Source organism: Lutjanus erythropterus, chromosome 17 (assembly GCF_056507025.1).
Source record: "Lutjanus erythropterus isolate fLutEry1 chromosome 17, fLutEry1.hap2, whole genome shotgun sequence".
In the NCBI taxonomy this organism is placed as follows: domain Eukaryota; kingdom Metazoa; phylum Chordata; class Actinopteri; order Lutjaniformes; family Lutjanidae; genus Lutjanus; species Lutjanus erythropterus.
In genome coordinates, this window is record NC_139333.1 from 9,252,628 (window position 1) to 9,824,884 (window position 572,257).

The following is a 572,257-nucleotide window of genomic DNA, read 5'->3' on the forward strand; positions in this document are numbered from 1 at the left end:
TATCAAGATGATTTTCACTGTGAATTAATCTGGCAACTTGTCAAGTGAGCATAACATGTCAAACTTTTCATACGTACAAAGTCATACAAAGTGGAACAAATTGATTAATGGCTGTCAATATATGAAGCAGAAGGCGGACGCTCTGTCAAAACACGTCGGTCACATTTTAGTCCAGATGATTAACAGTGTGACGTCATTTTATCTTTGTGTGTACATACACACTCATTCAACTATACACACACACACACAAGCTGGTAATTAATGCCCAGCCCACTGTAGTAATTAGTGACTTAATCTGTCGCCTTGCTCTGGTATTAGCTGATATTATTTGTGTGTTGGAGAGGTCACCAAACTCTTCTTTCATCTGGTATCTGACATGACATATTAATTGTCAGATTCATGTAATTGCATGTTAATTTGACCCACGTCTCAGACTGAGATTATTCTAGTTATATTTGAAAAGATGAGTGTTCTCTAAAAGCTTCTGTCCAGTCATGGCTGGAGGATAATGACATGTGCTGGTCTCGTCAGTGTGTTCTGGAGGTCAGCGATGAGAGGAGAAAATGAAGGATGCAGCGACAGGAAGGATCTTTGGTTCAGGACCCCAATTTCTACTATTGAGAAGTCAAACTGGAGGTGTCGACTGTGCCTTCAAAAGCTGGCAATATTCACGCTGATATTATGAACGCTTTCCCTGCCAGAGTTTTATTTTGAAATTGCAAACCAGTAAATTCACAAATATTTCAAAAACTCGAGAATATTTTGTTCGATGAAAATATAGACAGTGAAGATCAGACATCAGTGAGTATCAAAGTTTCTTTCATTTGTTTTCTGTCAACACCTGCTGGTCATTTTCATCAAAAACACAGCATTATGAACAAAAATAAGATAATAAAAATGCATTTGTGTGACAGCAATTTTCAAGCAAAACCTTTTTTCTCGTTTCCATATGGCAACTTCAACTGTATTAAAATAAAAACATTCAGGATGTCATAAGTGAAAGAAATGTTTGTCAATGGAGGGGAAAGAATGAAAAGAAGAAATACATTCTTCTAACAAATTTAAACAAACATCCCAACATTTTGGAAAATAGATTGCTTTACTTCATTTGTCTCAAACAGAGATGGATTTGGACATGTTTCATCAGCTTAGCACAGAGTCCCACAGCTGTCTTTGAGAAATTCTTGATGCCAAAGAATTCACCCATCCCAGTGGAAACCTTTGACAATGAAGATATCCTGCTTTTTGTTTGTTAGCCAAATGTACACAAAATTCTGCCACTGGGAGTCTCACACATTAACAATAGATGTCTGATTGCGTCGTGAAGTTGTGTGGGATCATGGAAGTTTTTTTCTTCACTTTAAAACAACCATCATAGCTCAAGAAAATCTATTTGACTTGAGTAGAAACATATAATATATATAACATAGAGGTAATATTAAAGTATTATTCACTTTACACTTAATCACATTCAGACTCCCTTCCTCACTCTCTGGGGTATCCCTTTTTCCCATAAGTTATAGGAACTAGCTTGCGACAGCTAGCAGGAAATGCATTGTTAATGGATTTTTGGAGGTTTGAACATTGTTGGAAACATTTGGAATGATCTAAGCACACAACTCAACAAAATATATAAAAAGTGTAGCATTGTTAGACAGTTTAATGTGGAAATGTTAGACATTATAGCTTTAAAGATTCAAGTCCACTCTGCAAGACTGTTGATTTGCTCCCAATATTAAGTCTCATCATTGTTTGAAATATAGTCCACTCCACGCTGGGGGCTGCAGGTGTGGGTGTACAGCGTGAACAGGAGGGAGCTGAGCATACAGCCCTGGGGAGCTCCAGGGTTCAACATTGGAGTGGAGCGGCTGAGACCGCAAATCTGAACTGTCTGGGATCTGTTTATGAGGAAGTCCAGTATCCTACTACAGAGTGTTGGACTAAATCAGCTTCATGGGGGAGACTGTTTTGAACGCTGGGCTGAAATCAACAAACAGCATTCAGATGTAGGTGTTGTTTTCCTCAAGGTGAGCGAGGTCTGAATGGAGGGCAGCAGAGATGGTTTCCACTGTGGATTTGTTGGTTTTTAAATAAAACTTAATGCTAATATTCTGTTCTCCACATCAGTGTGACTTGCCAATTTAAAAATTTTTGTTGGCATATGTTGACAGGGCAACTTTCAAAAGAAAAGTCCTCGCTTGACAGTTGCTTCAGGGTGTTTATAAAGGTCTTCCCAGGTGAACATTCTTTGTTGTACCAAGCAGTGTAAATTCACCTCATGTAACATCCTCCACATCCATGGCAATCACGTCCCCTTAACCGCCTCATTATGGACCACCATGCACTGACGCAACATTTTCTGATGCAGCTTTCCTGATGACATGTTGCTGATAGCTGTGTTAATGTGTTTTCATTATTTTGATTATAAAAAATACTGACATTTACAATAGATTTGTCATGTTTTCACTTGGGAATATCAGACAGCGGACTTAAAAATCCAGTGCAGAATTAGTTTTTGTTTTTTGTTTTTTTGTGAATTAACAATTCACTACAACTGGAGCAGAACATGTAGCCCTCTGTAGCAAACTGGGAGTGTATATTATACAAATGACCTTATCCTGCAGACATGAACCTCCTCATGCATGAGTGGTATTCATCATGCTGAGACAAGCAATTTTACAAGTTTGTCCAGTTAAGAGAATCTGAATTGGAACATTCATACAAACAAGTCCCTAAAAAAAAAGTTTAGAGTAAGATAACAAAAAAGTTTTTCAGTGTTTTGAGCTACAGGAATTAAAATAAATGAAAACTTCCATTGTGCTGGAGTAATGGTAACTTTAACTGACAGTCTATTGTTTTTTTGGATCTCTATGGAGTGATTAAAATAATTCTTCCAAAAGATATTCCCTCATTTGGTGTCCTGATTATGAACAGCCTAGAGCACTGTCTTAACATATTGCTCTTTCATGGGTTTTCAACTGGGCTGACATCTGGTGATGATGAAGGCTAAAGCATATGATTCACATCATTTTCACCAGCAACCATTTAATGACCCCCTCTATCATTTATTCAGCTTTTCTGCCTAATTCTGTCACCTGTCTGTATCCACTTGGCTCGGTGCCTCTGCCAGTACAAAGGAAAACACCTCTTCTCATTTGGGTGAACTGACCATAAATTGTTGGCACAGTTGCAGCTTGTTCCATCAAGATAACAAAATATTTTACACCTATGCTGTGCTGCCCAGTCGTAATGCGTGTTTAGTTTAACAACGCTATGCTCATTACAGCTAATGTTACCGATTTGATTTTGGCAATAATGAAATATAAAATTGTATTTCTACTCATGGCTGCATTCAGGATTGCACTGAGCTGTCTGGTGATGAAATCTCATTTACTATGCTTGTTAATGACACTGCTGATTATATAATACATTAGTGCTGAGCAATATCACCCTTTTTGTGCCCCTCATGACTTTAACATGGGAGATCTGTTGGTGTCCTTTGGAACACAGCCGTGCTTGCAATAATTATTTAAAGTGTTAAGAGTTAATTATTTTATTATCTTGAGATAACAGGTTTCCTTGTGGTGATGGATTAATTTATCTTGTTATCTCAAGAAAAATACAGGCAGATTTCTTGAGATAGCAAGATAATTTATCAAAGAAGAAACGACTTTTGTTTTCTCCACAGGTTTTTATGCACAGGTACTAAAATGCAAGTTGCAGAGTAGTAGATTGATATGTGACCTAAGAGGCAAAAAATAGTCAAACATTTAGACAAGTTCTGGTTTTGTACCAGCAGCCTTGTGTTGTATTAGGGTTCACTGAGAAGCACTATGAAACCATATGAACTTTTTATGAAGTCAAGTCAGTGTGAATTATATAGAGCTAAATCATAAGAGAATTTATGAGGGCATTTTATATCTACAGCAGGTCTAGACAGTACTGTTCGTCATATTTTTGACAGAGACCTCACAATCCCTACCATGAGCAAGCACTTGGCAACAGTAGTGAGGAAAAACTCCCTTTGAACAGGCAGAAACTTCAGGTAGAACTGGGGAGAGCACTCCTGTTTCAAATGAACAACAACAAAAAAAAAAAACACCACCCAAAAACATGCAACCACACCCTTTTCATTTCAGCTGCTTCCCATTGCTCAGATTGCCTGAAATGTCTTGTGCCACTACAGTGGGTGATGTCCTCCACAGCTGTCAACGGCAGCACTTTTAGGTAAGACTAAAGTAACAAGCCTGAGCAATGAGCCCATTTACATCTCAGTGATTGCAACTGATTTTTTCATTTGACACAGTAATTAGTTACATGTCTACTTGTTGCCAAAAGTGGCGAAATTACAGTAAGGTGTTAATTGGTAGCAACACCAGGTATAGGGCAGAGGTTCCCAAACAGTGTGGTGTGAGCCATGTCCAGGTGCACCATGGGATTTTGTGACAACCACACATTATTATTGCAATATACAACCAGTTGAGACTGAATTTTTAAGTTATTATATCATTCCTTTGCATGCATTAATTTCCCAATAGAGGCAAATGCTATACCCTAAAATAGATCCTTTAAAGTTTCTGGATGGTTGGAATTATTACTCGTATGAATCAAAGGCTGTGATTGATCACCTTTTTGTTTCCCACCTACGCTCTAAGAACTCTCCCTCTGAAATGATCACAGTTGTGTCTTGAGATTCTGACTTGTCCTTTGGTGTTCCTTGGACACAGAACAGACACAGACAATACATTTGGAGGACCTGGTGGTGGATAGTTAATTAGTTCATCATACCTGTGCAAAGTTACTTCATCATGAGTACAGAGTTGTTGCTTAGTTTGCTTATTATTAATTTACAATTGTTATAATGTCTGCAAGTCAGGAAAAATGCAGACATGCATGAAAGCCCTAAATCAGCACCTTCAAACACTGACCCACATATTCCAAGGAAAAAGCCCACCGCTGTGTCTCATTAAAATGTCCTGGCAGCAATTACAGCAAATTACTGTAATATTGTTTCCTACATTTATGTCAAATCAGAGCCATAAAATGTTGGGCTGTCAGATTTTATTGGCTTTCTGATGTGTTAAATACCACGTACTGATAAAACGGAGCCTCAGGAGGATTAATAAGCTGTAAATCTGTCAGAGAATCATCTTATCTCATACTATGTATCCGTATATCAGCAGTTTAGCTGACCATGACAGAGGCTTCCTCATGTTAATGTGTGTTACCACATTAACTGTGACAGATTGTGCAGATTTACAAGAAAGTAGATCCAGTTCTGTCAGAAACTATTACATGGAGATACGAAAATAGAGTTTGCACAACAGCGGGTCATCTTAATTGTTTTGGACAAGTTCAGCTGGCATGGTTTATTATTGCACGGCCTCACCAACAGTTTAAAGATAAGCATGCTGACACAAAGTTGGGATTATGGCTCCTCTTCGTTAATACTTGGTCATTTCCTGCTGTCAGGAGTGATTCCAGCAGAAGGACCCGTTTCACCACAACATACTTTGACCTCCAATTACCTGCTTCATCACCCACTCAGCAGATGCACTCTGGAACAGGAAATTGAGAGAGGACTGAGGGAAAATGGCCGAGCTATTTTTGGCCACAGTCGCACAAAAACACTGGTTTCTGGTTTCTTACGCCGAACACAACGTCCGTCGGCCCTGAGGAGCAGATAAAGAAGGTGGGGTAGTCATAGAATTTTATTTAGATACGTAACGGCCTACATTTTCTGACCTCATTCTCTCAAAATGTGATTGAACTGAATACACAAATATGCCTGATTATGTCATGTTTGAGGTAAGATGTTCTGTTTTTACATGTGCATATTTAGCTTTTTATGGGCACACAATCACAATCTTGTTTTTTTTTTAAACAAGGCAAGAAAGTGTTCTGCTTTGCACTCATTTTGGCCTGTGCCGTTCACCCAAACAGGGTTTTAAAGCCTCCATTGTAATTTAAAGTTTTTTATTATGCATAAGATGGCATTATGTATTATTTACACCTCTAATTTCAAAGAATATTGGTCATTAAGATCTGAATGTATTTATAAAAAACTGCTGTGAGTTGCAGTTGCTAATATAAGCACTTCTGATGTGCCCCTTGGTAGCAATTTTGAAAATTAGTTTTCCATAAGTAAGGTGTTAGAGGATAGAGTGGGGTTCAGCTTCTTTATGTTTGTCTTACCAACTGTAAATTGTACCACATTAATAATAATTAATCTAATCCAATTGTTTATTGTATTCCCCTGCAGTATTTGCCCATTATTTCTTGCATTAACTGTCATTAGTAATGTACTGCAGACCTCACATTACTGCACTTCAATATTTTCCTGTTTCTGCCTCTTTATTATGACTTTTTATTCTGGAGCGAGGCCTGGCTCACTCTATTGTTCTAAATTATTTACATGTGAGGTATAAATTAACTGTTGTCGGCAGCAAAGAAAGAGTACATTTATTTACAGATCCTGCAGGTATACACCGCAAATGTTCCAGTCTGATATGGAGTCACGTTTTGGCCATCAAATCTGATTTGGCAGGTGTCAAAGCTGGCAGTATTTCTTCACTGAAACAATTAATGAGCTCTGTGTATGCACAGTGGAGTTCTACGTGTATCGGGTAAAAGGCAGCCTTTTAAGAACTATCAAGCGTTTATCTCAATGCGAGTGCACTGATATTACAGCATATTATAGTGACAAAGTGACAGACACCATCTTAGAAGCTATTTTTGTCTATTTTTATTTGCATCTTCGTTTCAAAGTTTGTGGAACTGTAACATTACGTCATGAGCTCAAGAGTGTCCCTCCGTGAACACGTTAAGCTCAGTTCAGCTCTATGCTCAGTTTCCACAAATTTGACAACGGACAATTAATTTCAGAGGAGCTGAATATTTCATATTAGCAGAGAAAGTGTCTGTTTCAGCAATGATGTAACATTTTAGACAAGCTAAAGAGTTTGAAGTTAAGATGAAATGAAAAATGCATGCTTATTCACTCTGTGAAAGTGGTATCTGTAACAGCATGCATTTTTCAGTGGACTGCTACAACAACTAACGTTAGCTACATAGAGCAAACGAGGGAGCTGGGGGCCGGGTCTAACTGAATAATGTCACTTTACAAAAGCACAACTTTATAACTCTTCACTAATTTGAGTGAAACTGGATCATATTTATGGAGAAAATGCGACCTATTGCTTCAGCTTTTTCTCTTTTCTGCTAACTTAGCTGCTGTTAGCAAACAATGGAATCAGTCTCAGTGAACGCTCATTCAGCCATATTGGCTATTGTGACATATCCCTCCCTAGCTGCCTGTTTTTACAGGAAACAGTAAATATGCAGAAGCAGATGGCAGATTAAAATAAACTCAACTAAAGTCATTTCACCATGCCACCATGCACAGAAACCTGAAAGAAGATGCAGGTGATTATTATTCACTTGTGGAAGCAGAAGTACAGAAGAGATTGTCTGGAATATTGGCAGTTAACTTACAATAAGACTTACAACTTTCTTTCAAGTTCTTTTATAAGCTTTGCCCACTATCCTGTATAACAAAACATTGCTGGCTGGCTAGCTAAATATTTGACATAATGATACACTGTTTGCAAGCTAGCTAAAAAAGTTAGTTTTCCTGATCATGATGACTTAACACAGAAACTCTAATTACTCTTCTGAGAAAAACTTACTGGCTGAATTATCAACTGGAGTGAAAAAAAAGAAGAGACACATCATAAAACTCAGTTGGGTTGAGTCTGTCCCTTAACTCTTTTTGAGGAATTTGATTAATTTTATCAGTACATCTAAAAAAAAAAAAAAGGCAGCCATTCTAAAAGTTAAACCTCCTCTAGGAGAAGATTATGGTTAATACTGGATCACAGACTAAATTAGAGTTTAAACTTTTGGTGCAACAAAATTAAACCGAAACTAGGTCGGGAGTAAAATCAAACAGGTTTAAAAAGAGGTTGAAATTTAATCTTTCTTAATTGTAAACTAGTTTAAAAGTTTGATGCAACATAAATTACAGTTAAATGATGATTTAATTGGGTTTAAAATGTTGTCCTTGTTGGTGAAAAATTTGCCTTTTGTGGCTTCCAGATGTTTGCACAGGTGCGACTTATATCACCCAACTATGTGAGCATGCAGTTACTCTTCCCTGTTCATTGCAAGAGGGTTGCCAACATTACGCAGTCCAGTGAATTCTAAGTGAGCCATCTTTGAAAAGAAAGTTCAGAAAAGTAAAAGTAGAGCCTGAGGCAGCAGAAAGTTTGGGCAAGGCTTGATTGAAGGAAAATGCCAGCTCCCTAAAACCCTGCAAGAACAAAAACTCAAGTTAATCACATAAAAAACAAATTCAAAGACTCGATCAGCATTTAAAGGTTGCAAGACAGATTGGGCAGGGAACTTGGCACAATTATTCGATTTCAGTTCTGCTGCTTGTTTCCAACAGGCACACAAAAATATGGTGTGTTGTGAGTTATAATTAAAGAAAATGACCACAGCTAGCTAAATTAAAGAATAAAAGGAAAAACTGTTAGATTTCTCAAGATAATACGAGTTCATTAGGTTAAAAAAATAATTTTCTCATAATGTCTTTTGATTTTTTCAGATAAGGACATGATTAACTCATAGTTTCAGGATAACAGGGTTTGAAGTGGGGCCAAATGAGTTATCCATAGTCAATGTATTACCTACAGCAGATGGTGATCAACATGCCCCGTTTGGAGAAGCAGCAAGAGTATCAGTGTAGGAAGCTAAGCAATGGTGCTGCCCAGGTCAGCAGCAAAATGTATTTTGGATTCAAAAAAGGTCCACCTTTAAAAAAATTGTATAATTTTAAGTGTACACTATATTTAGAATACCGTCATCACTTTATTTTGCCATCAGTAAGGCTTTTCGGATGGAAAACCACCATTATATCAGTCAAAAATAGCTCTTTTAAGCTCAACCAAACTCCCTTGGAAAAAGCAGTAATTTTACCTTGCAGAACATGGGACTTGCTGGTCTACCGCTGCCTCAATTGGTTAGTTTGTTTGTGTCATTGTGTGATTTCTGTGTTTTAAAAGCATACTTCGGATTCACCAAAGTCACACAATGATACAAACAAATTCACTGATCGAGGCAGGAGTAGACAAGGAACTGCAAGGTAAAATTGCTTATGCTGCCAAAGGAGTTTGGTTGTTTTGGAGAAGGTTATATTTGGTTTATTTAAAGGCAGTTTCAAGGTGGAAAAGGCCATCTGACGGCAAGGTAAAACTGTAAAAACACTGTAAATACATTTTGCTGCTGACACTGTCCACAGCAGTACATTGCTGCTCACCAGTACTCCTGCTACTTCTCCAAACTGGGGACGTCTCGACCGCCATCTACTGCAGGTAACAGGTTACTGACTGTGTCAAGTTCCTCATACAACCCCATTTCAAAAGTTCAAAACTATCTCTGTAAGTAAAAGGGCCCCCCTAAAGACTATCATGTCACACACAGGTGTGTGAGTTGTCTGTGTACTTCATTTTATATGCAGCTGACAGGGTTGTGGTCACCAGCAAGGCCACAGTTAATCAGTCTTTATGGAGGCATCTCATTAGAAGCAGTTTTCCCTTCATCAGACACGTAAATCTTTAACTTACTCCACAAGTACACAAGGATCATGAGCAACCTTGGTGAATAATGACAGCAATTCATCTTTAGCTGCTGTACTGCCTCTGCCTAGACCTGAGTATGTCTGATTCTCAGGTTGACTCTGGAAACACAGTGTTGAAAGGTCACATCCCTCAATGGCAGACCCCCCCGTCAGTCAGTTAATTGGTCCCTGATCAATTAAACAGCTTCCGTCTGCTGTGAGTCAAGCCCAGAGGATCACCTTGATATATCAGACTGCAGGCAGTCAGCCCCAGGCAGAGAGGGATACAACTGCGCGAGGAAAGGCCTACAAACAAAACATCTGCTGCGTACAGCCTCCACTGCCATCACAGGGTGAAAGCACATTTGCATATGCACATACCTGAGCACTTCAGGGCCAGAAATGCAATTCCCCCCACCCTCAGTCAAACTCATTAGAGATGATTGTGTTTATAGCATCAACAGTTGCTTAAAGGCCCCATGATAAGGCATTTTAACCTCCCTGATGTGAAACACATTGTTGGAGAGTGACATAACAAGCTGAATCATTCTAATTTGCAGGCCCATTAAACTGAAGTTACACACACAGGGAAAGAGTGGGATTACTTACTTACTAGTGCAGGATTAGGTCACGATCAAAGATGGTGTTTCAGAGCACTCAGACATGAGCAACTAAGTTGCAGGGGTGGAGTTTGCAATTAAACCAGTGACATACAGAAAATTACACAGCCAAATTTCATTTCACATAAGCTAAAAAATATACTACGACAGAAATCCTTAATCAAGCATCCACAGTAGGGGCAACATAATCCCAAGATATTTAATTTAAATTTCAGGACACTTGTCTTTCTTCAGCTGCTATTTTTGAACAGCTAGCAGCATGGCTTTGGGGAATGTCGGTTTATCTCTGTAAATTAGTCCACTATTTGGTCCAGACTGAAATATCTCAACAACTGTCGGAGAGAATACCATGAAACTTGGTACAAACTATCATGATGTCTAGAGGATAAATTCTACTGACTCTAATGACCATCCAGTCAAATTTCTATTTAGTTAATATGTCCCATCAGTCTCATTTTACTTTGTGTTTAGTTCTAATCAGTGAAAGTTAGTGTGCTGGCACATTAAAATAAGATGGTAAATATGGTAAACAATAGACATGCTATGCATCAGCACAGAGTCCTGCCAGCAATTTGTTAACTGGTGCCGGACATTACAGCAGTATGTGAATGTGACCATGTTAGCATGCTGACATTAGCAATTAGCTCAGACCATCATTCATGAATATGTTTTACATGATGTGACAGTTATCCAGGAAGCCATATACAATAAACCGATACCAGGTGAAAAGTCAACAATTAATAAATTTTACTACACTTGCCAGATTCTTTAATTAACAACATTTCACCTTAAGTGCTAATAAGGCCTTTATTTGTTTGGAGGAAGATTAAAAAAAAAAAAAAAAAAGGATAACACTAAATTTTTGCAACATGTTTTCACATAAATGTGTGTTTTTCAAGGAAACCACTGAGGTAAGATTTTAATCTGATTTTCTTTTATAATTTTCAAAGTTCGGGGTCCTTTTTGAGCCCATTTCTCACCCGTATTTTACATATTGAGTCAACTGGCAGACAAGAAGCAACACCAAATCTACTTTAACAACTAGTGCTGCTTTTAGATGAAACAATGCTACAATAGATATTAACAGATAACGGTCCAAACATGGGAGTACTTTTACTGTGAAATGTAAAAGGTTCAACACTGAGCCAGTCTGACAAAATTATGTGGCATAATCCTGTGACATAGTGAGGTTTTCGTTTTCTGACAAAAATAAAGTCTGGGATATTCTGTGCATGATCCCCCATGTTTTTTTCAGTGATTGCACTGAAGAAATCTGTGCATCATACTACAGCATGTCCAGATCTCTGCCTAATCCACACTGATTTGCTTGTACTCACAAGCCATGTATTTAGTTTTCATTGCACGTCCATATTTCGCAAGCTTATCCTCGCTGTCTTTCTCTGATGCACACATGCACATATATGTACATGAGCATGAACAACATGGAGCCTGTCGGCAAAGAAAATAATTAATTACAGTCTGCCATCCATGGATCTGATCATACACACTTGGACAGAGACAGCATACATCAATCAAATGTGCATCAGTCATTGCACTTTATTTAAAGAAAAGAAACAAGTGCACATTTTAATTGCAGTGTGAGGGGCTGAGATTGTAGTGCCTGAGGAGCTGCGAGCAGATGTTACATTTGTCTGAAATTAACTGAAACAGCGGAGGGAAGGCAGAGGGGACGGTGCAGTAGGTTGACAATGAGTTGATGATATGCATGAGTTCTCAAGTAGTCTGTCAGTATTAGCACACATCATCACATTGCACGCACACACCTGTACGTCATGTAAAACAGCAGAGGCATCATACAACCCCTCAAGGGCATTATTTACATTTCATGTTTGGGGGAGCCGTACGGGAAGCACTTGTCATCTGCACCGTGACGTCTGCTGTGTCCTTAATGCCATACTGTTCATGTGCCTCATACGCCACTGTAACCCTAAGGCACTTAACTTGACATTCTGAGCTGAACAGTACATACGGTAGAGAAAAAGGGCCCGATAGCTGTAATTATGATTTACACAGTAGGAGCGGTCATAAGTTAATGTGCGCCATTTATTTCAATAAGCACATATCACAAAGCGCAGTGTAATTCAGCAGCAGAACAGCCTCCAAAATGAAAAACTCTGGATAAGCACCTCTCTAAAACCAACTGAACATTATAACCTTCATGGACAAACGATTTATTGTACACTCTTAGTACTAAGGATTCCAAAAGGGTTCTTGCTAAAGGGCCAAGCTTTTACTCAGAACCATTTGCTTCAAAAGAACCATTTTTTGAGGAAAGGGTTCATCAAAGTTTCTTTGTAAGACTAAGTTATTAAGTTGTACTATAATATAAAAGAGTAGAGCCCACTGGTAAGAGTCTATAGATACAAAAGGGCTCTCTATACAGTCAGGGTGGTACAAAACCTGGCAAATTCACTGTTATGAATAGGGATCAGCTGAACTGATACTCGGTATCGATCCAAAACTGACCACAATCACTGGAACAGATATTGGGGAGGAAAGAAAAGTATAATCTGCTGCAATCCATTAGTCTTAACTGTCATATAAATTGCAAAGCTAAACTTTGAGCAACATGCTGCATCCAGCTGTTTTTACATTTCTGTTTGTCCATGAGTTAAAGAAACCAGAAACAACAAGTTAATTAAAGCTGCAAACAGCATTGGACGGGCTCTCAAATCCCCCGTGCCCGTCAGAGCATGCTGCAGCCACAACCCCATCGTAGATTTGCCCAGGCCGGGACTCTGATCAATCGTGTGCAGTTTGCTGCAGGTTGGACCATTTACAGCAAAGCTATAGCAATTTCATGTTTCATGGCAAGACATCAAAATTTGACACAGTGCCACAGCCATCCCCTTCAACAAGCGCTAAATCTTTTAATAACTTTGAAGTCATTATGTTGAATTCTGTAAGAGGAGTTTGTTAAAACACAATGCATGAAAAATGCCAACATTAACCACGGAATTCAAAATGGCTGACTTCCTGTTGGGTTTGGGCGATGGGCCCAGAAACTTTTTTGTGCAGCTGTGCATGATACGTGTGTACTGTTTTTTGTGCATATGAGTGAAACATGCCGCAGGGACCAAAAACTATACCTGACAAATTTTTTTACCACAACTCGATGATTAGCCCCTCAAAAATGCGACTGAAGAGGACAAAGAAAAAGAATAAAATAATAATCCAAGCATATCCAATAGGGTCCTCACACCAAGGTCGGTGCTTGCTGGAGATTGGTCAGGCTCCACACATGATCATTCTGCTGCAGGGGGGAAAATGCTCTGGCTTGCTTGTAATTCTCTAAATCAGTCACAGTCACCTTTGGTGACTAAGCCCAGGGTGCAGTGACGGTGCCCCTGCAAAAAAACAAGGTGTGCCATGAAAACTCTTTTTGCACAAAATGTAAATGTAATGTGGTTTGATTGACTGAATGACATTGCACACATAAATTGGTTTAGCAAGATAATCACATAATAGAATCACTATGAAACAGGCAGCAGATAATTAACAAGTCTATGTCTTAATTACAACAATGTCCTCTGAATTTAATTATTTCCAATTATCTTTTTGTAGTGTTAATGAAGTTTTAAAAAGGCTTGTAAATTGACTACTACTACTAGTGTATAATATCTTTATACAAGACCCTCCATGCAGTTGCATCGTCCTCCTTAGACCCCATTATGCTGCAGTGGGAAGACAAACTGTGCTCACAAACATCTAAACTGTCTCTGTCTTCTGATGCCAAGGTGCAAATTGGCCAAACTTTGCAGGGGTACAGTAGATGAGAAAGGCCTAAGATTCATCCACAGCCATATGTTTCTTGCCATGGTCATTTGTCCTAACCTTTTGACAGCCATATTTATGGTGGCCGGCAGAATACTGATCAGCGTTCGAGCCGCTGCATCGAGTTCCTGCTCATGCAGCCGTCAGAATGACTCTCAGGTAGAACTCAGGTGTAAATCATGTCTCAAAACCCACTTTTTATTGCATCAAAAAGCTAATAAAATCAAACTGAAAAGAAAAATGAACACTTGAAAACAAACATCAGTGTGATCAGAACTACCTAAAATGACAGAAATGATGTTAAAGAAACATTTATTTAAAATGTTTGGCCCATGTGTTATCACATTAACACTGGGGAGGCAGGATTTATCATCTATACTGCAGCCAGCCACCAGGGGGCGATCGAGATGTTCTGGGTTTAATTTTGGGGAGCTCTTTCTATTTCTATATATGTCAATGAATGAAACAGACAATCCATGAAAAGGTTACATTTTACTTGTATACTTTGAGTGCTACCGTACTTTTTTACTTTTACTGAAGTAAAGAAGTTGAATCAGCACTTATAATTTCACTTGAGTCTTTTTCACATAAGCATCTGTGATTCTACTTAAGTAAAGAATGTGTGTATTTGTGCCACCTCTGAATACAAAGCTACAGAGGTTAGCTTATCATACTGTTTAAAAAAAAAAAAAAAAACAGACTGAGGAAACAGATGGAGATGGAACTTTGCAATGCAATGCTGGCCAGAGTGACTGATGGACAGCAAACAGTGTTTTTGCCGAAGTTTGTGTGGAGAAAAAAAATTCTGTCACTGTGTGAAAATGTGTGAAAAGTCCAAATGCTGACAGGAGTGTTAGTGAAGCAGCAATTAACTGTGGCTGCTAAGAAATATCTGGGCAGTTTGAAAGGATGATAGCAAGAATATGAAGAGGAATTTTCTTGCTCAAAGGAAAATGAGTGAAAACAGTAACTTCTAGAGGCTGTTTTCAACCCTCAACTTTTGTTACAAAGAGCAGGTTTGTCCACTTTTCTTGTTCTTCTCTCACTGTTTGCATGCTGCTTGTCAATACAAACACAAACGGCCCTTTAAACTTGTAGGTCCAACATTCTGGTCCCCACAAAGCTGGTCGGACCCCACATGTAGAGTGGATTGTCAGGTCCCAATTTTAATTCCTAAACAAGTTCACTCACATTCACAATCTCTCACAGGGACTTCTTCAACTTGCTTCTCCCTCACTAAAACATTGAGTATTACGATCCTCTAGTACCATACCATAACTGATTCAGGATTTTAAAAAAGAAAATCACATTGAAAAAGAAGTAATTACTGTGGTTTCTGGCTTCCCAATCGTCCGGGAAGGGTGGCAAGTTGCATGCATACATCTTATTTGCATGGTTTTTAAGATTCATGAGGTTTCCTTTGAGGCATGAAATTCAGGCACAGAGTCTGAGAATTATGTAAAGTGCATGTTATTATAATTTTAGTAATTCTGCATTCATAAGAAAGAGTGTGCTTCTCGTAACAGTACGGATTAAGGAGGAATTATCATAACACTAGATCATCACAGCTGTTGCACCACTGCAGAATAATTACATAGTTGGCTCAATAATTACCTTAATGTCAAGGTCATTAGGAAGCAAGCAGCCAATATCTGTCTCCCTAAAGAACAGACTTGATTAGGATAATTACATAGCATAGTCATGCTACTGTGATTTGCGAGATTAATTACTGCTTCCCATATAGGCAATCACTGATGGATGAATATTTATTGAATATGAAGCCTGGTGACAGTAAATTGATGGTTATGGACAAGGTCTAAGTTGTTCAGGACCCAGGCTTTTGTCAATCATTGTGCCATCCATTGTAATGAAAGTAATGAGATGTAAAATTGAGTCTAAATGGAGTTTGAGATTTATGTACTTCGCCATCAGATGTTGATTACTTGAGAGGAAGAAGTGGTTTATTATAAAGTCCTGTCATGTGTAGTAATTACTGGACTGGTCTTTGTCTGTCCTTTTCACACAAACACAAAGCCTTAAATTAACAACCTTATGAGCAAATGCACACACACACACACACACACACACACACACACACACACACACACACACACACACACACACACACACACACACACACACACACACTTGGTCTCTTCTCATAATACCGTTCCTTGTGTTTTTTGAAATTATAATTGTGCCTCTGGTCTGAAGACACGCTGGGACATTCTGAGCACAGATTACATTCAGCAATAAATTATGTTCTGTAGAGAAGATATTATCATGCCAAGAATAGTTTAATTTGTGCAAACAATCTATTATCAGTAAACTGATATGCCTGTATGCTATTATCCACATAAATGCACAATATACCTCTCAGACTCCATTATAGTGCCCACATAAATTACCACAAAAGAACTAAAAGGGAAGAGGCTATCACTTCTAATGTGCTGTCCCCTCTAATAAAGGGGAAAAAATCCCCAAAAATAAAAAATAAAAAAAACAAGAGAGGCAAAAGTACCACCACTTTCTGCTAGCAATCCCACAGTGCAGTGTGCCACATCTTATGCAGATGATTTTAAGGTGAGATGTAGAACATGTTTGACTTTTTTGACTGCAGTGGCCCAAGTTGGGCCATGTACATCAGAATAGCATTAATTTACCATTTCTCATACCTATTGTAATTACTAAACGTACAGTATTTTACAGTTTCTTATATTCCTGTGTTTTGTTTTGTTTTTATTTAATAGATAAATAGTCCTATCAATCACAACAAAACAGCATGGCACCACACAAATACAATACAGTCTCCACACTTTAATCTTGGAATAGCCTCCAAATCATGTGAAGCAAAGTGAACTGGCCTCTGCACCTCAGTTTAAAGTTCTTATAAGTACAATTGTGAAAGAATCAGTTGGTACCTGTCACTGTGTATGGACATTTTAACTATGTTGACATATCAGTAATTATATTATATGTTTTTATAATGGTTGTCGTTGTCTTTGCACTTTTTCTATGCTGCTTCTTGGCCAGGTCTTAAATATGGGTTAGATATATTAAAAAATAATAATAATAATACTAATTTTAAACTCTTTATGTTCCTCACTGTGTTGCCCTAGGCTTAACTAAAGGTCATAACATTTAAAAATGACAAATCCTTGTTATCTGTACTAGCTCAATGAACAGTAACAAATCAGACGTTTTTGATCTATTTGTTCCTTTTGTTAGCTAAAGCAAACATCAGTAAACACACTCACATGAATGTAGTATTGTAAATGTAAAGCCCCTCCACGAACACACACGCACAGAGAATTCACATCAGTGATCTGGCCTCACTTAGCTGCTCCAAATCTGAACAATCTGTACTATTTTCTGTCCAGGCAATTAAGCTCATAACCTCCCTTTCACCTCATCACTGAGTCATCACTGGGTATGATTGTTCCCTATAGAGCCATACCTGCACGCTGACTGACTGCACCTGATTACTGCAGATGCTGTTGCCATGTTCATGCCTTTTTGATCATGCCTAACCATCCGTGTCCTCCTCTGAATGGCAGATAAGCTGTCTGAATAGGTAAATATATTACTTAAGCCTCATTGCAGGACTTATCCAACTATTTTTATGTTTCATAAAGTCAAATTAAATTATGAAACTCAATGTTTCTACATATGTCCTGATGAATACTGCTATCATAAAACAGACAGCATGCACTGTAACTGTGACAGCATAATGACAGAGTAATACATAATACACAGTGTCTCATTTCAGTCCAGACTATTGATCCTATGCACTGCTAGGACATTATGCTAATGATAATGTCACATGAATGACGAGGTAATTGGACGATATGAAGAAATGGGGAAGGGAAACATTCATTATAAAACTCTCAGGATTCTCACTGCGCTTTGCTGATTATAGTAATAATCATTTCAGAAACATACAGATGATACACACGATGCAAACTCACTTATCCTCCAACACTTACATTATATATTTTTTTCTACAATGTGAAGAACAGAGGGGTAATAATAGGATTTGCTCAAAGTGTTTTTCCAGGTCCGGTGAAATAGAATTATAACTGAAAACTGAGGGAAAATGCTGTCACATCTTTTTCAATCAACGTGTAATTACTTGAAAGGTGCGTGAGTGTGAAATTATAGATCTGGATATTCTGGTAACCAAAAAATGAGTTTGCACCTGAGGAGGAGAGAACAACACTCGTAACCATGGTAACTGTACTTAACAAAAAGGGTGACAGCTACGGCTTCAAAAAGACATCCAACCATCCATTATTCTTTAACCTCTTATCTTTTGCAGGGTGACTGCAGCTGATCCAAGCTGCCGACCAACCATTCGTGCCCAGATTTAGCGTCACCAATTGACTCTTCCTTAGTCCCGCCCCTTTTCACTCTGGGCTCAAATGACAGTTGATCAAACTTGGTATCCCTGTCAGCCTTCTCCTTTCTTGTTTCCTGTACTTGCAATGCAAAGTGCTAGGCTCATCTATGTTGGACAGAAAATATCACACATTAGCGAGTTAGTTAGCTCACATTTTGTTAACATTAGCTAACTTAAGAAGTGACCCAGTATGTCAATTAACCAGGAAAAGGAGAAGGTTGAATGTTTGCTCAACTGTTACTACTGAACAAGATAGGGCGGGACTTTGGAAGGGTCAGTTAACCTGTGACTGACTGTTTGAGAAGGCTGGCTGTCAGGTTCAAACCCAAGACATAAAAACCCAAAATTTCTGACAAAAGAGACTTCTAAGCAAAAGATTTCGAAGATTAACGAGACAAAAATTACTTTAGATTTGTTGAGTAAACCTACCAAATTAATATGACAAGAATTTAACTAAAACTTTCAGAAGAAGACTAAATCTGAATCTAAATCAGGTGCCAGTACTAACACTGTGGGTGTGGACATACATGTGCTACCTATGTGACACCTGACTTATGTCTCAAATCACTCCTTTGTTGACTCATGCTGGACTCTACTAAAATTCAGCCTAAGAAGTTAGATCCTCAAATATGTTAGAGGGTAAATATAGCACGCTCTGGATAGTAGCATGTGATTATGCTTCTTCTTTTCACCTGCCAATGATGAGCTTCACCACCTGTCCCCCTGCAGGCACACCTAGCCTGCATGAGTCACTACTGGAGTGAAAAGATGAGAATCAATCCTGACTTACACTCACAAACATACAACTGTGTTCGTTGAACCACACGTTTAAGTCAGAGGTGTCACTTCTGAGACCCTGGATATCTACAGTTGAGGGTGGGACCTCTACCCTTGCAACACCTGCTTGAGATTTCCAGAGCAAACTAAATAAATCTACACTAAATAAACCTTCATGGGCTGATACCTAGGAGACTTGGATTACACCAGACAAGCAGTATGGAGGCATTTTTTTTCCAGTTGTTTTTTCCTTTTGAAAACTTTTGAAAACTTCCATTGTTTGGGAGATTCTGCAAGGCTGTTTTTCCGTGAAACTCCAGCAGTGTTTTGACAACTGAAAAACTAAACCCGAGCTTCAATCGGCACAAAGGTGAGGAGATAATACTTGGATTTTCATTTTTGGGTAAACTGTCCCTTTAAAGGACGCACTAGTCAGATAATAAAACGCACCTACAGAGGTGGGTTCATATCGCATTACTCTGCTTCAAGGGCACTTCAGTTAATCCACAGGTCATAAAAAATAATATTCTGAAACAAACAGGGTAAAGTTGTGTGCGCAATTACACTCAAAGCACAGCAGCTGAATCTTTATTGTTTAAATCAACTACATTTACATTTGGATAGTGATTTAAGTTGTCTTCTTTTGCCACTTTATGTGTATTTAACTACTAAAAGTACAAACAACTTTGGGCCATAAAAAGAAAAGAATTTTATTTTTATTTTACGATTGTTTCTCTCCTGACTGATGGACATTGCTTGTAAAAACCAAAGCTGACATTTTGCCGTTTTCACATGAATAGTGGAGTTCATGCTTTTTTTTAACTAAACTATTTTTTCTAAGTAGTTTTAGCTCACCAAACTAGATTTCTCCCTTGAGTAACTTTGTGTAATTCAACTTCTTCCAGTGTGAAGTAACTGACAGCTTGCAAAAGTAGCTTCGCCAACACTGCTTTTCTGTATTTGGTGAGCCATTTTTCATCTGCCAGTCATAATGTCTGTGCACAGTCTGCACATTATCTTTTCATACTTTCTAGACTTACATTTGCAATCTTCCTCCACAGTGAGTGACTGAGAAAATCTGCTTTTTTATCCAGATCCTGCTGCTCAGCTGATAAATCTCTGATATGTTGTACATTAAGGGGGGAAATGACTTAGACAGACTACAGAACATGATATGTACGGTTAAGTATTCCAAACACCACCATGTCAGCTTGATGACAGATCACAGAGACTCTGGAAGAAGTGTCTAAACTTTCCTGCTGAGACGCAGGTATTCTGTCAGAGGCGTCCTGAATCCTGGATGGCCTGACCGCCAGTCTCCCTGTCCTTCAGACGAGCTAACCACAAGGAGTCAAAATATATGAATAACAGACATAAAGAGAAAAGAATATTAAAGGGATAACTTTGATTATTTGAGGTGGTGTTGTATGATGACTGATCAATGTGCAGTGCATTACCAACAGTATATGGCGGTTGGCATGCTAACAGTTTAGAGCGGCAGAGAGGAACACCAACACAGAAGCTAACCAATGATTCCTCCTAAAAAACGTCATATCAGATAGGCCTCTTTTAAGTGGCTAAAATAGCTTTTGTTGCTGACTCTGTCCACTGCAATTCATTACTTAGCCTCTGTGTCGTTGCCCCTCTCTGTAAGTACCTCATCCAGTCCCACATCAAATCATCTATCAGTAACTATCAATTTAAAATATTAATATATGTTTATTTAGCTTGAAAAGTGAGAGAGACTCACCTCTTATTTATGGCTGCTTCAAAAAGAAAAGTGCATGACCAGACCAAAATAAAGAGAAAATCTTTGAAGTGAACATAATCCAAAACAAAAGTATCAGGCAGCAAAAAAAAAAAAAAAAGGTTTATCTAAAGTTCACCAACTTTGCAAAAAGTACTTGCTAGTTTTCCAACAGTCTGAGCCATGCATGATTTACTGAAAATGTATAAGCATCTTAATTTATCAAAACATAGTCTATAATTATACTTCATAAATATTCTCTTTGTAAAAATTTACTTTATATGTGGAGAAAGGAGCAGACAACCCTCACTTTCTATTTGCATTTACGGTAAGAGTTGGCTGTTTCCCCAGTTGACCCCAAATAAACCTTGTATTAGAATTTTAAAGTAGGCATGATTTTAACAGAGCTCCTGATACAAGGACGAAAATATTGAAGTCCATTTCCACAGAAACTTTGTTGAAAGAATTACTTGGTATCTCAAAATAATGACTTAGTATGTCAAAATAATGAGAAACTTTATTGAAATTAGAAAAGTACACTCAGTAGAGTGCAGATCCTTGCCAGGCAACAGATGGTGAAGCACCTACTGCAATACCACCAGAAGTGCCCGATGCAACCAGCTGAGATTTGTAAAGTTCCACCGACATGACCTTCACATATATTGACCCTAATTTAAGAGATTTCAAAACTGAAGCAACAAGTTAAGAAGAGTGACAGTCAGCTGTTAATGGTCGTATAAAACAGAGCAGTCAAAAAATAGAATTACTGCCTTGCAGGTTTTTTTGTATCCACCAACCAGTCAAGGTACAGTTCAGACTAGACTAGATATTTGTGTCTAATTTTGTCATAATTAGCATATGAATTATTGTGTTATAGTCAAAAATGTGTTTAGTTGGGTCAACTTGACCGTAACCTTTGACCACCAGAATCAGTCAATTATTGAGTCCAAATGGTCGCTTGAAACAAGTTTGAAGAAATTCCATTCAGGCACTCCTGAGATAATGCCTTCACGAGAATGGAACAGGCATGAGGTCAAAGTGACCTTTGACCACCAAAATCTAATCAGTTAATCTTTGAGTTCAAGTGAACATTCGTGCCAAGTTTGAAGAAATTCCCTCATGGTGTTCTTGAATCATCATTTTCAAAAGAACGGGACGACCTGAAAACACAATGCCTGCGGCAACAGCTCTCACCAGCGTAGGAGCCATGAAACAGGTGTTTCAAGGTTTTCTAGAATTCAGAATCACAGAGGTCCTTCAGCATATGGTCATAAGTGTATACAAACAAATTTAGGCTGATCTGTCTAGTAGTACGCAAGAATAGCTCCGGAAAATATGCAGATCTGTTGATCACACACGCAAACACACTCACACACACACGTGAGAAAGCGATCGCATGATCCCCTGGCAGAGTTGGTATCTCAAGATAATGACTAAGTATTTCACTTAGTGTTTCATCAGAAACGTTTTCAAAATAATGATTGAAAAAATTCTCAACTTATTTTGAGAAAGTTTCTCATTGACTTAAAGGATCGTTTTTGCCCCATCAAACTGGCTGACATGGGCTTCCATACAACTTAAAGACACCTTTAAAATTATTTGTATCCCAAAGGAATACTTTGACATTTGGGTAAATATGCTTGTGAAATGTTTCCTAACTGAGGGTTGGATGAGAATTGATACTACTCTCATTTCTGTACACTAAGTATGAATTTACAACTAATGCACAGTTAGCTTAGTTTAGCATAAAAACTGGGAGACGGCAGCTATCACCAAATGGGGGGCAGAATTTTCTACCAAAAAAGTGATGAAATTGATGAGAAAGTTTATAAGGAGATTCATGAGAACAGAAGGGCAGAGTATACCTCCCACTCATGCTGGTCATTAAAGTTGAGATGAAATGAAAAATGCCTTTTCAACCCTTTAGATCATCCTCAGTCGTATTGTGATCAAGCTAACAATATATGCAAAAAATGTATTTGCATTTTTATGTCAAAATCCAATCATGATTCTCCCTGGAAAACAAAATAAGATGTGTGTTCATGTAGGGTGGAACCAACCAAATGCAACTAAATATTATCAATAATATCATGGCATCTACCTATCAATCAATCAATCAATCAATCTTCAACTTTTAGCGATATTTCTCTTTCTTCTTGTCACAGATTGGAAGCCTGATGCTCTCAAAAAACTTGTTTCCTCCAGACTTAAAGCCTCAAAGAAAAATAAGACCAAACAGAAAACACCCTTCCTCCTTTATATCAAACTTTTTCAACTCATTACTTTTTTCCAGCAATGATTCTGTGTCCTCTTGTGCACCATGTGACAAATATCATTTAAACATGAGGCTCTTTCCATAAATTTGCTGTCATGTCTGAATGAAGCTGTAAAGAACATTTATGTAAGACGCCTACAGTTCAGTATGTCTGACTGAAAAAAGAAAAGCCATCACTAACAGCTCGATGAAGCCAACAATGTGACCTATTGTATGTCTGAATAGGGCTTGATTTGCACAGTACATCTCATTTGTTTAATCCGAACAAAAAGTTAAATGTCAAAAGGACAATTTGTGGTTTCACAGGGAGTCACTGTTCTTTGCCAAGAAAAAGTTCCAGCTCTGCCTGTATAACCACATTTATATCATAGTTTTAACATTTCAGCTTTTGTACAGATTAAACAAACCAGATGCTGATATTGAGCTTTAGGTGCTGGCCAGCATGATCTCTTTTTCCTTTGGATGGAGCCAGGTCAGCTGTTTCCCCATTTCCAGCCTTTATGCTAAGCTAAGATATCTGGCTGCAGGCTGTAGCTTCATATTTAGCGTACAGACATGAAAGTCGTATTAATCCTTTCACTTAATCCCAAACTAGGTAAAATCTGCCACTAGGGGTCTCACTCACATTAAAATAAGAATAAAGGATGTATTTGATGACCTTGTGAAGTAGCATGGGATCTTGGGAGCTGTTAGCTTAACTTTTAAACAACCACCATGGCTAATTCAGTTCAGTTTTATTCACATTACATTAAGTCACGTTCACCAACTTCCTTCCTCTCTCCCTGATGTATTCGACATATCCCACGTTGTCCTGGAAGAACTAGCAACTAGCTAGCAACAGCTAACAGGAAAAACACTATTACCTTGAATAAGTTATGAATTTCTCCATTTCTCTGCATTGTTGGAAACATTTGGGATAATGTAAGTATACAGTTCAACTATGTCTAGCTTTTAGACATTTTACATCTGAAATGTTACATATTATAGCTTTAACTGACAGAAAGCAAATAGATACATTTCCAGTGTGTGTTCCCAAAGGTTAATTTCCGAAGCTAACTCCTTAATAAGATGACATTATAGCCCACATTTGTAACTTTAATTGAGTCTCTAAATAAAGGCTAGATGAGTGTACAATGTGCAGTCATTAGACATGGTCTGCTGTGAAAGGATGTGAATGAGCGGTCATGGAGCTTAAAAAACTTCAGTACGCTGCAATAAAATGTGTCAGCAGAGCACGGCTTTGTGTCGTCAGCACAGACTCTTTGGCTACAAATTAACACAGGAAATGGAAACTAAAAGGTAACAGAGGCAACAATGAAGATAAAAGATTGTTTTTTCCTAAACTAAATAAAATTATTTGTTGTGTTTGCAATCACAGTGAAACAGCTATTTGCGATCTAAACAGACTAATTAAAGCCAGGAGTGAGCTGATATCATACTGACATTACAGATTGTGCCTTCAGATAATTGCTGTCACACAGAGGTGGACCAACAGAGCATCAGATTCAGTTACGGTCCTCTGGGTGGCAACTGATGACGTACATTTACAGAAATATAACTAAATGGAAGGATTATTAGCAATGTAAGAAGGGGTGTGAGAACAGTGATGTAGTGATGGGCGTTTGATAAAAACATCAGAATTCATGCTGTGATGCCAGTTACTTATTCGACCTAATGTGACCTCATTTAAATCACATAAAATCATTTCCAAACATACCCCAATGTCTCAGCAGCTCAATCCAGAGACCTATGCATCCGCAGCAAAGTACTGAAAACATGTACAATTAGATAAACAACTGTGTGAGGCTGGTAGCAATGTAATTGCAGACTGAGACATTTAACTCTATCTATCAGGTAGATGAGGTGAGGTGATGAGGTCTTAGTCGACCATGTTTTCATTGATTTGTTAGTTGCAGGGAAAAAAAACAGACCTTAAATTCCATTCAGGAGCTGTGCCTTGTAGTTAGGCCCATAGATTTTTTGCCGGCACACTGCTGCTAACTGTGCTGTAGTTGCAAATAGCAAGCTAGCTCAGTTAGTTGTGTCCTTTGGGTTACAGCCTTCTGGACCAATGGAGGCCAGTTTGACAGGGAATACAGCACCTGAAATGATTTAACATTACAGTGGCTCTGACTGGACTCTGACACCGGGGAAGATGAAGACACAGTGGGTTCAGGCGAGGACAGGAAGCGTGAGGCAGTCGAGGAGCAATTTTTTAACCTGCCTGTTTGGTGGAGCTTAAACAGCAAGCTTGGTATCTAATTATATTAATTGATTTTCCATGTTTTTAGGATAGTTTATAAAAAATCTTAGCCCTTGGACAATTGATTACCCCTGATTACCATGCCAGTAGCGTGGCTAAAAAGATTTAATTTGTTTTAATGAAAAAAACATTTCTCCCTTCTGCTTTATTTCATCTTATATTTGAATACAGTGTTACACATAATGTAAGTCACTTATTCAGACACAATCACTAAGTATAAAGCAAGTTTCACGTGCACTCAGAGGACGAATGTGAAGACATTCAGGGGGAATCTATTTCAAAGGTGATTTGACAATTCAGTGTGAGTTGACAAACCACTAAACTGAATCCCTGGCCTACATGGAGGGATAATACACCCTGTTCCTGATTGACCTGAGGGGTGTCTACATCATTCAGACTGGATGACAGGTTCACTGACACTCTCAATCAAACCGAGCTTCAAGCAACTGTTCAAAAAAATCAGTTGTGCTCTATAATGTATTCCACGTCTCACTGTTCACAACAGACAGCCTGAAGAGGACTGATAGTGTTTTTTGCTTCAAATTGAAAAGTTCTCAGCCCAAACATTTTTTTCAGTGTTTATGGGAGTTTGAGTTGCTGAGCTCAGTCACTGAGTGTGTTGACTCCAGCTGAAGGCTCTATCGCTGTTACCGCATTGATTTTATGGCAAGACGGACATGTGTACCAACCAGGGAGGCTGAGGAAATGCTTCACTTGTCCTCACTGAGACAGAAATTAAGAGAGAGGGAGTCTAGCAGCTTTCTCAAGTCAACAACAGAGTTCAGGAATGGAGGAAAATTCATGTTTATCATGTAGATGAGGCTGAGGTAGATGTACTGATCGGACAGAGAAAGCAACGAGGGCTTTGTTCAGATTTGCGTTTCAAATCAGATCTTTAAGACAGACTGACCTTACAATTACATGCAAGTGATCAGATCAGATTTGTGTGTTCAGACCATTGACAGAAATAAAGATGGATGCTGCAGCTCCACTTCCTCCTACTGTGCAAAACCGAAGCCAAAATATCCCGAATGTGAGCTGCCATCTTGCCCTGGTCACGTCATTTGGAGGCATTTGGAGTCTTCACAGTAGTGATTAGAGTTGGAGACCCCCGGAGTTCCCACACAAACACAAACCCCCTTTTTTTTAAGAACTGAATAACTAATTAAAACCAAACTGCGCAGAAAACATGCAAACAAATATACATCGGTGTGATGAGAACTTCCTAATATGACAGAAACCATCTCTGTAACACTGGGGCTATTTATGACTTAGTACTGTAGTGTATCCAGCCAACCACTAGGGGGCGATCAAGAGGCTTTGGCTTAATTTTTGGGGAGCTCTTATGTCGTCTAAATCTGTATGGGATGCTGTGGTAATAACGTAGGCATCAGTAGCTACATACCCTGGTCACACAGCTTTCCAGCGCAGAAGAACAGACCCGTTTACAGTTTGTGAACAATGAGAAAACTGTGCGTACATTTTGCCAATGGAAGTACAGAGGACCACAACAGCTTGTCAATAGGCCGCTGCAGACACAAGCAGTTTTGACGTTTGCAGCTTGTCTGAATGACTGGGGGAGACCAATACTTCTGTTGCCGAAAGGCACACACAGCTTTTCGATGACATCAGCTGTAAAGGGGTCTATGAGAAATAGAGATCACCATCAAGCCCTCAAAACGACGTTGCTGTCAAGTCGAGGTGCAGAACTCCTCTGTCACATCAGATGAACTCAGAGATAACACAAAGGACACATTGACATCCGATTTAAGCGGCCAGAGCAGCCGGACTGAGATACATCTGAAGAAATCCAATTGGATCACATTTCAGACCAACTCCAAATGTGGTTTGGCTTCAGTTCACAAAAATCATTTATTGAGAACAGCATTAGCAATCAGTCAGACACAATAGATTATCTGCTCGATGTTTTATGCTGTCATTGCAACAACTGACTGAGCAACTGACTGGCTGAATGTTGTACAGATTTCTCAAGAGGTCCAAGAATGACAAGGTCTTCTGAGCACAACATCAGCATGGTGATGAGCAATTTTTGATGAATCAATAGTCCTGACAAACATTTAAAGGCTTGTTTTCTTCAAAACACAGCCTGCTATTGGTTTTTTAAAGGGCCGGGCACGCATTCATTTCCCATTTGCATGGAGCACAGCGGTCACCTCTCTCGTTTCAGTAAACGGTGGTGATTCCTTTGAGAGGTCTGGCCAGTGACATGAACCAGCTCACAAATAAAACATAAAGACGAATTCTTTAGAGGCAGACTCGCTGTCAGTCTGATCCGTATAGGCTGAAAGTGACTGGGACACTTAAAGTTTGAGGACAGAGTGTATCTCATCCAATAGCTTAACATGCAGACCTTCACAGCATGGATCGTCTCACAATGCCAGACTCCATCTGGTAAACTGAGATCTCACTGTGAGATTAAAGACTAGAAAGCATCTACTGAGAATCAATCAAATAAAGAACTACAGATGTTAGTGTCATCGTCTGGGCGAAGCACACAATTGTTTGTCCTCCACTGTACGAGTTGTCTGTCGAGTTTATCTAAGGCTTTGCCAGACTGTAATACAGAGTACAAGTACTCTAGAGATCTTACTGTGCTCATATTGTATTTATTTATTGATTTATTATTATAGGACTGCTCCCTAAAAGTCAATGATATGAATCATCAAGGGCACAAATCTCATTACAATTTGGAGGGGGGCAGTGGTAAAATTCAGCCCTGGACTTAATGCAATGTGCTTATTATGTGAACTTTTAGTATGAGCTGAGAGAAGTAGAAACCAGGCTGATGCAAATTTTATGTGAATTATTCACATTTAAAAACTTGCTGCTCTCAGCGGGAGAGGACTAACTAATTTTTTCCACTGTTAAAACTTAAGTTACCATCGCTGAGACTCTTTTCTGATTCACTTCGATGTACAGGTAAACTCGGGTTTGCCACAGACACACACTACACATATGGACTGCTTCTATCTATCCTGTAATAAGTAACTACTGTACCTGAAAACTGAAAAACAAAATCTTCAAAAAGCGTGAATGTGTGAATTATTTAAAAATGGATTCTGCTTCTATCAAATCTATATTTCCAATTACAGAATTTATTTTGGGGGGATAACTTCATGTTGTTTTAATGTTGGGGGTTGGGATGCCCCCTGAGGGAACTTTAGCTGTGTCATTGTAACACAAGATAACAGCATGGCAGGATACAAACTTTTAAATACTGAGTCTTGTCAAACTCTGATGAAAATGGAGGGTAGCACAGCGCAGGACAGCGAGACGAAGAACAGCACGGCTCGTCTCTGTTCGCTGCTTTGAAGCTCTCGGCTCTGTGAATGTTAGAAAACTTGGCTAAACTACTTTATAACCTCCTCCACTGCTGTCCTGCGTGGTGACTCTTCAGCTGGTAGCGCTGTCAGCAGCTCAGTAAGAGAGATGCTCTGTGAAGCGCTATGATTTTATGAACTGAACTGTGACCAGGACACACACTATTTCATCTTGCTGACTGTGTGGAAATCTGATTTTTTTTCACATCACAGACGGTGAACAAAAGCATTAAAATGTGAGTGTAAAACAGGAAGGATGTGATGTGAGGATGTGAGGACAGGAGGTGAGTTCATTTCTCATAATTATTGGTATTGGGAAACTCTGTCTACAAAGGTTACATTTATATAATGCATTGTATGCATTTCTAAGTGTCTAACCATGTATGATAACATGGTTTATAAAGTATTATAAGTGGTGGACATAACTTTAGCATTCATAATACTACTACATAACTCCAAGCCAACATGACAACAGTCAAAGAAGAATCTGAGTCCTGGGTTATAGAGCAACTGCCATAACTGCCATGACTTTAGCCATCTTCATCTGAATCAAGTACATCGCTTGCATAAATATTCACTCTGTTCAGGTCAATATTAAGGGCAGGTACCTTTGGCAGCAGTTACAGCTTTGAATTTATGTGAATTGATCCATATCAGATTTGACATCTGGATTTTCTCCATTACAGAATGCTTTAGTGAGTTGACCGCTGTCACCCACCCCTGTTTTGAGTATAATTTTATTTGATTTTCTTCAAAGAAAAGTTTTCAGAAAATAGAAAAATTCTATTGTTGGACTGCCTGACTGAGACACTGTCAGTATCAGTTTCAGTTGTACATGACTTATAAATGCAAAAACACAAGAGTCCAGTCCCTGGGTCTTCAACAGGGGGTCTGGGGCCCCTAGGGTGTCCTCACAGTTATTCCCCCATATTATTGTTTGATAATTTTTAAATTTTGTTTTCCTCCACAAATTAAAATATGTCTGTAAGTACACATCAGCATGATAAGATAATTTAGTTTATTCATTTAGCATTTAAAGCATTTAATTTACATGACATTTACAAAAGACAACCCACAAATCCTTGTGCAATCATGTAAATCACTGTGTGGCCAATCCATAATGACAAACTAGTTAGCTACATATTACTGAAATAAACTGGCCAATTAGCTGTATCATTTTCTCATGTGTACAGACACTCTTATGAGCCACAGCGGATCAGTTTGTAACTTCTCAAGCAAGAGACTCTGACAAACACTCAAACACCTCAAAAACCAGCAGTGAAAGTGCAGAGGGTGAAGCTAACTCAGTTAACATTAGCCTTGCTACAAATGCTGCCGACTGAGCAGCACAAACAGGAGAAGACCTGAAAATATCCAATGCAATACATGTAGCAGGAGGTCCCTGCTCTGTCTCTCTGTCAGCTAACAGGGACATGGAAAGACGCCTGGTCTAATCCACCCTGACATATGAGACATGCACCAGCAGTCAGTGAAAGTTGCACATGGTGTTAGAGTCCCACAGGTAGATCAGCGGTTGATAAAATATAGAAAAGTTATTTTCAACTCCAGCCACAATTTCTGAAGTTGACTCTAGTCTAGCTTGGTCACATTAATATTGATTTTTTTTAAAGTACTTCATGTGCAGCTGTAGCTTTATGTGCAGGGTTGTGGTCCTGCTCAAAGACAAATCTTCTCCCAAGTGGCAGTTACAGATTGCAAACAAACATCCCCACAGCTTGGTGCTGCCACCTCCACTCATCATGGGGACGGCGAGTTATGATGACTTTGTTCTCAGGATAAAACTCTCCTACACTTTGTCTCGAAGTCTCCCTCATGCCCTCCAGCAAACTCTAGCCCAGACGTTTTGTGAATTATTTTGCCCGAGTGGTTTTCCATTTTGCTGCTTCTCCGAAAAGCTGCTGTTGGACTTATTCCACTAGTTACTAAAAGTTCCTGTGAGACCTGTTGGCGCTGGCATTGTTGTTGCTTGTGGATTATCCTGAGCAACCACAGGGGCACTGTTTATAGAAAGAGCAATTGCTGCTTTAAAGTTTTTGTAAAAGTCACTTTTTCAATGATGTGAGCAGCATTAATAAGAGGCAGACATCTGAAAACCTTGGTTTATACAACTTAAACCTTTCCTGTGGTTAGATATCACGAGAGGTGAGTCAGAAACTCATGTGATTTGGGTGAACTGTCCCTTTGATTAAATTCATTTTCAGACCTTGATCACGTTCAGGTGATCTTCCATTCATTGTCTACTTAAAAGGCTAAAATTCCCCCTCCACTCAAAAATATGTTGGCTTATTGTCACTTTACTTGGATGTCTGAGCTGCACTGTGCAGAATGACGCATGTGCAGAATTTGTTTTCACATTAATTTGCTGAAGGGTGTAAGTTAAAGTACTCAACTTAAAGGGTAACTTCAGTATTTTTCATCCTGGATCATATTTTTGTGTCTAAGTGACTAATGGGAAGAACAGTTTTTGAAACTGGTCCAGTATTTAGTGAGACCACTTCAGCCTGCAGCTGCAAAACGGGCTGCAATGTAAAATGCACTGACAAGATTGTTATTCCAAGTGTCTGACAACTTTATGAAAAGGATTCCTCCAGAGATAGAACACTGTGTTAAAGAAATAGCCGTTTTATTTCTCTCATTAGAGCCACCAGACTACATTTACAGAAACGGTAATTTTAACTTCGTAAAACGCACTTCATTCAGATTCAACAGGAACAAAATAAAATTCATCAAAACCATCTTAGAGCGTTTTTCCACTGCACCAACAATCACCAACTCTGGTTTACTCAAAATTAACCCCTAATCCACCACATTAGATGTCTGAAAATTCTCTGATCCAGGCCATGGTATCTCTAGGAGCTACATGAAGGCAACTGGACTTGCTTGAGGTTCTTGGAGACGTTTCATCTTTCTTTAGAGAAATTGTCTCTCGGATAACTCTGCCCTCTCAGATGTGAGGTGAAACATCTTCAAGAACCTCAAGCAAGTCCAGCTGCCCTCGGATAGCTCCTAGATGCCCCACGTTAGATATGATTGCTATCATAATTTAAACTGTTGTGGACCTGCTGATAAGTGATTGGTGCCCCTTTTCAGAATGCACAAATGGTGAGGTGTCTTCTGAGCTGGATGTGTTTGTCGTCCCTGAATTTAGCTTCAGTGTCTGTCAATATTTTCTGTTTGATGGTGCCAGATTAGAATGAGGCCCAAATTATGCTCATAGCATAGTGACAGACAAACAGGGGGCGGTGGATCTGTTTAGACAGGTTTTCTGTGCGTCTCTATTTTCCAGGAGATGGCACGGTCTAGCAGCGCCCAGTATTTGTGAAGCTTGGGTTTGGATTTGTATCAGTAATTCTCAACCAGTGGCCTCAACTTACCGAACTTTAGACTTTAGACTAAAATTCTTACGGAGCACAGTAATGGACACACGCTGAGCAGTTGTGTTGCTCAGTTAGCAGAAAGCACCTGCTATGAGAAAAAAAAGTACATCAAGGAATGAAGAGGTCAGCAGTTACATTAACTGTGCACTGATCTGCAGTTTTTGTCCGGGGAAACAATCTAAATTCTACAGATTAAGTCCAGCAGCAAGAAACAAACCAACCACACAACCACTGAAATGGTGTGTCGAGAGGGTGGTCAGTCCAGAAGCTGACGAAGCAAAAAGTTAGAATGAAACTAAAGCAATGAAAAGAACCACAGAGAAGGCTGATGGACAGACGAAATACACCAGCATAACAAGTAAAAGAAAGAATTAACTTATATACAAAGGATAGGGTACGTATTTCAGTAGACAGACGTGTACAACTCTCTGACTCTGTCGGTTGCAAAAAGAAGTCAGATTGCATGTAAGCTTATGGCAAAATAACTCTAATTCTCACTTGATTTTTTTTTTACCTCAGAAAACAGTTTCATAATGAATTCATGGTCCCAATCGATTAAGTTCATTTTGTGAATTATGATCCCATTTAGAGTAAAATAAAAGATAAAGGGACAGTTCACCCCAAAATCAAAAATATATGCATAGAATATACAAAATACAATACCTGTAGTGCTATTTATCCATCTAGACGGTTTCAGTTTGAGTTTCTGAGTTTTAGAGATATCTAACATAGAGATGTTTGCTTTCTCTGGAATATAATTGGACTAGATGGCACTCAGCTTGGGTTGCTCAAAGTCTCCCAGATATGTTTCAGATGATCGATCAAATTTTCTCTTGAGATTTTTTCCACTGCGGCAAAGAAAATCTCAGTGACTTGTAGCTGCTAACCAGCTAACTTTGAGCTCAGAGGAGCAGATACAGTCGCTCTACAGCGTTGTACATCTGCAGCTTCATGACATTTCATAAAAGTCTGAGGCAGTGACGGCAATAAATGTAATTTTATATAACAGAAACACTGGATGGTTTCAGGTGGCTGGAGGAACATTGTCAGCCAGAAAGAAGCACAGGGTATTTGAGATCAGAGCTGCCACACAGCCAGAAACACAGGGAAACAGATTAAAAAACATCACACATTAAGTGCATGAGACATTCCACTTGCCTTGCCTTGAGTTAATGTCACACCAAGTCAGATAGATTAATAAAGTGAAAAGAAATTGCAGTCTGTTTATCAGGCTAGTCAAAAACTCCTCAAGGTACCTTTAATTTATTCACTGCTTATCCTAAGGAAATGGTTTCTCCAAAAACATTTGCAGAGTTTTTTTTGTTCAGTTTAGTTTTAAAATTACTAACTCAGTTAAGTTAACTTACTTTTTTGGTGAGGGTGACATATTCCTAACACTTTACCCACATTTTCCCATTGAAGCTCCTACAGGCTGAGCTGTAATGCTGATGAGATCGTTTCGTGATAAAAGCAGCCACAGACCCTGCAGCGCAGGAAGTCGGCAGAAATTAAAATACTGTAGGTCCCACGGCCTCGCAAATATGGGACAAGTACTGTACGTTACACAGTATGTCACTGCAGCTATCACAGAGGGATAATGTGTTTGTGTGTTTTTTTCCCATGTATGGACTTTATGAGGAGGTCTGAATCCACATTAAGGAGGATTTGAATGGAATGGAGGCACACAAATCATGGGAATCAGGGTGACAGGTCAAAACAAGAAAGGGAGGGAAAAGAGGAGTGGGAAGTGATGAGAGAATATGGGAGTATCAGCCAAGAAGGAGGGTATTTTTCTGGTAAAGAAAAAGAAAAATGTCATTTCTGTGGACGAATGAGAAGTGTGAGGAGACGTGTCTGTCTCCGAGCAGAGATGGCTTTGTGCCGTAAAGGCCACACAGGCTCTATTTACAGGCTCTGAGCTTGAGAAGTCTTATGTAAAAGGCGAAACATTCTCAGAACATACTCAGAAGCAAGCGGGGGAGGGGGCATAATTCATGGTTGTGTAAATATGGAAAAAAAAAGTTTTACTGTAGAATAAGAAAATGAGGTTTCTCCTCAGAATTAGCATCATTAGCATCATCAGCTGACTACCAGTGTTGAAAAAAGCAGCAAAAATGACATCACATCTGCTTGTGAATTGGCGAGTGAAACAACATCTGTTGTTTGATCATGCAAGACACACTCTGCGTTTAGCAGCAACTGCCACAGATGGAGATTAGACGAGGTGTTTGATACATTATTTACAAGGTGCTTTATATCCAGATTGTTGAACAACACGGGAGTGTAGATGTAGAAAGGTCAGATTCATTAGCTGAATGCCACTTTTTTTTCCCACTGAGCTCTTTTTTTTTTTTTTTCTGTGATTGCTTGGCCACTTTTGCAGAGTGTGTCATGACGTGATGGGCTGAAGAGGTCTGGAAGAGACTGAAGAGGTCTTATGTGTATGTAAATGAGCGTGTACATCCAGTTTTTCACCTCACTTTGCATACAAATATATGTAGTCATGTGAGATCAAAACTGTCAGCATCTTAATGAGCTCTCCTCTTGTTTTTTTCATTCTGAACTGATACACAGGCATGTGTGTACCAGAGGTGGGACCAAGTCATTGTTTTGCAAGTCACAAGTAAGTCACAAGTCTTTGCGCTAAAGTCCCAAGTCAACACAGGCAAGTCCCGAGTCAACTCCAAAGTCCTGAACTTTGAAATGTGGCTCAGAAATGTACTCAAAGTATAAAAGTAAAAACAGTGAGAAGTATTTGTCCTTTTCATTTTTTTTTCTCTGGTCTTGTTATGTCTTTTACATTGTTTGTTTACGTCTTTTCCGTTGTTTTTTGTCTTGTCTTCTTTTTAATTTGGTTACTTCTCTTTCATCTTGTTACACCTTTTTATGTCTTTTTCATTGTTTATTGTCTTGTTACATTGTTTTTAGTCATAATACATCATTTTCACCTTGTTATGTCTTTTGTGACATTTTTCTACTCGTTACTTTTTTCTTCTCTATGTATTATTGTCCCATCCAGTTAGGAAGAAATCAGTCTTGATCTTGGCAAGGCAAAATAAAAAAAATATATCTATAATTCTCCTCAAATACATAAAAGTAATGAGCCTGCTTTGAAAACGTAAGCAGTAGAAAATACAGGTATTTGTGTTAAAATGTAGGGAGCAAAAAGTCAATTTGCCTAAAAAAATCTTACTAAGTACAGTAGCAAAGTATTTGTACTTAGTTACTTCCCACCTCTGGCTTCAAGGCCTAAACAAGTCATAATGCACTCTTCACTAAATGTATTGCCATTTTAACAACAGAGCTTGAACTTAACATTCTTTAGCAGCTTCACATGTTGAGTGAAATTGTAAGTTGTTGCTTCTCCACCTGTAATTTTCTACCCCCCTGTTTTGCAAACTGCAATTTGTTTTTTTGTTGAACACCTTGTCAGCATTGAATTCTGTTTAGAAAGGAGGAGGCACTGTATATTTTTGGATCATAAAAACCTGCATTGCACAAACTGTGATTGGAGTGCTCATGTTACATAACCTCAGATTTACAGAATCCCTGATAAAGTACATGTGTACATATCTTCCTGTTTATTCCTGGTTCATGTGGACTCTGCATGCTTAGTTTCCATAGTGACATTCAGTATATTTTTGTTGTATTGTGTACATATATGGACGCATGTGAACAGCTTATCTTCTCCCAAAAAACAAAAGCCTCAGCTGATGACTGAACTGTAAGGGACTGACAGAACGAGGTAGAGGGGTGTGAGCGTGCGACATGTCGATGGGGGTGGCAGCTGAATTTGGCAGGTGTGGGTTTACACCATGGTGGTGTCAGCTTTCTCATTTAGCTGACTGGAGTTATACACAAATCAGTGCTCATCTTCTGCAGGCGTTAAACTCAGTAATTCTGCTCCTTGACCTGATTTTAAAGCTACCACAAGGAGATTTAACTGGTTATGAATCAGTTTATTACTGATGTCTCTATATGAACTACATTAGTAAACAAGACAATCTGGCTATTTCTGTTGTTATTCTTAATGGTGGCCATCAGGTCGGAGTCTCCTTGAAACCAAATGAAACGAGCCTGTGTTTATATTTTCGCAGACAAAGGTACAGTGAGTTGTACATTAGCTAGTTAAAAGGAAGCAGGAGGAGATTTTTATTTAGATACATTTATTGTTGACATTAAATTTTGTGGTTATTACAGTGGATAAACAATATGAAAGTCCCTTGTAGTAGCTTTAAATCAACTTGAAGTTTTTCAGATAGTTTGTCACTTTCTGTGTTAGTTCATAAAACAACTGGAAGGTGACAGTCTAGTTTAAAAAACCACATGGTTCAACAGCTGCTTAAGTTTAATAGCTATTTTTACTAGAATTTGGTGTTTATTGTTCTTTTTGTTCTTTAAAAGTCAAGGATAAGTAGCAGCATCCTTTGCAGCTAAATGAAAGAGGACTTAGAGGAAATGTGGCTTTAATTTTCACCGTAAAGTGCTTAAATAATTTGATGGGAGTGATTTGTGTATATTCCCTTTTGTAATTACAGGCCCACATTTATCCATTGATTTTTCTACACCTGCTTATCCTATTCAGAGGCCTGGAGTCTATCCAAGCATCAGTCTTGTCAGAGAGAGCTATTTTCTACCCAGTTGGGCTGGTTGGTGGTTGCACTGTGCAGGTTAAAATGGGCTTAGGAGGGTGGACAGGACTTGGACTAGTTTGCCAGTCCAAATCTTACACACTGAACCTTCAAGTTTAATTATTTTGTGCACATGATCATTGCTTTATTTGATGACCTTGCTGCCCTGGAATTTGGCCCTCATGCCCTCAATAAATTGACACACCCAAAGCCAGGTGGCCTTGCCCCTAAAGTGATGAAATTGCAGCCCTGCTGATAGTTCACAGGAAATCTCCAGGGTGCCTTTGAAGTCAGTTACATAACAGAACTAAATAACAGAAAACGTGTATTACATCGTGTTTGTCACGGCGTCCCTGCTCATCTGCAGCCTGCACCTCTCATGTCGTCAGCAGCATTTGGAGGACGGACAGACAACAGTGTGATGCAACATAATCAGTCTGACTTTTCTTTCTCCTTTTCACAGAAACAAAGTACATTCTTCACTGTACTTGAGCATTTTTTAATAAACTTATCACTTTTATTCAACTACATTTGAAAGACAATTCAGCTTAAGTGAATTTTATGTAAATAACGCAAAATAATAACAGACGTTATCTATGGGCACTTTTAATAAAGAGCAGGTCTACACAGATTGTTTATAATATTATATACCAAGACCTAATAGTTCCCACGAAGAGAAAGTACTGAGGTGACAGTGGAAAGGAAACACTTTCTTAAAAACCTGAAGCAGAACCAGACTCTTTTGGAGGTGGCCATCTGCCACCACTGCTTTAATATTGTATTAACTTAATCAAAACATACATATATGACTAAAATTTGAATGCTTGAATTTGAATACACATGGAACACTACTCAGAAGCTGTGGAAGAACATAAAAGCTTAATAAAAACAGAAAATAATGCACCTCTCCTTTAAAATAAGTATGTTACTTGTCATATACATAACTCAGTGCTCACAAAGTTATGAATGGGATGCAAACTCTGGTCTCCAGGGTAAAAGTCTTGTATAACCCATCCCGACCTCTCAACTATGTGGACTTTCTTGCACTTTATACTTCTCCTGTCATTATTACAACAGCCAATAGACAATCAATCCATCCATCCATCCATACAATACATGTAATTATGGGTTATAATAAGCTGCTTGCACAGACAACCTTCTTCTGGTGAGGATGGACTGTAGGGATGGGATTAGGGATTAAAGATCATAGCATTGATAAACTCCCACATTGCTGGTTCTTTTATACTTTTTACATTTTTATGTAATTTATTATCATGCTGTAGCCTCTCCCCTGCTTTCTACATCGAGACTGAGCTCTTCCACATAGAGACACACACAATATTGACACTCAGCCAGAGCTGTGTCACAACAGTGCCATGCTGTTTTGTGGAGGTGGCGTTGGGGGTGCTAAAAAAAAAAAAAAGAAAAAGAAAAAGAAAAGAAAACAACAATGACTGTCCTGACAATTCAAATGTGTTTCTGTAGGGACTTTTATAGGCTTTGTGGTATACTGTATAAGCTTTTTATTCCACAAGCATGTCAGTGCTTTCAATAGGTTGTTTCAGAGTCATTAGGATCTGCAAATGTATTGTGGCAACAACACAATACAACAATGCGTTGGCATTAAAATGACAATGTTCTTTTGAACACAGTGGCATGAGGTAGTTATGATGGGCCCTTGTGCTATCATCACTAGATATGAAACACACGTTGTTATCCTAATCCTACCTGTTGCATGGTTTTTGACACACCATATTTGTTTATGACAAAAAATACCAATCAATCTGAGTTGCATGTTCTCTGACTAACACATTGTTGGGGGGGCCACCTTCTCTATAACTCAGAGGTGAGATCAAGTCATTATTTGCCAAGTCATGAGGAAGAAGTAGTACCCAAGTCCCAAGTCAAATCCAATGTCTTACTTTGAGCTTTGAGTCCTCAACATAGGCATAGTTTGGCATAGTTTCTGTCCAAAGGGAGCTCAGTAACATAATGTTAGCTCTTCATGGTTCTGCAAATTGATTGGACACTGCTGGACTGATTCAAAAAAAGTGGATCTAGAGTGTTATGAATGGTGTTAATGTTAGTTTAGTCGGGAAATTAAGGCAAATGAATTGATTCCTAGCACACTTTTTAAATGACTGACTGAGAAGGTGTCCAGTATTTTCAATCAAAAGGCTAAAGTCCAAGTGAAGTCACGAGTCACCAGTGTTTTTGATTTTGTCAAGGTGAGTCTAAATTCATCGAATTTGTGATTCAAGTCTGACTCAAATCCATGTCATGTGACTCAAGTCCACACTTCTGGTTTGACTCGAGTCAAAATTTGACTGAACAGCTTTCACTTGTCATTGTCTGTTTCGATTCTCTGTGTCGCTTAGCCGTTCAGTCACGCCCAGTTGCTTGCTCTGTTCAAGGTGGATTTCGAGAGCGGCAACCTGATCCTCCACGGTGGAGACCAGCTGTTCTGCTTCAGTGATGCGCTTGGACTGACCCTCCGGGCGGCTGGCAATTTTGTCCAAGGCGTCGGTGAGTTTCGACCATTTCTGTTCCATGACTTCAGTAATGTTTTGGGTTTCTTCCCACACCAGCTCAGACACATCCATAGCACTGACTGCCATGATGGTTGTGTCAGCCAGCGGTGAAGGTGCCAATGTGGCGTGTGGCATGTGGTCCGTGATCTTCGACTGAGTTGTTTGCCTCTGTTAAGCACATTTTTCTCTCTGAAACTGTCCAGATTTTGATGCCATGTTATTACGTCATCATTGTAACTTCAGGCAGGAAAAAAACACTTTAAAGCTGATGACAGTAGGACAAGAGGAGTGGGATTTCTGCAAACTTTCACTTTGCACTTTGTACTATGTCCACCTCTGCATGTATCTGATTCTTATTGTGTGTAAGAATGAGCCTGACAAGTGCAGAGCCACATGAGATCAAAGGAAGTACAAGTGTTCCTGTGAGGTACCTGCTGTACCAGTTTTATCCTGGAAGTCATGTCCTGTGGCATTTGATTCAATTATTCATCTGCCAGGAGGAGTTGTGTGTGAGTATGTGTGTGTACAGACTATGTGGGAGGGAGGATGAAGAATGTGACAACCAAAAACAGACACAGACTTCAGTGGGTGCCGTTGTGTTAGCTGCCACCTCGCCTCTTCCACTGCACTCTCAGTCTAACATGACCAAACTAATGATGGATATATTTCTGGCTCCAAGTGCTGCTCTGCAAATGAGCTGAAACTAAAAGTGTGACTGATGCACACAAAATCGGCACAGAGCACCAGAGAGTCTCTTTTAGCTTGGAGGATGGATGGTACAGTATCGTAGTCTGTCTCGGAGATCAATCACCCATGCATGGATGAGTCTGAGGACGTCTACGCTGTCTGGGGGAAGATCATCGGCTCATGATTGCTGGCTCACAACATACCAATCAATTTAGGAAGACAAGAGGGGCTGCAAGAGAGCAAAGTCCACCACAGGAATGGAAAAATGACAATAAATCGACAGCTTTATGCAGAATATAGGGGGACATACTGTAGTTGTTCTCTGTTTGGAAATACTAAAAGTACATGTGCTTACATTTTTTCTTCCTAATAGGCCCAGTGGGTGTAGTGATGATCAAATTAATTGTAGCAACAAATAATTAATCTAATGTCAACCTATCTGCTTTATTTCTTCTACAAATGAAAAGAAAAGAAAACTGAGCTTTCTGCACCAAGAAGACAACAATAGTTGATGTGACTTTCTGAGCTGAAGCTCAGTTCCCATGAAATCAAAATTAGTGTTAAAGTGTTTTATCACGTATGTATTGTGCTATACTGTATATGCTGGTACCGGTAAAACAATTTTTTTTCAATTTGTCTTTTCCTAGAAAATGATTAAAAAATGTTGATGTCTCACCCAGCCCTCAGGGGTATTACTAAATTAGTGTCCAGTGAATCCCAGACAATACATCTGTTCTGCAATGTTCCTGGGAGCTGGGTTTCACTGTGCAAAAGCACAACTTTATAACTTTATTCATTGATTTGGATAAATTTGGCAGATATTTGATGGAGAAAGTACTTTCTGTTTTCTCCTCTAATGTCCTCTGGCTGCACTGCTTCAGTTCTCAGTTATTTAATTACAGAGTTTCCTGATGGACAGATAGCATTAGCAGCTTATTTGCTGCTTAAGTAGCTAACTATGACTGCCATTAGGGGACAACAGAATCAGGCTCAGCAGCCTCCCAGTGACTGTCACCAGGATGCTAATTTTTCCACCCCCACGAGTGCAAAGTCATGACTAGCCCTATTCTGACTCTGATTGGCTTTTACTCATTGCCATCTTTAGTTTGGGTCATTTCAGATGGGAACATCTATGAAAGAGATGATTGGTAGGTTTGGGGTAAGAATATTACTGCAAGCCAAACAGAAGCGGAGTGGGATGGGTCATGCCTTTGCCATCCTGGGGCAAAAAATATCACAACCAGGATGAACACAGCTTCCAAGACCAGCTCGACTAAATGCTAACTGCTGTTAGCTTGGTTAGGCGTGACTCAACCCCGGGCTGCCAGGAGCCAAACCTAGCAAGAAAACCACCTTTGTTCCTTTTACTGGTTATTCCCTGTCATCAAACTGGCTTCTCTTGGTGACGGAGGCTGTTTTGGTCCTACACCCACCAACTGTATCACCACAGAGAAGGAAATGTGGATGAACTGTCCCTTTAACAGATATTTCTACATCTGTAAAAAAAAATAAAATAAAATAAAAAAAATAACTAATTTGAGATTCTCTTCCCAGCATGTAGTTTTAAATTATTCAATGACACTTCAAAATCTCTGCATCAAATGATTATCATTTTTAATCACAACTCCATGACATTCAGTGGACCGTTCATTAATGTAACGATAATGTTGAAGTGAGGGACATTAATTGGATCTGTGGTACAGAATCAGAAGCTTGACTCGGTGTGTGAGAGAACATGTGGTCACTGCAAGACAGAAAAGATTAATTATCTATCCTGCTTCAACTCGTCGTTATCAGTCTCTTTTGCAGCGAGGGAATAGCACACTGGAGATTAATTGGGAGATATAAAAGCGATTTTCAAAATAAATTAATGCTATAAATAAATGATAAATTAGGAGTGAGGACTTTTCTAGTTTGATTCTGTTTTCAAAGACCAAGTGTTCATGAGTAGAACACAGAATACCTTATTTAGTGGAATCAACTAATCTTTTCTCATCAAGTTAATGTAAATATATTTTTCTCATTCAAGATAATTAAACTTAACTTCTAATATTTATTTTCAGAACACTTCAGAATTTCAGAACCACCGGTTATTACTGGTGGTGACTGGAATCTTGTTTTAAGCTCTTATGATATGTTGAATGGCAATTTAATTTTCAAGAACCCAAATGATGAAAAACCAGATTTGCTGTGAACAGATTTCTGGGGGGCTTCTAACACTGAAGAATTCAAATTTATTAAAAAAAAAAGAGAGAGAGAGAGAGAAAAGAAAAGTAAATTATTGCAACAAAAAACTACAGGTTGTTTAGTTTATTTCAAAACTTAAAAGGCTGAGTTTGATTCAAAACTTAACAATCCAGTGAAGGCTGTTCCCTTGAAATTATGAGTTTTCTCAATAGCATTTTTTTTTCAGTGCAGTCCAATAGAAGAGATTGAGGATTTTAAATTGAATGAGTCTTGAGAGCTTTCTTTGATTTGGGCATATCCTTTTCCATGCTTGCTCATTAAGCGAACTGTTTAGATCTCTCTCACAGATAGCCTTGGCAGAAAATTATAGAATGGTATTGAAAGACCTCGTGTCTCAGTCCAAAAAAAACACTGGATCATATCAGAGAGCAGTTCAGATAGCTGAAGGGGTGTTCTCGGATATAAAGGCGATTTTTAAAATAATTAATACCACCAAGTCTGTGCATAAAATGGACTCTTTTGTGGCTTTGAAGTGAATTTGAATAGGCTTGATCCTGCTGTGGCATCATGTGTACACTCTGTGCTGACCAAACCTTTAATGAAACATATTTACTTCATCCCATCTATCAGTGTCTTTTTCCCTTACACTCATATTTCATTCCTGTAGACACAGCTGACAAGGATTTAGTGTTGAATATGTGACCTTTTTGATATGAGATCTTCTCTGAGTGCTTTGTGAAACGAATAACTGACTTTTTAAACTGAGAAAACATAAAAGGAACAAGTACAACAAATTTAATGTAAAGGTTTATTTGTTTTGAATCATTACAAATCTACTTTAACTTGCCTTTTCAAATTCAGTCAATTTAAATTTTTAAGGCAGCCTGGCACTAACATTTTTCAGTTAAAACAAAGTTTATTTTTTTACAGTCTATAAAAAAAAATCACTTATCATTTCAGAGGATAAGTGGTAAGGCAAGAGGGTTTGTTTAGCTGATGGGCAGAATACAGAAACAAAATAACTCTTTTAAAAATGTATTACCCACCAGATGAGAACACTGAATTTATGAACCAAATAAGAAAAAGAAAAGTAACTCAAGGAGAAGGAACAATTATTATTGGTGGTGAGTGGAATACTATCTTAAATCCTAAGTTGGACTCAACATCAGGACTGCAAATATCTTAAGGAGAACATTTTAGAGCTGGACTTAACATCAGGACTTACACATAAATCTGAGAAAAATCCAAACATTTTAAGGAGAGCATTAGAGAGCTGTGAATTATAGGTGTATGGAGAACAATTCATCCAAGAATAAATAAACTATATATGCTATTCCAATGCATCCACGCTATAAAATGAAAAAGAAAGAGAAAACTCAGAATTTCAAGGCAGTTTACTTAAATAGATTGAGTTTGTAACCAAGTCAAATGCTGAAGTTTGGAAGAAGTTTCCTCAACTAATAATGTTTTGTTTTGATAATTTACTTTTCTTCTTTAGATAAACTTATATTTTTGAGTTTGAGAAACCAAAAAAATGTGTGTCAGAAACTGTTCAGTAAACTTATGGATGTGAAAATGAATAATGATTAATATTTTAATATTTTCAGTTGCAGCCAAGTTTATCAAGGTGATCTAAAGAAGAAATATAAATTATCTCAACAAAAGATGATAGGCTAGTAAAACTGTTACTTTCTTTCAAAACTTAAGTTTGACTCAAAAATCGAGTGAAGACAGTTGCCTTGAAATCGTGAGTTTTCTCAACTTTTTTTTTTTTTTTACAGCGCAAGTCTGTGCGTAAAATTGACTCTTGACGCTTTGACTGCTCTAAGTTCATTTGAATAGCCTTGGTGCTGCTGTGTCATCAGGTGCACGCGCAGTGCTGACCAAACTTTTAATGAAACATTTTATCATCATCACATCTCCGCATCCTCTCCTCTTTTCTCCCTTACGCTCAGATTTGTCCCATTTTAACGGAGCTGACAAGCGTTTAGTTTTGAAGATGTGACAATTTTTTGATATGAGATCTTCAGTGTGAGCGTTAACAACGGTGACGTCAGGAGCAAAGAGCAGCAGGCACTCAGAGGAGAGGCGGATAACGAGACACAACCTGCGCCGTGCGCATCTTTCCAAACTTCTCCAGCGCTGTCCAGGAGCGCGGAGCAAAAACAAACCGACCAGCGGAGGAGAGGAAAGGACAGCATCAAGGCGAGAGATGAGCAACAATTCTGTGAATTTAAACACGAGTCCTCCGCGGGTCGGCGGCTCCGGGACCGTGGATCATGAACTCGTCATCACTTCTACTTTCGGGACGCTGCTATCTGTCGTCTACATCATCGGAGTGTCGGGGAATGTGTACACCCTGGTGGTGATGTGCCACTCGATCCGCTTCGCCACCTCCATGTACATCTCCATCATTAACCTGGCGCTTGCGGACCTGCTCTACCTCTCCACCATCCCCTTCGTGGTGTCCACCTACTTCCTGAAGGACTGGTACTTCGGGGACGTGGGCTGCCGCATCCTGCTCAGCCTGGACCTGCTCACCATGCACGCCAGCATCTTCACGCTCACCGTCATGTGCACGGAGCGCTACCTGGCCGTCACCAAGCCACTGGACACGGTCAGGCGCTCCAAGAGTTACCGCAAAGCTCTGGCGTGGGGGGTCTGGCTGCTGTCTCTGGTGCTCACGGTGCCCATGATGATCATGGTGGCTCAGACCACTAAGAACACGCCGGACGGGGGGGTGAAGAGAATGTGCGCACCCACCTGGGCGCCCTTGGCTTATAAAGTGTACGTGACCGTCCTATTTGGCACCAGCATCATGGCACCGGGGCTCATCATTGGCTACCTGTATGTCAAGTTAGCCCGCACTTATCTGGAGTCCCAGAGGAACTCAGTGATCAGCAGAGGCGGGAAGCGCTCCCCCAAACAAAAGGTGCTCATCATGATCTTCACCATAGTGCTCGTGTTCTGGGCGTGTTTCCTGCCCTTCTGGATCTGGCAGCTGCTGCCCCTCTACCACACCAAGCCCCTGAGCCTGGCCTCGCACACACACACCTGCATCAACTACCTGGTGGCGAGCCTCACCTACAGCAACAGCTGCATTAACCCTTTCCTCTACACGCTGCTCACCAAGAACTACAGGGAGTACCTGAAGAACCGGCACCGGAGCTTCTACAGGTACACGTCGTCCTTCAAGCAGCGGCCGCCCAGCCTTTACTCGTGGGGGAAGTCCGCGTCCTCCAGCAACCAGTTCGAGTTCAACTCCGAGACGCTCGTCATGGGGACCCTGAAGTGACTTATGAGTCCTGTGGAAGAGAAGAGAAAGCGTTTGGAAGCGCTGTAGGTAGGTGATGACCGCGCCATTACGCACAGACCCGTGCGCACTGGTGACCAAAGTCAGACTCAAAGGGGCAGTTCGGATTGTTCGAAGTGGGGTTGTCAACAACTTATCAACTGTGTTGGACAAGTTACTCCCAAGTTACTTTTTTACGTATTACTGCTTTAAAAGGAAATAATATTTACTTCTCGTACCTTGTTGGTATCCTTGTTGCAAGCTGCTGATCCAGCGAACTGTTAATACCCAGAAAGCTTTTGTTGTTTGCTTTCAGCTGTAGTAGGGTTGCAGATTTTGTGCATTTTCCTTAATCAGTATTGAAAACGCTAACAGTGAATTAATTCACTAATCTTTAACAATCACAAAATGCAGGAAAAAAAATACTAATTTTCATTTTTCTCCTGTTTCTCCTTTTTTTTTTTAATTTCAAGCTGAAGAGCCCTTATTTACCAGATGCCTCCACCAGAAAAACTGTGTCAGATGAGGTGCAATTACTGTCATGTCCAGACTACTGAATAATTTTCCATGAATACATTTTTAATTAATTGAATTCTTAACAGTGATTAGCTGATTAATGATTAATCATGAACAGCACTCAAACAAAGTCCACTTCTTTGAGTGTGGCCTTCAAATTAGACTCCATCTCAGCTTATTCTCGCTGGAGGACCCAAACATTTTATTAAACTGAATTTTTAAGGTGGGCCTATTTTAGGTGGCTAAAATATGTTTTGTCTGTCCACAGCAGTTTATTGCTTCCTGTGTTGGTGCCCCTCTTCACTTCACTTAACTAGCAGTGTGCCAACTGCCATCTACTGTAGGTGATTCACTGGCTATTGATAAGTACCTCACACAGCCCTGCATCAGATAATCCGAACTACCCCTTTATTACTTTCTCACTGTTCATTTCTTTATATGGATTATTTTACTGCATCGCTGTTCCCTGGACACTGTATAATCCATTCTAGTCAGAGAAAACCCATTTATTCCATCCACGCGTGGCCATTTTTGGCCCCACTGAGCCCCATTAGCACTCTGACTCTCCGACGTGCTTCTTCACCTCCTCATCCTCAAAGGAGGAGTTACACTGGTGGCTATGGTTTCATTTTAAATACAACAATTCAATGCAGCAAATGACTTGGTTTATGGAAAAGTAATTCATGTTCTGTTGAGTATGAGCATGGCCAGACTAATCTGTTAGGGGGGCCTTTACTGACCCTCCACCTACTGCCAAGGCTGCTGGATGACCAACCAGGCAAAGCGGGCAACTGCACAGAGGCACCAAACAGCTCCACAGACTTTCTGTGGTAATTGTTGTGTGGTGATTTGATTTGGTAAAACACACAACTAAAGAACAGTTTCAAATTTAACTGGTAAATGCCTTCAAGCTTTCTTTAGGCCCTGCCTTGAAAACGTTTCCAAATTAAGTCTTAATACTTTTAAGCTGTAGTTAATATTATGCTTACGTAGTCCATGTTCATAAACAAGTTTCTTACTCAAATGATCACAAATTTCAATGACAGACATGTCTTTTCTTAAAGGACCGGTTTGTAGGATTTAGTGGCATCCAAGGATGTAACTTAATTTAAGAAAAACTGCCCTGGTGTAAAGAACAAACCTCCATATGCAGAACATTTTTAAAGGTTTACTTTTTTATGTAGATAACAACATTATTATCTAGCAGTCGAGGTTTTAAACACAACACAAAATGAACCACAACCACGAATCTTTGCAGGTGTTATGATAAGACAAAACAGTGTTTGTGAGAACTGATAAAGTATCACAAAACATAACATCAGTGTTTTCTTACAAACCTAATGGCATCTAGCAGTGAGCTTGCAGATTGCAACCACCTCGTCTGAGAAAGTCAGTCAGAGTAAAACTTTACCTTTACCTCCTTGAAAATAATTTCGTATAGTTAAGTTCAGTGGACGTCCTTATGAACCGATCTAATTCAATGCACTTTAAAGAAAGTCTCCTTTCTTGTTCTTAGATATTTTATGCTATGTGCTCGGCTCATTTATGCTGAAAAGAAAACCAAATTTTGAAGATGGTTAAGAGATGTTGCCGGGGATCTGTAAAAGCAACACATATTAGTTAGCTAATGATTGATGTAGCTAAGCTATCTATTTTGCTACTGTTTTGCTGAAATTAGCTGTCAGATGCAAATAGCTACTTTAGTTAATGATTGATGTAGATTAACTGGCTATAATTAGCAAGAGTTTTCCTACAGAGCAAAACACTAGCTAACTATCTAGCTAACAATTGATGTAGATTACCTTGCTAATTATCTAGCTTTTTTAAGATTAGATATGTTGCTTTTACAAGCAGCACCTTTTAACGATCCTCAAAATTTGGTTCTGTTTTCAACGTAGACAAGCCAGAAAAGGAAACAGGAAATGAGAAATCTGACTGAGGTTCCAAAAGGGGTGGGGCTTATGTAGGTTCAATTGCAACAAAAATGCAAAAGATAGGCTATAGTTCAATGCATGTGTCGAAAACAGCAGTTTCTAGATCCACAATAGTCAAAAACAACTAAGACTTTGTCTCGAAACAAAAAAAATAATTCCAAAATACAAGTCTTGGCATCCTCATGTCACACACCTGTGTTTGTTTCATGATGATGGACATGCGGTGAACAACAAAGCAACATCAAAAAATGCCTCCCATAATACCTATTATGTAAAATCTTCATCTTAAAAGTAACTAAAGTTGCCAAATAAATAAAGTGGAGTAGTAGTAGCACTTCAAAATTGCACAGTTCTTGAGTAAATGTACTAAGTTACTTTCCTCCATTGCCAGTCACATGCAAAGTAAAGCCAGACAAGTGTCTTACTTTGTGACTGAATTTAGCTCAGAGGAGCCGATGTGAGCCCACATGTGTACCTCAAAGACGCTCTCTGGCAGGACATGAAAAAAAAACTCCACCTGCATGGCCAATTACTTTCACTGAATTTGCTCGCATCCTCCCACACACACATTTGAAGCCAAAAATCATCTGCTGTTGAGACAGAGCACTTCCAACGAGGCTTTGTACGCTCCGTTAACTAGTCTGAAGTGTGGCCCACTTACATGAATGAGGATGATGACACTTTTGCAATGCTGGAAATTTATCATAGTGTTGTGTTTATTATGTAGTGGCCTATTCATGCTTTTATTTCAATGACTGATCACCCAGTTGGATCAACATCCAAAAAGACTTGAGAAGTACAGACCGAAGTGGATGACAGTTCATTCTGTTCAAGATGTTACTTTTGGCAGGTATCTTAATGAGTGATGCATAAACACACCTCATGTTTTATGGAGAGATCATAATTCATTAATTAAGATAGCTCCTAGCATTGACTTATTCTAATCTGACTTATTAACGTCTGCTCAGCTCACGCACCCATCTGCCATAAAGCTACTCAGTCCCCTTTAGGCCGGGACTGAAAAACAAACTGTTCACACATGTTTGCTGTGTTCCACAGACGTACACTCTGACAGATAAAAAGCATCCCTAGTACCAGATTTCTTACAATCATCTGAATGATACCCAGAGCTGTGACATTTTCAGACTAATGTCCCAGATGGGATTGTACACTTTGGTAGTCTTTGACTTTTGTGTGTGTTTGCATGTCAAATGTCAAAAAACTCATGCATAAATTCATCGCAGACCAATCCCTTGGTGCTTTCAAACATTGTCACAGCACAGATGATAGGAAAATAGCCTCTCCTTCTTTCTCTCTTCTCCCCACAGTGTTTGACAAGTCTTTGCAGCATTTCCTCTGCACAAATTCCAGATACGATCGGGTCTGTGCAGGACTTATCAGCTTATGGCTGCATACATTCAAGATTCATGAGAAATCTAGGAGGGATTTGTTGATTTATCTCCTGGGCCTGCAAAATCTGTTCATCCCTGAGCTGGAGAGAGGCACTTTTACTTTTGCTGCAGTACATCACTGTATTCCCTGAGGAGAGATATTAGACACATTTAATAATTCTTAATATACAGTATAGCGCAAAAGTCACAATAGATAAGCTAGTTTGAGATGGATTCTTTGCTAGTTGAATCAAAACTAGACTAATTTCTCAGTTTGTAATTTCAAGGTACACTGAAGTCATAAGAATTACTGTAACACAACTACATTGTGTTAGCTAACCCTAACTACTACTATAGTAAGTACCATTACAACAACCTGCTTGAAAGTGTCTTTTAACTGATGATGCAAATGGGCGATAAACATGTGACTTTCATTCCCTATAAATTCCTCACAATAAAAGTCCCCCATTATTTTATTTAAAGGCTTTTATTATGAAACACCAAAAATCAGGTTGGTTTTTCATCAGCAGTAACTTAACATGATTCCTATACAGCTGAAAGTGAATATGAAACAGTAAAATAAAGCAGATACCTGGAAGTACAAACAACAACGCAGGAGAGAAACTAAACTTCAAACCGCAGGGTTTCAGATAGAAGCTATAAAAATACAGAAGCTGCAACAAGTTGCAGTACCTCTTGTTTGAGATCAAGAAGGGAGGTCATCACGGGCTGGCTGTGGTCACCGGGATGACATCACAACCTGCTTGAAAGTGGGTTAGCATTCTTTGGACCCCCTCTGGGTCCATGCCTTCAGGCACGACTCAGCACAGCTTGGAATATTATAACTAGAACGCAACATGTCATGGTTTGATTTGGCACAGCCAAAACTGACAAGGTAAAAGCCCTATAAAAGATGTTTTTCCTCCTGGGGGCACTGCAACAAGCTCTAAAAATAGCATGGACATACTATCACCTCATAAAGTTGATACAGTGGGAGTGTTAGCAGATAATTATCTATTTTCACACCTAGCAGACACAGAGCAACATTATCATTCAATTGGAGAAATATAAATAAATGTAGGGACTATATTTACAGTGTTTTTGCTGTCTATTAACTCTTGAGAGAAATATGTGGCTCTTTAGCTGCTAAATGCTCCACTGTGCTCACAAGCTATTTGTTAAGTTTGTCTGAGCAGGTACTGTACAGTGAGTTTTAAGAGATTTGATGCTGATAACAGTTATCTGTTGTGTTTACAAATGAACCAAAACAATGAGCTGAAAGATGCTAAAACACTTCAGATGGCTAAGGAGAATAGGAATGGGAATCCAGAACTGGATCCGTTGAGGACCAGTTACAAATTGTTCGATCCACTGCTGTGATTTACTGACAGTTGCACAGTGCAAAACAGTGATGTCAAACTCAGGCATCTATACTGCTGGAAAGTTGAAACAAGAATGAGCCTTGGCGGAGAGGAAGAAAGATGACAACAGTGGTAGAAAGGGTAGAAAGACCAGCAATACGCTGAAACACTGTTTCATGCTACATGGCTTAAATCCAAGGAATGCCATGTATTTGACACTTTATGCACAAGTGCCACTGCTTCCTAACTGAGCAGTGCATGTATTTTAGATGATGACAGCTAGCTGTCAGGCTAAATCCAGCTCAACTAAAACTGATCAGGAATCAATAAGGGAATCATTAAAGAATCAGACCAATAAGCATTGATAATGACATTGGTATCAATATCCTATCAATTCCCATCCCTAGGAGTTGGTGATAATTATTCTCTGTGAGTTTGAACTTTCAAGCACTTGTTATTTGATCAATTGTTTAACAGAAAAATATTGATTATAGAAGCTTAAACAGCTCAGCTTTGGCCCCAACTCATGTTGCTGATGAATCCTATCAAATGATTCATTAACATAATCAATCCCATCTCCATCATCACATCTTAATGCTTTAATCCAATGTCTGTCTCATGCTTCTCAGCTTTGGCAAAATGTTAAAAAAAAAAAGTGGCACTTGCATTTTTGCAGCGTATAGAGCATATTTTATTTTACTTTCAGCTCAGTATACATCAGCAGTGTTTTAGTATTACAAAGTTTAGTATTCCTAAGAGACATATATTAAAAAGTATTGCCAAAATCGAAGCAGCAGGGGCAGAGATGTCCTGACTTTTAGAATCTAGTATGGTCCGAGCCTCAAAATGCTGAAACCTACACTTCCTTTGATCCTCCCTGTCTGGTAAATGGCCATATCTTTTAAATGTCATGCCCCCAGTTTGCAATGCAGACTTTCTGCCAAACATATGAAGTCTGCTAGCCCAAGCTGAGATATCCTAAATGTCCCTGAAGTAATTCCTTAGATTTAACAAAGCTCCCCAGAGCCACAGAAGACATGATATAATTATAATTGTATAATTGAAAGGCTGAGTAATAATCCTCATGATTAATATACTGATTTTAGTGCCATAAGAACCTGCCACTGAATACAGTTTGTGCTTCGGAAGGACAATAAGAGGTGTACAAATACGAACCCCAATTCCATAGAAGTTGGGACAATGATTTGCAAAAGAAACTTTCAGACCAGTATTCAATTGAATATAGTATGAAAGATATGATATTTAATGTTCAAACTGATTAACTTATTGTTTGTCTTTTAATATACACTCATGCCCCTGTCCAAATTTTGTGTGGAACATATTGCAGACATATTGTAGTTATTAAATTCAGAGTGTTTACTACTGTTACATCAGCTTTTCTTTGAACAACATTCATTAAGCGTTTGGGAAATGAAGACACTAATTGTTGAAGTTTTGAAGGAAATTCTTTGCCGTTCTTGCTTGATACGTGACTTCAGGTGCTCAACAGTACAGGGTCTTTATTGTCATATTTTGTGCTTCATAATGCACGACACGATTCCAGTGGTTTACACGTCTCGACTGCAGGCAGGTCAGTCTGCTACCTGCACTCCTCTACTGTGAAGTCACGCTGTTGGAACACGTGCACATTGTATCTTAGCTTTGTCTTGTTGAAATGAGCAGGGACGTTCCTGAAAAAGACGTCGTCTGGATTGGCAGCACATGTTGCCCCAAAACCTGTATGTACCTTTCAGTGTTAATGTTGGCTGTTAATGGGCACTAACACACCCCCATGCCATCACAGATACTGGCTTTTAAAGTTAGTTCCAGTAACAATCTAGATGGTCCTTTTCTACTTTAGAAGAAAGGAGGACACGACATCCATAACTTCTGAAAACAATCTGAAATGTGGACTCGTCAGGCCACAGCTCACTTTTCCACTTTGCTTCACTCCATCTCAGATGAGCTCAGGCCCAGAGAAGTCTGCAGCGTTTCTGGATGTCGTTGATATATGGCTTTCTCTTTGCATTATAGAGTCTTAACATGCATTTGTAGATGCAGTGACAAACTGCGATTAAAGACAACGGTTCTCCAAAGTGTTCCTGAGCTCATGTAGTATCCAGTTAAGTTGCTTTCTAATGCAGTGTCACGTGAGGAGTCAAAGGTCATAGGCATTCAATGTTAGTTTTCAGACTTGCCCCTTACGTGCAGATATTTCTCCAGACTCTCTGAATCTTTTAATGGTTGATTGTAGATGGTAACATTTTACAGTTTTGTGTTGAGCGACGTTGTTCTTAAGCTGTTGGACTATTTGCCGAGGCAGAGGTGAACCTCACCCCGTCCATGCTTGTGACTGACTGATGACACGATACTGTCACCTGCTACCGATTCACCTGTTTACCTGTGGAATCTTCCAAACAGGTGTTTTTTGAGTTTCCGCAACTTTCCCAGTCTTTTGTTTCCCTTGTCCCAACTTTTTTTGAAACATGTTGCAAGCATCAGTTAGAATGAGTGTCTATTTACAAAAAACAAAGTTTATCTGTCTGAACATTAAATATCTTGCACTGTACTCAATTGAATTTGAAAAGTATTGAGAAATCATTGCATTCTGTTTTTATTTATGTTTTACATAATGTCCCAACTTTTTGGATTTGGGGTCGTAGATAAAAATACATTTTATTCAATTAAACATCATTTATTCACTCAGGACACATTTGAAGGCTGGGACTTTTAAATGATAGCGTACGCTCACAGTGTGTCTCATCTCTTCAGCTGCTGAATTAATATCCAACCAGAGGAGTCTGTCATCATTACCTTTGTTGGACAGAAACTTTTCATCTTTACAACTAATAGCACCTTTGTGCTTTGAGATCCAGGTCTTAACATCAATCAAGCCATAACTGTGCGCTTGATGTCCAGCTAAAACTGCGCAGGGCTTTGAGCTTGTGACCTGAATAAAAACTAGTCTGTGATTTCCCTGTTATTTCCAGACTGTTTTGGAGAAAATAACTTTCTCATAAAGAAACGCAAAAGTAACCTTACAGTTCAAGGTGTGATCAAGGCCACACACAATCACTTTTGCATACAGATTATACTGCTGTAATATGACGTTTAATACTTGTATCATTTTGCCTTAGATTGACACTTTGGACACTAGATACATTAACTTCCCAAGCTGTCTAAAGCCAAGGTTTTACAGCTGTGTGTGGACTGCTTACACTGGCAGACTCTTCCAAGAGTTTCATTAAATAGAGCTCAGTCAAGTCAGCAGAGTCTGACTCCTCAGTGATAATAACGCCGGTAATCAGACACGCAGTGCAATTAATTACAGAGCTCATATCATGATAGAAGCCTGTTGAGAGTGAGACAGCGTTTCATGAGGGGAGTATTTGTTCAGATTACCTTAATATTGCCCTAATTGATTCTTTATTATTGCCTTTGGCTGCCAGAGGTTTAGTAATGATACTGTAAGCAGGTTATTAAAGTTTAAGGCAAATATGCTGGCATCACCATACATTCAAGACAGTTTACCAGTTAATGAGTTTCAATTACACCGATCTCTCCAGAGTTTTGTCCAGACATACACATGAAAAAAAGAGTTGTTGGGCAGAACTATTTACTGTGTTTATTTAAAGCTACTACAAGGAGTTTTTGACTGATCATGAAACATTCTCAATTTAATATTGATGCCTGTAAATGATCTATGTAGCAAACAAGACCAGAATAGATTTTTATTTAGGTCATTTTATTTTTGACATTGGTTATTATGGTGGAAACAAAACTGCTTTTGTCCACAAGGGCCTCCAAAATCAACAAAATATGAAAGTTCCCTGTAGTAGCTTTAAAGGGATAGTTCACCCAAAGATAAGGAAAACAGCGTTGCAGAATATCCCAAACAATGGAAGTGAATGGTGACCAGTTTTCAAATGTAAAAAACAACTGGAAAAAATCTATATTAAATGCCTCCATACTGCTCGTCTGGTGTAATCCAAGTTTCCTAAAGTCCCGACAAGCCACTTGCACACCATCACAACACACACACACACACAGTCCAGACATTGTGCATGTGCACAGGAATGTGGCTCCAAGCTAAGAAATAGTGAAATAGTTTTAAAAAAGTATGTGCCTCGCGCTACTGGAAATCTTGACAAGTGTAGCAACAGGTAACTAAGAGGAGCAGGGCTTAGTGAACAGTCAATTATTTTCCTTTTTAAATGACTTAAAGGATCTTCAGGAGATTAGAGAGGTTATAGGGTCGACACAATTTTCTAGATAGTGTGAAAAGTTTACTGTCTTCTCTAAAAGAAAGAGAAATCGTTAACTAATCTTGACAGCACTAAAGGGATGATAAGCGAACAGGGTAAAAGATGTCCTTTGAGGTTTAGACTTTTAAAGAATCCCTTAACCTGGCAGATCCATATGTCACCCGAGCTGTTCAACATGACTGAGTCCTTAATAACAGTGACAGCGCATTTACCTTGAGGATTAAGAGAGATCAATGAGTCCTTTGATGTGAAAACTACAAAACAACTTCGCGTTTCTGCTCATTATCTGAGGAGGAAAACTTTGAACGAGGTGCTTAAACATGTGCGACAGGTGTGAATGATCTTTTCATAGTGAAGCCCATACACTCTCCGTGTTGCTGCTTTACCATAATACATCCAAGACCGTGTCCTCATTTCACAAAAGCTGGCTTTCCTCCCACACAGCCCTCCTCCACATGCATGCCTACCGCTATGCTTCTCTCAACACTAATGAATGTGATAATAGGTCCCTCAGGACCTGAGTAGAGCAATATTGTGCTATAGGCACAGTAGCTGTCAGTGTATTTGCAGTGAATGCAAAGTTGCAAGTTGAAGTAAATGAGGAAATCAGCACAGCAGGAAGCTGTACACTAATGTGATAACTATAAATGCACACTTTACCTTTTTGAACCGATTTTGCATCCGTTCGCAATCTGTTTTAAATTTCTTAAAGGAGTTGCTAAAGAGAGATATTGTCAGGTGCTGGTGGATATTACTCTAGACCTAAAAGAAGAGTGAATATTTGACTTATATTCATCAGATAGTCAGCGACACAACTCCAAATGAATGCTTATGTTCTTCTTTGATCTGTAAATAAGCAAGCTTCTTAATACATTTACATTATCAACCATAAGATGATGGCATGCCGTGTTTTCAGCTACTTCCACTGCCTCCAGTGATACTCCAACGCCCACTGCGATTACCCAGCTCTGACGTGTTTTGTAAAAGATTGTTAAGACATGTAGAGCGATAAATGGATGCCAAATGTAGTATTAAGGGTTTGCATGTAAAGTATGTGTGGATGTGGGTGCCTCAATGGTTTTATTTGGTCAGGTTGTCATCCAGAGACTCCTAACTCTTCAACAGTAATTCAAACTGTGACTACAATGTCATCACCTTTTCATCACAGATAAAGAGAACATAGGCCTAACTGAGGTGATGTAAGAAGCTGCAGACATCAGAACTGTCACAGGTTTTCTTAAAAGCTACGTAGCAGATCAGTGTGTCAGTCAGACGGCACAGATCGTCGCCTTCGGGTAGAGCGACAGGTGGGTGGCAAAGGCGGGAGAAAAGTAGGTCAGAAACTGACAAGGTTATCAACAGAATGTAAATGACGGTGGTGATGGACAAATAATACTATACTATTCCATAATTATTATGGAGGATTTGTTTTATTTTACAGAAAGATTTTATTGTCATCAGCTGTTCACCACCAACGGCTGACCAATATTATCAGCCCGTCTATATCTATGTCTTTAAAAAAAATTTAAAAACAGAATATCATGCAGTGTTTTTTGTTAGCTTTGGAGGCAGTATCATTTTGAACAATAAAGGTCATTGTTAAACTGTAAAGTGCCTCCATTCCAGTTTCAACTGCTTTTGAGGGATCGCTGGAAAAATTGTGTTCATGTATAAATTCTATATTCTGTATATTATGTTTTGTATAAAGAATATTGGTTGATATATTAATATTGGATTTTTTTTTACTCCCAAATACTGGTATTGGCATTGGCCCCAACAATACAGAATCTCTGTTGGCCCCTTAAAACAACTTATTATATTTTATTTATAGTTTGTCAAATGATATCAATCAGATTTTGTAGTGTATGCACACACACATCTGCAGCCATGGTAAACCTGAAACCACAGAGCCCTCTCACATAATTGCAAATTTAACCCCTGATTCGGATTTAAGTAATCAAAATGTGCAAAACCAACAGCATGGTCTTAAAATCTTAACAGCTGTTGACATGTTTAACTGACTTTCAAGAGGGAGCTGCCTGCATAAACAAAATGTTTTCAGGACAAAGTCAAAGCTCAGAGCCAAAGTAAATAAAAAAATATGTGGATTCAAGAAAAGATTAGTTGCCTCTAATCAACGTGGAGCCCACAGTGACTTAGGATAAACAAGTGATTTAGTTTTATTATTACTGGAAAATGGCTGCATGTCATCAAAAGTAATCAAAATCCCATGATGCAACAAGGGTAAACAGCATTTTGATTACTGGAAGCCAAATTGCTTCTGACTTAAGACACATTTCATTTATGATCCAAAGAAGTACGAGAAACTTCACTTCAAATCAGGTGGTCGTGCAACAAGGAAACTGCCATTAACATTTAATCATGTTATAAGGTAAGGATTGAAATAGGTTTCTTTGGCATATATAACATACACACAAAGATGTATTCGAGGCTCGAACTCCATAATTTATAAAGCAGAAAAGAGAACAGAGATGGTGGATTGTTCTGAGCAGTTGTGCGGAAAATAAAGGCAAGCATGATGAATTCCTCAAGCGTCTCGCTCACAAAGGAAGCCCAGATAAGACTGTAGTAGCAATCAATAGAGGTATACACAGGAATGATATTGGTTTATTTAATGAAAACTGAATATTTATCTCCTTTACTCAAGTGTGCTGTTTTTTTTGATAATCGTGTTTTTGCAGAGAGAAGAGACCAAAGACTTCTCAATGCTAAAAATACAGAAAGAAACAAGGACTTCTCTGGTTCTGTCAGTATTTTATTCCAAACTGTCCTCACAGACCACACTGAAGTAAATGGTAACATAGCAGAAAGAGCAATCACTCTTGAACAAGTGGAGGGTTCTTCTTGGAAGAAAACACCTCCTGCGTCAGGGGCGGGGGTGAGTATGAGCAGGGGTTTTGTGATGAAAGGTCGATTCAGCAGGTGATTCACCAGATTTATCTCTCTTCTTCAAGGCATCGACGCCTCTCTTTAAAATGAAGAACAAACCCGAGGCGCCCAGAAAACACACAATCCCACTTTAGTCTCTTTGAAACAGTTTCAGTTGAGAGGCGATCTCTGCTCAAGCCATCCGCCCTGATTGTCAAGAGGACCAGATTGCAGAAACATGTGGAAAACCCAAAAACTAGCAATTATAATGGTGCAATAAAAGAAGCAACAGCTGTAGAAAAATTGCATAAAAATACGGGGCCAGAGTGGGGCCGGAAGTCAATATCTGAGAATAAAAGAAAATTACAGATATTGACTGTTCAGGAACAGCATAATGATGTAAGGAGTAAATTCTCCATATAAAATTCTTCATTCTCTTTCCCCTCTTTACTGCAGGGCTTGTCCAAGCCAGTGGGCAGCGCTGTCACCCGTGGGTGTGTCAAGGCAGGGCGGGGTCAGAGATGGCGTGTGCAGGGTCGCAGGTGAAAGACACCGTGATGGCATAGCGTGTCCCCCACGTCACCTTCTCCACGCGGTGGAGGTTCTCTGAACCGGAAGAGAAGAAAGAGACCCGTCCTGGGCAAGGAAGGAATGAGAGGGACAGAGAAGAGAAAATGGTTTAAAGGAATAGTTCAACATTTGGGAATTATGCTTATTTGGTTTTTGTCTAAGACGAAGAAACCGCCTCTACAGCCCTAATTTACACAGCGTCTCTTTTTTTTTTTTTAAGGGCAGGGTCTTAAAATCATTCTGTAGGTTCCCAGTAATGTTCCCTATATATTCAAATCTATACAATAAAATTTTTGTTGAAGTACATATTAAAATGCTATTTTTTATAGCCTTTCTAAAATTGTTTTGTTGTGTGACTGACAGGTTTCTGCATGTTGCTACAAACCCCAGTTCCAAAAAACCCAGGGATGCTGCGTGAAATGTAAACAGAAGCAGAATGAAATGGTTTGCAAATCTTTTTCAACTTGTATTCAACATTTAATGTTCAAAAGGATTAACTTTATTGTTCTTTTGTAAATATACTCTTATTCTGAATTTGATGCCTGTAAAATGATTCAAAAAAGTTGGGACAGGGGCAGCGAAGACTGAGAAACAAGCCTGAGTTCATCTGAGACGGACATGAGTGGACAAGTGTCCTGTAGTCTGACGAGTCCATAAGATTGAGCATTAATGGGGCTTCTACAGATGTGACCGTTACCCATGATGCCATGGGAACTAACAAACCCCCATACCATCATAGATGCTGGCTTTTGAAGTTAGCAATCTGAATGGCCCTCCTCCTCTTTTAGCCTGGGGGACACAACACGCATGATTTCCAAAAACGCCATCTAGACAACCTGTTTTTCAGAGACGTCCCTGCTTATACACATTCTGCATTTGTTACAACAGTGTGGCTTCGGAAATACAAAGTTTTGGTACTAAACTGGCCCTCCTGCAGTCCAGACCCATCTCCCATTGAAACTGTGGTGCAGTATGAAGCACAAAATTCAACAACAGAGACCCCGAACCGTTGAGTACTTGAAGTCATTTATCGAGCAAGGATGGGGATTATTAGTTCCCAAACACCAAAAGAAAATGTGATTTAACACAGTGGTAAACAAGCCTGTTCCAAACTTTTCTGGAACATGCTGCAGGCATCAAATTCATGAGTGTATATTTACAAAAAAAGCAATAACATGAATCAGTTTAACATTAAATATCTTGTCTTTATACTGTATTCAGCTGAGGGTTTTTGCAAATCATTGCGTTCTGTCGATGTTCACGTTTTACAAAACATGTTGCCCTTTAAAGAGATAAAGAGAGATAGCTACAAAAAAGCTACACCACCAAAAACAAATCACAACCCTAATTTTCAGTTTTACATTTCTAAAACCATCATTGTCATCTAGTGGAGACTTTGCAGAATGCAACCAACCAAAGAAAACCAAAAACGAACAAAAACCAAAACCTCTCCTCACACTCCATTCTCTGTAGGACGACATATGGTGGCTGTGACAGTTGCTAAAAACGCAAAAGGCCGTATCTAGAGTTGATGTTTGGTTTGTCTGTTCTGGACTAGTATAGAAACATGGCAGTACAACACGAAGGCCTCCGTGGAATAGGACCTGTGGCCTCTGTAGATATAAATGACTCACTCACTAAAGTAACAAAAACACGACAATTCTTATTTTCAGGTGATTTTACACTAATGAAAACATGCTTTGAATGTTATATCAATCTCTGCCATGTTCTGCCAATAAATCCACCTAAATGTTACACACTGGTCATTTAAAACTTTAAGCTAAGCTAACCCACACTCTGTATTTAAAGAGACAGTTCACCCCCAAAATCAAAAATGCATATTTTTCCTCTTGCCTGTAGTGCTAGTTAGCCATCTAGATTTTTTGAGTGTGAGTCGCAGAGTTTCGGAGACATCAATCATAGAGCGTAATGGGACCAAATTGCACTTTGCTTGTGGTGCTCAAAGTGCCAAAAAACACATCTGACTCAACAGCAACCTCTCTCTCCAGAAATCATGACCCAGTTGCTCAAAATAATCCGCAGACCTTGTTGGGAGCAGCTTCATATAGGAACTACTTTCTTTCCGCAGTAGAATTTACTGGAACGATGAAACTGCTCACAACAAGGTCTGTGGATTATCTTGAGTAACTCAGTCATAATTTTTTGAAAGAGACACATTTTTGGGGGGCTTTGAGCGCCACATACTGAGAGCCATGTAGTCCCATTACACTGGAGAGCAGGCAGACATCTTTACGGCTAATATTTCCAAAATTTAGCAACTCACACCAAATAAATCTAAATGGATGAATAACAATACAGGCCAGAAGAAACAAATATATATTTGATCTAGGAAACCTAAGCCTATTCCCCAAAATGTTGAACTGATTATTGTAAGAAGACATATGCATACTTTGCAGTATTGAGGGGAGAGGACACGACACGAAGAGACAAAGGAAGAAGCCTGAACCCTGAGGAGATAAGGTGGCCGTAAGGACAGGCTCAGCTTATTCCAGGATTATACTTAAGTGAATGCTGAAATGCATTCTTCTGACTGTATGAAAAACTTTTTTTTTTTTCTTGGACCGACACACAGTGAGAGTTTGGGGAGGTTGCCTCGGGATAATTCTCTTTATTTATCTGAGGCTTTGCTTCGCTGGGCCAGCTAATGAGCTATTGCGATTTATCAGCCAGTCTGGTTCTTTCTAAACACAACCTGTTCCCTTTTAGATCAACATTTGCATTAATGTTTACATTATCTCGTCTGCAGTTATATCCTATAATTAAGAGATTTATATTTCAAAAGTTTCCAGGCTCTTGCTTTGTTACAAAACTTCCAGTTTCTTTGCCTTTTGAAGAGGTTATCTCATTATGTGAATGTGAATAAAAAGCTGGAATCAGTGTGTCCCAATTTGTTTGCTCTACTTTCCCTCCAAGGAATACTGATGACTTGTGTTTGTGTGTTTGTCCATGTGTGTGTGTGAGGCTAAATCCCCCTGGCATGGCATTAGCTGAGGACGTCAGGGGAAATCAGTGCTCAGTTAAACAATGGAATTTACACTGAAAAGCCAGAGAATGGGAAATAAAAAAGAAAGGAAATTAATGAACAATAAACAGTGTGAGCAGCAAGACAATGAGTGGTGGTCTGCTTGTTTCGTGTCATTGAAATCGAGGGCATTTCCAAGTGCTCAAATTAGCCACACAGCTTTAGACAGCTGCACAATGAAATAATCTTTGAAAATAATCCCTTGCACTTGTCAATATAACATTCCCAGTGTTTACTGTGAAGGGCCTGGAGGATTCAGTACAGTCAGCAGAGCAGATTAGAGGCAACACAATGGAGGGATATTCACTGAGAAACTCAACAGGGTTCCCTCTTCCAGAAATCACTTTCCAGGGCATTTACAGGACATTATTCAAAAGCCTAGAGATACTTTTTTGTGCAGAAGTCTCAAGTTTGGACCTGTAAGGACCCCTTACAAGACAGAAAATACACCACCTCAAATCTCATCCTCTGGAATCATTTAACCTTTTTTTTTCTTTTTACACAAGAGCAATGTATTAGAAATATTTTAGACATGTATTAAAAATATTTGCACCATGACTATACAGAATACCCATGTAAAGAAAGACAGTTTTCACCATTAATGGTTGATATATGGGTGATGCATGCTTGACTGGTGAGAGGAAGATCTATAGATATATTTATAAAGAGTTATAGATTGTTAAATTAGAACATGAATTATTTAAATTTGATTTAATAAAATAAAATACAATTTGTTGAACAAAGAAATGTGATATATGTGAATAATATTTGAGAACCACTGGTTTACACTAACAATGAGATCTCTCTTTAGTTTACAAACATTTAGTTTGACTTTCTTTTGAACACAATCATGTAAAATCTAATATTGATTCTTGATAGCAGAGCTGTCATATTTGAGAGTTGTGCTCATATTGTTGTGTATTTCCTAACACTGAGTGAAATTACGCAAATACTTTACCCCACATATAGAGAACTGAAGTGAAAGTGAAACTTCATCTCCATCATCACACTAAGTTGTTACTATAAATGCAAATTCTTTAAATCAGTGTATATTGTTACTTTATTTTATCAGCTGTTCATATTAACTGTGATTGCATGTTTTTATCACGATTATTTAATGTTTGCTAATTTGAGGAGTAAAGGAATCAGCAGATGACTTATGACAAATATGATGACAAGATTGTGTCATTTCAAACATAAAAAGATTTTTGGTTTACACGAGTTTACAGTAGGTCGATAAATAAACTGAGTGAAAATTATAGTTTTATAATTAAAATAATGTGGCTGGTTAGGGCTGATAAGACCTAGGCTACTATTTTTAGGAGCAGATGGTAGAGTTCACCCATTGTTCTTACTGTTTTTCACAGGACATTTTTATTTGACGGCAAAATACAGACACAACAAAACATCTAATTTCATGAACAGCTCAAAAGCTATTTGTGATTGTTTCTGCTCTCTTATTCCAACAACTGTTGCTGTTCTCAGCTGTATACGCACCAGGAGGTTTTCAAGGACTCTCACAAAACGAATTACTCATATGATTACAAATTTCCCTCTGCCTAAATTTAGCCAACTGTTGTGGAACATCAGAATATAATAAATCTCAGGAGGCACAAGACTCCTATGACAGCCTGGAAGTTTTTATTTTTTATTTTTTATTTTTTTAGGACATCCGATTGTAATCCGAGACATTCATTTTGACAAGAAGGAAGCATTAAAGGGGAATTTCATCTATTTAAAGTCTAATAACCTCCTCACCTCAGTCTATGTCGGCTGGGGCTGAAGACTACACGTCAGAAAATGAAATCAAACTGGGAGTTTGGAATTAGAAAGAAGTGAGTTTAACAGACTTCTGCAGGCTGCTCCTCAGCTACGCTCGAGGCCAGAGACTCCAGGCCACATTAGCTACTAACACAACATGCCAAGACTGTGGGCATAATGTGAGTAATTTAGGTGGCAGGTTTTAACAAGGAAGAAGAGTGTGTGGAATAAAAGAAGGAGACAATTGTTCTGCTGCATCAATATACATATATTTTTTTTAACAATCCATCACTAGTCAACAAACTTATAATCATGTAATGTTATACTGATGTAGCATTCTGCTCTTCCCTTCACAGAAGCTTAAACTGGCAATAAAGTCAATAAAATCAACCTGTTTTTTATCGTCACTGCATTTATGTCAGTTAGTCAACGAAATGTCACAAAACAGCAAAATAATCTTGTTTTCTCCAACCAAAAGTCCAAAACCCAAACATTTTTTCCACTGATATAAAAAAGAAAAACTGAAAATTCATGATGGAGAATGTTTTGAGTTTTTCCACAGATTAATTATCTGTCAATGAACAAATGAATTAATAGACTAATCATATCAGCTCTGCAGGTATATTTAGATAAGGCTCTTTAACCTTTAACCTAATAACATTCACAGCATGTAAGGCTATGACCCGTTCCTTAAAAAACTTTTGGACATGCAGTTCTTAGCTAGAGGAATTGATCATAAATGTAAATAGATAAAAGAAAAAACTTCCGTCCTTAAATTCCTTCCTCTGACTAGCTTGCTCTTTAAACTGTCTGCTGTGCAATTTATCGTTCACAAACACTGACAGGGGACATAATTGCGTAATTTACATTTGACAGGTAAGATGAGACATAATAATCAATTCTGGGAATGTAATGGAAAGAAAAGTAATGACTATGGTAATCTGTCTGCAATCACTGTCAACAGGGAGAGCCAAAGTGATTATTATTATTCTTCAAATTTAGACTGAAGGGTACATGGGGCATTACTTTTTACGATGTTAAAATGAATTTATCATATAAAAATGTTTGTTAATGTATTTCTAAGCATGCCTTGTACAGCACCATTGATTTTTACATTAGGTTTACATTACATTTTATTTCTATGTCACAGCTAATACGGAATATTTTACATTTTCAGTTTGTTTCAGAGTGAACAGGAGAGCTAGGTAGCAACAATATCTAAACAAACAGAGAACGAGAGAGAACAGGAAAATCACCTAATGAAATTCAAACTCTATTAACAGGAAGTTAATGAAAAATAAATGAGTACTAACAATTTTACACACTAACACTGGAACTTGAAACACAAAACCATGGACCTTATCTCACACCCATTGTGTACACATTTCCTGCTTTTCACTCATTTCACACAATTCTCTACATTTGGCACAATCTTCATTGATCAGATCTCTTGTTTTCACATGGAAAACACAACTCATGCTGTGTTCCAGACAACTCAGAACTCAAATATTTCCAACCTTCTACTAGAAAAAGCTCAATGCGACACCGCTCATGGTACTTCTGAAACCGGGGCACATCCATCAACCCCGACTTCACAAAAAAGTTGTTGTCTGATCACGCAACAATGGCAGCACACTTGGAGGCCTAAAATAATACATACTAATATACAATAAAACCTGCCCTGCATGTAAATTGATTTCAAAATGTGTCACCAATGTTCTAAGTGCCCTAAAATAAAATGCATCTGTTACCTCATTCAGTTTTTCCTCCTCTGTGTGGTTTATAGCCTGCATGGACGCAGGCTACACTCCTGAGGTTGCATTTGTGTGTGAACTTGACCAAAAAATTCATTAACTTGCCACGGTCAGTTTTCTGGCTTCATTCACCCTGAGGGGGGTGAATGTGCAACACTAACAAGACGCTAAATGGTGTGTGACTCATCTGTTCCTGGTACCAGGGTTTGCTTCAAGAGGGACGTGCCCATACACACAAGCAACAGAGTCAAGAGGCGCACAGCACATTGACACGCTGTCCAGTCAACGTATCGATTGCTCCCACTTCTCCCAGCCTCATAATTAATTAGCGGAGGAAGGATCACACAGGCTGTGCGTCGTCTCTGGGGAGGCTGAGATCAAAGTTAAAGGTAGATGACGCATGGTGACGTTGAATTAAAAAGCAGCTTGAATATTCCCGATAGATCTCAGGTGGAAAATACGTTCCCAAACGCAATTAGCAGGATTACTTTGTGACTCAGCCCGGGGCAATGATTTAAAACCCTGAGAGGGCTGGAAGTAAAATGAGCATTTCCATTTGTTTCCCACGGCGCCATGCATCAGCCATTCCTCTCAGCGTTTACTTCACTTGTTTCAAATATTGGTACACAATTTCTGGGTTTTATACCATGGTGGTGGTGAAACAAAGACGTCCTCCATTTACATCATAAAAAACAAATATAGTTTTATGAAATAAAACATTTACACAAGAAGTTCCATATGACCATCATTTGACTAGTGCTAGAAGTATTAATTAATTAATTAGACTCAATCAAAGTTTTGATAATAGATAATCAACTCTGGTTCCAGCTTCTCAAACAGAGAGATATGGGACTAAGCCTCTGTGTTAAATCATTGCAAACGGAATATATATTTGGGACTGACGGTCAGGCAAAACACAGGAGAGAAGTTATCGTCAACTGAATTGTAAGTCAAACGCAGAAACAAACTGTCTGTTCACTTCTCTGGTTGGCAGATACATACTGTTGCAAGGCAGTAATTCTATTTTTTTTTTAAATAGCTTTTTTTAATTTCAGTAGCATAAATAAGGAATATTCTATTGTTTTAAATGTGGGATTGAAAAAGTATCAATACTTTTGACAACTTTACTGAAGACTTTAACTGAGGATATCTTGGCCTTTGATGGCTCAACTTTGATCAACACAACTATTAAGTCACTTTTGAGTCCCCCAGTTTAATACAGGTGCAACAGTAAATTGTTTGAGTATGCAACCCTATTATTAATAATACGTACACATACAGCATCAGGAATAAGCCCTATTGTGTGCCAAGAATCAGTCCAGGCATTTTCATTGTACTCAGTGTCTGTATGTTTGCAGAAGCGCAGCCATCAAGGTCAAGCCGGTTGGTGTAAGGCGGCAGCCCAGCTGAGGTTATCTAATTCCCCTGTGGTTGTCTAAGCCGGCAGGTTAACCTCTATTGGCTCCTCTGACTGGCAGACGTGCCTTTTTCATTCTGTCCTTCAATTGCTCCGTTTGTATCTGCCATTCCCAGGCAAACACCTTATCTCTCTATCTATCTACTTTTTATCTATCTCCCAGCCATTTTCTGTCCACCTTCCATACTGTCTCCGTCCTTGCCCAGCAGGGTATGTTTTCACATTCAGCAAATCTACCAGCCATCTCTCTCCCCTCCTCTCTAACCCTCAACTCTTTTCCTTCCTCCTCCGCAACTTGAACAACACTTTCGCGAACAACCTCCACCTCCATCCTCCTGTTGCTCACCGTCATCACATGTTTGACTTTTGCTCTCTCTGACAGCCAAGTCCTGATTGTCTTCCTGGTGTTATAATTACACCTTGTTCGTCGCTGTCATCTCAATGAGCCGTGATTATCTCAGTAAACTAATCATCTGTCCAGATATGAGGATCAAACTCTCACAGAGTCAAAACCTGTCAGTCAGCTGCCCAGCATGTCACCCAAAGAATTTCTCAATCAGGTGATGCGCATTTTAGCAGAGACAAATAAAGGATCTGGGCTATTGATGCATTATGCATGGGGTTGTGTTGTGTCTCCTACTTGATGCACCTGTCTGACAGGCATCAGTGACAGTGGTTAGGTTTCATCAGTGGCTTTGACTGGTCCATCATATTTAGATTCTCGAGCATGCACCATTTCCACTGGGAATAAGAAATCTACCGAGGAGGACCTTAGAGAGATAGCAGACGTCCTGCTTTTCTCTTGTTCCATCCGTTCCCCCTCCTCTTCTTCACCCAGCAGGTTTCATTGGGTTTAAGATCACCTTTCTCTCTGTTATCTGTAAGGTATTCTCACTTCACTGATGGCTGTGCTGTTCACCAAAACAAGTCACAGGAGACGAGGCAGCAGGCAAGCTGCAGTCGCTCCTCATTACCATATGTCCTTCAGTCAACGTCCCTCACCGCTCCATCATAGGACACCATCAGTGGCCCAGGATGCTTCACTGTTGCTCACTGACGGGGTAAGAGGATTGTGTCTGACTGAGGAGTTCAATGGAGCAGAGTCGAGATGGATGGCACGGAGAGGCAGGAAACAGGGGGAAAAGTGAAAAATTATAGGCAAGGAAAGAGGGAAGACTGCCTTTTTGAAATGCTGTTGATAAAAAATGGCAGATGAGTTGGATTAGAGGGCAGGTGATGATGGAGAATTGGGCGAGATTAAAGGGAATGTGGGAAGAGCAGCAAAGGAAAGAGTGAAAGAAGGGACAAGGTGAACGCAGACAGCAGGGGATGGTCTGCTGTCAGATATGAGAGAGTGGAAGTAATGCTGTCAAGAAGAGGAAACAGCCTCAGAAGATGTTTTCCATATTGAACAGATTCACTAAGCCTTCACTCATTCAGGTGCAGCACTATTTACAGAGGCCAAAAGAGCAAAGCAGGGAAATATGATTCAAGAGGGATGCTGACTTTATTGCAAATTACACTTCACATTTTGCGTGGAACTCTTTAAAGGATCTTCAAAGTCACACCCCAAGCAGACCGCAACATTCTGGAGCAAAATCAATTTATTTCAATGAAATGGCTGCAATCAGCACATCAACTAAATCTGCAGAAGGTCTGCAGCATGTTTTCCTGAACTCATCCAAGGTTTAGACGTTTTAAAGTCAGCTTGACTTGAGTACTCACCATTTAATCCATTCTGTTGTTTACATCTCAGTATCTCCATAATGGCCACGCATCTGGCTTACTGCCTGAACCATGACATCAGTACAAAAACTTTTATAATTCAAAAATATACTCTTTTTTTTCCCCACATAGTTTTTTTCTGTTATAAAGACTGCAAAGCCCCTTGAGACACAGTTATAATCTTGGTCTATAATATACAAATGACATTTACTTGACTGATACAAAAGTTTCCCACCTTGGCCCTCATGTAAGAACCCACATATTTTTTGACTTTCCATAAGTAAACAGATTGCTTCCATAACCTTTCAATGCTGCTTCTGAGCTCCGAAACATTGCGGTGTGTTTGTTTTGCGTTTGCCTTGAGGGAAATGAAGTTGAAACAGAAGATAAAGTCAAAACGTCACAGCAAAAGTAGAGCAAGGGGGCAGAACATTCACCATTCAATTTAATGACTGTCTGGTTGAGTTGGTAAACTCATTGTGGCACATTCCTTTTAAGTGACCAGCTCGGAAACCTCCCTGATTTTCCACAAGCTCTCCTGAGAACAGATTCTATTCCCCTGTCTTTTTAAATGCCAAGCATTTGCCTCTGACGTCTCACGGTACTCCATAACATTATTATATGCTTCTTGCACATAATATTAATTTAATCACAGCCTTACCCATATTTTCTTTATGTTCTACACATATACAGACTGAATTAACTGACAGACCACTGTATTTCCTATAAGATCAAGATGTTGTGTCTAACCCTCCAGGTACCATAAGAAAAGTAATGCCAAATCCCCTGCACATTAAATGTGCAGCAGTCTGTGCTGCGGATTACCCACTTACAGAGGATTACGCCCACTTTGCTACACATTTAAGTGCTAAAACCACCTCCAGATTCCCTAATGCAGCTGAGTACAGCACCTATAATGGAAAGCACGGCTGTGATAATGAAATCCTTTATCTATCTTGCATCGCTTCCTTTAAGTGTCAATTAATAGGCTTATATAGACAAAGCCAGTGGTTACCAGGTGTTGCTGCCGATAGTCTGGATTCACAATGTCCTGCATTAGAGCAGATCGAGCATCACAGCCTTTGAAGCTAAAGATGGAAAAATGTCTTTCTGGATGATAGTTACCTGCCCGTGGTTCCACTGTCCGGTTGCCATTTTGGTCCATGAAGATAAATCTTCCCCCAGTGAAGTCAGAGCCATAGTCAGACAGGTATAATAGTGAGGTATAGTCAAAAGAGCCATAAGTCACCTGATGGAGAAGAGAAGAAGACAATATCTATAACTATAATAACACTGCATGATAGGATATCATACTAAGGACTAAAAGACAGAATCTCTAAATGTAACCCATGTTACAATGACTCGTATAACTTGTGCACATCACTGCTGTGAATCAGATTCACTTCTGCCATTTCCCAAATGTCTTTTGTGAAATCTTACCCCAGCACCGATTTCAAAACCTGCTTTTCAGCGCTGCATCGTGATCATTTCATCCGACGTGACCCTGAAGATTTTATTCTTTACACCGCCATGTTTCTGTCTTTTATTCTGTATACCGTCATGTGTACTATGTGAAGCACTAGCTGTTTGACCACACCGAGAACACAACACAGCCTACAATACGTGGATTTCCTCTCACTGCAGTATCTCAGCAACTGTGTGTAAGCCATTCTTGATGGAAAACCTTCTCTCGTGGGATCACTCCCCGCTGACTGGCTGATCTGAACTGCTTTCCTCATAACACCTTTGGAATGGATTAGATGCAGCTTGTGAGTTTTTATTTGAAAAAAATCAACAGTTTGCACAAACAAGGACCTTATAATATCCCAAAGTAACATATAAAATCTGGGCATACTTGCAAGCCGCACTGGTGCAACTATTTATGCACCTAACAGGATTGTAGTCTTAAGGCAGGCATGTAATCCGGAGCCCCACCTTAAGATGTAGCAAAATTCATTCATACCAAATGAACTGTGCTGTGGGCTGTTTATGCTGTATATATTCCAGCAGTACTAATAAGAGATGCTCAGATCCATGAGAGCCCACTGAGCTCAAACAGTGTGTAGCCTTAATGAAACATCAAAGAGTGAGCTGAAGAGAACAGGAGACGCTGTCTTTTCAAAGAGTCAAACAGTAATTTTAGACTGAAAGTGCCTGCACTTGATCGTACCTCAAAGAAAGAAAAACAAAGTGAACTGCTGAGAGTTTCGTGAATCGCTGAAACTTCAAACCACTCTGGCTCAGAGAACAGCAGTGCTCTCAACAAAGTTCTATAATTTTACAAGCAGACTGCATAACAGTTAATTTCATATAAATTACAACTGTGCATCTGTCTGGAGGACGGTCACTCTCTGGGAGTGCTTGATTAGCCAACAGTGTGCAACATGATCACTTCAATGCAGCATTAACAAGTGGCAGCCGGCCAACCAGGGGCACAGGTGCTGCACCTCAACAGCAACAATACTTAGTTCAGGGTCAGCAAGATTAATACGTTCTTACAATTCTTTTAAAGGAGCAAATAATTTTACTTTTAAAGGTCCAGCATGTAAGATTTTTGGGGATCTATTGGTAGAATAAAGCAGAAATGGAACATAATAATCATAAGAATGAGCCGAGCCATGAGAATGAGCCCTTTATACCAACAGAGGAAGCAGCAATTTTGAGCCACTCTTTTCATCTTTAAAAAAATGAAGTTTGAAATTAGGTCTAGCATGTGTGTTATTAATACAGACAGGGACACAACGCTGTACTTGAGCTCCATAGTCCAGTAGCCTCATAGGACAAACCAATCTATTAGCATAATATTAGCCACTGTCAGCTCCACTGGTCCAGTCCAGCAGATGGCAACAAGGCAATAAAACATTAGCCACACAGGAAGATAGCATGGTAGACTAAACTTTGCTGGCACTTTAATGTCTACACCAGTGTCTCGTGAATTTGTCTCATTTTCCAAAGCAAATCTGAAAGTAAATTGTTAAATAACATTTGGGGTTTTGACCATTTTAGCCGTGCTAAGATTATCTTTGCATAAAGGAAATGGAACAATAGGGGTTAACGTTAAGGTTAAGTCGGCATTTTCGCTCAGGAGCTCAATTTATGTTGGAATCAAGAGCAAAATGGTGACATAAACAACATTAAACAAGTAAACTCGGCACCCTTGCATCAGTAACACTTTCAACAAGCATGCTAGCTAACATTAGACTCTATGAAAATAAAGTTAACACCTAATACTACATACAAATTTTGACAGCTAGTGTTTGCTAAATCAACTCAACAACACATTTTGTTAGGCTAATTAACAGTCTCCAAGCTAGACATATCTCTGGATCTTATATGGATCATATGTCATATTTATTCAAGTTCTGTAGTTCCAAATCAACCAGGTCTGTAAGCTATTTTACCGGGATGATTGCTTTATTAATAAGCAGGTGTACTTTCTTACTTCCAGAGCAAGACAAGCCAAGGTCATGACGGAAAATTCTACATTTGATATGTCAGCACATTATACAATTCAGTTTCATTATGAATGAGATAAAACACACTTTCCGTGCAGCCATATTACAACTGGTGCTTTGACACCGTATCAGGGATATGATCGATGGAGAGAAAATCCACCACCAAAAGACGTCAGGGGCCATTTACATTTAAATGAGGGTTGGGTTAGCCAATTAGTCCCAAAATGGCGGCAGAGACAGATGGAGAAGAGAAGTGGCTCCTTTCAGATTACAGATTTCCAGCTGTCGAGGGGCAGTGGGAGGCGATAGGGTAACAAATATTAATATGGAGGTAACAGCACACGCTATGCTCCAAGAAATACAACAAGCAAAGTAAACGTGTATTGTTAGTGTATTTTCCTCTCTCCTTTTTCTCATTTAGCAAGAGAGGAATACAGATCAATATTGAGACGCATGCTTCAACAGTTTTATGAGCGATGGCAATAAATAACACCCACATACTAAAAAAAAATCTTTTCCCATAAACAGCATTCAGGGATGTCAGCTGCATTACACTAAACTGTAATGATTTTGATTTGCAATATGGCAAAACAAACATTAAAACAGCATAAAATATACTCACAATTTATTTTAATGAAAAAATTCATATAAATTAGAGAGTTATCTAGCTTATTTTTCCATTTTTCAACTAAATAAGCTGTAAAGCATTCAAACTTTTTTTCCCCAGAGTCACCCCATTTGTTTAAAACTTGCCTTGAAGTTTTCTTTCAATCCCAGAGCAACATCTTACAACGATGAACAAAGTGTAAAGTGAAAGACTAAGACTAAAGCAGAGACAAACAAGCTGCACTACATGAATATTCATAAAGACTGTATGGCATATAATGTGAACCGGCTACAGGAAAATGATGAAGCTGCCTTAAAGGAAAATACCACTTATTTTTTTAAAAATATTTCAGGATAACTACGATCTAAAACTTGCAGCAGTTCAATGTCTGAACTGATGATTAAAGTGAATGGGAGAGAACTCATGGGGATTTTCTGGGCACAGATAAACTGACTGTACTTCCTATTTTCTAAAAGATCTGTATTTAGGCAAAACATCAAACATCTTTCATTTTTATGGTGATGAAAATGCATCCATCCATTTTCTGTTGCTAATCTGACTTTGGGTCTAATTGGCAGCAGGCTCACAGTAGGGTTGGGTTATATGTTAAAAGCTTCAAACCAGCAGCCGTCAGCCCATCAAATGGCAATTTTCAGTATGTGTGCATGCATCTGCTGCTCCAACAATTACCAACCCTGGTTTGGTCTAAATAAAACCTTCCTACACTGTTGTCACCTCACTCCTCCAGCTCAGTGGGTGTGTGCTGTGCAAAAAAGCCAACGGGCTACAGGCAGCAATTCACTTATTGTCTAAACAGCTGTGAGCCCAGGTTGGGCGACTGGACAACTCACAAGGTGTTCCCAGGCCAAATGCATAGAGTAATTCCACAAAAATTTGTGGTCTTCCGCAGTCATCTCCAAGTTGGACAGACCTGGAACACCTCCACAGGAAGGTGCCCAGAGAGCATCCCAGATACCCAAACCATATCAATTACATTTCAATACAAAGGACTACTGACTCTACTCAAAGCCCCTTCTGGAGGTCTGAGGTCTGCAACCTTTTTCTGTAAATCTTGACCGGCTTGTTAAAGTTTTGCTAAGGCAACGGCTGCACATGTAGCTGCAGTGGCTTGTAGCTCCTTCAGACTTCACTATGTTTCTCCATTAATCTGTTATTTGTTTGGCCTTAAAGCGGAAACATATAAAACGTATGACAGAGATATGAAAAGGGAAGTGTGGGGTTTTGATTTAAGAGCAGCTGACCCTGAGACGATCAACAAATGCATTTGGCATCTTTCAAACGTGTTGTCAGATCAGCTGGACACACCACCTTAGGAGGAGAGGAGGAGATTGGAGAGAGAAGCCATGCTACAGCTGAGATTTGAGGCTGCTCCTGGATAATATCCAGTCAGTACAATAAAACGGATGAAACAGGATTCAGGCTGGTTCAACGGGAAAACAGAGAATGTTGTGCCTGCAATGAGACATGCACCAGTGCACCCTGGACTGGACTGCTGCACCGGAGACATGCAAGAGTCCATCAGGATGACAGGATGACAGTCAAAACTGATGGACAATGTTTCCCAAATGTCAAACTTTCAACGTGAAGATGTCAACCACATTATCTTAACCATTATGTTGCTGCTGTTTACATTCAACCTGATGTAAATAAAAAAAAAAAAAAAACAAGCACTGCAGATTTATTTCCTGGGTGAATGTGTGTATGTATGTATTTATTTTGTTTTCTATTTTCATCCAGTTCCATTCTGCATTTAATTATCTGTACATGTGTTGTATTTTGTGTGCATTATGAAGGAACTACCATTATAAAATCATTGTAGAACTCTGTTGTATAATGATATTAATGATCTTGAATCCTTGAAAATAATTAATGTCACCAAGAACCTCTGGAATAAGTCAGGACACAAAATCCATGGAGCCTTCCGAAGTCCATTACCTATCTTAAGTTCATTGACGCATAGCCCTTGACAGTGTAATTGGGTTTTTCCACACCACCTCATCCAAGTACACATTTGGTGCTCAGTGGCTGCAATCGTTCTTTCACAAAGACATAACACACAACAGTAGGAATGGTGCAAAATGTAAAAAGAGAACTATCACAGATGTTTTGAGTGAAATCTAGACAGAACCATTACTCTGCTGCAGTGCACAAGCAGCCATTATCAGTGGGCCCAGCCGCTCTGTGAAGACTCATTTCGGCAGCTTTGTGCATGAAACTGAATTCTTTCAGTCACAACCCAAACCTCATGAACATAGGGGACAGTTGGGAGGCAGATTAAATGATAAGTCAATAGCATTGCTTTCAAGTTCAGCCAATCTATTCAAGACATCGAGATGACTTCCATCAGCCCGTTTACTGGGAGCAGATGACATCTTAGCCATGTCATTAGGAACGCATCAATCCCAATATTTTGCTGTTGGTACCAATCTTAATACTTAGACACAGGGTGACATCTCGCCCATACATTATCAGTTTGATGAAGTCAGTATCACCCCCTATGCAACCCAGTGGTCCAGGTCGATGCTTCTCTACAAGTTATCCAAGGCAGAAGAAGTCTCGTGCTATTTTTGTGCGTTACCTTGTCTATGTGCGGGTGCCAGTACTCGTCGTGTTGGGTCTTGGCTGCCGTGCTGTTGATTCTGGAGAAGAAGGTGGGCTTAGTGAGGTACATCAGAGCTGGGTCCAAACCAAACGTCTCGGCAATAACCGCCTGGATTCGCCCACGTACATTTCTGATGGTAAAAAACAGACACAACATGTCAGATTGAAAGATTTGACTTAACAACTTTAGCAAATATGATTTATGACCATTTAAGTTTGTGCAACACTTGTCAACAGAACGTGCCAACTGCAGTTTAGTAGACTGCAAATAAAGAGTTTTGGACTTCACCTGCTGCCAGCAAACAATGTGTAACAATATTCAATATCTTTTTATTCAGGTGATGATGTTTTTTGCCATATCTAACATTCCAGGAGGTGTGCATAAAAATCCATACACACATTTGCAGACTAACAACATCATTGCACTCTTTTGATCACGCAACACCTCTTGAAATAGAAGCACAGGTGTCATTTATGCCCAGGACACACACATACCCATCACTTATTAAATAGTAATTTGTTAAAATGCTCTCAATGATACTTTGCACTAAGCCATGTTAACTAACATAAAAAACACTTTAAGAATTATTATTTTTTGCACTTTTGAACTTTACCTAGGAACTCTTGTAAACCTTGTTTTTCTACTGTTTTAGCTAACACGTTAACACTATGCCTTCAGTTACTCTATTTTGTCTTATTTCCAGGCAGTAAAATTGGATATTGTTATCGCTGGGCTGACAAACATGCACTGGTGCTTTATGGTGCTTTAACATGGTGTTGCAGCTGTGGATGTGATGGATGACTGTTACTTGGGCTGTCGACGTTGTGCATTTTATGCTGTGTGTTTTCAGATTGTCCACTCTGTAGTAGCTGAGGCTATGTGCATGTGCCATTATGCTTTTTTGACCCCAACCTGCTGTAATTATCAACTTTAACTTGACTGCTTATGTTTAAGACGGCTGGAAAATGTTTTTTGATGTGAGCCCTTATGTTCAACATTTTTCAACACCCTGGAATATACGAGAACGCTATCATAATAAGGTATCGTTTGCCACTGTTGTGTACAAAGTACCATCATTTGAGCGGATGTCACTTTTAAAATAATTTCTCATTTTTGAGCAAAACTCAAAGAGTGAGCAGTAAATGCATGGCTGACTTTTAATTAAGGTTTCTTAGTCACCTGTAAAGCTGGAAATCCTCTTGTGTGAACACATCCCCGATCTGATCCCCAAAATACCTGCAGCCACATCGTGCCACACAATCACAGACAGACAGTTTGGGACGCAGACAAAGCCAATCAGAGACACATGAGCAGACACAAACACGGGCACAGACACGACAGAGGGGGGAGAGAGAGAGCAGAGGAGACGGGATCTGTGAGCATAAATTAATGTTTGGCAGTACGGTACAGTGCACCATTACCCAGACGGGTGTGCCACCCAGCCATCCAAAGAACAGCAGATAGTAAACGTCCCCAATGGGGGGGGGGGGTGAAAGAGTGGAAGCACTGTCGTCATCACTTCCTGATTAAAATCGGGGACCTGGTCCCTGAGGATCCTGTGTCAGCCACCTGCCCAGTGGGACGAGAGAGACTGGAGGGAGAAATGAATGAGGGGAGGAGAAGGATAGAGAGGAGCAGATGATCCAAATAAAACTGGGTTCTGCTGGCAGTGATGAATGAGGGCCGTACGGGTCATTGGACCTAGAGAAAACAGCTCAAGAGGACTGGCAACGGTAAGATTGATGAGTAAGTCCATATTTTGGTGAATATATTTCTGCAGATTTTACAGATTATGCAGCGAGTCGTTCCTGAGGACACAAAACAGTGTAAACACAGCACAGAACAAATAAAGACAAGGTGCTCTTTCCCACCTGTAGATGTTGACAAACTGTTTTCCCATCGATAACGCCCCAGAGTGGAGGTCCAGTATGGAAGCCTGCAGAGGTCAAAGGAAAACAGGAATTAATGCAAAATGACATGTCAGTAGTACAAACAAATGCTGGCTGTTGATGTACAACCATGACAAGTGTTGTTCCCTATGTGGACTTTTCGCAGCGTTCTCACTCTACCCTTTACTTGTTTATTGCTTGTCAACTCCTTTGGGACGCTCCTCTGTTTTTGTCAAGCCAGAAAAGAAGTCATTTTCTCAGAAGTTCCCCTGTTGCTTCCCCTCCCTTCACGTAAGTGTTTTAACACTCCATAAACAGTTTCTGTATTGGCTGAGGACAAGGCCTGCTGAGACGGAGAGCAGGGGGTAGGGCATGCTGGGGACATTCAGATGTCTCCGGACAAGGATATGACTCCACGTTTTTATCTGCCAGAGCGGCTCGTCGTGCTGGAGGTCAGCTTATTGTGCCAGGCTGCCCTCTACTGTCAGGAGAGGTCCTTTACAGCAGAGAGTCTGAGTAAAGTCGGAGCGTGTGGCATCTAAAATCTGGACAAATATGGATGTTCTAGGCTGATACTGGTGGCAAAATTTCTAAACTGAAAGTGCTTATTTTTATATGAAGAATGTAGATTTGAATTTGAATTATGTAGTAAACTCAGATAGATTAACAGACTGGGAAATGGCTTGTTTAAAGCACAAAAACACTCAATTAAAACAAGATGAAAATGAATTCCATATAAGTGGTTAATGAGAGTCTACATAACCCCTGTAAAGCTTCTTCACATTTCCCCCCAGAATTGCCAATATTTGTGCTGAATCAAAAAGGACAGGGTTTAGCGCTTTCACTTTCAGGGTCAGAAACCTATTTTCCCAAAGTCAATTTTCACTTCTCCTGTATAAATTGTTTAATTTATTAGTGGTTATCAAACAACAACAAAGACTAAAGGTAACCGTGATGTTTAATCTAGGGCTGCAATGTCTAGATAAAACGTTAGAAAATGTCCATCCTAAGTTCAAGGTGATGTCTTTAAATGTTTTGTTTTTTCAGTTCAAAACCCAAAGCTATTCAGTTTAATATTATAATAAATGAAGACACTAAACACGTATTACCCACTGAAAATAAAATGCCATATAAATAACAGGAGAGTTTTGTTTTGTTTCATATTATTTACAGTTTTTTTCCTATTCAGTTCATTCCACTTGTTTTGTTTGTGAATGTATGACACTGTGAAAGGGGACATACATTTGTACATTGATGTTTCTTTTGGTATTATGATTAAAATCTCAATAAAATGTTTTCCAACACTTTTGGATTAGAGACAGAACATACTTTGTGTTTAAAGAACTGTACCAGTTAGGGCTGTAACAGTTCAGTGCATGCAGCCACTCAGATACTATAGAGTAAGCAGACTGAACCATGCAGAACCATGTAGAACCATGCAGAACCAAAGTTCACAAGTACTTTGTGAAGAGTTCCACTCATGTTAAAAATTCTACCTCTGGAGAAACGGACCCACACTTTCCATTACAATATCAGTGGATTCATGGACAGAGTCATATGCCAGATTCAGACAACACAATATTTTGTCTGTGACAGTGGTCACTCTGTCAGATCAAGCAAATACTGTACAGATTAATCAATTATTAATCAATTGCTAAATTAGTTGCTAACTATTTTGATAATGCAAAACCGTGTTCATAATGCACAGCGCCACATATTTCAGTGGTGTTTATTTTATGATTTGGTTGCTGATGAATCTGATTAACAGCTTCAAACTGCTCATATATCAATATTTTTTCATATTTTTTTTCTTTCTCAACTATGATACACTACATGGGATACAATAATCAATTCGCAACCGAGCAGCAGATACTGTGGACCCCTCTGAGCTGGACTTCCCTCGGTCAAACTAACAACAACGGATAAATATTAATGTCTTCAGTAGGAACGAAGTGGACTGCACCACAGTGGAGACTAAACTGCAGTAAAAATGGATTAACTACGTATTGCAGGACAGTTGATTTAAATGAAGTACTAAAATGGATAAAAACTAATGGCTGCACGAAAGGTCATTCTAAAATTTATATTATGCTTTGGAAAATGGCCAGCAAAAAGGTTTAATGGGCAAAACATGCAAAACCACCAACACTAGAGAAAACAAGTAGGGGGAAATTGCTTTTGATTAAATAAACACCACTGAGAAATCACTAATCGGGTGTGTATTCATCACTGCCTCCCTGTTAATTTATTCCAACAATTTAATTTAACAATATACTCACTCCTCCCTCTGACCCGGCCAACGCCAGCCCTCTTTCAGCCAGCCTGTGTGTCAGGGACAGATAGCACTTTAAAAAAAAATCATTTAGCTGCACTGCAGAAATAGAAGAGAAACAATCAGAGAAGAAGAAGAAGACTGCACTTTGTATGACAGTGTTGTTTACCTCTTGAGGACTTGAGCTTCCTCCCTCGTCACCACGCTGTCTATGACTGCGCGGCCGCACTTCTGAGGGGTGCATCCTGGGAGACAGACATGTGAGAGAGGATGTGAGGAGTATCTTGGTGCTGCACGTTCTGGCTTAAGCTTTGGACCCCATAGCAGAGACAGAAAGTACTAGGTAAGGAATTTATTTCAGTTCTGCTCATTAACGCCACAAAGTTCAGTGCTTTCCTCCAACCTCTGATGATGATTATTTATAGCTCGAAGCCTGAGCCTCCCGCTGTCTTTCCTGTGGATACTGGAGATGAGCTTGAATTGAGTTTGAACACCAGGCAGCCCACATGTTTTATAAGACAAATTTCCAATTTGTGTTCTTCTTCACAGCAAGGATAGTTTAAAAACTGATTCAGATTTCAAAGGAGATCAATCAGACAGCTTTATGCAGCACATTTGGAAATGTTACATTAAAATAAGTTGTGTTTGGCACTTCAGCTTTGATTCCAATAAGATAATAAATATTTGAGCAGAATATTTTTTTATTAGTCATTTCCTGTTTCTATTAATTTCCAGCACATTGGAATAGGCTGTGAATAACTGCAAGTTTTATTGGCCAAATGGAAATCTGCCTCTGTCCCCCTTCAGCTACCAGAGCGAGGCCCGCTCACAAGCTGGAAGTCAGTTGGCTGAAAGGGAATTAACTATTTTGCAACTATTGTAATAATGATTAAATGGTTAAGTCAACTCAAGTCTGCAAAACATTCCCTGGTTCTAGTTCCTCAGTATCTACTGCTGTTTAGTCTTAATTAAAAGTTAAGTGGATATGTTCTGGTTTTGGACTGTTGGTTGGACAAATCATCTGAAGACGTCGTCTTGGATTTAAAGAAACTGTATTGGACATTTTTCACTATTTTCTCAGACTTAATAGAGCAAAAGATTCATCTGATTGAGAGTGGGAGGACACTGCTCATGTGGCGACCGGCAGCAGATGTTCCACGCTGAAGGGGACTGAAATTGACCTGGTGGAAAATCCCAAGTATTTGGGTAACTGACAACAATTTAATTTAATCACTGAGTCTGATTGATTTCCTCACTTGAGTAATGTGCAGGTAAGATAATGACTGGCAAATGAATTTTTGTATCAGTGTGGGGAAAAGCAAACAACTGAAACAAATGACCCGACTGTAACAACAGTAATGTTACTTTAAGCCATTTGTCACTTAGAGATGGCTGTTCAAGTAAACAGAAACTATAAAACAGCCAAAGAACAACGCCCGATGATGGATGGTAAAAAGCTAAATTCACAGCAGCAGTGCAGGGATTACGTGACTGCAATGAAGAAACGTTTAGAAAAGTGAGCTTATGTGACTTCTACTAACAGAAACACAAACCACATGTTGATAATACTGATGTAGCACCTTCTGCAAATCAACCTTTTGATTTGATGATGTTGATGGACCCTAATGTATAATCACCTGAATATAAGAAGTGTGTTTTTGTTACCTTGGCTGAGCCCTTTATATCTACTGAGGGTGTGGGTCCTCCACCACAGAGGACACCATGTTGAACTGCACTGGGTCTAGATGGGGTATTTAGCTTTTTGCACAAATTTTTACAGCCAGTGTACGTTCTCCTACATGCTTGGTAGGGGAGAGTGAGATAAGGTGTTTACAACATGCAAGTTCACCCCACTAGATACCACTAAATCCTACAAACTGGTCCTTTAAGTCATAAACACAGGAGAGAAAACAATTTAGATTGGACTTGGAAAATGGATCAGCAGACATTTTGCTCACTTGTCTCTCTACATGTCAGATCAGTCTGTAGAAATAAATATTTCCTCTTGTGGAGTGAGGAAAAGCTTTTTTTTAACTTGTACAGCTGAAGTAATCATTAATCAGACCAGCCACTTCCCTAATTAGATCAATGTATACACATATATTCATGCCAACTAACCAAATGAAGAAATGAATATCCACCTATGGCAGGTGAGCAAACAGGAATGAAATACTTCACTGCACCGTCTTTTTCAGAATTAATAGATGTGTCTCAATGACAAATGTATATTACACATATATATGTATTTCATGTCTGGAAAGAATAAACGTTCATTCTTAACTTTTATCTCAATTCAGTTTTGTCTTAATTTTAACTCAATTTGGAGAAAAAAACTGTGCTTTTCACTTTCCAGTCAAGCATTCATCACTTCATCAAATGATGTCATCTGTGCTGCTGCTCTCCTCTTGAACTCTACTCTGACCACAGTGATTTTACATGAGTGTGAACACTTCTATGTAGGAAGCTGCTGTATGCATAAGATGTCTTGGCTTTAAGTGCACAAACAGACGGGTTAGTATTTGTACTGCTCTCTTGGATGAAACCGTTATTTCAGCTGGTCCACAAATCAATTCAACATCCTGCAGCACCAACAGTAACGTTATGGCCAAGTAGGCTTGTGCTATACTGCCATCCAGTGGATTAAAAAACAAATTAAACTACTCTGATAACCAATTTTAAGTTTAAAGCAATCTCTCATACAAAAATTGTTTAAAAAAATGCTTTTTAACTGTCTCAAATATGGAGCTTTCCTGCTGTCCTCTATTTATTTTCATAATTGACTGAATATCCGTGGGTTTTGTGATTGGCAAGACATTTAAAAACATTACTGTGGACTTGGGATGGAAACTTCTCACTGTTTTCTGACATTTTACAGAAATTATAGCCGTAGATTAAACATGAAAATTAACTTTAATCTTTGTTGTGATGCGATAACTGCTAATAAATTAAAGAGTTTTTACAGGACTAAGTAAAAAGTAACTTTTCAGGAAGATATAATGAAAATATGAATGCTCTTGCCCCTGTCATGTGAAACTACTAAAGCCAGAGAAGAATCCAATGCCAGGAACATGCCACTGGATTAACCTGGTATTCATCAAGTATACTTGGCTTTATCCTCTCCCAGTCATGTTTACACAGCAGACAGGTGTCAGCTGATTGCCTGACACAGCACAGCACACGGAGCAGAGCCTCACCTGGATAGCGTTTGTAGTTCTCGTAGTCTTCGGAGCACTGCACGGAGTAGACCCTGGGCTGAGGAGACACCAGCTCACCTTGGCTGACAAGTGTTTCTGTGATCTCGCTGTCCAAAGAGGTCATGTACAGCCACACAGCCGCCACGCACAGGGACAGAGCAACCAGCAGGATGGCCACAGGCCCTCGGGATCCTCTCCACGCAGATCCCTGACGCAAGGCATTACCTCTGAGAAAGACAGAAAAGAGGTCAGATGATGGACTGAATTTGAATGATTGTTGTCTGCTTGTCGCAGTGTTGCCTATTCCACACTCCTAAATAAAATTAAGCATTGATGAAGACATTCCCCTTAGTGCATTCTTCCTATTCTCATTTCTCAACATTTGCAAGACCATCAGTCCAGGGAGACTTGCACCCTACGGGGTACTTCTGCAGCTGTCAAGAGGTACATGGAAAGACTGAGGAATAGCTTGACTAATTTGAGAAAAATATAGCTACAGATTTGATGATGATCAAAAAGATAAAGGTAAAGTTATTTTATCTACAGATTATTGTGAATAATCTGGTGTTAACTGATTAAAGCAATAGTTGTGTTAGTAGTATCACCAATTTTATTAATATACAGACAGAGAAATTAGTGGTAGACTGATTAATCGGGCAGAATATGCCTACTGTCCCTGGTCGCCTTTTCTAAATGATAACATGTTTTTCCCATCCTAAATGACATATAATGTGCATGTAAAACAGTAATAGAATTATGTACACATATCTTTTCTTTATTTTATTATCAGCATTATATAAAAACCCATATCAGTCAACCCCAAACAGAAATATAGAAAAACATGCATGAAGAAATGTAGATATACTGAATTAAAGAAAAGTAGAAGTGAATAAAAAACATACAGGAATACATAAAAATGAACAAGTACAAAGAAATTAATAAATGTAAATGTGCAGAATTATGTAAATAAATCAAAGGCATTGCAAGATCGATTTAAACCCTGTATAATAACCAGGATGTATTTACTTATTAATTTATTACATCAATAAACTAGTTTGTACTTATTTCAGCATTCATTTGATGTTACACTTATTTTATTTATCAATTCTCGTTTCTTTGTTTCAGCATTAATTTTTAAATTGTGGTTACGCCATTTTTCGTCCTCCATAACACTAACGGGGCAATGTTATATGAAAGTAGCAGCGATAAAAAAATAAAAATAAAATAAAGAAAAACCTTTTCACGGCAGCCATTTTGATATGAAGTAGTTGGGTAAACAAAGGTGTTATCCATGATAATAATTAAGGTTCAGTTCCATTCAATGTAAAACAGAGTCAGGGTGCTGCTATTGTGCATGTGGGTTCACTGGAAAGGCTCTGCTACACTAAATGGAACGGGACATTCATGTGTATCATTAGTAACACCTGTGTTTACTCTGCTTTTCATGACAATATGACCGGCACACACATCTCCTTTCACCCTGTTCAGCTCCACACAGGCGCAACACACATGTAATTTCACCCACTTACCTTTTAATTTTCTTCTCTATCTCAGTGGCATTGGAGCCCTGCGCATTTCTCTGTCGCAGCAGCACCATTTCGACTGAAAACGTCCGCCACGTCGCATTTACAAACTACCGTCACATACAGCTATTCTCCCTTTGACTAGCCATACTGCACAAGCACAAACGCCCCGCCAGTGGCTCGTATCGCCACCTGAATCCCTCGCCTCTTCCTGGTTGCCGCGTATCGGCCGTCTCATTGGCTCCCGAGAAGAGAAAGCTGCGGTTTCATTGGACCACGTCCGGGTCAAGCCCGACTAGGACACTCAGCTGCGAAAACATACAATGTGGGCTTCACTAATGCTGTTTCCCAATCCTGTATTTTGTGCTCTGGTGTAGCTTCACAAACGTTTATCTCTATCATCCCGGCGCGTGCGTTCTTCTATCCATTGCTCTGCCCGCCCAGACTGAACTAATCAATTACCTACACTACTTCAGAAAAAAAAAAAAAAGAAGTGATCTGCGTCACAATAACAACATCCTCTTCGCAGCGTCACTCCCATCGTCGGTTCGTGCTCGGTGTGCACTGTCAGGTGAGTTATACAAATGATCTAATGTTCATTCACAAACATAAACACACATCTGTGACTTCTGTTCTCAATGCGCAGCTCTTTAATTAATTCCTGTGGTCTGATCCAGGCAGAATGACTTGTCCACCTTGGCCTAAAGGAAAGAAGCTGGTTCACCTGGATTTGAAAGGTGCTCCACCAAGAGTAGACTACCTTCACAGGGTAAGAGGAGCAAGCTTCCTCTGTGATCTGCTGCAGGACATATTTAACTCTTATCTCACTGTTTAATGGTATAATCAGTAGGATATGTCCAAACTGTTGAGAAACGCACCAGGAAGATAGTTGATTGTTGAGTCTCGTTGTCAAATACTGATGTTTTTGGTTGCTGAAGTGTCTCGAACACAGCAAAATAATGAGAAAATAAGGCAGAGGGCAGGGTCACTGCAGATACAGCCACCATGACACCACACACTTCTAGTGGGTCACAAGTGATGATTAAAAGGGATTATATACATTGATTTTTAGACAATTGTTGCATACTATGCCTTTAAATATCATGTTTACTTCCCACTGATGTGTGCCTCATATCCGCAGCTGATCGAGCTGTTCTCTCAGCTGGGCGTGGATGGCCTGCTGGTGGAGTACGAGGATATGTTTCCCTATGAGGGGGAGCTGAAGCTGCTGCAGGCCACAACACAGCCTGCTTACAGGTGCAGTTTGGGACTTAACACCTGACATTATCATTATTCCGTTCCTGATTTATGAGCAGGGTTCGATGTCTGTTGTTGTTGTTTTTTAGTTGCCTTATCATGCTGTAAGGTCCTGTCTGTCATAAAATTATATTTCTTCCTGTGTGGGATAGAGATAAAAAGCTAATGTTCAAGTACGTTGTGCCATAAAATGCTTTGGTTCAGTAAGTTATGTGTTTATTGCATGCTGTGTTTGCAGCCGGGAGGAGGTGCTATCCATGCAGGAACTTGCCAGATGTAAGGGCATGGAGGTCATCCCACTCGTGCAGACGTTTGGTCACATGGAGGTGAGGTGAATGTCCTGCTCTCCTGCACAACATTTACATGGTGTTTAGTATTGGTGTTTATATTTTCACTCCTGTTTACACCTGGTTTTAACATGCGTCTTGGGTGATCCGAAGTGGACAGCTCACACCTGGCATTACAATGAATCTCCACACGTGTCTCAGGTGTCTCACTTGTGATTGGATCTCATTCCCTGTTCTATGTGCAAATAAACATGTAGTTATATCTGCTGGGTTTGGGACAAAGAGACACATGTTTTTTTCAAAAAAAGAACATACAAGAAAGAAATAAAAGCCCTGAAATGGCTGTATTTTTTAAGGGAAACTTAAGAATGCAAAATTCCCATAAAGAACTCGCTTTATCTTTAACAGAAGAGCAATAGAAAGCATCCTAACCCTGCTGCCATCTGGCAAGAGGAACAGAAGTATCCACTGTCGTATCGATAGACTACAGCACAGCTTCTTCCATCAGGCTGTGAGACTGTTCAGTTCATCCTCAGCACACCTTCATTTAAATTTTTTATGAGTAGGAAAGAGAAACCTACATATACAGCATTTCATGCCTGGACTTAATCCATGGGTGACAAAGAATTTATTTATTTTTTAAATTTGACACGTTTAAAGAAATGTTGTCCTCTTTGGACTCCTCTTCTCCTGCAATGCCGTGCTGACAGTGTTTTTACATGGAAAGAAATAACTAAATGTATTGCATTTAATGCTGAAGTTACAAGAAGAAGCCACAAATGATGAAGAATTTGGCAAAGTTTATGCAAATGATGATGTTAGTTGAGTAGGCGGTCTTTCACTGTGGCCCAGTACACAGGGGGCACACATTTCCGAAAGAATGGTCCCACATGCGGCCAAGACCACTGTCAAATGTGGCCTGATAAATCTCACCTCAGTGAGTCTTGGGTGCATTTACGATTGTGATCTGATCAGCCAGAACGCATGTTAATCCCTGATGTAAACAGTCTCAGTCTCAATGACCTGACGCCGCCCCTTCTCTATCATAGTTTGTGTTGAAGCATCGGCCCATGTGGAGCCTCAGGGAGGTGCCGTATTGCGTGGGTACCCTGAACCCCCACAAAGAGGAGGGGGTGAAGCTGGTGATGGAGATGCTGAGGCAGGTGGTGAAGCTGCATCCGGGCCTGAAGACGCTGCACATTGGAGCTGATGAGGTAAGAACCAGTCTTTTATTAAGGGCGACAGCTGTTTATCTTGTTTATTTTGGCCAAGCAACCAAAATTGGTGATTGCTGGAACAGAAAGATGAATTCGAATTCAAAAGTTCCTATTAGTCACTTAGACACAAAACCATGAAAAAATAGGATCCAGGTTGAAAAATACATAAGTTTCCCTTTAATAATTAAATCATTATGGTAGAAAGTATAATCAGTTCTCTTGTGTCTTGTGTCTCCATTGTCTCAAGGTGTACATCCTTGGTGAGGGGGAGGAGTCCAAACAGTGGCTGGCCTCGCCTGGACATACAGTGGAGCAGCTTTTCCTTAGTCATGTGACCAAACTCGCCAAAGCCATCAAGGTGGAGTGGCCTCACATGAACATTATAATGTGGGATGATATGATGAGAGGCATGAGCGAGGACGTACTGAAAGGTGAGGAGACAGAGTTGGCTCCCATTAAACCAGGGGATCACTGATATTTAACATACATAGGAGTTATTCCAAAAACATTTTTGTAGTTTGAAGCTTTCAGAATTGTTTTAAAACTATCACTGGGGAGATGTAAAGGTGTCAGGAAACAGTGGCTAACAAAGACAGTTCCTTGGATTAATTTGTACTCACAAATCTGTCTCTTGATTTGACCATTTTGAGTCATTCTTTCTTCTTTTTGACAGCTAGTGGTCTAGTGGGACTCGTCCAGCCCATGTTGTGGGACTACACCCCTAATCTGGATGTGGACAAAACTGGTAGGAAGTGTGTTTTGTGGAAATTAGTATTCAAACACTGGACTCTTCTACATTGTCACAGAGTGTGCAACATGCAAAATGATGTATATTCTTGTACTGTGTTGTCCAGTGTCTCTGCTGGAGAAGTACTGCAGTGCTGGTATGTCAGACCTGTGGGTGGCCAGCTCCTTTAAAGGCTCCACCAGTGTTTACACCTGTGTGCCCACGACACAGAGACATGTGGACAACCATCTGCAGTGGCTGAAGGTGGCTGCTTCTTTATCTGCTGGTGTAAATCTGCAGGGCATCGCCCTCACAGGCTGGCAAAGGTAAGTGTTAGAGAAAGTTCTCTTTGCTGCTTTGTTGGTGCTAGTTTGGAGGTGGTGGAAGGTAGGTGATTGGATGATCACCAGTTTGAATCCAGGACTGTTAATGTAGTTGGCAGAAATGAGTGTGTAATACTTTATGTTGAGCATAAAGCACGGTGCTAAATTGGATGAAGTGGCAGATTATTTTCATACATTTCTGCACTTCACAGTGTGTGCCAGTTTGGAGCAGGCTGATTGCTTGATTCCTGGTATTGCTGCTTGTAGTGTTGTCAGGGGTCGCAATCATTTGGTGTTTGGTGTAGTTTGGAATGCATGCCCGTTGCAAATGGGTCGATGGTTCGACCCCTGCTTGCAGTGTTCTCGAGATATGCAAAGACCAGTCATACGTTCATGCTTACAGACAGAGAAAGAGGGATTCCCTCATTTATAGTTTGATGATGCTGTTACAGTGTAGGCCAAATGGCATAAAATTCGTCATGGTCACTCAGACATCATGGCTATGCATGTCCACCAAATGTGGTTGCAATAGCACAAATCATTTAGGAGATAGGAGAAATTACAGTTTTTGTAATTTAAGCCCCCCAACAGCATTCAAGCAGATTTTGAGGGCTAGCTGTAGCAAAACTATGCAGAATATTAAAAATCCAAAAAAGTAACTCTCTTTTATTGTGGACCAGAGATGTTTTGTGCAAAATTTAGTGTTGATTGTTCAAAATTTGTAGCAGAATTTGTCCAGATTTGGAAGGAAGTTTGATCTAGATACAAATGACAATGGCTTATATGGATAGATTCATCTGGACCCACTGAATCCAGGAAAGAAAATGTTTCTGACACTTTAGTTTAAAAAGTTGTAGGCCGCAAAGTTCATTGTTACAGTACAATCATCTGGTGAAAATTTGACACTGTGCTCCCTTGAGATTCTTTCCTTTATACTTACATTATACTGCTGCTGCAGTCTCACCTGTAGGCCAAATGGCACCAACCTTGTCATGGTCACTCTTATCTACAGATGCTCATCGAATGTGGTTGCAGTAGCACAAAGTGTTCAGGAGATTTGACAGTTTTTGTAATATAAGCCCCCTACAACATCCAGGGCCAGCTATACAAAAACTGCAGAAACATCCAACATGCATATGTAATTAACGCAGCGTTTTTCACATGGTCCATTATTTTCCCTCTGTCAGGTACGACCACCTGTCGGTGCTGTGTGAGCTCATGCCTGTGGCTCTTCCATCACTGGCAGCCTGTCTCCAGACACTCAAACATGGTCAGTTCAGTGCTGAGGCCCAACACAAAGTAACTGAGGAACTAGGTATTGCCTCAGTGGAGGTCGAGGCCATGGGGAGGTGAGCTCCAACACTGTTTTATGAACTCCATTACACCGTCACAGTATAGTATTTACACTATGTATCCTCAGGTTAACAGGATTTTGTTCCATGTGGCCTTCAGGTTTTCTGAAGGAGACTCGCTGTTCCCAGGACGCAGGCTGGCTGAGTTAATTGTGGAGCTCAATTCACTGCTGAACTCAGAGGACATACGATCGTTTGATAATGACATGTGAGTTATGGACTGTGTCAGTGTCTCATCTACCTTAAAAGAGTAGTTTTGGCAGCTACACTTTCTTGCAGTGAGTCAGATGAGAAGATTGATACCACATGCATGTCTGTGCAGTAGTGGCCTGAATGTACTCCCAAAAGGAATCGTATACGGACAACTGTGGACACCACGGATGCGTAGTAGTTCTGTTACTTTCTGGAGACAGTATTCTGTAGTTTGTTGTAGCGTAGTGGCAGATGTGGCAGGAAAGTACGCAGATGTGTACGTGCTCCTAAGGTGCAGCAGCCCAATCCATGATGCTATGGAGCAGGTCTCTCTGTGTTGCCACAACAGTCTCTGGTTTCCCGTTGCTTGGCCAACTTGTGTCTCATTTTGTCGGTTTCATTTTCCTGGCTGGCCATTATCCAGGAGCAGCCTTGAGTCCCGGCTGCAGCATGGCTCTTAGCTGCTCACCTCCCTTCGTCCAGGGGTGGTCACCCACAGCAGTGCATCCAGCTGATCTGACTGCATGTGCATGAGACGCCGACTGCATTTACTGATTATCCACTGCTCTTTAATCCAAACCCCACATCTTCATTTTCCAATGCCTTCAGGTATATTTCTTACAAGGTGGTTTGGCTTGTTTTGGCAATAAAGCAGGAAAAAATAAGAGAAAATAAGAGATTCAAAGGAGCAAATAGCAAAGTTTGAAGGAGCTATCAATCACTGCATCTTACATGTACAGCTGTTTCTATAGCAACTTTTTAAATCACAATGTTTCTTGGAGACTTCAAATGGAGACTTTTGGAAATCTTTGTGACCCCATTAGTTTTAAAACTAAAAGAAACAGTTGTGATTGCCCTGACTGGATCCAAGACAGGTGGAATTCTGACTGAATGGAAGGCTGTAGCTTCATATTCAGCGCACAGACATGAAAGTGGTGTCAACTTTCTCAACTTTTTCTTTAACTTTTGCAGAAGAAGACAAGATGTTTACTTCTGTACTTACTCACGTGTATAAAGCTGAATAATTGTGTACCTGCATTACTGTAGGTTTGTAAGAGGATGGTTCAGCCCTTACCACCGACAGAGGAAGATGGTAACCCCTCTCATCACCATGCAAATTCACAGCCAGGCATCAACGTGAGAATTGTGTTTTTTGACTCTCTGTACACTGCCTTACCTTTCTGAAAATTAAGAACTCTTCAGTCTTTAACAGAAGCCCTATCTGATCTCATCTGCTCAGATTTTTAGCTACATTGCAGCAGAAGGTGGAGGCCGTGAGAGAGGAGATGGTGCGTCTTTACCCAGATTCAACAGCCCAGGAGTGGATAGAGGAACACGTCAGCCCTGTAGCAGCCCCTTTACAGAGGATAACAGAGGATATCAGGGCCTGTGTGAAGGAGATGGTGCCGTAGCTCAGAATCAAGCTGCTTTTTTGAATAATTTTTAATCCTGGTGTCTTAATTTTTTGCACTGAAATAAAGAGGAGGAATGATTTAATGTATAATTTTGCACTTATGCAAGAGTAAACTAGTATCTGTACAGTAAATTGCAACAATTATAGCAAAAAAAGGAAATAATATTCAAGGAGGACTTTTGGTTTACATATAAAACAACTTTATATAATTCCTGCAAATGTATCAAAAAGTAAACAATGACAATAAAAATCAACAAACAAAAAAAATGTTTTGTTTTCTATCAAGCAGAATAGAACACAGTGACATTCACCCTGATTCCATACACAGAAAAAAGAAACAGTTTGATCCAAGCACCAAAACGTTTGCCTGAGATTCAGTCTTTGGTTCACCAAAAGTACAGAAATGTTACAGAACAGCAACAGGCCAAAGGATTTCACACACAATTAACTCTTGATTGAGCCATGAAAATCCTTCATGCTTAATTACAGTTTGCACATGCATCCATCTGGGTTGTGATTGGGTATGAATAAGCATGCAAGAGGTGATTATCAACTGGGTGGTTCAGAAAAGTACTTGTGGGAAAAGGACTTTCCATTGACTTTCACATAAACACTTATTAAAGTTCAGTAGGAAGGCACAGTAAATCTGTCATCTGGAGTATATTCTCAAACAGTAATTAGGCCAAAAAGGGTAAGGCATAATACTCATTTACAAGGAGCAACATTTACAGTACAATCAAAGAAAAAGTTTTCTTCCATATTTGCTTGAACAGTTTTAGAAAACTTTGACTATGAAACATTTGCATGTAAAAAACTTTGATTTTCCCATCTCAATGGAAGCCCGTTTCCACCGACGTGAATTAAAAAAAAGATCCTGTAAGAAATTATTTGAAACTTTCTCAAAATAATGACCTAATATTGCAAAATTACTTAGTTACTAAATCATTATTTTGAAAGTTTCTCATTATTTTGTGATTCTATGCCATTACTTTTTTAAATAACTCATTATTTTAAGAAACATAGAAAGACTAAGTCATTATTTAGATTATGTTTTTCATATATTATGATGCTAAGTCATTATTTTGGAAGGAGACACTGAAAGAGAACAAATCCTCAGTGTGACATGCACATGCTAAGTAAAACTGCACTGAACTGTAATGCCTCAATAATGCCACGATGCCCACAAATTCAATCCGTCCAAAGTCACAGGAAGGTTGCCAGTCACAGAGATCAGCGTTCGTCTTCTTCAACATCTGAACCACTGCTGTTGTCCAAAGAATCTTCCTCCTCCTCCTCCTCTCCGTACTCTGCCTCTTCCTCCTGCTGCCTGCGTTGCTGCAGCTCCTCCAGCCCCAAGAAGCGCTTCAGCAATTCAGCCACTGCCTCCACATCACTGAACAGAAGGAGGACAGGGATATACCGTGTTATCTTGTGTTAGTTCTACCAAGCATGTTTGTTTAGCTTTCTTCTTCCAACTATTGTTTTGTGTAAAGGTAGAATCAGTAGGATTTGTCCAAGCTGTTCCTAAACACATCAGGACATCAAATACCAGTGTTTTGGTTCAGTAAAACATGCCGTGTGCAGCGGAACAAGGACATACAGGGAACTTAACTATAACTTTAACTTGCTGGAACTGTCAGCAGCAGATACCAACCTGCGTCCCCCAAGTGTGGCACTCTGTGTCAGGGGGTAGGAAAAGCCTGCAGCCAGTCGCAGCATCAGCAGATAGCCCTTCCCCAAATAGCGAACCCTCTCTTCCTGGACGCACACATCACACAGCTGCGTCAGATCCAACACAACTGAGAGACAGAAATGAATAACATTTAAGATCTGATGTTCTCAAAGAACTGGTGAAGACGACTGTACTGAGAAAAAAACACTGGTGTCACTGACCTTTCTCATGGCCCTTCCTCCATAACGTCAGGACATAAGCGTACAAGCTAAAGCTCTTGAGCTCAATCAGGTTCTTGGTTTTGTCAAACACGGCCTCCTCCCACTCCTCCATGTTCTGCATAGCTACAAACAGGCAGCCAGTCACGTAGAAAAGCTTCCACAAGATGCTGTCTATATGATCCACACAAAAAGTAAACGGATGAGTTGCGGTATTGACCGAATGTGAAATTCAATCAAAAGTTTCAAATTGATTAACAGATTATCTAAATTCAGTTTGTGCACCTGAGCTGTAGTATGCAGCTGCCAACCCAACAGATGCTATACCTGCAATTAAAATGAGATGTTGATTATTTTGGAGGCAAAACAGGAAGAGAACAGATGAGATGTTTTAATTACAGAGTGTGAAAGTATTGAGGGAATAGCAGATGGCTTAGCTTGGGATATTTATTTCATATTTGAAGAGCCTGACTAGATTAATGTTGAGAAAACCCAGAATTTCAAGGCAACTGCCTTCTCTAGATTTAGTTTTTTGTTTTTTTAAATAAAACTACATTTTCAAATAAACTAAACAAAATTTTGCCAACCTTTAATGACTTTTAGAAACCCCAAAAAACTGCATTTCAAAAAAAAAATGTTCACAGTGAACTGAGAACCTAATTTGTCATTATTTGGGTGTTTGAAAATTAAAGGGGGTCTATGACTCAACGGTTCAAGTTTATCAAAAGAAGAAAAGTATATTATCTGAAAAAAACATGTTTTCTTAACTCTCCCTTTTTTTACGTGTATTGGGGAGTAATTAATCATTTAAAATGTTTTCAAATAAATAAAAATAGTCTTTTTTTATGCATACAAAATCCAAAATTACCGGGCCAATATCCAGCTGACCAATATATTTGTCTAATTTGAATGTACAGATTGTATGAACATCTGTGAACGAACACACTTACCAACAAGAAGAGACCAGGATCGAATGCCCGGGGATCTCTTCAGGTGGAGCAGGTTGAAGCTGTGCTCCTCTACTCTCATGTATCCCATCTGAACAGAGGCAACAATATGAATCTAGTTCTTAATACCTACTAAAACCATTGGGCAATCACTAATTTTATAATTGATTTTAGACCATATTTCACCATTCTAAATGAGACATGTCACAATGTCTCCCATATAAAAGGCCTATTGAAACTCTGCTCAGGAACATGCAGTCTAAAAGCATAATACATTATTTCCTATAATGTCATAACCAGTGAGTCTTGAAGAGACACTTAAAAGACAGAGCCTTGCTGATCGAAACAATTTCAGTTTTGAGCTTGTATGTTGCACGATTGCATGTTAATCAAATTGCAACAGCAATCATGGGCCCAGACATAAAAAGTGAATACAAGTCACAGAAACTGGCAGTGACAATTTGCTCCCTAACAGTTTAATGCAGCCATGGTCTGCCCCGAGACAACATCCCAGTTACTCTGGAAAATCCAGATACATCGCTGACAGAGAGTAGCCAGACAAAACAACTTGGTTTTTAAACATTATTCAGTCTTTTAAGCAGCACAAATGAAAGTCCATTCACCTCCACTGTATTAGGGTGGGGGCAGAAGTCTCAGAGGTGGATATCTCAACCCCTCAGCAAATAAAACAAGGACTATCTGCATGGTTTCATTCAGATTAGGTAAGAGAGAAAAATGTACAGATTTGGGGGGGGTTAAATAATTATTAATTTAATTTGGTTTTCAATCCCGAAAAGACAAGAAAGATGCTCGTGCTGATGATATGAGTTATTGGATGTGATGGATAAGAACTGCCCACTCATCACTCTCACCACCAGAACTGCATAAAATATGAGATTTTGTATAGCTTACCTTAAACTTTGCTTTCTTTCTCTAAATCGCCTGTAAAATTTAGCAAAAGAGCATTTGTACAAGGAAACACATGCACTGAATTATAAGGAAGTTCTTTTCATGTTATTGCAGCAACAACAACTGCCCTGAATGGGTGACACTTCCTTCCTGGATCCGCCTGACCTGATTGGACGGGTTCACATTCGCGCCGCCTTCAAAATAAAAGCTTGAGATGTGCAAATGCAAGAGAAAAGATGTGTTGTGTTGCTGTTTACTACGCAAACCGTTCTATTTTATACAACACAGTGGCATCCTTTTTGTATTTAACTAGGCTTAACTTTTCACTTATTTTTAAAAGAGCCGCTTTTCCAACTTATTTTGTCACACAAAATCAAAACCTGGCTATCTACTCGATCGTGCCTAGAAGGGATCCCCAGACACTCAAAAGATCTCGCGAGAGTAAATTTATAACAAACATGGTCTTTCTCTCAATCTTTCGCTCACATTAGTATTTGTTGTTAATCTCGCGAGATTTTCACAAATCTAGAGTTCCTATCTCGACACAACCCTTAGGAAAGCTTGCTGTATCTGATAAAGCTGACACTTCCATACTTTTTAACCTTTGACACATTTTGTTTATTTTGTGCCACGAAAAAGTAAATGAGGCATCTTTTTTATACTCCCACCTGGCACTTTAACTTAAGTCAAAGCTTCCGTTCCGGAGCAGACCACTCTGCGCATGCGTCCTGCACTGTGTGGAGTCGCCGGGGTACACAATGGAGTCCGACGTCCATAGACATGACTGGCTTGAAAACTAGAAGCCCCGACGCCTTCAGAAGCACTAGTTTGAATGTTGTGACATATCCGCCGTGGTTTAAGCCAGCCGTGACCCACAGACGCCTTGACTTGAAGCCGAAAGCGTCCTGTGTACCGTTAGCTAACTGCTGAGTTCACCTGCTGTGCTGTATATCAGTGCTGCTGTCTTCTGGATGACTGTCCTCTGCAGTTTTTTTTTTCATGCCACTGTTGTGAAAGAGAAGTGAAATAGAAACCGTCCGGTGAGTTACCTTTTAAAGGCGACTTTGTAATATTAACACGGGGCCTGTCTCATTGTTAAACCAGCACACACATTGACTAAATTACTCCCGTCATCAGAAAAAAAGGCCTGTATCGCTGTATTTTGTTTTTAAATCGCGTAGTTAGCCTAAATAAAATTCTACGTAGCTAATTCACTTAACACATTGTGTCATAAATTACAGATTATTATATGTGGGTTTTTACAGGCTGATACTCATGCGAACATAATGTGATGTAATGATGGCCTTTGTGGTTGTGTTTGTTGGCGCTGTGTATATAATTAATGTTATCCATTACAATTTTAATGACAGGATACCAGTTTGTGTTCATTGCCACTTTCCCACCATTATAAAGCTGTTGTGTTGATGATAAGCAGGCTGCTTGTGATAGGACAGAGGGGACAGTCAGAGGAGGGTGGAGCTGACATAACAGCAGCAGGCAGCAGGCAGCACAGTCATCCTGCCAGGGCTTCACAGGCAGCATGCTGTGAGGATATGAGCAGCAGTGGGAAGCATATGATGCTCTTATCTGTATATATTTATAGCAACATTCAATTTACAGATCACAGCCAAGGAAAATGTCAGAGGTCAACATAGCAAAGCGCAAGGAAAAGTGTGAGAACTGCACCAAACAGGTGAGTTTTTGGTCTTACAGATCAATCAACTCTCTCATACATGCAAAATTTGAAAAAGTTTGTCTCACTGTCAATCATAAACCTAATAATTCATATGTCACAGTGCAACAAGAGACAGAGTGATGATGGCGCCAACTCACACCAGCTGAGAGATGAAGTCAATGGACAGGTAATGTCTGTTTACTCACTAGTTTAATTTAATATCATTTGATCTGGCAAAGTCAGTCATCATAAAATCGCGTGTTAAAGGTGGAGTAAGCAATTCCAGCAGAGGTGAAGCATGTGCAGAAAGCACATATGCGAAAAAAAAAAAAAAAAAAAAACGTCTGAAAGTGTTATGTGCACTCACAAAGCTGGCCAACCAGGAGGTTTTTATTTGTCTGCTGCACTAGAAAGGCTCTTAAGGGTAAGTGCATAGCCTAGTTAGTACATTTGTGCACAGTAATGATCAGGGGAAAGCATTTATGATGGTTCGTCAAGGCGATCCTATCTAGGGCTGGGTATTGTTTCTCAAATTACAGTACCTGTATGAATACCAGTACCCTTTAAATAATCCTGATACCAATGGATTACTTCTTTCGATACCCATTATGTGAATGGAAGCATTGCTGAAGTAATCTCTCCAGATTTTATGCATTTATTTTTTTATCAGATGTCACAGGCATGTGGTATAGTAATACTATACACGTTTTACAATGCATCTCAGCAGGCTGAACTGCTAACTCTGTCAAATACACCCTGCTGAACTTCACCACACCACAGGTAGTATGGGCTGTAGTTGATGCAGTAGTCAAATGTCACATTAAATCCAAGAATGCTTACAGCCAGCAAAACCATACAAATTAATTGTTTTTAAGATCTGGGTACAAAAAGGATTAGTTGGAGGTTTTGTTTTACTGGAGAAATTTTGACTTACTACATAGCACTGAGTTATTTCATTCAATACTTTAAAAGTATTCAGTCCCGATACCCAGCCCTAATCCTATCCAAGTATTGTAGTGACATCAGGTAAGCACCAAATGGCGGTCATATTTTAGCAGCAGCGCGCCACCACTTCTATTGCGTGTAGGAGGAAACACTGGATTCTGGAGAAACATAGTTGATTGTTGAGTCTCATTCCCAGGTCAATCTGAGCCACCAACCCAAAACGTTGGGATTTTACAACTTGGGAATGTGGGAATGAAAATGATGCCATCAAGTTGCATTACGGGAAGTATACAAGGGCTGCGACTTGTGATTATTTATAGTATTGATCAGTCTTTTGATCATTTTCTCAATTAATCAATTAGGTATTCAGTCCACAAAATGTCTGAAAAAGTCCTAAGGTGACGTCCTCAAATTTCTTGTTTTGTCCACATACCAAAGATATTCAGTTTGCTGTCATAGAGGAGTGAAGAATATAGAAAATATTCTCTTTTTTCCTGAAAGAATGACTCAGAAAAGGTATTAAATCATTGGAGCTCTTAAAGGACATGATCCAGTGACTAAAAGTCAGGATGTCTCAACATCTGCTGCTTCGATTTTGACAACTGTTATTAAAATCTGTCTCCTGTGAGTAGTGGAAATCTGCTTAACACACTCCTCTTTTTCCCCTCAGGTGCATGAAGGATCCCAGTTGCTGCTGAGCGCCTGTCTGTCCTGTGATGGCTGTCTGTCAGAGGAGGAGAACCTGAAGATCTCTCAGCAGAGCCTGGAGGAAGTGCAGCGGGTTCTGGCTCTTAATAAGGTAACCACGCTGCCTCTGAAACCTGAGAAAGTCAGGGAACTTTCTTGTTTCACACTGAGCTATACCTTACATTGTCCACATTGTTCCTCTGTCCCTGTCAGAAGTGTGACATATCGAAGCACAAGGTGCTGGTGGCGTCTGTGTGTCCACAGTCTCTGCCTTTCTTTGCTGTCAAGTTTGGTGTGGACATCACAGAGGCTGCCTCCAAGCTCTGTGGCCTCCTCAAGAGCTTAGGTGAGGAAGTCATACAACAACGTCTTGTAAAATCTTTACGGTATTAAAGTGCTCTTTTATGTCGTAATTTGATGTCTTGTTTTATTTTGTTTCCCCTGTAAAGTGAGAGATTTATTTGTCTGTATGTGTCCACTTTAATAAAGAAGATGTAATTGCCACTTTGCATTAACAAAAGTAGTAAAAAGTCAGACATTTAGCTTCCTGAACCTAAGACATTTCTTTATTACTGGTGTGTAGAAACTTCCACCTAGTCATCGGTATCTATCATGAACGCTCGACATTCTCCCGCACCTCCTCTGTCTCTGTTCTCACGTCTCTGGCCTCTGTCCTTCAGGAGTGCAGTATGTGTTCGACACCACTCTGGCGGCAGGCTTCAGCATCTTAGAGAGTCAGAAGGAGTTTATTCAGAGGTATCGCAAGAGGCACCACGACTCCCACGCCTTGCCCATGTTCACCTCCTCCTGCCCAGGTAAAGCCGCCTTCCTTCTCCTACCATGTTCTCCTCTCCTTCTTCACTTTATTCTTCTCCTGTCAGACCGATTTGCTCAATTTTCATCATTCATTTTTGCATCGTTCTGCTGCTCCTCCTCAGGCCTTGACTGTATACGTAGTTCATTTGCATGTCGGGTGCTCTATATGGGGAGATGGAGCTCGTTTTAGAACTAGAGATAGCAGTGGTGTGCTGGTAGGGAAAGATAGAAAGCTTGCCACTCCCTTCATCAGAGATAGGAACAGCAATTGCTGGAGAAGTACGATCTGCCAAAATGTTTTAATAATAAATCATTTTTCAAGGAAATGATTAATCATTTAGTCTTAACAGTATCAGAAAACTGTTCATCACATTATTTTTTAGAGCCAACAATGACGTATTAAAATGTTTTATTTTGCCAATATTACATTTTTAATGATAGAAACAGAAAAAATCTTCACAATTGAGAAGCTGGAAGCTGTTTTTGAGTAACAAATGATTTGACAGTTAATTCATTTTCTACATTGATATGATATGATACAATATGATACAATAGGTTATACTTTATTGTCCCCCATAGAGAAAATTGGACTGAGATAGTGCACATGTATAAATGATTTTATAGTAATACTATGAAAAACAAAACAAACACATACATGAAAACACAAATTAGCAATCACAATCCTAAAATCAAGCTACATGATATAAAGCTTAATTGATGTGGGCACAAAAACTTTGTTACTAGTGTTTCTGTAGATTGACTAATCAATTAATTGACCAATCGATTCAGCTCTAAATGATCACTTGTTGACGGTGATTTTCAGCCCGACTGTGGAAACCAGACTGTTCCTCTATTCGTAATATTAGCCAATCAGGAGGGAATAAAATATCTGTCATGGCTTTGGTTTTAATTTTACACCAGGAACAGCTCTATGAGCATTTAAAAATGTATTGTGCTATACTGTAAGCTTTATACTACATTATTTTTGACTTTCATCTCTTGGTATGTTTTTATACCGTAAATAAAAAAATTTAATTCTGGCGTGCAGAGGTTTATTTGTGTGTGTATTTACAGGCTGGATCCGATATGCGGAGCGTGTCCTGGGCAGTTTGGTCACCCCTCACATCTGCACAGCCAGGTCTCCTCAGCAGATCATGGGCTGTCTGGTCAAAGACTACTTCTCTAAGCAGCAGGTGAGCGTTTACTGTCCGAACAGTCGAGTTTGTTGGTGGTACCGCTGCATATTATTGACAGCGCTAACATTTGTTGGTACAGTGGCAGAATCTGTGAAAGGTGGAGGTAACAGATTAAGAAGGTGGAGTGAATTTTTAAAAAATAATGAGTTGTGTAAGTGGTCTGTGTCTGTGTACTGTTCTGAGACCCCCATATTGTCAGTATACGTAGGAAAGCCATCCATCCTTTGAATGTTCCAGGCTTCTAGTTTGTAGTTGTAAAGTTTCATGAGTCTGTGATTAGCACTGTAGGTCATTATATGCAGTGAGGTCAAGTTAAAAAAAATGGTCTCACTACAATGAAATGGCTACTATAGGCAGTAATATCTTTACACAGTGAAAACAGCTGAGTTCTCTGAATCCACAAGAGTCTCAACTTTCCTGTAGGACCCAATTTATGATATTCTAATATTATTTATGGGCTGCAGTATGCAGAAATATTCAGGCACAGGCATAAATACCATATTTGTATTGCGCGTTTTGTGGGCCAAACCTCATGGGATTAACATAAAGTGGGCATGTCTGTAAAGGGGAGACCCTTGGGTGCCGATAGAACCCATTCAACTCATCAAATCCTGAGTACGGTCAGTGGATTATTCATGTCACACCACACCCAGTGCAGCTGTATGAATGTGTAACTGTGATCTGGTATAACATATGTTCTGTTATTCAGCTCAAAAACCAAAATAAAAGGCTCTGCACAAGACAGAATCTGCCTTCTTATGTTTTTTTGTTTTTTTTACTCTGCCACATCTCCCAGCAGAAGTTGAGTCCAGAGAAAGTTTACCACGTGTTGGTAGCTCCCTGCTTTGATAAGAAGCTGGAGGCCGTCAGAGAGGAGTTTTACAACAGCCTGCTAGAGACCAGAGACGTGGACTGTGTCCTCACCTCAGGTTTGCTCCTCTGTATTTAATGCACATAGTATTTGCAAATGTGTATTAGAGGTTGTTGTGACCCTCAGGTCTATATTATGTTAATACAGATTTTATATTATAGCTGCGGTTTGGTGTCGCTGACACTCCAGTAGTGAATATACAGCAATAACATAGTGATTATATTTCTTTTTAAGCAAGTCTTAGCATCAAATATGTTTTGCATTATACATTTTTAAATGACCAGTCATCACAGCCTTTACAGTATCTTTTCCTCACATAGTAACACAAACATTACACATACAGGCTCTCACTAGATGCATACATTATTCACAGGACTCACATCCCTTTTATTCTGTCCTGCTGAGACCCATCTGTTTGTGTCAAGATGCTTTTGAGATAGGCAGCAGCTCACAGCTGGTATCACAGTGCACCTCAAAGTGAGCGTTTGCGATCAGGGTTTGCCTCGTCCGCATGTGTGATTTCACCTGTGGGGAAGCTATCTGCTGCAAAACAAAGAAACAAAGACAAATATGTTTTTATTTCAGTACCTCCTGTCACAGTCTTAGTAGTAACAGTGATGTTGTTGTTGTTGTTTCAGGGGAGATCTATTACCTGATGGAGCAGAGGAAGGTTTCAGTGGAGGAGCTGGACTCAGTTCCACTGGACCATGTGTGAGTAGTTGTCATCCTGTCACTCATCTGTAGTGACGAAAAGATAATACATTTTCAAACTACATGGACTTATGAAGTATTCAAAGTAGTGCATTTAATAGAATTTAATGAATAATAATTAATTTTGTTGAAGAAAACTATGAAGAAATACATTTTTTTTTTTCCATGACTAAGATGAGACAGCACAGACGCCATTAAACAATTACTGTGACTGTATCAACATGAAATATTGAAATATGAATATGAAGTATTTTTTCAGTGCACCAGTTTCGTGTCCTGTGCTGTACACAGGTAGCTCACAACCTGTTTTTCATCAGATAATGACAGGATAAAATGTTGTGTAAATTATATTTGACTAAAATTACTTTTTTTTTTATGGCTAAACTGAAATGTTCAATGATGACTAAAAAAGAAATGTCAGCAGTAGTCATTGAGTAGTTTCAGTTTTCTTTGAGTGCTCAGACTTTTAGTCAAATAAAACCTGACTGAAAACAGGATGAGGTTAACTCAATATAATAAAACAAAAACATTTGACACAGGACTCAGACTAAATAAAAAAAAAATAGCTGACATAATTAACACTATCGGTCGGACTTGTTTAAAGATAATATCCAACTTGAAATGTAATATTTTCACTGAGGTGCTTTGGAAGTTGTTGTCAGAGTTGCATCTCTTGTTGCAGGCTGGGAGAGGCTGGAGACGTGGCGCTGGTGAGACACGAGGGCCGAGGTTCTGAAGGCTTCCTGGAACACATCTTCAAACACGCTGCCAAAGAACTCTTTGGTCTGGACGTCCATGAGATCACATACAAGAACCTCAGGTGAGACACACTTAAACCTTTACTTCAAAGTTCTGACTACCCTGTTGTATAATTCAACTATTTTAAGCCAGAGTTCTTATTCCTTAAGGCCTTTACACACTGGGAATGTGATGAAAAAGTGACACAAAAAAGTAAAATACTCACCTGCAAATATTTTGCATCAATATGCATCATATTGTCGTATCTTCTGATTTGGACATTGAGTACAATTTCTTTGTCTAAAAACTCTCCTCCTGTGCACTATATTGTGTTTTTAGGAACCGTGACTTTCAGGAAGTGACTCTGGAGCGGGACGGGGAAACTCTGCTGCAGTTTGCTGCCGTCTATGGCTTTAGGAACATCCAAACCCTGGTTCACCGGATGAGAAAGGGACGCGTGCCTTACCAGCTGGTGGAGGTGCTGTCCTGCCCAGGAGGTAACACTACTGCCAGTCCCAGAAGCATTACATTAGAAATTTCAAAGGAGGACACTGCAGCTTTCGCATTGTTGTCAGAGTAACGGGTTTTTGAAAGTACTGCCCACCTCTACTGCTGGTGTAAGCCCTTCTTGTGTCTCCTCCCATGTGTCCACGCAGGCTGCTTGAGCGGCCGTGGCCAGGCAGAGAGCGAGGCTGGAGGCCGGGTGGATAAAGCCCTGATCCAGCAGATGGAGGAGGCCTACAGCAGCCTGCCCGTCCGTCTCCCGGAGGTCAACCCCGTCCTACACACCCTCTATCAAGACTGGCTGCAGGGACAGGACTCCCCGCAGGCCAGCGCGCTCCTGCACACCCAGTACAGAGACCAGAGTCAGAGCCACACACAGCCGCCACACATGCAGTGGTGATGAAGAAGGTGAAGAAGAAGACATGATAGACGCTGCATTGGGGCTTGGACCATCTCATCGTTCATGCTGCGACCATGTAGGTCAAGCCAAGGATCATGCCGCACAATGGACAAGTGCAGCAGGTCTTTCGTTTAGCCACAAGGGGGTGATGTCTGTATTTAAAACTAGTCCTGTGCCAAGGCTGAGCCTGAGGACAAATGAAGGGTCCAGAGTCCAGAACAACACACAGTTACATTTAATGCACACTGAAGATTGAAGCAGTGATGTCATTCAGCTGTAGATAAGGGCTGACAAAAAAACATTAGGCACAAAGTCTCCTGATTTGTCAGCTGATGAAGTCTGTAGCAACTATTTATGTCAATTTGCAGAGCAATAAGCCACTGAGAAAACAACTGGAGCTAATGAACTGAACTCATGGATGCTGAATGTTCATCTAAGGAGTCCAAATGTAACCGTCCAATATGAAACCTGCTGTTTTAGTTTAAAGTTGTCTCCACTGTTCCACTAAAAGACAAGGCGATGTGTTTTCAAACACACTGACAACTATGCAACAGTGTGATCGTCTAATCTGAAGTCAGAGAAAATAAAGCTGCTGCTGTGTGATTCAAGAGGATAAAGGTCCTTTAATAACACGTAATAACCCGACAGTGAGTGTTTGCTTCTGTGTAACCACCAGCCCAGTGTTTGCTTTATCCGTCCCCGTGAAGACTGATCAGTCATTAATTTTTAATGGTACAAGACGATTTCCTCTCTTCATTTTCATCTCTTTGTTTCCATTCCACAAACTAGCAATTTTTAAGTTATGCGTTTGTTTTGTTCTTTGTTTTACAAGATCAAACATACACATTCAGCACTAAAATATTCTGACAAATCAAGTGTTGTTGAGTCTCTGGATGATTTCATGTTTCACTTAGTTAAAACGTGTCATGGTTTTTGAAATGTGAGTTGCTGCTTATCCACAAAACACACTAACAACAGCTTTTAATGGTAAAGGTAGAATCAGCAGGATTCTGCAAACACACTGGATAAACACTTGACTGTTTAGTCTCATTCCCAGGACTCCAAATACTGACGTTTTGGGTTGGCGAAGCGTCCTGAGCACAGCAAAATAATGAGAAAATAAGGAAATACAGACAGAGGGCAAAGTCTCTACAGATACAGGCACCACCACACACTTCTATGGTCATAAGTGATGACTGAAAGGAATTCTGTTTATATCAATCTATGCATAGTGTTTTTTTGGAAAATGTTGTTTATTATAAGGTCTAACATACGCGTCTTAAATTCAGGTCCATGGTTTACCAAATGTTTCTTCCAACACTGTGATCTCAACAAATTAAATTCCATTCAATTTAACTGACAACTAATTGTACAGTAAAAATAGGCATTAATAAATTTGTTTACAAACTAATTTAGATTTTTAAATTCAGTTCATTCATTCATTATTTAAATGATGACTCCATGGAAGAGGGCCCACTCCTTCTGTCTAGATATTAATGTCACATTCCAACACAATTCTTGTTATCAGGTGATTATTGATTTCTGCCATATTCTGCCAATAGATCCCTGAAAGTCTTACACTCTGGATTAGTATTTCATCTGAAAATTCTGTTCAGAATTACCCTTTTTACTTCCTAATACAACATCAAATAATAAATTACAGTGTAATTCCTGGATAAATACTACAAATAATATTTGTTTTTATTGTACGAGTAGTTAATAATTAATGAAATACTGTTTTTAAGTTTCTGTGACACTGTGATCCTCCATACAAGGCTTATTTATGCACAACACAAAATTAAAATCAAATTTAATCAGCAATAATAATCAGATAATCATCTTGCAAAGTTAGCTTCTCTAATGTCAGCACTTGCTGCTTTTCTCTTTTTATTTATGTCATTGGTAGTTGAATGCATTTTAGAATTATTGGTAAAGTGGGCATTCACAGACCAGACAGAGTTGTTACTAGTTGCTCTAATTTAAGAGAACAGACAGGATACATCAAAGGGTGAGGAAGAAAGCCGGCGAATGTGATGAAACATAACGTGAATAAAGCTTAAATACATTACCTCATCACTACACATAATTTCTGATTGAGTCACGTCAAATAGATTTTCATCAGCTATGGTGGTTGTCAAAATGAAAACAAACATGATCTTGTGCTACTTCACAGCATCATCAGACTACACATTTTGCAGGAGCAGATTTTACATGTTGTGTGTTTACAGAAATACACCACGGTTTTGAAAAATATCTTTGCTATGCTAAGTGTAATAATGTCTGTGTGATGAGCACAGAGATGGAGCCAGGTATTGATTAGCTTAGTGTAGCATAAAAACTGCTGGCCTGACTCTGACCACAGTTCAGAAAAGTACCTAACATCTCCAGTGCTTACAAACACGTTCTATCAGGTTTGTTTAGTCTGTTTACAAGAAGGCATGTCGAAACAACTTGTTGTTATTTTTGGCAGACAGAAGCAGGTTCTTGCGACTTCCTCCAGTCTTGTCACGTAGTCTTCAATTATCACCTTGAGACTGGCAGACAACCAGCACAGACTCTGTGAAACATTACTTTCATTCAACTTTTTTTTTTTCTTCTTGGGAATACATTGAGCGTGGCCCTCTTTGCAGTGATGCTGAGATGACTGATTACCGATTAGGCAACAGAGCAGAAATACAATAAAAACAAAGCAAGAAAAAATGGAAAGATAATTAAATAAAACAGCCAATAAGAATTCAAAAACAGCTGATTAAGATAATTCCTAGCTAAAACGTGTACATGTAAGAACGTTAAGATTTCTAAATGTGTTTTTAAAATCTCCCAAAGTTATCAGAGACTCAAAATTTAAAGTGCATTGCAACTCATATCATGTGTCAGGAGCACAGAACCACAGAATGTGGTGTAATCCAGTCCTGCAGCGGGTTTGTCAAGCTCCTGTCCTGAAGTGTAACAGTGATGTAAGGTAAGTTGGAGATTTCTTAAGGAGCGCTTTGTAGATAAATAAATATCAACGTCGGTCTCGTCTCACAGAGAGAGGCAGCCAGCAAACTTTACAGTGACAGGTGCTGTAGGTATCACCTGTGATGAACCTAAGTGCAGAGTGGTAAACTGCATCCAGGGGTTTAAGGGTGGTAACAGCAGCATGTCTATAAATTACATCACCATAATCAAGAACAAGGAGTAATATAGATCCAACAATTATTTTTTTACTGAAAACTGGGAAGCAAGATTTGTTTCTGCAGAGAAGCCAAGTTTCATCCGCAGCTATTTTACCAGATTGTTAACATGAACTTCATAAGTGAGTTTATCGTCAATCCAGATGCTCTTGTGAATACCAGGTATTTTGTTTTGTCTGCATTTAACATGAGTTTGAAATAAATGAGTGCCCCCTGAAGAATATTAGATAAAAATTGCAGAATGTCACAATATAAAATAGTATTGTCAGCATACAAATGAACAGTACAAGTATTTAGAGCCTGGACGACATCATTAATATAGATTGGGAAAAGGACAGGCCCTAAAATTAAACCTTGAGGGACACTTTTGTCCCTCCCCACTTTTGTTAACCATAAAAGTGCAGATTGGACTTATTTGATGCATTTGCAGATAGTTAAGAGCAAGTAGCATGTGCCATGCAGAATCTGTGCAAGATGTTCATGGCCAAGTGTAATGAATGAGAGGTGGAGTAATTATTTTATTCTGCATTTTGAGATTAAAGTCCAAATTTTGGGAATAAAGTTGAAATGATGAAGATTAAGTCAAAATGTCAGCAATAAAGTCAAAATAAAGAATGAAGTAAATGTTTTGTGAATATAGCTGAATCTTGAGAATAAATCTGAATGTCTAAAATAAAGACGAACTGTCAAGAATTAAGTCAAAATGTCAAAAATAAAGTTGAAATTTTGAGAATGAAGTCACAAAAACAAAAAAAAAAAGCTTTTCTCATGCCTTTCAACATTTCATCTTTATTCTCATGGTGCAAAAAAGAAAAGGATAATCTTCCCTCCTTTCTTTTCTCCCCTTAAGAGTCCTTAAGAAGCAGCTCCACAGAGGACAGAACTCAATGTACATTTAGTCTGTTGACATGTATTATATACCTATGACAAAACCCAGGTTATAAACATTTTTCACAAAAGAACTGTATTATATCAAAGGATATTTTATTCAGCCTCCACAGTCAGCCATGATAGTCTCATAAGCATCTAAAAAGAACAAAGAAGAACTAATCTGGCTGCTCTGTTCTGTCTGACAATTAAATGCACAAAATGCACCAGGATACAATTTGCTGATTTGATTCTAATTTTCTCATTCTCCTATTTGATGGAAACACAGCACCAACCGTCACTTTGCAAAAAGCAAAATGTCGATGCTGCAGTGCCAATGCATCAAAGGTAAACATGTTTGTCCTCTCTCTATTCTATTGTCACCTTCCACTCTCTCTCTCTTTCTCTCCTTTGTTGTATCTTAAATCTCTGCAGGCATTTTTCCAGTTTCACAATGCCTGCAGTAAGATTCCCACAGGTGTGGCGTGTGGTTTGGAAGCTGGATCACGCTATTAACTGTCATAGATTTTTCAGAATCCATCACATTTGATAGAAGCACATGAGGTGAGTACTTCTCTTTCTGTGTATCAAAGTGTGAGCAAGTGCATGTTTAGTTGCTTATCTGCACTCGAAGCAGTGAGTGTCTCTCAGTTCATTCATGGTTTTGTCAGAGTAATGGAGGCTGTTGATCCAAATCAGGTGATATGCAGAGATCATCTGTAAAAGTTTTAATACAACTCAGTATTATTAGTAAAATGTATCAAGGCTGGGTTGCATCAACAATCATTCATTTTTAAATTACTTTAAATGGTTTATAATTAAATCGTGGTACAGGTAAACTCACCTGTTGTAAAAAAAAAAAAAACTATAAGCAGCTGAGTGTCTGTGCACCTGACAGGTTTGTTTGATCCACTGTTTGAATTGTGTTGTGTTTTTAAAGACGGTGTTTTCAAAGTGCCAAGAAGTGACATGATATTATATTTCTGTGTCTAATATAGAGAAGTGTGTTTAGTGATTTGAAAAACATTGTGTTTAGTATTTTGCAAAAGGTGTGGGGCTGAAAATGTTCTTATAGTTGTGCAGATCTGGGCTGAGGTTTTGCTCATTGAGTGTCAGGTTTCACTAACTGTGTGTTATCTTTGATTTTAGTGCACAAGCAATTGTAAAAAAAAAAAAAAATTAAAAAAATTAAAAAATTCAAATTATGTTGCACCAGACTTTCAACTTAAACTGTGGTCCAGTGTTATCAAATTTTGTTTAGGAGGTTTAACTTTTAAATTAACCAGCTGCCTTTTTTAAATGGATTGAGCAAAATAATTAAGTGGCTCAAAGTTAAAGGACAGACTCAACCCAGTTCAAGTTTATGACTCATCTCTTCTGTCTTTCACTTCAGCTGATCTGTTTAAACAGTCTGCCATATCCTGAAAAGAAAAGTGGATCGTGTTACAATATTTCTTTTCATACAATTAAATTGACAATGTTTAGGTCAGTTTTGCCAATTTTTTATGCTTTAGAGAGCTACGGTTTTATTATCATTTTTAAAGATGCTACATATAGAGTCCTCAGTGTAGACACCAACACAGTACAGAGACAAAACAATACATAAACAGTGCAAAACAACCCCTTTAAAGTATTATGGATTAAATAAACTTGTATCTAATAAAAAGGGAGGCATGCATGCCTTCCCCTCTCTCTACTGCTTTTCCTGTCATATCTTCAGCTGTCCTATCACAATAAAGGCAAAAGCCCAGAAAATATCTAATCTTTAAAAAGAAAAGTGAAGGAATTTTTTCAGTTGTTTCTGTGCAAAGCAAACTGAACCTTACCTTTTCTTTTTGATTGAGTCTCCCTGGCTTTTCATGTTTGTCTTGTCATGTCTTTTTCATTGTTTTTGTCTTGTTACAGCTTTTACAGTTTTTTTTTGTTTGTTTGTTCGTTTGTTTGTTTTGTGTCTTTTATGTTATTTTCATCTTGTTACATTGTTTACAATACTTGTGTTATAATGTGGGGGGTCAAAGTAAAAAAGTAAAGTAAAAAAGAATAATAAATATTCAAATAACGTACAGATACCTGAAAATTCTACTTAAACATATAATCTGCAGCATTTTCCTTAACAAAATAATGTATAGATTCATATGACATAATTCCTTTCAATCATCACTTACAACCTAGTAAAAGTGTGTCTGTATTTTCTTATTTTTTCTCATTGTTTTGCTGAGCTCAGGATGTTTCACCAACCCAAAACACTGTTATGTGAATATGTCCCAACATGTCAAGGTATACTTGTAATAATTTTGGTCAGAAGGGCACAAGGAAGCAGGAGGACATAACTTCATAAACTTGTTTGAATAAGAACATGAAGAACTTGAACTGACTTTTAGGTCATTTGAACAAACATTATACTAAAAACAAATGACAGATTAAAATATCTGCCCTAAAAATTACCCCAATCTTTAACACAATATGACCAGGACAGTACAGTCTCTCCAATCTTAATGTATTTCTTTGTTTCTTACAGTTTCTGACAACAGTGAATCTCCAGCATGTCCTTCCTGTGGATGTGTTTGAGTCTGCTCTATGCTGCTTCTTTTCTCCAAAGTGGTGCATCATCAAAGGAAGGTATTGTAATATATTACTCATACTGGAAATAAATATACTGCACACAATGAATACATAATGAATACATTATGAAGAAAGAAAAAAGGAAATCCTATAATTTACTGATTCTTTTTCTCATCCAGCTGTGTCACTGAGGTGCAACCCAACAGTGGAAGTTGCAGTTGGAGAAACAGCGATACTGAACTGCTCTATATCGTTTGCATCATGGGTAGAGGACTGCAGGGTTCTCTATTATTTCTGGCATAAAACAAGTAGCACAAATGGCCCCATTATATGCAACAGTGACTCAAAGGAATACAAGTGTGAATGGGATCATATGACTTACGTGTCACTGACCATCTCAAACGTCACAACAGAAGAAAATTACATCATTGAAATAGTGACAGACTGTGGTATGGATGATTCATCTGTCAAAGTACAGATTAAACAGTCCTCCAAACCCACCCCTGGTGAGTAGAACCCATGATCTTAAAGTCATATAACAAATGCATCTGATTGTATGTGTTCATCATTATTATCCAGTGTTATAAAGTCTTGTTTGGAATAAGTTTATTCTTTCTGTTTTCTTTTATATCTTCTATATTCTTGTTTTTTTTACAGACATGTCAAAACAGAAGTCCATCAGTCCTCGTTTGCAACTCGCCATGTTGAGTATTTTCGCCACCCTCCTTGTTTCTGGCATTTTATATTTCCTGTTTAGAAATGGCAGAGGCAGGAAAATGATCGAGTGCATCAAGAAGAAGACAAAGACTCCTGGACACTCCTGTTGCATGGACACTGCAGGGGAAGGGCAAACTGAGTGTCTGACAAATTCTGAAATTTCTGTTTAAAGGGAAAATTCACCAATTCTTATATGGATGTCCAGTCAGTATTGATGGTAAATGTGGTCAATTGTAGCAATAAATTCCTCAGTATACACCATGTTGACCAAGAAAACTGAGTTCTGCCATGTATCAGCACCTTAACTATTACTTTGCTGGCCAAAACATAGTATCAGGTGAAACAGAAATACTCATCTAGCATGATCCCAGGCAACCCAGAGGCGGAGACTAGAAGTCCAGGCTGAAATAACTTGTAGTTCTTCCTGAAAGGAGCAAAATGTAGGACTCTAGATGATACATTAAATATGCTGAATCCCTATTTAATGTTCCATGAATGGTTGAAGTGAGTTGTTTCCCTCCGTCCTCTCCTCCCCAGACTGGAGTCTTACACTGTCAGTTGATCAGCTGTTAATAACTGTCAGTTGATCAGCTGCTCCTTCTACAAGATTATTAATCATTTCTTACAACTCATAAACAGACACTCGGTCAGCAAGCATTCAGCATTAATTTTATGATTTAATGCAGTAAAAATATCGCAGATTTCTCCTTTAATTACAACTGCATCACTGTGACATCATTGGATGCAGAACACCAACAGATTTTGCAGCCTGAGAACTCAGCTTTCTCGGTCAATATAGCACACACTTTATTATTTGAGCTGACTACATCCTGCACATCCACATGAAGAGGGGTGAATTTTCTCCATAATCATCTGTGTGTGTTCTTCACAGCTGGCTGTTTATCTTTTTGCATCTGAAACATCATACTGTTGATTTAATTATGTATTTTTATCCAGATTTTTTACGTGTTTGTACAGATTGATCCATGTGAATATGATCATTTTATCTGACTGAACTGCTACTTTGTAAGAAAGTTTTATAATGTTTTCTGTGGTTTTAAAGGGAGTTTTCTTAAACATGTATTCAACCTATTTAGCTTTATACTCCTATAACACTATCACACTGACAGTAGACAGTGTAAAATATGCAGCAGAATCAGAGAGATCATCTTGTTTATTCCACGTATACTTTTCAAAGGAATTTAAGTGACCTGCTTTCCCACAATGCATCTTGACCGCCAGCAGTTCAGTCAGAGATTTGTTGTTCTTGTAGTAACGTAGCCTGGAACCTCTAGTCCGCAGCAGAGACGAGGAGCAGCTACAGAGGTCTGCTAAGTTCACTTCTTTCTACCTCCACACCTCCATGTTTTTCATTTTCTAACTTGTAGTTTGATGATGTCCTAAGGGACGTCTCTTGAGGACATTTATCAGACTTAACACAGCTCTGTCTGGGGCTACAAAAAACTTAATGTCTGTGTAAAGGAAAAATGTTTTTTATTCTGTATTTTGTGAATAAAGTTGAAATTATCTGAAGTGTAAATGTGTGTAAATCAGTAAAGTCGATATTTGTAGAATAAGGTTGAAATATTGAGAATTAAGTTGAAATGTCAAGAATAAAGTTTTGATTTTGAGAATACAGTTGAATCTTGAGAAAAATGTTGAGAGTAAAGATGAATTTTGAGAATAAAATTGAAATGCAGAGAATAAAGTCATAATGTTGAAAATAAAGTTCTCTCTCAGCTCTACTTAAGATTCATTGTTGATTTTTTTTATGGGATCACCTGCTGCTGATCACACCTGAACTGCTGATGTTTACTGCTGTATTATCATGAATGGAAATCTCAGCACCAACCGTCACCTGGCAAGAAACAAAAGACTGTTTTACAGAGTAGATGCTGAGGTGCCAACAGAAGTGTTAACATACCATAGTGTTTGTTCATGGCTGATGGTTTACATTCAGGAACTTTTTTTTTTTTTTAGAAATATTTATGTATTCATATATTATATTTGTCTCATTTGGAACAACAGTTTTTCTCCATTCTACCCTCGCCTTCCACTCTCTCGTTCTCTCTTCTTTGTCCTCTCTTAAATATCTGCAGGCATAATGTCAGTTTCACAATGCCTGAAGTAAAATTCCCACAGGTGTGGAGTGTGGGGTAGAAGGTGTATCACACTATTATCTGTCATAGATTTTTCAGAATCCCTCACATTTGACAGAAGCCCTCCATGAGGTGAGTACCTCTCTTTCTGTGTATCAAAGTGTGTTTTTAGTTGCTTATCTGCACTCAAAGCAGTGAACGTCTCTCAAAACTCATTCATAGTTTTGTCAAAGTGATGGAGGCTGTTAATCCCAATCAGGTGATATGCAGAGAGTCTTAATATAACTCAGTATTATCAGTAAAATGTACCAAGTCTTGGTTGCACCAACAATCATCATTTTTAAACTAGATTAAATCATGGTTTAAGTTTAAATTCTGTGGCACTAAACTTTAAACTCCCATTTAAAATATGATCCAGTATTATCTTTAAACTTACACTTGATGAGGCTTAACTTCTAAATTAACCAGCTGACCTTTTTTAAATGGATTAAGAAAAATAATGAAGTCACTCAAAAAAGTTAAAGGACAGACTCAGCCCAATTTAAGTTTATGATGCCTCTCTTCTTTCTTTCACTCCAGCTGATCTGTTTAAACAGTCTGACAGATGTTGAAAAGAAGAGTGGATAGTGTTAAAATATTTCTTTTGATACAACTGAATTGACAATGTTTAGGTTATTTATGTACATTTTCATTTGTGTTGCTATCAGTTGGAGTGGTAAAATTATTGTTCCATTAATTTTAGCTTACTATTTCATGAATTTCAGTCATTATTTCCAGGTAACAGCTACTCACATCATTATAATTAAGTCCTTCCTTCCGTCCCTCCTTTCCTTCCTGTGTGTGTGTGTGTGTGTGTGTGTGTGTGTGTGTGTGTGTGTGTGTGTGTGTGTTTAGTAGTGGTACTTTTTGTGTACTTTTCTTTTTCAAGTCTGTAGGTCTCTTTCTTAAGTATGCATTTCACTATGTAACCTACTTCACTACTTTTTAAAACATGATTCACAACTGAGTAGGCCTACAAACTGAATTCATATCCAAACCGTTGGACTGCATTTTGGACACTAAAAGGCATGACATGACATGACATGACATTATGACTTTAAAAAAAAAAAAAAAAAACACTCTGCAGCAGGTACAGGTTTGGAGACCTGAGCAGAGCAGAGTGTTTTATTACAGCTGTTACGTCATTTTTGTCTTGTTACAGCTTTTATGTCATTTTTGTCTCCTTATGGCTTTTACAGTGTTTCTGTTTTGTTCTTTGTCAGAGCAGTACAGTCTCTCTGATCTTAATTTTTTTTTTTTTTTCTTCCAGTTTCTGACAACAGTGAATCTCCAGCATGTCCTTCCTGTGGATGTGTTTGAGTCTGCTCTATGCTGCTTCTTTTCTCCAAAGTGGTGCATCATCAGACGAAAGTATTGTATTATGTTGCTGGAAATAATTATACTGTACATGATCAATTCAGTATGAAGTGTAAAAAGAAAAACATATCATTTAATTCCTTCTTTTTCTCATCCAGATGTGTCACTGAGCTGCAACCAAACGGTGGAAGTTGCAGTTGGAGAAACAGCGAAACTGAACTGCTCAATAAATTTTGAGGAGGAAAACTGCACGGGTAAAAAATATTCCTGGAATAACACAAATGGCCCCATTACATGCAACAGTGGCTCGAAGGAATACAACTGTGAATGGGATAATAAGACTTATGTGTCACTGACCATCTCAAATGTCGTGAAAGAGGAAAATTACATCATTGAAATAGTGACAGACTGTGGTATGGATGAATCATCTATCAAAGTACAGATTAAACGTGGTGAGTATTATCCTTTGTTATTAAGTTTTGTTCGGAACAAGTTGGATTTAATCCACATGAGTTAAGATGAGTATATTTCTTCTTGCCAGGTACAGAACGGGCCACCAGCCCTCATGTGACACCTGCCATGTTGAGCATTTTTGCCGCCCTTGTTGTCTCTGGCATTTTTGTATTTCCTGTTTGAAACTGCAGCAGAGACGAAGAACAGCTACAGTGGTCTACTAAGTTCACTTAGTTTTTTTTTTCATTTTCTAACTTTCTTAAGGGATATTTCTTGAGGACATTTATCAGACTTCACACAGATCCGTCCTAATAAAGCTTTTGCTGTATTGATTCTTTTTTTAAAATTTGTCACCTGCAAGTCTACAACTCTACGTGCAACACAAAGCCTTTACAAAGTCACTTGATACAATCTACAATAACAACAAGCAAAGCAGGAATATAAAGTAAATGTGATATTATACACTGAAAGGACTGATTGATGCTGAATATTGAGTGAATAGATTATGATGCAACTGCTGTACATGCAACAGTTACAGGTGATGGAAAATCTCTTCAAATAAAGTTTCATCAGAAACAACCTCTGCCACGTCTTTGATCTGATACAGTCAACAAACACTCACCCACACACAGCTGATTAACACGCAATAAGAACCAGAGTCACATTTCCTTTGTTCACCACATCTCCTTTTAAGCATTTGTGTAACAGTCATCTTGTCAGTCAGGCGGCTGCGTCTCGTGCTGAGTGTGTGGCGGCCGGCCTGCAGCCCAGCTTGTAGGATGAGGGTCTGTTGGTGGAGCTGTGTGTTGGGATTACTCTGCATGTCTGCTGAGGTAACACTCAGCACCTGGACAGGTGAGTGTGTGTGTGTGTGTGTGTGTGTGTGTGACAGAGAGAGAAATAAGTGCATAGAATGCATAGGTTTGGGGTTTAGGACCCAAAATAATGTATTTGCCTTCAATGGTGAGTCACCCTTTCCTGTTTGTTTGTAGCTTCATCCTGTTTTGCCCTCTGAGCAGTGTCTTTAAAAGCAGTGGTAAAAAAAATCTTTATTTATTCTCTTCTGTAAAAATGCAAAAAAAAAAAAAAAAAAAAGTAAAAGCACATTCAAATATTCTTATACTACATAATATGCAATTGCACATTCCTGCAAAAAATATACAACTCTTTCATTTAAAATATACATTCTGAGCCTATATTATATTTTATTGTTAATTTGCTTTTTATACTTCTTGGTTTTCAGTTAGGCCTACCTGCTTTTTATCCTTCTTCATATTTTTCCATTTAATATATTGGTTGTTATGCACCAGAACACCAAGGTTTATATGCATAACCCTACATGACAATAAACCAGTTTTTGATTCTTGTACTAAATGTACCGATAGAACAATCATTCAAAACTTACTTAAAAGTAATTCACTGCAAAATGTTCTGCCTCTCACTCTCTCTCTCTCTCTGCTGCCTTGCATCACTCCGCTAAGCCCCTGTAATGACATACAAAACATGCACGTAATTAGCTTCTGTTCTTCTCAGCCTAGTTTGGTCTGACTCAGCGGTAAGACAGACATGAAGACGTGTAAAACACAGATGACTCTTATACAGAGTTGCTGTGTTTGGCTTCTTACGTGGTAGCTAACCCCGACTGGTTGTTTGATTCAGAGCTGTCCAGTTTTTAAAAATAGACAGCTCACAGACACATATTTAAAGGAACCCTTCAATTAAATATTGTTAGTGACATGCAATGGTCAAAATGAGTTATTTCAACCTAAATTATAATGAAATAATCTTGCCTACTGCTTTAATATACCTTATTACTTTCCAACATTGTCTGAAATCATCTATTAGCTGTTTTTAGGAATGATCCTTAAAGGGACAGTTAAGTTTCAAACCATTTTCTTACCTGTCATGCTTTCTATCCATTTAGATTGTTTTGGGGCGACTTGCAGAATTTTTGAAACATCGTCCTAGAAATGTCTGCCTACTCTCAAACATAATGGAGCTAGATGGCACATGGCTTGTGGTGCTCAAAGAACAAAAATCTATTTAAAAACTCAACAACAGTGTCTCTTTCCAGAATTCATGGCCTGGTTACTCAAGATAATCCACAGACCTTGCTGTAAGCAGTTTCATGTAGGAACTATTTTCTGTCTGCCGAACTACACCTGCCAACCGCGTCACCCTGCAGAAGGAAGTGTGCGTCTTGTCTTGGACCAGAGGCTCGTGTTTGCAACAGCACGGGATGTAAACATTAATTGCGTCCCCCTCTGCTTGGCTATTTAGCGAGTGTGTGATGTGGTTGGCAGGTGTAGTTTGGTAGGAGGAAAGTAGTAGCAGTAGTTCCCACAGTCAACTGCTCACAACATGATCAGCTGATTATCTTGAGTAGCCAGGTCCTAACTTCTAGAATGACACATTGCTGTTGATTTTTTTTTTTTTTTTTGGTGCTCTCTCATATTCAACTGAACTGTCCCTTTAACAGTGGCATTATGACCTGCTGATGGTTACCTCCATACATGGAGACTTCAGGGGACGCAGTCAGTAACAATCCATCTCTCCCTGACAGTTTCTCAACATCCCTTGTCCGTCACTACTATTAAAGTCAACTCATCTGCTGAGATCAGATGCTCCACAACATTGCCTGACCCACTGGGCGTCTACCTGCACAGGACATTCCACAGCAACAAGGTCACCGTGTACCTTTCCTTGGACAAAGGAGTAATCATCGAGGATACTATATCTTCAGAATTTGCGGGCCGAATTAATGTAGCTCCAGACGAGCAGATCGGAAAATGCTGCGGGTTCATCTTTCAGCTGTCTCTGCTGCAGGTGGCGGACACAGACCATTATTACTGCAGCTGGGAAGACTTCAACACAGATAGGATGGAGGGCAAAACCTTGTCCAGCCCTGGCACCATCATCATTGTCAAAGGTAGCAAGACCCAAACCCATTATTTGAATTCAAACATATCCTGTCCTTTCATATGAAGAAGTTATTTATTTATTTGAAGGGGTGTGCATTAGACTGTCATAACTATGTCATGACACCTGTCACAAACATGAAGGAGTTTTAATGAATGTTTATAATTACTGTCATTTAGTGTCATTTGGTGAATTCAGTCATTCAGTCAAAGCTGACATTGTTTGAGATGTCTTTGTTATGACAACTTGACAATCAAGCCAATAATTTCTTAGTTATGATAACATGGCATTAACCAAGTCATAATGCCTATTATGATAACTTGACATTAATGAAGACAACATAATCTGTCAGTGTCTTTATGACATTTTAACATTATCAAATGTACATAAACTGTTAATAGCATATGTTTTAATATTACATTATACTGTCATAAGTGTGTCATGAAAATTTTCCTTTACCCCAAGTGGTACATTTTGGACTTGTCATGTGGATGTCATTAAGTTGTATTACACTGTCAAATGCTTTTGTAATTGTGTCGTGAATAATTCCATGCACTTAAAGTGAAGTGGCGACGTTTGGACTTGTCATAAAGATGTCATTAAATGTTATAAGCTCAGTTTGACAACAGAGGACAGTACCAATGTGATTTAGCTTACTTACTGATGGACAGACAGCAGTTAGCTTGTTTACTTGTAACTACTGTCTGCTGGTATTCGTAGCTGACGGTAGCTAGTTAGCTTGGCTAGCCATGGAGCAAGTCGCCTAATTAGCTGACTCAGCCTGAGTTAGTCAGGAGCCAAATCAGCAAGAAAACCACCTCAGTACTGTATTCCCTATCATCAAACTGGCCGCACTCTGTCTCTGGGGCTCATGACATGGTTACGACAGTGTAATGACACACGTCCTCAAATAAAGTGTTACCAAAAAGCCTAACTAACTTTCTTCCTCTGGCATTTTTCCTCGCAGAAAGAGATCCCAACGAACAATGCAAAAACACCATTTGGGATCTCATCTTTATTGCCTTGAGTGTGACAGCAGTCAGTGTCGTATTGTCTCTCGTAATTGGAGCACAGATTGTGAGATCCAGACGGGTGAGTACTACTGTCAACAGGTGGCCCCATCCGCATGATCATGCAAATAAACTTTGTGTTGTGTTTCTATTAATATGTTTTCTTTGTGTTTCTACAGTTTAAAAAGCGTTTCAAACCTGCCCAAGCTGTACGACAACCCAGACCTAACAGGCCTCTACCTCCCTGTCCTCAGCAGAGAGTTCTTCATAGTCCCTACTTAATCACTTCTGCAGATACTTTGGACTTCAGGGGCATCCTGTAATGATTAGAGTTGATATGCTGATGATGATAAGGGATGAAGATTCCTTGGAAAAGTTAGTGTTTGCAAAGAACTGCTTGAGATTGAGTCAGCAGCTTACTTTACATGCTCCACCAAGCTAAAGTGTTTGACTTCTTTCTCACCTCCTCATTTCCTTTGATATACAAATTCATATTTTGTCTGCAGAAACATCATTGAGCTACCACATCCTGGGTTGTCTGGAGCGTACAGGTGTGATAGATCTAAGCAGTGTCGCTGAAGAAAAAACTGCAGAGCATGCATTTTTGTTACTCTACTGTACGTGTTGCATTACATGAAGGCTTGACCTGTTGCAGTATGCCTGTGTTTCCTCTGTGTCTGATACAAAGACTTTGAACTTCCTAACAAATGTGAACCACAAATTTCTGTCTGATTGATATGTACATTAAAATGAAATTTATTCCAGTTATGTGTTCATTTTAAGTCCTCTCTTAATGCCAAACAAAACACCACTGCATACTTATCCTGGAAAAGGAAGAGTAAGTCTACCTCACAGTAGCTCTCACATTATATTTCTCATGTTAAACGCCTCGATGCTCTGATTTCCAGGTTAAGGAAACAACTTTCCAGTACAAAACACTTCCAATGTCTAAACTAGAGGAACACTCAGAGAGCACAGACCACCAGAAAAGCCAATAGTCCCCTCTTCTATGTTATGCAAATTTGCAGGTCAAACTTCACAGTCAGCATTATTGTTCTCATGAAGTGTAACGTTTGAACACTTTTCTGGTGGAGTTTATAGTGTGTGTAATTTTTGCCCACCTGTCCCATTTTATGTTTTATTGCCATTGTATTACTTATTGATGACTTGTTGATTGATTCCCTTTTTTCTGGGGACCCTCTGGACCCCCCTCAAGGACTCCTGAGTGTCCCCTGACCTCAGTTTGACAATCATTGTCCTAATTAATGTGTGTGGTGTATTTAAAGATGTAGTCACATGTCCGTGCGGAACCTACGGGCTGAATCGCCGGTGTTCTACGGACCGTTGTGGGTGTAACACAAGGCGCAGCCTTGAAAACAGTCTGTCCAGCTGATAATACTGTAACTATGTGATGAAGTTAGTTTGTGTGATAAATTAAACGCGTTTTTTTTTTAACGTCCGTATGAAGCTAGCTGTTAGCAGCAGCTGAGAAGACGCAGTCCGTGAAAACTACCCAGGAACGACTGATGTTTTTCACCTTGACTTTTTTTCTCTCAAACCACTGCTGACTGTCCACAGAAGTAGTGATGCTGAACTGGTGACTAAACACGGGGAAAGCAGCAGAGTGGATTTAACTATTTGCTTAATTTGAAGCCAGACAGGTTGTCTGTAGTCAGGGAAGACGATGAGCGGCCATAAGCTGCTGTTTTCCGGGTTGAACTTGTGGACTTCAGGGAGGAGCAGATGGATAAGTCGACTTCATGATGGTGAGACACTCCAGAACCAGACGTGTGACAACCCCACTGTGTTTAATGTTAGATCACTGTATGTAGTTCTGCGCTAATATTTTCAGCGTTAGTTTATAGAGGCAGCTCACGCCAAACCCAGTACAAAAATTAGTCAGTTATTGTTTTACTAAGTTGCCTTTCGACAAAGCTACATACTTGCTTGAAGATGTGTTAAACTTGCATCAGTGTTACTTCATTCAATAAATCGGCATATATCAAGGACTTATATTAGTAAAATATACTTCACATTGTACAACTTTATGCCCAATTCTCTGAACAGTGGTAACCTTTCCCCTGGTTGTTTGTGAACTGACCATCGACTTGCCTGGAAAATTATATCACAGCGCATAAATAAGATGTTTTAATTAAAGGTCAAGTGTGTAGGATTCAGTGGCACCAGCTCGCCTCACCCTCCCCTTCCAAGCATAGAGAGCCTACAGTAGGGATTTTTTTTTTTTTCCCTATGATGGCTAAGTCATGAGTCAGCCTTAAATGTGGTAATCTCTTGGCACCTCATGATTCAATTTGATTCCATTTTAGAGGGAAATGATGCAGTCACAAAAGAATTAACAATTCATCTTGAATTTTTTTTATTTTTATACATTATTTTATTTTTTTTTTTTTTTACAAAACTGGTACAGGCAATCATAATGTTGACTGTAGGGTTCCGATTTCTGATTATTGACTGTTCGGTGTTGATTCATAACATTTCAAGAAAGAATTGTGATTCACGTAAAACTCGCTTTTTTGTTTCCCCTGATCCCACCCACCCTACCCTGCCTCTGATTGGCTTACCCTGATATTCATACAATAACCTTCATACCCACTCCTCATGCGTAAACCTATGCAGAGCCTACACAAACCAAACCAACAAAGGCAACATGTACTAGCCAATCACAGTCTTGGGAAATTTTTTATTTTTATTTTTTTGCTTACAGTGGCCCTGAAACTTGGCTGTGTTTTGGTTTGTCCGTTCTAGGCTACTGTAGAAACATGGCGATGCAACATGGCGCCCTCTGTAGATATAAACAGCTCAACTTAAAGTAATAAAAACACATCAATTGTTATTTTCAGGTGATTATACACAAATGAAAACTTATGAATATTGTAATCCGTTTCTGCCATATTCTCCTGAAAAATCCACCTAAATCCTACACACTGGACCTTTAATGTTCAGACCTTCCCTCTGAGTGTAATTCCAATTCTCTGCTGATTCTGTAGGTATAAACGGCCGTGGTAAGGCATCTTTTTCTTCTGGCAGGCCAAAGGTGTGTATTGTTGGCAGCGGTCCAGCAGGTTTCTATACAGCACAGCATTTGATCAAGGTATGTCCTGTTTTGGCAGTGTTGGAGACCCCTGCCCCACCTGCCCCCCGCCACCACCCCCACTAGAAAATGTTTCTGTCTGTATTTTGTATTTTTAGAATTTTCCTGCCTTATATACCTTTTCTTTTGTAAACACAAAGTACTGTCTGCAGTGCATATAGTTTCAGCGCTTTAGCCTACAGGCTCACCTTGAACAAATGATCAAGTCAAATCAGACAGATGGCCGTTTACCTTGTTACTAAGTGCCCTCTGCACCTATCACGCCCTATCTGATAGAAACTTGTTGACATTAGCTTTCAACTGATTCTTTGTAGTACTGTAAGTATGACAAGAAATAACTTGCAAGCCTCCTTTTGTAGACCAACTTTTTCTTTAGACTATGTGAGTATACATTTGGACTCTTCGTGTACGTTGCCATGCCAAACGGTGACAAGCTGTTCTGAAGAGTAGCAGTTTTTTGTAGAGAAATTTTAATTATAAAGACTTAGCTAGCTTTGTGTTATCTTTCTAGTCATATTCTATGTAACTGCAGAAGTGTGGCTCTTGATGTTTTGTTTTGTTTTGTTTTGTTTGTTTTTTTGTGGTAATTGAAGGTTTTTTTTATTTCCAATTCATAAAGAACATAATATTACACAAGAACAAATTTTAAAGTAAATGGGTAAAGAATTGGCAACAGAACAAATCTGGGCACATGAAATAGCCAATACAAATAAAATAATACAAATGAAGGCTAGAGCGTGCTTTTATTTTAACATAGTAATTAGCATTCGCAAGTCCCATTTTAAAGTGTAACTGCTGTATATAATACCTTGCATATAATTTTGTACTTTTGACACTGGTATCATCAGTATCGGAGCAACCCTAATGGCACTAGAGGAAAAGTTGAGGAAATGCCACAGTAAGTCCTAAAGGAAACACAAACTAACCTAATTTTATTGCAGTCCATCCAATAGTTGTTTATGTCATGGTGGACCAACCAACAGACCAACACTGCTATCCCAAGAGGCACACTGTTAGTATGGCTAAAAATAAAAAGCTAAAACAATGCTAATGTTATCCTTTTACTTTGTCTAAAGGATCACAGCCTCTAAAATCACTTAATTTTTCCAATGACTGTAATCAAAAGGAGTCTTTTATACATGTTGTGTCTCTCTTTCCTTTTCATTCTCTCAGGCCCGTCAAGATATTGAGGTGGACATTTATGAGCGGTTGCCCGTCCCCTTTGGCCTGGTCCGGTTTGGGGTAGCCCCCGATCATCCTGAAGTCAAGGTCTCTGGTCCTTTTTACACATTAGTGAACAGATAAACTATTTGAGTATTGACAGTATAAGAGCAAGACTCAGCAGGTTTTAAAGTAGTGACCTGGCTGCAGGTTTTGTAGTATTCTGTCATGCAGTGTGGCACACAAAGGAAAATATTTTTATAAGCTTGATATGGTTAGTTTGTCCCGTCTGATCATGACATTGTTTAGGAAAAGCAAACACCATAATTATGTCAATGAAAGGTGTGTCAAGTACAGTAGTTGCCATGATTGTGTAAAAACGAAACTCAGACAAACCTGTTCACCAAAATTCCTGTAACAGTGCGTGGTGAAAGTTTCCACAGAGTTTCACTCAGATAGTCATCTACTTTGTGGGAAAAAAAAAACCTGGCACAAAAAAACACTTTCATTTTCAACAACAACAACATGTCAAATAACATGCAAGCTTACAAATCACATCATTTAGTGAGCTGTACACATGCTGGTAGGCAGATGAGTGTTTTTACATTTTAACAGAGCCAGGCTAGCTTTTTCCCCCTGCTTTGATAAGCTAAGCTAACTGGCGGCTGAGAGAGGTATCGATCTTCTTGTAAACCTGTCAGCAAGAAAGCAAATAAGCATATTTCTGAAACTGTGCCACTGTGGCTTTAAAGTTTATCACTGTTTCCCAGAAATATACTCTGTAATAAAACTAATGTACCTAAAGATATATTTCAGTTTTTTCAGAAGTGGGGTTGTATGAGGTACTTATCCATTGTCTGTGTATTACCTACAGTTGATGGTGGTCAGCATGCCCTCAGTTTGGAGAAGCAGCAGGGCTACTAGTGATGGAAGTTAAGCAATGTACTGCTATGGACAGGGACAGTGACAACAGGTATTTTATCCACCTAAAAAATCAATATCTGTTTAAATGTATGCTGTATTAAGTATATTTGTACCCCTTTACTTTGCCAGCAGACAGCCTTTTCAGCCATCAGTATAAAAGCCAAAGATCTCCCTATTCAAAACCAAATACAGGCACATGTGGTTATTTTACCTCACAGAACACGGGAGTTTCTGGTCTAACAAGGCCTCGGCCTGTCTGTTTGTGTTATTGTGCAACTTCTGTGAATCTGAACTAACCTTTCAAAACACAGAAGCACAAACAAACTAGGCAGCAAAAGATCAGGAACTCTTGTGTTCTGTGAGGCAAAATGACTGTTGTCTTGTTGGTTCAGAGAGCAATATTTAGCCTATATAACAGCAGTCCATAAGCAGCACATTGCTTAGCTTCCTACAACGGTACTTGTGTTACTTCTCCAATCAGGGGCTGTACCAGTCACCATCAACTGTAGGTAATACACTGACTGTGAGTAAATGCCTCATACATCCTCACTTCAGTTTTGTTTTCTCCTAAAATGGTATAACAGGTAATTTTGTTTGTTTGTTTTCTTAATCTTGTAGAACTTGTGCTTCCCCATGAAATGTATCCTATAGTTTGCCTTCGTTTAAAACATACTGTCACTTCAACCTCACCAGTTTAACACATCATTTAGTGTGTTTACATTCACTAAAATCAAAAGTGTAACTGTTTTCTGCAAACATCTTGCTTCCTTAAAGTGTACAAGAAAACTGCCTTGCGTAATCAGGACAGAGAACTAGAAAAAACTGATGTCCTACAACAGACGATGATATCATTTAATTAGAAATTAAACAGAAACTGGAACTGGAATTTAAGTGGCCACTATTAATCTATTTAAATTAGTTTCAACTGCTAAACCTGCTGTGCTGTGCTCTCACTATAGTCAGCCCTCTAAGTCGTCAAATTTGCTGATGCACACACAGACACACACAAATCATTTAGAAAAGACACTGCTTATAACTTTAGAACTGGCCTAAAATCATCACATTTTTAAAGCAATTCAGTGATAGTCGATAGTCTGCTAATTCATCCTATTTTTAATTGTTCCAGTTGGTGCAGTTGTCTTGATTTCCTCTGAGGGGGGGCTACTGTGTCAGACCGGCTTTTCACACTGCATATTCTTAGCATGGGGCTTAAAGCAGTGTGAAAAACCCCAGACTTTGAAAACCCCTGCCTCAGTTAGTCTTTTAATAGTCTTCGAATGCCTGTATTGGGATCTAATCCCCAATAGAGGAGTTTTAAAACACTCTTCAGTCTTTTCGTTTGAATAATTCTGATCTTTTCTTCTCGTCAGAACGTCATCAACACGTTCACACAGACAGCCAAACATCCAGGCTGTAGCTTCTACGGTAACGTGAACGTGGGGAAGGATGTGAGCATTGGAGAGCTGCAGGAAGCCTACCATGCAGTTGTACTGGTAAGAAGATGAAAACGCATCGTCATATGTGTGCATGTTGGCTTTTGTGATTTAAGAACACGTTTGATATGAGTACACAGCAAGACAAGGAGGACGTTTTCAATAAGCAGGACAGGGACAGTGTCCTGCTAATTCTAACAATGTAGAAATGTTTCTTGGTGTAAAATTCTCAAATCTCTCTAGTTTGTATTTACAAGACCTTGTGTTTGTGTGCATAAACATACTTATAAATAGTTTTTTTTGTATGTTTTATTGTAGAGTTATGGAGCAGAGGGCAACAGGAGTATGGGAGTGCCAGGAGAGGATTTGGCTGGTGTTTACTCTGCCAAAAACTTTGTTGGCTGGTACAACGGACTACCCAGCTGCCAACAGGTATGGATGGATGCTGAGGACCAGTATTAGATTGGTAGCGGTTCCTGATTGGTTGGTTGTAACCATGTGAGTGTGCAGTCGAGACAAAAGACACAGAGAGACAAGAGTGAACGCAGCAGCGATGTGCAGCGTGTCTGTACAGTTTGGACTGTTTGCCAGTGAATAAATGCTACAACTTCTCAAGATCCAAGTTCCCATGTCTGGAATGCTGCTGCAGGGGGTTAGCTGTTAGTTCTGAAGTGGCAACAACTTCAACACGTGCTCACATCAGGTGGGCTGACATTTAAGGTGGACCAGATCAGCTATTCTCATTTTAGGGACAAGCTACAGTTCCTTTGCTTGGGAGATGACCACAGCCCTTAATCACAATTACCAGTTACACCTGCTAAAATGCTTTTTCACATATTTGCATGCCACATCTTTAATTTTTGCATCAAATTTTATGTTATATAATTAAGTAGTATCGATAAGAGTATCGATAGATACTATAAAATTCTAATATGATATAATTCTAATAAATTTCTAATGATAAATAGTTTAGAAATGAGAAATAATTTCACTTAGTCTCTTAGGGAGGTTCTCATTTTTTCCCCTCATCAGTAAACCAGTAAAACTATATACGCACATGCTTTATAGAAGGTGTACAGCAGAGACCACCGATCTTAATTTTGCTGAATATTTTCAAGAAATGTATTTATTTGGTGATTCAAACAACCTGTGGGTGATGACCCAGTCTCTTGAAATGACTGCCTCAGACTGTTTTACGAAGATCAGATCTTGTTGTTTTGAAACTTGAACATCAGTTTCTGTCTTGTTATCTTTTCAGCTGAATCCGGACCTGAGTTGCGAAACAGCGGTGATTCTGGGACAAGGCAATGTGGCCTTGGATGTAGCAAGAATCCTGCTGGCTCCCATTGACGTTTTGAAGGTGAGAAACACAGCCTTGGTTTTTTTAAGATGATAATGAAGTTAGAGCAAAAGATCGAAGCAACCTCACAGCATGATCTTAAATGTATACAGCCATTGTGAAGCATAACAAATAGGTTAGAGATAGATTTCCTTGAATTATCTGCCCTTAACAGACAACTGTGTTGTTGCTGAGAGCGTGAGGTGATCTGAGAGATATGAGAGCGAGACAGAGGCACCATTGCATTCAGGCTTTTTATCTGCCAGAATAATCTAATCTGTGAGTTTGGTCAGTGCATTTGCAGTTAAATGCCAGTCAACACGGTTCTCACTATTTGCGTGTACTTGACGTATGTAACGGCTGCCATGAACTGCCACGGTTGGCACGCTTGTGGTGTCCACACAGGGAGGGAGGGGCTGCTACTGAAAGACCGATCTTTATACAAAGTTCTGAAGGGTAGAAAAGAGAGAGAAAAGAGGAAGATGGCAGAGGGACAGAGAGAAAAAGAAAAACATTGCCCTGAACCTGATTTTTTTCCTGTCTTTGATATATTCTACAGATATTGATAATGAAACTGTTCTGAGAGGTATCATGGTGTTGATATAATGTCGATATGACTGTCAATAAAGACCCAGATTCTCTAGATGAAGAGCTGTGGTTGTGTGGCTGCTCTGACCTGTAAATATGCACACCAAAATTAAAACCTACGCACAAAACCAAGCACACGTGCCGCTCAAGCATATAGTGTGAACTGACTGTAAACATTTGTGCATACTACAATGGACAGGGTCAGAAAAAACGTATTTTAGCCACCTAAAAAAAGGGGGTCTTTTAAAAAATCGATATCAGTGTAAGTGTACGCTATGTTTAAAATTTTTACTGCTTTATCTTGCCTTCAGACAGCCTTTTCCAATAGGAAACCATTAGTATATATGAGTCAAATAATGCTCTCTCCAAACCAAACAGGCTCCATTAACATGCTGGTCTACTGCTGCTTTGACTTGTTAGTTTCTTTGTGCTATTGTGTGACATCTCTGAATTGGAACTAACCTTTTAAAACGCCAGTCACGTAAAAAGACAAAAAATCTAACCAGTCGACGCAGTGGTCGACCAGCAACTCCAGTGCTGAAGGTAAACGGGAACGACACATCTCTCCAAGTTATAATCTGCAGTATATTTACTATATAATACTATATGCGTATCTGAAGAACTAATGACCCAAATAAAAGGTAGCTGACAGGTGTCTGGTTTCCCTGGGTAAATAATAAAGACCCCAGAAGACAAGTCTGACTTGCTCGTTGACATCATGCTAATGACAGTATTGCCATATACAGGGTTTTGTTTTGAAGTAGAAGAACTGGTTTGTGAGATTAAGGCCCATTTGTGTTCAGACAAAGAGTGTTACAGAACCGGTGTTTAATGAATAGTCACGTGAATGGAAATTTTGTCACATTAACAGCAGCATATTTTGTTGGTAAATTCCAAGGCCTCACATAATTGCGGAGACGGAGCAGCAGAAATAACACCAGATTTAAATAACCTGCGGAACGTGACTTCAAAATAAACATCAGCTTTACAGCCTCTCAGAAATCAAATTATCAGGAGATGGTGATGAAAGTTTTTTCTTGTGTTTTTGCAGAAGACTGACATCACCCAGCCAGCCTTGGCAGCTCTGGCAGAGAGCCAGGTCCGCAGGGTGCTGATTGTTGGCAGGAGAGGACCCATTCAGGTCGCGTGCACGATCAAGGTGTGTCAGAAAAGAAAGTTTGTTTGTGAGAAGAATAAGAACTGATAATGATTTTGTCCTTTGAAAATGAAAGAACAATCTTTCAACTGCTTTCTTCTTTTACTTTTTCTTTTACTACTTTATTAACGCTACTCCGATCCCACTCTAACCCACATGTTTCGTAATTTGACCGTCATGAAACCACACCAAATAACCCGACTTCCGTGTTCATTCAAGGTTGCGCAGGAGACCACGCACCACATAATTTACCCATCAAACTCATAGTTCAAGCCAGTTTTAAGAATAATTCTAATTTTTTGCAAATTCTTGTTAAAATCTGGGAGCACAAGATTAGTTGAAGTCTGATGTGGCAAAAAACACAAGTAGTCAAGTATTAATGTTAAGTAACACTAATACATAAAAGAGGATATTGTTACAACAACTTTTTTCATGCAATTGAAATGTCTTAAATGTATCATGGAACAGTTTATTCATCACTTTTAGCTACTCCTTTTAACTTTTAATCCATGTAGGGCTGCAGCTAACTATTATTTTCATAGTCAATTAATCAGTTGATTTTTTTCTTGAATCTGTATTTTCTTTAATCGATTAATAGTTGTTTGGTCTATAAAATGTCAGAAAATGGTGATAAATGTCAATCAAAGCCTAAGGTGACGTCATCAAATGTCTTGTTTTGCTCACAACCCAAAGATATTCAGTTTATTGTTATTGTGGAGTAAAGAAAACAAAAAATATTCACAATTCAGTTCCGAAAATATGAAAATAAGATCCGAGTTGCAGTAATCATTCACTAAGAGGGACACCTTCTTCCAGCTTTAAGTGATTTTCTAGTCCAGCGCAGTCATCCCTGCTGTGTTTTCCTCGTCTACAGGAGCTCAGAGAAATGGTGAACCTGCCAGACACCAGACCTGAGATGCTGGCGGCTGATTTTGAGGGCGTCGCAGAGGCTGTCAAACGTAAGAAATGCAATTTTTGCCGTTGTTTCATCTTTTTGAGAATCCCACTTCCTCTTTACTGACTCATCAGTCTTTTCTCTTCTTGAAATAAGTAGGTGTCGAGATTTTCACTGTATTCATCATCTTACCGGTGTCATACAGTCAGGGTCGGGTCAAATTACTTTTAAGTGTGATCAGTTATTGAATACAAATTATATGGCAACTTTTGTAAATTGTAACATAAAAATGTAATCTAATCTAAAGACTTATTTTTGGATTACTTGAAAATCAATGTGTTTTGCATATGCAGTCAAAGTCAAATTACAAAATCAGTATTGTCACAAATGACATGTGTAGGCAGCTGTGTGTATACTACGACATGGGCGTTGCTGGTTGCTTTGTATAGGCTTCTGTTGCTGCTGTTTTTTAACCCAACGCCACATGGATTACTTTGCTACCCCTTGTAATTCACAGGAGCACCTTCTCAAAATGAGTTAGAGTCAGTAGGATTTGTCCAAGCTGTTCATAAATGCACCAGAAATATGAAAATATATCCCTAAATATTTGCCAAACCTTTTTTAAATGTAATCTGGGTTCATTATAGTGACTTAACCCATTACTAGCTGACACTGCATATGCAACCCAGAATAAGAAAAGTCCCATTTCTTTTTCCTCAAACTAGCAGCACATGTGAGATAACAAAATGTGCTGAAAGTACGACTTCAGTAGAAATTTGACTTGTTTGACTAATGCAGAGACTTCTGAAAATGTCACAAGGAAGGAAGAAACGTATGCTGTGGTTAACAACCGGAACATACCCTATTGAGAGCTATAGCCCATATACACTGAGGTGAGTGGAAACTGTCAGCTGCTGTTAGATGTTCTGCAGTTAAAGAGGTTTTCTGCTGCTGTGAGAAACTACAAGTGAAGAAGAAACTGAAATAAAGTGCGACCATTCGCTGTCCTCGCCCTGATGACCTTTTGGTTTGTGACATTGCGCTGACTGATGGCGCTGAGCATGTTTCGGCTCACAGTGATAAGACTCTCCTTGCCTCTGCTCACGGCTTATTATGAGAACCTTGATCTAATTTCTGTGAAGAATGATAAGCAGCAAGCGTAGGGTTATATTAGAAACCGGTGGTTTGTGTCTGTCTTCCTCTCAGTATCTCTAAACTTGGATCAGTCATTATTTTGGCAATGCTGCAGTGTTGACGGGTTTCTGTTTTCAGTATATCAAAAACCGTGCGCTTACAGGAAACATGAAAGGCTAGTGAGTTTAAAGGTTTTGTCACAGCAGAGTGTTGAGTAGTGTGGGTGTGTAGGTCCCTGTATGAGTTTTTGATAACTGGAATTTTGTATGTAGACACATTTGCACGTATGTTTTCAACACACCTACGCACTTTTTCCCTGTTTACTAAACCTGCACATGGTCATGCATCCGTTTACAGAATATGATGCACACATCCACAGATGGAAACACACATGTACATGTTTAGTCTCTGTCCTGAGATCGTTTTAGTCTGGTTTAAGTCAGGAAAAGCATTTTAGTCTAAGGTTAAAAAAAAGGTCAAACTTCATTTGTCCTCGCCATTTTTTCCATTCTGTCTTAAAACAATACTTATGTGCCTTTATTTATATCCTGTCCCTCCCTAGTGTAAAAGATCTCTATCAAGATTGATTGTGTGTGTTATGGACTGTTTCTTTTTGTTTGTTTGTTTTTTTAAATACTATCAGCCGATACACTGATATGCTGTCTGAAGCAGCCATTCCCAAACTTAAGAGTGCCAAGAATGAAATCTGAAAATTTTCCATGACCCACCCAAACCTGTAATCAAAATTCTGATCAGTGTATGAGACTTAACATACCAATGATGAGATATAAGATATGTTCTGGTGTTAATGTGGCAGGTCACCAAATATGGTTACGCCTGTTAAACTACGCCACATAAATAAAGAATAACTTGTGATCTAGATCCCATGGCTTTGTTTTATTAGTTCTGTTTTTTTTTAATAATCATAAATATTTTGTGGTAACTTCAAATAAAGAAAATAATTTTTTTTACTTTTTATGACCTCTCAAGGCCCACATTCAGGGCCCACACTTTGGTGATCGTTGCTCTAAAGTGTTGTGTTAAACTCCCAAATATCAGTATTGGTTAGGCTATATTATATATGATCATATCCATATAATATGGACTCTAGACACAAATACACACAGCTATTTAGCTTAGAATGTAACCACTTAAAATATCAGGAAAAACATTTGATCTCAAAGCCAGCAGAGGCTCATTTGAAGCATATGTGTCTGTGGTGTGTCAGATTTACCGAGGCCCAGGAAGCGTCTGACAGAACTGATGTTGAAGACCGCCCTGGACACTCCAGGAGAGAAGGAGCAGGAGAGGCGAAACAAGGCCTCCCGCGTCTGGGCCTTCCGATTCTTCCGGAGCCCCGTTGAAATCCTCGCCAGCCCAGATGACAACAGAACAGCTGGCATCCGTCTGGCGGTCAACCGGCTGGAGGTAAACAGGTTTTAGGATTTTAAAAAGTCCTTCATGTAGCCATGAGCAGCTGCTTGATACACTGGCCTGGTTGAAGTTGGTTACCTCTGTGTGTGTGTGTGTGTGTGTGTGTGTGTGTGTGTGTGTGTGTGTGAGACCAGGGTTCAGGTGAGGGAGCTCGGGCGGTGCTCACTGGAGAGGTGGAGGATGTGGCCTGCGGCCTGGTCATCAGCAGTATCGGCTACAAGAGCCTCCCCATCGATCCATCGGTGCCGTTTGACTCCCGCAGAGCCATCGTCCCAAACAGCATGGGCCGCGTTCAACAAGCCACAGGTGCTCCGTAAATACCATAAAATACAAGACCAATTAGCAAACTTTAAATGAAAAAACAAACAATATTAATAAAGAATCCATTTTCTCTTCAGGTCTGTATTGTAGTGGCTGGCTGAAAACAGGCCCCACTGGGGTGATAGCCACCACCATGAACAACAGTTTTGACACCGCACGATCGTTGGTGGAGGACATAGACTCAGGAACGTTGGACATATCTGCTGCCAAGCCTGGTTCACAAAGCATCAGTGGCCTGCTGGAACAGAGAGGTATTTACACGTCCCATTGGTTGTTTCATCACATTCTTTTAGTCCTGTTTTCTTACCTGGGAGCCTGGGAGTCTTTATAATTTCTTGTCTTCACAGTCTGATGCTTCAGCAGTTAAACAACAAATGGTGACTTCCTTGAGTTGTTGAATTATCTTTTAAATTAACAAACATGTGTAATTCTTGGCTAAAGTGAAATTTGTCTCTTGACTGCTGTTCATGTTTTTTGCGAATTTGGTCCCATGGTGGTCCACCGGAAGGGAAGAGACTTAGCTTCTCTATTGTTTCATTTTAAATTTCAAGCTCATTTCTTGTACCTGTGATATTGAAGAGGTTTGGTCACATCTAAAAGTTACACTTTCTGGTTTCACATGATCAAAAGTTCACACTTTCACAATCAAACTACACCACCCCAGCAATCTTTGTGTAACATTTCATTTAGTGGCCTGCATGTTACTGATCTGCACACAAGGTGTTGTTTCAAAACACTGAAACAAATGTGATTTATTATTTTATGGTCTGTAGGAGTGAAACCAGTGATTTTCTCAGACTGGGAGAAGATTGACAGTGTGGAGATGAGCAGGGGAGAAGCCAGCGGAAAACCCAGAGAAAAGCTACTGACTGTGGAGGAAATGCTGCAGGTGGCTCGAAAGTGACTGAAGACAAGAAACTGCCTACAGGTGGACACTGAGTAACAGCTGCAGTATAAGGGAATCAGGACGTCGGCGACTGAAAATCATGGGAACAGAAAAGAAATGGCATTATGGACCACTTAACACAGACTTAATTCACATTGTTCATATTAAAAGGTAGTAGGTACTGTACTGTATCCTGTCAATTTTGAATTATATATATATTTAAGACAAATAAAATGTAAAATAAAAGTAAATTTTTTATTCCTGTCTTGGATCAGCATTTTGCATTGCTCAATTCTAAATAATTTTTGTTGGTCATTTGTCAGTTTGGATGTCCTGCATGGTGGGTTTCGGCTTAGATTATAATAATCATGCTCTTTGTGTTGAAGATAAATACACTCACCGGCCATTTCATTAGGTACACCTTGCTAATACCAGGTTAGACACCGTTTTGCCTTCAGAACTGCCTTAATTCTTTGTGGCATAGATTCAACAAGGTGCCCGAAACATTCCTCTGAGATTTTGGTCCATATTGACATGACAGTGTCACACAGTTGCTACAGATTTGTCGGCTGCACATCCATGATGCGGATCTCCTGTTCCACCACATCCCAAAGGTCTACATATCTAAATGTTGGTTATTCTCAAGCACTGCTAGTATCCCATTAAACATTTATGTGAAATTTTGTCACTATTGAAATCATGTTTGAGTCCAAGAGGTCATTTGTGGCAGGTTTGAAGAAATTCCCTCGAAGCGTTCTTAAGATATCACATTCACAAGAATAGGATGACCTGAAAACATATAATGATATATAATAACATATGTGAGATTAGCTGTGGACAAGCTTCAGGTCTGTTGGCAGAGATGGCAAAAGTACAGATGTTCTGTACTTAAGTGGAAGTACAGTTACTTATGAAAAAAAGACTGGTAAAAGTAGAAGTACAAGTAAAAGTGAAAAAGTACAGGCTCTGAAACGTACGCAGTATAAAATTAAAAGTAGCCATCTTTTATGTAATTTTTCGTCTCGTTATGTCTTTCGTTGTTTTTGTCCTGTTACATCTTTTTTGTCTTATTATATCATTAGTTAGTTTTGTGGAGTCTCAACTTGTAACATCTTGCATGTTGTTTTAATCATTATATAATTTTTGTTTCTTTTTTTGTTTCATCTGTTATGTATTGATAGATACACCAGAATACACCATCACATTCATTTAGGTTGATAGTGATGCAAAGTAAAAATAATCCGTAATTCCCTTCAAATGCATTAAAACTTAAATAACAAGCCTGTTTTGAAAATGTAAGGAGAGGAAGGTACAGATACGTGTTCAAATGTATGGAGTAAAAGTAAGAACTAAAAAGTTTTCAGAAAAATAAATGCTCGAGTAAAGTACAGACACCTGAAAACTATTTTTTATAATAATTAATATGCTACAATGGAAAAATAAAGTTGGATTCTTCAAAATAAGCAAGTCAGATCAGAATATTAATTCTGCCAAGTGGCTCCGACAACAGAAATCCTGCATAATCCTCAAACTTCCATCAGTACTTGAACTATGTATGACTTAAATCTTTATTAGATATTTGGACATGAGCCCTCTTAACTTACAATCCTGTTTTTCCCCAGTGATCTTTGTGTCATGGGCCTGTACTACAAAACAGGGTTGGAGGTTATCAAGGTAACTCTCAGATTAACTTTCCCTGAACACCTAACCTACTCTGGAGCAGGTTATATTCCAGATCAGAGATGATCAATCAGTAGATCCCATGGAGCTCAGTGTGCAGAACATGAGAGGGGGAAGGAAGGAGTGTTATTTCATAGTGCTTTTTATGCACCGATTAAGGCATTAAGGTCTTGTACTTCTCATTAAAAAGGATATTAAAGTAAGTCCACTGACTGCACTGAGATTTGTTTTAGTTGCTCACCTGTCTGTTCTCACTGACTGGTACATTAAAATGTATCCATAGAAAGTAAAAAAAAAAAAAAAAACAGTCACCCAAATACATTTAATAAATTTCATTATCTGTCTGCAGATAAGATGACAGATTATCAATAAGTGGATCTCTCTACCCCAAATTCGTGTAACAGCACCAGGTGTAGCTGGAAAAACAGGCCGACTGCCTCACACACTGTAAGAAAACACATTAGATAAAATGTAATTGTAGTTAGTTTTTTCATCTCTCATCGGATTCTGGCAAGTCAAATGTGACTAGACCCATGTGCTAATAGTCTCATTATGGTTTATATCCAGGCAGCAACAGTTGAACCAAAAGGGTTAATTGACATGCGGATGCCCAAATAATGTTGATGGTAAATTGAGTCAGTTACAGCAATACATTCAGCAGCTGTATTGACTGACAAAGCTGCATGAAAAGAGACAACTACTCCATTAAACAATAAAGTGCTCCACACTTAGTCCTGGATTTACAAAAATCTGTCATTTATAGAATGAAATGAAAATTCGTTATGCCATATTTAACCCACATATAAATCTAGTATCTGAAAATCAGAAACAACGATCTCACTTAAGAGCTTTATTGAACCAGATAAAACAGAACATGCAGAAACATCTGATGCAAATTTAACTCTTGCATGGTTCCTAAAACCTACTTCCTACCAATAGGATGAGGCCTTGATATGGATGAAGTGGAGTCTGTGATTGGTTTTGGGGTTTCAAGTCTCTCAGATGCTCCTTCTGTGGCCAGGTTGCCCGCTCCGTCGCTGATGGCCGTCAGGTTGGCCGCCAGGTTGCCCGCGCCGTCGCTCATGGCCGTCAGGTTTGCCGCCAGGTTGCCCGCGCCGTCGCTCATGGCCGTCAGGTTGGCCGCTCCGTCGCTCATGGCCGTCAGGTTGGCCGCCAGGTTGCCCGCGCCGTCGCTCATGGCCGTCAGGTTGGCCGCCAGGTTGCCTGCGCCGTCGCTCATGGCCGTCAGGTTGGCCGCTCCGTCGCTCATGGCCGTCAGGTTGGCCGCCAGGTTGGCCGCTCCGTCGCTCATGGCCGTCAGGTTGGCCGCCAGGTTGGCCGCTCCGTCGCTCATGGCCGTCAGGTTGGCCGCTCCGTCGCTCATGGCCGCCAGGTTGGCCGCTCCGTCGCTCATGGCCGCCAGGTTGGCCGCCAGGTTGGCCGCTCCGTCGCTCATGGCCGTCAGGTTGGCCACTCCGTCGCTCATGGCCGTCAGGTTGGCCGCCAGGTTGGCCGCTCCGTCGCTCATGGCCGTCAGGTTGGCCGCCAGGTTGGCCGCTCCGTCGCTCATGGCCGTCAGGTTGGCCGCCAGGTTGGCCGCTCCGTCGCTCATGGCCGTCAGGTTGGCCGCTCCGTCGCTCATGGCCGTCAGGTTGGCCGCCAGGTTGGCCGCTCCGTCGCTCATGGCCGTCAGGTTGGCCGCCAGGTTGGCCGCTCCGTCGCTCATGGCCGTCAGGTTGGCCGCCAGGTTGGCCGCTCCGTCGCTCATGGCCGTCAGGTTGGCCGCTCCGTCGCTCATGGCCGTCAGGTTGGCCGCTCCGTCGCTCATGGCCGTCAGGTTGGCCGCCAGGTTGGCCGCTCCGTCGCTCATGGCCGTCAGGTTGGCCGCCAGGTTGGCCGCTCCGTCGCTCATGGCCGTCAGGTTGGCCGCCAGGTTGGCCGCTCCGTCGCTCATGGCCGTCAGGTTGGCCGCTCCGTCGCTCATGGCCGTCAGGTTGGCCGCCAGGTTGCCCGCTCCGTCGCTCATGGCCGTCAGGTTGGCCGCCAGGTTGCCCGCTCCGTCGCTCATGGCCGTCAGGTTGGCCGCCAGGTTGCCCGCTCCGTCGCTCATGGCCGTCAGGTTGGCCGCCAGGTTGCCCGCTCCGTCGCTCATGGCCGTCAGGTTGGCCGCGCCGTCGCTCATGGCCGTCAGGTTGGCCGCGCCGTCGCTCATGGCCGTCAGGTTGGCCGCCACGTTGCCCGCTCCGTCGCTCATGGCCGTCAGGTTGGCCGCGCCGTCGCTGGCTTTCACATTGTGTTCTTTCAGTGTGTTTGAGACCTTCTGTACTGCTTCCACTTCATTGGTTTCCAGTTGTACTGAGAGTTAAAATGCAAGAGAAATTTAGGGATAATGTCTACAATAACACTGCTGTGACAATTCACTGTTAAGACTTGAGAATTGGCCAAAAAGTTTTAATATAACTGGTCATCAATTTAGTTGAATTAATTTTATTGCAACAGAACACTGAGCCAAACTGCATCCAAGATGCCAAAGGTATACTATTTTAAGCAGACAGCAGCTGTAAACCATTATATGGCCAGTGAAGTTTTGATAGAGCACTGTTGGAATCCCAATACCAGGCAATTAACACCAGACAAAAGAATTAAACTGAAAACTTAAACCACATTATGAAGCCAAAACCAAGGCTCTACAAAAATTTGCATTTTGCCAGTAGAGTGTCACAGAACATGCTCACCTTTCATGGCATCATGTTGCAACATGGAATCCATTGACTGGAGAAGTGCAAGGGCCTTTTTTATAGAGATGTCATTGGGAGACAGAGCTGTGGTACAAAGGAAATCAAGTTAGTTAAGTAAGAAAGAAAAATCAAAATGATTCTGTTGCAAATCTTACCTCTCACTACCCTTGGCATCTCATGATCAGGTCTTTCACTTGTCCCACCAGCTGGCAAATAAGAGCCTGTGAACGACATACTTGCAGTTAGTCAAACATTTGTGCGTTTTGATGGCAGAACAGATCATAGACTTGTCACACTTATACAGCATTACAGGAATAAGTTTTTTTTACATTAGTGTCCAAGCAGTTTAGGCTAAAATCAAATTACTTTTACATAAGCTAGAATCTACTACCAATTTCTTAAACACAAACTCAAAGCAGAGGGGATGTAAAAAAAAAAAACCTTTGGTGAGCCAAACAGTCAGCACACATACAAGCAGGGTCTCAACAACTCCCATTGCTGCAGTCAAAGTAAGAAAGCTCCATGAGCCACACGCCAGTTTTTTAAAGAGCCCATCGTGTGCAGCTGTTGCTGATCACTTTAATCAGCTCTCTCTCTTCAGAGGAGCCAGTGCTAATTGAGATTCAGCCCTTCCTTTCACAAGCAATTTGTCAGGATTGAGGACAGTGTATGTATGTCATATTTCATGTTTTGGATGTATGTGAAAGAAAAAAAAGATTAAATAAAATCTCACATTAAATCTAAGTCACAGAAAGTTCCATAAAAAGGGGAAAATAGAAGAAATTCTATAATATCTTTCACAGTCTGCATAGGTTAAAGGTGGACAAAGTTAAGCCGGGATTTATTTGAGCAACCTTCATGCACTGATTACATTTTTTTGCGATTGCTCGCACACGAACGTTAAAAATAACACGGTTAGTGAAACCTGACACTCAGCGAGCAAAACCTCAGCCCAGATCTGCACAACAACAAGCATATTCTCAGCCTCACCCTTTTTGCAAACTACTAAACACGGTGTTTTTCAAATCAATCAAAATCAGTTTTGTCTCCACAAATGTTGTTGTTGTGTTTATATATTATATTCTATTGAGAATGTTCCATTTTGATTTTCAGTGCAAATGTGGAGAGAAATATTTTTTTCATCAGTGTGCAGCACTGTTTTGAGTTGTGTTTGATCCATATATTTATGTACTTTACCTGAACACAGTGGTTCCCAAACTGGGGGGGGGGGCAGAGCCACTGCAGGGGTGGGGGGTGCATAAGAGAAAAAAAGGGAGAAATATATGGTTAAAAAAAGTTGAATAAATCTGATTTATGTTGGGGGAAATAAACAAATAAACATTTGCTGATGGGAGGGTGCAAACCTTTTTCAGCTTCTGAAAGGGGAGTGTGCCAACTCTAAAAAACAGACTTTTCATAAAAAAGTAGAAATGTTAAATGTGTTTTAGATTGAGCACAGCAGTGTCTAACAAACAAAGTCAGTGTGTGTGCCGTGTGGTGACAAAGTTGGGTTTTTACTAACTTTTGTACAGTTTTGAATTAAGTGTTTAATTTTGCAAAAGATCTGAGGTGTTCTGTGAGTGGCTGTGTGAATTGTGTGTAGTGTTCTGACAAAAATGAGCCCTGTTTTCACAATCGTGCTTAAGCAATTGTAAAAAACTGTAGTAGCGATGGGCGGATGAGGTTGTATGAAGCTTCTGGAGCTTTCTCTGTGTTTGTGTCAAAGAAAGATTCGAAGCTGCACAGTTTCGAGTGCAGGAACCACAGTGACATCTGGTGGTTTGAAAACTGTATAGCATCCAGTCAGGATTGGGGCCAAAGCACTACACCAGTGTTTCCCAACCCTGGTCCTCAATGCACACTGCCCTGCATGTTTTAGATCAGGCATGTCCAAACTGTTCCATAAAGGGCCATGTGGCTGCAGGTTTTCATTCCTACCAAGCCGGAGCACACCAGGCTCGACTCATTTAATCAACTGATTTCAGTCTTCAAACAGCTGATTAGTCGAATCAGGTGTGCTGTAGACTGGTTGGATCAAAAACCTGCAGCCACTCGGCCCTTTATGGAACAGTTTGGACATGCCTGTTTTAGATGTTTCCCTGCTCCAACACACCTGATTCAAATGATCAGCTCACCATCAAGCCTCTGCAGAAGCTTGATAACAACCTGATCATTCGAATCAGAACTTCCGACAGGTGTGGTACATCTGTGGGATGGCGACTTGGGGAAAAAATAACCTACTTGCATCACTATTACATCTAAGGACAGGAGCTTATCAGACCCGCTCTCAGGACTGGATAACACTTCATGTTCTTCATGTCAATTCTGAACTAGGAAAAACTGCTTTTAGATTCTGTGCTCCTGACACATGGAATAACTTGCAATGCACTTTAAACGTAGAGTCCCTGATAACTTTGGGAGATTTTAAAATTATGCTTAGAAGTTTTAATGTTCTTACATGCACATGTTTTAACTAGAAATTGTATTAATCAATTGTAAATTTCTCACTGGCTATTTATTTTTTTCTGTCTTTTCTTCTTCTGTTTCTATTGTATTTCTGCTTTGTTGCCTAATTGTAATCTCGGCATCATTGAAAATGAGGGCCACCCCTCAATGTATTCCCGAGAAATAAACAAAGGTTGAATGAAAAATGACTAGAACAGACTAAACAAGGAACCAACAACAACACCAACAGTGGGTAGCGATTGTTTTTGCATTTTTTGCATTTTTCATTTGATAGAGATACTTGATGATGACAGGAAAGGGGGTAGAGACAGAGGGGATGACACGCAGGAAATGGGCTGCAGGCGGGAGTCAAACCGGCAGCCGCTGCAGAGGACCAACAGCCTCAGCACATGGGATGCATGTTTTACCAACTGAGCACCAGGGGAGCCCTGTGGGTCGCAACTGTATGACAGGAGGAAAGGTACGACATGGAGAAACTGAACTTTTCTCAAAGACTTTGTATTGATAAATTTCTTAAGTATAGTATTGGTCAGAATGGTTTGTATAGTTCAATATTAATAGTAGGGCTGCGGCAAACAATTATTTTCTCAATTAGTCATTTACTTGGTTGGTCTCTAAACTGTTAAAATGTCACAGAGAAAATGAGAAACCAGAAAATATTCTCATCTGAGAAACTAAAAACAGAGAATTTAGACATTTTTTCTTAATCTATTATCAAAATATTTGGTGATTAATTCAGTAGCCGATTAATTATAGCTCTGACAGGTAGTACGTTTCTTGTAACATTATATTATAGTCTTTTCCAATTTCTCTTCTGGGATTTATTTGCTTTGTGTCCCTCTTTTAACTGTATGTATGAGGTCTAATGGTATTTTCCTTTATAAGTATTGATCCAAATATGAATATGGACAGTACATAGAATAAAAAGGTATTACCTAGTATAGTGATCCTTTTTACTTTATTTCTCTTAACATTAGTATGTGCTTTACCAGTATTAATCATATTTATTTATTTTCCTTTTCTGGGATTTTTTTTGCTTATTGGGTTTATACTGGGTTTTATGTGCACTGGACAAATAATTTGTCATTTCCCTTTCCAGTCCAAAATTTCAATCTTGGCAGTTGGAAAACACCGATCCAGATCTCCACTTGTGATGAAACACTTGTTCTTTCCATCCAACCTTTCCACAGAAATTGTATTGAAATAATTATCTGAAATATCTTGCCGTCTGTGTCCAAATAACAAACTGACATGTGATCAAAAACATCTGAAAACATGACCTCCTGAGCACAGATGAAAAATGCTTTATTATTTAACATAAATATGCTGAACATAACTACACATTTGTGTGAAAATGTGTTTTCTCCTCTCAGTGAGTGCGTGCATCACGATCAATAGATTCCATAGGTGTGCTCCTTTCTATCTCTGTATCTGTCCAGGTAGCGCAGGGGCTGTCCATGAGGGTATTTGACCTGTGGAGGGTGGTACACCGGAGGCCGGATGAACTCAAACACCGGCTCCCTCATGTCTGCAGGGAGAAGATACAACAGAGAGGCTTTGTTATTTATCTTCAGGCTACTGTACCACAAACCTTTTCCAAATCTAGGAAGGATGGTATGTCATTTCTTTCTTTGGAAAAATGTCAACGGTGGAAAAAACTGTTTGTGTGCACTAGCATGACTCACTGAGTGTGTTGTGAAAGGTGTTGGTGACAGATTCATCCCACTGGGACTGGAAAAAGGCCAGGCCGGCAGGTGTCATGCTGTTCTGGTGCTTTCTGTAGAAATCCACCGTCTTAAACGTACGATCCGCCAGAGAATGGCTGTAGGGGAGAGGCAACACAAGCAACAAACACAAAGTAATGACATGCTTGTGAATATTAGGGCCATTGGCTATATTTCCAACTGTCTGTCGAGTGTATTGCTCACCATGGCGACGGCCTGACATCATCCTGGAAATTGATGGGTCCCTCCTGCTTGAACAGGACATAAATGTAGCGGTGGAAACCTGTCCCTCTGGCAGGGAAGGGGGGCAGGTAGTGACACAGCTCCTCTCCAGCCTGCACCGCTCCGCCCGGTATGTTCCCTCTACAGAAACAGAGAGTCATTCGAGGCTGTAGAGATTAAACATTCTTAAAAACTACATTCGCCCCTTTCTACCTCATATCTAAACATATGTATATGAAAATGTTGATTAAAAGTTAAACTGCCGAACACAAGATGCCTCCAACGTCACTGAAAAGTCCATTCTCAGTATATGTGCGCTGCATGTTTCAAGTTCACAACTCACACCTGTGTAAGTTGTGTATTGAAGTGAACTAGTTTTGATATCACAAAATCCTGCTGCTATGTCCATGTGTTAGACTGAGATTTGAACGTCCAGTGTGGAAGATTTACAGGGATTTACTGGCAAAATATGGCAGAAATTGAATAGAATTTTCATAAGTAGGTTTTCATTTGTTTTCCACAAGTTTAGCTGCCACTGTAGTTTCCTTTACACACTTTGACATGGAAGACTCACTGCCAGATGCCACTAAATCCTACACACTGGACCTTTAAAGGTGAGCTCAGAGAAACTTTCTCTCTTCAGCAGATGGATGTGAAAAGAGCCCTCAAACCTCCTTTTCAATACACATGTGCTGGCTTGGCTTCACTTCAGCATCAGGGTTGATGGGGGTAACAGAAGAAGAAAACATTAAGATAAAAAAAAAAAAAAAAACTCACACAAGCCAGTGGACGTATTCTGCCTCATTATCCAGAAGATGCTCATCTGAAAAAGATCATAAATTACTTTAAACAACTGGTAAATTCTGACAATCCATCAGTCATCTGTTGATTCATTCCTGCAAATGCAATGTAGAAAGCTGCTGACTGATTGTAAGCTGATGCTGACCTGGACAGGTGAGCAGAAGGGTCCACAGGGACCCCTCCTCTGCATCGAATCTGATCTGAGGGGTGGATGCTGCCTAGAGAGGAAAACGCAGCAAAGAATACAGTCAGAGAGGATATATAAAAGTGTGTAAAAAAAAAAGAAGTGACAGGATGAATGAATAAAAGGGTAGCTGGTAAAATGCTTTTTTGGTAAAACACCGGTTTTTAAACAAAAGATACATATATTAATCCGATGTTAAACATAAGGGGTAACTAATTTTGTCAGTGCTTTCGTTGTTTTTTGTTTTGTTTTGTTTTTAACAATTTCACTGAACTGGACCATAAATGTGTCCTATAGTATGTGTGTGAGTGAGATTTTTCTTAATTGTGAAAGCACTTATTTTCATATAGTATTTCTTATTTTATATGAAATTCTGAATAACACAAGAAAATTAAGGCTTGGAAAAGAATCTCAATCAGGACGCCATTAAAAATTCTGTTCCTTTTAACGTACTTCAGTTGGTGTCAGCCTGTTCCCATAATGCACTTGACCACTGTTGTCCTGGCTATAGCAGATGTGGAGAGGGACTTGAGGTAGAAAATAGGACATGGGGAAGAGATCTCTGAAGACCCCGTAGTGGTCTGCCAGTCTCCTTATATGAAACGGACTGCTGATCTTCTCCCAGACTTCCTGCACTTGATCCAGAGAAATTTTAACTGGTGGTACAAAGAGAAAATTGGAAAGTGAGCTAGTTTATTCACTTGTCAAGTAAAAGCTTCAAGGGATAGGTGAACTGTCACTTTCTGGTGAGTGTGTGTGTGTGTGTGTGTGTGTGTGTGTGTATGAGCTTACAAGTGCGCAGGCGAGTAGCCCTCTCCAGCTCAGCGTTCTTCTTATTGTCCTTCATCACCTGCCTCCTCTCCCTTACTTCTTTGGTCCTGTGTGGTCGGTAGGATGGCAGTCCAATGTCCACTTGCTCTGCACCTGCAACAAAACAAGACTCATTAAAATAAAAAAATTACATGTAAAATCCTCAGCCGACCATTTTCACACCACCAGAAAATCACTGTCATCTGCAGCTTCCTCACCATGCTCAGGATCATCTTTTTCCACGTAGCTCCTGTACGTCCTCCACCAGGCAGGTGTGTTTTTTGCCTCCTCAGCTCGTCTCAAGTAACGCGTGTAGCTGCGATACTTCTCCAATGACTCTAGCTTTGCGACATCAATCTCCTCATTTGGCATTGGACCCAAAGGAGGCCTCCGTCTGCAGAGGAACGCTGTGATGTTGAAACATCCCAACAGTTACTAAATTTCATTACATAAAAACAATACGAGTTTGTCATGATTAAAGCCCAACCAATACTGATTTTTTAGAGCAGATGCAGATACTGATATTGGGGACCAAGATAATTATATACACATATTCACATATCTATACACACACAAACACACACACATATATAACAGGCTTGTAAGTTGAATTCTTTACTTATGTGCTGATGAATTTATTTATATATTCTTGTTCCATGGCTATTTAATTTTTATATTTATACATAAGTCTGTATATGTACTTGTTTTTTTTTGTTTGTTTTAGGTCATATATTCATATTCCCAGTACTAAAGATGTTAAACCAAAATTTTAAGTTCTGTAGCCATTGATAACATCAGTATCAACAAGCTAGGTTACATACAGGACGTCGTCTGTCCATGTCAAACCCACTTCAAATAGTTTTATGTGATAAATGACGAGACGAATTAAAACATTTTTCCTCCGTTTATTTCAGTACATTTGTAAATTATACCTAATACATCAAACAGCACGTGTTTAACCTTTCACGTTTAGTTTTCCCCGTGTTTTTCCTCAAACCATTTTATTCTCAATGGTAACTGATTTGTCGCATTTAAACTGTCACGTTTTGTCGGTGGAGTTTGGAGAAATGAGTAACCTGACATACGTCTACATTCACTACTGAACCTCGGTGACCGAGTTCCTGCATGTAAACCCAATACATTTCAGCAAAATCGTTACAATACCTGTTGTGACAAATGTTCTCGCATTATTGACCCCTAAATCTGTCCCAGTTCTCAAGGCTGCAGCACAAACCGTGCGCAGCGCCATCTTGGAATGCGCTGTTCCCCCTTTTTCTACGTAATACGGTGGCCGAGAGGAGCAAAACACTTTTTCATCTGTCTGCAGACAGGACGCTACAGTGGCGTATTGGTGCCCTCTACAGCTACAGATTTGTATTTAACTAATGTAATGTAACTTTTTAAATATACCTTGTTTTTTGTTAACCACATATGCAATTTGGTACTACTGCACGTGCAATACTGTCCATATAATGTACATTCCACTTGCATATTTTTACATTTGAAGTTCAATTATTTATTTTTTTAAAACAATGTATTATTTAGTCAGTACTGTGCATACTCTGATCTTCTCCATATATTTTACATCTTACATTACACAGCAGAGACATGAAGGCGTAGAGTACAAAAGATTTTTATTCTCTTGTTTACATCAAACTCTTTATGTCTTAGTCTTGTTTGAGGTTGTTGTTGTTGTTATTGTTGCTCTTCTTTTTCTTGTCCTCTGATGAAGATGTGAGTGATGAGGACAAGAAAGAAACTGCACCTCTTTCTTTTCTGAGAATTTAGAAAGACTTTTATTGTGAAAAATCCTTGAACGGAAGTCGTGGGTACTCTGGTGTACGCTGCCTGCTGCTGCTGTGCGGATGGTTATTTAAAATGTCTAACGTCAGTTTTGACAAAGCATCAGGCGTATCAAAGGTCTGGATCGCTCTGAGACGTCTCGACAAAAACGGTTCGTAACTTTCAGTAAGTTTTTTTTTTAAACTTAACTTTACTATCAATGAAAAGTGATTTTCCGGCCACAGCGAGTGTTTCGTGTCCATGGCAACCAGCCTCATCATCCCACTGAAGAAGATTATGCGTTCATCTTTTTCTCACATCATGATCCAAATATTAACTCACGCAGTTTTATCTTTTGACTGAACTTACAGGTGTAGCCTGGTAAAGCTTTTATCCATAAGTGGTCAAAGAAGAAACAACAGCTGTATTTGACTGTTGAGTGTTAGTGGCTCTCTAAATCACCGCCCACATCTCAGATTTAACAACGGGATTCAAAGAGGGAAAGAAAAACCTGTTCAGTCTTAATATGGGATGATTGTAAAACTGAAAAAAAGATTTTTGTCATCTGCCTTTTATAGCATTATAAATTAGCCTAAGTTTATCGATTTCTAATAAGAAATCAGATAAACTTACTCAGTCATCAGTATACAAATGTTAATAACAAACTAATTAAGGGTTTTTATAATAATAATCTACTAATGTTTAAAATCTACGTCAGCAATAGTTACTGTAAGACATAAAACGACTTTGCTTTGAATAATAACTTGTGTCTGATGTTTTTTTACACAAAAAACTTCCATTAACTTTTGAAAAATGATTAAAATTGCAGCTACTCTTTCTTCCTCACGAAAAAAACCCAGAATAAATGAATATACAAATATTTCAAGTTTGAATACTTGCCCTGCTGCCCTTTTCCGCAAGGTCAGGGGTCATTGAAAGGGTCTTAAGGCTATTATCAGTAATGGCTAATGAAAAGTATTTCTCAGTAATTAATATTGCACTAGTTATAGCTTATTAACACTTTTTGAAAGTGGTAGCTTCTCATGTTTTAGGCCTGTCTGTTGCAGATGACCGAGTGGTGGCTCTACGAGAAGTGTCCATTCCTCCAGCAGCTGAGGTCACCATGATCATACAGGTGTGCTGCTTTCATAACTGTACCTGCGTAGTACGTCATTAGAAAAAAAGTGAGAAGAGTATCCATCATACTTAATATTTATCTGCACATCTATTATACATCTATCCATTAGCCCAAGTTCAGATTTTTTTTAAGTGGGGTTGTATGAGGTACTTATCCATACAGTGCATTTGGTTGGATTAAAACTGACAAACCATCTACTGTAGGTAACACACTGTGGATAAGTACCTCATGCAACCTCACTTCAAATAATCAAAATTATCCTTTTAAACCTGAAAGTCAGAACTGAGGGCTTAAAGTAATCACAAAAAACACAGGATTTGTTGGCCTTTAGTTGGACAATGACCACCAAGCATTAGTTGTAATTAATGATTATTTTGTCAGCTATTACTGTGAATGAGTTAGTCATATGTCTCAAACACAACGAGAAACTATGGACCTGCTCTCTTCTTCTTCACCTATTGATCGATTTTGACATTTTATATTAACAAAAACTCTAGCTGTTTTTAAATTTGCATATTCTGATATTATATCGTTCCATATTGTATCTCAGATCATCACCACTACCTTTGGCCTGAACTCCTCCAATATCATACTGAAGGTACAGTGACTTGTTTGACCTCATATTGAATGTGTGATGGAAATGCATGGATCTACAGAATATGTTAAAAAGAAAGAAAAATCATTTGGCCATAGCTGAAACGAACAGTATAGTTACAGAATTCTTTAAAACACAGTGAGCTGGATCACGTCTGCTCTCTTTGCAGCTGAGGAACCACCGTGGCTGTGTGATCCCCCTCAACAACGCGATCCCCGCTAACAGCAAGCACATGTGAGGAGCGTTGGCTGTCGATATTTGCTTCTGTATTTCTGTACATTTATTCAGCGCATGCTCAATTTATTAAGTACTTACTGATGTCAGCTGGTGACGTGTATTTTCCACCACAGGCCTTATGTGCTTGAGGTAGCCAAGATCTTTCAGCATGGTAAGAACGGACTCAGTTTTTGTTCTCTTGGACCAACCCTTCCTCATCCCAACTCATCAGATACCGACATTTTCTCACTGCCCCTCAACGTCTCATACAGGCACACAGGGTGCATTTAGTGGCTGTGTTTTTGACGCTGCCAGAAAGTCTTTGAGCAGAAAGACAACATAAATTACTTATTAAACCCTATATAGTGGACTTAAAATATCCCACAAAGCAACATGAAAAGTAATCTACAGCTGATAGTCACTAACCACATCCCATAATGCATTGCACTAAAAGAAAAACAACAACAGTGCAGAGAATAGTGTCCTAAAGTGTTTTTTCTTCACTATATAGTGAGCTAATTAAATAATCTTCTACATAAAAATCCTTTATGTCTATAGAAAAAGGGGGTGTGGCTCTACTTGAGTCCACTAAAGATGATGTGGAGCACTGTGATTGGCTGATAGGCAACCAGTCCAATAAATTTGTGCATTTAGGTGGAGTCAGATGACAATAATCATAGATCTGGACATCCTAAAAAAGTTAAACCCGTTACAGTGGTTGGGGGATCTGAACAGATTAAGTGAAACACAAATTCAGTCTGAAGAAAAGGCAAAGCTCTGATTTTTCTGTTCACAGTGCGTCCCAAGCCCAGAACCATCCCCATGACTGTGATCAATAAGAGCATGAAGACCAGACTGCAGACTATTGACAAGAGGGTAAGAAGGATGTTTTTAAGAATCAGTGAGGAAGATGAAGGAAAACAGTTGAGAACAAGTGAGAAATTAATGTAGTAATCATGTGTCAGTCACCCTGTGGTGTTGTTGATTTTTATCCAGTACAAATAAATCAAAAACAAATCAAACAATAGATGCAGTCGGAGCAAAATAACCCTCTAAGGACTCTTCTTTCATTAAGATTTATTTGACCAGCACAGGCTCAGGTTCGCCTGTTTCATTTTAAATGCATTCATATTCTTGAACAATTGGCTGTATTCCGTGTTTAATTACAGATTCAGAGACTGGAGGAGCTTCTGCCTCAGATCAAGCTCAGGCGCAATGAAAAACTGAGCCAGGTATGTAAAACTTTCCTCCACAGCAGTGAACACAACATTACTGTAACGCCAGCCAAACTTGTGAGTGTAACCGTGGCCACTTACTCACACAAATGTTATTTTAGATTTTAGGTTTAAATGTGAAAATGTGACAATAGGAACTGGATAGTTTGTGTCATGATTCAACTCTTATTAAGAGTTATGTTACATTCAAATGCTTCGACCTGACCACGGCCTCTCTGTCCCGTCTCAGGAGATTGAATGTCTCAGCCAGAAGTTGAGGTTTCTTCATAAGAGAATGCAGGTGAGTAACAAGCATCCTGCTCCGACTCAGATTATCTTGGACTGATGTTTCCGTTTCAGTTATGTCAAAGTTCAAGGCTTTTGTGTAGCCCCTGCTTCACCTGGTGTGAACATGCTTCTTGGGTGATCACCCACCTAAGATGCATGGCCACACCCACTATAGGAAAACCTATAGTGTAAATGGTGCAGCTGCTAAATGCTGGCACGTACATGTACTTCAGACGCAGAGTATAGTCAAATGCACCACAATGCCACAACAAACTGACAGTGTTTTTTTTTTTTTTTTAACAAGGAAACAACTTAATGTATCACATTTGATGCCAAATTTATAAGAAGGCTGTAATTATTAAGAATTTACCTTAGCTGCTTTGCAAAGTTTATTAAACTTCTCCTCACTCAACAACTCTCAACATTGCATGATTTTTGTAATGGTGTCTGGGTATATTGTGGTTACTAATTCAGTTTCCAAGCATCTGCTGCATTTTAATCTAATACACAAACCTCATGTTGTTATTTTACGTTTGCACACACTGTCCTGATGTGTTGCAGGTGGCAGATTCTCACAGCTGGAAGGGGGTGCTGACCAGAGCCCCCTTGTGGTAAAACAACCAAAACCCTCATTGTTGGCTGTTGTAGAAGACACAAACCATCTGTAGTACTACACTGTAGATTTTTGTATGTCACCAAGTGAAGACGGATCACGATCTGGATTTTTATAATTTATTTTTATAGATCCGTGTGTGCAAGAAGCTGTTAGTTTGGTTTTGCTATTCATTTTGATTATACAGTATATTATCAACACCATACTGATGGTGAACCAAATTTTCCTTATATTTTTTTTTCTGCCTGAAAATGTAGTGAACGATTTCATGTGTCACTTTGGTTTAGGTGAGGAAGCACATATTGTAACACTTTTGTGCAGAGCCCTACTAGAATTAACTCTGGAAGCCAACCTATGGTTTTTACCAAAAAGCTGAATGTAATCTGTGCTATAACCTGATGTTGTGTGTACAACGAAATCTACGAAATAAAAGACACAAACTGAGACTGTCTTGTCTTTTAATATTGGCTGCAACATGCAGAAATGTCGATGCCTCATCAGTTAAACTTAATTCCTACATGGCTTTGTTAAATACTTGATTCTGATTGGTCAATTGATTGTTCCTAAGTCACCCTGTTTTGACCCGTCTTCCAAAAATCATTTGAGTAAACTTGGTACGTACATAGAATAGTTCCTGCATGAAACTGCTCACATCTGTGGATTATCTTAAATAACCAGGTCATAATTTCAAGAAAGAGACATTGCTGTTGAGTTTTTCAAACGTATTTTAAGCCGAGTGACATTTACTTCCATTATAATCAAGATAAGACAGGCTATGGCTGATATCAACACAACAAAACTATCAAGATGGATTAATAGCACAATCCTTTAAACTGTGTCAGAAAATCACAATTTGCACTACTCTCCTTCCTCCCCAATACTTGATAATAAATAGTACACTATTGGATTAAATACTTCGATTAATTTATATTCCCACTGCATGCCTCATTTGTTTGTAATAGTAATAATATTGTAATAATATTGTAATAATAATACAGGCTGTTATCACATCTTTACCTTTCCTCCTCCAGCTCCTTCACTCTTCTTGCTTTAATACACTAGGGCTGCAACTAACAATTATTTACATAGTCTATTAATTGGTCGATTATTATTATTATTTTTTATCAATAGTAATTGTTTGCCAATTAAATGTCAGAAAATGGTGAAAAATGTCACTCAGTCAGGCTTATGACCCCTGGGTGGCACAACTCAAACACCAGACGTCCATCTGTGAGGATGGAGGCAGTGAGGAGCCATTTCTGCAAGCGGGAGGAGAGGAGGACCCAAATCTTCCGCTGGACTCCAGCGGAAGGACATGCTGGGAGGACATGGTCATTGTCACCCTGCTGAAACCTCCAGCAGACACAGAGGGACAGAGACCTGCACCTGACAAAGAGAGAGAGGCAGAGAGAGCAAATCCACCAGACCAGAACAGAGGCAGAAGGCAGAGGTACTCAACTCGATTTGCCTTGAGGCTAATTTTGCAAAACAAACAGAAAACTGAATACAAAATGTATATAATTAATAAAAATGTAAATAATTAATAAAAGCATACAAAACGTCATAATATTTGCTTATGAAGAACTTGAATAAAGCCCATATGAGATCTGAATTTCTTTAGAATTGTATTTTTTTGTTTATTTGTTTGTATTTTGTGCTTTATCAATATTTTATGCTCCTTTATTTCTTTATTTTATTCTTTATCATTCTATTTTATTATTTTATTTCCTTGTCAGCAATCTTGCTGCCCACCCAAACCTGTAATCCTGGCAGTTGGCAAACAACATCATGGAGCATTACTGCCACCAACTGGCAGGGAGAATAGGTCGGACAGGAACAACGCTGTCATGTCTAGAAGGGAACCCCAGACTCGCAGAATATCTCGTGTGACATTTAAACCAAATCATGATGTTTGACTAACCCTAATCAAGCGTTTTCTCTCATTAAATCTACCCAAACCACAGCGCTGTCACATTGCGAAGCATAATTAATTCAAACAGCGTGCAGAATGAAGAAACAACGCATGCAAATCTCGCGAGAGTTTCGCAAATTAAGGGTTCTCTTCTTGATCGAAGTCCGCAGCTGTCCGCAGAAAGGGTGTCCGAGCCTCAAGCCCAACCTGAAGAGTGACACAGTTTTTGCTGCCCCCTTCTGGTCGCACTTCTCCTGGAAACTTGTTGCAATTCTGCACTGGCCGAAACAGCTAGCAGTTAGCTAGATAGCTAACGTTAGCTAAGTCAGTATCCAGCAGCAGTCGTAGCGCAGAGAAACTCGTGCTCCGTCCATATACCAATGACAGGGACACTAAAATCACAGATATGCGCTTGGATATCGACTGATGTTTGGCTCAATAGTCTTTACTTTCTTCATCGTCACTGCTCTGTGAAGCTATCTCTGATCTGAAAAGCGCACTAACTAACCCTAACTCTCGGTAAGTAGCCGTGTTAAGTGAGGGCTTTGGCTACTAGCTAGTTGGGGCTCCAGTAGTAAATTAAGTTAGCTAACTTACCTGGTAGCTGGTTAGCACTTGTTTTTTAAGCTGTGCAACCACATATGTCAGCTCAACAATTGTTCTTTGTAAACTGTAAATCAAACGATACAATACATGCAGCGTCAATGGGAGTGTAATATGTTTTTTTTAAAGCTAACCGTGCTTTCCCCCAATTCTTTAGCGAAGCTAAGTTAGTGGTTAGCATTTGGGCTGAGTGGGCAAGTAGCGTTAGCTGGCTAATCCTAAACCAACTACCGGCCGGAATGTAAACTCAAGTATCGCTAACGTTTCTCACCATAACGCACTAGCGGCTAACAGGACACAGATTGTGTATTTTACGCGCATCGCCGTCGGTGCAGAGCTTAGGGTCAGTTAACAATCCATAAGCTCCCAAATCACATGCTAACGTTAGCTCACATGATCAGTTTTTTACAACATTGTTTTGGCTAAGGTTTAACATGTCTATATTCACATTTAAATCTAACTTGCAAAAAAATTACGCGATGCTTGCGTCAAATATTTCAAGGCGGACTGTGTCATCCTCAGATTAAATGTATCGTGACCTGGTTTACGTAAAGTAGTAGCCCGCTTCACCATTAGCTGTCCCCGCTGTTTATTTACGCAAGTCCGCTGATATCTGAGCGTGTTTTAGTGGCAGGCCTCGGATTGTCCGGCTCCGTTTTTATACTTTAAGATTATAACTCTATCCACCGGGATACTTATAGAGTGTGTGGATATTTTGACCTTAGCTGTCAAAGCTGTTAATACTGTTGTGCAAGAAGTGGCGATTTAAGCTGTTGCAAGTCAGTCTTGTCTTTACCCTTCAGGCTATGGATCCTGAACGACTAAAACGAAGAGAGGAAATTCAGAAAGCAATGAGCTTCATCCAGTAAGTGAACGAACAATAATGTCGTTTAATGCTTTCTGTATAACTAACTTGCGGTGTCATGACCATAGGGCACATCAGTTGTATATGAAGACCACTGACAACCACCTTATTTCCACAGGTCATCATTGCCTTTCCCAGAGCCAGAGAGTTATGAGGTTTGCACTGATCCTTATTATCCCACTATTCATAATATTGTATCGGATATGGGCTCCTACATTTTTAACATAGAGATTACACTATGAACCACACACACATTGTCTTCTATTATGTGATGAGGTTGTGATTTAACTTGACTGCAATCTTTTCTTTCTCTTGCTTTTCTTAATCCCTCATTTTCTTCTTGGTGTTTTTCTGACCATATCATATTACCTTCCCATTATTTTTTTCCTCCCTCCTCATTCAATTTCTTTATGACCTCTCTACACATTCCCTTCAGGCATTTCTGACCCAGTTGGTGTGTAACTTGCTGGACGAGGGCAACGCTTGCTTTCGAGATGGGGACTGGCGCCAGGCAACCCAGCAGTATGGGGAGGGGATCAGTGTTGCCCGCTACGCTCAAGCCGAGGCCCTCGTCATTCCCCATGAGCTGCTGGAGAGCCTCTATGTCAACAGGGCTGCTGCCTTCTACCAGACGGTGAGGGAGAAGGAGAAAGAAGGGATATGTCACTTGCAGATGCTCATGTGGAAATCAAAGGAAATCAAGTCAGATGTTATTGTAGTGGGCTATAATTTTATTATCAGAATGATAAATGCTCTGGTTATAATTTATTGGCCTTGATATTTATCATGCATCCCTATTTTATGAAGTTGCATTTATCACTTTCACTAGCAGGAAAGTCTTGAAGGTCCAATTTAACTCCTGAGAAAGTCCCTTTTGTGACATGTAAACTGACCCTTAATGTCAGAAGCCTTTCTCACTCTCACTGTGTATCTTTTTCTCTTTTTTTCTGGTGTCTCAGAGGGAGTATGAGCGTGGCGTTCAGGACTGTGACAGTGCACTGTGTGTGTCGGAAGGCAGTCGCAGGGCTTTGTACCGCAAAGCGCTCTGTTTGAGGGAGCTGGGACGTCTCCGTGAGGCCTACGAGTGTGGAACCAAATGTCTCCTCACCACGCCACACGTAAATGACAAAAATTATTGTTATTATGGATATGATTCAAGTGATGGACTACATGGTCCCACATTATAGTTGCCCTTAAAATAAGTGAAACTTTGTCATTCATCTTTCAGGACAGGCAGGTGAGTGATCTTGCCCAGGATCTGGCCAATAAACTGGGTCTGAAGGGCCGTAAAGCTTACGTCAGCCCACAGACGGAGTCGACGGCCACAGAAGGGGAGACTCATGGGGAAACTTCTCCGCCCACAGGAGAGGTGGGTGCTGATTTTGTAGTATAAATCTACATACGTGGTGATTGAATCAGAGTCTAATTTCGTCTTTTTTTGTCTCTTCAGCTGTCCTCCAATGGGCTGGAATCTCTGGGTGACATTGGACCAGGTGAGACAATCTGGCAAACCTCGAACAGGTCTGCCTCTCCTATTCAGACTCCCATCTGTTTTAATTTCCTTACCTTCATTGCTGTATTCCTCCTCCTCCTCCTCAGCGGACTTGTCTAGTGCACAGTGCATACCTGCTCCTTTGGCCACACCCATCCCAGTCAGTGATGACCCAGCGACCCCCGTGGTGACCCCATGCACTGACCTGTCAGAGAGCCCCAGCAGCCAGGCCTTGCCTCCCATGCCATACTCTGTCCCTGTGTCGGAGCACATGGAGGACTGCAGCAGCAGCGTCATCAAGGATGAGCTGGACAGTCTGCTGGATTGCATTCCCAAGAAAGTCAGTGAGGTGACTGTAACTAGCTGTGCTTTTCATTACTGATGAACCTGCAGATTATTTTCACAATTGACTGATTAATCATTTAGTCTGTAAAATGCCCAAAGATGTGAAGAAGAACACTTTGTAAAATAAATCCAATACTGAATGTCTTCTGTGATAATTTAACCCTTTTTCCATAATAAACAGTTGTTGTCGTTGACATGTAGCTGGCTGCCCACTGGCAGTCCCAAGATGCCTTGGGTTGAGTCTTTCAGCTAATCAGAGGCTGTGCTGCTTGTGTGCGACAGTGCTGAGCTGTCAGTGTATTATTAGAGCCACATGCTGATCTCAACATGAAATTGATCCTTTGAACTAAAATTTGTGGTGATGATGATAATGAGCTCAACCCTGTGGTTGTAATCACATGACCACGGTATTGCAGTAATGTGGTTATTTTCACAGCCCTAATCTCAATACTAAGTTGATCTTTTGTTGGTCATTTTTGTTTGAAATTTAGAAATGCCATGCCATGAAGTAATGCCTCATGTCTGTCTCCTGGTCCAGAATCCAGTCCAGGGTGCTATCCCTACAAACCTCCCCAATACAGCGGTGGGTCTCCGGCCTCCGTACCCCCCGAGCCTTCCTGCCCCGTCGCCCCAGCTTCCCCCAGCCTTCTTCAGCTCCTCCATCAATGAAATGCCCCCTCTGGAGCCTTACTCGCCGCTAGGCCAGCGGGACCAGGGCTCCACCCAGGCGCAGGACGCACTGGGAGGCTTTCCCGTGGATGGAGAAGGGAAGGCGGGAGTTGCCGCTGGCGGGCTGGACTCGTTGTCTGAATACACTCTCCCAGGTAAGCAAAGGGTTAAAAGTATAAATGTGTTTTTACTTAATTTTGGGAAAATTGTTTATTTATTTATTTTTTTTATTAAATGTTACACTAAGTTGTCTTGGCTTCTTGGTTGAACTAGATGGCAGAGAGACATAATGATGGACATTTTTAAACTTCAGTCACCAGAAATCTGAAGTGAGCTCAGTGCTCATGTTAACAATGAAGTTTCACACATACAATAAAATCAAAGGAGCATCAGACAAAAAAATATTTTGTTTGTGAGTTGACACCAGAATTAGTTTGGCAATAGGAGTCATTTCATTGTTGCAACCCCACATACTTCAAATTATCTGGTGGATATTTAATTCCAGTCTACACAATACTGTTGTTTACTCAAAAAATATTGTTAAATGACAGTAAGCCTGTCAGCAGTAACGTAGAACAAGCTACAGAACATGTAAGTGCATGCTGATTTAAGTGCATACAAGATCATCAGTGGGTTTCATGTTGTATCATTTTGTCTCAGTGCACCAAGTGTCTTAGCTTGCTCTTGCTCAGTTACCAGAGCACTGCTACTATAGGGAGTTGGCTTCAACCTGAGATGTGCGTCAGCAGCAGACAGTGTGAGTCAGCACCATTTCAATACGCTGTCTGACATCAGTGTCCTTGTGTCTTGGTCTTCAGGGGGACGAGTGTGTCACAGCTTCATCCCTGGAATGCGCAACCACAGTGCTGCACATGGAGTGAGTAACACACACACACACACACACACACACAAACACACACACACACGCACAGTGCTTCATTAGTTACATTTTTTGCAGGACAAACTGCTTTTACATGGTACCATTAATGCTGCTGTTTTTTTATTAATTAGCAGCATTTATTGCCACGATTGATCAGTCACCCATTTAGTCTGTAAAATGTCAAAAAATGTGAAAAATGTTTGTCTGAATTTCCCACAGCATAAAATGATGTCTTCAAATTGCTTCTTTTGTTCAACCAACAGTCCAAAACCCAAAGATTTGTTATTCATGAACATGAATTACAAGGAAAAGCAGAAAATCTTTACACTTAAGAAGCTGGAACCAGTACATGCTTAACATTTTTGTTTGAAAAATGAATAAACTGATTAATCTATTATCAAAATGGTTGGCAATTGATTTTCTTTGGATTGACTGATTAATTTATTGATTAGGCTCTACCGCCTTAGTTCATCAAGTCAGGGTTAGAGGGTAGGAGTAGAGAGGTTTGGAGAAAAGAAAAAAGATAAATGGGGAAAGAAACTGTTGTCCTACTTAACCTTGTGTTACTACTGTGACTGTGATGTCACCTCTCATTCCTTATGTAAACAATGTATTACACATGCAAGAACCTGGCAGCAATTTCTAACTATGCTGCTCAAAAGCCTTGGTCTTTAACATCACTTCCTTGTGTCCCCTTTTTCTTCTTCCTAAGAATGGTCCAGCAGGAACCAACCTGTCTCTGCTCTCCAGGAATCCTCTGGCAGCCACGCATGAGTTTCGGCAGGCCTGTCATGCCTGTTACAGCCGAATAGGTGGGTTCAGTGCACCAATTTCTGAATTACTTTATCTTATCAGCCTTAACCAGATACCGGTTTCCCTCCCTGTTTTTTTTTTCTTTTTCTTTTTTAATAAATGTTCACAGAGGGATGTTGCATCTTCACCATATGCTTTATCACAAAAACTGTTTGTCATGCGTGAAATATCTATTAGGAGTTTGTAAATGTATCTCATCTTACAGCGTAATTTAAGCTTCTCTCTCCTCCTCTTGCTCACAGGTCCGCGAGTGATGGACTACAAGTATCAGCCGGAGGCAGCACACCGCTGCAAGAGAGATGTGCTGCTGTGTCGCCTCAAAAACACAGATGACCCCACTTGGAAGAGGATCCGGCCACGACCTGCACGTAACAACTTCCTGGGAGCTTTTGTGCTTTGTAAAGGTACGTATATTATTATGAATAAATTATGTGAATGTGTGTTGAAGGAGGGAGAATCAATTTGGTGCATAACCTCAACAGCCAAATGGAGATGAAATATGTCAAAGTTATGGAAAGTGTGCTTATATTCTGTTAAACATTCTCTCTCCCTGGTTCTCACAGAGGTGCAGGAGCGTCAGGAATGCCAGTATGGGGAGAACTGTACATTTGCTTACTGCCAGGAGGAGATTGATGTGTGGACCCAGGAGAGGAAGGGTGCACTCAGCCGAGAGCTGCTGTTTGATCCACTGGGCAGCACAGAGAGACGGGCGCTCAGTGTCACCAGACTGCTGCAGCTCCACATGGGCATGTTCATGTTCCTCTGTGAGGTGAGACCACAGTCTGCGTTTTTCCTTGTTGTTTTTGGTCTTTTTAGATCTGGACTTCTGTAACATCTACATCTCTTTCCTCTTTCGACAGGAATGTTTTGACAGTAAGCCTCGCATCATCAGCAAACGCAGCAAAGAAAACTTAGCAGTCTGCTCAAACCTCACAGCTCGACACCCGTTCGACGACAACAAGTGAGTGTAGTGGAGTTGCTGTGTCTTCATTTGGCTAAAGAGGGGATGATTACACTTTGATTTTGTCTGTTGTGTCAATGCATAATCATCACACACCTCTATCCACTGCAGGTGCCTGGTGCACGTGGTGAGGTCAGCCAATGTGCGCTACAGTAAGGTGCGTCCCCTGCACCCTCTCTGCCAGTTCGACGTGTGTCGCCACGAGGTTCGCTACGGCTGCCAGCGTGAGGACAGCTGCTCCTTCGCTCACTCCGTCATAGAGCTCAAATGCTGGGTCCTGCAACAGGATACTGGTGGGTAGAACACACACATCAGTTAACTTTTCAATTGGTTAAAATACTACTGTTAACCTTGGAGTGAAAACATTTAGCTTTTAGCTGTAATCCAGTAAATGATGTTGCTTTCTATGATTAATAATAAAGGTCTGCCATATTGGCACTTCTGAAAGGATATCTTGCCAAATATATGTGGCCTTTGTGAAACATTGTGAACAGTGACAGTCGACACTAACAACTGACAATAAATACTGTATCTAGTAAAGTAATTCTGTTTTATGCCAAAATTAGTAGCAGGTATATGCCACCCGTTTTGCTTTCTTTTTTTTTTCCCCCTGATGTGTGCTGGAAAGCCTCCTGTCTGTGCAGGAGAGCAGAGACAAAGGTGTTTTTAAAACTGTCTGTGTGTTAAGCTCTCAGCACATTTTTAGCCTCCAACTGAATCAACAATTTACAATTTCAATTTCAAGCCTTCATCGCCTGGGCTGAAAAGAGTCTTTTGATCTAAGAACGAATGTCGATCGTACCCATAGCCATTGAAGACAAAAGCCAGATATTCATGGGTTTTTGTGTAAAAGGGGCTTAAATGATGAATCATTGGAGGGTTTTTCACATTGCTGCTCCTTTAATATTTCCATCAGGTATCACCCATGAAGAGATGGTGCAGGAGTCCAAGAGACACTGGCAAAGGCTGGAGCAGAACGCACAGAAGCAACAGAAGGTAAGAACAGAGAAGGGTGCTGAGACAGTTGGATATTTTGCACTGTGTTTTATGTTTTGTTTTGTTACCAAAGTATGGCAGGCCCTCCTGTCCTGGAGTTGAGGGCAGCAACATACAGCACATTCTCCGATACACATGGTGGCTAGACAGTTCTTTTCACCTGTACCACATAATGAGCAAAGTTTGTGCTATCCCCTCTCCTCTAGAACCTGCCCCATCAAACCAATAAGAACCGCTAAAATGCAATTATTTGAATCAAATAAGCTAAAATGTCTGTTTTTATAGATTTCTTGACTTCTCATTTCTCTCTTTCTGTGTTTCAGCCTATCCATATCCCCCATCCGAGCAGCAGCATACCTGTAGGAGGCGTCGGGGGAATGGGCGGTGGGGGTGGAGGAGTAGGGGGAGACAGTATGGGTGGGGGTGGTGTGGGCCCAGTGGGTGGGGTGGGAGTGGGAGGGTTAGGAGCAGTGGCGGGAAGAGGGCGCCCCCTCAACCTGAAAATGAAGTTTGTGTGCGGCCAGTGCTGGAGAGAGGGACAGGTCAATGAGCCTGACAAGAACCTCAAGTACTGCACTGCCAAAGCACGGCACAGGTGAGGCCTGACTCTCTGACACACACACACACACACACACACACACACACACACACACACACACACATACACATGGAGGCAAAGTTGTTTGTGTCTAGTGAGTCAGTGCAAGACGGCACAGTTGGATCTCTTTTGAAATCTGCATTTGCTTCTCTTTTGTTAAGTTTTTGGCAGAATGTAAAAAGATTTCTCTAATTTCATGTTGACTTTATTTGTACAGTCACACAACAGTTCATCTGTTCATCATAAGACTGGTTGCTCTTCTAGCGACGGAGTTGTACACCAAAGGGAAAAAGTTGGCTGTTATTTAATGGTAGCTGCTTGCCTGCTGCTCTGCTTCAGGCTTTAGGGTTGTTTCCTCTGTTTCTTTGAATCCATGTTGGCTCTCTGTGTCCTACAGCTGGACAAAGGAGCGCCGGGTCCTGCTGGTGAAATCATTTGAGAAGAAGAAGTGGGTTGTTGTTCGGCCTCTGCCTTTCTCTCGCACCTATCCACAGCAATATGACGTGAGTTCCTCCTCTTCCTCCAGTCCTCATACACTCTTGTTTCTTCTCCGCCCCTTCACCTCTCTCACATGGAGAGTGCAGCTGACTCTGTTTTTGCCCCAGGGGAGAGGTTGTTGTCAAACTCCTCACTGCTGACTCTTATTATTCTGCAGTTGCAAACAGTCTTTAACAGTACTTTAATCTCATTGACATTGTTAGATAACACAGCACTTCACTAGTGGTAGGAACACCACATTCTTGTGATTAGAAAGAGTTTATTTTGAGATGTTGTTAAACAATCTATAATTTACAATATATATACACATATATTATCCAACTGAAAGGCAACACTAGTTATCCAGCAGACTTAATCATGATCTATAATTAACATAAATAATAACAAAGTGACATTTTGACCATTTAAAAGGGAAAAAAACACTTGATATGTTGCTGATATAGCTATGTAACCCTTTACATTTGCCTGTATCTCATCCAGATGTGTGTTCATGTGATGAAGCAGAAGAAGTGCCACTATATTGGGAATTGCTCATTTGCTCACAGTCTGGAGGAGAGGGACGTCTGGACATACATGAAGAACAACAGCTGTAAGAATTAATGCATTTAGAGCTTATAAATGTGTAAAAGAATGGTGGTGTGTGACCTGTACTTCACATTTGGATCCAGATTTAAGCACCATGTTACACCTCTGATTTGATTTGAATTTGGATAGCTTTGATTTTTGTCATTTCATTTCTGATATACTGTATGTTAAAGAAGGGTTAGTGTTTTTTAATTTAGGGCTGTTTTTCAGTCTCTAACCATGGCCTCTGGTCCATGTGCCTCCTCTAGAGATTGCATTGATTTTTGAAGTACCTGTCCACTCCACTTTGTTCACACTTATTGTCGATCTGCGTAAACCCCACTGCATTGAAGGTTACCGAGCTCATCTTCTCTTTCCCTCATATTTCTTGACTTTGCAGTGAGAGACATGCAACAGATGTACGAACTGTGGCTGCAGCTCACCAATCAGAGTAGACGCACTGATAACACTGCTGTGACCCCGCCTCCAGAAGACAAGCAGGTCACCATAACAGCTGATTACCCAGAAAGCATGGTGAGTGGTTATAACACTATGGTCAGAGGCTAAACTTGTCGCAAGTATTTCCCGTAGTAATGTATTCTGCCTTGTTACCTCAGTGGCTGGTGGAAATTAACTATAGCTTGTTGCTTGCATCATTACAGTACATTATTTCACTAGGGACCTGAGACTAAAACAGATCAGGTATCTGATTCAGGACATTGAAGGGATAGTTCTGAGTTCAGATTTTTTGAAGTGGGGTTGTATGAGGCACTTATCCATAGTCAGTGAATAACCTGCAGTAGATGGAGGTCGGCACTCCCTCAGAAGCTGCAGGAGTACTGGTGTAGGAAGTTAAATAATATACTGCTGTGAACAGGGTCAGCAACAAAACATATTATAGCCACCTAAAAAAAATCAATATCAGTTTAAGTGTATGCTGTAGTTAGAGTATTTTCACCACTTAACCTTGTGGTCAAACAGCTGTCTCTGAGAAATTTGCACATAGAACCTTCTTTATAAAAGGTTTGAAGAGCTTTGCATGTTATTTTATAGTAACTGTCTGCATTTCTGCTTGCTCAAGTAGTGTGTATCGTTTTCAGGGAGGCCAGCGGTTGTCGGACGGGGATGATCTCTGAGTGTCGCTGTGTGAGCGGAGGCAGCTGATGGCCGCTGAGCTGCAGACAGAGACAGAGTGACAGGCCTGCCATACCAGCTACAACCGAACAGTCTGTCATCTTGCCATTCTGACCTCCTCTAGCATCTAGCCAGCAGTGTGAGAGCAGATTGACATGCAACAAAATGGTTGACCCCACCCCCATAAGCTGCATATATACACATACAAACACACACATGCAAACACTTTGATACAGCACATAATACACAAATCACAGGCACTGATTAACACAAACAGAAAGCTTTGTAAGTGAAAATACAGGACCTGGCTTTAGTGTTGTGTTTGAAAATCATGCTGCAGTTACACAGTACCTATAGGTTCCCCTTCAGCAGATTATACAGCAGAAATTCCACAGACGACTAGTTTTGCCCTGACTAAAATAATCAGCTAGTATTCCCTAGTGCTTGTTGGACTTTTCTTTCTCCTTTTTTTTTAAATCCTCACAGCACTGACACAATTCTTGGGTGGGCGCGCTGGTCGTGGCTCTTAAATTTTGCTTGGTGAAAGTTCAGTAGTGAATTGAAGCTTGGCACTCATATGCTTAAAAGTTTAGACTTGAACTTTGGAGTGCCAAAAATGCCAAGCCGTCAGTGCTGATGATGGCCAATGAGACTGAAGATAATATGAAGTGTTATGAAAAGAGTTTCTTGGTGGACAAACAACCAAATCCCACTCTCCTCCCTTCTTGGGAATATATAGAGAGAGGGTCAAAATACTTTGTGGAGAATAATCATTTTGAGCGCATTTCTTTTCTTTTTTCTAAGGGGAGTTGCACTTCCTTGTTATATTGTCTGCCATATTGGTAGAATGCTATGAATGTAATGCCTGCATGGGCCTTTAAAACTAGGAAATTAGTCATTTAAAACGTTGCTGTGGTTGTGGAATGTATGCAAGTATATTTACATGCCCAAAAACAAACTTGTGTAACATTACAGTTCCCCTCCCCTTCCCCCCCACTCTTTATTGATATTAAAAGGCCCGTTGATAGCTGGTTATGTAATCAATCCTGCATGGGACGAGCACAGACACGCACACACACTCACACATTGATCCTGAAGCTGCTGTCAGCCGATGTCCAGGTGAATCAAAGCATGCATGAATGTCAGCTCCTCTCAGATTGACAAAAAAAAAAGGAAATCTCAACTAATCACCTGTGGCTAAATTACACGTGGCTAATGGCTCAAAGCAATTGTTGCCAAAGCAACCAAGGTGCTATTCACCATCAACTGTAATCGGCGAGCAGCTGACAAAGAAGTGACTGCAGCACACATACAGAGACCTGGCTAGAGCTGCTCTCAGCAATAGAACAGTTCAGACCGCAGATGCCCATCAGCAAATGATGACCTCACTTGGACTGAAGAACAGTGAAAATACTGACCGTGCAGAAGACTTCAGTTGTGAAAAAAGATAAGTTTTGTGATAAACAAAGGAGAAAAAAAAGATGTCAAAATGATAGATAATTTAAAGAGTGAAAAGCTGGGAGAAAATATCTTATGAAATGAAAGATTATTAAGAATGTATTTTTCTATAGTTTATTGAGAGAATATTTAAGATAATTTGAAAGTAAGGGCAAGGAGCCACTGCTTCAGTTGAACTGGGGTCATCATTTCACGCCCCCAGCAGCCTTCAAATGGAAACCTGTGTTCCTCATATGCATCTAAGTCTTATGTTCCTGATAGCTAACGGTAGCCCCTAAAGATTAACCCTTTCATTCTGGGAAACCTGCTAGCTTTAGACAGGGAAACGATTCACACCCCATATTGTGCCTATAAACAACACATCAACATGTGACACGAACACACACACACACACGTACGCACACGCACACACACAGGCAGGATACATGTTGCCATTTTATTCTAGCCTTTAATGTGGATGGAAAAACGATGGAGGTATGTCTATATTCAGATACATATACACACATATTATACATATTTACATATAATGGAATACTACTAATAATAATTGATAACTTAGCGGTTAAGCTTAATAAATATATAACCTGAAAACCTGTATTGATTACATAGAAGAACTTCTTGTTATTGAGGTATTGCTATATGACATGTATCGCTGAACTAGATGACTATAGTGATTTTTTTTTTTTTTTTTTTTTTAAATGATTCTTTTTATTTTGTAATTTTTCCTTCTGTGCGGGTTGTTCCAGACAGGGTTGCAGCAGAGATTGATTTGAGTTTCAGGCTGAATGTGTCGAAATGGATTACTGAGGGTTAATCTTTACACTGAGAGCAGGACTGTAGAAATTGATTGAGTTACCCAACTTTAGAGGTTTTTTTTTTTCTTTCTTCACATGTGCAGCAGCTAAGCTGGATGTGTAAATTATGGAAATGTTCCTGTTCTGCAGTGTGTGGATTAAAATTCAGAAGAGCTGCACTTTATTTTTTAAGCAGATAGTTCGGATTATTTGATAAAGGGCTGTATAAGGAACTTATCCATAGTAAGTGTATTAGCTACAGTAGATAGAGGTTGGCACGGCCCCAGTTTGGTGAAGCAGCAGTGTAGCAAGCTAAGCGTTGTACTGCTGTGGACAGGTTCAGCAACAAAACTTGGCTGTTTGTGTGTAGGTTTAAAAAGAAAAGTTTGGATTCACAGAAGTCGCAAAATAACTCAAACAAACTAACAGATTGAGGCAGCCATAGACCAGAAATTCCTGTGGTCTGCAAGGTAAAATCCCTGACTTCACTAACAGAGTTTGGTTGGTTTGGAGAGAGTGATATTTGGCTTATACAATGGCTGTGTCTAACAGAAAAGTAAAGCAGTAAAAATATTATAAATATAGCATACGCTTAAACTTAGACTGAGTTGAAAAGTTTCTTTCTTTAAAGGTAAACCTTTTTAAATGGCTAAATTCCCCTCTCTGACCAACTCTGACCACAGTATTTCATTGCTTAGTTTCTGTGCTGATGCCCCTCTTCAGTACTGCAAACTGGGGCCATGCCGACCGCCTTCTGCTGTAGGTAATATATTGTCTATCAATAAGTACCTCATACGCACATGACAGAATGCAAACTAAAACTATTCCTTTAATTATTCATCTCATATCTCATTTTCCTGTTTTCTGACTTGGCTAAATGCATAAAATCACCAAATGGCTTAAATGCCCACACTCAACCAGTAGTGAAGAACATTATGATTAATTGGAGCAAAATGTTAAATGGTCTTTACCTATAGAAAAGATAATCAAACTACATCATAGGTGTTTTATGTGCAGTCCATCCATTTAGGTCAGTGGATAAATAGAAAATGTGTCTTAATAATCCAGCTCCTGCAGACTAACTCGTCTAATCATTTAGATGGACAACCTCATCTGGGGTTAAACCCAAAATCCATGTCAGTTTTGTTGGTCACTCTGAAGTGTTTTCGGGGATTGTTGACAAAGAGCCCTTGTCTGGAACAGCCCAGGTATTAGCTTCTTCGAGGGATCGTATTACTACTACTCCTAGTATTATGATGAATATGATGACGATAATGATTGCTATCTATTGACTATTTCTATTTCTTCTCTATATGCTATTGATATATGTATGTTAATTGCAATGTATAACTCTCTTTATATATGTATCCATGTATGAATATAATAATTAACAGTAAATATGCGTCTGTGTATGCAGCAGTGCGCAGCTCTGTCTGGGAGGCAGTGAGCAGAAGACGTCCAGCTTCTGATATTTCATGTAAAAGGCTCTTGAGATTAAACCCTACAGGTGGTGATCAGTTATCAGCTACTGGCAGCTGTAGGTCGTCTGTAGTACAAGACATTTCACACAGTACGGTACACCTGCTATACATTAATGTTGTCCGAGCTCTGTTTGTTGGCTTTAGGATTGTTGGGCACTGGCCAAAGGGGAAAAAAAAAAGATAGCTGATTCAAGTTTATACATGTATACTGTTAACCAGTTCCCCTTCGCAGTGATGATCCTTCCAACAGAGCTCGCTGCTCACTGCCTGCGCTGTGCGTTTTTGTTAATTTAATTCACCAGGCAAAGACAGATCTGGAAACAAAAGCATACATAGTAGCCTATATACTCCCGTATAGCGCCTTATTCAATATACTACACCTATAAGATGATACATACCCCTATTGTATAATCCTGCTTACTATATACAGTATATGATACCTGATACCTATTATAATACTTAGACACCCTTATAAGGTAATTTAGATAAGAGATGGTGGAGCTGTTTTTTTTTCTGTGGCTGTGGAAGAGTTTTGCTGTGTTCAATAACGTGTTCCCATCTTGTTTTTCAGGGTGTTGTTAGGAGAGTGCAGCACACTCAAATGCTCTGTGTCATTTTATTGTTGTCAGTTCAAGATGTTTGCAAAGCAGCTTGGATGGAGAATTGATATCAGCCTCTAGCTGGAGCTTGGTCAAAGAAATTTTGGCTGAAAAAGCAGCTGAAAGTTGGAATTTAATTTTAAAATTCCATTTGGCTTCATTAAAGAGTGGATTGGCAGGCATTTTTCTTAATTCCTGCTATTAAAGACATGTTGAAATAAACTATTAGAGCCAAAAAAAAAAAAAAGCAGAGCATTTGAAGGGAGGCTCCTCTTCCATTGTTGAGGAAATGCCAGCATTGATGATGTAACTGACGCACAGAAAAAAAGAAAACTGTGGTTAGTTGTGCTACATGTTCTGTGAGTGTGTTGTTTAAAGGCAGGTGAATCGTGACGCAAACTAAAGGGACGACAGGTTTCTGCTGCTGTATCTGTACACAAGACAAATCTCACATTGTCATTTGAGTACATTTGCTCAGATTTTCTGTCTTAAAGGAATAGTCTGGATTATTTGATGTGTTGTGTGGTACTTAATGATAGTCAGTGTATTATCTACAGTAGATGGTGGTCAGCACACCCCCAGTTAGGAGAAGCAGAGAGGAGTATCAGCATGGAAGCTAAGCGACGTACTGCTGTGGACAAAGTCAACAGTAAAACATATTTTAATCACTTAAAAAAAAGTTCATCTAAAGAAAAAGTCAATATCCGTTTAAGTCCAAGTTATATTTAGAATGTATTAACCACTTAATCTTGAGTCTTCTCTGTTATGTAAGCCAGATATTTCTATCTCTCCCAAACCAACCACATTCAATAGGTGAAATCACAAATTTTAAAGACAGCTGCTGGTCAACCACTACCTCAGTCTGCTAGTTAGTTTGTGTTATTGCATGACTATGGTGAATCTGATTTATGCTTTTAAATCCACAAAAAGGCACAATAACACAAACAGACCAGATCTTAGGCAGCAGGAGACGGGCAACCCCAGTGTTATGCAAGGTAAAATGATTGATTTTGCCTGTGGAGTTTGGTTAGTTTTGGTTTGATTATCAACAAGTGCCTCACACAACCCTACATCAGATAATCGGAGCTATCCCTTCAGTCTAATCTGGTTTGCACTTTTGTGTCACTTCACCATGTAATCTTTGTCACCCTATCACACCAAACATGGCTGATTGCTGCTCATGCTGAAAAGTTGAGGGCACTTGTCCATGAGTTCTGAAGTATTCTGGGCAGAAGACTTTGACCCGGGAGTCAAAATCACTGTATAACTCTTGTTACGATGAGACAATCCAATTTGCACATTGATAGGAGACGTCAACGGACGTGGATGAGAATTGGCATGGTTCCTTGTGTGTTTATCTTAACGTCTTCCAGCCCCTGCAAAGCACAGTCAATGTTTTGCACCAATTTGTTTTTGAAATTACAGTGTAATGCAACAAAGCATCCGTTCACTTCAAAACTCTCCTAATGTAATAAGTTGATGATTTGCACAAGGATCTTCACTCTGTTTTACATCCTTTTCAGCTTGAATGGCAGAGAATAGTGCTTTGTATTACTCACGTCTTCAATATTTGGTATTGGTTTGTTAAAGAACAAGGACAGTCTTGATTAACAGTCAGATGTCCACTACTATCCCGTGAAAGGTTACTATTATAGATACCTCCAACGCAATGACAGCTCTCTTAGGGCGGAGATATACTTGCTTTAAACTACGCGTTCGCATACGCACCCCTACGCATCCCTACGCTTCATGGCTGCCTCGCGTATCCTGCGTCCATTTGGAGCGATGGTTGTGCGCGTCCTCAGAAATTAACGCAACGCATACGCGAACGCAAACGCATGGTTAAACAGCAAGTATATCTCTGGCCTTACTGACGTTCATCATTACGATACAGTTATTATTCACATTATGTGTATGCATGCAGATAGGATGACCTTTTGGTTATCGTTGCCATCAGTATCTGTCGACTAAAAGTCACTTGACTTGCGGTTTATCTTTACCAGTTCTCTAACAACTGGCTTTTTGTGCACCAGTTGAGGTTATTAATACACCCTGCTACAGTTTAATAAAATGTCACAGTTCTCAGTTGTGACAAGTTTCTGTACAACAAATGTCAATGTGGTACACCCTGCTCCCAATACAGTTTGTGTCATTTGATTCCCAGCACCAACACACAATTACACAGCCACGCAAACATCTTAATTTATCGGTTTTCAATCGGTTAGAAAATTATTGGTTATTTGAATTGTTTGCAACAACTCAGACGAAGAAACCAGGGTTGTAAGAAGTGGAAAAAACAAGGCCTCTTTTTGTACTGTATTTTTACATTCTGTTGTTTTATGCTTTGTTTTATCTTCTTGACTTTGTTTTCTCTTTTCTCCTCCCTGGTTGGAAGTTCATGATCACACAAGTGGACCAAATCTCTTGAAAGCATTTAATAAACAGACTGTTTTAGAAAGAGAAGTGTCTTTCATGTTTATCAAAATGCTAGGGCTGCTACTGACTGTTATTTTCATTGATTAATCTGCAGATTATTTTCACAATTCAATGATTAATTGTTTAGTCTAAAATATGTCAAATAAAATGTTAAAGAACACTGATCATGATTTCCCAGACCCCAAAGTGACATCTTCACATTACTTCACGAAATTCATTTACATAGATGACAAAGAAAAGCAGCAAATCCTCACATTTATGGTGGAAATCCACTCAGCTTGTGCTGCTCAAAGCGCCAAAAAATACATTTTAAACTCAACAGCAATGTGTCTTTCCAGAAATCATGAACCGGTTACTCAGGATAATCCACAGACCTTGTTATGAACAGTTTGATGTGTGAATTGTTTTGTCTCAGGCAGAAAGAAAGTAGTTCTGGTAGATGCTACTGTAAGAAAGAAAACACTGCCCACATGAAAGTGCTCACAGCAAGGTCTGTGGATTATCTTGAGTAACTGGGTCATGATTTCTGAAGAGACACAATTTTACCTCACAGAACTTGAGAGTTGCCTTACCTTACTGTTTGTGTTGTGTGTTTTTAGTGAATATAAACTATCTTGTTAGACGGCCAAAGTCGCACAATAACGCAAAACAAACTAACAGATCGAGGCAGTGGCAGATCTGCAACTCCTGCGCTCTGCAAGAGGTCAAATTAGTTATTTCCCCTGTGAAATTTGGTTGCTTTTTAGGGAGCAACATTGGAAAAGGCTGTCTGACAGCAAAGCAATGCATTGAAAATATTCTACATATAGCATACAATAAACTGATACTGTGTTTTTTAGGTCAACCTTTTTTAAGTGGCTAAAATACCTTTTTATTGCTGTCCCTGTCAGCACTATCCACAAGTAACCTCATACAACTTTGCATCAAATAATCTGAGCTATCCCTTTTGTATGGGAGTTCGAACACTGTTGCAATACCCTTTAATTAATGAACTCACGAGACAGTTAATGGGGCAGATCATTAAATACCCCTTATGGTATTTAGCTATGCACTGCATGGACTTAGGAACACACTGAAAATGACTGGGCTCTACGTGGTCCGAGAGGTTAGTGAACTTTTTCACACGTGTCCACAATGGTCTCACGAGAACAGACTCGCACGTGTGAAGATACTAAATACAGCGTGCACACAGCCCTTCTCCTGTCTGAGACCATATAAGTATACCGTCGGGGTTAAACACAGGTTTTAATAGACTTTTTTTTCCCCCACATGACTTGACAAACTTTGACAATTACAGCCCACGCAGGTGTGTTAGTTGCACGGTTTCCGTGCTTTTCGTTCTCAGGCACACCCAGGTGGAAATGAACCGTAAATAATGTGCAGTAATTAGCTTCACCTGCGGTCTACTGTGGGAAACACGTGTGTTATCTTTCTACACGTGCGTTATATTATTGTATTTATTTCAAAATCAATTAACCGTGAAATTTTGAGACATTTCAACTCCAGCTGGGACTTAAAATGCGTCTTAGCTAAATGAAGTATATTATAGCTTATGTGTTAGGTTTTCGACAGCATCACTTTAATAAACATATTTAATTCTTTGGTGATATGTCTGTTAAAAACTCACCAAATGGTTATTACAGTTCCTTTTCATATAAGTCTGAAGCAGCAACAGGCGGTAAATATAATTTATTATTTTGTAGTTTGTGTCTTATTACCCGCCTCATTATATAACGGCTTACTTTTAGGGTCGCCACTGTTTTGTTTTTTTTACCTTAGGTAATCTAAACACGGTTGCGGATTGGCTGCCACCATTGTGATTGACGTGCTCGCTAACCAATCGGCACTCTTTCTGTCGAACGCTGGGGGCAGGCGCGCTACTGATTGGCTACGTGGTTGCTGAGGGGGCGGACAGCGTTAAGTAACTTGTGTGAAGCTCCCAGTGAATGTGTGTGTGTGATGCGTTGAAGTTTTGATATTCCCAACAGCGTACGGGAGCCGTCAGGCCTGTATCCTCAGTCGGCCTCGTGGATCGTGAGCGATCTCTCAGTTTTATTTGAATATCGCCTCTTGTGAGCTTCTGACCAGCTGTGCAACAGCTGTTGATCTAATTGCAATTTAAAGGGGGAAAAACATGACTACAGAGATTCCGGAGATTTTCAAGGCTCTTCTTGAGCACCCATTTACTCTCCCGAACTTTGACCAAAATGGTAAGTGGCTGTCAAACCAAACAGTGAAGTGTGTTTTGTTGGAGTTTTATGCAAGTTACACGCAGCACCGTGACTTAAGAGGTCGTTTTTGTGCAGAGAAGGTGGCTGAAGTTAAGGTTGGCGTTCACGATCTGTTTCTTGGAGTATACCTGCAAACAACTACATGTTTGTTGCGTAACTCCTGTCAGCTGAGCTGCATGGGGAAAATTGTGCCAGAGGCTGGACTGAAGGGATCTGCTGCCCCTGGCTGTAGTAACAATCCAAACGTTAGCAGAATCCATTAATTCAATATCAATTCAATATTAATTTTTCACTGCAAAAACAATTACACAGGATTTTAATGGATCTCTTCTAATCTCTTTAACAACCATATACCAATGTGCAGAGACCTTTTAAACACATTTGATTATTTTAAGGTTTTTAGAGTTGTCCAAAGATATTCATGCCAACTTTTTTGAGGAGCACTTAAAAAAAATCATACAGGAATCTAGTGTAATCAGCTAATCTTTTCTCCTTAACTTAAGGTAAATTTTCAAGTTTCTAGTATTTATTTTCAATTCTTATAAACAGGGGGTCCCACTAACTTGAAGTCCTTTGACTGAAAATGAATTGAATGAATATATTTCTTGTAGTTCAATTGATTTATTAAATTAAGGTTAAAAAGAAACGCGATTATCAGACTTTTGTTTGAGAGTTTAATCTGTCCTGAGACCCTTCTTTTCTATAGTTAGAAGAGGACATATATGACGGGGAGTTACTGCATCTCTAATAAACTAAGAAAAGTCATTGTCGCTTTGACAATAATGAAAAGCCATAATGAAGGTTTGTTTTGAATTCAGTCCTCACTCCCTTGTATGAAATGAAGAATGACTTTTCAAACTAAGAAAATGTAAAAGGACATACAATTTGTTTGTCATGTTCATCACTGTGAGTGAAGAGTTTTTGGTTCAACTTAATATATTACACTTATTGAACATGTTTTCTCGAGCACAACTGAAGTCTATTTGACAAGAAAACTATTTGTTTTGAATCATTACAAATCTACCTCAACTTTCATTTTCAAATTCAGTCAACTTAAAATTTGAGTTAAATTGTTTTTTTTTCCTTTCTTTTCTTTTTTTCCTTCTTTTTTTTTTTTTTTTTTACAGTGAGTGTGAGATGAAGCCAAAGTCTCAAAGTCTTGATGGTCATACAAATGTGGGAGTGAAATTTGTTTTGAATCAATACAAAATTACCTCAACTTGTCCCTTCAAATTCAATGAAATTAAAATTTTAAGGCAGCGCGGGCACTTTGGAGCAACACCCTAAATTCTAAGTATTATGTAAGAGCTGCAGCAGCCGGCCCCTTATTATCTCTGCGTTATCACTGTGCAGTGTTGGAACAAATGTCAGTTTGTAGAATAAATGTCAGTCCACGTGCATAATAAAGAGAGCGGCTGGTCTGCGTAGTGACAAAACCAACATTAGCTCCCAGCAGGGCCTCTATCCTGTTGCATCTTTGTTGACCAAATGCTACAAGTGTCCTTTAACACCCACTGGGTCCTCACAGCATTATCAGAGGCACATGTTCGGTGGGTGATAGTTGAAACACATTCATGTTTTTTACGTAAACAAACCCTGGATGTGTCCCTGGGATGTGTCGATCAGATAAAAGAGAACAATGCTCCCACTGTGGACGTGCAAAATATTGGTGTCCTCCTTATTGTCCTTGTGTTTGATATTGTTCCTGAATGGGTGTTTTGGTCAAATCTAACTGATGGTGATGGCAGTTCAGTGCTGTGTGTGTCACCTGCTTTCATTTGTCATGGTGAAGTGTGCTTGTGTGTGTAAAGGGGTTCGTAGGTTCCTGATTTAATCACTAGATGGCTCTGTCTGCCTTCTCTGGATCATGTTTGGATGAATCAGATTAGGGTAAAGTAACACGGTTACATTAGAGGTGTCCTGTTGCTGCTGGCCTCATTTGATTGATTTTATTTAAGGATTTATTTATGGATTATCCACAGATGTTAGAGGACAAAACACAAAGAAGACATTCAACACAAAACTACAAAAAGCTCAATCCTGATAATCCTAAAACACACCCCCACAATCTAAGAAATAATAATAACTCCCACATTAAAAACAAGCACTGCTAAATAAATGTGTTCATGCAGAATTCATCATGAATCTGTTACCCTGTTCAATAAAAAAAGTCCCAACCTGATTGCTGTTCCACTATAAAAAATGAACTTCTGGCTATATTATTCACTTGAGGCGCTTTACATGAACACCACTGAACACCACTGTAATCTGAAACACAAGTGTTTCACAATCACTGCAAGCCCCACAAAGTCTCCCACAAAATGCATGATTAATGACATGTCAACCGCAATTTTGTCTATTCCTTGTTAGAATAGAATAATCAGGCAATAATAATAAGGCACTTTGTTCATAATGCATTTATAGTGGAGTCATTGTTTACAAAGTATTTCAGTTATGCACAAACTACTTGGACATGGTCGATGTTTGATTTTAAGGTTTTAAGAGCTGTTCAAAGATGTAGGCATTGTCTTAAGTAGTTTTTGAGAAGCCGAGAAAAAAATCATGCAGGAATTTAGTGGAATCACGTAATCCTTTCTCTTAAATTAATGTGAATATCCATGTTTGTGAGTGTGAGATGGAGTCATGAGGGTCAGGACTCATGCGTGTCTTTGGTGGTCATACTTGTGTGGGAGAGAACTTGAATTTTTGCATGAACTGCTCCTTTATCCCAATAATTAAATTAAAGAATAACATCATGCAGTCTGTTGGTCATGATCATTGCAGGGCTAACAGAGACCGTCTACCAGCAACTGTCTGTCAACATTAAAGTACTACTGACCATGATTACAGTAAATCAGAAAAAGAAATACTTAGGAGCAGAGGGGAAGAGGCATAGAAGTAATATGAAGTATACAAAAATATATGCATTATACTACAATATGTATAGAAAATAAATTTGTAGAAAATATGTATACTATGATATATACAACAGTGTGCATAAACAAAAAACAATAATGCTGAAATAAGTGTATTAAGATGGAAGAATATTATAAATAAGAGTAGTTTTTGGTTGAAATAAACAGTATGGGTAAATGAATGCAGTATTAATGCCAGAGTAAACCAGATTACTGCACAGCTGAATTATTCTACAAAATGAGTGGGACATGACAGGACAGATTCCATTATTCTCTTTGTGTTCTATCTAAGCAGTTTCTGAGAATTTACTGTAGGCTTCAGAGTGGTGACCTCTGTATTTTTAGATTGTGTTGTTAACTGCAGCACCTGTGGAAAAGTACTTAACACTTCAATATCTTCTCCACGCTGAGATTTGGTTGTTTTCACTGTGTGTGTGATAATGAACAAAGCATATCACAGAATGCACAAAAGTGTTTAAAACCAAAACAAAATCTGCTGCAAACATTCCCGAGTTCAGATTTGCAGAGCGAGCATGTGAATCCGGTCGAGTTGACATAACCGTGAAATTGTGTCTTTTCAGCACACTCGTTTTGCTCCAAACTGCACAGTCATGCTGCCCGACGACGAAGCTCATTCTGAAAGAAATCCATTCACTTTTGATTAACTTTGCCAGACAGGGAAATGGCATTGTCGACGACAGATTAAATTTGTTGCTGGGCATCCACGTGAGCCGAAACAGCCTGTGTCTGCTGCTGTGTCCGGTCATAACTGCACCTGTTAGCTAAAGTGTGTTTACAGAAAATAGCATGGTGAGAGGATGTTTCTGTCCTACTGATCACACACAGCACATGATGTCAAGGTCAGAGTGCCTGCAAACTGAAAATACATCAATCTTATATTTTGTGATGTGGATTATCGCATCAAATGAACTGCGTACGGGTGTGTATTTGACACATTAAGAGTTTCTTATGTTATTGTACATGCTCTATGTCATGTTTTATTGTAATTTTGTCATTTAGTATTCCAAGATAACTGGTAGTTTAAGGTCATGAAAAGATCAAGTATCATTTGTTTTCCAGATTTTGAAAAGTAGTAAAATGTCATAAAACCCAAGAGAAAGTCAGGGCATGATATGTACTTAAGGATAATATTTCTGGAGTCGTGTGGAGAAATGTTTGTGCCATAGTGTCATAGGAGTGTCTTAAAAAAGAAATACATCTGTAAAAGAGTAAGAATATAATATAATATAAAATATAAGAAAAAAAATAAATGTAGAAATATGAAGACAACTAACAAAATAAAAAGAATAATTAAAGTTTCAAAATGTTTTATGTTCATTAATTTCTTTACTTATATATTGAATATATACATATACAAATATTTTTGCATGTAAGTTACAAATAATTTTTTCTGTTTTTTAATATGTCATTCATTTATTTTATCCCTTTGTTTTTCTGTATTCTTTTCCCTATTGCATTTGCTGCTAGTGTGTTGTAGCAAAAGCAATTGGGAAAATAAAGGGATAAAAAGAAATGTGGAAAAAAAAAAAACAACTAAAAATATTTCTATTTCTTTTACAGATTTATTATTTTTATGGTACTCCTATGCCTCCATGTGGTGGCCTTCATTAGGTGATGTAGTTGAACGTGAACCCAACACTGGCTCGTGTGTGCTTACTGTAGCAGCTGACCTTAAAGGTTTCGTCTCTCCTCGCAACGTTGTGCCAAAAACAGATTCTGTGTGACACATGCATGCGTCATCGGAGCAAAACACTCGCTCCAACCACCACGGCCACCGCCACTCTAAAGGTGGACAGTGTGCACCATGGTGTGCAGACAGAGCTGCCTTTTGCACTTCATCATCCTGATGTTGACTGAATAACCCACTGAGATACAGAGATAAACACTTTGGAGAGAACAGTGGATAATGTGTGGGATGATATCCTCTGTTTAAAATTCATCTGTTAGAGAAAACAGGATGTACTGGCATTAGAACCATATTTTGTTGTAGATCAAGTGCTCGCACATCCTGTTCTGTTTGGAGTGCACCTTGTTTTTATTCCCTGAATAAATGAAAATTACTGAAACCTTTTTCTTAGTGGGATTAACCTTGTATTTAATGTGTTTATGAACGCATACAAACAGGATGAACAAGTCAGCATATTGCATGCACATGAGCCTTCTTATTTTAATGCTAAATCGTAAGCAAAAGTGGCGGTCTACTACTGGTTGAAAGAGCAGAAGTATCAGCCATCACCATGACGTTGCTGTGACACTCTTGCGCTGGTTGCTCTGTGCTGTTGTGGTGATTCTACATTAGTACTCTAATGTACACGCAGATCTTTACCCTTGGGATGTCCGCTGAGCTGCAGCAATGCATCCATGAGTGCGGTAATTTAAACTTCAAAGAGCTTCCCCAGTATGACCAGTGACACTTTTGGACTGCAGCCTGCCCTGCACGTTTCTGCATGTGAGTAAACATAGCACAGCTCCTTTGGACGGACCGTTGGCCAACTTTTATTGCGGGCCAACTTGGCCAACAGGACTGCCAACAACTGAACCCAGCAAGAACCCGCCCCCCCTGACATTTTCGTTCATAGGCATGTCTGTTTATGTATTTATTTAATATTGTCTTAAAGTTGCATTCCATACAGAATCCCTAATTATCAATTACTTCCATAATCTGAGCACAGGGGGCAGAGTGACACTGTGCAGAAATTCAGTCATTGAATAGAACAAGGGATCCTAGTATTATTTAGCATTTAGCCCCTGCCCCAACTTTACATTTCAGCTCTGGCCCCTGAAAAACTTAGGTGCGCCCCTACAGCACATACATATATATAAGACCAACAGCTGCACATGCTTTTACACGTGATCAGAGTGATGTTGGTGATGCGGCATGCTGTGAGTGTCTTCAGCAAAGTTTTGCCAGGAGCTGAATATCTAATTATGTTGCAATAAAAAAAAAAGGACACTATTGTTTATTTCTGAAGATGATGTGATGGCACTGCAGAGACATTAATTCGACTTTTAATTAAGTTTTAATGTCTTTCTATCGCCGTTTGGTTGCGCATTCAACATCAAACCTCGTTTAAATCCCGGATAAGAAAAGAAGCATGAATGGACGACGTCGATTAGTACAGAATCACAATAGGCCAGGCTGCGTATGTTTCGTGTCAAGGTTTCTTGCTCGTGACACGTTTTTCAGTTAATATATACAAGATAGCGGGCCATATATAACTCGGTCAACCAATGAGGGCTCGGGTGGCTGCGACGGGCGGCTGCTATTGGCTCGTATTGCTCATTAGAACGGCCCCGTCATTAACATGTAATTAATAATCATGATCACATGCCGGGCAGCACTGGCTGCGGCCCGCCAATCAACGCGAGGCTGGGCGGGGCTTATGAGGAGGAGGTTCGGTTTGTTCGCAACAGCAAAACCTCCGGACTTCTTGTTGTACCGAGAAAGTAGGCCAGCATTACAACCTTCTGGTGGTGCACCGACGGTCAAACTTTAGGTTGTGTTATGTGAATTTAAAAACACCAGTGAAACCAGTGTGATAGCTAACTAGCTAACGTTATCGAGCAGACAGGACAACCGCGGAGCTCGCTTCTGTGCTTCATTTATCCTGCTAGCCGACGTTCACAACAAGGCGGAAAATGTCGGGAGAGAAGATACTCATCACGTTGGAAACGGCCTCGGGGGGCACCAGTTCGTTCCCGGTGGTTTTGAAGAAAATAATGGAAATGCCTCCGCCGAATATACTGGACGGCGACGAGGGTAAGAGCAGTAAACTGACGGAGAGAAAGGGGGGGGGGGGGCGAACATCTAGGTTAAAAACGAGCTCAGCCGAAAATAGGCGAAAACACGTGAAAACAAATGGTGTCATAACAGTGTGTACGACAGGGATATGCGCTCTTTGTTGGTCGGTTAACACGTGTGCGATTATAACTAACTTGTGCAAATGAATACACAGGACTGGAGTCTCTCTTGTGCTGATTCTGGGGAATACGAAGCGTCCTGACGCACTTCAGTAGCTATTGTCGAGCATTTATGCCAGTGGCATCGGTACAGGTAAAAATGGCGACATCTCCAGGTCAAACTCTCGGTATTCGTTTGTATTTTCCCCAACATGTTCGCGTGTTTTTCTGTGTTATTTTGATAAGTCGAACTCAAACTCTTACTACTTTTGAAAAAGAAGTACGATTCAGTTGGAAAAGGCAGAATGAAAGGTCCATACTGTGCCGAGTAATCCTGCTTCAGACCGCCTCATCAGTCCAGACATTTCTAGTCACACCCCTCATTCTAAATGCAGGTTTGTTGACAGAAAGTTCCTCTCTCCTGTTGATTGACTATTCTGTTGAGAGAAGTAATGGTGACGAAAAGATAGAAGTATTAATAACAAACTGTGAAAATCCTCATCACAAATAAAAGTCCTGCTTTCTAAATCATTTTTAAGTAAAAGCTTGTAGGTATTGTCAGCCAAAAAATACTGTTAGCGTTTAAGCGTGTTTAAAGTTGTACACATTTTAACTACTTTATATTACATTATGTGTTTCAGTCTACAGCATCTTATCTCTATAACTGCTGTGTAGCTGGAAAAAGAAAAATTTCCATGAGCTCAGGACACCCCCACCCCTTTTCGCCGCTGGGACAATGCATTTAAAGAGTTTATTTAGTGGAAGAAGATGAAGAATTTCCTCAACTTATAAAGTAACACTGTGTCCTTTGAGTTTACCAAAGAAAACGTATTGCCAAATCACTATCATTTGGAGAAATGTGGTTTTCACTGGGTAGGAAACAACAATTGTAATCTGAAAAGTAACTAATAACTAAAGCTGTCAGACAAATGTAGTGGAGTAAAAAGTACCTATTTGATGTTGTGGAGTGGAAGTATAAAGTTGCAAAAACTGGAAATACTTGAAATTGTGCTTAAATACCGTAATTTAGTAAATGTACTTGTTACATTACACCACTGCAAAGTGCATGACATGTCAGTGTTTGTGCTTAAAAAGAGTCAGTTACAAATGTTGCTGCTGGCTAGGTAACATTTACAGTATACCATGGCTATGTGTTATGTCAAATGTTTGCACTGCGGCTATGGGTTTTGAAACTTAGTTCATAAATTGTGCTGTCCAGAAAATATTTCCGTATGATTATAATACTCACGCTGGATGAATGTGAGAGCCAACATAAAATAGGAGTTTAGATTACTAGTATTAGTAGTATATGGACTTATTAACAGTTTTCTACATTGGCAGTAAATATTTTTTTAAAAAGACTTTTAATGTGAACAGCAGTGTGACACTGATATCCAGACAGACTGAATGTCAGTAAACATTGGCTGGCTGCGATCTTTGCAGCTAAGTTCAGGTGTTTTTAAGCAGCTCGTGGTCGACTGCTGCAGTTGTGACTTGAAGTGGTTGTAGAAACTTACGACTGGTCCTTTTAATGTTGAGAGGTGCAATAAAAACTTAGTGCTTGGGTTTGGTGCCTGAGGGACGTTTCGTCTGGAAGTAAAACAAAACATGTCCTACTCTCTCAAAAAGGGCAAACTGTCGACTGTGCTTTACTTGAGCACTTTCCTTAATGTTCTTTATGAGATTGGTGACAAAACTGCCTTCTGAATGTGGCTCATGACCAGGGCTGCTGATTATTTTTTGACAATTAATCATTTAGTCTATAAAAAGTCCAAAAAAAAGTAAAGAAAATTGCTTTTTCCATCCAACCAACAATTCAAAACCTATAGGCTCTTCATTACTGTCATAAATGACAAAGAAAAGCAGCAAACCCTCACATTTTAAAATGCTGGAACTAGCAAATGTTTGACATTTGTGCTTGAAAAATCACTGAAACAGTCAATCGGTTATCACATTAGTTGTTAACTAATTTTCTTCCAATCATCTAGTCAATTAATTGACTACTCTTTGCAGCTCTAGTCATGACAAACGCGATCACACATTTCTGTGAAAACTGTCTCACTTAATTGAAGTGTGTATCTTTCTTGTGTTTCAGACACCGACAAAGAAAAGCTGGGTCTGGGAGATAATGTTGACCTGGGAGGAGGAGGCAGCGATATGGGTCCTTCAGCCGCCCTGACCCCTGCTATCTGGGACAAAACCATTCCCTACGATGGTGAAAACTTCCACCTGGAGTACATGGACCTCGAAGAGTTCCTCATGGAAAACGGCATCCCCACCCTGCCTGATGAGGGCCTCCTGAAGGGTAGCCCAGAAGGAAGCTCCATGAAGACGGAGCCAACAAAGGCTGCACAGATAAAGGTTACCAAGCCAACAGTCGTGTCCCCGCTGTCCCTGCTGCCCATTCAAGAACTGGACAAGTGTGAAGAGGAAGTGGTGATCATCACTAAGGGTAGCGCTGACATCCTCTCTGACGTTACAGCAGGTGAGCAGAGGCTGCAGGGTTTCATTAAACTATGTGTATTTTATAATGCAGAAAACCAGCAAGATCACTCCCAACAAATTAAACCTCTTTGTTTTGAAATGGGGGATTCACTGTGTCACACAGAACTACATTTAGAAACAAACTGACCTAACATAGAGGATTAAAATATGCATCTGAACATAACCTTTAACACTACAGTCTTCAAACCAGTATTAATATTTTAAGCTTGTTCATTTTCATGTTTGCATAAATAACTTTTTTAACTCAAAAATCTTTGCATCTGGTTTCCATCATTCAATTATGTGTATTTATTTGCCTCTGCCACAGATGCCAGGCAAACCTGATGTGCTGCAGCACTGGAGTGATCTCAAAATGTCAGTCTATCCTGAAGCAAGGTTGATGGAACGACAGAAATAGATGCTCGTTCTGTTGCATAGCAAAGATAGTAGAGTTAATTACAGGACTATCACCAGTCAGTACATGCTGACCTGTCAGAACACTCACCCACCCGCATACATAGTAGAGTTCAAGAAAAGCAATACTAGCTGTAGCCTTGGTGCAGCTCACTTATAAAGCAGCATTACCTCTTAATTTACCAGTTACACAGATGTGTCATTTGCCTGTGAAACAGCCACAGATTAAAGCGTAGAGAACAGCTTTAATACCAGTCACCACCTGAGGGATTTACTCACAAATTCTGAAAGTAATTTTCTAATTTGTGAAAAGGTAATTCTGTTCTCCTCATTGTGCTGACCTTAATTTCCTGCGCTCCTCTTCCGTCTGCTCAGAGGTGACCACTGAAAAGGACAGAGTGACACCTGAGCCCGTCAGCCCTGATGAGATTGAGGTTGAAATCAACTACGAGCCAGATCCCACTGACCTGGTCCTGTCCAGCGTGCCTGGAGGCGAGCTGTTTGACCCGCGCAAACACAAGTTCACTGAAGATGAACTCAAGCCACAGCCTATGATCAAAAAGGCCAAGAAGGTGTTTGTGCCTGAGGACCAGAAGGTATGCTGGGAGAGAGATAAGGGGAGCAGTTTGTTTCCCTGTTTGTGAATAGTTTGTTTTATTGACAACAACACAACAGCCAGGCAAACATAAGCATAAAGGAGTGCTTCAGTATTTAGCCTTGCAGGCTCAAGCAGGGTGGCTATGGGTGCCTTTAAAAGTCACAACACCTTAAATTCACATTGACTAATTAACGGCCTTTAAATGCATTAAATAGTCTTAAATTCTGTTTGGGAATGTCTTACAGTTTTTATTGAATGCTGTAAGCATGATGTAAAATTCACTTCAAAAATGAATTGTCCACACATTGAATTGTTGGCGAAAACGACAAGAGTTGAAATCGAATACGTCTGTTATCCTGTCACAGTTTTTTAGATTTTTGCCACCCATAAATGAGGCAATCATCAGTCCAATCAACACAAGGAAAATTCATCATGACAACAGACTGTATGCTAAATGAGACATGATGGCATTTACTTGTTAGTTTACAAGCCTTAAAATGAAGAACCACAATGGTAATACAGGAGTCTAAATGACTTAAAGCATAGAAACTCTGAATTCTCCCTTGATAGAGCCTCATTTCACTGCACAGGTTTGCAGGGCTTTTCCACTGATTTAATATTATTCAGGAAAAATATATTTGTTCACACTAATAAACATCTGGACAAATGCTCTTTAACTCAACTAGTTATTGTCATTTTGCCGTATTTATATGTTGTCAGCTATAAATTATAAGTATGTATATATGTTTACTCTGACCAGTATGCCTGTATTTTCACATTTAATTTTAAGTTTCATTGCAAAATTGTCCTTAAATTCAATGATGGCATTAAAAAGTTTTATATTCAACTTGCTCATAGGTGTAGACAACTTGTGAGATTTGTATAATAATAAATTTAATGCTTGAAAACATTTGTTAATGATGTCCAGAACTTCAGCAGACTAACCATCAGACCGCTCTAAAGCTGTATGTTGGAAGAACTTGAGGTGCTAATGCATAGTGGCCTGTGCTTATGATAATGTGTAGTTTAACACATGATTCAAATAAATGTGTGCCACTTCTTACAGTTTAAGACAACCATTGAGTGCATTAAAAGAGTCTAATCTGGATTTTTTTTGTGATAATGTCTTAGAATAGGGGTTGCTTACAGGACAAACCTCAAAGCAAGCTGAAAAAATATTAGAAATTTGATCTAATAAGATAATGTGTCCTCAAAGAAATGGAATGTATAATTTGATTGGCATGTAATTTCATCAGCCAGTTCCTCAGTGCACGACTGATGTAAGAGCAGGAGAGATTTGCATTTGAGTTTCAGGATAGAAATCAGGCCGTGTCACAGTGAAGCAGTTCTGGAGACTCACAGTGACTCAGCAGTCTCAAATTCGTCAAATCGATGTTTTCCTTCCTCTCCACTCTGCCTGAGTACACAGGTTCTGTTAACATACACAAATGAGCCTGGCAGTTGGCCGTATTACACACTTGGCCACTTTATTTGGGCTGATTTGTTGATAATAAAACACGAGGCTGTTACAACAGGATAGTGTAGCAGCCAGGCTCGGAAAGCACTGTATGGTCTGGTGTTGTGTTTCAAACTCTGCTGCTTCTTTCTCCTCCACCCCTCCAGGATGACAAGTACTGGCAGAGGAGGAAGAAGAATAACGTGGCGGCCAAACGCTCACGTGACGCCCGCAGGTTAAAGGAGAACCAGATCACCGTCCGAGCGGCTTTCCTGGAGCGCGAGAACGCGGCACTGCGGACGGAGGTCTCTGACCTACGGAAGGAGTGTGGCCGCTACAAGAACATCGTGGTTCGCTACGAGGCCAAATTTGGACCGCTGTAAGAGACCACGACAAGCAAATGAAACATGAAAGTGTAAATGGACAAATCTGTATTGCAGACGTCAGGTTAGAGTCAGACTGACAGATACAAAATCCACTGTACCGCTGAGAGATCGGTGTTTGACTGAGTTATGGAGGGAGTAAGCCATGGCTGGAGATGGCGGTCGATCTTAAAAAAAAATAAAAGCAGACACCCCTCCTGACCAGAGCTACGTCAGACTTACCCCCTACTAGGAATATGTTACAACTGTCTCATATAAATGGATAAAATGTGGGCTGCATGCCTGCTTCTCTAGCTAGTGAACAGCCTCAACTGCAGTTACTTGGACTAATGTTGACAAATAATCCAACAGTGAAGCCTTATGAAGCCTTTATGTCAGATATTGTCCTTTACAATGTGAATAGTTTTTAATTAAGCATCTTGATTCGCTGATTCACCCACATGATACATCTGAGCATATCTGCAAAAACAAATTGCAAATAGTGTTCTTGCTGTTTTAATGTCCGTCCTTCTTCTCTTCTCTTTCAAGTGGGGTGCCAGAAGACCAATAGACAACTTGATTTATTCATTTATTTTTTCTAATGAATAAATAAATCAAAGCAGTGGCGATGGTGTGTGAAAACGCTAGAGTCGATCAGATGAAGAAGAGGAGGAGAGCATGTGTGAGGGCGTGACTGGTGTTGCCATGGAGACGCAATAGCATGCAAAGACCCGATATCTGTTTTTTATTTCCCCTTTTTTCCTCTCTTTTTTTTTTTTTATGAATTCTATTTACCATCCATGTGAATGGGATGAGTGCAAGAGGATATTCAAGTGCTTCTTCAGTGCACCTCTTTTCATGAGGTGCACTTTTATCATGTTTTGTATGCAGATTGAGATCATTTGTGGCGTTTGTTTTGGAGAAACTGGGTTTAATTTTTATTTTTAAAATGATATAGGTAACAATGCAATAGTTTAGATTGTTAGTCATTATAGTGTTGGAGAAATAAACTGATTTGCAGGTTGTTTCCAGTTTTATCCACATTTTAATTAATTCTGAAACCCACTCATCAATTTTTTTTATTTTCAAATTGATATTATTACATGTATGTGAAGAGCGGGGCTTTTCTTTGCCCACTTAAACTTTTGACTGTGACATTTCCAATAATTTAAGCTACTTCAGGGGATTGCAGTGACTTGGCAGGAAAAAAGCGCGGCCATGTTCACTTCTCTTCATGTACAAGTACTCATGACCAGCAGTGCAGAGCTGTACATAAAAAAAACGCTCTGCTCACCATGTTTCAGTGTACGTCTCACTGTCGCTCCCTCTGCTTTGCCCTCGGCAGGTGGTCAGTGTTGACTCGTCCATTTAATGTCAGTAATGCCTCAGACATGTCGTGTAGAATCCACTGATGCATGTACTGTAAATAGTTGTAGCCTAAAATGAAACTTTATTAGACATAAAACTCAGATACAGTGCGAGTCAAATTTTTGAACTACTGTCGTGTTTTGGATACATATCAAGCAGTGTAATTGTAAATTTATTGGCTAAATGTAGGAGCTGTCTCTGAGCTGGCATTTGCCTCCATGGTGACCAAAGGAGACGTGTGAAAATCTCTGTTAAAGCCAGGTTGTTTGGATGCTAACAAGACTTTAAATTAGTTGGAGGTGAAATGTTGGACATGTTAAGCCTAAAAACTCACAGACAGTGCTAACGTCAGCTGTGAGACCAATATGAAGCACATTGTCTGATGAAAAGTAATCAATCCATAATATATTGCTTGAAATGAAATCACAAAACAAAGTATTCAAAAACTTTTGACTGGGGTTATATGTGCAATTAGATTGTATCTCTTTAGGACATGTTGGTGGACACATTTATCAGACTTGATCCCCCAACTTTTCTTATTCATTTGTGTCTGTTCTTTCTGAGGCTTGTCAGCTGGCAGTGTCTGCTGCCAGCTCGTTTTTTTTTATTTTTTTTTTTTTTGACAAACCAGGAGGCCTCGATAAATGCAGACTATATTGGGGTATCTTTCATAAAGCCCAGAACTCTTCAAGCCATTTCAATGCAGTGCGCAGTCTGCCAGTTTACAGGGGGGCATATTGTGTAATATAACACCCCAGGATTATTTTACTGTCCAAGTCAGACAAGAAGGGGAAACTGTTAGATATATATTTTTTGTTCTTTTGCTGCTGTGCTTCCATCAATAGACATGGTGACTTTTTTACCAAAACAAATTCAATATTATGGCTTTTATATTGAAAGGGTTTCCATGTGTGACAAATGTTATTCAAGGAAAAAAAAATCTCAAATAAACATCACAACCTGCAGTAAATACAGCTCTCTGGTCTTACAATGTGTGTGTAGTTACAGTAAAATTAAAAGTCAGGATTGCCATATGTGTCCATAGCAATTTTTGTGGAAACAGTTAAACTCCCAGCATCACTGATTTCAGTCAGAATGAGTCACATCCTCCATCATAAAGTCTCTGAAGTGTAATTTTTAAATTTAAATTTTTAGTATAACTCCGTCATGAATGGTAATGAGCTTCCAGACTCATTTTAATAATTTTCTTAACGCTTTCTGCTATATTATAGATTGCATCTGCCTTCTATCTGGAACAGGTCAATTTGTTAACTCTGATGGGTTGTTTTTAACCTTCCTGGTTCCGTCTTTGTATTTCTTTGTAAAGAAACTTGGCATTTTGAGTGTGGTTACCTTTTATGTCTTGTATATACAGTATGTATAAATAAAGCCTTGTTGAGAAAGTCTGTAAGTGTTGAGTTGTTTCCTACCGAGACGTTTAGATATTAGAGCAGTGAGCAGTTCATTTAGAAGACTTTAAGTCCACATAAAGTAAAGCTCAAATCTACAATGAAGTCCAATATGAGATGAAAGTAGGTTCAAACTGGGTACAGTTCTTTGCTTGAGACTGGACTTGAATCTGGATACAAAATGTACTACAGAGAAGTATGAATACTAGACTACCATAAACTCTGATTACATGTCATTTACGGTAATTGTATTGTTTTCTGTTATTCGTATTTTTCTAAGATATTGTCATCTGATTTGGTCAGTGAGACTAAACTTTTATGTCAGCATTATTTCACAATTAAAACAAAAGTCTTGACACATAATTATTTATTTCATGTGGTCGTCAGTCATTAAAAGCTCCGTTTGTAGTCTGGCCTGTTTTAAGTGAGCAAAAGGAAAAGCAAACGTCATTATCTGGTGGAAGAAGTTCATCACCTTTAACCTCTTAAACTCTACTAGTACGCCTCTCTGACATTGCTGAGTTTCAGAGGCTATAGGGGGACTTTAGTTTAAAGCTAGGCTGAAGGTGCTGGTGTTATAAGGCTGATCAAAGACACAAAACCATACTAACCATGGCACGCCAGCTTGTCAGGAAGAATAGATGTCACCATAGGACTTCCCCAGTTTGTTTTATTGCATTAATATTTACATTGTTACGTTAAGATTGCATTAAGAATTATTTTTTTATTACAAGTTGTCTGAAACCTTATGTAGAAATATGTAAATTAGGCATTATCTAATGCTAAATGTTGGTGAATTTAGAAGAAATCTACAGACACAAATAGACAAAGTGTAGTAAAATAACAAACATACACCAACATGTGTATTATGGATGTTTTCTTTCCACTAGTGTGAAAGAAGATGTCGGTGAAGCAAAGTAGACCTTCCTGTAACTTCTGTCAGTACAAAGGTGAAATAAGCAATATGCTCTCGGGCTTAGAATAGATGTGGTTTACAAAATCTTTACAATTTGACATCATCATGAAATATTATTTCCTTGAAGAAATGAATTTTAACTGTTTGATTGGCTTGTAATTGCATCAGCCAGTGGCTCAGAGGACAACTGATGAAAGAGCATTCGAGTTTCGGGTTAGAAATCAGGCCATGTCACAGTGAAACAGTTCTGAAGACTCACAGTGACTCAGCAGTCCAACAGTCTTAATATTTATGTTTTCCTTTGTCTCCTTCCTGCCCCAAAATTATTTTCCCTCCTTCGCACATTGTTTTCAGTATCATACCACTAACCTCTTGCACCCAGACTCAGTGCAAGCAGTTTTTTTTTTAACCTTTTTTTTTTTTTTTGTTAAATTCCCTGTATGTGGAAGCGTACCATCTCTGATGAGCTGACACTCACCTCCATAATGAAATTTAATGTTTCAAAATATGTTTAAGACAGGCTGTCGGATGATAAGTCAGCTGGAGGTCAAGTGTTGGACTTGTGAGTGCTGTGAGACTAATATGAAGCGTGTTGTCTCCTCATTAAAATAATCTCATCCTTTCCTGTTACTCACAACGTATTGCTTGAAATGAAATGACACAATGAGTTATTCAGAAACATTTGACTAGGGATCCATCTCCAATTTGCTGTCTTTGAGGGGCTGTTTTTTGTCTTCCTGGTTCTCTCTTTGTATTTTTTTGTCAAGCAAAATCTTGTGGCGTTGTGAATGTGGCAACCTGTTGTGTCTTCTATATACATCATGTATAAATTAAGCCTCGTTGAGAAAGTCTAAGCATTGAGTTCTTTCTTTCGTTCTTGCAGTGAGCAGCTCATTTATAAGACTAAATCAAGTGAAGCTCAGGTCCACAGTGAAGTCTTGTGTAAGAACAATTATTGCAGTGAGTGATGCTGTGTGGAGCACAGAATCAATAATAAATACCAGGCCAGTGTGACCAATTAAAAATAAAAACAGAAAGTGGAAAACACCACCATCTGCTGGAGTGAGTTTCAGAAGATGTAAAGAAAGAAGTTGTCAAAGTGTGATTCTTCTCAGCAATAAAACTAAATTGATAAGTATATTTATTTCAGTTATCCATGTAGTGAAATGACAAAAAGTAAAATATCTGTTGTTAGATTAAAAGTCCAATGAGGTTTTTGTTTTTATGTTCCTGGACAATAAAGAATGTTCAATGGTGGTGATGTTGGAGTAACCTAATGTTTATTGACTATTAATATCAAACACTGTGTGAGAATGGACAGGCTCATCTTTTTGTAATGTTATAAATGTGCCTGTGAGTATCTATCAGTATTTTAATATTCAAAACAAATGGACATGAAGAAAGAAATATAAAAGAGAGCTTTATTGACGAGTCAAAAAATGTTTCTTAAGGTTCCAAAACAAAACAAAAAAAATCTGCAAAAGCTGAAAAACTAAAACAAGGACCGGGCTGTAGCATCTTCACCTCTTCTTGAAGCCGTACTTCTTCCGTTCATAAAACAGATCTGTTTTAGAGCTGCCCAAATTCACAATCTTAGGACAGCCATCTCGCTGTAAAGGAAACAGAGGGAGAAGAGAGAAGCCTGGTTAACAACAGTTTCACCTCAAAAGGAGCAACAGAGTTGTTGTATTTACAGATGATAACAATCTCACAATATTGCTGAGTTAAATCCTCATACAGTTTCTTCAGTATTTAGTTGTGTCACTGCTCAGTGACAGATAAAAAGAAGTGAAATATTTTAAAGGACACTCACATCTTTCTCCTGGATGGTGCACTCTTTACAGTAGTAGGCATCAGATACTCCGGGACCTCCACAGATGACGCACCGTCCCTGATAGGATCCGTAGTTACACTCATCACAGATACGCACCAGCGTGCACGGCCTCACATAGGAGTCACAGATGACGCATTTCCCGTCACCTGAGAGGAAAAGGGACAGATTTACCACTGATGAACATCAAAACAACGTATCACTGATGTGGAACCTGCTAAACTCAACTGGGGACTATTATATTTAATTTAAAAAGTTAAAAATGTGTTCTGAGCTATCCTAAAATGATGTCACATTATCAATCAAATGTGCTTGTGTGTGTGTCTATGTAAAAAAGGCCACTTTTTAAAATTGCTGCAATTTCAAGCAAACCCATTGTATCTTTACTTGAAATATTACTACATCGATCACCTTAACTAGAATCACTCGCTTGTAGGAATGTCAAAGGTTTGACAACAACAACGTTAAGTTAGTATGACTGTAATATACATGTTATTAATTCTAAGTGACATAATGTTATACTTGTGTCTTTAGCTGGAAAACTATGATTGGTTTTAGAGCTGCTGTTATAGTGAGCACAACTGTGAAAGGCAAAAAATAATCAGTCTAATTAAAAGCTCACGCAGACCTAATCTTACTATTATAGATGCGAAAGTGAGAAAAAAAATAACTTAACATTTATAGGAAAACAAAAGACAGTTAAAACACTCCGTTTGTTCTGTAAATCATAGATGGTACACTTACATTTCTCGCAAAGTCTCCCGATAGCTGAGGAATGAAAACAAAGCAGTCAGTCAGTGCTGTCAGGTTAGCTAATTCATATTACTTTGCTTGATTAGAGTGAACAACTTATAACTATCTCTGATTTACAGTAAAGTTCGTTATTAAAAACATCAACATAATATCCAGTGAAACTGTAACATTAGTCACTCTGGAGACGTGGAGACATCTGTACGCTAACAGTATGGCTAACATACTTTCAATGAAATCCATGCTGTTACTGTTAGCATGGCAGCTAACGAGCAAAAAAACAATAAACAACATCCAGCTACAGAAAAAATGACAGTGTGACATAACGTGTGACATAAAGTAGGCTGAAACATACCGACACCGGCTTGTTTTCTGCAAAAGATCAAATCTGGATGATGTTTAGCCATTGTTGGCTAACGTAAGGCGAGCGCTGCTGTGTTGTTGAACTTTCAACTTTGACCGGGAAACTTTGTATGAGAAATTGCATTACTGCCACCTAGCGGTTTGTGTCTCGAAAGAAACCCCATGCCAGCGACAGATCTCGCGAGAGTGACCATTTTCATCCAAATCATGATCTTTCCCCAACACCGGTCAGGTGTTTTTCCTCTCTAAACCTATCCAAATCGGAACGACAGTGTTGACACATTATATAACATAATTGGTTTGCACAACGTGCACAATGAAGAAACAACGTGTACTAATCTCGCGAGAATTTTGCAAATCAAGGGTTCCTGAGGGAAAAAAAAAAACGATTATAGAGTGCATCTCTTTTCGTATGTCTTTTTATATTTTACCAAAATTACATTAGAATACATTTTTTTCCATTAAAACTTGTGGCAGTGCAGGAATTATATCGCTATACATAAAAAGTTAAAATTTAAAATAGAAATTGTACTCAACCTTTCAGTTTTATAAAATTCAATAAAATATTAAAAGTATATTTGGCAAAGGTCAATTTTCAGTTTGTATTTGTATTAAATGCATAAGCAATATAAAGTAAGACTAACAAAATATAAGATGACATTACATTTTTTAATCAATCTAAATATAAAATGTAAGTACCGTAAATATTTTGTCCTGACAGGACCTGCCAGACCGCGGCTTACAAAGCTGTGACGTCACTTCTGACGGTCACATCTTTGTCAGTGAACAAAATGGCAACCTACTGTCTCACTGTCGCCCGGCTTCAGGTAAGAGACGAAAATGAGCTAATTTCACCGTAGTTATTCATTAGTGAAGGATGTCACTGTTTAGAAAAATAACGTAATGTTAAACCGACCTAATTTAAAGCTTTAAGAGTGGTCGGTGACTCTTAACAATCTGTGACAGAGTCACCGGCAGGCTGGCCAGGTCATCGTGTCCTGACTGCACTGAACGCATCCAGTGTGCAACAACTAATCTTTCACTGGCCTGATAAAACACGGCTAATGTCTCTGTTTACAAGAACTCAATGCCGACATCCTCAGCTCTTAAATGAACATAGCTAGGTTAGTTTTAGCAACGGAGTTTGTTGCCTCAATAGCAAGGTTAACCACAAGGTTAGAGCTCCCAGCAGACTCACGGGCAAGCAGCGTCTAAAAGACAGAAAACATGTTGGTTACATTTTGGCAAAAAATACAGCAAAGTGTCGTAAGCATGAACATTTGGGATTGCTTTAAAAGGGACCAAGTCATTCATTCTGTTTTAAGGTTGAAATGATGTGTGTCATGTATCCAATCAGAGCAGTAAAATAAAGATTTTTACAGCTGTCCTGAATATGAGGGACTGCCATAATATCTGTATATCTTCTTTTAATATCTGGATTGAGCTGTGTGATATAGAAGAAGAAGAACAGTTAACCAGTTGATCTTCTTCTAATATCAATATAACAAACAATATCTGAAATTCACAAGAATTAAGAATTCAGTCGATTAAACAGTGAATTGTTTTGAGTCATTATGTAAGAAAAAATGTTCAAATTCTCTGATTTCAGCCTCTCAAATGCGAATATTTTCTGGTTTCTTTACTCTTCTTTGTCAGTAAACAGAATATCTTTAGCATTTGGACAAAAAAAGACATTATATGACATCACCTTAGACTTAGGGAAACACTGATTTTCCACTATTTTCTGACATTTTGTGGACCAAACATCTAATCCAGAAATTAATTGACAGATTAATCAATAATAAAAAAGAATAAACATGACTGTCAGCTCTAAATCTGTCATTTCAGCTGACATTGTCAAAATATAAAAAAAAAACTGAATTGCAATTCATAAAGAGATTCACACACTAGTTTAAGCAAATAGAAAGTGAATATTAATCAGTTGTAGAGCCTTTGTGTGTTCCCTCCATTGTCTCTGCGTTTGATGTCTGAAAAATGTTTTATTAACACACACATCAGCTCCAAAAGTGATTGACAGCAACTCTTTGCTATTCGCTCCTTGACAGCAAAAGTCAGCTGATTGAATGGTTGTTTCAGCTGCTCAGTGTCAGGTTTTTTCACTGAGTGACAGCTAATCTTTCGCACACTTTATCTGGTCATTGCAGACCTTCAGTGTCCGACAGTTTGTCTCTTGTGTGTCTTCTTTGATAACTTAATTATTTATCTGTTGACATTCACACATTACATATTCAAACAGGGCTGCCTGTAGACCAAGCTAATATGAAAGTGGCTCTTAGATTTCAGACACAAAATAATAATTTACTCTTGTAAAAAGTTAATCTCCAACCCTCTTGTAAACACCCAGTCTGACAGATACTCAGCAGTTTCACTGGAGTGAGTTTTAGGGCCCTTAAAGCCCTGCTCAAGGGCACGTGAAGGGTAGTTGTGTCCAAGACATTGATTTGGCCCTCTTCCACTTGTTACTTCATCTACTGTGTAGTGAACACTACACAGTGTGAATCCAGTCACACACACTGGTTGATAGGAGCACCAGGGGGCATCATATTCACCTGGTATCACCCTGATATCTGACACTTGAGTGTGGACTTCAAAACAGCACTGCATTCATGAGCTGACTTTATGAATGATATAGCAATGCAATTTTAGGCACACTATTTTGTCGGTCTGTTTATTCAGCCCTATTTCAAGGAGATTTTCATAAAATGAAAATAAAATTAATATAATCTGTTTGTCCTGTATGTGCAGGGTTCAGCATTAAGGTCTGGCTTTTTTTTCCACTCTCGCTGGGAAGTGGCTCATATATCTACTTACAAGGTCAATTTTTACTTTCCCCTGTACAAACAGTTTTATTTATTACCAGATATCAAAGAACCGGACTGAAATTAATTGTCATTTTTAATCTAGGGTAGTAATGTCTATAAAATGCCAGAAAATAGTGAAAAATGTCCACCCCAGTTTCTCAGAGTCAAAGGTGATGTTTTTAAATGTCTTTTTCTGTCAGTCCATAGCCAGAGATATTTAGTTTAATATTATAATAAAAAGAGAAAAGTGGCAAATCTCCATGTTTGAGATGCTGCAACAGTATTTTCTGCCATTTTTTTAATGATTAATGTATAATAAAATAAAATAGTTTAGGCCAATTATTTTTTTTAACCCCTTTCCCAAACTAAATTTACAGACCCAACATGGCATTTTACTCGCCCTGGGCGATCCCTATTGTTGAACCCTGGTGTGTGTCTGGTTTTGTCCACAGCTGTGATTGATTATACTCATACTTGTACATTTTCTCTGTTGTCTTCTCAAGCTGGCTCTGGGCCATGGTGCACGGCGCCTGCATGTATCAGCAGCTTACAGAGCCAAGGCCAAAGTGTCCATGAGCCGCTTTGAGCCTTCCTCCTACATCAACTATGACAAGCTCCAATCCAACGTTGACATTGTGCGAAAAAGGTCTGTGTTCCCCTCGTCTGTATTTGTTCTGGCTCACATCTGTGTTTCCTCAAACACTCTCTTATCTGTGTGGATGTTTGATCTCTGGTGTGTGTTTGTCCTTTACCACAGTTTTCCATCATAGTTTAGCCTTTACCAACTCCAGTCAGCCCGACTCACGGTGCTGAATTTCTGTAAATCTCTTTAAAACTGTTCTTAGGAGGGTGTGTGTATGTGTGAGAGAGAGAGAGAGACGTGGTTCTGTGGTGGATGAGTTCAGTCACTTCTGCTTGTCCGGCCCTGTAATTACTCCCAGTGTTTGGACTGGTATAAATTATAAGATTGCAGAATGAAGTGACCTGTGATTGAACCAAACTGTGAGATGAGATGCTTAGAAATTAACTGATTTTACTTAAACCTGAAACAGTAAACTGTATTTATAAGACCATAATGTTCTTATTTCTACAGACTTTTAATTTCAAATATGTAAAGCCGGTCAGCACAATGTAATTGCTTATTTTTATATTGTACCTGTATTATGAACCTGCTTTATATGAAAGGTCAGTGTTTAAAAAAAACTAGGCTTTTTTTCTTTTTCATTGTCAAAAAGAGAAGAGCCATATTTTAAAAAATGTATCGATTCTTTTATTTTGTATAACAAAAATAAAATCACTAGATGACAGAAAGTAAAAATGGTCCGGTTTTCATAATCTGAGACTAAAAATGGTCATTTACAACAGTGTTGCCCAACCCTGGTCCTCAGGGCCCCCTGTCCTGCATGTTTTAGATGTTTCCCTGCTCCAACACACCTGATTCAAATGATCAGCTCATCATCAAGCCTCTGCAGAAGCCTGACAACAACCTGATCATTTGAATCAGGTGTGTTGGAGCAGGGAAACATGCAGGACAGGGTACTGGAGGACCAGGGTTGGGCAACACTGATTTACAAGACAACAGCAATTGTCTTAGTAGGGCTGAAAAAGTTTTAAAAATGTCTCATTTTAATTTTTTGACTAATATTGCAGTACAGATATGATTTGTGATATATGATCATTTTAATTGATAAACATGATTATGATGTGATTTTTGCAGGCATCCATAATCAAACAAATATGTTTTCTTAAGTCAGTAGAATATCTTTCTGCTGCAAAGCAATATTTTATTTTTACAAATGTATTATGACAATAACAAATAATAATACTGTGCTTCCTGTGATTTGAAAGTTGCTTTAGGTCATATTTCAGTTTCAATAAAATTTAAATTCATTGTTCAGGCCTAAGTCTAAGTTTTGCACTCAAGTAAGCCACCGTTTATGAAACCGCAGTCAAGCCAGTGACTCAGTTGGTGGAAAACCAACAGATTTGACTATTTTTATCTTCTTGCCTTTTACCTGCTGAAACTTCCTCTCACACGGTGACCACATACAAATAAATTTTTGTTTCATTTTTTCTGTCCAGGCTCAACCGACCTCTCACGCTCTCGGAGAAGATCGTGTACGGCCACCTCGATGACCCCCACAACCAGGACATCGACCGCGGTCGCACTTACCTGCGTCTGCGTCCCGACCGCGTGGCCATGCAGGACGCCACGGCCCAGATGGCGATGCTTCAGTTCATCAGCAGTGGCCTGCCAAAGGTTGCCGTGCCCTCCACCATCCACTGTGATCACCTGATCGAGGCCCAGATCGGAGGAGTGAAGGATCTGGCCAGAGCAAAGGTGACGGATCAAATTTATTTAGAGTAATTATACTAATCTCTCAAAAGTCATGTTGCAATGACTTTTAACATGCGTTGTCATCATGGTTACCATTCTAGGAAGTCAACCAAGAGGTCTACAACTTCCTGTCCAGCGCTGGGGCAAAATATGGAGTTGGCTTCTGGAAACCAGGCTCTGGAATCATCCATCAGGTATGATCACTTAAAGTTTGGATGCAGGAAGTGATGCCTGGAAGCGACAGTAATTAAAGCCTGTAATCTCAGCACGCTAATGTTCAGGTTCCATGTACAAACAGATCATCCTGGAGAACTACGCCTACCCAGGAGTGATGCTAATCGGCACAGATTCCCACACGCCAAACGGTGGTGGGCTTGGTTCCATCTGCATTGGAGTTGGAGGAGCAGACGCTGTAGATGTCATGGCGGGAATCCCCTGGGAGCTCAAGTGTCCAAAGGTTAGCAGAATATAATATTTTGCTACCTCTCACCCAACTATCCTCAATTTTTTTCTTCTTTATCTTTTTTTCGTAGCACTTCTGAACTTGCTTCCTCTGTTCCTCTCAGGTGATTGGCGTGAAGCTGACAGGCACCCTCTCAGGCTGGACGTCTCCTAAGGACGTCATCTTGAAGGTGGCCGGTATCCTGACAGTGAAGGGCGGCACTGGAGCCATCGTAGAATACCACGGACCTGGAGTCGACTCTATTTCTTGCACTGGTCTGTAAAAAAAAGAAAAAAGAAAAGGCCTTTTCAACCTGATTTCATTACACTTTGATATCTTTTATTTTCCTTCTCTTCTGTTTGGCTGCTATGTAATATTCATCTGTTGTGTGTAGGCATGGCCACCATTTGCAACATGGGAGCAGAGATTGGAGCCACGACCTCAGTTTTCCCCTACAACCATCGCATGAGGACCTACCTGGAGAAGACTGGACGTGGACGTAAGTTCAGGATTTTGGTCCTTCACAGTGTCATACACTGTTTAACTAACTTATTTTTAGCAGTTTGCATAGTGGCAGAGACAAGAGGAAAGAAAATAATTACAAAATCTACCTCAAGCAAATGTAAAAACATTATTGTAAAAGAGATGAAGTTTTTTATTTTTTTATTTTGCTGTTTCCATCAACCTTTTCTGATTCGATGCTTCAAAATTTGCTTAAACATATGTTGATTGGAAAAGGTGCCACCTCCCTCCGTCACCCTCGATCTGTTCTGTCTGTCCCATGTGAACTGCCCAATAAAACGAAACCGCAGAAAATCCAGAAGAATTTAATTCCAGAAAAGTATTTTGATCATTTTAGAAATTATATATTTGTGGGTTGCATTTGGACATATAAACCATTCCCCCTGTTACAAAAAGGATGAGTGCAAGTGATCAAGTTCAACAGCAAAAACAGCTTTAATGCAGAAAATGAAATCACAGAGGAAGTACAAGTGTTTGTTATAGCTTTATAAAGTGTGTGTGTGTGTGTGTGTGTGTGTGTGTGTGTGTGTGTGTGTGTGTGTGTGTGTGTGTGTGTGTGTGTGTGTGTGTGTGTGTGTGTGTGTCAGTGCCCATTTTCATGGACAACTTAGTGTTGTGTTAGAGTGACTCAACACTCCTTCTCTTGTTTCTTCCCAGAGATTGCTTCCTTGGCCGATGAATACTCCGACTTGTTGGTGCCAGATGAAGGCTGCGAGTACGACCAGCTGATCGAGCTCAATCTGGACGAGGTCCGTGTATTTTTAAAATTATCTTTTGGACTGTATGTGTGCCTTTCATTAGATAGTTTAAAGTGGGGAGCAACAGGAAATACACAGAGGTGGTGACATGAACTAGAAACCAAATGGTTTGTGGAGGTTAGTGGAAGAGTTAGGTCCATGTCTTGGTAAGAATAGGTCAAATATGACTCTGCTGATGCATGATATTTCAGGATGGTGTCTGAATTTTCCATTGTTTTGTTTCTTTCTCTAGCTGAAGCCCCACATCAATGGACCTTTTACCCCGGACCTGGCTCACCCAGTCTCTGACGTAGGTGCCACTGCTGAGAAGAACGGCTGGCCGCTGGAGGTTAAAGTTGGTAAGAACTGACCGGGGATGGACAGGCTGCACAGCTTTAGTTACACTCACGTCGTGCGTATTGTGCATGAAAATGACCAGCAGTTTGCATTCAGCGAGATACTCTGAAATAAAGTCTGACTCCTCTCCCTTTCAGGTCTGATCGGCAGCTGCACCAACTCCAGCTACGAGGACATGGGCCGTGCCGCCTCTGTGGCCAAGCAGGCTCTGGATAAAGGCCTGAAGTGCAAAGCTCAGTTCACAGTCACCCCCGGCTCAGAGCAGATTCGCGCCACCATCGAAAGAGACGGATATGTGAGTGTTGGTACACAAGGAAAGCAGAAAGTCACATCTCCTTAATACTGATTTATATTTATTTAACCTTTATTTAGTCAGAGAGATCAATATCTCTATTTTGTACAATACATTTTGAAATAATAAAGCAATAAAAACATAAACTATTAAAAGGCATATCATACATAGTGTTCTAAAGGTATAAAACAATATGAAAAACAACAATTAATCAACTGTAACATGTCAATACTTCCAATGTCAGGTAATTTGGTAGCTTTTGTAAGATAGCTTTATAAATATATGTGAGCAAATGCTTTCTCCTAGCAGTCAGGATGGCCAACCCACTGTCTGATAAAGATTACAATGATACTACTAATAATTATTACCAATAATAAAACAAATTACTGGCGATAAACAATGTTGAGCAGCTTCAGGGTGGGAGAGGCAACATGCATATCAGTGTCACCACTCTGGAGTACTGACAGGAAAGTAGATTGTACTAACCACTTTCTACTTTCCCTCAAAAAACAAACTATTTGTAGTTTCAACCATAACTTTTAAGTTAGCTCATCTACATACATGTCGCAGGATAGCTTTTCATCAGTAAATACCCCAAGGTACCTGTAGACACTCTTTAAATTTCTGAACCATCCAAAGTGCAAATGTTGAAATCAGTGTCCTCCAAAGAGAAGTATCTAGAGAAATTACATATAATTTGGTTTTGCTCCTCATTTAAGGCAAATTGAGCTCTAGAATTTAGCTCTGATCAAGCCAAACACTGTCAGAAAATATACATGTTCTTCTCAAGGTAGAAACAGAACAGAATAAAAATGCACCTTTGATGGTTTTGCGATTAAGCTCAAGGCGATGTGGCAAAAGCTCAAAAGTGTTTGTGTCTTTGTGTAGTCGAAGATCCTTGGTGAGGTTGGAGGTGTGGTCCTGGCCAACGCTTGTGGGCCCTGCATCGGACAGTGGGACAGGTGGGTGGAGCTGTAACTTTGCTAGGACTTGTTGGCCAATAAAGTTACATTTGACTCTTTTGTTAATGTTTTGTTGTGTGTTTTTGCGTTAGACGTGATGTGAAAAAGGGAGAGAAGAACACAATCGTCACATCCTTCAACAGAAACTTCACTGCCAGAAACGACGCTAACCCCGCGACACACGCCTTTGTTACGTCCCCTGAGGTAAACTACAACACAAAATCAGCATGTACTCCTCGATGTTCAATCTCAAGCTTGCATTTTGAAGCCTAAATACCATCCACCTCCTCTTCTTCCTCAGATCGTCACTGCCCTCGCAATCGCCGGCACATTGAACTTCAACCCAGAGACAGATTACCTCACAGCCCCCAACGGTGAGAAGTTCAAGCTGGAGCCCCCCAACGGAGACGAGCTACCTGCCAAAGACTTCGACCCGGGTCAGGACACCTACCAGCACCCACCTTCCGATGGCCAGAGTCTTAAGGTGGTCGTCAGCCCGGAGAGCAACCGCCTCCAGCTGCTGGAGCCCTTTGACAAATGGAGCGGAAATGATCTGGAAGACATGAAGGTCCTCATCAAGGTCAGATCTTTGAAATTGCATCTTCCTGTTGTAGTTTGTCTATAAAAACAATCTTGGTTCAGCTGAGAATGGAAATGGCTTTTAAATTTTTCTCATTTCCGTGTCTGCAGGTGAAAGGCAAATGCACCACAGACCACATCAGCGCTGCCGGACCTTGGCTGAAGTTCCGTGGTCACCTGGACAACATCTCCAACAACATGCTGATCGGTGCAGTCAACTACGAGAACGATGCCATCAACAAGATCAAGAACCACCTGACAGGAGAATACGGAGGAGTCCCTGATGTGGCCCGCCATTACAAGGTGAGGACTGCAGAGGTTAAAGATACAGGTACTGGACTAATGGGACAAAACTGCTCATTGGCCGCAAACCAACAGCATGTGGCTAGTAAAGTTTTGTCTTGTTTGTGTGTGTCGTCATGACAAAATGTGGTCCTACTGTAGCAGGAACTACCACAGAGGTGATTTTGAGTAATCTTTCAATGTGATACTGTCACAACTGTGCAAGATGCAGCCACAAAATGTATACGTGTAGTTAAATTTTTCTGCTCCTGCAATTTATTCATCCTTTACTTTGTCCTGCTTCTTTTATTTAAAATTTTTGACTCATAATCTTTATAATCTTTCTTGAAGTTTGAAATTTGCTGCTGACCTATGAATTGAATCGTATTCCACGTACACATCGAATTAATGTCTTTTGTTGAGGCATGAATTGCCTGCCTCCCCTGAAACTGTGTTTATAGTCATGTTTTTAGGTGCCCTTTTGAACTGCAACCACCACTTGCGTAATTCGTCATCTGATCAACAGAAAATTTATCTGCAACCATCCCGATAACTGATTACTTGAAATGATGATTAGTCACTCACTCTTATTCCCCTAGACATCCATGTCACACTGCTTTCACGTGTTGATTTATTTGCTGCGGAACTATCCCAGTTGTTATATCAGTCCCACTTGCGCAACCTACCAGCATGCTGTCTAAAATCACACACTGGGGCGGCTTTGTAGTCAAAAAGCTGGCATAGTTACAAGCCTTCATTCAGCAGTATTGCGCAATCTGTGTGAAAGGACTGTGACTTAAGTAGTTGTAGTTGTGTGTGTGTGTCCAACAGGCACTGGGTGCTACATTTTAATTCTAATGTTATTTATTCTGCAGCTGTAACTTTATATTCTAGTTTTATGTTCAGCTGCATTTAAGTTAATCATTTTGAGTAGGCGTCCAGAGGTAAGACGTCCAAATCAAGTCCAGCACTTTGATGTTTATTATATCAAGTAATTTTTATTTGTCATATGTTTAGGTCATCTGTTTAAAGCCCTGACTAGAAAGTGAGTATCTCAGATGTGTTTTTTACATGATGGCCTAAGAGTGTCTGTGTTGAAAAAACAGAATCATGTGAGAAAATCGTGACCTCAAGTCTTGGGGAGAAAAATCATGGTTCACATTTTAGCAAGAATTGTGCAGCACTACTACACAGTTAATGAGAGAATGTAAACACTGTGGGGAATATAATTAAAACAAGATACAGCCTCAACACATAGGAGGCTTAATACTTTTCCCATCTCTTTGTGTGTAGGCAAACGGTGTGTCCTGGGTGGTTGTGGGAGATGACAACTACGGTGAAGGCTCCAGTAGAGAGCATGCTGCGCTGGAGCCCAGGCATCTGGGAGGAAGAGCTATCATCGTCAAGAGCTTCGCCAGAATTCACGGTACTGCACCGTAACTGCTGAGGATTGAAGGGATTTGTAATAACCTGACAGTTTAGTGGTTTTTGCTGAATTTATGTGATGTAATGATAGTAGTAGTGATATATTTTTCCCTCTATGATTCATTCTCTCAATTAACGAACATGTCTCTGTCCTGCCCCGTCCTCAGAAACTAACCTGAAGAAGCAGGGTCTGCTGCCACTGACCTTCAGCAACCCATCAGACTATGACAAGATCTGCCCTGATGACAAGATCTCCATCAGAGGACTCAAAACCTTTGCTCCAGGAAAGGTAAGAGTGCATTACACCTAAAGAAAAATGGATAGATGGACTTTATTGATCTGAAATTCTTGTTACAGCAGCAGATAAATTAAAAATGGCTAAATATAAAAAAAAGCATTGTGTCTTCTCTGCTGATTATCATGAAAAGCATCTGTAATGAGAGCTTGTTCTTCTCTTCCTCTGCAGGCTCTTAGCGCAGTCGTGAAGCACAGCGATGGCAGTGAGGAGACCCTGGAACTGATCCACAGCTTCAACGAGACACAGATCGAATGGTTCAAGGCAGGCTCCGCCCTCAACAGGATGAAGGAGCTGCAGCATTGAGGAAGAGGAGTGAGGAGGAGGATTTTCAGGGGGAAGAAGAGGGATGAAGAATGTAGACGCCGTTAATGATTGTTCCATCATCTGCATTCGCACAGTTTGGACTGAAGTAATGCATGGGTATACCTCTAAAGAGTTAAATGTTGTCAGGTTACTTCAGACTAAGTGCCAAGCTAATGTTGATGAAGGAACGATAACGAATGGTCATTGGTCAGATTATTTCGAAAACCTTCATTTGTCGGGTCATAGAGTTTGTGAAGGTACAATACGCTGCTATGTTTCAAAGTCAAACATTGATAACCAGTTAGAAATCTGTTATAAAAACAAAGGGGACACACACACACACACACATACACTTTGACACACTAAGCTTTGACCCTTGCGACGACATAATAACACCCTGCCAGCTGATGTGCTGCCGTTGTCTCTGCGGCTGTTCAAACAGGTTCAGCTGAGCCTGAAAACAAGGTCACACTGCAGCTCAGTCACCCTGTTGCTTCAGGATTGTGTTGCTGCACGCTGCATGGCAAGAACAACAAGCTGTATCAACCATTGTCATTCACCCTGAACCGGTTCAACACTGCTGTGGGTCCATTTGCTGTTTTTTGTGTTGTTGCACTTGCAATGATCACATGGATCCAAAAGGACCTTGCGGACGCACATTCATGAATTTTCTCACGTGCTCGTCTTCCCCCTAGTGGCCATTATGAGACACTGTAGTGTGCACATTGCACAGTAGCCCTCTATGCAGCACCTAGTTGACATCATAGTCATATATAGGTGGACACCGCATTGGCCTTTAGATGGTATGTCAGCGTCACCGCCATGTTGAACAGGTAAAGACTGGTCTGTAAACAAATACAGTAAATTAAATAAATAACTGATTTAAATCCTTTGTTTAAAAGCTTTTTAACAGGCTATGAAACAGTCTGTTTATTACTGATTATCACTTTTGTCCACAGGAGGCTCCGAAATCAACACATTATTAAAGTTCCTTATAATAGCTTTAGAATGCAAGGATTTGTGTTCTGTGTGCAGTAAGTTAGAAAAAAAATCCTCTGAAAATCTTGATTATAACCCGACTCATTGAAATTTGGTTGCGTAAACATAATTCTCGCTATTTCTTATCCAGAAAAATTGCAGCTCCCCTGTTCTCATGCATTTTGTCTCGACCAGATCAATATGGCAGCAACGCCGACGCATCACAGCCAAAGCGGTCAATGCTGCGTACATATTATATGTCTATGTTTGACACGGCTGTTTTCATGGGAAACATAGGGAATCACATAAATGTATGAGGCGGTTTGAGAGAAAGTGGATTCAACATAAAACTAAATTAAGCTAATCTAGCGTAACCTGGTGGATGCATCAGTTACTGTACATCTAACAGTGAGAGTATTTAGGGGTCAGCTTTTGTATCTTTTAGTGAAGTATGGTTTTTATCCATCAGTTTTTATTGTCAGTGCTATAAAAGGTTGCAGCCTCTTCCTATTATACAGAAGGACCTGTAAGCTTTAATACTGTGTAAGAATACAGTGACACACCCTCTTCTTCCCTGACACCATCCTTACGACCGCCCTCCTGATCAATCCTAACCTCTTCACAAGGTCAAACGCATCATTTTTCCCATTGTTAATTTATTTATGCTTTTTTTTCCTGCAAAAGGTTCAGATCTTGTGTGTATCTTGCTTTCTTCAAAATCATTTTTCCTCTTGAACAGGGTAAACTTTGGTTCTTCAAGTTTTTCAGTGCCCTTATTTAGGGTAACAACACTTTTAGCCCAATGAGATGAAATTATATTTCACACCCAATTTTACAAGTAACAATGGAGAAGAATTGAACACTGGTCTTATACTGTAAATGACCACTTCCTTAATTTTGCTACTCATCAGAAACTGTGTCAGCTGGTTTTAGTCCTCTGTGGATAAATAATTAACTGGAATTCACTCCAAAACCTCAACGTGGGGGATCATCAGATCAGAAACCAGATGTGGTGTTGTCCTCATCTCCATCTTCGCTGTTCCAGCCCAAAATGCGGTTCAGGAGAAGTAAATCGCATGTAGTGAAGTTAAACCACTCTCTTCTGTAACCCCACTGTATGTAAAGTGTCTGCATCCATGTACATTTAAGTGTTTGTGTTTTCTTGCTCCCAGATTATCTGTTCTGTGTTACAGAAAAGCCAATGGGTTGTAAAATAAAAATTCACAGATTGATTAAAATATGACTAAAATCTGTCTAACAGTTGAGTTACTGACATTTGTAGAGATGTATGGTGATATATAGATCCATTCTCTTCATCAAAACTCAGTAAATATACTGTATATATATATGTGCCAGATAAACCTGAACAAAGCATTAAAACTAAAATCTGGTTATAATTATCGTGTTGGTCTTATTAAACAGGCGTTTGACATTCAAGAATTAAGTGTTCATTAGAGCTGCAGTGATTAGTTGTCAACTATTAATAAAATAGGGCATTAGAGGACATTTTATTAAGCTTTGGAAAAAACTGATCAATGTTCTCCACTATTTTCTTACATTTTATAGAAACAACTCAATCAAGAAAATAATTGACAGACTAATCAACAATAAAAAATGAAAATCATGACGACCTTTATCGTTAGAGCACTTTCGGGTAACAAAGTGCTTCACACAGGGCAGCAGCTTCATTACGAGCAGCTCATAAAAACAATTTCAGAGCACATAAATTAAAGAAAATCCAAGGCAAAAATGAATCAAACCAATAAAAAGGGGCAGCCAGTAAAAGTCAAAACAAATAAAATTTCTAAAACCAATGAAAATCAAATAATCGTTAGTTGCAGTCCAAGTGTTTATCATCCTAACTGTATTAATGTGAACTCTTGAATGCTGTTTTGAGTGACAGGCTCAGATGTGAACTGGAGCACGTCTGGAAAACAAAAAGAGGAATATAAAAAGGTCTGCTTTGCCTCCACAGAGGAGGAAATTTGCATTCAGTGTGTTTTTCCTCTCATATTCTCTTAGTTCAGGATGTATAAAGAGAATTTAAAAAAAGAGCCTCGTTTTTGATCTTGTTTAATAGCAGCTTGACTGGCCAAGAGTCAAGCCTTACTTTGTTTTGAATATAGCACAAAATCACACATAGTACTATACACACAGAGCACGCTGTCAGGAGCAGAGGCTCCGGACTGAATACATAAATACTGCATGTGTGTGCAAATGTAGCATACAAATGCCCGGGCCGTGACTGTGGTTGTAGTTGCTGCTGCTAACATCAATCTACTGAGGCGATGTGGGATAAAAAACTGGGTAGGAAACAAGCTGCATATTTCTACACATGCCTAACCTCTGTTCATGATCACGGTCCAAAGTGGCCATTTAAGGATGTTGTCATCCCACCATAATAAGACGCCTGTCTCCTCTTATCCGCTCTGCAGAAGAGAAAAAAATGTCTGGCTCTCATTCAGACAAAGTGGTAATTCTGAAATGTCACAGAAACAAGATGCAGCCTGGAAACAATTAGTATGGAGGAATTTCCTCAGTTTCCTATGAAAAAAAGTATAATTGCAACTTCTGTGACAATGGCAATACTATCAATATCCCATAACATGTCACATACACAATACTAGAGCAGTTAACATCAGTTTACATCTTTAAATAAATCATCCAGACATGTTTTGTGATGCAAAAGTAATATGATTTGTGTCTGATACAGTTTTCAAGTCCAATTACCTTGTTCTTCTTCTTCAGATTACCTCTAATCATTAAAAAAAATATATAATATATGAATATTCAACAATTGTTTTTTCAAATGTTTTATCTCTAGACACAAGATTTCTTCAGCTTCACTGAAAAGTCTCAGTGTATGTGCCCTGGAGGTTCATGCCCACATCATACACTACATACATCAGGTGAAGTGACAATAATCAAAATGCATTTAGAAAATTATAAATAAATTAAAATGTGCCTGCACAATAATGACATCATGTGCATAAAGTGCATTCTGATCTTCAGCAAGTCTGCTGCAGATTGGGAGGAAAAATAGTTTTAAATTCACTTTCTAATAAAATAAATGTGAAAAAATGGACACATGTATACGTTCAGTCTCCACTTGATTATGTATACTTATAGAGTTCTGCTATAAAGTCTACTTTTATGATGCTTTTTTGTTGACACTGTCATAGAGGTGGTAATTCAATTATGCATTTTAGGATTAAGGTAATAGTGGTAGTGTAGTGTACTGCACTGCATTATATCCAGAACTGTTTCTGATATTCTGCTCAAACTTATGTAATGAGACCTTCTCTTCTTCTGCAGCCTCTTAGCGCAGTCATGAAGCACAGTGAGGGCAGCAAGGAGACCCTGGAACCGATCCACAGCTTCAACGAGACACTGGTCACAGGTTCAAGGCAGGCTCCGCCCTCAACAGGATGAAGGAGCTGCAGCATTGAGGAAGAGGAGTGAGGAGGAGGATTTTCAGGGGGATGAAGAATGAAGACGCTGTTAACGATCGTTCCATCATCTGCATTCGCACAGTTTGGACTGAAGTAACTCATCGTATACCTCTAAAGAGTTAAATGTTGTCAGGTTACTTCAGACAACCTTCAAGTGCCAAGCTAATGTTGATGAAGGAACAATAACGAATGGTCATTGGTCAGAATGAAAACCTTCATTTGTTGGTTCATAGAGTTTGTGAAGGTACAATATTCTGCTGTTTCAAACAGTGATATATATGAATATATATATGTGTGCATATATGCATATATATATACACACACAAACATGTATATATATATATATATATATATATATATGTATACATACAGTTGTTGGAAATGAGAGAGGATGTTTTTGATTGACGGAACTGAGTAGGTTACAATTTCCCTCTGTTACAACTGCCCCCGGTCTCCCCTACCTGCATGTGTATTATGGGTAAATCCAATAAAAAAAGACACTCTGTCCCAATCCAGTCAGTACCCAGTTCAATCTCACTAAGTCAGATTTTTTTTTTTTAAAGAAACGTTTCCATGCATGCAGAGAACAAAGAGTTGAGTGTAGTGTGGTGAAGCCCGCTGTTGTTTTTAGCAGCACAGTAACCCCCTGCACCCCCGCCCCGTCTCTGCTGCTGCTGCTGCTGCCTCCTTTTCATTTGCTGGCTTTTCATCCCGCCTGTGTGCGCCGCATCCATACCAAGATCCCCTCACTTATTCACCACATGTCCCCGCAGCTTTCACCGGCTTAATAATTACATAATTACCACAGATCACCTCACGGACACTGGGCCACACGTCGCTGACCGAGTGACTTGACTGCTGATCGGCGCTTTGGACGGTAAGTAATCGTGTAATCGATCGGGTTCATGTGTGATTCGTAGCGTGGCTTTTACACATCCGAGCCTTTTATTCTCTGTGTGTCGGGCGGACGGCGTCGCTTCACGGCTGCACGATGTGATGAAATGTCTTTACCTCGCAGCACGGATTCACCATCGCGATAGTCATGTATTTTTTTTTTTTTAAATGTCTTTTCTGCATTTTTGGTGTCACATTTTTTGGGGGGGCACCAGTGAAGCATCCATCCTCTCGCCTTCTTGTCTCAAGCTGCCACGGTGTGAGAATGTTCTGGAAACAACCCGCCTGGAGGGCTTTTATTTTGTAGTGAATTATTTAGGCTCTGCCAGCAGCCCCACACTCAAACAAATTATACCATTAAACAGGCTGTGTGTGTCTCTAAAAGGTGAATATAAAGTTTAAAGACCGGCCCTGTGTGTGTGTGTGTGTGTGTGTGTGTGTGTGTGTGGTAGTTGACGTGTCTGCCATGCTGATGCAGAGGAGTACAGACAGCCACAGTGCCCTGGTTTCACAGGGAGCTGCTTTTGGCCTTTTGTCTGTCTTTTCAAAGCTCCTCCAGCTCCTCTTCCTCCTCCTTCATCCAGTCCACTCTTCTCTTCTCTTTTTTTTTAAACTCAGCAAACCCCCGGATTACATGTTTCATCAACTCATCTGACACAGAAGGAGCATCGCAGACTCATAAAAGGGATAGTTATTTGAAGGTACTCATCAATACTCGGTGTATTACCTACAGTAGAATAGCGTGTTCTGATGGGAACATAAGCCAAACATTGCCCTCTCCAAATCAACCAGACTCCATAGGCGAAATCAGCAATTTTACCTTGCAGAACACTGGAGCTGCTGGTCCACCGCTGCCCTTAATCTTTGTGATAATGTGTAACTTTGGTGTTTTAAAAAGATTCGGTTTTCACCAAATTCACACAATAACACAAACTATCTAACAGGCTGAAGCAGCGGCAGGTAAGCAACTCCTGTGATCTGCGAGGTAAAATGACTGATTTCATCTATAGAGTTTGGTTGGTTTGGAGACAGTGATGTTTGGCTTCTATAACAGCAGTTTCCTTTCAGAAAAAGCCATCTGATGGCAAAGTATAGCAGCGAAAATGTTCTAAATATAGTGCACACTTAAACTGATATTGATTTTTTTAAGGTGGCCTCTTAAGTGGCTAAAATAGCTTTTGTTACTGACCCTGTCTACAGCAGTACATTGCTTAGCTTCCTTGCTGTTACTCCTCTCTGCTACTCTTATCAGCCAACAGAAGTCCTGTAAAATGATCTTTTAAATTCACAGATAATTCACAGCACAAAAAATGACTTGTATCCACGGGGCACACTTGAAGGGGAGGAACTTCGCCTCTTTGTACACTGACTATTGACGGGTACCTCATATAACCCCACATCAAATAATCTGAACTATCCCTTTAAAGGAGTCCACTGGCCTAATAAGAGGGCCAGTGACAGAGCAGCTCTACTAGTAAAGTTCCTGAATTATTTAGGCTACATATTTATGCCTTGTCATCCATCAGCCGTGGTATCAGTCCTCTCCCCCGTGCCACCGTGATGACAGATGTGTTCATCATCACTGCCATCAACACCATCCAGCATGGTACCGGGGGGATAAAAACCTCGCTCATCAGCAGCCATTTGCAGGATCTTTTTGGCTAAATGAGCTCAGAGATTAAAGCCACCCCTGCCATGATGCTGGGAACCTTTGAACCCGTGTGCTATTTGGACGTGGTCGTGCCTGATAGAAGCCAACCTAAACCTCAGCAGTTCTCTCATGTTACTCAAAACTAACATTTGCCTCTCTGTAATCCCCCGTTAAATCCAGCTGATACTGAAAATATGTTTTTTCAAATGAATAATACAAGAGCCTTAAGGTCTTTTCAAGGATATATGAATGCTACCTCACAATTACTTACTCATCACATATTCAGAAAGTGTTACTTACTGTATATCACCCATAAATGCTGCCCGGCAGTAAGAGTTATATGACAGAATAAAACTTGATATTAATGGAAATTCTTACTCCTGTAAAACATGTATTAATAATAACACAACACTTTATTCTCTATATTGCCACAATTTTGAATCTTTCATAATTATTAGCTTTCATAAGTTTATTTGACATCATGAGATGGAAGACATTGAAGCAGTGGTTCTCAGTGGCGACCACCGGAAATGATCTTGCGACTGCCTTCAGGTTGAGAGCCACTGCATTAAACCACTGTAGCCCTTCATGTAAAGATAGTAAAGATGCAGGAGTAGCTGGTGCCTAGGCAACATCATTCTACCAACAATACAGACTATATGCAAATAAATAAATAAATAAAGTCATTATCAATAATTTAAAGTGAAACATAGAACTAAACATGTAACCAGGCACACTGGGGCCCAAGCGTTAGCATGCTAACATGCTACACTAAGATGGTGAACATGGTAAGTATTATACCACGTTCATTATTAGCATAAGCATTTTAGCATCGTCATTGTGAGCTTATTAGCATGCTGGTGTTAGCTTAAAGCATGCCATTCCATTAGCATGGCTGTAGACTCTAGTTTTAATGGGCAAAGGCGACTTCCTGGTACCAAAGATGCTAAAGTTTCCAAGAACCAGTTTCCACAATGGTATTAAACCTGTGCATGTACAAGTTAGTGACATTAGCTTTCTTAGAACTTGAATTTCACCGTTTTAATAAATGTACTTGTAAAGCTAACTTTTAATTTAATTTAATTTAAACATTTTCATTACTTTAAAACAATGAGACTGTCTATTATCAAGAAAGATTCAGAAACACAAAAACAGTTTAAAAACCTCAGAATTGTGTTTTTCTTTCATTTATATTTATATAATTGCGTTGTACTATCATTTTTTGTTTTCGTAAGTATCTCTGTCACTTCTGTTTACAGTTGTAGATGCTGCCTACTTAAATAAAGAGGAGGAAAATAACAATGAGATATTAGTCATCAGTTACTGACAGTGACAATCAATAAGCGGATGGAGGCTGGACCAATGAGGAGAGGGTTAGATGATAACGATGAGTCACTGTTTTTCAACATGTAGTCGAAAGTTGAGTAAACACAGGTGTTAGCAATGATACTAATTAAGGTTCAGTTCCATTCACGTCAAACAGAGTCAGGATGCTGTTATTGTGCATGTTGGCTGACTGGAAAGGCGCTGATACACTAAATGGAACAAGACCTTAATTAGTATCACTGGTACCACCTGTGTTTACACTTTTATTTTATATCATCATGGCTGAAGTGCATCTCAACCCCACTCTGCATTTCTGATTTGACGTGTGTATACATCCCGACACAGGCTTGTTAACTTCTGCCTCAGGACCTTCGCTGTCCAGTGTAAAAGACAGCTTCTCTCTCACCACACACACACACACACACACACACACACACACACACACACTACTATTTTTAGCCTGACAGCGAGAGGCAGAGTGTGATATTGAATGGAGCCTGTGGGATTCACTCTGACACACACTGAATTCATCAGTCTCTGTCAAATATTAAGCCTGCAGATGCTCCATCAATACTGAGCTTCAGTGGGAGGAGGCAGCTGATAACTCCAACAACACATCACCCACCCGATTTCACTGTTAGCTGGTGTAGAACAAAGCCCTGCAGCCCTCAGTGTCAAAATGATGAGCTAGATGATGATACAATGTGATAATTGGGTTTGTGTCATGGCCTGATGACAGAACTCGTTCGTCCTAAAATGACTTAAACCGTTCAGAGAGCAGTTTGTTGTTTATACGCGCGCTGTAAGGAGCAATCCTGTAATGGATGTCAGTCTTGCTCGAGTGGGGATTTTAATATAATAGAGTGTGATGAGCCGAGCCGAGGCCCTCCGGGGCGGGATTGTTATTTGCATCATCTCGGGACCTTTTCAAAGCCAGCAAGATCACAGTCTGGCACTCGAAAATCAAATCAGGTTTTTTTTTATTCTCATTTTGTTCACAGCAGCTTCCAGCTGTTGTACACCTGGTTTTATATCTACAGCCAGGGAAAAATCCACTCTTAAACACTTTAATACTGGTGATAACAATCAGCTATTAGACATTCTGGTTCGTAGACGGCCTTGATCTTGATTTTTTCCCCACACAGCTACAAATGGTCTGACTGGAAACCTTTAAATTAAAAAGCAGTTCTGGTGTCAGTCTCTCAGAATTTAAGAGCGTGCACAGGCGTCTTTCTAGACTCACTGTTTATCACCAACGTTCAGCAGTCAAAAAAAAAAAAAGTCCACCGTGTAACAAGCACAGATAACAAAGCCTCGAAGGACCAGAATGCAAAGCATTCAATTCAGTTGTACATTGTTCAATGAGCTGAGGATATTAAGTTGAAGGAGAAACTTTGTTCCAGCGCTGGCACAAAGACGATGTGTAAAACTGCTCTCAGTGAATTTATTAAACTGTAAGAAATCAATATTAACTTACATCATTTTTCACAGTATTTTTATTATTGTGGAAACAAGCAACCATGAGTTATTTTAAAATGTATTACACCAAGTTTCCATCATATATCTTTTGTTCAAACTATAAAAAAATAAGAGTCTCAGGTGAGTTTTAACTCTCAAACAATGGATGCTGTTGCTCTTTAGAAACTTCATTTAATTAGGTGCTTGAACTCAGTACACTACATTTATTCAGCTCATCCTTTTAATTAAAATACTTAAGGTTAGAAGAACTAATGTTCTAAAGTGTTCTGACAAAAATACTTAACACTTTATCAGCACTTGGCAATAGTTTCATATAAATGTGTCATCGTTATCCAATAAATCATATCTATGCCTGATACATGACACTGAGTTGATATGTGTATTGTTCGTTTGTTAACCATAAATGCTCATGTGTGCTACCTCTGCTTTGTGCATTTTTAGATAATCCAATGAGTTCTCCTGGTTTATTTATCTTATGAAGTAAGAGATTTTTCTGAACTAATAAAGGAGCATTTAGTCATTCTGTTTATCTGAACTTTTCCAATTCACCATATTTGGAGATTTCCAGTGAACAGCCACTATATATGTGTTTGCCTATGTTGGTAAAAAAAAACAAAAAAAAAACTCGGTGTGCATTTCTTAAACCTCTTGTAATGACTGAGGGGAGCCGGTTTCCCCTTTTATATTTACAAAACCTTCAGTTGAGGCAATAGTGCGACAGTCAGCATCATACAGGGAAGCTGTAAAGAGACAGGTCGTCCCAAAAATCAGCAGTACGTATTTTCCCTTCTACCTGTAGTCCTATTTATTAATCTAGATAGTTTTGGTGTGAGTTGCAGAGTTTTGGAGATATCAGTCATATTGATGCTCACTTCTTTCTGTGCCATGATTCAGTTGTCGGGTGTACTTTGCTAGAAAGAAAGTAGTTCCTACATGAAACTCCTCACAACAAGGTCTGTGGATTATCTTGCATAACTGGGTCATGATTTCCGGAAAGAGACGTTGCTGTTGAGTTTTTTCATACGTATTTTTTGGCACTTTGAGCGCCACAAGCCAAGTGCCGTCTAGTTTCATTATACTGAAGAGAGGGCAGACATCCCTACGACTGACATCTCCAAAACTCAGCACTCACACCAAAACATCATCTAGATGTATTTTGATTTTGAGGTGAACTGTCCCTTTAAGGATCCATTGTATATTTTTATGTTTCATCTACGGTTGTTTTACTTACTTCGAGTTACAGAGGAAGCAGGACAGTGTATAATAATAAGTCAGGACAGGTACGAATAAATCTTTTCAGACATCTGCAGCTGCACCAACACACAGTCCCAGTTTAACACATCAGAGATGCATGATGCTAATAATAAAATAGAATAAAATAAAATGTATCAGTTCTGTCCAAAGTTACCATGAAAATGATATACAGTAGTTCCCAAAGTTTTTCTGGTATGCTCTCTTTCAGAAGCAAGTGATGCTAAAATACCTTGTTATAATGTGAAAATAAACCTTTTGCATGATGTGATACTGATCTGTTTTTCTTTTTCTGGCATGGCAGCATTACACAGCTGCATTAAAAAAACATTTGAAGGTCAAAAATGCATATCTGTATGTTGTCAGCCTTTGATATGTGACGTGATGTGATGTGATCTCTCTGCCACCTTTCCTTACCTCCCTCGCTCCTTTATTGCAGGACACTGTTGCTTCACTCCTCCACCTATAAGACCTCCTCTCTGAGCATCTCCCCACCCTCACACACACTGTTGCCATGCAGGAGGTGTAACCCTCCTTCCTCTTCTTCCTTGTGCACCACTGGAGGCGACATAAAACAGAGGAGAAAAAAAAAAAACGCAACAAAAAAAAACAAACCAAAAATCCATCCCATCACCAGTCAAGATGTCAGAGCCTGATGCCTCCTCTCCGGCAGACCCCCCGCTGCCGCTCACCTCCCCCCGAACCCCCCTGCAGCTCTCCTTCCCCTTCCTGAGGGAGGGCAGTCGGGTGTGGGAGAGGGAGAGGAAACCGCCACAGCCTGGAGAGCTGCCCAGCCCACTGCCCACCAAACGCACCCGCACATACTCAGCGTGAGTAGGAGAGACATTCATCTTCATCATACCCTTTTTACTGTGTATTACATTTACTTCCATAATTGAAAAGAAACTTTCTGGAATAGAATTTTTTCCGAGTCTTTCAATTTAATTAAAACAGATGTCACTGATAAATGAGGTAATGATTTATTTCTCCCTCTGTTTTTGTCCATGTGTCTCTTTCTCTGCAGGACAGTGCGAGCCAGATCAGGTCCCGTATTTAAAGGGGTGTGTAAAAACTTCTCCAGGTCTCAGGGTCATGGATTCATTAGCCCCTCTCATGGAGGAGAGGACATCTTTGTCCACATCTCTGAGTGAGTTTGAATTTGTTTTGTTTTGTTAGTTAACTTGCAGCAAGCAAGACATTTACAGCTAAATTCCACCAGGTGTGGCTGCGTTGTGTTACGGCTGCGCCACATCAGCCGGAGCTGATCGCAGTCTTTCTACACAGTGCTTGTGAGTCCACAAGCAGAAGCGGCTCGCCACTCTGCTTCAAATAGGCACTGAGTCTGTTTTTGACAGATGCTGTGTCAATTAGCACAGATAGAACGGGCAAGAAGTCAGGTGCAGACAAGGCAGGGAGAATCCGGTTAGCCTTCAAAATAAAAGACCCGTGCAGACTCACAATCATAAAGACAGACAGAAAAAAACTAACTGACCACGTAGCCTGCTTATCCATTGCTAGAAACACAAAGAGAGCAAATTAACATAATCAGGTGGATAAAACGCTCCACTGCTGAAATGCCTCTGAAACTCTGCTGGTTGGACTTGCCGCCGCGCAGAGGACGGATCAGAACCGTGGTGAAGACGCACCGTGCTTGGTGGAATCAAGGTGTTAAGGATGTCAGCTTGGGCTTCGGAAAGCAGTGATCAACATTTTGCACCATTTTCTGACATTGTATGAATCAAACAACTAATCAGTTTATTAAGAAAATGATCAACAGCTATGGTATTCATACCTGAAGGTATTTTTTCTTAGGTATTGCTATTGGTTGCACCATTATACACATGTATGTTGTGGCTGTTGTAGAGTAGTTTAGCATCAAACGTAGAACAAATACACAAGCTCCATTCTTAACATGTTTTCAGTACTGTGTTCTTGAGTGTGCAACACACAGACGTACATCATGGTAATTACTAAACGCAATAAAAATGATTTTGTGACAATTAATACCTTGCTGATATTCACTTCATTTGGACATCTATGGACAAAAACATAAACTTCTGATGGTTGTCTCTCTATCTTTCGCATTAAATCAGTTCTCTTACTTAGAAATGTACTCATTTCGGTTTCACCAGGCTTCAGTGTCTCCTTCTCCTTGTAAATTAAAAATAAAAGTTATTCAAAGGTTGACACAGACAGTGCCAACTCAGATCATTGCCAGTGAATTAATTACCAATACTTTGTTGAATTAATCATTTTGCTTGTGTTTCCTGGACAGCATTGAGGGAGAGTACGTGCCTATGGAAGGGGATGAGGTCACGTACAAGGTGTGTCCCATCCCTCCCAAGAACCAGAAGATCCAGGCTGTCGACGTGATGATCACCCACCTGAACCCAGGCACCAAGCACGAGACCTGGTCAGGCCAGATCATCAGCTCCTAGACCACCAGCGCTCCCGGCTGCAAGACTGCAAAGGCAAAGGGGGATTTGGATTTCATTTTAGGTTTTTATGTTTTCACGGGTGTCGGGTTTGGGACCAGGTCTGGGGAGGAGGGATCGGAGCTTGGATCGGCCTGAGGCGGCCCGGTTATGGAAAGGTGTTGGTGAAAGGTTACCATTGGAAATTAAGCTTTGAATGTATTTGTTTGAATGTTTTCCTTTGAAGGTTTCATCATTTGGGTTTCAGTGTTTTATTTTAGGGTTTGAATGTTTGGGTTTGAGAGTTAAGGGTTTACTTTTAGTTGGAATATCAGTGGTTGTTAGGGAAGCGATGTCTTAAATGCGTTGGGATGTTGAAGAGGCCGAATCACATTTTGAGAAATTTGAGTTAGAGTTTCATGGGACCAGCTCAGTGGAGTTCTGAATTTCAATCCCACTTTAATTTTTCAGCAACCAACTGATGTAAATAACGTGCCACCACTGCCAAAAGTCACATGACAAAGATCTGATTGAACAATGTACAATTTAGCCATATTTTGTCTGTGTTTACAAAGACAGATCGAGATGGTTGCCTCATGGTAGAACATCTAATCAAAAGAAAATACAAGAAAAATACATTTGTTTTTGTTGTTTATGATCTGGCTTGGCTTAACCTAACAGGAACAGCTGCTCAGATCTGCCTTCATCGCACTGCCTTCAGAAAATCAAAACATTTTTCAAGGTCTTACTGGCTGCCAACTGAAAGCAATGAATGCACTTACAGTTTGACAAAGATCCAAATAACTCTTAATGTGCTCCGGCCTCAGGAGCTGCGATAAGCTCCACATACTGTATAAGGAATTATTTTCCTTCTTAATATTGTAGCACTACTGTATTTTGTCTACTTGGCAAATGTAGAAATCCAGTATTATTGTAGCCAGCTCCTATGACGGTCTTAAGTTTTGGTGGTAGAGACAGTAGCTGGATGTTGTGTGTGCCTGCCACTGGGAAACCAGGCCAGAGGGTTGGGGGTTAGGGAAGGAAACGGAGAAGAGGAGAGGGAGGAAGGTCAGGGAATGGGCAGAGGATGGAGTGATTAACCACAGAAGTACTCGAGCAGCTCGAACTCGACACAGCTTGATTTGAAATGTTATAAAGCATGTGTAAGAGAAGGAGGACCAGGATTAAAGTCAGCAGTTCTCAACCTTAAGGGTTGTCAGGTTAACTTCATAATGTCGAATAAATAGTTAAATATTTGGGGAAATGTGCTTATTTGCTTGCTTGCCCAGAGTTCAGTGAGAAGATTGATACCACTCTTGTGCATTCATGCTAAATATGAAGCTAACTAACACCAGCAGCCGGTTAGCTTAAAGGTACCACGTGTAAAATATGGCCAGGATTTTTAATAGACTGAAGAAGTAACATTATTACATCAAAAGGCGATAGTCTGATCCACTTTCAACTCAGAGATTTGTGTAAGTGGCAAATTTACTGTTTTCACAAACTCTGAACTTTTATAGTCTAAAAATAAACTAATTAAACTCACAAAATGTCAAGAAAGGAGATATTTTTACACATAGTTTCTGTAATGAACCGTAAAACCTTCTGAATTCAAGTTTCTCTCTTTTATTGAAGTAAGATTTGCCTAGTTCCCGCAGTGTAAACGCAAACACTCCCCCAACGATCCAAGCAGCAGTTCTGGAAATGTTGAGTCAGTTAAGGCCCGCTAACTACAGGGCTAACTGAGCTGATGATAGCTAGCAAAGAGGAGAGTGAGTGACTGTTGTGCTAGCCGCTATATGTTTAGAGTTACCTTTGTCAAGTGGCCATATTTTACACATTGCTCCTTTAACTTAGCAAAAAGACTGGAAACAGGGAAGCACTTCTGAAATATGTTAAATCTCATTTCTTTAATACATGCAAAAACTGAGGTGTAAAACTACACAGTCTTTATGCTAAGCTAAGCTAACCAGCCAATGATGCTAGTTTCCAGGTGATTATACACTAATGAAGACATACTTAAATTTCTACCACATCATGCCAATAGATCCCTGGAAATCTTACACATTGGTCCTTTAAAAGATAAAGCTTTAATGGCCAGATTTTTCCTACATGATGTCATAAATGACTGAAAAGTCAAATACAGGGTTTTTTCTTCACCGGATAAAATCTTAAAAAGTGTCAACCTGAGGAGGACGAACTGCTGATTTTCAGGTGGAAGGTTGAACATGGAGGAGTCCAGTAAGTTTCATACGTCACGGCAAATGACTGTGAAAAAAAAAATAATAATAAAACAGAGCAGCAAAAGCTTCCTGATGTACTTTTGAAAAGACTATTTATTTATTGACTTATTTATTTTCATTTGTAACTATGAAACCATCAGGTGTTTGGTAATTAAAAGCTGCATTTATAAGTATTTGTGCAAATTGAAGCCTATTTGAATACACTGCACACCTCACTCTAATGATACTACCCTGTTAAAATCCCTTTGCTACTGTCATGTCATCAACGACAGGGGAAAAAAAACAAAAAAAAAACCTTCAATCTTTCCAAACACGAGTTTCTAATTTCGTCATAATCCTCGTCTAACTTTTAATAACTGTGTGATGTTCAAAATAACAAGCGGTCTTGTTGTTTTGGAAATCAGCATGTTCTGTACTGTTTGTCGTAACTTTTACGTAGAATGTGTTGATTCTGTTTCATCATGCAGTAACACAGCTGGAGCCTTCAGAGAGGCATCGTCAGGTCTCCTATGCATCTTTGATTTCTCGCCTTGAGTGTGACTTAACATCATAGTAACAGACTGTATCTGTTTGGTTTCTTTACTGTGACAGAAACAGGTCTGATTGAGTCAAATTATTATTTTTTTTTGTCAAATCACTGTGACACCGTCTTTTGTCATTAAGATATAGTTTGAATAAAACTTACTACTGTATTCACAGACCTGTGTGCAAATGTGTTTGTTATTTGGATTATATAGGGCGAAGAAGACGACTCTGTGCTCGTTTTCCCTCAGTCTGCGAGCGTTCACTGGTGTCAGTACAAAGTGGTATAACTAGGGCGGTTATTTTCAGAGTCCTCTTTCACAAAGTTTTTTGCTGCAGTGAACTTCGCCTCAGTGTCTCAGACTGTTTGGGATCTTGGAAAATGTTCGTCTGGGTTTGTTTTGGCACAGACGACATGGTGTCGATGCCTCCTTTTGTCTCACTGGAGTCCATTTGAGTGGAGGATTTCAATTTCTTTCATTATTTCAGCCAAGGAACCCTCACAAGAAAAGAGAAAATATGGGCCCCTCATGAATGTCTCCCGAGGAATAATTTGACTTAGACTTTTTTTTTTTTTTTACGTTTCTACTTTGAAAGAACAACACAAGAAGAAAGATATTAGACATGCACTATATTAAAATATTTTCACCAATACAGAATACCCATCACATACATGCACACACATCAATAGCACTCTTAGTGTATACAAGAAATAAGATGCAGATTCTGATTATATTAAATAATATACAATAAAACATATGAAATGGAAATAAAATATAAATAATAGAAAATATAAAATATCCCCATAAAAATCATGAACAATAATAGGCCTTGGTGATGTGTGCTTGACTGGCAACCACTGGCAAGAGGAAGATTTATATTTATTAAGAGTTATAGATTATTAGAACATATGAACTATTTTAGATTTAAAAATCAATATATTATTTGTTGTACTACTAAGTCTTTAAAAATGAATAAATAAGATAAATATTTTTTTCATGCAATCATAATGAAAACGAATGAATCTGAAAACTTGTCACAGACCCCCTGGCAGAGTGCTGCGGACCACTGGGGTTCCCCGGACCTCTGTTTGAGACAAATAATCTGATAGTTCGTTACATAACTCTCCACAGAGGGCTTAAAACAAATAAGTCAGTGAAAATAGATGGGCAAAAAACAACAGCAAATATGATCCACACACATAATAGTTAGATTTATTCCTATAGCTGTAAAAGTCCAAAGGGACTTTATAGAGGAAGATACAGAAAGATAAATCACACATCAATCAATCACGTGAAAGTAATGTTTTACTGTTATAGCTGGTTGAGGTTTTAAAGGTATACTCTGCAACAGTTCCCGAAAAAAAAAATCAAGGTATGACTCATGAACGCAATCCCTTTCGATCATCACTCTACCTCCTGCTGGAAAATTATAATAATGCATCATACTTAATGTTCAGAAGAGGTAATGAGTAGCATAAAAGGAAAATTATCAAATAAAGTATAAAAATCTCAGATTTGTATCTGCAGCAGTTGAGTAAATGTGATGTAGTTATATTCTACCACTGATCGGTGGAGACTCTAGAGAGGACTACATGACTTATTTCTGAGTTATCCTGCTCAGATGATCTTAAAGGTGGTAATTATAATCAACCATTACTGACTGTATGTTGGTTATGTTTCCTCTGTTGTTCAGTAATGAGATGAATAAGTCAAAGCGTGCCTGCTGTTGTGTATTTACATTGACACTCCACTGGAAAGCACAAAACTGAAGGAGGTATTATTGTTTGTATTTCATCGCTCTGACCTCCAGGTGGCAGCAATGTATAAAATTTGGAGAAACAGACAAATTTGCCTTTTATGATCCTGTACTTGTCTTTTGTGGAGAATATTTACTATTACAGTGGGAGATCCAGCTCACATAAGATACACAAATGCACACTCAATAAAAAATTAGAAAAAACAACCAAAAATGAGAAAAAGAATGTGCTTGTCTCTTATGAATTAATAATGCTTAATCAAAAATGCACATTAGCAATGTAACAGTATTTGTACTTGAGTACAGATTTGTGCCCTTCAGTGGACAAAGTATGAAAAAGTGCCTTCTTGTGTGCATCTACAGTGTAAAAATGTGGAAAAATGCCCTCTAGAGTGCCCTCCAGTGGACAAAACATCATAAAGTGCTAAGGTCACATAATAAAACAACTTTAATCTAAACCAGGGACTGGAGTTGTTCCACCATGAATGCATCATAACCTCTGGCACGGGTGTTTGACCCCTTTACATTCACCCCCTGCCCTTCAGACAGCCTGAGTGTGCCACTGATAGTTCTACATGAATCAAAATATATAAGTAATAAAATAACCACTATAAATAAATGCTAGAGAAATAGATAAATGAAAAAGGTAGTGAAATGATCAGACAGGGACACAGAAATGATGACAAACAGACAGACAGAAGATGAATATGATAAAAGATTAATATGCTTATTAAAAAACAGATTTTTTTTTCCACATACCTGAAAAATTTGCAAAGGAAAAACTAAATTAGCCTGATGCACCCTAAAGTCCAGCATGTTCCAGGTGTGAAAATAAATCAATACAATGGACTATGATAATAAAAAAATAAAGAAAGCAAACACAAGGGTAGCCATAACGAGGCAGAAATGACAGGACTTTGGTCAGATTCATGGTCAGAGACTGTGTTTGCTTAGTTTTCTGACGGGACGTTTCATATTGACTGATCTATATGTTTTGAATTGGAAGACCGGTGCCATATTTCATCTGAGACAAGAGTCTGAAGTGTTTTATTTATAAGTGAACACTACAGCATCTGATTTCTCTGATTAACATCAACCACAGAGGGGGAAGTAATCAGAGAAAATCAGCGACTGCAGGGTCTGTCTGAACTGAAAATCCCTCCACCCTGCTGGCCTCACCTGACCCAGACACATTCACTTCTCAGCAGATCGTATCACACTGCAATAATGACACAAAACACTTGGTCCGAAGAATATGAGAGTCCAGGCTCAGCCGACTTGATTAAATACAGAGGCACAGTTATGAATCACTGGCTTGATATTTGCTCTGATGACAACAAACAAAAACATAAACAACCATCCGCCTAACACTTTACATTAAGATCCTTAATAAGCGTTAATTAATTTTAATTGATTAAGTTATAAGGCCCTTTAAAGATGCTTATTAACATTATTATGTTAATATAGACTATATGAGTGTTATTAATAGTATCATAAAAATGTTTATTGTTAGCTTATAGGACATTTCTAATCACTTATAAGAAAGTGCACTTTTCTAGTTGTTATTTTGTTTATTTTCCATCACAAAACATCAGTTACAGTGCAGACGTTCTGAATATGAAGCAAACACACAAACCCGTAACTTTTATAGGTTCCTTCAGCGTCACAGTGATAGATGAACATCTGTGTCATGCAGAGGAAGCGTGGGAAATCCAGTGACCCACTGACAGTTTTTACTGAAGGGGAGTGGACATATCATGTGTAAAGTCAAGTAGACTAATGGACCGATATTAACTACGTGTTATTAAATTGTGCGTGTGTTGGTGTGCGTATGTGTGTGTGGCCTACATTACATGTGGATATAATGGGTCAGAGTTAAGTGTCTGTGTATAATCTCATCATTTAAACATTTAATCCAGGTGAGGAGGTTACCTGTGGGGTGTGGATGTATGTATCTGGTGCAGATGAAAAGCTTCTGAAGTGACAGACAGAAGTGTGTGTGTGTGTGTGTGTGTGTGTGTGTGTGTGTGTGTGTGTGTGTGTGTGTGTGTGTTTTACAGCACGTTATCTGTGATGAGTTTTATGACCAACCTTTGCTCTTCTCTTTTCTCTCCTTGCTTTCCTTTTCCTGATGTCTGTCAGAAGTTTACAAGCTGTGTGTCTGTTTGCTGTCTGCCTGTCTCTGACACATATGTTGAGAAAAAACACACACACAGACGTCTGTCGTTTGTCACTTACGGGATGACCTCAGATTTTCCAGTGTTTCTCATAATATATACTCATTTCAGCGTAAATTGCAAATGATTTTTATTTCAAAATCCTTCTTGTCCAAAGTCTACTTTTTTTTTCACAACATTTTTAATACAGCCACTTGTCATCGCACATTATCAAGTCATTGGCTGTTAATTTGTTCAAGCTTCTTAATCTAAATCCAGTACAGACCTGCTAATTTATCTTGATTAACTGAGAGGAGTCAAACTGACCTTTCAGATACAGATTAGCCACCACCCTGTGCCTTATTTTTTTCAAAACTAGCTAATGTCCTACCCACTGTAACTATCACTTGGAAAATGTAAACACAGGCTCATTTAATCTGATTTCACATAGAGTCTCACTCGTGGAAGGTATAAAAAAGCCAATCTTCTCTCTGAATGAATGAGACAGTTTAAAATTCCTCTTATTATCTGCTTTTGTCCAAAATATTGCTTCCATTTCTCTCTTGAAATATTAAATCAACCTGATAAATATACGTGTTTATGAGGGAGAGGTATGTTGTTGGGTCTGACTGGCAGGTACATCTGCTAATCATCACAATGGAGGCTGCTTAGGTCCCCATAAGCAAGTAATATACCACAGGACTAGTGGTTGTAGATACATTTCTGTAAGCTGCAGAGGTGGCAAAAACACACTGTTAGTCAGAAAAATAAAAACTCAAGTATAGATGCCTAAAAAATCTACTTAAGCACAGTAACAAAGTACTTATGTACTTCCCATCTCTTAAAAATTATAATCTTTTGTCATTGTAAAATCAGTTTATTACGAACAAGTTCTCAACCAATTAAAATCTGTGCTCTGTGTTTGTGTGTTTGTCTGGAGCTTGTAATTCATGCAGACCTTGGCACAGCAACAGTGGGACGGTTATATGGCCCACCTCTGTGTCTTTAAAGGTTGTATATTAACAACTTGATGTGGAAAGGACAGGTAAGCGGCCACTTAGATGAACAGACGGAGTGTGAAATGTGAGAAGCGAACAACCCAGAGGAGGAAGGAGACAAGGACTTGGATACTGGGATAACCTTTTAGTGAGTTGGTGGAGGATCAGATAAAATTTAATTTCTGGAATTTGCAAAAGAAGTTGTTGGAGGGTTTGGTGACTTTACTGCACTTGCAGGCGACACTGGACCCTGGGACATGTGAAAAACAAGGCACTGAAAGCCTTTATCGGATCATGGACTCTCTTTAACAGCTCAAAAATACAAATACGAGGAACTTCAGCGCTCAAAATGGGAGTGGGGTGGAGGTGGTGGGTGTTTTTGTCTGTCTTGGAGAGTCTTGCTGTTCCATGTTGGGGCATCACACACTGTCTGGACGGGAGCAGGCCGTCAATCAACGTGATCCTGCTGGATGATGAAGAGTCTCCCTGGAGTCTCAAGTTTGTGGAGGGAGAAATACTGAAGGCCATAGAGACAGAGAAAATGATGAATACCCCAGAAGGTAATAAACTAATAATTATGATAAATTATGGACACAAAATTATACTCTACAACGGTGCTAAAGTAAAATTTTACATTTTCAGAATATGTTAGCTGACTGTATTATTTTATGATTTGTCTTGTAATGTACTGAAATTATTGATGTGTGTATAACTGTATGAATAGCTGATTGTATTTGAACACAATTGTAATTGCACATGATTTATGTATATTATTGTGTATATATGCTAAAATCTCAATACCAAGAACTGACGCCACTTTTCCAAACAAGTTTAGGCTTCTCATACATGTTAATATTTAGCTTTTTTTTTGTGCCAGTTACAGTTTTTTAAGCTCTGTTTTTTTGTCTTATCCTTTTGATTTCTTGCCTTCAGGCTTATTCAGTGTTTCCCTGTTAATGTCTTCCAAACTAGTAGAGAAGTTATCTCTAAGATTTCAGGGGACAAGTGAAGCAATGACTGATAACAGACAGCCTACAATAATATCTAGTCAGTGTAATAAAATTATAAGATATGGACCAAAAGGAAACAATCATTCATAATGCTTCATTAATGTTTTGTAATAGCTTAGATTAATCTTTGGCCGGTGCGACAATAATAAAAAGCTGACTTGCTTTAGGCCCCTGAATAAAAACTTGTTATGGCCCCATATTACTGCCTGATAATTTGGTTAAACAAAAATTAACTTATCTACATGGGTCACACAAATTTTGACAGAGGTCCCCTCTACAAGACAGGATAGGTAATAATGCAGAACCTGTATCAACTCTGATTATTTGATTTGATATACATTAGGCTGTGTGAAGCAAATTTCCAGTTAACCAAAAAACAACCGACACCCACTGAAAAAGGAGAGTTTATGGCCCCTGAACACCTGGCTATAGGAGGACATATTGGTGGCATACCGTCCTGGTGGATTATTATTGACAAACAACTGACCATTTGCTAAGCCCCGTAACCCTTAGTCAGGTTACTGCTGCTACGCTAATGTTCAAAATCCTTCTAAAATTTCTGACTGAAATGACATCAGCAGATTTCGAGAGCTCTGGCTCATTAAGCCAAAGTTAGTTTCATTCCTTGGTTCAATGCCCACTTTGCTTGACTACTTCAAAGTGACTCTTATTTAAACAGAAAACCTAGTAAAGAGGTCCCAAATATAATAGCCAGTACATGATATTGAGCTACAACGTTGAGGCTACAGCTGCACGTTCCAGGCAAAAAGTCATCATCCAAACTAATGATATAAGATGACAGGGAAATAGCACACAGCATTACACAAAAATAACATCTTTTAAAACAATTAAAATACCTTCATCGTCACAGCCATGGTCAGGTTAGACCTTAAATCGCATATTGGCTTCAAGCCCTCGTCAGGGGGTCAAAAAACTTAAAAAACAAAACAAAACAGAGAGCTCAGACAAACTCAATTTGAGTCCAGGAAACACTCCTACCCAAACATTTTAAGTTTGTCCTAATAGGCCTAATTCTTCAAACCCCTAAATTAAACTGCTTTAACGATGAAGTGAATTTGGAGAATGTTTGACTGAGGTTGCGCTAACATTAGCCTACCCTACATAAAATAGAAAGAGAAGGCATACTTTATTAAACCCATGGGGTAAAATAGTAGCATAGCATCCAGGAGTAGCTCCAACACCACAGAAAAATACTTCGTTATTTATGAATGGAGCATTTTTTAAACATAATCTGTAAACCCACATTATAATGACTGTATATGGAGTAAGCTCGTTAACTGGACATGCTAACATTTGCTACTTTTGTTGGTGTACAACCACACCATGTTAATAATGTCTAGGATGTTTGTTCTTGTATTTTTGGTTTTGGAAAGGATTAAAAAGGTTAACTACCATCCAGCTCTTTACATATCATCATGTTTACTAAAGCCACATGCAGTTCATCTAAAGCTTGACAGATCTCCTACTTATGGATGCTAAGATGTGATCAGAGGATTATTTTTCATGGAAGGCATTTAGTGAACAGTCAATTTTTTAAACTCGTATTTTTTTTCCTAACCTTTCTGTCTTTAAAGGTGTTGCATTAAATCTCACCGCTAATTTTAGCGGGTACGACCTTACCCTTTATCCACGGAAAGACTGCCAGAGTACCACGTGTGAGGGAGTGTACAAGCTAACAATGCTGATCGTGAGTAGCTACAATACTTGTTAGCTTACTATTATGTGTTCTCAAGTTCGTTGCTCACCTTAGTTACTTTCACACGCAGTTAAAAGGAAGTACATTAGCTCTCCTAAACCTAGCCAAGAGTGTACAAATACATACAAATGTAAAACAAACAGCCACACTGACAGACATACTAGAAACTCACACTCATTTGTTTTCTCTTTTGCAGAATTCAAACCAGCTGGGATGTTCTGTGCTTGGGCCCACCTGCACCATGGCGTCTCACGAAATAGTTGAGTAAGTGCTGTTTTTTCCACAACAGTCCAAGAATGGATATACTGAAGCTATCAATTGCACCAAGTCTCTTCACAACTCCTATCTGCGCTCAAAATATGTTGCCATTTCCTTTAACTGTTCAGTAACTGTATAACTTTGGCCATAAATACCTCTCAGCAGAGGAGCAGTAGTTGCGTACACAGTGGTACACTATAGTAATGCGGACTCCAAACAAATGAGAGATGCTTCTTTATTTTTAACACTGCAGTAAATGGCACTACTTAGCATTTTTGTGCGTTGACACTGGATTCTGGACTGGATTCAGTCAGGCTGGGTATATGACATCACAAACCTAAGGACCCAATCCAATTAAACAAGGAGGTGGTGCTATACATACAAGCACAGAGCAAAAAGGGGCAAGACTTTGGAAGGGTCAGTTGTGATTTACTTGACATATTAATTCATTGATATATCAGCTTCTTAGCATTCTTGTCTTTTGTGTGAGATAGCAAGAGTACGTCGCAGCCAGCTCTCGGCGATCTCTGGCTTGCAAAATCCATCTTCTTGCTTTAAGTGATTCAGACATAGTGTTTGCCTCCTTTCCAGTGATTCAATGAACCAATTTGCAAAGCAATTAAGTACGATCAACAGCAGCACAACTTGACTCCCCCCCATGATAACAGGCTGCAGTGTTGATAATGCCGTCCCATTGTTGTATCATCTTTTCCTTCTTCTTACTGCCATCTACTGGAATCTACACATCATTGGGCTAATTTGTATCATTGCGGGTCTTTAGACCACAGAAACAGACAAAATTGATATCACACTACTCACATAAATGTTACAGCGCATGTGTATTCTGCTCCTAAACTCGCTTTCCAACATTAGGTGGTTTTGTACTGGATGTGTTTGGAGATTGTTGGCCCTCACTCTTTCACCCCTCCCTGTAGATGTCATTCTCTATCCCTCTTTCTCTTTTAATCCCTTTTCCTTTCTGTCTCTGTCAGCGCTGAAAAAGGTCTGAAGCTCAGCACGCCCATCATCTCGGCGGGAAGTTTCGGTACCTCTTGTGACTTCACGCTCAACCTGCAGCGCCTCCTGCCACCCGCACGCAAGATCTCTAACTTCTTCATCTACTTCTGGGAAGACAACAACACGCTCAAACCTGAGTGGGAGACGGCATACGTTTACAAGAAACTGAGCAACCCTGAGGATTGCTTTTGGTGAGATGCCTTTTAAAGAGCAACCCACTTTTGTGATTCTGGTCCCAGTCTGGTATTCTTTGCAATGGATCTTCTCTTTTTTCATGAGGAAATAAAATAATTCTGTTCTCCAAGCCCCCAGAAATATGAAAAATGTCACAATGCCTTGTGTCGCACATCTTCCAAGTACTTCAATAGTTACTTTCGCTAATTGTGTAGCAGCTGTTGAACATTTTGCAGTATAATTGCTCTACAACAATATCTTTCTTATAAACTTAAATATACAAGTTTTATTTGTTCAAGCTGATTAAATTCTAGTTTTATTTTCAGAACTTATAAACAGGAATTCCTCTAACTTTACGTTTTTTTGACTTGAAATGCTGAGATGAATGAACATACAATCAACTCATTGAACTCATTGTTTCTAAAGAAACATGATCAGCATGTTAGCAAACTTCCCAGCATGCATTGTTTGAGAGTTAAAACTCTTTTTTATAATTTAAAGAAAAAATGTTGTTGGTTCAACTCTAAACATGCTTCTGAATTAGTATCATGTTCATTGGACTAGAAAATGTTTATTTGTTTTGTTTGTTTATTGTGTTCAACTTATCCTTTCAAATTCAGTGAACGCAAGACTTTAGGGCAGGCTGGACACTAACTTTTTTTTAAGTTAAAACAAATACTATATTCTTACAGCGCTGTCAACTTTCTGTCTAGAACACGGGAATATCTTGCACTGTGTAGATTGATATCTGCTACTTGTGATCATTTTGCACCTAGGTTTTAGCAAATATCTGATCAGCTTCATGAAGAGCTTGCAGAAAATGAGACGCTTTCTTCTGCAGCCTGACAAGCACCAGTTCTCCATCAGAACATTATTTACAGCATTATTTGTCTTTTATTATGTGTTTATAACAATATGTTGTTATGACTGAGAGAAACTAGGTGGAACCAGTTTTTATCAAGTTATTACAATAAACAGCCAGAAACAAATCTCTAACTGGACCTTGATGATGTTGAAATGCTGTGTGGACAGCAGACATTACGTGCCTTAGTGAATGTTTTTGCGCTTTATTTGGAATCATAAGTGATTTTCTTCTGCAGGTATATAAATGCGCTGGATGCAGGCAATTTTTCTCAAAATTTTCAGAGAACCGTGCTGCGCACACCAGAAGCCGTGCAAATGGTACTTAAATCACCCAGAAACAGGACAAGCAACAGTAAGTCCCTTTTTTTTTTTTGTCCGATTTAACTGCTGAAGTAGATTTGATTACTTTAAGCTTTTCTTGTTTAGGGGTTCAACAGATTACTCACAACACTGATTGGTTATAAGCAAAACGTGGCAAATGTTCCCTTTAAATGGTGGAGGGGACTGCTTAGCCTGATGGAGAAAACAAATCCAAATCTCTCACCAGCTGGCTGACAAAACTTGCAGCCCTGATATACTTTTAAAAGCACTTGCAAGTTTGATTTGCACAGGTTGATAATGATGATTTCCCCCCTTTGAGCCTTCAAAGAATGACCTTAAAAGGACACTGGACTCAGGCTTTACTCCAAACCACTCAACTGTTTAACTTTGTCCGAAACTGTCCTTTCCATAGTTACCAAATGTGACATGCCGGATCACAGGGGAAAGCAAACTTGTGCATGCACTGTAGCTTTTTGTTTCATGTTAATGCAGCTATAAAAGAGGGCATTTGGGTTTAGCATTAACTGGTTTCAAGGTCGAAGCAGAAATTTAAATGAAAATCAGATTTCGAGGGTTTGACTCCCCCCAAGGCTAATGTGCAATCTAGAAATGCTCACACTGCTGGTCTGTGGTGTTACATGCAGTTCCTGTGTTTGCAGTGTTCATCATTTGCGGTTCACCGACAGACATAATGGAGGTGAAAAATGGCTCCAAAGAGGCAGACAGCAAAGATATTCTCTTCATCCTCATTGATCTTTACAAGTCAGTGCTCTTAATTCATTTAATCTCTTTTCATTTCATCTCTAATCTCCTGTTTTCACTTAGTGTGCTGTTCACAAATGGGTCCCTACGTTCCCACATCCTTCTATTCGACATATAGACATCAGCGATTCCCAACCAGGCTTGCTTACATCACGTGTTTTGGCAGTTTCCAGGGGGTGCATGGAAAGACTGTAGATTTTATTAAAAAAAAACAACAACACCCTAACAGGATGAGCTATGATGAAGCGTGTGAGAAAAATATTAGAGAAGCAACTCTTAGCTTAACGTAATGGTTGCAATAGGAGTTGAAATACTTATTCATTACTTCATTACATTTTTTGCCATTATGGTTGGAGTAACATGTTTTTTAAAAAATGGTTGAAATTGTAGTGTAATTAAATAGCATGAAATAAAAAGCTAATGGTGAAGAATAAATGTTAGAAACAGCTGAAAAAGCTAAAAAGTAAATAGGTGCAGCAGCTAGAAGTAATTGATAGATGGTTGACATAGCTTAAAGTAGGTTATATGACAAATTTGTAACTTCCTTTTTTATTTATTACATTTCATAGTATGAATTAGTAATCCATTATATTTTGATACATTCTATTTTATTCTATTCTATTCATTTTATTGATTCTCTGTTCAGTTTATCTTTATCTCTTCTGCCTGTCCTCCACAGTGATCAGTACTACACCAACGCATCGTCTCTGCCGTACATGAGGAACGTGTTGGTGCTGACGATGCCCAACACAAGAAACTACACTATCAGCAAAGGCAACAACACGGTGAGGATACAGGATTTCCAAACTACACAACTCCCAAGTTTGTTTCCTCGCTTTTTAAAGGAATAGTTTGTCATTTTGGGAGATACCCTTATTTTCTTTCTTGCTGAGAGTTAGATGAGAGGATCAGCTATTCTCGTATCTGCTTGTTAAATATGGAACTACAGCAAGTATGTCTGAAGCTCAATAATTGACATTCTTTATCTTAATGTTTAATCCAACTGAAGTGTAAAATCGATAAGTTGGACACGCTGGGTGCAGTGACTTCCTGGAGTCTTACAAGATCTCTTGCATGCGTATCATTATAATTGGTTTGTCTAGTTAAAGGGTTAGTTCTCCCAAATTACAATCTTCTTTGAGATTTCTGTATTAACCCAAATACAGTGGCAGTGAACAGAAATATATTGAAGTTGCTGTACATTTGAAAAATTTAAACTGTGCAGCTTTTGTTTTCCTGTTACTCTGAATAATCTACAGAATAGTGTGTTAACAGCTGTTACAATAGATCCAATCATGAATTTGTATGTGTGTGTCTCTCTCTCTGAAGATGAATGACTACATGGCTGCGTACCATGATTCGGTGCTGCTGATTGGCCAGGTGATGAGAAAAATTCTTGAAAAAAATCAGTCAGAGATTCAGCAGATGGAGTTTGTCAGTGTGAATTACTTCAGAAACATCTCCTTCAACGGTAAGGAAAGAGGATGAGATGGTCAGAGGAAAGGAGAGAGGAAATGAAAGTATAATGAATATTTACTTCTGATGTGCTTAAAGGACCAGTTTGTATTTAGGAGGATTTATTTCCAGAATATGGTAGAAATGTGACATAATATTCATAAGTATGTTTTAAATATTGTTTAATCACCTGAAAATAAGAACTGAGAAGAACACAACTTTTCATGATGCATTGTGGGATACATTGAGTATATATATACAGTATATTAAATCTCACTATACATTCGGACAACAAAAAATGGCAAACTCACTATATAATGGACTATGTGGTCCCATCCCACTGTTTTCTTGTTGCCTTGACAACTTATCCATGTGATTGCCAGAGAACCTTTCTGGTGTCCTTTTTGACAAGGGTCTGTTTTGCATGATTTTTTTCATCAACCTTCACAAAATAACCACATACTTTTCTTGCATAAACCTACCCAAATAGTTTTTGTGCCTTCATTCGACCTAACTGTGACTGAAAACTCAAAAGTCAAAAGAACAATGACTTAGCCTCCAATGGGACACAAGGACCTGTTTTTGATCAATTCATCTACCACGACCTCCTTGCTTAACTTCTTTTAAGTGCTCACAGCCAATCAGAGCACTGTAGTAGAAGCCAATCACAGCGCAGGACTGTGACAGAGAAAATTATTTTAACACATATTATATATAACCCCCTATATAACACATAAATTAACACATATTAGCATGCTGATGTTAGCATTTAGCTCAGAGCTCTGTCGTTTCTGAGCACAGCCTCGCAAAGCAGCTAGCATGGCTATACACTCTTGTTTAATTAGCCTAAGCATTGTTGATTAAAATATATTGTATCTAAAAAATACTGGAATCAGCTCATGAAATACTTACAGAGTGCAAGGTAGTAATTTTAAAATTGATTACTAAAAAAAAAATACTGATGACACGACCCCCATGACCCTGACAGCAGCGCTGAGGGTTGTGTGTGAGGCCTAACAGACTGAAGCTGTCAGCTGCTATCACTTAGCCTATTTGTGTTTTTCACTGACAAGATGAAGTGATGAGGTGTTAAAGCCTGCGGTCTGCAGCTGCATGTCACCTTTGTGTAACACTGAAAGACAAGTTCCTCCATAATGTGATGCAGGCTTGTTTATCTTCACTAATGACAGAAAAACAAAACTCTGAAAAATCTAATTAGTTAAGACTACACTGTACACTAGTTTACAGTAGTCACAACAATGAAATCAATGCTGCAACTAACAGAACAACAAAGAAATTTGTGTATAAAAACGTGTCTATGCGTCTGGTCAGGAATTGCTGGAAACTACAAGCTGGACCAACATGGAGACAGAGACGTGAATCTCTCAGTCATTTACACCACTGTTGACAACAAGGTACGTCTCCTGTGTTAATCATTATGGCATTTATCAGTGAACATATCTTTTGCTGAATATATTTTAAGCTCCAATGTGCCATTTTCTCCTCGCATGTGATCCTCAGTACCGAATACTGTTCACACATGACACTGAGTACAACCAAACCAAAATGGTTGAGACAGACCCGTCCTTCATCTGGGGAAAAAGACTTCCTTATTCCACACCAGAAGTAGAAGGTATGGCTAAAACACACACACACACACACACACACACACACACAAAACAAAAAAACAAAACAAAACACTGGTTCAGCCCATTTTGTTTTATACACCAGGTCATCATTAAAGGCACCCTATGGAGTTTTCTTGTAAACACATAAAAGTTTTCTTTACATTCATCGTATATCAAATGTGTTGAATGCATTTTCTTCCTACGTCATCCACTTTCCTTAAGAAGTGGACTTTTAATACGTTTAAACTGTGCATAATTTACATCCAAGTGTACTTGCAGTCTTCTTACACTGTAAAAGTAAACTTTTTACAGTGAAAAAGTAAACTTTTTACAGTGCTATGAAAACAAGCAACCATCACTTTTGTAAAATATTTGTTGATTCCACAAAATTTTAGCATGGGTTTTTACAGTGTATAGTGAGCACACTGCTGTGTTTCTTTGCATGTTAGACACTGAAGCAGGGTAGCAGACAGACCTGCAGTAATGAGGCCTATTTTTGCAGCCATTGTGAGCTGATTTTCAGAATTTACTTTGACTGTATAAACTTTCTCTGGGGTTATTTCATCAACCACAAATTTATTGATTCACAGGTGGAATTTTTCCTGCCGGCGACCACATGTCACATAAACCCAAACATTATGGCTGTCTTATTAACATGATTGCTCACTCTGCGTTCATCTATGTTTCTGTTGTTAAACATGTAGAATGTCCTGGGTGAATCAGAGTTTTCTTCAGTGTTGGTTCAACAGCGGTCTCTTTTTTTTGCTCATAGTTTCAGGCATTGAAGCTCGTGACATCATTGTCATCGTGTTGGCTGTTACAGTGGTTGTGGTGGCCACCATCGCCTTCATTTTCTACAGGTGAGTGACTGACGACAGGTGAGCGATTAACCAACATCAGTGTATCAACGCACATATCGACACACACTGGTAAAGTAACCTGAACAGCTATGACACCACAGAAAATGAACCCTAAAGAAATCAATAAATTATGACGTGGACACATAAAATCAACACATTTTACCACATCTGAAAAACAAAAACAACCAAGTAACAGGTAAAAGTGATCACCGTAAAGACTCGGTATTCAGTTTTGAGATAATTGACCCTCTCCCACCCCTTTTTGTTTTGTGTTCCAATAACAGTTGAGCCTCCTTATAGTCTTGTCTGTATTGAAAAGAAAAACGGATTCTGAAGATGGTTAAAAGACGTTGCTGTGGTATGCAGCCCACTGATAATGCAAAGTAGCGTTTCCCCCACTGGCCCCACAAGTTCCTGCTCGGACCATAGACTTTACATTGCGATGATGTCACAGACTTTAAAGTGCTTTAGATCAATAGATCAAACATTTATAGAAAGAGTGATAATCAACCTTGTTTGCAGCTGCAAAGTGTCCTGTCAACAGTTTTAGAGACATTTCTTTTATAATGGCTTTTGGGGGAAATTGCTCTTGGGGCCACAGGGGAATTTTTCACTGCATTACTGCAAGAGGCCACTGGAAAAAATTGGAAGCAAGCCTGAGGTTTTGTTTCCAATTATCTGGACGCTTTATCAAAGTATGAAAAAAGCATTACTATTGTCAGAAATTAAAAAGGTAGTTTTCTGGAGCTCTTGAAAGAGATTCTTACCATCCTGAGGAATTTCAAAATGAATGATTTCTTTGTCCTGATTTTTAAAAGCCAGGTGAATTTTTTGTGTGAATTTTGCAAAATTAGAAAATAAATAAAAGTGAGCAGATGATGAGTTTCTTCAGTACGTGTAAATAGATTTTTGTAAGTTGCTCATTTCCGTGGCTTCATGGCTCCTGATGGTTTTTCTTTTATCTGTAGACAGAACAGGAGAGACCGTCAGATAAGGCAGCGCTGGTCCCACATCGACTCTGATCTCATCACACTGGTGGAGGACAATGAACTCAATGTCATCTGTCTTAAGGTAAATGAGGCTTTTTTTCTCTCACTTATTCTCTCCTACAGGACAATGATCCTCCATGATTCTTGACCATGAATGCACTAGAGAGCACACATTAAAAGTGGAAAGAAAAAAAAAAATGTTTTGACATGTTCGCTCTATCCTTCGTCTGCCCCTGTCAGATTGAAGAAGAGAGGAAAAAAAGAAATTTCAAGATCCGCCGTGCATTCTACGACAAGAAGGTAACTGCACACAACATCCTGCAGCAATTCTCACATCAATCAGCTTTTGCACATGCTGAGAATGTAGATTCAGATACTGCTGTGATTGTTTTCAGATTGTGATCCTAAAGGAGCTGAAGCACTCAGACGGGAACTTCGACGAAACCCAGAAGATAGAACTTAATGCAGTAAAATACAAAACACACACAAACACAGCAGGTGGTTTGTTTGATGTCGATTTGATGTCTTGATGCCTCTTCTTATCTTTTCTCTGCAGCTCAAGCAAATCGACTATTACAACCTCACAAAGTTTTATGGCACAGTGAAGTGTGTGGACGGCGTGTTCGGAGTATTTGAGTATGGAGAGAGGGGGTCGCTCAGGGTACGTATGGTGTCCACACATTCAATTCAAGTTTGTTTAGGTTTGAAGTTCAAGAATTTGTTGTTTTTTTTTGTTTTGTTTTTTTTACAAAATTTCATGTCAAAGTTGTGAAAATAATGGTATTAGCCATTTCTAAATGTCTTTATCTGATATTAATTTAGACACACACACACAAATCTCCTCTGTCCCTTTCTTCCTCCAGTATGTGCTGAACGACAAGGTTTCATACCCAGAGGAGACCTTCATGGACTGGGAGTTCAAGATCTCTGTCATGTACGACATCGCCAAGGTGAGACAGAAATGTTGGGCTCTGCCGATGATGAACAACACTTTACGTCACTCCGTAGTGTTATATGGTGTTTGGTTGCTGGCACGTGAATGACTGAAGAGTAGATGCCATATGTTCAGCTCGACACAAACGGACCTGAGGAATATGTACTCAATAATAGTAGTAGTGTTAGGAATTACTGGTCAGATTACTTTTTAGAATTGAAGCCAGACTGATTTCTTTTTTTTTTAATTAATGCGATAAGTTATTACCAGTTGTTGCTTCCTAAACTAGAATTTTGAAACTTTTGTATTTCCTTAATGTGTATTTTGACATAAACATGGACATATGTAGGAAGTCCTAAGCTTGAACTCTTCAAAATAAAAGAACCTATACAGAAGGAGTTACACTGAAATTACAGGGCCATGGAATATTTTCTAATGAAGGAAAGTAGATCAAGCTTAACAATTACTCACCCAAATAAATTAAATAAACTTAATATCACTCTCTCTTGTACACTGCAATACAAGAACCCAGAACTTGTAATAATTATGGGCTTTGATTTCCACTCTGATGGCTGAAAACCTCGTCCTGCCAGCGAGCCAGAGCTCCTGTGCAAGAGGTGTAGACGTCTCCCCAGCCAGGGTCGGCGTCCCGGGGGCCGTGCCCCCTCGGATGCATTATTGTGCACCTTTCCACCAACCCGCAAGCGGGGCAAGCCTTTGGCCCCAAACTTCAATATCAATATTTATCTGCCCCCAGCAGTCCGAGCTCCCACCCACGGTAGACTTGAGTCATCTAATAGGACTGCTAGCTGCTTTGCTAACTGAGCTAACTGGTTAATGCAAACAGCTAATTTGCATCTGCCAGGCAGACAAAACAAAAACAAAAAAATAAAAACAAAACAGCATACACTACGTAAAACAGCACAATACATTTTTTTTTAAAAATCCTTCACTTCCTTGTTTGGAGTATGAATTCAACAGTGTGTAGTGTTTGTAACAGAACCACATCGTCACTTCTTCAGTAATTGCAACTTGATTATTAGAAAAATAGAAAAACAGTCTTTCTTCAAACTATATGATTATGGGAGGAGTCATGTGATAATAATTATAACTGATGCATTAACCCAACAGTAGCATAACACACACTGAGTGGAATGTGACTAACTTTGTGTTGGGGTTTTATGGTTCATATCAAACTGAATGATTTGTTAAGATGAGTGATGCACAATAGATTCTTGTTGCAGTTCCCTCTGCCAGCCAGTAGATGTCAGTAAAGATTAGAGACTTCTAAACCTTCCTCCTCCTCTGTGCAGGGTATGTCCTATCTCCATGCCAGTGACATCCAGGTGCACGGTCGCCTCAAGTCCACCAACTGTGTGGTGGACAATCGCATGGTGGTGAAGATCACAGACTTTGGCTGCAACAGCTTCCTTAGTCCAGGCAAAGGTGAAAATAAAGTCCTCTCCTTCGCTGACTGTTTGTTCCTCACCTTCATCACTTTCTTACACTTTCTCTTCCTCCTCTAAGACTTGTGGACGGCTCCGGAGCATCTGAGGAAACAGGGCACCTCTCAGAAAGGAGACGTCTACAGCTTTGCCATCATCGCTCATGAGATCGTCCTCAGGAAGAGCACCTTCTACACCGAGTGCTGCTCCAACCGAGAAGGTGTAACACACATACACACACTGGTCAAAATAAAACCCACCCACACTCACACGCTGATCTTGTGAAAATAAAAAAAAAAAATGAATATATTACTATACTATACTATCACTACTGTGTTTCCACCAGAAAAGCTGTCCAAAGTCATCATGTCCTACTTCAGACCCGATCTTAACTTTGACACAGCTTCAGATAACGAATCAGAGGTGAGATAATGCCAGTTGTGTCGTAACTTAATCTGTGATTGTGTGTTTTATTGTCCGATATGTCTTTAAAGCTTCGCGTGTCTCCTAGGTGTACATGTTGATAAAAAGCTGTTGGGATGAGGATCCTGAAAAAAGACCTGACTTTAAGAAAGTAGAAAACTGTCTGGGGAAAATCATCAGGTAATCACTGTCTTTACTGTCACGGGCTCTTGTTGCTATCAGACATGTGGTTGATATTCTGAATGTAAGGCATATTTAGTCCACACGAGCTCTGAGAAATTGATTGCATATTTTTCCCTTTCCTTTCCTTGTTTCCTTCTCCTCCCCTTACCTTGTCCTTTAGTAAAATTCACAACCAGGACAATGAGAGCTACATGGACAACATGATCAGACGGCTGCAGATGTATTCTAAAACCCTGGAGCACCTGGTGGAGGAGAGAACGGCCCTCTACAAAGCTGAGAGGGACAGAGCGGACAACCTCAACTTCATGCTGCTTCCTCGGTCTGTTTACACTTAAAGAAGCGCACCATATTTTTCAGACACTGGCCTGAAATCACAGATACCAAAATCATACATGTTCCCGAGGAGAGAATTGGTTTTGGTGCTCGATGCAAATACCTAGTAAAACAATCTTAGCACTTTCCAAAGACAAACACAATAACATAGTTGAAAGCAGAGCTATTTAGTCCAGTGATTTTCAACCAGAGCTACTTTTACACTTCTGCAGTTGCCAGGAAATACTTTGGCAAAATAGTTTTGTAAAGTCTTAGTACGCTGTAAGAATGTGAAGCAGCTCAACTGCTTTGATAAATAGAAATCTGAAATTTAATTAAAAATATATCACCACATATTAAGCCAGCGTCAACATGTGAAAATCACAAGTTGCAATTAAGAGTGCATGAAAAATAACACACAAGCAGAAAAGTAATGAATAAATGGTTGAAATAGTTCAAAGTAAGAGTTTGCAATAGCTTGATGGACAATTGAAATACTTTGCTAAACATAATTGACAGTTGAAACTATTGGCTCAAAGTAAAGGAAATTGTTGAGGGTAAAAATGGATAAACAGTGATACAATATGTTTGAAATAGCTAACAGTAATGGATAAACAGTTGAAATAGTTAGCTAAAAGAAGTGGACAGAGTTAAAATAGTGAGATTAAAAGTAATGATAATGGTTGAAGCTAATGCAATTGATAAACAATTGAAATAGTTAACCAGAAGTAGCTAAAAGTAACGCACAAACAGTTGAACTGGTTAGCTAAAAGTAGCTAAATATAATAGATAAGCAGTTGAAATAGTGAGCAAAAAGTAGCTAGAAGAAAATAAACAGGATAAACAGTAAAATAGCTTAAAGTAGTGGAAATGGTTGAACCTAAAAGTAATGGACAAACATCTGAAATAGTTAACTAAAAGTAGCCAAAAGTAATGGGTGACAGTAGAAACAGTTGGGCTTAAAGTAATGGTAATAGCCAAAGCTAAAAGTAATGGATAAACAGTTGAAATAGCTTAAAGTAATATGATTAAAATAGCTAAAAGTAGTGGATAGACAGTTAAAATAACAGTCTTTGTGGGTTTACACAAAGCACAGCTGGATCATCCTGTTTTGTCTGTTTCTCTCTGTGTAGGCCGGTGGTGAAAAGCCTGAAGGAGACCGGTATGGTGGAGCCGGAGCTGTACGATGAGGTGACAATATATTTCAGCGACATCGTCGGTTTCACCACTCTCTGCCAGTACAGCACGCCGATGGAGGTTGTGGACATGCTCAATGACATCTACAAGGGCTTTGACAGCATTGTCGACCACCACGACGTGTACAAGGTATCGATGTGGGTGGAATTCAAGAGATACACAAATAGACCGACAGACAACACAGACATCACTGTTTTATCCGTCTGCCCTCAGGTTGAGACGATCGGTGACGCCTACATGGTGACCTCTGGGCTTCCAAAGCGAAATGGGAACAGGCACGCGGTGGATATCTGCCGCATGGCGCTGGACATCCTGGCCTTCATGGGTACCTTCCAGCTCCGACACCTGCCTGGTATTCCTGTTTGGATACGCATTGGCATCCACTCAGGTAGACGGCACAAAATCCTTGACTGTACTCATTATTTCTCAGTCTTCCACTAACAAAATGCACCTGAAGGCTCGAGAGTAACGATGACTTGATCTGTTGTCGTAAATGCAGAATGCAAAATTTAACGTGATTTAAAGGATGTAAAAACTGACTTGGCATTTGTGTGTTTGTATTTGTGTCTCCAGGTCCCTGTGCAGCAGGTGTTGTGGGGATAAAGATGCCCAGATATTGTTTATTTGGAGACACAGTCAACACGGCATCTCGTATGGAGTCTACAGGACACCGTGAGTACAAAAAGAAAAACAAAAAACAAAAACACATGCATACCAAGACACTCATTTACCCTGACATTCATGCTGCCGACTAGTATGGTCCACTTATGTTGCACTAGCAATGTGCTGCTCGTTGCTCATGTGCAATTATAAAAGCTACCAATCAACCTAATTAAATGAGTTTCCACATTCAAGCTTGGCTAAAAAACAAATGGTGCCTGTTGTTTTTATCTTTTCATATCCTCCAGCCCTGCGGATCCACGTCAGTGAGCCGACTATAAATATCCTGCAGAGGACAGACTGCAGGTTTGAGTATGAGATCAGAGGGGAGACGTATCTGAAGGTAAAGATGGGCCTCTTCATTAAATTTACTACACAGATAAACCAGTTGTAAATGGATCAAGAAACATTCAGTTCTGCAGAAGCCATTGTGACTGCACTGCCACACATGGACGTAAGATGTTGTAAATGTGTGTGTGTTTTCCAAGGGCAAAGGCACAGAGACGACCTATTGGTTAACAGGTGAGACGGGTGAAGACTACGACCTCCCAACTCCACCCACAACGTAAGCAAGTCCTCCACCGGCTGAAATGCTGCACACGCAGGCTCCTCAAATGGTCCCATTTCCCAATTTGGGAAGTAGTTTTCCTGAGCTCTCATGTCATATTGTGGACATTTTTTAAACTACAAAATTATTTAGTCCCAGTACATTCCATAAAAAATAAAATATACCTTTACCTGACTTGTCATCAGGGGTAATGCTAATAAATTAATTATGTTTCTGTCTGTATATGACATGAAAAACTTGGCAAGTCACGTACTAACATTTTCGCTGACTTTCTGAGTTGGATTCGACACACTTGACAGGATGTCCACATGAACTTTCCCAGTCAGAAGTTAATTTCTCCATTTATTCTGACGGCACATGAATGCAACACGCATCTGTCTTTGCTTTGTGTTGTGGAAAAAAAAACAGTCGAGGTGCAGGCTCATTGCAACTGTTGCATCACAATCACTGTGAGCAGGTTACAAGAGGTGTTTTTCTTTTCTGAAATATACAGATTGACGAACCCACTTTCAACATCTGCTATTTCCTTTCATCTTCATCAGGTTGATTTGAAAAATTAGTGTTGGTGAAATCTGCTGATCACTATTTCTTGCCAAAAGTTAGATGTAGCCGCTTACCAGCATCTCTAAAGTCCATAAATTAACGTGTTATGTCCCACCTGATTTTGTACTTATTTAACCTAAAAGCAATATTCCATACTGTTGATACTAAACTGAGGTCAGTGTCCCATTTGTTTTCACTTTACCCGACTTTATACACGTGTCTGGTGTCCGGCTGCACATTTCACTGCCTGACAGGACACTTGGGACCGACTTGTTTGCCTGATTCTTGCTTTTATAGGGAGAACTTCCAGCGGCTCCAGCAGGATCTCGCCCACATGATCCTCATGTGTCTGGAGCGCCGCTCTCGAGAGTCTGTCCGGAGGAAGAAGCCGCTGTCCAGTCTGAGCAAAGAGGACAACGAGGATCGGATATCAGAGGTGTCTGAGAGCGAACAGCCTGAGTACCTGCATCTGGCCACTGTGGACAACACCCTCAGTACCTTCCTGTAGAGGACACACCTGTCACAATCAGACTCTGTTCAGTAAGAGCGGGGAAGTAACAGCAGGTAGAGGCAGAAAGGAAGGACTGCAGCATCGACTACTTCAAATTAATGTACACATATTACTAATATGCACAGAATACAAAATAAGTGCCTCTCACTAAGGATATCTTTGTCATGGTCCTCTCTCTTTTTCTAAGGGTTCTATAAGATGAGAAAGGATGTGAAAAGTTATTGTTTGATTTTATTTCAGGATATATCAGGTGAGAATTTCTTGCCTTGCGGTTTTCATTGAATCCCTGGGTACAACAGCAAGCAAAGATGTGAAGATAACAGGGAGTCAAACAGAAGCATGACCTTGTTGTGTTAAATTGATTAGATCCATTGATTGTTATATGTGCTTGATTTACTGCTTGGCCATATGGAGCTACAGGGACAGAAGATATTGCAATTACTCCCAGTGCTTAATATGTCTGACATATTTTTTGAGGGATATTGTGAGTACATCTCTGTTGAACGGCAGGACTGTGTGAAGGTATGAAATAGTAGCATAAAAATAGAATAGCCTTTGATCAGGAATAGCTAATCAGACACAAGGATTTAACCTGTAACTATCATACTGTTCATTCTTTGAAAGAAATCAAGCCTTTTTGCCAAGTGATGTTTTGCAAAAAAACAAAAAAACAAACAAAAAAAAACAAAAAAACAACTGGAGCAGGAAGGACAAAGCTGGCGGTGCTGCAGGTAATGATGAAGGATGAATGTAAAGAGATTACAAACAAAACAAATGCCAGCTTTCAAATAATGCAAGACACAATTGTGTTTTCTTAACCTTTTTTTTTTACAGTGTGTAGAAAATATATTTTGACAAGTCAAAGCTGGTCCACACATATCTTAAATACCATTATACATCAGTAATTAATGTTTCACTCTTGATTACACATCTACAATTGAATTTCCATATGTTGAAAAATTACTGTATGAGTGAAAGTGTAATATTAATTTGATAAACTTTGAAAACCTTGAAATTATAGATTTTCTTTTTTTTTTTTTTTGTTAAATAGTGCACAGGTAAAATTAAATTTCACATGTCAAAATTGTTTTACAGATATCAAATTAACATCTCCACCAATAAATCACTAGTCAGCCCTACTGACTGAATGTTAAAACGTTTGCCATACACCAGCTGTACATTTTAACTACTGACATTAACATGAGATGGTTGAGGAGATAATTACTGCACTGACTGTAACGGTTGACTGTTTAACTGGCTTTATTTCAGAGGTAACACTAAACACCAGCGTACAGTGACGTGTGGGATCATCATGATTGTGTGAATGTCTGCCAAAAAAAAGAGATTTTCAAGTCTGTATTTTTAAACCAAAGGACAAAGATTTATTTTTGTTGAGAACGGTGACATTCATTTACATAAAAAAAAAAAAAAAGATAAACAATTCGTCTTCTGTCACATTGTTGAAAATGTAGTATGTTGTTCAGGTCCTGATGAATAAAACACAGCGGTTTTTTTTTTTTTTTTTGAAGCCTGCACAGTTTCATCTGAGGCGTTACAATGCATGTGTCACATAGTTTTGTTGAATGTATACAGACACCGAGGCTCTATGGACAGCAGAAGAAAGAAACTCCAGCATCAGATAAAAAAAAACAGTTTTCTATCCACAGCTGCCTGACAGATTGTTTTTTTTTTGCGCAGAATAATGAAAGAAGACTGCTATGAAGACTTTTACACACACACACTCTACTGTACAACAGAATCAATCAAACAAAAAGTGTACAAATAAAAAAAAAAATCAAGTGTGGATCCAGCAAACCAAACAAGGTAACTGGACATGCAAATGGAGTTTTTATAAAACCGACCTAATATTAACACATTTTCATCTAAGAGGAAAACTGAACTTTTCTTGGGGAAAGGTCTGTTCAACAGCATTTAAGTGGACTGAGACTAAAACTAGCATGTTTAGTAAACCTGATGAATATATTTTCTTTATACCGTTGAAGATCATCGGTTTAGTCAAAAATAAAAGCCAGTCGTTGAGTAGAAAAAGCAAACGTCACCCACAGATGATGTTAACCAACCCCCAAACCCTCCCACTAAAAAAATTATTTTTACTGTGTAACATTCAAAACAAAACCGAGAATAAATAAGACAACCAAACGTACAAAAAAATTTAAAAAAGGCATGACATTTTATACAAAACAGCTAAAGCCTTCAACAAGAGCTGCATGAAACCGCTTCAGCTCACACATGCTGTGCACGTGCACTTTCTTTTATTTCTACTTTATGAAAAATAAAGTTCTCAGAGCAAATATGTGCTGCAGGAAAATGACACAAATACTAAACCTAGACTCTCAGTGAGATTGTAAACCACCTATTCATCGACTAAAATAATAATACAGCTATTTAAAAAAAATAAAAGAATGTAATAACACCTTTTTTGACCATTTTGACATGTCGGTCTTTTGACACGTCGGTTTTGCTGCTCGAACTCAAGGCACCGAATGATCCGAGTTAAAAAGAGCCACGAGAAAAAGCTGAAGTAACAAAACAATAAACATAACTGTGTCTCTTTCAGTCTTCTTCCTCCTGCTAATATCACTGTGATGATTATCATAAGCACGATGAGTTAACTGTATCATCACTATTCTAACATTTACTGTATTCTGCTAACCCAGCTAGTAAGGTATTGCAAAGAACCTCAAAGGTCCAGGAAATCTGTTTCTATTTTACACTTGAAATGGACGAGACACTTATGCACGCGCACACACACACACACACACACACACACACGTTGTATTTGCAGCCTGTTTTCTTTTTTCGGATTTAATTATCAAAATGTTATTAAAAAAAGTTGCGAGCCTTGATGTTAATTCTCGATTGTCTCACGTCGTAACTCTTAACTGCTTATTGCCTGTATAAAACAGCCCGAGTGTGTTTGTGTGTTTCCCTCCTGTTCTGCATGTTGCTGGGCAGTCAGTGTCACACAGGAGCTGAACAGCAGGGGGGTCAGACATAAGCTGCTGACAGCCAATGCTCAGTATGGCTGCAGAAATCTTAGAGGCAGAAATAATCTCTCCGTTTGAGGTAAACCTCAGCCGACAGGGCCAAAGAACTGCAGTTTTTAGCGGTAGTGCAGGGTAGTGTTAATTACAAACTCTAAGTAGTGATGTTTTATATTTTTCTCCTGTTAAGAACTATTTCATAAAAAAGATCCAAACTAAATGTGAACTAATTCAACAAAATATGTTTTAACCTGTGACTGAAAATAAATCAGAATAAATGCACTATTTATGTGCTATTTGAATAATGCTATTTAAAAACAACAGTGAGCTAAAAGATATAAACCAGCTAAAAACCAAACAGGAACTTATCCTGTAAAATGTTTTAATCTGTGGCTGAAAATAAACCTGAATAAACGCACTAGTTACCCCAGTGGTCTCTTTTTAGCTAACAGTAAAACTATGTTAGCTACAGTGACCAACTTTTTTAAAGGAAATAGGCCTTTTTTTGTACATTTGTGAACATAAATGAAGATGCCCCTGTTGCATTATTCCACCCATTCATCATCTAGGATCTTTGATTGCTGTTAACCATCTTATTTACACAGCTGTGTGGCTAATGCGGCTAGTAGGGCTAACTAGCAAAACAGAATAACTTACATCGTTAGAATTTCTTCTGTTCCCTTTTTGTTGTAATGTTCTTACTGTTGTTTGGCTCCCACCACTGTGGATGAACCCATTTTAGTTATTTATGCCTCTAAGAAATGCTTTAAAAGAGACCTGCCCCGTTTCTATTAGTCTCTGCCCTATAGTGTATTTTCTATGTTTATATGGTTAAATGTTTTCTGATAAGCAAAGACATGATATTGGAGTACTGTAGACAAATTCTAGGCTAAATGCAGAAGTACACATTTTTATTACCTGCTCAACACTCTGTTATTTTTAAGTTGTGTTTTTCCCCGTATTTAACAGCTACACCTCCAAAGATAAAGTAAATGTCCTTTCAAAACCCTGTGGCTTGTGTATTTGCTGAATGACACCATTCATTTAATTTCACACCGTTATACAAACTACTGTCAGGGGTTGTGCCACAGGCTTGTGTGAGCAGGAGATACATATTTGATCTGTAGTGCAGTTCCTACAAGTTACCAACAGAGGATGTTAAAAGTTACATGTTATATAACTCACTGCTTCTTAAAACTCTTTTCAATCATACACCTGCACTGCGGCAGATCTCTGAGAGTTGACAGTGCGAGTTTAAGTGCTGTTCCTCATTTTGACAAACAAAGACAATGACAGTGTGACTATCATTATTACAAAACAGACACACCTCACACTCCTGTCTCACCCTCTCCTCCTCATTCTAATCCGCCTCCCCTCCCCTTCTCTTCTCTGTGATGCTCTCTTACAGCCTTCCTAACTCACTGCCAACAGCGCTCTGTCAGCTGAGGCCAAAGCTGGCTCTGGATCTCGGCCAGGGCGACAGACTGAGACGACACTGCTGCTGAGCATGCATCGGCACGAGGTGATGCAGGTGCGCATCAGCACACGACAGGGTGTTGGCGCAGGGGAAATGTAGAGCTGTGTTGCGTGCGCTGTCTGCTCTTGTTTTGAGCTCCGTTGGACAGTGACCGTTTCGGTCTCTGACAGTCTCGCCATGGCCAGATGAAGTATTCGCAATGTGACCAGCAAATAAGGGGAGCCCACACCAACAAACACCTCTCTCTCTCTCTCTCTGTCTCTAGCTAGTGTTTCCATCTGTCAGTTGAAGCCAACTGGACCAATAAATGGCTAAACTATCTAATACTATGAGCTCAAACCAGTTGACCAGGGAAAATTACTAGCCAGGATCAATGCACCTGAAACACTCAGACCAAAGTATTGACTTGCATATGATGCTGTGTCTAAATAAGGCTAAAACAGCTGGTTTAACAAGTGTTTGTATGCTTCGTATGCGGTGCACACCGCCAAGCTCTGCTCCAGCCTTCACTACAGGGGCTGAGAAGTCCATTTACTATAAGCTCAAACCAGTGTTAACCAACTTGGTTCAGTGGTCTTCAGTACAATGTCTGATGTACAAAAACAGTGTTTTAACTTGTTTACTACTGATTTATAGTGTCAACAACCCAATCGATATCCTCAATATAAACTATTTATAGGGGTAGTTTTACTGTAAAGTGGTAGTGTAAATGTAAACTGATCTTAAAAACACCATTTGCCATTAATCAGACCATAGGGACGCAGCAGCAGCTCATCGGTGTCAATTTTCCTCAAGCAGATTTTATATTATCTGTCACGTTTTGGTTGAGCACCTTGGATCAGCCAGCTTTAATCTGGATCTTTGGTTACAATTTACTAAGTCCACTACTTCCCTTGGCAATATAACATCCGGTCACACCAACACAAGATTATTCCTACCGATGAAATTAGTTTGACTGAAAAATACTTTTGAAGATATTGCTGCGACTGACTGTGAGATTTAGGTTTTATGTTTTCTTTTTGGTCGTTTGGTGATCTTTCTAACTGGCATTTTGTCATTGAACTGTTAGGAATGCTACAAATCTGTTTTGACATACATCATACACCATGAACAGAATGTCAGAGCCTAGAAAAAAATAACTTAAATTCATGTGATTTCTACATCCGGGACCCATGGATCTGGAAAAGCTGTGAAATTAAAGAAAAACATACATTAGGACATGGCAGATCCATATTACTCTAATATATGTGAACATTTGATACATTCTATCTATGCTATGGTTTGGCTGTGATGATGGTGATGATGATGAAAATGGTGACAGAATGAGAGCAAATGACTTTACTGACATGCATAATGGCTGGAAACATCGACAGAAACATACACAGCCATGTCTTAACCACATTACATGTTTTAAAATGTGTGCCCCTTTAATATTTACTTCATTTTGTTTGTTTAAATGTCTTCAAATGTGTCCATTATGTGGTGGGTGTAACTGTGTGTGACTCTACATTGACACTGTATATGTACACAGACTGGGAAGGACATCTAACACTACTGCCGCACTGAAAGGTCAGAGATATTTCATGTCACAGCGTTGCAATGAGAGCCCACAGACACAGCGCTCGATCAATATCTTTAACACTGTGTCAGGGTCACTGACAGACCACACTGAGCACGTCCATGTTTACACACATATATGAGCTGCTGCAGGTCGTTGGAACAAACAGCACGAGAAAGCGGCATTTTTTTAAAATCCAAAAGCCAATTAGCAAAATTGATCATGCATGCCGAGTGTCTGATCAATCAGGGTTTTAGAATATCCCAGTACATCTTTGATCAACAGACACATTTTCAGCGAGACAAGAAGCTTTTCTTGAATTGTGTTTAATGACTGAAGCATTTTTGCATCCTAACAGTTTTCAGGGGAACGCTCTGAGAGTCTAAAAATGTTCTAATACTAGCCAACAAAAAGTTCTATCACAGCGTTTTTGTTCTACCAGATGTGGTTTGTTGCAGGTCAGCCTGGCTCACTAGCAGAGGTCATCAGTAAACAGCTTCAGGACCGGAGGAGCGCGACTGAAATAATGATGAGATTTTTTTTTGCTTATCCTTCCTCTTCATTCATGTCATCAGTAGGACAGAGCGATAATTCAACATCACTACCAGATGCTTTGAAACTTTGTTGCCATGGTGTCCGAACAGCTAAATTAGGATTTGACTGTTCATATATACAAACCCAATTCCAAAAGAGCTGGACAAAACAAAATGCCATGATTTGCAGATCCTTTGCGACTTGTATTCATTTGAATACAGTACAAAGACAAGATGTTTAATGTTCAGTGTTTTTGCTGCTGTTATCAGGCATATTTTTATATAAACTATTTTCAGGAAGTACTAGGACAGCTCAGAGGTGGTACTCAATGCAGTGCCATGAAATAGCCCAGATCACTGTAGACATCACACACACATATACACACACACTAAAATCTACCAGGTCTACCCACTAGCACATCTATCGCACAGTTCCTCACCCATTCCCGCCTCTCTTGGGGAACAAAGAAACATGACTCCCTCATTCTCTAAGCCACTCATTTGGTGTGGTATCTCTCCCTCCCTCCTCCTCCTCCTCCTCCTCCTCCTCATCCTTCGCGGCTTCCTCCTCCTGCATCTCCGTCGGCTTCATTCAGCACGAAGGACGGAGGGGGAAAACACAAAGGAAAAGAAAAAAAAAAAAAAACAAGACAGAAAACAACAAAAAAAATGAACACGCTGATGAGTGTCAGTGAGTGGACAGTGAGAAGCTGAGAGGTAAATATAGAGACGGACAGATATATGTCTATATATCCATATGAAAGAGGGAGAAAGTGGACTGATACATTGAGAGATAGACAGGAGGACAAAGTGAGAGGCCGATTATAGCAGGAAAGAGGAGGGAGAGCTGTGTGAATGATGGAGTGAATGATTTTGTGAATGACATTTCGAGGCGAGTGACATTTGGAGCTTTCAGTGGAGAGCGCAGGATCAAAGCACACTCGCTTCCGCTTCAATGAGAGGAGATGCCCCCCCCCCCTTCTCTTTCACACAACAAAACAGAAATACACACATAGAGAACAACGACCGGACCACACATGGCCACACAGCCAGGCAGCTTCATTATACAGCGAATCTTTGTGTGTTTGTGAGAAGAACAGATAGAGATTCACCTTGGTTTTGTGGCTCTGCTCCGTACCCAGCCCAGAACCAGGAGTGTGAAGCTCCTTGGATACAACGCACAAAAACTCAGCCTGGTCCTCTGTTCCGTAGCTGTACGACGAGCCGATGTTGACCATCTAGAAAGAGACAGGGAAAACAGATGCAGAAAGAAATACAGAGGAGAGAGGGACAGAGACAGAGAAGTGGAGTGAGTGTCAGGAAGAATCAAGAGAAAACAAAAAGCAGCAGAGAGAAAGAAACTGAGAGAGCCGACATCCCAGACTACAGCGAGGAAAGATTCTTCTCATGCGTGGTGGGGGGGGGCGGGTGGGCGGGCGGGGGTACAGCCTGCTGTTACACACTCAGCAGTGGACTCAACAAGAAGCATCTTTTAACTTGTGGGAACAGCAAAAACAACTGTGGGTTAGCTTCTGCAGGAGACTGTGCGCAAGTCATAGCTGTGCAGCATGCAGTTGTGCTTGGTGCCAAAGCAGTGGGAAAAGGAGGGTCTATATGTTATTTTCTATGCTATAGTCTGGACAGGCTGAACTATTGAGGCTCCGTGAATGTCACTTTAGGAGAGGGCATCGATGAACTGAAGCCTGTTAACTTAGGAGGCCAGGCCCTCACCTTAAAAGAAGGTGACTCTAATGTCAGACTCCAATTACTAACATTACAGTGACTCAAAAATCAATATAATTGTGCCTATTTGTACTGTGTGTTGACACTGCGAGCAATGTCGCAAAGAGTCGCTCAATTCTAACAGACTGTCCATAGTATGAGAGTAAACACTAGTCTGCAATTACAATGTTGAAAATATCTGTATGCTTTAAGTCTAGAGTATGCTACAACTTATATTCATTTTCTGAATTAATTGTTTGTTTAGTTTATAAAAGTGTCAAAAAATAGTTCCACATCCCTTGACCAATATTACAGTCTCAACACCGAAGCGAACTCATTTTCTGTCAGTTGCATAGATGATTAAAATAACTCATGACTAATCGAGAGGTTTTCAAAGTAAGAGGCGGGCCTCACCAGAGGGGCGCCAAACAGTTTCAGAGGAGGCTCAGCGAATGGACATGAAAAATATTCCAGTAGTTATCAATATGATAATGTGTATGATTTGGTTAAAGAGAAAGAGATTTGACCCTTCCTATGCCCCGCCCCTTTCCGCATTGTGCTCCAAGAACAGTTCTGATTTGCCAGCAAACTAAACTCAACTACATCTAACTAACTACCTAATCTTCATCAAGCGTTAGCTAACTAGCTAAAACACGTATAGCTCAATTCTCCTGTCAGTACGGGAGTGGCTGATCACTGCTGCCAACACTAGGACAGGTTTAAAGCAGAGAATAGAGTAATTGTACTCTGTATGACTGTATGATCATGATTAACATTGGCCTTTGACTTTACCTAATCTACATCAAAGCTAACCAGCTAGCTCATCTACATCAACAGCTAGCTAGTTAGCTAGCATTTTGCCAATATTAGCTAACTGAAGATGTGAATATATGTCACATAGATGAGTTTACCACACAGCATATCTAAGTACAGAAAAAAAGAAAGAAAGACAGATGACTCAGAACAGGATGAGTCAGTTTCTTAGTTTTCCCACTTTCCCAGAGCCAGTAACTAATAAATGTCTTTGAATTGAACTTTTTATGTATTTCGTGTAGTCTGACTTAATGTAAAACAACAATATTGGGCTATATTGGTTCAATTGCTGAGTGAAGGGAGAGGGGGGGGGGCGGCAGTCTCAGACTTTGAAAACCCCTGGACTAATCACTTCAGCTAGTACAGTCTGGTCTAATATCTGTGAGTAAACAACAAGAAGAAAAAAGTCCAAATATAGAGAACAAAAATATATGAGAAAACTATGAGGCAAAAATGTGCAATTCTTAAAATAAACGTATGGTATTAGTTGCTTGCTGGTGCTGCTACCAATGCACAAGAGTGCACTCAAAAACCCTGTACAACTGAACTTATTTTGTGATTTATTTGATTTCATTGCTCACAGTGTGAACACACAGGTTGTATTACTAAAAGTGTGTACGTCCTGTACATTTGTTTGTGTGTGACTTAAAACCAAATGGTTCTCTGACATGTTTTTAAAATGTACCAGCTGTAGACAAACTCTTAAAAAAAGACAGTGACTGCAGCCTGGGACTATCTCAGGCTACACCCGGTACCACTCCAGCACTATCGCAGGATATGGGCACCATCTGGGTTCTGAACTCTTCACAAGAGGCTGAAGGTAAAATATACTGAAAATTAGGGTCTGCTGCTGCCTGGTGACAAGATGTCTTTACGTATTTTTGAGTCTAAGGGTAAATATTTAAGATCAGACTAACTGGGACTAACTACGGACTCACTAGATAAGGTAAATAAATTAAGTGAACTAATGCTATCTGGGAGTTCTAAACTGATTTTGGGAGTGCAGAGAGATAGCAGGGCTCAGGTTAGGGCCAAGGGATCAGGCCAAGGGTCAAGATTGAAGGGTCAGCAGCAGCGTGAGTCCAACCCACAGTCCAGAGCAGTCCGGTGCGGGGCTTTCTGCAGGCGCGCACGCTGACCTGCTCAAACTTCCAGCCGTCCGACATCGTGGAGACCATCTGGGTCAGCTCCTCCTCCTGGCACTGCAACACTCGGTAGACATGCTTGGGGGGCACCTGCTGGGGAAAGAGAGGAGGGGACAGCAGATGGTCAATGAACCTTCACAAAGCTAATCCTAGATCACTTTTTGCAAACATATTTATCTGCCTCGACCAAACCTTTTCAACGTGACATGGAGTTGGTGGACAATAATCAAAGAGAAATACATCACGTAGTCATGGGCTAGCTACAAAACCAGCTCTTCTACTTTCATATTCCTGCACCATATTTAACCCGAGGCAAACATGAGCAACGAGTCCACTGAAGTACAGTAGAGCGCAGGGACAGTGGGAGTATGTTTGGGAGGACAGTGTAAGAGATTATGTAAGAGTGAGTGCAACCATCCTGAGAAAAGAAAAGAAAAGAAAGGACAAGCCTGATGTACAGAGCACTCTCTTAAGAGAAGCACAGACGGGTGAAATCGTTAACAAAGAGAAAATGACTAAAAGGGATTGCACTTACTCCAGCACCATAATGGCTAAATTTTGTAGTACAGTACATTTTATTACATAAAAATTAGTACACAAGTGCTAGATACAAACAGCGTAATAAGGGTTGAGAATATTCTTTAACGTTATACACACCAAATAAGGTATTTTGTGGTTTCATTTAAAATGACCTGCTTGCTTTTTAAAGCCATTAGAACAGAGTGAGGCAGCAAACCCCTCCATCATGAAAACACAAGTTCTGCGTATACCTGCGTGGCTTTGGAGTCCCTCTCCACGATCCTCTCCTTGATCAGTTTGATCAGTGGGGTGATGTTGTAAAACTCAGCCTCCTCCAGGACACCTTGAAACAAGAGAAACACACGACTCAGCTCCTGAATGCATATCACAGCAAAGTGGTCCCTAACCCTAAACCCCTTCATCAGCATCAACAAACATGTTACAAATGGGAACAGATTTTTTAACTGGATAGTCTTTAAATATCAGAGATAGACCCTTAACCATTTATCCACTATTTATAGCCAGGTACACTGGAAGCAAACCAGAGCTGGAGATAATGAGACAAATTCAGTCTATATAATAAAGTCATATTGGGCCTAAATGCAGAACAACATTCATGGTTTTTATATTAATTTGAAAGACCACATCACTATGCAGGAAATATTATCTTCAGACTAACACATATAATATTTAACAGATAAAAAACAAAGTAATTCCTTTTTCCTGTCACAAATTCTGGTGTGTTACACCTAAAAATTCCAAGTCATGCTCAAGGGTCTATGGTCTACATGGAATAGGAATATTTTTTTGTAAATGTAAATATTAAAGTGCTTTTTATCCAGACAAAATGGCAGCTCCCCCATTTACATGTGTTTGTTTACAGGCCAGTCTTACTCGGTCCACTATGGCAGCATCATTGCTGTACAATCAAGAGGATATTTTAACTAGCTGTGTAGAACTCTCTTCTTCCTTGTTAATTGTTTTTCACAAACTCTTAATGTGTTCCGGGGGTTACAGCTGGGTAAATATGTAGATATTTTTTAATCAATTTTATAAAATTACTTTGATTACTACTCTATAATCTGTCAAGTAAACCCAGGCAACCGCAGAAGTACCCCTGGGGTGAACGTTTTCTTGGTTGGGAATCTCTGCTGTACCATAATATTTATTAATCTGTACATGTATTGCAAATTTTCACATTCACTAACTAGAAGCTTAAGTGCTCAGAGACACTGAAGAAGAAATGACATCACATGAGGCAGTATGGAGGTATTTCCTTATTTCCACCTGACCAACAAGTAAAACAAACTCATGCATCCATCCAGGACACATCTGAGTAGAGACAGAGCACGTCAAAGACCTTCTTCAGCCAGCTCCTTGTTGTAGACCAGTTTGCCATGCCGCAGATAGTTGAGGATTGGACCGAAGTAGGTGGGGTCTCTGTCAATCACATAGGCCCCTGTCTCATCCTGTTACAGAGGAAGAATCAGAGGGACAGACAGAAAAATATAACATCCATTATAGCAGCATCGCATCATAAATGGAATGTGTTCACATTTTTTCTTCCATTTTTTTATTTATCTGAACTATGGTTGTATTCAGTGCAATGCTACTGCATTACGAGCCGTGCATGTTGTCACTTGTTTTAGTACTCCGTTTGAGTATTTTTAGACCCAAAAGTTCACTAGCTGGAGAAAAACATCCTGGTTTTCTATTTTCATCAGTATAGGCTGCCTGGAACGGATGTTCATGTGCAAGTTGCATTGCAGAGGTCTCCAAAATAAAAGCCCCCCACTGAGAGATGTTTTGTTGATGTTAGATTGATGTGATGCTTCAGTGTTCTTGAGAAGAGGCGGTGCTTAAATGTACACGTTTATAAAGTATTTTGAATTTGAAATACTTCTGTGTACAAACTCATGTAACTCCTGATAGTCAGATGAAAGCCTTTATTGTATAAAATTTGGGGTTTCCCAACCACATCGCTAGTTGTGTTTCCCTCGAGACCTTCCTGCCACAGCAACAGCCTTTTCCAGCTGGACACTGAAGTTCCTGCTTGCCGGCCCTCCGCACTAGTAGTTGTTGGTAACTTTGTTATCACACGTGTCGACAGCCTGCTTCTCTCCCACCTCCAGGCTACTTCTGCTGTTACGTCATGACTACTGCCCCACCAACACATCCCCCCCCCCCCCCCCCCCCCCCCCGCTCTTCCTCGTGATGATCGCTTGAAGCAGAGCCCCCTTTTAGAGCTGAATTCACAAAGGAGCCACTGCTGGAAAAATCCATACTAAGACACACAGGCCTTCAGGAGACTCAGCCAGAGGGATATAGAAGGGGGGGGGGGGGGCAGAGGAATTTGGGAATTGTGTGAAAGTTGAAGATAAAGAACGTCAGTCGGTTCTGCTGATTATGTGTCATTAACACGAAGTTCAATGGTGTCTGTAGAGAAAAGGTTTACAGGGCACACAACAGGATACTACTGTATCTTGGTTCCTAAGTTGGACACCATCTCTAGCCTAGTCCCAGAATTCACAAACCTCTTATACCAGTTCACACCAACTAACCTACATGTTTAAAAATAAAACAGGCCTTAAAAATAATGCTTCGGAGAAAAAAGTCAGATGATTTCTGGTTAATGAAGTCCATTTCTCAAACATTTATCTCCACTTGAACCAACCAAACTAGATTTAACCACCTCCCAACATTTGGCTGGTGGCGTGTACTGTACATAAATAATTTGGGTCCGGGTATGTGAGGGGTAGATGGATACACACAGAGTGAAAGAATAAGAAGATGTTCATCTTAATAAAGAGAACCTGCTCTGTTCACATGACTGCTTCTTTTTATGGCTGTTTGCTGAAGCGGCAGTGGACACCCTTACCCTCCAGCAGCATCTTGTACAGATGCATGTTGTCACTTTTATTAGCGGGTTCTTACTCATTCACGCAGTACAGTACCACTCGTAAGTATTTTATGATTATAATCCTAACTTCACAGGGTGAACCTGACAAAACATTTTTACAGTGTTTTTAAAAAAAAACTGCTGCTTTAAATATTCAAGGGGGAGGATTTTCAGGTTGTTTATGCAAAATACAGCTTGTGATGTTATACTGATTTCCTTTTACTTAACTTTTGATTGGACAGCAAAATATTTCCCAGCAACCACTTGATCCATTGCTCGGGTTTTTACTAGCTATGACATGCCTTCAGTTTTAATGGTGTAACCTAATTTAGTACAACTGAAGACTAAAGACTTTGAAAGGACTTAACAGAAAAAAACTTGAATATGGTTTCTACAGATTCTGCATGCCAGCAAAGCCTCATTATCTATTACACCTATCGCCTATTATGATAAGTACTAACCCATCGTTTCCGGCATGACTAATAAGAGAAGTAATCCTGAAAGAAAAACACGCACACTAAAGAGAATAGGGATGTTCTAGCAGCAAGAATACGTATTCAAATGATAGATGGTGTGTTGTCAACCCAATTTATATTAGAAGTATGACTTCATCCTTGACACTCATCTCTTCAAGTCCAGCCAATCTTTGCTGGCATAGCGTGACAGGAGTTTCTGATGAGCTTTTCCCAATGTGAGACTTGAAACGAGTGCGAGGAAAAAGGAAACCTACATACCCAAGCGAACGGATTCAGACTGTAAAGTAGTCTGCAGGATAGAGATGCGGCTGGACAAAGGATGAATTAGTCGAGAAAAAGGGTACCTGAAGGGTAAACGTACTCGGAAAAATACCAAAGACAGCAAAGAAGCATAGAGGGACACTTCCATAGAGACGGAGGATGAAGACACATGGGGTTTGTGTGCGTGACAGAGAGACACTAAGAGACAGAGAGGATGAAAGGACGGGTTATAAAGACAGGGGCATGTTGTATAGACACAGCACTATGTGTATTTGAATATGTGCGTCTGCACTGAAAGTCACAGTGATTGTGACGGTGACTGCAGCACAGAGCATAGATAAATGCACACACACACACAAACACACCATCCTAAATCAACGGAGGAGCTGCAGCGGAGGACAGACCGACGCCTCATCAACGTGACTTGACTTGACAGTGTGGGCATGACAACACTGGCGGAAAGCTTCCTCGATGTGTCAGAGCACGGTTTCTCTCTCTAACACATGCACGCACGCACACAGAGTCGGTGGTTATTTGTTACGACAGACCCATTTGCAGCCGCAGCGCAGTAACTTGCTCACAAGCTCATACCCTCGGTTGCTGAGAGGACAGGGACACTAGTTGGTGAGTTAATGGTTTACACAACATTTGTTCAGGGAAATACGATGTGACTCCACAGCATCTCCCTGTAGAGGTGAGTACATCCCACAGGCTACAGTATCACCAAAAGCCAAACAAAAGCCTTTTTCACTTCTCCAAACACACACACTGACACACGCCTGCTGCAGACTGCTGCCTGCCTGAGCACATATGAACATTAAAGCTGAAGGATACTGAAAAAAAAAAGAACATAACATTGCAAAATGTTTTGGTATGTGCATTATCCTTTATGTTTACGTGTATGCCAAATGTAATTCTGTAGATTTAATTTGGAAATAACGCATCACTCACAGATTTAAAGGAGCAGTAAGTGATTCTGGACAAAAACAAAAAAATCAAAGAGAGAGAATATTTAATTTTGAATGGTATTTTGACACACATTTCACCGTTTCAACACACACATTTTGACTAATTGTTCAGCCCTAATTGCTAGTGGACAGTTAACAACAACAACTGTTTTCAACACGTAAAAACTGATAAATATTCACACATATTTTTTAATATATATATTTTACAAAGTCTCCAAAAAGATAGTCACTTCAAGGCTGGATTACAAAGATTTGCAAAAGGATGAGGTTACACCAGAGCCAACGTTCTAGGCAGAAAGGTATTGTATTGTTAGCCTTTACTGTTCAGCTGATTTTGGGACTAACCTCTGTCACTTTTCAAGAAGTTGGAAAATAACAGACAAGACTGGAAAGGTCTTGAAACACTGCAGCATTTATTAACTGACACACTGTAACCTGTACTTTACATTTACTGCCAGATCGACAGCTTACTGCTAACTTTTTCCTCTGCTCCACTATCTGCACCATATCTCTGTCTGCTACACACACATTACACACTTACCTATTCCTTAAAGGAGTTTTGCTAATCTTATAACAGTGTCCTTCAACAGAGTCCAATAAAATGTAATTATCTGGGCACTTGCAGGAATATTTTTTTTTCAACGCAGTAAGAAAAAAAATCTATTGTTAAAATCCTTTATTTTCTTTAGTATTTTAGAACATGAAAAGTTATAGTCCATTATTTCTTAGCATATTTGTTCAGCACTAGCAACTAGCACTTGATACTACATTTTCCAAATTCAGCACACAGCTGATTAACTTATTAACTTATGCATCAGTTAGACTAAACTAATTGACTTTCCAATAAGCCATAAAAAGCTAACTCTGACAATTTTCTATTTTCTTTTTTTTTTAAAAGTGTCTATATAGTTCCATGGTGGGTAATTTCACTTATTACGTTGCAGCCTTTGTGTTGTGATTATGACATTTGCGTATATTGTGGTGAAGACACTGGGATTTTCTCCTGCTTTAGTTAAAATGTGAGCACATATGTGGCCTGTCCACCTTATTCTGGTCCAAAGGGGCATACAAGCTGTGAAAAAACTCCGGACATGAGCGTGATTTCTAATTATGTATCAACCTAATTTATCATCCCCGGCATCACAGATGGTCTGGCTGAAGCATCGACTTCTCAGCGTTGTGACATTTTTGATGTAGGAGGCATCACGGCAGCTCCCCACTGATAAACACATTTCATTTCATGTTCTTCTGCTCCTGACTGGGTGAATGAAACATCTTTGTGGATTAATAAAACTGTCTGAGGGCCTTCTCACAAGAAATGCATTCCTTGGATTTTCTTAAAAAGGCTTATAAGTATAATTCCCCAAACTAGATCTCTAATCTAGTTATGAAAACATACTTTTTTTCCCCTGCAAATCTTCCCAAAATAGCAACCACGTTTATAAGCACATAACTGTGCAACCTCTATCACTTCTATCTGTACTGATTTAATTAAGCAAGTTTAAGTAAAAGAAAACAGCAAAGCAGTTCAGAAAATAATTAAGATGTGTTATTATAAACGGCAGCATTTTCATGTTTTTTCCTACAACATGCAACTCAAGTCTAATTCGTGTATCCTGATGGTTGAAAGGGGACAAGTCCACACAATTCTGTACTGTTTATACAAATAAAAACCTTTGCGCTAGTATTTTTTTTTTTCATGTTTATAAGTTACTGCCAACGCCTCATACTAGACATCTCAGAGCACAGATAAAGTGATAAAGCGAGTCCAGGCTTGTGGTGGAATCCATGTTGACTCCGTGTGATGGGACAAAGACACCCACAGAGTTTTAGACCGAAAATGTGTACAGATAAAACAAGTTACAACATCAAACCTCACCTGTATTATCCCCTGGTATTTCATATGAATTAAACCATTGCTAATCACAAATCTGGGGTAATACGATTATGTGGTTATAGTCTGCAACTGGCCACCTCGTCAGCCAACTCAACCGGCATTATCAGAGCTGAAGGTTAGCTACATTATGTAATTGGCTTCGGACGGCTTGGGGTCAGCTTGGGCCGTATTAGCGGCAGATAGGCCTGGGTTTGGTTCGGCGTGGGGGGCAGAGCAGGTGAGGTGCTGGTAATCTCATTAAAACAGTCGCACACAGCTAGACAGTCTGTGTGCATGTGGGTTTAAAAACAGCCAAGAACCCCTGAGTAGAAACACGCTAACGTCAGCGGATTAGAGGGGGACTCCAGCGAGGATAAAGTCAGCTTCTGAGCTCCTGAGTGAGAGACGACGAGAGAGACTGAACTGCTCCTCTGTGTGATTCAGCTTCAGATTGCTGTGTGTACTAAATAACCCGAGGAGCAGAGACTGGTTTCAGCCTGGTGTCTGCTGGGAAAGACAGGGCGCCGGCTCTTCAAAGACACTTCAATATGCATTTCACACTTTTCCAAACATAATTTTGGGGTGACATCTTGCAGTGTGTTCAATTTATTTATTCCCGAAAGCGCAAGGACCTTGCAAGATGTGAATAAGAGAGTTTCTGCAGCAAATTGTTTAGCAGAGGTGATAAGCCAACCAGATCCTAACACATCGGGTCTGTTGACCCATTAACAGTATGTGCCCATAGAGATGTTTTAGATGCGAGAGGTTGTGCCGCTTCCCAGAATTAGATGTGTGACTAGCAACAGGCTACACCCACCAACAACCATGCAAACACTTCTGGCAGCTTCCGGATTGGATGAACACTCACTTGTGGGCTGTCTGCTCCTGCATTTCAAACCAGACCAACGTGGTGTCTCACTTGGAAACTGTTACAAAAATGGTTCACCAAAATGTTTCTGACAACATCTGAGGCAAGAAATAAGCCATGCAGTTGCTGATCTTTCTTTTTTGGTAGACAACAGCCAGTTTTTCGGGAGGTTTTCCAGAGGTGGCATTAAGTAGCCTAGACCCCCAAACATATACAACATCTGGGCTGCTTTCTTGGTTGGTTTGACAGGCTGAGAATAATAAACTGAACTTGACAGACAGATAAAGTTGCATCTGTGTTGCCTTTTGGAGAATGATAATTGCATGAATGAGACAGCTTTTTCCCCAGTTAACTGTGCGTCCAATCTGTTGTATCATTCATGCCTGTGTGCTTTCACGGCTGTTAAGCTCAGTGGGTATTAACTGATTCAAAGCAGCACGATTCGGATTCATCATGAGGCTTTTGACTGTAAAACCACTGACTAAGAAATATTTTAAAAACCCTTTCCTTGCGATTTCACATTTCTACTATAATTATTTTTGAATTACAACAGAAATAATTAGCAGCATAGTAATTATGTAACTGAACTACATTTTCCTACGGCTATCAGTCTGCAGCTCTGCATACATATTATTGCTCAATTAAATCCTCCAGTAACCAGTGTTTTGTTCTTGACTTTCAAAATCTGAATCTCTGGGTTGAATGTAAAGAAACCTGGTGCTTCTCAACCATGATGTTCATAGGTCACACCTCACAGAGGATTCAGTGCCTTGCCTACAGCTCAGTTCACATTTTTAGGATGACAGAAGTGTGACTGGGCCAGAAAACACTTAAATTAAGTCCCTCTGCACCTCTCGAGATTCAAGAGTTTGTGATGAAGAGCAGAAATAAAAGACGCAGATGAAAAAGGACACACGTGCGTTAAGCATTCACGGTGAGTCAGCTGCTGAGATCGCGGATGAGGAGAGGAGAGGAGAGGACGATGATGATGGGGATGGAAAGAGCGGAGGTGAGGGAAGGAAAGAGATGTAGGTGTGTGTTTGTGCATGTGAGAGAGATTCAGCGTGTGACTGTGTGTCTTGGGGCAGTGCAGAGGGAGCTCCTGACAGGTCGCGGCTGAAGGTCACATGGGAATATTCTTTCCACAGAGCCTAGTGGTGCAGCAGGGGAACAGTCATCACTGCTGTAGGGTAAAAATCCTACCAACTCCAATTTTGGTGGTTGTTTTTTTTTGGCTTAGTCACTTTAGCTGTAGGAAGACCTGCTCTTCTGTTGAGTTTTTTCTTTTTAAAGCTACAGACATGTAACCTCCACTGGATAACATCTAAAGCACATGACATATGACAATGTAAACTGTGAGAAGATATTTAAAGATATTCTGCCATCTGTTTGTACTGTGGTTTAGCATCTCTAGATATATTAAACTGTGATGTTGTAAATCAATGAACAGGGCTGTTTTTCAGCAATAATGGTACTTAGTACTTAGATTTTTATAATAATAATTTATAATTAATTTTCATTTAACCAACATTCTGTTATTGCATCTATAAATAAGATAATAAGATTCCCTCATCTGTTCTTTGTTCCATTTTCATGTGGTAGTGGAGTTTTCCCTTATCTGAAAAGGAGGATTAAGGACAGTGGGTATCGTATGGTATATGGATTATGAAGCCCTTTAAGGCAAAGTTGCCATTTTCGATATCTGGGCTACAAATAAAATTGATTTGACTTGACTAGGGCTACAACTAACTATTATTTTAATGATAAACTAATCCAACAATTATTTTTTGCCCGTTAATGTAACTAAATTGTCGGCAAACAGTGAAAAATGCCCATCTCAAGTTCCCAAACCTGACTGTGACGTCTTCCAATGTCTCACAAGTTGCACAATGTATTTAGTCTTTCTCTACTTTTGTACTGTATATTTGTATGAGGGCTGAAATATTTTGAAAAATATCTATACAGAATAAGAACTGTTGTGTTACCTGCTTAGGGACTACAGATTTAAATTAGCATTCTTGCTAAAAATCTGGCATGTTTACATGTTGTATATTCATACTGATGTTCATTAACATGCTCTGTCCTGATCAAATAAACATTATATATTGTCCAACCACCTATCCAGCTATATCAGTCTATATCCATATCAGCGTATATTAGGCGATAAATATCAGCTATACTAATATGTGACTTTGTCTTCAGTGTTTAATTGTCAAAGCATTTAATTTGAATTCTGAGACAAAATCCCCTATAAAATTCAAAGTATACTAAAGTGAGGTAGTTTGATGATGATTATTTAAAATAAACCAAAAATAACCTGATAAAGGTCATCCTACCAAAACCTTGATATCAAATCTTTAATTGCAAGTACAGAAGACAGTGTGCCAATGTGAGGCTTTTTGCTTTGTTCTGCCATTGTTACTTAAAAATGCCATAAGGTACCATGGCCAAAACAATGCATAAAAATTAATCACTTGTTTTAAAGTGCATACTCCATGATAAGACATTTTATCCACACTACCCACTCTTATTGCTGATTTTCTTGCGGTTGGTAAAACAGCAGAAGTAAGAGGAAATAAGAGGCAAAAAGATGCCAATTTACGGGAGACTCCAGGCTGCAAGGAAGACCTGCCCATGTCTATCTCTGTCCCACACACATGCATATCAAAGGCTGCAGGATAATAGAAATCTGCATCATTCATGAGACTTGCCAATGTGTTCCATCTACATGTGACGGGAGACACACAATACATCTCTCTCCCTCTCCATAAGATGCCAGCTGTACAGCCACTGAGTGTGCAGCTCCCTGCAGAAGAGGAGGCACGTGTTCATCCATCTGACTCAAGCAAGCTACATTCACACCACAAAATGATGCTGAGATGCACACACATACACACACACACACACACAGAGGAGAAGGAGAGAGTGGGAGAGCTTCATACTGCACATGTATACAGTATATCAGCTTGTCATTAGACAACTCTACGCCTACTAAGGAGCTGCAGGCGTGCATTTCCTGGCCAGAACAGAGTTGTAGTAATAGGTTCTGGGAATTGCACACAGAGAACACAATTATAGTATAATGTAGTTTGTCCATTAAAGGCTACTGTGATACCACCGGAGATAAAACATCATATAAAAATCATTCAGGCTATTAAATTTATTTTACTGATTCATTATCAGTAAGGCCAAAAATGGGTTTTGTCATGCCAAGAACTGCACACATATTTAAACTAATCTCTGGAATCAGGTGGGAGAAAATCCACCATTCATACTACAGCAGTACTAATTAGGGACATAAGAAAATTTCAGTACACTTGAGTATCACGATTCGGGCTGCCCCCCGATAGTCAACAATTCGAATCATCAGCTGGAGTCCCACAGTCAACTGAGTTTCTTTCAGTTGAGTGTCACGTGCTGTCAGCCACCTCTTCCAGACATAAATGGCGGCACAGAGCAGATGACACTTGCTTGTTGGCTTGTCAGTTGTTCTTGTTTTTGCCACTGACAGGCTCAGATTGTTATTGTTAGTATCTGACAACATTATGGAGAACGAAATCTTAATTTAAAGCGTAAGATACCTTTTGTTTAACCAGAAACAGCTTTTTAATTACTCTCGCCAAACTGACCTGGCTCCTTTTGCACCATCGTCAGCTTCATTCAGACTTTACAGAAAACCCACCAAAAACGTCTTGGTTCGTTTTTCCACTGTCTGAACAATCACCAACTCTGGCTTGGTCGAAATAAATCTTTAATTTGTGGCATAAAGGAGCGCAGAGCGAGCAGCACAGGTGATGCTGGACAGCGACTGCAGCCTTGGGAGAGAAGCTCTGCAGGTCTGCTGACTTAATAACTGGACTACAGCAGGATGCAAACTTTTAATTTCTCTAATTGTGTTAAAATCTGATATGTTCTCATCACAGATGATAAAGGAAGTGAATCTAAATGGTAAAAAATACTCATGTAGGCTGATATAGAATATTCAGGGACAGCCCTAATTGCAGTATTATGTTTCGGGATACTCTCAAAAACGCTTTATTGTGATATTGTGACACATGCAAACAGTGGTTCATTTGGTGTTGATGTTAAACCCTAGATAACAGTGTTGTTATCCATCCTCACCATTGTAATTACATAAAAAAGTTAACTTTTTATGCATATAGTGGTGTGTTCTTTATACTATACACATATTAGTCTTGCTGATACACAGGCCTAGTTGTTATCCCTCTTCACTGTTCTGTTTACTTAAATTTAAATTACATTAGATTTTATGTTAGTGACGGTGTGTTTTTTAAACTATAACTGTTTCCCTAAAATTAGATAAGAAATTGCAATATATCACCTTGTTTGCAGCACTGAAATATATTAAACTGCTACCCCCATATCGTGATATGTATTGTATGGCCAGGTTCTTGCCCAAACACAGCCCCAATACCTATCAAAATTAATTATATTCGTATTTTGAAGGAATAAAACAAATGTTTATCAAGCCAAACTTTGACCACATGTCAGACTACAACAATGTTATGAAGGACTGAAAGACACACCAATGCAAACTCACAATAGACCGCAATTATGAGTCACTACAGGAGTGTTATAAAATGTTAGTGTGGTCTTTCATCAGCTTTGTCGCCATATAAAACTAACTTTAACTTTAATATAATAATAAATGTAATACTCCTATATACGTGAGAAATATTACGTTGGCTGAAGGATGCACAAGAACCTGACCGGGGACTCACCGTGTCTGAGTGCAGGTCCTGTTGCTGGCACAGCCGGTACAGGAACGAAGTTTGCTCCTTGAGGAGGGTCTGCCTCGTGGTGAGGAACACCGTGCCGCCGACGTTCAGGCGGACCCACTTCCCGTTGTTCCCCCCGGTGGGGTTGATGACCGAGCCGTTACCGATGCTCTGCGACGCCGTCCCGCCGGGTTCTGTGGTGCTGGCGGCGGTGGCGGACGTCGCGGTCTCTCCCGCCTCGCTGTCTTTGTTGTTGTTGTTATTGTTGTTGTTGTTGTTGTTGCTGTTGTGATGGTGGTGGCAGCTGCCGTGGTGCGGAGACGGCGCGGCGACGTCCGCCGGCTCCCGTTGGTCGTCCGCGGTCGTTGCCATTTGGAAACAGCCGTTAGACACGACGAGAAGACGAGCGAGGGCGTCCGTCCGTGTCCGCTGTTGCCTCGGCTTTTTCTCTGCCTCGCCGACCGGGCTCGCTCCGCCCCAAACCAGCAATCACTCACAGAGCAGCCGCGTCAAGTTTCCGGACACATGGACTAGTACATCCGGGAAGAACTTTCAATATAAAAGCTCCATTCACATATAGCCAACCCTCAACATAAACTGTGGGCATTCAGGAAGTAATGCAAATCTTGTTACATATCTCATTATACATTGGGGCAACACGTACATTTATTATGTGGGTTACTTATGCAGCAAACCCAAGATTCATAAAGTATGGAAAAATGTTTGGAGTTTCCCCCATAACTGCAAGATGGCTGATTCTTCTCTTTTGGAAAAAACAAGCACCTCCTCACTTCTAGAGATGGCTTAGAGATACCATGCATTTTTTATAAACTTGGGAAAATCGCACTCTCTAACACTCTTAAAAGTTCCTTTATAATTGTAATCATTTGAATGATGCAGCTCTTCGTGCTTATGTAGTCTTTGATTTCGAAGATGAGCTGCAAGCAAATATATGGTATATTTAATTGAAAATCAATAAAAATGTTAAAAAGAAAAATGTTTGTATAGGGCTGAGGGGGAACAATGCATATGAATAGCATCACAATATTTTGCATGTCAATATTGTAATCAGCAGACAATTTGAGGGAGGATGCTATTCCCTTTGTTAGCAAAATGAACAGAGTGCATCATCTCTGTTAACCTGCTACCCCTCTCTACGTCCCCTAGGAGCAGAGAGATTGCTTGGGCAGAGGGGTAGTTAAGTAGAGTGTGTTAGTCTAGTCTGCCTGACTTATGGCTCCCGTATCTGAGTGAGGTTTATGCAAATTAGTGTCTATGGCCCTGACCATGGCTCTGAAGCACTAGTTAACCCGTGGTGGTAAAAACAAAAACATAAGCCAATAAATCACAATAAATTGCAATTTATGTCATTGCAATATGCACAATATTGCAAAATGTTTGAAAAAATATTGCATTTAAACTTAAGTATGGTGATATTATTGTATCATGGGGCATTTAGTGGTTCCCATATGCTTCTTGCTTGACATATCCTTTGCACAAATTCTGTCGCTAAAAACTTGTTTTTCTCTTCTTATAAAGTTAGGCAGTGGTTTATACAATTTGTTAGTTTATATGTATACCTGAGTTGTCAGCCTGGTAAAAAATAATATTCTGCAACTCAAAATGTGATCTTCCAAAGCAACAAAGTATGTGCGTCAGAGAAGGGTTAAGATCCTGGTGTGTCATACGAACTTGCCGTGTAAGTTATTGTCAGTTTGATTTTGTATTGATGATAGGATCGGCTGAGCTCTTTTGGAAGTGAATTTAATTGTTTTATTTTGAAAGGCAAGTTGCTCCTTTTCCAGTTCTGGTTCTCTCCATCAAACTTGACAAAACCCAAAACCACTGGGTCTTGTAGTTTTTGCAAAACTATGAAGAATATTCAATAAAGCAGAAAATGCACTTCAATTTACAATATATGGTGACTTTATTATTCTTAATATTTGTACAAAGTCAGTCAGATAATTTTGTTCCACTCAACCTGAGTAAAAATTGCATAGAAGGACAACAAACAAATAAATTAGTATTTAGTTCAAAAATAAATTTATAGAATTTCCCTGATGGCTAAAATTCAAACCTTTGTGGAACAAAATTTTACACAGTCTGAAAACACTTCTAAGAAGGTCATAGTTCTCATGTTAATTCAGAGTACGTCACCATAACGCTCTCCTGGATGTATACTGAGAAATAAGAGCAGTGATCCCAACAGGAACGTCTCATTATGTCTAATAGTTGGTGTTCAGTAGAGACAAGCTAACTGATTTTAAATACATTTGTACTAATGTTTTAGTAAACAGTCCAAAATTGACTCCACATTGACAATGGGAAATTAAGTCATTGTGACTGTCCCATGTCCTATTTGAACCATTTAATGACTAATTTTCATTTGTGACAATGCTCTGTGTTTGAGAATTTAAATCATCCTTACGTTTAAATTGCATTTTCGACCAACACAGAGGGAAGTTTTGATCACATTTTGCTAAACTTGTACCTTTTTGAGAATCCTAATACCTTGAACAGGAAAGCACGACCAGTTCTACGTGAATGGACGATCTCTTCTGTCACGGCTGACGCAGCGTGGGCCTCATGGTGACGAAGGGAAAGTTGTAGGTGTGTGGGAGACCCCGATGAGTCGAGAGGTTGAAGGACTGCCATGAGAACGGACGCAGGCCCCCCTGCGTCGTGGGGCCGTTTATTGCCTCTGCAGCCAGCTGGACAGCCATCTGGTAGTCTGTCACCTGTACCGTGAGACAGAAATGAGTAAGGAGGGCCCAAACGTAGGAGTGAGTGAGTAAAAGGAAGAAAGTGAGGTCATTTAATATGGTTCAAATCATTGTCCACCATGCATGAGGACATTTCTGTTGCCATGAATGGAGTGTACTATTTCATAATCTGTGCTTCACTTATAATGTCTGGGTTCAACCAATGTGAGTTCCATGACATTTTAGAACTGCTGATCAAATTAACTTTGACCTTTTAAAGCCAGATACTGAGAGTCAGTGTTTTCCCTCAGTTTTCTTTCTTCAGAGTGGAAAAGCCTCTGAGGAAACCACCATACTAACCAGATTATTTGCCTGTCAGCAGCTCTTTCAGGCAGGGTAACCCAGCGTACATGTTCTAAACCAGCGGTTCCAAAAGTTTTGCGGAAACCTTGATCAGCCTCCACTCTACTTTGTGCTTTGTGCTATTGTGTTGTTATTGTGAGTGTGTTAGCATACTAGCATTAGCATCTAGCTCGAAGAACCACTGTGCTTTAGTTCAGCCTCACAGAGTTGCTGGCAACGCAAACAAATACAGATGAATAAATATTGAGAGGGAATTGTTCCCTCCTGTTGCCCTCATACTCTGCAGGTGTGAGCGAGCACCCTGGGCATCAGCCAAAACAGTGACGTGACATGGACTAAAGGAGAGTGAATATGATTGATGGGTGTCATGTTGATAGATGAGCAGGGGTGTCATGATTTCGAATTTAAATCAAAATGACCTAAATCAAAAATGGATCAAAATCAAAACCAGAATTGGCAGTATATATATTTTTTCTCCACCGCTGCCTACTTGCAGGCATCCAGCACAAAATCTGCACCAAAAAAACCCCAAAAAAACCAAAACAACACTTCAAAGATGACACAGCGATGACACTACTTTTTAAAGAACAATTCGAAAATGAAATTTGAATGAATCTATAGGCAGACTGAATCCTGGATTTGGAGAATCATGACAGCCCTGCAGATGAGATAAGCAAAGTGATGCTTGTATTATGATGCGTGCCGGTAACATGTTGACATCAGTGGACTCCATTTCTAAGCTTAAGTTAGCTCGTGTTGCACACAAAAATATTGCTTCTTTTGGATTTTCCTGGGAAAAACATTTTTTTACATAGTAATCAGGTCATAGGCTTTTAATGGCAACCGAGAAAGTTTGGGAAGGTCTCATTTTGATTTAGTTATATTATTATCAATTTACACATTGGCAATACAGAGCGATCAATGCATGTAAAAAGCTTCACATAGTACCTTTAAACAGAGAATATATTTCAATGATTAAATGACTTGGTAGTAAGGAACAGAAAATGAATATCATTGCAGGTTTTACAAACATTGGAGAGAGGAACAACAGAAAGCCAATAACCAATATCAAACAAAAGGAGATAATTATTCCCACACAAAAACACATAAATGAACCTATAAATAATTCAATACAATATTTTTAATTGCACTTTTTTAAAAAATCCTTTCCCTGAAATACAGTACACATCTTAAACTTGATTTTGACATTAATGTGCTGGTGACCTCTGACCTTAGTGTCATAGCAACCTCCTGGACGCGGCCTCCTTGGTCTCAGGTCGTTACGGCAACAGATGGTTTTACACGGGTGGCCCTTGGAGTAGGGGTCTCTCTTGTAGTCTGAAAGAGACCCAGTCTGAATTTTAGTCATTCTGCTTACAGTCTGAAAATAGTAACGACACCCTGAAGTATCTGTTTGTGTTTTCTGTCACGTCTCCGAAGCCTTTTAGTTCAGGAAAGGAAATAAAATATGATAAACATGGTAGCTTATTGTTGACACCTACTGTTGTATCTCATGATGTGTTTGAGGGAGCCGAGGTCAGACACCTTGGCCTGGTCCCTCCGGAGGATTTTGGCTCGGGGGCAGAGGTCGTAAGAGAAGTCCTCTCCGTATCTCTTCCACATCACTCCGTACCCACTCAGGTCGTAGATTTCAGCATGAAACGGTATGTTGTAGGAAGGCCAATAACCTGACAAATGTAGCACACTGAAGGTGGATGTTGTCCAACGAAAAAAAAAAAAAAAAAACTGAAAAAACTATATGCACATACAATTTTTTTACCTCTGCGCAAAGCTTGAGTCTGATCAGAGTGCATCACCTTCCCAGGAATCTGCTCCACCACAGTCAGAGCTCCACTCCTGATACTGTGACCCAGAGAAACCCTGCTCAGGTCCACCACCATGTACTGGCTGTTATATGTACCTAAAATCACAGGTGGCAAAAGTACACACTTTCTGTAGGAAGCAGAAGTACAGATACTTGTGATACTTAATCGTGTAAACAGTTAAGTAGGAATATTTTTTGGATTGAGGGCAAAAAAATGAATATTTTGTGCATGTAAATGGAGTCAGTGTAAAACAAACAAAATGTAGGCCACTACAGTATGGTGGTCTTATCTAATAAATTAGCAATATCTTAAGTCCCATTATTTATTTTTTTAACTCTAGCTGCATTGCTTCTAGCACAAGACTGACACAGGTAAAATAACATGCACGGTCTTGCATGTGCCTGCTGGAAGAAACAAGGTAAACTTCTGGCTCCTGAGCAACTGACTCGCACAGGCAATAAATCCTGAACCTAACCCTATCAAAATGAAATGAAAACACAGGCAAAAGCGAAGGTTCTCGTGTTCACTGCCTGAGGGCCGCCGCACAGGTTTGGTAGGTCAGGGGGCTCGTGAGCAGCGAGGATGAGAGGACTGTCAGTCTCAAGAACACTCTGTCCTGTTCTTCCCTGCCCTCCCATAGCAACATGACGTGAGGGATCAAAGCAGCTGCCCAATTAACACACACAAGTGTTGTGTAATGAGAAGAATGGTCTGTTTAAGAGTCGGCTACATCTCTATGGAAACTTGTACTGTAAATTTTACATAGCCACGCTTTTAGTTCCACACCAAGGTAATTATTCATGCCTTTCTGAAAGTCTAATTTGTCCTTATTTCTCTAGTGTGTCCCATCTTATTTTCCTCAGATAGACTTGGCTCCTCAAATGACTTTTAACATTTACCTCTCAGATCTTCATGAAACGTCTAGTCTGGCATCCTGACTGTAACTGTTTTAATACGGATGCACCTCAGCAACCAAGCACTTTCTAATAAAGTGATGCACTGATGATAAAAGGAAAAGTCTGTGGTTTTAAAAGACAAGTGTAGATTCAGGGGGATCTTTTGGCAGAAACTCTACCATCTACGTTGTGTCACCTGCGAACGTGTCTGGAAGCCTGTGTTCTGGTACTTAAGAACTGCTTTTACCTACTTTGCTTTTGAATAAAAACCAAAAAACCTCTCTCAACCCTCTTATCTTGACTTATATCGACCGGATTTCACCTGAGTTGTATTTGGAGAAGACGTGTGCCCACTCCTCTCCGCTGTGCGCCAGGCTGTTGGCCAGGCGGACTCTCTGCCAGGCCAGCAGGCTGTGAGGGCTGAGCTGAGAGAACAGAGAGACATTGAAGACACCGATGGAGGTCTGAGTCATCAACAGACCGCTCCCAAGGAGATAGAAGTCATCCAGAGACATCAGGAAGCCTGGAGGAGGAGGAGGAGGAGGAGGAGGAGGAGGAAGGAGTGGCAGTCATATGGAGGCGAAAGGTAGAGGGTAGAGAGAATGAGATGAGAAGGATGTTATGAGATCATTTCCTATCATTGCTCACAAGCTACAGCTTGCATGCAGGCTGCATGAGATTTATTAGTAATGAAAATCACCTATACTGATGTACTTTTTTCAAGAACAATTTTGAAGTACTTGTAGCTTAGTATTTCCAGACAATATTATTTCACACTTCTACTGCACTACATTTAAAATGAAAACTATATATTCTCTACTCTTACATATTGTCACAGCTATAATTACTGGTCATTTCACAGATAAAGATATTTCAGTTAAAACAAATGATTGTATTTTGCACCACTCTCACTGTTCTCATGTTGGTGTGGTCAACCGCAAAGAAGCTAAAAAAAAAATATGTACACAGTATCTGTCCCATGCAGAGCAACAGACAGACAGTCGGCAACTAGCTGGTGAACATAGTGGGGCGTTTAGCAGCTTAAGAGCCAGATATTTCCATCAGGTGTTGGTGGAGGCCAAAAACGGAGCTAAAAGTAGAGCGAATATTGGACAGTAATTAGGCAGACACCAACAAACACGTATTATATTATGTAGTATTATAACAAGCTCACCATATAGCAATGTTGGATTTGCAGCTTGTTTCTGCTGCCCAAAATAGTCAGTTATTGCAGTGTGTAAGATTTACAGGGCTTTATTGGCAGAATATGCAGAAATTGAATATAATATCCCTACATATGTCACAAGTAAGTATGTCATCAGCATACAATCACCTAAAAAAAGAATTGTTGTGTTTTTGTTACCTTAAAATGAGCCATTCATATCTACAGAGGCTGCAAGAACCACTATGCACCACTGTGTTTCTACAGTAGCCCAGAATGGACAAACCAAACGCTGGCTCTAGATATGGCCTTTCATGGTTTGCGCAAGTTTTGCGGCCGCTACAGGTTCACCTACGTATTCAGACGGGGAGGGTAACACAAGGTGTTTGCAATCTGCAAACTCACTGCTAGATGTCACTAAATCTTACACACTGGTCCATTTTCCATCACTGCTAAAGAAATAGTTTGGCGTTTTGGGAAGTCCACATTCTTGCTGAGAGTTGGATAAGAAGATCAGTGCAGATAGTAGAAAATAATTCTAATTCTACTTCTCTTAAGTATTTACATTGCTTTTCTTTTTGTTCTGTTGGTTCTGACCTGTTGTGTGTGCCAAATGCCCCACACTGTCAGAGAAAGAGAGACGCTTAAGAAGGCTGCAGGGGTCACACACCACCTCCAGTGGCAGGGGTGTATTTCATCTCTTCATTTTAATATAGTGAAGTGATATCCTTGCCCTGCCGGCCTCTAAAAATAGTGCTTTAAAACCACTTGTGTTCTGATAGCAATGGAGCCTGTAAGAGGATTTTTATGGCCCGAACCACTTGGCAAAGCTTTGCCCGCAAAATTACTCAGCAGCCTCCCCTGACTCGACAGAGAGGGAATACATTTCGCACGGCTCTGTTTTGGGTGTACATGTTTCCTCGTCACTGACTAAGCTGTGTGCTTAGCAGAAGAATTACTTTCAGCTGAGAATGTTCATTGAGGATTTGGGTTAAGTCCTTGATGTCAGTGTTTAAATTTTCCAAGATGAAAATGAAACCGTGTGGATTAAGGACAAGCTGTTCACCTCAGCTCAGGGCTTTTACAAGAAAGCTGCGCTCTGCTGCGCTTTAGGTCGACAAACACTACTGTTCAAAATTCGGGTCAGAAAACACCACAGCTACAAGCTAATCTCCCTTTCGCCAACTTTCCTTATGCCGTCTCATTACAAAGTGTGAATATAATCTTATAGTTATTATTCAGTCTTGTGCAGCTCATGTTGTGTGAGTGTGTCTGTACCAGGGTAGCTGCTAAACGACATCTTTCCAGTGGCAGCATTTGTGTCAGACAGCCTGAAGTCCCAGTGTTTGTAGATACGCATGGTGGCTGCATATGTGTACCAGCTGGAGTGGCCGAACAGCAGGTTCTCAAAGCCTGGCAGCACCTGAGACACAGAGAGAAGAGAGTAGAGCTGTAGTGAGGGACATCTGCATGTTTTTGCCAAGTTTTTCTTATTCCTCAGGGTATTTGTGCTATTTAAAGCTGGAGTAAGCAGTTTATTTTTAGCGCTATTGGGCAAAAGTTCCATAATAACTTTTAGGCATATTATACTTCAAGTGGTCTGAGAGAAAACTGGACTTCTGTTCCTCCTCTTGGCTTTCTTTTCAGGCTGGAGAAAATCTAGCCAGTGGCAGGAGACTTGGCCAATCACAGGTTGGTAAGATAATTGATTGTTGAGTCTCATTCACAAATCATAGGTGTTTGAGGACCTGAGACTCAAGAATCAACCATCTGCGAGCCACCAATCCACAGTGTTAGTAATCTGACGACCTGGAAAGAGACTCCCTAATTACCTGTCTTTCTCCAGCACTGGTTACTGGACCATTAAAAGAAAATAATCCCTCTGTGCTCCAGTAAGAGCTTAACAAAGATGGTGACTATGGCAAACATTAGCATGTTAGCACTGTGAGCACAGTTCCATGCCAGCATTAGCATTTAGCTCCAAGCATCACAGTGTCCTTGGTGTTATCTAGCGAACCAGTTCGCATTTCCACCATTTTTGACTGGGACCTTTGTAACCTTTGCTAAATACACACAATGCAAAGAAACCTCTCGGATATGACACGCCCACTTTGGTTCCCAAGAAAAACCTGCTATTTTATAACATAACTTTTTGGGTTCAGAAACAATTTATTTTTGGTGGAAATGCTCCAAACCGTTCAGTTGGGTGCATGAGCTGGAACAGGGCAGGTTCCATGTTGGTGGAAAAGGCCCAACAGAGTCACTGGCATGGTTGTAATTAAAGGTTCTTTATGTAACTTTATGTAACTTCATGAAAATGCTTTTTATTAGTGACACTGGTGGCTGTTCATGGCTTATCATGTAGAAAATCTAGATTTAAATTAGATTGCCATATTTATTTGAAAAGCACCTTGGCCCTTTAAAAGCAATAAAACCCTGCAACTTAATTTCCTGATTTCCTTTTTAAGGTCTTTCAGCAACCCCAACACAAGCAGGTTAAACCTACATTTGAATTTTTCACTCATTACTGATAAATGCGATGCTTTAAGTTAGGACAAAAACACAAGCAGATACAGATTGTTTTCAAATAACAGGAGATGTTTTATTTCAACTAGAGGCAACTTAGGTGCATTTAAAAACAGAAAAATAGCAGCATTAAGTTTTGTGTGATTAAATGAGATAAGGAGAAATTAAATGATGTAGGATTTCTGATTGCACTGCAGTACTTAGTCTCCTCACCTCCATTTGCACTTTGTGTTTGTTGTCTGAATGGGTGTAAAGAGAGAGTGGAAGAGAAAACACCGCTCTCCCGGTGGTCTTTTCCACTCATTGACACATTTTAAAGGAGGAAACCCCTGCACAAGGGCCGACAATAACACTAATTAGGCCTATGTCAAGACTTCCCAAGTGCTCCCTCACAGCTTGAGCCAAACAAGCTTGGCCTGACCTTGATGAGAGCAGTGCAGTGGCCCATTCCTGGCATCCTGAGAGCGCCAGTCCCCGTGGAGGAGTTGGAGCGAGGCGTCAGAGCTGGCACGAGGTCCAGGAGGTCGCCAACACCATTCAGAAACTGGAGGGCAAACGCTGACAGAGGCTGGGCAGGAAGAACAGATCAAGTGGCAGAGATGAATGATATGATACTGTGACAAATCTCCCATCATCTCTCCAACACACACCTCTCTGTGTTTGCCTTTGGCCCACTGCGCAGCTCCAGCATGGAGTCCGTCCAGCTGGGCTAGGATCAGTCCCACATGTGTCCACAAGGGGTCGCTGTTTCTCCTCAGCTTGACCTGCTCTCTGGCCCACTGGTCCTGTTTGCTGTGGAGCATTTCAGAGAAATGAGAGGCACTTTGGCCCGTTCACTGCTTTTGTTTACCTCTTAAATATTGAGAATTTCAACCAGAGACCTATTTAATTATTTGAATATACATCTTGACCACTGTGGCATTGGTATATTAAGAGTGGGCAACATAAAGCCAGTATCGGGCCAATTTACATCGCTTTGATCTTGAACATGAACAGATGGTAAAACTGTACCTTAAAAACCTTTTCAGGGGATTCAAAACCTTCTCATCCTTTATGAGCTGAGGGTACATGTTGGCGTAATGACTGAACATCTGTCTGCAGAGAAAGAACCACAACAGTGGGAATTAAACCATTTCTATGACACTAAGGCAGGTGTATTTGATTGGCAGCCCTTGGGCAGAATCCCGCCCTTTAATGACCTCAATCCGGGCCTTTGATCATTTATAAAAGCATGAATAAGTAATTTCTTCAAATGTGAGAGAGGCTAATTAACCCATTCATTGATTATGTCCCAAAATAAAAGTTTGTGTAAGTTCTGGAGATATCAGCCGTAGAGATCTCTGCCTTCTCCAACATAAACAAAACATTTTTTGGTGTTCACTACAAGAGCTGCGACACTCACCCAGCAGTGAGATAACCCTCCAGGTACCCTGCCAAGAAGAAGGTGGTCTCGTCTTCCTGTGTGATTCCCCCATGACCTGCGCGGATCTCCAAGACGCCCCATCCCGACATCAGCAGAGTGTCATTGAAGTAACCATAGGCTCCCCCCTCTGTCTCCATCACCCCCTCCTTCAGGATCACACTCTTCTGGGCAGCATCCCAGAACACAGTGGCCTCTTGGAGCTCTACCATTGTAGGAGGATGGTAAGGTTACAGGGTTGAGGTTGGATAACACACATTATATAAGATAATGTTATGACACCAATAGAATGAATTATTTTTTTGCTTGACTTGTTTCTGTCAAATAGAAGCTCATTTTCATAAGCAGGTTCACAGTGGTTAGTGGTACCTGGACACACAATCTAAAATGTGATTTTACTATTTGATGCTATATATTTTTTTTTTTATATGTGTCAGTTTGCACATGTACAAGAAAACATACAGGTTTTAGTAAATATCAGTAAACATAAGAGACACAAAACCATTTTAAAAAGTATATAATTGCTTAAATATATATTGATGTTTCAAGGCTAAATATTATGTTTCATATTTAAAAAAACATAAAAGCCTAAATAGTAATATATTTAGGATCAATATGATCAACATTAAACTAGATAAATGTTATATTTATTAATATATGTAATATAATAATATATATAATTACTTTGTTTAATGTCTAATATGATATTAAATATAATAGCATATTAAATAAATATACATAACAAAAGTATTACCTTTGATTATTAGATTATCTTACATATTAGGTTCATATAACTAGAACAGGACAGAGCATAAAAACATAAAAATTGCTCTGTAAAACCTAACTAGGTGCCATCATGAACTGTATCTGTTTGCACTACGCAATTTCCACATAAACGAACAGCCTTTCTTTAGGTGTAACTGAATAATTTTGGCTTCAAAATTAGCTTCTATCATCCAAAGTCGCACCACAGCAACGTTACTCACGGTAAGTTTGCACTGATGCAGCCAGTGTGGTCAGCAGTACGCACAGTTTGATGCTCTTCTTCTCCATGTTGCTTTTAAATCAGTACTTCAGTGTTTTTATTGCGGTTACTTCTGCTGAGAGCGACGGTGTAAAACTAAATTCTCGGCTGCCGAAAACACGGTAGTTTCGGTATTATTTTTAATTGTTAGAAACATTTTTCCTTTCTATAATGACCCTCATGATAACCCGTAGTTCTGTTGATCAGAGAAAAAGCAACCACCCCAGATGGGACTCGAACCCACAATCCCTGGCTTAGGAGGCCAGTGCCTTATCCATTAGGCCACTGGGGCCGTATAGAAAAAGGGGCGGGGCACAATCCATTTTATATGTACTACGGTTTCACATAATATTTTTTAATTGGACAATTATTGTTTAGAACCTTCCTTTTAACAAGCGCAGTTTATGAAACAGTATTATACTGTCTCGGCATATGTGTATTAAATTCAAAAAGATCGTGTCTAGAAGGGAATCCAAGCTTTGCTACACTCTCGCGAGATTTGTAAGTAATATGCATATTCTACAAACGTATTTTGTTTTATAAAGTGCCAACGCGATTGATAAGATTACTTTAGGTTTAGCGAGTAATTAAAAAAAACACTTAGTATGGGTTAGGAAAAGTGTGTTTCTGTTATAATAATCACTCTCGCGAGATCGTTCGCGGGTCTGGGGTTTCAATACGGCGCGATCACCATGGTGATACGCATACGTTACGTGGAAGGTTCCATTATATTCCATAACTAGGGGTGTTTATTTTTTCCTGGTGTCACTCTGGTTATTAAAGTATGCATAAAACACTCGAGGGAGCAGATACAAGCGCTTAAGTAATACTTGAAATTCTTAAATGTGCAGATGTTGGCAATTACCTCACAACTCTTTTACTATCAAGCCGTGTAACATTTCGTGTCGTCCCTTTTTGATAATTGGAACTTTAACATTTGCGCAGTAGCAAACATGTTTTGTTTGGAGGGGAAAGAATTTCAACCACCACAATAAGATTTTAAATAAAGTGTCTGTATGGAGGTAAATATATGAGCTATATATTTTCAGAGATACAACAACTACTAACCCACCTGTGAGGCAGTCGACAGTTTCAATTAAATGTCAGGTATGATGAATAGTACTCACACCTAGCGAGTGTTAGCCACCTAGCATTAGCACGGTAATGGACCGTTAGCAACGTAAACACAACAAACTGTTGCTACGTGATATTGTTGTCTCTATACATATATATTAATGCTACCATTGGTATTCTGCATTTTGCACAGGACCTTAAAAAAGCACTAAAGATGCCACTCTTTGGAAACACATTCAGTCCGAAGAAGACTCCACCTCGTAAATCTGCATCTCTGTCCAGCCTTCACACGGTGAGTTAGAGAACTGTCTGTTCATTGTACTAAGGACAGCGATTTAATGAACTGATAGATACATTCAAATATATCAAATTCCGTTATCCTTCAGTGATCCGTTATTAAATCTACACTGATCACTCAAGAGGGTAAACACAAGTAAATGGTTTTAAGAAAGTGTTTTGTTTTCTCTTTCGCCTTCACTTTTAGTTGGATCGTTCAACAAGAGAAGTAGAGCTGGGCCTTGAGTATGGACCTCCTGTGATGAACATTGGAGGACAGAGCTGGAAATTTGAAGAGGGACAGTGGATAACAGGTAACCAGTGTAGTGACTGCTTCCACAGTTAAAATGCAGCGAACAGCACCATTGTCCTGCTCTTGCATGTGTCGTCATATTTCCTGGATCACTGCTGGTTTCCGAACAACAGATCATTAATCCTTGTTTTTGTTGAACCAGAATCTGGTGGGAATGTGTCTAGTCGGGAACTGCAGCAGCTTAAGAAAAGAAATGTGCAGCTGGAGGAAGAGAACAACCTCCTGAAAGTAAAAATTGAAGTTCTCATGGACATGGTAAAAACTGAGTAGCTTTTATTATGCCTATAAAATCTCAGTAACAGTAAAGATGTAATACACATCATTGTACACTGAAGAAGGAGTGTTTCATTGAATGACAGCAGTAACATCAGATAAACCTGTTTGTCATGTGTGAAAGGATGAGTAGATATTATCACCCTCAAGCTCCATAACCATGCTTGCAACATAGATTCAGCACAGGTCTACCACTGCTTGTCTTTGTAATAAAACCCTGCCAAATGCATTTTAATTACATACTCATTTACCGATTCAATTGTTGATGTAATTTAATGTCTTACTAAAGCTGTTCAATAACTGATATTTAATCTTTCTCTCCTAGTTGACAGAGACTACCGTAGAATACCACCTGATGGAGAAAAAAGTCGAAGATATAAAGTCTCAGCATCGAAGGAAGAAATGACACATCTGGTCTGATGCCCTCCTCATTGGACTTTGATGTTTGTAGATAAAAAACTTTTCAATTGGTTTGTGTCTTTTGTTCTTTTTGCTCATAAGAACAGATAAAATGTCAGTGATTTTTCTCATAATGAGGACCCTTATGTTGTAGGTCTTGGCCATGCTTGTGTTGTATTGTATAAGGCAGGTAATGCTGAATCAGATTTTAGTGACTTAATTTGTTCTGTCCTGTATTTGTTTAATCACCATAAAAATCTGAAACTAGTGTGAATATCTTTGTTCAATAAACAACATATTTTCTACATCTTTTACATTTGTATGGCAAGTAGAGGCCAAAATGTGCTCTTTAAGATGTTTTCTATACTGTATTTTCTATTCAGATTAAAAGGGAAACCCAACACAGGGAAGCCGTATTGTTGTTTTCATTCACAGTGCTTAGAGTGTCACCCTAAGCACTTACTGGATTAATGCTTTGACACATTCAGGTATAAAGACAGAGACTTGAAAGGCAAACTACCCTCACCGTAATCTTTTCAACAAAGAACAAGATAGAATTTTGTTAACTATTTTGACTTCTCATCCAGCTCCGCATAATTTGTTAGCAGTAATGTTGCTGTAATGATCCTAGTAATTTCAAAGTTCCATCGGAACAGTAGTTTGATGAAAAAAAATCATCTCTAGCTTTTTGTAGAGCTTTCACTTGCACCTCAGTGAGATGACCTTGAAATAAGACATAACACATAACTATAAGATCATGATCATGTAATTATGTTTTTGTATTTATTTTATAGCAACCTGCACAGGAAAACTGTTTATATCTTCTGCATCAAGGTAATATCATCAGTACTATAATGGCCATATTTCTATCCCCTGTGGAAGGTATATTTTTACAAAACAATTACAGTCAAAACTATAATTGTTTTGTAAAAATGTACCCTCCAGAAATAATAGATAACAGTGCACAACAATAGAACAAGATTAATTTAACATGCATTAAAACCAATAAAAACAAGGACACTGCCGATAATGATAATCTTGTATGAAAAATCAATTCAACGTGCCTGTCAGTGAAAGGTACGGGCTTTATAAATCAGTTGTACTCTCTTCAGCTGATTGGTGGATGTACGTGTCAGTTAAATGCTCATTGCAGCGCGATTGGTTAAATGGTCATAACTGCGCAGGCGCACTCTGTCGTGAGTGAGTGCTGCGTTTGGACGTTTGTGCTGCTGACAGCGGGAGAGACGAAGTAGTTTCTAGCCTTTTCTTCTAGCACTTTAAACCGTCGGCTTTGCCACTACAGCGGTCATATTATTCAGCCTTATAGATTACTAGCGGACCTCATCTGTATAAACTCCACTTTTAATAATGCCTCGGGGCGGTAAGTATTATAAAAGTTCATCTAGCATGCTATTTTTTAGCAAGCTAATTCTAGCTAGCGAATTGTTAGCTGAAGTAAAGCGAATTCCTATTGAACGCTCACATGCTTAGCTTTTAGCATGCTAACCGGTTAGCAAGGTTAATTTTGCCGGTTTGAGCGACCCAAGCTAGACGGCAAATGTACCAGTGGTGGTTGCTGCCTTCATATGAACATACTTTATCAACTTGTTGGTAATTTCAGGATCTAAAACGGTTTGAATGTTTCAATTTATGGCCATTTGTGTTAAACCGCCAGCACCATGTGCACCGGAGACCGCTCCGGCTCACCTACACATATTTCTTAGCATTTATTCTAATTCCTTCTAGAGGGCGACTGTTCTTACTTCGGGATGCTTTCACAAATGTGTTGTTAAAATATCCGCAAGCTGTGTGTCTAGCTGTTTTGCTATCATGTCCCCATCTGACACTCGCTGGCCATGACATTTGCCGGTGAACGGAGCTGGCCCGTGGTGAACGTCATGTGTGTATTTCATCTCCCACCACACACATTCTCTGTCCTTGCTCACTCTTTATAATGTTGAGATCTCAGTGCAGGTCTGAACTCTATTTGGATCTTATCTCTCAGAGGTGGTTAGGCAGAGATGTGTTCACATACGGGGGTTATACATAACAGCATCACGGGTACCATGTAATACCATCTGGTATTTTATCACCACAAATTCTGAGTTAAATGATCATAGTGTCTAGTCCAGGCATCTCAGTATAAACAAAATTTTATCAAGGCAAGGTATTTATTCAAGGATCAGGCATTGCTCATGTAGCATGAACCGGGGTTCATACAAGTGCTGGAAATCCTTAAACTTCAATGTAGTACTTTCAAGGTTTGAAAAGTGCTTGGATTTTGGATAAAGTATACAGTCAGGCAAGTTCAGGTCACATTGGCCTGTTCATTAGCAGTTATCATAAAACAACAAATACTAAAGTCATTTGTAGTGTCTAATCAAGGACTGTAATGCTGATAAAATGTCAGAAAGTAGTGACAATTGTGTCCAAGTTGATGTCTTTTAAATGTCTTGTTTTGTCAATCTGTAACCAAAGATTGAAATTTTACTATGATATTAAATGGAGGGAAAAGGGATTTCATTTGAGAGGCTGGGAGCATTTTCTGACATTTTTGTATGATATATATATATATATATATATATATATATATATATATTTTTTAAATGATTTATCAGTTACCCAAATAGTTTTGTTTTGTTTTCTTGTCTCTTGACTGGTTGGGCAGTTGATTTGCTAGATTCACTAGATGACATGGCATTTTACTTGCCCTGGGCAAGCAGGCAATCTGTATTATTGGATCCTGCATACATCTGATTAACTATGATGAAGATGTGAAATATTCATATGTGTATACAAAGATGTCATTTTCCAAAGGTGCAAAGTACTGGAAAAGTTAGAAAATTATTAAAAAATGCTTGAATTTGACTTTGAAAGAGGTGAAGGAACCCTGAACATAAATGTGTCCATGTACTGAAAATTAGTTGACTGTGTGATATGCTTGTTGAATGCCATACTTAAATATTAGTGACAACTTTGACAACTGTTTTACAGGGAAAAAGGGCCACAAGGGCAGAGGGAAGCAATTCAGCAACCCTGAAGAGATCGACCGACAGATGAAGGCACAGAGAGAGCTGGTGAGTGAAAGACCTTAATAACTGCAGACATGGAGTTGCCTTCAAACCAGGTCTGGTGTGACTGAATTTGTATGTCAACAGGAGGAAAATGCAGGTGCAGAGGGGAAGAGTGCTTCAGAGTCCGATGAAGACAGCAGCAGCAGCAGTGACGATGAATCTGATGTGAGTAAATGTTGACTTAGCAGTGAAACTACTTGCACTTGATTATTGAATATTGCCATATATGTTTTTATTTATCCTTATGTAATTTTCTACTCTTTTGTACCTGCTCTCCCTCCAGTTGCCTTTGTGCACAAATTAGAGTAGAGGGAGAACAATGCTGTGATGCCTAATTGTTAACTTTTCAGAAAAGGTTATGCATTGCAGATGTTTCTGGTGACAGATGTGCAAAGACACTTTCTGATTCTGGTCTGGAGGTCACTGTTTCGGAGACTATCTGTGCACCTTCTATGATGTATTTAGCTTAAACTTCATTACAACTGCTGGTAATGTCCTTGCATAACATTGTTTACTTTTGGCAAGTCATCAGAGGGAATATGAAAATACACAATGAACAATAAAATGGGTCTAGAAATGGTGTTTTTGAAGAAGAAACAGGTAGTCCAGCCGGTAGACAAACGGCATACCGGCCTGTGTCATTATTTACCAGATCTATTTCTGGCAGTTTCATGTTTCACTGATGTAGGTGTTTTCTTTTGCCCACAGTCCAGAAAGAGGAGTGGAGTGGAGGGGCTCATAGAGATTGAGAATCCCAACCGTGTGTCTCAGAAGAGCAAGAAGGTGACTGAGATAGACATCAGTGCTCCCAGAGAGCTGTCCCGCAGGGAGAGGTAGGTGTCTCACAGTCACCCAAGACAGGAATATTCATATTTGTGTTAGAACATTTTGTTCAATGTTTTGAAATCGTACAGTGTCTGTTGGCTGACGTCAGGCTTTTTATTTTGACTAAATATCACTTTGTCTTATGTGCTTACCCTCCTATTGTCTCTGTCAGAGAGGAGATCGAAAAGCAGAAGTCAAAGGAACGCTACATGAAGCTTCATCTTGAGGGGAAGACTGAGCAGGCCAGGGCCGACCTGGCCAGACTGGCCATCATCAAGAAACAGAGGGAGGAAGCCGCCAAGAAAAGAGACGAACTCAGGAAAGGTGAAAGACACAACAATCGACACACTGAACCATTCTGTAGAGTCAAACATTGTACCGTAGAGGTGAAGATTATGAATTGCTAGTTGTGTTCTGTTCAAGGATTTGTTATAGCTGAAAGAGTGCACCAGTATGCACAACAGCAAATGATCGCAGTGCTTCAGACAGTGTCTGATTTCTTTAGTTCAGTAGCAAGGTCACTTTGTTGCTGGCTTGAACACTTTTGTTCAGTTCAGTACAAAATCTAGTCTGGGATAAGCACAGTTAATAAGGCTAACCAGCTACATGAACAGAGTTATCGCATCATGTTTGTTTGTGTGGCTTTCAGGATCCTTTTAATCAGTAAGTTACATCCATATAACCATGGTGCTTTCACACCAGTGAGAGGATCTTCAAAAGCAACATCTACTGATTGTAACTCAGTGATTCATTATTCTCAGTTCAGCTTGAGGACTTATTGTGTAATATTTTTTCAAGCATGTCCTGAATGCCTACCAGGGGTGAAGGGATATATCTTGGCTTCATACAAGATTTGCCACTTTTCTGGGTTGGTCCAGCATGCTCTCATCACAATTGTAGTTAACAGCAGACAGTCTGATTCACAGAGCAGTTTGTTTTCTTTGAATACAAGTCAGGGTTCAACAGTAAGGATTGCCTGCTTGCCCAGGGCAAGTGAAATGTCATGTTGGGCAAGTAAATCTGAAAACTCACTTAGTGAGTCGAGCAGCAAGTGGTAAAAAAGAATTAAACTATTAAACTACTTTGACAATTGATTAACTGTTTGAGTACTTTTTAGTGGAAGAATAGCAGAAAATGTTTTTTAAGAATTCCAGCTCGTCTTTGTTTCTCATCATATTAAACTGAAGATCTTTGGATTTTAAGACTGACAAAATGATACGTTTAAATACATCACCTTGGACTTGGAGAAGCTGGGAAAGACTTCTTTTTTTTCAATTTTCTGACATTTCATAGATGTTGCAGCCCTAGATTCAACATGACAGTTACTATAGTTTTTGTTATTTGCTAATAATTAAGATGGTATGTACAGGGGCAAAGAAAAATTGACGGTGGGCAAGTAGATTTCTTGCCAAACTGGGCAAGTGTGTGGGGGGGGGAACGATGTTGAACCCTGCAGGTTGTTTGGAACAATTTTATGGAAATCTGTATCATTTTGAAACAAATTCTTACACACTCTATGTTGTTGTTTTTATCTTCTATTGGAAAAACAAGCTGAAGAAGCCAAAGGAAAGCGCTAGTCCTCCATCTGAAAGCTTCTACATGCACTTCAGTCTCAGAGCGATGGTGAGAGAAGGAGATCTGGAGGAGGAGAACGGGGGAGGGGACCAATTCAAGTGGCATGTCAGATCAGGGGTGCTCCTGAACTCCTGTCCCTCATTTCAAATCCGAGGGGCTTGGGTCTTCCATGACGGTGTGGTCAGGACAGGGAAAACGGGTGGAGGATAGCGAGATGAAGAGGAATGCAACATTTGGGATGCCTCTAGTTTTCTGCAGGAGAATATAATCGCAGGTTTTCCAAGTGCTTCACTGCCTCTTTGCTCATCCCCACCCACCATGGTTTTAATTCTAAAGCTGCTGAAGTTAATTCTTTTTTTTCTTTTCTTTTTGATTCATACATCTTCACAAAGTTACCTGATACAAGTTTACTTAATGACTGGACAGATATTACAGTGAGCGTGCACGAGGATTACTGTGGTGCTTTACTTTTCCTTCCATCTCGCTTGTTTTGTAAGAAGGCAAATAAGTGACAGACGGGGAAAAGAACACTATTCAGAGGATAAACTGATATATAGGAACTATACAATGTAGTTAAGTCTTTGTGGACATATTGCACAAGACATTGGTGTAATCTTCTAAAGATTTATTTTTTTCCATCATCCAAACATGTCTGAAATAGTTTTTTTTCCACCAGCTTTATTTTGTCCCCAGTGTTGTTTTTTCCTTGTTTTGAGCCCCTTTTCTCAATTTATAGTCAGAAGAATTCGCTGTCCTCATACCACAATGCATCAAGAAAGTAGAAAATATTTAGCTTCTTTCCATGGATCTTTTTTCAAAATGTACACTTTGTGCACTTGGTTCATCTTAAAAGTGTTTTAAATCTGTTTTGTACTCCTTCACTCAAAGCACCAGGAATATTACTTGAATTGCCTATAATAAGCATCTTTAAGTTGTTAAACATCAGTGCTGAAAAGCGCTGCCTCAGTAACTGTGGCCTTGCCCTGTTTCTGATGGGATCCTCTGTGGTTCGATAGGAGGGATTGTGTCTTTGTTGCCTTTTCAAAGTTTACACAAGACCAGTTCACTGTCTTTCTCCTGGAATTAAAATGCTACAAAGAACCCGCACAGCGTTGGTTTATTCGGTACACGTACACAAGTGTGCCTAATAAACTGGTGTCTCAGTACGGGAGGATTTGGAAATGCCTTGGTCAGGAAAACAGTATTCCCTATAATATGGAAGTAGGTGAAAGAACAAACCGTTGAAACCAGGAATTGTAAGAAATGTAGCCACAGCGTAAAAATGATTTCTCAAGTTTTCCATCATGTATTTGAAGTCATTTTTAAAAATAAAGTCATTAATAAATAAATGAGCATGTTGTGTTTTGTATTCAAATTGTAAAGCAACTGTACTTGGTAGTTTTTGCAATTCTTTCTTATGCCTATTTGTAGTTTGATCCAAGAGAGATTGTTCTGTGCAATTTGCTGTTGCCACCACCAGACCGCAGCATTTGACAGGCATCACCTTTAGCACAACCTCCACTGAAACATCTGCATGCAGCTCCTGATGCACTGCTAACATCTAATGAAAGTAAAGCTGGAGGTCATTTTGCCACGATATAAAGTGAAAATTTATGCAGAGGTCTTTCAACTGATCTTTGAGTCGAAGTGGACATTGGTGTCAGGTTTGAAGAAATTCTCTCATCGGTTCTTGAGATATCACCTTCTCAATTAGGGGATGACCTGAAAACATAATGCCTCTGTCCATGGCTGTTGCTGGTGTGGAACCGTAAAAAAGGTTTATCAGAATTCAGAATTTCTCAATCATAGAGGTATTTCCCCATACACTCATGAATATGCACAAAAAATTGATTGGTCCAGCAGTATGCACACACGCATGCAATCGCATGATCATAATAATAACAATGATTCATGGCATGCAGACCAGAAAAGCCTGCTTCCATTTTCTCAGGCAAAGTCACAGTGAGTAATATGTAAACAAGTTAAAAATAAAGAGGAGCAGATTTTTCTTTAGATAATTTCATTTTTATGTTACATTTTGTGGCTCTGGTTGTGGAAACACTGCCGTTTTTGTCCACAGGGGCCTCCAAAATACACACAATATGAAAGTTCCTTGTAGTTGCTTTTTAAAAAAGGTTCAACTTAAAGTCCTTAGTGGCAAAGCCAACAAATGTGGAACAGGCCTGAGTTTAACAAGAAATCAGAAGCTTGAGGTTAGCCACACTGAAATAAAAATAATTTTCAAACTGACTGAAAAATAAAACAGTTACAGCCAGCAGCATTAATAGTTTCCTCTTTTAGTTTTTCACATCCTTTTAACTGTTTAGCCCATATTGTCAGAATCTTTAAAGAAGTGCAATAACCACAACTTGCCAAAGGGACATTTTAAGAGTGAGAGTATTACAAGCTAAGGCACAATACTGTACAAATTATGACATGTCTTATTTATACCCAGGAGTAGTAAATTAAGGTTAACCCTCTCATACAGTTGGAAGAAATTGTATTTTTTTTCTGGAACTAATAAAAAACAAATGCTCTGTCATTATACCTCCACACCGAGTCACCAAATGTTAAATCCTATTGTGACGGAGACCTGAAAAATCTCTCTTCCCCTCACAGCTTCATCAAGCTTCAACTTCATCTGTGCAACTTCCTCATTCGCTGCTTGTGTTAAGTGTGATGTGACTTAAGAGCTCCCTCCTGAAACAAGAACGAAAACTGACAGCCCAAACACGCACACAGAAGCAACAACCGCAGACGCCGAGGCCTCCGCTCCGCGCCTCCTGTCCCTGATGACAGCTGGACCCTCTGTGTGGACACTTTCGGAGCAGGATACCTTGCGAGGCTGAGCAGGGCTGAGGAGGTCAGGTAGAAAAGCCGGTTAGACTCCAGTGCCAGCATGCTCCGGCAGTCTCTGAGCATCCTGAAGCAGCTTGGCTCTACAGCAAAGTAAGTGCTTTGAAACTGTTGCGTCACACTCGCATGCACACTAAACCTTGTGTGAAGTTTGTGTGAACCCATGAGTGGCAAGTTTTGGTGTAGGATAATATTTTGGACTGATTATTTACACACGATCATGCCAGGGAATGGATAGATTTGAATTTCTTCGTAATCACATCAGGGTGACTATGACTTTTGAAAGAAAAAATAACAATCTTCTTCTCATAAATGAAAAGATTCATTCATAAGCAATAAAACACATTCTTCAAGGCAGTGCACTCTGAGGTTTTGCTTGACTGAATGCAATTTAATTTGGGTTTACATCAATATACTTGGATTTACTAAACTGAAATTCGTTTTTTGCTTAATTCTAAATCTGGATTTACTCGTTTTGAACCTAGTTTCTGATTAAAACTAATCCCAGATTAAATTAATGTAATCCAGTCAAAGTTTTCCTTGGAATTCTGGGTGTTAATGTTGAAATGGATCATCTCAGATATAAAAACTTTGAAGGATCATTTTATTTTCCTCAAATCCAGAAACTTTTAAGAACTTTCTCAGAGCCCAAAGCATCATTACCTGCCGTACTGGAGTCGTTTTCATTTCAGCTACATATTCCGCTTTGAGGAAACGTCGAATTCTGCTTTGGTTTTTTTATGTTCTCGTTTTCACAGTTGCAAACACTGTGTTGAAAAGTGTGTAAAAAAACTGGCGCTCACTCAGTTGCTGGTTCCTCTTTTGAGCAAAAGCGTGCTGTTTGGTTTTTGAGGGAAACCTCAGGCTCTTCAACGCATGAAAACCAGAGATTCAGCACAGTTGAGTGGAGAAAATGACAAAAGTTTGTGGTACACGCTGGCCACACACATTGTGAAGGTTGTTGGTACTCTGCTGTGGGATTCTTTCAACAATCTGATCATCAGAAAACCTTCACGTACCAAACAGGATGAACACCTCGAATCCTGTGTGTGACAGTCACTGACATTTGCAAATGAGTCAGGGACCAAATCACACCCACACCCTGTCTGGGGTTTTGGTATGAATGTGCCAGCGGCAGGGCTGAAGGTATGGGTGTGTGGGTTGGTATGATATAGGTTATTTCTGCAGGCACATTTCACACTCAGGACTGGTTAACAAAAGCCTTGTCCCCAGTTGGAAAAATGCTATTTTTGTTTTTTGCATCAGTGGTTAAGGATAGGTTAATGCTACAAGAAGTGGTTATGGGTAGGGTTTGGGTAAGTCTCTAGGACGTGAATGCAAGTCTATGTAATGTCCCCAAAAACGACAGAAGTAAACAAATGTGTGTGCGTGTGTGTGTGTGTGTGTGTGTGTGTGCAGGCCATGCAGCCTCTGTGCCTCTGACGCACTCTGGGTTAATAATAAACCTACACAGCATGCATCTGCAGCAGAGCAACGTGGGCTTCAACCACAGCAGCAGCAGCACTTCACCCAGCTCTCAGTTTGTACTCACACTTTGACCTTAGATGCGATGAACACACACGTACAAAATTAAGCTCACACGCAAAGTATTTACATCTACTGAACCTCAGTAGATGTAAATACCAGATTTATACCCCAAAGTCAATATTACATTGATTGCCACTGATACATAAATTCTTTATGTCACTGTGCTCAGGGTTATTGAACACTGAAGAAAACAGATGTACGGTATGAAGGCCCAGAGGTGCCATAAAAAAAGAATAAATCTGTGAAAGAATAAGACACTAAATGTGTAAGTATGAAGATAAATAGATAAAAGAATAAATAAATGTGTAAACATAAAGACAAATAGACTACTTAGAAGCATTTTCATTCATATTCATATCTATTTGTTCATATATTTCTGTCCTGGCCTATTTATTTATATGTTTTAATATATATTTATTTATGTATTTATTCATTTATTGCATATAAATTACTTTATTTTTTCATGAGATTACATGAATCATGCCAGGATTCATGTATGCAAGAAGTGACCTTTCCAAAGTCCCGCCCCTTTTCTTTCTGTGCTCCAATGACCATTGAGCCGCATCGGTCCCTCTGTAAACTTTCTTCTTGCTTTTTTTTCCAGATGATATGTGATATGTGATATGTGCTGGGCTCGTCTGTGTTGAAAAGGAAAAGCAAATTTTGAAGATGTAAAAGGTGTTGCTGGGGGAACTATAAATGTCACATATATTCACACATTCAGTCGGCTAATGTTTAGATAGCTAATTAGCTAGTATTTTGCTGTCATTAGCTAACTTAAGACCCTTTAACCCTTTATGTCATTTTACAGGAACAGGAGAAAGTTTGCTCACCTATTATTGGAGCACAGAGCAAAAAGGGGTGGGTCTTAAAAAGGGTCCTCTGACTACTCCATGTGGGCAGGAGGGCCAATCCGAAGCCAGATAACTAACATCTTAGCCCTTCAAGGAACTGCAAAAGCAACAGGGAAAAGGAAAAACAACAATTTTCACATTTCTTAATTCACTCATTTATTCTTTTATTTATTCCTCTTTATAATTCCACATTTATTTTCTTCTTATTGTTTTCTTGTATTTATTTATTCTTTTTTTTATGGCAGCCCTATGACTCCATCCAGACATTCACACCTCCACAGACACTTTTACTTTGCAGAGAAAGCACACAGCCCGTCAGCTCACATGTTATTTTGTCATTTCACTCTTTGTGGAATAATCTTTTTTTTTTCTGCCTCAAAAGAAAAACTTGAAATGAGAGTCAGAGATTTAAAAAAAAAAGGGAACTGGTGAGTGGTTCAAACACCTTGGGGAATCTTCTCTGTTTGTTTTGAAACGAAAGAAGAAACCTCACCTTGGAGGTGCAGAAGCTCATCTGACCTCTTTTCGAACTGGGCTGGGTTTCCTTTTTGGTCGTGTGGCACAAGCTTGAAGATGTTCTCAAAGCTGCAGAGGAGTTTGTTGTGTTTCACCTCTCTGTTCGCCTCCTTCCCTCTTTTTTCAAAGGCATAATGTGCAACAGTTTCCCAAAAAACAACGTATAGACTAATATAAACATAGTTCCTCTAAGTCATCACTTTTGACCCTCTGCCTTTACTTCCTTATTTTATAATGGTGCAAACGCTCAAGATTACAGCCCACAACATACTGCGTAATTACTCCAGAGTTACAGCCTAATTATTATTTCTTTTTTTTACCAGCACAACACCTACCAACATATATGTAGGTACCAGGTTACAAGATGGAGTAAGGTGGTAACAATTTGGGATTTTACAAAGAAATTGAACTGTAGTTATTTTTTTTTAACTACTTGGGTACCTATTCTGTTATTCCAGGGTAACTATGACCTACTGAGCAATTATCTGTATGTTTGGATAGTAACTATAGGATATATTTATATTCTAAAGGACGTTTTACATATATTTACACAGCATTAGAAGGACTTAGAAGAGGTACCCAGTAGTTAAAAAACAACTACAGTATAATTTCTTTGTAAAATCCTGAATATTTAGCCCCTTATTCCATTTTGTTACCCAGTACCTACATATATGTGCTGGTACAACATTATTTTTAAAAATCTAAAGCATTACTCTGATGTTTTGCTGTGCAGCGTGCAGGCTTTGAGGTCGGCTCTATAAAAACATAGTGACAAACTGTTACATCGCTGCCTCTCTTTCCTGTGCTGAGAGCTGCAGAAAGAGTTTTACACACATATATACACACAGGCAGAGCAGACCGAAGATAGTTTCTACTGTAGTCACACATAGTCTGGCGGTATTTGTTTTTTGACCTAATTCACAGTCTTTGTCTTTTGCCATCTCTTGCAAACAATGTTGCAGATTCTACCTGTAAACGGTTGCGTGTCTCTGAGGTTTTGGTGTTTGAGCCCCTCCCTGCTCTCACAGAGCTGGCACTGAAATCAAACCACAGCTGCAGCCCTCACACTCCAGCTTTAGGTTGTTGGCGTCAAGTCTCTCAGCAGTAAGGCCTAAAAATGTCCTAATTTGTCAGCCAGCGGACATATTGACAGTTCGAGCGGAGGAAGTGTACTTGAATTTTAAACTGCAAAGCTCCATGTACATTACAACATTACTTTTACATTTTACCAAAATGGTTAAGGATGCTAGAAAATTATTTTTCTGATCTTATTTCTACACATCAACACTACTCTAGAGTTTTATTTAAAACTGTTGATCAGTTGGTAAATCCCCCACCCCGCCCCCAATGAAGGTTACCAATGACCTTTTAATGGCTGCGGACAATGATAATTGGTTCTTAGCTCTGCCTTCAACACGACTGATCACAACATCCTCTTAGACAGACCATGGCATGTGTCGAGTATGGTGTCCCTCAGGGATTCAGTCTTATTTTCTTTTTTATATGCTTCTTCCCGGGCACATTATCCACTGACATGGTGTGTCTAATCATTTTTATGCGGATGATTCACAGATGTACCCACCTGTGAGATCCACAGACCCTGGTATGCTGGATTCACTGAATGACTGCCTGGCCAAAGTTAAAAAGTGGATGTCAAACAGTGTGCGTGGTTTGATGATAATCTAAGTTCTGAACACTACAAAGCTTGTGCAATCATGTTTTTATCATCTCAGAAATATTTCAAAAATACGTTCAATACTATGTTTTAAAGACACAGACACGCCTTCTTCTCGTCACGCCTGGATTTCTACCTGTCTGAACCAAAAATCTAGGAAACATGATCATATCGCTCTTGTTTTAGCGTCGTTACATTGACTACCAGTATGTTTGAGAATAGACTTTAAGATTTAAGCAGAGAGCACGGCTGTGCTTGCAGTGATTTTATTTTAATGCCGTCATCTCTAAATCACAAGTTGACTATTTCATTATGTCAAGAGAACAAGCTTTGATAACAAGATGCTGTTTGGACCATGTACTGTGGGGTGGGCCTGCAAATCTCACAGCAAACTGGATGCCTCTAATACTGTGTTCATCTCTGCCATTACAGGAGGATTTATTTGAGCAGCTGCTGACTGAAGCAGAGAGACTGACTTACTGCTCAGTCACTCCTTATGAAGAGTTGTTTTCTTGTTATAAATCATCATGTTATCTCAAGAAATCTTACTTTTTTCCCCAAGATAAAAATAATTGACTTGAGAAGCCAAGATAACATCTTTAAAAAAAAATGTTGGTACGGTCATTCTCAGCTTCTGTAAATTGGTGTGAAAATAGTTCTAATTTTAAGTACATACTCATTTTATGACTTTGTATATTTTATTTTAAGTGAGTTTTGAAGAAAGAAAATTCCCCTTTAAGTACAGTATCTAATTTCAAATTGCCGTCTTGTGTCGTGTTTTGTCCATCCGGGGCTGTAATGATATCAGATTTTCACCATGGCCAAAAGAATTCATGGTAACGATAGAAATTGCACTATGTACAGAGAAATCAGTCAAATTCATCCTTATTTATTGGGCATTTTATCTAATTTTTGGCAAATGAGTCACACTCAAAATACAAGTGTCATCAATATTTCTTTTTTTTTTTCAGTATTATTGTTACATCAGTAGTGGTATATTGCAAGAGTCCATGTCCAAAAACCAAAGATTTTTACTTTATGACAATATGAAACAGAGCAAAAGCAGCAAATCCTCACATCTGAAAAGCAGCAAATGTTTTGACATTTTGTCTTGATATATGATAGATATTTAACAAACAGTAGACTAATCGATTAGTTGAGTTCGACATAACAAAATGAAAAAAAAGTTAGACATCAAAATGATCCTCGGATTAACTGCTAATGAATACAGATGTAAATTGCAGCACTAAATTATAATAATGATATTTAAATATCAAAATTGTTGTTGGATCATTTTTGATTTTCAGCTTTTTTCTAGTCGTAGTTGTTTACCTGTATATTCACTAACCAGCCCAACATACACTTCTGCAGGTCACAAGATGCCACTGAACTTCTACATGAGGACCTGGTTTTGGTGAGAAGAGCTTATTAATTAAGCATTAATTACTTTATTGCTGTAGCTGTACTTTGTTGCATTTGAATTCAAACTTTATTGTTCCATGAGCTTTAGAATATACACCAATCATTATTGAGTGAAACTTACAGCACACCTCATATTTGATATGATTGATTTTGCAGTACCTAGTTTATAAAGGAAATCATCTTTTGCATTCATGACATTAGAAAAGGGACCAGAAGCACGACTTAAACAGACGCTGACATGTGCACAAGCTTTGTTGCCAGTAAACAGATGACATTGTTTGTAAATGAAGGTGGAGCAGCGGGTGGAACCGGCCAAGAAGGCGGCTCAGGTCCTTCACAAGAAGCTGCAGGCCTGCATGCAGAGTCAGGCAGGGCTGGACGCCGAGAGACGAATGGTACTGAAACAACTGTAGTCACGACGGCGAGTCTGACAAAACATCTGATTGGTTGCTGGGAGGTGTTACATCTGCTTGTGTGTCCACAGAAAAAACTCCCCCTGATGCTGCTGTCCATCAGCATGGCCGAAAGCCTCAAAGACTTTGATGCAGAGTCCTCTATCAGGTGACAGGTTTGATCCATGCGTCCGTCCACCCGTGCTCTTGACAAACAGTCCTGTTGTCATGTGAAAGCCTCATGACTTCAGTACGGTGGTTTTCAGTTCTGGGTGAAAAAGAAAGAGGATCCCTCACACTCTATAGCTTGTGACTAGAAGTCTACTCGTATATTTTATTTATAGCTTTGAAGCTCTGACAGCGTCACCTATTAATGGAGCATATGTGTACAAGTGACAAAATATAGTCTACAGTAGTTAGGCTATAAATCAGTCTTTTTTCCTCATAAGACAACTGGCCAAAACTGGTGTCAATATGTCCTTTTAATAGACATTCAAGGTACTCAACTGGTACACTGCTAGTCAGGTGGGGAAGGTTGTGGCCCACTGAGAGAACAGGTGGATGCCACATGACAGGGAACAGACATAGACCGTAGGGCTGAGGCAGGGTCGGTCGGTCTTTGCCTCAATGCTGATCATTCAACACAGCGTGAGAAGTGACTAAGCGTGCGCAAACCTATTAAAGGTGCCTCAAAGGTAGTTTTAAGGAGCAAGCTGTAGCAAAAGGAGCAGACCAGACTTTTAAAACAGCTATTCTGATTAGTTTTACTGGAGTATCTGTCATCCTGAGAAGAAATTATTTATAAATACATTTTAAAATAAAATAAAATTCATAAAATTTTAATTATGAATATAACAAAATTCCTTATCAGTTAGATAGAATTGTCATGCAATCTCAAATTTTCTTCTTTCTTCTCCCTACCCTGAGCACACATCACTGTAATCTTGTTGCACGCTCTCCACACTGTGCTAGATCCTCCTGTTCGTTTGTATCCGATCCATATATTGTTTTAAATCTTGAAGATGTGTTTTTATACTTTCTAGTCCTGACATCCATCTGAAAAAAATATATGTACTGCAAGAAGTTACTTGACCATCTATGTGTGTGTCAGGAGGGTGTTGGAGATGTGCTGTTTCATGGAGAAGATGCTGGCCAGCATGCTGGCAGACTTTGAGATGATGGTGGAGAAAGCAGTCCTGGAGCCACTCAACAAGCTCAGCGAGGTGAGACCAGTGGCATGTGCTGCATGTGCTTTAAGTGAAACTAATGTTATATTTCTGATCACGGCGCTTCATGCAACCACAGCTGCTCTGCATCTGTAAATAGATATGAAAGTTTTCTGGTTCTGTGTCACACAGTTCAAGCTCTACAAGGGTGATATTTATTGCCTTGGTTTTGTATAAGATTGCGTGGTGCTGTTGGGGTTTTGTCTAATTTTTTCCATCCTCAGGATATGCTCATCAACAGTTGTGCCAGTATGCACGTGCGATTGTATAATTGTTAATAATTTCTGTCCCTGTGTGTTGCCTGAATAAATGAACAGACGACAAGCTGTAGCTGAATAGAAATTAAATAACCATCCATCCATCTGCTGTACCCTGCCAGCTGACTTTACTGGTTAGGTACACCCTGGATGGGCTGCCAGTCTGTCATAAGGTTGACACATAGAGACAGGAAACCTGTGCAAACATAGGGAGAGCATGCAAACTGCACACCGAAAGGCCTCACCCAACATAAATAAAAGGTCCAATGTGTTTTTTTTTTTTTTTCAAATGGGCTAGTTGCAATTATTCTTTCATGGGACAGCCAATGGCAATAGTGGAAGCAACTTCTTCCTCTGGAAACAGCTGATCGTGATGTGAGTTAAATGTTGTCTACATCAGAACTTATTTAGATAAATGTGTTCCCATCTCCCATTAAGGGCAATGACTTTTTCAAAAAAGGCAAAATCTGCCTCAAGTGAACATAATTTTTAAAAAAAGTTTGTGATAAGTCAAACTAATACTTCAAGTTATGCATAAAAAGATGATGATGGAAACAGGGCTACCAGCTCTAGAGATGTCCTTTTGCATATTTTATGGCTAGAATACCACACGCCTGGAAGGGGAGGGTGAAGCGAGTGGTATTTAGTTGGTTACAATCTGCAACCTCAATGCTAGATTCTACACACTGGGACTTTAGATAGCAAAATTAATTAATAAATTGATTCATATTAAGTTGAATCAATTAAAATTCCCCCAGTATTTTTACTTACTTTACTTGTATTCTCTTTTTTTCCCTCTAGGAAGATTTACCAGAGATTCTCAAGAACAAGAAACAGTTTGCAAAGCTCACAACAGACTGGAACAACGCAAGAATCAGGTAAATTACACAACTTCAGTCAGAGCTACGTGTATCACAATTTTTCCACCAACGAAGAAGCTTATACAAATTTTTTACAACTTTCTGTGTATGTGTGTGACTGTATGATCAGGAGCCAAACCAGCACTGGTCCCCAGGCAAAGCAGGACGGGCTCAGGGAGGATGTGGAAGAAGCTTGGAGGAGGTTGGAGAGCATCAAGGTACCAGTGTTTCCTTCTACAAACCACCTGGGCTGCAGCGAGCATCCACCAGGTACTGAACCTGGAGTCAGAAGGACAGCCTTGACCTCTGATCCCTCTCTTTTCTCTGTCTCTGTAGGATCAGTACTCTGCAGATCTGTATCACTTTGCAACTAAAGAAGATGACTATGCAAACTACTTCATCCGTGTGAGTTGCAGTTGTGATGGTTTGAACTTTTTTCTACTAAGTAGTAATTTCACTGAACGGAAAGAATGCACAAAGCAAATTTCTCTTTCACTTTTCTCTTATAGCTTCTTGAGCTGCAAGCAGAATACCACAAAAATTCCCACGAGTTCCTGAACAAAAACATCAGTGAACTCAAGGAGAATCACAGTCAAAAAGGTGAAGTCGGTTGGTTTGCACCAGTCTAATTTTTTTTTTTGCACTGTCATGTGTTCTGTCTACATGTTCTTATTTCCTCTGTGTTCTTATCTGATTCTGCAGGGCCACCGCTCAGCCTCTCGAGCCAGAAGGTCTACGGGGAGCCTCTGCTCTCTCATCTGTCTAAAAGCGACAGAGAAATTGCTGCTCCCATCCAGGAGTGTATTCACATGCTGCTGAGAACGGGCATGAGAGAGGAGGTAGGACAGGATGATATGCATGTCAATTCTGCTGCTCTGTACCTACAGTTACCTTTTAGTTTACTCCACCGCCGTTTCCTCCACACCATCCTATCAGTGCATACAGATCTGTTTGAGTCCAGTCTGTAGACCACATTCATATCTCGGACTTTTCTAGTGTTATTTTGACTTTTCTTATTCTCAGGTACTGATGCATGTTGATGACTTTGTCCCTTTTGGGATATTTATTAATGCTAGATTTATTTCCTCTTTAGCACTGCAAAGAAATTTTACCTGTAGAATCCAGAATGTTTATGGTCCTTGAATAGGCAGATTCTATTACTACCAAGGTGTGAGCCAATAATGCTATTTGCACTCAGGATGGACTAGCCAATCTGTCTATTTACACCAGCATGGCAGAAACAAACCAAGAACATTTCCCAAACCTAACCGAGTAGTTTTGTTTTGTAAACTTGACCAAACTGCAGCTGGAGTTGAAAACAAAAAATGATCATTTAAAATTAAATAATAAAATAAGATAGGCTAAAAATTGAGGCATGTCAAGAGAAGGGGAAGTCCCGTGTTTAATCCATTAGTCCACCACATCCTATCTACAGGGTCTTTCTCACTATTTAGCCCGGCCCCCAAGCTAAACTTATAAATAGTCATGCAGATGGTTGCAAAAAGACATATGTTAAAAATATGGGACTGGCTATTTTGTATGTAGATACACATCAGTTCATCATTATGAAATGACTTAGACATTATGCACTAAAGCATGCACAATGTTAACCATGATAACATCTTAGTTCAGCATGTTAGCATACCACCTTACTAATTAACATTAAACGTACAAAAAGTACAGCTAAAGCCGACTGAAATGTTATTAGTTTTGCAAGTAGGCCAATTTAGTGATAAGCCTAAATATTGGTTACATGGATGTGGATATATTGGACAAATTAAAATGAACAACATGAAATTCCGTATCAATTTTAATGGAAATCCATCTAATAGTTGGTAAGACAGTCTGGTCTAAAGTGGTGGACAAACAAACCAACGACTGACTCCTATATCAACTTGACTTGTTCATTTGACATGTAATCAGTTGAGGGGACAGAACATTTAGCATCTTTGCTTCAGGAATATGAAGAATGTGCAGATGCTAAGGCAAATTAATATTTATAGTTTGTTTAGTGTTTTTGACCAGCACTGCTCTGCTTTCAATCTGCCTTTTTTGCATCTGGCCAAGACTAAAACCCCACCAAACCTGGTCTCGGATTTGACTTTAATTCAGCACAGCTGATTCCCTAGTCTATACTGTATCTAATTTATTGTTGTCTCGGTCGTCTTCCTCCTTCCTCAGGGTCTGTTTCGTCTGGCGGCGGCAGCCTCGGTAGTGAAAAGGCTGAAGACCTGTTTGGATCAAGAGGCAGTCGACTACGGCGAGTTCAGCATGGACCCACATGCTGTAGCTGGTAATTATGTGTCTGTTTCTTTTTCCTTTTTATTTCCTCTTAGTGGAGTTTAAGTTTCTGTTGTAGACACTGATCTACCCAGTTCCTCTTCTGTTTGCTCCAAATACAGCCCCGGTTGCAGCTTCCAGTAACGTAAACTGCACAATTTCCTGTGTGCTACAGAATTTTTAGAACAGTTATGTAAAAGCTTTCATGGCAACAGTGACAGAAAATAGCCAATATCATCACAACTTCATGAGTTATTAGTTATAATTATTATATATCTATCAACAAAAAAATTAATTTATTAAGTTTTTTAATTGCAACCTCTGATGATTTCTCTCTGAATGTGTTCTGACAGGAGCTTTGAAGTGCTACCTGCGAGAACTACCCGAACCTCTAATGACCTTTGACCTCTACAATGACTGGTTTAAAGCAGCAGGGTGTGTATGATCCACACTTATTTCTCACGCTAATGTGGTTTCAAGCCCGTTTCTTGAGTTTAATTTCTTTTTTTCCACAGGGACAAAGACTTGACAGAGAAGCTGGAGCAGTTCAGAGTACTTCTGAAGAAACTGCCACCAGAAAACTACAACAACCTCAGGTGTGTAGTCATCGTGTACATTCTTTTGCTACTGAATCACATTATGATCAAACATCAAATGTACATGTCACTTGGGTGAAAACTTATCTCAAAAGGATCAGCATTTCTGGAATAAAGAAGGACATCATCATATTCAACTTAACTGGATTGTATTTTTAGCCACACTAGCAGCTTTATAAAAAGGAATCCTGCCCCGACCGTCAGTCCACCTTTTTGGTACAGACTGTCTCAGCAATATTATACACATATTCATATTCACTTGAGAATGAAATGTACTGACTTTGGTGGGAGCGCCACCTTGAGGTTGATTTTTAGTGAACTACTACAGGACACCTGGTACAAAGTACACCCCAAAAACAGTCACAGTTTGGTTACGTTTTGCCACCACAACTACATGGTCAAGTTTATGTACAAAAATAACTTTGGGAGGTTTAGGGAAACATTATGGTTTGGGTTAAAAAAAAAAAAGTTCTTCAATCCAGGAAGTTATTTCAGGGGTTGTGTCCTGTAGTAAAATGGGTCTGTCTTGTAGTCTGAGGTGGCAGATAGACCCCATATTGTGCCAACAAACTGGCACATGTTGGAGGTCCAACTAGTTGGGAAATGTTAGCATGCTTACTGATTAGCAAATGTTAACATTCAAATAAATCCACAACTGTTTGCATCCCAACAAACTGGCAAATGTCAGTATTAAACAAATTGGCAAATGCTAACACTCTAAACTAAGATGCTGAGCTTGGTGAACAATATATCTGGTAAACATCAGCATGTTAACATTGTCATTGTGAGCATGCTGATGTGCAACACTCTTCCTTAGTACAGCCTCGCAGAGCTGCTAGCATAACATTTTGATATATCAGTTTTATCTGATAACATTAATATGTTATCTAGTGGGTACTTTTATCCTTTTCTGTGACATTTTAGACCCACTAAAGTACGACCTTTTCCAATAGCTTTTAGCCAGCCTTATAGCTTCTGCCTCATTTATTTCCTGTGTTTACCTTACTTGTTTTCTCCTCTTTCTCCCTGTCAGGTACCTGGTCCAGTTCTTGTCTCTGTTGTCTGAGCAGCAGGCCATAAACAAGATGACGCCCAGTAACATCGCCATCGTCCTGGGGCCCAACCTGCTCTGGCCACGAGCTGAAGGGTGCGTAGTGAGTCTTTTTAACCTCGCATGCACTACTATACTCCATTCACACATGTCCCCCGTCCTGCCTGACCTTCCTCTTTCATCATATTTATGTCCTAATATGACAGGATCAGTGAAATATTTCATAAACCAGACCAGCTGGTCACATGAAACTGAACCACAACATCCTGTTAGCAGATAAACTATGAAAGGTTGTTCACTAGGCTGACACTTTCATTGCAGCGAAGATTGGTTTTGTGCGTTAATCTTCAGGAAGAGATTGCATAAATACTCTCACTGGTTAATAGTTTTTTATAGCTAAGCAGGCAACTGTTAACAACTTAGGTTTCCATGTAAGTGACACCCCGACTGAATTTGACAAATTACTTGTTACAAATGTGGTGACTTTGTGGTCTAAGTTAATGTCACCATATTGCACAGTCTGAGCCCTTGTCTGTGCCACATGTCTTTGTCTCTGCGTGTTTAGGGAAGCTGCTCTGTTCGACATGGCGTCAGCTTCTTCAGTCCAAGTGGTGACAGTCGTTGAGCCTCTCATTCAGTACAGCTCCAGCCTCTTCCCTGAAGGTACACACACACACACACACACACACACACACACACACACACACACACCAGACACTGATCTTGAGGTAACAGTGAAGTACACTTCAATAAAGTTTACAAAATGAAAATTAACAAATCTTACAGCATCCTTGGCCCGCCTAGGCTGCTGCCTCACCAACTCTAGAAACAGCTAATTTAAACTTTATTTGGAGTTTAAAATGAAAGTCGCTGCACCCACTGCAAAGAAAATGCTAACAGCTACTGTACTAAGTGCAGTCGGTCAAAGTTGAATCAGGAAGTCTATCTGACAGTTTGGGTTGTTTTACTTTGCCAAATACATTTAGCATACATGTGGGTTTAGTTAAAACCCCGCTGGTCATTTGACTGCTCCCCAGTTGAACTTCCTGTTAGCAATGTCAAATCTCAACAATGCAATTAATGTGTACAATGAGATTATTACCAGTGGGAACAACAGCAAAAACTAAACAAATAAGGCCCAAGTTGTAAAAATAAAATGCTGACTATTAATTTAGCACTCATAAATCTGATGTTTTTTCCCGTTCTTTTGTTTGGTCAGAGGTACCCTTTGAGATTCCAGAACTTCCTGAGATCCCAGATGGAAGCCTGCCAGCTCCTGTTGCCCAGTCTCTGATGTCGGAAAAGGACAAACTGAGCAGAACAATCTCCTCCTCTTCATCCACCACCTCCTCCTGCTCCTCTTATCACCTCCCTCTCTCAAAGACAAACAGGTACCTATTGCTCTGTGAGAGCAGAGTTCACAAAATGACTTAACAGTGCTGAATGACGTAACAGCTTAGGCTCTTAGGTTGCACCAACAATTAATTTTTAAACCCAATTAAATCGTGATTTAACTTTCAATTATGTTGGACCAAACTAGTTTAAAATGAAAGAAAGAAAGATTCAATTTAACCCTATCTTTAAACCTGCAGTTAGTTTTTACTCTAAGATTAAGTTTAATTGTGTTGCACCAAAACTTTAAAATTCAATTTAAAATGTGATCCAGTATTAACTTTAAATTTACACTTTAGGATGAGGTTTAACTTTTAAAATGGCTAAACTGCAGTATTTTGTTAACTGTTCAGCTAGCTAGCAAACAAATGTAAAATTAAAAGTAACCCCCCAACCCCCAACCTGCATACTTACTAGGTTCTGATATCACTTACATTTATTATTTATTTATTTTAATTTGTGTAAGCAACATTTCCATATTGATTAAAATCTATTGTAATTTTGGTTTACATCAATAAACTTGGTTTTGCACTTACTAAACAGAGATTACCCTTCGGTTTTGCAACAAAGCTCTGCTTAATTTTAAATCTGGATTTAGTCATTTTAAACTAGAACTAATCTTATATTGAATTAATCTTTGTTGTTGCCACTCAGTCTTAGATTATGATGTTAGAGGGTTAACGCTGCCCTAGGTTTGCAAACTAGCTGCTACAACTAGCAGCATGAGATGATTGTTTGGAATACTTGGACAGCATTCCAGTATTTTTACAAAAAAACATTAACTGTTGTCTGTTTCTTTCCATCAGCACAGCCTCGCAGGACAGCGGTGGCTACTTCCTGGTGAAATCTGGCTCTGTGAGTCGCAGTGGCACCTCCACATGGGGCAGCCCTGCGGCTGAGGCAGCAGCAGCAGCAGCCCATCAAAACACAACATCCAGCAGTTCGTCCTCCATCAGTCCTAGCCCCGTCCTGGCCTCCAGCGCTTCCGCTGTCTGTAGCTCAACAGCAAACCAGGGCCCAGCCCAGCCTTCGGGTCTGAGCAGGAGTCCCACCCAGAGGCAGTGTTCGGATCAGGGTCAGCTGGAGCCAATTTTGGAGGCACCTCCAGATTCTCCCAGAGCATTGGTGAAGATCGCCTCACCGTATAAACGTAAGTCCAAGTCCACTGTGCCTAATGGCTGGTCAAACCTCTGAAGTGTACACTATATTTAGAATGGTTTCAGTTTTTTATCATGCTGTCAGACAGCCTTTTCTGATGGGAATATATAACAGCAGTTTCCCATCACTGACAGTGAGTCAAAGCAGTGAAAGTTTTCCAAAAATAGAGTACACTTAAACAGATATTGCCTTATTTAGGTGGGGCTTTTTTTTTAAATGGCTAGAATACATTTTTCTGCTGAACTGTCCACAGTAGATTCTGTGCTGGTGCTACTGCTGCTTCTCCAAACTGGGGGCGTTTTGACCACAGTAGCTATAATAATACCGATAAGTACCTCATACAGCCCCACTTCAAATAATCCAAATTATCTCTAAGTGACTCAAAACATTTTTTTCTACAGTAGTAGCAGTCCTCATTCACTTACTGTTGTTTTTGAGCTGAGAGCACAAACTATTGTGTAATGTCCTGTGCAGATTCTTTACTTCAACCCTTTTCCTCTCGCAGAGTCAAAGTGGTGGCTTGTTAGGTCAAGCTGACAGAGTAAAATAAATCTACTGCTTTCGTTGTAACAACCAGGAAGTACACAGGAAACAGGAAGTCTCCGACCACTGACCAAAATATCAGTCTCTTGGGTCGTGCGTCATCTCTCACATTGTTGTAACAGCTTCACTTGGGGGTTGAGGCTGAAATACTTTCCCTTATTTTCCCTCAAGTTTCCTCATCCTGACATGTCTGTCTGACTACAAAATGGATTCACATGCACGTGTTCTACATCGACACCTTTGGTTGGCTACCGAATGTCACTTTTTTGATGAACAGATTGATTCCAAATTGTTCATCTTAATTTAATCAATGTTTGGGTTAATTTAATTCATTTTTTAGTTTTACATCAAATAGACTGCATCTAATATTTGTACATTTTCTCATCACACCTGTCTTTAAAACTCAGTTTAAATTGAAATGATTTAACCTTACTTATTAACCAGCTGCCACTGTGGCCACATGTGTTATAACCTGCCCACGAAGCACAGATGAAAATTCACTAGATAAGAGTAGATGTGATCACTTATGACTTCAACATTTCATTTGTAACAGGAAGGAATAGAATATTTCTTTTTCTCTGTATAATATGTCTCATGTACCACTGTTAGAATATAGTGACAGTTTCAGCAAATATGACAAACATTATTTTTTTATAAATATTACCTACTGAATCTTTAAATCCTGCTTTCTGAGAACATGTTTTGTCATTTTAGGGGTGCATCTTCCTGCTTATTTACAACCCTTTTCTTAATGTGGTCGCTCCCAGTTGGCTTCCATATAATTCCACTGTCTTTCTGTCCTTTTCTCATCCTCCAGCAAAAAGAACTTTCAACGTGACCAAAGCTAACCAAGCTAACGACCAGGTGACAGTGCAGTTCTCTAAGCCCAAACCCCCTGCACCTCCCAGGCTCCAAGCACCTCCACCCCCCACCACAGCCCCGGCGGATCCGGAAACAAGGACCGCGCCAATACCTGCACCCCGGGCTCAGCCGGGCAACCCCAAAAAGCCGTCTCATAAAAAGCCTGGACTCAGAGCCCCGAAATGCCCTCCACCTCTTCCTCCACCCTCACAGGCAAAAGAGGTTCCCTCTATAGCACAGTGAGAAAAATGACATACCCCTTAATCATGTAATTTTCTTGTTCACAAAGACAAACCTGTTTTGCCTTTATCAACTAAAGCGGTTTAATTTTTCACCTCGCTGCAGTGATGTATAGATGTACTCGAGGATGCCATGACATCACTGTTGGGTGTGGTTACAGATGCAACAAAGCACACTTCTAACCACACACATCTATACCTATAAGTGATACTGGCTGTGGTCAGAGGTGAAGCCTGAGATTTTCAGCCAGAGTGGATGTCCAACACTGTCCTTCAGCCTGCTGTTAAGTTATTTTTTAAAAAATACAAGGTTTTATTTTCTCTGTTGGCTACGAGCAGCTGATACACACGTGTATTTTGTGAAAAAAATTTACCCTTAGATGCATTTGCACTGTTCAATATTGTCAATCAGTTCTGTTCAATACCTTCCAGGAGTCAGTGACTCATTTTAAGTTGAAAAGTTGCATCTTGGTTAACATTTTTTCTAACGATGTTTCTGTAACCAATGTCACTTATTTATTCTTCAGTTATCAATGTCCTACATTTGTCAGAATGCAAAGTATGTACCGGAAAGCGAGTCTTTCTGGTAAAAAACCGACCAACCAACCAAACAAACAAAAAACAGCTACACAATAAATGAATCCAACACAGATTGCCAGTTGTCATGTTTTTAGGGTGGATTTTAACATAAATCTACAAAATAAAAGTATTTATGTGAGTAAATAAAGTATGGGAAGATTATTTCATGAACTTTGAGGCTGAACTGCGGTTATCTTTTACAGTTGTTAAATAGTGCTCCATCCAGTGGCTACTTTTCACAGTGGACTGCAGCTGTGGTGTGAATTTATGTCAGGGACAACATATTCCAGCAGTGATCATAGCTTTGCAACCACCTTTCTGGTCTACCTTTAAGGATTTTGGGTGGAATATTCCTTTAATGCAAGACACTACAGGTGAACCAGGTAAATATGTTTAACTAATGTATCACTGTGAAACTTCTCCACTTGATTTCTTTCATTAAGACATTTATTTTTTTGTCAGAGTTTTGAACTTTTATGTTAGATATTCAAATTAGGCTTCTGCTTAAATATGAAATAATTTGCCTACATTTTTCAAAATAGAGATCTGAACTAAAATAAATACCTAAATGAGTATTTTGGAGGTTTTCTTTTCCAGTAGCCTGAGGGAAGTCATGTTATGGAAGCAAAAATGTACAAGCATATGAAAGAGCAATATTTTGTGTCTTGCCTTAAACCAATTTGTTAAACCTGAAAAACTCTGTAAATAAACACAAATTCAACCTAACTAAAAACATCTTTATTGTCCATTTATATCATCATAGTATATCACTGGTACTGACTGCAGCATGTGGATGTGAATTGCACTATGTACTGCAGGTGCTCATACTGTAATTACATATTTATAGGAGGTCAGTCGATATCTTCATGTACATTTGTATAAAAGAACATATAAATGACAATTCTTCTATAAAAAGCAATACAGGAGTCAGACTTCATAATCATAAAAGGTGCACAGAGTATCTATATAAAAGGTCTGCAGCAAAAAATATATGGTTTAGGCTTTAGTTGCAACTAGCAAATCCTTGTCATATTCCCTCAGTCTATGTAGTTTAATAACTGAGATGTTTGGATTTCTCTGGGTTATTGAGGCCTGAGATTCCATATCTCTTATTTCCCTTCCCTTTTTTGTTTCGTCGTAGTGTTCCTGAGTGAAAGTTGACAAGAAATGGTAGTGAATGTTGTATAAATTGTTGTCATAAGATTACATATATTTTTCCAATCCCCACTTTCTCTCTGTGTTCTTATTAGTAACCAAGCAACGTATTACAGAAACTTCCTATCTTAGTAATTTAAGTTAAGACAGGTAGAGTCTAAGGTACGATTTTATCTCAATTTGGTATTACAGACGCAAATCCTTACTAACTTCATTAATCCTATCTTATCTTAATTCATCCTGTTTTATCTCAGGTGAGGAAATCCCAAATATTCAATCTAAAATTGCTCGTCAACCATGTCTGTTACCTAACAACCAACACTACTTTTCTCATCTCGCTGAGCTTAACGTTATCGTTTGGGTTTTTTGTTATCATTGGATCATATCGAACCATACTTTGAAACATACAAAAAATGGAGCAAAAACAACAACTTCAAGACACATGAGTTAGAGGTTTTGGTAACATCTGTAGAGAAATCAAAAGATCATCTTTTAGGGAAATTTACAACAATGCTAAATCAGGAGATAACAGAAACAGAGTGTGCTAAGATAGCAGACACAGTCTCCACCGTATCTGACGTATGGATTAAACAAGTTAGCAAGCACTACCATTAGCTACTGTCAGCTAACACTACTGGTGGCTAACATTATTGTTAGCTACTGTTAGCAAACACTTCAGTTAGCTAGTTATTAAGGTAGGTGGATAAGTGAAAATTAGATTTTTGAAGTTAGGATAGGAACATTGAACATCTGTTTATCTGTAATGGCTTTTTTTTTACCAAATCATACCTTAACCTTAATTACCATGTGCAAGTCGGAAGTTTCTGTAATACGACCCTGGGACTTTTCCCCTTGTATGTGAGGATGTGTGTAAAGTATAAAGTAACTGACTTTGTAACTTCTACTGAGTGATTTTGTTGTTTTCCTTTGAGACGACATCAACCACATTCTCTGGCACGTCTTCACTTTCCTCGCCTCCTCTTTGCTTCAGTCTTTTTTAAGACATGACCTTTTGAAAAAAGCATTCCCCCTTTCTGTGCTGAGCTCGGAAACTTGCAGCATCAAGTCTTTCACTCCTCTTAGATACATTCAGCAACAATTTTGCATCAAAACTGTACATCCTTGGAGCATGATTGTATAAAAGTAAAGGATCCAATATTAAGGACGCTGGATTCATGTTGTAGTTTTCCTGGTCATCCTGTCAAAAGAGCCAGCCTCGTTGACCATAACAAGATTATAGATGATTGATTTGATTTGAGTTCACACATCTTTGATTTGCTCAGCTCAGACTTTGATTTCATCCTCGTCGTCCATGTAACTGTAGGATATATTCTTCTTGATGCCATAGTGGCGTGCGAGCACATCTGTAGCACTCTGGAACCGCTCACTCTCCATCGCCATCCCCAACCTCACTCGTTCAGGAGACCCCATCACCACATCAGGTACTTTAACAGAAAGCCCAACTCCGTTCACCTCTGACACGCTCCCCTCCTCCTCCCATTCTGCCCCATGCGGACTCTTCCTGCCCCCACAGTCCTCCCTCAGCAGGGAATCCACGTACGAGATAGTAGCTGAGTCCATCTCTGATCCCTCATTGGTCATCCAGCACGCCGACCCCGCCTCCTCTCCCTCCCAGACGTTGCTATGCTCCTCCGGGTGGCCGCCGATCAGGCCGAACACCTCGCTCATGAGGGAGGGGCCAAGGTCAAAAGTGAAGGTGTCCAGGGAGGTGAGGGAGGGGAGGGAGTCAGAGTAGGCGGTGGTTGTGGGTTTGGGTTCAGAGGTCACGATGGAGGTGGTGCAGGTGGATAGGATGGCGTCGGCAGGGTCGGTCAGAGAGCCGCGGTGGACGATGGGGGAGCGGGAAATGGGGAGGGAGATGGAAGGCTGCTGGCGCTCGGAGCGGGAGAGACGAGGCAGAGTGACGAACCCAGACTCCAGACCTGAGGAGGAGACACAGATAATGGCATATGAAGCTCAGGAGGAGACATTTTGTCTAAGTGGTTTGTCTTATGAACCTTTTCAACTGTTTTGTCCAATTTTTAAGGAATTAGATCGACAGTAAATTGTTAGTTTAACATGTACAAAAACCGAGGTAAAAACAACAAGTTAAGGTGGAAGTAGCAGGATTCTGTTTTGCTTGTTCTGATCAGTACTGCACATGCATCTGACACTGCATAAAATGCTGGAGCAGGTGTCAGCAAGCATGCAAGTCTATGCACCGATCTAGTGTCACATAATTTATTAGCCCCAGAATGGGACCCTGCCACTTCCCAGCAGCGTCCAGCAACTGAGTCATACTGTATTGGACTGGATGATAAAGTTCAGCTTTAGGAATCCATATCTGGAAGGAAAAAATGGTATTGGAACATCTTTATAAGATATAGTACAGAAATAATAGTAGTCCTGTAACCACAATTTGTTCCATATACTTCAGTTGCTGTTTACCTTGGGACAAAACCATACTAGCTGTTCCCCATGCTTCCAGTCTCTCTGTGCTAAGCTAAGCTAAGCTAAATAGCTGCTGGCAGTAGCATCATATTTACTTTACAGACATGAGGAGGTGAGTGATCTTCTCATGTAACGATCACCGACAAATTATTTCTTAAAATGTGAGAATTATTCCTTTCAGTGTGTATGGAGAGAGACAAACACCAGAAAGAAACACCAATATCAACTTTAAGGACACAACTGAGCGCAAGGAAATTTTGATCAAAAGGCAGCAACATCTTTAAAAGATCAGACCCAAACCTAAGATTTCAATAGCTGATACGTTTGAAAACAACCCCTAAGTATGATTCAGAATATCATGGAGACACATTCGTAACATGATTTATCCAACAGGGGGCAGTGTAAACCCATCTGACAACATCATGTCTGATGATGAGAAGCCAACAAGCCCCATCCAGCAGAGTGCTGAGTTGTGCAGCTCTGCACACAGTGAATCATCTGCCCGGCTCTGCCAGATCACTTAACAAGTCACACACTCGCAGTGCTGCCTTCATGACCCAAACGGGTAAAATTAGCCTACCACAGCACCTCTCAATGCCAGCCATAAAAGGGCCAAGAGTCTGGAGGTTCTTCATACCAACCAAAGAAAACAGCGTCTGATTTCACAGATTAACGCGCTTTAACCAGAGAGTAAGAAAGACGTAATCAGAGAAACCAGCTAATGGGGGATTTGGTTGGATGAAAGCCTGCAGACTCTCCCATCCATGTGTCTTGAGGAATAATTACTGGCGAGTAAAGTAGCTTCAGTAGCTTAACGCAGCTTCATTTTTGTTGAAGACTTTAGATAAAACACTTATTCTTGATGATCCAAAATGTAATTATATTTCAAGAATTAAAATACTCAGCCAGATGCTCAGATCATTTAAAAGAATAATTTGTTGGGAAATGCTCTTAACTTATTTCTTAGCAAGAATGAGATGAAAAGATTGATACCACTTTTATATCTGTATGTTTGCTAGATCTGACCATTTGACCTGAATGGAACAGGACCTGCATTTACCCTACTATTTCATATCAATATGGCTGGCATGAAAAAGCCAAGCTAGCTGTTTAACATTTCAAATGTTTGTGCTAAGCTAAGCTAACCTTCTAGCTGGGAACTCCCCAAAAACTTGGTATCTCACCCATCCGGGTGTGGTTTTGCAGGACGTAGCAATGCATGCTTTGACGTGCTCTATGACCGCTTCAGCCCATGCTCTAGGTACACACATACAATATGAGATCACTTTATTTAATGCATGTCAGGTATGAAGGCATATTTAGTATAGTATTCATGTTTTCCTAAACGTTATATATTTGGTCTCACACTTTCGTACATGGACATTGGTAGTCTGGATAGTCCATTTGGGCTGGAAGATATTAATCTATATTGATATCAGAATAAAGACCCCATCTGAGTAGATTTTGTTGCTGGACATAATTTAGTCTATCTAAATGTCAATATATTTAATTACCACTATTTAGTTGTAGATACTTCCAGTATGACACTATGATGGACAGTTTGAGATTTCATCTATAGTCTGATAAAAGTAACTTGAAATTCTGTAGGGGAGGTCTACTGTTAGTCATGGTTGCAGCCGTGCCAGCAGTACAGTAAAAATGACCCAATGAAAGCCAACAGAAACACTCATCAGGCACAAGGCATTTGCAGGAGGTAAGAGTTCCCTCCTGGCTGAATGGTGTCAAGCATTTTTACCAAAAATTTAAACTGTTTTGTTGATAGGAGCATGTAAAGAAAAAGTTAGTGATGATGTTAAAAATGACAACGTTAAACGTTAATGTTGAAATTAACTTTCATCTGTGTTGCATTTACAAATAACAAACGCTTTATACACACAAATGCGCACATACACACACACACACACACACACAGTGGAGGTCAGATTGTATGAGCCATGACTGTGGTGTTAATGTGGGTCATTCAAACAGCCTCTCAGACAGCTTGCTGCCAGCTCTGTCTGGATCTCTGTGTGTTATCACTGCAAGCGCTGCTGATAATGAGCCAAGGTGATTCATAAGGACATCTGGGGCAAATCTGTCTTGATTACTGGGTAAGAACTGATGGATGAGTTTCACCGCAGCTCAACAGACGGTCGTAACTTCTGTGCAGTTTCCAGTTAACACCGGTTAACTCATTTGACCTTTGCCCATGTGGTTCACTTTGTTTAGCACCAGTGTCATTTGATTTCAACATCTACCCTTAATCCTAGGGACAATTTTGGGATTTGGTGATGTGCTTTTCTTGATCCTTGCATGACTGAGCAAAAATAGATGACATGACATCATGTCAAGAAACTCCCGTGAAGATAGACGGGACTTTTTCAGTGTTCCAAAACACTGATGGTATAAGTCCCCCAGAATGAAAGAGCAACAGCTTCTTGCTTGTCAATAATTTAAAAGGCAAAAATCCATTGTGAATCAGTTTAATACAAACAGAAGCCTCAACTGACCAGTCAAAATGGATCTTGTCTAATGTTTGTAACAACAATGGAGGTTTTTCGCACATATTAGGCTCTCCATCTGCACATACTGAATACAAAAAGTTTAATTATTATATTAGTATTAATGATTAGTCCACTAATACTAGAAACAGCCAGAATGAGTCACTTGAAACCTGCATTTTTTTGGCCTCCTGGAGACAGCAGAAGGAAGTTGAGAGCACCTGGTAAAGTTAATATGTCAAACTTATTAACACAGAACAACTTAAGCATTCATTTGGAGTCGTGTAATTCAAATATAGTGAGTTAAGCAGAGCCTCTGAAAACTACTGAAATGAGACTGAAACAACAGAACCGTAAACCAAAACATTCGATTAGATTCGATCAACTATCTCCTTCCATGTTTCCTGTATTTAGATATGCTATGTGTTTGGCTTGTCTATGTTGAAAAGAAAAACAAATATTGAAGATGGTTAAAAGATGTTGCTGGGGGACCTGCAAAAGCGACTTACAGTCACATCTTAAGTTAGCTAATGTTAGCACAGTGCTAGCTAACAAGCCACATAATCTGCATCAACCATTAGCTAGCTAATTGAATCTGATAGCTAATCTTAGCAAATATTTAGCTCATTAGCTAATCTAGTTAATTAGCTAGCTAATCTACATCAATCGATAGTTAGCTATTTAGTTAGTCTTTTGCTACCATTAGCAAACTTAAGGTGTTCATACATATGTGATTTTTCTTGGTCCTCCAGCCTCATCTTTTAACCATTTTCAAAATATGTTTTCCTTTTCAACACAGATGAGTTGAGCACATGGTATATCAAAGTACAGGAAACAGGAAAGGAGAAAGTTGACAGAGGTTTCGCCTGATACCAAGGCTGCTCAACTGTTACTGGAGCGTAAAGCAAAAAGAGGCGAAACAAAGGAAATGTCAGTTGGCTTTAAGATGCTAAAAAGCTCTCTATAACTAAGCTTGGGGAGTAATTCCCTGGTTTGTCGCTATGACCAACCCTTTTCATACTTGTTTGATCCACTGTTGATGTAAAAATATTGATTATAGCAGCATTATGCCAAAAATACCACAATACTCACCATAAGAGCTTTTCTTCTCCTCTGGCGTGCTCTGAGAACTGGGGAAGAGCACTTTGGTGGTTGGACTCCCATTAGGCATATCCACATCCAGCCTTGGAAGGGAGATGGCGTTCTTGATGATGGGAGAAATGGCAGGAGGCGGTGGTGACAGATCCTTGGACCCTTCTCTGGGCCTGTTCTCAGAGCCCCGCCTGATTTGACGGAGTGTCCTGGAGAAGAATGCTCCGATCTTGTTGTCAGGGCTGGAGACAGAATCCGTTTCCCCGTTGTTCCCATTGGCTGTGCCTCCATGGTTGCTGAGGAAGGAGGTGTCCCCAAACACATCGCCGCCACGACCTACGTGCATGGTGTGGCGGAAGTCACCCAGAGGAGGGCTGATCATTTCCAGCGTGAGGTCGCCTTTATAGCGGCGCTTGCTGTGGGAGTGTGTGACCAGACCTTTAAGGCCGGACAGCTTTTCCTGAAGATTCATGGTCAAAAGGTGACTGAATATTTCTTGAAAATGGCCTTTAATCCCAATGAATTGAAAAACTGAACTAGTTGAACTTTTCTCCTCTTAGATTTATGCCAAAATCCTTGACAGTTCAGCAGTCCAACGTAAGGACTTAAAAAATTGCTCTGAAAGTTTACTCCAAGAAACCGTGTAATTGCTAAAACTGAAACGCTGAACTCCAGACCTGCAGCGCCAAATAGTTCACTGGAATATTATCTCTGTTTATCATGTGCATGCCAAACTCTGTCCCACTCTTTGTAGCTTGTTGTTATGCATAGCTGGCTGAATTAAACGGACATAAATTGAGGAGAACACTGTGCAGTTGTGTTCCTGGAAGCAGCCGGGCCAGTTGGAGTGGAGTGTGGTCAGGTCGGCTGGTTTCCCCCGCTTTCCTTGGGCTTTGGCTTTGTCGACATCAGCTCAGAAATAGGTCTGAGTCCGGCTGCAAACAGCTCTGCGGTCGCACCATGGAACCATCTATCGAGAGCAAAAACAGGGAAAAAGCATCTATCTTTAAAAAGGAGACTGGGATGTATTTGATTTTGAGGGATGTCGAGAGAAATGCATGACATTTGCAGTTTATTCTGTGGAAGTTGAGATATAGTGAGAGACCACTGCGCTTTACTGCTCTGAAAGCCAAACGTAGTTGTAAAGTAACCTCACTGCATTTTGGACAGATCCATCTTTCCGCAGGTTTTCAGGATTCCACGTTCCAAAGGTCCGCTGGTCTGGAACCATCTAAATTTAGACCACAGTCACTCCTCTGTGCAACAAACCAAAGTCTGCTTCTTATCCATAAAATGGGTGGACTTTCAGGGAATTCCTGCTTCCATTTTGTCCTGCTTTGTCTAGCGTGAAGGTTACACAAAGTTCATTTTGCATTTCGCTGAAAAGACTTATCACGCTTTTAAAGCCGCGGAGCAGACCTCCTCGGACAGTATTAGATTTGTTTATAAACAGGCAAAGTATGCTCGGCGAGATAGGAAGAGATAATGAATATTTACTGATATGACAGTCACTGCTGCTACTTAGCTGCACTGACTGACTGCCTGTGTGTGGAGCCCAGACACTGTCAAAAAGGAAGTAAAAGACTATCAGATGATTAAAAATGGCATACATCAACTAATTATACTATAATTAAATTGTAGTGTGAAAAAATATATTTTCCACATGCAACTAATGCTATTTTTGCATTGTCTGCGTGTTTTTAGGATGAGCAGTGCAGTTGAAGGATTGTGTGGCCAGCTTAAAGCTATATAAAGTGAGCACAAGCCTTTTCAGGTAGCTACCTAGCTGAAGTGAACTTTTGTGCAGGTAGTGTTAAAAAAGTCATACTGCTGGAGTTGTACCAGAGATGTGGACTCAAGTCATATGACTTGGACTAAGACTCAAGTCACAAATTTGATGCTTTAGCCTCAACTTGACAAAATCAACACAGACTTGCAACTCTACTTGGACTTTAACACCAGTGACGCCTGACTTCACTGGTGTCGCTTCACTTTATTTCATGAATAAGTTTGAGTTATGTTACTGAGCTCCACTACTGAGTTCCAGGTGCGAAAAATTATACCAAAGACAATTTTGTTTGTGTACAAAAACTGAGCATTACTATACAAACTCTTGTAACAGTGGCTAAAGCATTCTGGCTAACTCTAACAAAGCAGGCTAGCTAACATAAATTATGATTCTCAGACACCATATTTATGTCTCCATATTATTTTTCATTAGTTGCAACATTGTGCAGCTCCTGTCTTTTTCATCACCTGACTGGAGGTTAAAGAAAAAATACAAAGCTTTATATTTATTTTTACACTCCATTTTGATTGTATGACTAATAGTATTATTAATTCATGTATTGAATTATATTTTCGACCTGACTGACAGCCTTTTACTGCCTTTCATTGGTTTTGGAGTTTCATCCCTCCAAAAGTCTGTAAGTCTGTAATGAAGGCAGACAAAAAATTGGCCTTTTCTCATGTGTTGTTCTTTGCCAGCAGAGTAATGGATATCCAATTCTAAAATATTTTGATAGCATAAGGCAGCCCTGACAAGGACCTCTGGTTCTCTTTAAAAGCTTTCCACTGCAGCAGCTAAACGTCGGCGGGCCTCCCACGCATGCACGGCCCCGTCTGGCTTCATTAATGACCTGCTATGGTTCAAGGGATGGGGATTGCGTCAGGTCCAAGGCAGCCCTTCTAATTTGCTGCTGACCGCAGTCCCAGGCCCTCCGCTCCACTTCCCCTGGCTGGCGTTTTAAGAGGGGCATCTGGGAGCGGAGAGGGAGGAAACACGCCACATACCAGCACCGAGCACAGCCATATCAAGGCTCACAAAGGGACACCAGGGACCAGTATAACCGAGGTGTGATGTCAAATCTAATACGGCGTGAGCCTGCAGGGACCTTGTGCACGTTCCCATGAACCACGCTGAAGTGACAGGCCGCCGCTCTGGTTACTCCCCAGTGACAGACAGCGGTCACAGACACAATGGCACTATGGGCTTCCCAATAAGGGCAAAGTTTAATGATAATGATAAATTGCCTGTAAAATTAGCTTTTTTCACTGAGACCAGAGCAGTCTTGTGAGATTTGCAAAGTGTAATGTGTGCACACTACATGTGGTAGTATATTATTTATTTAAAAATGTATTATTGTATTGTAATGCAGCTAAATAAGCCCCTTTTTTCTGTACTTATAATGGAATGCAGTTACCCTCTTTTGTATCCTAATTACGTAATCCCGTTACATGTCATCCGTTACTCCCCAAGTCTGGTTATATCAAGGTTTAACAAGAAAAACCTCAGTCTAATGGATAACCTGCAGTATTACAGGAATGCACACAAGGCCATTAATTACTCTGACTGTGTGTTTACGGAAAGCTCGGGTGTTTTGTCTTTGCCTGTAATCCCGTTAAAGACCTTTGACCACAGCTCTGAGGGGGTCGCTCCCTCCGAAACCTCTTATGTATCTGGACCCTCCAGGCAAAGCTCATTTTATCTGCACATATGTTTCTATCCTACTGAACTGTCCTTCCCTCCTCTCTGTGATCCTTCTCTGCACTTGCTCCTCTGTTTCCTGAGTTACACAAATACAGCAGCCAGCACCCTCAGGCGTCAGATAAAATGGCCTGGAATACACCGCAAAGACAAAAACCCCAATATTTTGAGTCCTTAGAAGGTAATAAGTTTAACGCTATAATCCCAGTAGCAGCCCGCCTGCCTGCGTCTTGGATATCAGAAAAAAATATGGGACCTCCCGACAGGAGGGACTTGGACGTACCCTGGATTATCCTCTAATCCTTCATCTCCTCCGTTATCCCCGTAGGGCGCCTCTTTTTGGGCAAGGCCTGGCTCCTACCGCCCTGGTCGGCTGCTCCACTGGCTCTGATTTCTGTCAGAGAAGAAATAAAATACAAAATGAGTTTGAGGGAGGGAGAGAGAGAGTCCATTGGAAGTGAAGCGAGGCTTGGTGAGAAGTGATGGAAGGAAGCAGGGGATGAAAAAAAATTAAGTTTCATTTTCACCAAAAGGAGTGAAGGGGGAGGATGGCAAATCTTGGCAGAAATAGAGAGGACGGGGATGAATGGAGGAAAGGTCAGATGAGGAGAAGAAATGAGGGGAATAAGATGTGAGAGGAGGACCTTGGAGAAAAGAAAAGATACAGGCTGAGGAAAAAATATCACGACTAAGACATAAAAGACCCAGTAAGATTTCAGTGAATGAAATCAGAGAAATATGCAGTTTAGAAACAGATATTATCATCATTATTGTCACTAATAAGCATCACAATCTTATCTTCTGAACATTTTTAGCTCTACTAGCAGCAACTCAAAGTATTCGATTAATTGATATTCAATATGTGGTTCCCAGAGGATGAATCCTAATGACTTCAGCAATCTGCTGGCTTTTCCTCTAGTGTGACCGTGAGGTTGACATTTGTCTTTTTTGGTGAATTATCTCAACAGCTTTTGAATGGATTGCCATGAAATTACACAAATTTATGTGACCCACAGGATGAACTATAATAGTTTTGTTGATCCCATAACTTTTCCTCTCACACCATGATCAGATGCAATAGTCTGCTTTATGACCAAATGCCTGAGGAGCCAGTAAAATCCCCATCAGCCACAAATATTTTATAGTAATTAGCAAATGTCACCATGCTAAAGACAAAATTATTCAGCTGCATCTACGAGAACACAAGGCTCTGCATGACTTATATTTTGTCATTAGAGGGTGCACACCTAGGCTCTGTATCAAGCCTGCAAGAGGTGTTGCATGCTTTGAAGCAATAATAAGCGAAGGCCTGCATGCATGCTCCGTATGGACATCCAGGTACGTCCAATTTGTTGTGACCGTGCAGACTTGTCCAGGGCTCAGACAAGGCTACAGAAAAAAAACATCTGCGCATGTGCAGAATGCTTCCTCAAAACCAACTGTAGACAGCTCTCATAAACAGAACCACTATGTGTCCATGGTGTCCACAGCTGTCCCTGCATGTCCGTTTTGTTAGTATGCTCATGGTACATGCGTATTAGCATGTTGCCATAAGCATTTGACTAAAAGCACTGCGCAAAACCAGTGTGACTGCAGACTCAGTCTTGTTATCGTACCTTTTGTCTCGTAGAGTCTTGCGACTTTTGTCACCTGTCAATTTTATTGGGTTTGGGGACTTTTTTAAATCAATGCATGGTTTTGTTTTCACCCTGACATTTTTGTTATTCTAACAGTTGTGTATTGGATTTCTGCTCTGAAGTGTTTTCATGACAATAAACTTACACCTGCATCATTCTTGCTCTATCAGGAGTGTAATCTGGGAACCCTTCGGCTATTGTCCGAGGGCGATCTAGCCTCTGGGGCAATGGCCAATGTTTCGTGGCCTCAAGTGTAGCCAGCGGATATCCAAGCCAAGACTTCCTTTTTCCATGCGCCCATCATTGTTTACAGTTGAAATAGAAACTTGAGTCATGAGAATGGAGTTTAAGGCTAATCTCTATAAAAAGATATCCGCATATGATTGAATAAAAAGCTAAATCATCATCAGACCATAGCGAACGGGTTCCTAGGTCGCATTTTGGCCCAAGATGCCCACTTTTGCGCTTCATATGGACTGTCAACTTGCATGCAAACAAAACTAAAGACAGAAACCGGAATGCTTCCGAATACAAACTCTTATAATATCTTCTTTAAATATTCTTCATATTCATATGCTTACATCTGTTTATGGAGATGTCTGGCACTGACATGAATGCTGTACTAGACAGATCTAAACAGACCTCCAAAGGTGGTGAGAGATAACTGTATGAAAACTGTTGAAATGAGACATCAGTAGGCTAGACTCAATCAGTGTTGGTGGGAAAACATTTTTCTTTTACAACCCCAGTTGAAAGACTTAAAATGGGAGCATTTCTACATTAAAACTTCTACTCAGTTCATTTTTTTTGCTGCAGCTTTTTAGTTGCTTTCTTTGGGCAACTCACCATTCAGGGGATTTCGGCGCATTCATACATCACAGACAGGCTCAATAAAATATTTCCATGTCACTATGTACAGTATTTGCTTGAGGTGGCTTCGCTGGATATAAACCAGAATAACCACAGTCTAATAGGAGCCGTGTGTGTTGTGTGTTGTGTGTGTGTACGAACACATTCCTGAGCAGAGCATCGGTCGGTGGAGTCTTTCTCTCGATTACGACCATCAAACATCCCTCTTCTCAACCTCAGCCCTGATTGAAACCACGTTTTGCTCTAAACCATCTTTTTTTTTCTTTCATTCTCTTTCTTTCTCTTTCTGCTTGTCTCAATTCTTTCCTTCTCATTTCTTTTCCATTCTTGCCCTCTAATATTTCATTTCTTCTCTTTAACTGTCTCTTTTATCCTCTCTTTCTTCCTTTCCCCTCCCTTTATTCTGAATCTTTTTTGCTCTTTGTTTATTCCTCCTCAATCTCTTTCCCTCTTTTTTTTCTGTCCCCTAATTGCTCTCTTCTTCTCTCCCTTTCATTTCTTTTCTTTGCCTCTCTTTGAGTGTCTTGACTGACTTAAGGAAGGCTGGAACAGCTGCTGGGCCCACACAGGCACACACGCACCCATTAATCTCTATTTCTGATGACTTTAACTCCAAAATGTTTACTCTGCTGTAGTTTGTCTTGAGTAAAATCAGCAATGGACTTTGTGTTTCACTGTAGGTCTTGCCCTCCCTCCTCTGGCCCTCTCTTCTCATGTCCTTCAGTCACTAACCCCACTAACCAGGTGAACAAACATACAAGATAAGGCTGCATTTTTCAGGCTCACCCTTTGACTTTCAATTATGTTCCTATTTTCACCGTCCATGCTCAGTCTGAATCCAAGCAAAACACAGCTACACTTCCTCCTCAGCCAAGAAAACATTTTCATGCTTCAACAAATATCCATACTCTCCGAGGCTCCCTACTTCCTGTATCTGCTGGGACTGGCAGTCCCAATTTGCCCTCTTTGTTGCCTTTCTTTTAGGGTTTATATCTCTTCTGTGCTCATACATAAATTTGTCTTTTCTTCTCCCTGTCTTCTGCTCACACATGCATATTCCCTCTCTTTCTGTTTGACATTTGCCATATTACATATTCAAGTTTTAAAGTGCTCAGTTTACCTGGCCACCACAAAGCAGTGACAAGTTTTGTTTTATTTTAATGCAAGATGTCCAACTCTGTATATACCATGACCATAACTCTTTAAAGGAATAGTCTGATGTTTTGGAAAATAAACTCAATGCTTTCTTGCTGATAGCTGATGAGAGGATTTATACCAGGATAGGGTAGGGGGATAGGTTACGTTTAATCAGTCTGTCATTTTATCAGGATGATTATCTGACATTTTAAGATAATTGGCATTAGCCAATTCCTTGTCTTTCTGGTTGCTGTGGAAAAACTTTTGCTCTTCACCTTACAAGTTTAGGGAATGTGGTGTTTGTTTCGAGCCCTGCACTGTAACTCTCTTGCATCCTGCTGTAAAAGTTTTCCTCAGTCACCATTGTCTTTTTTAAATGTTTCTCCTAACCCAAATGACTGTTAGGCTAGTGTTAAATATATATTCTGTTATACTGTCTAGCATAATGCAGTTGAATGACGTCGCTTCTGACATTCTGCACCCTGCTCTCCCTTAACTATCAGTCATGTTCTGAAAACTACAGCATAACCCAATGTTAATTTCTATTTTATTGAATAATCAAGTACCACTCTCGTATCTATATGAAAAATGAGGCTAGCCATCAGCTGCTTAGCTTAGCACAAAAACAGAAAAAGGGGAAAACAAGATCAAAGGGGTCAATAGTGCTAAAATATTAAGGTATATAAGGTGATGGCTGACAGATTTGGTTGCATTTGGAACTGAGTAAGCTAGCTATTTCCCCATGTTTCTACCCCTTGTGCTATGCTAGGCTAACCACCTCCTGGCAGTAGCTGCACATATTCCCAACATGTCAAACTCAAATTTAACAGATCCTTGTTAAAAACTGTTATTTGCTTATGTTAAAAAAGAGATATCAGCTAATGTTTTGTTATTTATTATTATTTTATTTTACACTGAACAGTATCTATTGGGCTCTAATAGACACAAATCATCCAAATATCCCTCATGGTGCCACATGTTGAATTTTATGCATTTGTCATTGTGAGCGATGATAAGCAGTTGGCACAAGTTCCAAAATTTTAAAGGACCAGTGTGTAGGATTTAGTGGCATCTAGCAGATTTTGCCAATACATCCATCCAAATCGTACAGACTGGACCTTTTAGAAATTTTGCTCTGGTATAATGATAGTTTGCTACTATTCCTCAACATGAAGCCTTGGACAAACTGAATTTGCTGCCTATGTTCTTATCATTTCCACCAGCAGCACAAAAATATCATGTCATATTGAAGTTTCACATTGTCTGGTTTCGGGAGGAACAAGGAATGGTGGAGACCAGCCAGAGCGGGAGAAAAACTTTACAATCGTCCACATCAATCATCATCTGAAAAGTTCGCATGCAGTCAAGGTTTGGACAGCAGCCAGTCAGCAAACAGACCTCAGCCTATCCCTGTTTTTCAAACTTAAATGTCATGGTGGCTTGGTCAAGAAATGACCTCTTTTTTTCACCCACACATTCCACTAAAATTTGCTTCCTAAAATATTTTAAGTGAGTTTCAAACTACTATAATAACTACTTTAAATTTGGGAACTTTTGCTCACACAACTGACAGCAGTGACCAGCTGGCTGCTGATGGACAAGTCAACCGGTGTCAGTCTCTTAAAAACTTGATGTCTTTCTTTACATGAGGGTTGTTGTTGTTGTTCTTAAAGATGAGTGAGCTGTGACCATTTGGCGACGACAGACCATGATGGAGCACGTTTCCCCAACATCATCATGTGAGGCAAAATAAGAAAAAGGGGGAAAAAAAAAGTGGAGAACCCTGCGGTGTGAAAGCAAATACAGCAGCCGGATTCAGAGTTCGCACCTCTGCTATTGACCCTTTCCTGGTTGGTTGCGTCAATGACGCCCAAAGGTCATAAAGGGTCCCCCTCAGAGGAATGTAGAGCTCAGGTAAAAAAAGAAAAAAAAAGATGAGGAATAGTCTGGAAAACCCACAGGGAAGGTCTGCACTCATTTACTTAATCAAATGCTTTGAAAAGTACTGTATCATTAGTGTAAATCATATGAAGGGAATGTACAGGAAACATATTACATGCATATGTTATTCATCTGCGGCTGGCTGAGCTGAGTGCATACATGAGACCAACATAGAAAAATCAAAGGATGTAGTTGAGGTGGATATTCTGTACGCCTACTCTGGGAAGACTCCAGTTAAACATGCACTGTAAATATAAACTATTTGTTTTAACTCAAAAGTTGACTGAATTTAAAAGGACAAGTTGGGGAAGTTTTGTAATGATTCAAAACAAACTTTTCTAGCTGTTTTTGAGAAAACGTGTTCAATAAGCTAAACATATTACGTAGAACCAACAACAGATCAGCTGAACATGCACTGTAAATATAAACAGTTTCTTTTAACTTAAAAAAGTTAGTGTCAGGGCCGCCTTCAAATTTTAAGATGACCGAATTTAAAAAGACAACTTGAGGTATTTTGTAATGATTCAAAACAAATACATTTTTCTAGTCAAATAAACTTGATACTAAGTCAGTTGTACTTGAGAAAATGTGTTCAGTAAGTTTAAAATATTAAGTTGAACAAACAAATCTTCAGCCAGATTCATGAACATTACAGACAAATATAATTTGATTTTACATTTTCTCAGTTTGAAACTTCAAACTATGAAACAAAGAAGGGTCTCAGGAGAGAACTCCCAAACAATGCATGCTGGGAAGTCTGCTAATATGCAGATTATATTTCTTTAGAAATTTAATATAATGAGTTGATTGAAATCTGTACCGTATATTCATTCGTAAATAAATAAAACGTATTCATGTATATATATGTTAAGTTAATGAGAAAATATGAGTATATTCAACCAAACTCCTGTATGTTTTCTTTTACAGTGTGAAAAGTCACATTGTGCAGATCCACAGTCAGTAAGACTGAATTCATCACTGCACGTTGTTGTAATTGGATTTTGTGTTATTATCAATGAAGCAGGCCGGCTTTTTATTGATCAGCAATGTGCTTGTTCGTTTATTGTCAGGCCAACGAGCTCTTCAATCAATATTAGTGTGAGTGTGTGTGTGTGTGTGTGTGGTATTTCACATGGTGGCCTCCCTCGTGGCTCGCTGGCAGGTTGAAGGGGTCAGAAGGCCACTGCCCCCAAATTGTAACGAGTCCAACACTGTGCTGCCTGTTTGTCTCCATAATTAAAACACCTCAAGGGCACCAACTTCAACTTCACCATGTCATGTTCCATGAAATCAGAGTACATCTTGGTAATGACAGCGACATGCATGAAAAATGACGGGCTATGTCATGTAACTGCTGTAATTACAAGGCAGGGTGATAAGAAATCAGAGCAGCGGTGAGAGTTTATTCTGACCAGGGTCGCAGTGGGGAAATAGTAATGATATACTGCTGCTGCTGCTGAATATAAATATGTTACGGAGCGGATTGAGTTTCATGTCAGACATCTGAGAAAAGGCTCTCACACAAGACTAAAACAACTAACACACCAGCATGAACAGCACGTCTGATAACAGCTTGGTTTCTGTCAACATTTTTACAAGTCTTAATGGTATTACCTTATCTGAAACTCAGCCTAATATGTTTGCTTTTTTTCCCTGTGGTCAGCAGGAAGCTTTTTCTCTCCACTCACTTTTTAATTCATGGATGTTTTCAGTAGAAAAAACTTAGCTAATAATTAATCACATTATATGCAGCTAACAATTATATCTCAGTTGTTTGTTCTCTTTAGAGTTATTCCCTCTCTGTACAGTAAATATTGGAGAAAATAAAACAAATATCACAGAAAAACTCAAAGCATTTATAAGAATGTTATATAAATGTGGAATATTAGGAGTATTATAGGATACATATACAGTATAATACCCACAATGAATAAATTACATCGCACAGATAAAAGTCTTAATATGCACCAAAAAGTTAAATAAACTTGCTGCAAGTACACTCCCAGGTCTTTACTTGAATGTTATATGAAATAAAAGTGCGTTTAAGTCTCCGTGAACTTGTCACTGATTATTACAGACTCATTGTGTGACTTTTTTTTTTTTAAGAGCGTTAATGTTGAATTGAATGTAAACTCACCAGAGGAAACTGCGACACGATGAATATGACACCGTATGACTCCGGTTTGATTACTTTTCCAACAGAAACGGCGCGTTTCGGGTTCGTGCGGTCCGAGTGAGCCGGTGGTGCAGCCGGACCGTCCCGCTGGTGCGCCTGGTGTGCGGAGCGGGGCAGCGCGGAGGATGAGGAAAGGGGCGGGGCCGTGGATCAAATACCGATGAGACCATCAGAGGGCCACACCGGGAGCTCCCACACACCGCTTCACGTCAATGTGATGTCTCTCTACAACAGGACAACAACCCACTGTCAACACGATTTGGAGCCATCAGTACGCATGAAGGGAAATCAAGCAGCCAAACTAGGGGGCGCTGTAACATGACCTTCACATCAAACTTGTACAGTTTTTTCAGAAATCTGACATTTAGAAAGATATATATATAAAAAAAAAGGTGAAATAAACCTCCATGTTTTTCATAAGTCAGAGTGAAGAAGTCTGTCAAGTGCTAATCATCAGACTTTCAGCTGAGTATCTGCTGATGTTCATCCAGAGGGAAACACATAATTATGAAATTGTTTCATCATGACTCAGTTTGCCTTAATGTGAAATAACTGACCACATGTTAATGGGAATTTCAACCACATCTAATGACGACTCTGACCTTCTCGGAAAGCCTTTATTGCCTCAAACTAACAGAAACACCAGCCAGCTTTTTTTTTTAAGATAATCAACCATCTGTTAACAGTAATATGAGCAGTTATACTTTTTAAAGGAACAGTTTGACATATTGGGAAAGGTGTTATTTTTTTGTTGAGAGTTACACAAAAAGATTGACTTGTAGCTTAACATGAACACTAGAAATGGAGAAACAACTAGTCTGGCACCTGCCGAAAGGTAACAAATGCTATCCATAATCACATACTATACGTTATGTATGAAAATGTGTGCTATTGTTCAACACACTTTTGTGTAAATAAACAATAGTGTGTATCGTTTTGGACACGCTGCTCAGAGCCTCAAATTCATTTAAAAAATATATTATCTACGCCTAGCAAAGTGAAAACTTTCTAACTAAATTTAAGCCTTTTCGACTCCTGCCTTGGTCGCTGTCTTGCCTTTGTCTGTTACGTTGTTGTTTTCACCGCTGCATTTCATTGTGGGATATTTATGCTGGCATAGTGTCCAGTGCTTTCATTCTTTAGTATTTCTAATATTTCACTAATAACTGACGAACATCTCATTTGTGTCTCATGTTTACAAAAACTTAAGTACATGAAAAGTTGTAGCTTTCTCCGTTTCCAGTCTGAACACTAAGCTTTATCATTCTGTACTTTCCCAGTTGTGTTCCTTGTGTTTTCAAATTTCGGTCAAAGTACATATGTTTTAGTGTCTAAATGCTATTTTCTCAAGCTCTTCTAAAACTGTTGTCCCGCATGACCTGACGTAGGTTTCTGTCTGATGACACTGCTACATATAATCCCCCCAGGTGGAGCACTCTAGCTTACATCAGTGCTTTTCGCTAACGGCTGAGTAAGCGTTTCTGTTTCAAAAACCTGGAAAAGAATGCAAATGGAGTTGCACTTCAATTATCAGAAGTATTAGTGATATCAATCTTATCATTTGCCTCTCTGCAAGAAAGCAAATACATTGTTCCTACAATGTTTAACCGTTACGTTGCATATGCCATTGCTATTGCAAATAATAGCTCTAATACATGGGGGGATATAATGATGTACATAGTTTTTGTGTTTTAAAAGCTGTTAGATGTCCAAGTTTTCCTCACAATGGAGGCTGAAAACTGTACTTTGGGTAGCTTTACATGTTGCCATGTAACTGTAACTGAAAACTGAACTGAAATCCCTTTAAAGCCTGAACAAAATGACGTCAGTCTTCTCGTGTTGTGATGATTCAACCAAAGGAAACCAGATCAAGAGTTGAGTCACTGGACAAATGACTTACTAACCGCTGTTTATGACAAGGTTTGTATTTTGTTCTTAAGTGTCCATACATGAAACAAACAGAAAATCTGCAGCATTTCCATCAGAGGGATTTGTTGATTTTCCTGTGTTGCAGATCCATTTTGAGACTCACGCTGATGAGGTAAGTAGAGTTTTACACACAAATCACAGCAGGTTCAGCTTTAAACTTCAGTTAAATTAACTGCTCCATGACGGGCCGCTGCAGAACTTCACCCAACACTCAGAGAACAACAGCCGTCAGAAGTGTAGCCCCATAAAGTGCACATGCCAGTGGTCCCACGCTGACCTGTCCAACAGGAAACAGAGCCTTATCAACAGGAACAGAAGCATCCTCACCCTGTCCTCAAAGGCCTCCAACAGGTCTGTCTGTCGTTAAAGCTCCGAGGTGGCCTGTGAGTCTGCAGGCGTACAACACGACCGATCACACCGCGGCCACATGCCACCTCTTAGTGCTACACTTCCCTGCTGCCCCCACACCCATGGTACCACACACACACACACACACACACACACACACACACACACACACACACACACACACACACACATGCGTACAAGCTCACACGTAGGCAGGCGGAAGTAAACACAATCACACACAATCGGGAAAACCACCATCCCTCACTGTGTCAGACAACACCCTTCCTCATTTCACCAGGCTTACGTTGCACTCTGTTTATTCACGTTGTCAAAGATTTTAAAAAGACATATTTTGTTTGGGTGGTTACATTTTCAGTTAATGCATTTTGAAAAATCCACCTTTTTTACTGGACGTTTCATAATGAATCCAGTATACTTCTACCTGATTGGCTGACATCACTAATGTATTACTGAAATCCGTCCAATCAGGACACTTTGCTGCATTTGAACTAGAACATGTACAATCAGTAGGTTTACCTTACACTCTTAGAAATGAGGTTTCCAAAAATGTTCTCCGTGAAGGGCTGGGGTTCTACCAGGAACCATTTGCTTCTGAAGAACCCTTTTTTTTTTGAGAATGGGTTTGTCAAAGGTTCTTTGTAAGACTAAGGGTTCCATTAAGAACTGTTTTTCCCTTTTGGAAGAAAGAACTCATGGATTGTTGAAATTCTAGAAAATTCTTCTAGCATTTTTCATACCATAATATAAAAGGGTTCTCTGTGGTTCTAGATAAAGCCCTCAGAATATAAAAAGGTTCTTGGTACAAGCCCCTGAGTGTGTTCTTGATGCAACCCATGGAAAAAGTTCTCAATAGAACTCCCTGGGTGTGTTCTTACTGAATCCCATTAAATACAAAAGAGTTCTCAGTAGAACCCCCGTGGGCGGGTTCTAGATAAAAGCCTTAGAATATAAAGAGGTTCTTATTCAAACCCCCTAGGTGTGCTGTTGTCGGTACCCTTAAAAGGTAGGAAGGTTCAGGATAGAACCCCCAGAGAGAGTTCTGGGTGGAATCATTCCACTGTAGTAGGGATCTCTGTAGAACCTCTCATAGGGGTTTCTGGATGAAACTGTTAACAGATGGTTCTAGGTATAACGCTTTATGTCTGTTGTCTACGTAGAACTCTCCAAGTGAAATCTTTATAAAAGGTTATAACAGGAACCAAACAGGGTTCTCTTATGGGGACAAGCAAAAGAACCCTTTATGGTTTACACCTTCATTTCTAAGAGGTCTCAAAGTCCATCTCTTCATTCCTCATCTTGTCTTTCCCTCATGAACAATATCTCATTTTATTTGGACTTTGATGAAACTTTAAGGAATGTGTTGTTTGTCTGTCTTGGTATTTTCAAAATGAGTATGTTTGCTTGTTACTGATTGGTCCAGACAGCTTGCTTTTTTTGCGACAACAGGTTTACTTGTCAGCCAATCAGGATTCACTCCAATTGTATTCAGCATGACTCATTTAATTGTTGAACCCACCTGATCATTAGAGAATCAGGTGATTCATAGTTTGTTTAGGAGCTGAATGTCCTTTACGCACTGTTTAATACACATCTCTAATCTGTATACACAGTACTGGAGGCATATAAAGGATTAGTGTGTGTGTGTGTGTGTGTGTGTGTGTGTGTGTGTGTGTGTGTGTGTGTGTGTGTGTGTGTGTGTGCATTCCATGCCCGTGTGTGTCAAACAGCATGTCTGTATTTGGTCTGTCTTGTCTCCAGCTGCCACCTATGCCCACACTTCCCGGGCATGAAGTGGTGGTGCAGCCGCTCTTCCTCTGCTGCAGCTTCAACAGACATTCATTTAACACCGCCAGCAACGGTTCTTTCACCACATTCACAAGGTGACATTCATTTTAGATGTTTGTTGACCAAATCTCCAGAATTTATGGCGCATGTGGCAAAGAAGTTGGCACCATGTTTACAGTCAGAATGAACAAGCTCTTTTTCTCACAGAAAACCACATTTTTGTACTGGTTTACATAATTTCATGCTCATTCCTTATGATAGCCACTAGCTAACATAATGCACAGAATGCAACCAATCAGCCAACTATCTTGTCTAGTTTAAATTATAGGATTGGTGATTCTATATTTCTCTTAAAGTCAACAAATGTCCAAAACCTAGCACAGTAAAAACACATCGAGCCACACTGTCAGTGTGTCACTTCCATCATGTGTTTTTTTTTATAACCCAACAATCCAAACCACATTCTATTCATGACCCTAACCCTAACCAAACTTCAATAATTTTATAATGTCAACTAAGTGTGTAATGTAACGTGACTTATCTTACAACTTACATAACATAATTAAGGTCTGATAAGCCTATCACTGCTGGTACAATCCACTGGTCATATATGTCATTTTAGGAGTTATTTCAATCAACCTATTCTATTGTTTAGGTATGAGGATGTGTTGTACAACCTTGGTTTTTGTCTATTCATTTGATTTTCTGACAATGAATACTGAACAATATATAATATAATAATATATAATAATACTTAAAAGCTACTACAATCAATATTTTTGTATTAACAATGAAAATAAAATATGATGTGAGTCAAATTATATTTAATATCACTTGACTCACTTGACATTTTAGCCTGTTATAGCAGTTTTGGTCTGCAATTTGACTTATCTGGTTCGGTCTCACCGCTCTTATCTGTGTCCACTCCAGCAGCAGGCAGATGTTTTTAACAAAAAAAGCTCTGATAAACCCACTGTACACTGTTCACTGACAGATTCGGTTAGCGATTAGCTGGTGAGCAAAGTGCAGCATTTAGAAGCTAAAGAGCCAGATGTTTCCCAAGGTAGCTGATGGGTTAGGGGTTAGGGTTACCAAAACTGAGCCAAAAGCCAAGTCAGTATTGGAAATGGACATGTCAGATGGCTAAAAACACAACACCAACTGCATGCTAATGCTGCTACATGTCTGCTGTGTAAATATGCAATGTATGCTTACATACTACATATAACAACATTATAAGGTGAATCTTTGTCAATGTCTTTGTAGGCCTAGCTTGTTTCACTATCCACAAGTGGCCAAAAAAATCAATTAATGCAGGTTTAAGCTACAAGCACAGTTAGGGTTAGGGACAGGGTTAGTAAGTAATATATGAGTTACTTGTAACGTCACAACTTTAGTCTTTACTTTTTAATGTACTTTTTGTAGATTATATGTTTTCCTTTCCTGTGTTTTGGACCTTGGTTCCATGATGAACTCAATCCAACCTTGTACTCTGAACATGTTTGGATTCCTGAGTCATTACAGAGACTAAGAGATGCTTTTAAGGTTGCCTTGGTACTAGGTCTATATTTGAAGTGTTTATGTAGTTAATTGCACACAGTCTTGTTGCTACAATGGTGTGTATTTTAATTATGTCATAACTCTTTTGTTGAAAAATGTCTGTTGTATGTAGCCTAATTGTTAGTCAGTGCTTGTTGAATGCTGTTATCATGGCTGATATGTTATCTGCATTGATTTTAGTACTTTGGACTTCAAAGCTTTTTAAGCTATTACAGCTAAAACTTGTGTTTTGACCGATTGTAGACTTATGTGGCAGTTAACAGCTTCTGTGGCATAATGTTTTGTCTGTCACTTATTCTTCTGCAGACTCCTTGGTGTTATCCAGTCCTCTCTTTTGTTACAGGTGTGTCTGAAGCACTGTTTGACATGTCTTGACTTCACACTCCAGTAGATTTATCCTTACTTTACATCTCTGTTTGGGCCTGCTGGTTGTCTTAATTTTTAGCGTGCTTGTGTCTTTGTTGCAGTGAGTTTGAGAAGCAAAATATTGTTTCTGTAGAACTGCCGAAACTGTCATTTAGTTTTTTTTATAGCCCAGTTCCCAGGCATTTCATCTCTCTTCTGTCTCCGTGTTATTTCTTTTGCACAATCTCAGATCCTCCTGTCCATCTCTGTGTTCCTGTTTTTCCCCTCCTCTCTCTCCCAGGCTTTCCTTGCATCCCTCTTCTCTCTCCCCTCCAATCCATCCCAAGATAAACAACCTCTGTTCTGAGGCATGTCAGCTATTTGTTCAAAAAAGCTCACAAGTTTTTGGATGCCGTTCAGATCTGGGTCTCCGAAGGGAGGCAAGATTACAAATTTAGTGCTTTTTCACAATCTCCCCCTCTGTTTTTCATTTTTCTTGGTCCACGCTGCTCTTTTTTTTACTCCAACTCTCTCACGACTCGCACATCTCTTACTCGAGACGTGGTGATTCCCAGATATGCGAGTATCGACGCCCTGTCACCTTTATGTTTGACCTTACGTTCCTCCTATTCCAGCCAGTTTGACCATATAGAGTCCTCAGATTCCGCGCTTGTTTGTTGAACGCTGATTTATTTTCCGTCAGGAACTTTCATCACTCTTCTCTGATTAACACACGAGGGGAGAACCGAACACCAGTTCTCATGCCTCTGGGCAGCCTGTGTCAAGTCCCTTTGAGAGTCACGCACAACACACACTTCAGTGTCTCTGCGGCAAAACACTCCCAGTTTGGCATTTGCTTATCATCGAGTTGTTTGGAAAAGCTTTTTCTGTGTAATGACCTGAAGTGGACATTCTCTGATGACAAGGATGCGTGTAAGTGTGTGTGTTTGTTTGTAAAGCGGGAGTCCATGTGGTGTTCTGTGGCGAGATAAAACCAAGAACATTTAAAGTATTCCTCTGATTTTTGGTTCATATTCAGTGTTGAAGTTGTGCTGAATATTTCTCACCACAAAAGACATCTTTTCTTCATCTTTTTGATGTCAGTGTTTATCTTACTTTCTCAAATGTCTCCCAACTTCACAATGTGTGTTTGTGTTTCTCCATTTTGAATTAACCTATCCTAAGTCCTGCCTGTTTTTGCTTCGTGTTGAGCAAACTTAGTACTTAGTACGGAACCTCAGTCAGCTTTCTCCTTTCCCTCTTTCTATGTATTAAGCTTACCTATGTTAAAAAGACAAGTAAATTCTGATGATGTTTGAAAGATCAAAATTTAAAATTTAAGATGTGACAAAAGTGACATATAGTCATATCTTAAATTAGCTAATGTTAGCAAAACACTCACTAACTAGCTAACAATCTAGCTATCAATGTAGACTAACTAGCTAGCTACTGTTTTGCTATTGGCTATCAGATGTAACTAGCTATCTGAAAATGGATATAGATGACTTTGTTAGTTAGAGTTTTGCTACAAAACAAATCACGAGACAACTAGCAAGCTAACCATTGATGTAGATTAGCTAGGTAGTAAGCTAGAGTTTTGCTAAAAAAAAACAAAACACTTGATAACTAGCAAGCTAAGCACTGATGTAGATTACTTAATAATTAGCTAGAGTTTGCTACAGAGCTAAACTAGCTAGTTAGCCTAGCTAGTTTATGCCAACATTGGCTATCAGATGTAATTAGCTAGCTGAAGATTCATGTTTAATAGCTAGCTAGTTTACTTGTTTGTTTTTCAAATATCTAACTATATATATTGCATCAAAATGTCCCCCATTAACATATAGCATATCTAAGTACAACAAACAGGAAAGGAGAAAGTTGACTGCTTGTCATTTTGATTTAATACTCCACTATGTCTAAAGAAACTATTGATCCAGTAAGGGACAGTGCATTTTACTTTTCAAGGACAATCATGTATCATACAGGACAAGTGGCAACCCCAATTGGTGGAACCAAGCTCTCCTACATTCTCAGTGTCTGTCTGGTGATACACTTGTGACAAACACACACACACACACACACACACACACACACACACACACACACACACACACACACAGTGACCCACTCATCATAGATGCATTTCATTTTATTCCTTCAAAACACATGCAGACCCTTCCATGTGTAACCTGGTGACACACACTTGGATCTGCTTCTTTTTATATCCCAGTGCAGACACACACACACACACACACACACACACACACACACACACACACACACACACACACACACACACACACACACACATGCGTATGCACAACAACACAACGGCTGTGTTTAGACTAGGCCACCATTCCTATATGGAGATACAGATCACTGTTTTGCTTTCCCGAGCATGATGAAGGGGTAATTATATCTAACCAGAGGGAAAACAACAGTGAGAGAGGGAGAGAGAGTTAGACTGATGGGGAAAGAAAAAAGAGGAGGAGTTTTAGTGTCAAATCGTTTCCCTATGGCCACCAGTGGTAGCGATGATGGTGAAAAATACATATCATGTCTGGCTCAAAAAATTCAACCCCTAAATCTGTCTCATAATTGAGTGTGTGACGACAAGCCTCAGTGCTTGACGTGCTTGTTAACCCCTTGCTGTGATTTACGAAGCTGCTTCTCTGGCCTCAAACAATTTGTCTGTGGCTTGTTGCCTCTGTGAATTCTTCCAAGTGGTGTCTGGAAGATGTGAGATTCAACCGTGATCTTTGTCAGCTGGGGCGTGTAAATAATGTGTCGTGTGACGCCGCTGCCGGCGTGAGTCACAGCATTTTGCTCAGGAACGAGGACAAGTGTTTTCCTTTCAAACCTTGAGTAATCAAAGCAGAACTCTTTGTCATGGATATTAATGAAATAACCAGACAGCAGGGGAAAAGGGAGTTGAGCATTTACAAAACCCCTCCTCTGAATGGTAATGTTCCAATAATAGCTTAGCAACCCTAACCAGGCAACGCAGGCCAGTCAAACTTTGGATTTCTCAACATACTGAAGCTGTGTGAATGGGGCTGTATGAAGACTGATAGTTTGGAGGGTTGTGTCATCTTCCCAAAGCAGAGCAAAAGTGCAAGTAATGTATTAAACTATATGTTTATCTGCTCTAAAGTAAGCCACAAATGTTAGCATGTCTGACCAAGACTCAATTCCACTCTGTGACCAGCGTGACTCTGTGTGGAGTCACGTACTTTAAGTAACTTATTACTGATCCTTGGAAATAACCGGAGTGTTGTTTGTCAGCCTGCACTGATGCAGACTCATGCAGGTGTAGGGGCCAGTTTGGGATTGAGCCTGCTAGACCTTACCCACAGCAGCCATATTGATATGAAATAGTGGGGTAAACACAGGTGTTACCAAAGATACTGATTAAGGTCCTGTTTTATTTAGTGTAGTAGAGCCTTTTCCAGTGAGCTAACATGCACAACAACAGCACCCAGACTCTGTTTGACCTGAACTGAACCTTAATTAGCATCACTGGTAACACACCTTTACTCTATTATTTTATGCCGAAATGGCTGCTGTAAAAAAATGCCTATTAACTTTCAAGCTACAGCAGTAATCTAGCAATCTCTTTGTGTCCTTTAAAAATAGTTCATGACTAGCACATGCATGGTACGGTAGGTTATTTCCCCACTGTGCGGAGGCCGGTCCTGGATGTGCTGCTGTATCAGAGTGTAGGTAATGTTAGCAGCTATGTTCCGCTCTTTTTTGGATTTGGGGAAGTTTATCGCTACAGCAGCCCCACCCAAACCCAAAATAACATTAAGTTTGCTCAACAGATTGGTTAGTCCTCAAAGCCTTTTCTCTTTTAACATTAACATTAATGAACAAAAAGGTAGAAATAATCTCTGTCTTCTATATGGATCATCAACTGGTGAGACTGCTGACTTTTTGCCTTGGATATGCAGCTTTAGTTTTGGTGTTTGGGCAATATAGCTATCAAAATACTCTTTAACAGGATTCTTGTTTTAAAACAATTCAGCTGGGAACATTAAAAAGTCAGCCAATGACAGCATGATCAACCAACCCATGGAACTATCTGTCCATCCATTCATCCATCCATTCATCCATCCATTCATCCATCCATCCATAAATTTTCTTCCGCTATCCGAGGCATAGTTGCAGTGGTAGCAGGTTAAGCAAGGCAGTCCAAATGTCCCCCACACCAGCTCCCAGTTTTCCAGCTCTTCTTGGGGGATCTGAAGGCATACCCAATGACTCTCATTCCAGCCACTTCACACTCCACCACTCCACCGCATGCTGAAGATCGTGGTCTGATGAAGCCAACCGAATCATCTGCAAAGAGTGAAACGAAATTATGAGGGCCCCAAACTCTGGTCTGAACAACTGAACAAAATCAGTGACAAGGGACGACCTTGGGTTTGACTTTGTACCAAGCATACAGACAAAACCTTCACTTTCTGGTTATATAAGATTGGAAGGCTTGTAGTAACAGGCTAGGTACCCTATACCCCTGCAGTAATCCCTACAGGATCCAGGAAGACATGGTCACAAGACTTCTTCAACGACCGCCCCAGTAACCTTCCAAGGGTAAAGACCCAGCCTCTTGGACTGAGGTCCAGCAGTCAGTCGGAGCTTATTTTCCAGCATAAGCATGGCCTAAGCTTTCCCATGGGAGGCTGAGCATTGTGATACCCCATTAATTGGAGTACACCCTCTGGTCCCCGTTTTGGAGTGCTAGCTAAATTTGCTAGCAAGCTACAGCCGATAAAATCTGCTAGCAACAGTTGTCATTTCAGCCAACAAAAACGATAGCTGGCTAGAAATGAGAAGGCACTTTTGTCTAGTTCTGTGTAAATGCAATAAAGGCTTATTTAAAAAAAAAAAAAAAAACAAGAATGTTGAGTGCTAAATGTGCCACTGTTATCGCTGTAAACTGTGCGAGGGAAGGGAAATGTGCCATGAAAGAATGGACAGGTTGAGTAGGAGCAGTAATTAAGGGGTGTGGGGCTTAGAAAACAGTCAGTTCATGTCAAGGTGACATCTAAAAAGCTGACGGTGGGACGTGGGAGGAGAAGATTGCGGAAGACAGAATGAGGGAGTCTGGAGGAGAAGAGGAAGATGTGAAGGGAGTGCGGTGGTGGGTTGAAACAGGATGAGTATTTCACAGACAGAACTTGGGGATGTCTTTTCAGGAAATTACTTTCACACAGTGCAAACGCCTGCCAGATATGCTGGAACCATTTCCAGCAGCACAAGCCCAAGAAATTCAACCAATTACCAAAGTAATTTTCAGAGAAATCACTGCTGAGCCAGCCGTGAACTGCAATGCATTTTCATTTGAGACTAGAGACATTTTCAGGTAATGAACAACAGTCCTTTGGAATTATAAGTAATGGTTTGGAAAAAGGTCTCCCTCCCGAATTGTGCGGCCACATTAGAGAGTTATGTTCTGTATATAATGAGCGTACTTACAGGAATAGCGTGTTTTGGCTGGATTTTATTATGTTGCTGCTACTTGATCCTATAAACATGCAAGGATTAAGCTAAAACAGGCTGATCTCATCATTCAACATACAATGAAAAATACATGCCGAGACATTAGAAAGGCAAACATCACTTCTTCTCACTGGTAAAGTAGGAAAAGAATAAATCCCCGCAAAAACACAGCTATGCTTTGAGGGTCCCAGTGTCCTTTGTGTGAGTTTTGGACACTGAATCAGACAACCTGCCTGCCAACAGACTGTTTTAAAAAGCACAAATTCTCACTTTCAAACAAAACCAAACTTAATTAAATTCAAATTCTCAGTCAAAGTAATATCCTCTTTTTTTTATCACAGTGGTGCACATTAAAACAGGGATTGAGTACCAGTTAGTAAATCCTGTTTCTGCGGCATGATCTACTCCCCAGAGACCAGACTGGTTTAAATTAGGCCTCTCCAACCTTCAGCGGCCCGTCCGCTAATTTGACTCCTAGAATAACAGCAGCTACTGTGTTTTTCAGGAGTCTGGAACCAAATGTACGTCTAGGGAGTCTGCAGTGGACACAGGTGCTGGCTTTCCCTCTCTCCCTCTCTGTCTTCCTCCAGGACTTTGGTTGAATTATGTGTTCAGGAGGGACTGTTTTACCATTTTACTGAAAAAAAATCCCAAATGTCTTGTTTTCATCAAGTGTGTTTCCTGGACCAATCTTTGCTCCCCAGTCTGTCTGTGGATTTGGCAGCACGCGTGTGTGTTTGTCCATGTGTGCTCATGTGGATGTATGTAGAGTGTAAATATAAGCATGAGTTCTTGTCCTCCAGTTAATCCCTTTCAGATGTCAGATTACCGTCATCCAATTGTAACCAGCAGTTTCACCTACTTTTGCATCTAAGGCAGAAAAAATATATTTTTTGGAACTTTAAATTTTGCAGACAGGAAACTACATTTTTCAAAGGAGAAAAAAAATATCTTACATCGAAACGTTTGTATACATAACTGTGCCAGAAGATAGTTACACAGTTCAGTTTGTTCATCTGAAGGAAAATATGTCTGTATAAAAGAAGCCATGATCCAGACCCAGAAACCATCGACCTGTTGCACACGCGTGCAAGCACACAAATACAAACACACACTCCACTGAACACACAGCAGATGAACAGAGCTGATGAAAGGAGAGTCCAGTGATAAAAGTGGCCTTCAAACAGCAAACTTCAAACTATTTTCAGCTCCAAGAATGCAGGCATTGTTGACACAAAGACACAGATACAGTTACATATTTATGGTGTGAGCTGGCCCATTTTATAACAACTGGGAAGTTTCTTCATAAATATGCAAGTTGCATGAGTTTGTAAACAGACAGAGGTGATGTAATCATTTATTTCACAGCAGCCCTGCAATAATTATTACCTCTATGAAGCCTGTTGTATGCCTGTTATGATGGACTGGAGTGAATTGGATTGGAATTTTCTTGGGTTCAATTATATTGTAAATCTGTGGTACAGCTTAAAGCTGAGGTAGGCAGTTTATTTTTTACATCACTGGACAAATGTTCCACAGTAACCTTCAAGCATGTAACTGAAATGGTCTGAGAGAAAACTAGACTCCTGTTCCTCCTTTAGACTCTGTTTTTTTTTTTTAATCTAGCCTGTGACACACAGCAATCACAGGTAAGATAGTTGATTGCTGAGTCTCATTCCCAAAACGTAAGTGTTTGACAACCTGGGAATGAGACTCAGCAATCAGTTAACTTTCTCCAGACTTGACTCCTGCACCTTCAAAGGAATAGTTCAGCATTTTAGTATTACTTTTCATACATTTTCTTTCCCAAGTGTTAGATGAGAGATCAATATCACTCTCAAGTCTTTGCATTTAACACAGAGCTACAGGCAGACTTACCAAAGGTAAGGTATAAGGTAAAATCCTCCTACCAAAATATCTAAATCTTCCTAATGAACAGATTGCATCTTGTTGTCTTTATCTATACAAAAATGACTTGCAGAGACAACAAGAAGTCACTGTGTCTGGCTAAATAAATAACATGACAAATTATTACATGATTTTTGACTTGTATTTTCTACATATTCATTTAATCAGTCATTTTAATTTCAGAGCCAGGCTAACTATTTCCCCCTATTTTCAGTCTTTATGCTAAGATAAGCTAACCAGCTGCTGGTGGTAGATTCCTATTTAGTGTACAAATTTGAGAGTGGTATCAATCTACTCATTTAACTCTTGACAAGAGAGTGAACAAGCACATTTCCCAAAATGTTGAGCTATTCCTTGAATGTTCTTCAGCCTTTAGGCTTCTATAGTACCTAGTTCAGTCCATTACCAGCTTCAGATTCAGTAGATAGCACACCGACTTCACAGGCAGCGTTTCATGAACCAATTCAAAGCCTTGTTTGCATTGAACTTGATGGCCTGGAGCCCACAGACATTAGTCAAGAATGTCGGACAAAGGCTTTTATTCACACCAAGCATGTTGGAAGCAATTTATTCAAGCTCTGGCCTCCGTTACCTCCCCAAGTTCACGTTGTTTTTCAAGGTGAGAATGATGTAATTCAAACTGAGTTGGCACAAACAACCACATGATCAGACACCTGATGTTCACAGACAGACATCTGAGTCAGCTGCAATTAGCGCAGATTTATCCTAGTTGGTTTGGTTCAGGGCTTGAAACTCTTTATGTACTAGTTTTCTGAAATATTTATGAAGAAAATAAAAAGGACATTTATATTTTAACCCCAGGCTGCTGAAAAAGAGAGGTCATTTTTCAACTACATGCACCCAAACCTTAAAAAATGTGAAAAGTCCACTTTCCCACCATAGACAACCAACACAATGTCAGTGTAATCACACTCTATTTGATATGCTATAAACCATAAAGGCCTCTGCTGGAAAATCCCCTCCATTCCTGGTTTAGTTTTTCAGACCCTAACCCTTCTGTACTCCACCCCTCACCACCTCCTGCTTCAGTCCCCATCACTCCACGTTCACACGCATCTGAGTGCACACATGCATACTGTAGATGTGGCTGTCTTGCATTCGTCAAACTGGGATGCGACGCTGATTAGCTTCCTGGCAGGAACGTTACCACCCACACCCGGAGTCGAAGCCGGGTTCCTCCTGGAGGGCCCGACAGTCGATGGAGAGCTGTAGCCGCCGCTGTTTGTTTGCACTGTGTCCTAATTTCCGTGAATTCTGACCTGACAGGAAGCGTGGAGGGGAGACGGGACAATGGGCTATTGTAAGACCACACTTTATGTCCATGTGAGGTTAAAACAGGAAAACGCACTAAGACGGGCACATGCATACACACATCATAACTTGCACAAACACAGTGACTCCGGCTAAGACATTCATGTTCCCTGTCCTACTTCTTAATCACGCACACAAACTCTTATGAGGATATTTCATTGACTGCATGATTTTAACCTGTCCTGATCTTACCTTCAGCTAAAGCTAAATTTAAAACAACGATCCTGATCACAGTCTAAATCATCACCTTAGAGCCAAGCCACATATGTACTGATGTTTTGCTGAAAGATAGAGCTTTTTTAGGTGGGATGGGATGGAGGACATCATCTTCCTGAGCCAGAAAAAAATGCCTTCATCCATTAAAAATAGCAGCAGAAAAATTGCATCAAACATGGGTGTGATCAGTAAAGCTGTTCAAGTTGTTGCCACTCAGCTTACAACTTTTACGTAAATTATTGATTGTCATGAAAAACATTGGACATGTGGACTGTTCCAAACAAAGCTACCACAGCTTCCTGGCAACACCAGACTAATTCACAAATGTGAATTAAGCCCCTTTTACATTGGACAAAAACCCCACTAACATCTGGTTTTTGTCTTTAGTAGGAAAGGATACAATCAGCATTCAGCTCTGAGTCACATGACCGCAGTAGCTATGAGTATTTATTAACTCCAGCTCTGATCAGAGGTGACTGAAACAAGACAGGTGGAGATGGGTGGACACCCACATTTTTTGCCCCTTTTCTGTAAAGGCAATGAAGATTTGTTAGCCATTTCTGCAACTTTTGAGACTCTTTTTGCTCCTCTGCATGCTACACATGTGGTGCTTGGTTTGAGTCAGTGTGTCAGCCCAGCTCAGCGGAGTTTGCACAAGTACCTCGGCTCTGACTGTATCACTGTTGTGTTAATAATGACGTACACCTGTTTGTGCAATATTGCTTAATTTAATCAGCACTGCCTTGTTTGACTGTTTGACCTGAGCCTTGGGAGGTTCTGTATGAAAACATGATATGAAATGGAGACTGCCTGGTCGTGATCTTGCTTGTATTACAGCTAAACAGTACACTAAAATATCAAATTATATTTGATCAGCATTGCTTAGTTTGACAGTTTTCGGTTGACTGAGGTGTTGCTTTGGACAGACCTGCTGACTGGACGCAGTGTAATAGACCCAAAACCAATCAGAGAAGCGAAATGTGTGACATGACTTTTCAAATCTGGACCAGTGACACTTGACTCTTCGCACATAACCTGCCCCATATTAAACGGCTGTGATTGGCCTGACCAGATGCAGGGCGGGTGGAAGTCTGTCTGAATGTGAGGGTGGCCAGACATCTCTGCCAGAGCAAATGAAAACATGTGCTTGGCAGATTCGTCTGGTTTCCAGACAAACAGCTTCTTGATGACTTTACATGACATTGGCAGATTGGATACATCCATCATGTCAACAGTTTTATCACGGTACACCCTGGAGAAGACTTCAACATCACTACAGCACCGTGGGAAGTTAAACCACTCAAAGCTGAGGTTACTTTGCTCTTTTAAAAAAGTTAATCCAAAAACTTGATGATTAACAGACCTCATTAAAACATAACAGTTTCACTTTTTAAAAAAAATATCCACCTCTACTGATTTTTGTGGGCAACTTTATTGTCGTACTTGGAAATGTCTGCTGAGTTTCAAATTGTAATTTTTGGCACTTCGAGCAGCACAAATTTGATTGAGTTATTATACTGAGAGGAGCTACAGCTGATATCTGCAAGCCTTTAGCAAACCACATCTGAACTACTTGGACTGATCACATGAGAAAGGAAAATTAAGCATAATTGTATTTTGGATGAACTGTTCCTTTAATAAAAGTACATTCTAGACCTTCCACACACAACTGCAGCCCCACCTTGACATGTGTACACACACACACACACATACACAGAGTCCTGCGTTCCTGACCACCATGTCCGTGTGTCAGCCTGTGACCTCGGCCATGTCACCTTTCAGGTCAGCAGGGAGACCTGAGATCTGACGCTGAATGATGTATGGATTCACACAGGCGGTCAAAAAGCGTAAGAAGTGAGAGATGTAGAGGAAGGCAGGCTATTTACAGACTGGAGGTATGTGGCAGACAAATGCTGCTTTCTGCGCTGCATGTGCGTGTGTGTGTGTGTGTGTATGGATTCTCTCGTCAAAGCCCGTGAATCTGAAGGTGTGTTAACAGAGACTCTTATATAAACTGTGCCGTGTGTTTACTCAGGTAATCCTGTTGGATGGTGGAGTCCAAGGCCCCGATAGAAGAGGTCAAGAGTGTGTGTGTGTTTGTGAGTGTGTGTGCTGTGAGGAATGTCACTGTCTGACCTTAGTGCTCTTTGCGTATGGATGACTGACCTGGAAGACTGACCCGTGTGTTCTGGCGACACACACACACACACCAGGCATGCCTCTTTCCTAAAGCGTGATCAAAAACATACTAACCAGACGACTGGCAGTACACACTCTCTGAGTGTCTCTGAGACACAAGTCAACAGGTGGATGCCGATCTAAAGTCCTGGGTGGCAGCGTCAGTGTGATTTCACTCACCTCATTGTAATTACAGTAGTTCAGTATGTTGGTTCAGTGGCATCTAAATAACAGTGTGAGTGTAGCTGCAGCAGTTAAGGATATAAGTGTGAAAATAGCAGTGTGTGTGTGTGGAGAGTCTGCTGATTGAAGTTTCTATTTCAGTATAATGAGGAAAAACAGGTTTAAGAGTGTGTTTTTTTGTTACTTTCTTGGTTTGTTATTGCTTGGAGTTACGGCTAACTAACATTTTTTATTTAACAAAGCAGAAAAGACTGTCTCTCCAAAAGTTTGAAGAACAAATAGATGAATATATCACAAATCAGTAGACACAAGGCAAAACTGACTTGGAGTCATGTTTGTGTGCACCTGATTAATGCTGATCTAGTGGAGCAGAGGGGATGTATCAGAATTTCTTCACTGTAAACAGCTTAAATATTTCAATATTAAGATATTATTATCACTGTTTCTTGTTATTGCTATCACCAATAATTTGTTACTACTTCTTTGCCATCACATGTATTATCTTTGTATTTTTTCCGTATTTTGAGTTTTTAATAACTGTGACTTTTTTATTTAAGTGGGGGCTTAAAACAATGTGTCATCTTTGCCTTTTTTGTGTATATTTTTATGCATAATAACACTAAACTAAACTTTACCATTACACTTAAATATTGGTTATAGCAGTTTTAAAGTGTAGATGAAATAGCATTTCCAGACCATCCAGCTTCCATATCAAGATGTATTTCGAGGCGTGTCATATCCAGACTTACTATGCTTTTGCCAGCTAGAAAACAAAACGAATCTTAGCTCTGGGTTGGTAAAAGTTTGGCCAGTATGACAGATTTTTTCATTCCATTTCCACTTTAAAGTAGAGGATGAGGATAAGACAGAGGTACATAAAAAATAAATGTAAAAACTCTTTTACAGTAGTTCATTGTGTGGTGTAGATTTCAGGAATTCTATACAAATTCAATTTTTCAGCATTTTCTCCCCATATTACCTTGAAAATTTTTACTTTAGTTGGTAACCAACTACATTTCCTAGGGTTGCCATTAACATGGACAACAGAGGTGGGTTCTCAGATCTCAGAACTATTTACATGGACTGTAGAGGCAGAGAGAGTGGTGACAATATGCTATAATGCAGCTTTCAAATGTAGAAAAGTGACAGGGGACAGAGAACAATGGCATGATGTGCTGCACCTTTGAGGCCACTGAAGAAGCCACTGATTCCTCACCAGGAGCAACGTATTCAAAGATGATGCAAATTGTGGCTGTACAGCAGTTTGATCTCTTGAGGAAACTACTACGTGGAAAAATGTGTCTCTGTGCCTTTTCTTCATGTCCAGAAACTGCCACTGAAAACTGTTTTAAGGTGGATTTGTCCTTCACACAGTCTTTTTCAGAGGTTTGTCATTGACCAGGTTTTCCTTGAGTGAGCACAGTAAAAAAAAATCTTTAAAATGCAGAGACAAAAGTAGGTAAGAAGAGGTAACTGCCACAGTTAGAGGTATTCTTTCATGCACTGCTCGCCCATCCTCTCTTTTCTCTGCTCTTTCACTCAGCCTCCATCTTTGCGCCCTCTTTCTTTTTCTCCTCATCTTTTTCCTGCTCTGCTGCTGCTGTGATTGCCTGTCTCCTCGTGGCCCGATGCCCAGCCACCACTGGGTAGCATTCCTCACCCCGAGCCAACGGGAAGAGAGGGATCGGAGGGGAGGGGGGGAGAGAAGAAGAGGAGAAGGACAAATGGAAGGAATGAGAGAAAGAAAGAACCACAGTGGGTCTCCATATATAGAGAGTGATGTTATATATCTGTGACCTTGCTGAGGGGGCGAGGAGCAATTTCTTCTCCAAATTGTTTGTCGCTCTCCAGCTTTTTTGCCCGCTGGTCATAAACCTTCCTTTTCTGTTTATAGTCACATCCACTCAGTCTTAAACAGCCGCTCAGTCGTTACAGCACTCTCACTCAGGCCGCAAGATACCCACACAGCTTGACCACGCAGGGGTCTACTTAAATACACACAGCGCACAAACACACACAGCCTTTCCTTTTTTCACAGTGGGGAATGAAACGCTATATCTTGAAGGTAAGTTATGATGCCTGCGCTGCTGCTGAGGTGCAAAAATAAAAGATTTGCTGAGGAGGCAGAATGGACTCCACCCTGCCCTTCAGCTCTTATTTCTTCTGAGCACTTCAGTTCATGTGTGTGTGTCTTGAGGCTTGTAGGAGCATGTGTGTGCAGGCAATACAGAGGATTTTGTGTGTGTGTGTGTGTGTGTGTGTGTGTGTGTGTGTGGCATCTCCTCTGGGAGCTGCTGGCAGATGTAACAGTCAGACTGTGGGTATAGAGGGACGGATAAAGTTTGGCTCAGCTTGCAGCTCAAGCCACACTGGAACAGAAAAGCCACGCACACAGCCCTTTCTCTTTCATTCTCTCTCCTGTTTTTCTTTTGCATTATCTTTCTCTTTCTCACAACAGCTCATGAAACATGAACCTCCAATCAGATGTTTCAATTAAATGAATACGCATCTTCTTAATTTTATGTCTTTCTGAACAAATTTTAAATAAACAGCTTCTTGGGAGTGGGAGGGATAATACATTAGCTAATCTGTAATGTGTTGTGATTCCAGTGGTACAAATAGTTTGGCAGTTATCATTGGGTACATGGGAAGATTGCGGCATAGGTCAGCTAATTTGGAAAAAAAAATGGAAAAATAGAAACTGTGATCTGATGAAAAGTACATCCCTACTTGTGTCAAGGAGGAAAATAAGCACACTAATACGATTTTAAATGGCTGTAATAGGCAGACAGCACAGGACATGCCTCTGACTCACCACTGTCAGTTGTAACACCCTAACAGTGTTGCAATTGAAAGTGCACGAAAACTAGTTAGCAAGCAAGCAGAGAAGCTAAATAAAAAGAATAAATGTTCGAAACATCCGGTGTCTGCCACTCCAAAAGGCTGTTTACACCTGGTATTAATGTGTAATGGAGGATCTGATCATAGGTGGACAAGTCTTAAGTAGAGGTGTGAATACATCCAAGAAGCACTGACATTAGATCTCTAGGACCACATTTTACAATTGAACTATTAACTGTAATATCTCTCCTGACTCCCTTGAAAAATTGTGCAACTTTGACAGTCGCTGAGTGAGGAGAAACTTGATCAACTTTGCTAAATGGCTACAGAAAATTCTTTATTATTCATTGATCACACAAGACGCTCATCAATGCCAGGTAGGTTCCAAGTGGCTGCAGTGTGAATACCAGCTGCTGGTGTTAGCTTCTTATTTTCTGTACAGATGCTGTGTAGGGACATCAGACAAAAAGTGTTTTTAGTATGCTCAAAGTATCTTTTGTTGTAACAATGTGTTTTTTCAAATATTATAATCTATTAGTAGTAAATTATTTTGTACACTTTTATATTCCATTCGCATTTGAATCTTTAATCAGAAGCATCTCATGCAGACAATGCTCCACTCAGTGTGACAAGCTGTTTCGCGGCAACATGTGTTTGAAGTAAAAAGACTGTAAGTAATTTGGTCAATTATGAAATAATGGCTCTAACATTTGTTATATTCCTCTAAAAAATCCTTATTTATTCAACAGCCTAAAGGTCACTGAGATTTATGACTTAAAGATTAGTGGTTACACTCTTTGCATGGACTGTGAGAGTCTCAAAGAGAGTGAACACATCGCCCTCCTTTTGCGTGGTCGCACTCATGACCAGAACCCTGCGACTGTCCCTGTGGAGCTCTTCAGCGGAGGAGTGTGGTTTGACTGAGCAGTGCCAGTGCATCCCCCTCAGCTAAACCGAACAAGGAGGATAAAATAGGAAATTGAAGAGGTTTAGTTTGTACATGCACACTGAAAAGGTTAACCAAGCACTTATAACAAATTGCAGATAAAAGTGTAGTTTATAAAGTTATATTCTGTCTCAGATTTGGTGCAGATATGTAATTCCCTTAAAGGAGAAATATGTTATTCACTTTACTAAATCAGAAAATGATAATGCAACATTTTCTATGTATATTCTATGTTTCAATGTGTGTATGTATAGACTCATATAAACTTAAACCCTTTCAATCATCACTCATGACCCACTAGAAATGTGTGGTGGTGGCTGTATCTGCAGAGACCGCTAACTGTAGCTGCCGTTAGCTAGTTAGCTCAGCTAGCTGTGCAGTCAGCAATCTGGAGAACATGAGGGAGTGTTGGCACATACACTACTAGCATGGGAGCTTTGGACCGCCAGGAGGAGGGTTTCAAGCCCACGGCGGGTGGCCCCAGCGGGCGATGCTGGCAGGGTGCAGCGCCACCACCAGAGGCAGATTCTCAGTAAAGACAGCCGGACTGGGACCTCTGAGTCTGACAAAGGCCAGCTTGATGACAGGAAACACAGTACCAAGGTGATTCACAGCGGCTCTGACCAGGACTCGGAGTCCAAGGAGGACAGAGACCGGGAATCTGTCAGCGCCAACCTCCAGAGGCCCGGTTGGGGATCACAGCAGGGTCAGCCCCAGGTTACCAAGAGTCACACCCAGCAAGAAAACAACCTTGATGTTGTTGGACTTGGGGCAGACTGGACAATACAGTGACCACTGCGCCTCTTGAGGTACAAAATGGTTTTAGGAGACAGGACAGACCCAAGCTAGCTGGTTAGCACGCTAACTTCAGTAGATATTGCTGCAACACAATACATAAATGTCTGACAATGATTTCATAAATGTTATTTTATCACATTCTGTTTATAATTTCAGATAATTTTTCAATATATTAAACTAAAACGCTTTCATATGGTGCCTTTAATATACTGTCTATGGCTCCATCTCACTATTTAGGCTGCTCTACTCTTTTTCAAATGCTTGAGTCTTACATATTGCTCCTATAAAAAGTGATTTAATCAGTGTGAACGTGTCAAATTTTTAATACATTGCAGCGTTTCCATGTAAGAGAATGGACGATCTGTAAATGTCTTACAGACAAAGACACATGTCATCTGATAGGAGGTCTTTTATCCACAACAGCTTTATGGCTTATGAATTCATGCAAACTGAAGTGCATGCATGCCAGTGCAATTTTAATAATTTTTCCCCCCGTTCAGCCGCTGAGGACAAACACAGAAACAATGTCTTCATTTTAACTGTTTGAGAGTTTGTTCCAGCTTCACATTGGCAGGCTGTCAGAGGCTCATGTCCATTTCCCAGAGCAGCTATCAGTCTGATGGAAACCGAGCCCAGTGAGAGATCATCAGTTGGCTATTCACTGAAATAGTCTAACCAAAGATATCTGGAAGTATTTACAAAGTTGTATAATTAAATCAGTGGCTTCAGGCTGCAGTGGAAAATATTCACAGCATAATGTAATGACAGAGAAAGAGGAGAAGAAACGGCTGGACGGGCGCTTACAAAACACGGGCACACTGCAGCGCACCAGATCCAGCTAATACCACACATCTTAAGATAATTAGAGAATGGAAAGGCATTTTTATATTCCCATCGGCGTTTCTATCCACATGCCTCCTCCAGCAAATGATTAATTTAGGGTTCAGGAATGTGTGTTCAACTGTTTAGTCTTCAGCCTCCCTGGGTTGTAACCCCTGACCCGACCAGATCACCAGAACACCTCTGAAAACCATCACACATCTGCTTATCTAAACTACAGAGGACACAAGCACTTGAACCAGCCTCCTCATTACTCCATCCATCCTTTCCTCCGTCGGTCAGAAGCCAAGCTCCACTAACAGGAGACTTCTTTTTTGTCAGCGCAGACTCAAACAGGCTGGACAGGCATTTCCTGTGGGTGGGACCTGAGAGCAGAGACATTCTTGGGCCAGGCACCTCCACTTCCTGTCTCTGTTAACACCACACTGAAAGACACACTGTCTGGACCTGCTCTGATTTTACACTTAAACTTGACGCTCTTATCCAGCAGTAGATTAAGTTTAAATTCCAAGATGTAAACAATAGCGAGAAGTGCAAGGTCAAAGTCTCAGTTCTCAGATAATGCAGGGAACAGAACAATCCTGTGAACCTAATGTTATGATCTGAGACAAAGAAGTGCTAGGAAAATAGTTAAGATACAGGTATTAGACAAAAAAACCCACATGAAAAGAGTAGAGAATATATTTTAGAGCAGGTCAAAGTTTTTAAAATGTTTTTTGTGTGTGTGTGTGTGTGTGTGTGTGTGTGTGTGTGTGTGTGTGTGTGTGTGTGTGTGTGTGTGTGTGTGTGTGCACTGTGGGGTGTTGGAATAGGTGTGACAATCAATTGCTGTCCTCCCAGGGGTCAACAGCTGCACCAAAGTGTTGGTATTTGACAGCTGGACCATTTTAGAGAGGGAATGTGGGGGTTTACTTTGGATGCAAGCGGTGTGCCTTTGTGTTGTGGGGGTTCTTATAAATACAATACAAGCAGATGTCAGTCAGATTTAGTCGTTGATTTAAGCGATTAAAAAAAAACATTTCCTCATTTAGAGTGTCTGCAGGTTTAAACAGGTTAATTGTTATTGGTCCTGTTTAAGAGATTTTCTTAACCATTCTTACCAGGGTGATTTTACAGGTGAATAAATGTATTATTTCATGCCACATCAGCATGAGTACTTTTTTTTTAGTGATTACACTTGTGATATATCATGTACATGGGACACTGCCTCATGCTCATGATTTCCAATATGAAGATTAATCAGATTAAAAAAACTTCTTTGAGCACTCTGAAATGACGTCATTCATTAAACTGTTATTAATGCTTCTAGAGTTAATTACCTCAACTTAAAAAAAACACATTATCTTGATAATACTTACTGAGATATGAACCATAAATCTGCTGGTTTCACTTTACAGTAACACTACCCTTTTAAATTTTTATAATTAGGTTATTAATTAGGTTGTAAACACTTCATAAATCATCAATCAATAAACAATTATGAAGGAGTCCTAAAAGTTTTCATGCACCAGTGTGGGCCTCAAGGTGTGGCAAGATGTGGTAACGGTGGTTAAATGTGAGTAACTTATTAATGTGATGAAGGTGACAAGTATAAATGTTGTCTGATGGAGAAGATAAAATAAGCAATGAGAGGCTTAACAGTACAAACAAATGTGGGCTCACAATTTGGCAATTAACAGGTTACTGTCACTCTTTTTTATCTAATGTGTTGTACAACCTACTTAATAACCAAATTATAAACCATTTATAAATCATTTATGAGGGGAGTCTTATTGTAAAGTGGTACCATTCTGCCTCGGAGATGCACATTGTGGTTAAAAGAAGGGTTATTTGTGTTTTGCAAATATCAGCATGCAAACAGGTCAGATAAGGAAACTTAAATTACTAATAACTAAATTAGGTCCAATAAATTGAAACTGCACCCAAAACTGCATACAAGTTGGATATTTACACATTCTTTCATCTCTGCCTGCACCAAAAGAAGTGAGTGATTTGAAATGAGGTTTGTGATGTATTTATGTGTTCTTGCTGCCCTCTAATGGCTCAACATGAACAAGACAACTCCTCCCAAGTCAAATAAAAACTTGCAGCAACACATTTATTTAATGTTCATTCAGAGACAAAACCGACTGAAACTGTTTATATGGTGATAAGTGTGTGTGTCTTTGGTCCTTGGCAAACAATTAAATTCTCAAAACAGATGTGTGAACTGTGGTTTTACGTGGTTCAGTTTAACAGTGCTAATTCATCAGTAACTGTGCTTTCTATTTTTTCTCACAGAGGGAATAGAGAAGTTCAATCTGCTCAGCATACTCGAATCCTGGCCTGTGGGAAAGACACAACAGTCATGTTAAAACTGAAGCTGAAAACTTTAAATTTTTTATTCTTTTTACTTAAACACCCAGACAACAACTCAGTCAAAGGAGACAGCGCACTGTTCTCTATAATGTTCCCATTTCGTAAATTAATAAAGACATGCTGTTTTATATTTCCAATGTAAAGTCAATATCTATCCATTGTTCAAAGACAGACCCCTTGTCTCTAAAGTTATCTCACCGTCCAGGTGTCTCCAGGATCAGAGGGATGTTGTCCAGTCTGGGCTCGTTGACAATGTCTCGGAAAGCAGAGATTCCAATGTGGCCTTTACCGATGTCTTCATGGCGATCCAGCTTGCAGCCTAATTTGCCTGTAAAAAAAATAAAAATAAAGACAGAAAGGACTGTGAGAGTTTTGACAAAGCAGGGTTGAATCCATAAAAGTCACAAAGTTCATACAACTCAATGAGCAGGTCATCTGGCTAATCTGCATATGTGATATTTTTGTGTGAAAGTCCTGTGTGTACCCTTAGAGTCATTGAGATGAATGGCCCTAAGGTAGTGGAGCCCCACTTCCCAATCAAACTCATCAAGCATGGCCTTCACTCCCCCCTCTGCAGCCAGGTCATACCCTGCAAAGAGACAATACTTTTACACAAAAAGGAAAACTTGTAGCCCTAATATCAGTTTTAAAAGTCTTTGTGCAAGATTTACAGGGGTATATTGGCAGAATATGGCACAAGTATGTTTCCATTAGTGTATAATTAAGGATTAGATTGTGAAGACCGCGGAGTACATCGATTAATTTGAAAAAAAGAAAGAAAACTGATTTGATGAAAAATATCCACAGACTTGTGTTAACATTCCAATGTGTAAGATGTAATCTGTGTGCTTGAATTATTGTGTAATCACTTTAAATTAAGAATGAGATTGTTTTCATAGAGAATAAGCTATTTATATCTGGTGAGGGCGGGGGTCCTCTTCCACAAAGGCCGCCATGTTACACCACCATGTTTCTACAGTAAGCCAAAATGGACAAACCAAACACTGGGTTTATGGCCTTTAGTGTTTTTTAGGCATTCTGCAGCCACGGTAGGTTCTCCTACATGCTTGGAAGAGGACAGTGAGGAGACGTGCTTGCAATCTGCCTTAAATAATTTATGACCTCATATGCTTCTTCTCCACGTCAACGGGAATCTGGTTTTAATTGTTTCCCCTTTTATATTGAACTACCCACATTGGAATGTGCTCAACACTGATTGCTGATCAGAACTTTAACTGATTTCTGTTGATTTTGTGGAACAAACAGATGAACCTTAGGTTTCACTCACCTGCGGCAAAGGCGTGGCAGGTATCCAGACACACTCCCACTCTGGTCTGGTCTCTCACTTTGTCTATGATGCTCTTCAGCTCAGAGAACTTACCGCCCACCGTGTTGCCCTGACCGCTCATGTTCTCCAGCACTGACAACATGGAGGGCAGGAGGGAAAGAGGGCGCCATCAGTTTTGACACACCCCTTCAACCCATCTGCTACAACACCTGATACACATGTTAAATCAGCTGACGTGGTTCATTCCTGAAGCACAGCCCGAGGCCAGTTTTTGCTCATGCTTCAGTGTTTTTGCAGGCATTTCACTGCCGTGTATTCTCGTCACACCAGCGGCATTTGGAGTATGTGAGTCAAAAGGACTGTGGTCTGTTGCCATGAATGACAAGTAATGCAACACCAGTATCAGGCCTGCAGCCACTTCTGCTAATTTAAAGTTATGCATTAACACAAAAGTCAGTCTGAGGTCAAATAGTTTCAGATGAGAGGATGACGTTCAGAATTTTTTAAATATTAAATATTAATCCTCCTGACTGGTCAAAAATATATTACAGCCCAGTTTTATTAATTAAATGCAAAGGGATAAACCCAACAATTGTGATTTCAGTGACATTAAATTTGAATTTGTGTGCACTGTGTCTGGCTGCGACTGTGAAGTTTTCTTGCTACACTGAAATATTCAATATAGCATTATCTTGCAGTTGCTATTTCTGTGAAGCACATGCTGTTTTCTGTTTGAAAAGGCCATCAGAAGGTATGGATTAAAGTCACTGTAATTGCCGATGCTGTAGTTTGTAGTGTTATAGGGAAAATAAGCTCTTATGTGTCTGCGAGGATTCTTCTTTGTGAAAGCAATTTTCCTATCTTTTAAAGGGAAAGTTCAGGTTATTTTAAGTAGGTACTTACTTAGTGTGTTACATACAAAGATGGCAGTCAACACGCCCCTAGTTTGGAGAAGCAGACAGGAGTACCAGCACAGACGCTAAGCAATGTACTGCTGTGGACAGGGTCAGCAACAAAAGGGATTTTTGCCATTTTAAAAAGGCCCATCTAAAAAAAAAAATCAGGACCAGTTTAAGTCTATTTTATATTTAGAATAATTTTGCCATTTACCTTTACCTTTTTTTCTGATGGGAAACTGGTGTTATTCAAGCCAAATATCACTCTGTTCATACCAAACAAACTCCACAGGCAAAAGAGAGAGAATATTATTTGGCTTATATAATGGTGGTTTCCTGTCTGAAAAGGCGTGACGTCAAGGTAAAGCAGTGAAAATATTCTTAACATAATGTAATTTTTTATGGGGACCTTTTTTTTTACATGGATAAAATCCTTTTGCTGCTGACTCTGCCCACAGTAGTACATTACTTAGCCTCTGTGCTGGTACTGACTATGTATAATTACCTCATACAACCCTCAACTGATCTGATACTAATCTGAACTATGCTTTTAAGTGTCTGTGTGTCAGTGTTGGTGAACTTTTCAGGTGTTCTTCTTTACCGAACCACTTTTCCGTTGTTAAGGAGAGGTCATTGTGTTTTGTTTTTTCAACTTTTTTCTCTTGCTACATTACACAAATCTGTAGCAGTTGGTGCCTTATCTGACCTAATTTCACTGTGACTTCCTGTTTTTCTTGGAAATTCATTTTTCATACTAATCATCATAAGATCTTGATTCAAGCTGACAAAAGGGAGTTACCTCAATAAGGCCTATTGCCTTACTGAGGTAGCTCCCTTTGTTATTATGTTTTATAGTAGTCCTTCCATGAATTGCAGTTGCATCTCAAAAATTTCAAATACAGTTACATGATCACACACAGCAAGGGAAAGGTCCCTTGTCAGAAAGGTATTCACTGTGAGCTACTGCATAGTACTGGGTGTTTGTGTTATTTTGTCCTCCCCGTGTACCTGTAACCACAGCAGGTGTTTGCTGGTGGGCGTGGTTAATGGCTCCTGCGATCTTGTCCACACATTGCTCAGTGGTGATGGAGCCCAGGGAGGACCCAGGGTGGAAGTTGTAGAGGTTGAGGCCCAGGAGGCTGCAGCGGCTGAGCTCATCCACCAGCAGGGCCTGGCTCTTTTCAAACACATCTGGGTGCAACATGGTACACAAAGCAGAGGAGGTTGTCAGAAGAGAAGAGAAGACACAGCTGGAAATATGACACAACCAGCACAAGACAAGAGCAGATAACGGAGTGCAGGAAAGCCAGGGAGCAAAGTCAAGGACAGAATCTGCAGGAGACATCAGTCAGCATCTGACAAACCCTCTTTAGGAGATCCACAGTTCATCAGGTAGGACCCATGAGGCAGGATATGAGCGGGGTCAAACTCCTGCAGGGAACATTGCTCCCGAAATTTGGCTGCAGTTACCCGGTCCAGTGCAGGCCTCTTCCATGACCGCTGGGAGCCCAGAAACAGGGCGAAACTGCTGCCACCCATCTCCGTGCACGACCCCACTGCTTTCCATATCCCACCTGGGGGCAGAAAACAGACAGCACAAGAACTTTGAGTGAGTGCATATTTAATTACTTAAAGGGAAAATTCAGTACTTTTCATATGGCTGTCCAGTCAATGTTGATGGTGAATGTAGTTAACTGAAGCAAAACAAAAATCAGCAGTGTGTGCTATATTAACTGAGAGTTCTAATGCTGCAAAATCTGTTGTTCTTCCTGCATCCAGTGACGCCACAGTGACGTCACTGGTATTAAAGAAGAACTAAATGGTATTTCAGCTTGGGTTTCCAGTCTCTGCCTCTAGGTAGCCAGGGGGCTGCTAAAATAGCATTTTTGCCACTTAAAACTATGATTTGGCCAACAAAGGCCAGGGCTAGGATGGTGATACACAGCAAAATACTTAAGGGTGTCAGAAACCTATGTGCAATGCATCCTGGTAGATGTAAGCATAGCTCCATGAGCAGGAAATATTTGTTTTTTTGGTCAAAATAGCACTCACTGATGAATCTATTGCTTCAGCTGACTACATTTGCCACCAACACTGACTGGGCATCCACATGAAAAGTTCCTTTAAGGAGAGTAAGATGGCATTAGCCTTAAGCCTTACCTTGGATGCCAACATGAGCTCCAATGTATTTTTTATTCCCACGGACCTTCCTCCTGCTGTCTGCTCTCTCCTCAGCCTCCTTCTCCTCGGTGTTCTCCTCCTTTTCTCCTTCCAAAGCCTCCTCAGTTTTCCTTTTCCTTGCTCCTCTCCTCCTCGGACCCATGCTATCAATAGAAAGTTGTGACCAGCACTTATTTCTATTTTAATGACTTTGGTGGCTTGTTTAAAATATGCGCTTAGAGGGCTGTTATCATACTAAGTGTGCACAGCGGTGCTAAGTTTGCCTGTCAGAAGTTTATGAAGGTCAAAATGCGTGTTTTATGCATCCCTCCCGGTTGGAGCAGCCAGTCAGAGGACTTGCACGCAGCTGCCACAGGCTGGTCATTGGAGACGCTTCATGCTGAGCAGCAAAATGGCCGCCCGTCAACCGACTGACTCCACAGCGCTTTGAAATTTAAATTCTTCTGCACATTAGGGTTTACACTATTACAACGTTAGTACTTATTTACAAACCAGTAGCTTATTACGCGTGTATTTTCATCATCTCCCACTTACTTGACTATCCGCTCAGGCGTCGCTGTTCTTGTAGCCTCGACGAATGCCTCAAAAAGCTAAAAAAATCGCACTGAAGCACTTTAGCTAAGCTAGCTAGCGCGCTAGCTTTTCTTCATATGTGATTCCTGAGGTGAGTAACGTTAGCTGGAAATATGCTGAATATTTCCAAGCGTTTTAACATTTCATATTTTGTATGCATGCAAAATGACTGCAGCGTATTTGTTAAAGAAATGCCATGCCACTGCGCTTTGCGCTTGCTAGCTAGGCTAGCGCCGTTAGCCTGGCTACTTGTAGCTGCTCTGTGTAGGTAACTTAGCAGCGTTCGTTAGCATTAGCACTGGTGTAGCATTATTAGTGGTTGTGCATTAGCTGAGGTGGATTTGTTACTGAAGACTCGGTGTATTTTCTGTTTAAGACTGTTGTATACACAGAACAGAGTAGATACTTAACTTACGTTGGTTGACAGCAGGTTGATTTCGTTAACTTGTTAATGTGCGCGCTAATCTGTGTCTACGTATTTTACAAGTATGGGCAGATAACCACTCCTTAATGTTAGCCATCGACGAAATATTTTAACAGTAGCTAGTGTTGAACTTGACGCCTGTATTGCACTATAAGACAGGGATGAAAGTGTATAGCCATATGCCCTAAAACTAACCCGTCTGTGTACGGTTCAGTATAAGCAACTTTAATTACCTGTGTGTTCAATTTTCGAGATGGCTTTTCATTTTTAACACAAGAAAGCTCAGATCTTTGCTGTAACGTTAGCGGGCTAACAGCTAAATGCGGATGAGCTTGTGACAACGTTGACAGGACAACACAGGTAGGGTAATATCAGCTGATGCATTGATTTGAAGGGTAGCTGGACAGAGCTGAATGCAGATGTAATAGCTTGCAATAACACAATAATCAGGTTTGGCCGTCTGATCCGCCAGGCCTGTGGGCAGAAATGCTTCAGGAAGGTTGTCAGGTTCGTCATCTGTTAATCTAGGGATCTCTCCTGCTGGAAGTGCTATGGCAGTCTTAAGCAAAAACGAAACCAGCTAAAGCAGACACCGTCTGGTCTTAACAGTTCAGTAAGTTCATGCATTTAAACTGTTTGTTCACTTCGAAGTTAACAAACGACAGACAGTTATCAAGCTGGTAACCTGAGCTCAGATATCCTGTGGGGTTTTGATCATTGCCATGTTCCAATATACTGGTGTCTTAAATGTATGATTTCATGGCCACATTACAGTAGAGTGAAGGGATACTTGATTTTGCCTGTGTTCAATATTTTCCAGTTCATTCTGGCTGATTGCTGATGCTGATACTGACGTATGCACACATTTTTGCAGAGAACATCAAGTCTCGCTCAAAGTGAAATTAACATGTTCTTATGCCTACTCTTATTGTGATGGCCCACTAGCTGATGTAGACATAAAAGAGAAAATGTATACATTCACTGGGCAAAATTAAAAAAAAAAATAATGCTGACAGCAGTGTTTTTTGGGTTTTTTGGGGGTTTTTTTTATGGTGCTTGTGTCTCTTTGTTCTTCAAAAACATGTCATAATGATTGGGATGACAGTTCTTAAGATGGAAGAACCAAACCAAAGAATGGCTAGTGCTCTTAAGCTCTGTTGATGGACAATTAAATTTGTAGCTTTGAAGGAACATGATTTAGCTTCTCCTCACATGATCGAAGCTAAGCAATTATTGCAGTAACAAGTTTGCTATCCCTTTTGGACCTGTAAAAAAACAAGCGCAACAAAGACACACTTATACTGCATGAGCATAATAGAAGTGTTTCCTTATTGGCTGTCATATTGGCAGAAATATAGATGTTAGGCTGATAACAGAATTTCATTTTTAAAGCCTTTGTCATCCTGTTATAATGACAAGCCGATATTATTGCACATAACTAGTAGAGTGACGAGATTTTATAAGGCTATTCCACTGTTACAGCTCAGTGAAGTGATCAGTGAATGTCTTTACCCGTTTGACCGTCACATCTACATTACTAATGTAATTTTTAAGGAAATATCTTGCTCATTGATATCATCAAACCTTACTCTAAATTTTCATTACAGTAGAATACAGTACAATATTGAGGTATCTAAACAAGGATATTATGTCAGTTGGTTTTGTCCAAGTCAGCCTGCTCTCTGTTTCTGTATTGGGGATCCTAATGACAGTGCACTATTTGGTGTTCGCGTTTCTTGACTCAAAGCTGTTTAAGAGCGTAATCCAGAAGATTTGCTCACACTCCATCTGAGGAACAATTAAAGCACAAGCATGAGTTTCTAACCTTCAGTCAGTCAGTGATTATGATTCCCATAGCCACATAGCACATTCAGTCAGTCTGCTGACAAGATGAGTTGGCAGACTAAATCAAGCCCTTTGTAAACCATCTAAACTACCAGTGTGATCAGCTTACGGTATTCTGCATGCTTGTGATAGGGATAATTACTGTGTTGGTTGCCCACATGTCCAGCAGTATTCTTAGCTCTAGCACCTGATGGCTGATTCATCCAATCAAGCATGCAAGTCCATTGTCACTTGCACACAGAGGCTCACGTGCCCATGTAGCAACTGTGATACTGTTTTCCCCCTTGGTTTTTGCTGCACTCATTATTAACTATTAGTCAATGTTTTATGAGCAGTGATATACATAACATTTAAAGGGCAGTGGCTCAACAAGTAAGCACTCTGTGATGGTGAGTGTGTGACCATATTTTGGAATGTCCTCTCTTTTTTTCTCTAGAAAAAGGAGTATCAGGACAGGAGCAGTAGTTCATGGAAGACAAGAAAAGGAAAAAAGACGACAAAAGGAAAAGGGAAGCCTCTCAGAAGGTAAGCGTGTTCACAGTGACTAGCAAGCTCAGTGCCACGTTCAGTGTGTTCAGCAGGTTGATCAGCCTTGAGAACCAATGCTGGCATTCACCAACACAATGTTGCAGTTCCATAAACATCTTGAATCTCTGCACCTTTTAGTTTAGCATCCTATGAAAACAGCAAACAGAATTAGTCACTGGCTAGTTGCTGATATGTTGGGGCTACTGAAGTATGGGTTTATTAAGTGCACTCAAACTGTTAACACAATCTTTGCAGAAGCACCAGAAATACAAAAGGTAGACAATGGAAAAATTAACTGGTAACACAAATTTAGGAGTGAATGAAGCCAGAGTTTTAAATGACTACAATATGACACATCTAAGGACAAAATGTACTGTGGTGTGTGTTGCCATTTTTCAGTTGTCAGTGTGATTTCTCATCAGAGACACTGCCTTATGGAAACTACACATCACAGGTAATGGGAAAATGGACAACACATGTGTCACAGTTAATAAAGTTTATGTTAAGGTTTGCTAAATGGCTTTTTCTATATTGGCCTTACTTCACTTTACATTTGGGCCCCCAAAAATGTACTTTGGCCACCAAATGTAGGGGCTTGGTGGGCCATGGGACCGGTGCTTAAAGATATTAGCATGTATCTCTGACGGCTACTATTTTTGCTTTTTTTTGGTTGTGTTATTTTTGGGATGAGTTAGGATTATATTAAATTGATATTTTCTAACTTTAAGGCTCTATTTATGAGAAGTTACACTTACATCAAAAGAAAGTGATTCCATCACTCTCATGAAACAACTTGTCATGGATGTTAATATTAAGCCACATAAGTAACTCTGGATGTGTGAATGAGAATTTTTAGTCTTTATAAACTTAATTTGCCATAAAAGGACACTTGATCCAGACTCTTGACTAACTTTCATATGCCCAAATATATATATCCACATATGGTATTTAGCAGGATGACAAACATTTGTATATTTTTGATAATTCATCTGAAATAGTTGTTCTGGGGAATGCAGAATGATGGAAATTCAGAATGAACCTTTGTCATTCTAAAATGTACTAATCGTTTTAACAAACACACAATCAGCAGCATAATTGCTCTTGGAGTATGAGTTTGTGATGAGCACAATGCTGAAAGATTTCGTTAACCTGGGGGCAGTTTTGAAGATATGAAGTGAAACTAATGGGAAGAAGACCAAATCATGGCAGTCAACATTAATGTTTGGATTACGCCTGTCAGTGAGATTACTGTTTTAGACACAGCATGTCTCAACAACTACAGGAACTTGAATGGAGGGTGATGTATTTATTATCCTGGCACTCCTAGATGTTTTTAATCTAGCCACAGTCACAGTTTGATTCTTGCAAACCCCATGTTGTCTCTTGTCCTATACGCTCCTTGTTCATCTTTGTTCAGCACGTGTTGTACTGAGGTTTGACTTTTGAATGAAGTGATTAAATTTTTTCATGATGTCCTCAATTTGATGCATTTGAAAGACTGATTTAATAACTGAAGTGTTTTTTCCTCCTCATTTTAGGTCACAGAACAAAAAAACAAAGGTAAGTAGCCCTGCAAACATATATGTACCTGCAACATACAACAGTTACAAAGTTACTATTAGTTAGGTTGTTTCTACGTTGTTGAAACTTTACAACACAACAGATATTCTATGGCATTTTTGCAACATCTGTGCATGTTGTTTCCTGTACTTTATGTAATGATGTTGGTGACGATGCTGCATTGTTGCTAAAACATCACATCTTTAAAAAGTAGTGGAAGCATTGGGACAACATACCGGCGACATTTAAGAATAACGAGCTTGTGACGACACTCAGGCATTTTATTTGGTAGGTTGCTACAACATCACATGTTGCAAAAGTAATATTGCAACTGCCTTCCTTCAATGACTTTGTGTAAGTAGGGAAGTACATTAAGATATAGATGTCTGGGGTTTACTATGTTCTGACAACTGACCTTTAATTTTATTAGTTTCATTGTGTCTTTTGTTGAAATGGATTGTGATAATATGTTAATTGTAGTTATTGTTGGATTTTATATTTCTGGTGTCACCATTCCTCTGGCACAGTAACCGTCCAACCGTTTATGACCCCAAAGTATCTGCATCCAGGAATTCTTTGCAGCTTCTTCCCTTTCCTTATAAATGTAGTTAGTGCTGCTAGCGTACTTGGTTTAATGATGCTTCATTTCATCTTCTTTTTCTCTCTCTGCCCTCCCTTCCTGCAGTGCCAGAGTTGACCAAGCCGGCATCTGTCCAGTCTCCTGCCACTCAGAGCAGCTCTGCCTCCCCCAGCCCTGGACCCACCCCCTCTGCCTCCCCATCCCCAGCCACCTTGGGCCCTGGCAGTGCTGCCACCCCGTCACAGGGCGGCAACAATGCCAAGCGCCTGGCGGTGGCCAACGGACAGCCCACCTCCGCCACCATTTCTTCCTCCACCGCTGGCGGCCCCAGTGCTGCTGGAAACGGCAGTACAAGTAGCGGAGGCGGAGCCCCGGCGCCTCAGCAGCAGCCACGCTACATGCCGAGAGAAGTGCCGCCGCGATTCCGCTGCCAGCAGGACCATAAAGTGCTACTGAAGAGGGGTCAGCCGCCACTGTCCTCCATGCTGCTGGGAGGGGGAGGAGGAGGGGACGGCCCCAATGCAAACATGGCTGCTGTTTCAGGTGAGTGCTGTAGGTCACATTTAGAATACATCCATTTTATGCAAAGATTATTTAGGATAATTGCCCTTTTTCTTTTGGCCTCTAATGTCTCTCTTTTGTGGGATTTGCTTTTTCAGATTCTGGTGCAGCTGCCTCCTCATTGGCCCTCACCTCATCATCAGTTGCTGCTTCTACTACTACTTCTAATTATGCAAATTCCATGTGGGGGTCGAGCTCAGGCAGCCAGGCCTCCTCTCAGGGCAGGGAGAAGGTGATTGTCGATGGCAACGACCTGGAGGAGTGGCCGAGCATCGGTGGTAGTGATGGTGGAGGAGCTTCTTTCACCGGGGCTGGAGGGGGCAGCAGCAACAACGGAATGCCTGTGAACAGCATCAGTGCCTCTGGCAACCAATCCTCACCCACTTCCTCGTTCTCTTTGCCCAATGAATGTATGCAGTCGTCCAACGGTGTGGCGTGGGGGATGGCTGCCTCCCAGGGTCATCTTGGAGGAGGGAATGCAGTAGCTGCAGCTGGGTCTCTGCTACAACAGCCCTCCTCACTTTCCAAAGCTTCCGCTGTGCCAGGGAGCCATGACGCCAGTGGCCCCGTCGACGGCAGCAGCGGGATTCCAGGTGCCAATTTCAATCCAAATGCCAACCCTTCGGCCTGGCCTGCCCTGGTGCAGCAGGATGGGCCTGCTGCTGCAGGGGAAGGAGGCCCGTCTTCCTTCCATCACCAGGGCCCTGGAGGGTCTTTGTCTGCCAACAACTCTGCTTCCCTGGGCCTGGGGCTGGGAAGCGGGGCAGTCGGGGTGCTGGGGGGTCACCCACCTTTATCTGTGAATCAATCAAGCACCCATCAGCGCCAACTTCACCAAATGCAATCCAGAGACAGAGAGATGGGAGGGGGGAAGTGGGACAGCGAATCAGCGGGACCAAAAATCGCAGGGGGGGAAGGGATTGGGGGAGGAATGGACCGTGGTGTGGGCGGAGGTGAGATGAGCGTGGGAGACCACAGCCTCGCCTCCTCCTGGAGAGGCCAGCCTTCTTACCCTGCAGCTAACTCCAAAACGGGTGCCTCAAGGACTGATGGATGGGAGGGTGGAGGAGGTGGCACAGGTGGATTCGGAGCTGCTGAAGGAGATAATGGGACCTCGGGTTGGGGGTATCCGAGTTCCACTAGTGGGGTTAATGCTTGGGGCAGTGCTGGAACTGGGGGAAACAGTAGTCAAACCTCCGGGGTATCTCAGGGAGGGTGGGGGTCATCAGGAGTAGGAGCGGAGAGAGGAGTTTCCAGTGGTGATTGGGGTGGGAGCTCCACTGGTATTAGTGGAGCTAATCCAGGAGGTGAGGGAATGGGCGGAGCATGCAGCAGTAACAGCAGCAGTAGTGGGGGCAGCACAGCTGGTAACCCCCCTGCCACCACCTCCTCTTCCTCAACCGCCACCACTCTGACCAGAGCTTGGGACAATCAGAAGGGAGAGGGTGAGACAGGGGAATGGGGTGTGGGAGGAGACGGACAGGGAGCACAGGGAGGATCTTCATCCAGCGGGGGAAATTCCAGAAACGGGAGCGGACCTAGCAGCAGTCATAGTCGTTCTCGCCGCTCAGCACCTAACGCTGAAGCTGCCTTACAGAACCTGCTCAGCCGGTCTGATCTGGACCCTCGGGTCCTGTCCAACACAGGCTGGGGCCAAACACAGATCCGACAAAACACGGCCTGGGACTTCGAAGAACATGGAGGACAAAGTAAAGGTGGATCGTCATCAGCTACATCAAAACACCCATCGTCTCAGTATTCTGGTGGACCCAGGACCCAAATCAGTGAATCTATGGGTCCTGGGGCCAATCCCTCCCTGGTTCCATCTGCTGGGTCATCTGGAGAGGGCTGGGAGAGCAGCAGCAACAGTAGCAGTAGTGGGGCGTCTCTGTCTGGGAGAGCCCCACCAACTTCAGGCCCCAACATGAGGAATTTTGGCGTCTCACAATCTGGGCCAGTGACCACAACAGGACCTGGTATGGGGTCGGGGGTAATACCAGGACATAGCCAGCAGGGCAAGGCTACAGGCTGGGGTGGAGGAGGGATGGGGGCTGGAGATGGCCAGGAGGCCAAGGGTTGGGGGAAAGAGGAATGGAGAGACAATAGTAGAGGAGGAAACGGAGGAGGATGGGGTGATCCTGGGCAGCAGGGTGACCAAATGAGTGGAGGCTGGGGAGGAAGTGAGGAGGAGAAAGGGACAGGGGGGTGGAAAGAAATGGGAGGGAATGGAGGAGGAAGTGGGTGGGGATCAGGGCAGAAGGTTGGGGCAGGTAGGGACTGGGGAGAGCAACAGTCCAAATCAAATAGCGGAGGAGGATGGGAAGATGAGAGGAAGAATGGAGGTAACTCAGGTGGGGATACTGGTGCGGGTGGTTGGGGGAGCTGGGACGATGGTGCTCCCCGGAGAACCTGGGGAGCAGGGGGCACAGGGGGTGGCGGGAGCGGAGGAGGGGGAATGGGAGTGGTTGGCGGCATGGGGTCCAAACCCCATCAAAGTTGGGGTGGAGGAAACAAAATGCACCAGATGCCAAACAGCCAGTCGGGTTCCATCACAGGCCCGCAGGCACAACTGCAACAGCAACAATCACAGCCCCGCAATCAGCATCCACAGCGACAGCAAGCATTGGACCAAGGGGCTATGCAAGGGGGCGGGGGGAGGAAACCCATCTCTCAAGCCCAGAATCAGAACCAAAGCTCAGGCTGGACCTCGGGGCCCATCCCTGGTGGCTCTGGAGGAGGTGGAAGTGGATCTGAACCTAGCGGCTGGGAGGAGCCCTCGCCGCAGTCTATCAGCAGGAAGAACGAGATAGACGATGGAACATCAGCATGGGGAGACCCAACCCATTACAACTACAAGCCGGTCAACCTGTGGGATAAGAACAGCTCACCTGCTGGCCAGCAGCCACACAGCCAGGGTCAGGCTCAGCCGCAGCAACAGCAGGGACCTCCAATACAGCAGCAGCCTAGCAGACAGGCTGCAGGGCTCGGAGGAAACAGAGACTTCAACTCTGGCCATGGACCTGGAAAAACTTCAGCTATGGGTAAGACCCCACAAATTGTGAATTTGACCACAATGTAGTCTAGAGCTGCAGCAAATAGGCTATTGTTTGATTGTGAGAAAATTAATTGCCAACTATTTTGCATATTGATTAATAGTTGTTTTTCAAGCAAAAATGTAAACATTTGCTGGCTCCAGATTAAGTGAAGAGTCTTGATTTGATGTTGATGATTTTTTTTTGACTGTTGGTGGGGAAAAAAAAAGAAGCGATCTGAAGACATCACTCATGAGCATTTTTCACAATATTTGACATGTCTAGACTAAAGACCAAACAATTGATAAATTGTATGGATAAGATGTAAGGTGGAGGAAAATTAGAAAGCACGGATTACTCACACAGTGTGAAGGAATCGGATTCCCAAAATAAGAAAAAGATTGCTTCAGGGCCCCTGTCCCCAAAGCGTTTTTTTTTTTTTTCCTCTCTCTCTGGCAGAAAGCAGTTGGCAGAGTGATAAAGTGCATTGGGATGTGGTGAGAGACAAAAAAGCTGCTTGTGGGTTGACATTACAATTAACATTTACTACGAAGTTAACTTAATACTACATTCACAGAGTGTTGACTACACAGCTAACAACATGCTCACAACATGTAGGGTAATAAAAGCACAACACTCACCAGCAGCATGACTGATCTGCTTCAACAAATGGGCTTTTCTGCCTCTGTTATGATTTCACGTCTGACACGGACAGAACGAGCCTCTCCTTCATTTTCTTGTTACCAGGGTGCCGAGTTTCCATCCAGTATATGTTAAGTTGCCTGAAAAAAAGCCATATAGATGACACCAGTGCCTTTCTGAAAAGTTTAGAGATTTTCAACTCGAAGCACTCAGAAAAAAGGTGCTGGGTGCAGTGTCTTTGCTTTTGGAAGCCACACGCTGAGGCAGACACTCTCCCATAATTGGGAACAATTGAAAAAAAGACACTGCCACTCATTAATTTTCAGACTAAATGCTTGTGTCCATATAGCATTTTCTTTTCTGACAGTAGTACACACAGAATTTAAATTAAACAAATTATGTGCATTCACACATGGAAGCTTGGTTTTAAGGATGATGCAGTTTTTTTTATTATTTGAATGTCCTGTCTGAATTGGAGCTCATTTCTGAAGCAGCTGTAGCAGTTTGACAGCTCAAGATGTTGAAGCATTTTGACAGTTTCTTTTCCAACTGAAAATCACGTCACAGCAAGTTTACCACTCAAAAATATTGCTGCCTTTATAGGAATGGTTGATCCGCTGTTTACAGTTAAGGGTGGAATTTCAGTGTATCAAAGTGACAACTGAGTCATGAGAGATGTAGTTGTTTTTCAGCCAGCCACCTGCCTGCTATCTCTGCAGTTTCATCTCAAAACCACATTAACAGTAGTCAGCCACAATACTGCCTTCAGTGGATGTTCCAACTGAGCACAGCTGAGCTAAAAACACATTTTCTGCCACTGAATATTCTCTGAGTAATGCTGTGACTGCTGAGAAGATTCTTTGATTTTAGATGAATGTGCCAGACCACATCAAGCCAATAACTTATCAAAAAAGTACATGCGAGGAAGAGAATTTGCATAGTCCTAACACATACATGCACACTGTTCAGTTGACATCAAACTACATTAACAAAACTTATTGATTCTATGTGTGCAGAGTCAAGATGTTAGACTTGTATTGTGTCCTTAGTTAAAGATGTCTATACCAGATTACTTCATCTTAACCTGTGTTATCATCTGTGCCTGCAGGTCCATCAGGTTGGGGTGGTACTTCTCCAACTAGTCCTACAGTAGACAATGGCACGGCAGCTTGGGGAAAACCTACTGACGCCCCTACTGGCTGGGGAGACCCTGACGATGCTGGAGGGAAGACAACGGGCTGGGGAAACCCTTCTCCCAACCCCATCAAATCTGGTTAGGAAATCAAATTTAAACTAAAGCATTTGTGGTTTAAATTTTATCTGTGGGATATCTGGTTTTGCAAAACTACATTTTGGACATTGGCATGCTTAATAGTCCATTAATAGAAAGCCAAGGAATGGATATCAGTTTCAAATCTGTTCTCCTCTCCTGCAGGTTCAAAGTCTATGCAAGATGGCTGGGGGGACAAAGAGGGCTCTGTGGCTGCCTCGCGTCACTCAAGCTGGGAGGATGAGGAGGAGGGAGGCGGCATGTGGAACAGCGCTGGCTCCCAGGGAAGCGGCTCGTCTTGGGGACAAGGAAGCAACGGTGGCTGGGGACAGAGCCATGCTGGGAAGAAGCCCAGCAGCAAGGTGAGTTATTGGTGGATAAAAATAATCTTGAAGCACAAAAAATGTAAGATTCATTAAAAACAGAACCCTGCAACTTTCATATGGTATATGTTAGTAGTTTTTCAAGCAAAAATGACAAATTATTTGCTTCATTGTCATTTATGATAGCAGGTGAACAGTGTTTGGGTTTTTAACTTTGACTCTGGTGAGTGTTTTTTGTTAGACCTAGAACATCATATAGAGCAAAAGATTAATCATGAAAATAACCCACGGATTAATCAAAAATGAAAATAGCCCTAATTTTATCTCATGGATATCTCTGAATCTGAAATAAACTAACTTTGACAATGTAAAAGTTGAAAGTACACAGTTGGTACTATGAATTTGTCTCAACCTGGAATGTAGAAAAATTGTTTTCCACTGTTCTTCTAAATTCTCTGTTAAAACCCTTGTAGTGCTTGTAAAATCATTGCCTCTGCTCATTTTGTATTTGTCTCTTAGGGTCCACTGAAGGCTGGTGGAGGAGACTCTTGGATGAGCCCCATTAACAGACAGTTCTCCAACATGGGGCTGCTGGTAAGGCTGAAAATATCATAGCACACCTCCATTGTAAGAGACTGGCTAAATTCAGCCAGATTGGATTGGAATTTTCAATCGGGTTGAGATGGTGTAAACCTTTGATAAACCGTTCAGTAGGAAAATAATAACTGCAAATACTTATTCTGATTGTTTGGAATAAATATATTCTGTCTGCGCACACCTGTTTTAAATTCTTAAAGGATGCTTGAAGACAATTTAAAGATGCTAATATTGGTCACAGGATACAATGTGGGTCCATCTTGAAAATTGGGCAGAAACACCTCTTCTTTGTTTACTGGTGTATGGCAAGTTGGAACCACTGCTGCTCCTTCTTCTGTTATATTTCCAGCAGATTAGACACTTCACAGCGGACAGAACCAGTTTGCACATGTATAATCTGATGAATGCTTTGGGGCTTGTTTAACACAGTTTTTATTTGATTATTTTATTTAGCTTTCATGTAAACAGTTTGAATTTCTGATTCCATAATTTCAATCAGATTGAAGAGACATTGTCAGTGTTAACATAGCAACTGTTATTGTGGCATGGCAATGTCAACATTTAGCGGGTTGGTTATTTGTTGCATGATGATGATATTAGTAAAAGTGGCCTTTTCTGCTGGACAGAATGATGATCCCACTGGGCCAAACATCGACCTGGCCCCAGGTTCTCTCCAGGAGAAGAAGATGGATGTAGACAAAAGAAGCATGGGGATGAACGATTACAATGGAGATATGAGGAAGGGAGGAAGAGGAGGAGGGGGAATGGCTTATCGTCCACCTGTTTCCAAAGAAGCGGCACCTGGGGACACTGGGTCCTACTATGACAAGGTAATGCATCTCTGCCATCTCAGCAGTCTTTGTCTCTTATGTCTTTCTCATGTCTAGATAAACATTTTGTCCTTTCTCACTATCTTTATTTCCTCTTGTGGTTCTACCTTGTCTTCCTGGTCTACCCCGTTTTTCCCGTCTCAACCTTCCTCTACCTCTCCACCCCCCTCCTTCACCACCCTCAAATTGGTCTTCCATTGGCTGTCACTGTGACAGACCTTGCCTTTGACCAATCAGGATTGGTGCCTTGGGGAGGAGGGTCCTTGCTCTCTGTACTCACCACCCACTGTCTACAAGCCCCATTCCCTCTTCAACCACACTATCCCCTTTAGACAAGTAAGATAACCGCTCCTCCTGTTTCTGTCCTGCCATCTTTACATTAGGTTTTTGTAGGTATCCGTTTTCCAAAGATAAAAGCTTACAATTATACCTTCTCCAGTCTGTCCAGTTCTGTTTAATCTGCACATATTTAATGTATATGTCACCATTGTTACGAGTCTTCGATGTTTAATTTTCCATATTCAATCACAGGGCGGTCACAGTATCTTTGGCAGCGGTGGAGGGATGGCTCAGTCAAGACACCAGCCAAGTGTCCCACCTATAAACCAGTCCCCAGGGATACGAGCGCAAGTGCCTCATCAGTTCCTGTCACCTCAGGTACTAAATGCTTTTGCTTTTATTCTGACATCATCAGTGTTCTTCCCATCTGTCTACATGTTTCACACTTAGCGGTGACACAGGAAGTGTGTGGGTTGACTGTCTGTGTAAAGTACTGTTGGTTTTGGAGTGAGTCATTGTTACTGTTTATTTTTGCTGCTGAGTAACCAATTAAAAACAGAATTTCTTCAACTTGGAAGTTTAACTCGTTGCTATGCCCAACTCTACATTCTTGCTTGTAAGCACAATTTCAGTGAATCTTCTTGTGCTTATTCGTGTTAAATTGGCTGGTGAATCTACACTATATCTACAGGGTTCCTATGCAGTATGGATTTTGATTTTAGTCATTTCCAGGTCTGGATAAGAATGGAGAAAAGAAAAAACAGAGAGTGGAAAACTATTTGTGTTTCCAGGCTGTTGTACCTTTTCTAAAATATAAAATCAGGATTTCTAAAACTAAATTGATAATACAAGCAGATTGTTTGTCATGGTGCTGTGTGTGACAGAATGCAGGCCAGAGCGAGTTTGATGTTGTTGAAAGCAACGCAAAAAGTATGGTGTGCGACTGAATGCACACAGAGCTGGCTGTAGCTGGTCTCAATTGCGTGCTACACAGACTTGTCTTTGTGCTGTGAACTTTGTGATGCAGTGTGTAATTGTCTGATTCTTCTTTCTGTGAGCTTACGCAGCGTGGCCTGCTGGTTGTGTGCATGGCATGTATTTGTTAGTGCAGTCCCTTGAGTACATAATCACTCCTTAGTACAACACTGATCATGTTTCCCCGCTTACTTCTAAAGAGTACAAAGTGAAATGCGTCTTTTCCAGGAATTGAATCAATTTCATTCACTCTCTTGGGTCGAGTCACTTGTTAACACCAGCTAATGAGAACATGAAAGAGAATCGATGTTAATCGGGGAGAAGCAGTAAGCTAATGTGGTTGCTAGTGGTAACAGCACCAAAGCGTTTCTGTGGTAACAGGTGTGCCTTCCTGCCGTTGTGTCTTGTCTCCAGGTGCCAGGCTCCGTGCTAAAGCAGATGCCCCCTCCCAGTGGGAGCGTGGGGGGTGTTGGCGGCGTGGGAGGAGTGGCAGGATTGGGGGGAGGTGTGTTCCCTCCACAGCTGTCCCCCCAGCATATCGCCATGCTCAGCAGCATCTACCCACCTCACATACAGTTTCAGCTGGTGAGAAGCAGCACTACACATCTCTGAAAACCACTGTAGGGTTCATCACAGGTCTGAAGGAAATAATGGGATGTCAGTATTTCTAAGTTTAGGGGCCTCATTACAGACACTTCACAGTCTGAAACCCCATCTTATCTCATTTTAGGCTAATACTAAGATTTTTGGTATGACATAAACATGTTTCCGAACTGCAGACAGAAAGAAGCCATATTTCTTTAATTTTTTTTATGTAACGACAGTGATCATTGATCAGCAAAATCAAAGCATAACTGCTTACCTGACTGGCCAGAGGATTTGGGCTTAAAATAGCTAAAAAGTGATAGGGTTTTCCTTATTTGATGCATGTGACCTCTGAATTTGTACTGACCAGCATTTCTTTTAAGATAATAAGGTCTGAGATAGGATAGGAAACAGCTATGAGTTTAGGAATTGCTTCTGTGATAGGAGGATGGGAAAAATCCTAGAACAAGCAGCTGGGAATTTCTTCTGTAATGAGGTCGCGTTGGAAATTTCATAAAAATTTAGAAGAAAAAGCAAATCATCCTTAGCAGATATATAATTGTATATGTGCAGTAAATGTCAATAACGTGGGCTTTTACTCTGCCTCTCTCTCACATTGTCTGGAAATTGTTGAATACTCATCAGGAGAAACAAACTCACCCACATAGTCCTATCAAGCAATGTGGTTTTCTACACATGAGACATCCTGTAGTAGGGGTCACACTCTTTTACCCTTTTTCCAAAATTCTAACGCAGTTGTATTTTCTTTAAACAAGCTTTTGCTACAGCTCTGATTCATTGACAAAATATTTAGTTAATGTTGATTACCTCCCATTGGAGCCAAAAACTCTTTCAGTCTTACATAGCATTCAGCTGACATGTGGATTTGTCTTTGCACAGCCTGAAAATCATTGTGCGGAGAGTTTTTTTTTCCCCCGCTGTTGCCGTCTCACTCCTGCCTTGTTTCTTCTTCTGTTTGTTCTGTCTGTGTTCGTTCAGGCTTGTCAGCTCCTCCTCCAGCAGCAGCAGCAGCCACAGCAGCAGCAACAGCAGCTGCTGCAAAACCAGAGGAAGTTCACGCCAAACGTGCGGCAGCAGACTGACCCTCAACAGGTACAAACAAACGTAACATATCACTCGGTCTTGTCATTTTCCCAGTCCTCCTCCCAGCAGCTAACCTTTGTCTTTTTTTTTTTTTTTTTTTTTTTTTTTGGGTTGTGTCTCCTCAGCTGGCCAGGATCATGGCAGTACTCCAGCAGCAGAGGCAGCAGCAGCATCAGCAGGTTGGGGGGTTAGGCGGCAGCTCCAAACTCTCCCCCTCCCACCATGGTGGAGTCGGTGGAGGGGGTCACAAACTGCCTGGGGCTGATCCGTTGCCCCACCCAGGTCTGGCGGGATCTGTGGCTGACCTGCACCAGAAAACTCTTGGACCATACTCTGGTGAGCAATTGGTTCTAGACAGTTTTTATTTAAAAAAAAAAAAAAAAAAAAAGAAGGATTGTACCCAACTCATCAACTATTGTGCTAACTATGCGAACAATGGATTGCGTATGTGCCAAAACATTTTTTTACTGACAGTAGATATCAAACAAAAGCCAGTAGAAGATGGCTTTACTTTGAAGCACTCAGTCTCACTCACTACTACACATCCATGGTGTCCAAAGCTGTCCATATATGTTTCGGGGAGTATATTAAGGTTTTCAGACTCACCCAGGTTCCGCAGCTGCCTGTATCCGTCACATAAATCTACTGAGCGAACAGGACAACTTGACATAGTGGAATGCTTTTACCCAGGAGAAAAAGCAAGGAGCACTCACTTTGCAGCTACTTCTAGGGGCTGAAGTGTCCCCTTGAGTAAACTGCACAGTGACTGACAAAAAAACAAACTGCTGCTTGATTTGAAGAATCTCAGTTGAGTGAGGGGTTTCCAACTTATGATTTGAAGTTTTGACTTGCAGGAGGCAGCCCTAAAAAGACTCACTCGTGCCAGTGTAATGTGCATGTGCTACATTTTGAAGAGGTCACATATTAACCAGTTTAGTTTGATTTTATGTTGAGGAATTTAGAGTATGTTGTATTGTTATGGTTTTGTAGCATCAGATGTTTTGTGTTAACTGCATGTATGTTAAATATTATAATGCTTTTCATGCTTTCCTCTGTTCTGTTTCTGCCTCTGAGCAGGTTTTGGTTCTGGAGTGAACCTCCCTGGTCTGGACCTGGGTGGCTCTGTGGTGGGGGGGCCTGGGGGCATGAAGGACCTAGGGGGTCAGCAGTCCCGCTTCAAATGGATGATGGAGGGGCACTCTTCTCCAGACACCTCCTCACCTGAGAACGCATTCCACAAAAATGGTGAGATGTTGTTAATTTATTTTGTATTCATACAAATGTTGTATTTGAGAATGCAGGAAATGTGAGGGTGTTGAGTGTTAATGTGATTAGATGTGAAGTCACATATTAAGGTGTTCAGTGAACCCATCTGGTGTTCAGTGATGTAACAGACAATCTCATCAACCTTCCAGGTCCTGTCACCCCCATGAAGATGCCAGGGGGCTCGCCCTACTCTCAGTATGACATGATGGTTGGAGACGGGCTGAGTGACAACTGGCATCGCACCCCTGGCAACAAGATGGGTACCAAGCCTCCCACCACGCCCAGCTGGCCCCCTGGTTAGTAACAGGTTTAAGGGATTGGCTGAGCTGGACAGTCCCAGGGTTTGAAATGGTTTAAAAGGGTTAAAAGAAAATAAACAGATTAAAAAATCTTTGCTTCGTTATCCAAGAGTTTTCTCTCTAACACGTAAAAATCAGACTTCTTACCTGTGGTTTTTCTCATGTTGAAGTGTTGATTGAGGTTCAGCGTCTCTAAGGTTAAGGGACGTCTCATAAAACTAGTTAAACAGACAACATGTATGTTTGTTCTCAGAGTTCCAGCCTGGTGTGCCCTGGAAGGGAATTGACCGTGTAGACCCTGAGTCTGACCCCTACATGACCCCAGGGAGCATGATGGGAAACGCGGTGTCCCCCAACCTCAATGATACTGAGCACCAGTTGTTACAAGATAATACTGGTAAGCATTTAACAGTTCCACTCCCACTACCATAAGATGTGCTGACACTGCTGTATTACACTGACATCTAGCTTTTGGTTAGTCACTTTACCTTGTTACTTTATGGCAGTTGCAAACACATGCACATATTTTGCTGTAATTTTGCTTCTGCTCACCTTGCATTAGTTAAATTCAAGGAAACAAAATAAAACTTAAGCAAGATGCAACATCAGCAATTGTATGGTTGGTGTCAACAGCTTAAAAATATATATACATATATGTGTGTGTGTGTGTGTGTGTGTGTGTGTGTGTGTGTGTGTGTGTGTGTGTGTGTGTGTGTGTGTGTGTGTTTTAGCCAATAAACAAGTCTCCATTCAAGTCTATAGACTCTATCTGTTGGAAGAGTTGTTAGTCATTCATTCATGAAAAAATGGCTAATGCAGTTGGGCTTTGCCTTGTTTTGCAGATTCCACCCCTCCCCTCAACACCTTGCTGCCTTCACCTGGTGCCTGGCCCTACAGTGCCTCAGACAGTCCCCTCAACAACGCACACAACTCAGGTATCCACACATGAACACGTCAGTTTGCATAACGTGCATTGATGCAGTGCAATGGATTGCTTGCCTGGTCAGAGCATGGATTCACCTGAAGAACAAGCTGCAGAGAGCAACAGTATGCTTCTCTATAAGCCCTGCAAACTGGACATGTCTTGTCACAGCAGGACAACTGCTCCACACAAATGCAGCATCGTCCTATTTACTTTCTGTCAACACTGAAGCAAGATATATTAGGATTATAAACGCATGGAATGTGTCTCTGCTTATAGAAGTCCTGTAACATAGTTTTTCTAGATGTTTCTTCATCTCTCTCTTGTTAAAAGTGATGCACTACTGCTCTTAACTTTATACCACGTATCATCTAACAGTGTTACTCGGCCGTTTTATACTATTCTGTTCACTTTATCAGCCACATATGAAACAGAAATAGATAAAACTAATGTTACAGTTCCAACTTTGAGATCTTTCACTTTTCTATTTCACAGACCAGACAGTGGGTTAATTGAGAACATAATTGACATATTAATTCATAATGGAAATAATACAAATTAGTTGCAGCCCTATTAATTATTGTTTCACACATTATAATTTGCCTTTGTGCATTGAGAACATCATTTGCGCCTAAGTGAATGATAAAAGTCAAAACTTGCATGTGACTTGTATTTGATATCTTAGTTGTGTTGTTGGTTAATTTGTAGTAAAACCTGGACCACATGCATAATCATCTACAATATGTTTTAACAAGCTGGAGCATTGTTATGCTGGAGATGTGTCTCATGCGGTATTATAAATTATTAAGTTATTTGATATCAAACAAGCGAAATTCACAGTAGACATAGAGAATCCCTCAAGAGTAAGGATCAATGGCTTCTGTTTCAGGCATGAGTCTGACGTCTTAATAATTGTACACTGTAAGCAGTCTTGTCTTTGTCCTAACCATTGAAAGTCTTGAACTTCTTGGTAACCACACTGGTGTTGGTATGATGGTATGAAACCCTTCACTCTCATTCACTTTTCTGTCACCCTCCAGCAAAGTACACAGACTACAAGACCAGCTGGCCCCCAGAGCCCATCGGACACAAGTCCTGGAAAGCCAGCCGTGGCAGCAGCCAGACCCAGCTGTCCCGCCCACCTCCAGGACTAGCCAGTCAAAAGCAGCCATCACCTTCGCCTTGGTCTGGAGGAGCACCTCGATTGGCTGGCCGGGGCTGGGGCGGTGGCTCAAGCACCACGGGTAATGCATTTTTCAGGTTGTTTTGCTTACAGGGTTGTCCCTTTCCCTCATTCAGACGCAGTACTTGTTGAAATATTCAGCTGATTTAAATGTACCTGGGAGATAAAACAACAACACAGTGCTCCTTTGAACTTAAGAGTCCATTTATATTTGATTTGGAAGAGCAGCCAAGACTTTGTCGAAGCAGCAAGCAAAGTTATTCATCATTTAGTACATTTGAGAAGCCAGGGGGAAAAACAGAGTGGGATTGTGTTTGCAGGGAGTGTGGAAAACTCTCACTCAGATTTTTTTATTTTCTGTTTGCTCTCTCCTTGCAGGCTCGACCTGGAGTGACGGCAGCTCTCGAGAAAGCTGCTGGTTGGTGCTCAGCAACCTCACGCCACAGGTAAACAGACACATTTTACAAAAACAACTGCTCAAAGTGCTGGGGGGGAAAACAGTATAAAAGATTTGGTTGTTTTGATGTGTTTGTAAAGATTTAGAGCTGTAACTGTAACTCTTACTGCCAGGCTGTCATGTTTAATCTCACTTAATGTATGCACTAAACATAATCAGGGACAAAAAAGTAAATCCATACAGAAACACTGTTCAGAATTTCATACTCATCACTTTAAGTTAACCATCATCCATCTTGTATATTCCTGCAGATCGACGGCTCCACTCTGAGGACCATCTGCATGCAGCACGGCCCTCTGCTGACCTTTCACCTTGGCCTGACCCAGGGCACCGCTCTGATTCGCTACGGCTCCAAACAGGAGGCTGCCAAGGCCCAGAGTGCACTTCACATGTAAGGCTCAGTCTAATGTTTTGATAATAGCTTAAGAATATCATTCTTATGTCTGTATGCCAAATATGTCCCTGAGAGCAGTAGCCAGTTAACATAGCTTAGCCTAAAGGCTGGAAAGGTGGGTGACGGCTAGCCTGGCAAAATCTGTGCACCAGCACCTCTACAGGTCACTAGTTAAAATGTATTTTATTTGTTAACCCATACCAAAACTGACATGTAAAAATGGCAATTCAACTTTTTACAGGTGTTATGGGCTTTACTATTTCCTGGCATGCACCAGTTTCCTAGCAACCAGGAGAGACTCCTAGAGGTTACTGGTCCCAGCCAAGAAATACTGCCGCACATAACCTCTGTAAAACCATAAAGTGTCGCTTTTCTGTGTTTGTACGGTGCAAACAAACAAGATAAAACGAGTTAATTATTGAACTTTAGATGCACCAGTAGACAGATTTTGTGACTTGTGGGAGGTGCTGTAATTAAAGTTTATTGAAGTTCATTTGTACTAATTAACTTCCACACCACAAGTATCACTACATAGTTTAAGGCTGCTTCCACAGATATTCATTGTTGTCACATGTTTATATTTATTTGATTATTTATATACAGAATTTTTGGTTGGTATGAAGGGGGCTGCCTGTGAAATGCTGTCAACAAACGCAAGAAGACTGAATGTTTTGTTAACTTACATCAACACAGTATAACACAGGGTTATTATAGTTAACTAAAAATAAACTAAAAACAAAAACTTGGTGTGAAAAAAAAAAAAAAACAACTGAAAAGATATTGTGTACAAAACAAGCTAAAATAAAATTAAACAGGAAGTGTCTGTTGTGCCTTCATGTATCGTAATACCTATTCTGAACTTGTAAAGTCTTGCCTGACACATACCTGCCATATTATAATGTTAATTACTTTTTTTTTTTTTTTTTTGGCTCTACCAGGTGTGTTCTGGGTAACACCACCATCTTGGCGGAGTTTGTAAGCGAGGAGGATGTGGCTCGCTACATTGCACATTCCCAGGCAGGAGGAGCAGGGAGCGGAGGGACCGCCGCCAGCTCTGCAGGCTCCGGGCCTACGGCAGCCTCCGCTGTGGGGGCTAACAGTAACGGAGCTAGCTGCGAGAGAGGCGGAGCAGGAGGCAGCAGCGCTGGAGGAGCAGTGGAAGCAGCTGCAACACCTGGAGGAGCAGGAAACGGAGGAGCCGGGCATTCCAGCTCTGGGTGGCAGAGTCTGGACAGCACAGGCAGCTCATCGGACCAGTCTGTTGCCCAGGGGCCCGGGTTGGGCATCTTCGCCCAGTGGAGCAGCAACGGGACCGGTGTGGGCGGGGCCGGAGGTGTGGAGGCCGGAAGGCAGGGTCTGTGGGGAGGGATGGGTGGGATGAGCGGGGCGGGGTACCCCAGCAGTAGCCTCTGGGGTTCCCCAGCACTCGAGGATCGCCACCAGATGGGCAGCCCCGCCTCACTGCTGCCAGGGGACCTGCTGGGCGGTGGGGCCGACTCCATCTGAGAGTCTGACTGACACACACACACACACGCACACACACAGATCTTACACACAAGTTGTAATACATATGTCACACTCTGTATTTAATTACACGTAGAGATGACATAAATTAAAGCTACACTGGTCACCAACACGCAGACATTCATACTACAGAGGCTACATGCAGTTCACACACACACACACACACACACACACACACACCATTTACACAAAAACACACACACACATTAAGCCGCTTAACTTTAAATGAAGACAACAGTAAAACTTGAACCGGGGAAAAAGGTGAAATCCATTAAACTCTTAGGACTCAACTGGATAGCTCTTTGTCTTTTTACTCCAAATCCCACCATCTGCATTCAGAGACCCAATCACTCAGGCATGCACTGTAGACAGGCTCAGCCAGAGTCGTACACGTCAACAAGTTTAGCTATTGCTGTTTTTAGTGTGCCACAATCTTTTTTTTTTTTTTTTTTTCTTTTGTATTTCTATTTAATGGTCGAATCTCAAAGAATTCAGACTTGCAGACTGAGCCCTCTTAGACCTGGCTGGCATACTTCTTCTGAGTTCTCACGTTTGGAAGCTTGAGAGTGGGGAAGGATCTGGAGTTTGTAGAAAAAAAATTTGGGACAGCGCCACACTACTGAGTCAAAAAACGGACGATCAGCAACCTTCGAGGTCTGGAAAAGGAAAGGAGAGCGTTTTTAAGTAGGTACTGACACCTCTACCTTGGTGGAAATATGCCATCAACATGGGACCCAGGGTAAAAAAAAAAAATCAAAAGAAAAACAACATTAGCCAAACTTGCACTATATGCCTCTGGGTTTGTTGTTGACACATCCTCCACAAATCCCTCCATTTTTTGAAACAGAGCTACAACACAACTACACAGACCTTTACAGGACGACTAAATGTTACAACAGCAGTGGCCTTGGCTAACACCCAGCGGCCGCCCGCCCGCCATGTCAGCAGCAGCAGCATAACACCTTCTCATCAGTTACACACTGCTCTTATATTTGACAAGCAAAATTGTAACTCCTCGTTGATGTACGTTGGTTGTTTATCATGGTTTTTTTTCTGTTTTAAAAGAAAAGAGAAAATGTGTGAAACTTTGTGGAAATCCAAGAGATGTCCTTTTTTTTGCCCTTCAAACACTGACCTCGCTATTGTATTTTTTCTTACTCAAGAAATCGAGTTGGTTATTATTATTATTATATATTGTCATGATGTTAATGATGACTATGTTCACTTATTTACTCGCTGTACAAGGTGCCCTCCTGCCTGCCTGTGTGTGCATGAAAGGAGTGATGACAGTATGACCGAATGGAAGAGGATGTGACGAAGAAGATGATGATATCGGGAGTGTCTGTGTTATTGCTACAATGTTGAATGTTTCTTTCTTTCTTGTCCATGAGAGATTCATGAGAAATGTTTGTGTGTTTGTGTGTGTGCTTGCTTTTGAACACTTATCTGCTCCAGTCAGGGAAGTGAATAGATGTTAATCTGACAGCTTGCATTTGAGAGAAAGGGCGTGTGTGTAGTTTGCGTGTGGACTGTCTGGATATTGTGATAGCTAAAAAGTTCAAAAACATTGGCACTATTGCATATGTCTCTTAAGTTGTGTTTTTTAGCAGCATTTTGTTCCTGTATTTTTTTTTTCTGCCAAATGCAATAAGAGAATATTTTGTTTTTAAGACAAAGCAACCAACTGAAGGCATTTCTGTTAAAGATGCCAAATCCTACCATACCAAGCTGAGCTGGAACAGTGTTTTACAGACACGTTAAAGACATTACCTGTTATATTTTACTGTTTTGTTTTGTTTTTGTTTTGTTTTTTTTGTTATTATGTATCAATTTAAATTAAGTCAGTCTTTATTATCACTCCTGTTCAGGATGTTTTCGTTTATTTCAGATGTTACAATAAGGAGAGGAAATTAATTTAAAGCGGAAAAGAACAAGATAATAAAGGTTGAATTGAAGTCTGCAGTGGTTTGTTTGATTTGTGCCACCGAGTTGTTGACAGTTAGGTATTCTTTGCACATTTTCCTTCACTGTTTCAGGTTAAATGCCAACTATCTTTTGAATTCACACGTTATTCCTGTGCCGTGGGACTGTGAAGTTAATAGGACATTGTTCCACACGGTGAATAGAGCAGTGACTTGGATACTGATGGTGTATTTCCCAAGAATTTACCCTATACTTGTCAGCTGTGGTGGACAAGTTCGTTTTAAGGTGAATGCCACATTATTCTGCAGCAGCTCTTAATGTTTTCTTCTGATCCCTGTTTTTTTTTTCACTTATTGTATTTTTAAATGAGTAATGAAGAAATTATAATACAGAAAAGAACACTCAAATTCATGGTTTTCCTCTGATGTACAAACTTTTTTTTTTAATCAATCGTGATACAAGCCCCTCAGCTTTAACTAGCCAGTCACGGCCCAGCTGGTGGAATACGTCTTCTGATATTTCTGGCTTTCTTTAGGAGTCTATTAGTCATTATTTTGACATTTAAAAAGTGTGAATATAAAAAGTAAAAACAAAAGTTTGCAAGTCTCCAAGTTTTCCGAGGGAAAGTGAATTATGAATATATCATACACTAAATGATACTGTTGTGTAAGTTCGTGACGTTTAGTTACGCCAGCGCATGCACAGCATCTTGCGTTTTCTCAAATATTTCTGTAAACTCTTTCACATAATACGTTTTCTTCTCAACTGTACTGCAGGATGGAAATTCCTGATGAAAACCTGTTGAAATGTACAATGAAAATACTATTTCATGACAAAGTATGCTAACTAGTTAGCTGTTAAGCTAGATGAGTTGTTTGACAGCAGGTTAGCCTGCATTGGCCTCCTCACACCTGACAGTAATGCTCTGTCAAGTTGTCATTCTGGCTATGGCCTTCGAAAACCTCATGTACAGCGATAAAATGTCTCTCAACGCTACTTGCTTAAAGTTAACGCGACCAATTTTTTTTGGTCTAACTGGCATTTAATTAATTAGCCTATGTTTGGACGAATTTAGCCAATAAATTTTCCACTTTCAGGCTCCTTGCGCCCTTTTCACAGCCGACATATTGACTGAAATTGTGGGTTAAACACAGGTGTTATCAGTGACACCAGTTAAGGTCCCGTTCCATTTCGTGTAGCATAGCCTCGCTAGTGAGCCATCTTTGTTGATGTCAAGGACCAACATACAAAATAGCAGCACCCTGACTCTGTTTAACCATGTCAGCTGTCTATTGTTGCAATAAGAGAGTGTAATAAAGTCGCCTTCTGGTAACATATTACTACATAAATGCAGTTTTCCAAATTGTTGGCATAGTTTTTAATTTATTTCCCTTTTGTTCATTGTTGCCCCTGACTGTGATACTGATAATGATTGAATTGTATTTTACTCAAAGCTACAACTACCGATTATTTTCATTTAATCTGTCTGTTATTTTCTCGATTAATTGATTAGTTATTTGGTCCATAAAATGCTACATATATAAATATATATTAGTACATTGTTTTAAGCTATACGAATAGCTTTGCCTTGCTTTTCAACAGTCTGTACACCATACAACTAATGATTATTTTAGTAATTATATTGATTAGTCTGCGGTATTTTTATTTTTATTAATCAATTAGTGGTTTGAATCATAAATTGTCAGAAAATGGTAGAAAATGGTGAAAAATGTTGGTCACTGTTTCCCAAAGCCCAAGGTGATATTGTCATGTCAGAGATATTCAGTTAACTGTCATAGAGAATTAAAGAAACCAGGAAATATTCACATTTGAGAAGCTAAAATCACAGAATTTGGATTTTTTTTCTATTAAAAAATGACTCAAAATGCTTAATCGATTATCAAAATAGTTGGCGATAAATGTAATAATCGTTATTCATATATATGCATACTTAAAAACTAAAAAATAAAGAAAATTAATGTTCAAAATGTTCTGTCAAAAAGGTTGTATCATAAACCGATACCTATATAGACCAGTGTACTTGTGATAGGCCATTGTCGGCAATATATCAATTTATTGATCTAGCTCTAGTGAAATCAGAAACTTGGGACATTTCAGGCAAAAACATGATCGGTTATCAAACTACTTAGCAAGTCATTCAATTGTTGAGCTGCATCAGTTAGTCGATTAAATGCTAATCGACTAACTGATGCAGCTCTAAACCAGTTGTTACACCCAGCCTTGAGCAACAAATGAACTTTTACCAATAGGCATGTCCCGATACAACTTTTTCACTTCCGATACGATACCGATATTGCAGCCTTGTGTACTGGCCGATACCGATATCGATCCGATACGATATCAGCACGAATCATACATACTTTTATTACTTATTTTGTAGTGTGGAATGTTAGAAAAGACTTGATCAAGTGATGTTACTCAAACAGAGAACAATAGTCAGCAACCAGAGTCACATATAGATAGAAGTGCTGGAGCGGAAAATGGACTGATTATCGGAGCGCTTATATCGGAGAGTTTAGATGCAGTCCGATAAAAATCCGATATCAGTGTCGGATCGGGACACCCCTATTTACCAATATTTTTTGTTATGAGGTTGCAGTTTGTGGGCCACTGAATTTTAAAAAAAGTCTGCAACTGCACTTGAAACTGGTCTTGAAACTGTTGAGCCCACCACTAGAGGGAGTAGACAGTTTTCCTAGACACAGGTGAATCCATGCAGTTTATATCCTACATGGGAATATTTAGTGTTGAACACACAGAGCACTAACCTGTCCGTGTTATAACTTGCTAATTTTTCTACACAACACTTTAGGAATTAATTTGATAAGGATGCATTGTTGTAAATACATGTATGAGTTTGAAGTGAGGGCTGCTGGCGGTTCATTCATGCCTGCAGACAGCAGCAGCAGCAGCAGCGGCAGCGCGGCGGCTTTAAGACAATCCGGGCATCTCTTCAAGTCTGTGGATGACATCATTGATATTGTCAATGGTGTAAACTGAGGAGAGGAGGGCTGGCTGGGAGGGTGGGGGTGTGTGAGGGGGGAGACAGAGAGAGGAGAGCAGCCACAGAAGAGAGAGAGAAGGACCTCAGTGTGTCTGGTTTCGGCGTTTTTCCTCAAAAAAAAAAAAAAAAATCGTGACAGTGAGAATCTTCCAGAGTCGCCGGGCTCGACTCGGATTATTATTGGTTTTTTTTTTAGGGTCTTTTTCTGGGGGTTCGGGTCACAGACCTCCGAGGTTATGAGCCGTCCGAAGCCGCGTCGGTGCGTCGCTGTCCAGGGTCCTGAGTGAGACAGAGCCAGCGGGCGACCACGGAGCCTGACACAACCCGGTGAGGAGGAGGAGGAGGAGGAGGAGGAGGTGGAGAAGGTGGGGTGGAGGGGGTGTATGTTGGCTAGCGTCTGGAGATGTGTGTGTTAGTGTGTGATGGCGTGTGTGGGTTCGAACAAATCGAGTCCGAATAGAGTCGTGTTGGGGCGGGGAGGTCCTACCTGTGTATGTGGAGGGTGCGGTTATGGGAATTATCACCACATTTGATGGTCAGTGAGGGATGGACGGTGTGTTTTTTGGACTCAGCGCCTTCCCTTATCTCCTCTCTTGTGGTATCTGGGGCAGCTGCATGAAGTATCCTCTCTGAAAACATCACGTCTTGCCTGTTTTTGCGGTGCTTTGCAGCAATAGTGGCTCTCAGTTTTGTAACAGTGGCTCTTAGGAGGCTGTGAGAGGAGCTGAGCTGGAGAGACCTGAGGTAAAGGCTTTGGTGATGTGCAGCATTGACTTGCTCTGCCTTATTTTCCCTGGTCGGGGTGTATGTAGGTCTATGATGCAGCCAAGACTAGAAAAATGAACTTAGTCAGCAACGTTTTGTCAGAGGTGGATTTAGTCATTTTGGGGCCTAAAGCAAGCACGCAAGCATGGGGCCCTCCACAGCCCCTTTACTACCCCTTTTCAACATTTGATGAATTATAAGTCATACAATTACATTTTTCATTTATGGTGGAGTGCAGTGGATGAATTGAGGAGTATCGCAGCCTTAGGGAATATTTTGAAGTTGAAGAAGTTGTTCAGTAGTCTGGTGGTGTGGCAGTGGATACTTATGTACCTCTTGCCAGATGGCAGCACGCTGAACAGGCTGTGGCCGGGGTGGGTATGTCTTTTAGTTTCCTCTGGTTTGCTCTCATTCAGCACCACTAGGGTCGCAGGAGTAGATACTTCTGTATCTCTTGCCAGATGGCAGCAGGGTGAACAGGCGTTAGCTGAGGTAGGTATTATCTTTTAGTATCTTCCTGCCTTTTTTTTAAATCACCGCTGGGGTAGCTTCAGTCAATTTTTCAACATTCTGTTCACTACTGTCTTTCTGAATCATTTCTGCAAATGCACAGCAAGGATGAAATTATCACCGCATTTGATGGCCTGTTAGGGTCGAACTGTTTTTTTTGCAAATATCACCTTCCCCTATTTCCTCTCATGTGGTATCTGGGGCAACTGCATGAAGTATTCTCTCTGAATGTCTTGGTTGTTTTTGTAGTACTTGGCAGCAATAGTGGCTCTCAGTTTTGTAGCACTGGCTCTCAAAAGGCTGTGAGAGGAGATGAGCTGGAGAGACCTGAGTAAAGGCTTTGGTGATGTGCAGCAGGGTCTTACTTTCCCTGGGTGGTGTGTATGTAGGTCTACAATGCAGCCAAGACTAGAAAATAGTAAAAGAAGTAAGATTCAGTCATTTTGGGGCTTAAAGGAAACACAGGTATGGGGCCCCCACAGTTATAAATCAGAAAATTATACTTTCATGTATGGTGAAGTGTGGTGGATGAATTGAGGAGTATCACAGCCTCAGGAAAGAAGTTGCTCTGTAGCCTATTGGTATGGAAGTGGATACTTCTGTATCTCTTGCCAGGTGGCACCGCGAGCAACAGCAGCACTTAAAATTAAGGATATCCAATTGCCCAAGGGACACTAAAAATAGCACTTGGGGCGCAAAGAGAGACGTATCAGTACAAATGAAATTATTATGAAATATATATCATTTTTCTTTGACATTGTTATGTGTTCAAATTAGAAAATGTGAGGTGGCACGGACACAAGCTTTGTGCTTTAGTGACAAAAAGAATGACAACTGATTGTGACCAAACAACAAGGATGATTCAGTTTTTATTCAGATATAAATTCAGGGGACAGCTAGCAGAACTTTCGTAGTCAATTATGGATCAGAGTGAGTCAATGAAATGATGCATCTTACTGAAACAAAGCTATTAAACTAGATTTATAATGTAGAATGAACAAACAATCTGGAACAATGGATGTTATGTCTGGGACAGTTTAAAGTAGAATTTGGGACAGTTGTGGGACACAGAGGATAAAGATCAAGCCTTGGTAACAGGCTGTGGCTGGGTTGGATGTTGTCTTTTAGTATCCTCTGGCTTCCTCCTTTTGTCAGCACCACAGGGGGGAGATTGACAGAATTTTTCAACAATGCGTACACAACACCAAGCTTTTTCTTTACATTAGTTGGCAGCTGTATTCCTGAGTCATTTTAGGATGCTCAGAAAGATCCTCCAGATAGTCCAAGTTAGTGGGGAGGCCCTGAAACACTGAATTAAGCATTGTGATGGCATTCGGGGGAGGGACATACTATTAGGCAAAGGTTGGCAACAGCCAAGTCCCCAAAAAATGTCTTATAAATATAGGTTAAGAAAGAGGTTTCTTGTTTGTTTGTTTTGGTTGTTTTACATTTCGCTAATTATGTCTTTCACAAAAATTTCCATACACTAAAATGGCATCAGAATGCTTAATCCATGCATGTCTCAGGGCCTCTCTTACTAACTTGGACTGTTCCATGTTATTACTGTGCATTTGTGGAACTCAGACCAGCCAACTCAATTAAACAAATGACTTGGCATGTTGTACAGACCACTGAAAAGCAAGGCAAAGCTATTCATATAGCTTAAAACAGGAAGCTGGAGGATAGTAGGAGACAATACCCACACTAGCCAGTGCCAAGAGATGTAGAAGTACTCACTGCTGTACCACCATTGCCATTTGCCATGCCATTTTTATATGTGGACTTTTTTGAAAGACACAATTAGAGAAAAGTTAAGAAAAAAAACTCAAACTTAAACTTATGAGTATGAGGTGTTGTATGGGACTCTTGGTAGCTTGGGGCCTATGGGAATTGCTGCTCAGTGGTTTGCCCCCCACCACCACCACGTTTAGTTCAGTGTCAAACTGGCTTGTGTTGAAAAAAAAAAACAAAGCCCTCAGTCTTTTCCTACTTTTAAGTCCTATTTCGTGGCTGTTCACACAGAGATTGGGTGAGGAAAACATGACTCATTCGGATTTCGTCAGGGGACTCCAGTCAGAAACTGGGAGTTTATGCAAATCTCTTGTACACAACAGGACCAGACTCCCTTGAAGTTCTTTGGGAAGAGTGTGTGAGATGCTGATCCAGCCCCCCTGCCCCTTCCCTGCAGCTCTGAATAAATCATGTTATACAACTCCACGCTCTGTTCTTCTTCTTTGCTCTCACCTTCTCCCCATGCACTTTATAAACACTTCATTGGCCTACATTGTTGTCCTCGGAGATACCAGAATTTATTATTGCGTCCTCTGAAGGTGTAACAGCTCTAACTCAACAAAACATGGCTGGTGGGAGCAGAGTGGTTGCATTAGATCCAGTGTAGTGAAAATATGTTTCTTCTGCAGTGGGCTTAGTCACATGTAGTCCAGGCAATTTATCCAAAAGTGTGGGTCAACCTCACACAAATTGCAACATAAACAAACGCAACAGATTTTGTCTTCTCATTGTATTCTCAAGTCTTCTTATGACAGGAAAGTTTTGAAAATTGCCGAAATACGATCCTGCTAAAATGCCGGTTTCAGTATAGGCATTTTGTGAGAAAAAAGGGTGAACCTCACACAAATTACAACAGAAAATTTGACAAATATTTATCACACATAAACATCTTCTCTATAACATATAAAATGTCCTTAGAGATCCAAGTGGTGGTTCTTAAAATAATCATTGAAATAAGTGTCCCTATATCAGTAGTTGTATGCATGGCTATATAAACAGTGGTATGATTAACATAAATTAATTATTTAAATATCACTTAAATAACACTTTTATATTACTTTCATAATATAAAATTTCGTAATAATGATATTAATAACAATACTACTACTACTACTACTACTACTACTAATAATAATAATAATAATAATAATAATAATAATACAGCTTATTTGTATAGCAACTATCAAAACCATCATCGCAAAGTGCTTTACATATAAAATGCACTGTGTAACTGAGAAAATTATTTTTTAAAAAGCCTTACTGCAAGAAAACAAACAGATTTGGTCATTTTGACCCATTTATGCATCTGAGGTTTAAGATTTTCCTTCTGTACATTTTGCATCCGACTCCATGTCCCATGTAAAACAGTTTCCAGTTAATTGTGGGCAACACTGAACCTATTGTGTGGACATCAGACAAGAAGACATACATGGCATTACATATATAAAAATAACATTTTTATGAGACTAGAACAGTTGAAAGAGTTTCTCTTGCAGTTTGTGTGGGATCATGTCTTATAATGCCTGTACTAATAAAGTCACTTCATGGCTGAAAATGAGCAACATTTTCCTTCCTGGTTCCAGTGATTCAACTCAGGCTGCACTGCACTACGTCACTGTCGTGGCTCGGTAATATTCACTTTTCATTCTTCCTCATCTCATCTAAGCTCCCAGTTTCATTTTCTTTCATGGTACAGCAGCCCCAGGGCTCATAGCGTTGTGTTCAAAGTCCGCAGCTTTGCACCACCGTCCTTTAACTCTATTGATCACCAGTGATTGATGACAGCTCTGTGTGTGTTTGTATCTGCGTGTGTCTACCCACTCCAGTGAGTTGAAGACCTCAGGAGCCATGGAGTTGAGGGTGGGGAACAAGTACCGCCTCGGGAGGAAGATAGGGAGCGGATCCTTTGGAGATATTTACCTTGGTGAGAATTTTACATTTCACGGGCCAAAAGACCCTTTAAGTGTTGGAAATGACTGATTTGTTGTAACTACATCTCTTGTATGTCTCCTTGAAGGGTCGAACATCGCTACAGGAGAGGAAGTTGCCATCAAACTGGAATGTGTGAAGACCAAACACCCACAGCTCCACATCGAGAGCAAATTCTACAAGATGATGCAGGGCGGAGGTAAGACGCACTAAGAGGTGTTTCAGGGTTTTTCAAAGCTTTACTAGGGGGCACTGAGAGGCAGTGAAGAGTTTAAGGGTCACTGTGGGGTGTTTAAGACCGGTGAGGAGTATTAACAGTGATTACATGTGTTTAGGAGGCACTGCAGTGCATTTAGGGACATTTCAGGACATTTAAGGGCATTCAAGGGCCGAAAGCCGAAAGCCATTCTAACTGGAGAGAAGGAGCATTTAAGTCAGTTTAGGGTTGTTGAGAGGTATTTATCGTCATCCAGTACCACTGAAGTGTAGTCATGGCTGTTGAGAGGCGTTGACGTGTGCTGATGCCTTGCGGGTTCATGATAATAGAAGACTATTGATCCTGGATGGTAAATTCACATGTAGCAGCAGCACAGAGACAGAAAGCAAATTAAGAACTACTTGAATAAAATAAATAAACAATTAACTATGAAACAGGGAAACAGTAAAACCTATATACTTAGAGCTTGGTATCCAACTACAGTACTTTTATGGCACTAATCAAATCGCTAAAATACTATCAAGTATCAAAAAATGTTTCATCTTTTGAAACCTAAGGAGCAAATCTCATCAACAACACCTTTCACAGTGTTATATCATTATAGATTGTTATACTGTTCTGTTTTTATCTCTAACAAATACATGTAGAGACAATTTTATAAATATATATATATCAATATATATAATAATTCGATATTAAAGTGTTTAGTATTATATATGTATGTACAGTCTATATTACTATGCACTATACAGTAATAATACTCTATTATAAAAGTAATATAAACACATACATTTCCTGCTATTGTAGTGGTAATAGTATAAATTCAGACAGCAAGTGAAGTCAAATAAAGCAGTAAAAATATTATTATAATCTGTGATTACACTACTTAACTCAGCCCTTTGTTTTTACTCACTATTCTGTTTCCTAACCCTCTGATTCCCCTCCTCCTCCTCCTCCTCCTCCCGACAGTGGGAATCCCGTCTATTAAGTGGTGCGGAGCGGAAGGAGACTACAACGTTATGGTAATGGAGCTGCTGGGTCCCAGTCTGGAGGACCTGTTCAACTTCTGCTCCCGCAAGTTCAGTCTGAAAACAGTCCTGCTGCTGGCCGACCAGATGGTGAGACAGACTGACTGACTGCGGTCAACGCTGTAAAACATAGTAGTTCATCAGGGTTTTTTCTGAGATGCAGAAACAATAATTGCCACATAGTCCCTCTGTAGTGAAGAATTACTTTAAAGGGACAGTTCACCCCAAAATCAAAAATACATATTTTTCCCCTGGCCTATAGTGCCATTATCCATCTATATTTTTTGGTTTGAGTTCCAGAATTTTTGAGATATCAGCTGTGGAGATGTCTGCAATGAAACTGAATGGCACTTGGCTTTTGGTATTCAAAGAGCCAAAAAAATACATTTGAAAATTTTGAAACCAGTGTCTGCTTTCAGAAATCATTACCTGGTTACTCAAGATAATCCACAGACCTTGTTGTGAGCAGTTTGATGTCAGAACTATTTTCAGAGAGAAAGTAGTTCTTTTACTCGGTTAGTGGTCATTGGTAAAAGATTGAGAAAAAGAGCGGACCAAGGCAGCTACCTTGGGGAACTCCAGATTCAAACCTTCTTGTAGCTCAAAATCTATTCAAGTCCACAGACTGCATTTTGGTTGTCAAATGACTTTTCTTTCAGCTTACAGCATTTGTACTGAAACCATATGCCAAGTGTTTGTTGTTGTAGATGATAGTCAGTTCCATCAAAAGCAGAACTAAAATCAAGCCAACAATTTTTTGTATCATCTGTTTGGCTCAGCTAAAATGAACTATCATTTACGCCAACTCAGTGAACCGTCAGGGTTCAAGGCACCAAAGACTGAGACACAATAGATAAACAGTGATAATTATAGATAAAGGAAAGATACACGTGAAATTTAAAAAGACTACAGTTGTCTAAATGTGCACCTTTGCTTGCTTGCACATAATGCACTAAAGTCAACCTCAGGCTGAGAAGTTACACAGCTTTCAATAAATGGCTGTGGCTATTTTTAGACTGGAACTAAATGGATCATTTGAAATCGGAGAATAATTCTCATTTAAACCTCTGAAGCTTGTTTCCTGGCTCGAGACAAAGCTTATCCCATCACTATCTTCCACCGTTCAGCTCCTCCATAAAAGTCAATTCCAATCTAGGACGTGGAAGCTCCGCAAGACGGCCTAATCCTTGTCGCAGGGGTCATCCTGTGGTGTCTTTTATGAGCCTCTTTAATCCCTCATATGTCATTCTTTAGTCTACACCCAGCACATTTGTTCTTTTTGTCCCATTTTCTCTTTGCAACTTTGACCTGTTTTTCTCATCTCTCTCTCCATCTTTCCTTTCCTTTCCTTTCCTTTCCTTTCCTTTCCTTTCATTTCCTTTCCTTTCCACTCCTCTCTTCTAAAGGGGCAATAACTAAGATTTTAACTGTCCCATAACATAAAATGACCTCTCTATATCTGCAGACAAGCTGACAGGATTATTGATTAAAAATACCAATGACTCAACTATTATTTCACCAGGCAATGAGAACTGAGGTCTTTAAAACTCACTTTCAGTTTGAGACCAAACGCTTTATAACTTTAGGAGTATAAAGACTCTTGGTATTCAGACCAGTAACGATAAGTCATTATGTAAAAGGGAAAGGAAGAAAAGATATATTCCATTTTTTTTTTTTTTTTTTACATTTTCAAACAAAACATCAAATCAGTCTTTTTTTTTTATTGTATTCCACACTGGTCATTTTGTTAAATGCATTAAATAGCTCCCGTATGCTTTGGAGCAATGCATAAAAGATCAATCTATCAATCAATCAATCCCACAGCCGTTGACTTTCACTTGTTTAACTGCAATACTCTGTAAAAATCAGCTCACAGAGATGTGGAACTGGAAGGGTAATCCATCACTGTAAATTTGTTTTTTTTGTCAAAAATTGTAACTGTAGTTTGGTTATATGGTTGTAAGCATGGACTTGTTGGTGCATTCAAGGACACTATGACATTTGAGATATTACAGATACCTGCTTAAGGGCAGTCTTTTAAAAGCAAGAAGCACCCAAATTACACACAGTATGATCATTTATACATTGTTGTATTTAGTTAAATATCCAAAATGTCAATTGATCACCTACTTTGGTTTTCACAAAACCTGATGAGCTGAAACTGTTATTCTCTCACCATCAAACCTTTGTAACCTTATACATGTATTTGGGCTTGGCAAAAAAAAAAAAATGAGATAGTTTGCCGTGTCAGGATAAGAAGTAAAGGGCAAAATTGTAATCGTCATTCCAAAATGAAAAAGCCAGCTAGTGCGGGTCTTCACCATCTATTAACTCTTAGTTTCCCAAACCATCCAACCCTTTCCTGCTGTTTTCCTGAACTTTTCCTGAATTTCATCTGAACTTGAACATTCAGCATGTTATCCATTCTGTTATTTTTATTCCAGTATCTTTGAAATGGACACACATCTAGGTTACTGACCAAACCATGACGTCAGTCCTTGTCCTAGAAACCTTCAACAGCTTATTTTAATATGTGAAATGTGAGGGGAAGAAGAACAACAACATGCACATTTTCAGTCTGTTTGCAATGTAAAATGTTTACAATGTGTGTTTTTTATGATGTTTCAGCACCTCTGAAAAAAAAGAGAAGTAACAAGAAAATATATTGTTATATATTCTTCCTGCTCTCAGATTATTGAGCTGAGTTTGTGCTGACTATAAACATATGTAGCACTCTAGGATCAATGTTTTTTAGATAGATGAAATATATAAAAATGTCAAGGCATGTCAGACTACCTCAGAAGTGCCTGGCAGATCTCAGACTCCAGCAGGATTTGTCTCTTGTGACTACTCCTACTTTATGAAAGTACATCTCTAAGAAATGTTCATCGTGTTTCTGTAATTTTACTGACATATGGCACGCTGAAATGAAACAACTCAGTGACTTCCTAGAAGCTCTAAACCCGAAAACTCATGGTACGCTCTTATTAATTGCATTTTTTTGTTAATGGGCTTTTGTTAATCTCTTCTAAATCCCGTTGCCCCTGTTCCTCTGTGCTCCAGATCAGCAGGATTGAATACATCCACTCCAAGAACTTCATCCACAGAGACGTGAAGCCCGACAACTTCCTGATGGGCCTCGGCAAGAAGGGCAACCTGGTCTACATCATCGACTTTGGCCTGGCCAAGAAATACCGTGACGCCCGAACTCACCAGCACATCCCCTACCGCGAGAATAAGAACCTCACCGGCACCGCCCGCTACGCCTCCATCAACACCCATCTGGGCATCGGTAAGACAGCAGACAGGCAGAGGCTGGCCTAGATATCTGTGTGTGTGAATGTGTGTGTTCTGCTCATCCCGCTGTGGTTTGTGTGTGTGTTCACAGCAGAATGTCAGAACATGTTGCAATATGCATGTTTATTGATCAGGACTGAATTCTCACAACTGCAGCCTCCTTTCCTTCTCACTTCTCCTACTGCCTCTTTCCTTTTCTCCCCCCTCAAACTTTTTCCCCATTTTTTGCATGTTTTCCTCTGTGTTTTCCTCCACAGAGCAGTCAAGGCGAGATGACCTGGAGTCTCTGGGCTACGTCCTCATGTACTTCAACCTGGGCTCTCTGCCCTGGCAGGGGCTCAAGGCTGCCACCAAGAGGCAGAAGTACGAACGGATCAGTGAGAAGAAAATGTCCACCCCCATCGAGGTGCTCTGCAAGGGCTACCCCTGTGAGTAAACAGCTGAAAGACCAGTTTAAATCGAGAGTGAGAGGCTATTTGAAATGTGAAATGAAGCGGGTTTTGTATGGTATGTATTGCAATAGTTGCCAGTCAGCAGTCATCGGTTTAGGTAAACACTATATTTAGAATATTTTCGCTACTGTACTTTCACATCATTCAGGCTTTTTCTGGCAGGAAACCACTGTTATAGAAGCCAAATATCACTCTTTCCAAACCAACCAAACTCCTTTGATGAAATCAGTAATTTTACCTCACAGACCACAGGGCTTTCTGGTCTACCGCTGCCTCGATCTGTTAGTTTGTTTGTGTTATTGTGTAACTTCAGTGTTTCAAAAGGATAGTTAGGATTCACCAAACTCACACAGTAACACAAACAAACTAACAGATCGAGGCAGCAGTGAACCAAGAACTCCTGCGTTCTGTGAGTTAAAATGACTGATTTTGCCTCTGGAGTTTGGCCACTTTGTAGAGGGTGATATTTGCTTCATATCACAGTCTGTTATCCAAAATATTTGTGGGCGTGGTGACCGTCAACCACTGTAAGTAATACACTTAACTATACATGTACCTCATACAATCTCACATAAAATAATCCAGACTATTCCTTTAAAGGAGGCTTTTGCAATATTTCAGTCACATTTTTTTCTTTAAAGGCTCGACACCTGACCTGTCTTTCCTTTAAATCTACTTTGTTTTCTCTCATGTGTTTCCCAGCTGAGTTCTCCACTTACCTAAATTTGTGTCGCTCGCTGCGGTTCGATGACAAGCCGGACTACTCATATCTGAGGCAGCTCTTCAGGAACCTTTTCCACAGGCAGGGCTTCTCCTACGACTACGTCTTTGACTGGAACATGCTGAAGTTTGTGAGTGGCACATCCAGAATTCATATCTGTCACGTTCTGTAAGAGTTATAGCATGTGAGCACCATGCTTTTGCAAACTAGTTCCAGCTTGGAGTTTCGAAAAAAACTTTGCGATTACATTTCTGTCCTTTATCACCTGGAGCACATTCACACCCGCACTGTTCCTCGGTGTTTCAGGGGGCCAGCAGGAACGCAGAGGATGGAGAGAGGGACAGGAGGGAGGGAAAAGAAGGGGAGGAGCGAGCAGGAGGAGGCCAAAGAGGAGCCGGAGGCCGAGCTTTGCCGCCTGGCCCAAACCCTTCAGCAGCCAACAGAGTGAGGAACGAGGTGGACGCTGCTCCGTCCAACCCCGCCACGCGTGGAGTCCAGCAGTCAGGTCAGGATGCTGTTTATGGTCCTGGATGTTTGAAATACAGCCGTCAACAATAATCCGAACTTCATTTCAAGCGTGTGTTTGTGTGTGTGTGTGTGTTTGTGTGTGTGTGTGCAGGTAACCGCTCTCCTCAGGCAGGCAGAGCAGAGCGAGCCGAGCGAGAGAGGAAGGTGGCCATGAGGCTTCATCGCGGGGCCCCCGCCAACGTCTCCTCCTCCGACCTCACTGCACGCCTCGACCAATCACGCATCACTGCGTCACAGGTGGGAAGTTTGTGGCTTCACGGGTTCAATGATATTTTATTATGAAGGAAGTAACAGCATGTTTTATGTGCATCAGCTGCTTCAGCTGAGACTGTCCTCATCTAATACATTCAGATTAAAGGGCCAGTCCATTATTTTTGGTTTTTGTGATATTTTGATATAATTCTGTAGCTTCCAAGTATTGTTCCTTTTATATTCAAATCTAAACAAATACCCAAAATGCCGTTTTTCCAAACCCTTCTGAAAACATTTTATTTCGTAACCTGATGTATGTTTTTGGGTGATGACGTTGCTACATATAAACCCCCAAGGCTGAGGGAGGGGAGAGCATCAGTGCTGTAACTTACATAGGTGGAGGTTTATAGAACATCGTGGTGAGAAAAAGTCCCTGTCATCACCAGCTGCAACAGCAAATTACATGTTTTATATTTAATATATATAGAGGGAAATGACATGTCATTGCTGTAATCTGTCATTTTGAACAGACAATATACTGACATCACTGGACTAATTCACAAATGCAAATTTCTTTAGTCTGGAATCTCTCAATTAATTTTCGATTTCCAAGGGGCATTATCAACAGGCGCAGACCTAAATGCTTTTGGACTTAATTGGACAGACCTACAACCAATCTTGGTTCACATTTGATCTGCACTGCTTAGTTTGGCAGTTTGAGATTTGTGAGCCTGGTGTTTTAATTTGCAAATTAAATAAAGGGTTGTGATTTGCCCTAAGAGATCCAGAATGGGTTGAAAACGGAGGATGTATCTGCTAAGAGTGTCAGATTCTGATTTTGATTATTGAAATACAAACTTGTTTCAATCGATTTTCAGTTTAATATTGAAATTGTGACACCTCGAGTATCTGCCATGAGCTCGCAGATTTGTCTGGTTCCCAAGCTAATGGTTTCCAGATACAGTGATGCCCTGATTTTTCCTCTAGTGCATGTGCTTTTTTTTTAATTCATCCCATTCTTTTAGAACCAAATACCTACCAAACTGTAGTGACTTTCCCTCCAGCTTCAGCTGCACTTTATGTTCATTAATAATAAGCAAATGTTAACATGCTAACATGCTAAACTAAGAGTGTAAATGGTAAAGGTTATTTCTACTTAGTATCAATGTGTTAGTATTGGCATTGTGAGGATGTTTGCAAGATGATGTTAGCATTTAGCTCAAAGCACTGCTGTTTCTAAGTACAGCCTCACAGAGCTGTTAGCATGGCTGCAGCCTCAACTATAAATAAACTGCAGCTCTCTTTTCTCTTTTCTACTCTCTCTTCTTGTGTAGCATTATTGCTTTTTGTGAATAAAATGCATCAGAAGGATTTTCATGACCTTGAACTGCTGACGGTGCTGGATTCTCTGTTACGCTTACAACTCATGTTGATGCAAATTCATTATTCATGAAGTGAAACACTGGATCTGGGAAAATATTCAGACATCATCTACTGATAATTACCACCACAGAGATATTCATGTGAAGAGTTTTTGTTCCTGTGCAGTTTAAGTCTGGCATGATATAAACACAGAATAGACTAATCCACCGAGGCCGGCTCCTCATACCCCAAAGCCTCTTTATCATTTGTAATTGGACTCTCTCCACTGCCTCTTCATTTATTAGGGATCATGTCTGCATCCTGCAGTAATGGCAGCAGCTATCCTAAATATCCAGACTGATTACACTGCATCTTTACATCATGCACTATAATATTTTGGTGGAGGAGACGATCCAAATTCAGATAGATACAACCTCAATTTACACTATACAGTCTGAATTTACATAAATTAGCTGTGATGTAGACAAAACAGGGACTTTTGTGTATTATCCTCCTGTGATCTTGACAGTTGCAAATAGCACAGTGCTCTTCAGTAACCACTGATTGCACCAGTGAATACAGTGACTGAGTATTGGTTTTCTGATTTGACCTCTAAATCTTTAGTAAGCTTATGTGCTTTTGTTTCTTTCTGAAATTACTCATCATCTGATTTTCTCCTATGCTAGCAGCAACTTTTGTGAAGAGGAAGAACTCTAACAGATCACATGTAGCTATATCTTGAACCACCAGAGAACTAAACTTAGGAGGAGAATCACAAGCAGGTTTTGGTGTGGGGAGAGCTCAGATTTTAAACACAGTGTATTCTTCAGGTTTCTGTCTTTGATCTGCTTCGAGCTTCTCATCTTTCCTCCACTTTCAGGTCAGTGTGCCGTTTGAACATCTGGCAAAGTGAGGTCCTCCTGGCTGGCCTGCAGGTCAGTGGCAGGTATAGACATATCACACACACACACACACACACACACACACACACATCCAGGTCTTCTGCCCTTGATGTTCCCTGAGGCTGCACTCTTCGTATTCAGGCAGAAAAGGGAAAAAGAAACTGGTTGCTATTCAGCCAAAAGAAGTGAACTTGTGTCCAAATAGCCAGCAATGAGATGTTGCTTTTTTTTTTTTTTTTTTTTACAGTAATATAAGCCAAGTTAAAAGACAATAGGAGGCGTAGCATTTAACATTTGCTCTCATCTCTCACACAATCGTGATGAAAAGTTTTTTTTCTTTTAGGATTAAAAAGTTTTAATTGTATGATTGCTGCTGCAGTTTAAAGCAATGCAGCCACAAAAGATGTTTTTCATTGTGTAAGAAATGCATGTGTGGCCATAAAACTGAGTGTTCACAAACTAGCTGGCTATGTTTTGATTACAGCTACGAGAAGGAACTTGGATATTTTGATGATTTTGGAGGCCACTGTGGACAAAAGCAGTAGTGTTTTCACAAAATCAACCACAAAATATAATGTCAAAAATATCTGAATCCCCTCCTGCTTCTTTTTAACTGGCTAGCATATGACTCGCTAACTTTGCCTAGGGGACTGTAAACACAGGCTTGTTTCATCTGATTTCAAGGCAAATCCAACCCAGTGGCAAACATTAAGGATAACATACAAAAATAGCCGATCTTCTTGGTGATGGTTTGTAGGTCATAACGAGGCCCCAGTATTAAATTGAGATTGTTTCATAACCAGTTAAAAACTCCTTGTAGTTGGTTTAAGCTATCCTGAAAAATGTAGAAAATCCCTCAAAAGCTAATTACAACATAAAACAAAAACTCTAATAAACTAAACACCATAGAACTAATGGACTGAACCTACCAGTGTCACAGTAGCAGCACAGAAATATTTGAAGGTGGACAATCAATCAACAACGATGGCAGTAAATAATGACCATTTTGTAACAACCAGTTTTTAAAGACTAATATCTTCAGTAGGAATGAATATTCTTTGAGCCACAGTAGGAAATAGTTGATGATATATATTATAATCGATTCATAATCGATTAATCGTTGCAGTTCATTTTAATTCTTTCCTAAACTGAAAAGTGACATTTCTCTTCCTTGTTTTGTTTCTTGTGTTTCAGCAGCTGCAGGGTATCAAATACCCCTTAACTTTTCAAATGGATGAATGAAAACATGAGTGAGTGGAGGAGGACGAGAGGAGCGGGCCCTTTGAAGCGGGATCGAGGCCATCCGTGTGTCTGTCGGTATGCTGTGTGAACACTGGTGACCGGGAAGAGTCAAAGGAAACACTGACATGATGGAAAACCAGTGGGACAAACTAACTCTTGGCTGGAATTGGTTGATACTGCTTTTTGGGGGGTTGCGGACGGAGGGGGAAGCGGGTGAAACAAACACACAGGCCCCGCCCCTTCTTTACTCATATTCACCTGCCCATCGACTCAGAGGCTCAACTTGCAAAAAAACAACATCAAAGTGCACAAAACGGACTAAATTTCAGTTATTCTGTGGTTTACACCTGTGATTAAATACGAAAAGAAAAAAAAAATCAACTATCAACCTGCTAACGTTTGAGAGCTACATCTGCTGCTTATGGTGTTCTTGATTATAAATAAATATGTAAACGGACACAGAAACAAAAAGTGTATTCAGGCCTACAATAGATGAGACAAAAGAACGCTTGAAAATGGACCAAGGAGAGGATCAGAGGTGGTGAATGAATGTGAGTGAGTTTGTGGATGGGAGCGAGGCTGCTTTTTGCCAATAAATGTCAGTGTCTGTCTGTGCGTTATCGTCTTAAATGTTCGTTTAGCTGTTAGCTTTGCTTTAGAGAGTCTGAGGAAAGGAGCGATGTAGGAGGGCGAACAGAAAACTAGTCCCCAATTAAAACTTCCTCTTCGTCAGCACACTTGCTCATTGAATGTGAAAGGAGGAGGAGGAGGAGGAGGAGGAGGAAGATTAAAAGGGAGGATTGTATGATATGATAAAGCCTTAGTCCAGCTTGTAACTCCAGGTATGAAAAGACTTGAGAAAGTTGTAAGATCTTGGTGGTGAACAAGTCTGGTGTTACATTTGTATTTTTGTTCTTTTGCTTTTTATGATCCATGTAAAATGTGTAGATAACTTTTGCCAGAATGTGACAGATTGTTTAAAGATGGAGCTGGAGAGAAGAGTACTGCTAATTTCCTGACAGCCCCGGGGTGGGGGTTGGGGGAGGGGGAGGGAGGGGAATGCGAAGAAGAAATTTTTAGCAATAACCTTTAGAGTCCGCCACAAGTGTGTGTGTTTTGGTTTCCACTGTGGCAGGCAATGACAGAAAGGTCCTTGTTAATATTTCGAGGAGGAGTTTTGACCCCGGGCCTGTCAGGATGGACGGGTGAGCTGTCTGATGTCCTGTACATTTCTTTACCATGCTTCAACTTTATTACTATGATATTTGTGTATATTTTCTGAATCAATAAAAATATACACAGCTTACACAGACTTCTAAGACTATGTTTCAGTTGACTGAAAAATACTCGAGCACTCGTATTTATCATGTGATGCTGTATATATTTTATTTGTTTTAGTATGGATTCTACACTGTAAAAAAGCAGAACATTATTTGTTTTAACTAAAAAAGTTAGTGTCCTCACTGCTTTGAGTTTTTTGACTGAAATTGAAAAGACCAGTTGAACTAATCTTTTAATGACTCAAAAAAAACTGCTCTAGTCAAAGAAAAACTATAAAAAATAAAGGTCTCTGGAGAGTTTTAACTCAAACAGTGCATGCTGGGACGTCTGCTCACTGATCATGCTTCTGGAAACTTAATTTAATGAGTTGATCGAACTCTGTACTATTCCATTCATTCAACTCAAGTTCAATCCCACAGACTTCAAGTTGGAAGAATCCATACTTACCAGATCTGAGATGTTCTGAAAATAGATTAAAACAAGTTTGCATGTTTGCATTAGATTAAAGAGAAAAGATTAGTTGTTTTGAATTCCTGTATGATTTTTACTGTGTAGCCCTTAACCTCTTGAAATTTGATTTGACACATTTTACACTCTACTAACTTGATTTCTGTCTCTATTTTTGAATAATTGCGCCACCAGATTTTGATTCTTCACTGAACTAACTTTATACTGAGACAATGTCTGATGTTACACCTGTGCTTTTCCTGCAATGACAAGTCAAAATGTAGACCTTTTCCACTGCAGCCATATTGCAGGGTGAACACAGGTGTTACCAATGATAATAATTAAGGTCCTGTACCATTTAGTGTAGCAGAGCCTTTCCAGTAAACCAAAATGCACACTAGCAGCACCCTGAGTCTGTTTGGCCTGACTGATACACAACTTTAATTAGTATCATTGGTAACACCTGTGTTTACACTTCAACATGGCTGCCATTGAAAAAGGTCTGTTAACACAGGGCCAGAGGCAATGCAAGTTTCCTCGTATTACACCTTTCAACAACAAGGCAATTCAAAGTGATTTACATAAGACTGGAAGGCATAAAAAAGAAACACAGGGCAGTATAAAAAAGAGACCTGTTCCAAACCAGCTGAGACTGGATAGTTAGGATTTTAGAAAAGCTGAAACTGGAAACTCCACATGCCTAAGAAATTTCTGATCAACACCAAAGGTCTGTAAAATGTTCTTACTATTTAACCAAAAATTATATATTTTATATTTTACCCATTCGTTTAACTTGTAAAAGCACATTTTAATTCCCTACATTATGCCCTTACTATACAGTATAACTACAATATGTAATTCTGGTGGAGAATACTAAATGCCTTTTTATTTATCTTTTTTTTTTTTTTTACTTTAAAGATATGGAGTGTAAATGCATCAGAATTAGCCTTAAAAACTCACTGTGTATATGTGTAATTGTAAATTTCCCTTAAAGGAAAAAAATGTCAGTTTACTTGTAACAAGCCTAGTATTTTGTTTTTGCCCCATAGAGGTGCAAGACTAAATTGCTGGGGTACAGTACCTCTTTAATGTTATCAAAGCCCCAAGCTGCCTTCAATAGACGTTTTTATGGAAGCCATATTGATATGAAATAGTAAGGAAAACACAGGTGGTTACATGATACTAATTAAGGCCCTGTTACTTTTTGTGTAGCAGAGTTTTTCTAGTGAACCAACATGCACAATGGAAAAATAATTAGTATCATTAGTAACACCTGTTTGCCCTATTAATTCATGTCAAAATGGCTGCTGTGAAAAAGGTCTATGGAGAGGCCTTGAATGTCCTTAGAGGACAAAAAAAGAAAAACAAAGGCTCAAAACATTTTTTTAAAGCAGCACTCAAAATTTATAACAAAACAAATGTACCAACTATTATTGTCGTGAGTGTTTGTTCGCCACACGCTCTGACTACACCTACAGTACCGGAAAACAAATAATTAATCACTGAGTGACTGTGTGGGAGCCGTTCACCCTCTCTTGTACTGCACCCACAGTCCTACTGCTGCTGGACCCAGAATAGACCCGCGCATGCCCAGTGTTCAGTAAACAGACCCCGCCCTTTTCCGGATTATTAATGGTGCTCTGCGTGTGATTGGCTGAATGAGCTCGTCCTCGCGGAGTGGGCGGGGCCAGTGCGATCTGCAGTTAATCCGACAGGGATTGGTTTGAAGTCAGCGGAGTGGAGAAAGAGGAGCGAGAGGAATGACGTTCACTGCTCTAACTCCAAAAACACCGACTTTAGACGATGTTACTGTACACGCAGGAGTGCTGAAGGGATTATCTATAAATTGTTTGACATGAGCGACAAACTTTAGAGGTGAGTTTTTGGGGGAGACGCAGAGGTTGACGGGGCAGTTAAGGGAGCACTCAACATGGATGTCCGGGGAGCAACGGTGCGGCTCTGAGGAGGAATTAAGGCCATTTCTGGGTTATTTCTGGTCCCGAGTTTGTCTGACCGAGCTGAGGAGGATTTTAAAGCAGCAGCCTATTTAACAGGTGAGCCAAGCCTCTAAAACAGGTTAGAAAAACTTTGCATTTCCACTCCACCTCTTTACAAGACTAATAAAGTGTCTCTTTCTCTGTTCCAGGCGTAAAACTTAAATTAATCTGTGAATTGTCACGGCCGATAGCCAAGGTAAGTCTTGTCAAACTTGGCTTTTTTGGGGTTCATTTGTTTGAATTTGTTATTTCCATAGTATTCAAACCTGTTTTTTGGGGGGCCTATCCCACTATTAGTAAGTGAAAAATTCAGATGTCGATTTATCGGTCGATATTCTTTATAGAGCACATAATATACAGAATATAGACAATTTTATCAAGGAAATTTTTGGCGAGAGAGTGCTTCAAATTGCACCTGATAATGAATATAATTTAGCACCTGACACCAGACCTAATGTTGTAAATGATAATAATTATAATGAAAAGTAGAGTTAGGTGATTTACAGTTTAAAAATAAACTTTTTTTTGCCTAAAGTCATGTCTGGGCACTGAAACAGTAAACTGCCACCTGTATTGTTAATAATTATAAATAACTATAAGTAACAATACAAATATAGTAAAATATATTGAACCTGAATGAAGTGTTCAGCTAACAAATAAAAACAATCTGTAATATGCTTCATATAGGCCAATATCAGGCCGATAATAGTAGGTGACTGATATGTATCAGTCAGACTCTATTGTTAAGTCAGATTTACCCGTAGCAGTACAATAAAAGCATTGTTATGGAAGTAATGTTTAAGAAAAGACAGACATGCCAAAATGTTTGAGTGGCTTTCTGATGGTTAAATCCCAGTGTTGTTGTAGTTGCTTCAACCAGTCTGATAATCCAGTCTGGCTGTCACCCATATCATTACTTATTATGAATTATAAACACACCCTGTTTGCCCCCCCGCCCGCCAGCACCCCTTTCCATCTGTTGCTTTATGCTTGACCCTCTGCCTCTCTGATATATTATTCCTCTGTGGGTGTGTGTGTGGGTGTGTGTGTGTGTGTGTGAAAGAGAGAGAGAGAGAGAGAGAGAGCTTCTGCAGATTGACCTTTTTTGCCTTTCAAATGAAACACACAGATGTCCCTTTGCTCAAGCACTGCATTTCACTGTCACTGGTATTGTGTGTGTGTGGCTGCTGATGCCTTCACTTCTCCTTGTTGACATGTAGATCTGCTGATCCTTGGCAAACCAATACAAATGACCTGCTGCCTCACACACACACACACACACACACACACACACACACACACCGTAACTCCTTAGTCTCTCATATAAAAGCATGAAAGCTGCCTAATTCATTTTATCGAACTACCAAATTCAATCACTTGAGTTTAACTTCATCAGTGTTGTGAAGAAACTAAATGGTGGTGTGTGTGTGTGGAATATCATTATGTCAGCCTGTCATTGTCCGTGCTGTTTGCGTAATGTGCTATGTGACTTTTGGTTGCCATGCCACTCTGGCAGACGAGACATGATAGGTCAGAATGAAGGATACCCTTTCTGACTGTCTCTCTGTCTCATTCGGTGACCATTTTTAGCGTTTATGCCCACACATTTATTATTTATTTCCTCTGTTTGTGTCTGAAAATACGCATGGGTGTATTTACGTCAGCCCCCAGTCCACCCCCATAACATGAAGGTCGCTGTCACCCCCAAGCTCAGTCTTGTATGATGACTGTCTATCAGTGCACAAGAACAAACGCCCCCTGAAAACATGTCCATGTCACGCTAGAGACAGTAACAAGCTGCTGTTTATGTAACGTGTCTTCTGGCCACTTCAAGTCCAGTCATCTTCAGGAGCTGGAAGTGTATACGGCAGCGTACATGACATCTTTTGTTCATCTCCACCTAAATTTGGTCAAGCTGTAGGCTGTTGATTCATGTTTGACTCACTAGTCTGATATGGAACAGACATGTCGATATCAGAGGTGGGAAACGTTATTTCCAAGGATAACTCGGAAAAATGTAATTATTTCACATCATAAGATAAAATAATCCTTTATTAGTCCCACACTGGGAAAAGGAGGAAATAAAAACAATAAGAACAATATAAACAAGAACTGGACTGACAGCTGAATCTACACTGTTGCACATATATTGCACAGTTGATATGATAATACACCCGAGTGCGATAATAATATTTCTCACTGATATATAAGAAGAAACGTTTCAGTGATTGAAAACATTCACTTTACATGCCAGGTTATTTTGTCAGTCCTGCAAATCAAAGGCATTTTCTTATAGATCTTCACCATGTGACTCCAATCTTGTTATTATCATAAGACGAAGCTTCAAAGTACCAGAATGCCTTGCAGCTAAATAACATGTTGCTTTCTATAAACCCGCAAAACACAGTATGCCATCAAGCTTATAGGCTCCACCTAAAACCACAGCCAAATAGTAGATGTTTGGGCACGTTATCTGGCAGCTGTCAGTGGCATTCTGGGAGATGTTGGAACTAACATCTTACGCCGCAGCCAGCTGCCATAACACGCCAATCAATGTGTTAACACACAGACATCTGAAACTACACTGCTTTTTGTTAGACTTCAGAAGCAGAAAAAGTTTTAAACTGGTTTCATTTTTACCATTGCGGTGGATTTTAAAAGCTTGTTACATTAGCCATTGTGTAAAATTTTCATCATAAAAGTAACTAAAAGTGTCAAATAACTGTGGTGGATTATAAAGAATAACATTTCCCTCTGAAATGTAGTGGAGTGGAAGTATAAAGTAGCATAAAATGGACATACGCAAGTTAAAGTACCTCTGAATTGTAGCATAGCATTTGTCCGTACTGCCTATGCCATGGGCCAGCCCTGTCCAGATACCATTGTATAACTGACACACACAGACACATCCTTGACTCATTGTGAAATATTGACCTGAGTGCGCCTGTGTTTATCCTCAACCTGCTTTTCCTATCTCAGATTACACATTACAGTATATTGATTAAATAGCCTGTGTGATCTATATTCCAGGTTGATGATTACTGGTGGAAACAGAGAATCATAATTAATTACATCACACTATAGTCACTGTTTGAGTTTCAGTGGTTTCCATATTTACACACACACAGACTGTCACAGTCAGATTAGTCTGACCGACTCCCTCTGTGTTCTTTGTCATTTCCAGATGTTGAGATTGTGGAGACGAGATGTGCCGCTCTCAGAGAGGCTTGGGGAGGACTCTCCTCTGGCCGCGGTGCCCGGCCCCCCACCAACGGCGGCCCCAGCGGGCCCCAACATTTCATGGCTCCCTGAAGCTCCGCTGTTGAGCCAAGACCAGCCCATATTCCTCATGACTCCAGCAGCGCAGGCTGTGTCTGGCTTCTTCGTCTGGACTGCACTCATCCTCACCTGCCACCAGGTAACTGCTTCCAAACGGCCTAAGGAAAGAGAGACGGGGTTAAACAATCAGTGCCTGGTTGCATAAAATCACTTAAACTAAGCATCTAAGGATGCTTTAGGAAAAAAATAGTTGCATAAAATCAAAATAAGGATTTCCTTAGGGTATTGTAAGGGAAAACCTTTTGATGTCTGAGGTCTCTCCCTCAGCTACATATACCCTTAAGTATTAGTTTCTAGACTGTCCTTTGCAACCAAATTTTGGGGGACAGTTAACAGACAGAAGTGAAGTACTTTGTGGAACATAAGATAATGGCTGAAGAGGAGGAGGTGATACATAGGCATTTTTAGGACAGAGAAAGCCCACTGAACACTATGAGCGATGCTAGCAAACTTGCTAGAGAGTACATATTTGACATTAGCACTAGACATTTTGTAGCTAGCAAGATAAACATTAGCTCTGTCTCATATACTAAAAAAGCTATCTAGTTTTATCGAAACTTTCTCTCTCTGTCCACTCCTGTTGATGTTTGTCTCCTGTCCTATTCTCACAGTAATATCTTCATATTTCTTTTCCTTGTGTATATTTATCACAGCTGCTGCGTTAAATTTACTTTGAAGGGTTTTTGTTTTCCGTATTCTTTGAGGAGAACAACAGTCTCACCTTCTGACCAGTTTGGCTTTCTTTTTCTTTTTGTATCACTTTGTTGTCCATTTTGGAAAAAACGTTTTCTAACATTGACAATAATGCTGCACAGTGACTTTAAAAAAGGATGTAAGTGAATCATAACCATGGTAACTGAAGTGCACCTGGGCTGTATTATGACAGTAACTGCTGTGAAAGCCTTAGTCTAACCACTTAGTCAAGGAGACAACCTAATAGGCTTTATGCAACACTCCTAAATGAATCCAATACCTTAGGGAAATAATTTGCTTAAGGGACAAACTTAATTTTGAAACTTAAGCTGGTTTATGCAACCAGGCACTGCTCTTTGATTCCACCTGTTCTACGTGTTATTTACTCAGCTGGAGAGACAGACTGAGCAGAGTGCTCACAAAGATGTAAAATGGATTCAGCCGGCAGGTGTGTGTGCATGTGTGTGTGTGTGTGTGTTGTTTAATGCACAGGTGATGTGATCCTGCAAACACACACACATCTGCTCAGACCCAGAGAAGGGCAGAGGTTGCTTGGCAACATCCCTCGGCAGGTGTTTGTGATACAGAGCATGAATACACACACACACGCACACACACAGTGAAACCTGATCCAGGTGTAATAAAAGGCTGTCTAATATCTGTCTGGGAAAAAAAGAGAAAAAGTTGAATGGAGTTTTTCTCTTTCATACATTCCTGAGACATGATGTCGGGAATGTATTGATCTAAAGGTCAGTGACATTGACAGACTAACTGGCGCAAAGAGACATTACTGATACATAATATAAAATCTGAATGACCTCAGGAATCTCTATTCACACAATGACAAGTAAGTCTATGTTTTACTTACCAAGCTCTTCTGCAGCCTCACTCTCCCTGGTCTTATCTTCCTACACAAAAGTTTGAGCCCTTTGATACAGGCTTACTGGTCTACAGCCACTGTAAGAACAGCGAAGCAGTTTTTGTTACTCATGCACATTTCAAATATATTTTATCGAGTCAAAGAAAGTTACACACACTGTTGTGCCAATGCTCATTTTCATTTATGTAAAAGAATTAATGATATCCATGTATATTAACAGATGAAAGAAAATGATATAAAGGTATTTCGAGATCAGAACTCTAACAAAAATAAGCAAATTAAAAAAGGAGTTTCATTTTTATGTAGTGCTGATGTTTTAAACTTACATTTTCCAAGAAGATAAAGATTATTTAAAAAGTCTAATAATGATTTTTGATGTATATATTTATTTTCTATATTTAATCTATTGATATTTAAAGTGTTTGTCTTTTCTGTCTGTCCCAGATCTACATGCACCTACGTTTCTACAGCTCGCCCAGGGAGCAGCGCCACATCGTACGCATCCTCTTCATCGTTCCCATCTATGCCTTCGACTCTTGGCTCAGCCTCCTTTTCTTCACCAACGACCAGTACTACGTGTACTTCGATACCGTCAGGGACTGCTATGAAGGTAAGGACGTGCTGTCGTCTTCATCCCGATGAGCTCAGTGTATGACTTACAGTGATGATGCAGTTTTGTTAATGCCATCAATTCAGCAGACAGTGAGGGTGGGGGCAGAAAAAAATTGATTAACTGCTTTGACCGTACAGTACACAAGAACGGCTCTTGCCTAAAGCCAAAGTTATTATGGCTGCACCACAAAATAGCCAAAGCCATTCTGCATTAATTATGGTTTTTCTTCAATAAATACACATTTGATGGCATCTGTTTTTATACCACTGATGGACAGAATTTACCAGAATTGTGGGCAATTTTTCAAGTTGAGTTGTTGAAGCACATTGTGATCAAATCAGATTGGAGCAATTTGTCCATCATTAACAGATTATTCCACCCACATAGTTTATTATTGCCAAGCGCCCTCTCACCCCTATTAAATTCCATCCTTTTCTGTCGTATAATGAACCTGTATTTACCTGTTAGCTACATTTTTACTCTCCTTTTACACTGAGAGGCCTGAAGTGAACCCTGATCTAACATGGGAGGATGTTACTGATTGATGGCTGGTGGGATCTTTATTCTTTCTTCTATTTGTTTTATTTTTAATTGTGATGTTTGTAATTCTTTGTGTAAATTTTTCAAGCCCCTCTGAAGAAAATTTCTACTGGCTTTTTTTGTCTGTTGTGTATGATGTGCACTGATGGATGCAGCAGGGAATCGTCTGTTGTGCAGTGATGCAAGATAAAAGTTCAAAAATCCACCCAGGCTTGTTACTTCAGTAATAAACCTGGGGGATTTTTTGTTACTAAAGTAACAAGCCTATTTTGAAAATAACAAAGTATTTGTTCTTTGTTGCTTCTCACCACTGCATTTTACACACCGTGGTCGTGTCAAATCTTGTCCTGCTTCTTGTTTTTAATACGTACAGAGATTCAAAAGTGGCTGTATGTGTTTGGACAGGAGCTGCTATTCATTCCCAACTTGTATTTAATTTATATTAGCTGAGTCCCTTTTGTAATCTATATTGTAATATGGACTTTGTTTATTTGTGTCAAGTCAGAAAAGTTGAAGGCAATGATGAGCTGGCAGCTTTGCTGAGCGGATGGATGACGCAAACAAAACGCTGCTGGCTGCTTTGAATCTTGAGACTATTCATAAACTCTTGAATTGGCAGAAAGTGGTGAAAAGCAGCTGACTGCCTCCGCTCCTTTTTCTTCAGAGTCAGCTGTGACGATCAGGATAGAAATAGTCCGCTGACTCTAAGCTCGATCGTCACTTCCTGTGTCTGCGGACTGATGATGTCACATGCAGTTGTATGTGGATCGGAGGCGTTTTACTTATGGTTCTGCTTTTGGCAGGAAGTGCCGTCAGTATTGCGGTCATCATATCACCCCCTCAAACAGATCGCCCTCCTCCTTTTTGTTTTCTTCTCCTCATCTCTTGACGTGATCTTCCCTCCCTCAAACCAGATCTTCCTTTCCTTCCCCTTCCCACAATTCTCTGAGCCCTGCCCAGATCTTCTCCTCCTGAGCGAGGATGGACCGACTTGTTGCATGGCAACACCGCTCACAAATCTTCCTCATCAATTGGAATGGCTGCTTCAGATAATGAGTTTCTCTCAACCAAACTTGGTGCAAAGTTCCCGTTCTCATTGCATGTAGGCCTACTGTATCACCGTGGCAACTAGCTCTGCTGACGGGGGTCCTTGGAGAGAAGTGAAGGAGCATAATGGTAAACAGCTGAGACACGGACGGAGCTGCTCAGAGCAGATCAACCTGCTCTCATTATTCAGCTCTGTACACCAGCTTTTGAGTTAATGTCAGACAGTGAACTGGCTTGTATGGAACCTTATTTTCTAAGAATTGTCTGACAAGCGTCTGACATCAGGCATTGACTACACAATGTAGTGACGAATTTCTAGTGTGTGTGGGTGGAGGAGTCGGGGGGGAGAGAAGGACGACGTGAACTCAGCTGATGTAACAAGAGTCACTACCTCCCATGGCACACAGCCAAGTTATGCCACATTTTCACACTTTCACAGTTAACATGCTCGCCTTATTTTACCTCACATGCGCAGTCGCACAAACACGTCCCCCCCTGAGAGTGTGTGTGTTAACAGGATTAGCCCGGCTGTGTTTTTTATGAGCTTCTTGGTCGTCATCGCCCTCTCACCGAGGAGAGATAATCCACTGGTCACAAGAGACAGACAGGTGAATATCAGCCGCACAGGGAGAGGTGTGCGCCCGAGGTGTTTATAGTGAAGGGAAGATTTATGGTTGGGCTTAAGCTTGTGTAAGCCAGTGAAGGGTCCTCAGAAGAAACACAAGGGTGTATGTGTGTGTGTAAATGTACATTATATTTGAAAGTCACTCCACTCTGCACTCTGTGTTCTTTATTTTGTTATATATTCAATAGCATTTTATTGAATCTGAATCCATTATCACATTTATTTATGTTTACCTCTTAACAGTTTTTAGTAGCAAAATTATAACTTAATATTTAAGAACTAAAAGTCACAAAAAAGCACATTAGTCCTGGTGTGTGTACTCATGCAGCCCTTTCTCCTTTTAGAACATCCTCTCTGATGCCTGTTCACATATGTGTAATGAATCAACAAGTAAACACATGCAGCTGTAGAGGTTTTTGGGGATTATAATGTAAAGACAGTAAGACAGTCGGCACAATCTGAAATCTCTTCGGCCCTATTTTGTCAACATGATGTAAAGTCTGTGTGATGCTTTCACTGTGAGGATTTACAACATTGCAGAAAAGTATTTCTGTAACGATTTCTCAGGTCTTCATTTATAATTGGGCCACTAGACAGAGAAAGGGTTACTTTTGAATTATAATAATACAGTAACCAAATAACTAAGGCTGGACATGTATTATTTACTGGATTAAGCGTACAACATGTGCTCATCCAGTTTGCTGCAACATAGAAGTAGAACAATGAAACTTTAGAAACAAGATATTAGCTTACAACAAAGAAAGTACACACAGGATTAGATCCTGCTTTCACTCTCAAATTATTTGTCTTTTAAAACAGGCAGTAATGTTAAATAGTAACTCCCTCTATGTTGGTAAACTCATCTGATGCTGTTGAAGGTTTATTTTCATCAGTGATGTTTGTGGAGATAATAATGAAACTGATAAAATCCCTATAGTTAACTGATCACCTTTAAAGGGTATTACTTTAGATGGTGATGATGAACAATACTGAACCATTCTGACACACCGTGAAATTTCAGAGGTTTGTTAAAAGAGAAAGCTGAAGGTTCCTGTATCCTTAAAAGTTTCATCACCTAAGTTTGACAGTGTCACATAGTTTTCCCCCCATCATTACTCAAATCGTTCAACGCTGAATCAACTGATGGTGTGTAAACTGATGTCAGGCTTTGAGGTCATGCCTCAGTGCAGTTTCTGGGACTGTCAAAACAAGTGTGCCAGGAAGTGATGCATTTTGTGTTTGTGTGACACCTTGTTAGTTTCTGGTATAACAGTTTAAACAGTTTTCTCACACTACGTTTGTCCTTTCTATATTACTTTTCTCTCTGCTGCTGTAACACTGAGAATTCCCCTGAGAGTTGTGGGACTAATAAAGGATTATCTTACCTCATCTTATCTTATCTAAGTTGCTATTTGTAGCTGCTGTTGCAGAAAGTTTCCAAGTATACTGTGTTTATTACAATAATTAATATGACAATTTGAAGATTATAGTTTAAACAGGAAGACATTGATCAGGTTACAGTCTAACTATTTAGTAAGAGAGGAAGACATGTTAATATGTCAAAGTGGGAAAAACACAGGTGTAAATAATAAAATTAACGATGGCTGAATTCCTTGAGCTGCAGCAGGTTTAGGATTCAGGTAATGTGCATGCTGACCCTCTATCAGACTGTCATGGCTTACTGGAATTTTTAAACAGTGACCAATAGATAGAAAACGACTCATTTAAAAAAAAAAAATCATAGATTCAGCCACTGGAGGATAATATACTGATCAACACAGAGATAATAACAGTCAACCCTTTCTGTCATTGTTTCTTCCCAGCATTTGTGATTTACAACTTCCTCAGTCTGTGCTATGAGTACCTGGGAGGAGAGAGTGCCATCATGGCTGAGATCAGAGGGAAACCCATCGAGTAAGTTTCAGATTTACCCAGTCAATGGATTAAATTCTTCTTCATTCTAAGCAATTATTGTACATATCACCCTGCTGATTTTGCTGTTAAAAAAACACTTAATTCCCCACAAATAACAGAGACGATGTTGAATGTAAACTGTGTTTTGTCCTGTCAGGTCCAGCTGTATGTATGGTACCTGCTGTCTTCGGGGAAAGGCCTACTCCATCGGCTTCCTGCGGTTCTGTAAACAGGCCACACTGCAGTTCTGCGTGGTCAAACCGCTCATGGCCGTCATCACCGTCATCCTGCAGGCCTACGGCAAATACAAGGACGGAGACTTCAAGTAAATGCCACAAACAATGAGAACATAAATGAGAACATGAGAGTAGTTACCTAAACAACATACAAACATCACCATCAGAAACTGTTAACAAAAGCCTAAAAATTTAGAAAACAAAAAAACAAAAAACAGGAACTTGTGGATTGCTCCTTTAATTTTTAGATTAATTGAATGCCCCAGACTGATCATCACATCCTCCCTTCAGCTTTTCACTCATCTCTAATGGCAGATTTAGGCTTTTAGTGTGACCTACAACAGTATTAATCAGAACAAAACCAACCTAAAAGTGACAAAACAACAACCTGAACATGGACAGTGTTTGGAGAATGAGTGGTAATTCATTTGCTGGTCATTTTCATATGTTTTGGGAGCAGGTAGTTAAAAAGCAACAGCTAGGAAATGAGGGAGAGAAGAGTCTACAATCCCTGAATGGATAGAAGAGAAACGTATATTATGGAATAAGACACACCACTAAAAAATATGAAAAAATACTGGAAAAACTGGATATCTTACTTGAATCTGGGGCTTTTGATATTTATTTTGTTTGGAGAACTTTTTTTCTTATTTCTTTCTGTACTAAGACCAACAGAATGAATTTAAGGCCATTAAAAACACCCTAGCTTTGCTTGAATTAAAGTCATTTATCATTAGGATGCACAGATCTCAACACTTCACTCTGACCCAGCTTCATTTAATTTTTTATTTTACATGGTGTTAAACCAGAAATAGGTCAAACAAAATAACCATGATATGTCATAAGAGATTAAGGATACATGCTAAGTCGGCTTCTCTGACAAAAAAAACACTCCAGCCAGTATTTTCCCCTTTTGAAATTTCAATTCTACTCGGGAATAACCTTTTTTGTTTATCCCTTTCACATTTATTAAAGTTCAAATTTATGTTGAATATTTGCAGAATGAGTTAGTATCTGTTTATGAATCAACATCTGTAATATTGGTCTGTCTGATTTCATCTCTCCTGACAGTGTTGCCAGTGGTTACCTGTACGTGACCATCATCTACAACATCTCTGTCAGCTTGTCTCTGTACGCCCTTTTCCTCTTCTACTTCTCCACCCGGGAGCTGCTCAGCCCCTACAGCCCCATGCTCAAGTTCCTCATGGTCAAGTCTGTCATCTTCCTCTCTTTCTGGCAGGGTAGGCAACATGCTTTTTATTAAAGCTGCTACCAGGAACTTTTATATTTTGTTGATTTTGGAGACCCCTGTGGACAAAAGCGTTAGTGCGTTTCCACTGTACTAACCACAAAATATGACGCCAAAAATAAAATTATCTAAATAAAATAAATGTATGTAAAGATTGCTTTCATTAAGCATCATCTTTTCCTTTGTGGTCAGGACTGTTGCTAGCCATCCTGGAGAAGTGTGGGGCCATCCCTCAGATAAACTCCGTGGAGGTGTCTGTCGGTGAGGGGACAGTCGCCGCTGGTTACCAGAACTTCATCATTTGCATCGAGATGTTTTTCGCAGCGCTGGCTTTGCGGCATGCATTCACTTACAAAGTCTACATGGACAAGAGTCTCGATTCACAAGGTGAGAAAGGGAAGAAAGAAAGGCATTTACAGTGAACGTTTAAAATTATATTTTGATTTCTAACACTTTGACAGTTTACTGCATGTGTACTAACACAATTGATGTCTTACGAAAGCAAAACTCCTCTAAAATAGATCTATTTTTCACCCTTTATTCTCTTCTTTTCTGTTATTTTGTCACCTTTTTACTTTTTACACTCAACATTATGTTTTTGTTTGGACCATTTTCTCCTTTCCTGTTCCTACATATCCATCTTTATTTGTCTCTTTTCTTTGCTGCTGCGTCAAAAAGGACCTGTTCCTATATATGGAGAGTTTGGTAGGTTAAACACTCATACACTGACTGATCCATAATCCCACTCTCTTCTTTCATGCTGTTAGTGTTTTAGCTATTATGTCCTTCCAAGGTGTATTTAGTTAGTTTCTGTTTTGTTTTTGTTTTTTTATCCACGGTTTTGAATGTGATTTGTTTCTGTTTGCCTGTAACTGTTGTCATTTTGGCCCAATTCTAATGACCCCCCCAAAGCTTTAAGCCCTGAACCCTCATGGACTTAGCTGACGTAGTGCTTGAGTACAAAAGGCTGCAAGGGCTTGAATTGGTATAAACAGGAATGGGAAAGCACTGGCAACTTATTACGTTAACCACATCATACACTTATATGTAAACTTATTTTTTCTTATAGTGGCTCCTTCCATGTTTGTTTATTGTTTTTATTAATTAACGAAAGGATAATATGCAAACATTTAGGCAAATTAAATTTAAATGACACAAATGCATGTGGGGAACATGAAATGGAAAAAAAGGGGAAAAGTTCCAAAATAATTTAAAAACTTATTACTTTGTTGTTGTTTAATAAACTCAGTGATTTTGGTAGAGAACTCCTTTGAGAAAAGGTAAGATATGGGGTTGTGATTGAGAAAATTTCTGTTTGTGAATGAAAAAACTTTGTGTATACGATAATGAAATGAATCAGATATTAAAAAGCACAAACACTTCAGGTGTTCCCCATGTTTAACATTACAACGCATTGAACTGTGGGTAATTCACACAGTCTGGAAATGCAGACTTGTGAAAATTATGCATGAAGGGCTCATCAGGTCTGCGAGACAGTCCTCAAGCATTTGATGATTTGACACTGGGACATTCCTAAGGTCTTGCAGCCTTAATGGAAACGCGCCTCAGAGTCTGACAGTATGAACATTGGGATTGGGCCTTCATCTCCTCCTTCTTGCTCTTGTTCCTAAATCACTCTCACCTTCTTTTACTCTCCCATTTTTACTGGTCCTTCCTATCTTGCACCCTTCTGAATCCTTGTGAAGTGAATCCTTTTTCCCTTTCCATTCCCTCCCTCTAAAAAAACGTTTCTCTTTCACCCATTCCCTCCTTTTGTTTTGCACTTTAAATCACTGATCCCTCATTCTTCCCTTTTTTGTCCCCTCTTTTCTTCTCCCGCCCTTTTCTCCTTCCACTAAATCACTCCCCTTCCTGCTTTATTATCTCCTCTCTCCTCATTCTTCCCTCTTTCTTCCCCTTTTTCTCCTCCTCATTTGATTTGCTCTCACATGCCTAAAGCATTATAAAGCCTTTCAATGTTTTCCCCTTGTTTTACTTTTTCTTCCACCCCTTTCCCTCCGCTCCTTCCTTTTCTCTAATTTTAATTATAGATTTATCTCCCCACTGTCCTTTTCTGCCCTTTATTTCCTCTTCTTCCAGCTCCCATCCTGACCTCTAACGTTCTTGTCTCCTCCGCCTCCTGCAGGCCGCTGTGCTCCCATGAAGAGCATCTCCAGCAGCCTGAAGGAGACCATGAGTCCAGGCGATATGGTCCAGGATGCCATCCACAACTTCTCCCCGGCCTACCAGCAGTACACCCAGCAGTCCACGCTGGAGCAGGGAGCGCCGCCGCCTGTCTCCCGCACCCACAGCGCCGTCAGCGGCCGCGGCGACACAGAGAAGACCCTCCTGCTCAGTTCGGATGACGAATTCTAGAGCAGGAAAAGCCATGTTTCCGTCTGAATCACATTCACACTGTTTTAATGGCAGATGGTACTTCATCTTCCTGTTTCTGAGACTGATTGTGACTGTGAGGACCTCCCTGCAGAGACATTTCTGCACCCACATGTCCCAGACGTCTTATTTGGTTGGAACACTTGAAGCTGATTTGGCGTTAAAACCGCTGGACAGAAAATGAAAAGGGTAGTGTCTGTTTTTGGAAACTTTGTGAGTCACACTTGCACAGACTGAATCATACTTTTTGCAATGCACGTTTTCTGGCTCGGATAGAAGCTTCATTTCACATTTCGGTTCAGTCATGTTTCCTTCGCTCAGATGTGTTTCTCAGTGTAATCGTCCTGATGGATGTTGTTTATTTGTTCTGGTTTTGAACTTGTTTGCATTTTGTGGTTATGTTTATCAAGGTTTCCCCCGGTCATAAGTTGAGTTTGAATCTTTTTTTCCATGACTGGAAATGGAAAATCTCCTTAAAGTTTTAATTTTGTGAACTTGAAACTAATATTTAGACATGAATTTGCAGCTATTTAACAAATTAGTTGGTCTGCAAGTCCATTTATGTGCTTCAAACAAACTGATTTCAGTATCATAGCAGTCATTAGAATGTGGTTCAGAGTTATGGAAAATATATCTGTGTATTGTGTATTTATGGGATATCCCTCGCTGCAGTTTGTGTGCGTGTGTGTGTGTGGATTTAAAGGGAAGCGAAGTCAAAAACCTGAATTAATGTCAGTTATATGGATCAATGTTGTTATTGATATGACTGGAGCAGATGAGAGCGAGGCAGAGCAGATTATAGATTATAGATTATACGGTACATCTGCTGCTGCAGTCCAGCAGGCAGCAGGAGTGAAGGAGAGGGGCAGCCGCAGCAGGAGAGGAGCTGGTCAGGATTACACTGGTATAATTGGGGCGTTATTCGAATGGATGGGATTAAAGCTCGAGCTGGTTCGCTCTGGCAGTTAGACCTCTGCAGACCACAATGTAGGTTAACTGGATTGAAGTAAAAACAGAAGAGGAATATAGGTTAAAGCTAACTTTAGATGTTCTCAATAGAGGAGCTCCATCATAGGAATTAAACCTTTTTCCTCTGTTAGCGTGATTCCAAACGTTAAAGTTGCACTGAAATATAAAGCCTCTCACTTTTTCTGTAAGGAAATAATTGAGATATTGTGCTTGATTTTCTGTTTTTCGACTCATTTTTGGACTTATTTTCTGGAATGGCGTCTTAGCTTTGAGCCTTTGCTTTGAGAGCTGATTGATATCTGGGAGACACTGTTGCAAGAGAACACCCTGTCAACCTCTGTAGTCCGATGTGAAGCAGGTCATAGCCTGGTATAGCCTTAATATTAAGCATTTGGGAGGACCAATTGTGGGATTAAGTTTCTATTTCTCATGCTGGTTAAAGGTTTAGTGTGTAAGATTTTGGGGTATCTATTAGAAGAATATGGCAGAAATGGAATATAATATGTCGCCTGAAAATAAGATTTGTTGTCTTTTCATTATGTTAAAAATGAACCGTTTATCTAAAGAGGGTGTGGGTCCTCTTCCATGAAGCCCACCATGTTTCACCACCATGTTTCCATGGTAGCCCAGAACAGAGAAACCAGAAACTCTCTCTAGATACAGCATTTCATGTTTTTCGCAAATTTCTTAGCCATTGTAGGTTCTTAAATAATCCAGTTGTGAAAATGTGTAGCCTATGCACTGACTTGGGTCTCCCTATGCTAGCTGAGGATGGCAAAGCCAAATACAGAAAAAGGAAACAGAAAATGTGTTTGTTGAGGTACCAGACAGATTTTTTTCCCCCCTTTTTTTGGCTAAAAATTGCTCTTTTGATAGTAAAGGTTAGTGACCCTTGTCACTCACTGCTGAGGTGATATTACAAACCAGACTTTGGAATTCTATCACAGCAGAAAAAAAAACTTTTTTTCTTTTTGAATTACAAATTTTGTAATTATACCGATGCCTTAGCAAAAATGCATTTTAATTTCAGTTTGTTTGTGTAGTTTTAATTTTTAATTTAGTGCGTTTTCAAAAGTTCACTCATCTCACAGCCTGATGTTCAATTATTGGCTTCAACCTCAGAATGACCAAACTCCGTCCAGATCAAGTGAGTTTTCTGTCCATGGTAGTGACTCCTTTGTCAGGTTTCAGTATTGTGTTGCATGTGTAAGGAATGAAGTCTTCAGCTTAACTCCATTTTTTGCACATTATACAGTTATTATCCTGAGCTATTGTATATTTGAACATTAAATCACTACCTGAATATTTTCATCTGATGCATTTGCAGCATGTTAGACGGTCAATAATCTCCCAGTTGAAATAACATCTACTTTGACTTGGATGCTCTTCTGTTCTTCCTGGCAGTCTTTCTTTTTTAGTCGGATTTAACTTCACCGCAGTCATTTTGCGCACATAATTGAAGTCATCTTGAGTCATCCGAATGAGTCATGTTGAATCTGCCGACGTGTTTACTGTAACTACTTTCACTGCTCTGCTGCTGTAGCTCTGTGTGGACACCAGGGGGCCGTGTGGAGAAGACGTGAACGCATCCACACGCTTATCAACAAGCAGGCCAGACAGGCAGTTATCACACATGGAACAGAAAAAAAAAAGGGTTTTGTCTGAGCTGCACCAGTCTGTCACTTTTTTTATCTATTTATTGCTCTGTGTGTCTGTGCTTTTTCATTGGAAAATAGAGGCAAGCCCCAGCCTCAGACAGCAGTCTGTCCTCTGTCTGACATAATATTGGTTTTAAACAGGAGAAAAGCCACGTCTGTGCACAGAAGCAGCAGTTTATTTTTAGACCTTACTGAGAGTTGTCTGGGTAAATGGTTTGCTGCTTTCTGACATGGATATAAACTGGGTTATTTTGACCATGACCGAACTTCAGCAGGCTATAAATGGAAACCTGTATTTCTTTACAAAAGCTCTGGTCTGGTCATTTTGTCGCATTTACAGGACGTGATATGTGCACTTTCTTGTCTATATAAAAAACATGTTCGTGTTGAACCACGAATTAACAACACAGAGTAAGTGTGTGAATGACAGTGCTGATATTTTTCTGTTGGTGTGAATCTGAATTCTCTTATCAGAGTGGAAATGGAGGTGACACCCAAAGTGATGCAAGTTTTTGGTGAATTATAGCTCCTGGAAGCACGTCTCTGCCTGATAATTTAATAATTAGTAAGACAGTCGTACCGCACCTTGAATGCCATGTCTTTCTCTATGTCTTTGTTATTTGGTGACACGTGAGACATGTCCTCGTCAGATGTATGTGAATATAGCTGAGGACATACTGTAGACTAACGTTGTGTATACATGTTTAAGTGCTGTCTACAGGAGCAGTAGTCATATATGTTGAAATAGTCATATATGCTGTAAAGGTGGAGTACGGGATGAAAAAGGCCTAGTTTTGTATTTTTAATTAATAATTATCTTTTTTATTTCAATGATTGTTTTGGTTTCTGTTCTTTGTATATCGTAAAGCTGCTCATGATGCTACTGTTTCATGTCAAATCTGAAGAAATAATAAAAGATATTTAGTCTGATATGTAAGTTAACCACTCATTTCATTTGATGTTTTAAGTGAAATACTGAAAATTTCTAATGAAATAACTCTAATAGCCCTCATCATTGACATACAGTATTACTTTCGCAAGTGCACTGCTGCAAGTAATCTTTTGTACAGTCACTATTGCAAAACAAACCCTACTAGGGTTATTCAAGACCTGTCTATGTCCTGCATCACACTGTCGGGGTTTATTTTGGTTTATCCCTTTCTTGTAACACATAATTACAGCTATATGCCCCTCACACACTCATAATGCTTTATAATAATAACACAAGAAGCTATTAACTTAATGACTCACTGTATATAGAGTGTTTTAGTTAAATAATGAATGTAACAAAACGTAGCACTGCGTTAACGTAGTATGTTACATATGTATGTCATCCACTTACTACAAACAGTGACTGAAAAACCAACCAGACCACAGCTAAAATAGCCCCAACAGATTTAGCAGAGATGAAGTAAACATCAGCAGCGAGCTGGTGTATGAGTCAGCATTATTCTGCATTGTATGTAAGGCATCTCTGAACACGACTTACAACTTATTTCTTATGAGTTTGTCGCATTATTAAAAGAAATAATGCTTCTGCCTCGATCAAAAACTGTGTAATAATAATTATAATATTCAACCTTATGATTTGGAGAAATAACTTGTGCAACACATCCTGTAGGTCCACTTCCTGTCTGTACCACATTCAGCCCACAACCACACACACACCATTTTATGTACAATATGTACAACATTTATTATAATTAATATATAAAATAGACAATGTACTTAAATTTTCACAATAGAAAAAATACAAGTAATAAATACAAAAACCATTTTTGTTTTGCAAGTATTACAAAACATCCAGCACAGTTTGACAGATGTGAGACGTTAAAATATTGAGAATAAATGCTTTGCCACACTGATACTCATATAGCTAAATATATGCCTCATATCTTTAGGAGTTATTGGTCAACACAGTCTAATGCGTTACAATGCCTGCTTATAAATGATATTGCTAGCACTATTCAGTGGCCTTGACTCCACGAAGTCCGAGCCTGTCTGAGCACGTCTGGACCGAAACAGGCCTGTGACTGATGGAGGTTTTCAAGTGAATAAAAGCACCACCTCTCTCCACCTTCTTTTCTCGATCCGCCTTGCCTTACTTTCTTTTCTCCATCGTTCAACAACTCCTCAGCCTTCTTATCTTCTCCTCATCTCCATCTTTCTTTTTCTCACTTTTCTGTTTTCCTTTAACATCCCAGCCAATTCAGAAGTGACCTTAAATTTTCACACAAATAACATACAAATCATCATAGAAAAATAATATCCCTCCAATAATCCACTATGACAAGCCAGTTACAAACATGGCAAAAACACACACACAAAAATCATCATACAGCAATATGGCCATTGGCTTTGAGCATATTTCTACATAGCTAATAATTAACATTTTGTAAAGTAATCATCGTCGCCACACAAACACAATAATAATTAGACGTGAGAATATCCCCGGACTAGTCATAAGTAAGTACTTCTGAAAACATATAGAACATCACAGCACTCGTTAGCTTGTCTTTTCATAATATCTACCTTTAAATACAAATAAAATATAGAATATATCTCTGATAAATGTCACTCAACATTTTCGTCTCTCAACGGCACATACAAACATTACAAATAAAGAACACAGAACGGGAATGTATGCAGAGGATTTGCATCCACTTGAGCGTAATTCCTACCAGATGCGACTCTGCTCTTACACGTTTTTAGCAAAATGACCAACATGTGTTGTTGGGAGTCGACCAGATATATATGAAAAAAAAAAAGGAAGCCACAGCAGACTGTAGCAAAGTTACTGCACAGTAGGTGTTGTGAAATGAGCGGTGAGGGATTAGAGCTCAGAAAAATAGGAGAATACTAAACAAAGCAGTCGAGAAGGAGCGATTACAGTCGGTTTTAAACGTTTTTCCCTCTTAAGTTTGCATTCTTGTAACTCCAACACACACTGAAGGCACTGCATTAATGTGAGAAATGTGAACACAAGCAGTACAAAACTACTTTGCCCCTCACATGGAGGTGTAGAATAGGTAGGGAGGGAGTAGTGGCAGGTGAATCAAAGACATTTCACTGAATGCACAGATTAAATTCATTTTGGAAGCCCATTCTGCAAATGTGATGGAAAAAAATACAAGATCCTTTCAGTTGTTGTGAGAAACTTTCTCAAAATAATGACTTAGGACTTTTGAAGTAATGACTTAGTGTCTTAGTATCTCAAAATATTACTATCTCAAAATAATGAATTGGAATTTCAAAATAATGGCAATGAATGTCAGAATTTTAATTTAATTTAGTATTTCAAAATTAAGGAAGCTTCTTTCAAAATGAATAGGATCTCAAAATAATCACTTGGAATTTCAAAATTAAAGCTGAGAATTTTCAGAATAATTTATTAGCATCTCAGTATGACTTTGTATCTCAAAATAATAAACAGACACTACGTTATGTTGAAAAGGGTTCTCATAATTTTGAGATACCAAGTCTTTATTTTGAGGTTCCAAGTCATTATTTTGATAAAGTTTCTCATTATAATGACTTTCAGGATCTTTGTTCCAACACATTGGAGGAAGTGGGCTTCCATAATTCATGAATGCAGTGTTTCTCAACCTTTTTCTGGACACTGTGACCAATTTTGCTCCCAAATTTCTAACAATCAAAACAAACAAACTAACAAAGCTGTTAAATGAGTGCAAGTCTGGCGTACTGTTGCCGGTTTGATCATATTGAAATTATGCTTTTGAAACTATTAAACCAAGACACACCAAAGTGTCACTCCCATGACCCCGTCTGCATATCAAGTGACACTGAGGTTGAGAAACTCTTCATTAATGACTAACAGAAGTGACTCATAACTTTGGGACACTTTCTTGCATGGTAGCAGAGACACATGAGCCTGGGTTGGTAATAAAAAACAGCTAAACGCTTCAGACTACAACTGTACCAGGAATGCAGACAACGTAGAGCTACACACATGTTCGCCCCACCCTGGTGTTGGTCAGGTGCCATAAACTGAAGCCCCCGGCCTTTCTGGAGCATCAGCGTTGCAGCTGGCTTTGTTGAGAAGTGAGGATGTACAGTAACTCCGCATTGGTTTGGCTTCAGTCAGAGTCCAGTTAGTCAATGTATATGCCCCACGTGGATCGGGGGGGGGGATGAGTGTGAAGGTTTTGTGCGTGTGTGTGTGATGCTCTGACGCCTCGTTCACATTAAACCCGCTGCGTCTTCTCTGCGTGATTCTAAACTTTGACAGCTGCTTTACTAAATTTCAGTCGACTAAATTCCAGCATCATAAAATGGCATTAAGTGGAGGAGATCTCCACCCGTCCTACATGATTTCTAAACTGTTCCTGGCCCCTGCTTTGGAAAACTAAGCTAGTTGCTGTCTGTTCGGTGACGTTACACACCACTCCGTCAACACTGTATCACACAGGAATTAATGACTTCTGCAACGGATTTTGGAAATGTGAACGAGGCGTAATGTGTTTAGTATTTTTCTACTAATATCCTCCTGTTCTCGGCATGTGTGTCTAAGTATGTGTGTGTTTGCAGGTGTGTGTGTGTGTTTGCATTGCAGGTTGTGCGTCCCTCCCCCCTAGTCTGGCTCCAGCAGCTCCTTCTAGGACGGCTCCTGTTCTCTCTGTGGCTGAGGCTGTGGTGGACTCTTCACGATGGTGATGACTGAGGCAGTGTTGAGGCGTGGGGCCGTAGCCAGCAGGTGGCCCCCGCCGGCCTCCAAGCCCCTGGCGAACCTCTGGAGCGCAGCCAGGCGTGCGCCCAGCCCCTCCAGCTCTTTCCTCATGCCGGCGTTCTCGGCCCCGAGCCTCTCCACCTCCCTCTGGAGCTCCATCTTCTGCTGCTCCAGGGCCTCACGCTGGGACACCCGTTTGACCCGGCAGCTGGCGGCGTAGCCCCGGTTCTTCAGGGTACGACGGCGCTGCTTCAGCTTTTGGATCTCCTCGCGGGACAGGCCGCGCAGGTGGAGGTTAAGCTCTCGCACCGAGAGGGACATGAGCTCGCTGTCGGACAGGATGGGCACGTTCTCACCACATTCCTGCTTGACCTGAAGAGGAAGAAAATACAAGGTAACAGAAGTTTAATTTAATCCAATCAACAGAAACATTAACAAAAGTTAAAGAGAGACATACATGAATTACATCCTGAAACTTGGTTCCACATTCATTGGCTCTCATCTATTTCAGTCTTTTACATGTGAATTGTGGAAGTTGGTTGGCATTTTTTCTTATAAAACTTTTCTAAAATTTTTATTACATTCATGAACGTAAATTTCCGATCAAGAAAGACCAGTTCTATGTTTTAAAGAAGGAAATGAAACATCTAAAACGAACAGCATGTGTGTGATACTGCCTTGTTTTTTTTCATTGTTTTCTGTGCAATGATGCTGATGTCCTTGACATTGTATACTGATTAGGGATGACAGTGATTAATCATTAACTGCTGTTAAGAATTGTCACCAACTGAAAACTTAATCATTGGTAATTTATCAATAGTTTAGTAGTGGCAGTAACTGCACCTCATTTGACAGCGTTTTGTCCAGTGTAGCCATTTGTTGAATAAGGAAAGTTACACTTAAACTTAATATGAGAAAGAAAAAAACACATGATTATTAATGATTAATCCATTGTTACTGTTTTCAACTACTGGTTAAGGAGGGTGCATAAAATTTGCAACCACACTGGTGACAGTTTGCAATCTAGAAAAAAGTAAGAGAAAACAACCAGTGATGTTAAACTTCTTCTTCTTTCCAACACTGATTTTTTCCCTCTTGTAAAAAGTAGAGATAATGAAAGAGTTTTCTCTCCGGCTGTGTTTTTACCTTCAGGGCTTTGCTGCTTCTTTCTGTCGTCATGATCCGGCTGTCTTCAGTTTTTCCCCCCCAAACTCCAGTCAACACAGATACAGACACTCTGGAAAAACAAAAACAAAACAAAAGGATGTTATCGCATGTGACTCGGGGCATCGTGCTGTTTTGGTCCAAGTTGGCGGGCTTGACATTTACCATCCGCTCACAAGACAGCCAGTCATGCACGATAAAGAGAAGGAGAAGCCACTGATCTTTCATGCTTCTCCTAACACGCTCTCTCATTAAACCCTGTGGTTCAATATGAAAGGAAGAGGAGGTTTTGAAAGCGACATGCCTTTCTCTGTTCGTTGGAATAGTGAGGAGGAAGTTATCATGTGTCTGCCCTCTGGTTGCTCAAAGCAGGTGTCCTAACCAATCCCCTCAACACTTCCTCTTGTCTACACAACACCAACGGTTCAAAACTTTCATTGTCAAAAAGTCCAGGGACAGGGAACTAATCTTACTGTTTCAAATATTATGTAAGTGAAAAAAGAACACAACACAATAGCCTCTACATATAAAACAAGTGAAACTTCTTTAAAATGCTTATTATTTTTGCATTGAAATGTAAAAGAAAAACTGATTAAATCTTTTGCTATTCTTTATCTATTATTTTTCCAGAGATTGGGTGCATTTGCACACCCATTAATTGCTGCTCCCAGTAACAGCAGTATGAGTGTTTGTTTAAGCATGTGCTGCCTTACACTACTGTATTTGGAAATTCTCTCCCATTCTTCTTGCTGAACACTACACACACACACACACACCGCGTGGGACTTCCTACACTCCTCTTAAGGTCAGCTCACAAATATTGCTGTGTGGGATTAAAGTCCAACATCTCAGTGGGCCAACTCGCGCTGCATTTTTCCCCCTAGTCACTTCTTGGGTTGATGTCATGTTGATAGAATGACTCTGCACTTCAACTTGAGGTCATTTTAGATGTCTCAATTTTCATCCTGACCAGAGCGCACGGGATAGAAGCGACCACGTAGCCTGCAGTGCTGATGAGAACCCATGCTGTGTTGACTGCATAGCAAAAAATATCTCTTGACATTAACATTTAATTGACATCGGCAGGTTCTCCCTTGACATCATCAAACCACAGGGTGTTTTCCCCACACAGCTTCTAGAGAGTAAATCTGCTCACTTTCGCATTGATTGCAACATTGGATTTTTTTTTTGTGAGTGAATGGACTTTTATTTAGTTTCTTTATAGCCCAGGACTTTAGAAAAGTACATGAAAAATGTTGCATGATGACAGAATACAGTATAAGGGTTATACTTACTTTCATTACATTTACAATTAAAGGGTACTACACTGCTATAAATGAGGAATTTTCATTTCCAATTTCACTACTCTAGAACTGAATACACCCTTTGATTTTTACTTGAATTTGCTTGCTGAATGAAATAGTTTAAGGTTTTATGATGTTTTTTTCTTCCAGGACTCAAAATGGTCAATTTTGAAATGATGCACACATTAGGGCTATTTAATATATTGATATCATGATATCATATATATATATCATATATAGATATATATCATATATCTGTATATGGTATATGTGTTGTCTTTTCCTGGTCTTACAGTACAGTAATGTAATTCTTAACTTACCAAACTATTCTAGCCATTCTACTAGTCATTATATCCACATTACAGATAACAATTTCTCAAAAATCTCAGTGTTAATGGTTTGTGAAAGCACCAACACTAATCCCTTCATCACTGTCACAATACTGATATTGAGGTTTGCTTTTGGTATTTGGTTAAAAATACTGTGATACTTGATTTTGTCCATATCGCCCAGCCCTGGGAGACATTTCTGCTGACAAACGCTGCCTATATAACCAGTGGAGTTCAATATTAGACTTGATTTGTGCTCTCGTCAGCAACATTTCAGAAGAGAAACTGAATTCCCACCAGGCTAACCATGCATTCAGGCAGAAGGAGGAACCATACAAGCAAAAAGAGATGACTTAAGTTACAAAGCCATATATTCTCTATTTTAAGTTCAGCTACAAGAATATAATCCAATTTTGCTAAAAACTTTACTTTAAAACAGTAAAATAACTGCTCATGTAGGCCTACAGCTCCTCTCCAGGAGGTGTTGACCCACCTAAAGCTAAATAAAACACCTGTTTAAATGGTCTGAAGTTTGCTGACAATAAACTCAATTTCCCGAAATGCGTGGGAAGTGGAGGTTGCAGCAATAGTGGTTGTCCAACCAAGCCAGCCGGTGGACTCCGGCTGTAAACCGATGAGACCGCCGCCGTTTCGTAAAGTCAGGGTGATTCAGCAATAAACGGTCTGCTCAGCTCAGCTAAGACTGCCAGTCAGCCCAAACCCAGGAAAACCAGCTGTGACCACGTCCTTCTGTATTTGTCCAAACAGCCCAGGACATCCACATATGTACTTTACTATAAATATCGCTTTAGTGGACATAGTACTTCTGGAATACCACAGTGGAACGCAACAAGTGAACGCAGCACTGCCAAGCTACCACTAGTTATCAAAGCTTATAGCGTTATAACACCATAATACCTATTCTGTTTTATATTAAATAACTACATAATAAATATATAACACAAACCACCCATTGAAACACCATTTATTCATCTAGCTACATCCAGAATCTACCCTTATCCTTATAGGGAGAGGAGCTGGCCAGCCAGGGGTAAAGGCGCTGCTGCTATAGTAAACAGCCATCACGAGTGCCCTCGACATCCATTTTAGTAAGACTTTAAATAATCCATTTAAATTCTTTTAAAATATACAGTTAAATAAATATGTAAGAACCTTCTCTGGCTGTCAAATGATACAACTATAGAGGCACAAATACAAAGAACGGGGCCAAATTATCCGCATCATCTGAAACATGCTAGTAATGTTAACTGTTAGCATCGACGTTAGCATCAACGGTTTCTGACGAGCTAAAGGGGATTAAAGCAAACAGCTGCCTTGTTCTTGGTTGGTTGGTGAGTCTCCGCCGGCGGATACAAGTCATCTACTGTTCGGCTGTTACCGACGGATTCAAGCTAAATATTTTAACCTTTAATATCTAGTCAAAAATGATCACTTACCTGCTGGGTCGAAGCGACTCTGGCGACAAAATGTCAGTCCGCCTTTTCCCGGAATTACTCCGCTGCTCTCTGAGGTTGGATTCCTTCATTCATAAAAAACACAAGCGACAATGACGTCAGGCCTAAAGAATGAGGGCGGAGCTAGCTCCGCCCCCGCGGCGTACTCCGGGAGGATGTAAACAAGGAATCCCTGCATCCCAGAACTTTTCCATGACCAGCCCCCCTTCACTATTCCCAGCAACAACAAACTTCTTTGGAAAGACATTAAATACAGCAGGAGGGGCTTAATACTTCCCATTTGTGAAGTTAAAAATTCAACAGAATGCAACAATAAAATACAAAAACTGAAGCTAAAAGCTCCTCACACAAACTCATAGTTTACACCAGGGGTGAAAGTAACAAATTACAACTTCTTAAACTACTGTAATTAATGTCAGTTTTGGGTACTTGTACTTTTATGAGTATTTTTAGAGTTTATAACTCTTACTCAAGTGTGCATTACACTGTAATCAGTTACTTTTAAAATCATAGTTCATTACTAAGTGACTGACTGAACCTTTCATCTGACGTTCTATATCTATTTATGATAGTAGTAGATTGTATAGGAGTTGGGAGTAATTTAAACTGAAGATTTGGAGAAACTGAAATCCCTTTTAATTAAATATCTGCTAATACTCTGAGGAGTTTTTGAGAAAAAGAAAAAAGCACCAGTAGTTTTCTTTCAGTTGAATAATATTTCATGAATGTCACAGTACTTCTACTGAGAGTACAGATATTAAGTACTCGCTCCACCACTGGTTTACAGCAGACATCCACGGAACCTTATGTAGCTGCCAAAAATAAAAAAGTGATAAATAAAAAACAATTTGGAAAAAAATAAAATAACCTTTTTCAGAATTTTCAGAATATGCTCAATAGAAGTTTGTCCACAAATGACCAAAATGTATTTTCAATTTATCTACAGTAGCAAATGTACTGTGTTGAACTGCATACTTAGTGTGAATGCTATTCATTGGTTTGTCTTTGGTGGCTAGTAGGCTGAATTTGAATAGACTCTTCATTGAACCATATGATAAAATATGAATATTTAGTGGTGTTATATTTCCTGGTTGTTATCCAGCTCTCTTGAATGACAAAATAGTGCCAATTTGTCACGTGAAGTACAAAATTAAACATATAACATGATAGCAAAAGATAATACTTTAATAAGCATCATTAAGCATTAACATCTGTGTTTACACTACTATTTCATGTCAAAATGGGTGCAGTGAAAAAGGTCAATTAGGGATAAGGATGTATGTATATGTATAAGTATGTACATGCTTTACACAGTTTACAGCCTTTGTAGCTGGTATTTAAATAAAATGTTGAAACTTAACTGAGAGAAATGATAGATGGAGGCCCTGGACTCTATACTAACTAAAACGTACACACATTACAGTAGTATTTTTAGCCAGTTAATAACATGTTTCTTTTAAAACCACATGCTGCAGTTATACAGCCGCGGCGGCAGGGGGCGCAGTTTAGTTATGATGCGGTATAAACTGACCCCTGCCCTGCGCTCGTCATCCGTCCCTGACAAGCCTCACGTTTTCCCACTGTGACCTCAAGACTGGCGCTCCTGGCATTAGCTTTAATGAAAGCCGGGGGAAAATAATTAAAAACACAATAAAACTGCCCGATTTCTAGCGACTTGCTCGCCGCGCGCGCACAGCTGATACAGAGACGGAGACAAGCGGGCTTGCGGCAGGAGACATGGCCGAAATCGAGGAGCTTTCCCCCTCTGCGGGCCCGGTGTCTACCCGGCCCCCCGAGGACGAGATCGACGACGACGATGATGAAGATGTAAGTGGCTGGTCATGCTGGGGAACTCTGGGAAATGTGAATGAGAAGAAAAACGTAACGCAGAGTCGCACTTTATTGTTCCCAGCATACCATTTTCTTGGTGAAACGTGACTAGCTAATATGGCTATCCATGCTAACCAGTTAGCTAATTACCCACCTGAGGTGCTTGTCCTGGTTTAGATAAAACCATGTCCGAGTCAGTAGTCTGCTGCACACAATTCATAAATAGTTAGAAGTATTATTTACTAGTCGTCCATTTTATTATCATGTTATCATCTTGAATGTGTTGACAGTGGTAAGAGTATTTCTAATTATGTTAACATCAGCAGTAGCAAGCTAAAGATGGACAAACTGTTTCTAAATAAATGTGTATTTGTTTTCTCTGCATGTTCTTTTAGTCATGAGAGGCCCTCCTTGCTTGATTGTAGAGCTGCAACAATTAATTGATCATTAAATTAATCGATTGATCGGTTTGAGTAATTTTATTAAGGAAAAAAGTCCCAGCTTCTTAAAGGTACATTTTGGTGTTCTTTACTCCTTTACAACAACTGAATATTTTTGGGCTGTGGACGAAAAAAGACATTTGATAACATCACCCCACACTTTGGGAAACACTGATAGACACTGTAGAGACCAAACAAGTATTAATTGATTAATCGAGATCAACCATAGCAATAATCATTTAGTTGCAGTTCTGCTTGATTGCTTACTCACATTGCTTTTTTTTGCACTAAACTGTCATGTCTGATGTTTGTATCTGTGTCCATAAGCTGGATGAAACATTGATGGAGAGGTTGTGGGGCCTGACAGAAATGTTTCCTGATACAGTTCGCACCGCTGCTGAGGTGTCTGCACAGTGCTCCGTCTCACTGGCCAAGAAGTTTTACAGGTATTTCTCTTTTCACCTCATCTCACCTCACCATTATATAAATTTATACAGCGTGTTGGTGTAGCCCAGTAGATAAAGAGATTAACTGTTAATTCAAAGGCTTGATCCCAACAGCAGAAGTTGGTCCTGTCCAGTTGTCATGACACCAGAATTTTGATCCAACACTAACATAAAGAAAGAGAGATCCTTAATACCCCTTTCATCAGTGCTACGGCAAAAAGATTAAAGATCCTAGGCACATGACATATGATATTTTTTTCTTTTATTAATTAACAACAGCAGTCTTCGTACAGAAAATGTTACTCAACACCCTCTGGTTTTGTGATGCTGCAAGCCAAATTTCAGGCAGGACAGTAAAGACTGAAGTGAACATGATCTTAAATGATGACTTACATCATTTTTTAATAGTTAGAGTACTTTCAATACTAAAATTGAGGGATATTTATTGTTTCAAACATAATATTTAACAAGTATCAATGCTTTTGACAACCTCAGTCCCATGTTTGTTCTCATGTGCTGGACTCACATTTTCTAGACAGTTACATATTGTAAATTACTGTGTATAGAGATCCCTGGTCCATATCATGGACTGGAACATCTAAAAGAGCAGAAACTAATCAGGTTGTTCATTTGTTTCAGTTTTTCTCGCTCAGCGCTCTGGGTGGGTACTACCTCCTTCATGATCCTGGTGCTGCCTGTTGTGTTTGAGACAGAAAGACTACAGTTGGAGCAGCAGCAGCTACAACAGCAGAGACAGGTGGGTGGTCATGTGTGGTAAGCAACGTCTTGAGAGGGTTCAGTGGCCTGATCCCAGTGATCCCAGTGTCCTCACTCACAGACTAACAGACTTTGAGGTGCATCCCTGCTAAGTCTGCAAGGGTTTAGGGCTTTTCCCACTGTCACATCATCAAGTCCATTGTGACTCTTTTGCAGACTTTTTGATCCATCTATGCACACTTTCTGTGAGTCTGCATCTCTGCACTTTTCCTGAGGAGGGGAATTACCCATAATTCATAGTAGGGCTGCACAATTAATCACAATAAAATCACAATATGACCAAGTGCAATATCCAAATTGCAGAACCAGAACAGTAATGTATGAGAAAACAACATTATTATGAATAATATTGTAGTTGTGCACAGATGACCTGGGCTCTTCTCCAGATGAAGGGAAACATGTTTGTTTGGCACACACCTCAGTAAACACAAGTGTTTGTAGATGACAGCACTCTTGAATCTCTGATTAATTTCAATATTCTATATGCAAAGTTTTTCATTCACAAACAGATTTAACTTTTTCTCTTTGAACTGAATTTTTTAACTTATATCACTCTTTATTAAACAACAACAAAAGTAATATGCTGTGTTTATATTTGTGTATATTATTTTTATGTAATTGTTCCTCATAAGTATGTATGTCATTTAAGTTTGATTTCTACGTGCTGCTATTGTTATTCTAAATATTTGTATGTTGTCATTTTGTTAATTGAAAAATAAATGAACTGTGAACAAACATGGAACGAGCAACTACAAAAAAAGAAAGAGAAAAAAGTTTACATGAGTGTTGAAGATGGTCAAATCAGGCAGTCAGTCTCTTAACTACCTTGGCCATGAAGAAAAAAATAAAATAAAATAAAAAGTTCCAAACCCACTAGGCTGAGTCTATGAAGGTTCAGGGCTTAAGGCTTTAGGGGGTCATTAGGATCAGGTCTACAGGTATTTCAGGTGTGGAAGCAAGTATATAAATGCAGTGTACACGCCAAGTACATTGATAAACAGACTGAATGATCGATTCTTTCCTTTCTAGATCCTGCTGGGGCCCAATACTGGAATGTCTGGCGGGATGCCGGGCATGATGCCTCCTGCTCCTGGCAAGATGTGAGAGACAGGAAGCACCGATGTGAATCTGAGATCGGCTGTTAGCAGCACAGCGTGGACAGTCACAAGGAGAGACAGAGAGACCATGAAGAAGGGCAAAGAACTGCAGTTAAAAGAAAAAAATAAGCAAAAGCCGTACGTCAGCGGTGCGACATTAGGCTCACTCCAGCCTACTGGATTGACTAATGGGATTTGAGGAGGAGGATGATGGGATGCGTTTCTAACACTTCTCTCTCACTGTCTCTCCTTACTCCAACATCATGCAGAGACTTATTTCCAGGAGCGCTGCTTCTATTTTCTGTTTCTTTTTTAAATAAATACTTAAATCAACATTAATGTTGTGTTCTTTAGGGGATAGCAGGTACGGGTGGATAAATGGAAAGAAAAAAATCCTGGTGGTTACCAATTGTATGTCTTGGTGTTTGCAGTCTGAAGAATGTCGTGATACTTACAGTATGTTGGCAGTTTGTCAATCAACATGAACTTGCTAGTTCCACTTCTATGTAGAGAATAATGTTCATAAAATATCTGACAGACAGGCCTGATGCATTGTGAATCATGCTGCAAACAATACTGACTGATAGGAATGTGGTCTACAGAATATGTTTGTGCAATGCTTTCACATCAAGCTGGCCGTAGGTCATGTTTTTTTTGTACATTTCTCTGATTTTAAACAACGGATTGTGCAGAGCAGCAGCAGCTCTGATTCCATGCTGCTCAACCATTCACAGATTATTGTGTCCTTTTCCAGTGAAAAGTGTCTTGTCATTGAAGACAGGAAACATGTCCTACATGTGAGGACAAATGTGGTTGTGGTGACTGACAAAGTTTGATGCTTAAATGTCTCTATTAGCGTGACATATTCTATCTTAAGATATTGTTCATTTCTCTGTTATCCATATGACATCAACAAGTACAGTGAGTGAGAAAACCCATGTCTCTGTTTTGTGTTCAACATGACTGCAGTAATTAAAACACCAAATCAAATGGAAAGTCAAGTGTTTATTTTCAGCATTTGCTATTTTAAAACAGCACATTAAGCATGAGGGATTTATGAATGAGAGACCAATAAATGATATTAAATACATTAACAAGTAAATTATATTTTAAATGTTGTCTAACATTTAAATTATTGTAGGGGAGTGCAAGATTGTTTTTCCACTGAGTTGTATATCATTTTTTTCTACAAAGGGTAATTTATGTCGTCTCAAAATAGAAATTAAACTTATGCCATGTATACCTTTTTCACAGCAGACTTGATTACACGAGAGCTTGAACTGAAGTACAATGTAATACAGCTATAATTAATATTATTTACATCTGTGCTTTTCTTGCTGTGGCATGTCACCAGTACGTCATGTTAGCAGTGAAGAGGTCCATTATTGTAGTGATGGTGCTGATGTTATTAGTATTAGTTTCAGCTCCTGGTCCGAGAGTTGTGATGGAAACATGTTACCTTGACTTCAGAGTAAAAACTAATGAGCATTTTTTAAATTTCAGACCTGCTATAAGTCACTTTATTAAGTTTTTCATGGTTGTTCGGGCATCAAGCAGGACATTGTTTTGTTTTATGTCATGACATGCATGGTTAAAGCTCTGAATTATGAAATGCGTAATTTCCGACTGCACTTGAACAGCACAAAAATCACGAATTCCCGCCAGTCGCCGCGTTTAAGAAGCAACCTCTAGCTAGTTCTACATTTTAATTCAAATTAAACGTGTATTTTCTAAGGCAGGTTCTTGATATTCTTTTCGTTTTCAGGTTAAAATAACTGAACGACCGAATGTTCTTATTTTTTATAGTTTTACTGACAATCTTGTTTATGTCGTAAGTAGTTAGCAAGGCCAGTTAGCAATGTACTTAAAAATGTTGTGTTAGCTAACTGAGCTAACCTCAGCTAAAGACCCTTTCTCGATTGACAGGAGCTAACTGGACCAGCAAAATCCATTTACTCTTAAACATTTGACCAATACTATGAAAATGAAAGCTGTGGAGGACCAGGTTGTTGAGGATGATACTGGTTTTCAGGATGAGGAGGTGAGTTAAGCTTTAAATTAATCTTTACTAGTTTGCATTACTAAAAATTCTACACAATTCTAAAAAATCTAAATACAATACAATAATTTATACATGCTAATAAAAGATAATACCATTTAGGTACAAACATTTAAATATAGTGTTAAAGGTTTATGATTTACTTGTAACTTTTGCTACACTTCAGCTGGTTTTAAGGTAATACCTGTTTTCTTGTCCTCAGTGATCAAGTTTAGAGCTAATCCTCAGCAGCTGTTAGGGGTGTACCAACCCATCGATCTGGATCCTACATAAATTCAATGATCAGCTATTCAATGCCACTGATGCAAAGTGAAAACATCAATCCAGATCATCATCTTAAAGATGCGCCTTTATTTTGAAATTGCTTGATTGAGCTGAATTTTAGACTTTTGTTAAGTCTTCCTGATGTTTTATGTGTGTGTTGTCATGGTCAATCTAAAGCAAACTTTGTTGCACTTAATTGGTTACAATTTACAATGATTTATTTGTTGTTTTTTTCTTTTTATGTCCAAAGGCAGTAAAGAAAAGGGCTGACAGCTTCTTGAAGTGAATTGAAATTGTATCATGGCATACATTGTGATATCAGGAAATATTGTATCATTGTCGAAAGAGTCAATATAATGTCATATTGTGATGAAACTTGTGATTTACGCCCCCCCAGTAAATATTTAATTGATTGATTTTCTTTTTCTCTGACTCTAACAGGAGTGCTTTTTCCAAGACATTGACCTCCTGCAGAAACATGGGATTGTGAGTAAATGGCACAGCTGAAACGTACTGTTCACTGACACAAAGAACACCATGTCCCTTCATAATGGCAAGAACAGCTGTACAACATTTGATGTGCAGTTTGGTTGATGTTTAAATTGCAAATTGACTGTATCCCATCAAAAGTCAGTTGTCTGTGTGAGCGTCTCTCTGTCCACCCCCACCTGTGTTCACAGAATATGGCAGACATCAAAAAGATGAAGTCAGTGGGTATTTGCACTGTGAAGGGGATCCAGATGACGACTCGCAAGGCTTTGTGCAACATCAGGGGTCTGTCAGAGGCAAAAGTGGAAAAAATCAAGGAGGCTGCTGGGAAAATGCTGGTGAGGTGGGATTTTCTAGTGCGAATTGCATTTCATCCTTCAGTCTGTACTACTTTATTCTTTTGATCTTAAGACTGAATTGTTGAGAAATGAGATAAAATAAGGTACAGAACATTTCAGGTACAATATGAGATAAATTTCTTTACATCACAGAGTGTTGGTTTCCAGACCGCCTTTGAGTACAGTGCAAAGAGGAAGCAGGTGTTCCACATCACAACTGGGAGCCAGGAGTTTGAGTTAAGATTTAATCATGTTCATAAGATGTAGACTGCAGGATTTGCACCACTGAACATGTTGCAACAGTTTGTATTTTCTGCATTTACAATTAATTATATCATATGATTGAGATATATGGGAGATATCATTTAATAAGGTAGCCTCTGAGAGTTAAGTTGTTTTAATATAAAGGCTATATTTCACTTAATTGATATAATTTTCTTAATTTATGAGACATGTCTAGCAAAGCAAAAGTAATAATGAACACCTCACTTTGCTAGGTTATTTAGTCAACATTATTAATAATTGTTTTGTTAAACCAACAATTATCCCACATATTGTCAAATTATCAGTATCATGGCACAAATGATTCGACTTTACCAGATGCACTGACACTTAAGAATATTGACAGGATGTTTGGTTTTATTGTAAAATCTATTTGGCTGCAGAAGGGGTGAAGTGACTAGCATTAATGTTACAACATATATCTTTTGTCTCTGCAGTAAACTTTTGGGTGGTGGTATAGAGAGCATGGCTATCACGGAGGCCTTTGGAGGTGAGCAGATGTATAGTTACATATACTTTGTATAATTAGACAGTTTAAATATCACTCAGGTTTACGCCACTGACTCAAAACTCCCAACATTTTTTCATCCCACAGAGTTCCGCACAGGGAAAACCCAGCTGTCTCACACACTCTGTGGTGAGTATAGAGCCTTTTTAAAATGGCTGCTCTATGATCAAACAAAACTGTAAATGTCAAATAGATTCATTAAAATAGATTCTGTTTTGTTTTTGTGCAGTCACTGCACAGCTGCCAAGCGAGGACGGCTACTCAGGGGGGAAAGTGGTCTTTATTGACACAGAAAACACCTTGTATCCTCACATTGATCACACAACATTTGACATACAGTTTGGTTGATGCTTAAATCTTTTGATTTATTTGTTTTGTTATATTTGTTGTCCTACATCAAATCCTACTAATTTCTCATTTTGACAACGTGATGGGGCTGCAACTAACAATTTTTTTCATGGTCAGTTAATCTTTTGATTATCTTCTTGATTAATCAATTAGACGTTTGGTCTATAAAGTGCCAGAAAATTGTTAAAAATGTATAATTTCCCAAAGCCCAAGATGATGTCCTCAAATCTTATTTTGTCCACAATCCAGCAATATTAAGTTTACTGTTATAGAGGACTAAAGAAACCAAAAATTATTCACATTTAAGAAGCTGGAATTAGGGAATTTTGACTTTTTTAATATAAAATGAATCAAACAAATGAATAATTTATCAAATAGTTGGCAATAAATTTAGTAGTTGACAATTTATCAATTACTTGTTGCAACTTTATAATGTTTCCATGTAGAGATTGGTCATGTGTCTATCAGTATGTTTTCCTCGTCATTCTGTTCCACATTATCCTTAACTTCTACTTGTCTGGTTCCAGTCGTCCAGACAGACTGAGGGACATTGCAGACAGGTTTAATGTGGACCATGACGCTGTGCTGGACAATGTGCTTTACGCCCGGGCCTATACCAGTGCGAACACACCATTTATTTAAACCAGAAATCATGTGCACATTTGTGTTGTGCAGAGGCAGAGCAGTTTGTACTGAAGCTGCCTCTCCTGAGAGGTTTATAATATTCTGACGCTTTCAACTTTTGTCCTGCTCGCTCCTCAGGTGAACATCAGATGGAGCTGTTGGACTTTGTAGCAGCCAAATTCCACGAGGAAGGAGGAGTGTTCAAACTGTTGGTGAGTAAAAGAATAAATTCTAAAAACATATTTCACATGTTCATTTTGTTCTTTGGTTTTACTTCCCCCTCCATTTTGGTCACTGTCTTTGTGAAGCTATTCGAGGGCGACAATGAACACTTTAATTTGAGTGTTGAACAATAGGCATACATTTTAATAGCAGAGATTCCTCCTCACATTCTCAGCCTTTCAGTCGCCTTATCTGCTCCTCCCTGTTGTCAGATTATCGACTCCATCATGGCTCTGTTCAGGGTGGACTTTTCTGGTCGAGGTGAGCTGGCTGAACGCCAGCAGAAACTGGCCCAGATGCTCTCCAGGCTGCAGAAAATCTCTGAAGGTCTGAACCAGGAGTGTGAAAGCCACAGACATCAGCCGTATATCTTATCTGCCATATACACATGGGGGTTTTAAAGTATAAAACTGGGATATTTGCAATAATGATGGTCATTTTAGGATTTTGCTCCTGTATCTTATTGGCCTTCATTTATGTTTTTCGTAGAGTACAACGTGGCGGTGTTCGTCACCAACCAAATGACAGCTGATCCCGGCGCAGGAATGACGTAAGATGTGCAAAATTCTCTTATTCTGAATAATTCAGACGAGTTTTGTGCTTGAAATTTTTCTTTATTGCTCACACATTGGATGAGACATTGTTTGATAGTTTTATATTTTCTGTCCCTGTTTTAGGTTTCAAGCTGATCCCAAGAAGCCAATCGGTGGGCATATCCTGGCCCACGCCTCCACCACACGGATCAGTTTGAGGAAGGGGCGTGGAGAGATGAGAATCGCCAAAGTATTCGACAGGTAGTTGGCTGTTCTTCTAATTTATAATATGCAGAAATGCATAATTTTTCAATTCACGGAGTCATAATACACAGCTTGTTGTCTAAAATATTGAGACCCATAAGATACTTGAAAGTGTCAGCTGCAAATGACATTTGAAGTTTTACTTCCTGTTCATGTGATCAGATGAGATAATCATCAGCGGAACAAACTGACATGTGATTTTTATATACCTGAATAAATGTTGTGAAATCACAACAAGGTCTTCTGCTTTGCACTCAGTTTCGTTTCTTGTATCACTGAACTCTAAGCATGAACAGGTTTTGACCATAATTCAACAGTTTTTTTTTGTGTCATAAAGCAGCGGTGGAAAGAAACAAAATACATTTACTCAAGTACTGTACTTAAATACAAATTGGAGGTACTTGTACTTTACTTTCACTACATTCTTAGAGGGAATTATTGTACTTTTTACTTCACTGCATTTACCTGGCAGCTTTAGTTAGAAAACATATGAAGTCTTTATTAAAATATGTTATAGACTATCAGCAGTTTATACAGGTCCAGCTGAAATGATTAATCGGTTATTCAGTTAGATGTTTGACAGAAAATCTTCATCAATTTTGATAATTCATTAAGTTATTTTTTGTGAAAAAACATTTGCATTGTGAAGTTGTCACTTGATTAATTGTAACGACATTTCTCTTTATCATCAGAATTTTTACAAACCAAACAATCCACTTAATAAAATCCTGTTTTTTATCAATGCTACCACTAACTAGAGGGGCAGATCTCTGCCAAAATGTCCTACATTGCAATTTTAATGAAAGTGAAGAATAATTTATCCAACCTGTGATTTGGATCTGCTCCAAAATTCCCGAAATACTCTTCCACCACGTTTCATGAAAATTGGGGTAGCGTTTTTTCTGTAACCTTGCTGAAAAACGAACAGACAAACGGCACTGAACGCATACTCTCTTTAGCAGAGGTAATAATAATTTATTATATAATATATAATAGTATAACAGCCAGAGAGGACATTTTTTGTATTGAGTATTTTATACTTTTAATATTTAAGAAGATTTTGCTGATTATACTTTCATATTTTTACTTAAGATTATGAACATTTATTATGCCCGACTTTTAGTTTTAACCACGTATTTTACACTATGATATCAGTCCTTTTACTTTAGCAAAGTTTCTGAATACTTCTTCCACCACTGTCATAAAGTTCCACCTCAAATTAATCTAATGATCTCACTTTCAATCTTTGTATCTGCTCATCATCAACTTAAGATACTTGTAGATATGATAATGAGAAATGTATTTTTTAACCCACCTTTGCTGACATATTTTGACATAGCTGTGAGCATGCAGTGTATAGTGTAGTACTGTCTCACTGTATGAGGATTTTAAATTAACTAGCAGGAGAAGCTGTGTGGAATTCATAGCTTGCCAAAAAAAAAAAAAAAATGTTGTAGGGTGTATGAGCAGAACTAAAAGTGGACTTGGATCTGGACTGAGATGCCTCAGTGACAACAGACTTGGACTTTAATTTGAACACCGTAGCTGTACTCATTTATCTCTCCTTCTTGATTTCCTCTAGCCCTGATATGCCTGAGAATGAGGCCACCTTTGCCATCTCTGCTGGAGGAATTACTGACGCCAAAGAGTGAAGAATAAAAGCAAAAGAGACACATGTTAGCATAGTTCCCTGATCCTGTCCATGTAAAGTTATTTAAGGTATTTTAATGAATTTATTTATTGACTTTTATAATTTCACATAACTTCTTAAAGTTACACTGAGAGTCTTGTACTGTGGTACTTTTTGATTTATTTATTCTATTTATATTCTTTGTTGTATTTATGGTAAATGAACAAAAAAGAGAACAGTTTATCTACTTTTTATAGTTTATCCTGACAACCAGTGTTGGGGGAAGTTCTTTAAAACTGTAGTTTACCAAACTACTTGCTACTTCACAATAAAAAAGAAGTTACACTACATCTTAACTACTCTCAAAAATAATTTTAAGTGTGTCAAACTAAAACTGCTTCCAAAAAGTACTTCAGCTACGTCACAGTACAACTGAAGTGACACTGATTAAAGTGAAGGGGTGTTTGATTCAGGGCAGGTCAGTCCTCACTTAGGCAGCCTGAGGATGTGCTCTAACCACAGGATGGGGATCTACACAGCAGCCATGTTGATATGAAATAGAGTAAACACAGGTGTTTAACCCTTCTATTTCACATCAATATGGCTGCTGAGAATGATGTCTGGTTTTGATGTGAAATCAGGAAAATGCTAAATTTGAATCAAATAGCAGGTGATTACCATTAAATGACAACTGTAGCCAGTGAGCTATGGCATTTTTACATGTTGCAAGGGTTCCCAAACTTTTTCATGTCCAAGACACCCATAATAGATGTACATTAGACTACAGACCACAGCTTTTACTATTTCTTTTTCATTTTTAGCTTTGAATATCTCTTAATTGTACATCAGTGATCAAACTGGGATATATAAGTTAGTTACAACCAATAAAAATGGTTAATCCTATGTCTTCCCTTTTTACAACTTCCCAAAAAAATGTGATAAAAGTTCGAATATTCTCTTCACTGTAAAAACGAAAAAGTTGAGAAGACTCAAAATTTCAAGGCAACTCACAATGATAGATTTTTGAGCTTTAAGTTTTGAAAAAGTTTTATCAACTAATTATGCTTTGTTGACATATTCTTCTTTAGATAAACGTGAATCTTTTGAGTTTTGAAACCCCCAAAAATTGTATTTAAAAAATAGTTGAGTCAGATAGAGAAAGAAAAGTAAATTATCTGAACAAAAGGTTATTGGTTGGAAATACTTTACTTCATTTCAGAACTTAAAAATATGTTGAAGGCAGTCTGAAAATATTAGTTATTTTACTGGGAACCCCAACAGCCCACTGAAGGACACCTGTTGGTCCCTGAACCCCAGTTTGAAATCATATTCTATGGCAAAAAAAAAACCCCATCATGAATATACTATGAATATGTAGTTTGTAATTAACTACCTAAAGTTTTGAATGTAGTTAAACGACCACTCGCACTGTGGTTAAACTATTAATTTAACTAGTTGTAGTTAGCGTGCAGTAAAGTCAGTGGTACAGTCTGTGATACAGTGAGCGCAGGTCCGCTGCTGGCCTCTAGCGGTGGTTGCAGGACTCGCACCGGCTGTCCACCACTTCTCGTCGGATACGGGATCCATATGCTGCCAAAGCAAGGCTAAACAAAGCAATGGGAACTTCACCAAACGTGCTGCTAAGAGTCTAAAACACACCAGCAACTAAACGCGTTTTAATAGAACCGTAAAAATCATCCACCTTCCCCGGCGGTGGAGAGCTTGTCAACTCCGGAGAAAGGAGCGATGGACCCGAGAGACACAGCCCCGGATTCGTGGGAGCTGGAGGAGGATGCCGAGGCCCCGGCTGCCGCGGCGGGGCTCCCGACCGCCTTCGCCGCCCTCAACGTCAACGCCAAGCCGTTTGTCCCCAACGTTAACGCCCCGGTGTTTGTACCGAGCTTTCTTCAAGCCAGCGCCGTGGAAATGCCGGCTTCAGACGGTAGGTGAACGGCAGACAGCTGGCTGGAAGTTAGCTTAACTTGCTAGCTTGCTTGCTAATCCAGCTAAGTTAGCTTTCCTGACTGACTGTGCTGAGTCCAGCTAGTGCCACAGTGATCGCATTTCCATTAAACTCATCAACAAGTCGGCTTCACTGCTAGTCATGACTTGTAATACTGTAGTAGCTCATTTATAGCGCAGTAACAGCCGCAGCACAACATAAAAATGTGACCATCCTTGTCTGATTAATATTTATGAAAGTTTGACATGCTGTGTTTTCTCTCCTCTAAGGTGCCCCTGATCAAGTTGCCAGCATGGAGGTGGCAGAAACAGTCGGTATGCACCCACAGTGTACTGCAGGCACTGCATGTTCAGCTTATTAAATTGCTAATCTGGCCGGTAGGCAGGTTGTTACCACAGGACAGGTGTGGTTATTGCAGGCACAGGTATGCAAATTCACCTTCAGACAGATTTAAAATCTTAGCCAGAACCTCCTGCAGAGCAGGAAAAGCGTGGATGCTCACTTTTTTTTTATGTTCACACTGCTGAGTTATTCAGATCTGATGTTTTTTGTTCTGCTGCTCACAATGGGCCTCATGCATGAATCATTTGTATGCACAGATTTGATCTTAAACTGAATGCAAGGAATGTTAAGAACTTTTGTGACAGTCATCAGTGCTTTTTCTACATCACATTTGTTCTTAGGTAAGTTTGAAATTTAAGAGAGTCCTCAACCACAGCTACGCTAGACGAAACCGTCTCTTCCACCTCATCTGCAAATACCGCCATTGCTTTCCTGGTCTCCCAAGGAGAGATTGGTGACATATCCCAGTCCACTGTTTAACTATTATTAAAGTTCTCTTTTCTGTTGCTGTCCTTTGGTGACATTTCCTTTTCTTTTCTTCTGTTTTCTGAGTTGCATATTCCCTGTCAAATGTCAGAGGCTTATTGCTTTGAAGGTTTGCACAGGACACTTGAGTCTGCTGTTCTTTTAAGGATTTATTGGGGGATTTCTATGTCCTAATTATAAATTTCCTGATATGCACATACTATTTAAGATCAAATGTGAATTCACTCAGGTGGGTAAGAGCAAATTTTGCCGTCAGTGTTCATTTCATGAATACCACGTTGGATTTTCTCCATTTCCTCCTGCTTTGTTTGAGAGCAACTATAAAGGAAAAATAAGAAAACATTTATGCATTAGGCCCAAAATATTTTGAATGTGGCCATTGTCAATTCCTGTCCGAACTGGTCGCTGTCCTGAACTGACCCGCTTGCACAAAAGAACTATAACAAAGTTTTCACAAGCATTGCAGTCATACTAAAGTAGTCACAGACACCACTGAAGTCAGTGTTTACGGTTTCAGTTATACTTTTGTGTGCAGTGGAAGCCACAAATTTTGGTGACAGAGAACCAAATTGTGTATCATGCCTTTTTGTGGAGGAATGGCTGCTACTTCTGTACAGAGGTGTGTGTGGATGCGGTGTCAGAGCCAAGAGTGGTGGCATCCGGACATGTACGGCTTCACAGAAACAGATTTCATCCAAAAATTTCAGAATGTCAGGGGCTGCTTTTAACTGTCAGACATTTCAGGCAAGCGAGTGACATAAAAGTCACACAAGTTCTGTTCACACTGAGGTCGCACTGGACAAAAATATGACCTTTATCTGATTTAGGACCACATGAGAAACTTTTTGCCTGCAATGTCAACGTAGTGTCTGAGACCCTGCCTGTAGGTTCACTCACTGAGCCATATTTGGATTGCTGGCATTGGTAAACTCATGTGCATGGGCCTACGTATAATATGATGCAACCTCACTTGTCCATGCCTGAAATAGACGTCCCACTGGCTGTGATATGTGTCGAGCGCTGCATGTCCGAGGCCCGAGGTCTGCTATGCGTCTCAGCAATTTGAATGTATTTGATTACTACAGAAAAATGCAGCCACTTGGTGCTGACTAGTGTTAATTTGAGTCAGGTTCATTCACATTTTTGGCCTGACCCTGGATGCTGCTGTGTGCCTCTACTCAAGTTACAGGGAACTGGTGGTGTTTTTCTTTTTTTCTTTTTTTCATAGAGTGGCTGAGCACTGCAGCTGTGGCAGAGTGAGTGACAGAGGGAGGCAAAACAAAACGATCAGATGTGGTGCATTGAGTCTGGAGAAACATTTCTTAGAGACGACATATTCATGGAGATGCCTGCTCACACACTCAGCTCCAGAAGTGGAAAATAATATGACTTCAGTTAATACTGAATTAATATAACTTTAATATTTATTTTTTTGACAACCTTTTACTTTTACTCCCTGCATTTTAATACAGATATCTGTATCTTCTAGTTCCTTAAATTTTAAAAACAGGCTTTTTACCTTATTTTTAATACATTTTAGGGGAATTATCAGTTAGTCGTCTTTTGCACCATTGCCACTACCTTCCTAACATCAAGGCTAAATTCAACTTGGACAATAACACATAGAGAAGGTGATTCTTTGGATTATCCCGTCGTCAATATGATACATGACAGGTGTAACAAGACGACAAATGACGTAAAAGGCATTAAAAGACAAAAAAGACATAACAAGGTGGAAAAAAAGAAAAGAAAAATGAAGTAACAAGACGAAAAAGATGTAACAAGACCAAGTGTTACGTAATAAGTCAAAAACCTACGTAACAAGACGAAAAACACATGATGAAAAATGATGAAAAATACATAAGACAAAAAAACATCATAAAATACTTATGAGAAAAACTGTAAAAGATTTTACCAGATGAAACAGAAAGGGCGAAGTTCACTTAGTTTTGGACATAAACATTGGGTAGAAATGTCCTTCAGAGGTAAACTTTTTACTTTACTGTTAGTACATTTCAAAGCTTGTTGTTTTTCACCGAGTAAAGAAGTTGAATCAGTACTTCTACTTGTCTTTATACAAATTTCTGTACTTCTACTTGAGTTAAAAAAAAAGTGTTTACATTTGCCAACTCTGCTCACCTCTTCTAATTGGTCTGAACACGTCTGAAAGACGATTTCTGATCACTGCAGGGTGAGACTGTTGACAAAGTCGGGGCAGGACTGGCTCTCTGAGTTGCCAGCGGCAGTGTCTCTCAAACTGATTACAAACGACAAGGCTTGAGAAGAAAATAGGCATTGTACATGACTGCTGGCCTGCATAATTTCATAGTTACTGAAATGGGAAGCTTATTTGTGTGTTGCTATGGGAAGATGTTTCTTCTGCAGCGCTCAGCAGATTTCACTCTACTCTTGTTACAGTTTTTTTTTTTGTTGTTGTTTGACTTGTATTTGTTTGCTCAGCAGAACATTACATTGATTGTGTTTCTAACAAGTGAGTGGGACTAATGACTGATGAACCTCACACAGACCACACACGGTGAAGCCCTGCAACTCTTTAGATGTGCTATTGACGACTGCAGCTAGCGATTATTTTCATTATCAATTAATTTGCACGTTATTGTCACAAGGGTTCCCAAACTTTCTCATGTCAGGGACCCCCACAAAAGATGAACATTAGACCAAACCCTTTTTGTTTCAACTGCTAAAAATGTGATAAATAATGTTAAAATATTCTCATCCTCCTTTTGCTGGGGACTCCCTGAAATTTTATAATCTACATTTTAGTCTATAAAATGTCCAAAAATTGTGAAATGTGTGAAAAATGCTCATCACAATTTTTCCAGAGCCCAAACTGACGCCTTCAAATAGCTTATTTTGTCCAACCAACTTTCCAAAACCCAAAGACTCTTCCTTTATTATCAAATGACAAAGAAAGCAACAAATTCTCACATTTAAGAAGCTGAAACCAGCAAACATTTGATGTTTTTGCTTGAAAAAGACTGAAACCAGTTTTCACTAGTGGGCAACACATTTACTTTTAATCAAATAATTGTTGCAGATCTGTTGCTATCCTCGAGATCTTTATAAGACACACGTTACACCTGCAGATTCAAGGCACAGCTCCAGTAGTAGGTAGTTTTATTGCTCTAAAGTGTGAGAAATATAAATGCCACAACACATTGGACAGTTCATAGAGTTGAGAACCAGTTGAGCAGCTGTTGTGACTGCAGAAGCGTTTATTTCACTCTGACCGACTGAATATTAACGTCACAATTTATTTGATTTGAAGTGTAAAATTTGTGGATAGCATCAAACATTTACTTTTCCTGAGCCCAGCTCTGGTACAGTCACATTTACAGCAGGTTCTCTGGAATCAAGATAAAAATTATTATTGTAATCAATTGAGTGAAATTGCATAACTAGACCTGCATCATACACAATAATTATCAATAATAACACACGAAAAGGCCTGTCATGATAACCACTTTTGTTGGACAATAGATTATCATAAAATAATTATAGTTGCAATAAATGATATCATTGCCATTTAAAGAACATTTTATGCCACTGATATAATCATAAAAGCATTATAATGCAAGCACACCCTTTCAAAGAGCAATTAACTTTTAATTCTTAAAGCCACAACCACTGTGAGGGAAGCTCAGTAATGTCCTGCTGTAGACGTGGGCTGCAGCAAAATGCATTTTATCGCCTAAACAAAGGACCACCTAAAAAGTCAATATGGGTTTTAAGTGTACGCTATTTAAAACATGTTCAGTTCTTTTACTTCGTTGTTGTCCAACAGTGTTTTCCAACAGGAAACTGAAGCAGCCGTCTCCGCTCTCTTTACAACCATCAGACTTCATGAATAGAAAAAAGAAGAAAAAATAATACAGACATATATATATATGTACGTACACAGACATACGCACACATATACATATATATGAAAAAATACATACATAAATGCACTTACATAAATATTAAACATTTGACAAAGTGAGTCATAGGTCAGTATTTTCAGCATAAGCATGGCAGCCAAGTCTAGTAATGGTAGATAAAACCCTGCTGCTTATTCTGGCAAAGTGTTTGCTAGACCTCGTTGACAAAACGTTATTTAAACAAGCATACATGTAAAGACAATGGGCAATATTGAGTCTATAACGTAAACTGTGACAGGCCTACACATAAAAGAAACATGAAGTCTAAAGTAGAGCATGTGAAGGACAGTGGTGTAGGACATGCAAATGAATGAGACGGCTTCAGTCGGTGCAGTTCTGTATTTGAAGTTGGATTTATTTCTGTATGTGTTTGAAATGTGAAAGAGGGGATCTCTTTCCACATATTTGTGCAAATGTGGTAAAAGGATTTAAGTTTGGTATAAACATAAAACTGGCAGAAATGTTGCAGCGTGAATGAAGTCCAGGATTCGCTCAGTCGGTCAGCGTGCAGGTTTCCACTCCAGCCAAACAGCCTGTTCTATCACTTAATAGTTCCTCCTCTGTCCAAAGCTGTGGGCTGTCTGTATCATCCACACATGAGACACAGAGAAATAACAGGTGGAATAAATGTCTCTGGTTCCAGCTCCGGTGGAAAATGGAGGCACAGAGGCAGACATGACCACGGAGGAAGAGACGTGGGAGCAGAAGGAGGAGCCGGGGGGAGGCGGAGGAGGCGGAGGAGACGAGGACCTGGGTTCGGGGGGAGCCTGTGAGGAGGGCGCGGCGAGGAAGGAGGACGAGGAAATGATGGAGGAGGAAGAGGAAGAGATGCCCTTGCCCAAAGTGGCTCCGGCGCCGCCAGATGCGCCCAAGAAAGAGCATGTGAATGTGGTCTTCATCGGTCACGTGGGTGCGTGTCATTTGTTGTGTGTGTATTACTTTATCTCTTGAAGGTTATAGGAAGTTTTGCTCATAATATTTGTATGTTTTTGTCTGTCAGATGCTGGTAAATCAACTATTGGAGGACAGATCATGTGAGTAATTCATTGTTAAATGTTCTGTGTTGGCTGACCACACTGCTGCGGTGCTGAACAACAGAGAAAATACAATATGAAGTTTCTTAAAGGGATAGTTCGGATTATTTGAGTTGGGGTTGTATTGTCGTATTGTTGCTTGTTGATAGTCGGTGTATTACCTACAGTAGATTGCAGTTGGCACACCCCCAGTTTGAAAAAGCAGCACGACTACCAGCATGTAACCTAATCAATGAGCTGCTGTGGGCAGAGACAGCAACGTAAAATAATTTAGCAACTTAAGAATGGCACACCTAAAACAATCAACATCAGTTTAAATGTACGCTAAATTTAAAATATTTTAATCACTTTACTCGCCGCTAGACAGCCTTTTCAGATCGACAGTTATAGAAGCCAAAAATCCCTCACCAAACCAACAAAACTCCACAGGTGAAGTCAGTAATTTTACCATGCAGAACATGAGAGTTGCTGGACTATTTCTGCCTCTGTTTGTTTGTGTTATTGTGTGACTTAGGCGTTTTGAAAGAATTGTTTGGATTCGCAAGGAACGAGGATGGAGGCAGAGGTAGACCAGCAACTCCTATATTCTACAATGTAAAATAAGTGATTTCACCTGTGGAGTTTGGTTGGTTTGTAAAGAGTGATATTTGGCTTGAATAACAAGTGTCTGATGGCAAAGTAATGTGGTGAAAATATTCTAAATATAGCGTGCACTTAAACTGATGTTGACATTTTTAGGTGGACCTTTTTTTAGTAGTTAAAATAACTTCCAGAAATAATCCTCTCTGCTTCTCCAAACTGGAGGCATGTCAACCGTCATCTATTGTAGGTAACACACTGATTATTGATAAGTACCTCATGCAACCTTACATTAAATAATCTAAACTGTGTTTGAAAAACAAAAAATTCACTGTTTTTTGTTGGCAAACTACCTAAAGAAGAAGCAGCAGTGCAACAAGTTGCCTCTTGCACAAACGTATTTTTCAGTTTGAACATCAGTTTCACTTTTGCACCTGTAACGTCACAGATAAAATAAACATCATTTGCACTGCAGCTTGTTTTGTCATCGTTCCCTTTCTGTTTTCTCATTGCTAGGTACTTAACTGGAATGGTGGACAAGCGAACCCTGGAGAAATATGAAAGAGAAGCGAAAGAAAAGAACAGGGAGACATGGTGAGAACGGCTGGTGTTGTGTCTGAGAGTCAGATTTGTTTAACGTGAAATGATTTGTTCTCCACAGCAACTGATGACTGCTGTGCTTTCTTAAATCTCCTTTATTTTCTTGTTTTTAAGAAACAGTGTGCCTTTATTACTACATGTGTTTTCACTCAGCAGCTAATCGCCAAGGTTTTGATTACGAGAGGCTCGTTTCCCACACATGTGCAGCGATTTTAAGTACTCATAAAACATAAACGAATAGACACATTTGATCGTTGCAGGTACCTGTCGTGGGCTCTGGACACAAACCAGGAGGAGAGAGACAAGGGGAAGACAGTTGAGGTTGGCAGAGCTTACTTTGAGACTGAGAAAAAACATTTCACCATCCTTGACGCCCCTGGTCACAAGAGCTTTGTCCCCAACATGATTGGTGGAGCATCACAAGCCGACCTGGCAGTCCTGGTGAGATGGACATGGACATACAGCACTACTAATGCTAACAAGCTCTAAACCTCAGATATACACAGATTACATCCTGCACTAACACATAGAGATTCTTGTATGTACACATGTACATGTACTTTTTGTAAATATACATTCATTCTGATTTGATGCCTGCAACATGTTTCAAAACATTTGGACAGGGTCATGTTTACCACTGTGATACATCACCTTCTCTTTTAACAACACTCAGCAAGCTTGTGGGAACTGAAGACACAATGTTTTTAAGTTTTGAAAGTTTTTCCTCATCCTCATCCCCCGTTGTCGTACTTTGCACTTCATAATGCGCCAGACCTTTTCAGTGAGAGAATGGTCTCGACAGCAGTCTAGTAGCCGGACTCTTGCAGAATGTGTTTTGGCATTGTGTTGCTAAAAATAAAGAGGGACATCTCTGAAAAAGACAGCAGGCAGCATATGTTGCTCTAAAGAGTACGATGTACCTTTCAGCATGAATGTGGCCTTCACAGATGTGACAGTTACCCATCATGCCGCGCTCTAACACACCCCATGCCATCACAGATGCTGGCTTTTGAAGTTTTTGATAAAGAAATTTGAACATAAAAGAAAAGGAAAAGAAGAAAAAAATGTATTATCTCCATTTTATAGATTTTGGTCATTGCGTCCTTCCATATTCTTAGTTGTGGTGCCTTTGGTTTCAACTAGTCTTTTGTAATTTGCTAAAGTGCTGCTACTCGTAAAATCCAGAACAGATACTTTTTGAGAAAGTGGCTGTGGTGTTCTACCAAGTAATAATCGCTCAGGCCACAAATGGAGTGTGCCCTGAAAAATAACATCCATAGCTTTCCTTGTTTCAGATCAGTATTGCTGTAAAACTGGACAGAAAATCAATAAGTTCACAGAATTATTATTTTAAAGAATGAAGACAACACTTTTTCGAAATGCTTGTCACTAAACTGCGGAATTATTCTGCCTCTCTTATGTGTTTGTGTCAGGTGATTTCAGCGAGGAAGGGCGAGTTTGAGACTGGCTTTGAGAAGGGTGGACAGACGCGGGAACATGCCATGCTGGCTAAAACAGCAGGAGTCAAACATCTCATTGTCCTGATCAACAAGATGGATGATCCTACTGTCAACTGGAGCCTAGAGAGGTGAACACGGCCTGGGTGGAAATAGATATGATGTGTTTATAATGGCTTTAATGCTGTGCTATCATTAACACACATTTGTTTTGTGTAAATATAGTCAGTTATAAAGATAAAGATTGGCACTTCCACTCAAATGTTGTCCTGTCATGGCTCTCTTTTAGTAGAAATCATATTTTAGTAAATCTTTTCCTTACCGTCCTGCAGATATGAAGAGTGTAAGGAGAAGCTGGTGCCGTTTCTAAAGAAGGTGGGCTTCAACCCCAAGAAGGACATCCACTTTATGCCTTGCTCCGGACTCACAGGTGCCAACCTCAAGGACCCCGTACCTGAATGCCCCTGGTACACGTAAGTCGGCTCTACGAATGGGTTTCTTCAAGGCGAATTTTAAGTGCTGTAGCTGACTGCTTATCCTCTTAAGCCTTTATTTACTTCTGGTTGAAAACAGCTACACACTCAACTTATTTGAGCATTGTTGCTTTGTTATACATTAAGAGAGCAGACGTAGAAAATCCTACTGTTGCGTTTGCATGCATTTATATTTCAGTATAATCAGGATACCTTGTTCCCCTGCCAGCAGTTTCTGTTCTTTCAGTGATACATCAGCATCACATTTATTCTCTGGCACCATTTTACTAATGTTTCCTATTAGATTAGTGGCACTGACACCGTGTTGATTCACAGTGGTGTCTTTCTTGGCAGCTGCATTTATAATGCAACATATTTTTTCCTTGAAAGGTTGCAGCTCTATTCTGTAAAAACTGCTCCTTGAACATGTTGCCACTCAACAAGTGCTCACTCCTTTGGTAGAGGTACGCCGAATGCACTTTTCTCGGCTGATTTTTTTTAAAAGTCTGATCAATGGCGTTGATGAGTTGCCCCAGTGTATCAATTAATTGCTCAGCCCTACTAAAACATACGTCATACATTGACATGTAATTGATGAGAAAAATGTGATGCAGACTCTGATTTATCTGACACTGACCAGCCGGTCACCAGTCATGGCTGAGCAAACTGAAAACTGCTTGATTCTGATCACTGGGCGATTGATTTGTCAAGTCAGGTCAAATTTTATTTGTATAGCCCAAAATCACAAATCAGAATTTGCCTTAGGTGGCTCTATAATCTGTACAATATGTACAACATGCCCTGTCCTGTAAACCCTCTGCGTGCATGTTTATTGTTTTGGTGATCATGTTAAATAAGGCGATCAAACCATACCGCATGCCTCATTTCTCCATCTGTCACAGTCTGTCTGGTCTGACCCCAAACCAAATAGATACATAAATATTCACAAGTAATTTAAGTGAGGATTTTGTTTAATCAACTGTAATTAAGTAGTGGGACGTTGGCTACATGTATTAATGTCAAGTTAATTGGAATTAGGATCGACTGATTGAAAAGGATTGAGTGTTTTTTTTTTTAATTTGTGAGGTTTTGTTTTGGTTGATTCATTAGTTTGTTTGGAGCCTGCATTATTCCTAATGCTGGCTGAAGTATCCTCTGTATACTCAGCTGTGGTTGGATCAAAAGCTTAATATCCCAGAATGCACTTGAAATAAGCATCAGAGGCTGTGACGAATCTCCAATCATGGCAGGGAAGAATAATTTGTATATGAATGTGCTGACTGACGGTTTTCCCTTTTCTTCTTTCCCAGGGGTTTGCCATTTATTGCCCATCTGGACAGTTTGCCAAACTTCACCAGATCTAGCGATGGACCAGTCAGACTACCAATCGTAGACAAGTACAAGGTGAGCAGCTTGAGGCCATTGATTCTCTTCTCAAAAAGAGACAAACACAAACCTGTGGCAGCTCGTCTTTTCCACTGCACTGTCCTCAGCAGATGCGTGGGTGTAACGTTTCTTTTGGTTTTTGTTCACTTGGCCAAAATCCTTTTTTTTTTTTTTTTTTTTGGTTCATTCTCCAGTTTGTCATTCTCCTTCCTCTCGGATGATTTTCCAAGAGCACACCAGCATGCATACACACACATGCAGCCTCTGCACAGTCATTCCTCGTTGAGATAATTCAGCTTCTTGGCCTCAGTTTAGATGCTGGAAGCCGTTCAGCACATGAGTGTTGGTGGAGTTGAGTTATTCTGGAGCTCTCTCAGTTGTCCCGACATTAATCATCATCACTTTTCTTTCTTCACGTCATCTTTTCGCTTTATCCTCTTGTCTTTAAGTTGTTTCACTACTCCTCTCTCTGTGATTGCATAAGAGCCTTATGTAGTGGTTATATGATTAAGTAGTCCCAACTGGCGTTCTCCTGATGTAAGGGGATTATGGTTCAGTTAACTGGGTGCTGCATACGAATGGCTCAGCCAAGACTGTCATACAGTAAGATTTCTACAGATCCACACAGCTGTGGATAAAATAAATATTATTATTATTATTATTTTTTTTTTACATGCAAGTTAATCATGTATTTTGCAATGTGTTGGAAATTCCTATGATAATACTAAAGCATTTTGAATTAACATACAAGAGAATAAAAAGGTAGTATCAATCAAAAATAAAACTAAAATATTTAACTTTCAAGTTTATCCCCAGTCAGTGTACTTTACTGGCCACGTTGTTAGTGAAATAATTCAGCATTTTGGGAAATAGGAGTTTCCACTGCAGGGTTGGGTAGTTACAGATTACATGTAACTGGAATTAAGTAATCAGACTGCAAAAAATATAGAACTATAACCAGCCCAGATTACGTTTGAAATTTGTGTTATTAGATTAAAATTACATTGTCATGGATTACTTCATTATATTTTTGATTATGACTTCAAAATATGGCATTTTTAAAATTATTGAACTTTTTTCATGCTCTATTAATTCATAAAAAGACACAACAAGAAACAAGTGGAAACATCTAGTTGTTGATAAGTGAGCTTTTGAAATGCTGGTCAGCTGATTTTTCTTATATTTAGACAATCAGGTTTGTTGTTTCCCCGTTTCCAGTCTTGCTTTTGCTAAACTAAGGTAACAAGCTGCTCTTTTTTAACCAATCAAATAGCTGTTGCTAGGTAAACGGATCTCAGATGAGTTTGTAAGTCATGAGACACAGGTATACTGGGCAGTAGTAGGAGAAAGCGAGTTGCTTTCACAGTGAATGTGACCAGTTTCATCATAATTTTAATATCATCAGCCTGCTAATATTTATTTGCTGTTATATGAAAACCTTCTATCTTCAAAATAACAACTTTTCATGAGCTAAGAAATATTTGCAGTAGGTTTCCACTGTAATGTTATACTGTGTTATACATATATTACATGTTCCACACTCATAATGTAGGATGCATATTCCTCTTTCACTCTGTTTTGACACATTTCTGCATTGAAAAGAGGCTTAACAAACCACTTGAATGGCAGCATTCTTACTTCCAAATTCCCCCTAACACAGAGCAAACTGCACTGCCTCAAATGTCAAATATCACTATATAACAGTATTAATAATTAAAGAAACTACTACTACTACTAATACTACTAATAATAATAATAAAAAAAATGCAGGAGGGTATTAAAGTATAATATGAGCCCAGCATAGTAGGAAAGAGTTCTGAATGTAAGCTAACATGCATTAAAGGTCACTGAATGCAAACACTGAATTGTTCTGTTCCCTCTCAACATGTGTGTCTGTTTGTGTCCTGCAGGACATGGGCACAGTTATCCTCGGCAAGCTGGAGTCTGGATCCATCAGTAAAGCCCAGCAGCTGGTCATGATGCCAAACAGGGTGAGATCTCCTCTGCATGACGTTGCTCCTTCTCACAAGGGACCAATAAACCTTCTCCTGGAAATAACTTAAGGGCCTTGTTCTTGTATTAAAATGTACTGCGGCCTGGATGGAGAGAGGATTCTGTAACCAAAACAGTTTAGTTTTATCACCATCCATGTGTGCTGTTTCAGTACAGCAGTAATGTGTTCATTTCAAGCATTTATTTAAAATATTTACAAATGTTTGTGTTTGTGTTTGTGCGTGTGTTGCAGCACACAGTGGAGGTACTGAGCCTGCTGAGCGACGATGTGGAGACAGACGACGCAGGTCCTGGGGAGAATCTGAAACTGCGGCTAAAGGGCATCGAAGAGGAAGAAATCCTCCCTGGTTTTATCCTCTGTAGCCCTGACAACCTCTGCCACTCTGGTCGCACCTTTGACGCACAGGTAATCATGGGATGAGAATTATGACTTTCAGAGTCATTAGTCATTGGGATGATTTGAATCTATCTTCAGGTTGAAGGTTTGATTATCTCTCATTTATTCCATTTGATGCCAGCAGATAACTCTCAACACACGTTTCTGTATTTAATCAAGTTTTGTTGTTGCTCATTTGCTCCTTTTTTATTTCAGATCGTCATCATTGAGCACAAATCAATCATCTGTCCTGGTTACAATGCAGTCCTTCACATCCACACCTGTATTGAAGAGGTGCAAATCACAGTAAGTTGCTGCGCTCCTTTATAAGTTGTTTGATTTTATTATTTATTGCATTCGCTCAGCCTCTGTTACTCACTGGACCGTGGTTCAAAACTTTAAACCTCAACCACAGGCCTTAATCTGTCTGGTGGACAAGAAGACCGGCGAGAAAAGCAAAACTCGACCACGCTTTGTCAAGCAGGACCAGGTGTGTATTGCCAGGCTCCGAGCAGCGGGGGTCATCTGCTTAGAGACCTTCAAAGACTTCCCTCAGATGGGACGCTTCACACTGAGAGATGAAGGTGAGGACGCTGAGTATGTAAAACTGTGTCAGCGTGTTTATCTTAAAGGGATAGTTTGGATTTTGAGTTTGGAGAAGCAGAGAGGGGCACCAGCATGGAAGCTATGCAGTGTACTACTGTGGCCTGGGTCAGCAATCTTGGAGCCACTTAAATACGGTCCACCTCAAAAAAGTGTACGCTATAATTTTTAATATTTCTTACCGTTTTACTTTGCCATCAGACAGCCTTTTTCTGACAGGAAACCACTGTTTATAAAGTAAATATTGCCCTCTCCACACCAACCAGACTCCATAACCAAAATCAGTAATTTTACCTCATAGAACACAGGAGTTACTGGTCTGCCGCTGCATCGATCTGTTGGTTTGTTTGTGTTATTGTGTAACTTTGGTGATTCCAAGCTAACTGTTTAAAACACCTAAGTCACACAATAACACAAAGAAACAAACAGATTGAGGAAGTGGTGGATCAGCAACTCCAGTGTTCTACAAGGGAAAATGGCTGATTTCGCCAGTGGAGTTTGGTTGGTGTGGAGAGTGTGTTATCTGGCTTATATATAACAGCAATTTCCCATCAGAAAAGACTTTGTGACAGCAAAGTAAAGCAGTGAAAACATTGTCATCTGTACGCTTAAACTATATGAATTTAATGTGAATTTTTTTGGTGTGTCTTTTTTTAAGTGGCTAAAATACCTTTTGTCATTTACTTTGTCCACAATAGTAGCTTGGGGGTCAACCCGGTTAGTTTGCTTCTCGCCATCTACTGTAGGTAATTCACTGACAATCAATAAGTACCTCATATAAATTACCTTCAAATGATACAAAATAACTCTTCAAGTATCTTTTAAAAACAGCTCATAGATTTTGCCTAACTTGCTTCCAGGCATAGACGTTATATCAGAGATAATAATTATGAATATTTGGCTTTTTTGCATATCTGTTTTATTCATTTTTACAATATGAACAGAAGTCTTGAATCGCTACTTTATCAATCACGTTTCTTTGTACACTCCTCCACCAGGCAAAACTATTGCCATCGGCAAGGTGCTGAAGCTGGTGCCAGAAAAGGACTAAATGCAACAGTGGCAGCATGCATGGAGTTCTTCCACTCGTTACCAGAAGAGAAACGCTGCTAGAGCCGACCCAAACAGCTACTCTCTCTTTATACACAACTATGCTGAAGAGGAGAACGACAACAAGGAGTGAAGAAACAGAATAAAACCGCGTCAAATGAAGAAAAACAAGACTGAATCAGTTTTTATGATGAACAATATGAAACGAGAGACCAAGTCCAGTGTGTCAGCTTTCTCATATTGAGAGCTCAGCTATGCCACTAATGTAGCTACATGTCCCCCTTCTGTACTCCCATGGCTAAGCGCGCTGCCGGCTGGCCACGCCATTTGTTTTTAGAATGGAGATGGATGCAGTGTTACTGAGGATTGGGGAAGATAAACAAAAATACTACGGAAAGATTTCATATCCTGCAAAAGAGCAGAGTTAGCCTGTAATTATAATTTGCAAAGTACATCTCCCTTTTTAAGAGTGGGATTCAGAATCCAGTGGACATTTTATTTGGTTTTAAGGATTGCTGTACCAAAATTTTTAGTTTGGTCTCTCTCCACATGAGACGGTTTAATTGGATTGAGCGCACATACTACTCTGATGAACCATGGATAAACACAGTCACACAGACACACACAGCTGTTACATAATCTAAATCGAAAATAAATGATCAAGCTGCAACAGAAAGGAGTATTTGTTTTCCTTTTAGTAGGTGTTCCAGTTTGTATGACAGAGTATTAGGGCCACATTGACGGTAAAATCAGTAGGATTTGACCAAGCTGTTTGTAAAAGTGCCAGAAAGATAGCTGATGAGAAAATGATGAGAAAATAAGATACAGGCAGAGGACAGGGTCTCTGCGGATACAGCCACCACCACACACTTGACACCACACTGACAGGGATAAACATTTCGACTTTATTTTCAGCAGTTTGACTGTATACTTAAAATCTTCACTTAATTTTCAACATATTGACTATATTTTCAACAGTTCGACTTCATTCCTAAAAATGCAAAACAGAAAGAAAAAAAAGAAAAGAAATTAAATGATTGATGAAACCTCTGATTTATGTTTTTTAGTGCCAAGCACTAATATCGAAACTTCTTATTTATTCTCGACATTTCAACTATATTCTCTACATTTTGACTTCATTCTTGAAATTTCAACTCTATTCCTTAAATAAAAAAACAAACATTTTTAATCATCATTACTCATTATTTCCTTGTGCCTAGCCCTAATATTTTTGAGATGAGATGAACTAATCAATATGTAATGGATCATTACTAATACCACATTTTGTTTTTTCCTTTTGAATATTAGTGGTGCAAAATATTAATACTATAGAAGTGTCCTATCCTCTGTGGATTTATACATTTTAATAGTACTTCTTTTATTGCTGGCTTTGTCGACTAAAAATTCAGAGTAGGCCAGGCAAAGAGCTGTACACAGGCATAGAAATACATTAAAAATAAGACATTAAGAAAACATAATTGCAAAAACAAGCAGATAAATAATTACAGAAATTGCAAAAAAGGCTGCTACTTTTTACCTTTTGGGCTGCCATACATTTTTAATTTACTGCAGTGTTTTATAAAGTCTTAATTTTCAGTGCAGAGACTTTAATGCAGAGGCTAAAATGTCTGTCCATTTTTTCTTCAGTTCTTGCAGGAGGAGCTTTCCTTCCATTAGTGTTCAGAAAGGTCGTGTAAATAAAGTTTGTTTTGTATCATGTGACGTAGGGAATAGCGACTGCGCATGCGCGGCCCCGATTCACACGTGAAGCAGCAGGCAGCATGGCTGAAGAAGGAAAAGTTCCGTTAGACCTGTCGCAGGTAAAAACTGACTTTTGCTGCTATATATAAAATTTGATTTTAAGTTCTTTATGTGCTTAATAGAAATGTACATGACGGTAATGATTTGTGTTGTTATGAATCGACAGCAGCTACAAATTAGCTAGCATTAGCTAGCTTGTTTGCCTGCTGACTGTTTTAGCAATGAATCTAATTCACAGCACGGTAAAGTTTGAATTCCCGATAAAACTAGAAGAAACCTGGAGTGTTTTTATAGTTATTTTCTAACTGTGGAGTTGATTTCTCTGTCAGGTGAAAAAGGCCGTCCAAGCTTTGCAGGCTTTCCTGAAAACCAAATCCACCAGCGACTCTCTGTTGCTGGACGACACTCAGCATATCAGCCTGCTCTTTACTCTGTGGAAGATCCCCAAACAGGCACAGACCATCCGCATGTAAGTCAGTGCACCACACAGGAACATAAAGCTGCATTCATGTCCGACCTGTACCTCTGTAGTAGTTGTTTACTCTCATCTGAACCGACCGTAATGGTGTTGTTTCATTCCGTCCTCAGTCCCTTGCCCCATGGCCAGCGACCTGACACAGACGAGGTTTGCCTCTTCACCAGAGATGAGCCCAAAATGACCTCAGAGCAGACCCAGAGGTTTTATAAGAAGCTGCTGGAGGAGAGGGGAGTCAAAAACATCACTGAGGTATCTACCAGTCACAATCCTAACAGCAAATAGTCTATGCAAATTAAAGAAGCCACTAAAAAACACTATCTAACACAATGGTATTTTACATAAACCTAAATATATCTTGAACCATAGCTTATTGTGTATACTTTATTATAGTTCCATACATTATCCATTGTATGTAGGTATGAGGAAACATTCAAAATGAATTCAAGTCTCATTTCTATCCTATTTTCATGCCAAAGAAGAGTTAGGAATTAAGTTACGAATTGTAAATTCATCAGATTACTATGAAACAAGCCGTGCATTATTTACTAACTTAAATGTGTTAAAAAGTTGTGACAGAGTTCATCTTAATGAAGAATATTAAATGTACAAAAAAAAAATCTGCTTCCAAACTGTTCAGAAGTTGTTTGCAATTAGAGAGTTACAGTATGAGTTCAGGAGAACAGGTATGAAAAGGGTAAGAAATAAAAAGATGCGTGTCTGTCAAAGAGTTAACTACTTGTGGAGCAATTTTGACAAGTGTGGAGTTCAACTTTGCAAATTTCTAAAAAATATTTGAAATAAAGTGGTAAACAAATATAAAACTGAGGGATGAACATTGTTTAGATCTGTTTTTGTGTGTGTTGTTTTTTGAACAGTTTAAACCCAGTAGTGATTATGTTGATTATTAGAACATGTTAGGTATAATGGGTTTCAGCCTTTCAGGCAACACCTTTTTGATTCATTTAATTACTTAATGTGATCCATTTATCTGAACTGTTCTACTAATACAGACACATAGCTCAGCATGAATACATGTACAGTGGTATACATTAAGACTTTTTTTTTGATGGCAGTTGTAATGTGTCCCTGTATTCTGAACAGATCATCCCATACAAGGTCCTGAGGACGGAGTACAAACCATTTGAAGCGAAACGCCGTCTGCTGGGGAACTTCGACATGTTCCTTTCTGACGACCGCATCCGCCGCTTGCTGCCGTCCCACCTCGGGAAACATTTCTACGAGAGGAAAAAGTAAGACCATCCCTGAGCGCTGTCACAGTTTCGCTCTCATGAAATCAGTTATGGTGGATTTGGATTCACCTCTAAGACAAAGTGGACTGTTCAATATTACATGTGTGCTTTTTGATTTTTCTGTGCAGGTATCTTTTTATTAACTTTTCTCACCTGCTCTTTTTCATTATGTTCCATTGAGACACTTGCAGACTATGGATGTGACAGTAAAATAGTATGTCTGTTGTTGCTAACCATTGAGATATTATTAACAGGGCAGAATGGCTAGCATCATCAGAAACCATTTCTACAATAAGGCGCTAAAGAGCCATAATCCCTTTCATCCTATTTTCATATCCTCTTCATGTGTCAGTGGGGCTGCTCACGTTTTCTATGAAAGAACATTTGTTGTGAATTCAGAGTGAGAAAAATGCAAGAAATTAAAAAAAAACTATACAGTCATTGCACATTACAGTAATCAATTGTTCTACAAATTGACTGCTAATAAAAATGTATAGCTTCATACATAAAGTTGTCCCTAAATCAGAAAATTAAGCATCATAAAATGTCCTTTATGATGCTGATTCCTGCTTGTTGTGCTCAAATTCTTTTACGAGTCTGCATATTTGTGTACTTTTAACCCTATGTGCTTTATGTTTTTTTTGTATTTGGTGGTTCTGTACCTGCTGTAGATGAATTCTCACCCAGTTTCTGTCTTCACCAGGGAGCCGCTGTGTGTGAACTTGCAGAGCAAACATCTGGCCAGAGACATCCAGAGGGTCATCCAGGGCACCTTCTTGAAGGTCACCAACAAGGGCTGCTGCTGGTGAGATTCACTTCGTGTTTAGGAAAACATGTCGTCGTTCACATTGCTCCGACGAAACAATTAGTATTTACCAAAATGTTGTCATGTGTTCTGTTTGAAATGCATAGCACCGCTCAGCAACCCTGTCAGTTCTGTGAAGTGTTTGATGCGGGTAATAGTGGGTGCTAAAGAGATTCAATGTAAATCCAGATGGACCTCCTCTTCCTGTGGAGCCTGTCTCTACAACATTGATACACAATTATATCAAATGTGATCTTCTAGGGTTGCAGTGGTATCCTGGTTTCACAGTAGACCACCTAACTGAGCAGATTCTACTCTATTAGTATTAATTTAAAAGGGTATTGAATTCTGCTGTAATTAAACCATAAAACAAATTTTCACTCACATAACGGTCATTGTAACTGATAATATTAATAAATGTGTTATACCTGATCACAGAAACCGTAATTTTTTTTTTCTGGTACAGTTATCGCACTGTGAAAATCTCATACCGCTGCAACTTCATCATGTTGACGTGAAACAGGAAAAAAAAATACCTGTATTCATATTACTTGTATTGATGTTTGCAGTGTGACCTTTATCTCACACGATTGACCTGTGTTGTAGCATGGCGCGCGTCGGCCACTCCGGCATGACTGCAGAGGAGTTGACGGAAAACATCGAGGCTGCTGTCCAGACGGCGGCGGCCAAAATACGTACGGTGAGTGTAGCTGCTCAGGGGAGCTCAAGTTCAGCATCACCAAAACGATACATGAGACTGAAATGATAACAGATCAGAAACAGGATGTCCACAAGGAACCATGAGGCCTGCACAGTGAACAAAATACTTTTACAACGAAATCACAGCTATTTCATTCATGTGAGGGGAAATTTCTAATCTGTGGTAATATGTGATGTTGTAGCAACATTTGGAGAAAACCAGACACTGGAGGGAGATATCAGAAAGCAAATTTGCTTCATTTTCTGTATGAACACACTAGTATTGATCCACAACAAGTACAGACCAAAGAACAAAGAAAACCCCACTGCGTTTCATCAGGGTGGTTTTAACAAGTTAGCCAAATTCACCAAAGATCATTAATACGGCTGCAACTATAGATTATTTTAATTGTTGATTAATTAATTAGTCTCGTCACAATCTGAAAAATAGGTCCAAATTTACTGAAGCACAGGGACGTCTGTCTGTGTGCTTCAGCATGTTTGGACCCATTTTTCAAGTCGTTCCTGAAACAATTATTTTCATTTCATTATCAGTTCATCTGGAAATCATCTCCTTCAATAACGGATTAATTGATTGATAATCGATTAATAAAGGTGAATATTTTCTGGTTTCTTTCTTCCTCCATGATGATATGTGATAAATAAATTTGAATATCTTTGGGTTGTGGACAAGACAAGACATTTTAGGGTGTCATCTTGGGCTTTGAGAAGCATTGATTAAAATTTTTCAGTATTTTCTGACATTTTATAGGCAAATGACTATTAATTAAGAAAATAACGGACCAATTTATCAATTGAAAATAATCGTTAGTTGCAGCCCTAGTCCGTAAAATGTGAAAAAATGTTGATCAGCATTTCTTTTTCTTTAATATCATTATGGATTTGAATTAATATGTGCAACCTTTTTTTATTTTAATCATATAAAGCTTTTGCAATATTTTCTCTAAAATGTTCATGGCAATAAAGAAAATTGAAGTTTCACAAAGGCGAAGATGACGTCCTCAGAAACCAGAAAATATTCGCATTTAAGAAACTAGAATCTGAGAATTTTGAATGACTGAAATGATTTATCAATTTTCAGAATAGTTTGTGATTAATTTAATAATTGATGATTCAATTAATTGTTGCTGCTGTTATCATTAATGATCTCAAGTTACCTTGGTAACTTTAAATCCACGCTCTTTGGCACTTTCATTGGTTTTAATTATTGATTTTGTTGTAATTGTCATGTGCTACTGCTTCCTATTGGGAGTTAGTACTTTTCAGCCTATTTGTTACATTTTCTTTGTTGCTTTTGTGCTTGTACAACAGTTTTAACTTTCAGTCCCCACCAAACTCTTAGAAATAATCTTCGCCTTATTCCTGATCCTGTATTTTATTGGCATCGCTGTTTACAGAAAGATAAAGAACCAGTGATGAAGGTGATCCACATAAAGAGTCAGACGTCAGTGGCCCTGCCGATCTTCACCTCAGACCTGAGCCACCTCAGTGTGCTGGAGGAAACAAACGCTCAGACTCCCAAGAAAAAGGTGAGAATAAGTTCATGCTCAAGTTTTCATCTCGCGTCTGAGGCAGATCTGTGTTTAAATGAGCAGCTTGTGTGTTTTCAGGGAGCTGCAGCCAAAAAACGGGCAAAGAAGAACAAGACAGAGGGCATAAAGCCAACAGATTCCACTGTAGGGGGAAAGGAGGAGAAGAAGGTGGAGGAGGAAGAAGACGAAGAAATCCCACAGCTGGTTCCCATAGCAACACCTAGCAAAAAGCCTAAACTGGAGGTCGGTACTACACAGCTGCTACATTTAAATGCAAATTTTAACTAATTTAGATATTTCATCTGAAATTTTTTTGTTAACTGAGTGACCTTCAGACCCTCATTGCCTTTCTCTCTCGCAGAAGCCATCCAAAAAGAATCGGCTGGAGAAAGCACCGAAACCAGCCGTGGCGAAGAAGGGCAAAACGGCACCAAGCAAGCTGACCAAGAAGACGGGCAAACCTGACTCCAAAGTAAAACGAAAAGTGCCTAAGGCGAAATAGTTCTCAGCAGAGCATCGTTGCACATCAACATGGACATTTCACACAGGACCATACTGTTCACAGAATGCTCAATATATTCTGTTTTGTCTGTTTTTTTGTTTGAGTTAAGAAGTTTATAAACTTTGTTATCTGAAGTTATCTGTGGCTTTGTTGTTTACTTCAAACTCTTTGTAACACGAAGCCTTTTTCACAGACATTTTTATCATTTACAGCAGCACATTAAGTGCAGGTGTCACTGAGCCATCTGCAGGATCCTGAAATGACTAAAGCTAAATGAAGTTTGGCCTTTATTAATATGAATTATGCCCGTGGATTTCCTGCTGTGTCAAAATGTCTGTGAAAAAGACCAACAAAATGTGACTCTTCTTATACAGTTAAAGTGGTAATACTGCTTTTTTTTAATGGGACAGTTGAATTTTTGCATTAGTCTTAGCTTAGAAGAAAATATTACTTCTACCTCCTGTTCTCTAACGTAAAATATGTTGCACCAAACTTTTAAACTAGCTTAACATTAAGAAAGATTGTATTTAAACCTCAACCTTAGTTTAGCTGTAAGTCAAAACCTTGATTAAGTTGAATTCTGTTACACCAAAACTTAAAACTAATTTAAAATGTGATTCAGTATTACCTTTGACCTTTTAAAATGACTTTTTTAGGTGAATCAAGTTCTGGTACATTTACAAACATCAACGTAAAAATACCACTGATTATATCTTTTTAGTAAAATATAGTTACATGTTATGTATTTAAAAAAATGAAATGATACACATTAATACAAGACAGCTTTTATACCTTTTTTTCTCCAACACTGTCACATTGTGGCAACCTTATAGGAAACATTAAGACCATTTAAATACAGTTGATATGTGTTTATTTTTTATTTTTTGTAAGGTGGGGTGAGAGTGGTGAGATTCCTCCACTTCATTTCTTTTATTTCTTGTTCTTGGCCATCTTTCACTGGAGATCCACAGCTTTGTCCCTGAAACGTTGTCCAGGCTTTTCCTGCTGCATTTGATCTTGTTTGGACTGTATAGTCTCCAGGAGAGTGGACAGGTCCTCTTTCCACTGGAGTCTCTCGTTGTTAAAGTCATCCAGTGTCTGGACTACTGTGGTCAGCAGTTCAGAATTTTCCTCTCTTTGTTTGTTCAGAGCCTCTACTTCCTTCTGATGAAACTTTTCCTTTTCCAGCTCTTCCTCCATCTTTCTGACCTCGCGTAGACTTTCTCTGTCAATGCACTGCTGCTCTATTAGTTCTAGCTGGAGGATTTGAAGCCTGGTCTCGTATCTGATATCTAGCTCAACATCCAGAGTCGTCTCTGTTTGGAGCATTTTTTCCAGATAGTCGACCTCAGCTAGCAAAGGCTCCTGCTCTTCTTTGAGTTTGATGGTCTCCTCATCTTGGTCTGCCATGAAGTCCAATTCGACGACTTCTTCCATCTCTACCTCTGTCTGTTGAAAGAAGACCTGTGCTGGATCCGTGGCCTTGAGCGTCCTCAAATCGTCTAAAGTGATCTTCTGCTGGTGAGGGGCAGGCTGTGATCCCTGCAGTTCCTGAGGTGTTTGATCAATCTGGGTCCTCTCTTGAGAACCCATCTCTTCCTCAGGTGTCGCATGAGTGTTTATACCCATTGGAGTCACATCTGCTGAGGCAGGGGACTCGGGTTGCCATATTTTTTGCCACTTTTGAGTTTGAGCTCCAGTATTTTTCTGATCAGGCATCTGACATGGAAACTATTAAACATGGTGGAAATTAGACATTTAAAAAAAAAATATATATATTCTAATGTGCTTTATGTCCCTAAGTTTTAGGATTATAATTGAATAAAATAATAGTGAGTTAAACGTTTGATATTTATTGTAGGCAGAGCCTGGGTGTAATTATTTAACATAAAATTTAGGATAAATCACACATGAAACTGAATATCACAGATTCTGTATCTTTTTATAAATTTAAAATCACGCATTTCCTTAATATGCAATATGTCTGGCTTCTGCCTCTCCTGGTCAGTGGCCACTTCAGTGTAAGAATAAGAGCAAAATTATTGCTTATTATTAAAGTACTTGAAACTAAAAAAAAAAAAATCTGACTGGCTATAAAGATCAGAGTGACCTGTGATTCATCACAGTTGCTTATCTAACTAAAAACTTTCTATTTTCTCAGGTTCTGTCTGTTGTTTTATCTCTGTGGGATGATGTAGATTCTTCATGTGTAATGAAATATAACACAAATGAAATTACACACTAAAAATAACACCAACACTGGGCCAAGTTGCTATATTGAGGCCACACTGGGTAAAATTTTAACCCAGTGTTTTTTTTTTTAGTGTGTGCCTTTTTTGCATCACACAAGTCTGTCTTTCATCAGTTTTACCACAAGTGAAATTTGTTATCTTTTTTGCTAAAGTACAGAAAAAGTATTAGCTTTTACATATGGGGATGATTTTGTGCTGCATGAGTCAGGCTCTGCACAAGACATATTTACTGGTGTCCTCCTGGAGCGTCTTATACCAAACTCTGGGTACTTCATCTAAAAACTTATTGTGCTTAAACTCATAATTATTAAAGGGAATATTAATAGGGTGGGCAATTATTTTTCATGGGGGGGGGCACTTGTAAAATTGATCTGGCTACTGTGAGCCAGATACAAATGATATAAGGTCCTAATAATGGCCAAATCTTGTGATGGAATGGTCACAGGTGTTCTATATGGGGCACTTCTATTCTCCTACTGGTCACCCTTTCTTTCTGAATTGCCACGTTGAATTGTGGTCTAATATTTTGTTGGCCATTATAGTGTGCATGCTGTGTGCAGGTTGCAATGATAGTAGCAGCAAAAGTAGATGAAGAACAACATAAACTACATGGTTATACGGCACTAGGTGAATAAAGTTACAGTTTAATATAAAAGATACAGTTCATTATCATTACCAATGAACACAGCTCTGACCCCTTTCAAAATAAAGGTCTGATCTTAATTTTGGTATTCCCATGATAGCCTTGTGGGCCAGATGATGGTCTGCTTTACCTGAACAAAATGCCCTGTAGGCATACAACTTTGGGCCCTCCCCCGACCCCTGAGACTTTTGCCCCTGTACCCCAGCCCTCTCCATTGCTTCCATCCCTAGCCTGCCCTGATCTCCCTTAATGCTCTAGCGCCACCCTTAGAAACATCCCATGCAAAGGGCACAATAGTATATTTGGAAGTGATGTGATGAAAAGTGCATGACACACACACATATACATATGTATATGTATATGTATGTACTATTGACAGGGTACTTTCATAACGTAGCATGGAATTCTATTGCACAAATTATATTCCTTGCAAACTCTCGTGAGCCACATAAAATGAGGCGCTGGGACGGGTTTGGCCTGTGGGCCTTGAGTTTTACACATATGATCTATGGTTAAGTTAGCAGTGCTTCATTTTAAGATAATCATAAAAGAGCATTACAATCAGGTGAAACAAGAGACTGTATGTTGTCATACACCTTTTGTGTGTTTTATAAGTGCATCAGCCTTGAGAACTGTTTGCTCATAGTGAGTTTGGCCATCAGAGCTGTGCATGTATAGCTGCCAGTTGTATCAGATGACATGTCTATTGTCAGTGAGATTATACTACAGCTGCTACTCGTGTGCAATAATGCTGCGGGGGCACGATTACATCCCATGTGAGACTTTGCATCTTAATAACACCGAAGGACATCTTTGTATTAAAGATGCCAAACACACAGTCTGTGATATTTAAATATGTATCTTCCTACATTTCAACAGAAACTATATTTGTTTTGGCGGAAGAAGATGATCATTAAGCGGCCAGCCAATCAGTGGTGATGATATTGTTGTCAACAGGTGGGCCGGGTCCGTCTATTCATCCAAGCCCTCCCTCTGCTGTGTGGGTGTGGTGGGCCATCTGGAATTACAGTGTGTTCACGGGTTACTGGGCAGGAGGATGAGAGATGCATCATGCAGACACTCTCTTATTGATCATACAGATGATATAACTCCTCCGTGTGACTGGCAGGAGGCGGCTGCGTTGATTTCAGCAGGGACCGGCCGAGCGGACAGGACAGCTCAAGACGGAAAGAAAGAAGAAAGTTGGGGAGACATGGATGTTCGGCGGCTTTGCCTCCATTATTCATGTGTTAAAGGTTCTCAGAGGGAAGAAACAAAGTGGTAACAGGAGTTTTTTTTCCTGCCAAGCGACCATGGAAGCAATTGGAGAAACTTCATTTCCAGATGACTCTGGCAGTCAGATCCTGTGTCCAGACCCTCGCGCTGGCGCTGCAGCGGCCCCAAGCTGGTCCTACCTCCACAAACCCATCATTGTGATGGTGATGGGGTCTCTGATGTCTGCTGCAGGGGGGCTCCTCTTCCTGCTCCGGTCCCTGAGGGTGACTGAAGCGTCCAGCTCCGTGGCCTCGGCCTGCCTGTCCATCGGGCTGATGTTTGTCGTGATGGGGCTGGTGTGGATCCCCATATTGAAGGAGAAGCAGAGGCGAAAACGGTACAGCCAGGGGGCCTAATGTAACTCAATAATGTGAAACTGTCAGTGATGATGCAAGTGCTTCCTTTCAAGCATCAAATACAAAGCTGGTGTGGCTCTTGCTGATAACCGCCCGTGTACATTGAACTTTGACCACTGCTGGTTGTTTCTGTCAGTCAGAGAGAATCACACTCCACTGTCCTGCAGCTGTCAGCACCTGTTTCTTCTTGCACATCTGGATTCACTTTTGGAACTATCTCTTTTGTCACCATGTCAACATCTGTCCAGGTAGAGCCGGCCCTGGAGAGACAGTACGGAGGAGTCGGCCGCTGCAAGTGCTCCTTCTGGTTCGCAGTGGCCCACGACATCCTTGGCGTCTTCATCATGATGGTGGGGGTGTTTGGAGGCCTGGTCATCCATGATCTGTTCATCTACGCGGGGGCCATCATCATCTTCCTCAGCCTGATCTGGTGGGTGTTCTGGTACTCCGGGAACATCGACGTGCCGCCAGAGGAGCTGGAGGACGACGTGGGCTTGATCAAGCTGAAGAACCGCGGGCTCAGCCGGGTGGTGAGGCGCGTCTCGAGCAGGATCAGGGACTCTTTCAGGAAAAACGGACGGGTCTTCAGAGAGAGCCCCGCGGGCAGCAACAGACCTGGTACAGACATGTCGCTCTCCACTATCTATGACACCACCATTGCCTCTTCGTCGAAAGAAACCAAGAGAGACGCACTGTCAATATGAACAGACCGATCACATACTGTATATGACACCAAGAGACACTGAACTTGGATTTTTTGGTTTGTTTTCTTTGCTTGTCAGTGTATTCTCTTAAAAAACGGATTTTGTGTTTGCTCTGCTGACATGCACTAGAAATGATTAGACAACACTGAAGTCTCGTTTAGATAAGAGCCACATGTTCTTATCTAGCTGATAAGATGTAAACTTTGGTCACTGTGACCAGTGTTGCAAATGGCTCTCTAGACCACAACATTCCCATCAGTCACTAGTTTGTCGTGAGTAAAGTTTGATTGATTCACAGCTTTTGCAGAAGCGGGATGTGGTGACGGTTAAATACAAAAAAGCATTTATAATGAGAGATTTGTTATGATGAGCATGAATGAATGAACTTAAAGCAGCCAGAAGTCTAAGTTGCACAGTTTTTACTTATTTATTTTACATGTAAAGGTAAAGTTAAACTTTATAATATCTACTATATTGCCTGTCTTACAGATAAAGTACACATATAAGTACTGGATGTTTGTATTTTATGTCAGTAAGTACTTTCAAACAGAAACTTAAAAGTCACCTCTCAATTGATTGCTGGCCGACCAGTTATCAGCTTGGCCGATTATCTGATCCGACTGTCAGCATTTTTTAGGATTATTGAAATCAGTGTATTTTTTTGTTTGTTGTTTTTGATTCTGATTGAGGATAAAATGAATTACTAAAATAACTGCAGATAAATTACTCTGGCTCTTTCTGTCTATAGTTGCCTTTCTTTGGTCTCTTTCAATGTCCTGCCAACGACTCATCTGATTAGTTGAATGTTGAAAAGTTCTAATTTAATTATGTGCTTAAAGTCATTTCAACAACATTTTGTGTTGGAGTTGGTGTTATTTTCTGTTTTGATGCCAAGTTTTCCATTTTTACTGTAAATGTACTGTATATCAGTTACATATCAGGTCATCCAGATCAAACAGAGCTGTGTGAATCACATATGAGCTCGTCTTCCAGCTCTGGTCTGACAATATCTTCTGTTTGTGATCCTCTGATAAGACGACACACACACACACACACACACAGACATATGAATACACGCAGACACTAAAACCTAAGATTAGATATGAGCAGATTGATCAGAGTACAGATTTGAGCAGACTGTGATAAACTTATCAGGTTATCTAATTACTGCCGATCAGGTCATGTGATACCCAGAGATGAGTGGCTTAATTGCAGGGAAGGAAATGAAATGTCACACAGACTTTACAGACATTCGGGCTGTTCTTTAATCCAAAGTGGTTTGGTCTGCTGGCCTGTCCTCTGACGCCTCCTTTCCTCTCATGTTATCTCCTCACACTGCAGGTCTCAGCACGAATGGAGACGCTTTTTGAGCTCAGAGAAAGATGTGTTCATACAGGAACCGAAGACATGGAGAGGCTGACTAGACGACTCGGACTGAGTCTTGGTTGTATTGATTGTTCATTACCAAAACCCACGGCTTTAAATCTGAAAGGTCATAATAAAGATTCTGGCAGTGATATTTTAACAAGAGTCTCATGATACATTCCATCATTCAACCTATCGTTTGTGAATAAGCAGAAAACACGAAGTACAGCTGATGATGATAGAGATAGTTCTCCGGGTATTCAGTCACAGAGCAAAACCTATTAGATACATTGAAATATGACCTGATGATGGCGCCAGATGAAAAGTCAGGGAATCACCCTGAGTCTGATCCTGCCCCTCAGAGGTTGATTGACAGGCGTGTATCAGCAAAACATTAATACACAATGAAATAAATAAAAATATAACAAATAAAATAGATTTCATCATCATATTTATTTGTCTACTTCATCAATATAATTATGACAGATCTATCCTTTGATAAACTTGCTACATGTCAAATAAGAAGCAAACTGCTTACGAGCTGTGCAGCTGTGCCTATATATACCAGGATGCATTGCGGGCGAGTCTCTGATGCCCAAGTCCTTGTTGCCATGTATCACCACTGAAGTCTATAGCCATTACTTGGTGGCCAAAACAGAGCATTAGTTAACAAAATACTCATCTAGTATGCCCCACGGCTACGCAGAGGTGGAGACCAGGAATCCAAGCTGAAATAGCTTTTAGTTCTTCAGATTTTGCATCTTTTTCCTTCAATTAAAATGTGTCCACTACTGCAGGTCATAAGACCAGTGCCTGCTCACCTGAAGCTTGGCTAAGACATATTTGACAAACTAAAGTATTACACTGTGTGCCACCCTTTGATTTCCAGTTAAGATGCTATCTCTTAAATCTGTTGGACAGAGACCATTGGTCTGTTCCTCATCTTCATAGATATATACAGTGTTTGCACATCATCATCTGCCAGGTTATGCTTTAAGTTTGCAATAAATAAGTTTTAAAAAGCCATTAAAGAAAACTAAATCTAATTTACTAATTAAATTCTGGATAGTCAGTTGATCCGCTGTGTAACCATATTTTATGGTTACATGGTTAAATGAATGATGAAATTATGGGAAAATATCATTATTAGTATTATTGTTGCTGTTGTTGTTTTATTCTGGTTGTGGGTTTTGACATTTTTAATTAGTTTTTATGTGGTTTGTTTAGTACTTTTTTATTTTTAGTGTTTTATGCCTTTATGTTTTTATGCTTACTATGCAAAGCACTAATAACTTTGTTTTGATAAGTGCTCTTAAAATAAAGATTAGTATTGTTTTATTTTTAAACTTAATTACTTTGATTAAATTCAGTTTAATTTAATTTAATTTAATTTGTAAACACTGCGGCTGATTTTTTTTTTTTTTTTATCTCTTCCATCTCTCTGCATGGAAGTGATACTTTTGTAGTTCTGCGGCACTTTTGAAAAGACTACAACTCCCACTAAGGCTTTCGCGTCATATGACAGCAGTGTGTTTTGTCATGTGACCTTGACACAGCTCAGTCGGTACTCCGTTTCCCTGTTTTGCAGTGCCACAGGCTCTAAACTGAAAACGCTCCGTTTCACCGCTTAACACTTCACCTCACTTTGTTTTCATAGCTCTGAAATTACACCCCGGCTTGTGTTTGGTGCAGTTTATCTGCTTACTAAGGTTTGTTGAAGTGTTTCATGTCAGACTGTGGGAGACTGACAGCCCCGGCGGCTCCCCGGCAGGCCTCTCTGTTCACCGCGTGAGCATCAGTTCTCACGCCGCCGTTGGGTGGGTCCGGCTCGGCCACAGGGACGGCATGGGCCCGGCGCACAGCTAGCCTCTGCTCTTCACAGCTCCAGAAAGGGATGAATCATATCTGTTGTGAAGTGATTAGCTTGGATGTCACTGCTAACGGAGTTTGGCTGTCAGAATGAACGGTGAGTTTGTTGTTTGGTTGTCTTTTGTTTGTCACTCACGCTTTAAAGCATAAACTGTCAAATCATGCATGCAGGAGTGGATTCAGTCACTTGTTACTAACCTCTGTGCTCAGACAGTAAGTTAGGGATTTCTGCTGAGCTGTTGTCTGGACTTCAGCTACTTCCCCACTGTTAATATCCAGACAATATCCTCTGCCGAATTTAAAACCTTTCTGCATTAATGGATAAATGCGCAGCTTTTGCTTCAGAGTAAATAAAACCACATTCAGTGCACTTTCTGTGGCTCTAAACCTGCATGAGCAATCTTTCACAGTGTTCCAGCTCAATGTGACCGAGAACACAGCTGATAGTTTTGTTTTGAAGGGGCAGGTTAACAGGAGGAGCAATTTTCTCGAGGCTTTTAGGAGCCCTGAGGTTATATAGAAGTGTGGTTATGACAAGTTGCTTCCCTGAGGCTCGTGTAAACATGTGGGCAGAGGAAAGGACCGCTCCATCTGTCTGCAAGTGTTGCCCTTAAGCAAAGCTCTTAAGCCAGAGTTGATCCAGTAGTTTTAAAAGCTTGTGGGGGACTGTGGTAGAAGTGGAGAACTCTTGTTTAATTTTCTTAACATTGGATTGAGAGAAATGCTGGAACAATAAGCATTAAAATATCAGATTGTGTCATTGTTCTCACCATTACCAGCACCTTTTTGCTAGAGAAAAAGAAGATTTGCGCCTCAGCTAAGGGTTATTTCCACCGTCAATGAATCTGCAAATAACTTTTTGGATTTGTAAATCATCCAGTTACTCAGTCAAATATAATCATGAGTTCACCACTGTTTCCTTTGAGCCTACAGATGTTATCTTTAATATGAATAGTTGGTGTTTTTCTTAAAAAAAAAGACTCAAACTTAATTATCAAAGTTGTTGATGAATTTTCTGTTTCTGTTGATTTAATTAATTAATCTACTAGTTGTTTCAGCTCTAGTTGTAACTTAAACAAACACAATAAAAGGGTACCTAACAAGTGTTGTAACAAAAAGATAAAGTTCCTTGAGGAATATTGCAGGAAAACTACATACTAACAACCAAATATATCCATTTATTAGTTTATTTAATAGTTTTAATAGTAATTATTAAATTAATTGCTAACTATTGAATTGATTAATCAGTTTGAGTAATTAAAAAAACAAAACAAGTCCAGATTCCAGCCTATTAAATGTGAATATTTTCATTTTTTTTTTAAATTCCTTTATGAGAATAAACTAAATATCTTTGGGTTGTGGCCAAAACGTGACATTTGAAGATGTGATGTTGGGCTTTAGGAAACACTCATCAGTGTTTATTTAAACAATTTTCTGACAATTTATGGACCAAACAACTTAGCGATTATTTGAGAAAACAATCAACAGATTCATCTGCCCTAAGGCACAGTATGCATTAATAAATATTGCTGCAATTGTAGCAGAATTAGCCAAAAAGCTATTTTTATCTGGGGTTTGATGTTACACAGTCGCCTTAAAAAATAGAATTAAATTAATTCTGTTGCTGCAGAACAATAACAATAAGGTTTTCTCACAGTGAACTCACTCCTGAATGTTGCAGACACACTGAAAGTACTTGTTATGCTGAGTTTGTTATATTTCATTTTGTTTGTTTGTTTGTTTGCTGGGTTATAATGCAGGTGAGGGTTTTCATGCAAACTGAAACTGTGTTTTCATGCTGACTGCGATGACCCATGGCAGGACTTTGCTCAGTAGTTAATTTCCTTCTTCTCCTCTTGGAAATGCATAATTAATACAGGAACAAACGATGACTGGGAAATGGAGTCTGTATTACAGACAAGAATACATTTTCTTAATCTATCATCAAACTGAATTTGGCTCATTTCCTCTGTTTGTGTGCGTTGTCCTCTGCAGGCACTCAGCAGAGTGATACCAAGAGGCAGCACCTCCTGGAGAGGCTGCTGGACGCTGTCAAACAGGTGAGTCGACTCTTATCTCTCTATGTTCTTGATCTGGGACACAACATGGTTACAATCTTTACTCCAAAATCTGCAACAGCATATACACCTCACACACTGAATATTTCCACTTCACACATTTTCTCAGCATTGTAGCAGAGGGACGTGCGATGACATTTGACTGTTTTTCAAATCCCAAATTGAGATTGGTTTTAAAGAAACAGTTCACCCCAAATTCAGAAATACATATTTTTCCTCTTATCTGTAGTGCTACTTATCCATTTAGATATTTTTGGTGTGAGTTGACCAGTTTTAGAGATAACAGCTGTAGAGATGTCTGCCTTCTCTCAAATATAACGAAGAAGAAAGGAAATAGTTCCTATATGAAACTGCTCACAGCAAGGTCTGTGAATTATCTTGAGTAACCAGATCACGAATTCTTTAAAGAGACACTGTTGTTGTCTTTTTCAAATGTATTTCTTTGGTGCTTTGATCACCACAAGCTGAGTGCAATCAAGTTCTATTATACTGGAGAGAAGGCAGACATCTCTACAGATGATATCTCCAGATCTCAGGAACTCACGCGAAAAGAATCTAGATGGATGAGTAGCACAGCAGGTAAGAGGAAAAATGTGTATTTTTGATTTTGTGGTGAACTGTCCCTTTAATGTAAAAAAAATGTGCACTCATTTAATTGGTGATCTGGATCTGTGAATTTCTACTGTAAATGACGTTGTTCACCAGAAAAAAGAAACTTCCAGATTCTGTGGCATTTCACTGCAACAGGATCATTATTTAGTTTTGGACAAAGTTTTTGGTGTCTGAACAACTTTTAGTTCCTGCATCTGTTATAAACCAAAACACACTAGAGGAAGTAAAACTGACCACTGTTAAAATGTTACAAGTTAGGTGCAAATATGTGGGTAGATAAATGACAAAATAAAGAGAAGAATTCAAGTTGTGTTCGTATTCTTATTCTATGAGATTCAGATTTTTTGTTGATGTCAATGAACAGGGAAACACAACATTGAAAGATGCGGTTTGTTGTGATGTCCTGTCCCATATAAACAGTATTCTTACTCAGTATGAAGAACTATGAAATTTTATTTTAGTAATTTAGTAATTAGTATGGAAAAGATAAAGTAGAGTGTGGAAAAATATTTGTTTTCCAAATGATTGCCCATATCCTGTGTTCTAGAATAGGAAATACAGAATTTCTGACATAAAAAGTTTACTTTGCTTTATAGTTGTGTTCATCCTCATTTCCATGGACGCAGTGAATAAACAAGGCTGCACAGACACTGTGAAAATGAAGTTATTTAAATTTTATTCAACTTATTTATAAAAGAGACTAAAAAAATATGAGAGGAACAATATTATATGATTTATTCAGTATGTTAAAAGAAACTAAACTGAGTACAGGTAACACAGGTTAGTCTGCTTCCACTTTGGGCAGAGAGGGTTTCTGATTTCAAGGAACAGCTTTTTTTTCATGATGTGTGTCACAGTTTTCTGCATGTAATGGCGTTTTTATTCAGGTGAGGGTGGCCATGCTTAAGATTTTGAGTTGAGATAAGGATTTTAGCCATGTCAGTGTAAAGTAGGGCTGCAAATTGTAAGCACCTTCCTTAATTGATAATTGTTCGTATTGAAAATCAATTAATCAATTATTGTTGTTATTAAAAAACATTGAAGTTTTGCTTATCAGTAATTAAAGCTTTATTTTTTACAACAACTATCGATTAATAAATTAGTTCCCAACTATTTTGATACTTGATTAATCATTTTGAGTCACTTTGTAATCAAAAAATGTCCAAATTCTCTGAGTTTAGCGTCTCAAGTGTGAATATTTTCTGGTTTCTGTTGTCCTCTTTTATGATAGTAAACTGAATATCTTTCATTCAAATAAATATCATTTTTCACCACTTTTACAGACCAAACTATTACTGATTAATAATTGATTAAATAAAAAAAAAAGTCAGCTGATTAGTCAGTAATGAAAATAGCAGCTTTAACATATTGCATGTGACAACATTACATAGCCTATAAAACATATAAAGACATAAAAGCCTACATGTTAAACACATACTTGAATATCAGATAACATGCAGAGCGTGCTCATAAAAATAATTGTTATAATAATTATTTGATAGTATATCAATTAAATGTCACCTCATTGATCAAATTCCTAACAACTGATGAGTCGATCATCAATTAATCGTCATCATCCCTCGTGTTCCTGCATTTTTTTTTTGACAGTGACATCACTTTTGTCTTTAATCCATTATCTCCAGTTCACTTCATCTGGTTATAATCAACACTTCAATCTTGCCGTCTACTGGCCCGATCAATAGGCTGCTGGGTGTTTCAGATTATTCAAATATCACATAATGCACCATTAGTGCTGGTCATCAGAAAAAGTCTGTCTATTATGTAGCTATTTCACCGAGTTAGACCCTCTTAGAAATGTGCTCACTGTGTGCTGGAGTAAAGTTTGAAGTATCTCAGAGGCAGCTATTATCATTCCCTTCATATCTTTCCAGTGCCAGATCCGCTTCGGAGGAAGAAAGGAGATTGCCACAGACTCAGACAGCAGGTAGGAGAAGCTGCCTGTTACCGAGACATTCCTCACTCGTATCTGTGTTTATTCAGTCCCCAAGAAGTTGTCTGGTTTGTGTGTGTAGTTCCAGGTCACTTGATGCTGTGGTGCTGCTTTAGGCTCCAGTATTTTCTTATCTAACCTCCAGCCCCTTCTGCACAGCGATCTGGCAACATTCCCAGCAAATGATTTAAAAAATAAATAAAAACCCTGAGAGTTTTGCAATATTTTCCATCATATCTAAGCAATCAAAAAGTGCTGTTTTTACGCCGTTAATGATGTTCAAAAAAGGAAAAAAAGATGGAGTAGGGTGTGAAAAAAGATGTGCCAACCTTTTTTTGAGAAATATTTGATCAAAATTTCATATCCTGTGGTGCTCAGATCTCATTTTAGCTACAGTTTTTGAACATTAATTACCATTTTTGCCTTGTTGTTAAAGGATCTCCTCGTGTTTAACAGCAATAAAAGCTGACATCCTCCTTGTTTCATCTAAAAGTGTACATAGTGTTATCGCTAGCTGAGTTTAAAATGCACCCATAGTTTCGAGTGGCATAGCACCACTCAAGAGGTGGGAATCCTGCGGGTCATGGGATTCATGTGGGATTTACACAGAATGGGTGTCAGTTTCACTATTCATCATGAGACTGGGATCGGACAGGGAAAAAGTCATCAGGGGTGGGCTTCATGATAACAGTAGGTCAGTTTTTTAAATATAACCAGATGTGTAATGTCATGGGTGGACTGTGGATTGATTGGAACATGATGGGAAGGGAGTCATTCTTCCTGGATTGAGATGGGATAATCAAGCATCACAATCAAGTGTACATAGCACTGTATATGGACTGTTTACCTTGGCCAGCGAGGGATGTCTCTCCTTACAGTGACTTGTCTTTGTCTTTGCAGAGTGATCTGTCTGTGTGCCCAGTTTGAAGCTGTGCTGCAGCACGGCCTGAGGAAGAGCCGAGGCCTGGCCCTCACCGCCGCCGCTCTCAAGCAGGCTGCGGGCTTCAGCAGCAAGACAGAAGCAGGTATGATTATATTTAACTGGCTGTATGGTCTGTTAAACTCGGGTCCAAACTCGAAAATCAAGGCAGCAACTTAATGTTAGCCTTCAGCCTTTCTACAGCACCTTTCTACAGGGTAGCTTGGCTTGTTATTTTGGAAGTCATGGAGGTTTGGAGGACGCAGGTGTGCCAGCGTCAGTGGGGAATCTCTGAGCACACACACACACAACCTGGCTGTGAGACTGGATGGCTAGACTACAGATAGGGCCTACAATTCAAAATGGCATGCAGAGGAAAGTCTCTGCTTCCCTGTTTCACTCCCTCTGCCGTGCTTTCTTTCTGTTTTTTTAAACCTCTGTCTCTCTGTCTCAGTCTGTGGTGGCCAGCACACCTGCTGTGGCTTTGCACTCCTAAAAAGCGCTGCTGAGATGCGCCGCCATTACACATGCAACTCGTGTGCTTCAACCCACAGAAGTTTACTTTAAATTCCAGTCAAGATCCCAAAGATCCTAAACAGCCTATGGCATGCTGAGCTGTGGGGAGACGAAATGATATTTGGCACAAAAACACAGACGATATCTGGGATATTTCCATTTGGTGTAATGGTGCAGTCACAAAAGCAACTATTTCATTCAATGTAATATAACTATGTAGCTCTAATGAAGTGCTGGAAGTCATCACACATCACATTACAAATCTGCACATTTGAATTGATTTTAAGCTGTATATTTAACGACTAATGACACAAATGTTGCGATAGTAGACCTTTTTCACAGCAGCCATTTTAACATGAATTGGCAGCTAACACAGGTGTTACTGATGAAAGTTCTGCTCTGTTAAGGTACAGAGGCTTAATTAATGTGATTAGTATCACCTGTGTACTGATTCATGTCAAATGGTTGCTATGGAAACGGTCTTTGCTGGATGTTGCAGTGTTTTTTCCTGCAGTTGAATTGTCTGTGTTCAGGTAGGTTTGGTTAGGTTTGCAATTGTATTACTGCCACATAGAGAGGTACCTATTGCTTTAAGCTAACCGCTTTAACCATTTATCCATTAGTTTTAGCTAACTATTTCAGCTGTTCATTACTTACTTTTTTGCAATTTTAGCTGTTTATTAATAACTTTAAGCGGACAGTTTTAACAGTTTAGCCAACTATTTTGACTGTATATGCATTAGTTTTTGAAAACCATGTTTCTTTTAGTTATTTATGTTGACCATTTTACGTGAATTATCTTTAGCAACCATTCATCCACCTGGGTTTATGTTACTTTTAGCTAGCTATTTCTCTGGTTGCTTGCTAACTTTCACACACTTGCAATGTGTCGTGTTCAGTAGGGGTGTCCCGATCCGATATTGATATCGTATATCGGTCCGATATCAGCCAAAAAAACAAGTATCGGATTTTATCGGACTGCATCTAAACTCTCCGATATAAGCACTCTGATAAGCAGTCCGTTTTCTGCTCCAGCACTTCTATCCATAGGTGACTCTGGTTGCTGACTATTGTTCTCTGTTTGAGTAACATCACTTGAAAATCTTCACACACTACAAAATAAGTAATAAAAGTATGTATGATTCGTGCTGATATCATATCGGATCGTTATCGGTATCGGCCAATACTCAAGGCTGCAATATCGGTATCGTATCGGAAGTGAAAAAGTTGTATCGGGACATCCCTAGTGTTCAGGTGTTGTACACTTGGCTCAGTATATAGGTGAAGTTTTCATTTCTATTTTCTCAAATTATTTGAGCCACTCCAACTGCAGAAGAAACTACTAAGAAGTAAGAAGTATCTCCCACATGGGGTACAAGTAACCCCTCATTGGGAGTCAGTGTTTCATGGCATCACCATGCAGAAATGAACAGTTTGAAAAGCTTCAAGATTCAGTTTTATTTGGAGCCATCAGAGCTAATAAAGGCCATTTTGCTGGTTGAGAGACATTAGTTTCACATTAGGCTAAATTGTTCCTACTGTGTCGTATTTAAGAACCTTGTGGCTATTAGTTCCAGATGGAGGAGAAATGCATGACTTCTGTAATGGCTGCCACGTCATAACCATTAGCATATCTGACGTTTTCCTGTATTTCACAGTCAATTAGAAGAAAGGATTGTGGCTGAACTTGTGGATTTGGAGCTCCCTAATGAAGCCAAGCCCTCTGACAAAGCCAGAAATAGCAGCCATAATTTTTAACACATTGTTCTGAGGTTATATGCTAATCATATGCAAAGGAGCCGCATAACAGCAATTCCTATTAATTACCACACCTCAGAAAACTTAACAGTGAAACAGAGCCGCGTGTGTTTTTTAATCTGTTTTTCCTGTGTTATGGAAAACACTGAAAAATTGTGTGAGATGAGTTCAGAGGTGAGTGCAAAATATGGAGAGGTGACAGATAGCTAGTCATGATGGACCTGTGAAAAAGGAGGTATGGGTATTTATTAATGAGGATGTACTGACTCTGAGGACGCCAGGAGTGTTTAACCATGGCTGCGCAGACCTTTTGAACATGTTGTGTAACTGAAAAATACTGATTTTCACAAATGACATAGAACCGATTTTCTCCTTCTTTGTCTACCTTCCTCTCCCTCCCACCATGATTCACTCCCTTGTGTCTCCTCTTTCTCTCGGCTTACCACCCTCCCAACAGAGTTGACTTTCTGGTTCTACGTGAAAGAGCACCTGAACCGGCACGAGCTGCAGCGGTTCTACTCCCTACGTCATATCTCCTCGGAGCTGGGCCGGGGTCGTGCCTGGCTGCGCTGCGCCCTCAATGAGCACTCGCTGGAGCGCTACCTGCACACACTGCTGGCTGACCGCCCGCGTCTGGGGTTAGTAGGAATAGTAGTGATTTCTGTATAATGTTTTTTGAAGAAATCACCATAAGCTTTTGCCAGGAATCACTGTGGGTCAGTGAACTCGATACTGTACTGTAAATATATTTGCATTTTCATATGACAAAATGCCATTATATTTTTGCATTTCAAGGAAGTCTTGCATGTACGCTGTTTTCATAAATTATACTGACACTCCAGAATCTGTTCACCTGTACAGGTGTGCTCTGTACAGCTGGTATTTCCTGAGGAATTCTGTTTTTTCTGTTTCTGTTTCTTTCTTGATCGGAGATGTCACTGCTGTGTTTTCTAGAACTTACTATGAAGACTGGGCTTTTATTCTCGATGAAGAGAGAGCGAGTATGCTCCCCACCATGGCTGCAGGTGAGTTTGTGTTTTAAGGTTTGGTAGTTGCAGGGTGAACATACGACATGCCAGGCTGTAGTAAGCCAATCAAAAGTTCTGATATTTCAATACTTTTCCAATACCAAATTTGTAAAATGATACAATGTCCATTTTATTACAGTATTGAAAGTAACAGAGCTTAAAAAAAATCCAAGTGCTCATTCAAGACCTCGATTCAGATTAGTCAGACTAGTCACCACATGCTAGTGTGGTGGTTAAATTTTAGATGCTAGCAGCATGGTTAACGTGATCGTACTTTAAAATTTCACTCCAAGGGAAGTGTACACCTGTTAATATCACATGTTATGCTAACACAGCATGCTAACATGGTAATGCTACTATTCTAACATGCTTACAGTTGGTATTTTATGTGCCAGCATCCAGCATGTGATAAAGCACAGCTGAAGCAGACAAAATGTACACATGTTGACATATAGCACAGCTAAAACTGATTAAAGTTGAGCTGAGTCTGTACATATAGACTGAGTCTGAGATGTCATAAATGACTAGCATATAAAGGGATGTTGGGGGGAAGGCCCCACTAGTGTTAAGGATAATAACAGCAGCTAAGTTGTGTCTCAGTTTTTTATCCATCCGAAGTGTTTCAGTCTCATTGAAATTCTACCATGCCTCACACAAACAGAGCTGCTGTAAAAGCAGTTATTTAACTGACTTTGCACTTTACTTGTTTAGCATTCTTGTTAATGGCTGTGCTCTTACTGTTGAACTATTGATGAGTGCAACTCAGATGAGCACAAACTCTAAAATATTAAGAATATATACCACTGATCTTATGCCAGATCTCTCCTTCTTGTTTCATGCACAAGCAGATCGCCTGAGTTCATCGTTGCCCACTCTCGCTTTGTGAGCTCAGAAAAGCTTACAAAGCATTTTGCAAAAGTTCAAAAGCTTCATATAATTTAACTAGACTAATCTGCAATAAATTACATTCTGCCTCTCTCTCTTTCCTGTTGTGACGTGTTTTTCAGGTCTGAACTCCATCCTGTTTGCCATCAACATCGACAACAGTGACCTGAATGGCGGGGTGACGCGAGGAGGAGGCTCCTCTGTGTCCCACCTCCTCAAGGAGTCCACGCAGGGCATCGGCAGCCTGTGGAAAGAGTCGACTCAGGGGGTCAGCAGCCTGCTGCGGGAGATCAGCACCGCCACGGCCGTGGTGCCCGGCTTCACCCCCAGAGTGGACGGTGCTTCAGACCCACTACCTGTCTTGCCACGCAGCACCTCTGCTGGTAGGAAACAGTAATATGCAATTTGACAGTATACAATATAATAGTCATGCAAGAAATATAAAACTGGATGTTCATTTTTCTTGAGAATGTGTTGCTTTAATCTGTGAGCAGAGTTCATTTTTCTTAATACAGTGTTCATGAGAATTTTATAGCATCATTTTCAGCCTCTTCTTCCTTCACACATTACATAATTTTGCAGATTTTGCAACTGAACCACCAGCAGCAAAGATGAATCATTTCTTCAAAACTTAAAGAAATGTTATCTACTTCTGGACTATTCACTGTATTGTCTACATTTACATGCACAAAATATTCTATATTTCTGCCCTTATTCTAAAAAGGGCAATGTTCCTACTAAGCTGTTTACATGATTAATTAAAATGAAAATTCCACCAATACTCCTGTTTACCTGCAGCCATGCATACTCTAATATTGCTCTACATCTAGATTATGGAAAAGTGGAATGGATGGAGCTGCTTGAGCCATTTAGTTTTTTTGCATCTTAAAAGCATTTTTCATATTTTTCCACTCCTGGCAGATTTGTTTGACTAGATGTTTTAATATTAAATCAAAAACTGATCCAATGTGCCTTTTAATTTCAAGTCAAAGGCAGAATTGGCAATTATATCCCAGTATTTTTTTCTGTCCACCCCATCTACTTGTGGCATCTGGCTCATGTTCGAAGGAAACAGAAGACGTCTTTTAAAAGATGAATTTGAAATTGTAATGACACTTGTCAGGACATAAAACCAAGGAGTCTGGTCAAGATGTGAGTCTAACTACGGCAAAAAAATCGAACCAAATTGTGACCTTAACATCAAAACTTAAAACAAATCATGAATTTGGAGAATTGTGACACCCCTAGTTTGAATACAGCCTCCAACACTTTCTTGAAAAGGGCATCTTTGTGATATTTGCACATATCCAAAAAATGCTGATATTCAAGTTGTTCATAATATTGTTCATGCATCTCTACCCCAGCAAGTCAGATAGTGTCATTCTGAATAGTAGTGGAAACTTAGCGTGCGTGTAAACATGGTTATCGTGAGGTGTTTCTGTTATTTTGTCCACCTCTTGAATGTAGTGAGTTCTACATCATGGTCCTTTACAACACGTGTCGTTTGAACATGCGTAATAAATGCGCTGGTAGAACAAATCTAGTGGACGCAACACAGGACGTCTGCAGTGAGCCGAGTGCAGCAGCAGGGATGAAATCCCCCATGAAATGAATAAACTTCCAGCATGTCCGCCTGCTTGTTTGACCTCATTTAAGCTGTCTGCCCCGGTCCATCCCAACGGGCCACAACACACTGTTTTTCTCTCCATATGTTCTGCACAGAGCGATGAACAGGCCTTTAAATTTTAACTGTGTGGTGTTAAAACTTTCCACTGGAATGAATGTAAATGAAATTCAAAGCTGGTGTGCCAACTCCTTGAGGTGGAAGGCCCGTTCACATTATTCACTGGTAAAAGACTCGCTAATGCGCAGCCAGGCTTTTTGGCTCTGAGGATGAGGAGAGAGTTGAACCACAGTCGATTAGAAATGCACTTTTAAAGGCCTAATTTAAATCAACTTAAGATGCTGATGTCACCAGTACTAAACTTTGCTGTGTGAACATTTGGTGGGAGCTCGTCTAGACAGGTGAAAAGTACTGAATTCATTGAAGTTTCACTTTATTCAAGGTTGAGATTGAGCTTTTTGTTCACTTCTTTTTCATCTCTTCCCACCCAGATTCAGGGCTGAGGAAAGAGCGCCGGAGGAAAAAGAAAATCACCAACATCATTTCCTTTGATGACGATCTGGATGGAGGAGCGGAGGATGAGGAGGAGGGAGAGGATGACTCCCAGAAGATGGGCGCTATGAGGAAGAGCCACACCGCTCCCGCTCAGAACAGTGTGGAGGAAGGGATAGATCCCCTTGAGCCGGTTTTCTCAGAGTCGCCGGCCCAGAACGGCCTGGCTGAGCCGGGCATAGTCAGCTGGGTGGGGTCACCACATCCCTCTCGTACTCCACCTGCCACTACACCTCCTCTGCCTGACAGTAAAAGTATAGACAACGAGGAGGAGGAGGAAGAGGAGGAGATGTATAAACCCAGAGCACAAACACAGGAGGAGGAGAGAATCAGCTCAGATCAGTGAGTCAGATCACTTCATTTCATTCATTCGTTGTAAAACAGAAATTGAGAAATATTTCACATTTTTTAAATCATTCTGACAGAAATAAAGGTGAGCTTGGGGCACAAATGAAAACCCATGGAGGTTTTTCATCAAGTGCATAAGCCATAATTTGTAATTAAAAAGTGCTTTTATTTTTGTTTGACTCTGTTTTATGGTTCTCTTATCAAATTATGGGCTGCTGCAGGTGATTAGCAGGATCCAATAGTCAGTTTCCTCTGGGCAAATTAAAACAGAAAACAAATGCATGCACAGCCTGCAGAAGTAGAAAGCCAACATTATAAAAAGTGTAAGATAGACCATTCATAGTCATTTTCCAATATAAAGTGCAAGATACATTATTTCATAGTTCAATAAAATTATTCCCAAAAAGCCCAAAGTGCAAAATAGGTTTTATTTCTTTCTCAGCTCCAAAAATGTATTCATAACACATACTTGTAATAATTAATAATTATTTTTTTGATAAAGGTGAAACGTGTCTCGCCAAACCAATATAAATTAAAAAAAGAGATGCAGCCTACAAATCATATCCAATACAAGTCATAGGAACATACTTGTTTGGTACAGAACCTTTCAAAAATCACAATATATAAATAATTATCAGTAAATCATAAATGCAATCGGAAAAATGATCACAAATATAATTCTGTTTGTATATCATTCAGCTCTAATACATAGCAGCATTCGTAACAAATCTGAACACACAGACCTGATCACATATTTTGAAATTCAGTGTGACTTGGACTTTTCAAGGATATCATTAGCTGCAATGTCAATTGAGAAAAACATTCCAGAAAATCTTCTTAGATGTAGTAGAGAAAAGACGTTCTTTATAACTTCAGAACTTGGCTGAGAATCATCACATTTTCTTCTGTATCAGAGTAATCCAGTGATAGCTGTCTGGACAACCATGGGTATATTTCAAAGAGGAACTGCTAACAACTAATTTGCCGTACTTTAATGGTGCTGATTTGCCAAAAACATAAACAGACACAGACTCACAGGGCTCAATGTGCAACTCACAGCATAACTCACTGAACCCATGGTAACACTGTACTTCATTATACATCAGGATGTACAACTGGAGGCTCACAGTGTCAGACTTTGGAACAGGTGAGGCAGGTTTATTTGTATAGCACCATTCAGTCACAAGGCAATTTAATGTGATTTACAGGAACCCAGAAAGAAACTAAAAATAAAGACATTAAGTAAACATTAAAATTGATAATAAAAGGGACTGGTACCCGACCCATATTGTTCTTTCTGCTCCCACAGAACTGTTAGTTCTTTTATCCATGTTTTATGTGAATGTCCGTGGGTTTTGGATTTCCGGGGGAAGGTTAATAATACCCTTAGAGGGTTAGGGAAGGGGGTTGTAGGTTAGGTGGTATGAACACTCAAAATATAAACAACAACATTTTGCATTGACTTTTAGCCTAGTTGTTGATGTTGCGTTAAAAATAATGTGATTAAAAAAGAGAAAAGATTAAAACTGCAGTGAAAAGACCATAAAAACAAAATACGTAAGCGAGGCAACAAATATTTAAAACATTAAAGGCATTGCTTTTAAAAAATAATAAAGACAAAAAGCAGTCAAATATAAAAACAATAGTTACAGATTACTTTAACAAGAAGTAATGTATCTGCTTTATTGGAAAGCTGCAGTAAACAGTAATGTTTTAAGCCCAGCTCTCAGGAAGCTTGATCGACTAGAACGTGTTGTGCTGTCGAGGTTTTCATCTAAAATATCCACAACTGAGCCGTTGGGGCAGAACAAGAATGACACATGCTTGTTGCTCTGGGAAAAAAAAAAACACAACTGAAGTTAAAACTGTAAAATGGTTTCAGGGTGGTGGTGGGCAGCCTGTCCAGTGTTTCCACGTGGAGCCCTCTACAGATGATGACCGACCACAGCAGCTCAGACATCCTCATTCCTCTGAACCCTGCAGACCCTCAGCCAGGTACTGTAGTCCTAAAAACACCAAGACACAGACTTTATACAGAATCATGCACCTACTTAATATTTTATGTTACGTACATTTTTTGCGTATAAAAAAAGTTATAAGTTATGCTGTAGCTGCTCAATGCTCTAGGAGTGTGTTTTATTTCCCTGGTTAAGATTCTGTTACGTTTGCCTGACTGTTCATACTGATGACAGCAGCTGCTTATGGCTTTAGTGCAGGGATCATTTGTTTATCACATGAAATCTCGGTACTTTCTCTGTTACTCTGCTCCTTCACTTTCACTTCCATTTTGCCTCAGTGAGCTCTGTGGAGGACACGGCTGCATTTCCTGCTCAGTGTGAGTCAACAGGACCGGTGGGAAACTGTGAAAGCAGCAGATCGCTGTTAACGTTCAAGTAAGCTCTCATTTCAGGCTGGAATGATGCGTTGTTGTGTGAAGTATTTGCACTTTATTCATCAGTTTTAGTAAACAGACTAGTCCAGGCAGTGTGCCTTTGTGCTGCAGCCTCAGCTTTCTTTACAAAAAAGATTTGTGGAAAAAAAAACTCAAGGAGATTGAAAATACCTCATTTTTCTTTTTATGTCTTTCAGTATGGAGTCCAGTCCACTGACACAGTCTGCTCCACTCTCCACTGTGCTGCCAGCATCTGGTCTGCCAGAGTCCATGACAGTGGGTGAGTATTTGTCCTTTTTCCACCTGTCTGCCTCTCACTATTTCTCACTCTCTCTCTGCTCCTTGTGTGCTCAAACCGGTTCTGTGTTATGAATCATCATTGATTTTAGCAGATGTGAGCTAGCATTAAAGCAGCTCAACAGTGTGCTAGGACAGGACATGACCTGACTCAGAGCATTTATATGACTTTAGGTGTAAAAAAAAAAATACAAAAAGAAAAAACAAGTTGTACCTGCTGACTAACAAGTTGGATTTGAATTCTTGTGGATGACGGCTCTGGTTACATTATAGAATAATTTTTTAAAGAAAAACAAATCAAAATTCGCTGATTTCAGATTCTTAAATGTGACTATTTTCGGGTTTCTTTGCTTTTCTGTGACAGTAAATAGAATATCTTTGGGTTGTGGACAAAACAAGACATTTGAGAACATCATCTTGGGCTTTGGGAAACTCTGATTAACATTTTTCATTTTTGTGCCATTCCATTGACCAAACACCTGATCGATTAATCAAGAAAATAATCAACTGATGAAACGACTATGAGAAATAATTTTTAGTTGCAGTCCTATTGTTACTTTGGTTTTTATTAATTATAATACTTTGCATATTTGAATATCTGCTTGACTTTATTTTTCCTAGACTTTTGCCTTCAGAGTTAGATATTAATTGTCAAGTTATTATACAAAAACTACAATGACATAATTGCAGATGCAGTTATGTCACATGATAACAAGTAGATGCAATTTTACAGCCTTACATTTACAACCTGCCCTTAGAGGGCAACAGTATTACTGATGTGGCCCAGGATCAAATTGAATTCGACACCCCTACAGTCTGAGATTAGAGCTGAGCTAATTTCTAATAAAAGCTCGAAAGGAACTGGAGAGACAACAGTCATGCACTGGAAAAACTGTCTACAACAAACAACACACCATTTGGTGTAACTGCGTAATAAACAATGACTTAAAGAGCCAGTGTGTAGCATTTAGTGACAGTTAGCAGTGAAGATGTAGATTGCAACCAACTGAATACTGCTCACCTCACCCGTCCCTTTTAGGCGTGCAGAAGAAACTACAGTGGCCACAAAACACAAAGAAAACTATGAAAGGCCAGTTCTAGAGGCAGTGATTTTGTTTACTGTATTCTACCAATAGATCACCCTAAATCTTACACACTTAGCCTTTAATAAGTTATCTTGAACCTAGCATAAAAATCTCTAAATGAATAAAAAGATTTAGATTTAATACAAAGATTTATCATTATACAAGGACAGAATTATCAGAAGTTCCATGTTTGAAACTGGATTATTTGTCTCTTCGACTGTATTTATTTTGCACTTGTCTGCTTAAAAAAAATCACAAATCAGTGCACAGAAACTGAATAAATAAGTGTTTCAGCAGGTGAAATATCTTAAGTCCTTTGCTGTGTTGAGGATAGGCAAAATCAGACATAAAAAATGTGATTTAAATTTAGTATAACATCAAAAATCACATTTGTCATTTTGCCAGTTTCTCCTGAGGCTTTATCGAAAGACAATCTAATCTCAGAATACGTCGCCAGAAAGTTAGTGACGGTAATGAATCCTGTGGAGGTCCTGGCATGTCTTTCTCTGAAAATTTCACCACAGCTGTCGTCTGCAAATTAAATCAAACTCTTGCATTTGTATTTTCAAACCTTGTTGATTTTCTTTGCAGTTAAAGTGATCTAATTGCAGTGGGGGGAAAAGACAAGAGACTGCTCAGTTCTGTCCACCAGGTGGCACTGTTGGTCCAGCAAATACACATGCTACTGTATATACACACATACACGCACGCACGCACACACACACACACACACACACACACACACACACTCGTGTGCTCCCCTCAGAGGGTTTTGCTTGTGAGAAAACATGAGTGTGACACAAAGTCAGGTTGTGTGAATGCCGGTCATTTACATCAGCAGTGTGATTTCAGATGCGGATATAAATTTCAGATTCCACTTGATGACCACTTTAATATGTGTGCGACCCACTCACAAGTTGGTGTTCTGCTCGCTACCCTGAAGCTAATCAGACTCTTAGATGCTTACACTGATTCCTGGGATTGTGTGTGTGTGTTTGTTTGTGTGTGATAGGGAGAGAGAAAGAGACTGAGAGCCAGGGGAGGAGAGGTGAGTGGAGCTGCCTGTAAGCGCTGGGATTGAGCCGTCGTCCAATCTATTAGCCCTCGGTAAGAGGAGGCCGCAGGGTCACAGAGTGAGCTGGTGATCTAAAAATCGCTGGTGTGGAGGCAGAGGAAATAGTCTTCAAGATACAGAGCTCCCACAGACCTGAGAAAGATGTAAAACAGCAAACCCTCAGTCAAGGAGAAGGTTTTAGTTAAAAGTCAAATCTGCCCTGAAACACTGTAACATCACTGTAACATCACGTTTTGGCGTCACTCCCCTCAGAATCAAAGAGGAAAGGGCTTCCTTCCAGACACCCAACAGAGTCTCATAGGGAGACATACATGGCGACGGAGGCAGAGATACCAATTTCTACGCCTACTGTCGGCTCAATAGACCAGAATGCAACGCAGCCAAAACAGATTTTGCATTTTGAGTGAAAGACCGTGACTTTTTCTCGACTGGAGAAATATCGCTCCCTTGCTCTTGCTATCACTGGCTGGCTGTTGCTTTTGCTCTCCCCGCCTACTCGCGTAACCCAAACCATCACGTACACACAGCTCCTCGAGGGGTTGCGCAAAGTTGTTCTGGGAAACGCAGGAAACCGCTGAGGAGGAAGAGAAGTCAGGATGAGGGAAAGTGACTCGAAGAAAATTTCTTGGAGAGCTCACTCTGACGGTTTACTGATTTTATTAGAATATCTCATTGTATATTTTGCCTTTAAGCAACTTAAACACAATTTTTACTGGTCTTATCTTCAACTGAACTTATTTCTTACCAATTCTCACCACTTACATACTCATAGAGACAAAATTAACAAGGGCACTCCACCAATTTTTCTTTTTCTTCTTCTGTGGGTCTGGAGAGCTTAATCAAAGTTTTGGGAAAAGAACGATGATGTCATAGAGATGTCAGCAGGGTTGTTGTTATTGGCTAGGGCTTGAAACTAATTTTAAAGGGATAGGTCAGTTATTTAAAGCGTATGAGGTACGTAGTCAGTGTGTAACCTACAATAGATGGAGGCCAGCAAATCCCAGATTGACAGCCATTCCTGATGGGAAATGGGCGTTACATAAGCCAAATATCATTCTCTTCAAATGAACCAAACTCCATAGGGGAAATCTGTAATTTTTTCCTTGAAGATCACAGGAATTGCTGGTTTACTGCTGCCTCAATCTTTTAGTTTGTTTTTGTTATTGTGCGACTTTGGTGAATGCGAACTATCCTCTTAAAACGCCAAAGTCTCACAATAACACAAACTAACAGATCAAAGCAGCGGTAGACCACCAACTTGTGTGGTCTGCGAGGTAAAATTACTTATTTGCCTATGGAGTTTGGTTGGTTTGGAGAGGGTACTTTTTGGCTTATATAGCACCTGTTTCCTGTCGGAGAAGACAGCCAAGACAACCAGTGGAAATATTCTTAATGTAGTCTACACTTAAACTGATTATGGAAAATATGTTATCGGAAATGTTGGATCCAGTGTTTTTGAAGCTTGATCAATGTTAAGGACCATAAATCAGGGCATTTTGGCCTCTGCTGATTCAATTTTGGCCATTCTATTTTAAATATCTGCCTCTTGTGAGTAGGAAATTTATATAAGCATAATATGAAAGTGCTTGAACCTGTTGATTAAATCAGGGATCAGAATGAGCAGTTGATTGGCTCATATGCAAATAATTCAAGAGATTAATATGATCTTCTGTGAATAGGAAAATTTGCATTATGTCATCACAGCGTGTGTATGTTTAGTGCTAAAGAGGAGTAAAAACAGCTAATGACAGTGTTTGCCCTTTTCATGATTAAGGCTTTGTGAGACACACATACACACACACACACGCAGATGAATACAACACCTGCTGGATTTTGTGTGGGAGAAACTGAGAGAGAAAAATGGTGTTTGCGAGAGATCCCTCAGTGATTTCCATCCAGGTCTGACAGCGTGCGAGGCCAAGCGGTCCATTGATTGGAGAGTATGGAGTCTATAATTTACAAGGCACCTCGATTACATGGCCTAGCTCCCTGCTAATGCATCTATTATTGGAACAATTGAGCAAGAGCGTGTAGGCTCCGGTGGAGGCGCACACGCACATACTCACTCACACACAGGTTGTTCTTACACATATGATATGTATTTCCACTCACACACACACATACGTGCACTTGTGCTGTAATTTGTCCATGTCCCCCTGTGAGGACAGAAGGGCGTCAGGCTCTACTGAAGTCCCTAATGGCTCGTCTGTGGCACCCGCTGTGAACGCGTGGTCGGACTAAAGGTCATATTTATTTCTGGCCTGCTGATCTGGAGAACAGAGCTGTGGAGATAATAGACTTCCTCTTTTTCCCCTCTACTCTCTGTTGTGCTCTTCATCACAGTCCTCTTCCTGCTCTTTCTCCTCCTCCTCCTCCTCCTCTTGCACCTCCCCACAACCAGGCTCTTAGCTTGGGGCTGGAGGAGACCTACTTGTGTCTGGGGCTACATCGACACCCTACATTAGTTATGAGAATGGAGTTGTGGTCTCTGCATGCATGTGTGTGTAAATGGTGGAATGCAAAGTGCAGGGTAGATTAACTCCTTGTCTCATGGTTGTTATTTTTGGAAATCCTGGTAACAGCCTAGTTAGGGGCTTTGAAACCTCCATATGCACCTCCGAGCGTAACTATGGAGATGAGTCACTGTACCACCACACAGGCCGGCCCAAATCTGCCACATCTTTACATCAGTATGGAGATTAACATCAGCCAGCAGCTGACTGCTGGCAGACAGTGACTGTAGCTGATACAGTTCAACTGACTGACGGATACTGAGGACTTTAGACTGAAGTCCTTGGTATCTGATATGTTGTTTAAATGGTGCCAGAATCCATAACATAAAATAGTTTTTAATAGATTGAATAATGCCAGAAATGAATAATGCCCTTGTTTTCACATGAACCAATTTTAAGCAGAACGTTATTTAACAACATAATAAGAACCCAGATATTGTTACAATATTTTTTGCTTGGAATAATCAGGAGTTGCTGGCAGCATAGCTCTAGACATGGCAGTGTCAGCAAATGAACTGCATTTATTTAGCACTTCTCTAGTCTACCTCAAAGCGCTTTACAACACATGTCAACATTCACCCACTCACACACACATTCGTAGACTGATGGCAGAGGCTGCCATGCAAGGTGCCAACCTGCTCATCAGGAACAACAAAGTTCTTTCTATCCAAACTGCCCCACAATGATTCTATGTACACCCAGTCACACTTGGGGCAAGTTAAATGCCAGTTGGGATCAGAAATCTAGCAGTTCTTTTTGCCAAATTCTGCAAATGGGAAAAGAACACCTAAATTTTCAGTTTTTGCACTTCTTCAGAGCTGGTAAAGGAAGTAGCCAAGGAGTGAGCCATCTCGCTTTCTTATCATGTTGAGAGTTGCTCATTTGTAGTGCCGATCGGGCACTTGCGAAATAATGGCGGCAGATAAAGATTAAGTTCATGAGTTGACACGCAAGCAAGCATTTCAGTTATCCTGGAGTTTAGCTGTGTGGCATCAAGGGCATGTCACATTTCTGAAGACGGTATTTGGAATGCCATAAAAAGAGCTCGCACAACTCCATTGTGTGGCAGCTAGGAAGGATGCCAACAGCTGCTCCTGTGGTGCTTTGTCGATGCTTTGCCGTACTTGTATGAAAGATGAATGGCGAGGCAAATCAGATAATCAGGGGCAAGTAAAAATTTACTTTAGGGCAGTAGATTTCTAACATGTCTGATTGGGACAAGGACTTGCAGACTGGAGGAGCCAGGGATCAAACCACCAACCTTTTGATTAGTGGGCAAACTGCTCTTCCTCCTGAGCTGCAGCCTCCTGTCGGTCCACCACTTTGGTCTGCACTGAAATAGATTAATATCATATGAAACTGGGCTGATTATCATGAACATGTATGTACAGACAGTCATGGGCCCCAGATGATGAATCATAATGAATTTGATGATCCTGTGACATTTCATCAAGCGCCACCAGCAGGTTTTCACTATCCAGTGAAATATATTTTAACAAATGCGTAATGGATTGGCACAAAATTGATTCATGGTTCCCAGCAGAAATGCTGTAATTATTCTGGTAATTTCTTGTCTTGACCTCTGGTGCCAGCATGAGGTCTTTTTGTGAAATGCTGCAAAAACGTTTGGATGGATTGGTGCAGCATTTGCTATGCACATTTATGTCCCCTTCAGGATAAATTGTAATAATTTTAGTAATCTATTAACCTTTCCTCTAAGTCAACATTTAATCTGGTATTAAACTGCTAATGATCTGTTGTTAAGAAGCCTTGAGAACAAAATCAACGCTGTGGGCATTTCATTCTTCTCAGGCAGGAAAAGCAAACATCATTTAATATCGTATGATGCAAAAACTCTCCATACAGATATGATATGATTCAGTTCCTAGACGACTGTACAAGCCATCTTTTGAGACACAGACACAGTTTCGATTTATTATTTGCAGACAATACAGCGTTTTCAAAATAGCTCATCTGTCCAGCATATAATCAGCATACTTAACAAGAGCTCAGTAATTACATCAGCTTTGGAGGAACATCCGAAACCATTACTCTGGAAATTGTTTTGGATGACAGTTTTGTTATCTTAGCAATTCTAATATTTTATTTTGCCATAGTCAGTGAGGAACTTCTATTATATCAGGGGTGGATGACAGTGACAGCCAAGATTTTTTTTTTATTAAGGGCAAACACCAGCTGGGTATGTCAGTGAATTCATAACAGGGCTTCACATAGTTTGGCTGAAAGCTTCTCTGATTGGTAACACAATAAAAATGTCTGGTATTGGTGTTGAAATGCTTGAGTCAAAATCACCAAAAAGATGAGATTTTTTTGTCTGGGTGACAGTCGTTTGATTTGAATATAAAAAAAAAAATTACCGCAGCAAAAGACCCACTGCAAATGGCACTTTTTTAGTTCACTTATAATTGTGTTGGTGTTCACATTCAGATAATGTATTGTTGAAACGTACTGTAATTTCCAGGCAGAGTTTGGTTTCATACTTTCTTGATAAACAGTTTAATGCAAAAGGTAGCCAGCGTTTTCCTCCCCTGCATTTATCTTGAATTAGTTTCTTTCTCAGAGTTTTATAGTAGCCTCCACAAAAATATATTTTACTGTTGCAATAAAACCGTTCTGTGTGCGTCAGATAGATATCATTCTGTATGACTTCTGTCAGCAGAAAAAAAGTAAAACCTGATTTTATCAAAGCAGTTTATCTTCAGGATGGAACACAAGTGCAGCATTAATCCTGCAAGTGTGTCGTCAAAGCGGGATTCTGTTATTTTCACATTTGAAAGCTGTTTGTTATTAGTTTATGCATATTGCTGTGTGTAGTGTCTGTGTGTATTTTATGCGTTTGAAGTAGTTTTAGTACACAAGTCTCACACTGGTCTCTCTCCTCTGCAGTGGAGCTGCGTCAGGCCATTGTAGCCATGATGAACAGGAAGGACGAGCTGGAGGAACAAAACACGTACGTTGTTGAGACATATTCTCCTTATCTGCAGCTCGCAAACCCCCCAAACACAGACACACTTATACACACATACTCACACTCAGACTGGAAGAAGATATCGAATGACCTTTCTGTATAAATTGTGTCAGCTTGTTTTCTTTTTATCCTTGGATGTGTTGGGTTTTTTTGTGCTGACTTCGGGGCAGGAAACTGTTTTGTTGTGTTTTGTTTTTAGCAATAAGCCACATGAGACTGTGATTTACACTCATTTAACAGCTGCAGAAAAGGATCGTGGAGCAAACTGCGAAGCATAGTATAATAAAATTCTGTTGTAATGACCAAGAAACACAGTATTATGTTTATACACCTTTGTAAGTCATCATAAATAAATGTGAATCTTCTGCCAAGCTGTATTTAGATTTTTATGATAAACTGTGATTTGTACTCGGGGCATTAAAATAAGAGCGATGCAATCACAGATTTGTGTTGATTAAGTGTTTTATATCAGAGCCGAATGTGACTCAGGCAGACAGTTATTACTGCAATTAAAGAAGCTTAATAATGTTTATCTCATCTACTGTTTGTGAAAATAACATTACTAGAATGTCAGCATTTAATATGTCTAAATGTAGGGGATTAAATAGTGTTTTGTACACAAACTTGTGGCATATTTGTGATCTACTTCATGCGTTCGGCAGGTCTCTTCGCAGTCTGCTGGATGGGGAGATGGAGCACTCAGCAGGCCTGAGGCAGGAAACTGATCTGCTGAAGAAGAAGCTGGCAGAGCTGGAGGAGAGACACACCGCCAAGGTCCAGGCACTGGCCAGGTGAGAAACAGCTGGGACGTCTGGCGTACATTTATATAATGTATAATTTCTCCTTGTAATGTGGAAGATCAGAACTGCACTTGCCATTATTCTTAGGGACCATCCTGTCAACACAAATTAGAGCTTCCCATCAACCCAAACAGAGTCGGTGTAAATTTCCTATTTGCTGGGTGAACGCAAATGAGAGAAGACCTGAAAATGTTCAATGTAATTCATGTAGTAGGGGGTCCCTGCTTCATGTCTCCATCAGTTTAAAGGTTCATGGCATGAAAAACGTAGAGGAACCCTGGTTTAATAGATTAATCAATTAATTAATTCATAGAAAAATGATTGGGAACTGTTTTGATAATCGTTTTAGCCCTTTGCTAGCAAAAAATCCTCTAAGTTCACTGTTTCCAGCATCCCAAATATAAGGATTATCAGCTTTGTTTCACATTTTGGGTAAATCGAATGTCTTTGAGTTTCTTCAGAAAACAACTGATAAGAAGATGTTACCATGGGCTCTGGTAAATTTATTGAGCACATAATCCACAAATCAATAAATAATGATTGCAAAAATGTAAATTACCCTTAAAATAATAAATCAAGAGAAAAAAAGCTTCCACAATTCACAAGTCTTACACAAAAAAATTACCCCCTGATCGTGGTTGAATATGTTACTAAGATTTTCCTGCTTTAAACTCCAAATAAATTATATTCTGTTCCCACCTGTAGAAGCTAAAGTGTGAAGTTTCCTAATGTAGTTCTGTATGGCCATTATGTTTTTTTTTATTACTCTGTAACTGCAACCAGGAAATTACCATATTGTTAGTTACCAGGCACCACTTGTTTTGGTTTGCCCTACTCTACATAGTGAATTTAAATGTCACTATGAGAAAAGTGTATTTTGAAGACCAAACATCCTGTGCAAACATGTAGTGAAGAGGAGGTGTTCTGTATCTCATGTCCAGTAATACGGCTTTTACTCTTTTCTGTTGCTGGTGGGAGGAATTTTGCTGGAAAACATTTTAGAAACGGCAGAATTTGAATCACTTGACATAGTAATGATTGTGTCATTGTTACTGACCATTAACCTATCAACCTCCTGCAGATATATAATGGCTGTTTTGAGCTGTGGAGCAGAACATTTTTTTTTACATAATGTGGATTTAATTGCATGGCCACACAACCCATTTGAAAAGACCTTTCACATCAGGAATTTTGACTAATCATAGCAGGAAACACAGGTGTCACTGGTAACATTCATAAGAACTAGGCTGAATGCAGTCGGTATTAAAGTTATTAGCTGCACCTGAGTATGACAAGTCAAAATGTCTGTAGTCAGTGATGATGAGAAAGTTTGTGAACTTTTTTCTCCTCTGTGTGTGTGTTGCCTGTAGCTATAAATTGAAGCCAAAAAGTTTTCAATCATTTAAGTTACTACAAAGAAATTAATTTTCTTTACGTTGGTGGCACCTGTGGACAAAAGTGGTAGTGTTTCCTGAAATGAAGACTGCAACACCACCACCTTGTCGCTCTGGCTAGTGTGTGCAACATGGAGACATAACGTTAGCACAGTTGAAGGCAGCGAAAACTCCTTTTTATTTTCTCTCCCGTATGTCAAAAATGGGAATAAACCTCTGTTTAATTCACAATATTACAATGGTAGAGGGCTCAGTGTTTGATGATTGTCAGCCATGAAACTAAGCCTTGGACAATGTAAACATAGGCTCTTCCAGTCTGTGTCCTGCCAATCTTTTTGTCTGATTTTGTAGGGAATCTGACCCACTGGCCTGAAAAATAACTATATTATGTGGGTCATATAGAGGCATCAGTTTTAAATTCATTCGCAGTTAAAACTCCTTGTAGCAGCTTTACTCATCGTTCAAAAGCTGTAATAATTCGTTCGTGTCCAGGACTGAAGTTACCTTATTGCTGTCGATGGTACCAGGCTGTGCCTCAGACATTGTAACCCACGACAAGGAACTGTATTTGTGGAACTATTACTTTAAGTCTCCACATCCAGTACAGTTTCTTCATGACTAAAAGTATTGGAGTTTTAATGTCAAAACAACATGGGGAACTTTTCCTCTTCCGGACTCATTGTTGCATTTCCTTCCCTAAGTCACACATACACACTCTTTTATCCCAGTAAGTGACCACCTACAGTTTCCCTGAAAGTGAATTGCGTCACCTCTACATCTACAATTGATTGCCCCCTATGCAAGAAGTCTTCAGTTGAGCCCTGAGCCCTTTAAATAGAGGGTTAGTCATCCTTCAGCAGTCTAAACAGTCTAAACAGAAAGCCCCAGCAAGTCTGAGTTCAGATAGTAGCCTCCTACAGTGAGTCAAGACACCAGCTAGGATTGATCGAGTGACTCAAGTGTGTAGGGACTTGTAGTTTTGTGAGGACAGTGCAGCTGCTGACGGGGCTTTTTAATATGTGATGATTTTCAATTTAATGGACTTTAAATGTTGAGGTGTGAAAAATAGTGTACAAGGAACAAGGTATGGTGTCATGATGCTTCACTCTCCCTGCAGGTGACTGTGACTTACAGTACAGTGTGCTTTTACACACACACACACACACACACACACACACACACACACACACACACACACTCAGACACACAAAGCCTATTCTATAGTCGGCTGCTAAATCTCAAGTGCTGCTTTTCCTTCTCAGCCAAATCTGTCTCGATCAATAGTGGCTATAAATACCACTGAAGGAGCAGCTAGCCACTGAATGAGGGCTGGAAGCTGTCAGCATCATTCAGTGAAAGAGGCTACTGGCAACGGTTGCTATGTATCCCACAATTCTTTGTGATTCACTCGTACTAAGGGTGAATTGGGAGTCGGTAAGCCTGACATAAAATCTGACACCGAACATCTTGAAAGGACAGTCGGCCCTGCTCGTCGACCGGCAACAAGCTGGAGTGCTTCACTGCTGCTGTTGAGTTAATTGAGATGTTATTTGAGACAGATTGTTTAATCTGCACCAACTTTGACGGGAATCACTTGTCTGAGAGCAGGAAATTTCAGGTTAAATGTTTTACTTCCACACCAGATGGTTCTGCTGTTTGAGAAAGGTGCCTCCAGTCATCTACTTATTTTAGTGCTTCTCCTACTTTTATAGTAGAACAGTACCCAAACCCAGGGATGTGTGTTGTGTATGTGTGCGTTGAGCCCGGGTGTGTATGGGGGTGGCAGAGGATGAGCGAGCCACCATAGATAGATTTCAGCTGACGTAAACTCCGGCAGAGGGGAGTGGGCTAAAATGAGCCGCCGCTCACTAACTGAGTTACTCACACACACAAAACTCATATATACAGCAGGGACCCTTACTCACATGCACTCAGCCAAATATAACATGAAAATGGAAGACCTGTACACACACATTGACACATACTGTAGCAGCCCACATCCACCCTTTCCCAGGCTGTAGTAATCTGAGTGCACATGCAAGAGTCCTCATGTATGTTTGCAGGCACACACCGCCTTGAAGGGGTAGTTTGGATTATATGAAGTGGGGTTCTATGAGGTACTCACTCGTAGTCACTGTCTTAGCTATAGTAGATGGCAGTTGTCATGCCCCCAGTTTGGAGAAACAGCAGGAATACCAGCATGGAAGTAATGAACTGCTGTGGACAGAGTCAGCAGCAAAAGGTATTTTACCTACTTAAAAAGAGTCTAACTAAAAAAATAATCAGTATCAGTTTAAGTGTTTGCTATGTTTAGAATATTTTCACTGCTTTGCCGTCAGGCTGCCTTTTCTTTCAGTAAACTGCCATTATTAAAGGTAAATATTTCTCTCTTCAAACTAACCAAACTCCACAGGCAAAGTCTGTCAGTTTACCGTGCAAAACACTGGAGTTGCTGGTTTACCACTGCCTTGATATGTTAGTTTGTTTGCGTTATTGTGTGACTTAGGTGGTTTAAAAGGTTATTTTGGATTCACCAGAGTCACACAATAACACAAACAAACCGATTGAAGCAGCAGTAGAGCAGCATCTTACGTGTTCTTCGAGATAAAATGACTGATTTTGCCAGTGGAATTTGGTTGGTTTGGAGAGAGTGATATTAGGCTTGTATAACAGCAGTTTCCTGTTGGAAAAGGCTGTCTGGTGGCAAAGTAAAGTGGAGAAATGGTTCTAAATACAAGGTATACTTAAACTGATATATTTTTTTAAGTGGGTACATATACCTTTTGCTGCTGACCCTCTCCACAGAAGCTGTGCATGCCTCTGTTGTGTATGTATAAGGATAATAAATGTCCTTGAGTCTTGAAGCAGTACTTTGCTTAGCTTCGGTGCTGGTGCTCCTCTCTGCTTCTCCTGACTGTGGGCGTGTCGACCGCCATCTGGTGTAGATAATACACCGACCATTGATAAGAACCTCATACAACCCCAGTTCAAATAATGAGCACTATTCCTTTAAATGGTCTGCTGATGAACCTCACTGACGCTGTTTATTCCTTAAAATATCACTACTTGGTGCCAAACTTTCCATGTAATTCTGTCCTTTGTTTTCCATTAGTGGCAAATCAAATATAACAATATTTCAGCAAGCACTTTTTGACGAGGCAGTCATTGGTGATATGACAATGATAACTAAGCAAGAACAGACATTTGGTGGTCATTTTACTCTGCTGCTGCAACACTGAGATAAGGAAAGAAAATTGAAAAACAGAGCAAATGTTTGCAGTTTAAAATAGCCCTATTTTAGATGTAAATGTAAGTATTTTATGATAACTAAAATCCCATAAGATATCTGGCCTCACATCTCAATATCTTCATTGCACAGCGCCTTCTATTTACTTACTGTCACAGCTAATGATAAGAGTCATTAAAGAACTGTTGCTTTAAAAATAGATGTCCAAAGCCAAAATGGTCTTGCTCTGAATGTCTAACCCTAAAACTCATTCCCTCAAGGTTGCCACACACATACACACATTCACACGCACACACTTTCTCCACAAATATTTCTTGTCCCCCTTTTTAGACGTCAGTTGGCAGAGCAGAAAGCAGGCCTCTCACAGCAGAAAGATGGGAAGGCGGCCAGTCGAGTGGGCTCGGGCCAGGAAGTGGTACCTCGTCACTGGGAGAGGGGGTGGTTGGACAGGCGGACACATACGCGCGCACACACACACACACACACACACACACACACACACACACACACACACACACACACACACACACACACACACACACACACACACACAAAAGAAATGGGAGCAGATGCCTTTTTCTTAGCTGGCAGAGCTGCCGTCTTTTCTCCAGGCTGTCTGGTACGGCTGATCTAAGTAGTGGCAGAGTGAGTGGCTGTGAAGTTTGCCTAGTTTACTTGTTGGGAGTGTTTAGGCTCGGTGTTTTCGTTCTTTGGGAAGTCAGTTATGTCACTCTGCCCAGGGGGGCCTTTTTCCTTCAATGTTGAAGTTTTAACAACCCAGCTCTGCACCCCATAGCCTTGTTGTGCTTGAGTGTGGATATATATGTGTGTGTCTGTGTATATGTGTATGTGCGTGTGTGTGTGTGTGTGTGTTTATACAGCTTTGGGCATTGAGCCTTTGGAAGTGTGACACAAGAGTGTATGCTTGAAGTTCTTTTTTTCAGAGAGGCTGAGCAGTAAATTGCACTCAGGAGCATTACCCAGCGTCTGAGCTGTCTTTCTCTGAAGGTGTCTTTGTACCTCTCTTTTACTACATCCAAACAAAACCAGATCTTACCTGAAGAACAGCCAATTTAGCTGTGTTTATTGCACATTAAGATGACTACCGAGCATGGGGATAATAAAGGAAGGGGTGGGGTGAATACAAGAGAGAGAGAAATAATCACCCCAGGGCTTCGACTCAACTTAAGTAATTACTGTGTGTAGTTTAAGTTTAAACTTTCCTCTTGAGATACTTTTTTTGCTCATTCTTCAAGATAAGTTCCTATATCCTTCCTTTCTTTCTAATAATTTCCTACATTATTTGCTTTAACACAAACTTAACAGCGGTCACTCTTTCACACAAAATATTTACAGTTTTATCTCTCAGATGCACACCTTCCTTCCTTCTTTCCTTCCTTCCTTTCCCTTTGAAAGCTGAGCACTTTTGAAACTTTTTTAATGCCGTTACCTCAAGATCAGAAGTAAATTATTTCATCATTTTGAGATAATGTAGGTTGTTTTCTTGTGGTTATTTTATCTTGTTATCTCAAGACAGCAAAATGCTGATTTCTTGAGATAATAGTAAACGTGAATAAGTGTGTAGGTCTAGATTACTTCTGATTTCAACCTTCAAAACCCCTGTCATGACTGTTGGGGAAGACTGGGAAATGTTGGATTTTCATTAGCAATAACTTAACACCACTCAAGCTGAAAGCAACATGAAACAGTAAAATAAAGCAGATACCTGAACGTATATACAGGGATGCAGGAGAAAAACTAAAGTTCAGACCTCAGAGATTCAGTTGGAAGCTACAAAAGTTCTACAAACTGAACACGCAGAGATTTTTTAAATAGGCCTTTCTGTCTGCCCTCCTGCACTTACAAGTTATGTCTTGGCTTTGTAGCACACATCAGAAGAAAAAACAAAAAGGCAAACTCATCTACTGACAATGGGAAAAGGGTCAGTCATCTATATTTAGTGGGTTTGGTTGCGTTTAAAAAAACCTGCATATACATGCTGATTTTTGTAATATAAGTCAAGGCTAAATGTGAAGTTTTGTTTCCTGCAGTTACACTCATTTTTAAGTTCTCCACAGTTATCCTATGATATTGAAAAAAACGACTAAGGAAATGAACCTGTTATTATAAGAAAACAATTGTTTATGTCAAGGTAACAAAATTATTGAGAAATAACAGTATTAGCAAGCACGGCTGTTCTCAAATTTTATGTTTTTCTGTCTGTTATGGACTGTCACATTTTTTTTTTTTTTTTTTTTAAGATATTTTTTGGGCTTTTTGCCTTTATTGATAGCGAAAGCTGAAGGTATGACAGGAAAGGGGGGTGAAGATAGAGGGGATGACACGCAGCAAATGAGCCACAGGCGGGATTCGTACCGGCGGCCACTGCAGAGGACTAACAGCCTCAATACATGGTGCGCACGCCCTACCGACTGAGCTATAGGGGCACCAGGACTGTCACATTTTAACAACACAAAACTATGTCAAAGCAAAACCCACAAAACACAGTCTCTAAACAGCACCAGACAGAGGGAAAATGTACTGACAAAATAATAGTTAGAGTTGATTAATACTAAAAAATAAAAGTAAAATTATAAAAAAAATTACATAAAAATAACAGTATTCACATAACACCATCTCCTTTATTGGCACATAATTACAATTTCTTTAAATCTGTATTTGAGGCACAAAGCCTTTCTTTTGCACACAAAAAAATCACAAATGCTTTTGTAAATCTCCTTTTGCATAAACACTGTTCAGCTTTAACACTTGTTTCTCACATCGAAGAAGATGGGATGACTTCAACAGTTTTGTTAACTAACGTAGTTAATAGGCTTATCCTCTGAGCAGACATTCACACTAACAATATTTCTGGGTCAGACTGTTGCCCTTAATGAGAAAGTGGCTTGTGGCTGGTCCCATATTAGCTGGATAAAGGATGCAGTTTCGCAACAGAGATGCAGAGCAAGGACTTCCACTTTCACCACACTCATTTAAAACTTTACTGTCCCTTAGGGCGAGAGAAGACACTTAAGAGTTTCAGAGAGTTTCAAACACTCATTTCACATTTCCAGTGATCCAGCGTTCACTAGAAGCGAAGTATCAGACAGCTTAATGGATCGCTCTGAATTGGAAAGCATCAACAGAGAGCCAAAGCTGCAATTTCTTGTTATAGTTTTGGGGTTGAGAACATTGTAACATCTTGTCATTCCCAGGGGGCTTTGTAGTTTAGTGTTGTTTGGCATCCATCATGCATGTTCAGTCCTGCGGTTCTGAATAATGGTTGTCCACTAAACAGACTTAGTACTGATGGACTCACCAGAGGCATTGAGCAAGTGAATGCACCACAGAAGTCAAGGATTAAAGCCTGAGGGGGTATTTAATAGCATACAACTATAAAATGTATGACTGCAATATAAACACTGTGTGTTCGAGGTAGTTTACCTACTGGACCAAATGTATAAAGCAGAGTATAGCAGGCAATACAGCATACAACAGAAAGTATTATCAGTATTCATTACTGTGGAGAAATTCAGATGCTGCTGCTGCTGCCAAGTCTTCACATCAGCCCGGTAGTGCTGACACATTTAATTGATTTGTGGTAGAGGTACGGCAAAGTCACAAGTCATTCTCAAGTTTTATTTTATTTTAACAAAAGAGCCTCAGCTTACCGATCTTTGTGCAACTTCAGATGTCAAATACAGCTAGATGTTGTCGCGTCTCTGTCAGTAATTTCGACCCAAATGTTTTGCACACTGCAGATGTTTTTTTGTTGGCCACTGTATAGTTTTTGTCCACAAACATATCCTTGGTATCTTTCTTTCCAAGCTGGAGCTTTATTTGCTGTCGGATTGATTCAAACAAATTAGATTTTGGGAATTAGGTGTTTGCATGAGAAATGTGGATGTGAATGAATGACAATGACTGTCTGATGATGTTGAAGGCTGTGGTGGAGAGATTTCATGTCAGTAATGAGCAGGTTTATTGCACATGCGGAAAAATGGGGAATTCTACATTTGATTTAGTATGTGGAAGCCTGAACTGCTGTACGACCTGAGGGAAGCAGCTGAAATACAGACAGGACACAGAGGGTGTATTTTACACCTCCAGGTTATGTTTTATCAGTCTGCTCTGAAATTGGATTTGAAAATGTACTGCGCAGGTGAGGCTGTTGTCAGAGCGAAGCGCCGTCATATTTCCCTCCCAATTTCCCTCAAGAACGCTTATTTTAGAGATGATCGTCTTAACGCAGATGTGATCTACACCTGCATCAGGATTTTGTTTTGTAGCGTGTCTGTCTCCATCATCTGGCACAATAATGTAGAGAATTTTGTCTTCTGGTTATTGCATCGGTATATCTTTTCATACCAGAGACGGTACACTGGGAACATGCATACAGTATGTCTCCATGCAATGATGGATGGAAAATGGTTAAACCTGGGGCTACACCAGTGTAAATTATGTTTTTTACGAATTGAATTATGAAACATTTGAAAACATCTGCAATTGGAATCAGTGCCTAAAAACCAGACCTATTCATAATAAGCAAGGCTGATGTGCCTGAATACTGATTTATTGGCTAACAAGGCTGAAGCTGACCCACTATATTTCACAAGGTGACACTTTCTTGTTTAAACATTCACTTTGTTTGTCTCACTCAAATCAAGCAGCTCTCTCCGTCTTAAATGATGCAAAAAGCAAGCACTTTACATCAGCAGAAAACATTTCAATTGTTTGAGTGAGTGATCAATAATTCAACAAAATGTGTTCATTATCAGGCTGTTGTATCCTGAAAAGAAATTCTGTTTCAAGCTCAGGCACAACACTTAAAGTATTGTTCATTCGGAGAATCATTTAATCACAGTACGGAATATCTGCTGTGGAAATGATTCTGTGAACAAAGAAGACTGAACAAACAGTTGTGTTCTTGAAGAACTAAAGAGGTTTTGGGAATTCGTTTCTATTGACGGCGTCTTAAATTTGTGACGTACCATTAAAACTGTTGAAATTATATGGGTACAGAATGGATTGCAAGCATTTTAAAAACCCAGACTAATGGAGCAAGTTTAAAAGAACAGTAGATCCTTGGTGGTGATGGCACAGTTTTTACTTTATCTGTTGAAGTTTGTTGGATCAATATGCTCAGCCTGTTTTGTACCATTGGTTACTAGAAATGTACCTCCACAACACTAATATTAATGTTATATTCTAACATTAGTAAATTAAAGCAGCGTTTAAAGTAATAATACAGAAAATAACTGGAAAGACTAATCATTTTTGACCTTTTTTAATAGTAGATATAGAGCAGAAAAAGCATAGGTGTAATTAATAACACTAATGAGTTGAGTCTGCTCAGTTTTCCATTCGTTAATGTTCCACTTGTGCTTTTCATGCTAGTACAAGTTAAGATGTCTACTGTGAAGAAGGTCTAAACTTCTGTCTCCAGTTATTTTTTTTTTTATAATGGTTAATGTTTAATGTTAATACACTAAAATAACTATACCTTGCAAGCTGATATGGCTAACGTGTTAGCTAAATCTTTCCTGTTTACACACCCTGCAAATTCTGAACATTGGCATGCATTTGGTGTTGAGTTTCTGGTTACCTGATGAAAGTAATCCAATATTTTGTCTCCTCTCTGCTCTGTTTTTGTTCTCCATCAATGCCTGAGTTGAATATCTGGCTCCTAAGCTGCTAAATGCTCCACTACGTTCACCGGCTACTTGCTAACTTTGTCTGTCTGCTGTTTGGTGGTGACAGTAAGTGCATTTTCACTATGCATGTAGATTAGACCGTAAGTTCAGAAAATCTCAAAATATCACAAAAACATTTGGCTGAGGTAATGAGACAAAAAATAGCAGGAGACTAAAACCTCAGATATGAACACATGAAAGAACAATGCCATATTTCCATTGTGTTTTCTTCATTGTTTTTCAGTTTGATGAATGCTTGTTTAATTAAGTTCCGTCTTCTTCTGCAGTAGTATAATTGCACTCAACTGGAGTATTGGTGCACCCTACTTCAAATCGTAATGAGTATTTAGTGTATAGTAAGTGCAAAGTAGACACAAAGTTTGTAAAGATGAAACTGTGTCATCTCTGTATGTGTCTGAAAGAAACAAAAAAGAAGTGAAGTAATCCAGGCATTAAGCTGTAAATTTGCTAAAAGTACATTTTTTATCTGAGTGTCAAGTATCACTGCCAGTTCACCTACATTTTGTCAAACGCTGTAATCTGCCTGCTGGTATAACAACAGACAAAAGACTCATTCTCAGTAAAATGAGACACATCTGAATGTCTGCGTGTCTCGTTGAGCCCATACACAGGCACACACACTTAAAGCAAGCAGTGTGTATCAGCTATAATTTAATCAGTCTGGAACAGTGTCTGGGCTGCGGGTGGTTCTGATAACAACGATGTGGACGGCTCCTCAGAGAGCTCGTCATGTGGATTCAGGAGGTCTCCCGGCAGGCGTCTCTTTTGTTGGTGGGGAATGAGGGCTGATAAGCAGGGCACCAAAAATCACCCGTGGAGAATGAGGGGTGGGGGCACGGCGGCAGAGCAAGACAAAGGCTGTTAAATTTAAGCGCCAAGGGCATAAAGCCACACTCCAACTCCGATTGATTTCCTCCCCAAAGTCGATGATGTTCAACTGGTTACGGCTTGTAAAGAGACTGCTTCTGTCTCTCGCTACTTTATCACTGAGTCTGTGTGTCTGCGTCCTGATCCACGGTCAAACGCACACAAACGAACGACCACTGCTCTGAGCAGTGCTGATGTAGGACTGTAGCTGAACTGGGCCGTGGTTCTGACCCAGTTTACACCTGTTATTAACCTGCATCTTCTGCCCACACTGTGTCTTTATCTGAGGTGGCTGAATTACATTTACAAGTGCTCTTGCTTGCTAAACACAGATCAGAATACACACTGCTGCCTCTTTCAGTATTTACCTGGAGGAAGATATACAGGAGGACTTTATCTTTGCTTATTTTGATTTAAGTATAATGCAGTTGATAAGGATTATTCATGTGTTAGAGGGTTGGCAGTAGTGCACTTCATTACAGTTTTCCAGATGTTTGTGCAATGGTTCCTTACCTTTTATTTCTTCTGATATGAATTTATATTGTTTATTTGATTTCCTGAATTATGCTTGTGTTAGTCATAGACAGTAGAAGAAGAAACGCACAGAGCGTCGAAAAAAATGAAGCCAGTGTGGAGGTGCCTTTATCCTGCATTCTTTCAAATGGCCAGTAGGGGACGAACCACTGGTTACAAAAAGAAGTCAGACTGTATGAAATCTTATACAAAAATGACCTTAACTTTTAACTTGATTTTGACCCAAATAAAGGGTTTCCTAATGGGTTTATGGTCTCAGTTACTAGTTTCAAGTCCTCTTCTATACAGCATGATGTTTATTTTGTAAATGATGGTCCTGTTTAGAGAAAAATAAACAATAAAGCAGGGTACTTTTTAGGGCGTGGCTACTGTGTGATTGACAAGTAATTCTAAATGGGATCTGTTCAGTGCAGCACACAGGGCTCTTGAAACACAGATCAAACTGTAAACCTAGGCAGTATTTATCAAATACTACTACATTGTCCATTTCTCACTTAAAATGTTCTAGACATATAATTTAGTGTACTGTTTAGCTGTAATACGAGAAAGATTGTGACATGGCAGGCATGTTGTGTCTAGAAGGAAACCTAACTTTTCTGTATTATAATGTCACAATGCTGTTGATAAAATCTGATAAATTTAGGGATAAAACACCTGGTTACTGATAGGGAAAGATCATGGCTTGGGTTGAAATACTCACTCTTGCAAGATCTTCTGCGGGTCTGGGGTTCCCTTATAGACACAACCAGGCAGCTGCCATTGCGTCTCTGGTTTCAAACATAACCTCCCAAAACTCACATCAAACTGTCAAACTAAGCAGTGCTGATCAAATTTGGGTCGAGACTCTGCCACTACATCGTCTATTTCTCACTTAAATTGTTTTCAGAAACATATTTTAGTGACTGTCATGAGAAAGATTGCGACCAGGAAGGCAGCCATTGTATCCTGCTGAATGGATGAGCCAAACCAAGCACTGGCCAAGTTGTTGTGTATCACCCACCAGCTCCACACTCCTGCGTGTGCATGCACTGGTTGCAAAAAATGAAGATGACAACCCCCTAAAGGCCCCACTCAGGTGTCCACAAACCAATGGATGATGTCACGGTGGCTCTGTCCACTAATATTGTGTCCATGGTTCTGATTTATCAATGTTTATGATATGTTGTGTTTGTGAAGTTTCTACAAACTAACAGCTATTAACTTGACAGTAGTACAGATGTTATCTTTTTGATCTGATGTTTTGTCAAACGTTTTCCCCGATGAAAGTCTAGTGACGGAACTCATAAATATGGTATGTAGACTCCTAACCATATGTGACTGCTTAAACCATGAGCATTAATCTGCCGCTGTACAGCGCCTTGTCTCCTGGGATGGATTTCCATTGTTGAGGTCAAGTGCCGATAAGACTGGCTCACAGCGGATGTTCAAGTTCATCCCGAACGTGTTTGATGGTGTCAGGGCCAAGTCAGTCAGCCATCATTTTCTTTTTATTGACAGCGACAGTAGAGGTCAACAGGAAATATGGAGATGAAACGGCGTTCTCAGGGGGTTTAAACCCATGACATTGTGCTCACTATATACTGTATACATCACCCCACAGGACGCCATGGAAAAAAAACACTTTCTGTATGGAACTTTCTTTAAGGACAAAGGCAATGTCACAGTCATACAGGAACCTTCCCCACAAAGTAGGAAGCACACTAATGTCATAAATATCATTGTATGGTGATGCACTAAGATTGCATTCAAGAGAAAATAAGGGAAGAAAAAACAAAAAATCCAACCCAAAACTCTGTGGACAGTAGTTTCTGCTGTATCATGTATATGAATTTGTACCTAATTATTTTTTAAAATGTTTCTTAAATTGACATTCAGCATTGAATACATTTCCTTACAATGTTTTAGGCATACATAATCATATGTAAGCATACATAATTGACACTGAAATGCCCCACGATGAGATTTGTAACAAAAATGAGGAAATTAAAAAAAATTAATCAAGTACAGTTAGGGAGTTATCTCTATTCCTTACCATAAAATCATAGATTTGTAAACTCTGGCCTAAAGGGTATTATATGGTTAACCGTTTCCCCAGCATGACCCAAATAATACTGTACCTAATTCCTAATATTCATCTGCTTAAAAATCTTTCCTTGCTCGCTCTCGTCACTATCTTGATGAGAGTTGCGACCGGTCTGATCTAATATCAGCACTGGATGCTCACATCAACAATCCATGTGCCAATCAAGATCCCATAGTCTGATGTTTTGAAGAATTATACATATTTGAAAATGCACTTTGAAGTCCACAGCCAAAATATTTTAGCACAAACTGATTAATTTATTAGTAATTAAACAGTTCTACAAAGATATACAGCTGTCCCTGTATTTTTCGTCTCCTAGAGTTCTAGGAGTTGAACTACTGGTGGAACTTGAACTGGACCATGAATCCCCCATAATCCATCTGCAACTGAGAGAGTTGGCTAACTCAACTGAACTTGTAATCCAGATTCTTAGGTCAATTCATGCAACATTATACATTTTATGCTATTTAATTTACTATCGTGTGAAAGAACACTGGGGTTTCAGTATCTATACTGGCAGATATCCAGGTGATCTTGATAATCAGTTTTAAACTGAAGCAGAAATTCTGCTCCTCCAGGCTGCTTGTAGGCGAACATGCATGAGGTCACTCTGAGATGTTTGCATGGCTTCTTCTTTTATATTTGAATGTGCAACTTTAGTGTGACCTTAACTTCTATTTGGTCTCTGTTTTGAACCGGAGGAGGTGAATCAACCAGTCTGCCAGCTTGACATGCAGGCCCACCTAATGCTTTAATGAGATAATTCTAGTTTACTATGTTAATATTCAAGCTGCCTGCCACCTGTTTGCTTACTGTTTTGATTCACATGCAAAAGTTATTAATCTGTTTTTGCAGCTTGCATAAATATGTAGTTTAAAAATATGTTGTAGTCCACCCACACAGCTTTCATGATCATATCCTCAATTTATATTTGTTGCATTAAGAGATGGAATTTCTGCATTTTGCACAGAAAATCTGATTGAATTGGAGTCTAACCGTCAATAATGTTAACGCTGATGTGAGGGGAGCCACCTGTTACTGGCCTGACTGTGGTATGCTGTAGGAGGGTTGAAATACAAGTCAGGTCATATCTGTGTAAATATATCTCAGTCTGACCACCTGGATTAGATTTCAGATGCCTTTATTTTCATCCTTCCTCAGGTGACAAGATGTCACAACAGGTTTCACACCATCTCCCTTTACCCCATGCTGTCATAAGACACAGTAAACAACTTCCTCTTACTGGCTTGGTGCAGCTCCCAGAGTTGCTGGACAGAAAATGTTCCCTTTGTCATCCTTTGCCACTGTTAGCAGCTTTACTGTCAGCAGGTGATCATTTTGTCTAAATGCAGTCTTATCTAGTCTGTTATGAAATTACAGCAAGGATGTTTGACATTAAAAAATCTGAAATGCTTGCTTGCAATGTACTGCAGTTATAGCCTCCTTACTGTGCTTATAAGCTCTGTGTATGTGTTTGTACAGGGAGAATGAGGTCCTGAAGGTCCAGTTGAAGAAGTATGTGGGGGCGGTACAGATGCTGAAGAGAGAGGGGAGCCAGGGCAATGACGGTAAACAACACACACGCACACGCACACACACACACACACACACACTGCATCATTATGACCTGAAATTAGATCTCATATCTGTGTCCCAGTCCATCTATTTTGCTCTCAAACAGAAATGCTCGTAGATGCACACGCAGAAAAATGAGGTCATCAGTTTCCTCCAAATCCCAGATCACTTCTGATGCATCTCTCAGGGGCTCAGATAACTAACCTCCGTTTTTACGGTGTGAATCGCTGCCAAACCGTGAGTGAGCCTCTCACTCCTCTGTCTCTCTTGCTCTGACCTGTCCTTTTTTGTTGTTTTTGGGTAGATTTGATAACTTTGACTTTGTTTCCTCGTTGCCGGGGGATGTAAGTGGTGCTCTGTGTAAAGACCAGCGAGATAAGCCCCCGCTGTATCAAAGGCAAATAAAATGAACATGGCAGATTATAGAAGGCCACATAATGGCTAATTGCATTTGGGGGGGATGGAAGGGAGAGTGTTTATTTCTGACGCCCTGAAGGGTTTATGTGTTTGTGAGTTTTATTGTATGTTTTTTGTGAGACAGAGAGGTAATTAAATACATATAAGTCTGTAATATCAAGTTGAGGCCATGAGAACCAGAATCTATTCGATCCTATAAGTCTTTTAATTTTACACTGATAAATCCATCACTGGAGGTTTGAAGTACTTCAGGTCAAAGTTGAAGGTGAATGTTGGTCTGTGAGTGGTGATGTAAGTGTTACATCAGAGATCAGTTATATTTACATCCATATCCCAGTATCATGGTCAAGGTTGAGATACATAAGTATAAATGACATGGCAATGACTCACTCCCTATTATTCATTGAAAAAGTAATTACATCACTTATTTTTTTTATAGGGCGGCACGGTGGTGCAGTGGTTAGCACTATCGCCTCACAACAAGAAGGTTCTGAGTTTGAATCCCCCAGTCGGCTCTGGGCTGGGGAGTTTGGTGTCTGTGTGGGTTCTCTCTGGGTACTGTGGCTTCCTCCCACAGTCCAAAGACATGCAGCATAATACGTTAATTGACAACTCTTAATTGCCCTTCAGTGTGAATGTGAGCATGAGTGGTTGTTTGTCTCTACGTGTCGGCCCTGACATGAACTGCAGACTTGTCCAGGGTGCAGCCCGCCTGTATTAATGTCATTAATTAATGTCAGCTGGGATAGGCCCCCTAACACACAGGGACAAATGTTGGACGTCAGTTTCGCAAAGTTTTTGTCATGAACTATTTTTACCTGTCACTTTTCAATGTCATTTTTTAAATGCTAAAGAAATTTAATAAAAAAAGACAGCTCGATCACAATAACATTTAATATACAGAACAAACTTACAGATAATGGATTTAGGGCATGGAGAGAAAAGATGAACAGAGACCCTGACCGTGAAGTCACTTTTTATATCAGCACTGGAGGTCTGTTAAAAGTAAAGTAAAGTGCTGCCACTGGCTGATAAACCATGTCATATTAATTGGGCTCAGTGTTGCCAACTTGATGACTTTTTCACTATTTAGTGACTTTTCAGAACCTCATATTCAGATCACCAGGGAATATCTAAGAAATATATTATATTGTTATTCCTTCCCATGCATGCTACTCAGAATAATGCAGTCCACGGCTCTTCTGCCAACAGCACTGTTGCTTCTTTCTCTCCTCATGCTCCACTTGCAGGCAATCAGCTGTGGCATGTAGGGTGGGCAGGTTTGAGCTTCTCTCTCACACTTTCCCTCCTGATTAGGATGCTCCTATAGCTAAATTTTTGTCTTCAAAAACATATCCCAATGAATGAATATGTGATTATGTGGCTTAAGATTTCTCTATCCGTCTTTTATTTGGCTCAAGGTGATCTCTCCCTCGCTGAAACCGACAAAACAGTTCGTTACAGTAGATCGCCCTCAGATTTTTCATCTGTCAAAATGACAGACAGCCTTCAGATTTTTCAGTCATTGTTAAAAAAATTAAGTCAATGATGGAAAATACTCGGTTAACACATCGTTTTCCCCCACACTTCCACAGAGAAGAGATTGACGTCCGCCCTCTGTCAATCTCCATGTAAAATGCAAACAAGCCAACTCACAAAATAACAAGGGAGTTACAAGGCATTACTGGGATTAGTTATCCTGTTATTGCCAGAACTGATAAATTACTTGAAATCCCTTATCCAATGTATTACTGTAAAAAGTAATCCCATTACTGCCCAACCTTGTTGTGATAGCACAGATAGTTGGGGTACCTTTTTTTTCTCTTCTAAATAAGTTTGGCAAACGTAGAGTTTTGTTCAAAACTTCTCTGACTGTTTGTGATTGTTGCTTTGTTTCCAGATCAGAGCAATTAACTCAGTTAACTAACTCAATGAATACAGTGTTATTCTTAATAATAGGAATGATGGACAAAAAAACTAAAGAAGGATTCAGGTTGTATGAAATTGCACTTTCCCTTTAACATGCAGATTTACCACCAACTCACTCTCCAATAGTCAGTGTTTTCTTTCAAAACACATTCAAAAGCATAATCACCCACTGACCAAAACCATTTATGATGCCTTTTATGAAGAAGATGAAGTTAGTGTGAGTTTTTTTTGAGTTTACACAGTCAAATAATGTCGGGCGCATCTACAACTCTCACTTGTTAACCAAGCACAGACCTGTGTGACTTTGGCCTACCTCAGCATCATGTTTAAAACATCACAACGGTTTCACATTTCATCCCGCTGATTCCTGGCAATTACCGTGTTCAGCCTGTCAAACAGGGCCGCCCGGCCTGCTGACACCGGAGAGCACGGTAGGGAAGAACGCTGATGATGGAAGATGATTGGAGGGAGCAGTGGTGGTTCCCTCACACATGAAAAGGCACTTATATTATCAGGAAATAGCTACCCCCCAGATCAACTGCATAGTCTTGACAGAACTGTTCCGGTTTGTCGTCAATCCTCGATTCTTTCCCTCTTGAGTTTGTGGCGCTCCCCTTGTTTGTTTGTTGCCCTTCTTGTTTTACCGCCACTCATTATCTTTCCCCCTCATGTTAACTTTTCACTCTCCTGTCATTTATACCCTTTCCCTCTACTTTTTCACCCCTCTTGTCTTTCCCTCTCCTTCCAATCCCGCTCCCCTCATCCCGACAGGCGTAGTAATTCCCTCTCCACAGCGGCGTCTAAATGATTTCATCCTCCCTTGCCTCTGTCTTCTCCTGCTAATGATGTGCCTCGTTCCATCATACTTTGATGTTGACTACCACAGTCTGCTGGTATATGTGTGTGTGTGTGTGTGTGTTGGGAGTGGAGGAGGAGGAATAGTGTTTGAGCAGTTTAGGGGGAGCAAAAATCGTGAAAAAAAAAAGGACGAGGATGAATTGGTGCACAAGCGCCCCTTTTTCATGTGCTGTCAGCATGCTTCGCCGTGATCAGTGCGCTGCCTTTTTGAAACCCCTCCTGTCTAATGATTGCGCCGCAGACGTGATCTCTCGAATGCTCCTCAGGCGCTGTCAGCCCCACTGACATCCCACAAAAGACGCTTCTCCTTTTTACTGTTTGAGAGGAGTGATAATTATTCTTTTCTGCGTGATGCCGTCTATTTCTGTTTGTTTGGGGGATTTCCCCTTTCCACTCCTACTGTACGTTTGTGTTACTGTGTGTTCTTCATATGAATATGAATCACAGTTCTGTACAAATGTGGGTTGCATGCATTAAAATTTGCATGCGTTGCCATAGTTGAAGACAAGACCTTACATATATACTTAACATGTCACATTAGCAAGCTCCAATTTGTGTAACATCAAGGTGAGCTGAACATTTAAGTGCTTTAGATACGCGTGTGTGTCTTTGTGCATTTGCATGTGTGTATGTCATTAAGAGAAGCCATTAACCGAACCCCAGAGGACTTGTAGTATAACAGTGACAGTCATGTTTACTGTAAGGCAGAGTTAGATGAAGAGAAATCTCCGGGGAGACACACTGAGTAGCACTAGAATCATCACACACACACACACACACACACACACACACACACACACACACACGCACACACACACACACACACACACACACACACAAAGTAACCCAGTTTTACACAGTTCCCATGGCTCTTGAAGATCCTGGAAGGTTTGCACAAATAGTAAGTGTGTACAAGTTTTTCTTTTCTTTCTTTTTTTTGAAACATAAATTGGTGGCAATTAAAGAACATGCGATGTATCTAAGTCCTGCAGAGGACTTTAATATAATTGTTAGTTACTTCGTTTGCACTTTGTTATGTGACAACACCCCAAAATGCTTATACAACCAGCTGCTGTATGTTTGCACCCAGTTTCATCATGTCACCCTGATTCTCCACATCTTCCTCTGTTTGGTACCCGATGTGGAAAACCTACCCGAACTTAAAAGATTTCCAATACCAAACGAACCAGTCAGAGTGGATTTAAATAGACTCAAGGATAAGGAGACCTGATTCAAAGTGCAGTCAGTCAGTCAGCCCAAAACCCAAAGATAATTTTTACTCATAATGCAGATAATGTAAATTCTGCTGCTTGGGGTCTCTGTCACATTAAAACAATAACAAAAGACAAGGAATGTAATGATTGGTTTTATGGGAAACTGCAGTACAATTCTAATGATTAGTATCACTAATTCAAATTTTAATTATCATAATAATTGTATATCAGTAATTTGATTACTGTGCTTTGAAAAACTCGGGGTAAATAATGTCCAGCATCAATCAAAGTCTCATGGCTGCAGGTTCAGTGTGTGTGTCAGTACTTTTTTAATATTTGCAGCACAGTGTAACAGTACCGCTATAATACTGATAACTGTGACAATACGTTGTGACGTGGCATGGGATCATGGATGCTCTTACCTTCTCTTCAAACTCGGGTAGAAATCATGTCCATTATTCACGTGTTGTTTAGTCACGTCCTTCCTCACTACCTGACGTACTGACCCCTATTTTCCTGGAGGTTATAACAAGTAATTAGCGACAACTTGGAAATAGGAAACACACCATTATTTTAAATAAGTTATGGATTTCTCTGTGTTTGAACATTGTTGGAAACATTTGGGATAATTTAAGTACACAGCTCAACAAAATTACATATATCTAGTGTCTTTAGATATCTTAATGCAGAAATATTTCATATCATAGCTTTAAAATCTGCAGTTATATAAAACAGAGACTGAGTCTGGCTGTGGATGTTGAAGGCCACTGTGAAAAGAAAAGGTTCTAGTGTTGGCAGTCCTCAGAAATGGTAAAGGGTTAAGGACAGCTTGACTTGAGTCAGAGTGCTTTTGTTTAAACTCAGTGAAAGAGGGTCAGGATTGGAAACAAGGGCATTGACTGGATGAAAAAAAAACAAAACATTTATTTTCTCAGAGAACCCGCGCTGGAAGGTCTCTGTCTCACGAGCTAATGTTTCAAGATGTTTCATTCTCCCAGGAGGAGGGTTAATGGCTGGCTGGCTGACTGGCTGGTGTTTGACGGACTGCTTTACCCAGGGGATTGATTCCCAAAGGAAGATAGTCACTGAGCCTGGGGAAACAGGTTCCACCCCCGCCCCCTCGGGACGGTTGATTGCTGCACGTGGTCAGCTGAAATTGGCCTGCTGTGCTGTATATAAAAAAGACTGGGATAGAGATCAGGAGTTATTAACCTGTCAAGTGCTGTCTAGGCACGCAGAGGACACAATCGATTAAGGGTCAGAGGGCAGTTAGTCTGGCGAGATGGAATTCCCCCTCCTCCATTTTCTTGTCAAGAGCTCTGTGATAGTTCTATTTCCTCTCATTGTTATCTAAGCAGTCCATTATTCCATTAAATTAATGCTGTTTTTTTGTAGAAACAGCAAAATTAAGAAAGAGTGACCTCAAGATATGAAAGGAAATTGAGAATGGGAGAGTTTGCTTTGTTTGTTTCAACTATTTGCCTCCCCCTTTTTTTTTTTTTACTTGACTTTATGACCTTATGTTTTTTTTTTTTTTTACAGAGTCACACCCACTGGGGCTTCATTATCCCAGTGCCCACTCTCAGTGCTGCAGTGACCTATAAAGCATTTCCCCCATAATCCACCATTATAAAAGCAATGTCTGTAAAACTTTTGACAGGACACCTCCAATTACAAACAAGGTCAGATATGACTCTTTGCTTTGTTTTTGTAAAACTTTCCTTGAGCCTAGAAACGCCATTTAAACACTGCTGACTTCATGACAATGTGAAGTTCATGGTTCAAGTGGGAACTTAGGAGTGGAACACTACCATCCATATTTGGTAGACTTCATACCCTGGGAGTCATCCAAGAAGATAGATTTTTTTTTTGGTGTATGCACCTGGCAAGCAGTACTCATTGGACTGAACTTGTGCCATCCTTGTATCTGCCATCTTGTTCTTAATACATCTGAAACTCGTGAAAAATGTGAAAGGTGGTGTCTAGAGCCAGTGGTTGATTTGTCCGTTCTGGACTACTGTAGACTGATGACGGTTCACAGATATAAACGTCTCATTTTAAGGTAAAGACTAACCTTCTATTTCTATTTTTAAGTTTTAAGCTTTGCTAAAGAAACACACCTGATAATTCCAGTTTATTATATGGATTATTGTACATCTAACACTGAAACAAAAAACCTGTTCCTATTAAAATCCACACAGACTTTAATGCTAACTTCCAGTTTCTGGCTCAGAGGGTTCTTCTCTTTCTGCCCTTTCAGTTATCTGTCTGGTTGAACCGTTGTCCAGCGTTTTGCTCTCTATGTACAGAACTTAATGTGAAGAGGACTTTTTATATCATAAACACATGAAAAATCTTTCAGAAATACCAGGTAGTCCTCTCAGCCATCTGACTGTAATAAATCAAGCTTTTATAGCAGGTGATTCTGAACCTGAATGCTAGTGTTAATGTTTTTGTAAGCCCCAGTGTAGTTTCTGTTTTATTCTTTCACCTTTCCCAGTTTTTGTAATCTATTCTTTATGTGTAAATGACCCACACTGTTTGTTTTTTTATCCTCTCACCTGTGTGTTCCCCACCAGGATTAGAAATGAACAGTGGCCAGACCTGCACTTTGATTCATTCTGCTTTTTGCCTGTCACTGCGTACGTGTTTAATTCGCCCATAAATAAACCCACCGCGGACAGCAGCTTATTCATCTGCAATAAGGAAATGGATTACATGGCCGTTTAAAACCCAATAAGCTTCCCTTGCTGCGCCTCGGTCTCTCGTGCTTCCTCCGACAGCCACTGGCCTAATGAGTGAATGAGAAGCATTTGTCACTGCTGCCTGCCCTAATAGGAGTGTGTAACTTATTCATTACACACATAGATCTGCGTTTATTGTCCCTCTGTGCATGCCGCTTTGCCCTTGTAGGGCCTCGGGGAGGTCAGGCATCCTGGTGTGAGGTGTCAGCTGTGTGGGTGTGTTCCTGTTTATGTGCATGCAATAAATTATGAAAGTGTGTTAGCATGTTAATAAAAACTTTGATTGTGTGTAGCTATATTGCTTTATGGGGCTGATGTGTTTTTGTTAAACTAACAATATGATGTGTATTATTATGGAGGTGGAGTTTCATTACTTGTTAACTAACGTGTTTGGGGGATCATGTGAGAAAAGCAGGTCACAGTGGCGAGAGGGGGTCATTATAATGTGCAAATGTGTGTAGGTATGTGTTTTGTCACTGCAAATGTGCATATGTATGCACGTCCACAGACTGCATTAGTGCTAATTGTCTCTTTGTGACGAGTCCCACATTTCGTAGAGTGTAGGTGAGACACGGTGTGTATCGCTGTGTGTGTGAAGCCTAAATTAAACTGTGCATTAGTGGCTGTAGGTGGGTATGAAACTGTTGTAACTGGTGTGTAAGTGGTTTATGTTATAAAGTTATTTACATCCCAGTAGGCCGACTGTAAAAGAGCAAATGATGAGTCATTCTCTATGTGAATTGAGATTAATTGTGCCCACACGTTTAAGCCGCAGCCTCAGATCAGAACAAGAGAAGCCGGGCAGCAGCTCACATTGTTTAGCCTCTCAGGTCTTAATCCAACAGATTGGGTATGTTTACCAGCTCAGAGGTGTGAGGGACTTTCATTTATTCAGCACAGGGTGGTCTGTTTGTGTGTATATATGACAATTAATTCAACACACACTGTTTATTTACCTGGCACATGAGAGGTGATATATTGCATATTGTGGTCACAAGTGGGGCCAGGTGGTCACCGCCCGATTGTCACGTGAACGTGTGTATGTGTGTGTAGCTTTATGCACCTGTGGCGTCATATCTCACAGGCGTTTCCATGTGGCCGCAGCAGGGGTGTGTGACAGATTTCATCACCTGGACGGATCGGTGTTAATGAACATTTTAATCATCTTGCTGAATGCCAGAGCCTGCTGGGTGTCTTCACGTCCGCCCTCCCAGAGATAAATATGGAAAAGTGTGGCCGAGGAGGGAAAACGCTCCAGCAGAGCTGTAGGTTCCCATCTGATGCAACCAAATCTTAGCATTTGTTTGACTTATGGATATTTTATCACAGTATCTGACAATGCAAAAGTTGTAATGTCTGGTTGTCTCCACTGTCAGCTGTTCAGAATCTTCCAAGTTAAGAATGTATATATAAACATGACTTTCATATGTCTTTAATTATACTCTCTAGGGCAGGAATGTATCAGCAGTTGTTTGAGCTTGATTTATGGTGACAAATGTTTCCATCACTTCCTCTCTCTGACTGTTGTACACCTGCAAAACGCACGAGCCAGAAAGCATTGCTGTGACACTTGGCAACCATGAGCTGTCATGTCATTAGTAGTCTGACTCACTGGATGCAAACTGTAGGTATGAGCCTGCCATTGGTTGTCAGTTTCAGCCGGTGAGGGGGGCATCCATTTTTGGCATTTTCAAAGTCCGTCGTTGCTATGGGAAACAACAACAGCCTGCAAGCTCGCAACCTGCACGCTGAAAATGGCTCACCCGAACCCTGACCTGGGTGCTAACAATACTGATGTTAACAAGCTACAAGCTGTTACCTTTTGCTGTGATTTACAGTGATGACATTTTAATACCAGAACTCGCCTCCCCATGTGTAAATGTTACACCTGATATGATTTAACAGGGACTACACTGCTGTAGCCTGTCCTTAGTGCCACCCAAGATAATTGTGATTTGTTTAGACAAATACAAACAAGTGTTTTTTTCCCTTGTAGCAGAATCATAATGGTGGATTCAGGCCTTTCTTTAGCTCTGAGCGCTGTGGAGAGTCTGGCTTTGTAAGACTACATCATCAGCTTCCTCATAACTGTTTTTGATTTTTTTTGCTCATGTAATGTTGGACCATCCTTAAAACAGGGAACCACTTTGGGAACCATTGCACTCAGTGATGTAACACAGCAGTGACAGAATTTATGCTGTTTGATGTTTCTAACAGGAATATCTTACAGGAATAAGTAGAATAACTGGGTTGATAACATGACCACTGATCATCAAAACGGTTCAAGAGTGGCAGAAAAAGACACTAACCACCCAAAGACACTTTATCTACAAAACAATCAAAATTAGATGACAATTTTTATTTGACAACTGATCTCTTACCAGCGCAGTGTAGAACCATCTCAGAAATATCTCAACACTTAAAATGGAAACAGACAACGTTTCAGCACTTCCTGATGGTAATATTGTTGTGCTGCTGTAGCAAAGAGAACAGGTGTTGTGTCAAAATCTGATTCCCTGGCGATTCGTGTCCCCCTTTACCGTTCTCTACTATGCCTAACCATATTCTACCTCTCAACCACGGAGGGCACGGTTACACTGTCTGACGGAGGAACACACTTCGACACAACAATGCATCGCTTTCTGCTTCCTCAGAGTCAGAGCGTAGCTCTGTGAATACATTATCAACATCACTTTGGAAATAAGAGCGAAGAAAGATGCATGTTCACTGAAGAGGTAAATTGAAATTGTCACAATTTTATATTGGGTTTGGGAACAGGCATAAGCTATCGTTATGATGTGAAATGCATAGTAGTAACATAGTCTGAGTAACGTTATTGCTTTGCATCAACAGGGGTTGGCGTGGGGTGGAGGGGGGAGTGAAGTTAGAAGAAAACATTATGGAGGAAAAGTGTGAATTTCATTTTTGTTCATTAATTTAGTCTAAAATGGAGACTGTCCTGGGAAAAAATGTGCTCTGCTGCAGACAGATTTTATACAGGAAAACAATGTAAAAGTCAATCCTGTCATGTTATTCCATAGCCATTACATTGTGTAATCAACATTTACTTCATAATGATAAGTTAAAGCAAAAAAGTTGTCTGTTTTCTGTTTTTTTTTTTGGGTAAAAGCAACAACTGTTCACTTCCTGTAACTTCCACTCTACAATGGGTAGCGCTTGAAATCACTGTTGTATAAAATATTACAATAGATTTTAATTGAAATTGGGAACTGTGTTCCCATCATATCTCTTCATGAAGCTAAAATGAATCAATTCAAGTAAAACTGCTTTTTTGTGAGTTAATGATCAGGTGAGATCATATAATCAAAGTACACCACAGGTAGATAAAAAGATTAATGAAAGTACATTTTTAAAATGTAATTTATTTTAAAAACTCAGGGTATATTTGCTAGTTTTTTTGTCAGAGGTTTTAACCAGATGAATGGAGTTTAATCAGTCGACATGGTGGCTCAGTTGACATTACAGTGAGAAAATTTGGTGACATTAAAACGTTGGAATTGGAATGCTGCCTCAACAGATGTCTGTTTCTGGGGTTCATTCGATCCCATGTCTTTCTAAACTAGAACTCTTAATATTGACTTAATCACCTCATCCTACTAACAGACATAAAATTGATAAAATGTAATTTCTCAGTTAGTTTCTTAAGCTGTTTCTATGCAAGGGAGAAATGTGGGAGAACTACAACAGGTGTTTTTACAAAAAAAAAACAAAAAAAAAACTGTTGTGGAAGATTGACTGTCCTCCTCATTGCCTGCATTTGAATGGAAACCTGTGAGCTGCAAGTGTCATTTCCTCCGGGAACTGTCAGGGAATCTGTCACTGCCTCAGGTTGCAAGTCCAAGTGGTTTTATAAATACATTTGCTGTGTTGAAAGCCCCCATGAATATAAACTAATATCCCAAACAGGTGAATCTAAGTGAAAGCTGAGATCGCTCACTTGTTTCGACTATCAAATCATCTTCAAAAGGGATCAGAGAGGAGCTTACAGGGGTGCAGAGGGATTTTCAAGCTTTCAGGCGACTGAGGCATTGTGTGCAAAATTTGAGAGCAACTCAATTTAAGGAGGATGGTTCTAATATTTGTGCTCATTCAATCCTCTTGAAGCTTTGTAATGGAGTGAGGCGTCTGTCTCTGAGACTGGATTAAATAAAGAGAGAGCGGCTATGAGTCTGAAGAGAGAGGAGAGACAGAGCGAGCGAGAAGCCCTCAGGTGATGCATCTGGAGATTCACCTCCTCTTCTGCCTCGGGGTGTTTTTGAATGCACACGCGGGCAAACACACACACACCCCTCCAGGCCAGTGTACTTGTGCTCAAAGTCTCTGCCAGTCGCTCCTCACCACACAGGTTGGTTCACATGTGCGTGAGACTGGGTGTGTTTTGCAAGAATGCACCACTTCTAAACTGGCATAGCATCTCCCTTTTTAGCATTTCCTCCTCCAATTCTCCTTGTCTCCCTCCCACCTCTGTCTTGGGAGTGATTACATCTGGTCCCAGCTCGCCTGCCTCCCTGCCTCCCAGCCAGTGTAAGAACTGGAACTGCTGTATTAGCAGAGGCCAGGCTAGCCACTCATTTACCGCCTGACTGCCCGCGTCAGTGATAACACGGCACAGACTTACTTTTGCATTTAGCCTGGACGGACTGAGGCGCTAAACAGTCTGGATTGAGAGAGTAGATGTCGGGGACAAAGGGGCGACATGATGGCTGCTTGTTACGCCAGCTGTTGTTTTACTTTGACACATTTTTGCTGCAGCAATGCATTGTGGAGCTGAGAAGTGGCTTGATGGTCAGGTGTGTATTATTATGTACTGAAGGGGTATTTGAGGTTAAACTGTGGTTACTGCTGCGCACGGGGTCAGCAAAGTTTTGGTCACCTAAAATAAATAATATGCTGTATTTAGAGTATTTTCACCTCTTCACCTTACTGTCAGGCAACCTTTTTTAACGGAAGACTGCACTTATATATGCCAAATATCGCTCTCTCCAAATCAACCAAACTTTATCAACAAATTCAGTTATTGAAAACGGGCGTTGCTGGTCTACTACTGCCTCGATTGGTTAGTTTATGTGTGTCACTGTGTGACTTGAGTGTTTTAAAAGGACAGTTTGGCTTCACCTAAGTCATACAACACACTCAAACAAACAGATTGAGGCAGCTGTAGACCAGCATCTCTCATGGTTGTGCGAGGTAAAATTGCTGATTTTGCCTATGAAGTTTGGTTGGTTTAGACAGAACCTATTTGGCTTGTATAATGGCAGATTCCTGTGAGAAAAGTTTTTCTAACAGCAAAGTAAATTGTGAGTGGCCAAAATATGTTTTGCTGCTGACACTGTCCACAGCAGCACATTGCTTGGCTTCCTACAGCAGTAGTCCTCTCTGCTTCTGCAAACTGGGAGCGTGCCGACCGCCATCTACTGTATGTAACACTGTCTATGGATAAGTACCTCTGCAACCCCACTTTAAATAATCCAAACTATCCCTTTAAGTGTGTATTTTGAATCAAAGAAGGAGAGTTTGAGGTTGAGTGTCTGTGCACTTGTTTAAAGGGGGGCGGTTTTTAATTACAACAGCAGCTGTATGTCGGATACCTGCGGCAGTCCCAAAGATTTCCACACCTCCTCACACAGTTGTTGCACTGAACCCTGGGTAGGAGGCAGAGGCTTACAAGCACACTTTAGTGGCAATGATGTCATTGGTCTGGTCAGACCGAGGGGGGATATTAATCAGAGCTGATCGGTGCTCTGAGACAGCCAACCTACGTGGCGTCCCCCACACAGAGCTGATAATGAAATTGTAGGAGCATCTGTCTCTGTTGTCCTTTCCCCTGTTACTGTTGTGTCCTCATGCTAGTAAACATCTTGGATGGACAGGAGCATTTTCTATCCTAGGGGTGGGGGAAAATCAATTCTTCGATGCAATGTCATTCTCTCTCGAAAACTCGTGGATCGTTGCAGAAAATTCAGTAATCTGAAACCCAATTCTTGACATTATGATTACCTGTAACAATTTTGGGAGACCACGCTGTCCTCCTCACGCCTGAGCTAACTGGATGGTGAAACATAACAGATGTAAACCTGTAAAACATGTCTACATTCTGAGCTAGGTTACTTCTATAGTTTTGGTGAGGATTGCAGAATGAAAGCAACTGCAAATGGTTAGTATATGGAAGCACTTTGGCTTCTATGAAGTTGAAAGGAAAAGGAAACTGGTCACACCTTATACAAGTTGTGTCTAACTAAACTAATTATAGATTATTACAAATTCACTATGTTTTAAAAGAATCATGTTCTCACAGTGAGAAAAAAATAAATCATGTGTAGAAATCAAACACCATCCCTGTTGTATCTCAGCTTGGCTTTTTATTCTTTTGTTTTTATCTTCAACATGCTGATTGATCATGACATTATGGTGGATTATATTTGTGATATCTGATACACAGTGATCACGTTGCCCAATGTTTTTTGTGTATAAAAAGCAGAATTATATAAGTTTGTTGCTTTCACCTAAAAGTGTTCCTATGTTTAATTTGAAACAGCAGCACGAATTCCAGCAGATGTTGCCCAATTTTCAAAAGTAGGGTTTGAATAAATTAGTGTGAATGCAGTAGGCAATTTTGGTCTTTATTACTTTAAGCAGCCGACATCAGTTGAATCCCTATTATGTTAAATGTTTTTTCCTGTTTTATTTCAACAATTAGTGATACCAGGTGTAAAATACCCAGATTTATAACTAAACATCTTAAAAAAAACAACACTACTGTTATTGCCTCTAATCTTCATCTGTTCTCTGTTTTTTTTCCCCTGACATTGCGATGTGCTGTTCTGAGAAATTACCACAAAGTGAATGTACGATGTGATCAGTCATTCACTGTCAGTTTGACAGATCGTGACACATCTTGTCTCATGATCAATTTAATTACTAGATGGCTGTCAAAACAGTTGCGTCACTCATTGAATGCACAGCCTTTGTTGTGATACAGTCGATTTTCTCCTTTTTCCTAAAGGTTAATGTTCTGTTTCCCAAAGTTGTAATAATTCCTTCTGATAATAGCAGAAGCCCAGTTAAAAGCCCCTGTCAAGCATTGCCACCTAAACGAAACACAATTCAAACCCCAAACAATTATATGGGCATGTAAGAAAAACACGACAACAGTGCATGTCCACTTTAGTGCTTCTACTAATTCACCACTTTAAGCAAACCACACAAACAAGGTGTCATGTGAAAGCAGCGATTCTGTTGATTACAGAGATGTCTGTCTCATCACTGTGTGCCAAAATCTCGGAGAGCTAGAAGCCAAAGAGTAGCAAAAATAATCAGAATGTATGTCTTACATTTGCTGATTTGTGGTCAAAAGTTATATTCCAGCTTGAGAAAATGCTGCTAATGTCTACTCCTATGACGCTTCATTAGTTTTACATTAATCATGAAGGTCCTGGTTGTTTTCATAAAGACGAAGGGGCTTTTACAGTGAAGTATGCATCTTGCCACAATACACTATCTTTTTCTTCACTTCTGTCTGGATCGTCATTGGTGTTGTTCAGGTAGTACTACTACTACTACTACTACTACTACTACTACACTACAGTACTACCTTATTGCCTTATTACTGTTATTGCCTGTATTTACCAATCAGAACTAAACAGAGTACAGCTGAGACTGAGAGTAACGTCTTTAGTTTTGTAGGTATGGCAAAATTAAAGTTTGACCTGATGAAGGTGAAAATCAGGGAAACACCAAGTTTTAAAGATTCATCTTGTGGAAAATATGGATATCTGTACCCGATTTCATGGCAACCCATTAGAAAAGCCAGTAGTTGTTGAGATATTTCGGTCTGGACTGAAGTGGTGGACCCACATTGCTACATAGACTGTATTATAAATGAACGTAGCCAGGAGTTTAATATTTCGGTGTCCTGCTCACAAGTGATGCTAACACGGAGTTTGAGATTGACTAGGTGGATTGGTGCAGCGTCAGCAGCAATCCAGGCCTTGTACCGGATCATCATGTCTAAAAATGGAAGGATTTGAGTGTTTCTGGACGCGGCTGTTTGAATTCCAATTGCTTTGTTCTTTGGAGAGCAGCAGTCCCTGCAAATTCAAAGGGAGGTAATTGTACAGTGACGTAAATCGTGATTACAATTGATTGGCATAATGACAGGAACAAGAAAAATAATTCATATTTGAATAGGAATATCTTTATAATCCCCCCTCTTCATATCCAGAGCAATTTTCATTGAGTGCAGGCTGATGAGCTCCTGTTCTTTGATCAGTGAGATTACAAACAGACAGTATGAAGTCCACAAAGGTCAAATCTACAACGCCATGACAAATTACTGCAACCAGAGCAGGATCATGCAGGAGCACTAAGAGTAGAGTGAGCGCAAAGAAAATGGCAGCAAATAGTGGCAGACTTTCCAATTTATTCTGCTCACCAGTTTTCCTGTAATAATAATAATGATAATAATAATAACAAATTTACTTTTGAGTGCCTTTCAAGGAACCCAAGGATGCCTCACAACACAAAAGAATCATTCTTCTTGTCTAGTTTCAGATTGAGTCTCCAAACATGTGGGAGTAATCTGTTTTGAGTGATATGTCTCGGCTTGATTATCAGTTTTATTTTTCTTTTTTGGAGCACTGCTGGGATTTGGATATGAATATTTAGAGTCTTACACAGATAACTATCCACGCTCGTTTGGAGCCTTTTCATTTCAAACCCCATGGAGCCTTTGAGAAGCCGCCGCAACCCTCTCCTGAATAAGTGCCACCAGCAAACCAGCAAATCTCTATCTCTTTATCGCTGCCTCAGAGCACATTTCATCCCCCTCCCCTCCTCTAAATCACCACCTCCCCCCCTTCATGTGTGTATATGTGTGTGTTTGACTAATGTCTGAGTGTTTAGCTTGTTAATGTGCAATGTGATAACAGCCCAGCTCCATAAACAACTTAATCCTGCATCTTATGTGCCGGGGAGCGCCGCTCTCTGCTCCTTCAAAGACCTGGGGGCTTAAGAGGAGAGGTGCAGGTGAGTGGAGGGGTGGGTGTGAATATATGTGTGAGTGTGAGTGTGCATGTGTATTGGGGAGGCTGAAAGTAAAGGAAGAAAAAATAGGTAAAAAGTGGGTTTGTATCCAGGTAAGAGGAAGTTGAGCACGGATGGAGATGAAAGTAGCAGTGAAGTCCTTGTAGAATAATTTTGACCTCAGTAGCACCTTCAAAGTCAAACTGAGTTAGTATATACAGTAGATTCTAGGTGTTTGTAATATTGTGAATAATTCAGTTCAGGTTATATTCAGGTCCAATAGCCACGCAACCAGTTAACCAGCTGAGTCAGTCTGCAGGTGTTCAAATTACATGAACGGAAAGTAACATCTTGTGGGATTCACTGCTAACAGTAGCTCGCTAAGCTAAAATAAGCTTGTACACAGTGTGGTGCTGAAATAGAATTTGAGGTTGCAGAATGCATTTGGTAAAAGATTCAGAAGTGCGTAGAATTAGTTATCGAATTCAGTCTTAGTAGTGTTGACATGTCGTTGTTCTGGCCGATACTAGACAGAGGGTGGGTACAGGGTTGAGAAGGATGAGTGGAGCGAGTGAAGAGATGATCAGGGATGCTGTAGAGCTTCTTACTCTCGTCACTTCCTGACAACCTTTCTCATCTTCACTCCAGAATGTTCTTTTGTATTGGTCAAACACCTGTGCTTGGGATAAAGACAGCTCTCTGAAGGCGTTTGCCGCTCTTGCTCTCATTTCTTTTTGCTCCTCTGGGATGGAACACGAGGCTTTACCTGTCGATCCCACCAGCTGTACACATGAAAGCCAGAATACTGATGAAGAGGTGAAATGGTTTGTCTGCCGAGCAGCATATTCTGCATCAGCACAGGGAGGCGATGAGTCATTTACAAGTAATTTATGTTCCCCTTTGACACTAACATGCGTCAAGGGTAAGCTGATTTTAATTTGTGAGCTCAAGAAGGAATAAAATCCAGGTGTAAATACACCCAAGATGTATTGAAGATGGGGTTATCTCACCTGCAGGAAAAAAAATGTTCAAAAACAAGTGAGTGAAAGTGAAAAGTGCAGTGGATTTGAAACTTTTGATGTAAATTATCATATTGAGACAGAAGTAAACAGTACATTTTCTCTAGAAGTCAAATCTTTACAAAGTGAACTGCCAATGTTTCAGGTTTGGACAGCCAATACGTATATATGATTCATCTAAGCTGCTGTAATCATGGATCCGAATAGATTCTGCATTGAGTGCACTCAAGGCCTGTGAATGTGCTTGAGATAAATATAATTTTTGTTTTGGCTCATGTCTGATTATGATATTAGTTTAGATCAACGGGTTTAGAGATGGGGGTTTTGAGATTAACTTGATCCGCAGTTTGTTTTTAGCATGACAATCAAGTCCATGTATTCTGAGGTTCTTGTATTCAAAATTGAATTCCAATGTCTTGCATCCACATCTTGCTCTCATCTTACATCATCTGTGTTAACATTTACATGAATAAAAATGCAAACAATCCTGTTTTAGCTTTATAATTACGTTGCAGATACGGTTATGAGATTGTAATGATCCAAAAAAAATATCTCTGAAAGGAGTTAAAAAGAAAAAGCATAGATATTCAAATTTTGTACACCCTACCCTAAAGGTTTTTTTTTTTCACAAACTCTATTGTTGAAAGCGTTATTATCTCTGACCCTGATCATATGACCTTTAGTCTCAAATGCTGCCTGATTCAAAGAAAGGAATAATTGGTGTTTTCTGAAATATGAATGTTTGCTTTCTTGCAGAGGGTTAGATGCGAGGATTGATACCACTCTCATATCTGTTCATAAATATGAAGCTCCTGCCAGTAGCTGATTAGCTTTGCATAGCATAAAGACTGAAGGCAGTTGAGTTGGCCGGGTGTAGGGACAGGACCTTGACACCGTGGCTCCAACCCTGATCACTACTTAGCAGACTCTGGCTCCAAATGGCGTCACCAGCACAGTATTCCAGCAATCTTCTCTGGGATAAGTGGCATTTTTGTCCACTGGGTGGATCCTGAGATGTGTCATCCCTCTTAACATTCAGTCTATGGGGGAAACAGCTTGCCTGTGTCCTAAATGAAAACAAAAATGCATTCCTGCACCTCTAAAGATCACTATCACTATCCATATCTTGTTTGTGTCCCCCTAAAAACCAAAATGTGAAAACAACATTTTTTGGCTTTTTCTAGAATTACGTGCTGTAATTATATCTTAGCTTGGCCAGTGAGTCACTGGAGTGTTTAAACATACTGGTGAGCATATTTGTTATTTATTTATTTTTTTCATTTTACGTGTTTGGACAGAGCCAGGTTAGCTTTTTCCAGTTTCCAGTATTTATGCTAAACTAACCTAGGTTTAAACTGATACTGTTTTTAAACCAAAATTAGCTCATTAATTAGCACTTGTTTTTCAAATGCAGGTAAACCTTCTAAAAAATATGTGATGGATTTCTTTCTCATTGCCAGTGAACAAGTTTGCCTTTATTTTTTTGTTTTTTGTTTGTTTTCCTCCCTAATGGTTTACGTTCAATGTCTCACACATGGTGGAAAACAGGATTATTTAACAGTAGAAAGCAGCATGTAGACCACTAACAATGTTCTGGTGGTTACTCTTTAATATCTTTTACTTCAGTCATGCTTTCAAACTCAACAGGGATTAACTTGGAACAATGTTCAGGTGGTGCTTGAATGGGGACAGAGGAAATTTGTGGCTGAGTTGATAAAGAGCGCAGAAGGTACTGATTGACGTGAGCATCATGCAGGAAAAGAGGCGAAAATTAGGCTGACCAACCGGGCGTCATGTTTTTATCATAGCCGATCGGAGCTTGAACCAATAAATATATACGCGTGACAACTGCAGAGTCGTTGGACTCGGCAATGAATGCCAATTGTACCCTGTAACGATTCCTTTCATTTAATTTCCTTCTTTTTCTTTTCCTTTTCCATGTTGGATCATCTGATTCCAAAGTTATCCGTGCAGGAGGTTGTCCCTACAAAGAAACTGTGTCAAGTGCGCTGTTAAAGTTTGACTTCATAATGAAAGAAAGTCTCCGACCCGTTCCTTTAGCTTGTTTTAGTTCTTTGTATATCATTTGTACAGGATTTCACAACTTAATACTACATCAGTTGTTCACACGCTGGGCTCATTAATGTGAAATGTCGACTGAATTCAAAAGCAAAATCTTCATTATGGTGTTATCCTCAACATGCCCTCACGCTATGGCCCCTTTCCTCTCAAATTGGAAAACTCTGTCACGCTGATTAAATTGAGTCCTCAGAATTAGCATGTTCCCAGTACTTAATATACATGCAAAACCCATGGTGTCTTTTATCTTGGAAAGAGAACAAAACCGCTGAAGATGAAAAAATAACTTCCTACAACATAATGAAGATAACTCACTTGGAGGGAATCCACTTAGTGAGAAAAGTTTTTTTTCTCCTTCAGAGCATTTTTTGGACTTTTTCCCTTGGTGAATCCCACTGTGCTGCAGCCAACTCAAAGAAATGCTTGTTTTGTAAAAGTCCTTTGGAGTCTGGATCAAAAGCATTTTCATAGCAACTCAATCTGTGATTGAAATATTTAATACTGGCACCAAGCCTCACGCAATCCCTTTCTCTCTCATGTCTCTGTCTTCACTCACTTGCATTTCATTTCCTTTACATTTTGTTCCACCTGCCTGTTTTCTCCTTTGCTGTCCCTCCGTCTCTCATCTTCACTCTCTCACGTTTATTCTCCTCCTCACCGCTGCAGATCCTGTTGCATTAATAATCCACACTAATGCAGAGTGGGTGCGAGGATATAAATAAGAGGCAGTATGTATATTTGATCATCTTCCGGACCTTTGACCACCCATACAAAAGCACCTATAGCAGCTAATATCAGCCTGTGTTTGGAGCTGGTGCTGTGTCTGAGCTGTTGTCACAGAGAAAAATAATGGAGGTAGCTGGCGAAAAGAAAGAAACACAAAAGTACACTTTAGCGTTTTTTGCTGCACTGTGCGTCCCTTTCATCCCCTGCATGTGTGAAAAGCTTCTGAAGTGCTGTTTCTTTTCTTCGGCTTTTTCCTCGTTGTGTAAATATGAATATGGAAAGAAGTGTCAGGATGTTTTGGGGGAAGCTGTTGACATCAGAGAAGTTATGGACTACTTCCTGGAAGTTCGCTGCTTAATGATCGCATATGTGTGTGTGTGTTTTGCATATGCCAGGGACAAGGCAGGTGATTTGATGTGCTTTTGTGTTGCTGAAATCATCAGCTTAATGCAGATCCCTCGCATCAACACAGCAGCGGGGGTCACTGCTCTGTTTCAACAGCTCGCACGCTTTGTTTCCCTCTTATGTTTTCTGCAGGACTGCTCTGCTGATTAGGCTCAACAAAGAGAAAGCTTGGGTGTCTGCAGATAAGTTAGCGTGATTAAAGGCCACCTAATAAACTTTGACAAGTTTTGGTGTCAGAACTTATTAGCTGCAGCGCACTGAGCCGATTTGTGGTTATGAATGAGTCGGGCTCCTGACAGGCGCACAAGGTGAAGTTGAAGAGTTTACAAAAACAAAATCTAGCACGGCGCAGTTGTTTTCAAGAGCAATGACAAGCAGGTGGTGCTGATTGAAACTTGCTGTCACCTCCAGTGATTAGCCGTGTCTCGTCTTCAGTGTATAATAGCACCCTCATCTCCTGCGTAATTGGCCCTCGTATTGATTAAATAACGTATGCAGTTGGTAATGTTTGTTTAGGAACTCAGGAAGTTGAAGTTCTTGAACTTGTGTGCTTTAGGATTATAAACATTCTCTCGTACGTTGGGATTCAGTGTGAATGGCGTCTATATGGTAATTCTTTATTATTTAATTTTTATTTGGCTCCTCATTAGCTGTAGCTGCAGTAATGGTTGCAAGTCCTGAGGTCCTATATAAAGGAAAGATTTCTCAGATATTGTCCACCCTGTTTGATAGGATCTATTTGTAATGTTTAATACACTCTTAAGAGCTTCTACTGTTATGCAGTGATTTACCCAAATGGCTTTTTATAGTTTTGTAGCATGTCTAATGTTGTAGGTTTTCAGCAGTGATCCTCAAATTGTGGGCTGTGGAACAAATATGGTTCCAAATAGGTTGCTAGGTAGCCCTCCAATTCACACTGAAAATCAATTAACACTGTTTTTTTTCTCAGGAAGGAGGGACAGATAGGTCAGTTTTGTATGATGGGATAAATGAGGCTGTTAGAAACAGAGAGAGCTGATCTTTGTGTGATGGCCTTTTAGGCTGTGCAAAGTGCAGCAGGATCAGACGGTGAGCTCTGCAGGGGAACACGACTATTAGCTGAAGAGGATCAAAAGTTGCACCGAAATTAGGATAATTCTGATCCCATAAATGTGTATTTCATACTAAAAAGAGCCTAAATATGCTGTTCATTCTCTCCCTGGTAGGAGCAGTTTATATGCATGGTTATGTTTATGCTCTTTCAAATGTTATCAAAGCATTTACAACTAAAAAATCACTTAATAAATGCAGTAAAATATCTGATTTATCTATAAATTTTTGCACCAAATTAAGTTCATAAGTCAGTTAATTTGAAAATAAAGGATTTTAAGGGAACATGAGTTATAGGCTTTTTAATGTGTATCAGTTTTATCTGATACATAGCATTATTAGTAATGTTTGATAATTATGTGCCCCCAGGGCTCCTGTCATTTAGCTGAAGAGGCTCCCTGGCAAAACAAGCTGAGTATCCCTGGTTTTCAGTTTTATATCAAATTCACATGACATTCATATAAAGTGAGTAACTTTCATTCAGTTCTTGGTTATGTGCTGTTGCTTGTGAGCAGGACTTTTTCCACTTACTTATATTCCATTCGTATCATATTCTACCCCAGATCTTACACACTGGACCTTTAAGGGTTAAGGATCAGTCTTATATGTTAAAGCTAAGCACTAACTTGTCAATAATCTGCTTTAGCTTTAGCTGTAGAATGCAACCAATTCCTAATGTCCCACCCATCCAGGCTGTGATTGGTTCATGAAAAGTGACACTGACAAACACATCGACTTTATGAAAAGTTGCACGTTTCAGAAAAAGGCACCCAGTAAAGCTAAATAACCAGCCATCCAAACCCGCTGGCTTATCTTTTCCCTCTTGTCGTCTGTCTCACAACTTCAGCTCCAAAACTTAAAAAACTAACATTTGAACTGGTTTTGAGGATCTTGAGGAGGAGGACGTGGGCTGGTGCATAATCAAAGTGGGACGATGATGCAACGCTCTCACCCTCTTGTATTTGTATAATGGGCTGCTCAAGCGGCCCACAGAGTGATTTCTCCTGGTGATCCCAACGGCCAGTCCGACTATGGTTTCCTGTCTTATTTTAAAGATTTATCAAACTTTGCTACTGCATGCTCAGTCGACCTTTGGGGAGCCTTTTGCCTTTATTCTGACAGTGTGAGCTGCAGATATGACAGGAAAGGGGGTAGAGAGAGAAAGGCCACAGGTGGGATTCAAACCGGCAGCCGCTGCAGAGGACTAATAGCCTCAGTACATGGGGCACGCGCTCTACCAGCTGAGTTATAGGGACGCCACCAGTTGACCCTCTTTCCCAGAAGTTCACTCAGTCACGGCTTTGCAGCACTCGTCCATCATGGTGACTTCAGCTCCCAGCAAACCACCTCCCAACAAAAAATTGAAAAAGAAACATTGCCATTCTGCCCATTAGTTCGTAACATCTCACTGCTTTGCTTTCTGATTGATTCTTTAGCTCACAATTGACAAGTAGCTTCCCAGTCTTTATTGTAGTGGCATTTCCTTCTTGTGGTAGTTTTGATCATATTCTCCCTAAATCTGCAGTGCTTGTGACTTTGTGGTGACATAGGGTAGCAAAGACAGTTGATCCCTGTCTGTACAGTTTGACTGACATCAAACACATCCATGGGTAAAAGCCAGATTTTACAAAGGCTTTTAAAAACTAGGCCCAATCAGAATGTGGGACATGGGAAATGTGTGGGATGAGGAAGAAGGAATAAAAATGCTGTGCAGTTCCCTATAAATCAGGACACTTGGTTGCCGTATTAGCCAGTGCTAGATTTGTGTCAAACTTTCATCAAAAATGTCCCGTTTTCCAGTGGCTCAAACCAAGCTCGAAATCTAACCTACAACTGATTACATGCGCAGAGTTTCACTTGATGTTACCCGATAAGAAATCAGAATCTCAACAAAAGACACTGATGACATTGTATTGACAGGAAAGGTAGAGAGGAGGAAAAAACAGAATCAGCAGGAGCATTCATGTAATGTTGGCCATGTCAGCCATGGCCTTCATGACTCACATGAAATTCCTGCCCTGATTGGATGGATAATTCCTTTAGATGTGATTTTGCCTGGAAGTTTTAACTTTACTGGCACGCTGTCGCAGCATATTTTATTGTTTCCTTGCAGCAGCAGATGAGACAGAATAAGGAGAAAAATCCTCAACAGAAAACAAAGGCACAGAATCTCTAATCCACTGTCTCAGTTTATAATGAAATGCAGCACTAACACTGCTCATTTGGATGTCACTTTGCACTGTTTATTCCTCTTCCAGTAGTTCAAACACTGGTGACAAAACAAACTCTTTTCTCTTTGTAATATTGATAATATCTACTGTACTGTGTTCCTGCACATACACAGAACACACAGTCTTAATACTTAATTCCAGTGTGACCTGGAGTATAATGAAAATGCAACTAAGAGCTCAGTTATGGATGTTAATGGACATAAAACCTGTGACTTTCCATTAGTGGGGCAAGTTCTTTTGTACTGCAGATACACCAGCTCTATCCAGGTCTATATCTTTTACCCATAGATGGCAGTGTGTCCATGAATCTCCACCATGGCGTCTGTGTCTCTGCTGGTCTATAATGGTGCGAGGAGAGGCAGACAGCCACTGACAGGCCTCCGTAATGTAGATTTACCATAATGGCCTGCAAGGAAATGAGATGTACACTGTTAAATAGTTTGGAAAGACATCTTGCTCCGCTCTGCCGTGGCCTGACCTCGCTCTACGAGCTGGCGAAACACCAGACCACATCATTGATTTGACAAAGGCTGTGACTAATGATACCAGAGAAGAAGTGGGATGAGAGGACAAAGGAAAAAAGCGGCCTGTCTTTCTTTTTTATCTCCGCTCTTATGTCACGACGTGCGGCTGAAGTGATATGAACCTGTTGATAAGGCTGCGGCGGCAGAGGGGTTGTACATTAACGAGCACCATAGACACATGCTCTCACCCCGTCCGCTGTGAATTTGCCACCTCTTTCCCTTGCCACCTCCTCTTTTGTCCTTTTACTTGGGTCCCTCAATTAAGGCTGCCTTTTGTTCCCGAGGCTCATATGGAGCCAGTGGTCTGTGTCATTCCCCTCATCCATTATGGATCAGCACCAAGAGGAGCACGAGCAGAGTTTTGGATGTTTTTAATAGAGAGATGTCTTCATCTTGTGTGCTGTAGGAGCTAGACTTCTCGATGGGCAAGAACTGGATGCGACTGGATGATTGTAATGATGATAAAAATAACAAGACTTTTCATTATGCATGAGCATCATAGGTTAAAAGAAGCACTACAAGAGTTTTTAATTGGTTATGAAATGGTCTTAATTCAATGCCAGTGCTTCTGTGACCTACATAAGCAGACAACACAATCACTGAAAAGACTGGCTATTTCTGTATAGTTTGTATTAACACCCGCCACCGGGTCGGTCTCTACAGCATGCAGACCAAAAGAGGCTATGTTTACATTTTCCCAGGAAAAGTTTTTCTCTAGATAGTTTTATTTTTTATTTTTTGGTTGTAGTAGTGATCGAAACACTGTTGCTTTTATCTCAAATCAATACAATATTAAGGTTCTTGGTAGCTGCTTTAAATTGAAACTTACAAGTAAGGATAAAAAAGACATACGTGGCATCATGCATTGATTTTGTTTTTCATTCACTTCTCTCAGTTGGGGGTAATGGTCAGTGAGATGGCACCACTCTGTAGATGGTCCGTTTCAGGCATGACCCAGCACAGACTTTTAAGCGGATATTTCATTTCAGATTATTGATTATCTTAGAACTTATCTTCGGTGTCTTTTGGATAAATTAAGACTTTTGTCAAACTGAAAAACATGGCTGACTGAGCAGCTGTGTAAATCTGCTCAGCTCTATTCATTCCAGCAGAAAATGTTTGTGTTATTGAAAAAACATTCAACAGTTACAAGAACTTTTCGCTAGGAAATTGTGTAACAATACAAAAATATACTTACCAGGAAAAAAAAGCAATGAGGAAATGGTATTAATCCCACGCTTGACAGAGCATGAAAGACTGCTCAGGATAGTTTCCTTAGTTTCCTCCTCACTAATGTGTACTTCCAACAGGTTACTGTGGTTTCTAAAAAGATGCCGTACTCCTTTTAGTCATTTGTTACCACTGGTCAGCAGATGTCGCTGCTTGTCACCATGGAAATGTGGCTCTTTTTGAGCTTAAAGTCAGTCAGTCAGGCAGTAAAACAGTCTAAGAGCGAAATAAAGACTTACCTAACACTACAGTCTCAGATATCTGTGAAACAAGCCTAGCTTCCTGTTGTCTGAAGAGCAGTTTTGTCTCGAGATATATCTTAAGCTCACCTGGCACCACTGCCACAGCTTTGACAGTTTTTTCCTACAGATGACGAGGCGTTTCGGTGGGAAGTGGTCCATGAAAAGCCATAAGCCAAGTAGTTTCATTGTGCAGCCCGATTCCAGTACTTTTGTTCGGTTCAGGTACAGTCATCTCAGTCTGAATTGAGGGCTGAGATGTACTGGCGTTTCTTTGAGCTCTATTTTCAGTGATCTTTTTGTGGCTTGCTGTGACAGTCAATATTTCCGACTGCTGTATGCCTGAAAAACTTGACTTGCTTTACTATTACAGCTGGCGGCCTTGAGCTGTTGCCGCCAGTCATAGCTACAACTTAAATGTACTTCAATGACATTTTAACTGGTTATGAAATAGTCTAATAGTCTTTAGTACTTATGCTTCTATGTGACGTTCATAAGCAAATGAAACCATCAAAAAGAAGCGTGGCTATGTCTAAATAGGTATTCTTAATGACTGCCAACAGGTCAGACTCTCTGTGAAATCAGACGAAACAAGCCTGTTTGATTTAGATAACTTTATTTTTTATGTTATATTTTGCAAATATCATGGTTCAGTTCAGTTTTATTTGTGTAGCGCCAAATCATGACAAAGTTATCTCAGGACATTTTTCAAACAGTGCAGGTCTAGACCATACTTTACCATACCATACATACAAGACCATACAAGAGCAGGCGCTGAGGTGACTTTGGCAAGGAAAACATCTTTCACTGAGTAGATCCAGGCTCTTTATTAAGCGTGGGCAGCCATTTGCTATAACCAGAGAGAGAGGATGGGAGGGTGACAGGAGGAAAGAGGACATACAGTACCACTATGCAGCTTTCATTGTTGTAAGGATGATAATAGCAATGGTAGTAATAACAAAACTTGACCAATAAATATTATTGAGTATCATCTGCATAACTATGAAAGTTTGTGGTGAAAACACTACTGCTTTTGTTCCAAAATCAGCACAATATGAAAGTTGCTTGTAGTAGCATTAAATTAAATGGGGTTTATAATATGGTGGTTTCAAATTGTTTAACTGCTGTTTTATATATTTGTAACTGTAATATGAATACAGTTAATGTAAATGCTGCATCTTGTTTGATGCTGTGACCCCTTAACAATGTAAATTAGAGAAAAAGAAAGAAAATACTGGTATATGCTACTGTATGTCTTTCTGCTTCTCGTTGGCAGAGATTTCTCCTCTTTTAAGAATGCAACTCTTGTGTCTGGCAACCTTTCAATGTGGACGATATCAAGAAATACAGATCAGATGCTAAATACCCCCTATCAATGTGTGTGTATGTGTGACAGTTAAATGACACTGCCCTTCCTCTTCACCCTCATAATAACCCACTGATAGCATCAGAATCAAAGTCCTCTGCCAATCCTGAGACCAACCTCCATCCTGCTGCTCTCTTTCTCTCACTTTCTCTCCCACTATTTCTCATTATCTCTCGCTCTTGGTCTAATTCTCTGTCTTTCATGTCTCTCTCTCTGTCATTCTCAGTAGCCTCCCTCTGTCACCATCCCTCTGGCTTTCCCTCAGCTCTAAAATAGGAAATGTCTAAATTACACTTGCTAATAGGTTGCAGCAGCACTGTTTTCCCTCTCTCCCACCCTCTGTCTTCTTCTTTTTAATTTAGTGTTAGAGAAGAACACATTTCATTTGATACTAAATGAAAGGATTGTTCTAATCAGCTCCTGAAAAAAGAAGGGAAAAATTCTTCTCCTCTCCTCTCCTCTCCTCTCCTCTCCTCTCCTCTCCTCTCCTCTCCTCTCCTCTCCTCTCCTCTCCTCTCCTCTCCTCCAGATGGGAACATCAATTGTTAATGCTCATTCTGCCACGCTGGTACCCGTCTCCCCCCCTGGGCGTACAAAACCAGAGCACAGGGCACCATCTCAAACTCTTAGTATCTTGCTTCCCTCATCTGAAACACCTACAAGAGGATATAGTCTTTTTAATAAACACCCCCAAGACACCTGAGCCAAATCTTCATTAAAAATACTTCATGCAGTGCATGCACATCAACAGATCATTAACATATTAATTTTGAGACATTAGAATAACTACTCTCAACAAATGAGACAATCACTGAGAAGATTGGCAGCCTCCTTTGGCCTCTACAGTGTATTCTACATTTTCTGCTGATGGGTTTGATTTGGTTTGAGTTTGACTTTATTGTATTAGAGTGAAGAGAAAAAATGTTTTTGACACAAAAATAAAAAAGCACTATTTGTCAAGTAGAAATTGAAATAAAAGTCTGAGTTTCTCAAACTGGCAGCTAGTGAAAGACGTAGCAGTGGGATTAGGTGTGACATGTTTACCCAAAACCAAAGAATATAAAATCCCCTTCTTTGTATTGAAAATGCAATCACTTTTTCCCTGAAACAGACAGAATGTCAACTCATTACATCCCCATTTCCATCCATCAGACAGTCAACTTGGTGGAGTGGATTTACTCATTCCTAAATTGACGTTTTTGTTACCGTTACTGGTTGCCACCCCTCCCCATCCCCCTTCGCACGCACTCCAAGAAAGTGAGTGTGGGAGACAAGAGAAAAATTTAGAAATGTGACAGCACTTGGTTTTGACTCAATCTGCTTTGATCTTGGTCTTGTCATGGTCTCTGCAGGCTCTGATCTTTGACATGAATTGGTCTTGATTTAGGTGGTCTTGACTGCACAACTGGTGCCAAGGACTTTTTTTCTTTGTGCCGTGGTATTGAGAGAGGTATCAAGTTTAAAGTTTAAAGTTTCAAATTCTGGCATTGTGACAACTCTAGCTGGTAGTAAGTTACTTTTTTAAGATGATTTTTTTTCAGTTTGACAAACAATCAATATGTGGAGTCAATAAAGGTATTCAATTTACATTTAACAAGCACTAAGCAGTTAATCTAAATGCAGCCTGCTTCTGTGAATGGTTAGATAAATGTCACTGTGTCGGTCAAGTACTTTGTACAGAATTTCATGCGTGGACCAGACATTCATGTATCCTTATGTCTTTGGTGTTCCTCTGACTTTTCCTCTTGTGGCACTGTGAGGTTGACATTTGTACTTTTTAGTGAAATGCTTTCACAACTACTGGATAGATTGACCTGTGGTCAAAAAAGCGTGTGCCAACTTCCTTCTTCACTCTCTGACGTATCTGACATGTCCCATGTTTTTCTGGAAGTTAGAGCAACAAGCAACTAGCGAGCAACAGTTAGTAGGACAATGACTGTTACCTTGAATAAATTACAGATTTTTCTGGATTTGAACATTTGAACATTGTGGGAAACATTTGGGATAATCTAAGTACACAATTCTAGAAAATATATAAAATGCGTAGGAGTTTTACACATTTTATTGTGGAAATGTTACATGTTATATCTTTGGGTGATTAATCGGTTATCAGAAAAGCCATTGATTTATTTTCTGTTGATCAACAAATCACTTAACCAACTTGTCTCAGCACTACTAACAAACCATGGTGTCTCTGCCATCATATCATTTGTTTATCACAGTTATATCAATATAACACAGTCTGCCAGTCATGTCTCTGCTCCATTATTCATTATTTTCCACCAACATTTCCTGGTCTCACAGCAAGAGTAATTTCATTGTATTTTTTGTCAGACTGGCACTAGTTGAATCACAGTAGATGCTGTTTCCTCAATGTATGTTTGGGCAGCGATCCGTGGCAGACAGGATGGCTAGACGTGCCCATTTGTTACTATGGCTTCATGTTTCCTTTTAAGTGCGAGAGGAACTCAACCATTCTACACCTGTAAATGTCAGGGCTCTTTTCTGGTTGCATAGTTACATTTTTTTTTCTGCCATGGCTGATGTATGGCATGTGTTTTCACACATTTTCTTCTATCTAAGAAATATTTGCTTTCGCTGTTTTTTGGCAGAGACGAGGAGAGTCAGGCATGCTGTTGTAGCGAGAGCAAAGTGACTGCTCTGACCAGAATTCGAACTCTTCACTCCTTTTCCACCCAAGTACTTTAACCTTTATTTCACCGGGGATGGCTGACTAAGCACAGATGCCTCTTTTTTCCATAAACTCTTTCTTGTCCAGTACAACTAGTCTTTTCCTGCGTGATGTTTTCATTTTCTTCCACTGAGGTCACCTTGATAATATTTTTTGAGAGGTAAGACTGGCCCTCATTAATGTCACCCACCCAGATTTTTTCAGTGTCTGGAATCCCCAGTCAAGTCCTCCTGACTCTTTTAAAAGACTGTATCTTCCATCTAATTGAGGCTTAGAGGTTTTGCCACAGAGAAGTTACCTACTGTCTAATGTAGTTGGTTAATAATTTGACCCCTTTAACCTTCCTCATTAGTCATCAGTGCTAAGTGGTGGTTGGTCAGTGGACGGCTGCAAACAGTGAGCGCTGCAGCAAACAAATGGTCTGTGTCATTAAATTGGATGTTAGCAGTGCAGGTGCCCTTTAAGAGCACAGAGACTATTAACACAATAACCAAAAAGCAATTAGATTGACTTTCTAAAATGGCAGTCAATTACCAAAGCTGCTGTGCTGCGTGATGGGAGAGGTGAGAGAGAAAGAGTTAGAGTCACAGAGGAAATTAGAACTCTGGGACGTACTGTGTGATGATGCAGCTGCTGATCGCCGTGGTATTGATAGTCAGGAAACAATCTGTTCTGATGTCACGGGAAGCTAATTGTCATATTATAGCTTTACATCTGATCTTGATTTTTGATTATTATATACCATGAATTCTCAAATAGTGGCCACGGCCTTTATTTACCTCACTGGCGAACCGGATCCTTTTTTGTCTTATATTACAGACAGGCTTTTATTCCTAATTTTGTCTTCTTCCCAGTTAATGCAAACTCAAAGCTAAGAACTATTTTCTTAATCAAAGGACCTGTGTGTAGTATTTAGTGGCATCAAGTGGTGAGCAAACGTCTTCTCACACTCCCTTTGAAATGTGTAGGAGAACTTGCAATGGCTGTCAAATTTGTGCAGAACACAAGCCAGTGTTTGGGTTGCTTTATGGTTCATTCAGAGATCACAGAAACACAAAGATCTTTATTTTTTGGTGATTATACGCTAATGAAAACTTGTGAAAAATTTATTTAATTCCTTCCACATGATGCCAATAAATCCCACTGTCACACACTGGACCCTAAATTCAAACAGAAATGTGATAAACTAGAATTGATAGGTGGATGAAACTGGTATTTCTGATACAAAGAGAAAGTCAGAGCAGCAAAGTGGTGACTATGACATGACTGTTTTAGTGACTGGCCTTCTTTCTTGCTGGCCACTATTTGGGACTAGGCCATTATTTAAATATGGGTCTTTATAGGAGGACTGACAGTACACCAACTAGATTTCTTATTTCTAAAAATGTTTGAGGAGATTTGCATACTCAAAGCCATCACATTCTTAATCACAATTTTGTGATTTTATTGGCATTGATGGTCCTTTTCTTCCACAATCAAGAGCTGTATTGATTAGCTTGTTCTAGGACAACAGTTTCTGTGATTCATGTGTGTCCAGTCACACATTAACAGATTCAGGTTTAGTTCTTTCAGAAGTATTCTGAACAAAGTAGGAAAAATACGCTCAAAGCAGTTTTTGGAAGATGCTCCAAAGATTTTTTTTTTTAATCTTACAAGTAAACTTCACCAGGCCTGTTCTCACAAAGTGTCTTTGTTTGTGGCTCAAAAAAATGTTTCAACTTTTGTTGAAAGTGGTGTTGTGCAGACATCTGCTTTTGTCTTACGTTTCCTGTCAGAACAAAGAGAGAGACAGATTGACAGATACCGATTAATCCTAATTTTTGAAGTTTCAAGTCTATGAATACGACTTAAGTTTGTAACTTTTCTTTTCTGAAGAACACCGCTGTCTGCGTGCCTGTCTGTCTGTGAGGCCTGCTCTATTTGTTATTCAAGCGAGAAGTACACATCTTTAAAGAAAATTCTGAAGAAGGAACTCTTCTCTCGATGCAAATTAAAGGTATTTACTCTCAGAGATGTTTCGGTTGTATGCTGTTAGAGCACTCTCTGATCTGGAGAGCGAATCAAGAATAAATTATGTCAGAACATCACTAGGTGTGAATGTATGCTTTTGCACATGTAATGACACCTCACAGTCAATCTGCTACTATAAGGAAGCAGACTTGACAGGAAATAAGAAACTCATGTTGTCATGGGAATAGACAAGATAATAAGTAGTTTGGCCTTGGCGGGGCATCAAAGGCTGATACATCTTTTGAAGGTTGCCCGGTTCTCTGTTTTTATGTCTCCATGCCGTTGACAGCATAGAAGTATTATGTTTTTGGGTCATCTGTCTGTTTGTCACATTCTCGAGAACATTATATCTCAGGAAGACCTTGGGGGAATTTCTTCAAATTTGGCACGAACGTCGACATGAACGCAAGAATGAACTGACAAGATTTTGGTGGTCAGAAGTCAAAGGTCAAGGTCACTGTGATCTCATGTCTGTCCAATTCTCATGAGAGCAGTATTTCACTTCACAAAGCCGTTTTTTGGCAATAACTCAAGAATTCATTATATTTTATATCCAAAAGGTCAAAGTCCAACTTCACTGTGACATTAAAATGTTCTGCAAAAACACTTGAAGCTTTCTAGTCATCCCTACTCCTCTGAAATAGTCTCCAAGTGAAGACAGCATGTTTCCCACTGGAAATTATTCACTGGAATCATACATGACAAGATGGTGATCATTTCCTTTTTGCCAAAAAATAAAAGTAAACTAAACCTTTTATTAAATTCTTTAAATGTAAGTACATTTATGAGTCAGACATGGATGTATAATGAAACTTGAAGGGTTGATTGGAGGCATACAACCACGAGGTGGTAATTCTAGTCTGAGAATGTGATAAAACCTCTGATTGTTTTGGGGAGCCAACATTCAGCAATACTGGGAATTAGGACAATGGTGTAAGCTGAAGCATTGAGGCATGTCAACCCATGTTGGCTTGTGTCTCGGCGCTGCCAGTGTGTGGGCTTACATATGAAATAATAGATGTGGGTGTTTCAAACATGGCCTTCAAACTAACAAGCATTCCCTCCAATATGATGAATAGGGTTGGGTGTGGTGAACCGGCTCCAACATTATGATTCCAAAGAAATCGTTAAGAAATTTTCATTTCAATTCTGCTTATCGATTCCAACACAAATTTCAGTTGTGCCAGTTTCAAATTAAACCGTGTACTACAACCACGAACCTTACATGGATCTGGCTACCGGTCTTTGCCTGTAGAGGATCTTTTTTTAACTAGAAAGAAAGTAGTTCCTCCCTGAAACTTCTCACACCGAGTTGTGTAGATTATCTTGAGTAATAAGGTCATGGTTTTTGGAATGAGACACTGGGTTTGTATTTCCCCCCATTTTTTTTTTTGCTTTGAGCACCACAAATTGAGTGCTATTTAGTCCCATTATATTGGAGAGAAAGCAGGCATCTCTACAGTCGGCACGCACCAGGATTTCAGTTTAGGGTGGGCCACAGTAACTTTGGCAGGGCCTTTTAATTACGAAAGTTAATACTGTTTCCAACTGGTAGTCTCGCTTTAACAAAAATGTCTGGTCTCATGCTGTGGAGGGCGACTAGCACTTCTAGTTGATTATGACACTTTTAAAATCTTTTTAAAAACAGTTTCAGTGACGTGATACCTTATTATTTCACTGCTTCAGTTTGTGTTTATTTCAAGTGGCACATGACATCTTGTTTCGCTATGGATCAAGCAGATCAGTACATCAGTTCATTAAGAAAACATTTTAACATTTTAATTCCTTTTAATGCATTTTCATTTGATTTGGCTGGATTACGCTTTAAATTCATTGCAAGGAGAGGGAGAAATGGAGCAACATGTTGAGGCGACAAATAATGGCCCGTTGTGATTGGTCCAGACCTCACATGTGAGGCCAAATAAATGTTGTCTTTTTTCAAATGCAAACTATTTTTGATCTTGGAGTGAACTGTCCCTTTAACTTCTTTCGGAGCTGATCAAAATTTCAATTTAAGACCCAACTTGAACAAAGGGGGGACTCCAAAGAGGCTAAAGCCTGGTTTGGGTTGGGTCTTTGGGGTTTTCCAGGGGTTTGGATCCTCATTAAGACCTTCCACCTGTATCTGTGTAACGGCACCAAATACTCAGGCCAACATGTTAAAACCTTTGGGACAGTATTCAGTGCCTGAGCATTTCCATTTTAATGCCCAAACTGGTAGACATTCAGAATATAATTTGAGAGGGAAAGAAAAGCTTCTGACACAGTATTCAGACCATCACTGAGCAATGAACGCGTACTGAAACTCACATTAAAGAAACTGTGGCCTTCAATCCTCCTCACTGGTTCATTGGCAGGTAAAGTAAGAAATAAAATCTGCATAGAAACTTGAAACTGCAGGTTTTACAGCATGAAAACTTGATATATCAATCCAATTTTGAGCAATACTTCAAGAACCACAATTGCGTTTGTGTTATAATACTGCAATTCTCAGCATATTTTACATTGTGTAAATCAGCACCAAACAATTAGGATCACAGAATTTAATATGCATGGAGGAAACACTGTATACACTTCTTATAGTGTACTTTCTATATGGATAACAAATGATAGGCTGTGGGTGTGAAAGCTGACTTACTGCAGTGCTTTTGGTTTGCTACAAGTAGTTTGATCCTGAGCTGTCTAGACCAGGAATACATGATTTGAGAAAGGTTGTTCATGTGCATGCATGTAAGTGCAGCCATGTCATGCATAACTAAATAAAAATGCCTGCATGCTGCGATGTATGAGCTGTTTTGTAAGGCACTTAAATCGATGCATAGTTTGCGTTTGTGAGCCACTTTGTAAGCAAATGGGTGAACATGGTGTACGTGAGTATTGTTTTTAGTAAACCAGTCCACATTTTGCATGCGATTGGTGTTGCATAAATGTGTGAATTTTGTCATGCATGAGTGTGAGAGCGCTCTGCGAATGCGTGATGACTCTTTTAATAGGTTGCAGCAGATTGAACTGTGATGCTTTCCAGCTGAGACATTTTTGGGTCAGAGTTTTCTTTTTTTCTAATAATTGCTTTGATCACAGGAATAATTAGGTTTTCCTCTTTCTGCTGCTCAAAACACACACACACACGTTAGCAGACATAGGCACCTGCTCACACACATTTCTCTCTCGTCCTTCAGTATACTCGGTTTATTTAGTGGTGTACCTCTTTAACACTTACAAAAGGTTTTGAAACAGGTAAAAAAAAATAAAAAAAACACATGAAGCACTGTCAGGTAAAAGATTTAGTCTTTTTAATGCGCACAGCCAAGATTTTACACAGAAACTTCACTTTGTCAAGAAACAATAATCACTCTGTTGAAGCGGCTGTACTAACTGTTACCTATTCGTTGAATAGAACAGGGCAAGCTGTGCTCAAGGTGGAGACTTATAAAACCCCAAATTCAATTACAACACCTCCCACAGTGTTTCTTTTCTCCTGGGTCTTTTTATCTTGCAAGAACAATCATATCGCGCAACAACATGGATTCTTGGAGGCACAAGCAATCTGGCAAGTTTTAGTTTATTTATTTTTAGTTTGTTTTCAAGGTAGTAGTGATGTAATCATGGTTACACAACATTTAGGCAACAAAAAACTCATTTACAGGGCTCCAGACTCACTTTTTCGTCTTAGTAGCACTGGTGAAAACTGAAAATTTTAGGAGCACAAAATTTACACAATGCAACTTGCATAGTGGGCAGAAAGTTCCATCTACAGAAATCCTCATTCCCTGGTGCTTCACATGATGACATGATTATAATTTATAAAAATTGCGACCAAATTGTTGCAGCCTGGGACCCTGATTTATATAATTTCTTACCTTATGTCTGGGTTTACTGCAGTGACACAACAGTATGTCGAGGTTAAAGTTAGCAGAAAGAAGACATTTCTTTATTATAAATATGCTAAAAAGTTTGGACCACCATGGCAAAATGGTTTATTTTTCTGAGTTTAGAGTTTTGACACAGCTGAGTTTCCCCTGTGGAAACTTAAGCCATCAAGGTACTAAATATTCGCTGAATGAAGAAAGTTTTTCCACAGGTTTAATTTTGTGAAATGAGATTTTGCACGGCTGAGTTGGAGAAGTGAGCTGTGTGGTTTCAGATTGTGTGTGTGTGTTTGTGTCTTTCCTCTCTGTGTGTAGCTGTGTGTGTGTGTGTGTGTGTGTGTGTGTGTGTGTGTGTGTGTGTGTGTGTGTGTGTATGAGAGAGAGAGAGAGAAACATGCGCTTGTGATGTGTCTGTGCATTTATGATATTGACAGTGACACATGCACATTATAATCCAATTCTTGTTCTCACTCAGATTAGGAAAATTTATGATTAAGCCCTTTACATGCCTTAACATTTCCTATAAATATTAATTAAATCATTTCACTACACCATAATCAGAATATTGATCGCCTGCCCCTCCCCTACATGAGCGACACTGCATCTCATTTTCATTTTCACCGCACAGTATTGAATGCTGCTGGCATGCAGCTGTACACTTTAACCTCGGCTGGTGTTCGTGAAATGCGTAGAGGTGTGAAGGCTAAACAAAAGCTGAGTGCTTCAGATTAGAGCAGATGATAAAATGAAACTTTAATAATCCCCGCGGGGAAACTGGGTCATTGCAGAAGTGGAGAGTAGAAGACGAGAACAGAGAAAATGGAGACTTGCAGATAATACAAGTAATTACATCCAGAGAACATACTGTACTGAGGGTGAAACACAGGAGAGGCTAAGATAGGGCATATTTGTTGGCAGGAGGAGGTTAGAAACGTCATGTTCATTTGGACAGCGAGTGGAACATATGTTCGAAGCATATGTTCAAAGATGTAAGCCAACCATTTACAGATTTGTTTAGGTACGTGAAACTGCATCCAAAAAGCTATGAAATAATCTTGTCAAAAGTGTTGCAGGTTGCAGCTTGTTCAGGTCACACCGACAGGCTCGCTTGGATTATGCGCCTGTCCAAACAATCACCCCGCTGATTTGATCAGTGTTGCCGCAGACGCACAATTTGATTGCAGGCTGAATCTCTCATTATAACCTCCGTGCGACGTAATCAGATTTAATCGCCTGAGTCCTTAAAGAGTGTCAGATGAACTTTATTGATCCTGGCAGCTAAATTGGGTCATTACAGTATTAGCGATTAGAGGTGAGTGTTATTTTTCAGGGAACATGAAACAAAGTAGTTTTCTGATTCTCTGTTGATCCCTGAAGGAGAAATTAATCTTTTTGTCTGACCTTTAATACACAGAGAGGATGTTTTTGGAGAACCGATTTTATATTAAAATTTAAGTAGGAGGTGAGTTTTCAGCTGTCCCAAAGCCATATTACATACTCATGTATATAGTAATTTGTCTGCACTATTCTTAAATAGTACACTTTACTTGTAGTTAGCATGTACATTTTTTTTTAATTTACACTGTTACATTTAGACAAAAATAGACAAACTTATATGCATTAATACTGAGATCAAATTATACACATTTGTCCATAAGGACTTGACTGCTGGGCAGTGCCATAACATATGATTCAAAGTGTACAAAATTAATGTACATAGCAGTATTATTCAAACATATACAGTGCCAATGCTGTCACTTAAACTTACTGTAATAAGAAGAAAGCAAAAATGTCATGCTTTATTGTTTGGTTTCTAAAATGTTCCTTGAGTCTCATTATCGTTGAATTTACAATTTGATTTCATGCTTCCCACCTGTGAGCCAGGTGGATATTGTAGCGCACTGACAAGTTTGAGTACACGTGTAAACCCACTGCAAACAGGATGGGGTGAGTATGTAGGGTGGAATTGTGTTTTAACAATAAGAATATACCAGGCTTACCTTTGTAGGCGTTACTGATCTTCACTGATTATATTCTATAACACCTTTCAAAGTGTGTTATCAATACTTTGTCAGTCATAAGACAGATGCTCCAATTACAAACTGAAAGTGTCGGCAGCAGAGTTGCAGCACAGATTAGCAGGAGTCACATTTCAAACGTAATGCTGTAGGTTAATCTCAGCCTGACATGCGGTTGCTTGACAACAAGATATGGTTGTCCAGACTGAAATCCACTGGAAGAGAAACTTTACAGAGCCCCAGCATCACCAAACGGACATAAAACTTAGTAATCTGTTACTCGATATATTATCATGAAGTCTTTAGCTGGTATTACCTGATTTGTCAAAACTTAGGCTAACTTGGCAAAACCAAGCTAGCCTTGACAAGGAGCCAACATTAACATTGCAACCAGCATGTGCTAATCGTTACTTTACAACTTGTCAGTAGGTGTCAGCTACAGTTGCTGGAGTCATTTTTGGGGATGTTTGACAGACCTGGCAACTCAAAACTAAAACATTACCCGGCGTCTAAGCATTCATTCAGTTCAAAGTAAGAGGCTCTAAGGAGCTAACATTAAAAATCAAAGTAAGTGCTCTAAGGCTTCAGATATTGAGGTTCGTCGCTCATATCTTGTCTTGTAAAATGTTTGGTGTAATCAGTAACACAGTAGTTGTCGCAAGTAAACCAGTGGAAAAAATTCTCACCATGGTATCCCCAGGATATGCTTCAAAATGAGTTTTCAAAGTCTGAGATCTCAGCAATCCACTTTAAGACTTAAGATTTACACCGTACAGAGACGATGGTCGTCTTAGCTAAATCCAGTGCTGAAGTTAGCTTGAGGGACAAATTTCTTATTCCATTGGACCTGTAAAGAGAAGTGGAATTATGATAAATAAAATATTAACATAATGAAGCCACAGGAAGTCTTTCAGCATGTGTTATTGACTGCCCATGTTATCATTGACAAAATCTAATTATGGATGTAAAAAAAACACGGTGACACGTAATTAATGTTTTCTTCTCATTACAAATGTTCTACATGAGTCATGGTTGTCTTTAGATGATGTCATATCACCAGGCCAGAGACGTCTCATCCTGTCCTCTTATTTTATACTATGAATTCATGGTAAATAGGAAATGTTTGTCCTTCTCTATTCCTTACCATCTGCCTTCTGATTTTGCACTCATATTTTGCAGTGTATCTTGGTTACTCAGCTGATGTGAACTTGTGTTATGTTAAGAGAGCAGGTCAGAGTACAATAAAAAAAAAAGTACAATCAAGTAAAATCATGATACTTTCCATTTTTTCCATTTCCAGGAACAAAATTGCTTTCAGACTTCTCTTCAAAGAGTTCGGACATAATTTGACCTGGTGTGTGGTGTGAAAAAGGATATTCCGGGGTGGAAGAAAAGTACTTTCAGCCGCTTTTCACCTTTTGTGTGATACAGGGCTGGAATCGGGCTGAAAAGGGCTGTGGTTTGGTTGTGATAGATGGTAGATGGCAGTAGTTTGCTCTGATTGGAGCTATTCTGGACATTTCCAAGAACAGAGCAAAAAAAAAGCTCAAAGAGCGCTCTTGAAATGAAAGTAGAGCATCACACAAACCAGCCAGATGGTCTCGAAATGATGATTTGAGCGTGTGTGTATGTTGCACTGTATGTTTTATTTTTATACATACAGAGGTTCTTTTTACTGTGTATGTAGAACACAAAACAAAAAAGGGTGTCATTAACTTGATAATTCAAATCCTGTACATTAATTTGTTGGATAGTTAAAGGTGAAATATACACAACATTCATCTTCACTAGATGTCAAGAAACAACTATTTGCTATGTAAAAATGCATGCAGTTTTGTTTTTCTTTTTTGTGTTTTCTTTATTTATTTTGCGTGCATTGTTAGTTATTTACATGTCATTGGTTATATGTCACAATGGTGTCTCACATCTTGGAAAAAATAAAGTTATTAAAAAAAATACAGTGGCGTTATAGCACTGGATCGTAGAAGCTTTGTAATCCAGCCAGTCTGTCTGTGTGTGTGTGTTCCTGTCTAGTCGTGTGTGTAGCTTTGATCTCAAACGCACTGTTTAGTTTAAAAACATGAGACTGGACCATCAAGATAAAAATTGATAACTGTAATGAGGTCAACCTGGCGTGAGGCATCACAATACTGCGGTATTGCAGTTATCATCACAGCTCTGGAAACAGGCAATATAGTAACATAATCTCAATCGATATTTTATCCGCACTGCCAAGTTTGACAGTTTGATTTGAGTTTTGTGAGCTGTGTGTGTTCAGATGACACTCTTTTCTGACCTTTATTGAGTAAATGAATTAGACATTTGTTCTGGTCTGAGAGCTGGTGCTCTACAGTGACCTCTAGAGGGAGTAAATATTGTATACAGCACCTTTAATTTTGAGGCGATCCATCAGAACATTTTGTCATTTCACACATTTCTTGGTATTCTCTCGCTGTATGTATCTTTTCCCATCATAATATGAGCAGCAACTTTCATGCCACAACTAAGAAAAGACAGGTGTGGAGTAGCTGCTGCGTGTTTTTTGTGCTCGCAAGTGTGATCAGGGTTTCGTTGTTTCTCCACTCACGATCAGCAGGTCTGTCTGACTGAGCCGGACCAGCACCGAGTTCCCTGATTAGAGGCATCAGAGTGAAGAGAATAGCATTTCACACCTTCCAGCTCACGTGTGCACAAATGAAAAAAGTAACATTTTTTGCAGTTTGTCTCCTGTAACAGCAGGGAGCTGGCCTGACCTATCTTTTTTTCCCAACACACACACATGAACTGATACACAAAGGCCTCTGTTATCTGAAGGAGGGGAACGCAAGAAATGAACTATGAACGATTAGAAAATGAAAGAAGATTGCTTTTGATTAGCACTCGTTAATTAACTCAGTCAGCCGCCTGCCTGCTCCCTAGCTAGCCCATCAACAATGTATGGCCTGACTGCGTGATTAACTCAAGTTTGTGTGTTCCTGTGTGTGTGTGTGTGTGTGTGTGTGTGTGTGTGTGTGTGTGTGTGTGTGTGTGTGTGTGTGTTAGAGAGAGCAGATATGAGAGCAGAGAGCATATATAGAGAGCAGCTTGCTATTGTTAGTGTAGCAAGGCACAAAGATGTTTTTTCCTTCCTCTTGATTTTTGATCTTGTAGTTTTATAATGAAAAATGGCCGAACCTTGAACCTCAATTTGCTTTGACGTGTGTCTGCATGTGCGACGCGTGCTGTGTTGGTGGGTGTGTGTCTGTGTGTGTGCATGTGTGCAAAATCTTTTTATGCACGTTTTCATTGATATGCATGATGGAAAGAGGCCGGCCTTCATAACATGCATGATTAGTGGTGTGGGACTGCTGTAACACCACAGCACAGTACGCTTCTACGTTACATTGAGTAGCAATGAATGATTGATTAGGGGTGAAAAAGAAATTAAAGAGGAGATGAGACAAAGAGAAAGAGGAGGAGGATGAATGGGTGAGGAGTGGGGAACATTTCAAAGGTACAGTAGGTACGAAGAAAAAGGATGAATGAAGGTTGCATAAGCGAGTAGGAGAAGCAACAAAGCCCAGAAAAAAAAAAGGAACCAAATCAATACTTCACACAGAAGACTCAACAAAACAAGGACATGTTTTTAAGGGAAAAAGAGATGAAAGAAAGTTAGGGGCACAAAAACAGAAAGAACAAAGGATGGGAAGCAGGAGCTGGGAGGGATGGAGCGATCTCATAAGAAGATAAGATACGGAAGACGAGATTCAGAAGAGCCCCAATTTCACAGTGGTGTGAGTGCCGCGGGTTTGTGTTGTTACGGCATTACAAGGAGCGCTCCACTTGATTGCGCATTAGTCCTATTGTGGAGGGAGCCCTGCACATGTTTTATTTAGCAGGCTCGCTCCGGCTTTCCGAGCGGCCTCAGCTCGAGCAGGACGGACGTTTGTTTGTTCTCCAGCCCCACTGTGTGCTCGGGGTCGTGGATGCAGAGCCACGTCTCCTCACTGCTAATGGACAGAGCCGCATTAGTCAAGTGTGTCGGCCTCTGGCCCGCTTCGTCGACAACAGGCACCGATGCTATTATCACCCATCAAAGCTTCCAGTTTGGAGGGGTTTTTTAAGGTTTTTCTTGATTTCACAGAAGGCTTAGGCTATGAGTCAGTTCTAATGTGGGATTTCTCTGTTCCTGCCTGTTCTTTTGTTTTTGAGCATGACTAGAGGAAGCTAAGTGGGCTGTATGTGAAGTATGTGTGTAATGTGTCTGGGTTAAAATGACTTGAAGGAGAGTTTGGATTTTTGATGCAGTGTTGTCTGAGGCATAGTAAGTGTATTACCTACAGTGGATGGCCCCATTTTCTAGAAGTAGCAGGAGTCCTGGTGTAGGAAGCTAAGCAGTGTACTGCTGTCACACGGTCAGTAACCGTACGTATTTTAGCCACCTAAAAAACAGGCTTCCTGCAGGTCCTTTAAAATTTTTAATTATCAGATTAATATTACTTTTCTACAGTTGCAGCTTCTGCAGTCTTGCTTTGAAATGTGTTTTTATGGAAAATCTGTACTGATCACGCACAACTACAAAACAAAACCACCACTGACCCCATAACCAAGAAAATCTACATTGATCAGGCTGTAACTGTAACTACAAAACGACACTAAAATTGACCCAATAACTGCTAATGCAAACTGTTCTTGTACCAGTATGGATGTAAAATAACTTAAATTGCATTCATATTGGTCCTAAAGAGTCTTAAATTTAACATGTTGAAACCTGCTGAACTCCTGGAAAAAGGCCCACTTAAAAAAAAATCTATGTCGTAAGTGTAAGCGACGCTGTAACTTCTCTGCACTACTGTACCTTCAGACAGCCTTTTCTGACAGGAATTTGCTGTTACATAAGTAAAATATCCCCCTCTCTAAACCAAACAGACGAATTTGGCAAAATCAATAATTTTACCTCGCAGAACACAGGAATTGCTGGCCTACCACTGCCTTGATCTGTTTGTTTTTGTTATTGTGTAACTTGGTGAGTCTGGACTAACCCTTTAAAACACAAGTCACACAACAACACAAACTAACAAACTGAGGCAGCAATAGACCAGGAACCAACTCCTGTGTACCTCTTCAAGGTGAAATTTCTGATTTTGCCCCTTAAGGTTGGTTTTGAACAATATTTGGCTTATATAACAATGGTTTCCTGTCAGAAGATGCTGCCTGATTGCCAAATAAAGCGATGATTATAGTGTAAATATATTGTGCACTTAAACCCACACTGATTTTTAAAGTGGATAAAATACTTTCTGTTGCTGAACCCGCAGTACGTTGCTTAGCTTCGTTCACCAGTACTCATCAAACTGGGGGGTGGACTGACCGCCATCTACTGTAGGTAATACGTACCTCATATAACCCCACTTCAATAAATCTGAACTATCCCTTTAAGCCGCCTCCTCTCGTCACTCTTCTTGCTCTGTTTATTCCAGCTGGTAGCAACAGTCGATCACAACAGAGACGGAATGTCTCAGCTTGTCCATGTTTCACCCTTTGCCATCACGGCCCTGCGGTGACTGTTTCTCTTAACCTCTTGATCTGCAGACGGTTTCCAGCTGCTTGCCCTCAACAAACCAGATAAATGAGACAGATTTTCCTTCAGGCAGCAGTTTGTTCTGTAAGCCGTGATGTCTGTCTTAGAATTAGAAAAACTTCTGCGAGTGAAAACAAGAGAAATTAAAGCGGCAAGCGGCATTGGATGGGCCCTCGCACCCACACGCCCGTCAGGGCATGCTGCAGCCATGACCCTGTTGTAGATATTTTCAGGCCTGGACTTTGATCAATCGTGTGAATTTTGCTGCAGATTGGGCCATTTACAGCAAAGTTATAACAATATGTTTTATGGAGAGACATCAGAATTTGTTGCAATGCCATGGCCATGCTCTTCAGGATTCTGTAGGAGGAGTTTGTTAAAATACAATATATGGAAATTGTCAAAATTGATGAGTAAATTCAAAATGACTTCCTATGTGTTTAGGTGATGGGTCCAAGAGACATTTCTGTGTGTCTGGGGATGATACATGTGTGCTGATTTTCATGCTTATTGGTGAAACCTGCTGAGGGAGCTGCTCTTTACAGACCCAAGCCATTTGGCCACGGCCACCGCAAAAACTTACTTAACACGGAATTTTTAACCACGACACGTGTGCCAAGTTTCATGTGCCATCAAGCACATTTAGCCACTTGAAAATGTGATTGAAGAGGACCGGAGAAGAAAAATAATGATAGTCACAATGATGCCTGGATGCCTGGGCCCTAATAATCAGGATACATTGAATCCAAATTATCAGGCAAAACAAAGTTTCTATCCTGCCTGGCTAACTGAAACAGGCTGGACATGGAGCAACACTATTGATATCCTCAGCAAATATTATTTTAACAGTAACGATTCATTCTCCCCCTCAAAAAGCTTGATGAGGCCATTCAAGACAAGTATCGACTTGCCTTTCTGTTCTTGTAAATGTGTTTTCACTTTACCTTCCTCCTCTGTCTCTTGTGTTTGCCTCTCTTATGGTCTGAGGGGAATCCACTCTGTGTGTACAGTAGACCATTATCTATGTATGATAGCCATCTTGCTTCTGGTTTCTCAGCTCTGTGCTCCTGGGAGGCAAAGACAACACAAGGGTAACGTTTTAAAAAAGGTGGTGAATGAGTGGACGTTGGGTTTCAGTTGATAACCTGAATGAATAGCAGTGGATAGCCAGTCACTTGTTTATATTATAAGATTCTTTCAAAATAAAATGTAGCCAAGTGGAAGGATGAGCAGATATTAATGTTCATTTAAAACATATTGGAGCTTCATAGGCTCTAAGAGAATGATGGTTTTTAACACTACGCTACAGAAATATTAATCTCATTTCACCATTAATACTATGTTGGTTTATGTCTGAGTCTGTCTCCCTCTCTTCTGGATGAAAATACATCAGGGATGAGCTTTGTTCTGTATGTGATGATGATTTATGATGATGTAGTGTGGATAGAGGTCCAAACTGTGACCCAATCGTAGTCTTTGTTTGCTGTAACTTCTCTTGGATGTTTCACCTTCACGGTGCAGAATAATGTATGTGCGGCGTTTGACACCTGGAGGCTGTTTTCACAGTCATGGTGGAGCTTCAAGGTCTGAAAAGTGAACCCAGGTTCTTTAAACCTGCATCCTTTCTCGCAACCAGCAGCAGGCAACTTCCTAATGAGTTTACAGTCTCGATGGCTAGTCTCAAATTTTCTTCAGCATAGCATGATATCCATCCATCCATCCATCCATCCATCCATCCATCCATCCATCCATCCATCCATCCAAAGTAAAATAGGTAAAGTGAGTAAGCTTTAAGGCTGTGACTGACAGGTAATTCTCAGTGAGTCCCTCCAGTTAACACACAGGGCTTACAGATCAGATCAAACTGTTAAATTATTATTCATTGCCTATTTTAGTGTATTGTTTAGCTGTAACACAAGAAACTTTGTGAGCAGGCAGTCTGCCATTTTTTCCAGCTGAAGACCCTCATGAAGCCAGACTCGAGGCTTTAAGGCGGTAGTCCACAAACCAGTGTGTGACAAACCATGTGTGGCATCACAGTGGGTTCACAATTAATTCACCTTAAACCTGACTTTGACACGTGTACATCACAACTCATTTGGAAGCCGATTGTGGTCCATTGTACATGTTACACCACACAAGTGTGATGTGGAAACTTAAAGCCTCCGGTGCACACTGAGAACACTTAGAAAGGGCTTTTCAGTCCAGCAGGAGATATTTTGTGTCCAAAAGTTAAACTTTGGAAATGAATAATAAAATATATTCATAGATTCTGGAAAGAATTTTTCTTCTCCTGTAATTGAACTTCTTTTTTGCTCTGTTGGACTGTTACAGTGAACGAGTGAAGGATGACTTCTGTCCCAAACTAGATGTGACTGTCATATGTGATTCTGAGTTGAAAATTAATGAATATTTCCACAATGTGGTCAAATTAATTTCAGGCTTAACTGAAATAGGAAAACAAAGTTTAAAATAACAAATGAAGCCTGTTTGTCCGGTTAGTATATAAAGATGACACAAAGGTCTAAGGATAGGAGGTGTTGCACGTTGTTCCAGTTCATATCAAACTTCTGCTGTGGATGAAACGGACTTGAACTGGACTGAAAGAAAAAGACACGATTACAGATCTGCCTGTTACTTCAGCACCATGGACAGCACCACTGCCTCTGCACTCTCGCAGCTAAGAGAGGATGGAGAGCTGAACGTCTGTAGTCTCATTCTTACCTGGATTTCATCAGTTGGCTGCTTGTTGCAAAAAAAAACACGGACTCATGCGCTTTGTAGCTGAGAGCAGTTTTAACAAGTGGATCTTTAAATATTTTTCTTCTTTGGATGACTCAAGGACAACCTTAGCTGAATGTAAACTAAAACTTTGCTGCAGCGTTTTTCTGCCTGTAACAATTTTCAACATTCAGTCCAGTTTGGGGGAAATTCTCCTCAGTGTGGAGGCGCAGCCACTGGCCTGCGTGTGTCCGTTTGTCTCTCAGTGGACTTCTCCACTAAACCGGCTCATTATCGCGCACACTGTGATCATTAGAGAGTGGCGTCTCTGGAGATGCACTCTCTCAGGTGAAAACCCAGGGGACGACACACACTCTTCTGGGAATGGCACAGTGTGGCACAACACACACACACACACAAACACACAAATAAACAGTTTTATAATAAGATCTGACACTCTTTTTTTCTGCAGTTGCACTTCAGCGTATGACTCATATGCAGCTCGACATTTCTGACGTTTTCTGCATGCAGCACACACACACACACACACACACACACACACACACACACACACACACACACACATATACACATACACACACACACACAGCTGCTAGGGAGTTTTGCTCAGTTAGTTTTGTTATTACAGACCAGCTGTCTGCCCAATTTCCTCGAGTCAGAAACATCTGTGTGTGCCCCCTTCTCTCTTGAACCCCCCCCCCCCTTTCTGTGTGTGTGCTTGTGTGTGTGTGTGTGTGTGTGTGTCATCATTTAGAGCCTATCAATGTGACAGGTAACAGAAATCCAACTTAAGGGGAAAAAAACTCAGAGTTGAGACAAATTGGTACTGTAAGAGCAATCGTCAGCAATCCTGTGTGTGTGTGTGTGTGTGTGTGTGTGTGTGTGTGTGTGTGTGTGTGTGTGTGCGCGCGCGCACGTTTTTGTTTGCCACCTTTATGCCATTGTTCCCATTTCTGTGTGTCTTCTTGGATTCCCCTCTCACTGTGGAAGTACATCTTATGGTATTTTTTAAAGTATGTATATTTCCCTTTCGTGTGTGTGCGTGTGCATGTGCGTGCGGGTGTGTGTATGTGTGAGCGTGTGTGTGTGCGGCAGCCTTCTAGGCTATTAGGCTGCTGACTGAGGTATACAGTACTGCTATTGGTGGGCCAAAGATAAGCTTGGGGATTGCTGTGCTGCTGGGCCCTTTGCAGGAGCCATGATAATGCATTTCTGTCTGCCTCTGTGTGTGTGTGTGTGTGTGTGTGTGTGTGTGTGTGTTTTGTGCGTACAACTTTCTATATGGGTGTGGGGGCTGGTTTGTGTGTGTGTGTGTATGTAGCTTTCTTGCTGTGCCAGTAATTGTAGGTTGTAGTGTGACAGAACTTTGTTGTTAAGGTTTGAGGTCTGTATCTCTCTGTGTATTCTCTCTACATATATATATGTATCTGTGATGAGTGTTTTGCTCTTTTGAGGGGTCTAAATGAAAACTATATATGATAAATTGATGAGATGATAGCTGCTATTTAAGTAATTAATCAGATAAAAACACCAAATATGAGGACAACTTTCTTTCATAAAGGGACTGGCTTTATAAATCTAAAATCATTGTGATCTTTGGATATTTTAATAATCATTCAGACAAAATGAGCAGTTTGAACATCTTGAAACATTTGTTCACGATAATGTAAAAGGTCAGCATCAGAGACCATCACCAGCAAGTGTGTACTGCTTGTCTGGTGTACTCCAAGTCTTCTAAAGTCCTGATATGCTGTTTGCACACTGTCACACCACACACACCCAGTTCAAACAGTGTGCATGTGCAAGTGAATGTGGTTCCAAGCTAAGGATCCACAGTGAAGATTGAGGCTAAAAACATGGTGTAAAGAACACTTTTTTAGTCAGCTTGGCATGTTGGGGCTTTAGAAGACTTGGGTTACACCAGACGAGCAGTGTAGAGGCATTTTATGTTTCTATTCTGTTGCTTTTTTACATTTGAAAACTGGTTTCCATTCACTTATATTGTTGGGAAGAATCTGCTACACTGTTTTCCTGTGAAACTCCAGCAGTGTTTTGTGGACTGAAAAAGTAAACCTGCATTTCAATCAGCATTAGGATGATTAGAGAATGACTGAATTTTCATTTTAGAGTGAACGACCCCTTCAACACCTGGACTGGTAAAGTTGGATCATTACAATTGTTGTTTTTTTTATTACAAAAGTTCCTAACTGTGGTTTATATTTTATATACAGTCTCCTGCTTTGAATAAATTATAACCTTTATTATTTCATAAAAATGTGCAGGTGCACTCACTAATTTGAATGTTGTACGTGTATATATGCCCTAGTTACACTTTCCTAATGATTTATAAATAATTTAGTGACTGCAAGTTGTTCAGATTGTGGTGGGTACATTCTTATTCTTAGTCTCTCTTTTCTTTGTGGCTGATTGTTCTTGTTGTAATATGTTGGTCTCTTTATAGTTATATGCATGTTCAATAGAGCTGCAATCATTAAATAAGCTGTCAACTATTAAATTATCACAGTTTTTTCACTAAGTGATTAATCTTCTTTTTACTCCGCTATGACAATAAATTGAATACCTTTGGATTGTGGACATTTCAGTCTCACAGTTTGAGAAACTGTGGTCAGACATTTTTTTTCATTTTCTGGCATTTTATGGATCAAAAATGAATTCATTATTTGAGAAAACAATTGACATATTAAACTATAATGAAAATAATTGTTAGAAAAAAAGGAGGAGCTGCCAATGTAAGATCAAGATAAAAAAAAACTGTCTACTACCTCTATTACATTATAACTGTTAAATAAAGAAAAGATTAGGAATTTACTGTTGATTCATCTCAAAGTTAATGACAGCTCTCATAAGAGCTTATTGAATTTTCTTAATGTAAAGAACCCGTCCTTCCTTTCACAGGAAGAACCATCATCACCATCCTCATGAAAGGCCACACCACAATTTCCATTGCTCAGTATTAAGTCAAAGTTTTGTAGGGTATTTTTAATACCTTTAATAGACAGCATGAGAGAGATATACATGCCCTGAGGTGGACACAAATCTGGAAATGATGTATAATCCACACATTTCAGAGCCAAGAATACTCTCAGTGTCCTTTCTTGGTCAATAATTTCTATTCAGCTAGTGGAAAAGGGGTTTGGAAATGTTAAAGGACACATTTTTTACTGTAATTTGATCCTTACTGGCCTTTACCTCAATAAGTACTGTCAAGTTGCCAAGTAAGCATTAAACCACCCTGGTCCCCTGCCTGAAATATAATGTGTAATGAATGGACAAATGGACAAAAAGTCTCATTAGGAGGACCAAGCTATTTGCATGTGTGAGTATCGATAGTCCACTGGACCGTCTTTATCTATCAGTGCTCTTATCTTTGTACCTGTACCTGCTCATGAATCTCAATAGCTTTTTTTTCCCTACGGCCCCGTGTATTTTGAACTACAATGAGCTGGCCTCCTTCATCAATACCTGTCTCACTCTGTCTAGACATGCAGACACTTGCTGGGGGTTCACTCTTTTTCTAATCACAGTCCAGCTGTTTATTTTCTGAAACTCCTCCCTGAAGAGCTGTCAGCTGAAGTTTATTTGAGCTCCGTGCAGCCTTTGGATATGCTGAATTTCTGTCTCTGTACTTTATTTTCCCTCTCCCTCTTCCAAGCCTCAGTGTGTTTGTCTAGGTGTTAGCAGTGTGCGGTGGCAGTGAAATAACAGCGTTAATTTGCTTTTGCCGAGGTGAAAAAACAATCCGTCTCCCAACCGCCCCTCTGCGAATAGATTCAGAGCTCAGACTTCTTCTAAGTTCTGCTATTCCTCTCTGAGGGAACCCGATTAGATGATGTTTATGGGCTCAGAAGTGGCGCTTTAGGCTCCGCCGTGATGACTTTAGCTGTTTAGCGAGCTACAGTAGTGCAAAGAAACAATAAGCTCTGTCTGAACAGGAAGTCAGAGTAAAACAGACGATGGTGAAAGAACGAGAGTTTATCACTTTGACAGAACAGAAAGAAGTTTTCTCTGGAGGAAAAATGAGCGTCTCTGCTACAGCGTTTTATAATGTACATACAAGAGGAGTGTGCTGCACGCACTTGAGGATTTGTGTGTCTTTCTGTGGGTGTATGTTTGTATGCCTCTCCCTCCATGATTGTATGTTTTTTTTGTAATGTGCATGACTCATTTCTACTTCGCTGTGCCATTAATTAAATAAAATGGAGAATCGTGGCTCTTGCCAGGCTGGTAATGTGTATATTATATAGATCTGCTGCTCCTCGTCTATTGTTTTCTTGCTGCTAAAACAAAAGCATCAAACAGCCGCAGGTGTCACAGCTCGCTGCAGAGGACGACACAATGTGCATAATTGGCAGAAGCCCACAGTTTATAATTGGTTGTAAAAAGAGTTTTTCCTCACAGTGTGTCACGGTATCTGAATGTTCTCTCCCTCTTTTTTGCTGCAGCCCTATCAATGCTGCGGTCGAGTGAAGAGCAGGCCCCTGCCCCGCAGAATAAGTTCATGGGCGACATCGAGGAGCTGGCCGCCAGCTATGAGCGCAAACTCATAGAGGTGAGTGCTGTCTCTCTTTATTCCTTACTGTGTGTTTGTGAGGGAAGCACCACGGTTATGTGTTTCACCGTTTTTCTCAGTGGGGAACGAATAATTGTAAATTGGGATGCTTGTGAATGCATTGCATTTAAAGGATTTATTTATTATTTGACATCACATGGCTGTATAATAAGATTAAACTGTAGTTTTCTTTATGCTACTCATAAAACAAACATTAAATATAAAAAATATACACAGTGCTTTGGGTGAATAAATAATAAGTCATAGAGAGGAGGTAGGAGGTGTCACATCCTGAGGTAGAAAGCTCTCGATACTTCTGTATCTCTTGGCAGACAACATTTTTTCAAAATTCTGACCACATAAACCCTGCCTCTTCATGTTGATTCTTCAGTCTGAGGTTCATCCTGTTTGCTTTATTGAGGAGGATAAACATGATTTCATGATTTTATCTACATTTCATTCTTTGTGTCATCTGCTCGTGCCAGAACCTCAAACAGCATTCACTCTGTTCTGCTCTAAATGAATATTGCAATTCATTACATTCCTGTCAAAGTCCCAGCTGCTGCCACACAATGAAAAAAGTAGTACAGGGGCCAGTAATCAAGTTTGTTGACAGTAACTGAATTTATATCTGGTAGAATTATAAATGTTAGAGAGCCCTGCATTGAGAAATACCCAAATTAGTGCATTAGTAAGCAAAGTTATAGACTGAATAAATGAAGAATGATAGAATATATATTTGAAGTTTTTGGGGCTTGTGAGAGGAAAATTCTCACAGAGCCACTCTGTCTAAATAAAGCAGAGAACTGTACTTTCTGCAGCTGTATTGATTTAAAACTCTTAACAGCGGCAAGAGCTGCTCCCCGAGCAGGTTCTCTTCAAAAGTATTGATTGCGGCGTATGGTGAGGATCTCTAACTGGACACTGGGCATAATGTTACCAACTGTGTGACAGATGATGGGAGTTGTGTCCAAGCGTCCTGTTAGATTGACCAATGAGGAAGCACTGAGTGACATAAGCAGAGGGGAATAAAGACAGCGTTGTAATGGGTAGTGAGGTGTGTGGGGGGGCATCCACATGAATAATTAATCCACGGTTTTATATTTCTTTAATAAGAAGTAATCCCGCCTGTGTTTGGCCAAACTATGTTTTCACTTATTTATGCACATGTATGTGTGGAGCATTTTTAATGGTGTTTACTTATTTATTTGTCCATTTGCTTGGCTGTCAGTCGCGATCAGGATTTCAAAGCGAGCCTAGAGGACCGGTGTGGGACACAATCCCGCTGCAGGCTCTCCTTTGGTCCAAGGCCAACCAGGCTGCGATGGTTGTGTTTAAATAAGCCTGTCATGCAGAATGCAAGTGTTTTCCTTCCCCCTGATAACTGTATGTAATGAGGGGAAATATTGTAAAAGGTAAAAGTGGCCATAGTGGAGAGGTTAGTGCGGGATCTTCGACTAATTATATCAGCTCGGGCGCTAACCACAGAGGAGAGGGAGCACCAAAGGATATGCAGCAAGCAGGACATACAGGAGGTGGTTTATATTGTTAACCACCACGCGGGTTTAATATGACTTGCTGTAATATTCAGAGGGATGTGATTTCCAAAATAAGCCGCAAACAAATGTATAGTGGGTTTAATAGAAAACTGGTAACACTTTAGAATAATCACCATTAATTAATCATAATAATCTCCATTAATAAATGGTACAATTATAGACATACAAACAATGCTTATAGATTCACTATAAAGTATTTATTAACAATTTACAACTAGAATAGAATAAATCTTTGTTGTCCATCAGGGTGGAGATTTTTATTTGGCTCATCAAACACAAGACACAACACATCAGTTAGTAAACAAGACAAATACATAGATAAGATCAAATAATTAAACATTAGCCATTAAACACTAAAAGCAGTTCATGTCATGTCTGAGAGTTAAGAATACTGATGGTACTTCGAATGACAGACTTATTAAATACATTTTTGGTTGCCGGAGGGTCTCTGTAGCGCCTCCCAGAGCTTGAAGGCTCAAACTGACTAAAGAGAGGATCAGAGCTATTTGTCAGGATTCTTCCTCATCGTCTCTGTACAAAGTTGAGTCACAGGCTTCTGTGGTTTGCCAATTATCTTACTTGCCATTGACACTATCCTAGAAAGTTTATTCTAGAATTAAGTCTAGAATTCTGGTGACTATACCAAGCAGGAAGATGAAAGGTTAAAACACTTTCGACAGTAGTTTTCTGAAAAAGTTACAAAAACTGCTGACTGACTCCAAGTTACCTGAGAAGATAAAGTTGTTGTGAGCACCTCTTAGAAATACACTGTTTTTCAAAATGAATTTTTCCATTACAGTATTATAAATATCAGTTACAAGTTTATATGCACAGCTCTGCAGGCTAGTTAGCAATAAAAAAATTCTAACACCCAGGGAGACTTTCAAACTACAGATCCAAAAACTACTTGGGTAAATTAAGGAAAAGACCAGCATTGAGTAAAAATAAGTACATTTTTAGCGTAATGTAACACAACAGTACTTTCACAAGTTATGTATGCAAGTACTTAGGGTATTATAATCAGTTGCAACTTTATAATATCCATCCAAATAATGTTCATAGATGGTTTACAAATTACAAATAATTAAACATCATATATCTGGCCTATCTCTCTATGTAATGATTTCTTAAATGTTTACATTTCATTTGGTAATCATTAGCAAATAATTACTATTGTGTGATAACAGTAAAGTAGCTCTTAACTAAAGTTGAATTCACTTTCAATTTACTATTTGTGAATGATGGTTCTTATGAAGTGTTACTGGAAAATCAATAAAAAATTGTTAAACGAAACAAAAAAAAATCAGAGGAATCAGTGGAACAGAGTTGTGGTAATTGTATGAAATGTGAGAAAGGGAGACAGAAAATTGTGAGGGAAAAAAGATATTTTTCTATATTTAATGTGTGTTAGTGTGTGTGTGCGTGCATTCATTCAGCAGCACTACTGTCAGTCCTGATGTGAGGATTCATAAATTGTGTGATTTACATGAGTATCTGTCAACACTCCTGATTCAGCCGTCTCTCTACAGCGACTGAGACAAAGTCTGGACCCACCGAGTTATTGATTTTTGAAAATGTCACATCGAGCCTTGTTGGATACATACAGGCCTGCCAGACACAAATAAATATTGGACAGGGCTCAGCCTTCATTAACCTGGGAAACACGCCCGTATTTGTGACCCAGTTCGGTTTTAATTTAATGATGCTAATGCGTTATATTGACTTTGACTTTGTTTCTATTTGAGCCAAATCTCAAGGCGTTTTATGCTCTTTTCCTCATCCTTGTGTGTTCGTGTGTCCTGCTGGACTGTGCACAGTGCACAGGGCAATAAAATAAAGTCTCAAGATAAATAATCTAGAGTGATGCAGGAGCGAAGTGGAGGGGTCTTGACTCACCCTGAAGGGATTTCTTTTGCAACGACTCAGTGTACATTACCCTGCTTATTACAGGGCTTCTTAGTAAAAAGAAAGTCAAAAATTTGACAAAACATATTTAATTAAAAATGATTTTAGCAATTTCATCAGATGACTTTATTGCCCCTCCAGAGTCTGATCCGAACTGTATCCATAGCAATGGTATGTTCTTCATGGAAGAACTGAGTATTTAACAGAACTGTGTCATAATGAAAGTAATTTTAAAGCACGGCTGGCAATAGAGCAGAACTTAAGTGCCAGTTGCCAATGACTTTGGATATGAGGTAAGGGGTTTTTAAACAGATCATCACCCACGTGATGTCTTGTGAAACAGTGCAGCACTGCAACTCAGTTGTTTTATGCTTTATAGAATATTATGCAGGCACATGTTGTGCCCCATATTAATGGTTCAATTTAAACTTCCGATTGCAGTATTCAATATTTCAAACCTGGCACTTAATCTAAAAGCACTTATTGTTGCCAAGTGATTTAAATGTAGGGGGAAAAATCATCAATAGCAAGACATGTTTGGTGCATCACCCTTTTAAAAGCACTTTTTAAAGTTGTGATGTGATTTTTTTTTCCATTGTGGGCAGTGGAACAAGTAGAAAACACAATGCAATATATCATCACTTTATCAGGTCGATGTTGGCAACATTATCATTAGCTACATTATCATTTTCAGTTTCCATCCAAGAATTTACGTCCAGTATTAAGTCCACTCTCCTTTTAGCTGGTTTTGATCTCCACCAACTCCCGAGAAACATATCTGGCAACTCTTTAGCTGCTAATGCTACATGTTTACTAGCTAACCTTCTAAGTTTGTCAGACGACTGTTTGATGATGGGCAAGTAGTGTAGTAGTGTACAGTTTCTCCCCCAAAGACTATGATCCAAACTGCGTCCATCGCAACAGTCTGTCCTTCATAGCAGTGTGCTATTCAAACAACAGACTGCTATATAGAAATAAGAGACCGCAGAATGCTGTAATTGACCAATCAGTATCTATTATTTAAAAAAGCAGTGTGATAAGTACGGAATAATGTACAGTGAGCAGGTAATTATTGCAAAATAAATCCCAACAGGGAGCTTTCTGAAGGGGTTTATTTTGCAGTAATTTCTGTTTGTACATGGTTACTTACCAAAAAATGCTAATTTGACATGAAATATTAATTTTAAAATTATTCTATGGATTTAAAAATGTTTATGATCAGAACTGTGTCCATAGCAATGGTTTGTTCTTCTTAGCAACGATCTGTTATTTATAGCAACGGTCTGATATACAGAAATAATAAATTGATTTATTGTTAATATAAAAAGAATTATTAGTGCAGCTTTAATGTCAGTTCCTTTGCACTTCGTCTGTGTGGTGTAGTTGTGTCCATCTTTATAAATGAATAAACACAGTTGAAGCTCATGTCACTAAACAGCTGACCATCAGAAGTGATTTAATCAGCAGGGTCGACTTTGAAGAATTATAATGTTTGCATTTTGGTTTCTGCATGTCTCCTCCTCCTGTCTAAGAGCAGCTCAGGTGATCTGGAATTTGGCTTTAATGTTGGAAACACCTTCCTCCTCTCACTCCTTCCTTTTCTCTCTCAGACCAGATATTATTTCCCTCCCTCACCATTCATGTTTTCTGTTATATCATTGCTCCCCCTGGTTTTCCTCAGCCTTAAACCCACATTTAACCAAACTGACTAAGAACGCAGCCTGACACACAGCAGCGACTTGAGGAGGAAGCATTTATTTTTACCCTCTGATGACTCCAGGATCTTCTCCTGCCGCCCTCTCACTTACGTCTTCGTGCTTCTTACTCCTTCACTTTCCAGCTGTAACAGTGAGAAAGTGATGTGAGGTTTGTTCATGTATGTGCACACCAGATGTGCAATTTTTTTTCTGGATGATTGGGACTTCTCACATGAATCTGCATGGATGTCTGATCTAAGTAGCTTTAAAAAGCTATCAGAGTAGGAGGGCACTTTAACATATCCCAATGGAGCAGTGCCTGAAATGAAAGAAGAGGAGAGAGAATGAAGTGATGAGACAAAAAAAAAATGAGTGAAAGACAGGCGGTTGCAGAGAGAGAGAGAAAAACAAAGAGGAAAGAAAGTGAAACTACAACAGCTCAAGGGGATAGGGGCATAAGCATTTTAATTTTCAACTTTATTGCATGGTGCTTTTCATTGTCTGTGAGTAATAAAAACTAAATTACATAATGCAGTTAACATGTCCACCGAGGTTTCTGAGAAACAGGAAAACTGCATGACATTGATCTGTGAGGCTCGAGTGATAAGGAAAAGGTGGGCAGGTAGTGATGTAACACATCCTCTTATCAGTGTACACAAGCTGTTGGTGCCAGGCTGAAGGTGCAGTATAAACTGTACACAGTACAGATACACCTCTCTGAACTTATGGGCCTGCAGTCACTCTCACCTGTATATCTAAAGGCATAATTCAGGTTATTTGAAGTCGGGCTGTCTGAAGTACTCGTCTATAGTCAGTGTATTACCTACAGTAGATGACAGTTGGCATGCCTGGAGTTTGGAGAAGCAGAGATGAGTACCTGCACTGAAGCTAAGCCATATACTGCTGTGGACAGGTATATTTAGAGCTATATTTAGAATTTTTTTGTGGCTTTGTCATACAGTCTTTTTGATGGGAAGTTTTTCTTTTATAAGCCAAACATCACTCTCTCCAAACCAACCGGACTACATTGGCAAAAACATCACATCATTTTACCACACAGCACACAGGAGTTACTGGTGTATCTGTGCCTCTATTGACTAGTCTGTTTGTGTTATTGTGTGACTTCACTGTTTAAAAAAGTTAGAGTGCATTCACTGAAGTCACACAATAACAAACTAATAGATTGAAGCAGTGGTGGACCAACAACTCCTGAGTTTTGCGAGGTAGAATAACTATTTTGCAATAGGTTTCTATCAGAAAAGGCTGTCTACACTACTGGTAATCCTCTCTGCTTCTCTAAATTGGGGGGTGCTGGCCTACATCTACTGTAGGTAATACACTGACTCTTACAACCCTACTTAAAATAATCAGAACTGTTATGAAACTAAAATAATACATAACAGATTTTGCATTTTGTTATGGTATGTTGTGCCATTTGTTATAGAATACTGTCAGGGAGGTGTCAGTATTGTTATTGTCTTTCATTGTTAGAATAAAAGCAGCTTAGGAGAGCGAGCTAAATGTGTTGAAGGAGGGAGGGAATGCCAGAGAAGGCAGATTTCTCTGCAGTTTTATATGAAGCAGATGACAGTGGTGAAGACTACCTCTCTTCAGGCTCTTCAGATGTTCAAACCTGAAATGTTTTAAACCGCTTCTAGCCATTACAAAAGAGACGTTCAAGGACTCATCTCAAGTGAAGTCAGGGTAACTTAGTGTCTCAGAAAGCCAAATTTAAATTTAAAAAGAATGTATTACTTTTGAATAGTTAAATGAGTTGAATGCTAATTTGCAAATCAAAGTGACGTTCAAGGAAAATATACAACCGACTAGATACACAGCGGCCTGATATTCAGTACCATACTTAAAATGTCAACTGAACCAACAGTTTAACATAATGTGATTGAGAGCTTTGGAAAAATCTTGTAAGTGGTCCTTGAGTTAACATTATTTTTTCAAACTACTGCTTCCAAGGTCAGTGAACGTCTCCCCTCAAATAGCCAAAAAATCTTTCGGTCTATAAAAACTAAAACGGCAAAGAAAAACTTAATTGGGAACTGTAAGTGTAGATACTGCAGCATATTATTATACTTTCACTTGTTAAACTAAACAAATTTTGGCACTGGGGCTTTCTCTTGCCTTACTTATTTGGAGATTCCATTATGGCATATTTTTACTACTTAATGAAAACTGTTTTTTTTTTTTTAATATAGGTCTTGATAACGTCTCTTCTTAATCAGCTTCTTAATGAGTTACAGGGTCCTTCCTGAACCAAAGATTTTCAGACAGAAATAGAGTGTTCCTCTTAAACTAGCAAGGTTTCCGTCTGAATTTAGTACAAAGTTTAACCAAACTTCCTGAACATCAGCAAAATAAAATGCTAATTAAAGCATGTTTCCATTAAACTACCGTCCTTGTGCAATAAGATAAACAGTTGGTGGTGCTTATTCTCCAGTTGGATGCCATTAAACCAATACAGAAAGTGCAACACGATGGTGTAATGGCATTTCTATTTGTTTTGCATGTTAATTAGAGTAGTGTCTCCTAGACTTTTTTCATGGCGACCATAAAAACAAGACAAACCATCACAATCCAATTCACAATAAGCCTTATTAATAAATCTTGGGAAGAGATAACTTGTGCATATCTTTTCTGACCATTTTTACTGCATTACTTTATATGTTATTGAAAATATATGCAGAAATGAGACATAATTGAATTTTGGCTGAGTTAACAGGCCATCTTATTGTTTTTATTTCCCTTCACCAGGAAAACACTGTAGGACATTTTAGACTACTTTATAAATGAGACCAAATAAGTACAATTCAGCAGATTCACACAGACTCTCATTGTTTTATCTCATCAATAAAACAATATACACATTGGAAATGCTTTATAAAAGGTGTACTGCAGATATGTTTTTTAAATTTGCAGGATTTCTTCCATAGTCTTTTGTTTATTTGGTGATTCAAATAAAATCTCCAGTCCACACAGCTGTTTTTGTTTGTGAAGCTGAAACTTCTGTGCACAGTAAGTCACATCCTTCATGTACATGACGATTTATTTAAGCCTGTTTTGCATTGTGTGTCAGAATTTTTGTTTTTGCCCATCAGATGCACGAATGACAATGTGCATGAAAGCAGGTGGATGGAAACATACTTACTGTTTTAAAGTGGGTGGCGCTCAGCTGGAAAATGGTGATGTCAAGGTGATGTCATATAATTTGTTGCACAAATCAGCATTCAGCAACATTTGAATAATAACCTATTGACAGTTGGCAGGTTGTTTAATCACTGTCCATCGCATCTGATCAAAGCACACCCACACAGATGATGAGATGATGAAGCAGATTAGCTGAGTTTTTGAGTGTCAAGCCCTTATGAATAATATCTAAAGATGCTTTTTTTTCTGCTTTGATTTTGCTTATTTAAGCATGAAGGTTTTCAAGGGCTTTGAAGATACATGAAGTACTGTGTATGACTTTTATCAGTCTCTGCCGATGACCAGCACATTAAACAGGTTACTGTAGTACTGGCACGTTCTCAGTAGAATGGGTTAGCCAGATAATTAGACCAACAGAACAAGATCCAACAGAATAGCCTGATGAGATGATATCACAGTGCAAACTAATACTGTGTTGTAGTTTGTCCATTTGGCTCGTGAACAAAATGTGTTACAATGCTTGAATGTGTTAACCATAATACAGGCTGGAGGATGAGTTTCTAAAAGGCAGAATTCTCAGCAGCTGTTAATAAAAATAAAAATAAGCTGCTCAAACCTGTGTACAGGCAGAAAGTCATGGTCAGTCGTCGTTACAGAACGGCATATAGTCGTACTCAAGATGCATGCAAATTTAGATAATTAGAAAGTGGGTTAAAAATGTATGTCATAGACTTACAAGGTGGATTCTTAGGCCTCTAATTGAGGCTTTATTACACCATGCATTAATGCTATGAACTAACTGGTCTGTAGAAATTATTCAGCAGACGTCTGACTCACACCCAGTAAACAGACTCTAACTAGAATAGTCTTGTGACTATGAAGTTATGTCTATGAATTTGATCGAAGATTTTGACAGAAATTTTGACCGGATTTATATTTGGGTGCACATCAGACCTTCAACCTGACCGCAACTAGAACAGGTGCAACCCATGTATCTTCATTCACATTTGGATAACAGCTTGAAACCTCACAAAACATCCTGTCAAATGGCAAGTAACAAAACTTCTAGTATGATACTATCAGGTATGCCACCAGGTGGAGTCGTACCTCGGGGAGGGTAGCTTTGGCTTTGCCTTTCTATTGGCTGTGACTAATAATGCAGAGTTACTGATCTGAAATAGAGCTTTTGTAATGTTTGTCTTTAGTCTGCTATGGTCTAAATTGTGACTAATACTCATTTATTACTGAACTATATAAAGAACTCTTATAACTTGCCTTTATTAAAAACAAGACAGTGGTTGTGTAGTCTCTTTGTTTGATTCTTACAGATGTGAAAAATAAAAATCCCATTCTTAAATAACTGGAAACTTCTGTTGCATCTGCAAAACATCTTTTGCGTTGTCTTGTTTTCATCTTAGCTTTATGGAGGGAAAAACCTAAAAACTGAGCAACAAAAAGATTACCTTATTGGGGCAGTTGGCTCCCACTCCCTGCAGTGTTATGCATCCATCTAGATTGTTTTGGTGTGAGTTGTGAGAACGTACTTCCTACATGAGGCTGTCTCTATATCTGTTGTATTGATAAGTAGAGGGAGAGTGCTTTTGGAGGATGGAGGAGAGATATGGGTTGAAACTTCCAGTGGGATCAGGGATTCTCCCTTTGATCCACAAGCTCATTAATTAACCATAAACAACATCAAGAACAAGAACAACAATTACGAGCCGCCGACTCAGGATCTCCTCTGTTCAGAGAGGAGAGGCAGTAATAACTGGGAGAATATGAAGCGATATGCCTGTATAATGCCTGTTGTCTTTGCTGTGTAATGCAAGTGAACGTGACTCTTGAAAAGTCAAAATACTGCATAATGCATGCTATTCTGCTCAGAATAATGTAGGTGAAGCTGCTTTGAAGTGTTCACACATGCTCTGAGTACAAAAGCCTTCATAGGCTTTGCTTGAATTATTTTTTGTTTTGTAAGACTTCATGTAATGTTGTTTAAGTCCAGAGTGGGAATGTAGCAAAATTCCCCTCATGTCTTTGCTCGCAAAAGCATAGTGCAATAATGATTTTAGTGTTTCAGTTCCAGTGTGAAGGTAGTTAATTCCTATTAGGATGAATCATTGAAGACTTACAGTGCAGTATTAAAACTTCATGCTCCTGCTATGGAGCTTGATGATGTGCATGTATATTAAAGCATACAGTTCATCTCTGCTGCTTTTAGTATTGAGCTCAGTGAAATGGGGAAAGCTGTGCAACAGCAAACAAGTATAACTTGATTGGAGGACTTTTTTGCTAGACTTGTAATCTCTCCTCTAAGCCTCTTTTAATTACATCCGCCAAAGAGGTTATGTTTTTGGTGCCATTTGTTTGTCTGATTGTCAGCAGGATTACAGGAAAACCTACAGGCCAGATTTTCATGAAACTTGGTGGAATTAAATAATCTTTGGTAACTTTGGTTTGGGTCACTGGAGTGTCAACAAAGAGCAGGACAGAGCTGCTAATTTTAGCCTAAACCTTGATAACACTCAGGATTACCACACACAAAGAGGAGTTAAGTTTTATCTGCAACTATACAAACTAATGTAGATAGTAAATGATGTGGCATTTTAAGTTACAGCTTTAGGTTGTATGCTGGTTAGCCTGACATGCTAATGACGATACTAGTTAATCCATTCCTCACACTGTTGCTTGTGTGTTTTTAGTTTTGGAAAGGCTTTAAAAAGGAGACACCGCCTTTCAAACTCCTGGAGACAGACCGGCCATGCTGAGTCACGGTTATTAAGCTACGATTGGACAATCACTGTTCATCAGTCATACTGTACTGCTTTTTAAGCATATGGAAGCACAGATTCATGCACAAATAACTGAAAACATACTTTACCTTGTGCTGTGATTATCCATAGCTACCAGCTGACTGTCATTTAATCCGCTGTCTTCATACTGGCAAAATCCTGTCAGTGTATATTAAAATTTGGGCTCTTGATAGTGAAAGTGACTACTTTTTGAATGTAAACCTAATCTTAATCTGTCCAAATACTTTTGGCACACGTAGGCTGGGAGAACATGCACTAAGAGAGGGCTTTAGTTCACTCAGTGTTCATCCGGTCGTGATGAAAATACCCCGAAATTAAAGCTGACAGACTGTACTTTAACATTGTCATCACTGCGGCATTTCAAAGTAATAATACCACATAACTAAAAAATGTGTGATCCAAGTGCTCATGGAGCTCGCCGTGTGATGCGGCAGTGACAAAGAGCCACGTCTGTACCACGGGCCAGATTTAGCCTTTTCTATAAACTCTCATTTCTGTCTTTTCTGTTGGTCCATCTGCCGCTCTCATGTGCTCACACTTCGTAACTCGTCTCTCTCTCCATCTCTCTTGGTATCTCTTTTCCACCTCAGTTCGAAGTGGACAGCACAGCTTGTGATGTCTATATTGGTCCTTTCTCACCCTCTTTTTCCTCCTTTTTTTTTTCCCCCTGTCTCTCAGCCGTGTCTCTTCATGTTTTGGAGCAGCTGTGCTGGAGTCAGGAACACAGACAGAGACACAGACTTGCGTTTAGATTTACAAAGTAACCCAGTATTGGCCTTATTCCCTTTGAGGTCTCACCCAGTTTAAGATGTTTAAATGAACCTTTGATACCCCGTGACAGGGTCTCCCTTCTGCCATGAATTAAAAAAAAAAGATGAAAGAATTTTCCTTTCAAGTTATGGTGTCCTGCCCACTATGAAATGGTCCTAGTTGTAATATGAATACTAAGAACCATCTGCCATTAGGTTTTATGTAATGTTATAGTACATGATAACGTGTCCTGAAGATGTGAACATATAATCTGTTGGAAATGATTCAGCTGAATTCAGTTATGGAATGATATACAGAATAAGACAGAAGAAATTAGAAAGAAGGCCAACTTAGAATAGAAGATGTGGATGTCTGACCCTGTACTGATTTTGAACAGTCTGTTTGCATGTCTTGTGATGACCTACTTGTCTAAAAAGCGCAGAAGCATTGGTAGCAGTCAGCCTCATGATCTTTGTTGCAGTGTATTTGTGTGTGTGTGTGTGTGTTTAAGTTTCCTAATGCTTCCACAAGGGCAGGAAACACATTTGACTTTGAACTTTGTGAAACATTGATGTGCAGATTGTTAACACTCAAACAATGAAATAAATATGAAGTGCACAAAATATATAATGTATACAAAATACTACTGCATGCATAATGTACAATGAAAGGAAGACAGCAGGTTTGTTTCCATTGTTGTATCTGCTTTTGTATCTTCTTTGATAAACAAAGCAGCCGCATCATGCCGCAGCTCAACTTTACAGGCTTTCATTCCATCAGAAACCGCCTTGAATTTGAGCGAATTGGCCAGAATTTAAATTTAAAACCTTAAAAAAATGAGCATCATGCTAACCATCTCTGTAGTTTCAGGCGATGTGTGTGTAGCGAGGTTGTTACTTTTACAAGCTGTCTTTGTTTTTATTTGTCTAATTAAAAAAAACTCACAGAATGTCATAAAAGGAAATATTTTTAGACCTTTTGTCCACAATAAATCGTACATCTTCTGAATTAAAGTTTCTCTCTTTTACCTAAGATGAGCTTGTTTGTAAAACACACTTCAGACTCGACTGAAACAAAACAAAGCTCACCAAAAACAATCACCAGCTCTGGTTTGGTCTCAGAGGCCGTGTTCAGTCCCAGTTTGACCATGTTCACCAAGGTTCCAAGAATCGTGAACAGAACCAGTTAAAGACCCAGAGCTGATTTGGTGGAAAATGGCCTGAGAGGCTGCAGAGCCTGGTTCAGTTGCTCGTGGTGTGAACACAAATACTCTGCTGGCGATCCAAGCTCCAGGTCCGGCTAGACTTGAACTGTAAAAGGGACTCTGACTGCATGGTTAAGTGAGCTAACAGCAGCTAGTAGCTGCAGTCAAAGATAGTTAGAACAGAGAGTATAGTGAGTAGCATTTAGTGGTTATCCTGGTTATAAGCTAAAGGGAACTACATTGTAATCTCATTTTACAACCTTGTTGTAAATGACAAATAAAATTGCTTTCTCTCCTCGTATGTTGCCCTGGATTTGTTTGGAGTAAACTTCAACAAGTGGCTTTATTTTACACATTGCTCCTTTAAGATTAAAGCTATAACAAGAATGTAGATGTGCCAGTCCAGACAAAGACCTTTGATGCATGTCCTCCAGTCTATCACCATAGCGACGAAAACTAATTTTTCATAAAAAACACAAACTCCTCCTTAAATGTGAAACAGCAACCGAGTTAAAAGGTCAAATAACCGTGCAATATTTTAACAAAAACATAACCAGTATGAGCATACCTGAGTGGCTTTGAGTTTTGATGTGTGCTTGTATTGAGCCAGAAGAGAAGAACACTTCACACATCTATTTCATGAGACAGCTGCGTAGGAGAGGGTCGAGTAGATCAAAAGTTGCAAGTTAACTCCCGCACACTGTCTAACTTGAAATGAAACATTTATTTGCAATGTTTCGGTGCTAGACCTTCATCAGGTAAATTGCATTGAGCCAAAATCACCGCTTAAGTGCTTACTGTGCAGGTAAACATCGCCATATTGTACTGTAAGTGAGCAGAAGCACTGATATCGGCTCGCTCCTCTTGTCCCGCTCTGTCCTTTTCTTGCCCCTTGTTTGTCTGTCTGCACACTGACATGTTTTCATGTTCCCTCCCTCCTCTTAACCTCATTTTACCCCACCCCATTCATCATATGTGTCCCGTCTAATTAAGGTTATTAGGTTTCAGGTCAGCTATACCACTGCTGCTCTTATTCTCATTTTTTCCCCTCTCTGTCTCTTTTTTTTTGGGGGGGGGGGGGGGGGTTCGCTCAGCCGGGGCTTTCTTAGCCCTTTTATTCAGGCCAGCTCAGCTTGGCGCAGCTCAGATCAGATCATACACCAGGGGAGTGGAGAGGAAGAGGCACAAAGAGATTCAGTAAAGATGGGAGAGGAGCGCAGAGGAGGAGGATAAGGCGTTGTGTGCAGGAGGAGACTGTGTGTGTCTGCATGTGTGCTTTAGAAACAGTGCGATACAGAGTGTTTATGTGAGAGAGCATGCGGTCAGCATCACTTGGGTGGCACTTAGCTGCGATGGCTCTAGCAGTGCTGACAGTTGCATCATACTAAACCAACCCTGCAGGCCAGTGTCTCATAACAAACAACAATTTGCATCACTGCTCTGCTTCGGTCCCATATTCACTTATATCGGCTCAAAAAACATACATACACTCTAAATATGTGACAGATTACATAATAATCATTATTTTCAGGTTTGAGCCAATAAAAGCTAAACTGAGCCTGCTTTTTCCTTTTTATATTGTCTGCCTTTTTCACAAGCATGTATAAAACATGAGTTATTGTTTTAGAAGTAGGCATTCGAGGTGGGGTGAAATTTGATTTATTCTATTGGCCCTGACAGACTCTTTAGTGTTTGTAATACAACTAAAGTAAACCTCACTTTGTATTTACTTTTTAAGCTGTACAATTCCACTTTGCAGTGTTGCATGAAATAAATGATACCGATTTATCTTTGTTACATAGAGAATTACTAATAGACGGCAATGTTTACTGCAGAACATTCAATATGTCGTACAATTGTCATTATTAATAAAATTGGGGTCAGATCACTGAATTATTTATTTAAATTTTTTGCCTTGCATTAAGTTCCCGCTCTCTCTCTCTCACTTGGTTAAACTGGATATTCTGTGAACACTGAAAAAAAAACCAGACAGAGTCACAGTACAGTATCAGCTTGTTAAGCCAAGAAAGTAGGAATATTTTACTTTAGTTCACCATTTTTTAAGAGAAAATGTGTACTGAAAGGAAGTGCATGTTTTAGAGTTTTCGCTAGATAATTTTTAATCTGATTTCCACAAATTTGCAGGACATCCAATGACCTTTTGTCCAGTTTATTCACAGACAAAGTCTAATTGATGGCAAAGCAACTGAAGTCCAATGAAATAACCAATTCAAATTTGACACTGACTGATTAAATTTGCCCTGTGGAGTTTTCCCATAAACAAATATTTACATTATGTGTTTCTCAACAAGATGTCTTGTACTTATTCTTGAGGCTACTTAACAAGTATATTAAATACATTTCCTTCCTCATAAAAAACTGGGAAGCTTTTTCTAAAATATTTCAAGACCTGCACTATTTACATAAATACTTGCCAGCTAGCAGTTTTTCCTCTTCCATAGTTTTCTGACACGTGTCTTTTTCCGGCAACTGTCAATGACTGGAATAGCCTTAAACTGGCTGCAGTGTTCACATACTGCATGTGCTTCAAACAAACAAAGATACAGATGAAAAAAGGGGCCCACTCATAAATTTTTTTCAGGGTAAAATTCCAGACATATAAATCCTTCACGTTACATGCTTTAACCACAGAAGCATTTGTGCTAAACCCATGACAAGGATGTTGTACTGTACTTCCTTAAAGAGACAGTATATAAAAAATAAAAAATATGTTTTTTTCCTCTGGTCTGTAGTGCCGTTTACTCATCTAGATTGTTTTGGTATGAGTTGTAGAGTTTGTAGAGGCTTCCTGCCACCAACCGTACACCCACGCAGAAGGAAGTGTGCATCTACTCATGGACCAGAGGCTCATGTTCACGATAGTGTGAACTGTGTCCTCCACTGGTGAGCTGTAACGTTAGCACCGCTGAACTAGCTAATTCCAGATTCTAAGATGATAAATACGCTTCATTTATTTTCATTGGGCTGCAAAAGAGACCTGTAAACATGTAGCTGGTTTTGCTTGTCCCAGCTCCTGAGGCAGAGTGGGTGGCCCCTGAGAGCTCCCTGCCTGGGCCACACATCCATGTCTTCAAGGCTCAGAGAGGCCTTATACCGTGGCTTAAAGCAGACAACGCCATCCTGCCTGGCTTCTACTTTGCTGACTTGTTGAGCTGTCAGGTTTATTGTGATGTTTTTTTACGGTTTCACACTCAAAGCTTTTCAAGTTGAAACTGCTCTGCTAAGCCAGTCCATCACCTTCAAGACTAACAAGTTCCCGCTCAGGTTGTGAGTGTCAGGGGAAAAAACACAGCGAAAGCAGGCACACATGCTGTATTCTCACACATGCACATGCCCTGCTGAGCTTGTTCATTAGGTTTTGTTTGCACGCCATGTTCTTTGGATCCAATTTCTGTCATTGTTTGCCATGTTTTCTTTTTGTATTTCTTGTCTTTGCTGTCATGTATGCAGTTAAACTAAACTCTTCACCTAACTTGTTCTGACAGCGCCCTTTAGCTTTTGAAGTCTCTATAACCACCTTGTTCTGTGCTGATCTTTTTTTTCCTCATATATTTTGTCATGTGAGTGAGATTTCTGCAGCCACTAATTGGCCCCTGCCCTGCAGATATTTATTGGCTGATACAAGCCTGACACAAGCCTTTCAGTGGCCTTAAAAAGAGAAAAGGCCAGCCGGAGCGAAGACTACAGCAACTGCGTAATGTCCATTCCTTGTAAGGTCCAGGCTTGAGTGTATAAACACTGCAACCAGGTTGTGAATCTTAATGAGCCTGCGTTAATAACAGTAGAGGGGATGAACTTGCCTGGTTAAACAAATTGGCAACTCTAGCACGTAGTCACTGCTTAATATAGACCACCGTCTTTTTCTTTTATTTTTTTTTTATGCAAGAATGGAGAATGACAAACTGATTAGCTCCCTCTCACTGAGAATTAATTGGGTTTCTTCACGCTTAAAATTAATTCCCTCTTTTATAGTGTCCTATTTAAGGGTTGTGGCGGTTAAATAAATAGAGGTGATGAACGGCTGGTGTGCTGAGGACAGTCAGTGTTTTAGGGCAGTGGTTCTCAAACTGGGTGTCGGGATTTCCAACAGGGTTGCTAGAAGGTACTGGAAAATGTAAAATTCTCTGTTCTGTCTCTTTTCATTTGTTGTTTAGGCTACACATTTTTACATTTGCAGATTATAAGTATCACTTTAGGCCTATAGCAATGATAAATGAAAATTAATATGAAAAAAATACAACACGAACCGTTACCATAAATTTTCTGGCAGTCAGTGAAGAGGGGCAAAAGAACTGCATGCAGCTCCAGAGCTGCAGGTCGCAGAACCCTGAGCCAAAGCCAGTTTTGCCAGCTGTCGCATGGAACAACTACTATGGAGTAGTGACTTTTCAAACAAAGTATTCCAGCTTCAAGACTTGGACCAACAGGAGACTGGGCAGGTCCATAGCGCCAGCATTTCTGACAGAGCCCTGAGCTCCCACCAAACTTTGGAAACTCACCCTGACTTGCTGTGGTATGGATTTTTCTTTGTGGGGGTCGCAAACACCACCCTCATTATTCTTGGGAGGTCACGACTCGAAAAGGTTGAGAACCACTGTTGTAGGGTGTAACCATGGATGTGCCCTTTCTGTTCTGTGATTTGAAAATGGCAGGAGAGGACATGTTTCTGTTGGACTCGGTCTTGAATTTGTCTTGTGAGTTTTGCTACTTTTTCAGTCTTTTTCTGTCAGGATACAAACAGACGCATTAAGATGTCAGGTATAGGGATTTCTTCTCTGAGCTGAAGTCGGTTATGTTTTATGTTCTAAGATTACATCAGCTGTGTTTTATTGCTTTTGGTGGCCATATCTGATCCTGAGATTTCTAATGCCTCAGTTGTTTAGAGACATGTAGATACTGACACAGCACACTGATATATCTGTTTTATTCTGCTAAAATAAGATGTGGTAAAGCGGGGGATTAGGAACCCAAAATAGTTTGATGCATGATCCCATATTCTCAGTTTAACAGTACCCAGATTTTTGATGTGTAGTCCCCGACGTAAAAAAAAAACTTTGTTATTTTCCAGTATTTCTCACCTTCAAGTAAAAAAAGATACAAAAATTGTTCAAATGATTATCGCTGAAATCTGCCTTAGGCGACTGAAGGCCTTCCAAAACTCCCAGAGTTGTTGCAGCCTCTTTACTTTATACTTCGGATGGATTACTGCCTATAGAGCTCGGGTTGTATTTGACAGCGGAGAGATTTAA

General features: G+C 39.9%; 33 protein-coding genes, 2 long non-coding RNA genes and 2 other non-coding genes across 58 annotated transcripts in view; 25 read left to right on the forward strand and 12 right to left on the reverse strand.

Annotated features, from left to right (window-relative positions):
- The first annotated feature begins 43,892 nt into the window (after positions 1 to 43,892).
- Positions 43,893 to 45,572, forward strand: LOC146311688 (urotensin-2 receptor). Its single transcript, XM_084741289.1, has one exon. It carries the CDS (start codon positions 44,483 to 44,485, stop codon positions 45,563 to 45,565), a length of 1,083 nt encoding a protein of 360 aa, XP_084597415.1. The 5' UTR covers positions 43,893 to 44,482; the 3' UTR covers positions 45,566 to 45,572.
- A 12,212-nt stretch (positions 45,573 to 57,784) lies between these two features.
- On the reverse strand, positions 57,785 to 83,974 carry ogfod3 (2-oxoglutarate and iron dependent oxygenase domain containing 3). The gene is made up of 9 exons (XM_084741291.1): positions 83,758 to 83,974; positions 82,229 to 82,455; positions 79,204 to 79,279; positions 79,042 to 79,084; positions 76,745 to 76,809; positions 76,053 to 76,109; positions 74,850 to 75,003; positions 69,314 to 69,437; positions 57,785 to 58,554 (listed from the first exon to the last, which is right to left on the reverse strand). Exons 1-9 carry the CDS (start codon positions 83,823 to 83,825, stop codon positions 58,418 to 58,420), a joined length of 951 nt encoding a protein of 316 aa, XP_084597417.1. The 5' UTR covers positions 83,826 to 83,974; the 3' UTR covers positions 57,785 to 58,417.
- Positions 83,975 to 84,177: 203 nt separating this feature from the next.
- Positions 84,178 to 90,787, forward strand: hexd (hexosaminidase d). Its single transcript, XM_084741288.1, has 12 exons — positions 84,178 to 84,321; positions 84,418 to 84,520; positions 84,893 to 85,008; positions 85,247 to 85,334; positions 86,345 to 86,509; positions 86,760 to 86,943; positions 87,186 to 87,257; positions 87,367 to 87,565; positions 88,750 to 88,911; positions 89,015 to 89,122; positions 90,154 to 90,243; positions 90,347 to 90,787. Exons 2-12 carry the CDS (start codon positions 84,434 to 84,436, stop codon positions 90,516 to 90,518), a joined length of 1,443 nt encoding a protein of 480 aa, XP_084597414.1. The 5' UTR covers positions 84,178 to 84,321; positions 84,418 to 84,433; the 3' UTR covers positions 90,519 to 90,787.
- On the reverse strand, positions 90,698 to 94,601 carry cybc1 (cytochrome b-245 chaperone 1). The gene is made up of 6 exons (XM_084741292.1): positions 94,270 to 94,601; positions 93,361 to 93,448; positions 92,696 to 92,737; positions 92,414 to 92,584; positions 92,175 to 92,319; positions 90,698 to 91,913 (listed from the first exon to the last, which is right to left on the reverse strand). Exons 2-6 carry the CDS (start codon positions 93,446 to 93,448, stop codon positions 91,751 to 91,753), a joined length of 609 nt encoding a protein of 202 aa, XP_084597418.1. The 5' UTR covers positions 94,270 to 94,601; the 3' UTR covers positions 90,698 to 91,750.
- A 367-nt stretch (positions 94,602 to 94,968) lies between these two features.
- narf (nuclear prelamin A recognition factor) lies at positions 94,969 to 103,684 on the forward strand. 4 transcript variants are annotated; one of them, XM_084741295.1, is made up of 12 exons: positions 94,969 to 95,306; positions 95,870 to 95,959; positions 96,063 to 96,128; positions 97,557 to 97,685; positions 97,787 to 97,919; positions 98,254 to 98,388; positions 99,464 to 99,582; positions 100,382 to 100,514; positions 101,095 to 101,167; positions 101,850 to 101,987; positions 102,245 to 102,402; positions 102,562 to 103,684. In XM_084741295.1, exons 2-12 carry the CDS (start codon positions 95,903 to 95,905, stop codon positions 102,807 to 102,809), a joined length of 1,389 nt encoding a protein of 462 aa, XP_084597421.1. In that variant the 5' UTR covers positions 94,969 to 95,306; positions 95,870 to 95,902; the 3' UTR covers positions 102,810 to 103,684. The 4 variants fall into 4 exon arrangements, with proteins under 4 accessions (XP_084597421.1, XP_084597419.1, XP_084597422.1 ...); XM_084741293.1 differs by having other exon boundaries at positions 94,970 to 95,306; positions 95,887 to 95,959; XM_084741296.1 differs by having other exon boundaries at positions 94,973 to 95,306; positions 95,887 to 95,959; positions 100,385 to 100,514.
- Positions 103,685 to 112,330: 8,646 nt separating this feature from the next.
- LOC146311693 (uncharacterized) lies at positions 112,331 to 118,732 on the forward strand. Its single transcript, XM_084740989.1, has 7 exons — positions 112,331 to 112,362; positions 113,540 to 113,640; positions 113,745 to 114,038; positions 114,128 to 114,894; positions 116,603 to 116,968; positions 117,926 to 118,050; positions 118,148 to 118,732. Exons 4-7 carry the CDS (start codon positions 114,819 to 114,821, stop codon positions 118,289 to 118,291), a joined length of 711 nt encoding a protein of 236 aa, XP_084597115.1. The 5' UTR covers positions 112,331 to 112,362; positions 113,540 to 113,640; positions 113,745 to 114,038; positions 114,128 to 114,818; the 3' UTR covers positions 118,292 to 118,732.
- An 817-nt stretch (positions 118,733 to 119,549) lies between these two features.
- On the forward strand, positions 119,550 to 133,002 carry fdxr (ferredoxin reductase). The gene is made up of 12 exons (XM_084741370.1): positions 119,550 to 119,734; positions 120,977 to 121,080; positions 122,254 to 122,349; positions 124,536 to 124,658; positions 124,917 to 125,030; positions 125,857 to 125,958; positions 127,577 to 127,684; positions 128,556 to 128,640; positions 130,939 to 131,138; positions 131,279 to 131,450; positions 131,543 to 131,716; positions 132,239 to 133,002. The coding sequence occupies exons 1-12, from the start codon at positions 119,653 to 119,655 to the stop codon at positions 132,367 to 132,369; spliced, it is 1,491 nt and encodes a 496-aa protein (XP_084597496.1). The 5' UTR covers positions 119,550 to 119,652; the 3' UTR covers positions 132,370 to 133,002.
- A 7,521-nt stretch (positions 133,003 to 140,523) lies between these two features.
- On the reverse strand, positions 140,524 to 144,293 carry mrpl38 (mitochondrial ribosomal protein L38). The gene is made up of 9 exons (XM_084740772.1): positions 144,141 to 144,293; positions 143,195 to 143,383; positions 142,959 to 143,090; positions 142,620 to 142,822; positions 142,128 to 142,200; positions 141,959 to 142,004; positions 141,164 to 141,322; positions 140,921 to 141,057; positions 140,524 to 140,763 (listed from the first exon to the last, which is right to left on the reverse strand). Exons 1-9 carry the CDS (start codon positions 144,223 to 144,225, stop codon positions 140,627 to 140,629), a joined length of 1,161 nt encoding a protein of 386 aa, XP_084596898.1. The 5' UTR covers positions 144,226 to 144,293; the 3' UTR covers positions 140,524 to 140,626.
- A 508-nt stretch (positions 144,294 to 144,801) lies between these two features.
- LOC146311696 (uncharacterized) lies at positions 144,802 to 149,266 on the forward strand. The gene is made up of 9 exons (XM_084741126.1): positions 144,802 to 144,930; positions 145,826 to 145,893; positions 146,447 to 146,494; positions 146,661 to 146,725; positions 146,842 to 146,879; positions 147,504 to 147,583; positions 147,877 to 147,939; positions 148,172 to 148,222; positions 148,771 to 149,266. Exons 1-9 carry the CDS (start codon positions 144,855 to 144,857, stop codon positions 148,822 to 148,824), a joined length of 543 nt encoding a protein of 180 aa, XP_084597252.1. The 5' UTR covers positions 144,802 to 144,854; the 3' UTR covers positions 148,825 to 149,266.
- Positions 149,267 to 150,915: 1,649 nt separating this feature from the next.
- Positions 150,916 to 161,575, forward strand: zc3h7bb (zinc finger CCCH-type containing 7Bb). Its single transcript, XM_084740231.1, has 21 exons — positions 150,916 to 151,253; positions 152,141 to 152,202; positions 152,321 to 152,357; positions 152,639 to 152,836; positions 153,162 to 153,320; positions 153,431 to 153,571; positions 153,653 to 153,695; positions 153,802 to 154,043; positions 154,578 to 154,863; positions 155,527 to 155,585; positions 156,301 to 156,400; positions 156,644 to 156,805; positions 156,965 to 157,170; positions 157,262 to 157,362; positions 157,474 to 157,655; positions 158,279 to 158,358; positions 158,682 to 158,953; positions 159,354 to 159,459; positions 159,935 to 160,043; positions 160,419 to 160,552; positions 161,119 to 161,575. The coding sequence occupies exons 2-21, from the start codon at positions 152,144 to 152,146 to the stop codon at positions 161,152 to 161,154; spliced, it is 2,712 nt and encodes a 903-aa protein (XP_084596357.1). The 5' UTR covers positions 150,916 to 151,253; positions 152,141 to 152,143; the 3' UTR covers positions 161,155 to 161,575.
- Positions 155,115 to 169,668, reverse strand: LOC146311698 (uncharacterized). The gene is made up of 3 exons (XR_014772157.1): positions 169,548 to 169,668; positions 157,459 to 157,652; positions 155,115 to 155,574 (listed from the first exon to the last, which is right to left on the reverse strand). It is a non-coding gene; the product is annotated as an uncharacterized LOC146311698 (long non-coding RNA).
- On the reverse strand, positions 165,585 to 168,187 carry LOC146311699 (uncharacterized). Its single transcript, XR_014772156.1, has 2 exons — positions 167,351 to 168,187; positions 165,585 to 167,164 (listed from the first exon to the last, which is right to left on the reverse strand). It is a non-coding gene; the product is annotated as an uncharacterized LOC146311699 (long non-coding RNA).
- A 328-nt stretch (positions 169,669 to 169,996) lies between the features above and the next one.
- Positions 169,997 to 185,075, forward strand: tefa (TEF transcription factor, PAR bZIP family member a). Of its 4 annotated transcripts, none has more exons than XM_084740438.1 (5): positions 169,997 to 170,130; positions 179,083 to 179,472; positions 180,261 to 180,481; positions 182,107 to 182,318; positions 182,851 to 185,075. In XM_084740438.1, exons 1-5 carry the CDS (start codon positions 170,055 to 170,057, stop codon positions 182,870 to 182,872), a joined length of 921 nt encoding a protein of 306 aa, XP_084596564.1. In that variant the 5' UTR covers positions 169,997 to 170,054; the 3' UTR covers positions 182,873 to 185,075. The 4 variants fall into 4 exon arrangements, with proteins under 4 accessions (XP_084596564.1, XP_084596566.1, XP_084596563.1 ...); XM_084740436.1 differs by lacking the exon at positions 169,997 to 170,130 and adding an exon at positions 176,499 to 176,847; XM_084740440.1 differs by lacking the exon at positions 182,851 to 185,075 and having other exon boundaries at positions 182,107 to 182,322.
- Positions 185,076 to 187,401: 2,326 nt separating this feature from the next.
- Positions 187,402 to 189,064, reverse strand: phf5a (PHD finger protein 5A). Its single transcript, XM_084740873.1, has 4 exons — positions 188,931 to 189,064; positions 188,570 to 188,593; positions 187,808 to 187,974; positions 187,402 to 187,604 (listed from the first exon to the last, which is right to left on the reverse strand). Exons 1-4 carry the CDS (start codon positions 188,980 to 188,982, stop codon positions 187,515 to 187,517), a joined length of 333 nt encoding a protein of 110 aa, XP_084596999.1. The 5' UTR covers positions 188,983 to 189,064; the 3' UTR covers positions 187,402 to 187,514.
- Positions 189,065 to 189,697: 633 nt separating this feature from the next.
- Positions 189,698 to 201,184, forward strand: aco2 (aconitase 2, mitochondrial). Its single transcript, XM_084740445.1, has 17 exons — positions 189,698 to 189,765; positions 192,264 to 192,406; positions 193,843 to 194,101; positions 194,200 to 194,292; positions 194,397 to 194,555; positions 194,665 to 194,815; positions 194,935 to 195,039; positions 195,720 to 195,811; positions 196,053 to 196,158; positions 196,294 to 196,451; positions 197,337 to 197,410; positions 197,503 to 197,614; positions 197,712 to 197,990; positions 198,101 to 198,292; positions 199,565 to 199,697; positions 199,864 to 199,985; positions 200,163 to 201,184. Exons 1-17 carry the CDS (start codon positions 189,730 to 189,732, stop codon positions 200,295 to 200,297), a joined length of 2,349 nt encoding a protein of 782 aa, XP_084596571.1. The 5' UTR covers positions 189,698 to 189,729; the 3' UTR covers positions 200,298 to 201,184.
- Positions 201,185 to 205,355: 4,171 nt separating this feature from the next.
- csdc2a (cold shock domain containing C2, RNA binding a) lies at positions 205,356 to 214,998 on the forward strand. Its single transcript, XM_084741585.1, has 4 exons — positions 205,356 to 205,604; positions 211,768 to 212,158; positions 212,353 to 212,475; positions 213,604 to 214,998. Exons 2-4 carry the CDS (start codon positions 211,971 to 211,973, stop codon positions 213,764 to 213,766), a joined length of 474 nt encoding a protein of 157 aa, XP_084597711.1. The 5' UTR covers positions 205,356 to 205,604; positions 211,768 to 211,970; the 3' UTR covers positions 213,767 to 214,998.
- A 6,445-nt stretch (positions 214,999 to 221,443) lies between these two features.
- Positions 221,444 to 239,271, forward strand: gucy2cb (guanylate cyclase 2Cb). The gene is made up of 27 exons (XM_084741058.1): positions 221,444 to 221,979; positions 224,025 to 224,137; positions 224,343 to 224,410; positions 225,397 to 225,612; positions 226,696 to 226,811; positions 227,440 to 227,542; positions 228,222 to 228,327; positions 228,872 to 229,013; positions 230,330 to 230,412; positions 230,519 to 230,630; positions 231,398 to 231,485; positions 232,454 to 232,556; positions 232,715 to 232,774; positions 232,870 to 232,941; positions 233,031 to 233,135; positions 233,338 to 233,424; positions 234,722 to 234,854; positions 234,936 to 235,073; positions 235,200 to 235,276; positions 235,365 to 235,456; positions 235,620 to 235,778; positions 236,905 to 237,097; positions 237,182 to 237,356; positions 237,542 to 237,640; positions 237,877 to 237,971; positions 238,117 to 238,193; positions 239,037 to 239,271. The coding sequence occupies exons 1-27, from the start codon at positions 221,769 to 221,771 to the stop codon at positions 239,245 to 239,247; spliced, it is 3,234 nt and encodes a 1,077-aa protein (XP_084597184.1). The 5' UTR covers positions 221,444 to 221,768; the 3' UTR covers positions 239,248 to 239,271.
- Positions 239,272 to 240,607: 1,336 nt separating this feature from the next.
- Positions 240,608 to 262,598, reverse strand: kctd17 (potassium channel tetramerization domain containing 17). 6 transcript variants are annotated; one of them, XM_084740764.1, is made up of 7 exons: positions 262,113 to 262,598; positions 251,383 to 251,491; positions 250,274 to 250,365; positions 249,450 to 249,593; positions 246,936 to 247,061; positions 246,264 to 246,409; positions 240,608 to 244,919 (listed from the first exon to the last, which is right to left on the reverse strand). In XM_084740764.1, exons 1-6 carry the CDS (start codon positions 262,479 to 262,481, stop codon positions 246,305 to 246,307), a joined length of 945 nt encoding a protein of 314 aa, XP_084596890.1. In that variant the 5' UTR covers positions 262,482 to 262,598; the 3' UTR covers positions 240,608 to 244,919; positions 246,264 to 246,304. The 6 variants fall into 6 exon arrangements, with proteins under 6 accessions (XP_084596890.1, XP_084596889.1, XP_084596893.1 ...); XM_084740763.1 differs by having other exon boundaries at positions 249,450 to 249,596; XM_084740767.1 differs by having other exon boundaries at positions 249,498 to 249,593; positions 262,113 to 262,597.
- Positions 262,599 to 264,389: 1,791 nt separating this feature from the next.
- Positions 264,390 to 274,293, reverse strand: plbd1b (phospholipase B domain containing 1b). The gene is made up of 11 exons (XM_084740910.1): positions 273,991 to 274,293; positions 272,987 to 273,209; positions 272,596 to 272,679; positions 272,235 to 272,376; positions 272,006 to 272,152; positions 270,337 to 270,481; positions 268,219 to 268,419; positions 266,955 to 267,095; positions 266,677 to 266,862; positions 266,406 to 266,512; positions 264,390 to 264,847 (listed from the first exon to the last, which is right to left on the reverse strand). The coding sequence occupies exons 1-11, from the start codon at positions 274,055 to 274,057 to the stop codon at positions 264,671 to 264,673; spliced, it is 1,620 nt and encodes a 539-aa protein (XP_084597036.1). The 5' UTR covers positions 274,058 to 274,293; the 3' UTR covers positions 264,390 to 264,670.
- On the reverse strand, positions 274,248 to 274,320 carry trnar-ccu (transfer RNA arginine (anticodon CCU)). The gene has a single exon. It is a non-coding gene; the product is annotated as a tRNA-Arg (tRNA).
- Positions 274,321 to 274,895: 575 nt separating this feature from the next.
- cby1 (chibby 1, beta catenin antagonist) lies at positions 274,896 to 276,531 on the forward strand. 2 transcript variants are annotated; one of them, XM_084740992.1, is made up of 5 exons: positions 274,896 to 275,050; positions 275,296 to 275,394; positions 275,587 to 275,692; positions 275,834 to 275,946; positions 276,290 to 276,531. In XM_084740992.1, the coding sequence occupies exons 1-5, from the start codon at positions 275,045 to 275,047 to the stop codon at positions 276,368 to 276,370; spliced, it is 405 nt and encodes a 134-aa protein (XP_084597118.1). In that variant the 5' UTR covers positions 274,896 to 275,044; the 3' UTR covers positions 276,371 to 276,531. The 2 variants fall into 2 exon arrangements, with proteins under 2 accessions (XP_084597118.1, XP_084597119.1); XM_084740993.1 differs by having other exon boundaries at positions 274,980 to 275,135.
- A 1,016-nt stretch (positions 276,532 to 277,547) lies between these two features.
- pdap1a (pdgfa associated protein 1a) lies at positions 277,548 to 283,186 on the forward strand. 2 transcript variants are annotated; one of them, XM_084741282.1, is made up of 6 exons: positions 277,548 to 277,744; positions 279,358 to 279,440; positions 279,522 to 279,602; positions 280,146 to 280,270; positions 280,435 to 280,586; positions 281,811 to 283,186. In XM_084741282.1, exons 1-6 carry the CDS (start codon positions 277,732 to 277,734, stop codon positions 281,837 to 281,839), a joined length of 483 nt encoding a protein of 160 aa, XP_084597408.1. In that variant the 5' UTR covers positions 277,548 to 277,731; the 3' UTR covers positions 281,840 to 283,186. The 2 variants fall into 2 exon arrangements, with proteins under 2 accessions (XP_084597408.1, XP_084597409.1); XM_084741283.1 differs by having other exon boundaries at positions 277,549 to 277,744; positions 281,814 to 283,186.
- Positions 283,187 to 284,506: 1,320 nt separating this feature from the next.
- Positions 284,507 to 302,008, forward strand: sh3bp1 (SH3-domain binding protein 1). Its single transcript, XM_084741023.1, has 18 exons — positions 284,507 to 284,786; positions 290,658 to 290,700; positions 290,999 to 291,103; positions 291,193 to 291,269; positions 292,212 to 292,323; positions 293,385 to 293,461; positions 293,574 to 293,661; positions 293,780 to 293,848; positions 293,953 to 294,043; positions 294,146 to 294,282; positions 295,625 to 295,736; positions 296,077 to 296,158; positions 296,239 to 296,319; positions 297,353 to 297,466; positions 297,936 to 298,033; positions 298,590 to 298,761; positions 299,569 to 299,912; positions 301,281 to 302,008. The coding sequence occupies exons 1-18, from the start codon at positions 284,737 to 284,739 to the stop codon at positions 301,565 to 301,567; spliced, it is 2,139 nt and encodes a 712-aa protein (XP_084597149.1). The 5' UTR covers positions 284,507 to 284,736; the 3' UTR covers positions 301,568 to 302,008.
- Positions 302,009 to 304,189: 2,181 nt separating this feature from the next.
- Positions 304,190 to 322,985, reverse strand: cdc42ep1a (CDC42 effector protein (Rho GTPase binding) 1a). 3 transcript variants are annotated; one of them, XM_084741342.1, is made up of 5 exons: positions 322,846 to 322,985; positions 320,551 to 320,814; positions 313,112 to 313,222; positions 309,342 to 310,311; positions 304,190 to 305,240 (listed from the first exon to the last, which is right to left on the reverse strand). In XM_084741342.1, the coding sequence occupies exons 4-5, from the start codon at positions 309,811 to 309,813 to the stop codon at positions 304,582 to 304,584; spliced, it is 1,131 nt and encodes a 376-aa protein (XP_084597468.1). In that variant the 5' UTR covers positions 309,814 to 310,311; positions 313,112 to 313,222; positions 320,551 to 320,814; positions 322,846 to 322,985; the 3' UTR covers positions 304,190 to 304,581. The 3 variants fall into 3 exon arrangements, with proteins under 3 accessions (XP_084597468.1, XP_084597469.1, XP_084597470.1); XM_084741343.1 differs by lacking the exon at positions 322,846 to 322,985 and having other exon boundaries at positions 320,551 to 320,902; XM_084741344.1 differs by lacking the exons at positions 320,551 to 320,814; positions 322,846 to 322,985 and adding an exon at positions 318,301 to 318,695.
- Positions 322,986 to 345,396: 22,411 nt separating this feature from the next.
- Positions 345,397 to 351,242, reverse strand: LOC146311712 (uncharacterized). Of its 2 annotated transcripts, XM_084741621.1 has the most exons (7): positions 350,027 to 351,237; positions 349,231 to 349,440; positions 348,875 to 349,057; positions 346,971 to 347,102; positions 346,167 to 346,271; positions 345,881 to 346,010; positions 345,397 to 345,649 (listed from the first exon to the last, which is right to left on the reverse strand). In XM_084741621.1, exons 1-7 carry the CDS (start codon positions 350,187 to 350,189, stop codon positions 345,589 to 345,591), a joined length of 984 nt encoding a protein of 327 aa, XP_084597747.1. In that variant the 5' UTR covers positions 350,190 to 351,237; the 3' UTR covers positions 345,397 to 345,588. The 2 variants fall into 2 exon arrangements, with proteins under 2 accessions (XP_084597747.1, XP_084597748.1); XM_084741622.1 differs by lacking the exon at positions 346,971 to 347,102 and having other exon boundaries at positions 350,027 to 351,242.
- A 1,379-nt stretch (positions 351,243 to 352,621) lies between these two features.
- Positions 352,622 to 373,755, forward strand: tnrc6ba (trinucleotide repeat containing adaptor 6Ba). 2 transcript variants are annotated; one of them, XM_084741623.1, is made up of 21 exons: positions 352,622 to 353,414; positions 354,956 to 354,977; positions 355,663 to 356,100; positions 356,217 to 359,159; positions 360,901 to 361,065; positions 361,228 to 361,424; positions 361,905 to 361,979; positions 362,609 to 362,812; positions 363,029 to 363,148; positions 363,344 to 363,469; positions 364,481 to 364,651; positions 365,651 to 365,764; positions 365,881 to 366,091; positions 366,833 to 367,000; positions 367,171 to 367,317; positions 367,574 to 367,717; positions 368,163 to 368,255; positions 369,283 to 369,486; positions 369,804 to 369,871; positions 370,134 to 370,273; positions 371,215 to 373,755. In XM_084741623.1, exons 1-21 carry the CDS (start codon positions 353,358 to 353,360, stop codon positions 371,780 to 371,782), a joined length of 6,375 nt encoding a protein of 2,124 aa, XP_084597749.1. In that variant the 5' UTR covers positions 352,622 to 353,357; the 3' UTR covers positions 371,783 to 373,755. The 2 variants fall into 2 exon arrangements, with proteins under 2 accessions (XP_084597749.1, XP_084597750.1); XM_084741624.1 differs by lacking the exon at positions 363,029 to 363,148 and having other exon boundaries at positions 352,627 to 353,414.
- A 2,949-nt stretch (positions 373,756 to 376,704) lies between these two features.
- On the forward strand, positions 376,705 to 392,727 carry csnk1e (casein kinase 1, epsilon). 4 transcript variants are annotated; one of them, XM_084740747.1, is made up of 11 exons: positions 376,705 to 377,075; positions 381,641 to 381,738; positions 381,832 to 381,942; positions 382,930 to 383,078; positions 386,052 to 386,280; positions 386,543 to 386,713; positions 387,440 to 387,588; positions 387,765 to 387,963; positions 388,078 to 388,223; positions 390,421 to 390,475; positions 391,640 to 392,727. In XM_084740747.1, exons 2-10 carry the CDS (start codon positions 381,663 to 381,665, stop codon positions 390,451 to 390,453), a joined length of 1,263 nt encoding a protein of 420 aa, XP_084596873.1. In that variant the 5' UTR covers positions 376,705 to 377,075; positions 381,641 to 381,662; the 3' UTR covers positions 390,454 to 390,475; positions 391,640 to 392,727. The 4 variants fall into 4 exon arrangements, with proteins under 4 accessions (XP_084596873.1, XP_084596872.1, XP_084596871.1 ...); XM_084740746.1 differs by having other exon boundaries at positions 376,707 to 377,075; positions 390,421 to 390,486; XM_084740745.1 differs by having other exon boundaries at positions 376,707 to 377,075; positions 391,637 to 392,727.
- A 5,866-nt stretch (positions 392,728 to 398,593) lies between these two features.
- On the forward strand, positions 398,594 to 410,045 carry tmem184ba (transmembrane protein 184ba). 2 transcript variants are annotated; one of them, XM_084741336.1, is made up of 8 exons: positions 398,594 to 398,827; positions 400,766 to 400,931; positions 404,970 to 405,060; positions 405,218 to 405,385; positions 406,368 to 406,537; positions 406,738 to 406,932; positions 407,224 to 407,250; positions 408,692 to 410,045. In XM_084741336.1, the coding sequence occupies exons 1-8, from the start codon at positions 398,594 to 398,596 to the stop codon at positions 408,919 to 408,921; spliced, it is 1,281 nt and encodes a 426-aa protein (XP_084597462.1). In that variant the 3' UTR covers positions 408,922 to 410,045. The 2 variants fall into 2 exon arrangements, with proteins under 2 accessions (XP_084597462.1, XP_084597463.1); XM_084741337.1 differs by lacking the exon at positions 407,224 to 407,250.
- Positions 410,046 to 415,771: 5,726 nt separating this feature from the next.
- maff (MAF bZIP transcription factor F) lies at positions 415,772 to 420,649 on the reverse strand. Its single transcript, XM_084740962.1, has 3 exons — positions 420,508 to 420,649; positions 417,400 to 417,490; positions 415,772 to 416,625 (listed from the first exon to the last, which is right to left on the reverse strand). Exons 1-3 carry the CDS (start codon positions 420,594 to 420,596, stop codon positions 416,182 to 416,184), a joined length of 624 nt encoding a protein of 207 aa, XP_084597088.1. The 5' UTR covers positions 420,597 to 420,649; the 3' UTR covers positions 415,772 to 416,181.
- A 1,427-nt stretch (positions 420,650 to 422,076) lies between these two features.
- tomm22 (translocase of outer mitochondrial membrane 22 homolog (yeast)) lies at positions 422,077 to 425,448 on the forward strand. The gene is made up of 4 exons (XM_084741464.1): positions 422,077 to 422,352; positions 423,123 to 423,241; positions 423,881 to 423,998; positions 425,048 to 425,448. Exons 1-4 carry the CDS (start codon positions 422,263 to 422,265, stop codon positions 425,120 to 425,122), a joined length of 402 nt encoding a protein of 133 aa, XP_084597590.1. The 5' UTR covers positions 422,077 to 422,262; the 3' UTR covers positions 425,123 to 425,448.
- A 1,331-nt stretch (positions 425,449 to 426,779) lies between these two features.
- On the forward strand, positions 426,780 to 433,026 carry dmc1 (DNA meiotic recombinase 1). Its single transcript, XM_084740485.1, has 13 exons — positions 426,780 to 427,156; positions 427,880 to 427,924; positions 428,119 to 428,265; positions 428,419 to 428,501; positions 428,985 to 429,037; positions 429,143 to 429,184; positions 429,285 to 429,357; positions 429,931 to 430,022; positions 430,166 to 430,239; positions 430,462 to 430,576; positions 430,739 to 430,799; positions 430,927 to 431,043; positions 432,629 to 433,026. Exons 1-13 carry the CDS (start codon positions 427,094 to 427,096, stop codon positions 432,696 to 432,698), a joined length of 1,035 nt encoding a protein of 344 aa, XP_084596611.1. The 5' UTR covers positions 426,780 to 427,093; the 3' UTR covers positions 432,699 to 433,026.
- Positions 433,027 to 434,203: 1,177 nt separating this feature from the next.
- gspt1 (G1 to S phase transition 1) lies at positions 434,204 to 449,655 on the forward strand. Its single transcript, XM_084740444.1, has 14 exons — positions 434,204 to 434,618; positions 434,909 to 434,953; positions 440,052 to 440,318; positions 440,409 to 440,442; positions 441,538 to 441,615; positions 441,882 to 442,062; positions 443,055 to 443,209; positions 443,411 to 443,551; positions 444,862 to 444,955; positions 446,848 to 446,928; positions 447,183 to 447,356; positions 447,543 to 447,632; positions 447,742 to 447,910; positions 448,928 to 449,655. The coding sequence occupies exons 1-14, from the start codon at positions 434,423 to 434,425 to the stop codon at positions 448,978 to 448,980; spliced, it is 1,758 nt and encodes a 585-aa protein (XP_084596570.1). The 5' UTR covers positions 434,204 to 434,422; the 3' UTR covers positions 448,981 to 449,655.
- Positions 449,656 to 450,656: 1,001 nt separating this feature from the next.
- rsl1d1 (ribosomal L1 domain containing 1) lies at positions 450,657 to 456,165 on the forward strand. The gene is made up of 9 exons (XM_084741431.1): positions 450,657 to 450,799; positions 451,070 to 451,209; positions 451,329 to 451,467; positions 452,320 to 452,468; positions 453,172 to 453,273; positions 453,880 to 453,977; positions 455,401 to 455,522; positions 455,604 to 455,768; positions 455,887 to 456,165. Exons 1-9 carry the CDS (start codon positions 450,761 to 450,763, stop codon positions 456,025 to 456,027), a joined length of 1,095 nt encoding a protein of 364 aa, XP_084597557.1. The 5' UTR covers positions 450,657 to 450,760; the 3' UTR covers positions 456,028 to 456,165.
- On the forward strand, positions 453,380 to 453,511 carry LOC146311721 (small nucleolar RNA SNORA55). The gene has a single exon (XR_014772255.1). It is a non-coding gene; the product is annotated as a small nucleolar RNA SNORA55 (small nucleolar RNA).
- Positions 456,166 to 459,273: 3,108 nt separating the features above from the next.
- Positions 459,274 to 460,553, forward strand: LOC146311722 (phosphoinositide-interacting protein-like). Its single transcript, XM_084740645.1, has one exon. The coding sequence runs from the start codon at positions 460,140 to 460,142 to the stop codon at positions 460,551 to 460,553; it is 414 nt and encodes a 137-aa protein (XP_084596771.1). The 5' UTR covers positions 459,274 to 460,139.
- A 57-nt stretch (positions 460,554 to 460,610) lies between these two features.
- Positions 460,611 to 461,565, forward strand: LOC146311723 (transmembrane protein 238-like). Its single transcript, XM_084740644.1, has one exon. The coding sequence runs from the start codon at positions 460,784 to 460,786 to the stop codon at positions 461,255 to 461,257; it is 474 nt and encodes a 157-aa protein (XP_084596770.1). The 5' UTR covers positions 460,611 to 460,783; the 3' UTR covers positions 461,258 to 461,565.
- Positions 461,566 to 464,179: 2,614 nt separating this feature from the next.
- snx29 (sorting nexin 29) overlaps positions 464,180 to 572,257 on the forward strand; it is a 172,919-nt gene continuing 64,841 nt past the window's right edge. The window contains exons 1-15 of the mRNA XM_084740643.1: positions 464,180 to 464,588; positions 466,487 to 466,551; positions 469,074 to 469,126; positions 470,033 to 470,157; positions 472,783 to 472,963; positions 473,280 to 473,350; positions 474,361 to 474,621; positions 476,354 to 476,756; positions 478,645 to 478,757; positions 479,059 to 479,155; positions 479,352 to 479,434; positions 487,032 to 487,095; positions 487,776 to 487,904; positions 503,235 to 503,320; positions 553,794 to 553,900. Of these exons, the coding sequence (XP_084596769.1) occupies positions 464,582 to 464,588; positions 466,487 to 466,551; positions 469,074 to 469,126; positions 470,033 to 470,157; positions 472,783 to 472,963; positions 473,280 to 473,350; positions 474,361 to 474,621; positions 476,354 to 476,756; positions 478,645 to 478,757; positions 479,059 to 479,155; positions 479,352 to 479,434; positions 487,032 to 487,095; positions 487,776 to 487,904; positions 503,235 to 503,320; positions 553,794 to 553,900 (1,845 nt within the window). The 5' untranslated portion in view covers positions 464,180 to 464,581. The remainder of the gene's footprint in view (positions 464,589 to 466,486; positions 466,552 to 469,073; positions 469,127 to 470,032; positions 470,158 to 472,782; positions 472,964 to 473,279; positions 473,351 to 474,360; positions 474,622 to 476,353; positions 476,757 to 478,644; positions 478,758 to 479,058; positions 479,156 to 479,351; positions 479,435 to 487,031; positions 487,096 to 487,775; positions 487,905 to 503,234; positions 503,321 to 553,793; positions 553,901 to 572,257) is intronic.

What these genes read in the sequence shown, in the direction of transcription:
- LOC146311688 (XM_084741289.1), top strand. Translation starts at nt 44,483, where the DNA reads ATGAGCAACAATTCTGTGAATTTAAACACGAGTCCTCCGCGGGTCGGC.
- ogfod3 (XM_084741291.1), bottom strand. Translation starts at nt 83,825, where the DNA reads ATGGTGCTGCTGCGACAGAGAAATGCGCAGGGCTCCAATGCCACTGAG. An exon ending in GAACTACAAACGCTATCCAG is followed by an intron (nt 79,280 to 82,228) that starts GTGAGGCTCTGC and finishes TCTGTCTCCCAG; the next exon opens with GATGCACCCCTCAGAAGTGC. An exon ending in TGGCCGGGTCAGAGGGAGGA is followed by an intron (nt 76,810 to 79,041) that starts GTGAGTATATTG and finishes TGACCTCTGCAG; the next exon opens with GCTTCCATACTGGACCTCCA.
- hexd (XM_084741288.1), top strand. Translation starts at nt 84,434, where the DNA reads ATGACTTGTCCACCTTGGCCTAAAGGAAAGAAGCTGGTTCACCTGGAT. An exon ending in ACAACACAGCCTGCTTACAG is followed by an intron (nt 85,009 to 85,246) that starts GTGCAGTTTGGG and finishes CTGTGTTTGCAG; the next exon opens with CCGGGAGGAGGTGCTATCCA. An exon ending in GCCCTCACAGGCTGGCAAAG is followed by an intron (nt 87,566 to 88,749) that starts GTAAGTGTTAGA and finishes TCCCTCTGTCAG; the next exon opens with GTACGACCACCTGTCGGTGC.
- cybc1 (XM_084741292.1), bottom strand. Translation starts at nt 93,448, where the DNA reads ATGGGATACATGAGAGTAGAGGAGCACAGCTTCAACCTGCTCCACCTG. An exon ending in ATCCTGGTCTCTTCTTGTTG is followed by an intron (nt 92,738 to 93,360) that starts GTAAGTGTGTTC and finishes TTTTAATTGCAG; the next exon opens with GTATAGCATCTGTTGGGTTG. An exon ending in AGCTGCATACTACAGCTCAG is followed by an intron (nt 92,585 to 92,695) that starts GTGCACAAACTG and finishes TGGATCATATAG; the next exon opens with ACAGCATCTTGTGGAAGCTT.
- narf (XM_084741295.1), top strand. Translation starts at nt 95,903, where the DNA reads ATGTCAGAGGTCAACATAGCAAAGCGCAAGGAAAAGTGTGAGAACTGC. An exon ending in GGGTTCTGGCTCTTAATAAG is followed by an intron (nt 97,686 to 97,786) that starts GTAACCACGCTG and finishes TGTCCCTGTCAG; the next exon opens with AAGTGTGACATATCGAAGCA. An exon ending in GTTCACCTCCTCCTGCCCAG is followed by an intron (nt 98,389 to 99,463) that starts GTAAAGCCGCCT and finishes GTGTATTTACAG; the next exon opens with GCTGGATCCGATATGCGGAG.
- LOC146311693 (XM_084740989.1), top strand. Translation starts at nt 114,819, where the DNA reads ATGAGGGTCTGTTGGTGGAGCTGTGTGTTGGGATTACTCTGCATGTCT. An exon ending in AACACTCAGCACCTGGACAG is followed by an intron (nt 114,895 to 116,602) that starts GTGAGTGTGTGT and finishes TCTCCCTGACAG; the next exon opens with TTTCTCAACATCCCTTGTCC. An exon ending in AGATTGTGAGATCCAGACGG is followed by an intron (nt 118,051 to 118,147) that starts GTGAGTACTACT and finishes GTGTTTCTACAG; the next exon opens with TTTAAAAAGCGTTTCAAACC.
- fdxr (XM_084741370.1), top strand. Translation starts at nt 119,653, where the DNA reads ATGAGCGGCCATAAGCTGCTGTTTTCCGGGTTGAACTTGTGGACTTCA. An exon ending in CCGATCATCCTGAAGTCAAG is followed by an intron (nt 122,350 to 124,535) that starts GTCTCTGGTCCT and finishes TCTTCTCGTCAG; the next exon opens with AACGTCATCAACACGTTCAC. An exon ending in CGTCGCAGAGGCTGTCAAAC is followed by an intron (nt 128,641 to 130,938) that starts GTAAGAAATGCA and finishes GTGGTGTGTCAG; the next exon opens with ATTTACCGAGGCCCAGGAAG.
- mrpl38 (XM_084740772.1), bottom strand. Translation starts at nt 144,225, where the DNA reads ATGGCGCTGCGCACGGTTTGTGCTGCAGCCTTGAGAACTGGGACAGAT. An exon ending in GAGAACATTTGTCACAACAG is followed by an intron (nt 143,384 to 144,140) that starts GTATTGTAACGA and finishes TCAACATCACAG; the next exon opens with CGTTCCTCTGCAGACGGAGG. An exon ending in GGCTACTCGCCTGCGCACTT is followed by an intron (nt 142,823 to 142,958) that starts GTAAGCTCATAC and finishes TTGTACCACCAG; the next exon opens with TTAAAATTTCTCTGGATCAA.
- LOC146311696 (XM_084741126.1), top strand. Translation starts at nt 144,855, where the DNA reads ATGTCTAACGTCAGTTTTGACAAAGCATCAGGCGTATCAAAGGTCTGG. An exon ending in CCCGCTAACAGCAAGCACAT is followed by an intron (nt 146,726 to 146,841) that starts GTGAGGAGCGTT and finishes TTTCCACCACAG; the next exon opens with GCCTTATGTGCTTGAGGTAG. An exon ending in TGCAGACTATTGACAAGAGG is followed by an intron (nt 147,584 to 147,876) that starts GTAAGAAGGATG and finishes GTTTAATTACAG; the next exon opens with ATTCAGAGACTGGAGGAGCT.
- zc3h7bb (XM_084740231.1), top strand. Translation starts at nt 152,144, where the DNA reads ATGGATCCTGAACGACTAAAACGAAGAGAGGAAATTCAGAAAGCAATG. An exon ending in ACGCACAGAAGCAACAGAAG is followed by an intron (nt 158,359 to 158,681) that starts GTAAGAACAGAG and finishes TCTGTGTTTCAG; the next exon opens with CCTATCCATATCCCCCATCC. An exon ending in ATACATGAAGAACAACAGCT is followed by an intron (nt 160,044 to 160,418) that starts GTAAGAATTAAT and finishes TTGACTTTGCAG; the next exon opens with TGAGAGACATGCAACAGATG.
- tefa (XM_084740436.1), top strand. Translation starts at nt 176,727, where the DNA reads ATGTCGGGAGAGAAGATACTCATCACGTTGGAAACGGCCTCGGGGGGC. An exon ending in CCTCTCTGACGTTACAGCAG is followed by an intron (nt 179,473 to 180,260) that starts GTGAGCAGAGGC and finishes CCGTCTGCTCAG; the next exon opens with AGGTGACCACTGAAAAGGAC. An exon ending in TTGTGCCTGAGGACCAGAAG is followed by an intron (nt 180,482 to 182,106) that starts GTATGCTGGGAG and finishes CCACCCCTCCAG; the next exon opens with GATGACAAGTACTGGCAGAG.
- phf5a (XM_084740873.1), bottom strand. Translation starts at nt 188,982, where the DNA reads ATGGCTAAACATCATCCAGATTTGATCTTTTGCAGAAAACAAGCCGGT. An exon ending in CAGAAAACAAGCCGGTGTCG is followed by an intron (nt 188,594 to 188,930) that starts GTATGTTTCAGC and finishes TTCATTCCTCAG; the next exon opens with CTATCGGGAGACTTTGCGAG. An exon ending in GCACCATCCAGGAGAAAGAT is followed by an intron (nt 187,605 to 187,807) that starts GTGAGTGTCCTT and finishes TTTCCTTTACAG; the next exon opens with CGAGATGGCTGTCCTAAGAT.
- aco2 (XM_084740445.1), top strand. Translation starts at nt 189,730, where the DNA reads ATGGCAACCTACTGTCTCACTGTCGCCCGGCTTCAG. An exon ending in TCGAGCTCAATCTGGACGAG is followed by an intron (nt 195,812 to 196,052) that starts GTCCGTGTATTT and finishes TTCTTTCTCTAG; the next exon opens with CTGAAGCCCCACATCAATGG. An exon ending in GAGCTTCGCCAGAATTCACG is followed by an intron (nt 199,698 to 199,863) that starts GTACTGCACCGT and finishes CCCCGTCCTCAG; the next exon opens with AAACTAACCTGAAGAAGCAG.
- csdc2a (XM_084741585.1), top strand. Translation starts at nt 211,971, where the DNA reads ATGTCAGAGCCTGATGCCTCCTCTCCGGCAGACCCCCCGCTGCCGCTC. An exon ending in CGCACCCGCACATACTCAGC is followed by an intron (nt 212,159 to 212,352) that starts GTGAGTAGGAGA and finishes CTTTCTCTGCAG; the next exon opens with GACAGTGCGAGCCAGATCAG. An exon ending in ATCTTTGTCCACATCTCTGA is followed by an intron (nt 212,476 to 213,603) that starts GTGAGTTTGAAT and finishes TTTCCTGGACAG; the next exon opens with CATTGAGGGAGAGTACGTGC.
- gucy2cb (XM_084741058.1), top strand. Translation starts at nt 221,769, where the DNA reads ATGGGAGTGGGGTGGAGGTGGTGGGTGTTTTTGTCTGTCTTGGAGAGT. An exon ending in GCGTCTCACGAAATAGTTGA is followed by an intron (nt 224,411 to 225,396) that starts GTAAGTGCTGTT and finishes TGTCTCTGTCAG; the next exon opens with CGCTGAAAAAGGTCTGAAGC. An exon ending in GAGAGAGGGGGTCGCTCAGG is followed by an intron (nt 233,136 to 233,337) that starts GTACGTATGGTG and finishes TTCTTCCTCCAG; the next exon opens with TATGTGCTGAACGACAAGGT.
- kctd17 (XM_084740763.1), bottom strand. Translation starts at nt 262,481, where the DNA reads ATGGCAACGACCGCGGACGACCAACGGGAGCCGGCGGACGTCGCCGCG. An exon ending in CAAGGAGCTGGCTGAAGAAG is followed by an intron (nt 250,366 to 251,382) that starts GTCTTTGACGTG and finishes TCTTGTTTCAAG; the next exon opens with GTGTCCTGGAGGAGGCTGAG. An exon ending in GCACCGGACTGCTCTGGACT is followed by an intron (nt 247,062 to 249,449) that starts GTGGGTTGGACT and finishes GTCTCTTTCTAG; the next exon opens with ATGGTCAACATCGGCTCGTC.
- plbd1b (XM_084740910.1), bottom strand. Translation starts at nt 274,057, where the DNA reads ATGGAGAAGAAGAGCATCAAACTGTGCGTACTGCTGACCACACTGGCT. An exon ending in CCAAAGGCAAACACAGAGAG is followed by an intron (nt 272,153 to 272,234) that starts GTGTGTGTTGGA and finishes CTTCCTGCCCAG; the next exon opens with CCTCTGTCAGCGTTTGCCCT. An exon ending in GACTCAAGCTTTGCGCAGAG is followed by an intron (nt 266,863 to 266,954) that starts GTAAAAAAATTG and finishes TACATTTGTCAG; the next exon opens with GTTATTGGCCTTCCTACAAC.
- cby1 (XM_084740992.1), top strand. An exon ending in CTCTGTCCAGCCTTCACACG is followed by an intron (nt 275,395 to 275,586) that starts GTGAGTTAGAGA and finishes CTTCACTTTTAG; the next exon opens with TTGGATCGTTCAACAAGAGA. An exon ending in TTGAAGTTCTCATGGACATG is followed by an intron (nt 275,947 to 276,289) that starts GTAAAAACTGAG and finishes TTTCTCTCCTAG; the next exon opens with TTGACAGAGACTACCGTAGA.
- pdap1a (XM_084741282.1), top strand. An exon ending in GCAGTGACGATGAATCTGAT is followed by an intron (nt 279,603 to 280,145) that starts GTGAGTAAATGT and finishes TTTTGCCCACAG; the next exon opens with TCCAGAAAGAGGAGTGGAGT. An exon ending in GAGCTGTCCCGCAGGGAGAG is followed by an intron (nt 280,271 to 280,434) that starts GTAGGTGTCTCA and finishes TGTCTCTGTCAG; the next exon opens with AGAGGAGATCGAAAAGCAGA.
- sh3bp1 (XM_084741023.1), top strand. Translation starts at nt 284,737, where the DNA reads ATGCTCCGGCAGTCTCTGAGCATCCTGAAGCAGCTTGGCTCTACAGCA. An exon ending in CACTCAACAAGCTCAGCGAG is followed by an intron (nt 292,324 to 293,384) that starts GTGAGACCAGTG and finishes TTTTCCCTCTAG; the next exon opens with GAAGATTTACCAGAGATTCT. An exon ending in GAAAACTACAACAACCTCAG is followed by an intron (nt 296,320 to 297,352) that starts GTGTGTAGTCAT and finishes TCTCCCTGTCAG; the next exon opens with GTACCTGGTCCAGTTCTTGT.
- cdc42ep1a (XM_084741342.1), bottom strand. Translation starts at nt 309,813, where the DNA reads ATGAATCTTCAGGAAAAGCTGTCCGGCCTTAAAGGTCTGGTCACACAC. An exon ending in GGAGAAGAAAAGCTCTTATG is followed by an intron (nt 305,241 to 309,341) that starts GTGAGTATTGTG and finishes TCTCCTCCTCAG; the next exon opens with GTCTGGAGTCTGGGTTCGTC.
- LOC146311712 (XM_084741621.1), bottom strand. Translation starts at nt 350,189, where the DNA reads ATGGGTCCGAGGAGGAGAGGAGCAAGGAAAAGGAAAACTGAGGAGGCT. An exon ending in CTGCCACGCCTTTGCCGCAG is followed by an intron (nt 346,272 to 346,970) that starts GTGAGTGAAACC and finishes GTCTCTTTGCAG; the next exon opens with GGTATGACCTGGCTGCAGAG. An exon ending in TCATCTCAATGACTCTAAGG is followed by an intron (nt 346,011 to 346,166) that starts GTACACACAGGA and finishes TTTTTTTTACAG; the next exon opens with GCAAATTAGGCTGCAAGCTG.
- tnrc6ba (XM_084741623.1), top strand. Translation starts at nt 353,358, where the DNA reads ATGGAAGACAAGAAAAGGAAAAAAGACGACAAAAGGAAAAGGGAAGCC. An exon ending in AAACATGGCTGCTGTTTCAG is followed by an intron (nt 356,101 to 356,216) that starts GTGAGTGCTGTA and finishes TTGCTTTTTCAG; the next exon opens with ATTCTGGTGCAGCTGCCTCC. An exon ending in GGAAGAAGCCCAGCAGCAAG is followed by an intron (nt 361,425 to 361,904) that starts GTGAGTTATTGG and finishes TTTGTCTCTTAG; the next exon opens with GGTCCACTGAAGGCTGGTGG.
- csnk1e (XM_084740747.1), top strand. Translation starts at nt 381,663, where the DNA reads ATGGAGTTGAGGGTGGGGAACAAGTACCGCCTCGGGAGGAAGATAGGG. An exon ending in TGCTGCTGGCCGACCAGATG is followed by an intron (nt 383,079 to 386,051) that starts GTGAGACAGACT and finishes TCTGTGCTCCAG; the next exon opens with ATCAGCAGGATTGAATACAT. An exon ending in CAACACCCATCTGGGCATCG is followed by an intron (nt 386,281 to 386,542) that starts GTAAGACAGCAG and finishes TTTCCTCCACAG; the next exon opens with AGCAGTCAAGGCGAGATGAC.
- tmem184ba (XM_084741336.1), top strand. Translation starts at nt 398,594, where the DNA reads ATGTTGAGATTGTGGAGACGAGATGTGCCGCTCTCAGAGAGGCTTGGG. An exon ending in TCATCCTCACCTGCCACCAG is followed by an intron (nt 398,828 to 400,765) that starts GTAACTGCTTCC and finishes TGTCTGTCCCAG; the next exon opens with ATCTACATGCACCTACGTTT. An exon ending in TACAAGGACGGAGACTTCAA is followed by an intron (nt 405,386 to 406,367) that starts GTAAATGCCACA and finishes CTCTCCTGACAG; the next exon opens with TGTTGCCAGTGGTTACCTGT.
- maff (XM_084740962.1), bottom strand. Translation starts at nt 420,596, where the DNA reads ATGAAGGAATCCAACCTCAGAGAGCAGCGGAGTAATTCCGGGAAAAGG. An exon ending in GAGTCGCTTCGACCCAGCAG is followed by an intron (nt 417,491 to 420,507) that starts GTAAGTGATCAT and finishes TTGTTTTTCCAG; the next exon opens with AGTGTCTGTATCTGTGTTGA. An exon ending in GAAGCAGCAAAGCCCTGAAG is followed by an intron (nt 416,626 to 417,399) that starts GTAAAAACACAG and finishes CTTCCTCTTCAG; the next exon opens with GTCAAGCAGGAATGTGGTGA.
- tomm22 (XM_084741464.1), top strand. Translation starts at nt 422,263, where the DNA reads ATGGCCGAAATCGAGGAGCTTTCCCCCTCTGCGGGCCCGGTGTCTACC. An exon ending in ACGACGACGATGATGAAGAT is followed by an intron (nt 422,353 to 423,122) that starts GTAAGTGGCTGG and finishes TGTGTCCATAAG; the next exon opens with CTGGATGAAACATTGATGGA. An exon ending in CTGGCCAAGAAGTTTTACAG is followed by an intron (nt 423,242 to 423,880) that starts GTATTTCTCTTT and finishes CATTTGTTTCAG; the next exon opens with TTTTTCTCGCTCAGCGCTCT.
- dmc1 (XM_084740485.1), top strand. Translation starts at nt 427,094, where the DNA reads ATGAAAATGAAAGCTGTGGAGGACCAGGTTGTTGAGGATGATACTGGT. An exon ending in GAGGAGTGTTCAAACTGTTG is followed by an intron (nt 430,240 to 430,461) that starts GTGAGTAAAAGA and finishes CCCTGTTGTCAG; the next exon opens with ATTATCGACTCCATCATGGC. An exon ending in GATCCCGGCGCAGGAATGAC is followed by an intron (nt 430,800 to 430,926) that starts GTAAGATGTGCA and finishes TCCCTGTTTTAG; the next exon opens with GTTTCAAGCTGATCCCAAGA.
- gspt1 (XM_084740444.1), top strand. Translation starts at nt 434,423, where the DNA reads ATGGACCCGAGAGACACAGCCCCGGATTCGTGGGAGCTGGAGGAGGAT. An exon ending in ACTATTGGAGGACAGATCAT is followed by an intron (nt 440,443 to 441,537) that starts GTGAGTAATTCA and finishes TCTCATTGCTAG; the next exon opens with GTACTTAACTGGAATGGTGG. An exon ending in CTTCACACTGAGAGATGAAG is followed by an intron (nt 447,911 to 448,927) that starts GTGAGGACGCTG and finishes CTCCTCCACCAG; the next exon opens with GCAAAACTATTGCCATCGGC.
- rsl1d1 (XM_084741431.1), top strand. Translation starts at nt 450,761, where the DNA reads ATGGCTGAAGAAGGAAAAGTTCCGTTAGACCTGTCGCAG. An exon ending in GGCCAAAATACGTACGGTGA is followed by an intron (nt 453,978 to 455,400) that starts GTGTAGCTGCTC and finishes AGAAAGATAAAG; the next exon opens with AACCAGTGATGAAGGTGATC. An exon ending in GCAAAAAGCCTAAACTGGAG is followed by an intron (nt 455,769 to 455,886) that starts GTCGGTACTACA and finishes TCTCTCTCGCAG; the next exon opens with AAGCCATCCAAAAAGAATCG.
- LOC146311722 (XM_084740645.1), top strand. Translation starts at nt 460,140, where the DNA reads ATGTTCGGCGGCTTTGCCTCCATTATTCATGTGTTAAAGGTTCTCAGA.
- LOC146311723 (XM_084740644.1), top strand. Translation starts at nt 460,784, where the DNA reads ATGTCAACATCTGTCCAGGTAGAGCCGGCCCTGGAGAGACAGTACGGA.